Below are 576,716 nucleotides of genomic sequence, written 5' to 3' on the forward strand. Positions count from 1 at the left end.
CTAACCCTAGCCGTAACCCTAACCCTAGCCCTAACCCTAACCCTAACCCTAACATTAGCCCTAACCCTAACCCCTAACCCCTAACCGTAACGCTAACCCTAAGCCTAACCCCTAACCCCTAACCCCTAACCCTAACCATAACCCTAAACCTTAACCCTAACCCTAACCCTAGCCCTAACCCTAGCCCTAAGTCGTACCCTAACCCTAATCCTAACCCTAACCCAACCTTAACCCTAAAACTAACCTTAGCCCTTAAAACTAACCTAATAGAAACCCTAACCCTAACTCCTAACCCTAAGCCTAACCTAACCCTAACTCCTAGCCCTAACACTAGACGTAACCCTAACCCTAACCCTAGCCCTACCCTAACCCTAACCCTAACCCTAACCCTAACCTTTGCCCTAACCCTAACCCCTAACCCCTAACCGTAACGCTAACCCTAAGCCTAACCCCTAACCCCTAACCCCTAACCCTAACTCCTAACCCTAAGCCTAACCTAACCCTTACCCTAACCCTAACCCTAACCTTAGCCCTAACCCTAACCCCTAACCCCTAACCGTAACGCTAACCCTAAGCCTAACCCCTAACCCCTAACCCTAACCATAACCCTAAACCCTAACCCTAACCCTAACCCTAGCCCTAACCCTAGCCCTAAGTCGTACCCTAACCCTAATCCTAACCCTAACCCAACCTTAACCCTAAAACTAACCTTAGCCCTTAAAACTAACCTAATAGAAACCCTAACCCTAACTCCTAACCCTAAGCCTAACCTAACCCTAACCCTAAGCCTAACCTAACCCTAACCCTAACCCTAGCCCTAACCCTAATCCTAACCCTAACCCTAGCCCTAACCCTAACCCTAACCCTAACCTTAGCCCTAACCCTAACCCCTAACCCCTAACCATAATGCTAACCCTAAGCCTAACCCCTAACCCCTAACCCCTAACCCCTAACCCTAACCATAACCCTAAACCCTAACCCTAACCCTAACCCTAGCCCTAACCCTAGCCCTAAGTCGTACCCTAACCCTAATCCTAACCCTAACCCAACCTTAACCCTAGAACTAACCTTAGCCCTTAAAACTAACCTAATAGAAACCCTAACCCTAACTCCTAACCCTAAGCCTAACCTAACCCTAACCCTAACCCTAGCCGTAATCCTAACCCTAACCCTAACCCTAGCCCTAACCCTAACCCTAACCCTAAACCTATCCTTAGCCCTAACCCTAACCCCTAACCCCTAACCGTAACGCTAACCCTAAGCCTAACCCCTAACCCCTAACCCCTAACCCTAACCATAACCCTAAACCCTAACCCTAACCCTAACCCTAGCCCTAACCCTAGCCCTAAGTCGTACCCTAACCCTAATCCTAACCCTAACCCAACTTTAACCCTAAAACTAACCTTAGCCCTTAAAACTAACCTAATAGAAACCCTAACCCTAAATCCTAACCCTAAGCCTAACCTAACCCTAACCCTAGCCATAACCCTAACCCTAACCCTAACCTTAACCCTAACCTTAGCCCTAACCCTAACCCTTAACCCCTAACCGTAACGCTAACCCTAAGCCTAACCCCAACCCCTAACTCCTAACCCTAACCATAACCCTAAACCCTAACCCTAACCCTAACCCTAACCCTACCCTAACCCTAGCCCTAAGTCGTACCCTAACCCTAACCCTAACCCAAACCCAACCTTAACCCTAAAACTAACCTTAGCCCTTAAAACTAACCTAATAGAAACCCTAACCCTAACTCCTAACCCTAAGCCTAACCTAACCCTAACCCTAACCCTAGCCGTAACCCTAACCCTAACCCTAGCCCTAACCCTAACCCTAACCCTAACCTTAGCCCTAACCCTAACCCCTAACCCCTAACCGTAACGCTAACCCTAAGCCTAACCCCTAACCCCTAACCCCTAACCCTAACCATAACCCTAAACCCTAACCCTAACCCTAACCCTAACCCTAGCCCTAACCCTAGCCCTAAGTCGTACCCTAACCCTAATCCTAACCCTAACCCAACCTTAACCCTAAAACTAACCTTAGCCCTTAAAACTAACCTAATAGAAACCCTAACCCTAACTCCTAACCCTAAGCCTAACCTAACCCTAACCCTAACCCTAGCCGTAACCCTAACCCTAACCCTAACCCTAGCCCTAACCCTAACCCTAACCCTAACCCTAACCTTAGCCCTAACCCTAACCCATAACCCCTAACCGTAACGCTAACCCTAAGCCTAACCCCTAACCCCTAACCCCTAACCCTAACCATAACCCTAAACCCTAACCCTAACCCTTACCCTAACCCTAGCCCTAACCCTAGCCCTAAGTCGTACCCTAACCCTAATCCTAACCCTAACCCAACCTTAACCCTAAAACTAACCTTAGCCCTTAAAACTAACCTAATAGAAACCCTAACCCTAACTCCTAACCCTAAGCCTAACCTAACCCTAACCCTAACCCTAGCCGTAACCCTAACCCTAACCCTAACCCTTGCCGTAACCCTAATCCTAACCCTAACCCTAACCCTAACCCTAACCTTAGCCCTAACCCTAACCCCTAACCCCTAACCGTAACGCTAACCCTAAGCCTAACCCCTAACCTTAACCCTAACACTAACCCTAACCCTAGCCCTAACCGTAGCCCTAAGTCGTACCCTAACCCTAATCCTAACCCTAACCCAACCTTAACCCTAAAACTAACCTTAGCCCTTAAAACTAACCTAATAGAAACCCTAACCCTAACTCCTAACCCTAAGCCTAACCTAACCCTAACCCTAACCCTAGCCGTAACCCTAACCCTAACCCTAACTCTAGCCCTAACACTAACCCTAACCCTAACCTTAGCCCTAACCCTAACCCCTAACCCCTAACCGTAACGCTAACCCTAAGCCTAACCCCTAACCCCTAACCCTAACCATAACCCTAAACCCTAACCCTAACCCTAACCCTAGCCCTAAACCTAGCCCTAAGTCGTACCCTAACCCTAATCCTAACCCGAACCCAACCTTAACCCTAAAACTAACCTTAGCCCTTAAAACTAACCTAATAGAAACCCTAACCCTAACTCCTAACCCTAAGCCTAACCTAACCCTAACCCTAACCCTAGCCGTAACCCTAACCCTAACCCTAACCCTAGCCCTAACCCTAACCCTAACCCTAACCTTAGCCCTAACCCTAACCCCTAACCCCTAACCGTAACGCTAACCCTAAGCCTAACCCCTAACCCCTAACCCCTAACCCTAACCATAACCCTAAACCCTAACCCTAACCCTAACCCTAACCCTAGCCCTAACCCTAGCCCTAAGTCGTACCCTAACCCTAATCCTAACCCTAACCCAACCTTAACCCTAAGCCTAACCTTAGCCCTTAAAACTAACCTAATACTAACCCTAACCCTAACTCCTAACACTAACCGTAGACCTAACTCTTACCCTAACCCTAACCCTAGCCCTAACTCTAACCCTAACCCTAGCCATAACCCTAAGCCCTAACCCTAACCCCTAACCGTAACCCTAACCCTTACCCCTAACCCCTAAACCCTAACCCTAACCATATCCCTAAACCCTACACCCTAACCCTAACCCTAGCCCTTAGGCGTACCCTAACCCTAATCCTAACCCTAACCCAAACTTAACCCTAAGCCTAACCTTAGCCCTTTAAAACTAACCTAATACAAACACTAACCCTAACTCCTAACCCTAACCTAACCCTAACCCTAACTCTTACCCTAACCCTAGCCCTAACCCTAACCCTAACTCTAGCCCTAATCCTAACCCCTAACCCTAACCCCTAACCGTAACCCTAACCCTAACCCCTAACCCCTAACCCTAACCTTAACCCTAAACCCTAATCCTAACCCTAACTCTAACCCTAGCCTTAACCCTAGCCCTAAGTTGTACCCTAACCCTAATCCTAACCCTAACCCAACCTTAACCCTAACCCTTACTTTAGCCCCAGGATAAAAAAATCCTCCTGAAGTGGAAGCTCGGGCGAGGGGCGGGTCGGCGGATTGCGAGTGGAGCGGAACAGCAACCATGTCGGGCCGAGAGGTTAAGGCCGGGCCCGGGGCACCCGGCGGCCCCCCGCGACCCGCCTCTCCCTCCCTCCCTGGGGCTCACTGTCTCCTCTGTCTTTGCAGGCGGCAAGAAGAAGCCGCTGAAGCAGCCGAAGAAGCAGTCGAAGGACCTGGACGAGGTAGGGCGGCAGGTGAGCCCCAGGGGGGCGGCTGCGGCACCGGGCCTGCCCCGCTCGGCTCTGGCCTGGGCCTCAGCCCCTGCTTGCGGCGGGGCTGCTTTCCTCGTTCGTATCGCCCCTCAGCTCAGCTTTCCGTAGCCATACGCATTTCATGAAACGTCATGTTTTACGAAGCGTCATTCTGACGGTAAAACTCGCGGCCGTAAGGGACCAAGAGGTGATGCGCTGCCTTCCGCGGCCCCGGTTTTCCGTTTTTGTTTTTTTTTTTTTTTTCCTGCTGACATCCCGCCTGCGTTCACGGTAAACGCAGCAGTGGAGGCTAACGGAGGAGTCCGGTGCCACGGAGGAGGCTGGAACGGCCTCGCCAAAGCAGCAGGCGGTGATGGGAAGTCTCACAAATCAACGCGGTCACAAGAGCCTACGACAGGATACAAAAAAACGGGGATTATCAAGTAGTTTAAATAAATTAGGTACTAGCGAATCTCATGTTAGAGACACTTACACATAAGGGCTCAGAGTGTGGGCGTAAGCTGTTATTTCTGAGGATCGTGGTGGATGGATGAGGCAACAGTGGTTGGAAAAAGACAAATATGATGTCTCTCTGAAAAAGGAAAAAAAAAATCACAGCTTTCTAAATAAGCTTTATTGTTAGAGAAACGGTAGAACCAATTAAGTGTTTACAAGGATTCAAGTTATCATAACGTAAAAATTAATAGCCAGTATGGATTTTAGTATAAATGTGGCAAACAAAGGAAATTCTGTTCTGTAGCAGGGCAGTGCTCTGTGTATGAGGGAGAAAACCAGTAGATAGGACGTTCTTGATGCTAGTGCATGTAACATTCTCAAATGCAAGGCAGGAACGGGACCTCTAAATGTGACAGAAGTTGAGCATGCAGCTTGCTGGAATGCCACACTCTAAAAGCAGTTACTAACGATTCAGTGTCTGACTGCAAGGACATATTGAGTGGGGTTTTGCAAGATGTTGTATTCAGTCAGAGTCTAAGTAATGTTTTAATTAGTGCCTTGGTTGGCTGGTTGACTAACTTATTGACAATACAGCTTATTCTCTTTGTAGAAAACATAAAATCTGGAGGGGCCACAGGTTGTCAGAGGACAAGATTAGTGGTCAAAAGTAACCTTAACAAATTGGAGAAAGTTTGAAAAAATAGATTAATTTAATTAAGCATGTATGCTAAGTCCCTTTCTTTGGTAAGACTAATCAACTTATAAAATACAAGGAGAATGACTGGCTAAACTCCAGGTCCACCTGAAAGGATTTGAGACTTAGATCGTACACTGAACATGAACCTGCAAAATCAGGTGTTGCAAAAGAAAAAAATCATACAAGATGTATAAACAAAATCTTGTGTGTCAAACATGATGTAATAATATTTCTTTTCCTCTCAGCACCGCAATACTGCAAGCACGGGGGGGCAACACGTTGCAAGAAAAAAACCCTACAAAAGTGGATAAATGGGAGCTATTGATTTACTAAGAAAGACACGTTAGTCTACAGGAAAAAAAAAAAAAACAAACAGTGGAAAAGCTAGTGAGAGAAACAGAATATTCTGTTCTGTGTGGGGTAGGTAGGGGAAGTAATAGGCTTACTTTGCAGCTAGGGAAGCTTTAACATAAGAAGAGGAAAACCTTCTGGCTATAAAGGTAGTTGAGCCATGGATTGGATTGGTGAAGAGTCTATAGAATCTCAGTTGTCAAGGTCCTCAGTTTAGTTACCCCAAAATCCTGAGTGTCAAGGAAAAACACTACGGTCCCTTTCAGCCCTGATGTCTATGAAGAATGTGTATCTAAGGGATAGAGTATGTCTGAGCTCTCTTCAATTCTGGAGGCTTTTCTAGCAGGGATGCTCAACAGCTGGCTTGCCTGTACAATTTGCCAGCAGTCTCAACTAGATTTCTTGGAACCAATACAAACTTATTAAACCTGGGAAAACAGTGACAAATGTGTGGAAGGATTTTTTTTTTAATTAATGCGTTTTTTTGGTAAAAGCAAACTTTTCTTTTTTTTACATCTTATATAATCCAAGTTTTATTGTTAGACAGTGCTTGTGCACTAGGCTCCCAGTATCACTGGTGGCATATTAATGAATGGTTTTAGTGCAAACATCTAATATCAGAGGGCAGAATTAGATTATGCCATAGGAAATGATACTTGTTTAATTTCAGAAAGATAAACAAAGTTTAGTCATTGCATTCTGGTACAGCAAAAAAACTTTGTCATAGTTCTGCAAGGTTTTGCATATTTAGTAGTATTCAGCTGTCTTGTATCAGTTCAGTCAGGTTTTTATTGCTATTAGAACATTACATTTGTTTCTCATTGCTTGTCAGTTGTTTTTGAATTTTTGGGGGAGGAGATGTTAACAAACACTGTTGTTCTTTTCTTTAGACAGATCTGGCATTTAAACAAAAGCAGGAGGAGCAAAAGAAACTTGAGGAGATGAAAGCAAAGGCTGCTGGAAAAGGGCCCCTCAGTAAGTGAGGTGCCATACTGATAGGAAAAATGGAGGGCTTGCTGGCTTCAAAAATTTAATGTTTTTGCTTGAAAAACATAAAAAGGCATGTACCTTTAGGTTATTTAACATACACCAGTAAGTTGATGGCAGGTGTAGATGATAAGTAACAAATAGAGGCTAATTTTTTTTTTCTCCTTCACTATGCAATTTTGTGCCCAAATTCCTGATGCAGGTTGTGGTTTAGCAGGTGCAACAGTGCGTCTGCATGCTAACCTATTCTGGTGGGATGGTGCAGAGACATTTCTACTCTTATTTTAGCATACCATCCTTTTCTTTCCAGATATATTACTTGTAGGCTTTGCCACAGTCCTGGAAGTTTAACAAATCCAGTACTTCTTCTCTTAGAGGATGAATTTCTTCAAGAGCAGTAGATTCCTGGCCGAAAAAAAAACATGACGGGAAATTAGTCTGGCTTCAACCCTTTTGCCTAAGTGACTGTAAAGTACGCAGTGTCACAGAAGAAAGTTTGCAGCGTGCATCTGGATGGTGAATTGAGCCTAGTCTTTGTCTCAGATAGTGATAGAAGCGGATAGTGTTAATGTGAGTCTGTGCACTCGCCTTGTACTCCTTCAGCATTTGCAGTGATCGGATTAGAGATGTTAACGGGTGCACCCTGCCTATTAATTCCCTCTAGGTGTTTTTGACCTGTGGTCCATTAATGTGACTAATCGCTTTTCCATTCTGTGAAGAATGTTAAACTTTGCACTTTGCTTCCTATTCTTTAACAAGCTTTCAGTCTTGAAAGGTCCCAGAAAGACCCTTTCGACAATCCCATAGCAACTTAGTTTCACTAATAACCTTTGCTATGGAGTCTTGTCAGATGCCGTTTGAAAATACGAAAACCCCTGGATTCACTTAGCCATACACTTAACAATAACCTCAGAGTTCCAGCAGGTCAGTGAGGAAGGATTTACAATTTACAGGAGTCTGTTAACTTTCACAAGACTGTGTTTATTAATTTGCTTTATTACAGACTCTGTTACAGAGGTCAAGGTCAGACTCACTGGTCTATAGTTGCCCAGTTCTTTACAGAACCCTTTTTTTACCTGGGAGCTATGCTGGTAGTCCATGAGTCCTCTGACAGAGTGGCTGTAATGGTAAGTTTCAAATCTTAGCCAGCAGTTCTGCATTTTCACATTAGAGCTTGTCATAGCTCTTGGAGGGAGTGCCATCCAGTCCCACTGACTTGGGATATTTCTTGTTTATTTATCGCAAATTGATCTAGCTCCTCTGATTTTTCGGCATACAAAAAATGTGCCAGGTGTGGGACTCAGAATGTTTTTGGTATTACAGACAGATGCAAAACAATTCGCTGAGCTTCTCTTCTGTGTCCTTACCATCCTAAACGTGTTCTGGGTAGGGCACTTCAGCTTACAGATTTTTCCATAGTTCTTTCCTGCCATTATTACTCTCCCTTTTTCTAGACTGAATTTCAATCATCTGGTCCTTGTCCAATGCTTGCCAAAGCAGATAGTGATTCTTATGTTATTCTGGGAGGGCTAGACTACTCCCAAGAGCCTCAGCAAGGCAATGGTGTTAGAATCAATCATATTGGAGTGTGAAGTCTGTTATTGACCACCAGCCCTTGCAGCCTATCTTGCTGTAGCCTTGCTATTCTTTTTTTCCTTTCCCCTGGTTATACATGACACAAGCTGTAAAAAACAGCATTTACAAAAAATGCCACACTTGTTGCTGTGTTAATATGCTGTGTTCTTTCACCCTGCTTTAGTCTCTTCAATAATAGGGACTGCAGAGAACAGATAATTCCAGAGAACTGGAACTCTCATAATTCCAGTACCTGGTTCTGTAGGGCTTTGATTCCAGCTGGGGGCTCTGGTTGCTGTAGAGATATCAATGTTTTTTTTCCCTTAGCCTTCAATTTGACCAGACTATACTCCTGCTGTATAAGAAATAAAAAATTGGAGGGTGTCCATGGAGGAACAAAGGAATTGTTGAAATATTTAGTTCTGCCATAGATTTATGGGGCATATTTGGTTCCAGGAGAAACTTGGTTTCTAATGTTATTCATTCAGAGATGCGATCACAAACACAGAAGAGTAACATGTGCAACAACAATTCACCAGTGGGGATCTGAGTTGTACAGGCAGTTTAGTGGGGATTGGATTTTATGAGGAACTAAATTTGTAGCTAAAGTCTCTAACAGTTGTCTAACCAGTTGTGTTGTTTCTTTTGGCAGCCAGTGGTGGAATAAAGAAGTCTGGCAAAAAATAGTTGCATCAGACTGCAGGGTAAGAAGTGATCGAGTTACTCAATGGACCTGCAGACTTCAGAGAGTCACGAGAACTATCGTTTGGGAAACATTGTACATTTTGTTTAGTCAGAATAAATTTTTTTTTGGTTAAGATGTGATACTTTGTCTTTACCTGTAGGCTTTGTTGTAAAAATGGCATTACTGTTTTATACTGGAAATGAAACTTCTACTGAAGACTACTTGTGACCTTATGCAGCTTGAGTGCATCTGCTAGTTTGGTAGTCATTTGTGAGAATAAATTTCAACTTCTGCTCTGTTTTGACAATGGGAGTCAGGGCCTGAGTGTTAAAATCTGCAGAGTTTTAGTCTGGAGACTTAGGTTTAGCTGCAGTTGTCCAAGATGTGGCTATATCGCCGAATGCTCTTCTAAGAGCTGGAAGTTTTCTCTAAACAAAACGTTGGGCTATACTTCCATTGCCAGTAAAGTGGTTACTTTAGGGTGAACCACTATCCAAAACAATACTCCTTTTTATATCATTACCTAAGTACACTGTGGTGCTATGCCCTATAGCCCCAGTGGTCGCTGAACATACACTTGCCTTTGTCCTACGCCTTGTTTTCCTTGAACTTCTGTGTACTGACAACGTCACAGCTCCTTTACAGTCACAGCAATGCTTTTGGGGGGGGAGAGGAGAGGAGAACAGTGCTTATGGGACTGTAACTTAATTTTTGAAATGAATAGCAGTGACAGTACGTGGGGTATGGAAACTTCAAGGAAGGAGTATGATGTTCCCAAGGTAGGAGTTAAGGGGGAAAGAATTAAGGTAGAGCACTTCTTACCCAAGCGAATGGTAATGTTGGGACAGCCTGCTCCCTCTGTCAGGAAAGGCAGCCGTTTGACACAAGTGGGGGATCGCTTCTGTGAACAAGGAGGCACCGACTGCATCTGTGGGGAGCGATGTGGTAAATCTGAAGACACGTTCTGGGCTAAAGAAGAGACCGCGGATGTTGGTTGTCAGCGCACGAGGTGCTGCAGAGAGGGTTTCCTTGTTAAAAAGGGTTATTTCTAGAGGGCTGGGGGCGTTACCTTCTGAGGGTGGCTTAATCAGGGGACACACCATTCCTCCTCTTGAAACGCGAGGCCCCGTTTCAGCAGGGCAGGAACGGCAGGTGCCCTCGACGCCTGGAAGAGGCCGGGGCAGGCCTTCCCCTGCCGCCAGGCCTTTCACCCCCCACTCCCGGGGGCTGCGGCGGGCGGTGCGCGGGGCCGAGCTGCCCAAGGGTCCCCTCAGCGGCCCGGGGCGCGCCCGGGCTCTGCCGCCCCGCAGCGGTCACGCCGCGGCCCTGCAGGCGGCGGGGCAGCGCATGCGCACTGCAGCGGCGGGCATCCCTCACGCCTCGCTCTCCCAATACTGCGGACGGGGGACGCGCGCATGCGCCACCCCTGCGGCTCACACCCAGGAGAACGCCGCTGACGCATGCGCACTGGCGACGGCCGCGCACACGGCGCTCTGCGCTCGCTCACAGGCTTTTCGTGCAGGCGTGCGGCTTGCGCATGCGCAAAGCTTCCCGCCCGTCGTTCCCCGCCTCGGGAACGGGTCGTCCCTCCGGAGCAACCAGCGGGACAGCGCAGCCCGTCTTTGCGGTCTGCTGCTCGGTAGTGCCGCCGCAGTACGGCTCCGCGGAGCTCTCACAGGCCTACGGCCGCCGGTGCCTCGCGGCCGCGCCGGACACAGCTTCCCGAGTCCACGACCGCACTGCGCATGCGCTGTCGTGAGGGGGCAGGCGGGCGGTGTGCCTGCGCATGCGCAGTGTGCCGAGAAGCTCCCGCCTCACGCCCAGGTGCCGGGGCGGGCGGTCCCCCCTCGGACCCCGGCCGCCGGTCAGCCCTCGGACCCGCGGCCGGGAGCTTTCTCCCCAGCAGTCAGAACGTGTCTAGTGTGGTAAGAGAGGTGCTTGTCTGTAGGGCCGCAGTTCGTAATCCCGAGCTACCTGTTCCTTAACGCTGAGGAGCCAGGCGTCCCCAAAGAGAAAAAAAAACTTCCCAGACCTTTCCCTGCTGCGGGCTGCGTTCGCTACTGGCACTACGTGTGAGAGGCGTTCTCCAGCATCTGTGGACAAGGGCTTGGAGATTAGACTACAGCAGAAGTTAGACATGTTTGTCACATAGTTTGTCATGGAATTCTCTAAGTCAGTCAGTCCTCTGTTTTTGTGGCACAGCATCCCACCAGCTCTGATGGTGCAAGGGTTTACGTTAATAGTTTTCTGAATGTCCTTTATGCAGAAGCTTGGTATCCATTTTTGCGGGGAGCTGGATCTTCTAGAAGACAGAACAGTGCGATGACTTCTTTCTGGTCTAAAAACATGCCCGTCTTTTCAAGCTTTCAGTGAATCAGCTTTGGTGTTAGTTTGGTGGTTTTGGAGAAAGGGGTAGCCTTGGATGCTATTGGGGAGAGGATCTCTGGTGTTCCTGTATGCTACAGTCTTAGGGGTGCAGCCACCATAGTGGTGCAGCTAAGGGAAAGTAAGAGAAAATGTCCTTGTAAACATCAAGGGAGGTCTGAGGGTAAACAAAATGAGAGAGAGATTGTTACGACAAAAGATTAAACTGTTAGTTGTCATACACCTATGGTACATTGGCTCCTTAGTGTCTCTGATGAAGCTACTCTGGCTTTCTTACCCGAGCACTAAGATGTTTCACAACCAATATGAATAAATTTAGGTGATCTACACTGGTCCAAGTGAAAAGAGCAGCTAGAGCAATACAGGATAAGCACTGAATGGTTTTGGCAGCTCTGGATAAAGGCTAGAAGCCTCTCTGAGGGATATAGGCAGAAGGATCATTCTCTGAATTCTGGTCACAGCTGCAATCTGAGCTGGAAGGCTGGGTAACTGCAGCAGTTATAGTCATACAACACTTCTGTCAGCAAAAGCCCACGTTACTGTAAATATATGTAACGTTTCAGTCATTTTGCACTTAAGAGGTCAAAGCACATTAATAATTGAGTGTGGTGGTGGCTGAACATGATCAGGCACCTCTGTGTCTCAAATCATGGCATGAGTTAGTGGCTGGGCTGGCAGCACAACGCCAGAGCAGCATCTTGCATTGCCTCTGGATCCCTGTCTTTAAATGAGGCTGAACTAATTTTAAACTTTCCAGAAGACCTATAGGGGTTATTTTTCTTCTTTAGATGCTTCCTAAGGATAGTATTTACTTCTCTGACTGTGAAAATGGAATTTTATTTGGTTTAATTAGAGAAAGAAAGCAAAGCACTTTCTTAATTACAAAGTAAACTTCCAGCTAGAACTGTTACATTTCAATTGAATTTTTATGAAAGTTCAAGTTTCTATGCCTGCTCGAGGCCATATCTTTGACAGAGGGGTAAATTAATCCAATCATCTGTATGCTAACCAACTCCAGGTATGTTTTTACATTTGCTCTTGCCTCTGTTTAACCTCTTTAACTACTTTAAGATGCAAAGTCAGTACCTTGGGTCTTATGGGCCAAAGCTGGACATACATTTTAAGCAAAATTTCAACAGACCAAAAAAAGGGAGAGGAGGGAAGATCTTGGTCCAAGTGTACTACAAGATGGGAGACATTAGTGTCTAGCAGGACTAGATCTTAACAGCTCTAGAGCTACTGATAGAACTGGTATCAGTACCAGGTCTCCTGGACACTAAAAGACTTGGAGAGCTATTTGTATTAAAAACAGTTAAGGAGGACAATGTGATTGATACAGTATCTATCTGCCTCTATGTTACAGAACTGCAGCCAGAAGGCAGTCTTAGCTGACATGCTAATAGTTCATAGTCAGGTCCAGATTCCTGCTGCCCTCTAAGGGGATGAAAATCAGCCTTTGGTGACATGGAGCAAATTGTCTTCTCTAAAGGTACTTCTCTGGAAATCAGATTGAGTCGTGCCAGCCAGATTCAAGCATGCTTGAATGCTTTTTGCATTTTCGACAAAGTTAACGTGTGTATCAGAAAACTATTCACACAAATATGTAGGACAAAGCTGCCTTAGATATGTTGCCCAAGAGCTAGGGACTGCCCCTGGCTCTGTGCAGAACACTGAAGGCAACATGAGCCATCACTGGTACCTCTTAGCAAAGAGCTCGGTTCCAACACATGAAATGCAACCATAGATACAGTGTGCTCACAATTTTGCATGCTCAGAGAAGAGTGAATACACAAGCTTGCTTTACTTTACTTACACCAGTCATATACTGACGGTGGCAGATCCTTACCAACATAGCCCAAGTGCACACCCTCCTTCTGCTGGTGTCAAAGTAGGCAACTTGGGGGTGGTCGTTTAAAATGAGGAGGAAGAGGGAACAGGAGACAATGTCCTCTAGCTCTGGCCAGAATATGAGAGAAATGTATAACCTTGGCAGTGTATCAATAAGCAATTGTTTGCCCCAGGATGAGGGGCAAATGAATGAGGTTGCCAATCACAGTGAAGCTAACTTGAGGTGGTCTGAGTGAAATAAGAATGAAGCAGATTGAATAGAAATGTGTGCTCCACAGCATGAGAGAATATGCAAAAGTGTTTCAGCCAAAAATCAAGACAAGAGGGAAAGAGACCAAATGGCAAAGTGACAGATCACTGCTGTGGGAGAGCTGTTCTCAATAGGCTTTAGTTTAATGTAGACATTGAACTGCCTTCCTGGCCAAGAATCCTCCTGTGTTTAGTATTAGGCTATGGAAAAGAAGCTGAACAAAGGAACATTTTGATCGTATCTTTTTACATAATGCTATGTAATAAATGACATTTCATTCCTCAGTGCAGCTCCAGCTCAGTGTTAAACTAATACAAAGACAATATAGCTCCTAAATCACATATATATATATATATATATATATAATTACCCACAGTCTGAAGGACACAGAAGAAACAAAGCCCAGAAGGCAGTAGGAAATGAATGTCAATGATTAAATAGTAGCGGAATAGATGCAAATACTGTTTATAGGGAAATCCATTGAAGGATATGATTGCCATAATGAATTCAAGTCGAGCTCTAATGTCTGAAGTACTTTGCCCACTCTTTAGAGTTAGTTCAGCTCCAAGAAAATCATACCCTACTCTGAGTTCCACATACTGATTCATGTGAGGTCTTAAATATGAAACTTCTCTAGCATAAGTCAGCCAGCCTGGAGAACAGGGTTTGAACTTCTGCTCTACCACAGACTTGCTCTGTGACCTTGCATGAGACATTTTGCATTTCAATTTTCTTCTTTCCGCAAAATGGGGACAGTGGTATTATCTTACTTCAGAATAATATTCTGAAGCTTAATTAATAAATAATTGTACTGTACTGTGATTCTAGACTGAGAGTGGCTAAAAAAGCATGAAGTACACAACCCAAAACATCCTAAATTGCTTCACTGCACTGCCAAGTGAGCTTCAAAACACTGGGGAGTTTGTCATGCTTTTACATTCTAGTTGATCCTTCCTCCCACAGCTGCCTTAAACAAACAAAAAGAAAGAAGGACACAATGTAACATAGAGATACAATGGCAGTTCAAGCCCAGAGCTCCTGGGTTGAACTCGCATGGACTAGTGATTCCTTTGCAGCCTTTAGCAGGCCCGCCAATCTCCATCTTCCATTTCTCTTTTCTCCAAACTGTAATGGTATCATTTGAACCCCTATCTTCCAAGGGCATTATAGTGGTTTCTAAGTTATGACCTTTCAAAAATATAAAACACGTCAGTTTTTTAAATATTTTCTTTTCAATTTCTTTCAAACAGAAGTGCTCATTCAGTCTGATGTTATTTGTAGGAACCAAGAAACTATAGTACTAAATTCTTTTCTTGCTATGAAATTTAAATATGGACTAGTTAAAGCATCTCTGGTCAGAAGGGATTGTTCTTCCAATAGATTTCATAGAATACTTCTAAATGCATTACCTGTTTTAAAAAGCAGCGTTTCTAAGCTGGAAACCAATTCTACCCTGCCTCACACATTGAAATTGCCCATTACAAGTGAAATCTTAGATGTTTATTCCAGCATTTATTCCAACATACAGCTAAGCTGTTTTGAGTCCAAACTTACCATTCACTCATGTACATAAAAGTTACATCATTTGAACAAAGCTTTCCCAGACAGATGGTAGGAATCTGAATGAGGTCCTTCATTTCCTGTGCTAGTGCTGTAACAACCAGTCTGCCCTAATTAGTTAGTTTAAACATGACAGTCACTATTAAGTCACTTTTGTCAAGATGATGTCAGACATGTTCCTGTACCACTTAAGCATGAGGACAAAGGTATGGTGAGGCACAGCAGTGAAATCTGGTAGTGGATACCTGGGAAATTTAATCAAAGTAGTCTGGTACCCTTAAGAAGTAGTAGGGTCTTTGCAAATAACTCTAGCTTAGCAATTAGCTTTTGCCTTGCTTACTCTGTGGGCAACCAAACACTTCTTTACGAAACATTACAACATTTAACATCTGTTTCTATGTAGAAGTTCAACAACTGGTGGCACTGAAAGGAGACTGTTTTCCTAACTAGTCAAATTTGAAATTTGTGTTTTGACCACTTCTTACCTTTGTGGTAGAAAGCTGCTAAAACACAATGCAACTGTTTTAAACTCAAAATTAAATGCGAGGTGACACAGCATTTGAAAAATTCTTCTCAGATCAGGCTCATCAGAGACTACTTCAATGTTATTATGAAATAAATAGCAGAAAATAGGTATACACTGGCAGAATTTCTTATAGCAAATCAGTAAGACTAGTCTGCCATCTCATGGATATTGACTAACCTGAGATTGTACCAAATTTATGAGAAAAAAAGCCTGCATTCACATTTGGTAAAACCAGATGGGTTTGTAACATCTTCCTCTTCCTTTCAGTCATTAGTATATGATCATTATTTATTTTCAGGTTCTTTATTCATACTGAAGAGATTCAAGGAAAGGAAGAAATATACGCCCTAACACCACATACAACAGCTGAGTTTAGGTCAGTGTCAGCAGCAGCAGAAACAATGAGCTGCTGCTAAGCCTTCAGTGCATTTCAGGTGGATGTGGCCATTAATAGTGTCATACTATCCTCAAGTTCTAGGTCTGTTCAGAGAAACAGAAACCCAAAGTTATCATAAAGCTCCAGTCTCTTCAACATTTGGTAAGGATAAGACTGGGGTATTTTGTGGCTTTAAAATCATACCACCTGTGCTCTTGTGGAATGTTATTCCTCCTGTGAGGTGTTATTCCTGCTTTGCAAATTCCTGTGCAAAAGCCAGCGATACAGTGTGTTTACTAGCTGAGATTAAAACCGAGTTTGGGGACAGTGAATGTGTTCTGCATGCTGCTAAGTTTGCTCAGTCACCTTGAACACATTGCTGTTCAACAGGCTTTGCAAAGCAGCCTGAGATCTGAATGAAGCACACAAGAGTAGCACATTATCTCTGTCTCTTTGGCTAGTTCACTATTTTGTTCAAATGTTCACTATTTTGACAGTATCGTCATTTAACTTTAGACAATCTATGAAATTGCCCATTCTAACCTGCTTTTCTAGGTCTTACCCTTGTACGAGCTTTTAAAATACAAATGGGGCATCTAAATTACCTTCAGAAATAAAAGTGTTCTACATGGTAAACAAGAATTATTCTTATTTACTAAGATTCTGAAATAAAAGCTTGTTTGGTAGAGGTCAGTCTTCTTTTATATATAATGACTGCTATATCACAGTTTTTGGAAAAAAGTTTTAAATAAAATAAAGCCATAAGTACAACAGATGATGCAAGAAAAATGCACTTGGAGAATTATGAGAGCATTTTCTAAACCAGTAAGACAGTAATTTCAGCTGTCAAGACTTCTACTTTAGTGAAGTGTTTACTCTTAGTCTAACCATCATTATTTACTGATTTCTGCAATGCCTCTCTCCACTCTAATTTGGTTCACAGAATTATAAGTTATATACAGACCTCAGGAATGCAGAAGCCATTACAACCATGTGAACTACTCTCCACCACTGTTCACTAGATAATATTCTGCACTTCGTAAAGGCAAGAGATTAAGTAGGTAACAAAGTTCCTAAAACCATTCTGTATTTAGCAGCAGAGGGCCTGCCATTTCAATACTGTTTCAACAGATATCACTGAACTTGTAGTACCTCCAAACCAGAAGCTAGCTGGGGAGCGACAGAGTAAAGGAAGAGTTCATCTTTTGAAAGAAAGCCATGAATATACCCCAAAGTTCAGGTATAAGTGACAAAGAATTGAAATGAAACATGTACTAAACTAAATTAAGTACTGCCAAAAAAAAAAAAAAAAAAAAAATCACATAATTTTAATAAAGAGGGAAAAAAAAAAAAAAGAACCAACAGGGCAGAAGTACAGCTGTGATGTAAAACAACTTAGGTCTCCAGGATTTATTTTGATCTACTTACAGAAACTTATTTTTTCCAGATGTGGGAAAATAATATTCTTGCTGAGAAGATAATTCTATTTCAGTTCTTTAAATCATGATTCATGCTTATCTTTTCGCTCAGTTCAAGTCACTTGTCTGTAATAAGACAGCATATCATCTAAACTTTGGTAAAGTGGTTCCTGATTTTGAGTGTCACTGCTGTTGGCCTGCACTGAAGGTGCCACATCTTGGGCGCTGCAGCCACAGGCCTGCACTGATGATGGCACATCTTGGGCACTGCAGCCACAGGCCTGCACTGACGATGGCACATCTTGAGCGCTGCAGCCACAGGCCTGCATTGGTGGCGGCACATCTTGGGCGCTGCAGCCACAGGCCTGCATTGCTGGCGGCACATCTTGGGCGCTGCAGCCATAGGCCTGCATTGCTGGCGGCACATCTTGGGCGCCGTAGCCGTAAGCCTGCATTGAAAATGGCATATCATGAGTGCCGTAGCCGTAAGTGTGCATTGGTGGCAGCATACCTTGAGTGCCATAGCCATAAGCCTGCATTGGAAATGGCATATCATGAGTGCAATAGCCATAAGCCTGCATTGATGACAGCACATCTTGAGTGCCATAGCCATAAGCCTGCATCGACGGCGGCACACCTTGAGGACCATAGCCGTACGCCTGTGCTGATGGCAGCATATCCTCATCATCGCTACTGTCATCCTCCGCTGATGATGGCGCGTCTTGAGTGTCACTGCCACAGGCCTCTGTTGATGCTGACTGATCTTGAACATTACTGTTGTAAGCCTGCACTGACGGTGGCACACCTTCAGTGCTGCTGCCGTTGGCCTGCACTGATGGCATCTGTTGGTTTTGTGCTGTCTCTGTTTCCAGTTTTTCAGAGGAGGTTTCAGGACTGTTCACATTCTGACTTCTGTAATTATCATCTTTCTTTTGTCCCATAAAGTAATCAGAAGGTGGTGCAAATTCTGGATCTCGCTCATCTCTGAGTTCTTCCTGTTTCTTCGACCATTGTCCAAACATCAGTTCTGTTAGAAACAGAGAAAATAGTAGATTGAGTATAGATTTCACGGTCTGAAGATCAGTGAGAAAGGAGGGAGAACAAATTAGCAAACAGAGAAGATGCAGCTGTGAAAAGCCATTTACAATTACTTTTCCCTCTAGTATTAGATTGCTGGCTAAGCTGGCAGTCCACTTTCTTTACAGAGCAGGAACAAAAGCATTGAGCATTAAAGATAACCACCATCTGCTATATAACTCATCCTACTCACTTTAAGATCGTTTTACAATGTGGTCATTGGTTATGGAAAATGACTAGTTAGGTGTGAATCAAAATACTAACAAATCAAAGCATTAAGAGCTTAGTTAATAGAAGATGGAGATGATGAGATTATCTCTAGTGGGCACAGGTGAAAACCAGTAACTTCTTTATTTCAACAGAAGTAGATATTCTAGTTACTATGACAGCTGCTGATTTCTGATTAAAAATAGTTCTGAAGTACTGCAATGGAATGACAGCTCAAGATCACCACACTTAAAAAAGATATCCCCAAAACCTACTCCGAAGGTGTCTCCCAAAACTACTCTCTAAAACCAGTAAAATTCTTTTCAGTATTCACATCTATCAGGACTTCTGTAAGAAATGAAGTAGAAAATTTTGATACAGAAGGGCTACACATTTGTCTGATGTAGCAAAGTAGAGCCCCAATCAGAGCAGGACTTCTTCCTTTGCTTTGGTAAAAGTATATTAAAAAAATGAAATAGTAGGGAGGAAAGCATCTAAGAGAATGAGTTGTTTTGTGTATCTCTTCTTATACTAATTTAGATGCTTGTGTTAAATTTATGTTCAGTGAACTACAGTTATTTTACTTCACATTTTAGAGTAAGCTGTCCTCTGCTTTCTGAGTGTAATACCTGTTGTGTAGTACAGTGCTACTTGGGTGTCAGTCAGATACTAGGATTCCTCAGAGGTAGAAGAAAACCAGTGTCAGGCAGGATAAAGATTTAACACATAGGACCCAAAAGTTTTGGTTTTTAATGGCACCACAAAGTTTCCCCTCACAACGATGTTCATTAACTGAACACAAAGAGACTGTGAAAAGTAAAAAGAAGCTGGAAGTATCAGTATTGCACAGAATAGGAATGCTGCTCTTACACAAGTACTAAAGAAGGTGGACATTTATGTGCATTGCCTATTCCTTGTTTGCTTTTACTTAGAAGTCGGGCATCAGACTACAAGAATGTGCATGAGGTTAGATTAACGGTGCAAAATGAGTTAATGGGTTTGAGAAGGATCTAGAAGACAGCCATCAGTTGTTGTGACAAGGAAGATGCTTCAGGGTGGGATGTTGTTACTGAAGTGGTCTCTGCTTGCATCACTTTTTAGTATTGTCCTGTATCTCTTTCAGTGTAATACATCCTGCTGTCACGTAGCACAAACTACAGAAATACATCAAGATCACACTGAAAGACGGTAAATCTTATGAACTATGAAATTTGACATTCTGCCAACCTCTCTGGATCATCCAGAAATAGAGTAATTCATACAGAAGAAAAAATTACGGGGATATTATAGCAGATACTGGCACTAATGCATGCCTTGTCAATTACTGCACTGGACACTAGATAGTCATCAATACAAAGGGAGAAAGTATTTCATTGCTTCTCAGTCTTACCATACTTCGTCACAAAATAGAAATGAAAGTAGCACCGTGCACACTGCTTCCAAACAACGTTTCCAAATCTACATTTCCTTACCTTTGCCTTTATCCCACTCTCGGACATAAGGCACACCAGGCTTTGTATCTCTTCTCTCCTGGATGACAACCTCTACCTTTCTACTTGCTGCAGTAACTCTCGGAGCTTCCGGTTCATCAGTAGCACCTTTCAACTCTATGTTATGGAAAGAGATAGTAGTTTTTATTAGTAATGGGATAAAATCTATATGAATTTCATAGGAGGAATAGGAAGCAAGAGTTATTTGCATTTATAGAGCTCATACTAGTGATCTAATTTCATTCTAATAATGAAATGCATCTGAGCAGGGAGGTGATTTTTTTTTTTTTTTTAATTACTGCATATTAGTTCAGAAAAAATAATAGGTAAGCCAGATAATCAGGAAGCATATCTACCAAGAGACACTTCATTAGCTTTCTAGTTGTATCAAAAAGACTGCTGAAAATCTATTGCCTAATAACCCACAAAGGCATGTGCTGAGTATTATACGGAAACTAGAAAATGAGGTAAAAATAAGAACATTAGCATGTTATCTCCATTTCATTTACTGGAGAAAACAATTTGCATTCTTATTCTTCCGAACAACAGTAACAGTTAGGAGTGGCACATTAGTGTTCATTTCCAGAACGCTTTACAGTTAATCCCTTGCACAGAATTCTGACATAGTGAAATATTAGCTACATTTTACAGTAGGAGACAGACAGTACAAGTGACTAGTAGTGTCATAAGGGAGACATCACAGAGATGGGATTAGAACTCAAATTCATCATCCTAAATCCTAAAGTCAGTTGTATGTCCAATTTACAGACTGCACTGAAACTGTAGGATTGTATATTACATGATATCAAAATTAACTTGTTACTACTTTTTGTTCTACTTCATCTTTAAAAAAAAGCCAGTAAAATTTCAGCAGCTCTAACCTCAACAGGCATAATTAACCCACATAATTCCTGCTGTCAGGTGTGAATCAAAAAAGCCTAAAATCTACATATCACATTTCTACATGCATTATTAAGCTATTTCTGGCATGATTTCTTATCTACACACAGTTATATGAACACTCAACATTGAAACAGTTATACTATTTGTATATACAGAATATGTAATACCAATATATTGAATGTCCAAACCTAAATCAATTAGAGTATGCCTGTCCATGAATCAAGTACAAGATGAAATAGCAAGTATTTAACTTAAAAAGGCAGATCATACCTCCATTCTCCAATTTTTCTGCCTCTTCCTCTAATCCAGCTTCCCTTAATTTCTTAATCTTCCGTGCTCGAAGTTTAGACAGCCTTGCATCTAGAGCTGCCTTCCTTTTTTCTTTTAACTGTTCACGTTTAGTTCTCTGATCAAGTGTCTTAACAGCAAAGAAAAACATGAATTAATCTTCCTTTGTTATTATAATCAACTACATATCTTCCTTTACTAAACAACTAAAAGCAGTCCTTATCAAGTACCATGTTTCAACAGGGAAAAAGAGGCCCAATTTTTTTTTGGAATCAGCTGTGGGCATCACTTGGAATAAGACTTATACAACAAATCAAAGACAGTGACCACTGAAAGTAGGATGCCATCGTACCCCAATTTGCTCTTTAAACTTGTACCTGCTCTCGTAGCATATCCAGTGTTGCCCGTTGTTTATTCCTAAGTTCTTTGTCACGAGAAAAGGCAAAGTAACCAACACCAAGCTGTCTGGCCTCTGAAAAGAAGAAATCAATACATTTAAGTTACATCCAGTTTATAATTGACAGTAACTACAAGCACCATGCACCCTGATTTCAGGCACGGAATTAATCCCAACAATATACATCGCATTAGTTTTAGATGGCTAAAAAGGGCTTGTTTTAGATGATGCATGAAGTGAAGCTTCCTGAAGGAGATCACAGGAGGAGGTAATGAAATTTGAAAAATGCATTTGAGAAAAATACAATTTGAGGAAAAATCTAGACTTATGTAGACTTATGTACTGGTAATGTGAATGGTGTTGTGGTTTAACCCCGGCCAGCAACTAAGCAGCACACAGCCGCTCACTGACTTCCACCCCCGCCACCCAGTGGGATAGGGGAGAGAATTGGGGAAGAAAAAGTAAAACTCATGGGTTGAGATAAGAACAGTTTAATAGAACAGAAAAGAAGAAACTAATAATGATAATAATAACACTAATAAAATGACATTAGTAATAATAAAAGGATTGGAATATACAAGTGATGCACAATGCAACTGCTCACCATCTGGCAATCGATGACCAGTTAGTCCTCGAGCAGCTATCCCCCCACCCCCACTCCCCCCAGTTTATACACTACATGTGAAACACATGGTATGGAATACCCTGTTGGCCAATTTGGGTCAGCTGTCCTGGCTGTGTCCCCTCCCAACTTCTTGTGCCCCTCCAGCCTTCTTGTTGGCTGGGCACGAGAAGCTGAAAAATCCTTGACTTTAGACTAAATATTACTTAGCAACAACTGAAAATGTCAGTGTTATTAACATTCTTCTCATACCAAACTCAAAAACATAGCACTATACCAGCTACTAGGAAGACAATTAACTCTATCCCAGCTGAAACCAGGACAAATGGTTATTACACACGTGGCTTAATACATACCTATACTTTCCCATACAGGCACAAGAAGTAACTTTCCCTTGCTTCCTCTAAAACTAATCTATTTGGTGATATAAAGATAAGTGATATAAAGTATGGAAGTATACCATTTTCTCGAATGTCCTCATAATGTATGGGTCCCATGGGTTTTCTGAGGGCTTCTTCTTCTTCTTTTTCCCACTGCTGCCTCTGAAGTTCTCTTCTCATGTCTTCAGATAACAGAGTATTCCCATCAGGACCTTGACTAATTAACAACAACAACAACAAAGTTAGGGATTACAGAGCAGAACTTACCAGTTTTATGGTATCATACAGTGAAAGTATGATTGAGTCTGATCCACTACTGCAGTTTTTACAAAACATAGGTCATTGTAGGCACCATTTAGTGATGCAACATTGATGACTATGGTATATTGTGAAGACAGAAATACAAAACTACCTCTGAAACAAGGTACTAGCAGACATGGTATTAAAAGACTTAAACAAAATCATGTCCTTTCTCAGAAGCTTTATTGAATCATCAAATCACAGAATGGGAGATGAAATAATCACTTTTATTGGCATATGTTGGGATTCTAGCAATCACATACAGAAACATTTCAGATTTAACATGAGAAAATGAAGGGTATCTGAAATAACAAAAAGCTAGCCATTAGTTTAACCTACAAGTCCATGCCAAATATTAATACCCAATATGGGAAATATTTTTGTTTGCCCCAAGAGAAGCAGCAGGATCTTTTTCTTTTATTGTCTGGCTAAAGCTTTTTTTGCCAACCAACTGTCATCCATATCAATGCAGAGACTACAATTTCAAAGCACTCATGGTTGCCATCTTATGTTTAAAATATAGAGAACACACTACCGAGTTGGTAGCATGGAAGAATTTTCACTTCAGCAACAGTAAGGGCTCAGCTGAGGTGACTTTAGATTATTTTCTGAAAGCTAGTCTCAGTGCTGCCATAATAATTTTAACAGAAGAGCTGTTAAACAGCTGCTTAACAGAAGAGCAAAACCAAACAAATGGAGATCTAGCAAATTCACTTTGAATGTCATTATGAATTTGGAATTGGTAAAAGACCATCATCAGTTTCCAGGTTAAACAGAACCAGAAATCACTTCTCTGGCATTTTCTGGAAGGTATAATAAAACACAATTTCCATACAAGGACCACAGTTTTAAAAGATGCATCAAATATCTGAGAGATTGCTAAGTCAATTTATGAGAACTTTTCTCTGCAAACTATGCTCCGTAAGTGATGTTATAGATCTAGTCAATGTTTAGATCAAAATGTGTCCCTTAGTAGTGTATTAAAAATTTCATTTGGGCTTTTATTTGATATCCATGGTCTCCATTCTGTGGCAATTTAAAACCAACACACCAGCCATGTATTTCAAATGGTCAGCTGCCAAAGTGAAGTAAAATAGAAGCCTTGGAATACTATCTGACTTTATAATAGAAAGTTTTGATAAAATCACAGTCATGCACAATTGTCCTGTAGCTAGTCTGTCTATTTTTTAAGGCACAATGTAACCATCAGAAGTTGGTCTAAAGTAAATCTAGAGAAAGCAGTTGCATCAACAATTCTGGATTGAGAATGGGGTAGCAAAGAACAGCCTCTCTTCCTTCTCATTAAAAATAAGTATGTTAAATACTGCAAGGAACATGCACTTCTATTAGAGAAACCACACCTTTTCCCTTGAAGTTCCTGATCCATTTTAAGTAGACTTGGCAAATCCTTCTTCATACAGCGTCTAGATCGGCCCAAGAAATCAACATAATCAACCCTATAATGAAAGCAAAGGAAATTTGATGCAGAACTTCTATTTGCAGACTTACAGAACTCAGAACCAGAAGACAGAAGCAGTAACACTTTCCAAAGAGTATTTGTCACTTCTCAGTCTGTCCATGTGCGACAGTTTCTTCTACCTTTCAATTAACAGACTCACAGGTTAAGTGGATACATTCTGAACAGGGCATATGACAGTTTTATCACAGACATTTACTCAGCCTCCCTCCGAGATGGCTGTTTGCCTTGGCAATAAGATGGTGTAAAAAAACGTTCAAAAGTTACAATGTCATATAGTTTTCACACCAAAATAAAACTGAGCCTAGTACTTGCTTCCCATGGTGAAAATAATGATGTGGCATTGACTTCTCGCGGATATGAAATTGTTACAATGTATTTCAATTATCAGTATAAAGCTTATTTAGAACAGGCTGATAGCATTCATTCAACTGGCATAACAAAGGCTGACTATAAATGCAAGCAAAATGTTCCCTTGAAGCACATATTGTGCTTCTTATTCAACTCTTTATAGTACTGAACACTTAATTTACAGTTGTCGAAAAAGCTGTTAAGAGCTATACTTATTGTCCTGTAATGCTAGAAAGTTCTTTAGCATCAAGCTGCCTCAATTATCCCATTCTAAAGAATTACTATTACATCTGAAAAAGTATGACTGGCAATCTAGTTCCCAAAACTCAAACTTTTAAAGATCTGTGCTTTTACTAAGTTAAGACTTTTACATAATTTCTAAGGATATCTACAGCTTAGTATATACTCAGTGCCCTTTGGTTTTTATTATAGCATAACATCAGTAGAAAAAAAAGTCTGCATTCTCTATAATAAAGATGCAACTATGGCTGCAGAATAATTAGCATTAATTATGCTAGCAACCAAATATCCTCATTAGGATATGGCTTCACTGAGGTGGACAATATATTAATAATACATGTCACTGAAGTGAGATGTAGGCAATGATAGAAAAGCACCATGTGAACGGTAAAACGTATCAGTTTAAATTTCTGATACTTTACGGTGATGACAGCACAAAGCAGTTTGAGCCCATCGCTCATTGATAGTTTCATCTTGAATTTCAGTAAGATGCTGGTAATGGGTATACCTGCCTTTCCAACCTAGCAGTCTTCTGGTACTCTGCTGGATTCATTCTCCCAATTTATTCTGAAACACTACATTGCAAATCTTATCTTGGCCTAATAAACTGGAGAACGGGGGTGCTCTGTTTTGTATTGGTTACTGCTGTTTTAAACTGATTACCAGAAGTAAAATCTCTGTTCCACAAGCTTTTTAAACAAATGGGCAAGGAAAATGTTCAGTCAGACTGGTTTCATAATTATTCCTAACATCTTGAATGAAAAACTAGTGGTTACTTGGAATGTCACAGAAAATTGTCACAGACTGTTTGCTGTGCTGCAGTTAAACAGTGGAAGAAATGCTGGAAAATAGTGTTCTTTTTCCATCAGAGTTTCTCTCCTTTATGAGGAGGTCACACAACAAAAAACAACTGCTCATTTTGTAAGTCACGCACAGTTAGAGAAGGGAAGGTGGATACAATAAAAACCCCAAGTTTCGCTGAAGTACATTTCAATTCAAAACATCAAAGCATAAAATTGTATCAATACTGCGATCAGAACTCCCATAAACTATGCAAGAAAATAAAAGCGGATATTACGAAGTCTCACTTATAGTACATTTCCCTGATTGATATCTCAAAATCCTAGACGTAGATTCTATTGCAGTATTACCTACATGGAAGGGAAAGTAACATGAAGGACTGCCTTTTAACGAGATGTGAAATGAAAGAATGTTACCACTTCTTCTCAATAGGTAGTATTAACCAAAAAAAAAAAGGTGCCGCTCCACCTACTTTGGAGAGGGAAATTACTTTCTCATGCAATTGTCAAGAAACAGACTAGTCAGGACAGCTTAGCCCAATCAGTAGTACCAACCATTCTTCGTCTGGGTCCTCAGGTGGTGGTATTTCCATTTCAGGTTGAGTTTCCTCATCATCTGTCTCTTTTTCTAAAGTCTTTCTAGCAGCTTCGCTCTGATACAGTTCCTGTACTTCGTGCTGTTTGTCTATGATCTTCTGAGTAAAATCCACTAGGTACAAATCCTCAGTTTCTTCATCTAAGGCAGAAAATCAATTCTTAGAGAAAAGCCATGAAAAGAACAGATCTGAGCACAAAATCAATACAAAATAGCCACAATCAGCTTTTCAGCTGCCAGCAAAGCGCTTGACCACACTATTGGGGAATACTTAAATCTCATTCAGTGCCAAACAAACTTGGAGCTATAAATAGGCTCCACAGTGATAACCACTATTTCTGAATAGAAGTTTTAGGGTATTTCAAAGCAATTAATCATTTGTGTACAATACAGAAAAGGTTGCAGTCTTTGCACTAAAATATTCTCTGCTCATTAACTACTTCAGAAGCATAGGGTTTGTTATGTAACAGTTCAAATACTTTTTTGATGCTTAACATTTGGTGTGTTGGCAGTAGTTAAGCAGTCACTACAGTACTTTTTAGAAAAGTGGAGAAAAGTAGTGGGGTCATATGGACAAAGATGGACATTAGTAAAGAAAACATTGGAGATTAATCGCAAGGAAATTTGGATTCTATTTTAATAATTACTTCTTGCAGGGGACTGAATGAGAGAAGAAAGGGACAGATTAGAATTCTCTAACCCTATTAGCTGCATGACTGGCATTCCCATATGGACCAGCCAGACTCCCCTCCTGGTCCTGTTCTCTTCATAAAGGTCCAAGAATCAGAATGCAGGACAGAACATCAGCAATGCAATCCGAAGACTGCATAATGGAGAATAAATTAATTTTGTTTTTCTAAGATTCTGTATTGAAAAACAAGAATATATTCCACCCACTTAATGAATGAGTGAAACAAACCAATAGTGCTTAATAGGACAGGCTGTCCTTCAAAAAGTAATTTTATTTTCTCTAGTACCTATATTTTTCTCCCTTTCAAAGCAGAATAACCCATGTCAATCACTTTGTATAATAACTCCAAAAAAAAATTTCCCACGTTAGAAGACAAGCAGTGAATTCATAGCATAACTGCTGTAAATCACCAGACATTCAGAAATACCAACTTTTAGGGCGAACTTTACAAACAAATTTTATATATATATATATACACACATAAAGTACTCATTTAGACTAGTTTTGTTCACCTGGAAAGTCGCCTTTTGTCATTTTCTCATACAGCTTTGCTTTCTCTTCTAGTTTCTTCCTGAAAAAGAAAAAAAAAATTAACATTGCAATCCCACCAATTCCAAACACTGTTCAAAATGACCAATTTAGCCTTAGATAAATGGAACGGGAAAGTACCAGGAGTGCTTGAAATGCTTACTAGAAGCTGACTTATGCCTGGTTTTTGTTTTGAACCTTAACTGACATTTCTGAAGATACACAGATATCCAGTTCCAGAGTACTGAAAATAATTTTAGCGAAGTTACAGTATTAATCTTAAGTGTATTTTGTCAAGTAGGCAGGAACAGGATGTAACAAGTATTCCACCTTTATCTAACTACTACAGTCTGTCAGATAAATACTGGAAGCTAGACCACTATTTGCAGGTATGAGCTACTAAAATACTGTTTTGGGGGGGGGGGGGGTTGGAGAAAAAAGAAAGAAAGCATGGAGTTACACTTAATCTTAGAAACTGAAGATAAGATCTTAGCTAATTTCTGGAATGGTAGAAGACAATTTTGAAGAGCAAGGAACTGCTTACAGAAAAACAGAAAATGCCTTATAAACTGCATTTTCAACATATATCTCATTGTACAACTAACTCATTTAGAAGATGAGGTAAATCTTGCAAAAAAGTGAGGCATTTTCTGTCAAGTCCAAGAAACACTTTACTATAGGATTCTGATATATTGCTGCCCTGGCTTCTAATTCTAAAGATGACTTTCAAAAATCAGTAACCTGACATACTTAGACAGCGATGATAATGTGAGGACAGGTATCCCTAGAGCCTAAGACGGCTGGGATGCAGTTTGTACATTACTGGTAAAGAGCATGGAATTGATGCTGGTGTTACCGGTTGGTCTAATGAGAACTGCTGGTCCAAAACATGCATAACTTGCTTTATGTGCTTTTCTGAACACTAAAAAAGAAGTTCTACAAAACTTTCCTTTCTTACAGAGCCTAAGAGTTACCTTGATTTATCTAATATATGCTCCTCTTCTGTCTTCTGCTCAACATCTTTCTCTGCTCGATTTGCAACTCCTGTGTTTTGTTTGTTCCAGATGCTTGGTTTCTGTGGAGTACAATTTTATAACAACAAAGAAAGAAAGAAAGAAAAATATTGAAATGGTAATGATTAAAAAATAGTTCAACTCCATAATGCAAACTTTGCAAATCAATCATGAAAGACTTTGTAAATAACATCTTACACATGTTTGAGTTGAGACTATACCTACTCTGCTGTAGGATGCAGCAGGTATGGCCTAAAATTACAGACTGCAGTATGATATAATAGTTAAGGACAGGCTGAGAAGTGGGGAAAAAAAAAAGCACTCAGAAATCAGACAAAATCTATTCTGGCAAAGATGTTAAGGTTAAAAAAATTAATAAGAACAATCTTGCTGATTACTAAAGTAATAAGAAAGCCATGAATTGTTTCTGTTACCTTCATTTTAGATATAAAATACAGTCACTTTGCCCATGTACAGCGTAACACTGTAAATGCTGCATGTTCTTCAAATGTGGCAGCAATTACTATATTCTACTACTAGAAAGCTACAGAATGAATAAAAACACATGTGCAGTAAAGAGTAAAACATAGAGATAATTGTGTATTCATTATTATATGCTGCGATACAGAGGAACAGACAGCAGAGCATTTATCAAGAGTGTCTCATCCTCCACTCTTCAGAGAAGCATACAAAATTGTGGAGAAAAAAGGAAACATCTTTTCCTACAGTTACAAAAGCTGTGGCTCCCTGGAGAACAAAGATTAAGTGGTGATTTAGATAGGCATAAGCATGAGATAAGTTTTCTGTTGTGCACAAGAATCTCACCTGGAAATTAAATTTGAAGAACATCCTCATCATGTAGGTTTTACATGTGAATAGTAATGTAGCTAACTATTTATTTGTTTAGATTTGAATATGAACTTCCTTACTTTAAGGAGAAAGAATGACAAAAACAACGGAAAAATATTTCTACCTTATTAGAAGTTTTGGGCTTTGCAAAGATGCCAGCATCTTTCAGTAGCTTTTCTTTCTTGAATTCTTCTTGCTTTCGGAAGAGTTCTGCTTTGAGATCTACCAACTACATCAACAGCAAAATAAACAAATAAATAACCAAGACATATCACATGCATATATATCAGTTACTGTAATAAAGTAATAACTGTATTTCCAGTAAAACAATCTGGCATTTACAGTTATATGAACATTTGATTGCATTTTTGTGTGGAACTTTGAAGTGCTGATCCAATCACAAAGATCACTCTTAAGTTTACAGCAAACAATATACAAAAAGCACAGAATGCAAATTATGATTAGGGATTTAAAAAAACCCCAAAGATATCCTTGATCCTTTGATATATAATTGGAAAAAGACAGACATAATTCTATATAGATTCTACCAGCCTCCTGATGGCAAACAAATAGAGAAGGACTAATAACACTACTGAATTTGAAAAGGAAACTTCTAACCACTACATAATGAATAAAATCCTGTCTCAGAAAAGAATTGATAAAAGTTTGCTTTCATAACATATATATACTTTCCCACTGCTTTATATACTGTTTATATAGTTTTAGATTTTCTTTCTTTTTTTTTTTTTTAATAAATATGTAAGTAGCATTGCCATCTATGACCAATGCCTATCTTGTCTTTTATTAGGAAACATCACCAGCAGGGGTGTTGTCTTGAAATTACATTAAAAAACCTAGTCTGGAAGAGGATATTGTGCCACTTTCCCTGCAAGTCCTACAGAAGACAGATTTCACAGATGTACATTAAATCAGGAAAGTGGAAGGCTTTGGTATTAATACTTGTCCCAAACACGCTTTTCAGGTCCCTGTAACAATGAGGCAGTGTGGTAAATTAACCCTTCCTCCAGCCCACTGCTTAGAAGCGATCATCCAAACATTCAATGTTAAATACTTCATATGCAGCAACCCACAGTTTGCATTAACTGTTTATTTGGAAAGACGACGTGTTTGGCAGCGGTCCCTTGTTAACAGGCTGCTGGAGAGCAGGGAGAAGCAGCACCTCGCCACCCCTAAGGGCTGGAGGGCGATTTGCCAAGACAGGGACCTCCTGTCGCTTAGAAGAAATCAGGAAATACACTCACATTTCAATTTTATCATTACATCACGAATGGGGGCAAATTCAGCCCTGGCACACTCAGATTAAGTGGCCAGGAAGGCGAAGGGGCTAGCCCCCCTCCCCCCAAACCAAGACGTGACTTCAGAAGGTGTAACATGGCCCTATAAATCAGCATTTGCTTTAATGAGTGTGCACTTCAGTGGGCCGGGGTTAAGGAGAGAAGGCAGCAGACACCCCCCGGTGTCCTGCTTTCCCTGGAAGCGGCTCGCACCAGCGCGGCCCCGGCCCGAGCCGCACGGCCTGCGCGGCCGGGCCCGCCCGCAGGAGCCCGCAGCTGCGGGTAACGGAGCACACCTAGCCGCCCTCACACCCTTATAAGCCGTTTGCTTCTTCCAGGCCTCGGCCAGGTTCGCTCACTCACTGAGGAGGCGGCTACGTCCAGCGGCTTCTTCCTCCGGTCCATGGCGGCCTCTGCTCCTCCGGTAACTGCCTCAGGCGGCCGCCGCCTTTCCCGCTTTACGGCCTTACCGTAAAGCGCAGCGAAAGCGCGGCGCTATTGCGACAGCGCTAGTGAGGACTGGCGGGCCCTTCCCCGCCGCCATGTTGGGGAGGTCAGGGGAGGGTAGACGGCTAAAGAGCGGAGCGCTGGGCCCAGCAGTACCCCGGAGGTGTACGGCCCTGGTGGTACCATCGCCCTCGTTGTCCCGGCCTCGGTCAGCCTGGAGACGGCTGCGTGCTGTAATGGTAGACCCTTGCTGCCTTGGACCCCCTCGCTGTGACCGCAGGGAAGCCTGTGAGCAAGCCTTGCTTGGCCTGGTGTGGCTGGGTGGTGGGGAAGCTCTCCCAGCCTGTGGCTTCCCTGGCTGTGCCCCAACTGTGTGTGAAAATAAGGGTTTCTGGCAGGTAGAGGCCAAATTCTTCAGGTCCCCTGTTGGAAATGGCCATGTGTGACCTGGGGGCTGGAGCTGCCACTGCCAGTGAGAGCCGTATGGGGTGCTCTGGGGCTGCTGTGCTGGGAAATGGCCGTCATGGGCTGAAATGGGGCTTGGCAGGAATGCACGCCAGCCTGGACCTGGGTTTGGAGCTAAATGAAGAAGTATGTGGTTAAAATTTGGTATCAATATGATAAACAAAAAAATAAAAAATCTGTCCTGGCTTTGTTGATATATGAGTGGTAGGGAGATGAGGCCTGAAATGCTGCCTGGAGCTGGAGACAGCTATGTCCTTCAACACTAGGCTGGGTTTAGCCCTGTGACCATTGCTTTCCGGGCTGCCTTGTTTAAGATGTGTGTGCACTTGGGATGAAGTGCTGTCCTTGGCCTTCTGCTTGCATGGATCTGTGCTGAGGGAGGTGGGAGTTAATGAGCTGCAGCTTTGCAGGACTGATGAGCATGGTCCATAATACCCAAATACAAACCCACCTATACGTGCTGGAGCCCAGGTGTCTCCTGGGGGGTAAGGTTCAGTGTTTTACTTATACTGGGTAGCTTGCTGCATCCTTTATCATCCTCATGAAGGAAAAGGACTGATTGGTTTTAATTCAGAGTGATTCTGAAGATCATAATTGTCTGGAGTTACGAGGAGAAGCTTCCTTTCACTTGTCTTTATTAAAGTGGAAAAATATAAGGTGCTCCGATGTTGTTGCTTGGCAATGTGACAGCTGATAGAAGCATCAGATACAGTTCTTCTGTTTTTTGAAATGTATTGCTTTTGTATTGGGGAAGCTGGGTTAGGCCCATATTTAAATAGTTTATAGACACAAAATTGCAAAGCTGACAGAGATACTCAGCTGCTACGTAAGTTACACCTGTATTCAAGTGAGTGTGAAGCGTGCAATTCAGAGCAATTTGTGGCCCTAGTGAAGCTGTCTTGCTTTTGTCTTTTTGAAAGGAGAAGGGAAAATGGTGGGAGACAACAGATACAGAAAACTGCAGGTCATATTAGAGCCATAAGGTTTACTATTTTAATCTGAAATGGAAGAAGAGAAATGAGCATTACTGAAAAATAGGACAAAGGAATGAAAACATCTGTGCTGTTCTAATTAAATCTCACTTCAACAAATCATGCATTGTTGCCTGACAAGACTGAGAAGAAAAAACAGCCCAAACACAGCCCAGGGTTGGTTCTGACTAATTCCTAGCTTTTATTTGGAGACAGTGTCTGTGTGAGGGCACATTTCCCCCCCTGAAGTGCATTAATTCTTCTCCACATTGCTCACATTTCACATCACAATGATAGGACTCGCTTACCCATCAGGGTTTCCAGTGCTGTAGGTGTTGAGCACTTTCAGGAGCTCAGGAGTATTTTTATCTTGAGATTCTCGTAACATGAAGTGTTCCTGAAGAGCTGATAGTCAAACTTGGTCCTGTATACCTCTTTGCAACTGCAGGTGCAAAAACATGTCAAGAAATCTTGATCTCTTGAAAACTTGGCCTGTAAAATATAATGGCCACTGGCTAAGCTTAATGTCTGAGGCTCTGGGATAGAAACCCTACATGACCAGTTTTAGAAATATAACACTAGATAGCTGTATAAGTACTTCAATGTTTCTTTATAGTTTTCTGACTGAAATGCAAGATGATACAAATGCTGAGTCTATTCAGGCTACTACTTTGGAAGCCACTTTTTTTACCTGTCTGTCATCCCCCCTTCAGATCCCTGAAACCAGACCTTTGCTTGCAGGATTCCTTATTCCTTGGCACTGCCTAAACCCCTGTAAGGCTGTTTGCAGCTCCTTACTGCATTCTGTCCTTGCTGCATTTTCGCCCTAATACCTGCCCATATCTCTTAGCAAACTGCTTGTCACACCATCCTGATTTCAATTCCTAGCAGCAGTTTTCTTCTTTGCAAGTGAATTGACCCTCCCTTGTAATGATAGAAGCATGTTCTCCTTTTCCACATCTACAAACCAATTTCTTTGATTTGCTCTCTCCTTCCTGCACTCTCTGGTTTTGTATTTACCTATCCAAACCATGCTGGAGTGTGGAGACTGGATTAACCACTCAAGATATCTGTACACAATTCTGTTTATTTCACAAAAGGATCAGACTTGTATATGTTTCCACAAGTATCTGGAAGGAACTAAGGGCATGCAGCAAAACAGTATGTATATAACATCAGTTGTTTGTTCAACTCGTGACCGTCTTCAGTCACATCTTCCCAGGCACAGACCAGGCAATCCTCTGACCTGACCTTGTGAAACTAGTTCTTTAAAGGCTTGGCAAACATGCAGCACAACAAATTCTAACATTCACTCTTGATTCAAATGCCAGGTGTTCCGAGCTGCTCCCACATCTCCCCCTTTTTTGTTTAGGAACATCAGATTCATGAGGAAGGCAGCGAGGACTCTTAACTTTGGAATGATGCAATCCTTGTACTGCTCCCCAGATGATTCTGATTGCTACAAACATACAAACGATTAATAACCCTCCAATAGCAATACAAATTCAGATACACAGATTTAAACCTTCAAGCCATGTTTTTGGATTTAACCATTTAATACTATTAGACAATTCTTCAAAAACATCTTGTTTGCTAATTTTGTGTATTTCCCATTTGATCTTACAATATCTGTGCAAGATCTTAGATCTCTCTTGCAATATTAGTAGCAAACACACCTTGTAAATGCACCTTCACCTGATTCTAATCACATACACTTTCATTCCATTGTAAAGGAGTCACACACAGCCCTTGTTTTCAAAATTCCCAATTACAATGTAATTTCATTCTATTTTGTAATGCACTTTGTCTATCTCCATGTGATGGGTTGACCCTGGCTGGACTCCAGGTGCCCACCAAAGCCGTTCTAGCACTCCCCCCTCCTCAGCTGGACAGGGGGACGGGAGATGGGGTTTGCGGTCACTTCATCACACGTTATCTCTGTCGCTTCATCCTCCTCAGGGGCAGCGCTCATCACACTCTTCCCCTGCTCCAGCGTGGGGTCCCTCCCACAGGACACAGTCCTCCGTGAACTTCTCCAACGTGGGTCCTTCCCACAGCGTGCAGTCCTTCACAAACTGCTCCAGCATAGGTCCCTTCCACGGTGTGCAGCCCTTCAGGAGCACACTGTTCCAGCATGAGTCCCCCACGGGGTCACAAGTCCTGCCAGAAAACCTGCTCCGTGGGCTCCTCTCTCCACAGATCCTCAGGTCCTGCCAGGAGCCTGCTCCAGTGTGGACTTCCCACGGGGTCACAGCCTCCTTTGGGCACCCACCTGCTCTGGCATGGGGTCCTCCATGGGCTGCAGGTGGGCATGTGCTCCACCATGGACCTCCATCAGCTGCAGGGAGACAGCCTGCATCACCATGGTCTTCACCACAGGCTGCAGGGGAATCTCTGCTCCAGTGCCTGGAGCATCTCCTCCCCCTCCTTCTTCACTGCCCTTGGTGTCTGCAGGGTTGTTTCTCTTACATGTTCTCACTCCTCTCTTCGGCTGCTGTTTCTCTGTGTCCCACAACCCCTTTTCCCTTCCCCCTCCATCCTTGTTTTTTTTCTTTCTCTCTCTTTCTCCCTCCTTTTTTTTTTATGTTATCACAGAGGCGCTACCACTATCACTGATTGGCTCGGCTTTGGCCGGTGGTGGATCCATCTTAGAGCTGGCCGGCATTGGCTCCGTTGGACACAGGGGAAGCCTCCAGCAGCCCCCACAGAAGCCACCCCTGTAACGCCCCGCTACCAAAACCTTGCCACGCAAACCCAATAGACTCTAAGCCAAATTACCACTGCTTTTAAAGCGTTCAATCATGCTAGTATTTGTTGATCAATTTGTACATGGGTATTCATTTCAGCTGTAACATATTCTAATACATTAGCTACTGTGTGAGCAGTCTGAACGGATTTCGCAAGCACCGTGGTAGCAACAGTGGCAGTAGCTGCAATAATGATAGCTGATATTATAAAGGCAATGAGCCATCCTATAAGTCGTTCTGGGTGACTATTTGTCCGCTTTAAAAGCATTGATAATTGACTCAATCCTGATTCCCCTTCCCGCAATCTGGTCATATTTACAGGGATCCACAGTTCAGCACGATGTTGCATTGGCAGGATTACTGGAAGATTTAGTTCAGATACATTCTTATAAGTAAAACAGCTAAAATACCAAGGTTGACTCAGATTAGTTTCAAAAGCATGGTTACGTAAAGTGATATCTACAGATTGAGCTGCTACAAAAAATGTAAGGATGTGAAGTACATATCATCACTGAATCTTTGTGATTCTGTGTCAGGTTCAAACTATACAAGGAATTGTTCTTTCAATAATCACCACAAGCTATTTGTTGTTTTTATAAATGGCATACCTATCAGCCATGACTTCATGAAAAAAGGTCCATTATTATTATTATTATTATACTGAGCTTGTAATACTGGCTGAGACAATCCTCCCTCAGACCATTTCAGGGAGTAATAAGTGTGTGTGTCATTGACATGGATCAATTCTTTCTTTTCTTCTAGTGGGCCAGGAGGTGGTAACCATACCCCTCCCATCCATTTTGTGTCATTACTAGAGACAGGAATCTCTGAGTACCACCATGTTACTGGCCTAAACAAGGGAGGGTCAGTAACAAGGGCCCAATAAAAATGTTGTGCCTAAGCCATGGTGACTATGTAAAGAAAAAGGATCAGAATTACAATACTGTTACTGGCCACTATTGCCAGGTATGCCAGAAAAGGTATTCTTTAGAGTAGGATACACATCGCATCATCATGCTAGCTTGTTGCTGCATTCTCTTCAAATCTCCCTATATGATAGCTTTTTCATTCTCGATGCGCCACTTCCTCCTCATTTGTTTCTCCTTTTTCAAATTGATAGTCTTCATCTGCAGAATTGGGTTGTCCGAGTGGTTTCACCAGCTTATGATAGGGTTTGATGTGATGAGCGGGCAGCCACCTGGGTCCTGCTGGTAGAAGAACACACACATACCCTCTTCCCCAAGTTATTAGTTCAATAGGACCAAGCCATGAGTTACTTACTAATGGATCTCAATATAATACTTTTGGTTGTTCTGTAAACTTTCAGTGTTCACCAGATTAATGCTTTTCCATGGGTGTGACAGATTGTTGAGAATTCACGTTTAAAAAATGTAAGGTATAAATTGCATTGTCTAATTGTTCCTGTGGGCTTATATTCCCCCTTTTTTGTTTTAACAGCATATTTTTTAAGGTCGCATGGCTGCGTTCATATATACCTTGTCCTTGTGGGTTATAAGGTACCCCTGTGACATGAACTATACCCCATTGTTGCAGAAATAATTGTGTGCTTTTAGTGGTGTAACCAGGCCCATTGTCTGGTTTTATCGTTTTAGGAACCCTGAGAATTGCAAAACAACGGGTCCAATGTTTTTTAATATCTTTTACCTTCTTCTCCCCTGTGTGTGCAGATACACACAGCGCTCCAGAAAAGCTATCTACAGATACATGTACATACTTAAGATGGCCAGAAGAATTTACATGGGTAACATCTGTTTGCCATATTTCATTAGCTTGTAGGCCTCGAAGTGTAACGCCACCAGGAAAACTATGTGGTGTCAGTCGCTGACAATCAGGGCAAGAGTGAATAATGTCCTTGGCTTGAGAGAAAGAAATCTTAAATTGTTTGCGCAAGCCAGCAGCATTTTGGTGAAAAAAGGAATGAGAGGCCACAGCAGAGTGGAACCGCACTGTGCCAACAGTAAAAGAGTCAGCCACAGCACTTACTTTAGTCAAAGGTCCTGGCAGCACAGTGTGCTATCTAATGTGACAAATAAACAAAGGATAAGATCTTTTATTTAAAAGAGTTTGCAATTCAAAAAATTTGTTGAATAAGTCTTCATCATTTATCTCCTTTAAATAAGATCCTGGTAACTGCTGTACAGCACATAGGACATATTCTGAATCACAAACGATATTGAGTGGTTCCGATGGAAATAAAGCTAAAGCGTGTAAAACAGCCTGTAATTCCACAGGCTGTGTGGAACCGTGTAACAAAACAACAGATGTCTGCCATACTCCATTATCTAGCCAGGCAACTACACCTCTTCCAGTTTTTCGAGAGCCATCTACAAAAACAGTACGAGCATTAACAATAGGAGTTTCTGATACTATCATCTGTGGTTCAATGTTTAATGTATGAAGGTTTTGCAGTAACTTACATTTAGGCAGTGAGAAAGAAATTTTGTTTGTAAAGTTAGCCAATGCAATTTGCAATGATTGTGATTGAACAAAAAGGTAATAAAAATCTTGTTTTGAAAAAGGAAGATACAATGTGTTGGCATCAAAACCAATGAGACACTGAGTGCGTGACCGTGCCTTTTGTACCACAGTCACAATCATTTCTAAAGACTGCATAATAGTTTTCTTTAAAGTGTTAGAGAGAAACACCCATTCTAAATATAGAATTTTCTGAGTGACTTTATCGTGTTGTCCTATAATAGCAAAAGGTTGTTTTGGACCTTGTATTACATACACATCAACAGGTAAAGTTAAGTCCCTTCTATGGGCTTGTAACATAGATATCTTTTGTGAAACTAAATTTAACTCTTCCTTGGCAGCTGGAGTTAAAATCCATGGTGAAGTCAAATCAGGATCACCTTTCAGAATGTTAAAGAGATTACTTAATTCTTCACTTGTTATACCTAGCATGGGTCGTACCCAGTTTATTGTTCCCAATAATTTTTGAGCATTGTTCAGAGTTCATATATCTGTCTGCAACTTTAATGATTGAGGCTGTACTGTTCTTTTCATAAGAATCCACCCTAAATATTTCCAGGGTGGCATCTTTTGAATTTTTTCTGTAGAAATTTGAAGTCCAAAGGTTTGCAGAGAATCTATAAGAAGTTGCACAACACTTTTCAAATACTGTGCTGTTTCTGCTGCAATTAAAATTTCATCCATATAATGATATCTTATAGCATTTGGAAATGGATCTTGGCTCTGTTGAATTGCAGCAGCAACTACTATCTGACATGTAGTAGGACTATTTATCATGCCCTGACGTAGCACTGTCCACTGATAATGCTGCATAGACACAGCATTATTTACACTAGGCACTGAAAAGGTAAAATGTGAACAATCATCAGGGTGTAAAGGAATTGTGAAGAAGCAATCTTTTAAATCAATGACTTGTAATTCCCTCTCTTTAGGGATCATTGTAGGATTTGGCTTTCCTGGCTGAGCAATCCCCATAGGTTGTAATACTGCATTTATCACTCGTAAATCCTGTAATAACCTCCATTTTCCTGACTTTTTTGGAACAACAAAAATCAGTGTGTTCCATGGACTAGTTGAAGCGACAGTGTGCCCTTGCTGCAACTGCTCTTGAATTAATTTATGTGCTTGTATCAATTTCTTCCCTTTCAATGGCCACTGATCAACCCAAACGGGCGTGGAGGTTAGCCACGTAAGTTTGAGCAGGGGTTTTACATCAGTGACCCTTAGGATAAATTTGTATTGACTGTGGTTAGGGTAATGTGCCATTGTTTCAATAAATCTCTGCCCACAAATTTACAGATGAGTCAACTACATAAGTCTGAATCCATGCTTCATGCTTCTCAGGCCCTTTTACTGACAAAAGTTTGGCACTTCACATGGGTTTTTGAGTGCCTCCTATACCAACAATTGTAGAAAGAGCTATTTGCAATGGCCATGAAGTTGGCCAGTCCTTTTTTGATATTATAGAAACATCTGCTCTGGTATCTAGCAATCCTGAAAACCATCTACCCTCAATTTGTAAATTTAAAATCAGCTGTTGCTGTGTTATTTCCTGTGATCATAATACAAAAGGTCTCCCGGAGCTACCAAAGCTACCGTTAACCTCAATTATTTTGCACTTTTTGAGGTACCCAATAAGGAAGCAATATTAATTGGGCTATTTTTGTGTTTACCAGAATTGTACACGGAATTTGCATTGAAGCTAGCATGATTTTAATTTCCCCTTGACAATCTGAATCAATAACTCCAGGGTATACAATTATTCCCTGCATTGTAGCACTAGATCATCCAATTATTAATCCTAACATGCCATCGGGCAAAGGCCCAAATATTGCAGTCCCCACAATATATATCCTCTGTTCTTTCATTAAGAGGTTGCATGCTATTGCCAAATCCAGCCCGGCACTCCCTGTAGTTGCGGGTTTGAGGTCATAGACGGTTCTTGCAGGCTGCTTGTTTGTGTAGCAGTCGAATTGGTTATTGGTGCCTGCACTGATTTCCGAACCCTGTTGGTTTGTGGGGACCAGGTCTCACGTCCCTCTTGTCGTTTCCCTGTAAGAGGTTACCTTCTTTGTCAAATTTCGATTTGAATTGATTCGCCCAATGATATCCTTTACTACAATGAGAGCACAATTGATTTGGAGGTTTATCATGTTTGGATTTCTGTCGTTTAGGACATTGCTTAGCCATATGTCCCAATTTTCCACACTCAAAGCATTTCACAGTAACTTGATTAACATTTAGTTGTGACAGCGCAGCAGCTAACATGTAAGCTCTATGAGTTTCTGTCCCTATGTTTTGACATATCTTAATATACTCTCCAATGTCAGTAGCTTTTCCTCTAACCATTTTCAACGCAGCCTGACAGTCTATATTTGCATTCTCATAAGCCAATTCTCATAGTTTTGCAGCTTCCGGATTTTCTACCTGCCACGCTATCGCGGCTTGAAGTTGATCAATAACAGATACGTACGGCTCCTGAGAGCCCTGTCGTATAGAGGCAAACAAAGCGATACCTTGCCCGGTTTCAGGTACACGTCATAAAGCCATGATCGCAATACGAGTAGCTTGATCAAAAACTTGCTTTGGCAAAGCAGCTTGTGCCTGAGGTGTAATATAAGGGCCTGTTCCTTGTAACATATTTTGATCTATACTTATCCCTGATGACAAGTTCTCCATAATTTGTTCCACCAATAAATCATTGTATTCTAATTGCCATACAGAATATTGAGCAGAGGTCAACACCATTTGCATAAGCAATTTCCAGTGCCAAGGAGTCATAACATTAACTACTCCAATTGCTTCCACTACTCCCAATGTAAATGAATTCTGTAATCCATTTTCATGAATTGATTTCCGTAATTCTTTTATCATTTCATAAGGTAAACCCTCATGCTGTGGTGGTTTTTGGGGTCTATATATAACAGGAGAAGTAAACATGGTATCTCCTTGCTGCAGAGCTTTTTCTTGACAGCGTTGCATCAAGCTATTTGTATTTTTTCCCAAATCATTAAATGGATCGTCACATTTACCACCAAGGTCTATTAAAGGCAGAGCTGAAGGTACTACAGTTTTTTCTGCATGTATTTGTTTTAACAAATCATTTTTTGAAACATCTTTATCAGCATATGCTCTAACAGGCATTAGAGGAGGATATAAATCCGGCTCCTTTTCAGGGTCATTGGAATCAGAATCTTGCTCATTAGCAACCTGCTCATAAACTGTCTCTTCAGGAACAGTATCAGGTTGCATTGATATGATTTTCTCTGCCGGCTGTAAATGCACCAGGGCAGTATAAATAAATTTCCATGATACAATTAGATTTTCTGATACATCAAATGCCAAACTTTTTAGTGTTTGTAAATGTTCCCCAACTCTTTCCCAAACCTTGCTATCAAAAGTCCCCTCTGTGGGAAACCAGTTACAGTTACCCTTTATCCATATTAAAAGCGAAGCAATTTGTTCCCCTGTTACTTTATACCCAGAGGCTCGTAAAATCTGCTGCAAAATGTTTAAGTAGAGCTTATGCTCCTGGGAAGCTGCTTGCCCCATGCTACCGCAATCTCACAACTCACCTGCTGTCTCCTATTTTTTCAGAGTCATGGCCACATCTTCAGAATACTCCCTGTTAGATTGCGTGATCTCCGAAGTGGAGGGGAATCCCCCCTTTCTTCTTTTTCTTGATCACATAGGGGTCACCATCTGCGAGACTGGATTAACCACTCAAGATATCTGTACAAGATTCCGTTTATTTCACACAAGGATCAGACTTATATATGTTTCCACAAGGATCTGGAAAGAACTAAGGGCATGCAGCCAAACAGGATGTATACAATATCAGTTGTTTGTTCAACTCGTGAATTTTGCTTCGCAACAACAATTTGAAGCAAAATGTCTTCAGTCACATCTTCCCAGGCACACACCAGGCAATCCTCTGACCTGACCTTGTAAAACTAGTTCTTTAAAGGCTTGGCAAACATGCAGCACAACAAATTCTAACGTTCCCTCTTGATTCAAATGCCAGGTGTTCCGAGCTGGTCCCACACTGGAGCAGCACTCTTTCTGTTTTGGATATTGCATAAAATGACTCGGTATCATCTCAGCAGCCCTCTATGTAGCAGGTGTTACTTGCATAGTCTTAGGGGATATGTGAAGATAGAAAGAGGCCCTGGAGATGTCAGCACCTCTCTCAAAATGTTCCTTTCTGGTTGAGGGCAAGATGCATGACAAGGATTGTAAGGAAAAGCTGTGCTACTGAGTGGTTACATGACAGGATGCGGAAAAAGGAATTAATCTTAGAAATTGCAAGCTAGCTCATGTTGTTGCTGTGAACCAGGATCGCAGAGCTGGCACTTCTGTGCTTGCAAGAAACAGTAGATTATTTGGTGGGTAGCAAATGTCTGGGTAGACATGTCTGAATTGGGAATGAGTCAATCAGTGTCACTAATGCTGTATATAACTGAGGGACTCATGCTATGAGATAACCCTTAGCTCACATTCTTTCTCAGTTAGCATCAGCAGGACCAGTGGGCAGTGAAAAGAGCAGATCTGGACAGAGGGGAGCGCCACGCTTGCTGGAGCCATGGGATTGCTCTGTGTGCTGTCATGTTCCCCTAGGTGTGGGATTCGGCACTCCAGTGCACATCCAGACAGATGGCTTTTGGAACACTTTGTAAATGTTGGTTCAGTAGTTTTGTGTTTACAGTCCAAGAACTGACAAGCTTTCACACATATGGTTCCCTCAAAAAGGCTCAATGTCAACTCTAACCTGTGGAAGGCTGTTCCGGGCATTTGTTTTAATCCAGCCCAGAGGCATTCATAAAATGCCAATGAGGGAGAGGGAGCTGGAATAAGATTATTTCCAAGCTGTGAAGCAAAATCAGCTTAACTTAAAGAAATGAGGTGAGGAAGGGGAGGAATCTGTCTCTGTGTGTATAGTACAGACTCAGCGTGGCTATGCTATGCTTATTTCTTATTGGGAATCTGTGAAAGCTGTATAAATTACTATGTCTGATCTCACACTGCTGATAGCCCTGAATTCCTGGGGAATAATTGATTCAGCACTTCTCATTAGTATGCTGCTCATTTTAGCATGAGGCCTAATTGTGTTTACTTCCACAAAGCTGCATCAACACAAAAAGTTTGTTTATTATTTTTGAAGAAGATGAGGGATCGCAGTGGATTGTTGTAAGGGGATTTTGTATGAAACAGTGGAGTTTCAGCATCGTGTAAGACTGGTGAGAGATGCTGCACAAACTTGAAATGAATCAGTTGCAAAGCTTTGTTGTGGACTCCTCTTACACGCCCCACCAAAACTAGACTTACAGGAGCCCAAAACCAAATTATATTGATGTTTGGAGGATTTGCTGTTCTGAGGCTGATTCTCTTATCACAGACATTAAGGTTTCATCCTAGCCTAAGGCTTTGATGTTCTATCTTACATTCTACATCTTGGCTTTAACATGAAATAAAACTGTGGGCAAATAACAGCTGGACATTTTGTGAGATAAGCCTTAGTGCTAGGGCACTGTGTCCTCACACACTTTTATAGCTACTGAACATAAAGCAACTTATCCATGTTTCTCTGAGGGATGGAGAAATTCCTTCTGGTTTTCTTTTTTCAGGCTCTTCATCTCAGAAGTTATCATATGAAAGAATTTGTGCTATTTCAACAAATACCTTGTTTAAAACAGAGCAAGAATTTTTTTCTTTCCATAGTTTGCATATTCTTGGTGGGCTGGAATATTAGTTTGTTGAATTTGTTTGACTTGGTGTGTGTGAGGCCACAAATGACTGTGGCACAAGCAAAACTGTTTGTAAACTAATTCTTGTAACAGGAGAGCTCCAGAAGTGTTTCTTTCCTTCATAGCAAAGATTACGTCTCTTTCCAAGATAAAGTTCCAGCATATCTTTTTTTTTTTTTTAACCTCTGTATATTTTCCTAAAGGCACCTGAAGCATATCCTAGGTTTTTGTATTTTAGCATTACATTTACAGAAATGTTGAACTGCTGCAGCAAAACAAACAAACAAACAAAACCCCAAACCCTTTGGTCTAAAGTCTAGATAGACACTATGGACAGTTTTTTTGCAGGAAGACTAAAAGTTGAAATCACTTGGGGGTTTGGGTTTTTTTGCATGATCCTAGGGAGAAAGTCAAAACCAGAAGTGGTGCATAATCATAGTGTTTGTAACCTCTTCCTGCCACACATGTGGCGCTCTGGTTTTTTGCCTCTTGTGTGACAAGCTGCAATGCCAGGCTGCTTCTGTGTTAGCTTATTTTTGCTTGCAACTACAAAATGGGCACAGAAGACAAATCTGATGGTGACTTAATGCTAAATTGAAATGAGATCTAAAGTAGCCTTGTCCTGTTCTATGGGAACCTGTATTTTATGTACGGTTTTATGATCCACTTGAAATCATGTCCTGTGGCAACAATATCATCCTCTCTTCTCTCTTTGCATGTGTTATGAGAGAGGGAGTGCTGTTATGTGCTACTTGTGTAGAAATTGTAATTCTTCTCAAATACAGATAGAAAGTAGGGATTCCCTAAAAGCATCCAACAACTTAGATCAGAAATAGGCTTAATGCCATCTTACAACAATCTGTAGGAGGGACATAGTTACTGCAACTGGAATTAGCTTAGAAAACTGTTATTGATAGCCGTGATTTTTTTAGTATGCGTTTTAGCAAGCCTTGATGAAAATGGGCATAATGACTCTTCCCCCTTTGGGGAGCAAGTGTGCATGTTCTTAAGTCTGACAGGCATAAGAAAAAATTGAGTACCAGTTCAAAAGATGAACAGGTTTCTCGTTATTTTCCTGTACTAAGGAATATAAATAGATACATTTTCTAAACTGGAGATGTAAGAAGCAAGCAAGTTCTGAAGAAAACTGGCTTATCAATTACATTGTGGGGTGGCTGTGGATATTTTCATCCTCTGAACAGGAACCCTGAGCTATTGGACTACACTGTGTTGTGAATGTATTGTTGTCTGTGGTTTCTGTGCATGCCCTTTAAGAAATTGTTCAACTCCTTGAGATTTACCCGTTCATCTGTCCACCCTTCTCCCACCATCTGTTTCGTTTGCTGTGGACATGTGAAGTTGCTCCATCCCTGCAGCAAAATGCAGCCTGAATGGTTCACAATCAGGCTTTTGCATGAAGCAGAGTTTCAAGCACGGATGGACTTGCCTCTCCATCGAGGTGTAGCCCTATAAAGAAGCTGGGTTTTGTATTCCAGCTGCACATCTGCTAATTCCTTCAAGACACTACAGACTTGTATTTCTTTGACTCTAGGTCTGGGATGCCAGGCTGGAGGAAGAGCCTTGTTTTTTGTCTGCAGAGGACGCAGGACAGAGGTAAGGCAAGAGGGGAATACGACAGCGAAGGGGGAGACTATAATCTAGGGGATGCTCATGAGAAGGGGCTGGGTTCAATGCTCCTTTTTCTACTCATTGATATTGCTGAAGCTGCAGGATCTATCCCAAAACTTGTGACTTTTTATTTAAAAAAACCAAAACCACAATGTAGCTTTCCCATTCCAAAGCATATTTTTAACTTGAAATCTGTTCCTCTTCCAAAGTACTGGTCCAGATCTCCACGAGGATATTGTTAGTGAATGCATGCCTGCTTTGCTTACAGCTCTGTCTTTAATCTGAACCTGGCCTAGCAGATACAGCTTTTACAGTGGTAATGTTGTGTCTATTAAAAGGCATCTACCAGAGCATAGCAGTTGGGAATGTTAAATTTTGTGTACCTACTTCATGCTCTGTTTTCCTTCTTTTAAAGAAAACACTGGGCTATTGGTTGTGTCAGGCAGATAGGCACATGCTCATTGCAGCTGTAACTTTCCAAAGAGGCTACTTTCTAGCTCTGAGTTTAAACCCTGTTATTTATGTTCATTTAGTGTCAGGGTGATGATGTGAGCTGTATTTATATCATCTTCACTGCTTGTGAAATGCTTCTGTTTATATCCCACTGTTTGAGCTGAATTACTTTAAACCAGCATGCTCATGGCAGCAAATTCAGGTTTCCTGACATGGTGGCAGGAATCACTGTTCTGTAGCGCATTGCTGGACTACTTTGGAAGAGGGGCGATAATTTATATTTACTAGTCCTAGCACAATATTGTTGAATTGCTGTTGGTGCTTTTAAAACATATATTGAATGGCGATATTAAAGTGTGAATTGGGTAGGATTTCAGTTCAGTACAAAGCAGCATTTTTGTTGGTTTTTTTTCCTTAGAGCTACAGAAAACTAGCCTGAGGTTTCTCATTTGTCTTCTCAGGCTAGAAATGCCAAAGGATGTGTCTGTTTTAAAAATAAGTATATATTAAAAAAAGGTCTTTGTTCTGTTAGTTATCAATGATCCTTGAATTGTGCTTTGAGACGCAGACATGAAGACATCCCTTTTGCACTCTTTCTGTTTATGGAGGGTCTAGTTCTTGACACTGAGCAAAAGATGGGCTGGCATAATTGAGCAAATTATGGCTCTACATGTGATTTCCTGATGCACGGGAATGATTAAATCTGCATACCTTGGCAGGACATATCTCTGGTGTATGATCATTTTTATCAGAGAGATTTAAATCAGCATAATTGGGTACGGAATTTCTCTACTATATGGGCATTGGATACCTAGCAGTCATCTGCCATATGCCTGAGTAGATGGCTAAGTGGCAGCTATGATTAATTTATTAAAAGAGCAAAACTATCTGTATATATATTCCTTCTCTGATATTCTGATAGTGAAAAGCTGCTGTTAGGTGTTTTAGAACAGTTGGACTCCTTCCCCACCCACCCCACCCCCATAGCTCAAAACCTTGATCCATTCTAGTTTGGATTCCTCTTTATTTTCAACAGTTAGATTTATCTGCAATAAAGTGTTCTCTCACTATCCATCATCCCATCAATTGCCCCCAAAACATGGAGGAGGTAAGTTGTCTTTCTGGACAAAGTAGTTGAGCGTTGTGCATGTTTGAGGAGATGCTTGAAAGGCTGTATAGCAAAATCTTGCCCAGGGAAAGAGCTAGCAGCATCTAAGGAGGAAAGGGATAGCTGTTGCTGGCTCACACTCAGGTTCTCTCTGCAGCAGTGTCACGGAGGTGAGCCACTCGTGCTAGTAACAGGATCTCAACGCGGTAGATGGCAGTACGAGACTGCTATTACAGCCACGTAGCTCATCTCTCAGTGGTGCTGTCAGCACTTAGCAGAGGTTACCTTACCTAAATGAGCGTCTCCCGCTGCAGTTGCCTGTCATCTCTCCAGCATTTGAGGAGTAAATTGGTTTCTTCTCCCCATTCCTCCAGTCTCGTACGTGTAAAGTTAGGTGAGAAATAAGACAAGTGGCGAACACAGAACTGCAAGAAGAGCCGACCCTGGATTTCAGGCTGCCAGTTCAAATTCTGCATGGGTTAGTGAGACTCAAGTTTTAGCTTCTGCTTTTGGCCAGCCCTCTGAAACAAAAGTTGGGCAAGTGCTTGTATGTGAAGTAGCATGAGCATAGCAGCTGCCACCCTTTCAAACGCACAGCTGACAATGGCTTTGCTAGGGATAAGACTAAAGATTAAATAGGTAATTCCCCAAAAGGGCTGTTAGCTTTGCAGGAACACCAAAACACATACCCTAAGAAAATCCACATTTCTTTTGCTTGAGTGATCCTTGTCCTGTTGTTGAACTGGACCCCAGTTTCCAGGGTAGGCCTCCTGATACAAAGGTTACTTAAAATAGAAGCCGAGAAGGCACCAAGTGTTGCTATATGTATCACAAAAGAAAGCTTAGAGTGATTATAGATGTTATTTTAGAAATAATTGAGAAAAGAAATATTGAGTCTCTGTACATAGAGAGAACTTGGAAGTGTGTGTGGCACTGCTGCCATTAGTCAAATATAGACAAGTGGAATGAGAACTAGAATAATACTTCAAAATGAATAACTACATCAGGCAAAAGTCCAATAATGGCTCTATTAAAGCCTTGATGAGTGCCAAGCAACTCCTCAGTTACACCAAGGAGCTGTACAAAATGTAAATTCCAGTATTTTGTGAAACACTGGAGGAGGGAGCCTACACTACATGGAAGTTAAGGGGGCTTTAAATTTTTTAACTCTTGGCCACAGTACTTGTTTCCTTGCCAGCTTGTTTGGGAGAGATCAGAACACTGAAATGGCAATTACTGTCTTTTTCCATCCCCTTTGAATGTACATGCAAAAATACAGACCGTTTTCATTAAGATCAACAGTCAATATCAGTGATTTGCAACTGTCTTGCCTCCTCCTCTGATCTGAAATAGACTGTAGTCGTTAATGTGTTACTTACTGACAGCTGGAGCTGGGTCACAATGAGAAGGACAAGGAAGCAAGACAGTCATAGTAATGACTTCTAACATATGTTGACAGAGCTGTAGTGTTGCTTTCTGCACCCTGCTCATTTCTTGAACTACTTCTGTTCACCCACCAAAAAAAAAAACCCATTGAGTTTTATGTAGTGGTAATATTGAAAGTAGTCTTCACGAGGTGCAGATGCCGGTGTTCCTTACTGAGAGATGGATGGATAGTGTTTCTCTGCTTACTATCAAGTGCAGTAGTTCTGAGTGGTTTCTGGTGGAATAGATGAGTGCTTAATGCCAGCTCTGGTTTAAGGGAAGCTCAGGAGGGAGCCTGAGACTGTGGCATGAATGACGGGTGGGTCCAAGCCTGTCTTCATGTCCTAAGCCATCTGCCGCTGATGCACAAATGAAACTCACCTCACAAACTGGTTTAGCACAGCTCCTAGGTCATGGGGTCTGGATGCAATAGGATCAGCAGGACCAAACAAGTCAGAGTCAAACCTGCTAGCTGCTGCCCTGAGTCTGGCTGTCCTGAGCATGTGGGATGGTTGGTCTTGTCCTCACTTTCCTTTCAGTGCAGTTGTAAATGGAGTTCTGGGCATGGCAGGTACTGCTGTCATGTTAATAGATGGCACAGAAGTAATTCTGCTGTGAATTTCTTTCATGGTTGTTGAAAAATGCTAAGCTATTCCTGGGAGAAATGACAAATCCTCGGTGAGCAACTTTTTTTTACTTGCACAGCTAGTAAACAAGAAAGATGCAGTTTGGGAGTGTGGGGACAGCTTAGAGATCCTTCCCCATATAGAAAATTTTGTCAATCAGGAAATCAAAGCAAAATGTAGAGCATGTCCTAATTGGAAACCTTCCCAGGCTGAGATCTGTCTGATACCTGGGGTTCTCGGTGGTGCAGAGCCAACCATCCTGTACCTGATGACTCTTTCACTTAAGTGATTTGTAAAACTTCCCTGAGGCACCTCTGCAATGAGGAGTAGAGACAAAACGTTATGTAGCCAGAAGCAAATCTTGCTAAGTGAATGCCTGGAATGAAAATCTTCATATAGGAGTGGGATGGTATGGGGATCTCTATTGTGGGTAAATGGTGATAAGCACTGTTCTTGCTTGAGAGGGTTATGTAACTCCATGAACGTGAACACTTGGACATGGTGCAAATGGGTGATGTTTTATTAGTGATGCTCTGTGTGTGTGTGTGTGTCTACGAGGAAAGATGGTGTGTGTGAGCGAGTAATTGACAGAAACGAAAAAGGGAAGGAGAGAGTCCTGAAAGCAGTTTTGAAAGGGAAAGAACATGTTTCCAGCAGCAGCAGTATCTTCAAACACAAGTTAGAAAAGTGGCTGTTGCATTGCTGTGACTAAGTTTCAGGCTTGTTTTTAAATTCTGTCTTCCTAAATAACAGTCCAGATCACGCAGCGTCTTCACAGTAACCCAGACAAAGCTGTCTGCTGGCCATCCTGAGGAGGCTTTGCCACAGGATGGGACCAAATGGCATTGTCTCTTATGTTGTACAGTTGTAAGCAAATATTAACAGTATTAAGCAACTGTATCGGCTGCTAGTGCTTCAGGCTCTGTGCCGACTGCTTGGATTTGGAGGGTACACAGAATAACATGTAACATACACGGTCACCTCAGCGTATTGAATTTCTGACACTTGCCTCAGTAGCCTGGAAATCAATAGGCAGCAGCTGCAGTGGAGGTCTGGGCACTACACGGCCCTAAACCCTGCTGTTAGCAGGGGAAGAGGCACAGACCTCCAAGTCTTGCTTAAACACTGATGTTTTTGGGCAAGCAGTGAGGAAGATGCAAAGCTTCTCTGGCTTTGTCTTGCTACGGTGTAGTCCTCCCAGCACCATCTTGTATGTTGCTGGGTCACTGGTAGGTAAATGTGGAGAATCTTTGTGGCGGGACATCGGCAGTAAGTGACAAGATTGTTTTGTTTTGGGAAAGCAAGGTGGACATCCAGTCTAGTGTTGCTGGCAGAAAAGGTGTCTGGTGTTTGCAGCTTGCAGCAACAAGTAACAGCATCTAAAAGCTAAGAACCCTCAAAGGAAGCAAAGCCAAAGCTTTGGTGCTAGCATCAGCCCAGCAGTCAGGTCAGCGAAGACAGACCTTGTGCCCAGGAGAAGACACCTGATGACAGTGGTGTTGCAGGAGGAGGAGAGCCAAGTGGAGATACCTCATACCACTGGGTTTGCTGGCTGGTGGGCAGCTTCACTGCTTCAGCCCTGAGAGCTTGTTGCACACTTACTTTGCAGGGCTCTTGCAGAATGAAGATGACTTTGGAAGGAGGTGAGGGACTGGTCTGAGCTTCTCTGTGCTTATGCTGTAATTTCCAAAGAAGGAGGTGAGGAACCGGCTTTGGAGCTGACTCCAAGTGTGCCTTTGGGACAGAAACAAGGAGCACTTGAGCTCCCTTCCAGCAGGAACAGAGCACAGTGATGACCATATCCTCATGGTGCCCATAAATAGGGTGTATACTTGTGTCAATGAAATCCAAAGATGGTCTCTGTGCCTGTCTAAAAGGTATTCAGCCTTTCAGAGAGATGAGTATCACCCAGAAGTGGCAGAATGACAGATTGCTTCCAGCCTTTAAAACCTAGTCGAACACGAGTCCTTCTGCAGAAGTCCATAGTATGAATGTATGCCCTGCAGTTCCCAATAAGAAGCAGGCAACAGTGTAAACTGTTTCCACTGCCTGTGTTTAAGGCAAAACAGAACCAAGTGGGATTAATAGGTAAACTTGCTATTAATCAACCTCTGGTGGTGGTAGCAATATGAAGATAATCCATTTCAAAACTGCCTTTAACCTTCTTCCGTGACAGGATTATTTTTAAACTCCATGATGTCAATGCTGTTTACTGCTGTCTGTGGGCTATGGGACACAACTGCATACAAGGGAGAGCGTAGCAGTCGTCAGTGAAACAAACCTCCTGATGCCGTGTTGTGACAGATTTATGCCTTATATCCCCAGTCCCATTCCATGTGCCTGGGAGGTGAAAGTAGAGACCGGTTCTTCATTAAAGCAGCTGTGTGCTACTTACATGCCATGGTGGGGTAGAAATAGGTTGCTCATAGTTCCCTGCCTGCCCCACATCCAGTTGTAAGGATACAGGTTGTACTGCTTCAATGCTCAGCAAAGTAGCCCTGCCTTGGTAGAGAAAGAAAATTTATCTTTTACTTAATTAGGTCCAGGAGGGGGAGAGAGAAAGGAAAAGATTTTTCTACATACCTAAATACATTTCCTTTGTGCAGGATTACATAGGTGAGAGTCATTTCTAGCTTCATCTTAACTATTGAATGCTGTCAGGCAGTAGCAGTAGGTCAATATGGGAGGGGAAAGCCCACAGTTCCCTCTGTTTCCCTGGAGGGTTTCATGATGCCTCCAGATCACTGTTGAAACAGTGTGCCCTTGAAGGGTGCCACCTCGCTAGTGGTACCTCTTCACTCAAGCTGCTGGGAGTGGTGGGAGAACAGAACACCACTCCTAAGGGTTTCCCAAGTGCCAGATCCTTACTGACTCAGAAATGGCAAAAAGGGAACTCTTAAATCACTTGGTTTGGGGCTGAAAGTGAAGATTGTCTCATTTCACTAATTTTCCTGGTTGCAGGGAGTCAGCTTATTCTCATTGTGGGCTGATGAAGTGAGTGACCTTCGGGGTGAGGGAGTACATGACAGGAGAATTTGCTAGAGATGTCTGGAAGCATACAGATCAAAGACAAAATGGAAGCTAAAGCACCTGGACATTCTCCCTTAACCCTTGCAGGAAAATGGGATCTGTACTTGGGAGCCTCCTCTCAGCACACATGCGATATCACTGTCTGCTCACCACTCTGTGCATACAGTGTGCAGGAGAGTGTGAGATCCATCTGACTTGAAAAGCCTGGTTTGCATGCTTGGTGACAGAGCTGAACCTTTGCTCAGTAGCCAGCTCCCGAGATTGGAAAACTTGGTGCTTTCACCTTTTCTTCTTACAGCTGTAGTGGTATTTAAAGCACAGTGGACCCAACTCTCCTCATGCCAAAGCAAGCTGCTGGGAGGGAGCTGCAGAGCTTGAAACTACCTAGGGTTCTAGAGACTATGTTCCCTGCAAACCTGTAACTCAAGACCTACTTTCATCTCTCCAGTCCTAGAGAGACACCCCAAAACACATGCAAGGAAAAACTTGCTTTTTTTCTGAGCCATGCTGCCTGCTTTTGCTGCAGGCACTGCAGGGCAGAGACCTTCCCTTTTGCCCAACTTACAAGCAGCTGGGACTTCAGTCATGCTGCACTGTGTGTATGTTCCTCAGTGGGGCAAGGACCACCAGCTGGTGAAACAGTCAATGCACAGGGCACGGTTAAGTCACCAGTTGATCGAAACAGGTCGTCCTGTCCCAGGGCATATGGCCAAAGAGGAATCTGCCTCCCAAATTTGGTTTTACAACCATTTCTGCAGGATGGTGCAGCTGGGTGGGAGGACAGCAGCACTTTCTGAAGTTGTGGCAGTAACCATATGTCACTGTAGTGCCTAAAATTTTACACCTGGACATTTCTGTCATACAGACAGATTAGACATTGCTCAGGGACACAGATATTCTCTTCTGAGGTTTCCTATGGACTTTCTGCTGCTTGAAATATCCCTCCATGACTCCCCTCCAAAGATGTACCATAGCATCTGTCTAATATTGATTCTGCTTATGAATCCACTACCAGCATTTTTAGCTACGGTTTGTTTTCTCTAACAGTTTCCCATGTGAATACCAAAGTTAGGCTAATGTGGAGTGCTTGAGAAAATCTCACCATGCTAGCTTTGGCTCTTTCTACAATAATGTATGTGTCAAATTCAATTGTTAAAAGCCCTGAGCTACATTTTCAGCTAGTAATTTGCTTGCTATTTTCATGTTTAATTATTTCTGTGGCACCAATGTCCTTTAAAAGTAGCACTGTTGTAGCCATGACGGTCTAAAGAGATTTAAGGGAGAGAGTCTTTTATAAGATCAGCCAGTGTAAATGGCAAAACCAGCTGAGCTTTTAGGTACAAAAAGTGTTGATTTCACCTTACTTTTAAAAGGCCCTTCCTATGTCACGTTTTCCTCAGAGTCCCATTTCTTTTCCTGAGAGCAATGTTAGATCAATAAAGATCACTTTTCTGGGAATCCTTTTCTAATACCCAGAATTTGAATATCATCAAGCAATTATAAACTACAGCTGAGGGAACTAAGGCACAGAAAGGGCAGGTGATTTGCCTGTGTGGGTGGTTGAGTCAGTCCTATAACTCAACAGTGCTTGTCTCCGTGTGCTGGGTTTTAACTATTGAACAGGCATTGTCTCCTTCCACCAGGATGTGTGCTGGCTTTAGATTAGTCCTTCTCTAAAAAGCTCCTTAGTTTCATTGTCAGCTAGAGTATTTGGTGCATATCATCAGCTTCCTATAAGTTAGTGTGATGTGCCCTGATCAAATCCAGCTACGGAGTTGTGATTTGTTGCGAGTCCTAAAGGTACCAGGTACATTTGCAATGAAATTGCAGGGGGCTGTGTTTTCCCCTGAGGAGCAAGCTGCAAAAATGTGTCATATTTAGTGTAAAGAAAGGAGCCTTTTCAGAAGGTGTAGCTGGGTGGGGAGTCAGTCCCTACTTATGCTTCTACTCTGATGGTAAATGTGGGCGAAAATATCTTTTAGTTTCTGTGAATTTTTCTGTGCTGCTAGTGGGGGATAGGCAGGGTCTGAGCTATAGCAGTACTCCCGCTGCTGATGGTCCTCGGGAAATCTCTCTTAGAAGTGATTGCTCCAGCTGGCTAGAATAAGCCTTCAGGTGCCATCACTCCAATCACTGTCCTTTAAACTGATGGGTATTCCCTGGTTAGAAATATGGAAGGGAGTCAGTCTGTACAGTGTGCTCTTCTTTGCTGTGATGGGAATCTCTCATGCAGTTCTCAGGCACTGCATGCCACTGTCTGCCCTCTGTAGTGTTCCAAACTCTTATGCTTAAATTAAGAGGGCTGTTCTTATGGGTTTATGATTATCCCAGCTTAACTCACTGGGAAAATACACTACTGATAGTAACTTCAAAACAGATTGTCTCCAGCCCAGCTCCCACATTGCTCTTCAAGAACTCGTGAGGGGGGGAATAAAAAAATACTTAACTAATTTAACTGTAGGCCTTTAACTCAAGTACCACTGTTAGGATCCTCATTCCTTCAGACTCCCGCAAAGTAGCGGACCTTGCTAGGTTTCTGCTTTCAGCCCCTTTCTGCAGAAACTGGTTTGGTCCTTCGATGTGCACAGGGCTGCAGGAGGTTGTTTCAAGCAGACTCCCTCCCAAGTGCCTTTGGGTTGAGCCAATTCAGTTTTCACCAGGCAGCGCAGAGGTTTCCAGACTCCTGCTGCCCAGCTTGGCATATGCTGTGTCACACTTGGCTGCCCTGTAAACCTGGCTGCCAGTGTCCAAAATGGCAAATGCTTCTCAGACGTGAGCTGTGGGCAGAGCACGGAGGGTGAGGCTGCTGCCCCTTAGCAGGCTGCTCAGCTGTCCTATGACAACTGCTTTTCATCCAGGTAGGGACAGAAAACCTGGTCTGAAAATTAAGCTGAAATCCGCATGAATGCATCTAGATGGATGTATTCCTTTGGTATTGGAGCCACCTTGTCTAGCGCAAGTGGTGTCAGACGCTAGCTTTCTGAAGCAAGAATGAGCTCATACTATCTCAAGGAGAGCTTGGTCCATAATATTTTAGATTATAGCAGACGTAGCACATAATATTATCACTCTCACAAAGGGAGGCAGAGATGCAGAGTGAGACCTACCAGCCAGCTAATAAAAGGCCTAATGAAGAACAAAAAAGCTGCTAGTCATTGCAGAGATATGTTGCCCCCAGGAAATTAAAAACATGAATACCCTGGTATATGCAATAAACATCTCCTTTGTGTCTGTGTAAAAGCACCGAAACCTCTGGAATATTAAGAAATGACAAAGATCCTTTTAAGTCCCCCCCCAGCTGCTTGCAAGCGGTGATGAAAGAGATGAAATACACCAACCTGACTGTTGTGCCACTTTATTTACCAGAGAGCCCAACTTCAGAATAAACACACGCATGGAGGAACACACCTGTGTTAGGGCTGCCAGGCAGCTGCCGCTCATTCAAGGGAAGAGGGGCCAGGTGAAAGCTGTAAAGGGAAGGTAGAAGACGAACGGCGCGTTTTCTTGTGCGTGCGTTTGCCCAACACCAGCTGGTTATTTTAGGACCCGCAGAAACGCCGGTACGGGTCAGAGCCTGGTGCGTGACAGCAGGCGGGGGGCTCATACTGTCCAAGCAGACCCCAAGAGGGGAAAACATATAAAAATATACATAGCCATAATTTTTTCCTAAACGCCCCCGCTTTTGCCTTACTCTCCCCATCCGCGGCTGGCGGGCAGCGCACCGGCGCGGGGGGGGCGGGCGGGTGCCCGGCGCTGCGCCCCGCGGGGCTGTGCGCAGGCGGGGGCGGGCAGCGCCGCTCCCCCCCGCCCGGCCCCGCCGCCGCTGCCGCCGCCGCATGCACCGCCCGGCAATAAAGCGCCGGGGAACCCGGCCGCCCTCGGCAGCGCCGCTCCCGCCGGCCCCCCCGGGCCCCTAAGAACCGGTGCCGCTGCCCCGGGGGGCGGCAGCGCTGCCCTCCGCCGCGATGCCGGGCTGGAGGAAGAGCCTCGCCCTGTGCCTGCAGCGGATGCAAGAGGACGGTGAGCACGGCGGGGGGGGGCTGGAGATGCTCGGGTTTACCCTCCACCTCGCCTTTTCCTTCTTTTTTTTGGGGGGGAGGGGGTCTACCTGGGAGGGAGGCAGTCTTCTGCTGGCATGGAGCTCCGTGAAGGAAAGGGCTGGAGGGGGGGGATGCTCTTCGTGCCGGTAAACTTTGCTGCAGCAGATCTGTCCTTCCATCCCCGGGCTTGCTTGGTCTCTGCTTTATTTTTTATTTTTTTTTCTTTAAGTGGTGGGGGCAAGGCTGAGCGAGAGGTGGCTGCGCGGTCCTTTCTGGATATTTAAACGGGTTTGCAGCATCTGAGCGCTAACTTTCTAAAGCTAGCGGTCCTGCTGTTTTCAGCTGGTAATTTTTCCCCAGTGCCCAACTCCAACTGGGGATTAAAGGGTTTGCGAATTGCACGGAGGACGTGTCGCGGTAATCTGATTCCTATTGTGCCGCTTACTGTTGCTCACGGTGACTGTGAGTTATTTTGTTTACATGCTCGAGAGTGCGGTGTTAAATAAATGCTGGACCTGCAGCTCACAGAAGTCGGGAGAAGACATCCACAAGGTGGCACAGCATAAGGGAGGTTTAAACCTTGCACTCCGGCTCCTGGGTTTGTAGATGAACAGGGATGAGGGTGGTGGGGAAAGTTTATGTCTCCGAAATGAAGTGCGGTTCCCATGTGCTTTCGTAAGACTCGGGTGGAGGAGCTGATGGTAGATGGGGAGAAGAGGGAACGTGTGTCTTACTAACCTTGGCCGCTTTGGTGCAAGCGGTTAATGGCAGGTTTTTCTTTTACATCCCTTTCCCTGACTGCCCGTCTAGATGGTGCACTGGGAAGCAGACTTAGCAAATATCTGAAGCGGCACTGTTGCATCATTTGGTGTGAGTAATGCAAAAAATCAGGGAATTCTCTGGTCCTGCTGGTTAATAAGCACGGAGAGAAATTGTGCTGTTAGGTGCCCTGTAAGGTGTCAGGACAGAGTGGTTAAGCTGCTGAGTCTTTTTGGTGCTGCTTCCTTGCTCCCATTGCTTTGGGAGAACACCATCTATTTCTCACTCTGGACCCCTCTGGGACCATGGCTTCCACCCAGAGACTCCAGCCATCTGAGACAGAGCTGTTAAAAATCTTGTCCTGTAGAAGAGTAAATCAATCCCCTGTTCAACACACCAAGACCTGTCGGCATGAATTCAGCCCCGTTGTGGTGCAGTGCTTTGTAATGCTGCCCTGCTGCAGCTGACAGGGATGCTCTGGCACCACTGGACCAGGGATAGCTTTAGGGGCCTTATAAAAACACTTACAGCAGCAAGCTCCTGATGTACAGCTGTACTGGGTTAGCATGTTTGCCAGGTTACTTTCTCTGTGACTTCATATGTATGTACTGGCTCTTGTTTCTGGGATCTGTGTGATGCCTTTCGTCCTCATCTTCCCTCCCTCTGACTTCAGTCCCAGCACTGCAGTGAGTCTGTGACTGGTGTACATCTCTTCAAGTATATTTGGGCATTTTCCCTAGTGACACTGCATTTATTTCCACGGGTGGCTCGAGAGTAGACAGTCTTTGGAAGTTACCATTTAGTTAATCACAGAATGGTTTATCTGGAGGAATAAATCTTGCAGGCTTGAGCTGATGTGCTGTGTAGAGGAGGAGGTATATGCCTGCTAAAGAATGTGCTGAGTTTGTAGAGAACTTCTTTCCCCTTTTCCCAAGGCGACCAGTTTGATGGTCGTATTACAGCATATAACTGCAGAGGTAGCAGAGGAGGTATTTGGTAATGTTTTTGTAGCACTGCAGTGTTAACAGGTATGGTATGGGGTTTAACTGGATGCTAGAGAAGGTTTTGCATCATGTCATGTATAACACTGTCAGGAAACCTTTTGTTATATTTTCTCCCCCCCAGCTGAGGAGGGGGAGTGATAGAGCGGCTTTGGTGGGCACCTGGCATCCAACCAGGGTCAACCCACCATAAAACCTCTGCAGGGTTCTCTTCAGATTTTGATTTTGCAAACCAACCTCCACCAGTCTATGAAGAAATACTGACTCCTGGTTTTCCTTATTCAAAACAAGTTATGTCTGCCTCGTTGACATCTCCGTAGCTATGCAGATGTGGTAGTTTTTGTTTCAGGTCCCTAAGCTGGGGACCTTGTGCTCTGGCCCATCAGTGTGTTAACTTCCTCTGAGGATCACAGTACTCAAGTTTCCAAAGGAAATGCCCTGGTGTTCAGCAGGAGCACAGTTGTGATTAGAAGAGTGGTTATATTTTGGTTAGTGAATATTAATGTGATGAGCATCTCTTGTAATTTGCAGCCATTCGGTGCTGGGTTGGAAGCTTCATTAATCACAGTTGGCATTCAAAAGGTCAGCCGTGGTAAGTCACACAGGGAAATGCAAGATATGCACGAACTGTGCTGAAGTATGATTGCCATTTCAAAACACCACCCAAAGTGAGTTTCCTTATGCATGTTTTGCCTTAAAATTTCTGTCCCTTGGGGGATGGGGGTGACTCCTGACCAGGGTGCAGAAATGCTTCATCCTGTAATGTATTGTTGTTCCCCACCACAAGAGGGTTGTATATGGGATGTGGTACTCCTCATTCTGTTTCATGCAGGAAAAAAAAAAGAACTGATGTTAATGGCTTGGAAATTCTTGGTGGAAAATGTGTTCCCTCCAGCCTATATTGCTAGCAGCCCCGTTACTCCCAAGTCAGGGGGTCAATTTGCTTCTCTCTGTGTAACTGTGGGGTTGTCTTGGACCTGGGACCGGAGGTTAGAGCACACAGCCTGGCGGTTCTGTCCATAGCTATGGATACAGAGCTGTGCAGCCAGATCCTGTGCTGATTTACCTCCCTGATAGCAGGTCATCTCTCGGGGCAGTGGAGAGAACTAGTTGGCCATGCCAGACCCTTTCCCATCCTGATTTTCCCCCATGGGCTGCTGTCCTTTATGTGAGGACTGCAGGATTTGGACTGTACCCTTGCTGCTCCCAGCCTTTTAGTAGCTAAAGAAGCAAAGGCTAATTTCTGCTTTGGGAGCATGAATGTATGTGGGCAGGTGGGAAAGTCTCTGGGGATTTTGGCACATCTGAGTGGATGTAGAAATTGGGTGCCTAGAAAGGATAAACTGTATCTTCAGACTGAGCAGTGGAGATGCTTTTATCCTAACGGATGAAAATAAGTGTTATCTAGATGCATACGACTTGTATAACGTGGGTCACAGTAGCAGGCGGACACCCTTTGCTAAACCTGAGACATTTTTCTGCTTCTACTAGGAGGGAATACAGAGTCTGAGTGTAAAATTAGGTTGTTGATATAATTCCCCTTCCTCCCCCAGATGGTTTTCCTTCAGTAAAACTAGAAAATGTGACTCTCACCTTAAAAGTCCAATATGATTCCTTATGACACCCCCCTGCCCCCCAACTCAAACCTTCAGAAAGACTGCTGTAATGTGATTATAAAAGGTGAAGTGAGTTACCCACCCCTTGCATGAATCATGGTGCAGCTGGAAAGGAAGGGGGGAAAGGGGCACCTCAGATCTGCTCCAAAAAGTGACAATATTGCAGGATTGCGTTGCTGCTGTTTGCTTCCTTCCCTTGTATACGGCTCCGTGCTGGTTACCTTGGAAACAGCTGTAGGAGCATATAGGGGCATTTTGCTGCTGTGCAGCCATGGGCAGAGGTGTCCTGTGGTGTGTGGGGAAAGGGAAATCCTTCGTGGTGCAGGTTGATTTGCAGGATGAGGGCAGCACCGTGAAAACCAGTTGCAATATCTCCCTTTCTCGCCTGCCTTATCTTGCTGCAGGTGCAATTTGGCAAGAGTAGGACCCCAGGGAAAATTTAGCAGGGGGGTGATTTTTCATGGTTTTGGCAGAGCTATTTAATTTTTTATAATGGGAAGGTAAAAATATCACAGCAGTCTGTCTTGAGGGGGTTTATAACAGCTGGGCTATAGACATCAGCTTTTTAGTCTGTCCTCGGAACAGTGTATTGGGATGTTTTGCTCCATAGCTGTGAAACTATGATTATGACTGGAAATGGGATTCTTCTTTACTTAATCACACACATCAAGGAGAAACATCCCAATAAGATGGAAATTTGCTGGTTTTACATGATTAGCAGAAAATTAGAAGATCTTTCATTGAGTTCCATGTTCTTTGTGGTATGCACATATGATGCATAGAATAACTAAAATAGAGTAACTGTTAAAAATAACGCAAATTGTCTTTTGTTCACTTATCCATAAACATTTTGATCTTGCAAACTGTGGGGTGTGCATAACTTGAAATCGCTTGAACTATTCTGCTGCTTAAAATTGTTAGCTGTTGTGCTTGCACATCAGAAATAATTCAGTCATTCAGAAAGGAGGGTTTTGTATTTATCAAGTCATCTTAGGACCATCTTTCAGTGCCAGGTTGAGTCTGTTCAGTTTTAATATGTTGCCTTACAGGGTCCTTTTGTCCAAACCTACAATGACATGATCTATTGTACTGTCACCTAATTTTCAGTAAAGAAATTCAAGTGGATAGCTGTGACTTAAATAGTGTGCAATTGAACTGCTCTGTGGTTGAAGGGCTGTTATGTCTGTCCGCTGAATGCAGAGTATTAATATATTCCTGCATGTGATACTCTTACTTTACAGTGTATCCAAGCTTTATCAGAGCTGAGGACTTGCACAAGCAGTGCTCAGGAATTTATGGGCTGCTGTTTGTTGGTAATACTCATTATACAGGCCACTGCTTTTAAACAAAATGTAAAAATAGAGGTTCTGACCCTCCAGTGAAGTGTGGTGGGGAATTAGGATTACTTGAAGGCTGTGGTGGTAATGCTTAAGGGATAATGTTCATTCATCAAACTGATGGGACAGCCAGAGCAAATCCTGCTAGACTTTGAAGGGGTCTTTTTCATTCATTAATATGTTGATGTGGACTTGGCACCCGTCGAGTGAGGGAGCAATAGCTGCACCCGAGTGCTATGCCTGCCTGCTCCCCTCCTCGCTGGCTGTCACGCTGTCATGCTGCACTGGGTTTGGGCTGCTGCTTTTGATCTTGCGCCTCAGCAATCATAAAATTTAGCTCTGATTGAGAAGTCCTGCACAACTTGAGGATGAAGCCCCAAGGGTTTTATGGAGTCACTCTAAAGCCTTGCTGGAATTTGATTAAAGCCCGAGATTGATCTTTGGCTTGTTTTTTGTAGTGGTCTGCCAGATTTTACAACCTGAATGTGATCCTGTATTCACAGAATTTGGCCATATGAAACTGTACGTATGTCGTACAGTTCTGCTCATTCTTGCTTAAGCTGTTACACTGCATAGGGCTTCTTGCAAAGGAGTTTTTTATTAGTAATATTGAGTGATGAGACTCGGTGCTGAGCAAATGCATCTGCTGCAGTGGTTTGGCATGCTCTCCCTCTAGAGGTACCAAGGTTGGAAAGTGTGGGGGGACCCTTTCAGGAAGCTGAAGACTTTGATGGAAACCATGAATTGTGGTAGCCAGGAGAATTTCAGAGTGAGAAGAATTGCCAGATCTGTCTGGATTCAGGCCATGCTTGCTGTTCTCCAAACCTGTTGGTGTTGCTATGGGCTTATGCCAAGCGTAGTGGAAAAGCATGTGGGCATTTCCCAGGAAATGGACACGGGCTTTGAAACTGTTCCAGTCTTGAGCTGTGATTGCAGCTGCTGACCCAGAGGTCTTCTGATGCTCTGGGTTGCACTAAGATGAAGATTGCTCAGGTTAAACTGAGGTGTGTGGCAAGTCTGAGGCCGATGATTTGCTCTGCCTTTTTCATTTGCTGTTTGTCTCTTTTTAAGACACAAGTGCAGGGGAGCTGCTTAGTTATACCCACAGCCAGACCCTTGCTGGGTGGATAGGCAAAGGAAGGCTCTCCACCAGGGCACATGCTCTATGCCAGGTCTTTCTGCTATGTCTTTCTGTGGTTAAAACCGTGTAGGCCTTCCTATGGGTGTCCCATTTTAGAATAAAAATGACTAATTTGTTAATTACTTGACTTCAGTATAGTGGAATAAAATTACTTATTTTGAAACATAAGTGAATTTATAGAGGTGTAAATGTAGTAGAATAATTATCAAGGTATAGCTCTATTGAAATTTATACCTTTGTAGATCAGCCCTAAGACAGTGAGGCATTTTTGGAGCTCTGTGTCACATAAATGGAGCCATCTCTTTTAAAAGCCAGTCTTAACCCTTGAAGTTCAGGGCAGTGATCTATGCCTGAAAGGCTTGCGTAATGTCTAGAGCAAGTTGAAATCTTGCTGTCTTTTTCCCAGAGGAGCCACACATCTCCTGCTCTGGTGAATGCTGGTGATGACCCCACATATATGGGAACTGCTCCTGCATGCACATCTTGGCCCAAATGTGGTTACACCATGTAAATGTCTGTTTGTGTTCCTGAAATGAGTATAGCTACTGTGGATTGACACTGGTGTAACTGGGATTGGAGCATGGGTTGATCTGGAAAACAAATCCCATGCTGATGGCCTCTGTTGGAAATGCTTGCATCTCTTCTGCAGTGCTTGGCCTGGGTGAACTACACACTGGGATAAAATATCCCCTCTTGGAAGGGTCTGCATTTTGTTCAGTTATACTTGATTTTCCCATGGACTCCTTCCATTGAGAGGAAAAGTAATGCTTTCAATTTAAAATTCAAGTAGGATTGGTTTGGGGTTTTTTTTGGTTGGGTTTTTTGTTTTGTTTTGTTTTTTCCAGCCTTCTTGTTTTGTCAAGAGAATGAATTACCTTTTTTATTTTCTCCCATTTTCCCCCCACCCCTTTGTCTTTGGAAGATGAAGGAATTCAAATAAGATAACTAAAACAAATTCTACAATTATGTTGATTTCCTTGTTACTGGCTTTCCCCTTCATTAATGTTAGATGAACTTGGCATCTAGTAATTACTGGCTTTCATTTTTGAGCCAGAACTATTTTCTGGCTTCAGCGAAATTTGCTGATTCCAGTGATAGCATTGGGAGAGCTGCTTTCCACGGGGAAATTAATTCAATCAAACATATTTTCTCTTGACAGCTTCAGGTATTTTGCATCACGACCACTCTGCATTTAAGGAGAAGGGGGCTACCATGTGCTGTTTGAGATCAAGGAAATACTGTGCATTAAGATGTGGTTAGATCCATGTCTTATCTGTGTATTTAAGTAGAGGTGTCAGTGACCCTGCCAGCTAAACTGCTGTGTCTTGACGAGTAGAAAACTCTTGCTGAGGCTGCAAAATAAATTCAATTCTACACTCTTCAAGTTGTCTATGAAGTAACACACTTTTTTGCTTAGCAATTATTTCCACTGTGAATAGGGCATTATAGAGCTTTCGTTCTAGCAGTTTTATTAACCGTGGCTGCTGCTTTGTTGCCAGAGTCAGAGGCTATTCTGAGTGTTTATTTGGATTATAGGTGTTGTCACCTTTTCTTGTACATGTGATGCTGTTAGTCATCTTGGTGACACTTCATTTATCTGTGCAGAGAAATAAAGGTCCTGGCTCACATTTGAGTATTGCCTTACAGAACCCAAGGTGGGACCTGCTACTAGAGGCAAGGATTGCATCAAACTTGAGAGATCTCACTTGGGTCCTGTGGGATGGAGCTGAGATTGGCCTCTGGATTTTTTTTCCTGTGTTCCATTTAAAAAAAATAAATCTTTTCCTCTCTGTTCTCGGGCCGAAGTTTAGGTGATCTTACAGTGTCCAGGCACAGAGGGCCCCTGTCTTACTTTTGGTCCCAGTTTGACAAGAGCAGTCACCACAAAAGCAGTGTGTAGTCTTTGGGGTGGGGGAGGTGGGAAGGGACAGGGATGATGATGGGTTGGGAGGTCTTGTCTTCATTTCCATCACCTTGCAGCAGAGTACTTGAAGATTTAGCAACAAGCAAGATGCAAAGAAACAAGGAGAAAAGTAAGAGAAGAGGCAAACTGTCAGGCAGTGTGACCCTTTTCTTACTTGGTACCAATGTGCTTTTGTGATGCACGTTCAGTCTTCTCTATGTATGTTTAAGGAAATGATGATGTTTCCAGGAGTGAGGACACCTTCATTAAAACCATCTTGCCCAGATCCATTGCTTTTGACTACTGGAAGTCAGGGGAAATTCCCTGGGGCGGTCACAGAGGGATGAACTTAGCAAAGAGCTGGGAGGATGAGTTAGTAAATATTCATAGCAGCTTGTCTCAGGGCTAAGTGTTAATCCTGAACAGAGGGTACTATTGGGAATGAATATTTTGTTTCTAGATTAAATGTTCTTTTGCTTACTTTCATTTTGGAATAAGAGGCAGTCAATCACCTTATTGTACATGCAGTCATGTCCATAAAAAAACCTCATGAACTTCCCTTTTGTGATGGGAGGGCAGGTGGATCTGTCTGAGGCATGAGCAGCGCTGCCTCTCAGTCTTCTTTCCCCTTGGGAGCATCGTCTCTTCACCTTTCTTCCTTGTCTGGTTTTCCCCTTCATGCTGGGGAGATATGTGGTCTCTTTGGCTGGTAGACTTCACTGACTTGGAAAAAACCTCTTTGTAGCCAGCATGCTGCGAGGTGTTGTTCCTGCAGGATGCATCTCTGCAGGTCCCAGGAGAAGAACAACTCTGATGTGTGCTTGGTGAAGGACACAGCTGCTCTGAGCTGGTATGTGGTTGACCTGCACAACTTATATGTAGGATGTGGACATCATTGACAGCTCCTTGTCTCTTCTGTACCTCGGTGTCTAGAGATGATGCGGACCTGTGGATACTGTCACTGCAACTGTCAATGCTCTCATTTGCCTCCTTATTCCTGTCAATGGCTGAGGCCCTTTAAACTGCATGAGGTTTTGTGGGTTTTTTTTTTCCGTAATAAGGAAGTCTTTCTACACCAGTAAGAGGGAATGGAGGAACAAATCTTAAAGCTAATACTTAGTCCCAGGAAAAGTGGGTGAATGACCAGTGGCAGAGCTGTTAGCAGCACTGGAGGAGATGAAAGACAAGTGTTGCTTAAACTCTGCACTGCAACAAATCAATACAAGTTGCTGGAGAGTGAGTGAGGATGAAAGAGAAATAACTTGGTGTTCCTGCCTTTTTTTTTTTTTTTTTTTTTTTTTAAAAATAACACTTGCAAACAGCTTTTGAGAACTGGCTTAAACTGGTCTTTAACACAGAAGCCGCAAGTCATGGAAGTTCCTTCTCGGTGGGTTGGAAGGTAGCTGCAGATAACACATTTGGGCTCTGTCCCCACATGGGGCTGGAGGCTGGTGTGCTCCCTCTAGGTTTTTTCAAATGAAAGCAAAGTTCAGGCATGCCATAAATCCCATGGCATGTGTTTAGATGAGATATATTGATGCTGTGAGCATGCTCCAACTTACTGGCCATATTTTGCTACTCCAGCGTGTTTCACAGGCTGTCCCTTTTACATCCATCCGAACACCTTGTGCAGTAGCACCTGGTTGCATTAAATAGCTGCCACGTTCCCCAACAGACCAGGCTGTGGTCCAGTGGTAACTACAGCAATTCCAGTGTGGCTAACACTTATTAATTAGTTGGTTAGTATTGGGGATTGAGCCACAGGCCTTTTGGTTCTGTGCATAGCTCTGTTCCTGACTGAGTGTAGGGCTTTGAGTGAAATAAAATTATCGTTTGGTTTCTCAGAGTGGTGGGGAATTTTCTCTGTCAGTTGAAATTAATGGGACTAAGGAGTTCTGTGCCACTCAGAAAACTAGTCTGCATGCCCCAGTCTTCACATCTGCAGAACATGGATAATGACTACACTTTAAAAGGTTTTGATGCTCAGATCAAAACAGATATGAAAGTGCAGTTATTGAGTGTAACTTCACAGCTGTCTCTGCTTAACATCTTCATACTCAGAATTAAGCCAACTGTGCCAAATATTTGGAAAAATGACCAAAATGTGGTAGAAAATGCCTTTCTGGCATAGGATTGCAAATCTATTGCAAAACACAGCAGGGCAGAACAAAAAGTTCTGTTTAAGTGGGTAAAAATTTCCCTCTACAGTAATGATCTGTATTGTGGTTTACCACCTATCTAATCTAGTTTCCATCCATTACATCAAGTGATAATCCTCTAGCAAATTAGGTGCTGTTAGCAGCATTTCTGTCAGCTTGGGTCTGGCTGCACATCTAGGCAACCTGCCTTTGAGGAATTTCAAAATTTGCCCTAGTCAGTCATGCTGCTTCCTCAGCCTCTGGAGACTGCATTTCAAATGTAACACAAAGCTGAGCTGTCTGTCTTGCTTGCTTAATTGTATTTATTCTGCTTTTCCTCCCCCCACGACCTGCCAAGGGTGTTTGGCCATGTGTAGGGATGGTTTCTGGTTTGGTGGGGTTTTTTTGTGCTGTGGTTTTTTGGTTTTTGTTTGTTTTTTTTTTTTTTTTTTTTGAATAGCCATTGTAATTGGCTTTTTGGCATATCCTGTCCTACTTTAATATAATTCCTTCACTGTCGCTGTGCTTACACATGGGCTTGTTAGTAAGTGGGCTGGGGATCAGAAAGCAAAAAATTTGCAAACCAGGCTGTGATGCTCGGTTTCTCTAGGGCTTGCTGTAAGGTGAGGCTTGCTGGCTGTGCTGTGTCCTTGCCTGGGGAAGGGCTGTGCAGCAGCTGTGTGCCTCCAGCTCGCAGAACCAGGCTTGCTCTGTGATGAGCCCCGTGCTGTTCTGGCAGCCGGCACTACCCTTGCACTTTGGGGCAGCCTCTTGCCAAGGGTCACGTACTGCCCGGGAGTAATTCAGTGACGGGCAACAATGCAATGAATGCCATCCAGTTTCTGCCTCTGAATAACTAAGAGGGAGTGTGGCTTTTGGCCAGGGAGCGCCGTCCCCTGCCACCCATCTGCTTCCCTGACTGTTGCTTGAAGCAGCTGCTCCTCTCTAGGAGCTTTCTGGCAGGGCACGGGGACACTGATTCTCCAGCACCTATCAGTGCCTTGCCACTGGCTTATCTAGTGAGCTTCAAGTCCTCAGGGTGCCATTTTTCTGTGCTGCTTTTCTCTCCCTCAAAATCATGCCTTGATGTTTAATTGCAAGCTGCAAGATTGGTGCTTGGTTTCAGTGCAGTGGTGGAGATCATGGAGGTGGGAGCGAGGGATGGGAGCTGGAGGAATGTGGAGCAAAGGGGCTTGTTTCCCTGTTATCTCCCTCCACAGCTGTGAGTTTCTTCTAGAAATCCAGCTCTTACACAGCTGGCTATAGGCTGGAGGTGCCGTTCAGCAGTGTGCAGGGAGAGCAGCGTTGAATCACACTGCAGGGAGATCCCTTGTGCTTGGGTCTTGGCATGATGGGCATGCTGTTAAAGCTCCTGTGTAGAAGTAGGAGATCTTTTCAGCAGGGTGTAAAGGAAAACCACTGACAAAGCAGCCCTTGCGTTACAGGGGCAGGTGGTGATGGCTGCCTCTGCAGTGTTTCAAAACAGCTGAGGAATTCCCTCTGTATATGAACATGTGCGCGTTTTTATGTGAATCTAACTCTAGTGTGAATTGGCTCTGGAGGCTTTTCATAGCCCCTGTGTATAATAGTATAATGTAATATTGTTATTAGCTGTGCCCCTGTACAGTTGAGTAGTCCAGTATTTGACCTGCTGAACCTCAACGTCAAGTAAGTGAAAGCCAGGAAAACACCCAAGAGTTGTGATGGCCCCCAGCTTTGCAAACTCATCTCTGGACACCGTGCCCCACTGCAAACTCTACTTCTTCCCCACCTGCAGCTTTCCTCATTCAGAGTTTCCAGCTGGAGCCCAGCGGATTTCCCATGATGAACCACCATTCTGAGCTGATCTGACAGTTGGTGTGTGAGTCCCATTTCCCATCTACCTGTCACCTCCTCAGCCTGCCGCTAACCAGCTGGGTTGGTTAGCCACCGGCAAGCTATTAAACCCTTAAACGGTTTTGACACAGTGAGTTAGTCAGGCTCACAAGTTAGAGGTGAGATAGACCCTATCATACAACACAAATGCTTTGATCTGTGCTGTGAGAGGAGAGCGTTGCTGATGGTGTTTTGGGGAATGTTATGTGAGTAAAGGGGCAGAGCTCTTTGAGGAGTTTTGTGGTTTGTGGTTTTATTTTTTTATTTTTTTATTTTATTGAGACATTTCCCTCTTTCATGCATAGGAACTTGAAGTAGATTGGAGAAGAACAATTTGGGGATGGGTAGGGGGAGTAGGAAAACTCATTTATGCAGCCATGTAAGCAAGAGAATGGGAGTTGTTTGGACTGTGCCATGGCTGGATGGGTTTATTGGACAGTGTAGCTCTCTTCTAGTGTATGATATTCCCATTTCACTGCATGAGAAGATAGACACAGATCTGCCCGACATCCACAAAAACTCCTTTGTGGAAAGATGTCCTCTTTCCAGGAGGTCTTTGCTTCCCACCAAGAGAATAAGTCCATCTTCCTGGCCAGCTGTGGTGACCCAGCATTGGAAGGGACCTCTGGGGTCTATCCCTGTAAGTGAGATGTTAGAACACTAATCATCCAGGATAATACTGTTTCAGGAGCTCATTGATTTTTAGCAGAGGGAAGTGAGTTAAAATGATGAGTCACTGACCTATTCGAAAATGAACAACCTTCTCAATGTCATTAGGAGCTGGTAATAGATCATTCTGGACAAGAGCTGGTGAAAGGGGATTAAGGGGTTCCCTTGTGCCTGCTGTTGCTCTGCAATTGTGCTGTTGCACTCACATTATTTTTTTTTTTTTAACGGATGAAGAAGCAGAACACCTTATATAAAAAAAGCCAATGACTTTGGTTGGTGTAATTGAAATTATAAGAGTCTAATCCTTACTGGTCCAGCTATAATTATTACAGAAAAAGAAAGAATAATAATGCAGTTAAAGTTGTCATACGTGCACGTTACTCACCAGGGGGGATATGATGCTCAAATTGATGGTTTCTTCTTCAGTTAGGATCTGCTTGGGGTCATTTTTGTTTGCTAAGGCACTTTCACACCTTTGCTCATCAGTCTGTAGCTCCAGGTTATGCTACAGATTATGTATGCTGGATGCTATTTGTTCTCTTCATTATCCCTACAAGCAGTTTAGTCCGGCTCCAGGCGTGCATTTCTTTACCTGATCACGGGTAAGTTGTTTAGAGCTGTGGGGTCTCCAGTGTCAAGTCTGTGTCCCATTGCTTGCCATCCTGTGCTGGTTTTCCGTTCTGTCACATCCCACATATCTGGTGTTTGAGTGTGCTATTTCTCTGCACTGTTGTCATCGTGTTGGTCATACATATCTATTCTTCATAGAATAACTGCTTCTTACAAATGCTCACATAAAATTATGGTTGTACCATACAGAGATGTACAGCAAAGCCATAGATACCAGGTCAATTAGAGAAATTGCTGCCACAGCTGAATCAAGTAAAACAAAGCTGTAGGCAGGTCAAGAAAAGCTCAGACAGCAAGCCTGGTGAGCCTCAGTGCTGAGACCTTGCAAACTCAATACAGAGCTTATGGCCAGTTACTGGTCATGGCGATGCCATAGTACAGGGCTGTGTGGATACAGTGCTGTAAGCAGAGAAGACGCACTGAAGAGTTGTCAGCAATAAGTAAAGAGTCTGACACTGTTTTGTGCTGGGAGGCAAAACTGGGGATATGTGCCCTGTGTTTAGGGATGGCTGTGGTCTCTCTATTGACCTGCTGGTCTTGGGTGTTGCGCCCTTGCTGAGGAGATGTGGCAGTGATGGATAGTGGGGCTGGGGCTGGTGTAAAGCACCTCTCCCGTTAGAGAGCTCCTTGTGTTGGGAAGCCTGAATTACCTTGCAGGCAAATTCCCTGCAGCTTTTCTTCTTGGCAAACTTGGACCCGCCCTCTCTGCTCTTCCCTCCCTGGGCTGAGGAGCTGCTTGCTTGTTCTGGGCTTTAGATAGCCACAGGAGGTGTGGAGAGGATGGGAAAAAAATGAGTGACTGCAGGTCTGACTTCCTTACTAATTTGTAAAATACTCTGGGATCCTTCTTTGTGAGAGGTGATGAACAAATGTAAAATTTTGATTTTAAAATTGAATAGTACTGTAATGATTTTTTTGCTTCTTATAATGTAGATTAACATTGAGCCCATGCTTATTTGCTCTCTTGCTATTAAAATTCAGTCCCTGCCTCTTGATCACTTCTTTCCTATCTCTGGTACCTGCACAGGGCTTTGGGATAATGAAGTGAAAGCCTGCTACTGAAGTATCTTTTATAGGTTTTATGCCAAGCCATGACTTTGGGAGTTCAGTCAGTGTTGTGTGCAGATATGATCAATAAAGCTCCTAGTTATGTACTTTGCTATTAAGTCCTAGTTCATTGATTTAAGGAGTTACCAGGAACTAGGGAAATAACATGGTTAATTAAGTTAATTGGATTGTAAGGTCTACAGGGACTGTGCCTTTCTGTGTGCTCTCTGAAGCACCTCAGACACCTCTGATCACTATAAAATAATGGCTTTTTCTTTCCACACACTGGCAGTTTAAACTATTTAGTTGCTTTAAAACCATTTGCATTTTAAGGCAACTGATTTCTACATGAGCCATGGAGTTATAGCTTTGTAGCCCTTGGCTTTAGAGGTTCAGGTAGGGATGGAGAAGGTGATTTTTAATAGGGTTTAGCTAAACAATCCTAAGGAATCTGGATCCTTGTGCTTGTTTGCCAAGATGTCTTGCTAAGTGGTTACCTGTGCTCTTAGCAAAAAGCCTGTGGGGGAACTTCCAATGTATTGGTGTTTTATATCTTGGCCTTGGAGTTAATTTTAATTACGTTCTTCTTGCCATCCAGCAAGGCATGCAAAGAAATAAGCTATCAGGCTCTAGATAGATCTGTTCTGTGGCATCTATTTTTCAGGGAAATAAGTAAACAGATCTCCCCCTGTCCAAAATGGAAATTTATTCTGGGTATATAAAGTGAAATCTAGCACAGACATATTCTTCTGGAGCTTGTATTTCTTCTAATTTATAGCTCCTCTTCTCTTCCAAGTGAATTGGACACTTAAACCTCCCGTTATGGGTCTGTAATTTATGTTTTCAAAATTTTACGATTGTTATCTTTCAGTGTTTTTATGAAGCCCTGCTGTGGAGGTGCTCAGATAAGGTTGTATATTAAATACTGGCCAATTCACTAGGAGCAAAACCGGGATTATAAATTACCAGAAACATTCTCCCTCAGTGTGAGCTCGTTCTCATGTTAATTTCTTTAACCTCTTTTGGCAAATTAGGGAAGATGTTAAGGAAAGATGGACTGGATGAATCTATGCAGTGGTTGGAAAACTGTACTTGAGCTTACCTGCATAGTGATTTGTTCTCACTGTGGACAAACAGATTGAGATTCCCCTGGCATCTGTTGTTGAAGGTCTGGTAAAAGTCAACCCTTTCTTTAATGACCTTCTGAAGGAAAAGAGAATATGCTTATTGCGTTTTTAAGATGGCATCAAGTTGTAAATTGTCACAAAAATATTGGTGAGGAAAGTGTGGGCTTGGTGATCTCTTGAGGCACCTTCAGGAAGATTTTTTGACCCCTGTGACTTTATAGGAAAAGCAAGTAGTAAGTGATATGGAGGATGCATGAGGACTGCGTTTGGTCCTTGTATGAATTCAGGCTTCTTGTTTCCCCCCGGTATTCACTTATAAAAAAAGGGTAGTGAAGGGAGAAAGCACTTCTGTGGTACTTGCCAATGCACCAATCAAGTGAAGAAAATTCTTGCAGTTGTATTTATCTAGTAATTTATCTTGAAACTGTATTTATGCTTTAAAGTTTTAAATTTAGACCTGAGCTATCTGTGCTTCCTATGTCATGTTTTCTGGGTATCCTGGGACTCTTTCCCATGTTTCCAGTCCCACAGAAACCAAGGAGTCATCCAAACCTGGAAGTTAAACAGTTTGTGTGTGTGTGTTGTGTTTTGTTGTTTGTGTGTTGTTTTTTTTTTTTTTTGTCCCGTTCCCCCACCCAGCCAAAAGCTTAACACCTTTTAATTTAGGAACATTATCTGCTGTCCCAAATCCAGTTGTGGGAGCAACTTATCACTTTTCCTCTTGGCTTGGCCGTTGTTTTTCTTACTGCTGTCTTCCAAAGTGAAACAAATTGTCATACAAAATTTTACCATTTCCATAGTGATGGTATAAATGTCCCATTCCCCCTCTTGCCCCACCAATTTGCCTTGTCAGGAAAACACTTAATCCTAAATCGTGTTAGCCAAACTTTTGTGTACTGTTCTGCTGCATGTTGATATGAAGTGGTGCTTTTAAATTTAATTTCTGTGTGAGAAACTTGGTTTTCAGTATTTTTTAAATTATCAAATAGAAAGCAAAGATTATGTTGTGTATGGCTTTCTTTTTTTCTCTGAGAGGAAATATTTCTTTACAAAAATGCGTTCCTTGAAAAAAAGCCAACTTGTTTCTTCCTGGGAGGGTGCAGTAACTGCTGCATGTGGTTCATACAAAATCAGAGGTACTGAAGAAATGCCTACTCCAACAGCAACAGAACTCTGAGGACAGGGTTTCTGAAGCATCTAAGCATTGTGTGGTTGGAAGTAGGAATTGATGTTGTGGGGTTTTTTTGTTTGTTTTGTTGTTTTTGTTTTGTTTTGTTTTTTCCCTACACATGGTTGTGTGTTTTAAAATCTTGCCCGCAGACACCTGCATTTGCAGAAGCTGGCTGTCACTTGAATGAAAGAGTGTCTCCTTGTCTGCCATGCCTGATATATGGGTAATCTTACTGTCATCAGTGGCAAATTTATTGGCTGCACTGTGATTAGATGGAGGGCAATGGAGTTGTGCAAGCAGTGCAGTGTACCTTGTTCTCCATTGCATTGCCATTCCTGTGGACACGAGGAGCAGGAGAGGAGAGAGTGCTGGGGTGGTCTGCCACTGGTTCCTCATGGGTTTTGGCGGCGAGCATCTATTGCTCTTCACCAGTTCCCTGCAAAGCTGCTATGAGAAATGCATGACCAGATACATAAGACTAGCCCTCCTCAGTGTTTAAAGCTTCCTAGGTGTTTCTGCAAAGGTGTCTCCAATTTCTCCCCTATCTTGCCCCTAAGTCCCATTATGCAAGATTATTCCAGCTGCTCCAGGAAGATCCTCTACCTAGCTAGGAGAGCCTGTCTGCTTTATCAGCTCTTCCCAATGTTAGCAAAACCCCTTTTTTTCCTCTAATTTCCACTGCCTGAATGTTACAGGCTCTCAAATTAGTGTTGAGAGCTTGTGGTTACGTGTGGAGCTGAAGCAGGGCAGGGGAAGCAGTGCTGCGGGAGGGCAGGGTTGGGGGCTTGTCCAGGGCTCCTCTGTTTTGCCTCCTCTAGAAACCTGTGGACATCATGAGTTTCCACTGCTGTAAACCCAGTGGAATACAAATCTCTGTGGTATGAACAAGGAGCTTTTAGCTCAGTCTTCTGGCATAAGTATTTTAGATCTAAAGAATTGTGTTATTCAGGCTACAATCTTGCAAATTACATGCAGGGCTGAGCAGGTCTGTCCCTTCTTCCCAGGCTACTGAGTCATCTGGGAGGCTGCTGCTTTTCTCTCCCAATAACTGACAGTGGGGTATAAACTGGTCACATTAAAGCACTTCTGTGAGCAGCATAGGTGTTCTGTCAGCTTTATTCCAATGGTGTAGTGCTGGTGTGGGCACTGCATTACCTGTGTGGGTACAGCCAACTTTTAGATGGCAATCCTGGAATCCTCTTTTTTGGCAACAGTGACGGCTGTCATCATAACCTGTATCCCAAAGGACACAGCAAGCATAAACCTGTCTCTGGTTTAACCCCGTGTGCATGCTGAAATGCCTTTGCTCCTAAATACTTCTCTGTGTACAACTGCTGCTCAAACTGCAACTACATCTTGGGCTGTGAGGTATCCTGGATTTCCCCAGCCTGCGGGAGGAGTTGTCACTGGAACCCTCACAGTGGGATTGCTGTAGGAATCGCAGTACTTGCTTGAGTGTTGCAAATGTTTATGTGAGAGGGATAAACACCAGTTCTGGAGAAGGGGAAGAGGCCACAGGAAAGGAGGTGAGCAGAAGACTTGGTGCTGATCCTCTTGCTCAGGACCAGAAGCTGCACTAGGCAAAATGCCATTGTCAGTGAGCTATGATGGAAATCCCATGACATCTGGAGGAGGAATGCCAAAGTGCTTCTGGAGGAGAATGATTGCTGGTGAGAATTGAGAGCTCTTTCAAGTGCATTGCTCTTGAGCAAAGAGGAACTCAGGAGCTGAACCCAGTGAAGGGATGCAAGGTCAGGTAGGTGCATTTTTTCTGTGAGCCTCCAACTCCCTTTACCTTCATCCTGAACACCTACAGCAGGGAACCTTTTGAAGTAGTCATTTTACTTTATCTATATGCATAGGCTGTCTCAGGCAAAACACCAGAAATCCTTCCAAAAAAACAAGAAGAAAGAGAATAGTAAAGCACCTCCAAACTACTCCCAAGTGCTGCCTCTGCAGTGGGTACAGCTTCCAGCAGCACAAATCACTGCATTGCAAACAAGCAAAACAAACAGAGGAGTTTGTACCCGAGTACTGAAATAAGCTGCAAAACTGAAAATAAATCCTTGCAAGCAGCTCAGCAACAGCTTGTTTAGTTCTCAGGTTTGTTTGGGAGTGGGGAATGAAACATGATTTAAGCACGTAAAAAAACTTAAAGTCGTCTTTCTCCACTCTGAGAATTAATTTGCAGCAAACTGCTTATGTCTACAGTAAGATTTGGGTGTAGAGAGAGGGAATAACAGTTTGAGGCTATTTTGTATTGGCTTGGGAGACTGAGCAGTTCAGTGTGTCTCTTTTCACTTGGAGTTTCAAATAGATCTCAGGACCCTTGTCCCTTTTGTGCCCTGGCACCACCTTGGTCTAGCCTTCCAGTGGGTATTTCAGTCCTCCCTGTCCACAGAGTCTCCTTATCTAGCCCATCATGGTAGCATTTATTACCTCTCTTTGGTGAGCACCAGAGATGCCATTGCTGCACAGCAGCCCCCACTGTATGGATCAAGCCTTTGCTTGTCCAGGGCCACTGTGACTCAAGCAGTTTGTCAGCCAGATTGTCTCGCTCCTCTGCCTGTGCACTCACGCGAGGTACTTGGCAGTCCACAATGGACTTGAAAGCTTACCTGTCTTCTGATCTCTACACCGGCGATGCTGAAGTGTCTAATGTGACTCACTCCACATTTTTCTCAAGGTTGTTATGGACCTCTTCTGGGGAATTTTCTCATTTTTATGGCTTCTTGTCTGCTAAGCCCTTAGGTCATCTTTATCAGCATCCCAAATCTCTGATGGACACTGTGAACAGAAAGAAGAGGCCATCTAGCTTTCTCAAGAGCTTCAAGGCTGGGACTTGAAGAAATGAGGCAATAGAAGACACAAAGGCTGGGAGGAATACAAGAAGGTACACAAGAGTTTAAATACAAGCTGCTGGCTTTATCTTGTGATGGAATGATGGTGGGGTACCTTTTAGAAGTCTTTGTTACAGCTTGATAAAGTTTAACTTTGTAAAAGTGATGATTTAGTTATTAGGTCCTCCAAAATGGACCACCCTTTCCTTCCTCATTGCCCAAATACGAATTGTAAAATTCTTAAGCTAGTGTTGAAAAATACAGTTATAGCTCAGGTCAGAGGCAAGGAGATGGGAATGTGTGAGGACTGCTCACCGCCCCCCCCCCCCCCCCCCCCCCCAGACTCCCCCTTCAGTGTGCTATCTGTGAAGCATGTGTGCAGGGACTTCTTTCCCCTTTGGCTGTAAACGGGAGCTGGGGTGACTACCTGAGGTGGAGACATCCATGCTGCAGAGTCCAGCTCTCTGGCCAGGCATGGTTGGTAGTAAGTGACGGGTGCAATAAATGGGCCCAAACCCTCTGTTAAGACTAGGGGTGTTCTAACAGAGCAAGTGAAGGCATCCAGAGAGGGTGGGTGTCACCAGCCAGGAAGCACCTTTGCTGACTTCAAGGCAGGAGGGAATGGAACTGGAGATTCGATAAAAGTGAAATTGAATTGTTCTTCAGTGGAGGCTGTGATTAGTGATACAGACATGCCGGTCAGTCCATTAAATCCTACCCTCACTTACCAAGTCTTTGGAGACCTCGGTTTCAAGGCAGAAGGCCTGCAAACGGTGGGTAAGGGCAGGAAGAAATGAAGGAAGGATTTGGTGTCCCAAGTTGGAGTGGTGTCTTGGCTGACTGGTAGATTACCTCTTTCGTCTTTGTTGGCCTACTCAAAAGACCAACTAATTTGTGTAAATCCCTGCCCTGCTGCTTCCTAAAGATCTTCATTTAGGGCAGTCCCTTCTGCCTGTGTTTCTTTCAGCATACTGCAGGCATCAGTTTAATTAGAAATAAAAATTGATTAGTGTGGTCCCTAGTGGATCTTTCAGAGGTTTGGCAGCAACTGCAAATAATGTGTGTGCAGCTGTTTAGTGAGGGGGTGAGATGGCTATTATTCCTCTTAAAAATTGATCAGTGCTATTCCTAGGTATTGATCTGAGCCTCCTGGACAGAAGATGAGCCAGCCTGTCCAAGGGCAGGTGGGTGGCAGCTTCTCGAGGAGACTGGGAGAACAGCCCACTATCTAGGAGAAGAAAGTTTACTCTTCTTGGTCCTGTCTTGTATTTTAACCTTTTTTTCCTCTAAGAACTTCCCTTACAGTCATGCTTACAAGTTGTGGATATGGAAGTCCCCAGTGTTTAGCACCTAGTGGAAGCTGTAAATGGCACTCTGGCTGTACAGTTCTAGCACATGTCAATGTTCTGTATTTGCTTGGGGGAAAAACACATTGCATCTCCCAAGCATAATTCACTACTGTGGATGCAAGCAGGATGCTACTGCACCGAGGAGGTTGGCTCTAGCTCGTTCCAGTATTGTATTTAGTTAGTTTGTGACAGTAAATGAATTGATCTAAGTCTGTATTGGCACAGTGGGAAAAGCAGTCTGTCTGCTACTGGCTCCAGTGCTTGTCATCCTTTCCTATTGCTCTTCATTCACAAGAGTCCATGTGCTTTGCTGCCTGCCTCCCCCCCCCCCCCCAAGCTACATGTGTATCTCAGCACTGTTAAATGAGAAGGGCAGGCAAGGTGTGGTGAGGTGAGGACCTTGCCTAAGGAAGAAACATGCCCACAAAACAGAACCGTGGAGTTGCTCTGCACTGCTGTATGGGATTAAATGCTGTCATACAGCTCATTTTGTCAGCGGGAGGTCAGAAGTGATGCCTGGTAAACAACCACCTCCGTGTCATGTATTCCCTTTCCTCGTCACCTCTGTCCCCTCCTGAAAGCTGAGCTTGGCTTTTCCATTGTAATAAAAGCTGATTAGGGGAATATGATGTCAGAGAGGGTTTTCAAATCCAGATTGCTTGATATCTAGCCAGGTATCCACAGGCTAGTGTTTCCTATATTGTACATCCCCTTTGCTGAGCATGCTCTGGCTGTGGAGCCTCTTCTCTTTGCTCAGGCAGTGCTGGCTTTGCAGGAGCCATTAGCTGGATGCTCATCCGAGGCAGTGCCTGGCTGAGTCGGAACTGTGCCAGGGCCTGACCCTAAAACACTGCGTGCAGTAACGGCGTGATCTCTTTTTATCTGATGTTGGAAATCTGTGTCCAAGCACTGGAAGCTAGCAGGGTGTGGGTGTTTTGTGGGTTTTTTTGTTTGGTTTTGGTTTTTTTTGCATGCAACTCATAGCTTTAATCCACGTTGAAATGAAGAATGAATACATTTCTGTTGTCTTTATGCCCCAGGGAAGTCTGTGTGTGAAAAGAGAAGGTTAGAGAGTTCAGGAGTTCATTGCATGGGATTAGCTGGGAGGCAGATGGGGACATTTTTTATTCTCTTGGTAGTATACCGAGTCTCTAAGGGTAGTAGATTTGTCCGTGTTAGCATCTTTTCATGGAAATTTATCTGAAAATGGACCCATCCATCAGGAGAAATGAGTGCTGTTGTGCACCTGGCTGCTGCTCCTCCATGGTCAGGAGGAACTGAGCAGGTCAGGTGTGTCAGCAGCTGGAGGGCCATAACATTTGCTTCTGTGCTGGCTCTAACAAAGCTCACGGTGTCCCTCCTGTAAAGGAATGCCACCATCAGAGTCTCAGAGTGCTGCGGGGCTGGACATGTTGCCTAATTTAGTGCTGCTCCTGAATCCTATAAGGTGGGTTTACAAATGGACTGGGCTATGGTGTTTCTAAGCATGTGGCTCACTGGTAGAGACCTTTTGTCCCCAGAGCATTCACTTTACAGCCAAGATTAGCTGCTAAGGAAAGTGCAAGCCAAATGTCCCAGGATAAATTTCCCAGTAATGGAGCTTGCTGAAGGGGCAGTAGCCTTGCAGGGCCAGCCAGGGCTGGTGCCTCCCATCCTCAGCATGGCATGAGAGCAGTGCAGGGAACAGTCTTCCATTGCTGGTTAATATCTCCTGCAGGAGACTGCAGCAAACTTTTCTTTGCCTCCCTCTTGTGGGTTTCATGAATGTTAATCATTCATTTCCCTCTTCTCAGGATTTCTGGGTGTATTTTTTTTTTTATTTTTCTGCAAATCTCAGTCCCTCACCACCTTCGCATCCTGTCTAAGATTATTTAATAACCTACAAATATCTGCGTAGAGCAGGGCTGCTGGCTTTTGGGTGATGACTGCATTAGCTGTGCTGCTGACAGCTCCTTACATTTTGTGCTAGAGGATCGCTTAAACAATGAAATAAGCCCCTCAGGAAAGAGGTAGGAAGGCCGCTGTTTGATATTTAACGCTTGACTGCACAAGGAGGGCATGGAGAAATTGAGCCCCTTGGGAAGGTGCCAGGCACGAGGCCCACGCAGAAAAGGATGTTGGAGATGCCTGGGTCATGGGCTGGCCACCCCCATCGCTCTGTCAGGCAGCTTTGCCGTGATGGTGAGCACGACCCTTGGGTGATGCTGTGGGAGTGAAATTGCTATTAATTGCAGCAGTCTGGTCCTCTGGTTCTGGCTTGCCAGGATTTCCTGAGAGATTTGCTTTACCAGATCAGGCTTCTGGGGTGTGAAGCATAACATCCCACGGTGGGTGGTATCTGAAATGGCTAATCTAGTTATGTCCTTGTGTCATCTGTTGGACGTCTTATTTGGACCAGTGGGTGATGGTCACCCCATACTGGAAAATATATTTCAGAATTAGGGAGTATTCAGAGGATGGAAGAAGAAGAATTAATGATGTGGAAAAACTTTTTTGGGAAGAAAGACTGGGAGCCTACCCCAGAAAGGAGATGTATAAGAAAGGACATCAGTAGAATATGTACCATAATGGCCAATCTGGGGAAGGCCAAATGGTAGTGTCCTGTCTTTGTTTTGGCAATAGAGGAACAACAAAAGGGGTGTAAATATTTGATGCTGGCAAAGGAAAATATGTTATTAGCCACACAGTGGGGCTATGGAGTTTGCAATCCTTTGAAATGATATCAAGGGCCAGATTTTTTTTTTTTTTTTTTTTTTTAAAGCTTCAAGGAGGGGTTGACTGTTGCAGGAGTAGGCAGAATTCATTCTAGTTTGTAACATAATCAGTTTTAGGAACGGTGGTGGGGAAGGAAAACCAAACAAACCCTTTGCAAGGTTTTAGTGTAGAAAATACCTCAGTACAGAAGCATTGAACCATCTCCTAGGGATTAGGACAAGACCTCCTAGAGGGCAGAGTATCTCAAAACAAAGAGTCTTTCCCCTATGGATCTCTGAAACCCTAGATCCACCTGGTTTTGTGGTGATAAGCGTGCTAAGGAGACAATATTTTCTCTGATCTACCCAAGTGATCGTCTTGCATCCTAAAGAGTGAGAATTGAGATGTGCTGTGAACATCAACACAGGATACCTACTTGGAGTACCTGAGCTGACATGCTACGTGGTTGCTGAGCTGCAGAGAAATGCAGTCCTGTGGAGCCAAGCAGTATGAGTTTCCTAATGGCAATGGGTGCAACACAAGGATATGTATTTCTGAACTGTCTATTGGTATGCTTTCTGTTAATGACTGACCTGGAAGCAGAGCTGATGTGCCCTCCTGTAGCTTTGTGGGTTGGCTACAGACTACCTAAAAACCTGGAGGGGTGCTCCTAAGTGCTGTTGTTGTCTAGGATGCCTGGTGGCCTCCTCTCCCATTTCTGAAATTGGGCACTTAATTCGTTGTTCCGGTTCTTGATGCCCATGGACTGAGGTGTGACACCACACAGAGCTGCTGCCAGCCTGTTTGGCTCAGTGCATCATCCCCCACTATTCTGGGGGTGGACCTGTTTGCAGGAACAGGGGTGCTAAGAAATGGCGTTGCTATCTATGGCAACAGAGCATTTCTGTGCACAGTGTCTTGTTTGTTTGTTCTTCTCCTTTTAATGATGTGTGTAATGAGGAAGGAAGAATAGATCTTTTTGCTCCAAATATGGATGAAGGCCTGGATGGCTGCCTCCATCAGCAGCATGAAAGACATGAAGGCTTTCATCCTTCAGAGCCTGGTAAATCTTCCATGAAAATCAATGAAATGGCTTCAGGTGATGGACATGCAATATCAGGTCAAACCTGATCTGGCTGAGTTTCACAACAGTGTTCAATCCATTACCTGATCCATGGCTGGACCCATGTTTCATAGATTCCTTGTATCACCCATTGGCAGAAAACAACCCCTGTGCCCTTTGCTTTCCCTACTTAACAAGTTCTCTTTCAGCATGGTGGTAAATTAATCTCTTTCTAGGAGAGGAAAAGAACCTAGACATCAGAAAAGCGAGGAGAATGCTGCAAACCAAGCAATGTTACTGGAACTAACTTCCTAGGAGTGGCAGGTTTGTCATTACTGAGCATGGGGATTGACAAAGCAGCCAGCTACTGAGCCATGCTGTGTGTGGTTAAAAAGTGCAGCGCTGCTGCTGTCTTTCTACGCACTTGATGTTACATAGTGTTGGGCAGAGTCAGAAATAAGATTTTCATGGTAAACTCATTTCAAAATTTCCAGGTACTTGTTTTACTTTACTTTCCTATGAGTTTTTAAATTTATAATTAAATATGGAAGCATTTGGAAGCATGACTTCTAATGTAAGAGTGTGTGTGTATATATATTTGAATTTAGGCGTTCATCATGTTTAAACTGAACTGAATCTAACCAGCATAATGAGTCTAATTTCTAATGTTACTCACTTTCCAGCATTTCTGCTGTGCCCTGTTATCAACAAATTTTACAAAGCAGTGGGATGCATCTCTCAGATAGGATGTAGAGAGCTGGAGAGATTTGTCTGGGTTGCAAAGCTATAACAGGACCTGGTTTCTGATGGTTTAGTAGACCATAGAGCCTACCATGCAGGGATGACAGAGACCCCCTTGGCAGCCAGAAGCTTTGCAGCTTCTGGGGTTTTAGTGCAAGGAGGTTTTACCGCTTTTATGATCCAGGGGCAGGTTCTGGTTGGAGCAGTTGGAGGTGGTGTAGAAACTCTTTCTTTCCCAGGCTGCTGTTGTCAGGCTGTGGGTTTTCTCTCCTTTCTTCCCTTCTACAGTGCTTGGACTTGGAAATGGCTCCTCACTGAAATTAAAGGTGATCTTGAAACTTTATGGCAGCCACATCATTGCTTAGAGTACTACTATAATGGTCATTGTAGCACTAAGAAAACTGTGGCAGCTTTACTCTTGCTAGTCACTGAACTGTAAACTTAGTTTATAGCAGTATAAAAAGTGGCATTAAACTGGCCATAAATCACTTGGTTTGCTGGGAAAGCTGTTAGGACCATTCCTGTCCCATGGAAGAGGTGCTTGGTTTGTGAGGGCAAGTTTTAAATGCAGCTATGAAAAAAGCTGGTTGTGTAGTGCAAACAAGAGGTTGGTGTTGCCTGGAAGGGTCAGTACTAGAAAATCTGGAGCTGAAATATCCACTCTGACCAAATTGCTTGAGTTTATAAATCCTTACTGGGCTTTGCTGTTTCTGAGCATCTCTGGGCTGGAGGCTGGGATGGCTTCTGCCAGGAGTGGTGTAACCCCCCTGGTGCTGCCTGCATGGAACAGAATGCTCCCATGGCCACTTGATTTTCCATGTATAAAACCGGGATTGTATTTCTACCCTCCTATCACTCTACTCTTGGCACAGAATAAGATGTTTCAGGTGCGTGCTGAAGATGTGTGCCGAGCTCACTGCATCTGCTGGAGCCGCTGCCTCACGAAGGAGCAGTACAGTGTGACTTGCCTACTACAATTGCCTGCATAAGGCCTGTCTTGTTTTCTGCTGCCTGTGTGTGCCTTCTCTTTTGTACTGAAAATTTCAGTGCTAAAAGCTTCCAATTAGACTAACATGTGCATTCAGAGCTGGGAGTTAATTCAAGGTAGATTATTTAATGCTCAGAAATCCACAGCCTTTTTTAACTGTCCTAACAAACACCAGTGCTCTCCCCATTCAGGCTGCAGCTGTACAGTGCATGGCTTGTGACCTCTAGCACGTGTGCCTGGGCCAGGAAATGGCAATTGCTTGCCGAGTGCTGTTGGGCAAACATTTCTGAAGATTATGAATAAAATAAATTTATATGTGGATAAAAATAAAATGCCAACTCTAGGACATGGAGAAGAAGGAGGGGGCTTTTCTCACAGCTCAAGTCTATTAGATAGGGCTGCTGAAATGCTAGACACTTTGCTTTCATCCCAAATGTTCATCTTTCTCTGTGCCTGAGTTACCCTGCCTCATTTAAAATGGGTCTTCAAATCGGTTTTGCTAAATTGCTGCAAAATCCTGTGTGGATGCTCTTCAGTTGATTTAATCTTGGTTTATGTTGATTTAGTTTCTTGCCAACTTTTGCTAAATCCATTTGAGACAGAGTTAAATCAACTTACGAGTGTCCTTGCAATTTAATTAAATCAACTGATGTAGCTAATGTAACTGATTGTAATTAAATGCAAGCAGCTTTTATATAAAGACAAGCCCTGAAGGTGTTCAGGAAATCCCATTTCATGTTCCCATTAGCCCCTAGAAGGAGTTTGCTCACCGTTTACCACCTCCGTCTCTGATCCTCATCCCAGACCAGAGCTCTGCCGTGTTGGGCCAGGCTTTGCATTTACGATAAACCCCATCCCTGGTGGCTCAGCCCTGTGGCTCTGCCCCATGACCCGCCATCCCTTCCACAACTGCGCTTGTGTGGCCACGTACCAACAGCCCTGTGGGGAATGGCACTGGGTTACTTTCTGCCCTAGATGAATAATAACCTGCTCAAATGAAAAATAAGCATGCCCAAAGGAAAAAGGTGTTGTTTTTTTTTTCTTTACCCTCCCGTGGCTTCCAGAGTGATCCTGTGAGAAGCCTAAGCAGTGATCTGCAGGGATGCAGGGGGTGTGTGTGTGTGTGTAGGGGCTGGAACAAGGTACCTTATGAAGGATGCTCTTATGCAGCATGAGCATACAGGTTCACTGATGGAGGATTTTGATGTCATATTACTTGTTTCCAGGTGTTTAAAATCTCTTGTTTCTTATGAGGTCAGTCATTATGAATAGTGACTTTTGCTTAGAAGTGTATTGTTTGTTCTTATTCTTAGTCTCAGACTGGCAGCAGCAGTCTGTAATGATGTAATAATTCCTACAACAGCCAGATCCCACACTCCAAAGGCTGCTTTTTGGTCTCTAGCAGGGAGTCTTGTTATTCAAGGGAGCAAAGATCCTGTGTTAACATGAATTTCTGTGGCTCTGAGTGATAGGAGAAGAGAGGAACAGGTGGGAGAGCAGCCAGAGCAGCCTGTAGCATCCTGCTCTCTTTTTTTCCAGTGTTGCATGGACTCTCTGCAGTGATAGCAGCAAAGGGAAAACCAAGGAGTATCCCTCTTCTACTACCCCCTCCTACTAATGTCCCTGAAAGTCTGGGTAGCAGGGCATGGGCAGGGGAGATACCATCTGTGTCCACACAAGCTTTTAATTTTCTTTCTCTTGCTCTCTTTTTCCAGCTCAGTTCACACATTAAGAAAATATTAATAGCCTCTGGTGGTAGTTTCACGCTCTGTTTGCATCCCTCCTAATGAGACCCACTCATATCTGTGGGAGCGTTCCCTCCATGAGTGGAGGCGCTGTGTGTGGACATGCCACTAAGTGGCAGCTCCATGAACAAAGAGAAACCCACAGGGATTTGTTGGGGCTGTTCACACCCTGGTGCTCAAGGGTGCTCCTTCTCAGGGTCTTCAAAGATCACCTTGGGGCTCCAGACTGGGCTCTTGTGCTGCCTCTGCTGCCAGATGTTCAGATGGAGATTCTTTTCCAGGGGTGTCAGCCCTCCATGGGGTCCACCTTGCCAAGGGCTTCTAGGCTCTCTTTTCCTTCTCATCAACCTCTTCTTCCAGCCTGGGGTAACCCTGAATTTTTCTTGTGCCCTATTATCTCTCTTTGCAGCTGTGCTGTTCCTGCAAGAGCAGTGCAAGAGTGGTGCTTGGGGCTTAGTGAGCTGAGCAGAGTCATTAGCTCAAGAGAGAACACCTAAGAGGAGATGAAAGGAGAAAGTGGCCAAGGAGAAAGCATGTGCACGGGGTGCTAAGGTGCACCTGTGGCTAAAGAATATGAGCTCCTCTAATCAGGAGGTGAGGTGGGAGCTGGCAGAGCTTGAAGAGCATCAATGGGGAGGGGATTTGTGGACAGAAAGGGAAGTGACTGGTTTTAAAACACACACACACACACCCACACACACCCCAACAAACAAGTGGTTTTGTTGCATGATTATTCATAGAGGGGAGTGGGGGACATGCCAGAAACAGCTCTTCTAGGATGGAGTTACTGGAGGAAATTAGGGTCATCTTAGAACAGCTGATTGTGAAATCCAACTGTCTGAAGACGGGCAAGTCCTAGATCTCAGAGCAGTGTGTCAAAAGAGATAGGGCAGCTTTTGGCAGACCTATTTCAAGAAAGCATTGGAAATGGGCCAGGCTGGATGGCCAAAGTGAAGCTGACATCTTGCAGAATAGCTGAGGAAAGCTGAGCAAGGTGGAGGTGAACCTCTGAACCAGGTGCCAGGAGGCTGCTGAAAAGCCTTCGGGAGGGAGGGAGGATGGGAGGGTGCTCTGGAATGCACTGAACACAAAAATGAACATGATATAATTTTTCTCAATCTGTGGAAGTTGAGGAGGAGAAAAAACCTTAAAGAAGGGACAGCACAGACATTCATCTGGGTGTTAGGCAGAGCAGATCAAACCATTTGCACCTAAAAATAGCATTTTCAAAAAGAATCCATCTCAAAGCATGAGTTCAAAATGTTGTTTTGTTCATTTGTTCAAAATCCTTTTTGGCGTGGTCTGCTCACCCGTAAAAATGCATTTAGATTTTTAATGAGTGAAAAAATTTGGAAAGTGATTTTGATTATTTTTTGATGTTGTTGAAAGAGAAGTACTTGCGGAGAAGTTAATGAAGGAGAGAAAAAAGGAAGTTTTTAACATTTCTCAGCCCTCTCTAGTACCAGGGAGTGTCTTTGTGCAGCAGGATTACAACTGTCTTGCTAACCAACATCAAGGCTGAGAAAGGAAGCTGTTGGCAGAGGTGCTGCAAAGCAGAGATGGTGGGGCACGAGATGAGCATGCGCCATGTTCAGTATGTATTTGTGTGATGTGTATGGAGCACCTATATGACAAGTCAAGAGTGCAATTAAATGATGAAAGCAGCACACAAATGCTTATAAACATGGAAAAAACAGTGGGGTTGCTGGTGCAGGGATGTGTCAAGATATTCTGAGCATTTAGGGCAAAACCCCCTATAGCAGGTTCAGCCTGGAGAAGACCTGGGGAGGGAGTGGTTCATGGAGAGAGGAAGGGGGGAAGGGGATTAAAAAACCTCCTGCAGTGAGTGCAGAGCCTGCTGAGTGATAGTGTGAAACGTTTGGATGTTATCTTAAACTCTTTTAATTGAAACTTCTTTTCCCTTGTTTTGTTTCCCTCTTTGTTTCCCATTTCTCCCTGAATGTGTTTTGTTTTGTTTTTTTTTTTAAACCCCCTCCCCCACACACACCAGAAAACTAATAGCATCAGTTTGCCACAAAAAACCCAAGCCAGTTTCCTTGGAGCGTTGGGCCAAGATGTTCCAATTGGGGGGAGAAATTTTATGCTGAAAACTGTCATCTTGCATGAAAAGGAGGTGGTTTGGGTTGATTGGGGTTTTTTTAGTTAAAAAAAAACCACAACACCCTCTTGTCACTGTGAGTGTATCTTTAATTATCTGGAAAACATGGCCCCATCCTGTGGAGGAAAAGATCAGGGAAATCAGTGATTGCATGCACTCCTTAAAAATACAATAAATAGTTCCTTATTTAGCTGTGGAGATGTGGAGCAGGAGGGAGAAAAGGATGGAGAGGAAGGACTACAGAAAAAAGGAAACAAAGGGGAAAAATAAGGCATAAATTAACCACTGCTGGTGTGCCAGTAGATGGTATTTCATTTATTTATTTTTCTTATTCTATTGTATTTCCCAGCAGGAGTTCTCTGATGCTAGAATAGTTTTGAGGAGAGGGATAGGATGTGAGCTCTATATACTGATATTAATGTAGCTAGCAACTCTGGATTTCATAAAGAAATGATTGAACAAAAGAAGTGGATAAAATCACTAACATTGACCTGGCTGTGTGTGAACCTCTCATCTGCTGCCTCGTAACAAACATTCAGTGCGAACCTGAGCTTATTTGTAAAAATTGTCCCTTGGGATATTTCTTCAGAGGTTCAATACTATATCTGAGAACCGTTTCAGCAGAAGTGGTTGGTGATGCTGAGGGATCTCCACTTTTATCTGAAAAAAAAAAAAAAAATCAGTTTGGTTTGGGGCAGTCAGAGGTGCTTGGTAATCTGGAGATGGGATCCTGAGAGTGATGAGGCTCATCCTCCTGTCATCATGTGTGGGTTGCTAATGGCAGGAAAGAAGGGGAATGCCAAGTGTTAGTAAATATCTTATTCAGGGATCTGTAAAACAACATGGAGTGCCAAAAAGGACAGGAGATGGAACACAAATAATCTACATGCACAAAGTGAACATACTGTGTGCAAGAAGGGAGCATGTGGTCATGGTCATGCAAGAGCAGTCAGGTGGGTTTTGAAATGTAGTTTTGTTCCATTAAACTTCAGTGTTTTTTCAGGATACCTTCCTCGGCCACGCAGAGCCTGTGTGGCAAGCATCTTCATGTTTTGCTGCTTGGTAGACTATGAAATGTACTTAGTCGCAGTGCTCTGTCCCTGATCACAGAATCACTCTGATCTCCCACTAATAGTATTTTTTTATTTTTTTTAGCTTGACATCTTCATTCCCTGTGGAACAGGAGCAAATATATATTCCCAGCGCAACTCTGGCATTCCTGCGCGGTAATTGCTTTTCTCTCTCTATGCTCCCAAGATTCATAAGAGTGGTTTTAAAACTAAAACAAAAAGCAAGGCAGATTTGTACAGAGTGTCTTTACAGGGAAGGTCCTGCTCCTCCTTGGAGTGCTGGCTGCAGGATACTGTTGGATTTGGTGGGGACTGAGCACTGTGGAAATTGAGGCACAAGCACTGTGTGACTGCTGGTGGGTGGTGGTTTTGTGCGTTCTACATTGCCAGAGCTGAACTGGTGGGATTTCTTCCCAGAGCATGCTTAGAATAAGGCTGTGAGTACAAGAAGGTTTGTTACACTGTCTTCATCCCAGGTCCTCCTAGAACTGTGGAAGTCCTGTCTGCTGCTGCTCCATGCACAGAGCCTGCTCTTCAAAGCTGTCTTTTGCCTTCAGGTTAGACCGTGGTTTTATAATACTTAGCTAGATTTTCTTCTAGATTTCCAAGCAAGTAGACTGTCCCTCACCCAGGGAACCCGTATTTCCCTGATGTTACACTAGGGTGTTTTGCAGAGCAGGTCCAATTAATGCAGCCCCCTGATACAGCCTTATGAAGGGTATGGTTTGTTTTACGAAGATTTCCAGGACTCTCCTCCCACATTGTGCAGGTCAAGAGGGAAATTGGCTTGATGTGGCCATCGCAGCATGTCTGCAGCATCTCTCTGGAGAGATCTAGTTTTCTTGCAGCAGTGCTGCTATAGCAATGTGATTTGGCCAAATCCAGAGCCTCGTGCATGGGGCTTACCCTGGTACCCAAACCTGCATTGGGCAAATGATAGCATAGCATGAAAGCCCTACTGGGAAAAAGGTATTCCCATGGTCTTGCAGTCATTTGATGACATCACATTTGCAAAACCAAGAGGATTGAGAGGTTTGAACATCTTACAGACTCTGTCGGCCCTGGAGCTGGGCTGCAGCCTGGCACTGGGGTGTGTGTCTGTCATTAGGAGCTGGGGAGGGGTCCCCCGGCAGGGTGCATGGTGCACTTATCAGGATGCTGTGAGGATCCCGCTGCCTACATTAACCAGGGTCTCCTGCCTCCTCGGGCCCAGGGTGGCAGGTGGGTGGCTGCGGCAGCCTTGCTCACCTCCCTGTTGAAATGAGAACCGCCAGTGGCCGCAGGAGCATGCGTTTAACCTTCAGCCCTGAAGCTCAGCCATGAAGGATGGCTTCCCCTGACTGGGGCTGCTGCCAAGGAGGGTTTTGAATTTTGTGTACTGCAGGGGTCGTGGAACTGTTGAGATTGTATCGGTGGGGATGTAATTGCTTTGGGGAGAGGTGACCAGGCAGGAGAGGAAACACAGCAAAATAGCAGGCAGAGGTGCAGAGTTGGCTTTAAAGCAGCGATAAGGGCTGCTAGGGTTGTATCCCTCCCCAGTGTATCAGTCTGTCTTGGCAACGGGCAGCCTCTCTCAGCCTCACGCCTGGGGACCGGGTAACATTGGGGAGGGGGGATTATTAGGATCTTCCAGTTGGTAGGTGCTTTATGTTGTCTGGCTTCGTATTTTGCAAAACTAATAGGTGTTTTTCATGTCAATCCCCAGCTGCTGGTGTAAAGTAAAAGTGAAGTGCCACATTTTTGTGTTTATAGCATTACCTCTTGGAAAAGAGGAAAAAGGTGATTCAGTAGCACTGTAGGTTTTATATTTACATGCTGGTAATGGGAGGGAAGTGAACCCAGGGCACTGCTGTCCCTGAGCCTTTCCCTCTGTGATGGCCAGTGACTGACCTGCTGATCCACAGAGGAACCAAAACCACCGAGTCCCTTCGTGGGCTGTCACTTGTGGTTTGTGGGGTGGTTTTTAGGCACCCAATAGTACTTGGTTTTAGCAACTGTTTTAGGAATGCACATCTGTCTTCTACTTCTCCATCCCATCCAAACACTGCTGTTGCTCAGGATTTTATATCAAACCACCAAGAGGCTGAAACGAAGTGAAGCTAAGCATGGGAATTAGCTGTGAGGTAACCTTATAGCTGTTTGGTAAAACAGGAGCCCACTTGTGCCCCAAATTAGAAATGAAATTAATCCAACTTTTCAAGTGTGCTTTCTTTCCACTTTTCCCCTGCTCCTCTGGGAGTTGAAATGAGAGAGGACATGACAAAATATTGAGCTCGAGCCTGCTTTCTTGCTGAGTCTGGCCCTGCTGTAATCCTAACTGCTTGTGACTGAGCAGTGTTTGAAGGATCACAGGCAAGGTCTTTTTGATGTGCTCTCCAAAGAGATTCACATGTGAATGAAGCCTCCCCGGCTGTATGACTCTCAGCTGGTCTTTTGTGAAACACTGATTTGGCTGTGTGGTTTCTCCTGCTGCATAAACTGTAGCTTTCAAATACGGATAACTTAATGATGCTGCCCGGATTTTCTACAACCTCTGTGCAAATTTCTACTTGGAGCTGTTGTACACTGGTGTGTTACACATTGCTGTGGCCAAGAATACCTAAGCCTCTAACTAGCGCAGCCATGTTTCCCTGTACAGCTGCATTTGTCCTACTGCCACGAATAAGGAGAAGGGAGCTGAGGTCAGGATATAACTGAACTACCAGCTAGGGGAGGATTTGAGTAAACCTGTCTGTTGTAAGAGACCTGAGGAATGAGTGATGCAGGACCTCACGGATGCATGTGCAGGGGTGAATGCTCCCTCCTGTGTCTTCACATCCTCAAGGAGCATTGATCTGTTGCCCTGGGCCCGTGCAGTCACTCTTGTTACCTGTGCTGCTGATCCTGCTCTCCCCATCTCTTGGCACCAGCTGTACTGCAGCGGGTTGTCTGCAGCAGGGCTGTGCAGTTGCCTGACTGTATGTTAGCCCCTGTGCTGCTAAAAGGAAGGGAGGCTGCCAGCTCTGGTAGTACACCTGTAATGTATGGGTGTACAGGATCTCGTGGGTGTATGGTATCCTAAAGTTCTCCAGAGAAATAAGAGGTAGCTGTGAAATCCTCCATGGCTGCAGAGATCTTCCTTGAAATGTTCTTAGCCAGGGAACAGTTCTGTAAGCAGGCTAATGACATCCTCTTTCCTATGGTTTGTCTTAAAATTTAGCCCTCCTGTACCTCATGAGGGGCTTGTTTATCTGCAGCTTTGCCCATGCAAAGGCACAGGATCTCTTGTCTCTGCTGTTCTGCATCCATCGCATTGGAGCTGCTCATCTCTCTGCTTCTTCATCCAGTGTCTGGATCTGGCCATGGCTGAGAGGTTATTGGGGGGTGTAGGAGACACTGATACTGATGTACACCTTTCCTTTACAAAAAGGGAGGCAAGTAGGAGCTAAAGGCATTCCGTTCATGGCCCATTGCATATCTGCCAGCGTGTGTGCAGACATCTGCTCGTTTGATTTAATAGTGGCCACTCAGCTGGACATCCTCTCCTGCCATTTATACTGGAGCTGTGAATGTCTGGCTGTGCCTGTGCTATAAACCTTTGTTTCCTTAGGAAAACAGGCCAAAAGTTGTTTTTTGTTACCTGGTGGCCAACAGCACTGAGAGCTTTGTTTGGAACAGACCCATGGTACCTTTGCAAATGCTGTGTTTTCCTGATTCCTTTCCATCATGCCCATGCAATATGGATATGCTCTGCAGGGTATGCTCCAGCAGCCTTTTTATAACAAGTTAAAAATACTTCCAACTCTCCATCTCACTGAAAGCATTTGAGTGGTATCAACCAGCAAGCCAGCAGTCCTGGGAGCCCATATTTTCTGTGCTAATTCATGGGCCGTATCAGAGTGTTTTTTGGTTTTCGTTTTTTTTTTTTTGTCTTTGGGCAGCAGCTTCCAATAACTCTTTTGCAGACTCAGAATGTTACTGAAGAGACTAGTATTGAGACCCAAATCATCATCAATTTTTTTATCATTTCTGAGAACTCATTTTCAGCCAAATGCTGAGTCCCTAACATGCCTTAAAAAACTCTTAATACTTTATCATATAAAGTATTTTAGCTTGTCAAACCTGTCTTATCTTTAAGCACAACATGCATTTCCTATCTACTGTGAGGATGACTTGGGTGGTGAGGAGTTTTGTGCCTTCACAAATAATCAGTGCATCTTTTTTCCTTCTAACTCAGGACAATTTGTCTTGAGTCTGTACTGCGGAGGGGTTTAAAAGGCAAACAAATAAACCCCCTTAAAAGCAAACCCAAATATTCAATGAATAAGCATTGTGAACTTTCCTCATTGATTTTTAACAGGGTTCTCAGATTCCGAGTCCATTCTTGGATCAAATTTTAATTTTTTTTCCCCCCTGAATTAACAGACCTTTTTGACATGACTGGGTTTTGCTGCCTGAGTGGTGAAGTCCTTGCCTGCAGAAGACATTTAGCCAGCATGCTCTGACATGTCTGGGGTCTTGGTTCTGGGTTGCACGTGGCCAGCAGAGATGGTGACAAACCCTCCAAATACAAAACTTGTCTGCTTATAGTTGTAAGACTTCTTCTTCCAAACACCCTCTCCTTTTTTGAGGCTAATGAGCTTCAGCCCTTGTTGACTAACAAGTTGTTTCTGAGCTCCCTTGAGGATGTCTCACGCAAAGACTATCACTCTTGAGATGTACAGTGAAATGGGAGATGTTCCCAGGGAACACAATCCTCTGGAGAAGGCTCACAAGGGCCAGCCTCGCTAGTTCATTGCACACTGCTTTTCTCCTGAGGTGGGCCTTGCAACACACTCTGTCGCACAAGCAGTGTTCTGAATTTAATTTTATTAATATTTTATTGCTCCCAGAGATGAGCAAACAGAAGTTCTGCAGGTCATTGGGAAGAGCAGAGGTGGTTTGACCACAAAAAGTTCTCGATGTGGTGTGAACAAGTTACTGCACAGAACCACCTGTTTTTAATTAATCTTTTGAACCAATTTGGTTCTAGCAAACCAATTCCATTAACAGGCTAAGCAGAATAATGACAGGCACAGCTGCTATAATTCCTTGTTGCGCTTCTAGTTAAAACAAAATCCTCTTTGCATCAGGAAACACTAATCTAATGTCATGACTGTATTCATTATGAGATCTTTGGTAGCTGAGCACATCCAAATGCTTCACATGTGTTTTCATAATTTTTCCCCTCCCTGCTATATGACCAAAATATGTAAATTATGAGATGACTTCTCCCCAGAGAAACAGAGCTAATTGGTGCATTAATGTTCCTGAGATAAATCAAATTGAAGCCCCCTGCTATGCTTAGCTATAGCATAGACTTATATACTAGCTTTAATGTTCTTTGGATGATTTATATTTGATTTCAGTCAGCCTTGTAGCTCACTTACCAGCTAGATGTGGGTTCAAATGTTCATTTTCTGTCTTCACTTCAGAGAACTGGAGTGTGCTGGGTTAAGCTTGAGTTAGCAAATGGTCTCAGCTGATAAGAAAAAGATACTTGTCAGACTGGCTCAGATCATCTATTCCAGTTATCCCATGCCTGATAGTACTAAAGGATGCCCAGAGAAGAGGGGCAGGATCACTGTGTGCATTGGATGCTCGTTCCCTGCGTGCAGCCTTCCCCCTGCTCCTGCCTCCCAGTCCCAGCTGGGTGTCCTACTCCTTGAGAATTGGCTGTGAGTTGGGGGATGTCCTTTTGAAACCCCCCCGTGCTTTTGGCCTCCCTCCCATCCTTCAGCTGAGAGTTTCACAGTGCAGCTGTAAACTGTGCAAGAATAACAGCCCCGCTTTATTTGGTTTAAATGACATGTCCTTGTGTGTGCCCTCCATCACCAGGGTACCTGTGTCTCCAGCTAAAAGGTTCAAGTCTTCAGGGAGGAGGGAAATACTGCAGTGCAGGGGCATGAATGATCAGGTTGAATGTGAAACCCAAGGAGGCAAGAGGGGAATGTAGGTTCAGGTCCGACTTGTGATCCAACACCCAGCTCTTGAATGAATGCCTGCTGCTTGTTACACTTGCCACGTGCCTGTGCATATATGCGATGCATGCTGCTGCCCTTTGGAGATTTACAGCTTACCCTCAAGATCTGACGTTGCTAATTTCTAAAGTGCTAGTTTTCCAAACTGGATTTATCACTAAGAAACAGCCGAGGTTTCATGGATTAGAGTCAAACCATCCACCCTGAGAGATGGTGTGGAAAGGGGGGTCCTGGCACGGGCTGTGTTTCCTACCTCCTGGAGCAAGTGTGAAGCAGGAGCCAGGAGGCAGCCCGGGTCCTCTCCTGTACCTGAGGCTGGGCACTGCCTCTTATCCATGCTGCAGTGTTATCATCCAACTCCTTGCCTGTAAGTGGCCTTCTGGGATGTGGTATCAAACCGCATCACTGTGAGGAAGACGTAAAGCTTTCTAGTCTTGTTAGCAGCTGCAGCATCTCTTGGTGCACTGACTTCAGGTCTAGCGGCCAGGATGTGTCACCGGCTAGCTGTGAAGGTTTGCTGGCTAGAGTCATGCAATGGAGGTTTCACATTCAAAAGCTGTAGTTTCACTTCAGATAGGATGCTCTTTTAAATTGCTCCAGTTCCCCTGTGTATTTTTACAATGCATAGCCCATTAGAGCCCTGATGTGCACTTGGGGTCTTTTACCCTGTGGGCATATAGTAAGAAGGACATTGCTGAACTCTTTAGAGAAGTGCTGGTTTGCCATGCTGGGGCTACTGCTGCTTGTATGCCCTTAAGGACACGATGCAGCTCTGTGTGTGTGGCTTCTATTCCCTGCTGCTGCATATGTGGAGTAGCTTTTGCAGTCAGTGACCAGGCTGGTGCTCATGTTAGCCTTGTACTGTGTACAAACATGAAGAAATGGGCTCTTGATTTTTGTGCAAATGATGTTTTCAATGAAACAGCACAAGGGAAGGGAAGAGAGAAATCTAAGTCACTGAGATAATTTTGAAACTGTCTGCCCCACTGTGAGATTTTGTTGAGTGATTTGAGAAGTGATGTTCAGTACGGCTTATCAGCTTAGCTTAGTTAGGAGGAACAAGAAATTAGAGGAATGATAGAGGCCAACCTTCAGAGACCAGCTTTGCCAGAGAAGGCAGCTGCCAAGCAGAGCTTTACATGACTTGTGTGCAGTGGAGCAAGACCATGGAAATCCTTATTGCTCCAACTTTAAGTAGCTTGCTGCAGATAAACAAATACACAACCCTCTGCTGACCGCATCCATCCTCTTGCATAGGTGTGTGCGTGTGTCCGCAGGCACATATGCACACCCTCTTGGTAAGCACATCCATATCTCAGCTGAGGTAGCTCCAAACCTGCTCCAGAAAGATAAACAGGGAAGGCGGATGAACCACTGCTGTGATTGCTCCCCATCTGGGCTTTGTCTCTGCTGAGTTAATTACGGAGATGCAGGCATCTGAGCCGAAAGCTGCTGGGCATTTGTGGTGGCAGTGTCAGGAGGTGAGTGCGAGCAGCTGCAGCACCCCTGCAAAGGGAGTGTTGTGCCCAGCTTCATCAGTCCTCAAGTTACAGGGCTGCGTTCCTTCCATGGGATGTGCCTGTTGCCTTTCCCCATTGCTCTCACTCTGTCAGTGCAGCTTGTGAAATATGTGGGTGTTCAGCACGTATCACAGATGACAATGAGTCTGCTCTTTTTATGGTTAAAAATCCAACGCCACTCTCCTCTAGGAAAGATCCAGGGCAGCCAACGGAGTTACGCCAGCAATATATTTGGCACAGCAGGCCGATTGTAAAATCTGTTTGCTTCTCAGTGAACAAACCCTTGACACCTCATTTCACCGAAACCTCTGGAGGGTGATGTGCAGCTTCTGATAAATACTAGCTGATCAACAAGGATGCTGAAAACAGCGAGGCCACCCATTGCTAATTATAAAGCTATTTTAGCCAGGCCAGTAAAACATGATGGTTTATTCACTGTTTGCTATCAAAACTCGCTGTATTTGCATGATTTGAAAACAGTTTCTATCTTCTAGGCACTTACATCGAAAGTGATGGCATTTGAACTACAGCTCCCAGAGTATCTAGCGTAAGCATTGCTCCCAAAATTAAAAAAGGAAAAAAGAAACCAATAACCCCCCCCAACCCCTGCAGTAGCAGAGTAATAATCACTGTTAATATTTCGAGGCTTAATGCTTCTGCTATGGTACTTAATTGATAATTGAAATTGCAAGAGAAATGTAATGCTTGAAATTCATGCAGTTAATTTTATTGCTAGCACTTGTAATTTGAAAGTAATTCTGAAATCAATATCAATGTGACTTTGCGTGGAATGGGAAAGCCTGGAGTAGGTTCAACCACAAACAGTTCAGTATTTAAGTGGGAGCCACTGTTCCGTGAGAGATCAGGATTAATTCTACTCAGTTTTTTTCCCAGCTATAAATAAGATCTTCCCCACACCATTTGGGTGCATTTAATGTTTCTAAATTGGAGGAGATTGTATTTCTCAAAGGCTTTGGATGCTTCTCTCAAGTCCTCTCTGTCCCGCAGGCTGCTGTGAGTGCCAGTGGGGCTGTGGGAGAGGTGAGAGGCCAGGAGAAGGCTACAAAACTTCTCCCTGCCGAAATCCTGCTTTTTCACAGTGAAACATGCTCCTGCACAGCTTTCCGAGCTCTAGCTTCCCACTGCTGCAGGCTCCAAAGGAGGCATTAATTGAGGTAGAGAGCATGCTGGAGTGATTTGTACCTCCATGTCTTCCTGATGAGCTCATTGCAATGGGCTCCTCCTGGGCTTGCTGGGGGCTTGAGGAAAGCTGCAGTGAAGGTAAAGTACAAGGGCTTATGCTGGAAAAGCATCGCAATGCCCTGGCTTTGCCTCAGGTCATTAAAGCTTCTGTAATTACTCTGTCCCCTCTGCAGACAAGCAAAGAGGCTGGCTGTGATGATTAAATCCTTCAGAGATGTCCGTCTGTGCTGCAGGTGTCACTGTGCCCTGGAAAACTTTGTCTGAATTAATGGCTTGGGCCTCAGTGGGCTTGGGGAGGCTCTGTGGGCAGTCCTGGTGGGCTTCCCTGAGGAGATGCAGGAGACCCAAAAAGGCAGCCAAGGTGCAGAGCATGAAGGGGCTGTTGCATGTGTCTTGCAAATACATATATCAGCAGGAAAGCGGCCTCACTCTGGCCTTAGAACTTGTCCTTTGGCAGAGTCCAGCCAATTTCATAACATCCCTTCATCTTCCTAAACTGCTGTAGCTTGGCAAAAAAAAAAAAAAGGCAGCACTGGATCCAACGAGCAGTCTTAGTGTTGCCACTGTAAATCTTGGTTTCTGTCTTGTTGGCTGGAGGACCCTCATCCCTTGCTGAAGCAGATCAGATGTGCTGTGGCTTTGAGCCAGCCCTCCTTAGATGTCACGGTGTGAGAGTTGGCAGCTTGAATACTCTCCGTGGTTTGCCCGTGCTTCTCCTGTTCCAATACAACTGCGTTTATGGGCACGGCAACAAAAGTCACTTATCTTGCAGACTGTCTTTGTGGCGCTGAATTTCAAAGGTTCTTTTTGACACAAGAAATCTAAAATGACATGTGCCCTGATCAAGAGCTTGAATCTGATTTGTGCGACTGCAGTGTAAGCAGAGCGCAGCACGGGCCCTTCATATCCTTCAAGCAGGGATTGGGACCGAATGCTGCCATCCCGGCTGTCTAGCTGCTTATTCAAACCAGCATCCTCTTGATCTCTGTGGGAGTGCTGACAAATTTAAGAGCAACTATTTCTCTTTATGTAAAACAACCAAGTAGGCTAACTTTAGAAATAACAACACTCTGATTGTTTTCCAAAATAGCTTTAGTGTGTAACTTCCAATGGCTGACAACTTGTGGGGGGGTTATTTAAATAAGAAAATTATTTTTTACCTTCAGTCTCATCCTTTAATTTATCAACCTAATTAACTGTTCTTACCCAGGGACGCTTTGTTCCTATGCAATGCCCTCCCCCATCCGAGTCAAGAGAAGACATCTGCACGCACAGGGTGCATTATTCCCATCCTGTAAATTGTATGCAAGTACACTGGTGCTTTTGCATTCATTTGGCTTCATTTTAATCTTTCTCTCTTTACCCCGAGCTCAGCTGAAGTACATCACAGGTTCTGCAGCTAATTAGCACAATTACAGCTGTCCGCATCAGGTTGGGAGATTGAGTTAGAAGCAGTCAGGATCCCAATATACTGGAGTCTCATTACTGAGTCTCCAGTGCAGCCACATCTAATGAAATTCAAACAGATCAGGTTAAATTAGATTAGCTAATGGAATTCTCATCTTCTCAGTTTAATGTAATTCTGAACAGTGAATCTTTAGTTTACCTAGAAAATAAATGTTCCTTTGAGTTGGACTTGACCTAACCCTGCAGGCCTGAGCTCCTTGGACCTCAGAGTAGTTAATGTCCAGGACCTGAACTCTATGGGCTCAGCTTGTTGGTGACCTCTGGGGACCTTGTGCCTAAGGGGATCTGGGAGTAACTTGGTGCTGGGAGAGAAGAAGAGGCTCTCGAGTCCTCTTTCTCAGTGGCCATGGGGTGGCCCCAAGGGACTTGCATGGTGGGTCCCTCCTGCCTTAGGTGACCGCAACTGGGTGGGAAGCGCAGAGCGGCTGCTTATGCCACAGCTACTGCACCCCAGTGCAGAAGCAGAGTGGCCAGAAGAAATAGCCTCTGTTGCAGCATGCTTTGAAATGTTTGCCGTCTTGTGCTATTAGCAACTCAATCCTTTGTCCTGGTACTGCAGAAAGGTGAAGGACGAATCAGGCACGTGACAGGTAACTCCAGTGATTGCCCCGCTGGGTGGATGCTCTTGTTCCAAAGTAGGCAAATTTTCTGGAAATATAGTAGGACCTGTTTCTTTGGCAACATTAGGGGGAAGAGGATATTGTAAAATATTCCTTTTTTATAGAGGCAGTGTCTTGCGTGGTCCCTTAGCAATCCCCAGCACAGGTAGCAAAAATAGCAGTGCCAAAGTGAGTTAGAGCAGTCTTCAAAGCTCGATGGGGAGCTGCAAAGTTGTGTAGGACTCGGCAAAACTGCTGAAGCGTCTTTTTGCTGTGACCCCTTTTGTAATCAGTAAGGAAACAGGCCAAGATGTAATGAAAGGTCCTTGCCTGCCTCTCTCTGGCTTGGTGACAGCCTGTGCTGGTGGAAGATGCAGAGACTTGAGGTTCACTGGGGATGGCAGGGTACCGATGCCTGCCAGGGGCTGGCTGTGCTGAATGAGAGTCCCTGGTGTGTGGGTGCTGTTAATCCTGGAGCAACAGACGTGCTGGTCACCGTGTCTTCTTCCTGGTGGAAATGGCAAAAGCTCCCTCTCTGTTTACTTAAAGAGCAAATGGTGTGAGTAGGAAAGGATTCATGTCCTGGTACCCTCTTGCCAGCGGAGGGCCAGGGTGTGGCATGCAACAGGTGGAGGCGTTGGATTGGAGGGGAAAAAAAATATTTTTCTGTATTTCTGTGTCTTTAAGCAATCTGCTTTACTTTTTGAACCGTGTCAGCGTGGCACCTTTAGCAAGTACTAAATTGACTTAATTTGCAATGGCATTGTGAGTGGGGTTACTTGGCGTCACTGGCTGACAGCGTGAGGGCTTTTGAAAGGCTATTAGGGCTGCGTGCTGCGTTCGACTCAGATCCCCCTCATTTGCCTTCTTGAACACCAGGCGCTCTTCCTGACTGCGTGGTGCCTGCAGCCAGCACACCACACAAGCGTCTGTACTGCACTGTTGCAATCAGTCCCCCCCCAGGATCAGATGAAGTATTTGATTCTCTTGCCCATCTTCCAGCGAACTGAACAAGTTTTGGTTAGAAGAAAAGTAACCTTAGGACATACAGGGACACTCTAAGGGCTCTGAGCTTCTCCTCCAGGTAGTTCTGTTGTCACAGCATTGCTTTTGGTAGCACCTGCTAGTAAAAATGAAGGTCTCATAGCAAAGGCAGGTGTCTTTGTGACAATTTTCTTTTGTAAGGCTCTCCTCGCTGTCACATCTATGCTCTGTCCTATGGGGGTTTGTGGTTTGGCAGGTGTGTTGTCCCTCTGTGTGTCCACCTGCCCGCCCAGGCTGAAGTGCCGTGTTTAAGGTACAATACATTCTTGCCAGTTACAGGGCGCTGCCGGGGCGGGAAGTGGTTATTCATAGTGGCACTCCTCGCTCCTTCCTTAATTCACATTTCTTCTCAGCTGCAAATCCCATTGCCAGCACAGTAATTGTTTTCATTGCCTCATTGGGAGTAGTGAGGTTAACATCTTGAGCAGCAGATAAAATAGACAAGAGCAAATAGCACAATAGCTTAATCCCCTGGAAATTACTCTTTTCAGTATGGAGTTATGTTTCCTTTTCCTCATCTTCCCCCCCAAGCCCCCCTTTTCTTTTAAAGGGCAGGATTACATTTTATTTACAGCTGAGCCCAGGACCTGTAGTCTGCTGCTTCTGCATGCAGAGTCGCTGAATAATCCTCTGGATATCCTTTTCCTGAAGGGAACTTTCTGGCTAGAGGGTTGTGAGACCTTGGCGATGCAGGGAGGAGCAGTTCAACCCCATGGTCTCACCTTCCTTGAATGTGGCCCGTGGAGCAGCAGCTCTCTGGTCCTGCCTGCAGTGGAGCTGGGAGTGAGTTCAAGTTGTCGTTGCAAAGATGAGCGGCTTCCCATGTACATAAATATCCAACCCTTCTCTGTTGACTCTATCACTTTCCTTATAAACAGACACACAGTCATTTTCCAAGTGAGCCATCTGGGTTTGACAGATGTCTCCGGCTTTTTCTGGGTCCATTGTTAAAGGGGAAAAAGGGAGGGAATATTCTGAATTGAAGGAAATAGCTTCTGATGGCAGTCTGCAATTTCATGGGCTGGGAGATGAACTGCCCCTCTTTCCCTCAATTGCCATCAGCTCCATTGATCGTAATCTGCATTTGCAGCCTAGGAAGCATCACTTCTCGCGGGAAGTGCTGGAATTGTCACTTTTGGGGGAAGGAAGTTCAGGTGTACTTTTACCCTTGATACAGAGCTAGTAGGCTTTTCCTACTGCTGAGAGAGATGTTACATTGGTTTCTGAAGCCATATGAGCGATGTCTTTACAGCCCTTATCTGGGACTTAATTACCACGCTTTGCGTGCCTTTTATGCATTCTGGTCCCAAAGCTTTGCAGACACTGGTACAAGGTAAGGTCCCCCCTCCTCTCGGTCTGAGAGCCATGTGTGTTCGTACACTCTTAAAGCCTTTTGAATCATGTTATTTACTTCTTCCTAATGTAAAAAGATCCCCGTGTCTGATCATTGCTGATAATTGTGAAGTTCGCAAAGTTGAAATTATGGCTAAATACCAACATCAACTGTCAACATTATGCTATCTATATTTTTTTCATATTTTCCTTTTGGATTTTTTTGTTGTTGTTCTTGATGAAAGCATGTGAAATACATCGGCTTCCTGAAAGTGATGATATTAAAAATAGAAGGGGAGGTGTGTATGAAGTGCTTTCTGTGCTAAAGGTCATGCATCAAAAGTGAATTTCAAAGAATATATTCAGATGAGAGGCTGTGATGAGACTCTTTGCTTCTCCTTTGTAATGTGTGTGTGGGCGAAGTCTCAAGCTCTCACTTTGACACACACATACAAGGTTTTGCTCTGTTTGAAGTTTTCTGCTGTCCTCACAGTGTGGCTGTTGGTGGTTGTGCGGCATTTAGCACACAAGACTGAATGTTTGGAATTGCAGGGCTGCAGGCCCTGTACTGAATGCGAACATGAAAATTATCATAATGCTTCAGTGAGAACAAAGTCCAAAGGGCACATTTAGGACAACTTTGCTTAAAATGCAGATTTTATGTTTGCTTTTAGAATTTATACGATTAGCTGAAGAGGGGAGGAGAGAAGCATGCGGAGCACTGTAATTATTCAATACTGCATTTGTGGCAGCATACCAAGCGGGAAATTGTCAAAGATGGACTTTTGGTAAAGAAATCTGTCAGTACTGGAAGCCTCATTTCCTCCTCTGCGTTATCTTCCCCAAGGGAGGTAATAAAGGGTGCTATTACATAACCCTCATGTTTATTTGCTGTAACAACTTCCCACAGATCAGTGATTACCAAATTACGATCTGCAGACCATCAGTGGTCCAGAAGGTCATGGAAAAGAATCCATACGACAATACTGCCATTGTTAAATTTTCATGTACGATTTGGATGTTGAGATGCCTGATCCTTAAAAAAATGTCTGGTCGGACATGAGAAACGTTGAGTTACCAGTTGTTTGATGGTGCAGAAATTTTGGAAGCACCCCATTGCCCTAGAGGGGGGATGTCTGCTGAGATCACCTGTAGCCCTTTGGCAACAGCCCGCTTTTGGAGCCTTCTCTGAAGTCCTTGGTTTTGGGTTGCTCTTTGAGAGCAACAAAAATGACATAGCTCATGGGGTCTAACTGTGTACTCTGGATGCTTGGATTCGTGTTGGAGTCTTGAGTCTTTGACAAACAGTTTTATCTAAGGACTGCTGCCCTGTTCTCAGATCTAAGCCACCAAACCACGTTTCTGTTATGCATTTATGCTACAGAAGTGCGTTTCTACTTTGTCAGCTTTATATGTGCTTTTAACACAAAGGTGCCTGCCCTGCATTGTAAGCACTTCTGAAAAGATTCTGTCCCTACTGTGTATCGCATAGTTCAATGTTTTCTTGCGAATTGTTCTGGAATAGAGTTTAGGTTCATGCTTTTATGTGACTCTAGGGAAAAATGGTAATTTCTACAGAAGGGTCTGACTGTACAATTATCGTAAGGGCGCAAGAAGGAAAACAAACAAACTAAATGGCCAGCATTTTGTATCAACAGAAGTTTTCTCATGTGAAAAAAAACTGTTCAAACATCATTTGCATTTAAGTAAGGTGTAATTCAGGGCATGCACAGGGCTTCAAGTGCCTTTCTCCATCCATTTGCCACTTCCGTGGTGTGTGGCACCGGTGAGCCTTTCCACAGGAGCAGCAGAAACACCAGTTTGCTGTGTGTGGCCACCCTGGTGAGCTACCACAGCTCCATTAGGCGTGGGAAAGCTCTGGCTTTCCCCCCTCTCCCTGCTGGACTCTGTCCTGGGGTTGTGCTGTCAGTAATGGGCTCTTCCTATGATTTCCTTGCTTCTCTCCTACAGCTTCTTTTCTATTCCAGCCGTACTGCTCTTCTCCTTTTTTATAGTTTGCTGTGGTGCATGCTCGTCAATAGTTGATGGCATGGCATGACAATCCTGAACTCTTTTGTCCTACCAAGTGTTGGAGAAGGCATCTCATCCGTCTGGGACACTTGCAGAACTGGCAGTGCATCTCCAAGGGCTGAGCCTGAAAGGGGCTTCAGGGGCATACTGACCTGCATGTGGTCTTGGATCAGGGTGAAATGGGCAAAACCTCTGGGAAATATAAAATGTTGTGGAACAAAAAGGCACTAGTACTCTACAGACCCTATGCCTTCCAGTTTGGGTACTGACATGCCGAATAGCGTGAGTGGTATTTTCCGCTTGATGTGTTTATTTTGCCCATCAAGATCAGCTTGCTAGCGGAGCCTGAAAGCAGGAGCTTTGCTGGCCGTGCTGAAGAAGTGAATGTTAATGTTAAGTTTGGGATTTCTAGTGGACTCCATGGAAATGACATACCTAAACCAATAGTAAACGGTGGCATTTAGCTCCCTTGGGATACTTGGAAAAACCCTAGCCTGCAAATGCAAATCAATTACAGCTTTGTGAAGAGAAGTGTGATAAAGGGGTTGGTATAAAGCTCAGCGAGAGACGGGAGGTAGCATGAGGCCTTTGCAGAAAGGGATCTGTGTATTTAGGAGCTGAAATGCTGTCTGAATCAGCAACTGGATGAATTGGATTTATTTCAGGGGTCAGTGCCCAAATAAATATTTGCAGTAAGACGTTTATTAAACCTATACTGAGGCTAGCCTGCAGTCTCTGAGGCGGTGAAGGAGAGAGACACAAGATAAAAGGTTTGCATTAGTACTGATAGTTATGTTTGTGCAAGGATTTCTTTTGTCTTAAAGGAAAGACTGGTCCAGGGGGTGTTTGTGAGATGACAAAAGAGGCACTTTGGGACATAATTTTTCTTTTTGGATGAATTTTTAAAACACCTGAAGCTAGAAAAGCTTTGCCCTCAATAATGTCCCATGAAACTCAGAATTTGCTTTCAAGTGAAAAGATAGCTGCAGACACACACGGGAAGGCATAGGGCAAAATGCTGCTTTGAAGGAGCTAACAAGCATGTGGAGCAGAGCGCTCCATTGATAAAGCCTGCTTGGATTTTTCAAAGACATTTATCAAGGTTTGTAACAGAAGATGTTTAAGGAAATGAAGTGGCTGTGGAAAAAGAGAGGGTGGGTCTTTACTTAAAAAAATAGTTGGTTAAAAGAAGACGAACAGAGAGTGGTAGTAAATAATGAGTTTTCCTGGTGGAGGGAAGTCACCAGCATAATACTGCAAGGTCTCATGCTGAGACCTTGGATCCTTCAAATATGCATCAGGGACTTGAAAAAGGAACAAAAAAAAGAAAAGAAATGAGTTTTGGCAGCACAGCAAACTATTTGGGGTAGTAAAGACAGAGGCAAAGTGTGAAGATGTGCAGAAGGATGTTCTGAAAGAGAGTGATGGGATGCTAAAACGACAGATGAATTTCAGGGTAGGAAAATGTGAAGTGATGCACATGAAAGTAATTCTGTGTGTACACAAGGCGATGAGCTGTGAGACACCAACAGGCTCTGGGGGCTTGAGGTCCTGGGTTATAATGTAGAGCTCTGTGCTAAGTATTAGCTCAGTGCTCAGCAGTGATCTAAAACAAATTGAACATTAGGAGTTATTAGCAAAGGCAGTGGGAAGAAAACATGATGCAGCTGTGTAAGCCTGTGGTTGCACTGCCTGCTGCTCTCTATCTCCTGGCTATGGACCAAACCAGGAGAATTTGAAAGAGGCTCAGAGCAGGATTAAAATCAGAGATACAAGGTAGTTTTTTTACTAAGCGTTTTCAAGAAGGCCAGGATTCGTTAGACTGCGAAAGAGATGGCTAAGGTGAAATATTGCAGTGGTCTGTAAAAACAGTGGGAGGCAGCGAAGGTAAATAGGGAGCGGTTTCTGGTGGTCCGCGGCCATCCTGGTACTAAGGGGCATCGGATGAAGGGCGAGACTGCTAGTTTTGCTTCCAAGGGAGAGTGTAGACCAGGATGTGTAGTTAGTAGCAATGCATGTGAAATAAAGTGCTAATCATGAGTGCTGTGGCCTTTTTGTAAATGTCTAGGAAGCCTTTAACGAAAGGTTAATTGGGCAGTGGATCGGCAGAGAGGTGTCCAGGGAGAACGGGCTGTTGCTGAGAGAAAAGGGTGAGTGCACAAGTGGAGACAAATTGATTTTATTTGTGCGCACCATGATAGGATGGTAATTCGTGCTGTTACCTAGCTGATGTTTACTGAAACTGCAACGCCACCGTTCAGCCCATGGCTGTCCTGCTGTCGTGGGATAGATACAAATGGGTCCTTTGGCAACACGTGCCATTCCTTTGGCTTGGTTCGAGGCTGATGGGACTTCAGCCTAATGGAGCACCCAGGTCTTGGGAGGAGCGTCGCCTGGGAGACATGGGTGTCTCTCAGACCCACCTTATTGTGGGAGCACGTCTGATGCTGAGCTCTGTCCCCATTAACCTTGTTGAGGCCTGTTCAGAGTGGGACTGGGAAGCAGTGACCTCCACTGGCTTTGCTTCTTATCACCCATGTCAAGGCATGCTGACACTGAAGAAGCAAAGCTGATGAGATCCTGTTCTTGGAAGTGCATTTGGGTTTTATCTCTGCTAATAAAAAGATAAAGGTTAAAGGAAGCCCTGGAAAGGGGAACAATCTTCAAATTAATTTCATTTTCTAACTGGACAGATATCTTGAAGATCTTAGTGGTTGAATTGAGCTGGGATCTTTCCCCTTGCTCAGGGCAAGCGTTACCTTGTCAGAATGAAACATTTTTGGGATCTGAGTGCCTGCCAGCAATAGGGCTGCAGACCATGTCAGGCTTTTTTTGAAGTCTCTTTTATTTCTAATATAATTGGCTGTGTTTCATGAATTATCCCTGAGGTTGCTTTGTGTTACTAGGCTACACCTTGTGCACACTGCTAATTTGTCTGCCGCTCAGTTTCTGACCTCCTAACTCCATGTGATTACTATGGAAATCTTCCTTTCACCTGGCTGTGTAATTATTAATGTGACCATATGCTGGCCTGTCTCTTGGTGCCACCTAACATCTCTGTGGGTAGGCTGAGGGCCCTCTTGCTGGAGGGTTGGCTTGGCACGAGGGGCACACACTGTGGGGCCATGGCCAACACGCTGCTCTTCATGAGGTGCCCCAGGAGCAGGTCTGTTGTCTCGACCATGGACTGGGGTCTTGACAGGGAGGATCAAGTAGAGCTGGGCTGGGTCAAAACTGGCCAGGTAGATGCCAGGTCTTATTTAGAAAATCGCACCTGGTGTTTTGTTGGCATTTGGGCATGGTAGAGACATCTGTATTGATTCCTGTGTGTGCTAAGGACATGTGGCTGCCTGAAAATAAATTAGTATTTCGATGAGCAGAGTTTGTCTGCTCAGCTAAACCTTGGACCGAATGGAAGTTCAGTACATCTGGCTTTGTACAAGGCTGAGTTGGTGATTGCTCTCCCATTAGGCTTAAGCTCTTTCGATTTACCCCTTTTTCTTATTGCTGTTAACTTTCTTTCCCCCAAAATTATTTTGGTGATGTGGAAGGGGAGGGCAAGAGGACTCGAACGGTGGTTTTCTGTCACTTTTTTCAGAACATCAGCCCTTTGTTTAGATCCTAAATTGCTTTTAAATGCATGACCCTTATTCAGACTTGGATCTACCACTTTTTGTTGATTTGTTTGCCTCCATTTTTCCGGCCTTGAAATTTGGGATAATCTGAAATATTGTTGTCCATTAGAAATGCACACATCACTCTCCCTATTCTTTTTCTCATTCATTAGAGAAATGAGGCCCTCCTGTGAGGACTTGCTGTTAGCTGCAAGCCTAAAAATGCCCTTTTAGTCTGGCCAAGCCAAAGAGCTTTCCTAAGGAGTAGCTGGGGTAGCAGGTTGGGAGCATTTTGGTTGCAATACTCCCAAGGAAAGTTGACTTCTGCTCTCTGAGAAACCACAATATGAGTTTCCTTAACAGACCAAGTTTGTAAACCAGAAAAATTTTCTTTTTAATTCTTCAAAGGCTTGTCTAATGTTGGCTTTTTCTGAATTGTTCTAATAAAAAAAATTGTAATGGAAGAAAAAGCTGATAGTTACTGGTTGACCAAATTCTCTCTTGTCTAAATATCTCTAAATCTGAGAATGAATAAATTAAGGATAAAAAACTTCAGGCACATAAGATTTGCAATATCATATAATAACCTACTGGCCTGGTGATGTGTATGGGGTACTGCAGAAGAAGGTATTTAATAATATGGTCTTGTGTGCTTGATAAGGCATCTGCATGAGCAAAGTCATATTCTCTTTTCTGTGCTGCTTGTGGACCAGCAGTATTTCCTAAATCGAAACCTACACACCTTAGAAAAGGTCATAAACATCCTGTATTTTTCTTAAGTTCTCTGCTTCGAAAGAAAAGCCCTGGAAAATTGTATGACATCTGAAATTGTGCCCTTTCAGGATACTCCACCAATTCCCTGATGAATCAAGTCCCTCCTGGTGCAGGCAGGTGGAAATGAGGATGATGAACCTTGATGAATGTTAACAAGGATGTTTGAGCCACCTCATTCCTGTGGAGGTCCCAATGCTCTGTGTCCTCCTGTGGCTCCTGGGTTGCAGACTGGAGGGGCTCCCATGCCTCTCCTGCAGCCCCGAGCATGCGGGTGGGACCGAGTGCTGTCATACTGGCTGCAGTAGGCCCCTCTGTGTTGTTAAAAGCATATTTTTCTCACTGTCGACACCAGCACAGTCTCATGAGCTGGCGCTATTAGCATGTGTGTTTTCCCCTCACACTGTGCAAGAATAATTACCCTCTCTCAGCAGTGCGAGTGTTTCTGTTCCCTCTGATTTACGGAGGCAAAGAACTCGTTTGGGAGGATGAGTCAGAAGTAATTGAACTCCAGGGGGGCTGTATTTCATGGCTTTTCCTCTCTTTATTTTTGCCTGGTACTGTACCTCATGGTTACCAGTGCTTTGGCCTTCCAGGGAACATGCATTAAAGCTTAGAAGTGAGCTCAGGCTGTATACTGTCTTGATTCACATTTAAAAACCAACCTGATTCTGTAAGTCAAGAATGTGACACAGAGAGAATCCTTTAAGCTTTGTAATGTTATCATAAATATAATATGATTCATTGTTGGCTATTCCCAAACACTTGGCACTTTGTACCAAATGCAGGATGGGTGTGAGAGCCGCTCTGCAGGAGCGTTCACATGCAGCTGCTGCTGGAGGGGGGATTTGGCAGCTGTCGAGTTGCAGGGAACAGCGCTGGGTTTAGGTGCAGAGCATGAAATAAAGAGGATTGCTAGGTATAACTGAAGATCCCGGAAAGACACAGAGTCATTTAGAGGCCAGGGAAGGCTTTAAGGAAGGGCTGGTGCTCCTGCAGAGATGAAGCCAAAGGCGTGTGCATCTAAGGAGGGGGAGATTTGCAGCGGTTTGTGTCCAAGTCCGATGCCCTTTCATACTGCTGTTGCTTGAGGGAGTCCTGGAGACAGACCCCAAGTAAGTGGGGAATCGGTGGCATGGGCTAGGGCAAAGATCAGGTACAGAGCCATCATTTGCTGAACTGACATAAGCGATAGATGGGCAGCAGATATATTTTGCACCTTGCTGGCTAAGGTCTGTGGGGTTGACCTCCCCATGATGTTCTGAGAAGACATCTGAGTCCTACAGTGGTTGGGTGAGCATCAGGGCAACATGAAAGACCTGTGGTGGGGCGAGCTGCTGGCTGGCAGCAAGAAAAGCAGTTTTATTAATCTCTTGAAATAATTTGTCCCAGCACGGAGGTGAGCCAGGCACTGGTGCTCATGGGCCTCAATCTCACAGGTAGCTCTCTGTGATAGGAGACAGCGAGGCAGCTCACCAGGTGCCCTGTTCCCCTGCTATTTTGCACAACTCTTTTGCCATTAGCTGAAATGGTCGCCTGATTCAGCTGCTGGCTTCTCCCAACTTGGGCCTGACTGATAAACCTCTGTACAAGCCATAGTGACTGACTACTTTGCTCTCACATTTCCATTTCTATTTATAGTTTAATTTATCCCTCCCTTTGTGGAGTGCTTCTTGAGAACACTTCAGTGGCTTTTTCCTTCAAGTGTAGCAAAACTAAACAGAAGAGTTTGATGTTTCTTTGCTGGGCTGAATAACTCACTGTTATGATTGATAATGGTGAAACTGGTTTATAATCTGTCTGAATAGTGATGCACATAATTAAAAACCAAGCAGACAAACTCCAAGTCCTCTGCAAATCTGATGGCTTTGAACAGCAGATGATCTCTGGGGAACTCAGAGTGGGAGCTCTAGCTCCGAGGGTGCTTTGAAGCAAGAAGCTGAATGCATTGTAAGAAATAATTGTGAAAACTAAGGTGATGGATCAACAGTTCATTGATTTATATGTGCCTTTGATGGGTAGAATTGCCTATTGTAAATGGTTTTTGCTAGCTCTTAGCCAGTAATCTCTTGGTTGTCTGTCCCCACCCGCGGCCTTATTTCTGCTAAAGAGACTGCACTGCCTCAGAATTAATCCCATTAGTTAATTACAGTCTTATTTTCTCTGTGGCTTCTTTAGTCTGCGGATCCAAACTGTTACTGGTGGCATGGATGGCATAGTTTGGGGTGTTTTTTTTGTTTGGTTTTTGGGGTTTTTTTTGTTTTGTTTGGTTTGGTTTTGGTTTTTTTTTTTTCCTGTGCTGTCGCCAGCTCAGATTTGGGGTGTAGATGCTTGTGTGGATTAAACTGAAAACACTAGTGTTGTGGACTATATATTTTCCTCAGGTGTTTCTGCTTATGCTGTTTGTCTGCAAGAGGAGTTTTAGGAAACAAAAACACAGTGCAGATGTGGTTAGAGCAAAAACCTAAGAAACATGCAAACCAACACCTGTGGAAAGTTTTCTAGTGAAGCTGCCAGCCTTCCTCAGATGCATTTTGCAAACTGAATTTTGCTGGAAAGGTACCCAGGGTTTGCCATGTACACAGGTTTCTGGCTCTGATCTGCTGTTCAGGTGATGTAATGCATCCAGGTGCTTGCTGCGTAAGCCGTTCTTATGGGTGAAGGGTGGTGCCTGGTGCTTTTCCCCCAGAGTAATTAAATGATCGATCTATCTGTCTATCTACCTGATAGCTTCTGTCACTGTCTCATCTGACCTTTAAAACCGTGCAATGTCCTGCCATGTACAGCTTTCATGGATGGAAGGAGTTGTTTCTCTTTTGTGGATAAAGGCCAGTGGTGATTTACCTCCAGTCATGTTAGATGTTGGGGAGAGATTTAAACCCAAATTCTCTGACCATTGGGCTATCCTCTATCTCTGAGCTGAATTCCTCCATGGACAGTTTTGTAAATGCTTGCGTTGCTCACTCTGAAGAACTACCTCCCCCACAGATGGAAATACGTTCCCATTTCTCTCTGTTGCTTTGGGAGCAGCTGGTGTGCTCAAGACACCAGGATCATCCAACAATTACCGTGTTAATCAGAGCTTATTTTGTACTTTGCTACTTTGAACATGAATATCCTAAAATGGCCTGAAGATGCACGGTTAAGTAGCGCTGTGAAAAAACTCCAGCCTTCCAATGAATCCAAAATACAGGTGGCTGCTAAAAATGATGTTGCCTGGAAAAGTCTTGAGATGGTTTGATTTACTGAGGGCAGTTACTGCTATCAGATGTCTCTGTGGCTTATGTCAAGAGACTTTGAAGGTTACTAGTAGATTGCAAGTAAGAGATTAGTTTCTTATTACAAGGCAGTAAAGTTGGTCCCAAGCTACTACTAAATCATTTTGGTTACCAAGAAGAGTAGAGGAGCTGCAGCAGGTGTGGAAGAGGTGTTTGCTGAGTCTTAGCCTGGAAGGCAGTGTTGTAATTCAGATGGCGGAGCGTAAGATACCAGATTGCTTTAAATGTGTTGGAACCCTGTGGTGTCAAGAGTTTGATGTGTCCCCAGGGGCTTAGCAATGAACAGCCCCATCTCCATGCTAGACTTCGGAAACACAAGGTATGCAGAAGCCTCTCTCCTGCAAATTTCCAGAGACAGGCTGGGTCCTTCAAGAAAATGGGTTGCTCACAGCTTTCAGGGAAAGCCTTATGCTGGTTTTGACAGCACTGCTGGATAGAAGTGTTCTCATTGCTGCTGGCACTGCCTTGTTAATATTGCATCGCTCCCCTGCGACAGGGATTTGAGGATGATTTAAGTGTCTTTGTGTTGTTTGCTGTTTGGAGGAGGTGTGAGAATTGCAGCATCAGATGCGCAGGACTGGTTGGGCACCTGGTGCCCAGGGAAGGCAGGATGGTGTGTTAGGGAGCTAGCAGAGGTGGAGGTGGGTGATAAGGGACAGGCAGCGTGGCTAGAGACAATTAACTGAAAGAACTGCAGGCAGGACAGGCAGCTTCATTGCCTCTGAGGTGGGTTGCTGTGGGAGATGCTGCTGGACCATGGAGATACCCTAGTGCAAGACATAAGTTTTTGTTGACAGTGGGATTTTGGCTTGTCCAAATTTCAGATGTCCGCACTGGGAGTGAAGAGCTGGGGTCCTTCCATAGTTCCTGGGGGGGACAAGCAGCTGTAGAGCTCAGACCTCCTTGTCCCAAGGTAGGGATGAAAGATATGGTAAAGGGGCCTCCCTCTAGCCCAAGGAGGGAAAGTCCGTGAAAACACCCCACCTCTTGTTAGTGAGCACCACTGAGCCCTGTTGAATTCATAGTGGTGGAGGTGTACACTTGCACTTTCCCAAGAGCTGCTGTTAGTCTGGACCTCCAAAAAGCATAGTGCAGAAATCCTTTGTGCCTGTTGCATTGCAGTGGCTGTGAAGAAACTGAAGTTTCAGGACACGGTTTAGTGGGCATGGTTGATGGTTGAACTCGATAATCTTAAAGGTCTTTTCCAACCTAAACGATTCTATGATCCTAAGTTCAGTTAAGGAGGTGTAGGATGAGTCAGAGGTGAGCTTGATTCCTCATCCTGCTGCCAATGTACCGTATTATGCCTGTGCCTCTGGCTTGCCTGTAAAATGGGCCTAATGCTGCTTGTTGCTGAAGCAGGAGAGGCAGTGAGATGCTGTCAAGGTTTATGTGCTCACTACCAGAGCTTGTCCCTAAGTGAGGCAAGTCCTAAAGAAAACAAACCCTGCTCTTTGCAATCCCATGCGAGAGGCATTTTCTCTCTAGAAAAGCTGCTTCTGAAATGGGAATGGCCCTGTCGCTAACGAGTGCATCAAAGAACATCAGAGGGCACACAAAACAGTGCAGTGTTCCTTTTAATTTCCTGCACTGCTATGGTAGGGCAAGAGGTCTTTTTAATTTGATTTAAGCTCCTTTTGCTGATAAAGATACAGAATACAGATGCAAATACTCTTTCAACTGATGACATTTAGAGATGAGTGTGTTTCTTCTAGATTTTACCTGGAGGGTATGTTGTTGTGTGTTTTGATTTGTTATGCTAAGTAATTGCAAAATATCTCTATGCTAGGCAAAGGTTTGGTGCAGTGCTACCACATGCATGATTACACTTCTTTCTTCTTCCTTCCCTGCCATCCTACCTCTCCCTTTCTCTCTTCTCAGTACTGTCCAGGCAACATGAATTTAAACAAGCAAGCGGGCAGCTGCTAAACCCAGGAGGCTCTGAATGCTCTCCTTCTTGGGAAGGACCTGAAAGCAACAGTAGGGGTTTTGTTTATCCCAGAACTTTAGGTGGAAGACCAAGGTTGGAAGATACAGTTATAGCTGTGGCATGAAATTATACATCCTTTGGATTAAGAATTTTCCTCTGTGATTTGTATCTTTATCCTGGTATTTTATATCAGGAATGCTGGAATTATATAATTTTATTTTTTTTCTGCAGCTTGAAAACAGAGTTTCCGTGGTGGGGAGGAAGAGGTTTAGGACTATTCATTCTGGTGCAAACTGAAATTGGGAGCCTTCACGGCATGTTAGGACTTGAACCACTAGGACAGGAGACACGCACCCCGCTCTGGGAAGACGGCACTCATGGGGGGCATGGGAGCCAGGCTGGAGTGTCCCTTCTGCTGGTTCCCTCCTGCCAGCTCTAGGCCAGCCACAGAGCGAGCCTGACCCTGCTTATGCCCCATCTCCAGCAAACGTCCAACCCATCGAGTCGTAGAGGTGCTCAATTATTTTGATGAGCGATTGCCTTTTGACCTGGGAAAACGTTCTGCAAAGCGTATCAAACCCCATCAGCTTGACATGAATCGGCAGCTCCATCGGAGATTGCCGGGCAGTGTTTTGCAGCCGTGCTTTGCTTTGTGAGGACATTGATAGCGATTTTAATGAGTCTACCCCCAAATGAGAGTAGCATTTCTTGCAGTTGACAGGGGACCCCGGGGCTGACCTCACTGGCCACCGTGGCCCAAACCCTGGCTCAGCCTGTCCCCTGACCAGCCTTGGAGTGGCCAGATCCCCCTGAGGCTGCTGATGTCCCCTGGGAGCCACTTGCTTGTCCTTCCTGCTGGCCGTACCCGTTCAGAGGGCTTTGTGGGGGGATGTCTGTGTCAGTCCCCCAACACCCTGCCTCAAGCAGGATTGCTGTGGGTTTAGTTATTCAGCAGAGCTGGTGTTTCGTGAAAAGGGTTACCTCTGGCCTGCTTCCAGCCTGTTACCTATGCCCTTTTTGTTATTCAAACTGAAAAAAAGAAAGACTTGAAAAATGTTTTTCCTTAATTTCTATTAGAATGCATTTGCTTTTCCTGTATGAATGGAAATAAACAACCAAAATGTCATCTATATTTTTTCCATGCTTTTCACTATCCGAGACCTAGAATAGTCCTGCAGACCACTTGCCCCTTCAAGCTCAGTTCAGCTTCTTCCAATTGCATCTAATGAGATTCTTCCCCCCTTTTTTTCCTCCCCTGAGGACAGTGGCTAACCTTGTCTTTATACTCCAAACCAGCAGCTATTCTGGGGTGGATCGTGAGGTAGGTATTATAGACCAGCACTGTACATGGACTTATTGAGAGTTGTTTCATAGATATGGTGGTGGGAAACCCACATTTCCTCTATTTTGTTCTCTATCCTCTTCACTAATTATTTATCAGCCCTATCACAGCAGTGTCCGGAGGCCTTGGATCAGGTTTCCACTGCACTGAGCATGGTTCATAGAATCCCTTTGAGATGTTAAATCAGGAGTTTGAGGAAGAAGAGGGCGGCTGTGGCCTCCAGATGAGGATGAAGGGTCACCAGATGAAGTGCATGGTACCAGAGCAAGGAGCCGCTAAACACAGCGTGTTCCTGGTAGCATCAGCTTCTTTTCTGGCATGTTTGTGATAAAGATCGCTTGCTAAAAGGATCACTAAAGAGAGTCCCAGAATTTAATGTGATGCTGGCATCCCGATTACCTAGACTTGCACTTGCAGGGTTTTATTTGCAGACTAGCGCGTTCACGGCAGTGCGCACCACCTTGGTGGCTGTGTGGATACCTCATCTCTGCAAACCTGTACTGCAGACTACAGGTGGTGGGTCGGGACGGCTGTCCTGCTGTTATCTACAGGCTTGGAAGGATTGGCACAGAGGAAAAGGGAAGATGCTTTGCTTGAATTCATATCTCGGTATCTACAGCACTCAATTTTATTTTTGTGTTGTCAATTAAGTGGTTTTTTGTTGTATTGCCATAACTCCCTCTGGTGGCTAATTTGGCAGTTTAACCATCTGTTTTGATTGATTTTATATCTAGATGCAGCATAGTGATGTCTTGGAGACTGCCTTGGATGTAAAAGGTGAGAAGTTTGTGCCCTGTTGGGGCAATGTATTTGCTGCCTGTGCTTGCCGTGCAGGTTTGCTTCTCTGTGGCTGAGTAAACCCATTCCCCTGATTAATTGTCCTCTGCCTCAGATACTGAGTGCATCCGTAGCAATTGAAATCCCTATCAGAAGAGTCTGTTGAGTCTCTGCTGTGCTGCCAGGCTGCAGCCGGCAGAGCTGTGGCCAGAGACGCCAGCTGAGGCCGTGCCTGGGAGCGAGTTGCTCCCTCCTCCGCAAGCACCACTGCAGAAGGAAATCCCAGGTATGACAGGAACACTGTGCTGCAGAGATTCCCAGGAGTTATCTGACACAGCTAGCAGTTATTAACATCATGCTGAAGCTGAGACAGGCGGCTGTGCTGTGCAGAAATCTCTCTCCCAGCTGGAAAACTCAGAGGTGGCTCGGAGTTTTGGTCTCTGCACCGCTGGGTCGCAGCTGCGCGTCCTGTGCCGGGAGCATCCCCTGCCGTTGTGGGCATTGCTGCTCCCTGCTCAGGTGGACACCTCTGCCTGCTGGCCCCTGCTCCGCTTCCCCACGGGGGGAACAGTTTGTCTCCTACAATTGCTCATGTCCCCGGCCACAGGGCATTTTAACACGCTGGCCCTTCTTTGCCACTGACAAAAATATGTATAAATTGCCTTTGCCTATACCACACAGAAACCAAGAGGAATTTCTTCGTGAGTATCAGCTCAGCTACAGAATAAGTACTATGTTCCTGCAAAGGCATCAGTTGTTTTTATATTTTTATAAATACATGCATGCCTTTGCAGGAATTTTGGTGCAAAAATAATAAATAACAGGTTCCCCTTTCCCCAGCATAATAGAAAGAAAAGACAGATACAATCTCTTTGTTCTCTGGGTATTATTTCTTGCTGCTTGGTATCAAGTTTAATTAAATTCTGGACATTTAATCCTTAAACAAAGTTGATGGATTATGTTTAAAACTACATGCTAGCTAGAAGTATTGTGGGCATAGTGCTGAAATGCTCAGGAGCCGTCAAGGCTGAATAGTCTTCTCCCTCTTTGGCTCCTATGGGCTCGCCTGGGTTTAGTGCAGAAGTGCTAGAGTGCCAGGTCCCTAAACTATGGCTGGGAAGCTGAGAGATATGGGTGGTTTGCATCAGATTTTAAATCTGACCCATATCCTGATGTATTTTGCCTGTTAAAAAATAGAATTTGGGGTTTGTTCCTCTTTTCTTCTGCTTGTATTCGTGCTGATGTAACTGCTGAACTTGGCAAACTTGCATGTATGCCAAGCTAGTATAAGAAACTGGAAAAAAAATCAGCCTTTTTGGCAGGTTTGTTTTGGCGTGAGAAGAGGATAGAGTTGGCTGTTTTCTTGTGTAACTGGTAGATGTGCTGGGCTGAACTCTGTATTTTCTTATGTGCATTCAACACACCAGTGCAAGAAGTCTAACCCGGGATGTGTCTGTCCTCTGGGCTGGAGGTGGGTGTGGGGATCCCCTGCCACCCCCAGACCAGGAAGCAGTGTGGTCATGTCCAGGGATGCTGAGAGCATCCTCTCTGCAGGCAGTTGGGACTTGTTCACTTTTTTCTGTCTAACTTTGGGCTGTTGAGGAGGCCTTTGTAAGGCAGCCTGGGGAGATGGAGGCTGGTGCAGGAAGGAGAGAGAGCACAAGAAGGGGAGCCAAGGATCAGAGTTAAGGAGCAAAGTCTGAGCTGGGAAAAGGCAGGCAGTAACTGTCTTGTCTGGTCAGGACTGAGCTGAAATCCTCCTTGAAAGTTCACCTTTTCCTGGTGGGTCACATAAGGGATAAGTTACAGGCAAGAGGTCAGGCAGTGCAATTCCCTTTTCACATTTGTAAGAACGTTAAATCTGCTGACCAAAGCTGGATCCATAAAATTACAAGAAATACCTGAATGGATCAGTGTGATCCTTTACTTCTTGCAGGTCTGAAGTGACATAACGGTACCGCAGGGGAGTGTAGTGGTGAATCCCGCTGGGAGGGTTAATCCTCCCTGGGGCTGCCATGGGCAGACACAACTTGTTCATTCTCAGAGACCTGGGAAACCGGCATGAAGCTGGGCTGGAGGAGATAAAATGCTGCAGTAGCAGCAAAGCTGTGTAACCCTCAGGGGGTTACAACTGCAGATGCAGTGTCGAACTTGGGCTCGGGCAGCGGAGCTGAGTGCTGGAGGTGCTGCAGACCCAGCCGGAGCACTCGTGTCCCTTTGTGCTCAAGTGCTTGTCAATGTGGGTGCCAAAAGCAGGAAACTTCATCGTGACCTGAGTGTGCTTCTGCTGATGGTAGGAAATTGGTGGGCTCCTCACCTACCCCTTGCCAGACGTGCATTCCATGTTCCCAGCTGTGCCAGCCTCTTGCCTGTGCTTTATCTGCCAGTGAATTTGTGACTCTGGGGAAACTAGTGATGGAGGAGCTGCAGCTTCTTTGGAGAGAGCAGGAGTTTTTTTGGATAAATGCCCCGGCACAGTGCTTGGAGACTTTGCTGGAGGGTTTTGACACATCTCAAAAGTTGGTGGTTGAGAACTGGACCTGGGGGAGCTGCCTGCATTGCACTTGCTGTGATTTGTTGTGGCTGGAAGAAAAATAAATCAAACCTGCAGAACTGGGGAATGTATTACAGTAATTAACTGTGGGGTAAAGAAAGTGAGGGACGTCCTGGGCACGGAGGAAATTAAATGGAAAGTGGTATCGAGCTTATGTGGGATGGAATTGCAAAGAGCTCTGTTTGCAGGGTGGAAATTAATTATTGGATTTTGTCTAAAGCTCAACTTATGTAAGAGGCATGTCTCAGTCTTCCAAACTTTGTCACCTCAACTCTTTGCTTTTCTGCTCATTAAAGAGGCACAGGTAATGAGCTATTCAGCAACAGCTCAAGCCAATTCAGTGGGGCTGGCTCACTAAGACTGCTAATGTTTTCATTCGGAGATGTTTTAGTTTCAGATTAAAATTAAGGTTGATTGAGGGAAAAATCAAATCTGTCTGCCTGTTGCCCAAAATGCAAACCCCTGCAAGCCCTCCATGTGCTACACAGTGACATGTTGGCTTTAACAGGGCTGCAGTGCATTGCTGCAGGAGCAGGGTGAGGAGGACATTGAGCTGACTGAGATCTCCCAGTTCCTCCAGGGATGTGGGGTTGCCTGTGCCCTTCTCTGGCAGCCAATAAAGCTGGTTGCTTTGGCCAATGCTGCCCACGCTTTGGCTTCTCTGATGCTGCTGGACTTGGGCATGTTCAGGATGGGACATCCTGATAGCAAGCACAGGGTGTTTGTTGGCAGCAGTTGACTCCTTGCACTGGTGACTATTCATCTGCAAGAGAGATTCAGAAGTAAAGGACTTGGACTGTTATGGAAGGGATATTGGTACATGCTGTATGTTTTTGTGGGTATCCCATAGGAGCCCAGATCATAGAGCAGAACTGGTAGGCGCTTGTCAGACACAGAACAGTGTTTAATTCATTGATTGTTCTGCCAGAACCTTGACAGTTGTTGCGCTTTTTTTCCTTTTTCATTTTCCCCACATGCAGAGAGCAGCTCCGATATTTTTTCTCTATATGTTGACCTTTGTTTGAAACGAAAGCGAAAGAAAATTGTAGAAAGCCCCAGTGAGAAAGCCAGGAGTCGGTCTCCTTTAATGTACTGCATGGCTTGTATCTCACGGAAAGGCCATTTGTCTGGTTAAAATGTTTTCATCAAAATTCTTTTTCTAGGAGAAATGGTTTTTCAAAGGAAGCAAAACATTACTGAGAATTCTTGCTATTTCAGTTTTTCATGTTTTACTGAAAGATGTATTTGTTGCTCATTCCTTTTTTCAGCAAATCCGTGGAAAATGTCAAACATTCAATACTTTGATTTTGTCGTAGGATATGTCCTTCCTAGTTTTCTAATTGTTCCTTAACAGTGCACAGAGAAACTCTTTCTGTATATGATCTAGCAGAAAAGAAAGATCTTTTTTCTTAGGCAATTTTGATGAAAAACAAAACAAGAGGAAGTGATGTGCTGCCTCAGTACTGTATACAACAGTGCAGATCCTACCTGCGAGGTTGCTCTATCCTCAGAACAAGAAGATAGGAGAGAAGAAAACTAGAGCTGCCCCGAAGCTCTGCAAGAATGAATTTAAGTGGAAATAATAATGAAGCAATTATTTTTTCCATAAAAGTAGCATTTAGTTGAAAATTTAATCCTTTCAAAAAGAAAACAATAATGACTAAAAAACAAAAAAAACCTTTATTACAAAATTACCTTGGGGATAATGCAGTTAGTGGTGGGAGATTCCTTTAGTGCTGCTGTTCTTATGGAAGCTTATGGTGTTTTATTTTTCATGACATGAATATTCAAAATATATCAGCAACAAAGACCATATTCTCCTAAAATTCTGTCTTCCCTTGGATGTGCATAGGTTTGCTGATGGGGTGGAGGATGGCTGGTGTAGCTGTACAATGCAGTGTGCTGCTGAGTCAGCGATCTCCTTTTACCAGTGTTTTGGTTTTGTGTCTCCATAATATTTATGGAAATATATTTTTATATCTATAATAGTTGAAGAGAACATTGGGATGTCCTACCAGTGTGTTTCAATATGGAGTTTTGTTGATTTGGTGTTTGGTTTTGGGGTTGGTTTTTTGTTTTTGTTTTTGGGTTTGGTTTTTTTTTTTGCCTCTTTTCCCCTTTACTGGAGCAACCCTGCTATAATCTTCCTTCTCTCTGGCTGGAGGAGTGGAACAGGGCTATATTACATCTGTTTGGGGGCTGTTATGCTCAGAGTCCCTCACATTTATTTCTATGTATAATTCAATGGGGAGCTGAAACATGACCTGCTGCAACACACTTGCTCAGTGTCTCTGACCCCTTGTGTTGGTTATCCTTGTACAACCTCTCACGGCCTTTTCGTGGGGAGAAGTTAAGCAACTGGAATAGATGTCAGTACCTAGAAAAAGGGTTATCTTCTGTAAGGTTCCCAAGTGGTCAGATGACAGAGGCAGGTCACTTATTTAACCTTGCACTGGGTACAGCAAAGATTCAACAGACCTCAGATAAACTGTTGGAACCAGTGGCCAAATCGTGAACTAAAATCCAACCTTGCCATTTATGTATAAATGTGGTCTGAATACAGCCTGCTTTTAAGATGTAGGTGACGGGCATTAAGAGGAGCTCCAGTGGAATTGCGGTCCCAGTTTCCAGCTCGGCTTACTGCTTCGTGATCAAAGGGCTCTGTGCTCAGACCACTTGAGCGCAGCGTGCGAGGGAGGCAAAGCCTCGCAAGCATCACTTCAGGCTCAGCATAATTAATGGTAAAGTATGACCCTCTTTAACACATCTGGAGGGAGCAGAGGAGAGGATTGTGACAGAATTTGACACCGCCTTAATGAAAAGCGTGACCTTTCTTAATGCGCAGCATGTGCTTGCTGAGCCAGCGAGCTCTGCCCTGGTCTGCCCCGGACCGTTGGTGCCCCTCCATGCAGCCCGGTGAGACCTGCAGAGGTGAGGGATACCCCGGACAGGCAGCCCGTGTCTGGCATCACCTACGGTGCCGTCCCCAAACCGCCGGGCTTTGGCATTTGGGAGAGAGCTGACAGGGCTCCCCTGCGCTGCTTCGTTTCAGACTGTTTCGTTTTGGTCGTTTAAAGTGAATGATGGATGAGCTTCCCGTGTGGATTTTGAAGGGTCTGAAAAATGTAACAGGGTTGCTTCCATTTCTCACTTTATATTTCTGACACAGGAAGGGAAGATGAAGAACATGAGGCGCCTTCCTTTAAATTTGCAAGACTTCTGCCTGATGCTGTTCATAATTAGTATTTCTGATAGAAGTGGAATAAAGACCTGGAAGCATGGACCCAGGGGAAGAGTGCTGGACAGACCATGTGTGGGAGGGGGATAGGCAGCTGGTGCAGTTGTTATCCCACGATGGGAAGGTAGGAAGGTTTATACGGAATGGCAGGGTGGGGTGACCCCTCGTGCAGCTGAGACAAGTTATGAGCTTCCCTAAAGGCAGAACGTGTGTGCAGATGCTCTTCTTTTTTCCTTTTGTTAAATTAAGAGAGACACCCACTAATTATTTTAATAATTTCCTTTCATTTTACTGTGTTTTGGTTGACCTGAGAAGTATCAAGTGGCATATCCAAACTTCTTTGATTTGACCTGAGCGCTTATTCGCTATTTCAGTCCAATCTGATGTCACCCCGTGCAACGCTTGATTGAAGGTCTGGGGAGGTACAGAGTCTTTAAGCAAAATGATTTTTTTTTTTTTCATCTGACTGCAGTGCCACTGAGATGGAGGCTAACAAAGTAAAGTAAAAACAGAAGAGCAGAAACTCAGTTCTACTCTCTGCTGTGTAGTTCTTTCATTCTCAGAAACTTGTTTCCACCAGCATATCAGAGACTGCAGTCAGAACATGTGTGTTTTCTGCTTCTCTTCTATTAACTGGGATGTATTTCCTTACTGTACAATATGAGACTGGCAAGTCCTAACAATTCCCAGTAAGTTCAAAGATTTTGAAATGGTGAAGCTTTCTATGAGCTGTGATACAGAAATGTGGCACATGGTCACACTTAGTTTGCCTGTTGATTATTTGCACTGAATGCTCAAGTTAGTGTCTTTTGTGCATGTAGTTGTATATTTGATTGAAATCTGGGGAGGGAAAGATCATCAGCAGCTCAAAAGGAGAAAATAATGTTCAAAGGCAGCCTGAGTCTCCTTTTTATTTCTTTCATTGTCTTCTGCAGTCCATGGGGAGTCTTTACTTCACTTTGCTTGAAGTTGCCTTTTCTGTTTGTTATTTCCATGTCTCGGTTTCTGGGTGTTTTACGTTGGTTATTTTCACTGCTGGATTTTTTTTTCTACTGTAGTGTATGATTGCACTTGGTATCTTTTACGGCTGCTTTTGTCTGTTGGTGCAGCTCTTGAAATCAAGACACCAAGACTCAACAATGAACTTGATTAATCACCTTGGCACTGTGTGGGTACCGTACTGCATGCAGCAGGGGTGTGTGTGCCTCTAGCGAAGGAGGGTACTGCATGTTCGGGAGGGAGGAGCGGGCACCAGCAAACACTGCCAGAAGCACAGGTTGGAGAGGCTGGAGGAGACGGCCAGGCACCATGTGGCCATTGATGCAGCAGTGGGAGGGCAAATGTGTCCCTCTTTGGCACTCTGTGCTAGACGTGGAGATAAGCTTTACCTGGACCAAAGTTGAAGAGGGTTGAACTTTCTGCTGGCATTTACCCTTGGCTATGTCCCTGTGGCTGGTCCAGCTCCTGGCTATCCCTTGTGAGCAACTGCTTCTGCACCCAGGGTATTTTGAAGCCCGAGATTTTGATTTCCAGTCTAATCACGTCAAAAGCTATCACCTGCTTTTTCTAATTCTTTATGCAATTTATCTTACCTTATCTCTTTTCAATATCCGTGTCTGAAGTCTGCTCCATTCTGTGTGTGTTTGTGCATGGGGACAGGGTGGGTCCTGATGGCAGCAGACAGAAGTGACCAGAAAACAAATGCTTTTTTATTAGGGCTGCAGTTTAACATAATGAAAATAGCAGAGTAGGGGAGGTGCTGCCACATGTCCTGGGGACTGCATGAAAGGAAGATGAGAAGGGGAATTGTGATGCCCTGGAAAAGATTTTAAGTCTTTATTTAAACTTTGCAGAGTTGACTGAATTAGTATCAGTGGCACTTGGATTCTTACTTTCTTTGGTGTGTGTCCCTCAGTGAAAGATGCAAAGTCTCTGGCGTGAGGACATCATTAGCAGAACACCTCCACTCTTTCAGATATAATTGCATATCAAATTGGACCCTTTCCTGAAGAACTGTGAACCTGATCAGACTCCCGGTGGGTATCCTCCTATGACGTGTGTGAGATGGTTGTGGAAGTAATTGCTTTCCTCTTTCCAGCCTGCAAAAATGTGCACCTTGGCAAAATGATTGATACTGTGGAAGAGAGGAAGATTCCATCAGTTATAATGATGATTTATTTTTTTGAAGCAATTATATATAATGTTTTTTAAGATTCCTTACTATTGAGAAGTTTTCACATTTTTTCATTATATCTGCCTCTCCACGCACCTCCTTCTCACCTCCACTAGCCATTTCTTTTTAAATGACAGTAATTTCCTGTTATTGACCAGCAATGAATACCATTCCAGTAGCAGTGGAGAGGTCCCGATGGCGCCATCGACAGAGACGTGCGTCTGGTCATGCTGGAAGGAAGCAGAATTTGGCTCCATTATTAGCTCCTTCATAGGAAAGGATGAGACTATGGGTTATTTCATCTCCTTTGAGATCTCCTTGTGTGTGCTAGGCTACCCTAACCCATGGAAGCCCAAATGATTTTTTAGCAAAGGGTTTTACATCTCTGTGCTGTCCTTCCTTCCCATACTTTACAAGGATCTGCGGTCTGTCGCCAGTATCATGCCCCAACAGTAACACTTTCATGTTTCAGCTGGGTCATGTGGAATGACATGTAGATCCAGAGATTCATCTCTGCTTTCAGCTGCTGATAGAAATTAAGATCTCAATTGCACCCCAAAATTATGGCTAGCCAGCTAGTTCTTGGGATAGGGAGAACGCTCTGTATAGATGGTGTCCAAAATGCTGCACTGCAATATGTGACAGTTGGAGAGCGAAGTGACGTGAAGTTGGTGCAAAATTGAAGTTGGGGATGCGTCAGAAGAACAGGAGACTGGAGCTGTTGGGAGTGGGAAGGACATATGTAGGACGTGGTTGGAGTCGGCCCTTCCAGTGCTAGTCTTAGAAACAATGGAATGTCGCCCTTCCTCCCAAATTGTATCTATACACAGATATATGTGTATGAGAGTATGTACAGCCTGAGGCAAATACCTGACATGAAAAATGTCATCCCAATCCATTCAAATTTGGTGGAGATTTAAGCAACAAAAGGCAGAGTCTTATAATGGAAAATAGAGTGCTCCCAGCACAGTTTACGAAGTCCAGTGAATTGAGAAATATGTCTCTTGAGCCGTATTGAACAGATAACGTATTGAGCTGTGCTGAACAGATCACTGAGGGCATTGTTTCCAGGTGATGAGCATTACCAGTTGGTCCTTTCAGAGAGGCTGAGCAGAGTGATGTGTAATTGTGTGGACAGGTATGTAAGCACCCATGGCTTGATTTTACATGGTGTAAATCAGCTTAGTTTTGGGGCCTTCAGAGTGGTGTTGGCGATTACCTTGGCTTAGGCTGAATCCTGTGCTAATGGAGCACCAGGCTAACGGGGAGCGCCAGGCTCTTGCCCTTCTCAGTCTCTGTCCATTGTTATCCCCTGGTCTGCCAGTTCAAAACTCCTGGCTGGAACATTAAAAACTCAAGAGATGGGATTAAAAATGAAGGGATTTAAAGAAAAAAAAAGTTTCTCTTTTTATTTGCCAGTGGTTTCCAAACTTTCTATGCACTTGAGTTACATTTTCAAGATTTTCTGTCATTTCCTTTGCAAAACTAGAGGCTATCTTGTATTTGCACAAATTTAGGACCACAGAGAAAATGTAAATATGGTGAGACTTGGGATAAAATTAGACTGACAATGCTGAGCTGCTAACTTCATACTGGGCTAAGTCATCATTATTTGGATTTACTGGAGTCCAGAAAAGGCTTAGCTCATGTTTTGAGCAAAGCCAGCAGTCACATCCTGCTTTCTTAATTGCTATTTGATATGAACCATGATAATCTCCATTATGAAGCCAGTTTTAATTAAGCAAACAAAACCCCTCTGCTCTTCTTTCTGGCCAGTTTTTGATGGCTTCTCCTGAATTGTGGCAGTCAGGTTTCGATGTGCTTTTCAAACACAGCAAGGTTTAGAAGCTGTAATAAAGCAGAGAAACCATGTGCATGGCCTTAAGCAGTAGCTTTGCGTGGTACAGAGGCTGTCAGTGGTTGCAACTGGCTACTGAGTAGGATTTTAGCCATCAGTCGTCTGTAAGTGCTGTGTTGCTTGGGGGTCTGTAAGGTGGTATGTAGCTGAATGCAATAATCTAGGGGATCAAGGGGGCTTGAACTAGCAGGGAGATGCTTTGTCGTGGGTGCTGCAGCTTCTGCCCAAGACTGCAACTTCAATTGCATGGAGGGAGAGCCATAAATCCCCAAATATTATGTTCTCTCTGATAGAGGGAGAACCAGTCCTGGCCCTTGTTGCAGAGGAACAGTTATAGTACACCAGGTTGTGGCCAGAGTCGAGGCCAAGACTGGCAGATGTTTGAGCCATTTTCTGCAGGGTGTGTACATGGGTTTCTATGCTCGGATTAAGAGTCCTCAGCCTCTTTCTTGGGCTTTGAACAAAAGATGTGGGAAATGAAGGACAGCCTGCCTTGAGGTATCTGAGTTGGCTTGTGGTGCTACTCAAGCCATGTGTGACCTGCACCCTTCTGAGAAAGCCTGAAAAGATGATTCCAGGAAAAGCAGGAGCCCCATCCAAGTACCGCTCATGAGGGCATGTAGGAAGTGTGGGCTAAGAAGGTTGCTGGGAGGCTGATGAAATGCAGTAACAGCATGGGAGAATCACTCACTGCCAAAGGGCAAGGGGATGTTTTAACATAGGCAAATAGATGTAGACAGCAGGTAATTTATTTCTCCCCATCACTAGTAAATATTCATGGTACATAAATAATGTATAACAGATAATCTGACACCTGACTAAATAATGGCCAAGGTAGAGCATGGGCAGGCATATGACTTGTTTCACGTCTTCCCTTTGGACTAGCAAGAGAGTTAATGAGATACTTAACTCGGGACTTACTTATGCAAGTCCCTGAGCGTGGCCACAGGAGTCTTAACATTTAAAAATCCTTTAGGCCTTCAGGTTGTGCCAGCATTTTGCAAAAGAGCAGAGAGGGTGGTGGTTTCACAAGTAGAGCCTGGGGAACAAGGGTACAGGAGGGGGGGAATTGAAACCACTTGTATTCCCCTGTATGATCTCACTGCATCTGTGTGAGGAGGAGGAAGATAAATGAGCATTTGCCAAATGCTGTTTCTCCTTGCACTGACAACTAAAGCAGTATTTTACTGTTTCTTCATTTTAAGATTGTGGAACTTCTTTTTTTTTTTTTTTTTCCCCCCAACAGTTCCCTGTGAAAAATTTGAGCTAAAGACAAACTTTTAGAGATAATCCCAATTTAACCAGTTAGGATAATTTAGAAGTAGTTATAATACTCCTCTGCTTGAGTCCTCCTTCATCCTTTGAGTTGTCTAATGATATTTAGCCATGAGTAGTCTCTTCCCGAACCACTTTTTACAATCCTTATAATATTAACTGGGTTTCTTCCCACGCTGGTGGTGCTAACAGCCACTTTAAATATTAATACCCTTTTACTAATAATATTGGTAATATAGCTGGGGCTCCTTAGTCGTGATCCAGCTGTCCTAGTGGAATGAAATACATTAAGTACCATTCCCCAGTGAGACTGTAATTCATAAAAGCACAGTGGACAGTATGTTGTGCTTGTCTGATGTGTTTTAGAGAACATCTCTGCTGATGACTGTACTTTGGGAAATTGGAAGAACATTTCCCCGGGACATATAAAGTGGCTGTCTATTAGGGACATGTAGAGGATGTGTCAGGCTTTTGAGAAATGTACTAGAAAGAGAAATTAGGTTTGAAAAAGCCAATGTGCTGAGGAAGGCAGGCAACCCCTTTTTCTTCAAGGTGGACGAATCGGAGGTCTGTTTAGGCATGCATGCAATATTAGAGCTGCATGTATGGGCTCAGGAGGGATCAAAATAACATTTTCAAGAGGATGGCAGAACTTGCCTGAAACAACAGTATCTCATTAGCAGATACTGATCCTATCAGAAAAAAAGTAAATGGTGTCTTTTGCTTCATTAAAGAAAATGCTGCCTTAAACCCTTTCTCTCCCAGCAGGAAGAGAGGAGTCTCTAGCCAGCAGTAATTGAGGGTTCAAGCAGAGCAATCCTGAGGGGGACCAAGGGTTCAGACAAGCCTGGGAGACACTGCAGAACTGTAAATCCTGTTTGATATATTCATGAGCCACATTGCAGGAAGGGGGTGTGTTTGGAGTCCATGTACCCTCAGCGCTCTGCTTGGGGAGCAAGCTGGAAGACATGTCTGGTACCACATGTGAAGTCTTGATTTTAAATAGTAGTTGGGTGGCTGTGAAGGGGTTCCCATGGAAGAGAGACGGTGGAGTCACTGGTGTGGAGGGAGATAGGAGATGCATTTGATGCAGCATGTAAAATCACAGAAAGAAGGAGCAGGCTGCTGTTTTATACCCTGAATCTTGCAGTGAAGAAATTAATGCTGGGACTGGCAAGTTACTTTGAATTTTAATTTTCCTTTTTCCTGTATGTTTAGTGCAGCCATCAGTGCAGTGAGGGAGAACTGGCAGATGGAGCAGGAAAAGGAGGACAATTAAAGTGGAAGTCAGGATCCTGGAATTGGTCTTTCATTCCTCAGGTGTATGGATCAATTCAGGCCCAGGTGGTACAAGTTGGCCTTGCTAATAATCCTCTAGTCAGTTTTTAAAAAAAAAAATAAGCAGTGAATGCTTCCTTAGCTGTAAGGGTTGTGGCTCTTATTTGCAATGCTGAAGGGCTTAAGGGTGAAGATTCAGGATAATGAAAATTTCTCTGAGCTCTGCCTGGGCTATAGAGGAATCTTTTAGCCAGTCTTCCCACTGCCAGCAGCCAGCAAGTGGGGAGGGAGGAGTAATGGAAAGAGCCATTATATCTAAGTAGGTTGTATACATGATTGCCTGTTGTGTATGTACCTGTGAGGGGATTCTGCTTGCATCTTCATTCCCTCTCATCTTAAAGGGTTTCATTAACATCTAATTGCTGCTTGTTTTCCTCATTCAGAGCATCCAGGTGCTGTACAATGTTCTTAATCAGGTGTGAAAAGATCATTTGTCAAGAAAGCTCCTGCTCCTTCAACAAGGTGCTTCTGAAAATGTTTGGCCTTTGTCTATGGTTATCTAGGGGAAAAATAAGCAGCAAGAGTCTTGAACTTGACTGAGATCTTGGCTTCATCCTACCAACCTTGTCTCTGCGCTCACACGTCACAGTAGCGTAGCAACAAAAGCCTTATCTGGAGGAACTGGAACTAATTTAATGGGATGATACCAATGTTGGCCTGTATCAGTGCCTTGCTGAGCAGCTCTTGAGACAAGCAGGTCACTCAAACAGGAGGGTGAGAGATGAGCAATGCAAGATGTAACTAGAAGCCTTAAATCGTTTGCACTGTAGGACTGGGAGACTGGCTGGGGAAATGCATAGTTTTGAGCCCAGACAGGGGTGGTAGTAATGAGAACAGAAGTTATATGGGTTCCCCTTGGCCTCATGCATCTTGTTTCAGTCAAAAATGGTAAATTGTGAGATGTTTTTGAACTGACGTAGCAAGGGAATAGCTCTTATTGGTGTCAGGTGTCTTAGGTTCAGACCTCCCCTTTATCTTTGCACCCTGTTGGTCCTGGTCAGGAGTACATGAGATGATCAGAGTGATGGCAGTGATGGACCGTTCTCCCACTGGCAACACACGAGGCTTGAGGATTCAGGTGTGTTTGCCCACACCATAACCAGTGACATTGCAGAGCTCGAAGGGTTAGTAAGGTTATGAGAATACCATCCTTTGTGAGAAGGGACATATGTTGTCCCCTGCCTGATTGAAACCAAGTGTAGAAAACACTAAGAGCATTTTTTTTCCCTTCCACCTTACAGAACTAATCCACTGGAAACAATCTGGATTTAAGCTAGCATAGCTGGAATCAGAATAAATACCTTATTTTTCTGGACTATTAGGATATTTGCTAGCTATTTGCCAAAATCTCTGCTGATATGGCTTCACTAAATTCAGTGAATCTTGGATCAGGGTCTCTATTGACATATTTTTCATCCAGTTCATTAAGCAGCAAGCAGCTGGATCAGATAGGAAACAGAAAGCAAAAAACACTTGCTGAGAATGTAATGTCCTTCATTAGTCAACTGGGCTTGCAAAAGAGCAGGGAAAGAGTTGTACCCACACCATCAAAGTCATGTCAGCCCTCAGTGGGTGTCTTGCCATGTGTCTTAAGCCCCTGCGTGAGAGGTACTGTGGAAGAGCTGTGAAGATGCAGCTGTATTGATCAGTGGTCTGAGATGGTATGCAGCTTGCTGAACTGAAATGGTGTAGTAAGGAAAAACTTCTGATGGAACAAGAAGCAAGGGACAAAAAGAATAAAAAAAACAAAAGATGAGAAAGCCTATTCATCCCCACAGAAATCCTGTTGATGCCATGTTGCTCCCAGGCATTGCTGATGGCAAAGGGGAGCAGCTAGGATGGCTTCTGCAGAGTAGCAGCCGCAGCACCCAGCAGTCAATCTGGAACTATAAGGAAATGGTTATGGTGCTTTTAAAAATTAAGATCTGTTGGGTTTTTTTTTAATTTTATTTTTTTTGAGCAAGTGCAGTTCACAGGGAGTCTCAGCTTTCTTTGGGAGAGGTTGACAGTGAATTTAGCATGAGCTAAACGTATCAGTGGGCTTGCAGTGAACTGTAACAAGTGTACTGGAAAGGGTAAACATCCCATGTGCCCATCGGAGAGTGGTGTGCCAGTTTCTTTGAGCCCTTCAGCATGAGCATCCATGGCTGCGTGTGACTGTGGGAGGAGGGGGAAAGGCAAGTGTGCGGGAGGGAGACTGCAGTTCCTTAGAAAAGTGGAAAGGAGGATTACACCGACAGCGTTTGATATGGGAGAGCAAGGATTACTGCCTCTGTGTGACATCGCGTGGGAGAGATTAAAGTCACCCCAGGCAGGCAAGAATTGGGTGTGAAGCAGGAAAAGAAAGAGGGATTAGGCTGGGAGAGGTGTGATACAGGTGGAAGGAGGAGTGTTCCTCTGGGTGAAACACAGATGGTGCAAGATGACAGGACTTGGGTGGTGTGGGTAGCAGGTGAGGTTGCAGCAGAGGTACAAGGACTGAAGGATCTGCAGGATGGAGCTGGTGTCATTTCCAGACCTTGAACTCCTCCCAGACATTCCTGTTTTTCCAGCTCTCTGAAACAGCTGGTATAAGGCTTACCAGAAGAGGGCTTTGATGTTCAGCTCTAAAGATTGGGTTGATGCAGGATGCTTCAGAATTAGGGTGAATTGTAGAACATCAGGGCTCTCTTATTCTCGAGGAACTGGTTGTTGCCCTTAGCTGGGATGTTAGAGGCTTTCTGCTTTTGGGGTGGGTTTCTGGGTTCCACAGGTGTCATTTCTTATCAGCTCTACCAAGAGCCTGCAGCCACTGTGAAGGAATCTCTAGCCTATTCTCTTCATAGTTGAGATGCCTAGAAATTTCAAACAAATTAAGTCTCCATTGTGTCAAGGGCTACATTAAAATGTAATAAGGGATAGTTTTTGCCCCGAGGACACTTCTGCTGTGCCTGGAAAACAAAAACAGAGTATGGTATAAACCAGCCCCAAAATAGAGGGATTGTTGGGCTTATCAGTGCATCATCTCATGGATGTGAACATCAGCACGTTTGGTACAAGGGAAGACTCTGCAGGTGAGCCTGGTGGGATTTAGACCTGGTTGGAGCACTTTACAGCGGGTTTTTAGCAAAAGTATAGAGAAGACCATCTGCTGAGTGTCTAAGGCTGATGCTCCAGTTATGTTGCATGTAGGGTGTCTACACTGTATACTTATGTTTAAAATCCACCTTTAAAATTGTACTTGGAGTGGCTGTTACACATTTCCTGCTCCAGGAGAAGACTTTCAAAGCCCACAAGAAATATTCACTTACAATTATCTCTGATTTAAAGGGAAAAGATCTGTAGCTTTGTAGCCTTAATAATTTGCTCAAACAGCTGTAGATTAATGAAAGTGTTGCTCAAGGCATGTTTCCAGAAATAGCATGTAGTTCGGCTCTCTGAAGTCACATTGGGTTAGGAAATGTTTGTGTTCTTAATGCTGAGAGTGCACACAGGAGGTGATACACCAGAGTGCTGTGGACTCATGGTCTATCTGGTCAGGTGGTGTCTGGAAGAGCTTGAAAACTGTTTCTTTATGGGGTTGCAGAGGTCTTAAGAAGTACCTTGTATTTGGTTTTACATACTGCAGAGGGAATGTCAGCCTCACCCCAGCTAGTAACCAACAAGTGCTCTGTAGCCAGAGCACTGAGAGCCTGATGTGATTTTTTTTTTTTCTGTCCTAGGAGTCAGAAAGCAGATATAAATCTGCTATTTGAAACACAGATTTAGAAAGAATCTACTAAGCTTTTCATTCTGTAGTGTTGGACACTGTTGAGTTCCACAGATTGGGTCTGTATTGTGTTCACTGGAAAAATGCTCTTTTTGCTGTATGGGTTTTTTTCAGCCCATTGTCTCTTAATTTGATTGAGGACAGAATGACTAGGGACAAGAGACTATTTGATAAGAAAACCGCAGTTCATCAAGCGGAACCAGTTCTCATTCCCTTCTTCACCCCTCTCGCATACAGAGCCACAGAGACCTCACTCCATAACGAGCAGTGTGCTTTCTATAAAAGGTGCAGTCTGTTAAGGGTTGCTTTAGCCTGCTATATCCCAGCCTGTGATGGAGTAACTGCAGGGGTTGCTCAGGTGTGGTGGTGGCCAATGTACTGCAGTTGTTGCTTGTGTCACAGTAGTCCCTGGTGTCCCCTGCTGGGTCGGAGTCATGTTGTAGGTATTGGATGTGCATATTGGGTCCCTGACCGGATGGTCTTGTGGTGTTAGGGAAGTGCTGTGGGACCACGCAGCCCTCCTGCGCAACTTGTAGCGTTATCCCTGCTTTACTGAAGGAAAGCTGAAACACAAAAGGAGAAAACACCCTTCTTCCTCTTGCTGAGATCTCTGGTCCACAGCCTTGAAGGTGGGACTGTTCCTCCCCTGTGAGCCATGGAGATCTCCAGGGGCTCTGGCCATACGTGGTTCAGCTGTGGATATGCTTTAGGGTGGGAAGGTAAACCTGGATTTTGTTGCTGGTCTGCACGGTTGCAGGTGGATGATCTCCAGTGCCTTCTGGAGGACTCCAGTGCCCGTGGGACTGACCAGCTTCCCCTAGTCCAGCCAGGGGTTAGTATGAAAGCAGAGTTAGTGTCTTCCAATGATGTGTTGTTTAAGGTCACGTAATGCCCTGTTGATTGGACATCTATACTGGAGGTAGCTGAAGTCAAGTACCTGTTTCGGCATGCTGCCACCGTTATCCCTTGGGACTGTTCCTGGCTCTGAAGAGAAGCATACGGTAACTGGTACAAATGCTGGACCTTGCCGGGAAGGTAGGGACCGTGCTGGTCCTTGCTCTGATCACGGGTTATGGACTCTAAAGTGTCCTGTAAGGTACAGGATTGTCCCAAGCCGTGCGAGAGCAGGGCTAAATAAATTTGCTCCCTTGTGAAGATCTGACGACTTGCCAAGTTGTGGCCAGCAGTAGGGCTGGCAAGCTCTTCCTGCAGTTGTTGCTGCTCATCATTCCTGGGGTGGAGAGCTAAAGATCTCTCCCTCCGGAGGGTGATATGACACCCCACTGCTCTCCTCAATGAAGAAACCTCCACTGTTCTGCGTAAGAAGCAAGAAACTTGCGAATATGTTCAAATGCTGCTGCCCTGCAGTAACACATGCTTTTCTTCTTAGACACTCACTTGATTGGGATTTTTCCATTGATGTCTGGCCTGATTTATCTGTTTCAAACATGACCGCAAACAAAAGCGGTGCTCATTGAGCTGATCCAATTTGACCTGACAGGGACAAAATGACTAGAGCTGGATGGAAATTCTCTTCCAACAGAAAATGACAGTAGAAGATGGGGGGAAGATGTGGCTTGGTTGGTATTTTCCACAGAAGTGGTCCACTTTTTCTTTCATGAGCCTGAATACAAATTTAACTACCCCCCTTTCCAATGAAAACAACTTTTTGGTCATAGCTCGTAAGTATCTTCTTTTTGGGAGCAGGGGGAGGGAGGGGGGGAAATTGCTTTATTTAGGGAAAAAAAAAATGGATGCTGATGGAAAATTTTTTACCAGCCTTAAAAAGGCCTAAGTTTGTGATGTGTGTCTGTGCTGAGTCCACTGGCTCTTGGTTGTATATGCCTCAGAGCAGCAGGCTTTATTCATCCAACGTGGAGGTTTGGGAAAAAAAAAAAAAAAAAAAAAAAAAAATCAGCTGACTCTGCTGCCATAAACCACTGGACCCAAATGTAAGTGGATCTATGGGGGGGGGGGGGAAGGGAAAGGGGTGGTGGTGGAGCAGCTCATGCGTGTTACATTATTGTTTCTGTAAAGCAAAGTGAAGGTGGCTCTTGACCCCAGAGCTGTTGAGTTGCCTCCAGGTGGGATGATGTGAGAAAACCCCTGGTGATGGGGAAAAGGGGTGGCGGGGTCAGAGAAGCAAAATGCATTCAAATTGCAGGGAGGAATTGGCTCCTGAGAAGTGGGAAGATTGTTTCATTTCTCTGCCTGCCTCTCCGTTTCACTGGGATTTATTGCTATGAAGATTGCAACCGTTCTCATTAACAACCCTCTCTTCTGCGCTGCCACGGGTCACTATTAACCCCTTCGCTGGTGTGTGCAAGGGGAGACGTGGCAGCTGTTCACATCATCTTGGCTCTACTCAGTCTTCAGAAACACCAAAAGGAAAATCTCCTGAACTGCACTGAATCCATTACATTTCTTGGAAAATGCCCTCGTTCCCCAAGGTTGCTGAAGGTCGTGGCGTGGGGATTGCTGGTGCCAGAGGGAGTGTGTCAGGGCAGCGTGCGGCTGAGCAATGGGAACACAAAATGCTGATGGCTTCGGGTCTGATCGAAATTGCTGTCCTCTAATGAAGTGATGAGACTTTTATGGGGCTCACCATTGTTCTGGGGGAAAAAAAGCCAATGGACACCAAGAAGGTGCTTTCCTTAAAACAAGTAGCTTTTCTGTGCTGCTTTCTGAGGAAGACTTGTTTCCTGGGGAAGTGGAGAGGCTTCTGCTACCTGCAGTCGCTGCTGCCTTTGAGGGCATCACTTTTGTGGCAGTTACGTTCTGGTGCCAATGCTCATCATACAGGCCTCCCTCATCTGTCACCAGACCTCAGGATCACCCTTTGCAGAGGCTGTGGTCTATGTGTGTGTGTCCCCGCTTTTAAAAAAAGGTTTTGCAGTTGAGGCACGTTGAGAAGAAGTGAAGTTGTTCCTTTTGGCTGAAGTCCCCTGTGCTCAATTTCTCATTCTAAAATGAAGCTCGTGGAATTCTCCTGCATCCCAGCAGGCTTGGTGCAGTTGGTAGGAGCAAACATTGTAAATCAGCAAGTCTTTGGGATTGCATTCATTGCACAGCAGGATTACACTTCATACACTAATGTAATTTAGGGCCTGATTCTTGGAGGTGCTGAACTACCTCCTGTCCTGTGGATGTTCAGGTGCTTGGAGTCTCCTCCAACAACTTAGTGTTGCTGTACTCCAGGCAGCCCTGCTATAACCACAGCTCTAAATGACACTGAAAAAGCAGGGAGAGGTTCAGAGCCATTCACAAATCAGATAGCCTCTTCCCTTCAGACAGGTTCATAATTTCTTGCTTGTGTCTGCAGAGAGCTTATCAGCTCTAAGGTAGTGTGGCTGGGTTGTGTGGCCCTTGGATGCTATTGCTCCCAAATCCATCACCATCCCACACAGGAGGTCTCTGAGCACCCAGTGTTTCTTCGGTGATCACCAATCATAGAAACTAACACTTCTCTTGAAGGCAGTGCTCCCATCCCTTCCTTCCCCTGTGCTGGCAGCTTATTTTGCAAGCCCTGTCCTGTGTGTCCGGCAAGACGGATGGAAGTCGCTTCTGTGATCTCTGAGATGAAACCTCTCTACTAGGAAGGCATTGAAAGGGGCCTTTGGCAGTGTAGGGCCTTAGCACTTCTCTTTGTGGGGTCAGCTGGCATCACGCTTCAGTGGAGCTGCCTGCTCTGGCGCTTCTGCTGATTTTGACCCTGGGGGGTTTGATGGCATCATTTGTCTTCTGAGTTTTTCCTGCTGTATTCTCAGGCGAGGTATCCCCCTTCTTGCCAAGGGCCAGAGCTAGGAGATCTCTGGGCTATTGGACCTGCTGCTGGGTCTCACAGATGTTCCCTGGAGCTTGTAAGTTTGTTTTTTTTAAAAATAATCATCTGTGTGATATCCTGAAATGTGATTCCCTCCATTCCTAGTACTTGCTGACCCCTGATGTTATAATATAACCAACGTATGACCTGGAAGAGTAGGGGATGATTTTGGGAGTGCTTCTAGGTATATCTAGCCACATAGAATAGGAGAGGACATTGAACTGTACCTTCTTGTACTTAAGGAAGAGGTAATTTGCTTGTGCCAGGGACTGGAAATAGTGACACAGAGTTACTGCTAATAAAACATCCTCTCAAAGAAGTCCTGTGGAGCAATAAGCTGAGCACTGGCTGTCGCACCACCAGTGAAGGCAAGCGAGTTGTTACTGCGCTAAGGTGTGGCACCAGACACTGATTTAATGGCTTGAGTAATGCCTATAGGATGAGCAGGAGTTGTAATGAGGAAAAAGTCCCTATTCGTTCCCTTCATTTAGGCTGTTTTGCAAATAATTCAGCTAAGATGCTTGTGGCTGGATGTGGCAGTTTGCCCCTCCACAGAGGGACCATTCAGAACAACTTAAAGCTGTGTGTGGCAACTGGTCTTTCCCAAGGCGAGACCTGCAGGATAGCATCTCTGCTTGTTCCCAGCCTAAGGAGAAATGCCCCTTAGGTTTCAAGGGCATTGACCACCTTAGAGATGAGTCTACATTTTCAAGACTAGACAGTACTAAAAGATTAATTTTCTTTGCAGAAGTAATGCCAAAAGGACTTACTGTCTTTCCCAAGCACAGGTCACCAGGGAGAGGAGAGGGTGAGGATGGTGAAGAGCTTGCAGAGTGTCACAGTATTGCACGTTTGTTTTTTTTAAAATGAGATTTAACTGCAGGCTTCCTGCTTGCCACTAGATGACAGCCTTATGCTGTGCACCAGGGACTTGGTTATCATCATTAGGGGGCAGGGAAATGACACCCTTAAAGGGCATGTCCTACCTGTCTTGCTTCCAAATACCGTCTTGCAAGGCAGGGAGCTGGACACAGAGGAGCTGATGGTGCAGATCCACCCACTGAATGGAGAACATGGTACTTCTGGCCCCATTTCAAATGTGGGCAAATCAAAAGTTAAAAGCAAGAAACTGGATTTTTTTCAAGATTGAGGGGATGGATTTGTTTTTAAGGGCAGGGCCATACTCTTTGGATTGCTTCTGCCAGCTTGACCCAGTGTTGTCTTCAGGCTGGCAAGCTCTGACCTCCACATCTGGGCTCCAGGCTGGCTCCTATTGATGATCATGGTGAGCTTCCCTGTGCAGGGACCTGGCAGAGCCCCCTCATTCCACGGAGCAGAGGGAATGAGACAGGAAGACTCTTCTCTTTAAGCATGTCACCAAGGAAAAGTCACATAATCTCCTGTTGCGCCCTTTGATTGTTTCTCTGCATTTTTCCTGTCTTTGGTTTAAGCCATAAAGCTTGTCGACCCCTTTGTTCTTCTCTGTTTTATGCAGATGCAGGAATCCAGTTGCACGGTGTCATATTTGAGCAGAACATCCTCTCCCCTACCTTCTGCAGGCTCATAGGATCTGGATGCCGCACAAGTGCTGGGGAGGGAAAATGTGAATTACTCAGATAACATGACTTTGCCATCCTCTCGTTAGTGTGGCTGTAGTATATAAAGCGATAAAGGGATCAGCAGGGCAGGTTTAATGGCATGAAAGCTTTCACACTGCTACTTTAATAGTATCAAATCTGAATATATGTTTTTTTTATGTCTTGGGCTGGCTTTGGGACTCTGGAGCTGTGTCTGAAAGCAATGCAAAGTGGAGGAGGTAAATGTGAGAGGAATCAGGGAGATTTTAATGTTGGCGATGTGACCCATCTCAGCCCTTCTCAAGGGGGGGGCTTTTGGAGAGAGACCCTCGTGGAGGTTTTGAGTCTTTGGTCAACCATTAAATTATATTTGTGCTGTACCATACCATGCCCTGCTTCCCTGCATTTGTTTTCTTTACAGTGCTGGGAGCCTTGAGCCCACCTTGCTTGGTGGCAGGCGGCACTCCCACCTGAACACGGCTTTCCACCTTTGCAGGACCAAAGACGTCCTGTTGGGCTGTTCCTTTTGGCCCTGTTCAAGTAGAGTAGGATTGTGCTTTGGGCTATGTTTTGTCTAATCTGTTGTCTGTCCTAGGAGCCTTGTCTTCAGCCAGGGAAGCTAAAGGGAATATAGGTACCAGGTGGGAGGGGTGTCTCTGTGACAAGAAGTGTGTTGCTGTCAGGTTGATGTAAAAGAAGCTGACGCGTGAGATCATTATTGATAAAGATCTTCTGAAAGCTTGAACCACTAAACTTATCTTGTGTTGAATTCTCTTTCTCTCCCTCTCCTTTCATTTAGTCTTTCTCCATTATGCAGTTTGAATATGAATTTATTGCTTGTGAAAGGTGCCAGATTATGGATATCATAATAGCAGCTGTAATTAGAAATTTCCTTCAGGAGTGGACAGTGTGCTTTGATCTCTGGGCAGGTCACAGTGTATGTCTGTACTTGCTATGTGTATGTGGGAGAGAATTAAATATGTCCAAATTTGAATCCATTTCTTAATAGCTGGAACTTTGCTGTTCATTTTTAATTAGCAGGGTGTGAATATTCATGTATCTCAGTTCTTGTTAAACTACCTTGAAAACACATCAGATACCTTTTCTAGTTTTCGTGCCTTATACCAGAGTTTGTGTATTTGCATTCTGCAAATATTCAGGACAACTTTTTGACCTGAGTAGTACAAGATTGGTGGCACCAAAGCCAGGGGATGATCTTCTCCTCTAATGGAAATGTTTCTGCATAGGTTTCATGTTTTCATGTGCAAGTAGTGTGTCTGCAGAGCCAAGAACAGATCCTAGGCCTCTTGCCTTCACACGCTGGTGGCCGTTTCTTGTGTGGATGCAGGATGGTTTTGTGGTTAAGGCAGTGAGCTGGACTTCATGAAGCATGGGATGGTGCTATGCAGAGGTGGGGTTGGCAGGTTCCTTTTGGGTAACATCCTTCCTGATCTGTGGGAACACCTGCCTGTGAGTTGGAGCCAGTGCAGACTGCAGGTTTTGAATTCTTATCTCTCTCTTGGGTGCCATCTCTTTATCCACCACTGTGCTGTTGGAAAGTCTCTTGTTTCTGCCAGGCAGTCCTGGATGACTTGTGCCTGACAGCATTGCTGGCGTTACTGAATTAATGCCTCCAGGCTGATCCTGAGCACTGGGATGTGAGCAAGTGCTGATAAGGAGCAGATTTATGGGTGCTCAGTTTTGCTCTTCAAAACCTGGTTACAGCTCGGTGGTGTTTCAGTGCACATTGGCTCAGCCTGGAAGGAGAGCAGGGATGGATGCACCAGAGCGCACAGAGGAGGGTGGGTGGGCAGCCACTGAGCCAGCTCATCTGGGCAGGAGCCTGGCGGTAACACCAACAAGCACCGACTTACTGCTGTGCCTTGCTGCAGACTCGGATGCAGCCTCTTGCTTGGAAAAGATGCAGGATAATGTGTTGTTCTTCTGTACAATGTGTTACACGCGCCCACAACAGCCGTGAGCTTGTGGTTTGTATGGCTGCTGGATAACCCCTCTGAAACAGCCTTTTCCTGGATGTGAGCGTTGCTATCATCTCTGTTTTGATTAGGGTGTTAATACATATTTATATTTTACTGCTTTCCACCTATCATCCGAAGAAGGGATGTGCTTTACAAGTACTTAGTTAGCTGGTTTAATGGGCATAACGTATAAATAATAATAATGAGAGGGGAAGGAGGTAATAAATGGAGTGGAACTCATCAATTACTATTTATTAGTCATTAAGGAGTGAACAAAGTGCTAATTGAAGTGTATGAGCTTGACTAGCCATGAGTGTTTTCATAGGACTGTAAGAAAGTCACTGCTTTTCAAAACACTGTTAGAGCATTTTGAATTCTATTAAATATTTTTTCCATCCTTGATCTTTTCTGAAGGTTTTCAAGCTATGATGTTGCAAGAAGATATCTGCTAGCAATTTTCAGCAGAACTTCTAGCCTCTAGAAATTTGTTGGAGACTTATTGTTATGTTTGAAGTACTGTTTTGGTTTGGTCTTTTTTTTTGTTTTTCATTAGCTAGAACATGCCTGTCTCCACAAAAACCCTTTTTGTGTTCAGGTGAGCGTCATGTCCTTTCTGGGCATATTCTAGTTTTTATTCCCACCTTTCTATGTTTGCAAACATACCTTATATTTACTGGCAGAGCTGAGGTTGGGTTCTGTCCCTAGGCGTTCGTGTATGCTGCCACCTTCATGTGTGTGCACACGCTTGTGTGCAAATGTCTGTCTCTTCATTATGAACAGTCATTGTACATGGCATGTTTTGCTGTTTGTTTACAGTTTGTTACCCTTCCTCATTCTGTTGGAGGGTATTGCGCAGTAACGCTCTGCTTTGTTCTCTGCGGCTGCCTTTTTCTCTCCTCTGCCTTTTTTCTCTCGTTTTTTTCTCTCCTTTCCACTCTTTGGATGCTGAATTGGGATTTCTCCTTGCTTGTGAGGGTGACCGTTCAGGTGCTAGCTAAGCGGCAGTACATCTTAGAGCGTGGGGGACCCGCAGGTTTGCCTGCCAGGGCTGCCCTCCCTGCACGAAGGGGCACGTTGCGGGATGCCCTCGGCCTCGGCTCCCTCCTGCTCTGATGCTTCTTGACAGCTGCGATCGTGTCCAGAAGGAGCTCTGAGCAGGAGCGCATCTTGGCCCTTTGCTCTCGTTTCTGGCTCTGTTGCAAAGAACGAAGCTTTCCAGCACATTAAGTGTCCTTTTGGGAAAAGCAAACAGAAAGCGCCGTCTCCCAGCTGCGTGTTCGCCTGCAGCGGCCAAGCCTGGGGCAAGCCTTTGCCTTACGCCGAGGGCTGCTGTGGGGCAGTCGCTCGTGGGTGCCCTCCAGGAAAGCGTGGGTGTTGTGGGATACGGTTAGCAGTGGCTTTTCAGCTCTCTGTGCTGGTGATGCAGTGTCTCTGCAGGCTGTCTCCCTCCTCCCATTGAGCCAAAGGACGGTGGCTTCTTGTCCTGGCTTTGGACAGTGGTCCTGGCTTTTAAAGACCTGGGCTTGTAACGGGGCATGGAGACACCCAGACCTGTCGCTGGGGAACCCAAAGGTGACGCTGGCTATAGAGCAAGGGAGATGGACACTGGGGACTCGCTCTCGTTTTCCCGATGGAGAAATAAGGAATTGGCTGAAAAGCCCTGATTGTATAAAAAGAGAAAGCCCCAGATCTATGAGCTCTTCTTTTCCCCATCCTGCATGGTCATTCCCGCACTGCACCCGCGGCGTGGATATGGCAGCTCCTGTCCTTCCTTCCAAATGAGCAGTGTTGCCAGGATTTCTGAGTGTAGACAGCCCCTATTGGAGGAATATCTCCGTCTGTATTGAAGTTTGCAGCTGGACTTTGGTTGTTCCTTTTGTTTGTTTGTTTTAATATTAGCTTGTTAATTATCCTAAAAAAGAAATCTGTGTTTGTTCTTCTAAAAATAACAAATCCTTAAATGCTTTTGTGCCTGAATAATCTCAATTTGGCGACCCACAAACCATAGGCAGAAGCATAAAAGAAATAATTTTCTTTTTCTCTTAGGAACCAGATGGCTCAGTTCAATCTCTGTGACATTCTCCAAATGAAATTGTGTTGTAGACATTCGGCAAGAAACTAATTTCAGGAGTTTGGGAGAACTCTGGAAGGGTGAAGGGACCAAAACCACAAATTATGTATCTCAACAGGGGACAGGAGAGATGATGTGGGAGGGAGAAAGGAGAAAATAATTATAACACAAATCATTCTAAGCTTTTCCTTCCTTTTTTTCCTCTGCAAAGAAATGGCAAAATTCACATATTTATTCAGTGCTCACATTTAATAGCAAACTTTTGTCAGTCTGTAGTTCTTGGCCTGAAGTTGTTAATTGAACAACTCCTTAAAGCTCTTTGCAATTCATGTTGTGGCAACTCACTACGTACTTCAGCTGGCGATGCTGCACTTCCCCATATGTGACCATAGCAGCATGAATTTGGAACAGTGTATTTGAACAGAATGTTTGCAGGTGGATAGCTATACAGCTGGAAACTTGTAGCCTGCAAATATTTGAGTGGCTGAGTGTAAAATTTGCTTTTGCCTGAGTGTTCACACCTGTAAAGCTCAAGCATTAGAGCTGGTATTGTGAGGAAGACTTCAGTTTGAAGAAAGGACAGGGAGGAGGAAGAGGATGGTTCAGTTCAGTCATTGGGAACATCCAGTGCTGTGAGCATTGCTGTTACCTGAAGGCAAGAGGGGAAGAGTGAGGATTTTGTAGAGGAAATGAGGGTGTGTAGGAAGAGAATGAACTTTAGCCTGATCAGCAGTTACTGAGAATTGATCTAGCAGAAGAAGATGGCTGAGCCTGCAAGGTAGGTAGAAGATCTGGATGTGATGGAGAGGTTTGTGGTTCCTGTAGCCCTCTGGCTGGCTGGATTATAGCTCACTGCCCACACCGGCAGGTGGTTTTACTGCTGTCTGTGGTGGGTGAGAAAGGTGCACGAGAGCAGCAGAACCACGGGAAATTGTGGTGACTATTGCTTTTAGTCACGTGCATCACATTTTAGCAGAGAACAAAATTGCTGTCTGGAGTAGATGAGTGCTGTGGGAACAGCTTGGTTTTAGCCGCTCCAGTAGTGCGGGGCTGGAAAGCGAAAGACGGAAGGAGAAGGCTGGAAAGGCCTGAAGGACTGATACATTTTAAAATGCACAAAGCCACTGAGTTGGATCTCTGGCATTTATATTCACTCGTCAGTGATGATTTTCATCCTGTTTGTGAGGATGCTTTCAAGCTAACTGGGATGTCTGTGCTATTGTGTGGTGAAAACAGGGGCTGCCTCTCATCTCTTGAGCATCCTTAGACAGGTCTATTAGCCATTCCGTGCCTCAGTTTCCCCATGATGGATACAAAATTTGATTCTCTTTTTAAGATGTGTTTAGGAATAATCTACCATACTACAAGGCACTTACGAAGCTAGTAAATATTGCCCTGCCATTATGGGGTCTCTGGAGGGAAGAGGGTATATGGCATAGGAGATGTCAACACAGAAGCATGTTTGATCAGAGAATAAAATGCAAGCAGTAGAACAGAAAGATGGGGGTAAAAGAGGGAAATGAAAGTATATTCTTGTTTATTCTCTAAAGACTTTTTCTTTTTTTTCTCCCTGGGGCAAAATAAGGTACAATTAATGTAACAAAATCTGACACATTAACAGAGAGGTGCAAAGGTTTGTGAAGCTGTGGAAGTAATTGCTTTGACTCTTGCACTAGAGCTTTAGGATAGCTGAAGAGATGGATGATATTTTTTCTGCTTCTGTCATTGTCTCCTTGTTCCTGTGCATCACCTAACACAAAACATCGTCCCTGCAGGCTTTGGAAACTGTGGCAAATTGTCATCTTGCCATTACTGACTTTTCCTTTAACAGCCAGTTTGTATTTCCATAGCCTGCAGCTGCCATCAGAGACTTCCCAAAGAAAGGAAGGAGTGTTTTGTCTATTTGCTCCTCAATTTCTAGATTATTTTATACACTTCTCTCCACGGGGGGGCTGCATTTACTTCCATGCCAGGAGAAAAAGCTTGCCAAGAGCTTTGTCACTGTCATTACTTTGCTGCAGGCTGGAATCGGTGCTGTGCTTTATGAATTTCCCTCTTTCCCTTCTCCACTAAGGGCTGTCCTTCCAGCCCATTTAGTTGGGCAGCCTCTGGAGTTGCCCTACCCCTCCCCAATTGTTGGTAGCAGAATTGAACTCCTCTGGTCTGTCTTCCTAAGTCCATCTTCCTAAAAGTAGCAAAAGCAAACTATTATTAACCCTTTTTTGCAGGGGAGGAGGCAAGGAGGGGTTCAGTGGCATAGTGGAGGTTGAGGCAAAGAATGTATTTTGGGCTAAGGAAGGAAAATTCTGATATTGGCTGTCCTTTGTCATCTGGCCTTTCTTCCCTGCTGTAATGAAAGATCATAAGATTTGACCTTCTTTAATTAAAGCTTACTATCTTGTGAATTTTTGGATGGTAAAACAATCACAGTCCTGGAATCCCCCTGCTCTCAACTGGGAGAAAGGCACCGATGAAGGTGGTCTATGACTAGGTGTGAAAATGTAGCTCTGTGGTTAGGCCTGTAAAGTCTCAGCCAAAATGTGCCCAAAAAGAGCTGGGCTGAGGTTATAATATTCAAACTTCGGTAGTTCTATTAGGTGTTGTGATCAGTGACACCAAAATATGACACACCCCTAATGCAAGCTCTCTGCCCAAAGCAGGAGTTTCCCAGGTTTAGCTGTCCCTGTGCAACATCCAGCACACTGAGTTGAGAAGCCCTATGAGATAAATCTTAACCTCAAGAGAAAGGTCTCTTTGGATGGTAAATGAAGCTTGAAACCAGGGTGCTAGAGCTGGCCTGGAGGTTTAAATCCAGCCCTCATCCCTTGACTCTTGAAGTAGTTCACGTCCAGTTATTTTTTATTTTGTGTGGCCACTAGAGTCATTTGTGCCAGCAGCTTCCATGACACAGAGATGCACCCTTGAGAAACTGAGATAATGTGTCCCGTGGGCCCATGACATGCCATATCTCAACCTGTTATGACTTAAGAAGAGTCATTGCTGTTTGCTCCTAGATAGTGTTGGATTTTAAAGTGGAGTAACCTGCTCCAGAGGTGAGGGACCCCGCATCTCCTTGTCCCTTCTTTGAGTGTCCCATCCTCTTCAGAGAGGAGTAAAAGGTGGCTTTGCTCTAATAGTCACTGTGTTCTTTGAAGATGGGTGAAGTATGTAAGCTCTAATCTGTTGTTATTTTTAGCTCTGCCAGGAGGATTTGGCCATTTCAGTTCAATATTACTAATTTTTTGTGTGTGTGACATTCAACCTAAAGCTGTGGAACATCTCTCGTTGCTGACCTCTCCGAACAGCCCTGCAGTGCCACGTGGCAGAGCTGTCTTTGTATGGATGATTGGTTTTGAGCCTTGGCAACCAGAGAGGAAAAGTGGAGTGGAAAACTGATCCTGATGAGCAGTGACGGATTAGCTAGGGAGACTGTACACTGTAAATTTGCATTTCCTTTCCTAGATAGTCCCAGGAAATGCAGAGAAAGAGGAAGCACAAACATCAACAAGAAACCTAATAGTCTTAAGCTAGTTTTGAACTTCAAAGAGACATCCAGCTAGTGTTTAAGGCAAAATTACAGGCCTTGTTATCCAAGCTCATCAGTCCTATGGGGTTAATGTCTTGGAGCTGTGGAAGAGTGGGTTGGCTTCTCTTTGCTATATATATCATTAATGCCAAAGCCAGCATGGTTCTGATTTTTTTAAACATAATGTTCAACAATGATGCATGAAGCAGAAAGGAAGTTGTTTGATTTCCCCTTCCCCCCTCCACGCTGATAACCAGCCTTAGCTTTTTTGCATGCTGTCAGCTCAGGAAAAATCATGTTGAGAATTTAAATGGAGCAAATAGGATGAGAGAATCATTGTGAAGGAAAGAAATAAAGAATGCTAAAGCTGTTTGAGTTTGGTTTTAGAGTTGTACAGTGGTGTTGTCTTATCACATGTGGTCATGTCCTGGTTTCAGCTGGGATAGAGTTAATTTTCTTCCTAGTAGCTGGTATAGTGCTATCTTTTGGGTTCAGTATGAGAAGAATGTTGATAACAGACTGATGTTTTCAGTTGTTGCTAAGTAGTATTTAGAGTAAGTCATGTATTTTTCAGCTTCTCATGCCCAGCCAGCAAGAAGGCTGGAGGGGCACAAGAAGCTGGGAGGGGACACAGCCAGGACAGCTGACCCAAACTGGCCAAAGGGATATTCCATACCATGTGATGTCATGCCCAGTATATAAACCGGGGGGGAGTTGGCCTGGGGGGGATTGCTGCTCGGGAACTAACTGGGCATTGGTCAGTGAGTGGTGAGCAATTGCGTTGTACATCACTTGTTTTGTATATTCCAATCCTTTTATTATTATTATTGTTGTTGTCATTTTATTATTGTTGGTTTTTTATAATTATTATTTTCTTCCTTTCTGTTCTATGAAATTGTTCTTATCTCAGCCCAGGAGTTTTTTTGTTTTGTTTTGTGTTTTTTTTTGTTTTGGTTTGGTTTTTGTTGTTGTTGTTGTTGTTGTTGTTTTTTGTTTTGGGTTTTTTTTTCCCTTCCCCAATTCTCTCCCCCATCCCACTGGGTGGTGGGGAAGTGACTGAGTGGCTGTGTGGTGCTTAGTTGCTGGCTGGGGTTAAACCACACCAGGCTAGTACTGGATGGGAGGCACAGTACGAACTGGAGGTGGCAACTGTAGTGATGCTGGTGTGGGCAGCAGTCTCTTCAAGGTGGGACTGAACTGTTGGCTGCAGGGACAAGAAGGCTTTTCTCCTTGGCCTGAAAATCTGAGGGAGCCAACTTCAGGCTAAAGACCACTTGCTGACACTGTCCTGTCTCCCAGTTCCTCCTGAACTGGTTAAGGGGGTAGTCAGATCTCAAACCAGTCTTGAGAGCTCCATTATTGTCCAAGAGAAAAGTAGCCCCTGAGTAGCAAGGACCCAAGCTCTTAAGGGTTTGAGGCTCAAACCCACAGCCTCTGATGGGGCAAACAGCCGGCAAAGCTCACTCAGAACTGAAGTATCTGGAAACAGGGGTGTCGCGGTAGAGACAGACACGACAAGTAATAGATCATGCAAAATGGCTACTTTATTGTTCTAACACACCTTTTTATACCCTTCTTTTGAGTATGTGTTAGTATATGATTGGTTTGGTTAGTAACTGACAATTCATGATTGGTGAGTTCGTTAGGACGGTTCTTCTTATCACTATCTTGTTTTTGTACTGGTCTTCTCGGATCTTTCCAGACTCTCAAGGATACACTACAAGCTGCTCAAGGTCGCGCTGTTCTCGAACTGTCAGGAATTCCGTAGGCTCGTTGCATCCCCCGACACAGGGGACCTGGAAGAAGTCCTGGGGGATCAGTTAAACACTTGACATAGGAGATGCCATGGCTAGCAATGTTTTGCAGTCTTCCCCATAGCCTTCATGCTACTGGGCACGCAGAAACCAACTGGTCCTCAACCAAACTGATGGCTCTCTCGGGAGCGCAGTGTGGTCGGCTGTATGCAAGAAGCCACCAAGCCAAATAAGTCAATTTTTCATCTGTTATTAGATCACCAGTCACTGAAATGAACGTGGCTTCTGTCCCAGCCCAACTTTACAATGTGTGGCCATTAAAAAATTGTAAGGGGTGTTCAGAGTTTCTTTACTTACGTTTTCATGGTCATACCTGTAACTGAATTGAGCATTCATTATTCAGTGCTCCATTGAAAGCCCACAAATCAGTGGAGAAACTCTCACTGACTTTGAGTTGTAGTTCATGCTCCAGTCTGTTGTTTCAGGGAGATTATGAATTTTGATGAATTTTGTCAATTTTCTGACTTGGGAGACTTTTTTTTTTTAATTCAAAAGGATGTAGGCAGCAGAGATATCAGTTCATTCTTCTACCAGTTCATTAACTTGGCTTAATTCACTATCACTTTGCTCAGCAAAGCACGTTTTGGTAGCTGAAAGGCCTAACGTATTGGAACAGCGCTTCCTACTCCTTACCTGCATTGATTGCCCTTTCAGCATTCTTGCTGGGAATGGGGAACAGGGTGGTAATGCCATGTGAAATGTCAAGCACACAAATACTCTCTTCGTTTGTACAAGCAAAGGGCAGATTGCACAGAGCACCTTTGCTTAAAGGCTACACTAAAAGCGAAATCCACAATGAAATAATGGTGAGGCTGTGGCATAAACCTACACTGGGCAAGAAGTTCAAAGCTGCTGCTGCAGCAGGTATCTCCTTTGCAGAGCAGGTTGTTTTCAGTGGCTGGACATTCAGTCTCTTGTGATAAAGCCTCTACCTCCTCCTGGGGCATCTTGACCCATTGTGCGATGTCCAGGAGAGGTGATGTGGAGAGGCAGGCTGCTAACACAGCATGGTCCTTTGGGGAAATAATCCCATTTCCCCAGGGACCTTTGGGGAGGACAGCAGCTAGTAATGGATCATGTTTTAGTGGGAATGGAAACCATTATTGTCTTGTTTTGTCGGGGTGCCTGACCCAAGCACAGCCCTGCATTTTCTGATCTTCCTCTAAAAGTCAGTGATGATCACTTTCTTGAGCTTTTGGAAGACCTTTTGAGCTTTCATGTTTAACCCTATTTTTGCTCATGTAATGCTAGTCTGGTTTTGTGTTTAATCAAATCTGGTCACTGCAAAGGGAAAGCACAAAACTTGGTAAACCTTAAAATGTGTTTAATAATGATTTAAAATAAACTGAAAAGGCTTATTGTTTTAGTGAGGAGCAGTGGGCCTTGTTAATGGAACGCACTAGTAATGAGATGGAGTCTTTCCTTTACAGGTTGCCAGGCTGAATTTAGTCAGACTGAATGAAAAGCGTGTCCCAAGTAACAGTTAATCTCTCATTCCCACCTGAAGCCACAATAAATCCTCTGTTGCCATCCCAGTTGTTCTGACAATAATCAGGGTGCTACTGACAGCCGGGGAGGCTAGTGAGAAGAATAAGCAGTAGGGGAAGAGCCTGTGACTGCTTCTGCAATGGTGACTGTATTTACATAGGAACCCTTAAGGAATAATTGATAGGTGAAGCTCTTGCTGATGGTGCAATGCACCAGGGGAATGGGCATAGCAATGTGTAGGGGCCCTCAGTGACCTTTGGAGTTCAAAACAGTGGTGGGGGAATACAGTTTCTCTGCCTGCGGACTGCTCTGGAAGTGATAGATGAACATCTCTGTGTAGGTTTAGATCCACGTTTCCTAGACCACACTTAGGATTGATGCATTTATTCATGGTGGTGGAACCCCGGAGGAGCTTATGCATTTAACATTAGCCAGAATCTAATCTCCACAGACTCTACTGAAGGTCTGACCCATTTTTAACATCAGTCAGGCAGTGTTGACACCTTCCACAAAGGTTCTTACAATTTTGCATGAAACTAGCAATAGTTTCAGGAAAAAGTCACTGTAAGATGAAGTCTTACTTAATTTCTTCCCCTTTTTAATATTCCAGGTATTTGGAGCTTAAGTGTGAGGACTGAGCACTTCTAAGCATTAGGACTGGGTGCTTGTGGTTTCTGAACTGGCTGTTTTCTTGGGCATGAATGTGAAAAGAGACTTCTTAAGGAGGGTGCACTCACTTTGCATTGAGTAAAGACACTGCAGGAAAACTCTGCTGGAATATTCTGGCATCTACGCCTCAGTTTCTGAAGTGAAACGCTTAGAGGGGAGAAAAGCAAAACTGAAACATGAATAACCATTTCTGAACCTTTTGGATGGACATGCTCTGTTTTCAGCCCGAAAGAGGGCAAATGTCTTACTCTCTAGCACAGATTGGAGGGCACTGGTTGATGTTGCTGCATTTGATGCAGTTAAGGTGTAACAAAGTTCTTGGATTGGTTAGCTGGCATTTATTTTAGCTTTTTAATTTGTGAAATAAACCCATTATCTCTTTGTCCTTTCAATAATTGGACACAGTAGTCACTTTGTAGCTCCTTCTGGCAGCACAGATCAGATTCCATCTTCTCCAGAAAAACAAGCATGTGTTGTTTGAGCTAAAATAGCTGGAGAGGGTATATGACCAAAACCAAGAGCAATCCTGAATCGCTCCACTGGAGGGAAGTGTTTGACACGCAGTGTTGAAAGCATCAGTGTAATTTTTTTCCCTTAAATTTAGTTTTATTTTTTTCCTTCAAGTGCATATGATGGGAAACTGTGCAGTAAAAAAGCAAGCAGTACCCTTGTCTGCAGACTGTTTCAGCAAATCCTGTGCCCCTGCTTTCCGCTCAAAACAGATGCTGTCATCTTCCAAGACCACCTCTGTTTGAGATACTTTAACTTCTGAGGGAGGAAAAAAAAGTCAAAATAACAGGTTTTGGGGATATGTTGCTTTTCAGAGCTGATTGAATTACTGTCATTATCTCTTTTGACCTAGACCTTTGACATTTGATTGAGTCTATGACATTTTCTTTCAAGAGGTGGTGAAAACATTGGTTATGTCTTCCTAATGACAGACTAATCACTTTTAGAGACTGAAGGGACACGTTTCAGCTCTTAATTGTAATTCTTCTCTGCCTACCAAGGAAGTCCTGTTCGCAAATGTTTTCCCAAGCTGTGTTAGCTGGTACTAACTTCTCTATTATTAAAAAGCTTAAACTAGGAGGAAAAAAAAAACAGAAAAAAGTACCCTTGGAAAGTGTGCATGTGCTGGGTGACAAATGCCAGAGTGTGGCTCAGTGGTCATGGTGCTGCTGGCTGATTTTGGCTGAACCCTCTCAGGAATGAAACCTGTGGTTTGCTGATTTAACACAGGTTTTCTCAGGTAAGTGGGGATTGAGGTGCTCTGCTCCACATCTCCTTTGAAGGCAGGTCTGAGCCCTGAGCAAAATTAACATTACCTGAGACTGTAAAAACATTTCCAGGAGGTTCCAGTCCCAGCACAGCTGTGTGCAGGGGTGAAACATGATGTTTTCCATTAGAAGGTGTTTGATTTCTGAGTGGTAATGGAGGATCAAGCTGGGTCCAGGTTCCGTTAGCGCATCCTGTGCTGTCAGGAGAAATGAGTACACTAGTGGTCACTGTTACATTAAAGAAGCACCAGCTATATGAAATATAAGAATAAGATGGGTCTATTAGAGAGGTTGCTTGGTTGGTATTTGAGAGATGTTAGTTCACTTCTTTCCTTTTTTCACAAGTTCCCTCTGACCTTGGATAAATCACCAAGGGAAGCCTCAGCCCCATCTGAGATTTTGCACCCAGAGGCAGTTCCTGGCTGGGCCCAGATCTTTGGGGACATATAGCACAGAGGAAAGCAAGATATGGGAACTTGTAGGGCTGAATCCGGGTCTTAGCCTCTGTGTTTCAATTACCTGTTTGCAATATAAGGATGGCAGCTAACGGCACTCCCTTGGGAATCCTGTGAGGCTAAATTAATTAAAGACAGTGAGTGGAGAAAGATGATGCTGCAGAGAACAGACAGTTAATAGGGATGAGCTAGAGGAATGCCAGAAAAATCAGTTTTAGAATTAAGACACAGGTTAAAAAGTTGGGACACATATTAATGCAGACATTTGCTTGTAGATTATCTCTTCTCTCCTCCGTGAGCAGACAGACCAGCTCCCTCTTGCTCATAACTGCAGAATTATCTCCTCCGGTGACTGCACACAGGGTGACTCAGTGGTCATTTCTGATTCTGAGGCACGAAAGTGACTGTAGGAGAGCGCTGGAGATACTTTCAGCACTGGGTTAGCAATCGGCACTGTGCGGGCCAATGTGGTGTGTGGGACTGGGAGTGCTGTCTGTGGAAACGCTGGTCTGAGCATCTCATCTCTTCTGCTGTTCAAGCTCCAGCAACCTTTTCTCCCTCATGCCCTCCCTTTTGTCATTCTAAAAACCTAATCAAGAGCACGAAGGACATAAATGCAGCCAATCTGTTTGAATAGTTCTCCCTTTCCACCTAGGCCACATCTAGATGCTTTACTTTAATAGGTGTGCTTTGCATGGCTTTGTAGGGTGCTTTAAAATCACACAATCAGAGGGCACTGCGATGGGTCATGATAGTTTTCTGCTTTCAGCAGTGTCTACTAAAGGACTGACAGTCTTTTCTCTGCTGTGGCATGAATTTATGCCTTAGTCTCCTGTCTAAAATGAGACTGACATTGCTTCTCTTTGGTGGGTGGCTGGCAGTTTAAGTAATTAAGATGCCATAAAGTTATTTCGTATTGTGAAAAGTACTGGGTCTGGGCAAATTCTGTTGTAATCCTTACCATATGTAAGTTCTCTTCTGTTTTGCTTTGTCTTTTTTTAAGAAAGAGCAGTAGATTAGATAAATCTGGACTCTTTGCAGAGGGCAAACAGTTAAAAAGTCTGGCTGACATAATGCTTGTCAGGGTAGGCTTTTCCCTGCAAGCAGTCTGTGGCTGCAAGGCGCTGTGCTCCCCTGGGCATCGGTCAGCTTTTTAAGGTGGTGGAAAATGAAGAGGTTGCAGCTTGGGCTGACTTTTTCTGGCCATCCTGGCTATGTGCCACATCGGGTAGTGAGCCCAGAGATTGTTTCATGCTTTTAATGTGTAGTTGGTGCCTTGCGATTGGTGCTGGTATTGCTTGGTGTAGGTTATTCTGGGTTTGGCTTTTGGTAACTGGGGAGCTCTGAGTAGTGAAAAGCCCTGGGAAAGCTTCTCTAAGGGAAACTCAATTGCCTTTGTGTTGGCTACCACGGAGTATTACCGTGTAGGAAACGTGCTTGTTCAGCTAGTGGGCAAGAGGCAATGTGGCCTTTCCTCTCTGAAATGTGAGGTTTTCAATGTAGGGCTGATAAAAAAAAACAACCAACCAACCAAAAAAAAACCCTCAGGAGAAAATCTTATTTTAGTTTTCATTCTCCAGGTGCAGCAAGGCTAAAATTCTGCTCCATGCTGAGCTCTGCAAGCCTGAGTGAAGGTCCCATGTGACTTGAACACTCTGATGGTCCCAGATCTTTGGGGTGCTGGGAGTAATCTCAGGAGTGATGGAAGTGTGCCTGAGCAGCACTTCAGCTCCCAGCAGGTTCACAGATGTTGCCTGTGCCCTGGGAACCAGCAGAGACATTTTGTGTGCTCTGGTCTTCACAAGGGGATGACTTTTCTCATTTTTGTCTTGTGAAGTGGGAAGGCTTTCATCTTTCCATCAGTGATTCAAATAAAGCTTGAGTCACTGGGAGGGAAGTCTTTACCACCTGATCACTCCTCTGTAATCTGGGAAGAATAATTTGGTGAGTGTTGGTTTAGTCCCTACTGGGACAGATGTCTGCATCACAAAAAATCGATTTGCCGTTTGAATAGAGAGGTTAAATGGACTGTGAAGACTGCTCTCTTGTCAGCTTTAGAGGCAATGATGTCTTGTGATTTCAGGATATCAAATGTAAGGCACCTTGATAGGACAGAGAAGGAAAAGATTGCATTGCCAGGGCACAGTTTGCAGCTACTTTGTGGCCAAAATGCTCTTTTCTTGTCTTAGAATAACCAGAGTACGCCAAGAATACATGAACACATGTGTGTAAATGTGTGCTTGGCCACACGCACCCATGCACATGCATATACACATGAAAGCGTGCACAGTGCATATGAGAAGAAGAGTGAGTCGGATCCAAATGTTGACAGATGACAAGAAAATTCCCATTTAGTCAAAACATTTGAGGAACCTCCGGGAAACTGACAGCTTGACTCTCAGCCTTGAAATGTTCATTGGTGACCTGAATAATATCATAATGCAGACTTGTCTCCCTCTTTATCCCCCCTTTTTACAGGCTTTTATTTGCCTGCCTCGTTTTCATGCCCACATCACGGTTCGAATCATTTTAGCAAGACGGCCGTGCTTAATCTGACTCCCTGTGCCATGTGTATCTCGTTGATTACAGACCCTCTTAAGATGCCATTATGAGTGACTCTTTGCATGCCCTCCTGTCAGCAGCTTTTCCCTTCTTTAAGCCTCTTGAATGTCTTTGCTCACGGGATTATAAGCCTTTCAATACGTACAGTGTGATTACTGAATTAGTGTAAACTTTGCTCTGGGATTGCCAGTCACTTAGCATTTGGAAAGCAACAGCAATCAAAGGCACCTGTAGATGGTCTGTGCCAATGTCTGATGGAGGCCAGAGAAGTAGTGCAAAGATGTCTCTTTATTTCCATGCAAATCATATTGGGAATTGGTGTTTGGTCTTGGTTGATGTCTGCTTTTGTACTCCAGGTAATTTCGGAATAGGTGAGGCAACACATCGTCTTTGAGTACACAGAGGTCCTTCCCACTCTCTGGTGCAAGCCAGGCTGGGGGGTGGTGGGAAGGGCTGGGGAAAGGGAGAGCGGGCTCGTAGAGAAGAGAGGCACATAATTCATTGAGGTCTGCTTGTTTCTGTATCTCTTGTCGAGAGCTCAAATCTTGCAAAGCACTGTGCCTGCACCAGCAGCAGGTATCAGGTTATGCAGAGATGTACGTAGTTTAAAAAAAAAAAAAAAAAAGCTGGAGGAAAAAAAGCCCCTTTGAACATACTGAGGTAAGCAGTGTGACTCTGTCTTTCAGCAGCAACCACAGAGAAGTAGATGAGATGTATCTGAGTGGACGTATGTCCTATTCATTGTAGACCATGCTGAACAAATCTCTAATTTCTCCCTGCCTCAGTTTCTTGGTTTTGGTGCAGTGACGTGAGAGGATATATTCCAAAGAGTTCCCTGTCTGACTTGCACTCTAAGATGACAGGGTCGCTTTGAAAGACTGTACCTGCGTTTTAAGATAAATCCTATGCTGTGATGCTTGAGCAGCTCAGGGAAGTGCTGTGTTTTTTAACTCCAAAGCCCAGTCTTGGTTTATGTTTCACTTTATCGTGCAGGTTATTATTAGAGGATATCACATTAGTTGGTTGTTCAGATCTAATGTGTTACGCATTTTGGATGACATTTTAAAAACACCAAAGTGGGTTAGGCAACAAGTCCCATTAGTTCTTTGTGCACCCTGTATTCCTTAACTAGTTGTCTGCTTTTGAGAAATCTTCTGGGAGTGCTAGGAGAAAAAGAAGCAGCAAGCAGGAAATTGCAAAGCAAACACCTGGTGTATCCGAATGAGTAGCTGCTCTCAGTCTGTATTTGGCAGAGTACTCGCAGGTAACAGCTATTGGCACGGGAGGCATGGGCTGGGGAATGTGCTTTTCTCCCTGCTAGAAATCAAAAGCTGATTGCTTCCGTCTGCCACAAACTGTCTTGAAAATGAGTTTGATTTGATTCAAGTCAACCTTCTGAAAACTAATCTTGGTTTCAGGTTGAAGAGGGGAGATGTTTATGGACTCGCACTAGCACTGTGCACCCAGAAAATGGTTAAGGGTCAGGCTGGGGCAAGTGTGACCCAGCTCGACTCTGTGTGTGTGTGTGTGTGCGCGTGTGCATGGACTGGGGTTGTCTGTGTGCTACAGGAGCGTGTCCTGGAGGGGCCCCAAAGACTCGTTGTCTCTGCAGACCCAAATTCCAGTGGTGTCTCGAAGGACTCGTGTTCGCATCTGTTCTGGTCTAAGCATTTTGTGTATAAGGCAGGCTGCAGCAGATAGGGTTAAACCCTAGAGGAGAGGCCAAAGATGAATAATCCAGGAACAGTGTGGATGCAAGTGAACTTGCACAGAGCTATTGGAGGCACTGAAACTGTAGGTGGAAATATTGGTGTGTGCTTTCCCTGTCGTGTCAATGATCCTGGTACAGACAAGTCTTCAGGCATGCTGACTTTTTGATTGTTACCATGAAGCTAGGAGTATTCTGCTTGGAGCCTGTGTGCAGAGAAATATTTGCTTGGGGATGACAGTTATTTTTATGCCTCAGGCACTGATTTGATAAAAGCAACTAGTGCAATAAGAAGTGCACTATTCTGACAGATACTATTTTTTTGGGAAAGATAATATCAGGATTTTTTAGAGTGGAAATCCTTAGTTTTTAGGAGGTCATTCTGTTTAATAATGTTTTTCAAAAATTAGAATGGAAATTAAGTGTTTCAAAAAAATATCCCTCCCCTACTCCCACATTAACCTGGCAGAAAATTGTGAAACCTTTGGGGATTATTACTGCTTTCGTTCCATGACAAAGCAAGCACAAACTCGTGAAGCTTTCGTTGTAAGTGGGTAATGAGGAAAATCAGGCATGGGTGAAGTTATCCCTGTTTGAGTGCTCCCACTTCGAGCAGATTTCTTACTGCTCCTTAGCTGAGTGTTGGCGTCGTGCCATTCCACTCTGGTAGCTTTTGATGGTGGTAAACCATGTGTCTCCGCCAATTATGAATTGGGCTGAACCTTTTTTCCTCTCTATTCCTTTGTTGGCTGGCTTTTAGGATAATCATGGGAGGTCAGGCCAGACAGTAGGACAGCTGAGCGGATGGAGGGTGTTAGGGTGGTGTTTCCTGCAGCTGAGAACAAGTGAGGTCTTCCCCATCCCACAGGAGACACTGGCTTGTTTTTGGAAATGGCAATTATCAGACATTTGACCATGTCTGATTGAATCCTTCAGCTGTGTTATATGTGCCTGTGTAAGTGTAATGTGAGTGCAGTTGTCCAGGCAGGTTCTCTGAATATTGTAATGATTTTTTTAATGTAGCAAATACTTTCTATTATTTAATACTTTTAAGTGGTATTTTTTGCTTCCTGTTCTGTGTCTTATGGCATTTTGCTGCTCTGTTAAATTGCCCATGTACCTCTCCCAGTGCACGTTAATGGCAGATGAATGGGTCTCACGAATGGGTTTCCAAAGCTGCAGAGAGCAACTGAGATGAGCAGAACCCCTTTTGCCTGCACAAATGCAGTGGCTACAGCTGTGTCCATATCAGGTACACGTACAAACGTACTCTTGTTTTTAGATCAAGATATGGGGGGGGGGAAACTCCAGCCTTATGCCAACTGATTTAGTGCAATGTGTCCCTTGAAGTCCCTGCCTGCTGGAGAAACAAGAGGGGTTGAATCTCCCATGTGGTGTCGTGGGAGGTGGCTGGTGCTTCTCTCTGCAGAATCCCTCAGAAGGTTTTTTTTCCCTGGTGACGCAGGTTGGGTCCTGTATCTACAGGATGCTGGTTTGGGGTCAAATGCTAGGAATCAAGTTGGTTCTTGGTTGTCTTATCCTCTCCTTCCGGGCAGAGAAGACTCGTTACAAGCTATCTATAACCTGCCTGGTCCCTCTGTTCTGCATCTTCCCCAGCCCCTTTTCTCTTGGTTTTCTTAGAACATCTCAAGGCTTCCACCAAGCCTGGGCTAACTCAACTGATTGATGTTTCTCCTGTAGTTGAAGGGAACAGCAGCACGCCTTTGCAGAGCAAAAAGCAACCCTGCTGTGGCACTTGAGTGGAGGTTTGAGAACTCCTCTTGATAGTTCTTTTTAAAAATCGTCTACGGAAACAATGTAGTTCAAGCATTCCCATGCTCTGTGGCATCCAGCTTGGTCTGAGCACAGAGCAGGAATGAGATTGAACGCATGGCTGAGCCATACTGATTTATTTTTTCAATTATTGTTTAAGGTCAATATAGCAACAAAATAAGCCACAGCATAACTAAGCTAGACGTGGAGGAACCTGGGAGGTAGAATTTATGGTCTAGCTCTGCACTCCTACACTTTGAGCAGACTTTAATGGGAACTGTGTGTGCTTAGCACCTGGGAAAAATCGAAAGCCATCTGCTAAATGTTTGTGGGAGCAGATTTTTCCTACTGTCCAGGCAACTCAGAGTTGGACTAGGAGCCTGGAAAATGGAACTTGTTCAGAAGCTAACCACAAATCAACTCAAGGACAGTTCTGTTTTGTTAACATGCTTTTTATTTTTCTTTGCTTTTTTTTTTCTTTTTTCTTTGGTTAAAAGAGCCCTGGACTGTAGCTGGGTTTGGGGAGCTGATCAGGCACCTGGCACTGCCTTTTCATTGTGTCACTTGTTTGCTATTTCAGTGGTAAGAGAAATAAGTTGAAAGATCTGGGCCCTGTGCTCACTGCTCGGCCCTTGAGTTTCTCTAAAAGCTTTGGTTCAACTAATGGGCTGATGTTTTGGTAATTGTTGCTTGCGGGGAATGAGGCAGAAATCACAGAACATGGCTGGGACAATTGCAAATAATACATTTCAGTGTGGAAGGGAATAGGACAACATTGATTTTTGTTTTCTTGTTGCCAACAAACTGATTACAGCATTTTTGCTTTTATTCTCCCACGACATCTGTCTCCCAGGTGTAACAGGGACACCACTTACTCTCTGTGGGTATTCCACATGGCACTTGGTGGGGGGAAAATCAACTTCTGCCTTGCAAATTACAAAGAGGCACAGCCCAGCGCTGGGATGCTCAAGGGACATCGTGTGGCTTTAAATTATGGGCTGTGTCACCCTGGCATAACAGAGCTGTTCATTCACACACTCCTAAGTTGTTCCTTGAGTTCTTTGCCTACCTGTTAGTTTTCAGTGTAATTTATTCCGAAGTGTTCTCATTTCAGCATGTGGTTTGCAAAGTCAGCGTGCAGTTAACGTGCTTCAATCTTTGTGGGGAATTAAAGAGGTGAAAGTAGGCTGAGTTCATGGAAGGACATGAGTGGCAGCAGCAGACTGCCTGACTTGAAAGGCTGCTTATTTTTTCAGTGCTGCTGATTTCTGGATTAATGATGGATGCTTGCTACTTCAAGGTGAGAAGAAACAGGAGAAAAGAGATTATTAGCTGTGTGTGTGGCTGGTGTGTTCCTGCAAGGAATTTGAGGCCAAGGCATTCAAGTTCAGCTGTCTGAAATGAAAGGTCTGGAATACAAAGAAGAAAATCCAAGCTGAACCAGCACCACAATTTATGCAGAGCCTAGCAAGTGCTTTTGCACTGTGGTAGTTGATTTCTTTCTCTGTTCTTTAAAACTTGAGGGTAATTGCTTTCCCAATTCTTTGTGCTGCCCAACAAGCTGAAATGCTTTAAAGACAGTGTTGAAGAAACACTAAGCCTCGCCAGCCTGAAACTGGGAGAGATTTAAGAGGAAACAGTACGTGAAGCTCAGCAGAGCAACGAGCAGTTGAGGCTGTCTTTTCTCCAGGGCTGCTGGACCTCCACTACCTGCTTGGGAAATGCCTTTGGGAATGAAGGATCTGAGTACTACAAGACCCAGATTTTACATCCATAATAAATAAAGATTAAATGAAAGGCTCCTAGGCTCCTAATGTTTTATTCTGTCCTGTGTTAATGAGCAAGATCTTATTTATAAAGGTGCAGTTTTATGAATGTTCCCCTGCTGATGTTTGTGTTTGCTGGTGTGGCTGTGGCAGGCGCTCTCTCTGTCTGGGAAAGAGTGCTCATTACAGTTTGAAGGGAGCAGATAGATTATGTTTGCTTTTTTCCGTGTACTCTTTGATGTTTTTACTTAGTAATGGATAAGGCGTTTATATTCAGTAGATGATGACGTCTGCCTTTGTATGCATTTTTAGAGTGGAACAGTGCTGTTATAAGCACATATAAACTGAAATTTTCCAGTTAAATTCTGAAGGTGCCTCTAGTTTGTGGCTGTATAATCTTTCAGTCACATCAGGTCTGGTTTGCAGATGGCAAATGAGAGGCTCTGGGCATCCCCCATGTCCATAATGAATAGGTCAAGAAGGAACAGGCTTAAAATAGCAAATGGGGAGGGAATGGTTAGGAGAGAGCTTTAGGGTTAGGAAAAAAGCTAAAGCTTTATCAATAGAGGTAGCTGGTTTTCTTTACCCCTGTGTCATCCAGGGCAGGTTCACAAATGGCTGGGCATCCAGCCTCCAGCAAGACAGGCAAAGGACAGATCCTTATTTCTGATGTTTCTGATTAAGGTGGTGTCCCTACATCCCCAGCAGACTTGCTCCTAAAAGTGCCCCACATGGCCTGAGGTTAGAGAGGGAGGAGAATAAACATGTGCCAGTTTCCAACATCAATTATTTCAGGATTCAGCTTGCACAGAGCCAAGTGACTGTCCCTGCCAACTTCTGAGAGGTCCCTTTTCACCTAGAGACAGCTAAGGGCTAATTAAAATTGTGCCCTCCAAGACCTGGATTTAATGAACTGTTTAGTGACAGGGAAGAATAAATAAATTTAAAAAAAAACCAACAAACCCTTCAGCAGGAGGACAATTAAAACAATTTTCCAATGGTTTTAAGATGCCTGCAAGTAAAAGTAGCAAGAGTTAGGATCCTGTCCTTCTGGGCTTGGGTGTGGAGGTGTCTGGGGATTTCCCCCAGCCGTTCCCCCCCTGGATGCAGTACCTGTATTCTGTGCCTGTTCCCCTTAATGTCAAAAATGAAGGTGTCCTCAGACTTTTCTAAGGTCAGAAGAAAGTAGAATGGCAATTCTGGGGATTGTTGGTTGGTTTTGATTGTGATGCCCAAACTACCTTGGCAGGCAAAGTTCCCTGTGACTGCTCTTCTTTCCATGCCCTTATGTCCTTTCCCTGCGCGATAACTAAAAACACACAGGTGTGAATTCCCTTTCTGCCTTCATCCTCCAATGTGTTAATGTCTTGCTGGGGCAAACTTGCATTGCATCCGGTTTTACATATAAACTAGAGCAGTTTCAAGGATACATTTTACTGCCAGTCAAGCGAGCAATGCAGCATATTAGCATTGCAGTTTTGTCTGGGTCCCCCTTTCCTTCTTGCACCCTGACTGCGGTGAGGCATCCTGCTTTGATCAGTAAAGACTTTATTTTGTGAAGTGTGGATGGCCACCTACTCAGGCAATATAAAATGACCACGGGCAAAGTCAAAATCATGTTTTATGGGAGATGAGGCTCTGGCCTCTCAGTTTCTGGAAAGAGGGAGGTGTGGAGCAGCCCTGTGGGTACAGAAGAGCTGCATGGGAACCGTTGGCATGGTGCCACCCGCTTTGGACTAAGTCCAGGCTATTTTCCCCCAAAGAACTTCCTTTGCACTATATGTTGTATTACGTTTATGTGTTATGATTGCTTGGAAGGATGCAAGTTAAACCTTAATGAGTTTCTGTCCAAGAGGCATTGTGAAAATAAATGCAATTCTGCCTCCTTGCTCTTCTCCCCACCTCCTGGCTCCCCCCACCCCCCTCGCATCAGAGCAATCACATAATCATATGCTGCTGAATAAACAAAACGGCCTAATGTTCTGAATGTGGTGTAAATGGAGCAGTAATGGCAAATGACACAGATTTTAATTTCTTTGATAAACAAATGTGCTCAGGGAGTTGGTTTTGCTCACTAAAGGGACACGGTGGCCCTCTTGTCCCCATTCTGCATTGGTACTGGTACAGATGCTGAAGGACCAAAGCAATGGGATTGGAGGGGCTCAGGCAGCCACACAGCTCTTACACTAGCTGGGTTTTTGCATTAGCATTGCTGTCCGGTTTCCTTGGGATTCTGTTTGCCATGGGCTCCTTCCCAGCTGTGCAAAGTCTCTCAGCTGCCTTTAATTTCCAGGATGCTTCTTTAATGTTTGTTGCCAGAAGGATGAAGAAGAGCCTGGAAAGCAGCAGCTGTCATGTGGGAGCTGTGGTAGATCAGATAGAAGGGTATTTATTTCATCATTCTCTTTGCAATTTTTTCACCATTTCATGGTCCTGGATAGGGCAGTAGGAAAGCTGAAGTGTACCTCTCAGTCACAGCGTTTGCTGAAGGGCAGTCAGGAGCAAGAGAGAAAGTAAAAAAGAAGATAAAGCAACATAATCAGCTGGGTTTCAGTGGGATTTTTTCATGCCTCCCATGTTCCCTCGCCTTGTTCCTGCTGTTACTCCAGCCAGCATGGTCAATGGCTGCCCAAGGACTATGTGACACTTGACCAAATTCCAACCTGCGGCAGCTCATCCCTCTGGACAAGTTTCTGCAGCTCAGAAGATGGTGGCTGTGCTCCCAACCACTGCTCTTACCCTGTTGCAGAGAACCTTTTACTAATTTATTAGCCTTTATTTACTCTTGGTAACCAACTCTGTAATATTCAGACTGGTGACTACTGTTCCAAACACCTGCTTAGGAAAGTTGAACCTGGAGGTTATGGAAACCCTTGGGATTTTGGCTCCTAGGGAAACTGAATTGCACTTTGTGTTGTAGATGTTCATGGTACCATCTCTGGCTCCCTGTTAGCTTGCAGTGTGAAATGGGGGGTAGCAGGTAGAAATGTGCTATGTTATTATAGCTGGATCAAGTGTGGAGGGGCCTCAGATCTGAATGAGACTCAACACCTTAATTTTGGCCTTAACTTCTCACCTTGAAAAGTAACTAATGGAGCGGCTTTCCTTCTACTGCTCTGTTCGCTTGTGTGCATTTCAAATTCTTCAGGGGTAAAAGGAGCCTGGGAGGCTAAACCCCTCTCTCTCTCTCTCTCTTTTTTTTTTTTTTTTTTTGTGACAAGCAAGTAGGCCTGGGTAATGGCTAAATGTTTGTGTGTTGAATGAACAATAAAGAAATAGAGAATTTGCTTAACTACATAAAGATATAAACCCCTTAGCACCCCACTTTAAAATGGCTATGAATTGCACGGGTGCCACTGTGTATTGCCTAGCTGTGGGGAACCCATACGTTATGCTGTCAGGATGAGTGATACCCTGTATTGGTAGGAACAACAGGAGTAATTCATTACTTCAAGAGCTCTTTTCAAGCTGACAAGGTGGCAGCCTGTGCTCGCAATAGCATCTTTTAAAGCTGAGAACACCCTTCTTGTGCTATCAGGAGAGGCTGGACACTTAAAGACCTTCTTCCTGCTGATTTGGCATTGGCATTATCCATGGGACAAGCGCCTTGCTGGGTGTCCTGCGAGTCGCTACAGGAGGTGAAGAAGCAATGCATGGTTTTAAGGTTATTGCTGTGTTTGCAACCTCACCACAAATCCTGATTTAAAAGTACTATTTGTAGAAGTGCAGAAGTCATTTGTGAACTTAGGTGACATGAAGTGGCAAAGGGCTGCAGGCACCAAAGTTATTTTAGAGTTTTTGACATGTTTTATGCTCTGGCTATAAGTGAAAACGTACTTGATCTCAGCTGGGACACCATGACTGATAATTATAGAAGGGATAAGGACTTCTGGATGTTTAGTTTGGCAGATGCTTTTTGAAAAGTGCTGCATTGCAGGAATCTAGTCTTTGGCCTGTTGAACTGGGCATCCAGAAAATAGCGATGTCTGAAGTCAGTGGTGGCTCTTGAAGGCTCTCCTGCGCTCCAGACCTGCAAGCAGGATGGAGCCATTTATGCAAGAAGCGGGTGGCATGCAACAGCAATGCCAGCCAAGAAGCGGAACAGCGGAGCTGTTTGAGAGGCACTGATTGAAGCTATGTGCTCAAAAGTGAGAAAGCACTGCATCTTCAGTCAGTGCTAATTAGTCCTTTGCTTGCAAGAACACCAAAGTAATAAATAATGAATTAGCTCCTATCAATATTCTGGACATGTAGTTGCTGAAACCCCCAAGTAGCTTTTTCTGACTCTGGTAGCTCTAGTGTCGATGCACAAATGCTTTACAAAGATCTTTGCATGTTCACCTTTGACTGGAACAGCAATCGTTATGGGTTACAGAGCCCTGAACAGGAGTAAGAGGCGCGTGGTGTGTCTTGCCATCTCCCCTCTGCCCTCACTGATGTTATGTGCTGTCTTGTGTCTCCCTAATATTTTCCTGTGTTTATTATTACCTTTAGAGCTGGGGAAATACTTTAAATTATGGTTTTTGGGGGCTGTTCACTCACATGCAAAATTGAGTTGTCTTTGACTCTTCTTCTACCATTCATTTTCTAGTACTGAAATATTTTCCTGAATTAATTCTCTTCAGCCAGATTTGCTGTCCCTAACACCTCAAAATGTGAATTTAGATGTTGAATTATTATTTTTCTTTATAAATAATACATTTGGAGTCCTTGATGTGAATTATGATTCCTTAGCCTTTAAGCCACAGTCAGTTTATGTTTTCAGAGCTTTTTTGTTGGTAATTGTGAAGTTTAATAGCATGGCTTTTTAAAAAATGAAAACCGAGATTCTCTCGTAATTACTTGCCTTCAGGAATTGCAGATGTAAAAGAAACACCCAATGTTGTGAGACTCTCAGTAAAATCATAAGGCTTTGCTGCTCTGGGAATACCCTCAGATTTTTAATTTGACGGGTTAACTGCTGACAGTCTTCTGAGTGGTGTGTTTCATCCAACAGGAATGAATTTTAAGAGGCTTGTAGGGAACTTTTTCCAAAAGTGAGTGCTGAAGCTTGCAAATATAAACTCTCACATGGGAAAAGCATGTCCAGTCAGCAACAGAGAGAGAAACAAAGCCAAGCTTGGAAGCAACCTGTGAATTCAGTCGGAGCTGGCCCACACCATCCGAATATTGATAAGTTCCTTGCAATAATTTTTACTTCTGGGGGCAACAGTCATTCCATCTTAGTCAATGTCAGAATCCCTTTGTGCATCACTGGAGCACAGATGTCAGCCTTGTCTGCCACCTCTGCGTTTCATATGTAAGAGTGTTCAAGTTCTGCAGTCAGGAACTGTTTTCCTTGGTGTTGAACAAATATCAAAAAAAGACCCCTTTTCAGTGGCTTTGTAAAATTATATTATTTTTTTTTCTTGATAATTAGATTCAGTCATAAGGTTTCAATAGGGAGGACCTAAGTACGGAGTCTGTGTTGATAGTTTCCCCTCTGCTTGTTTATTTTCAGTTGCCTGATATTAGGTCATTTGTCAGCTGCCTTCATCGCATGTGACATCACGTTACTCGTGCTGTCATGTACTATCAGAGGTGGCAATGGCTGTGCTAAGAGCAGACCAGCAGCCTTGGTGTGTTTGAACTGAACATTTAGCGTGCGACTGAACTGCTGTGGTTGAAGTAAGGATCTCTTCAACATCTCTGGGAGATTTGTGTGCTTTAGGATTTGCCCAGGACTTCTGTCTTGGCCACAAAATGACCTTTGTGGTGGCACTGATTTCGTGTCTGAGCCTTTGGACCTCCATAATGGGAGCTTCATTTTGTATAAGCTGTATAGTCATTCATTCTAGGCTTAAGAAGCTTTTATGAAACTCTTATTCTTAATCCTTAAAGCAGTCCTTTCTCTTTTATGAAAGGTGGTATACAGAAAATAAATCTCATTGTGTTATGTTCCCGATCATTAACTCTACTGCCCGAAGTGTTGAACCATGCCATGCACCAGCCCATTGGGTCATTTCTAAAGATACAGAAGCATAAAACTTCCCCTGAGGTTTCTTTTTGCCTTTTTCCTTGTTTCTATGAGAAATCTCTTTGTAGGTGCGCAGAGCTGGAGGTCTTTTCTAAATTTTGGATGCAGTGAAAGAAAAGGTCATTTAGTGCACAGAAATACCTAGGAAGAGTTAGTTGAGATAATAATGAACACACAAACAATGTGCTATTGTGGACTGTACTACAAATATTATACTATATCTATATATATAGATACGTGCGTGCATCTCTGTACTAGGGAGATCAGAGCTATTGCTCTCAAGAATTTTGTGAACTTAGGTCAACCTTCAATGGAAATAATAATTATTGTATCATTTTAATCCTGTTGAAATGTGAAGTGACCAGAAACGTAAACTATATGATAGAGTTTGGATCTGGAAATTTCTAAGTGAAATTTCTGTGATGCTCCAAAGAAACTCTGAACCAAATGACCAGTTTTATCCTATCACTAGTATTTACAGGAGACAAAAAGCATCAGTGTTAATTATTTCTTCTTAGCATCAGAGTAGGAAGCAGATTGCACAGGATTAGAAAAATAGCTGATGGCTCATAGACAATAGAATAAAATTGCTGTAACAATTGCCGTAAGTTGGGATAGGATTTTGTTGGTTGTTTCCCCCCTCCCCGTGTCAGCTTCATGGTGTGACTTAAATTGAGCTGAACTGAAGGGGAATACTGAAGACCAGAGGAAGAAATAAGAAAACTGGTATTGAAACGTGAAGAAGATGAGAGGACACAAAAAAAATTGCTCTTAAACACAGAGTCTGGCGTGTATGCTACAACTAATGTTTCTTGCATGTGCAGTCTTAACAAAAGAGAGGCCTGGATTTGAGCTGAAGCTAACAGAAGATGCATACAAACCTGAGAAACCTGTGCAGGCCAACCCATTTTAGAGCTGCACACCTGGCTAGGCTTGAGCATCAGCAGAAGTGCCCAGAGTAATTAGAGGGGAAAAAAATGACCTGTAGCAAGCCAATTTTTTCTCATTCTAATGGGGCACGTGTAACCTTTGTAGCAAGTTATTGCAACCAGAATCAGGCTGCATTATCATCTACTTCTTCAGATTGCATCCAAATCTCCTCAAAGCCTACTGCTTCCCAGTTAGATGGAAGAAGGTCTTCTCCCCCCCACTCCAATTTTGCTAAATCTGCTGTCCCCGTGTCTCGCTCCATGATATTTAACATCTTTGCCAAATTCAATTTGTGCAAAATCAGCTACTTAGCAGGACTGCACTCAGCACAAGTGATTTTAGCAGCATGTGGATGCCACGGTGATTGACACTGCAAGCGGCAACCCTGGGGCTCCTGGGAGAGACTGGCCGATGCCGCATTGCGCTCTGCCACGCTGGGCTTATGGAACAGACCTTGCTGTTAGGCCAGAAAGGTTAAATTCTCAGTTAGCAGATAAGCATATTTAACTGGTTAACTGAGGAGGCTGCAGCTATTTTTCTATGGCCTGGCAGGGCTATAGGGTTTTGGTATGTATAGGTGGGAAGGGTGCATGACTTAAGTTTTGGCAGGGTGTAATAATTTTTGTCGTATTTGCTGGTGTTGAAGAGTACAAGTAGCAAAGAACAGATGTGAGTTGGAGAGAGAGGAACCTGTGGTTGGCCTGAAGTGTCGTACTCAGTTTGCAATACTGACTCTTCTGGGGATGATGCAAAGTCATCTACTCATCCAAACTGACCCCAAAGCTGGCAGTTGAAATGCTCACTGGTCTGTTGTCCTCTACCAGCCATGTTCAACCTTTGTGCATGGCAGGGAAACTTTGTCACCTCCCTTCCCAAATGGGATGTGGAGGTGTGTATAAACTGCTTTGAGCTCTTTGTGCACTTCACCATCAGCCCATTTGTAGAGAGGAAAGAGCTTCCGATGCTGCAGATCCGTTGTGCTCTTAGCCTTTGCCGCTTAGCTGGCCGAACGTGGTGACGCATGGTTGTTACTCATGGTTGGATAAAGCAGGGTGCAAAGACTCTGTAAGGAGAGGACAGACCTGAAGTGCAACTCATTTTCAAATCTTCATATTTGCATTTGTATGTGTGCTGTTAGCTCAGATTGCTCAGAGGACGATCAGGTGGAGGAGCTTTCACTGCTAACCTGAGACAACAGGGGTGGCCTACTGAGGTACACAGATTTTGGTTGTACCCATTAGGATAATGTATTCTATCTCCTAATTACCATTGTTATTATCTGCTCTGATTCCCCCAAATAGTTGTTCTATAATTGTATTTTTTCTTGAATAAACTTACAAAATGGTAAAAGTTAGTTTTTCATCTCTTGGTACTTAAGCATGTCCTTGCAGTATCATTTGAAGTAATTGAGAAGTTTGGGCAAGAACTTTTTAAATAATTAAAGATATATAAGGTTGTGGTTGGTTTTGGTTTGGGTTTTTTTTTTTTAAATATCTGGTCCTGCAAACACAGAAACACATGAAAACTATTGCAGATGCTGTCCTGGTTTCAGCTGGGATAGAGTTAATTTTCTTCCTAGTAGCTGGTACAGTGCTATCTTTTGGGTTCAGTATGAGAAGAATGTTGAAAACAGACTGATGTTTTCAGTTGTTGCTGAGTAGTGTTTAGAGTAAGTAATGGATTTTTCAGCTTCTCATGCCCAGCCAGCAAGAAGGCTGGAGGGGCACAAGAAGCTGGGAGGGGACACAGCCAGGGCAGTTGACCCAAACTGGCCAACAGGGTATTCCATACCATGTGATGACATACCTAGTATATAAACTGGGGGGAATTGGCCTGGGAGGGATACTGCTCAGGAACTAACTGGGCATTGGTCAGTGAGTGGTGAGCAATTGCGTTGTACATCACTTGTTTTGTATATTCCAATCCTTTTATTATTATTATCACTTTATTATTATTATCATTATCATTTTCTTCCTTTCTGTCTTATTAAATGGTTCTTATCTCAACCCACAAGTTTTACTTTTTTCCCCCCGATCCTCTCCTTCATCCCACTGGGTGGGGGGTGAGTGAGTGAGCGGCTGCATGCTTCTTAGTTGCTGGCTGTGGTTAAATCATGACAGATGTGTAAAATGTTGTACCCATTTACAGATGTTTTGGGAATCAGGGCTTAATCTTTAAAGTATGGCTTGAAGCCAAGTATATAAACCAGGAAAGAAACCTGTAGCACATATTTTACAAAGGCCATCAAGCAAGTTTTGGCTGTGAGAAGCCTATTGACACATTCTATGCATCAAAGATCAGACCAGCATTTAATACAGAAGTTCTGGTCAGTCTCCATATTCACTATGCCTCAAATATACAGTGAATATCTTCTGTCCTGAAGGTTGTGGGTCTAGTGAGTCATCAAATTGTCTAAGTGATTCCCCCTGTGGGTTGTGTTGCCTTGTAAAGACAGAGACCTGCGAGAACAGTGTGTCTTGATAGCTATCATAGCTTTTAGGCATAAGGTTGTTTTCTAAAAAAAAAAAAAAAAGGGTGTTTTTCCATTATTAAGTCTTTGATTTTTATAAGATATACAGAGACACTGATCCAGCTGTTTACCTAAGCATCACAAGATCTATAGGCATAAAAAGCATTTATGTGATTTGTAAGATGGATGTGATCTAACACATTCAGGCAACATTCAGTTTGCATCCAAGGATATTAGTCTAATGGGTCCTCTTGGTAGGACAAGAGAATGTCACATATGCCTCTGTGAAAGAAGAGAAGGTCACTTTGTATGAAGTATTCAGGACTATCTAACTCTTTCTTTGTATAGAGATAAATCTCTTATCTGGCCATTTGTCATGAACATGTAAGAGAGAGGGAGAGATTTAGAGAGAGATTTTCTGGTTTAGATTTTAGATGGGTTATGTTAGCCAGTAGCTTAGCCTGCAGCAGCTGCACAAGAAAAGTCTTTTTTCTTTTTTTTTTCCTTCTTTTTTTTTCTTTTTTTTTTTTCCCTAGGGATGGCTGAGCTGCAAACTTTGTTTCACCAAAGGCAGAAAAGCATCTAGATGCTTGAGTACACCTTCAAGTATTTATCTGAGTCCTTTTGGTTTGCTTATCAAAATGATTTTCCAGTGGCTTAGTTACAGGATATAAATAAGTACTCCTACTTTGGGAAAATACTGGATATTAAAAAGGTCTTGAATCTAGCACAGAAATGCATAACAGGACCTAATGGCTGAAAGATGGAGTCAGATGAATCTACAGCAGAAGGGCGATAAATGTTTTAAAGAGTAATTTTAAATAATCATTGAAACTAAGGAGGTAAAGAATAGAGTGGAGTTACCATTTCTCGATACCTTCAGATCATGATTGAATGCCTTTCTGAAAGATATTTTTCAGGAAATTATGCACTGCTGAGCTCAGTATAAAGATAACTGGGCAAAAAGTAATGGTCCGTGTTAGAAGAGAGTTGTCACTGGTTATTGAATGGTGCCTCCTGGCCTTAGCTGTTATGAATTGAAGCAGTTGAAGACTTGGTGTACATGGTGGTGCAAAAGGTGGTTTCTGTATGGGCTGAAAGTACAGGTATAAGTTAGCTCTAGTATAGGTATAAGTTAGCTCTGAAGAGGGGCTAACTTTTTCACATTTGGAAAAAAAAAAAAAAAGGTGTGTGGGGGTGTTGGGTGGAATTTCCATTCAGCTTTTTCTTCTTTTCAGCTCTAATCACTTAGATTTTGGGGGTACAGTGTGACAGGTAAAGAGGAATACTTCAACTGTTCCTTAAGAGTTAGACATATCTTTTCTGCCAATAACATAGTAGAACTTCTTGTTTAGTGCTTAAAATTAAATGCTGGAACTAGAGCTAATCTGAGTTGTGAATTAAACCTGAGGAGTCTGGACTAATCGCTTATGCTGATGTCTCACTTCAAATATAAAGTATATCATAATTTATGACTACTTTGTAATTTGATGACATTTTCTTGAGATCCTCTATTTTATAAAGATTTAATTTTACAATTTTATTTAATATTATAAAGGTTTGTTGCTTTGTTTTGAGATCCTCTGATAGAAATTCTCATATAGGTAGAAGGTGTCACAAAGCGGAAATCCTGCATGGTAAAAAAATCTCTTTTGCCACAGCATGTAGTACCTGTTCCTGCAGATGTTTCAATGGAAAGATGCAGTGAAACTAGAAGAAAAAGAGTATTATATTTTTGACTAGTACCTGAATTTTACACTCGCACATAAATGGTGGTTTGTGGTTTTTTTCCCTCAAATAGCCCATTGCTATTTGAAGAAGGTATCTTATTTCATCCTTGTATGGGAGAGTTGCAAATACTTCTCCCTGGTGCCAAGTACTCCACTAGTGGCACCACCAGGGTGGAGGATGAACCCTTTTGTAGGCTGGTAGAGGGTCTCTTGCCACTTCTGCTCCAAGGATGCCACCTCCAAACTGTTTCACATGTGATTTTTAAGTGGAACATGGAAGTGTCTCTCTCTCCTGAGAGCCATCACATTGAACTCCTGTATTTTTTTTTCCACTGAGATGCTCCCTTGAGGAGCTTCCCTGTCAAATTATCAAATCTCTGCAGAGATACTGAGTTTGCTTGCTGCAGTAATCCCTTCTGCCAATTCTTGGGACACATGTGGATCTGAACTTTGTCAGAAAGGACAGTGATACGTATTAGTGGAAAATGCTTCTGACAGAGCAGCAGGTGTTGCTCAATATAATCTTCCCCATGGAAGTCAAGAAGAGCTTGGTGCCTGCAGAAAATGATAAGATAGCAGTTGCTGGTGGAGTCCAGCGGTGTCCTCCTATCCCAGACATCTATGCAAGTACGGTTTCCTCTCACAGCTTTGCAGAGCAGATGTTAATTGAAGTGGATATATGAATATATACTGGCGAGGATTGACTGGCACTGAAGGCAGAGATGGAGAAGACTTGTTTCCATATTGGTTTATTCAGGTTTTTCCATATAGGTTTGTCCGATTTTCATCTTTTTTTCTCATGTAATGATGTGTGTAAGAAGGGATGATGAGCTAGGTCAACCTTTGATCTGATCTACTGTGTATTAACCTGCTACATCAACATAATAATTTCTGTTGATGAATTTTTAGCACAGTAATAGTGAAACTCCTCATCCTTCAGGAGCAAATAATCGGTTTTCTGTTCCCCGTGGGTGGTGTTGGCTGGCTGTCACACCATACCTCATTGCTCCTAGTTAGGTCTGTGTTTTAATGAATTTTGTCTTACGAGACTTGGCATTGAGATATTGCAGTGATGGAAATAGTACAACGCCTTTAGGCAGGTACAGCAGTTCACCTGGAAAATTATGATACTGAAACAAAGTGAGAAATTTTGTGTCTGGAAATGAAATTTTGAGAAACTTGGAACTCTAAAGCGAACACATCTCTTGCAGACGTGCATGCACAGGGTCTGGTTTTCTGCTGTCTCTGCATTGCGCACGACTCTGCTGTAGGTGTCGTGCGATGGAGGGCCACCTTTCCACTGATTATTTATACACGCAGCCATGTAACTCTGCCTCTGAGTGAGGTATTTATACCAGTGGGATCCTAGTGCTGTATAAATAATTGCAGTACTGCAAGCATTGCCTGCTGACTGTGTGGCATAACCACACTATTTATATGAATCTGACAATATAACTATAGCCGTGGAAGACGATTTAAATACAGCTGGCGAAGTAAGTATACCCTTAGGAAGGTGTAACTAACTACACAGATAATAGTATCAGGTAACTATACCCACAGGAGAGCATAAACATACAAATAATCGCCACAATGTAAGTATAATATAGAAGTCAGAGGGTCTCAATATTGATATAATAGCAGCAGAGTAACTTTACTCAGAGGAGAGGAGTATAACTGTCTGAGTAACAGCTGCAGCCTAACTGCAGCAATGGGAGAGGGTGGCTTGGAGAGTTGTAGCTGTGATATATAACTCTCCCAGTAACAGGAGGTCATCTGCATGTGGCCAGAGCAGCATTTGAATGTGAAACTTTAAGGAACTGGGACTTGAAGGATGGGCAATTAACTGCAGAGGGGGTCTGTTCCCCAGAAGCAGAGCGCTGGGGAGGGGGGAGTTGTGTTTTGGCATGGGAGGATGATGAATGGAGGAGTGCAGTGGATTGGGCATGCGAGTTGCTGCTTTCCTGGTCAATTCCCCAGGAATTCAATTGGCGAATGTAGTTTTAGGGTGAAACACAGGCATCCTCAAAGAGAGAAGGTTTCCCAACATGTGAAATGGTGATGGCCCCATCCAGCTGCAGAGCAGCGGCATCGTGCTGTGTGAGCTGAGGGATGGGGTTAGTAACTTCTGCCAGAAAGGCGGGCATGGGAGAGCAGAGAGACTCGAAAGCAGCACTTTGTGCAGTGACAAACAGCAAACATAAAGGGAAACTGTCAAAAATAATGTGTCAATTTAATATTTCTTTATTTTTTTCCAAGTTGGTCTAACTGACCCTCTAAATATAGATGGCTTTATTTTTTTATTCCTGTGCCTTCTAAAACTAAAAAGAGAAATAAAATTCATTGCCAATTACCCTTTATTTGTATACAGCTCTACAGTAACAAACCCATCTGAAGAGACAGCAGAAGCAATCTTCTTTCCCGCTGCCTGCCATGTTAGATTGAGACTGGTGCAGTGTTCTCCGAGCTGTGATCAGATAGAAATTGGATTGAGTAAAATAATACGACTGCTGTCTCCTCTAGACATTCACATGGGCTTTATATCTTTCATAAGATGTGCATTTGACAGTGGAAGGGGAATGACTTGCTTTAAACTGATTCTGGTTTAAAACTTTCTGCACAGTGCTGCTCAGTGTATTTTTTAAGACAAGAAACTAGGGTTTTGAGTGGGTTTTTTGGGGTCAAATTTTTCATTAATTGTTTGAGAGATGCTGATTATCAAAACCCAGAATTGAATACCTGAGAAGCTGTATTGAGGATGAGCACTGAAACACCACCAAGTCCAGGGCACGGTGTTTCTGAGGTTGGCAAATCACCTGGCTTATTTCTGAGAAGTTGCTCTGATCAGTTCTGATTTTTAGAAACCGGGAGAAAATTCCTTGATATCTCTTTGGAAATGCAATATAAATATGTAATGATTAGATTGGTTTTCCTTCGTCCTTGATGTAATGACAGCTGTCTGATTGCTAAGACAGCTCCATAGGAATTGCTGCCTGGAACAGACCGGTAGTCATCCAAGGGAGCATTGTATATTATGAATGGCTCATTGGAAATCTAAGAATAATCTCCATTATAGAGGTGAGCTGAAGCGTCTGACCACTTTACCTTAATGTGCCAAGAATATCCTTTACTCTGCAAGCAAGATGATTAGGAAACCCTTGAGGCTCAGTACTGAGTTCCTACAGAGTGCAGGGATACAGGCACAAAGTGCAAAGACCAAATGAGATAAGAGATAGATTTTTCTGCTTGAAGCTTCCCACTTACGGGGGAATGATGTGCACTATTCCCTGAAGAAAGCTTCTTTGGAAGGGTGTCTCATTAGCAGTGCATATTCCCCTTTTTAAAGTTCAACCTGGGAGCCTTTCCTGATTTGAAGTGACTGGAAAGCGATGGGCCAGCATGCTGGCGGGTTGGGCATGGGTAGCAAGAAGCCCTACAGGTAGAAAGAAAGGCCACCAAGAAGGGGAGGGCGGAGGGAAGTGATGCTGAGCACGGAGAGATGTCAGCTACATTATTCACCAATTTCCTTCAGGCCAGCTGCAAGATTCATGTTCTGCTCTGCTGCATTCAAAAATCACCATGGCGAGTGCTCTGCGCAATCTCCCAGCCGATTTAACAATGCCAATGGATAGATTTACCAGATGGTATCAGACATGAGTAGCAATGGTTGACAGGCTCCCATAATCACAGTTTATATTGGTTGAAACCAAGGTTTCTGGAATGACACAAAGTGCTTATATTTTGGTTGCACAATCTGGTTGGGTCTAGTCCTAATTAGAGTCCTGAACAGGTCAGTAGCTGCAGAAATGAGGCAGGCTTGAGGACACATCTGTTGCAAGAGCTAACAGGACTTTTAGGGGTCCTCTTCCTCAATTGGCGATGTGGGGATCTCAATCTCATTCTCAGTTTTGGCCCTTCCTCCAGAAGGTACCTATCTAGCTCTTGCATTGTTAAAAGGAATAATTATTGATGATGGACAAAGACTTTTTGAGAAAAGACTAATTGTTCCAATTCTCTGCAAGAATAGCAAACAAACCAACCGTCTGTAACTTTTGTTACAGACAAAATGCATCCTATTTGCCAATGAACCCTGTGATGTCACTGGGTCACTGATGATGCACAACTGATGGTATTGGTAAGGCTATTCATCATGGCTTGTGTGGGGGTGAGTGTCTCCACCTGTAGCTCACAGGTTCCTGTCAAATGGTGGTATCTTGGCAGCTTATCTGACAATCTCAACTCAGTTATAAGTAGATCAAGACAGCCACTAGTGCTCTTATCGACAGTCCTAGTGGGCTGAGCATGAAGGACTCTACATGGAGCGTAAACTCCCTTCTTGCACTTAGATAAGGCTCTTCCAGGGCAGGTAGAGGTACAAAGGCAAGCTGGTGCCATACTGCTGGGGAAATTACGCTCATGCTACTGTGATCAGTAGATGGACTTGTCAGCTTTTCCTTGAGCACAGGTAGAAAATTAATAAGACAATTGCTTGCCTTTCACAGGTTCTGGCACTAATGAGGTGAGTGCTCCTCTGTGTTTTTGCAGTGTGAAAATAGTGAAGTGCATTGATGCACTCTTTTGGTACTTCCCATCTGGAGAGGTCAACTTGCTCAACTGCCCAGCACTCTGTTGCTGCTAAAGATATCTGTTAACTTCGTTCACTGCGGTAGGGCTGTGCATGTGCTTCATGTTCCTCTTCAGTGGCTGATAGAGTCCTGAAAAAGGAAGGGGACAACTTAATTTTTTTTTTTTTTTTTTTTTTTACTCATTTGAAAAGTTACTCTTCTGAGAAACTGAGATTTTTGGGGATGTTTCAGCCTTGGCCATGCAGCAGTGAAGTGTTTTACTCTTGCTGTGATCCTGCTAAGATCTGTTTTCCCTTTGAGTCCCAAGGTAACACAGGGGAAAGTTAAAACTTGGCTTGAACGTTCATTGGCACAAACAGTGCACCAAGAAGATCTAGGTACCTGTGAACAGGAGTAAGCAGTGTGGTTGCTCTATCTGGAGTACTCGGTAGCAAATATGTGGTTAAGATTAGGGTAGAGATGATGTAAGGAAGTTCTGAGAATGTGTGTGTGTGGGCGTTAATAGTTAATTTCTATGCCTGTTAAAATGAGTGGGAGTTCACTCACAAAAGGCTCCAAGCCTTTTGCCATTCTAATATTATTTGTTTAGCTCCCCATAGCAGCTGCCACTACAGACTTACTGGGTTTGGTTTATTGTATTTTGTTTGGATCCAGCTGACAAGATCTGTTACAATTTGTTGTCTTTATTGCACTTATTCTTAGTGATTAAGGAGTTCAATATGCTTCCATTTAGCTAATGACCAGAAATTGTGCATTATAAGGTTTCAGTCCCAAAATTCCATCATATGATACTTTTTTCCGCAGCAGTCAGCTGCTTTGTGTCAGTCTAACTTTCAAAGAAATGTAATAACAATTCAATGGTAATGATAAAACAGTTGTACTTCATTAAACGCAGTCATCTCTTCCTTCAGAATTTCAGTGTTGCAAATTTTACTTGACTCTGACTACTGTTTCATAACCACTCTTGCTTAAGATCATTTCAGAACATCACACCTCAATCTGTATATACTTTATGGTGGTAACGGGCCAAATTTTACAAACAAAAAGAGGTGGTTCACAGTAAACTTGTAGAATTTCTTTCCAAAGGATGTTGTAAATGCAGGAGGTTTGTGTAGACCTCACAGACCTCCTCTCCATACACCTAGGAGGAGCGCCTGGTAGAGAGATGTGTTGATCACGATCAGGCTCAGAAGAACCCAGACAAGAAGATACTTGAAGCCTAGGAGACTGCTTAGGGGTGTCACATATGCCTGCCCTGTTCTTTGTCTTCACTGGATGTCGTCTTGTGCCTGCTGCTGAAAATAGCATGTCAAGCTAGACGGAGCCTTCGTCTGGGTCAGTGTGACTGAAGTTACATTGCCTTTGTTGGCTACTGTGAAACATGAGGGTTTTTTTTTGGGTTGTTTTTTTTTTTCAATTGGTGACTGAGTTTAGGATTTTATTATTTTTTTTAATTTTTTTTTTTTTTTTTTTTACTTTTGCCACTGAACAGCAATGACCCTTTCCACCTCACCTGGCCTCCTGGCACTGGTCACAGCCGTGCTTCCCTCTCACTGGTGGTGAGAGGCAATGGTAAAGTTCAGTTAATCTGAAAGTGTTGGAGATTTGCTGAATTACTCAGTAGAGGATTAAGGTAAGTGTAAAGCAATTGTTTGGATGTCAAGTCCTTCTTAGTTGTTGGCTGTTCTTAGGACAAACTGGGAAAAAGGGAGAATTTATGTCAGTCAATAGCAGTTTTCATCAGCACTTTAGAGTGAAAAGCCTACACTAAGCCTGTCTGCAAAAAAGCAGATGTATTTTTCCCCATAGGAATTCTGTTCATCCAGTATTGTCTCTCCTTTCTGTTGCAAAGTTCTTTCTGTTATGTTTTCCAGCTGGCCCAAATACAGCACTGCTTAGCATAGCAGCCTCTTTTTAACTGAGGTCTTTCTAGCTTTAATACCTCTGTATTCTTTTCATTAGAAATGCTGCTGTTGCTATACAGAATTGCTCTGAAAATTATCCTGCGACCCAGAGGTTGTCGTTTGTGAAGGCAAACTGAAATGCTAAGGATGTATCTACACAAGGATGGGAAATCTGCATCATAAATTGGCAATGTTCTAACACATGAATATAATTGAATACCGTAATCACTGTTTCAAGGGATTTGTTCCTGAATTGATGGCTTTTCAGCCTAGGCCACTAGCTTATTTGCAGAAAAAGGTCCTCACCATAACATGGCTGTTGGGTGGTTTGTGTGAAATGACATGGTGGTCTCCATTTGTTCCCGTATGGACAAATCCATATGTGGTAACTGGACATACTGATAGGAGAGGCAAAGGGCTGAGTGAGAGCAGGATTTTGGTGCTGGAGACCAGTGCTGGCTATAGCAGGTGAGGCACCAAGGGTTTGTCTTGCTGCTGCCTCAGCCACATGTGCCATAGGGTAAATTTTATCTCTCCGTGTTGCCAGCCTGGTGAGTTCTTGCATGCTGAAGTTTAGTTCTATGTTAAAAGGAAGAAAAAAGAGAAGTCAGGGGAGGGTGGCGCTTGCGTAACTTAGCGTGCTATGAACGGAAAATACCACTCTCTCCACTTTGGCTTTGAGAAGAGTGGGGGGAGCTTAGCACTACTAGGATGAGCAGAACTTAGTGAAGGTAAGAGATGGGATTTAACTCACTGGTTGGTCTCCTTTTTCAGTACTTCTGTGGCCTTTCAAATCCTTTGTCTTGAAGCTCTCTGCCAGGTGAGAGACAGAAAGTTATCTTCAAAGCCAGGAGACGTGTCTTGCCTGGGCCCCTCTGGAGAAGGAGCTCACTAGTAATGAAGATGGCCATTACCTCTTGTCACCTCAGTGGATCTCCACGAAGTCAAAGCTCTTGTCCTTCCCTCACTGGTGCTCAGTGATTTGTGTGCTGAGCTGTGTCCCTGCCTGAAGCCAAGGTGGGTTTTGCTGTGTGCAATTTAGATAGTATTTCTGAGCTGCTGGGAGACAGTTCTCCAACACAGTTTTCCTTCTCATGTTCATTTCTGCATGAAGATAGAAAGCGTTTTTGAGGATTCCCTTGAGGACCGATTTAGAGTTTAGTTTTGATTGAATTAGTTGGATGTATGTAAATAGAATCACGCATTTAACAGAAACCCAGATGAAAGATACTTTCAGGAGGGCTCGGGGCAGACGTTGTCAGTTAGCCTGCAGCAAGCACCTCAGAGCAAATCCTGCACTTCTCCCTTTTATCGTGGTTTACTCCTTTCTCCTTCACATCTCAGTCACTGGTGAATACTGTTGTTGTGAGATGCATCTTTGTTTTGGGCACTTGTGCCTTAGATCTACCTTGGGTCTGTGGCTGGCCCCTTTTATGTAGTCATGGCCCACAGAAAAAATGCTTTTGTGCCATTCCCAAAGCCCTGGTGTTTGTGAAAAACTGGAATCATAAATATGGATGGCACAATTTGTTGGTGTGAGCAGGGAGGGAGGGAAGATTAAGGCAAACTGCTTTAATTAGCTGTCTCTGTGTTGGGTGATGTGCATCCCATGTGTCGGCAGCCTGGAAAGGGGGATGTGGGATGCCTCGTTACCTCCCTGCTGCGAGCACGTGGCTGATGAGGAACAGCTGCCTGCAAAGCTGGCATCCCAGGCAGGGCAGAGGCAGTGTGCAGGCAGCAGATGCAGTGAATGGAGTGGGAACTGCGAGTACGGCTGAGGTCGTGAAGGGCTGCATGGTCCCGCATCTCCATCGCACAAATGAGGAGTGCAAGGACTAGCAGTCAACTTACACCTTGGCTCAGTAAGCCTGGAGCACCAGCCTCCACTCTGGACATGTCTCCTGTGAATCGCTGAGGAAGGTGACTTCCAAGGGCTCACCTCTACTCATGCCAAGAGCCTTAATTGCAATCTTCTTGACTGGTAGTTATTCTTCGTCTGGGTACCTCATGAGGTCATAACGTGACTGGATCACTGCTTTTGCACCCAAACCCACCCGTTCACCTTCCTGTGGGAAACCATGATCTCTGCAAAAAGTACCTGCTGGGCTGTAGCTGGGAAAAATTTGGGACTGCTCCAGCGAACAGGCAGTGCTTGCTGCTGATGTGGAAGGGTTGGGTCCACCTGATGAACTGAGAATGCGGGGAAGGTTGTGAGTTGCTGGGAAGACAACACTTGTGCTTTCCTGGGTGACTTGGAAGTGACCAGCTTCCTTCCTTTCCACCACAGGTCTGGAAGGGTCCTTAATTTGTGTTTCCTTGGGTTTGCAAAGCTCAGTGCTAGAAGCTGGAAAAGGTTGGACTTTCCACAGCAAAGAGGACTGTGCACTTAAATATAGATGTATATAATCAGCTGTGGGACCAATTCTTTCATTTCAACCATCTCACAGAAGCACAAATATCCCCAGTAACAGCAAGGCTTTTTGAGCCTTGTATACAGAATAATCTTGTCAGTGCTGCACTCACTTGTAGCCATGCTATTTAGCCAGGGCCTAATCCTGTTCAGATGTGGCTATACTGCTTCTCTGGTATGCCTGTATAGCACATGGTGCTATGCAACCAGATACCCCGCATCACTTTTAAAAGCAAAGTAAATAAGATGCTGTCCATCTCTTCCCTCCCACCCTTAAACCTGTCTGTCTGCCTCCCTGAATTTGGGCTCTTGTGAGTTATTAGCTAAAGGCTAAATCACATTATGCCGTACATATTAACTGGAAGCAAAGCAAGTCTCTGCAAACACCTGAGCAGATGCCAAATGTCAAATTTGATGGAAAATGCTTAATTACTGCTCCCAAACCTACTTTTTTTTTTTTTTTTTAAGTTTCCTCCCTGTATTTTTTGAAAATTCCTCTCTTGCAGTGTGAAATATCCTGTCTGTTTCAATTCTCAGTTCAGCTTTCCAGGCTAGGGCTTCTTGTTCCCTGTGAGAAGCTGAGAAACTCAGATGAGGGAGCTTGGAAGAATGGGATCATTCCAACATAGTCTTTGTGGCTTATTTATATTCTCAGTTTCATGGTTAGCATTCTTCTATAGCATCATTTTGGGGTTTTGAGGTTTTATTTCTGCTTTCTGTCCCTCAGCTCTTCTTTCCAGTGAATTTTTGCACCACATCTCTTTGGCTGTATTTTTACCACTTGCTGTATTCTTACCACTCGCTGTATTCCATGAGAGTGAATGCGGAGTGCATGGTGGTGATGTGATAAAACCTGGCAGTAGAGCTGCTTGGGAGAGTGTCTCTGATCCTAGGTGAAATGACTGCTCTAAGTGAGATGGTTGGAGTCTGAAATGCCCCAAATCTTGTCATAGGAACTGTGTGTTGTGTGCATGAAATCCAGGTTCAATTCACTGTACTAAATCTGGTCAGGGCACAGGCTTTAAACTTGCTTTCCACAGCCAAGGTGAGTGCACTGTCCATGAGGCTATTCTGGGAGGACCTCTGTTTTCTCCCTGCTATTTTTTGCTGTTGGTCTAATGATGAATTTGGATGTGTTTTGTCCCTAGGTAGGACAGATGTATGTTTACGAAATCACAGTTACTCATGTAGGATAGAAAATCCCACCCTACAAAGTCACAGCAGTTGGGTGTATAACCATTCAGAAGGACAGCAGTGAGGATTTGAATACATAGCCTTGATTTGAATACACAGTCTTAGGCTGGTGCTGCTTCCAGGAGCTGTATTTTAGCTATTGGAGAGCTTTATGCGCAAAGAGGTTGAGCGCTGCATCGCGAGCAGAAGCTTTGCATATCCGAAATGGTGGAAAGCAGGGGAGGGAGAGCTACAGAAACCAAGAGGGCTTTTGGGAACACAAACAGTCCTGGGGATGCTGAAAATAGCTCATGCAGTCCTATTCCCTATGAGCGGGACAACTGCTGTGCCTGCAACGCAGGTCCAATGCTGTGCAACCGCAGCTTCGGGCTTGCACCAGCGGTCGCAGAGACCTTGCCGCAACACAGGCAACGTGGCTGCGGTTTCTCCCTCATGCAGACAAGAAGGAAATCATGAGGTCGGGGTCTCCTGGAGGAAATGGGGTTTTCTCTCTTTCTAAGCAGCTGCCCTGTTCCCAGGTATTTTTCACCCTTTCCTGTTTCTTGTCCCATCAAAGCACTGGGCAGTGCAGTTGCTGCAGAGCATAGACAAGGACATATAGTGTGTACAAGGAGCCTGTTGATTGTACAGAAGTGAGATGAATGAGTTGCATTTTCTTCATATTTGGAATCCTCTCTGTGATAAACGAGTTTCCTGTGCTTGGATTTCACTGCTTTCCAGATCTGCCTGTGTGTCTTCCCCTGATATTTTAATTTGTCGAGTCTCCCCGGTCCCATTGGGCCAGCACAGCAGCAGCAGAGCTTTTCCTTGCACAGGATCTCCCAGCACACAGGGCCCCATGATTTGTGAGGAGGGGAAGGGGTAGTGGTGTGTGCACTTATTGTCCTAGTGGTTCCACAGAGGTGGGAAACTAGACAGCACGGTGGATGTCTACAGGACCCGAGAGATACGCTTTCACTGTATGGCAGGGCACAAGCAGCCTGTAGCAAGACATTATCATAAAACAGTGAACCATAAAAGGAAGAGAATTAAATGAACTTGCATTTGTTCTCTTTTTAAAGGGTAGTTCCCTTAATGTCCCCCCTGCTCAGATCCCCAAGGTGCTCACCTGCACCTGAGCAGCCTTTGCCATCTTCAAGCAGTCCTTGCCCACACGGGTGTTCGGACTCACACTGGGGTTCAGGTGTCTTCTCCCACCAGGGTCTGGTGTTTGGAGCATCTTCAGTCCCATCCAGAAACAAACCCAGAGCAATTCACTTTGATGTGTAAAGCCTGAATTAATGAAATGACTGAATTAATGTTTTGTGCCTCTTGGGGAAGAGAGCAAGGGGAATGCATTGGCCTATATTTCATCAGAGGAAAAAACTTGTTTAGTTGCACGCGCAGAACCAAGGTTTCTTAGACTGTATGGTCCCTGTGTTGCTCAAGCACAGGATCTCCAAACCTGTTCCATTCTCCATGCAGCAGCTTTTTGCTGACTTGTAAGCTGCTCCCCAAAACAAGGGCAAAGTTAAACTTTCTTTTGTTTCTTTCCTCGAATGTCAAAATGGGATTTTGAAAAACAAGCATCTCCTTTGGCCATTTGTGGCTGTGTGCAGTGGGAGCCTGTTGGAGAGCAGAAACCCTCTCCTCACTTCTAAGGAGGATCGTGAAGTTGAACTCCTTAGTAGTTGTGGAGCATTTGGATGCTGCAGTGATTAATGCTGTAGAGAAGGCATGGCCATGGAGAACATGGGACCCTGGATTTAGAGCAGGCTTTGACTGGGGTGAGGCGAGTTGGGCGCTGAGAGACCCTGGCTCTGGTTTCATCAGCATGTGGTAGTGCTGCCTGTTTGGTTGTCACCATTAAGGCACTGAAGAGAAAGAGGAAGAGACCCTCACCTAAAAATAGTACATATCCTATAATTAAAAATGTGTACCTTCATATTTATGCACTCAGAGGCTGAATTAAGGTAATAAAAACACTCTTAAATGTGCAGTTCATAAGGCTTCCATCATGCTGTTTATAGTTTTAATATTCTTGTGCTCGGTTCTGTTTTTCTATGTGGTTTTTATGTGCAATCTGTCTGGAGCGGTCACGGATGGGGTACAGGCAGTCACAGTATTTGCACATGGTTTTCTGAGCACAGAGAAGCAGTAGCTGGCAGCCCCAGCGCTGGTTGGGGCCAGCAGGTCTGCCAGCAGATCAAGTTCCCTGTGTCCTGGCACAGTGGTGCCTTGCTAAATCATGATCTGAGCCCACGCCACACAAGGCATGTTTTTCCAGCAAGTTGAGCATATCAGTTGTTCATCTGAATCTCAGCTGGACTCTTCGCTTCATTGGAGAGGGCAGAGCACTTTACTGTCCTAATTAATCACTAATTAGGGGTGCAAGTTTTTAATGTGCAATGCTTGGTGTGTTGCAGGAGCTGCTCAGTGTCTAGCAGGATTCACCCTCAACTTGTTTGCTCAACTCTAGCACCAAGAAAACCGCAAATGGGGAGGGAATAGGAAGGTTTTACTTTTTTTTTCTTTTGGGGAAACTGGGTCGTTTTATGCCTTCCCCATACAAAACAGTTCTATGAGAGGGAACATTTTCCTGCAATAACATTGATTACTTTTCTGTGGTGCTTTCTCACAGCAAAAATATGTTGCTGTAGTTGCTGCTCATTGTTTTGGCAGGGTATTTTTTTAATTATTCTTCTCTGCACAAGATGCTCTTGGGAATTGATCCTGAATCAAAGGGAAGGGAACAGGGCACAACTCAGAGGCACAAAGCAGTAAGTTGTTTTGTCCACCTGCAAAATTTCCTGGATTCTGCCTGGTCCCTTGTATTAGCTTTATTTACTTGGGTAGAAATCCATTGAGATTAAAATCTTGTCTTCTAGGATGACTTGTCCTAGCCTCTTAGTTTTGAAAAACAATACTGTAGTCTCCAAACCATCTCAGGGGTGACACTCTGGCTGTTCTCTTTTGCTACTTGCAATCTGTTATGCTGCTATAGGAAGCTGTAAATGTTTGTTTGTTTGCTTTTTGCTACACAGCTCCTGTAAATCTTTCCTCCCCTGCTCAGGGTGTGACTTATGACTCATCAGAGGGTTGGTGAAAATCACCCTGAAAGGGATGGGAAGTACCAATTTGCTGGTCAAACAGCCAGTAAGTCATTTATTTATAAGGGCAGGGAGAAGCCCTCTTGGAAATCACAGCTCTGTTCCTCTTAACAGTCATCCCCACTGCTTGTGGCATAGCAGTGGTGGTGGTGTATTGATCTCTGGCGTGGGATGGCTGATCGTGTGCCTGCAAAGACCTGGGCTAGCAAAAGGAGGAGCAGAGGGTACATTGCTACCCTGTGTGCAAACCCTTTCCTTCTAGATCCACCGTGAAAACAGGCTTGGCAAAACTTTGACATCAGTACTGGCATCAGTGCTTTCCCCTTGCATAAAAATAAGTCTCCATCATGGCTCAGCTTGGTGGCAGTCCTAAAAAGTGGAATATTTTCTGATAGTCCACAGCACTGGCAAACCTGTGGATGGGTGATGACTTCCAAAGTATTCCCATATGCAGATCCAGTCAGGCCTTGGACTTGCAAGGTAGGACTTTGCCACAGCAGGAGTTTCAAGGGAGATGTTTGCCCTAGCAACAAATTTTATTTGGATTTTGCAGTGAGAAAGCCTTTAAAAGAGCGGGAGCTGGGTCTGACTGTGCTGATGTCAGTCTGGATTTAGCTGCATTGAAGGGAATGAGGTTAGTCTAGATTGACACCAGCATAAAAGGAGGGCAGAATTAGGCTTATGGTATCTAAAAAGTGTCTTAGGTCCTGATTCATCAAAGTACTTAAGTGTGGCTGAATTCTTTCTAAAGCCTATATGTTAGCATTTTGCTGACAGGGGACATTTATTTTTATTCAGAAATATCAGAAAGGACTAAAAGGAACACTTTTGAAATGGCCTTCCTTCTGACTAGAAGTATAATTGACTCTAAATTCGGGGACAAACACGAGAAAACATGTTTTAGGCTGAGAATTTCTCAGTGTATTTAACTGCAGAAAGCAGCTTCCAATGAAAATATTGTCAATTGTGAGGACAAGATTGCTAGTACAGTGGTGTAATTATTATTTTTGATAACAAAAGACCATACTATTATTTTGAGCCAAGAAAGCTATGGATCGGTCATCATGTAGGGATTTTTTTTTACTGGCAATAACCTATTTCTATATGATGTTATAATCATGACATAATCACAATCTCAAGATAATACAAGCACTTGTCTGCCCTTTGTGCAGCAAAATACCCCAGAGATGCAATTATCTCATGGCTACTACATTTTCTGACAAATCTTATTGCTTAAATATTGCAAGCCCTGAACACTGATATGTACAGAAAACATTAAATATTCATTTGCTGATACATGTATTTATAAAAATCCCATTTCTCTATTGAGTGAGCGGTGGTTTTCAGGTCACCCAATTCAATAGCTGTGAAGATATTTGAGGACTCAGGGATTCTTGCTCATTTGAAGTTCTGTAGTTTTCTTTTTCTTGGGCAAAATAAATCCAGTAACTACTTTGCTAGGAAACAGGAATACATTTCTTCCACGGTTTGTTCTGCTAATGGTCCCTGCGCACTGCATGTGCAACTGCCCCAGCCTAATTCGTATACAACCATATAAATATATAGTGCTCTGTGCAAAGCTGCAGCTCCTTCCGTCTTTTGCCAGGCACAGGCTGACCTTCCACCCTCCTCGTGCCTTGTAGTTCATAGTGGGGAGACAGACAGAGCCTTGGTCAGGCTGCAGGAGGGGAGTGAGGTTTCCATTTCATCTCTTCTGTCTCCCTGAGCTTGGTGAACAAAAATTCATTTTTTGAGTTGTTACAAAGTGCTTGTCTTTTCTGCAGGATGAACAAATCCACCACTCCTCCCACTAAAAATGTCCTTTATTTGTGTTGAAGCAGTGTGTACCTCCCTGGCTGCTTTTTGGCCAAAGCAACCGCTTGCGTCGAACCTGGTTTTGGCCAGCTGGTGTTTGGGTGGCCTCAGATTCAGACAGAAAAATGATCAATGCCAGTAGCAAATATGAGAAGATGCCTCGGCTTTAAAAAAGCAAACCAGTTTGTTCATGGTCTGTATCAGCACAGAATTATCTGATGCATATTTTGGAGAGTGGATGTTAGTTATGGCTATGTCTAGACCCTGTTTGTGTGAACTTGTGGTGTCCATATTGTATACATGTGAATGCTGTGCATGCCCCGGGGTCTCTCTGGAGTCTCTATCTGTGTTGCTCTGGCTGCTGGAAGTGCCAGGTTTACCCCTTTCAAGCTACTCGGGATGAGGAAGGAGCCCGGGATCTCTCCGTAAGTTTTGCTCTCAAGTTTCACCAGCAAGAGCAGTGCATTAGTGCTACCTTTGATATCAGCAAATGACCTAGGAAAATTAGACTGAGAGCACCAGGAGCTCTCACCAGTGATTCCATGGCAGCACAGAAATGGGCAGCAAAGGTATGTGTGCCCCCAGGTGCTCCCCTGCTGGCGTGCCCCACTGAAGTGATGGATAAACCTGGGCGCTGCATGTTCCTCAATGACAAATTAAATCTTCCCCTAGTAATTGCCTGAAATATAACTTGTGGTCTTTGGGACAAGCTGAGCAGTCGTGCTGCTACTTGTGCTTCTCCAGATGACCCAGGCGGTGAGGGGTGCTTTGCTTGACTGTACCAAATACTAGTAAGGCAAAGGAGCCAGATCCAACATGCTTTTTCTTTTCTTTTTATTTTTTATTTTTTAAATAAAGTGTGAGAGAGAAAAAGTATAATGAATCCCAGGTGGTCAGCCCAACTAGCTTGATGCCTTATCTCTTGCACTGACTAATAATCCATGCTTTACAGGAAAAATAGATTGCTGATGTACTGACTCACAGGGGCGTTGCATTAGGCAGAGAGATTCTCTGTATCCAAGTAGCCAAACCGCTTCTAGCCTGGGGCGTTGTCTCCTGTACAGGTGCAGGAGGAACCTTTGAACTGAGGAGAGCCTCCTGTGCTATTCTTACTGAAAAAAAAAAAAGTAAAATAAAAAGTAAAGTCCTGCATTTCCAGATATGCTGCGGCTTCATATTGGGGTAGTCCTGCTGCAGTGACTGAGAACTGTGTGTGTTTGCAGTACCAGTCCATGGTGATGCTTTTGGAATTTGTTTTATTTCAGTCCTTCTGCAAAGCCTAGCTGTCATCCACCTCTTATGTTACTTTAAAAAAAAAAAAAGAGGGGTGGTGGTGTCAAAATGCCTTTTATTTATTTATTTATTTATTTAATATCTGTTCAGCCCTGAGGAAGCCTTTCTGCTATGACTCTCCCTCAGGTACATAGCTATTTACCTGTTGTTTGAAGGAGAGTATTACTTTTATGCTTCATGTACTTGAAAGGAAGTTAAATAAATAACACCTTTACTCCTTTTAGTTTGTCTTGGACTCTTCACCCCTAAGAAAATGTGAAGCCGAGTGGAATCAGGGAAGGGCTATACAGCAAGCAGTTTGTCCATGAAATGCATTTGTTTTTAATTGCCTCATTAAGTCAGGTTATGATGGATTATATGACCTTACCCCATGCAATCTGACATAATGGGATGCTGTCAGAAGTTCTGGAATAACAGAGTGATATTCACTTGACTGGGGTTTTCCTGCTTGTGTTTATAGCCGTGTCGATCACTCGCAGTGGTTATATGCATTAAGAATGCCTTGGCATGAGAAAAGGCAAGGTCATTAATGCTTTTTGTCATGATTACTTGATGGGCTTGTTGTTCCAGCAGAAATTAATGCCTTGCTGGTAGCACAGGAGGGAGGCGTGGGATTGTTGTGCCATGGTGCAACGGGCTGGGTGTCAGGCTCACAGATTTCTGATGGTGCCTTCCAGGGCCGCGTCCATCAGCTGTTATCAGGGATCGCAGCCAATAACAGCAGAGCCATTCCCTGCAACCCACAGATTAATTTTCAGCTGAGGATAACTGAGATATTTTAAATTCTTTGATTGGTGTTTAATAAACATGGCTTGAATAGGCCCCTCCACGCTCCACATCTGTTTCAGAGAGGGGAAAAGCAAATGGAGGTGGTGTGTCCAAGGCAAAGCAAGCTTGCTTGGCACCAGGGGCTGGCTTTGCTACTCTAGCCACCAGGGAGCAAGAGCCCTGTCTTATTTCCTGGCTTGTGTTGGTGGCTCCTGTAACGGAGAGATACAAGAATATCTTCCTCTTTCTGTGATAGTTGAGTTTTGTAGGTCTCAAAGTGTACAAACAAGACTTTTGGCCACCCAGGGGCTCAAAATATCTTCACAGGTAAAAATAAAACTCCAAAGTCAGGTAAATCATTATGCTGCATTTGTTTTCCAAACCCTGTAAAGAAAGAAAATAGCGATTTTGCATATACTTCCTTTTGCCTTTTCCATTTCTCCCTTAGAATCTCCCAGTTGTTAAATTAATTTTTGGATTCAACCCAAACTTATGAATATTTCTTTGTCCCTCTTCACTTATTCCTCTCTTCTCCCCATGCTTTTCCAAAATAATTCCCAGTGGATGAAATTTTTGGAAGCAGTAATTCCATGTATAGGTCTGACTCACCCAGCACATCTTTCCCTAAATAAGATGATGCTGGTGTTTTTTTACATGATGGGTAGTTCTATTTAACTACCAAGAGCTGGACCGTTGACTTGAATGAAGCCCTACTATCTGTAAATGCTCTTAGAAGCATTGATTAGGATGGCAGGTTTTGACAGCTGAGTCAGCCAGAAACCTTGAAATATGCCATTTGGGGCTGTTTGTTGGTGATAACGAGTCTCAACTGCCACAGGCTTTATTATTTTTTTTTTCTTTTTCTTTCTTTTTTTTTCCCCAAAAATTTAGAGCTTTCTCCTTCATCAGAACAAGGGCATTCTTCAGATTCTTTTGAAATGGATGTGGCACTGTCTGTTCTCCTGCAGTGGTCACTGCTGTGGATATTTGTGAAGGAAATAAGTGAGATTTAGGAAGTGTTTGGAGATGTTTATTTGCAGAAAAGTAGTTGATTTCCATAATCATTTCTGAGATTTGTGGGACAAAAAATGAACTCTGAATCAGAACACATCCAAACTTAAAAATTTTGCCAAGAAGTTGAAATTTCACAGTGTTCCTCATGAAAACACTGAAATGTGATTCCAGGACAGTAGATTGCTGTCTGGTGTTTTTGTGGGATTTGGCTGAACTTAGCATTATTCTTGTGAGTTTCATTCAGTGGGTGGTGGTAGGAGACTGAGAAAATTCATGTCAAGTCCAATTTGCAGTTGTTGGGGCTTGCATCGGCATCTGCGGCTCCATCGATCCCTGTGCTTTCAGACCAAGAATGAACTCACAAGTGTCAGACAGGGCTGAGCAGGCTGGTTAGCCCCCAATTAGTTTGGCCACCATGGCATGTCTTTGTACTGCACGAAGTGAAGACACAACTGCACGCCCTTCTCGTTCAGCCTCCAGCGTCCATCTGATCCAGACTCCCTGCACAGCCTGATCCATATGACAGCTGATGCCATCCCTCCTCTTCCCTGTTGAGATTGCCCTGACAGACCCCCAAACCAGTTTGTTTCTGAGCATTGTCTGTGTTGTGGCTACCGTGGACTTGGAAACCTTGGAGAAATGCAGCAGAGCCAGGCAGTGGCAAGGCTCCCATGGATGCCTGTGAAAATGGAGCTGCTTCTCTCAAAAAGTTTCTTAGAACCTGCCAGTCCTTTGCAAAAGCATATATGTAATCGGAAACCTCCTTTATTTCTGTTCCTCCTCTCTCTACTCGTCCATCTCCTCATTCCCACTCTTCTCTGACTCTTTGCTTCCATCCTGAATTTCTGGTACCAAGTGCTGGTATTGGGCTGCCAGCCCCTTGCAAGCAGCCAGAGTTGGAATGTTTTGGGAAAATGCAAGCCCATGAAACAGCATGGAAATGTGAATGCTTCTCTGGGGGCACAAAGAAAGCCACGGAGCTAAAACCGAGCCCTGATAAAATCCAGGGAGCTTTTACTGTAATGAAGTTCTTTAGCAAGAACTGTTGTTTGTTTGGAGCTGCTGTGCCGTGATTATTTTTTCAGTAAGAGCTTCAACTTTGCCTGGGTATATCTGTAGTGATTACAGGACTGAACCTAAATGTCTGGGGAGAATATGCTAAACTTCACTGCCATTGGTGACAAGCTTCAGTAATACCTACCTCCGCAAGCCTAGGGGTTTAGACATCTGCTTTATTTGGGCTTCCTGCAAATTACACCCCCAAGGAGCTTAAGGGAGTGAAATAATCTGTACTGACAGTGCATGGTGTGGAAATGTCCTTCCTTAACCATCCTGCTGATGCATGACTTCAATGTGGAAGCAAAGGCAGATTGATGGCAGAGAGCACGTGGAAATCACACTGAGGTTTGGGTTTGACCTGTGGTCGACACTGGAGAAAGAAGTAAATGGAAGAGGGAAATTTGGTCCAGAAGTGTCATTGCTTCTGTTTCTTAACTGTCTGAGATGCTGGTGAGGTAACTCAGCTTCTTGTACCAGAAGCACTGCTGTATGTTGCTTTGCTTTGCAGTGCCATCTTTTCAGAGTATTTTGTTTCAATTCCCTTAGTACGCGACAGGGAGGGCTGAGCCTCTGAACAGCTGTAATAAACCCATGACTTCCTTTCCAAATGGTGTCTCTTGAGAACATTAAGAAGGTGGTGGGGTTTAGGAGCAGCGAGCTGGCTGCTTCTCACTGGGGATGGCAGCTTCAGGGGTCAGGAGACACTGTAATTAATAGGGAGTGATAAGCCAGCTGGGAAGCTCTGGCACACAGGCTGAGATTCTGCATGGAAGCGAAGGGAAGAGGGGGAAGGCAGTGAGAAACTTGGGAACAACCTTCCTCTTGTAGCCCTCATCAGAGCTGAGCCCCAGCCACAGGAATCCTTAATTTGAAGGAGCAAATGAAATTGATTTTCCTCCTAAATAAGCCTAGATCCCTGTATTGCAGCCCTGATCACTGTGCCGCCTGAGCACTTTGAGGTCTTGAATGTATTTGCACTCAGGAGCATCTTGATGGTGGAATGTGCTCTTATCCCTGTTTTTAGCAGGGTGGTTGAGGCAGAAGCCCGACTGATTGCAAGGGGCTGGCTTGGCACCACGTGGCATGGCCCATCACCTCACACGGGTCCAGAAGCAATCCCATTCACCTCTCCTATTGGTACGCCATGGACTTCTCTGCCAAGAAAAGGAAGGGTGTTTTGGGGCTGGTTGGCAGCTCTGAGGTCTCTCTGCGATCTGGCCAGGGGTCCTGAATCCCCTGCCTCCATCTGAACTACCCACCAAACAGCACACCGTTTGTAAGAAGGGCCGTATCTCACCAGGGTTTGGAGCGAGTCCCACATCTCATAATCAAACTCCCTGATGGTTAATGCCTCTTCTGCATGGCACCCTCGGGCTGAATTCAGAGTGGCAGAGCAGCTTCCAGTTTCATTCCACTGATGGTTCTCCAGCCATCCTGTTTCAAAAGCCATGTGTGTAACTTGACTCTGCTGTTTCTTACCGAGTGATCTCTCTCAGTACTGTTTCTTCTTTCTAGTCCTTCACTTACGAGCCTCAGGGATTCAACTGAAAGCAGAATTTTGGACCCCTGTATTTGTATACCTTTTGCCTCTGTGAAGGGATAGAGATCATCCTTCCCTAAGAAACAATTATTACAGGATCAGTCCCTTTAGACTTGGATATTACTGTGTCAATTGTGATACTTAATACTACTGAAAAACTCCATATTTCTCCAAAATTCCTTCCTTCTGCACCTGTCTGCCAGCCCACATTTGGCACAGGATCAGAGTTGTCACCTTTCCAGATTTCTTTATCAAACCAGAACAAAATTTCAAAGAGGCTATAGCATGGGAGCGCTGAGAAATGGTACCTGAAAGCATGAAGTTGTGGTATTGTGCAGCTGAAATTAAACAAGCAGCATCTTGACATGCAATGTACAAACTTTCAAAAAACAAGACCCAGAGTTTTGCTTTAACAATTTTATGTTGGTCTCCCCATTTCCCCTTCCAGTACAAAAATGCTTACCTATGTGTTCCTGGGCTTGGCTGCAGTATACATTTGGGTCTCTGCTAGTCCCAGGGACACCTAGGAGATGTGTCAGTCACCAAATGTCACTTTACCCCACTTTTCCAGGGCTGCGTCTCTCACCCTACCTGGTGAGGCTTGACAAAAACTATTTAATGGTGCTGTTATGATCATGCAGCAACCTTCAGAGGCCAGAAGGGCACTGCAGGTGCTGGAAGATCTTGTGAACTACTATCAAACAAGTGAAAGAAATGAAGGTAATTGCAGTAAAGTGCCTGGGAAAGAAAATGTGCAAGTCAGATTAAGTTTGTATTTTACCCAGACATGTTTAATCATTTCCCATGATAAATGGCCACTCTCTGTTCTCCGGTCTCTGCATTGTTATTGTTACGGTGAAAATACCGTGGCCACTGTCAGGAACTGAAATTTATTTATGTGGCTGGTACGTTTTTTGTTGTCTCTACAATTACAGCCCTTTATTCATCCACAGAGATTTTTGAACAGATACATGTTTTCCTGCCCCAGAAAAATAAACAAACAAAAAGCCAGATCTGCACCTGATGCTTTCAAAATTAGGAAGATTTTTAAATTTATCTGAGCCTTTTTTTTTTTTTTTTTTCCAATTTTAATTCTGAGACCACATTCCCTTGAAATAAGCATGAGCTTAGTGTGAGTGGTTGGAAGTAGCTGTGTGAATCCTTAATTGCTCTGCCAGGCCTGTGCTCTTCCATGGCTTGAAGATTTTGAAATCCCCAACTTTCATTTCTGTAGCTGCAGTCAAGCTGGTAAGATGCTGCACACAGGTGGCAAACCTCCAACATTATCCTCTTTCTCTGTTGCCTTGATTTATTGTCATGTTTATGATTTTGTAAAAAAGCCAAAAGCCCAAACTAATTCACCTGAAATGCAGCAGTTGCAAGACACCGAGCGGTTGTCTTCTCAAAAGCTTCTTATGATCTCTGAAATGGTTGGAAAATATCTAAGGGAAGGGAGTTAAATGGGAGGGTGTCAGCAGAAACTTGCTGAGGGGGTCGGTGCCACAGACTGGTGTTAAAACAGTTGAAGACTTCATGATATGAAGCCTGACAGCAGTGCTGCATGGTGTGGTGTGATCAGTAACTGCAGCAAGCGAGGTGGTGTTTTGTGCTGTCTCTAGCCTCACTAAGCCTAGCAGAAACTCAGACTTACGCAACAAGCAAAATATATTGTGGTAGAGGAGGATCAGGCAAGGGCTTACCAGCGAAATAGTGCTTGGAGTAGGATGCATCCCCTTGTTTTGGAGGCATTTTCTCAGTGTTGAACAAGGACATGGTGTCTCTACGCTGCAGCAGACCCATGTGTTGTATGTGATTACTGAGAACCACGCTGCAGTAGGCAGTGATGCGTGGGTTGACCTGTTGGCTTTGGGAACTTATTTCCAAGCTCTACGTCTGGAGAATGATGCCTTCAGTTTTGCCTGAGGGCTGACTGCCAAAAAACGGGCCAGAGGTTTAGGTATGCTTCAATCTGTCAGCTCTGACTTGGGTGGCCCAGCATAGGCAAACAGGGCTGTGCTTCTGCCTCCTTTACTCCTTAGGGTCTTCTTGCTGAAAACCTACCTTCCTTTTGTGTTTGTGGCAGATGCACTGTGCCTAAATTTTATAAAAATTAAGGTCAATAGCATTGGCTGTTTTCCTGTTTGAAATCACCTGGGATGCTCCAATGCTGAGAAATACCTAATAATACTGCTGGTTTGGGAGCAGCCTCTTCCATGGGGCGTAGGATGGCTCTGCTGTCGGGGGTAGGATTAAACAGGAGCATGAAGGAGAGGAGGCTTGCCCAGGCTGAAGTAGAGCAGGAGGCTGTTCTCAGTCTTGTTGGGCGAGAGGCAGGCGCTGCGTGCTGCTGACTCACGTAATGACCCTTGTGCTAATGCTGTTCCCTATCATTTAACACAAAAATAAAACTGCTAAATTGAGACCAATTTGAAACATGCGTGGTTTGCGTTGGAAAATGCTTAATAGCTGCTATACTCTAGGACTGTGATTGGAAAAGGAGGGAGAAGCAAATAGTTTGGATTAATTTAGCAATATTAAAGTGTTACTATTGAACTTTCCTAAATTCTACCCAAATCTTGGCTCAAATCAAACAGCTTCAGATAATTTGTGAGAAGCAGAAGGTGAAGCTAAGTGGGAATAAGAGATGAAAAGAGTGTGTGATTACCTGAATGGAAACCAAAGTGTTTCCAGTACTCACAGTAGTTAGTGAGTTGTGCTTTGAAGGATTTTTCACCCCTTAAATCTTAGTGCTTTGAGGCAGCGATTTCAGCCTTCAAATGAGTAGAGAGCAACTTGCTGCCCTGACTGCAGAATAAATTTTGAAAGCAGTGTGAGTGCAATCTACAGGATTAACAGCCAGGCTGGCCATAAAGCAGAAATCGTTCCAAAACAGGTTATTAAGAGATCTCATGATTACTTAACCATGAAAAAGTAGCCTAAAAGGCCTGGGTGGTTCATGGTGGCTTGTCACATTTATAGTGCCGAGCCAGACCCTGTTTTAAGAATGTGCACACCAACCTCTCTGCTGCAGACAGCAGCGGCTCTACAGGCTTTTGCACACTAAGGCAGACAGTGATGTTGCATCAAAGACTATTTTTCTGTATCCATGTATATGATGGGCCACGCGATGCTGTGGCAGGTGGGAAAATGAAGAATGGGCTGAGTGCAAGTAGTGTCTGCAGTCACAGGGGACATGCAAGTTGTATCTTTTGGTCCCCGAGAGCTCATCTCAGCAAAACGTTTTATATTACTCCGTGCTGTCTTGCTTTCCTGCTGCTCACTGTGTTGTAGCTCTCTAAAATATTAATTAGATGAGGAGGGGATCACCCTCAGATGACCCTGTATAGCTTTGCTTGCTGGATTGGGAGTCTGGGCAGCAGTACAGCCCCAAATCTGTGGGTTTTTTATAGGAGATGTGGTAATGGTGACTCAGTATGGACGACAACTTGAATTGGTTATGTCAGCTCTTACTAATGACATTGAAGACCAATAAAGTGACTCTTAGATTGGTTTGGTATTATTAGTCTTGTTATTAATTATGTAGACATGACAGCAGCATTAGTGCTAGTATTAACCATCAAAATAAAATGGAATTGCACTCATAAATCTCACTGATGAGGAATACATGAAGGATTACAGCCATTCTCCAAAGGAAAAGGGAGGAAATGGAGTGAGTCTGGGGTAGGAGTGAGATGGAGGTGGGGGAAAGTTTGGGAAAGGATACCAGTATGCTGAAGATTGTGCAAAGAAGGAGCCTGAGCAAAGGGGAGCAGGACAAGGGGTAAAGTCTGCCCCTGGCCTGGGTGGGTAAGGTTGGATTCTCCTGCATGTTAGCAGGAATTATGGACCCCATCACCCTTGAGCACTTCTGCCTGCATAGTGCTTCCCCCTTCTCTTTGGGACTCTGCTGCCGGCTTGATATGTAATCTGGGAACCACTGCAAGGGGTTTCACCATTGTGCGAGGCTGGGACAAGCACCCTGCCCGTCTCCCAGGGCACTTGTGAGAGCCTTAACGCCTGTGAAGAGCACGGGGATCACAAATGGCAGAGACCAATGCAAACTGGGATGAGCACTTGCCAGGAGCAGGCTCCATTTTGGGTGCTGCCCATTGGCAGAGGAAAGGGAAGCAGGCACATCTGTCCGGCCCTGGAGGGGAGGCAGGGAGGTCCTTGCTCAGCAGAAGAGCTGCCTTTGCTCTTGGGTAGCTGAGCCAGCTCTGACCATTGTAAACTGCTGAGGCAAGGCAGTGCAAATTACCTCCTGCCCCGGAGAAAGGTGGAAGAAGAAATATTATGCCTCAGAGGGATGGATGGGAAAGGCACAGTTTCCTGGGGTGGTGTAATTTGCACAGCGCTGCTTGTCTGGGGCTGTGTCTCATTAAAATTTGGGCCTTAATGAGCTGAGAAGACTACATCTGCCAAAGCTTGCCGTTGGGGTCTACACTGCGGCAGTGCTGACGTGGCCACGTCTGGGTGTGAGCGTTCGGGCCTGAAAGGGTTAACCGAGGCTGGCAGTGGCCGTCGCTGGTGGGCCACACTCTGCCCTGTGCTGGCCTTTGCATGGGGGCGGTGGGCGTGGGTTGCATCTTGCTCCGTGGGGAGAGTAATGGCTCTGTTTATAATGCCTTAAATGAAGTGCATGATAATTTAATTTGTACATCCGTTAATACTATCTACTGCAGGGTTTGTTCTTAATTATATTGCTCTAAATGGAGTTTTAGGCATATTAAGAGGCTCTTGGTCCTGCTGCCAGGCACAGCCGTGTCCATCCCACGCATGGTTGCTTGGAGAAGGACCTTTCCATTCCACTAATCTCACTGCCCTGGTTAGAGAGGGCTCCTCCCAATATGACAGTCTCTGCCCCCAAATCACCTTTCCTCCCTGAAATGGCCAGGAGACAATCATGATGGATATTTCCTTGGCATCAGTGTGGGAGATAGGGCAGTGTTGACTCTCTCTGCAGGGCCCAAGGGCAAAGGGTTCCTGTGGGACCTGCAGCCCCAGGGCCAGGAGCTACCTCAGCTCCCAAATTTTTCCAAGGGAAGCTCATCCTGCAAATAGGCACTGGGCACCCAACTACCTCTGTAGGTTGGCCCTGGGTTGACGTGACTGTTAGCGAACCGATAATCTGCCTCTGCCATTGGTTCCCATGGGTACGAGTGTGTTAATGAGCATCTATCTAAAGTCATGTCTCATGGTCTGGTTTACAGCTGAGAAGCCAGCAGTAAAGCATCTGCCTGACTCCCAGGCAGCCTTTCCCAAGCACACAGGGTTGTGTTCCAGTTAGCCTCCTGACTCTGAAGACTGTCATTTACTAAACAAAATGATTCTTTCAAGAAGAGCACTCTTCTTACCCCCCAGCCATGCCTTGGTTTGCAATGCTAGGATGGCAGTGGTGGAAGGGACTCAGAGCTCTTCAACTTTGGACATTGCCGTGGACAGGAGATCACGTCAGAGCCTCCTGCACAGGGTTCTTGCATCCTTCTCAGTGGTTTGGCTGGTGTCTGAGAGCAGTTGTGGCCCTGGGTGGACACTGCAGGCTGTGCGTTGTTGTCCATTAAAGTCAGTTTAAAAATATCAGAGGGTCATTTAAAAATGTTTAGAGGCTCTAAATTACTTGAAAAGTTTAAATTCAAAATTTTGAAGTAGGGAGAGAAGCTATTTGCAGGGATGTATTTAGTGGTTGTGCTAAAAATGTCTTCGCTAGTCACTTCACCTTGCGGTGCCTCAGTGTCTGCAAGAAACTGGGGAAATTACTTGCCTCTTTCCAAAGATGTTGGCGAGAAAGTGATTGCTGAAAGGTGCTGGATAAATGTGAGTAATTATGCAAGTCCAGGGAAGTCAAGGTTCTTTCCTACAGACCACACAGTTATTTAGCGTTTCTCACAGTTACAGATATTATTTGCTGTCTGCATTAGCTATTTCTAATCTTTGAAATGAAGCCAGAATTCTTTAAGAGTCACTGCTTTTTCTGAGCTGATGCTGACTCTTTTGCCTGAGGAGCATTTGAAATCTGCCAGAATGCATGTATTGTTGAAAACAGAAATTGAAAACCCTATACAGGATCTGCTGCCCCTGTGAGTTATGAGCTTTCCCAAGTCATCAGGGAGAAGAAATGCCTGCTCTTGCTGTCTGCAAGAGCTGTGGATGGACAGAGGCAAAAGAAATCCTTCTCTCTCCTTCCCCCCTCCCGCCACTACCCAAAACTCTCTCTTTGGGTGGAAAGAAGCTTTTGACACAGAGACACGCATGCACATACACACGAGTGCTTTCGTGCCTCCCAGTGACCTGCCTGCTTCTAGCTGTCCCTCCTTCCCGGGGAGCTGGAGCTGCTGAGACAACAGGAGTCAGGGAGATCCCGTCCCCTTTCTGTGGCTGGGAGACCAAATGAATAAAGTGAACAAGGTTTTGAAGATCCTTAAGAAGTCATCGAGGAGGAGGAAGAGATGGAGAGAGGAACTGAGGGTGGAGGAGGAAGGGGAGAGCCGGGAACTCTGTGACCCGGCTGGTTTGTGCCGTCTGCACCTCTGTACCGGCGGTAAGGAAACGGGAACGCTCCTGCTCGCCCGGAGATAACGTGCCTGTTTGATATCCATTGCTTACGTGACAGGAGAGCTTCCTACAGCCAGCCACTGCTGTCATGCTTTTCAAGGGCTGAAAAATGTTGGTGGGAGAAGCGGTAAGGGCAGGGAACTGGGACTCCTGGGTCTCCTTTATAAACCTGCTCTTGCTTGCGAGGGTGGCATTTTGCACTTCTGTGGAATGGGGACAGCAGGGAGTCGTCTTTCTGGTGGGATGGTGCTCCTAAAAATGCAGGGAAAACATGTAGCTCGTGGAGATTTTTGTTTGATATGTTTTGTTGCGTTTTGAGGTATTTAAACCTGGATGTTTATTATGTTTGTTTGTGCAACAGAAAAGCAATGGGAAATGGACAAATCTAGGTTGCTGTTTTTCTGAGGGGTGTTTTTGTCTGTGAAAATGTGCTATGGCCAAAGTTGGTCTGGACCCAGGTCCATTATATCCATCCTTATCTTCCAAGCAAACTATGCTGTGGCTGTAATATCATTGAAAATCATTCTGGTTTTAGCCTATCTATAAAAAAGCCAAATGAGAGAAGCCCAGAATGTGAAAAAGGGGCATCTACAGCACTCACTGACATGTCCCCAGCACACTTGAACTCTCTGCTGGTGGCAGTGACCCAGCAGCGGAAAATGTGAAGGGCTGTGCATTGGCCATCGGGCTCAGCTTCCTTCATTCTGCATTGCCAGCATCCAAGGGATATAAAGCGCTTATGAAACTACACTTAAGACAAAGCTATGCTCATGTCTAATGTAGGTCACTGTTCTTTTCACTGTCACATTTGGTAGTTTGTTTGCAATAGCATTGTTGCAGTTTTTGAACGTTTTATGGGCTCGCTCTTTTCTTTCTCGCCCACCTAATTCTATTGCGCTGCTTTTCTGATCCAGTCCTGGAGCATCTGATGGCCCCATTCTTACAGGACCATGGGCGGCTGGATGGCTTCATTTGCAGCTGGACACTTGGGGCACAGAGATGGTATTGGACTTGCCCAGGGTTACACAGGTTGGGGTAGGGCTGGACATTGGTCTCTTAGCTTGAGGCCTGAGCCAGTGCCATGATAAGCAACACTGGTGACTATCCTGCTCTCAGCTTCAGCTTCTACGTGAAAAATGCTTTCCGCTAAAAATCTGCATTGCAAATGTGGTTCAGATCAAACGGGCGAGTGGTAGAAAGCCAGCAAATACTGAGGTGAAGGTGGTGTGCGCTGCTCGGACTCTCCCTTTGTGCTTTCGTGTGTAATGCCTTCTTTAATTACCCCATAGCAATCAGGAGCTCATACCCTAGCACAACTTGCCATCTTTCTCTGTGACCTGGATCGGACCGAAAGCCAGCCAGCCTAGAGGGTGTTTAACTGGGCTGCCCGTAACCCCAGTGGGATCAAGCCACTGAAGGGTTCTTTAGCAACCTCTTCCTTGGGTCCCTCTGAGGTCTCCCTGCTGCTTTCAGTCATAAGCTGCGGTGGGAACAGGATAGGCTTCCTAACTGGGTCTTCTTTGCTTGTATGATTTGATTTCATTTCATTTATTCATGTATTCATTCATTCATTCTGCTTCCAGTCGACCAGACTTTTTCCTGTCTTACCTTCTCAGGTAGTTCAAGAGTTTGAGATGTGTTTTTGACACCATTTTTCCAGTGAAATATACTCAAATATTTTTGCTTAAACTGTTCATTATATTTCTTACAACATCTTTAGTTAGAAATTGATAAACAGATAAGAAAGGAACTTAAAAACTGAAAATATTTAGGTATCAGAAAACAAGGAGGCAGTGAAAAATGTTAGCTAGCCCCAGATTGTCAGTTATTACTATTGTTAACCTTGTGTGTATTTTACTTTATCTTTTTAAGAGGTAGTTGTCAGCTGAGAAAGTTCACACCAGCCCTGGGCTTTCCTGCTGCCTGGGAACCAAGGGTTGAGTTTTACATTCAGTCCACATCCTTCTAACCATCTGCTAAGCTTTTGGGTACTGACCTGGGAGATTGAGTGCTTTGTTTTGTTTTTTTTTTATTTATTTGGTTATTCTTTTTACCAAAAGAATGACGCAGTTCTTTCGAAACCTGTAGTTAATGTTAACCTGTATGGGCAGTACTAGTTAGATGGCCTGGGTCCATCTCAGCTGGACATACAGAGTGGACCTCTTCCTCTGAGATATGTGTCCAGGCTGCTTAGCAGGGAAAAGAGAGGAATTCATGCTTCTCAACCCAAAATAGACATCTTGAACCCATGGGATGAATTCTCTGGAGTGCCTGCTCTTCTCCGTTGACTGTCAGGGAAGTATAAGTGACTGGCTAAGATGAAGATGTCTCTTGCGGGTTGAATGTGGCTTGTAGGGTTTTTGGGACACGAATGTGTGACTACCTAAGAAAGTTTTGGCTTTACTGCCTGGATATGCTTTAGGTGAAGAACCCCTCTTCCACAGTTTGTGCTACTCTGTAAGTTTGTTAGCCTGAGGCTTTGTAAAAAGCTGAACCGATGTCTTTTTTTTTTCCTAAGTGCAAGATAGGTAGTGGGTTAATGCCCCTTCTGCCATCTAGACAACAGTGATAGAGATAGATTGCTAGAAAAAAAGCATCTGTTAAGGCAAATGGGGAGAAAAATAGTGCATTCCTGCAGTCAGGTTCTCTGCTGGCAGTTATTCCAGCCAGTTATATCTCCACAATAAAATGTAAATGAATGCAATCATTTATTTTGCAGCCTGGAGGCCTAGTGGTATGAAAAGATAAGAGAGCATTTTCCATTGTTTATATGGTAGAGGTGGCTCTTCTGTGTCTGCTGCTGTCTCTCTGATACCTTAGCAGCATTTAAATGTTGCCTTTATTATTAAAAACACATATATAGGAGTCTAATATCTTAAACAGATTAGCATGGTGTTTACAGAAGCGTCAGCCAGCCCCCACTCCCCGTAGGCTCTCGGCATTCGTGTGCCTTCTTCGGGAGCAGTGCACAGAAAGCAGAAATGCCATCAGCTGGCCCAGGACTGGTAAAAAAGCAGTTTGTGCAAAGACAAAAGGCAAGGAGCGATGGGCCTGTAGTGTGTGTGGTTGTCGCTGGTCGGAGGGGTGAGCAGGAGGGATTGGGGGACGTTTGCGAGCTGCTCCTCTGGAGGCTGGAGAGGGGGAACAAAGGGAGGGTGGAGAACAATAGGACACAGCAGTGGCGTTGGGATAATCTCTGATCGTATTTAGGCATGTTTAATTGGCCTGTCAGTTTTTCACATCTCATGCATTTTCATAAGGATTCCTCTTTGCCTCTTGTTTTATCTTCTTGTAGCTCCTTGGATTTCCCTGCGGACAGTCTCTCTGGATTTGTTTTCTTCGCTCCCCCCATTTCGAAGCAGCACTGAGCTGCCTGGCTTTGTGGTGTCTAAGCAGAAAGGCAGATTCAGCAAAGGGGGTGTTTGGGAAAATCTCACATTATCCTCAACAGAGGGAGTTAAATTTGGTACGGGAGGGGGAATTGTCAGTGATCTAGATGCACTTGCCATCTATTGTAGCTCTCTTTGCACTGGACTAGGGCTCTGAATATAAACCCATGTTCCAGTCATGTGTAATGCTATGGGGAATTAAAATTTATTCTGGAGGCTTTTTAATTCCCCCCCCCCCCCCCAGTCCCTCTGAAAGGTAAGATACATTTATTCTTCTGATTTTCCACCCAGTATTGGCTACCTTAGAAATACAGAGCTATTCAACTTCAGTGGCTCAGCCTGTTAGATCATCTGTGTTAAACTCTACCCTTCCATTGCTAAGTGATGCCAGACCTAGTTGCTTCATCCTCCCACAAGAAATCCCCCAGGCACATAATTAAAACCAAGCCATCCTTGTAATGCCACTGGCTGAGCTCACCAGAATTGTTCCTGCATTTCTTGTGGCTTTGAAGTTCATGAGTGCTGGGGCTTGGAGGGACATGAAGACCCACAGAGACGCAGCCCTGGCAGGCAGAGTTGATCAGGAGCTGCAGTGATTGCTGACGGACTCCTCTCAGAGCCAGTCCTGTCCCACTGGACCCCTGGGGTGAAGACAAACATCTTCAGATAGGTGCCTGGCCCAGAATGGGACCACACCAACAGAAGAGTCCAAAACTACATGGCCAGGCTGTCGAAAGGATTTGGGTGCTTTAGGTGACTTTGGGCCTGATGAAACTTGATAGCCATTCAGAAATGTCTCATCATCAGGATTTGGGGGCTGGTGCTCTGGATACCATGGGAAAAAGCTCATGAGAAGCCAGTGGGGTGTCCCAGACCCTGGGCAGGGAAGGAGATGGGAAGAGCTGCAGGTGGTGGTGGAGGCCAGGGACAGGCGTCTCCCCATTGCTTGCTTTGGAAGAGGCACCTGTACCTCATACCGGCAGAAGAGTGGCTGCCATAAGGCCCTCTGTGTCCCATCAGTGGGATTGCTTCACGTGGCTTTTATGCATTTTGTAATGACAGTTTGGTTTGCAGCAATTTATTGTCCTGCAGGGTTGTCTCCTCTGTTTATATCCTATGGCTCTCGTTGTACAGCAGTAAATCATTGCAAAGCTGATAGTTTAGTTTTCAGCCATAAATTCAGATGCTGGAAAAAGAGATTTGTGTATTCCTATGCCTCTCTTCTTTGAATGTGGCTGTTCATAGAGCTCTGTGTACCCCCAGGTGTGAAGATGTTTGGCGTAAGTGGTGATAACTAAAATAGTGTCTTGAGGAACCTCTAAATGAATGCGTGCTTTTTTTATATGCAAATGCAGGAGGTGAAGTGATTTGGACAAGGCTGTACATCAGGAAAGGGGGAGAAACAGGAAAGGGAAAAAGATCCTTTTGGCAAAGCATCGGCACCAGGCTGGGTGTACGTGTGCTGCACTATCTGGTCCTGTTCGTGGTCTGGGGACGGTGCTGGAGTACTGCAAGCAGCAGTCAAGCAGCTGAGGTTTAACGTCCTGCAGGTCCTGGATCAACTGGGAGACCTGGCACCAAGTGTTCTGCTAGTGGGAGCAGCATTGTTGCTGGTGGAAAGGGGAAAACCTAAGAGTAGGAATTCATGTGTGGCTCTGAAGAAGTCAGGGTTAATAGCATTGAGGCAGGGATATTTGTAGATAAAGGCAAAGGATCCTGAGAAAAGCAACAGGCTGGAGACCCTGATAATCCTCTTTCTGCCTGTGCCCTACAGTAGTGAACATACTGTAAATGAAGCAGTTATTAGCAGCTATGCTCATATCACAAGATATAAACTGGTCTATTGAGCTAGAAAGAGTTGCCCTTTTTCAACCTTTCGAAGTGATTTCCCTTGTGGTGACCAGCAGAAGGAGAAAGCTCTATTTCCTAAGTGGAGTCTGGTGCCCCTTCAAAGCCCCACCATCTCCGATCTCCCTCTTTGCTAACGGGGTCATGGAGCTGCATTATTTATAGCTCCTCCTGGGCACCCCACTTGCACGTCCTGCAGTGGCTGCGGAAGGGGGGTTGCTGGCGTACACTGGAGATTCAAAGGTGAATAAAAGCTCACGAATGGTTATGGGATCTCTAACTTCCAGCTAAGATAATTGTACAGAGAAAGCCTTTGATCAAACAGAATCAATCCATTGTAACCAAACAAATTTTGCTGTGAAAATATTCTGTTTCAACATTTTCAGCAATTAAACCCTTCTTCATCTGGACTGTTTGGTGCTAGAAATTAATTAGCTGATAATATCCTCTTTAGAATAAAGACAAATGTTTTCATGTCTTTGCTGAAGGCTAATATTTGCAAAAAGAAAAGTAGATGAGTTCCTTAAATCTCTGTAATCTTGCCCCGATAAATATACTTTGTTACCGTTAAGGTTTCCACGAATTTCTGCATGCCTCTTTCTCACGTTTCCTGTAATGCTAAGCACTAGAGAGTGGCTAAATCAAAGCCGCAGGTTTCAGCTTTCAGAGGACTGTAGTGATCAGCTTCAAGCCAGCCCTTCCATCTTGGGTCACCTGTAATAAATGCCAAGGAGATAGGTAAGAGTGAAAATTTGTAATGGCACAGACGGTCTTTTTCTTCAAGAGCAAGTATGCGAATGCTTGTATGGTTAGAGATGGCATACACACCTTGCTTTCTTCTCAAGTAGTTGCAGAAGCTGGGTAGTTTAGTCCTTTTTGCAGCTGATCTTGAATTAGTCTGCAGATGACGCAAGCATAGGTGAGCCTGGAGGACAACTGCTCAATTTCCTAGGGAAGCAGAGACGTGCTGAATTAACTTCTCAAAATACTCTGCAGCACTTGCTTTGGCAGCTCTTTTGCAGTTGAATAATAAAAATAAGTAAGCAAAGGCAGGCAGCATAGAAGTTTTAGAAAACTCCAGGCACCATCTTCCCTCTTACCAATCCAAAGCCCCACCTCTAGGGTGCAGCAACAGTGAATTTGAAGCAAAGTATTTTCCTGCTTGTTCACCTGATGATGGGACTAATCCATTAATAAGGAAATGCAAATAGAGAGTGAGAGTTTCAGGCTCCCTGACTATAAAATGCAGCTTTGATATTGTTTTTAGACCTCAACTTAAAATATAAGGTATAGGTGAATTGTAGCCTTTGTGAAGGGCTGAGTTTGGAATTGCTAATCAGAGAAATGAACGTGGCAATTCTTGGATTAAAAAAATGTAGGCTGTTGGGGTAGGAAAGTACTTCAGAAGTAGGGAATAATAAATGAAGTCTGAAGAGAGTAGACATGGGAGCTGGAGTTCTCAAAGTCTCCCTTGGATGGCAAAAGTAAATATCTCCCTTAGCGGGAAGTATGAAATTGATGGTAAGTGCTTTTCAAAATACCACCTGTCAGTGAGATTTCATCCATTTTTAATTATGCCATTATGATGATAATTACTATGATTTAGGCATTTCCCAAACACATCTCCAGTTAATTATGGGTGCAGTCAATTCTTGGAAGAGTGGGCATTGGGCCACCTCTGCGATGGTGTAGCTCTGGGTCTGATAACCATAGGGCTGGCAAATCTGTACCTACTGTCAAATCGGGTAAGAAAATCAAGCCTTGTCTGAATGGAAAAATGCTTAAAGTAGGAAAAATTAATGATGAGTTTTCAGATGGATGTATGGATTTAATTAGGGCTGGGCTTGGTTCCCTACTCTGCTGTTGGCTCCCAGTCCAATACTGGGCAAGCCACCGATGGGCAAGTTTTCTGCCAGAGTAAACTGCTGTGGCTGTTTTGCAGACGAGAAACCAATGCCAGTTATATGCGGCAGTGGATGCGGTCATTAAATTTGATGGTGCACAAGAATAATTTAGCTTGATGTCCTGTAAAAACACAGGCCAAAACCTTCATCTCTGTATCACTAGTAACTTGGACAAGACCAAGGCAAACCTTCTGGTTGGTTTTCTGGAAGGCAGACACCTGGTTTTGATTTAAGGAGACCAGAACGCAGATGACGTGCTCTTTCCCTAGGTAATTTGTTCTTGTGAGTGAAACACCTTTACTGCTATTATTTTGGAAAAGGGATCTGTCTATAACAGTTTAAAATCGAGAGAATCGTACTTCTCTTGGCCCATTCTTTCTCTGTCTCCTCAAACTGCGCTCAGTATGATATGGGAACATTTGTACAGTGCAAGCAAAATGAGCCCCCAGATGAGATCTATATAGGCAAACATAATATTGGTACAGTGTGTTTAATGATAATAACAAAATTCAATTTCATGGGTCCTTAAGACCTCTTAAACACTCTGATATTGATTTAATAATTGTGTAACTTCGAACTTTAAATCTTTTGCTTAAAAAACAAAGTCGTTTTTTACTGGGTGCTAAATCAGTAACAGCAAGTCTACTAGCACAAACATGCTATTTAAAAAGGTACATATATCTCCTGGCAGAAACTACTGATTTGGCATGATTATTTTAAATTTCCCAATATAACATGTCTAAAGTGAGGCTGTTTAATTTCAAAGCTAAGCTGCATGTTGCAGTGACCGCAGGTTTCCTATCACCCTTTTTGGGGCTGAGAGGACTGATGGTGCTCTGTAACTAACAGTGAGGTTTGTGTATTATCTTTTAACTGTGCTCACAGTAAAAGACTGCAGCTGGCACTTAAACTGGGTAATGAGAACCTGTTTAAAAGGGAAACGACTTTTGGCCTTTGGCACACTAACTTGTCTCGGGCTGTTACTAGCTAATTGCTTCATTAGCACAACAGCAATGTGAAATACAGTGAGAAGACTGTTGGGAGTACATACATGAAGGCATAGCGTGACCCCTGTCTAGGCTAGCATCTGCACTCAGCATTTGCAAGAGGCTTTCCTTCTTCTAAGTAAATTGGCAGTCAGAGCGAGTGGCAATACAGCGCATGGAGATAAGACTATTTTAATTTCTTGCTTCAGGAGACTCAGCTGTCTCCTTGGAGAGACTGATGCCTTGTCCATGGATTTGCAGATTGAACAAACATACTGTACCATTTAATTATTAAAGAACGGCTTCAGCATTTCCTAGCAAAATAAACTATGGTCTTAGGCTGAATCCCGGCAACAATTTTCTACCTGCAAGACCACGCTTCTTACTGTGGGCTACAGGCAGTACCACTTGGGTCACTACTCTTTGGGATCATACAAGTCTTATAACCCCTGTTCCAAATGTATACATTTTCATATAGTTAAGTAGCTGCTGTTATTTACTACTATTGCAGCAGCATTTCCAAGTAGGGACCTGGTTTCTTTTACACTGTGTTGTGCAGAAGCAGGAAAAAAAGATGGGCTGAGCATTAAGCACCTGTGCTTTTGGTTTGCTCTGGATGCTGATAAGTCTGCAGCATCACCACTGAAATATTACTAGGGAAGAATGTAAGAACACTTTTTACACGTGAATTGTTGAGAAGTTGTTGTCAGCTGATAAAATAATTATAGTAGGAGGACATGCCTAAGTAATACTGATAGGGCTCAAGTTGGAAGCTCAAAAAAGAGGAATGATGTGAATGTTTAAATTAGCTGCCTTCTTAGCTTTGGGACATAATCCAAATGCCACTCACCTACTTGAATTGCAGAAAAGTGCCCATAAAATCCTACACGTTCAGCCTTCCTGCCAATCTGGGGTGTGAATTATGGAGAGGACAACTAGGAAGACATCATCAGCACGTAGCTTTTGCCCCTAGCCTTCACTTGTCTTTAAATCATCTTCCTTAAATTCTAGTCTCAGTCTAATCTAGATACAAACCATTAGCATCTCAGTGGTTTGGGTTGGAGGTGTGGTCCCCATGAGTGTTACTTTTGGAACTGTGAGACCGTGGTGCTTACAAACAGCTGCATTCACAGACTCAGCAAACGTGATGGTGAGAACTGGGCATTTCTTCAAAAAGCCTCTTGCTGGTTTCTTGCAGCTGATGCTACAGAGGGTTGAGGGTCTGGAGAAGTTTTAGTTCAGGGAAATAATTGCATATAGCTAAAAATTAAACATGGCATTTCTCGTGACATGGCCTTCTGTGAAGCTGGTGAGTTTGTAAAAAGTTGCACAGAATGTTCAGAGCATGTGTCAGAGAAGTCACCCGTGGATGCAGAAAATAAGAAGGGCTTTCAAAACACTGAGGGTGAAGGTTAATGACTGAAGCCTATTTGTCTACTTAGCTGAACACAGCTACATGGCAGACTGTCACCTTCGTAACTTATTGTCAGGGTAATTAAACCTAATAGTGCCACATCAGACTTCCCCCCATGATGTTACTCGGTTGGAGGCTGTGGCATTGCACTGGGAAAGCCGTAGCCATGCTAATTAGGACCAAGCTAGGTACTTGTAAAGCATAATTTAGACCATTTCCTTTTGGGAATTGTCTACTAATCGAGCATGGTTTCAATGAAACAGTTCATTGTTCATGCTGTCACCGGGATCATTTATTAAGGGTAATCAGTTGAAGCAGTACAGGTGTCAGTGTGGGCAGAGCATCTTCTCCCAAACCTTTGTTATTGACAGTGTCAACACATGAGGAGAAACAAGCTTTGCCAAGCTGTCGTTTTGAATCCCCCGGCCCCGAACTAACAGCATTTGTTAGCAGCATATTTGATTTAACAGGCACCGAGAGGCAAAGAACTTGGAGCCTGGGGTCTGTTCGGTCGCTTTGGGGAGGGGGCGAGCACCTTCTGGCCGCTGGCTGCCCTGGTGCTGCTCTGCTTTACGCAGAGGGTATGGGGATTTCTGCGGGAATTCACGCATCAGGAAGGGGAGCTTCATCGCTAGCACGCAGCAACTCATATGGGATATCTGATTTTTATAGATCAGCTCATCCTGAGTTTTGTTCGAGGCATTGCTGTATTGGATCTGTTGTTTCAGCATTGATCTGACTTCCTATCTAAGGCAGACTTTTTGTCTCCACATGCTTTAGTGCCACATTTGGCTGATGTTATTTGCTTCTGTGGCTCTCAAAGAGCTCCCAAACTGTTAGGGGGAGATCTGTTGTCCGCTAATTGCAATGGCTTATCTTAACATGTGCTGCGGCATTAATATTTTTGAGAGATACCTTCAGTCTGTTGTTGGCCAGTCTTTTTAATGTCTTTTTACTGAACAGAGTTATCCAACAAAGTCTGTTTATCAAGGGCAAGATTTTAACAAAGTGCTGTAGTAAGAAGGCAGGCTGTTTCATACCTTTTGTTACTGACACCTGAAATTATTTCAATGAGACTCTACTCATATGCTATTTATAGAGCAAAACTGTCTGCAGTGAACTTTATCTTGCTTTCTTTTTAAATGGAAGATGTACACTGGTTAGCCAGTTTCATGTTGTCTGATCTATAGTGATGATAAAAGCCTGTTACCCCAGTATCTGGTAATATCTGTTTTTACTTTTTGCAGACAATGTGCAAATACAAAATGAAAAGAAAAATAAATGGCTGCCTTTCCATAGAAATCTGCATTTTTCTCCCCAGAACCCGTTTTATGGTTCTGCCCACTGCCTGTTCCTGTGGTCATACAGAATTGAAGCACATATAAAGCAAGGTTGGAACATCCATTAAACTAGCGAAGAGAAGATGAAAATAATCTGAACAAATTCGCAAAGGCAGTATTTTCAGTATTTGTAACATTAATGCATTCAACCGTAACTATACCTGTTAGTAAGGAAATACTGCCTTTTAAAATACATTTTAGTACGGTGTGTAATTTTCAGGATATGTATTAGACACATGGGATTTTGCATTATTATTCCTGAGGAAGGAAAGAAACTGGCAACTTCAAGGAAAAATTTAACTAATTTAATGTGAGCTCTACTTTGAATAGTTTCTGCTCCTTTAATTTTGTTCTGATACATATTTTTAAATGTTTACATGAATAGAAGACTGTTTTCTTCCCTACCATTTCTCCAGTTCACTATTATAGAAAAATTGTAATCATTGCCACGCAGATAAACGCAGCAGTACATGCATATATTCTGAATACTGTATATTCATTATTCACACAGTGTTTATTGCTTTATTTTTCTGAAACTTGGTGTATATCTATTTTCATTATTCTCTTGCATTATTTGCAATGGATTCTATGGCTTGGCAGAGCCACTTCAAATACCAGACATGATAAATGGTAATAGATTTCCCATTATACAAATGCTTTTTTATCCTCTTAGTTTAATTGCTGCATTTCTCACTCCTTCTATTGTGCACTCTTGATGACCAGTGTCCCCACAGTCATTTCCTTAGCTGAAATGAGGATTAGATTTATATGCGGGAGAGCCGAAAACACACTTGTTTCAGTATCAAAGAGAAACAGCTGTGTTTTGTTTGTGACTGGAATTTCCTCTGAGGTAAAACCAATTGTCTTGGGACACCCAGGCAATTCCCCTGGCTAAAGAAGTTCTCTGAGCCTCTCAGAGGAGGGTAAATTGGATCTTAATATTCAGGTTTATGTCTGAATATGCTTAAATCCTAGTGATGAACCTAGAGAGAGGAGGAAACGGCATGGTTCCTCTAGTCTTATTTGTAGACTGGTGTTTCAGCATCATGAAAGTAGGCAAAATCTGGTGCAAAATGGTATTTTGATTGGGAAAAGCATATCAATCCCTCTGGTACAGCTCCAGTGAAATTAATTGCAAATGCACGTGCTCAGTAGAGGTGAGACAAGAAAAAGCAACCTGGACAAGCAAGCAACTGTGTGTGGGGAGCTGGGGATCACTTCTCAGGCTGTCTCAGAAATGGAACATTTGGAGCTCTGTGTGATCTGATCAGGCTCCCTGGGCTCTTGCAGCTGTGGCAGAAGCAGGAGGAGAAGCCCCGTTGCCCAGCCCCAGCCCTCAAACCATTGCCAGCCCCACACGCATGTTTCTCATGCAACACAAACATTCTCAGGCTTTTCGTCTTCTGTATGAGGCTTTAAACACATACATTACATCTAAATTTATCTGTACTTAATATACACATACACACCTGTCAATGCTTTAAACTCTGTATTTTAAAGAAAACAAGATGGAGTCAAGAAGATAATCTTTCGTGCTGTTACATAAAGATTGATCTCTAAAGCACGGAGGGTTTTTTAAGTTTTGAGGGTCTGTAATTGGAATTCTTGAATTTGAAATTTGGTGTTAGCTCCTCTGGGATTGCCATTTGTGCTGTGCTGCTAATGCTGCCATGCGTTCAAAGCAGCTCTCTTTTAGCCCTTTCCTTTCTGGAAAGCTTTCTGGGTCAGTCTGTATTACGTTTTCCTTTGGTTCCAAACTTACACCTTTGAGTTTGAATTTACCAAACTGTGCATGTGTCTTACCAGCCTAAAAAGTGGGAGGGTGACCCTGGTAATTGAGTGCAAAGACTCAGTGGCACAGTACTGCTGAGGTCAGGCATCAGAGGTGAATTATTCTGTGTCATGTCTCTAAGGGCCCTCCTGAAAAGATGCAGTGTGTTGCTGCCTGCAGCAGTTGGTCTGTGGAAATAATTTGCGACTTCCTAAGTCATCTGTGGGGTCAGCAGAAATGTTGGCTAGAGAAGGTGCTCAGAGAGTTGGTAAACTCCCAAATGTCCAGCTATTGAGAGCAGCCTTTAGCCCTCAGGAATTGACTTAGTAATGGGGCTTTCTTCTATAAATCCAGAGTTTCCCTGTGGGTTCCTGGAAGGCACCTTTGAGCTCCCCTGGGACCATGGTAAGAAGCAGTTGAGAACTGCTTCTGCCATTGTCTGAATTCCCATACAGAGAGGGAAGAATACTTTGTCTGCTTCAACTGCTAAAAAGCACTGAGAGAGGCTCAGCTCAGTAGAAAAGGCCAACCAAAGTGCTATTCCCGGTGTGATTTGGGTCTGAAAGTCAGATGAAAGGGAGTAGTAACGTATCCATCAGGCAGAGTCCTCAGCAAGTGTCCTTCTCCCAGAAGAGTGTGGGGGTGAGCAGGGCTGGGCAAGGAAGGCAGCGAGACCCGTGTGCCGTCACGAACCCTTTCCAAGGTCCTTCCACCCAAAGAGAGTGGGAAGAGTCCACGTTTCTCTGTGTGACCCTCCCCGACTTGGGAAGTGTGCTGCGAGGAGATGGAGAAGAGCAAGAGGGGTATCAGGGGCAGAGTGTATGGGTGCATGATCACTAACGTGTGCGGCTCAGACCTAAAACTGCTGCCACGGAGGGGCAAGTACATCCCATTACCACTGATGCCTCCCTAGCTCAGAGATGCAAGTCAGGGTCTGAGTGGTCAGAGGATGGTTTGTGGAATCAGGGCCACACAAACCACAGTCCTAATTTTTGTTGAACGCGGAGAAAAATTGTACCTATGGAAGTTCTGCAGATTACCGTTTTGAGGCAGTACTGGGCTATGCAAGTCTGCATTTACCCCTGCTTGAAAAGACAAATTAATATGACTAAGCTTTGTGATGACTTAGTGGTAAACCTCTGCTGTTGTTCTCTCCCAGGCATTCAAAAGTCCAGAAAATTATTCATTTGGAAATCTGAGTTTCGGTGACTGCACATGAGAAAATGTCGGAATAGTAAGCTGAATAAAAGAACAGGTAGCGCTGTATCTTCTCTGCTAGTATCTCAAATGGCTATTCCTTGGGTAGATTTATTACACTGTCTCTAATATATTGTATATGTATTTGACCCTACTGTGCTGCCTGTATTTGACAGGGGGTAACCTGGGGACTATGAATGGTGTCATGTCACCACGTGAGCCACAGGCTTTTGGTTTTTCACGTCTGCTTAGTCACCAGACCTGGCTGGACAAAGGGACCTCTTTTCTTTTAGGTGCACCAAATCCACCTTGTCATGCTGGCTTTGAGTCCTTGTTACAGGTCCCTCAAACTCCTTTTTTTCCCACAAAGTAAGCCCTCTTCAACATCGCTGGTCCATCCAGGTGTGTTGGGTCTCACCAAGAGTCCAACCCACACAGACCCTCGGGTAGTACGGCTGGGAAGAAACCTCTGCTGTCTCCTGGAGCACAAACTCCTGGTGAGGGTTTGTATGGGGCTGACTTCTCGTGGGGACCCAGAGTGGTCCTGCCAAGAGCGAAGCATCTGTCTTACTTTCCCCTAAATTCCCTGGTAATTCTGCCCAAAATAAGCTTCGTGTTTTCTGTTACTTACTAACCCCCTGCTGAGAACCAGCTATATCCTGGGATGCTGCCTGGGGCTGCCTGCTGTCCTCTGCTGTACGCAACAGCTTATGAAAACAAAATCTCTCCAGCAGTTTTGAAGGTGCAGCCCTGAACTGCCCCAAGGCTGCTCCATCCCCAGCAAAAATGTCCAGGATGATCCATCATCCCACTTCTGCAAGTAAGAGGTGGGACTCGGGATACATCAAGCATTTTGTCTGGGGAGCTGATGTTCAACAGGTGGCTTGGGTGTCCCGGGCATGGTGGCTTCGCTGTCAGGTCTGCAGGACATTGTCGATGGTTTCTGCAGACACAAAAAGTTCTTTTGCAGAAAAGTTTCTTTAGTAGGACTTGGGCTGCCAGGGCCATTACCAGCACATAGCCCCAGGGCACGAGCGCTGGTGCTGGGTTTCTAGTGAACTGGTCCCATAAAATGGAAGGCTTTTATCTCCTTTGCTCTGGTAAGCTCTGGATTAGCTTTCTGGTGAAGTGCAAGCATGCACTCATATGTGCTAAGGAATAATGTTACTTTGCAAATTAGTATGTTAATGTAGTACCAGATTCCCAGCCCTTAACAGCAGGAGACTGGCGATAGGTTTATAAACATCAATGAATGATTTTATTCATCTGGACAAGATAACAAGACAAAACAGCCCCGCGCTGGAAGTATTGGAAAGGGTCTGTGTCCCCCCTAGCTCTGTCTCTGCCATCCTCCCCCCAAAACCCCTTCCCTCTCCCCCTGCCACTACATAAAGCACGGCTCCATTTCACAGTAATCATAAATTAATTTCGAGCCAGCAGCCCCTCACAGAGCCAGGCAGAGGTGCGGAGGGAGAAGCGGCACAGAGCCATGTGAGCGGAGCGCTGGAGGCTGCGGTCGGGGAAGATGTTTGCTGTTTCGCTCAAGTGCCGGCTCGGGGTGGTGAGACGGAGGAATAAAGGTATGGTGAGAGCAGAGCCGCTTGCTCCTGCCTGCGAGAGGGACTTGGAGGGGACTCACCTGAACGTTTACTTTTCCTCAGCTGGGCAGGAGGAAAAAACCTACATGGTCTGTCATTGATTTTCACCCTTGATGTGCGTTGGCGGGGGGGAGCAGGATTATTTTACTTTCTTGCATGTGGTATATTTTTCAGTGGTTGGATTTTTTTTTTTTTTCCCCATTGACTCTCTGGATTTTTATTCTATCCATCTGCCATAGTTATTATTGAATTAAAGTAGATTTAGGTGTGCCTCAGAGTCTCACAAGGTTTCCCTCCTCCCATGTGGGAGCTGTTACTTTGCAGGGAGAGGCACTTGGGTGTTTGCCGGACTCCACCAGGCTGTTTGGAGTCCTGATGTCTGCCCCTCCCCACGCTCCTTCCAGGAAGGGAGTGGGTTGAAAGGATGGGAAACCTGGGAGGATAATGGGGAGAAAATCAACTTTGAGAAGATTTGAGGAGCAGTAATATTTTAAGTATATCTCAGGGTAAGTTAACCTGAGACAGGACAGAGCTTCTGTTCTCACAATCCTGCAGCGTTGCGTGCGATGACAAATAAAGTTTTTTGATGCCGGGCTGTGATCCTGGGGTCCCGTGACGCCAGTTTAGTTGTGTGAGTGTTAGATGGTCTCTGAACTTCGGGGGTGGAGGCTGCTGTGGCTGCAGAGCTCCGGGCTCACAGGGCGCCCTGCAGCCTGGGCTCAGTCCCCTCGCGTTGCCTTTGATTTCGGAAAGGTTTGCATTTTGATGGGGCCTGGAGCCATTGCTAACCGCTGGGAGCTCTGCTCTTGTGTGCAGCCCTCCTGCAGCAGATCAAAGTCCTTTGGCATAAAGGAAGATGACCTGCATTTTTATAGGGACCTCTAAAGAACAACAGTTTTTAGGAGCTCGGTGTAATTCAGATGTTATTGATTTCAGGCTTCACTGAATGCATAAACTCAGCTGTTAGCCTCACTTAAGGGGAGAGAGACTTCTTTGCTGGTGCAGGGATTTGTGTGTTGACACATGGGAACTCTGTCAGGATACTGGCAGGTGTGAGACTTTGGTAGCAAAGAGAAGGGCCTGAATGCAACACGTGTGTCTCTGAGGTGGGCTAGACCTTGAGCCGGGGGTGCAGTTCCTGCGCGTTACTTGCCTAGTAAGTAAAAAAGTATTTGCTCAGATCAAGGTTGCAGTTCTACGGGACAGCCCTGAGTACAGAGCAGGAGCCAGAGGACTGCTACACTTGACATCGATTATCGGGGTACTAAGAGAGAAAAGGAGCACGTGGGTTATGATTGCCTCGCCGTGCTCCTTCCTCTGGTGGGTGCGCAGGCAGTGTCGGGGACGCAAGAGCCATCAGCAAGACGGCCTCTGTGCTCTTTGCTGCACACAAGGACACGTTCACCCTGGGGTTATCGTCCCCCTGTGGCAGCCTCAGAGCTGACCTTATTTCAGATGTACGAATTTGTATTTGGCATCATTTGCCTTTGACAGTTTAAGTTTTACGCTGACGCTTCTTTGTTTCTTCTCCCTGGTTTGGAGGCTTCATGGGCTTCTCTCTGAACTGGAAGGAGTTTCATATTCACAATCAGGGTGGTTATAAGTAGGATTTCCACCTCCTAGAGTGACACCTGGAAGTGCTTGGATCAAACACAGCCCTGGGGCCCTTTTTAGTGTGGAGATGCCACAGGAGTTTTTTTCTTATGCAGTTTTCTAGGGAAGTTAGGAAAGACTGTTTTGACACAGGGAGAGTAAGTGCATTTGTGCCTGCAAGACACTGTGAAAATATAGCCTGAGATTGTAATGAAGGTTACAAAAATGTTATCCCTGTACTACCTGATAAAGTTTCAGTGGCTTTGGTTGAAATATTTAGAATTGACTTAAATCACCTGCATTTCTTAGTGACAGATTTAAATGAGAGAATCACTAATCCAATGCTAAATTGTACTGCTTTGATCAAGGATTAAATTGAGCTGGAACTGGCTTTTGGGACTAGAGATTTGAAATGAACATCCAGAGAGAGACATTGTTACTTGTCTTTTATATTTTGGGACAGCTGATGTTTAAAGTACATCCCCAAGAGATTGAGCAAAAATAAATAATGCCTAGGCACTGTTGCTACCAGAATGAGCTCATCATGACTGGGCAGAAATTAAGGATGGGAGCTGAAATGAATTATGCTAGCAAGTAACAAACTCAGCTGCATTTCCCATCTGTAAATGCTCAAAAACTATCTATCTATTCCATCCTAGGAGATGGTCAGGCCTGGTAAAAACATTTGTTATTTTGCACTAAAAATCCCACCATCTTTGTTTCAAAGAGAGAAAGGAAGACCTAGTGAAGGGGTCTGCAGAGGGATGTGTGAAGGAGAGTGGCCCAGCCCAGGTATCTGTCCTCTGGTCCGGGCATTTATGTGACCCTGTGTCCCAAAACCACGTGCTCTGCCTGGGTCTGGGGCTGGATGCTTGCTAGGCGAGATACCCCTTCTGCTCAAAGTTGATTGTAATTTAAATGTAAGGTAAGGTGTTCAAATTTCAGCGATGGTGGCTGCTGGTAGTTTTATGTAGTTTTAAATTTAAACATCCTCATGGAAATGAGGGTTGATCTCCCTGTACTAATTGCTACTCTCTGCTTCATAACAGACCCTTCCCACAGGCTGGCACTTCTTAGGCAAGCTTTCCTCCAACTCCCTTCTTTCTGCTGCATTTTCTTCCCTCAAACTCCGGCTGCTCCTCCCCAGCTAATCCCCTCACTTCAGAGAGAAATTCTTGCTGTCGGTCCTCTTGGATTCCTGCTTTCCTTTTCTTGCGGAGCCCTTGAGCTTTTCCTGGCATGGGGAACACTGACAGTTAATCCGGCAGGCATTCGTACGGCTGGCCGGGGGCAGGCAGCGCTTCCCTGCCCGCAGCTCAGCAGCCGCCTTTGGCCAACATTGGCTCGTACAGCTCTAGGGCTCCTCACTCCTCTTCAAGGTCCCTTCATCCTTTTCGGAAGGTGCTATTGAAAACTCCAAGGAACAAACAGTCACTTGTCCAATACAATAATTAAACTTTCCTCAGTATTAGTGCTTTTTTTCCATTGGAAAAGCTAAAAGACGTTAGCAAATGCTGTGCAGGTCACGTAGCAAATGTCTGTTTGAAGGGTTGTTGCCCCCCACGCCTGTGTTACTGCCGTGCATCCCGCTGCCACGATTTCTGTATGGCCATGCCTGATGTTCAGCTGAGGTCAGATTGGACTGTTTGGAGAGGGGTGGGAGGTGGTTGGCTTCCCTGCTAGCCCACAATTACTGCAGCAAATCAACTGTATTTTATAAATAAGTAAACAGAAGTGGTGGAGATCCTAAATCATTAACCAGATACATGTGTTAGCCTGAAAAGTAGCAAATGTGGCAATTTAAAGGTGCCTTCACAGTTTCTTCTGCTTTCCAAAGCCTGCAGCTCAAGGTAGGGGGTGCTCTGTAAGAGCTGGTGAGACCAGGAGCTGCCCGAGCCACCAGCAGCACACACAGAGGGGCCTGGACTCTGCTGCTGTGGCAGAAGAAAAAGCCTGGCTACTTGGTTTGAGATGCTCAAGCTTAAAACATGTTTATTTTTGTCCACTCTAATTCCTCCCAGTGTGTGGTGTGAATGATGTCAGAGTAATAAAAGTCATTTTGCTGTTCCTTTGTCAAAAGCTGTCATTTGGAACATGCCAGACATCAAAATTTTGTAAAAAAAAAAAAAAAAAAAGTTCTGCTTTGCTTTTACTTATCTCTGTGTTTTTCAGCCTTTTAAGCTTCACTCAGTCATGTTTACTACCTTTTTTCTTTCTTTTTTTTTTTTTTCTGACTAGATGCTTCCTTTACTTTTTGTTCTTCCTCTCTTGTGTTTGAACAGGAACTGAGAAAATAAGTAAGAAAAAAAAAAAAAACACCCCAAAACCTCCAGGAACAAACTAGAAGAATGTGTTCAGAAAAACTGTCAAATAGTGTGAGACTTGCAATAAAATTATCGGGTTTAGCACAGCAGCTTTTATACCGAGATCCAGATTTTCAAAGATACCACATTTGTGCATGTAGGCATCCTAATTTGTTCTTTAGACAGAAGTTACTGTGCCCTGTTCAGCGTAGAAAGAAGTTTGGCTTTATTTCTGTGTTTTTGTTGTGAACAGTTTTGTGGAAATCAATCCCAAAAATCAGGAACAGGCTCTCGTGCCATGTCACCTTGTTTGCTGTACAGCAGTATTGTGCCGTAAAGCATCCTGGCCAGTTTCATAGCAAGGAGCATTTCTGTGACTGGGTTTCTTCACCAAAAGATTTGCTTGCTGTGGAAAACCAAGAATTTAGATCTCTTGTTGACAAGGAAAAAAAAAAAAAGAAAAAATGGGTAAGCAGGTAAACTATTTCCATCCTGTGGTGTGGTGCCACGTCCGGGGCACCGCACAGTGAAGTGTTGGAGTGAAGAGTTCTATGGACCATCTATTCCTGGACGAGGCAGCAGTCGTTATTATTGTATTTACCCCCTGGAGTAGCCAGTAAAATAAAGCAGATTTAATTTAGCAGGTGGGCAACCAGCACAGAGAGAAGCCAGACTTCTCCCCAAAATGCAGCCGTGGCATGGAGGTTGAGCCCATGGTCTCAGAAACGTAAGGCTGAGCACAATGCTATAGCCCTCGCTTGGCCGCTTTTTCTTTAGGACAATCATTGCCTCCTAGGATTTATCCTCACCCGCATGTTTCATAGCAGAAGTCATCTCGGAGGCTGCTGCGGTGAATATTTATGGGGTTGTTCCTTCTGCAGCGATGAAAGCCGGGCAGTGGTGAACACAGGAAAACTCCCTAAGCCCAAACCACTGAGCTGGCAATAGCTGTGATTCCTCTTCTGTCAGCTTCAGCCCTTTCCATATCTCATTAATAACTCACGATTGGGCATGTTTTATTTATGTCTCCTAATGAAGCCCATTTTTCAGCCTGATGCTCTAGCATCCCAGGTGACTGTCACCTGCTCTGAGCGCAGCACGGCTCCTTCGGCCCCAGCTCATCCCTCATCTTCCTCTGGGCTCCAGGGGCAGAGGATATTGGTCTCATAGGGGGGTAATTGAATGAAAAAGGGCCCTCGCAGCCCAGAGGCAGGTGATAAATCCTTCCAGGGAAGCCAGTGTGCAAGACAGCGTGTCTGAGGTGGTATTAACCCTTCCTGATGGAAAGGTCCAGCATGTGCTGGTATCCTGAGGGCAAATCCTGCCCAGATCCCACATGTATGCTTTGGTTGGAACAGGAACGAAAGCCCACTCTGCATTGCTATGAATACATTAAACAAGTGCAGTCGCGCTGGCCCATGCGACAGGCGCGCTGTCCCTTTGCTGTGATGCACAGTAAGCCCTAGGCTGTTTCTGGAGTGGTTTGGAAAATTTGGGCTTTGTGGTCCCTAGCTGCAAACTACTGCAAAAAAGGGGTGAATTCCTTGTGGTTCTTGTGCATGTCTATGCATTCTGTTTTGCATATAAAACTGTGTGTGGGTTGGGTTGTTTTGGGTTTTTTTTGTTTGTTATTAAAGCTAGAAACAGGGGTTGGGGACTCGTCATCCAATACCTTCCATTTATGTTATTGCGATTAACAATTTGTGTGTGCTGAGCGTTTTAATGGTCATTTATTTTCTCTGTAACAACTACCCCAGCTGTCCCTGTTGAGACTCTCAGCAAAAGCCTAGGACGGTGAGAGCAGGTACCAGGGCACGTCAGGGCTAATGCATGCTGGCAACGCTCGAGAGGGCCCCGGGATGGGAACAGTGAGGGGATGCTGTGGGTCAGCATTGGAGTGGTGCTGGCAGAGCCATAGCAAACTGAAAAATTAGCTTTTTGGACTGACCCCATTCCTCTTTGCATGGTGGGGATAGGGTTTTCCAAGAGGTGGCTGGTATTTAGGTGGCTAAAGGCGTAGATGGATGCTTACTGGAAAAACAAAAGAAACAAATAAAAACCTAAAGAAAAAAATTATCCCAGCTCCCTAAATATTTTCATTGCCTGAGCCTTTTTGATTTCACAGCCTCTTGGCAAGACAAACGGACTTGCAGCCCAAAGAGGCAGGAGGTGTTCTTTCCAGCAAGGCTGTGTGAACTGGAGGAGGGTTTCTGTGCCTTGGACAAGCACATTTCCCACGGTGTTCTGATGACCAGCAGTTTCAAGAATTGGGAGGGAGATTTCTGAACATAGCTAGGAATTAAAACCTCCTTAATTCCAGTAGAAGCTAGGAGCCTAGACAGAGTTGGAAATCTGTTCCTTGATGCCCAAGACACTTAAAAACATCCCACCCACATATGCCTGTTTCTTGGGAAAATCCAATTCGTTAGCTCCTCCTCCCCCCTCCTTTATCCCAACCAAGAACTTTTTGGTTGAACTGCTTGTCTCAAAACCTTTTTTTTTTTTTTTTTTTTCAATCAAGATGAGTATTTTCACCAGAAATGGCTTTCAGAATCAGTAGAAAGGCAGTTTCTGCTTTCTCCAGGGAATACACAGATAATGGATTTTGTTGTTGTTGTTGTAAATAAAACTAGTAGTTGGGTTTTTGACACTCTCTCTAGTGCTTATGAGCTGGGGGAGTGATCTGCACGTGCTCTTGCTGTGGTGAGTAAATGGCAAGAGACGGCAGCCCTTGTTGGCAAGGGGTGACCTACAGTTCCCACGTGGTGTGGAGACCCCCTTGCAAAGATAACCTGGCCCTTTGCTGCTGCACAATGAGACTGCCAGACCTGTTATCTGGCTGTAATTAGGAAGCAGAGTGCCTGCTTGGGGGTTGAGAGAAGCCCATTAAGGAGGATGGGGTAAATGAAGAGCAATGAGCTAATGGCAGGGTGGAGTGATAAGAAGTGCTGGTTGAAGGAGGATTACTGCTATGGATGATATACCATCTCACAGGGTGGCACTGGGAGGACAGACCTACCTCCCTATTCCCGCTCCATCACCAGCTTTTGCTATTTAATTAAGAGCTGTGTGATGTTCTTGGGGTTTTACCTGCTGGGGTCGTTGGGTGAGGGGAAACGTTTCCATCTTTTGTGGTAGCAAGGAGGAAATTTGAAAACATGGTTTTTACAGCCCCAAAAGATAAATAGTTGCCTGTCTTATGTGGGCAGATTGTGATTTAATGTTAAGCTAAAGCTGGGAGGGAGGGCAGGAAGACCTGACTCCTCCTGAGCACTGATTTTGACTTTATACTTGTCTTCATCTCAGCCCTTTCCACCCTTCAGGTCTCTTATAACTCACCTTCAGACACATCCTCCCTCTGTCCTTGGGCAATGGGTTTTTTATTGATCCTGGATTGTGCACGATTGGCAGTCTTGCAAATTAAAGGCAGAACTTGACAGGAGGACAAGGAGGGCGTAGAGGCCACACTGATGCTCTTGGGACCATTTGCTGTGGCTCCAGTCGATGGGGTCCCCGCGAAGGGATGCACCGCTGCAGCAATGGGCAGCCTGGATGACGGCATCAAGACTTTCAAGAGCAGTCTTGAGGAGTAATTTTAATAGCACTGTCTGTAGCCTGGTCATAAATTTGTTCTTATGCTTCTCTTTTGCTGACTTAGAAATATGAATGGGGCATGGCGTGCGGGAAGTCGTTTGCTGCTGTATTGCCAGGAGGTCTTGAGAGGTGTTGTAGATCCTGTTATCAATCAAGGCTTAAGTGGACGGGTTTGCCCATTGGATGCAGGGCCTTGAACATCACCCTCTGCCCCATGTGTCCCCTGGCACAAGGGCATGTCGCGGTGACGCCCAGGCAGCCCCTGAGGCTAGGAAGTGCTGCTGATTTGCATCTCCAGTTTGCAAGCTCAGCCAGGTGTTTTTGGAGAATGAAGAAAAATTTCTTTGACTCAGATGATGTTTAATCTGCTTTATCGTATAGAGAAAAATCAGGCCTTGAATTTGGAAAGTTGTAGAAGGTCCACGAGGTCACCACTGGCCAATGTGCAGAGTGTATGAGAAAGACATGTGAATTCAGATGATAGTGTGGTTTGACAATTGCCATTTAACTATTTTTTAAATAAAACCTAGTTTGCCAAAGTTTGGAAGAAGCAGTGAGCTCAGGGTCAATATAAACAATATTTTAAAAATATGATTTCAGAATTAGCATCTTTCTGCTTATAGGTGTGTCTGAAGCTTCTCTGTTTCCATTGTATATATGTCACCAGAGGGGGTTTGGATGTTAAAACTGTAGATCTAAAGTTGTTTTCCATCTCATAATTGAGATACTTTCCTCCTGACTCCATTCCTTACATACAGCTATGTGAGATTTTTGCTTACTTCTTCTGAGTCAGTGAATAGCACAAAGCAGCCTGGAAACCAGCATTTAAAACAGGTGAGGAAATACCTTGATCTCCTATTCCCCTGCACCTGTAGAGCTTTTTATCTGTAGCATGTCTTCCCTCGTGTACAGGCATCTGACTTTGCATACTCATGGGTATGTGCCAAATCACACTTCTTCATTTATTTTGGAACTGACGGGATCTGCAGTAGGTCTGTCTGGAGGCCAATCTGCTCCTGTGCCCCAGGGCCATGTCAAGGAAATTCATGGGGTTTTTAACTCTATTAGCTTCTCAGTTGCTCTGCTCCCTCAGTGTGGCAGGAAGTACTTTTGTTTTAATTGTGAAAACCCACCCAAATTTGACAGAATTGAATCTAAAATCACCCCATGGGCACCCCCAGTAAATATTGTATAATGCTTTTCTCCCTCCTTGTGAGTCTTAAAATTCAGGGCTCCCACCAGGCTGCTGTGTGCCTCCAGTGTGACATCTGAGGCAACTAGACAAAATTATAACCCTACATCAGTGATTTTTTGTTCCTTAACTTCTTTCTGCTATATTTACCTACAAAAAATATTTAAAAAAGAAAAAATCCAAAAATCAGGTGCTAGAAAGGCAGGAATTCAAGTTATCTACAGACTGATGTTACTAGTATGAGATGTTTTATATCCTTGCTGGCAGATCTAGGCTTTCTATCCTGTCTCAGTGTAAATATCTGGTAAGGAACTAGGTTTTCATTTCATACTTTGATAGAATTACTTTGAATAGTAATGGATAAAATGAAATGCCTTATTAACTAACAAAATATTTTAATAGTACATTGCAGAAGAGTAAGAGGACAAAAACCATGTGAAGTGAGGTTTCAGTGTTCTGGCTCTGGTGGAGTCCTGAGATGATAACAAGGCTACATATTAGCAAGGTATAAAGGTCTGTACTTTAATTTATATTTTTGTAATCTGGCCCAAAAAGGATGTTTTTATGAGTTACACATACAAACAGAAAGCTAAACAACATTGGCTTTTGCTGTAGGCTAAAATTAGGGTCATTTTTCAATTAGTTCCAACAAATCTGGTGGTCACTAGCTGCTCTCCTAATGCAACAGTTAGTGAGCAACAAGAAGTGCTTCTCTAGCTTTCTGCTCCTTCCCTGACACATTATGCTGGCTCATTTAGCTCAGGAAAAAGGAGTTATCTGTCTCCTTACAGAGTAGAGTATGACAGGATGGGATCTGGGCAGGATCCCTCTGTTCACTTTGGTCTCTGTTGTATGAGCTAGTTGTGTCTCACTGTACTCAGGGGAAGGAAAATAACACCATGTGCCTCATCCTTGGGTCTAAGTCCTTGGGAAAAAAAATATTTCCATTGTTTTCTTTTAATAGGGCATTACAAAAACGTTTCTCTAAATGTGCTGTGTTGTGCATTTGAGGCTCAGTGGGTCCGATGCACTGGAGTTGGGGTTATGTCCTTGCCCAGGCTGGCAGCCTAGTGCTGAACTTTTCTCCTCTTCTTGGTTTCACTTGGATCCTGAGGGTTATTGTAACCTAGTTTTTTTGTCAGCAATTTCCCTTTCTCTCTCTCCCTCTTGCTCTTTTTGCTTTACAGAGTATAGCCAGATTAATCGCACAAAGCTACGGAAATAGAATCATAGAATCATTTAGGTTGGAAAAGACCTTCAAGATCATAAAGTCCAACCATCAACCATGCCCACTAAACAGTGTTCTGAAGTGCCTTGTCTACGTGCTTTTTGAACATCTCCAGGGATGGTGACTCAACTGCTTCCCTGGGCAGCCTGTTCCAATGTCTGACAACCCTTTCAGTAAAGAAATTTTTCCTAATATCCAACCCAAACCTCCCTTGCCGCAACTTGAGGCCATTTCCTCAAATCAACGGCAGTGTGTAATTCAGGGCTTGATAACAGATATTGGGAGGGTGCAGGGGAAGGGTTGTGCTCCTTACAAAACCGCCACATGATTTGTCAATCCCCAAGACATCTGTCTGCATTTCCTTTTTTAAAATCTGTTTCAGGAAGCACAAAACCAAAAGGAAACTAACTGCCTTTTCAAATAAATGGTCTATCTTCACAACCAATACACCCCTTCTCATCCGAGTGCATTGGGCTGTAGAGGAACAGTCATGAGATAATATTTTCTCCTCATACACATTCTTTTTTCCACCAAGAAAACATGCCTGAGCAGAAAACAAGTGCTTGGGACATTTGTCCAGAATCTTGCAGCAGTTTGCTTCGTACTGTTGCTATTGCTGTGACTGTGCTGCTTCGGATAGATCAGTATCTGTTGCACTGGGGCCAAACACCAAATAAAAGAATAAAAGATTAAAACCCAACACTTGCTGAGATATCTGTGTATGAACATACTTTTCACCAAGGTACCTCACCCTAAATGTGAAGTTACCAGAGACTCAGCTTTTTCTATGAGAAGATGTAGTCTTTTTTCTCGTGACTGGCATGTAACCAAGAGGAAATATCATCCTTTTTCAGTCAAAGGCTTTGCACGTAACTCTTGGGGTTCTTTTCCCCTCTCCACTTGCTTATATCTTGTTTTGCTTAAAATATGTTTGCATATCTTTAGAAGTTTTGGGAAATTAGGGATGTAACTGATATGTCTGGCAGTCAGGAAGGCAGAGTCTTTCTCCCCATTTAATTTCTTCCCAGGTCTATTGCAACCCATGTGAGTGGTCCAAGAAATGGAGAAAACTCCCCAAACTTCCTTGGGAGTTTTTTTGGTTAAAAGGGAGAGTCAGAACCCAGAGATCCATGGGATCTATAGAGTTTTTATGTACCTGCCATTAGAAACTTCTTCCTCAGGACAGAATGAGTTTTTTATCCACAGCCAGACTAAAGAGAAAGAGACATTTCCCTGAGAAATAGGCAATGACTGGGTGGTCAGGACATTCACGTGAGCAGAGAGATCCCAGCTCAGATCCGCGATATGCCTGATTTAGACCTGGAGCTGGAATTGGCATCTCAGGTTATTTTAAGTTATCAGTTATGATATGTACAGCCTCTGTATCATCACGGGGGCGGGGGGGGGAAAGTTCAGTTTTTGCAAGACAAAAAAGTACTTCCCTGCTCAGATCTGCTGCCAGTGCAACCAGAAATGCACATAGAGATATGAATCCAATAACACAGGTGTCTCATCGTGAAGTAATTCTTTCTCTGCCTGTAAGTGAGGGTTCCAAGGGATCGGTTTATCCACTATCTGTTCAGTGGTCCTAGCTGGAAAATAAAACAGTGGCCAGTTAGTTTACTTACCAGCCACTGTCCCTATGTATTAGCAACATGTGTGGTCTTATATCCCAGAGAAACTGGCAAGGTCTTGTCTTTGACAAAACCATCCCAGATTGGTAAAGCAGGAAGAAATAACTCCTTTCTGTTTCTATGATATGTAGCTGAACATTCATAAAAATGAGACGTTTTCAGAAAGCAAGGAATTTAAATAGTAATAGTATATTGTGTTCCTCCCGTAAAGCAAGCATTGGTTCCCTGAGCAGTTAATTTCTTACGCATTATCTTTCTTTGAATCTATTCTTATGTTTTCTGATGAACTCCCTTCCTGCCCTGGAAAGAGCTATTGTTTACAGTTTTGTCTTCAAGCAATGATCATAATAACAGATACTAAAATGACTCAAGACATTCAGGTACTAGAACACCTGCATTTATACATTCCTTTCTGGGAAGAAAACCCCCAAAACGTAGAGAGGGGATAAAACAGACTGATTTGAACAACAAAAAGCAATTCTAACATCCCTCACAGAGTAAATTAAAATGATTGTTGTGTTTCTGATAGATTTTTCTTGGAAAAGAGTCAAGAGCTGAGCTTTTGTTGAGTAAGTTCAGGCTTTGTCTTTGTGTCTGTCTAGCTAAGGTGGTATCATTTGGTGCAGTGGAGTAGGCTGGTTTCAGGTTGCAAGCAGTACAGGAGATGTGCTGATGGTTAAAACCTCAGTGGCCAGGTCCACCCTGATTTTGGGAACCTCAGGGTGTGAAGTAAATCCCGCGCAGCCCCAACCCTGCAGCATATCCATATTGCTGCTGGTAAATGCAGATTGATTAGCTGCAGTCTTGGGCTCATGCTCCCTGTACTGCATAGGGACATACCCAACGAGAGAACAAGAGCTCGGTCCCTTTCCCACATCTAGGCATCAGGTGAAGTTCAACCCAAGGACTGAATATCATCAGCCTTTAAAAGCTGTTGAGGGTCCCCATGAAGAGAGCTGGAGATGTTACTGGTGGAAAACAACGTCCACTGCCATATTTGTTTTGCTGTCATGTCACGCAGTCCTGCTTCATGCAGGGTGGGTGTGTTGAGGAGCTGCTTTTTGGGCAGAGCCTATGTGGCTCATGTGTCTGTCTGTGGGGGTAGGAGCCAGGCCCCAGGTGCCCTGAGGTGGAGCACTTGGGTCCAAGAAGATTGAGATGAACAAAACCTGGGAGGTGGATGGGGACACAAAGTCATCAGGTGGCTGGTGTGAACTTGTGTCATGGCACTGAATTCAAGGACACTGTGACTGCATTGGCCTGGGATTTCCTCCAAGGACCTGTTTTGTTTAGGGGCTTCTTTGCAAACCCTGCGTTGGACACCCATAATTTGGCTTGGGCCTTTTGAAGCCTTAAAGTATCGAGCTGGATCTAGGTAAGGTTGTCCCTGCAATGCTGCCTTTTCCCCAAAGGGAGCTGTGAAATCTCATCAAAGCTGAAGGTCTCCAGAGGTGACCTTGGATCACAGGAGGAAGTTTGTTTGTGCATGTCCCTGTCATGTCTGGGTTGGAGCCTGGATCCTCTGTGGTCGCCTCTTTGGGGTCTATTTCAGGTCCATGCTGATGTCTTCCCATCACAGCCACAAGGAATGGGACTTAGAGCTGTGGTGCCTGGAGGGAGCCCAGCAGGACCAGTAGGACCAGTGGGATAACCTCCATTGCTGGCTTTAGCCATGTTCTTGGGAGTTGCTGGAGTTACCAAAGCTGGTTTGCCAGAGCCCTGCTGCACCCAGAGTATTTGCCAAACTCCCCCCCCGCCCCTTTATCTGCCACTTCTACTGTAGCTTGGGGTAGCATGATTTTTTTCATTTTCCAACAGTTGCACCACTTTTTTTCCCTGCACGTAAGCATCAAATGCTGTTTGCTGAATATTTCACTTGTTCTTATTTGGACTGAAGGTTTCTGTTACCACTGGCCCTTAGGGGACCAATTTAGCTGCACTGAACCAGTTTTGGTGTTCAATTCCTTCTTTTCAAAGAGCTGCATTTCCACATCAGTTGAACCCTTCGTATGCTGGCATCTTCCACACTTCCAGCTCAATGAATGTTTAAAAAAGATATTTCTCCCTCCTGTCTATCCCCACACATATATATGCCTCTGCTATCTAAATGGTGGGGGGACATGAAAGTCATGCTGAGAAGCGGGGGAGATTTTAATGTAAATGATATACCGCAAGGGACACAACCTCATTCCGGCTAAGTGAGGTTTTGTGCACAAAAATGCAAAATATTCAGCCCATGTATCATTAAAGTGTTGCAGCAAAGCCTCTCCTAGCCAGCAAGTGCCTGAGTAAATTCTGAATTGCTGACCGTGTCTCAGCTCTCTGAACCCAATCTGTGCTGTGATACCGTCTTTCGCAACTGCAAACATGTCCTGCAGCATCCCATTGTTTGCAAGGCTCTTGTCCCAAGTAAATTTTCTCCCTGTTGGTGTCTTGTGGCTTTCATACCTTGATGGGGAAGCCTGCAAAATTCACTTTGTTCTCTTCCAGTCTTAGTAAGCGATGCAGGCAGAGGAGGTAATTTCATAGTCTGTTGTGCTTTTCTGATAAAATACACAGGATTAAAGATGATATGGGTGTTTTGGTGCCCATAGTATTACGAAATAATGCTTAGAGATTGGAAATGCAATACATGTAAGTTTTGGTTTAGGTTATGACTTTCCTTTATTTAACCAAAGTTTGTCATGTTGATGTCATGGTGGAGAAGAGAGGGCTTTGTGTTTTATTACAGGGAGTTTTCAGAAGCATCATTCTGACTTCAGTACATGGGTCTTTTCATGAGGCAGGTGCCCTGCAATCACACAGATGCTTTAGAAAAGCCCATCTCACTGTCTTATTTGAATCATCTTCCCACACTCAGCTGCATAGGAATCAGCCTATTCAGACTTTACAGAATAAAGATACTAGAGCCAAAACAAACTCCTGGAGAGGATCCCTGAAGGTGGTGTGTGCATGTATCCTGCACTGAGTGTGCAAATACCCCTAAATCTTATATATTCTTTCTGGGCCATTAAGCGGGATCCTTATTTCCCTTCATATTGTAGCATCTGAGTGATGGATTGCAGAACTCTACCTATTGCCTGCCTATCAGTTTAACTTCTCAAAGCCGTTTTGGAAGCCATGGTGCTGTATAAGCAGAAGATAAAATTACTTAGAGGTTTTTTCACTGTAGCTATTGGCACAATGGCATCCAAACGGTCGTCTTCACCCTAGCTGGCACAACACTTTCTCAATGTAGGATGGAAAAAGCCTGATGAAAATAGGTCAAGGACCATGATGTAAATGTTAGTACTTAAGATCTCTATCACAAGCTGGTGTAACACAGCATATGTGCTATGTTGGCTCGGTCTGGTATGTGGTGTGCTGGGGAGGTATGTGTTTTAATGCTGGTACTGTGTAAATTGTATTATATTAGTTGTGTGTTAGTGTTAGTAGTATATTAAAGCCCTGTAGGCTGTGCAGGGGTATACTGTGTGCAGGGTAATACAAAATTTGAATGATTGAAATCTCGTCCTCAGCATGGCTGTCTTCATAGAGCATCCAGGAGAGGCATTAGGTATGTTCATGTATTTCCCTTCCCATCTCGCACACAGGCTGTTATCCCCCCCGGCTCCTGTTCACTGGACGCTGCTGCTCAATTCTGCGTAGTCAGACTCTGCTATTTAGGGATAGCACTGAAGCAGCATTATTTGTTTGCTTTTCCCATTCTATAGGTGTGATCCCCCCCTTCCCTTAAAGCCACAAAGAGAGTGGGGTAACACATGCAGAAGACCCTGCCTGCACACTTGGGCTTGCAATGACCACCCAAAGCCCAGGACACCTTGCTCTCCCAGTTCTCCCCTGTGCAAAAAATGTCTCTGAACTGGTTCCGTGCTTGGTGGCTAAGGAGATGTCAAGTTGATCCCCAGCACAAGCCCAGGTCATTGAGGTCTGTGATCCATTTATGTATTTGTGGCTTATCCTCTCTTCTCTGGTAGTTGAGTTATTAAAATGAGGCTTGTCAGCACACCGAAGAGGGTTGGGGGGGGCTTTGCATCTTTCATGCGGTTTGATCCTGCTTGGCTTGTTAACACTCAGTTGCTTTTGTGATTAATTATTTAGTCTTCTCCCTCGGTACTGGGGTATAATAGCGCAACCCCCATTTCTGCTGAGATTCACAGATCTTTGCTTTTCCCTGCAAGCCCTTCGCGCCACCTCAAAGCGCAGAGCAAGTTGGTCCAGGCTGTGGCGCTTAAAGAGCCCGTCAGCTGCCGGAGCTGCTGCTGCTCACCCTGTGGCAGCCAGGCAAGGACCAGGGCTCTGCCCGCGGGTGGCTCTCGGTCCCAGCTAGTGCACGGACCGAACTCAGCGGGGAGCAGTGGGCAGAGCTGTCCCAGAGTGCCCTGTACCTCCCAACAGGGCCTCTCGCTCCAGTGGGTACTTGCTTGATGGGGAGACATCAGATAGGGCTGGCGTTGACTCCAGGTGCGGTCAGACATGAGAATCGCAAATTGGAGGTGAACTTGTCAGCAGAGAGACTTTATCTGGGGAGTCAGGCTTGGCCGTCCCCTTCCCTCTCTCTTTTGGATGCCTTTTGAATAGCTTGCAGTTCAAGTTTTTGTAATCACTCGGGCATAGCTTCTTCAGCCGTTTGGTTTCGGGGGTGTTGCTTGTTGTCTTGATTTGCTCTCTAAGGACACATATGCAAAGAAGTTTGCTAGTTCTCTGAACACAGTGCACAGGCTCCTGCTTGCACATAGCAGGGGCTTGTGCCCGTGGTGGGGCAGGTGTGCAATGCCCCCAAAGCGTGCTGCTGTGGTTAGGTGCTGCTGTGTGTTCGCACACTCCATGTGCGTAGATGGGGGTAGGGTGAATTTGTGCCCAGTGGGTGCTGTGGTGGTTGTTACCGGGGTTATATTTTGAAATGGGTGAGCCGAGTGCTTGTAACATCCGAACCATCGCCTGTCCTCTGGTGCTGCGGGACCCGCGGACCACGCGCAACTGCTGGCCCCTGGCTCTGGAAGGCACCTTCCTCCCTCGGCGAGCATCCTCAGCTGTGCTTCCTGCGTGAAGCCCCAACTGCTGGAGAAGGCGAGGCCTGAGGTCTGAATAATTAGCAAGGAATTAGCTGTGTTTTCTTTATGAGACAGTCTCCCAGGTTCCTCTGATGTTTGCATCCCTCTCCTTTCATCTCGCGCCTCTGTGGCAGGCGCCCTGCGCAGCAGTGGGACGTGTGGGAGGCTCTGCCGAGGGGTGGGCAGGCGCATCCCAGCGCGGCGGGGTCGGGGCTGGGAGCTGGTGCTCGTGCCTCAATCTTCTGAGTCCAGATGTGACTCGGGGGGCACGAGTCTGTCCTTCACCCTGCTGCAAACTCCCCGTCTGCTGATGGACGAGCCATCTTCCTTCAGGTCTGTACAATAGTAAAGTGCCAACTGCCCTCCCCACCAAAGGTGTTGGAGAAGCTGATTACTTTATGCTTAGGAAGCTGATGAAGCATTAGCCTGTGTTTCTTTATGTTTTATTGGGGTCCATAAATTAACTGGAAACTCAAAATGATGAGGAAAGGAGCCAGGGAGAGCAGTTATTTTTTGGGAAGACATTATGATTAATGGTTTTGCTACATGTTAATTGAAAGTGTTGGAAGTTTTAGCAAAGTAACACCTGAAGGCAGCTGGTGCTGAGTGTATAGAGCAGACTACAACAGGCTGCATCACTTGCTGTTTAGGAAGCTCAGAAGTAACCAGAAGGTGTTAATCAAATAGCATCTTTAAGACTTTGAGCTAGATGAGGGAGCCATAAAGCCGTAATCCTCTGAACATCCCCATGACTGTTTTTAAAGCTCAGGCTCCTGCATGCAGACCAATGTTGTGTGTGCTGCAGTTACCCCACAGGTTACAATTTTTGAATGGCTCATCCCTGCCAGATCTATTGGGGATGTTTTACCTGACCTCCCAGGGCTGTAATTTGGTGTAAATCTGTGCAAAATCTTCTTTGGGGCTCCCTATGCAGATGTGGAGGGCTCGTGGCCTCTGCCCACATGCCCTTACCGTAAAACTTTCAACACACAGATCCAAGACTTCAGACACCTCCCAGGTGGGTGGCAGTGGGTCCCAGTGAGCCCTGGCTGCCCACCACAGCGTGATGGGGACCGTCACCATCGTGGTGCGGAGTGCCACTGAGGCCCTCCCTGTCCCTGGGGCCAGATCCAGCTTGTGGGAATGATGTCTCATTTCCGATCGGAGAATCATAGTGTGTGCCTCCACCTCTAGTGTCCATTAATAGCACATAAATAACCTGCTTGGGTCAGAGATGCTGAGGGTAATACGTAAGCTGGAAAGAATCCAGAGAGGAGGCTGGATTCGCTCCCCTGGCAGTTAGATCATAGTAAAAATAAAATTCAAGCTCCAAATGCCATTTTCTTTTTCAAACTCAACCAACTCTTGAAATTACATTGGGCCACACCCTAAGTGTAGGTACCCCAGCTGTAGATTTTTCACAACAAAACAACATTTTAAGACCCCAGTATCATAACCATTGAGCCATACTGGTCATATTATTTATTAATAGTTACCATTTCAAGGGCTGGTTCTCGATGTATTAGCTTCACTTTATACTGTTGCTTAGTCTACTTAATGCTTGTGGAACTATTCATGTTACAGGGAAAGCAACATACATAATAACATGTGGGATTCAGACCATCTATAAGAATATGTTTACCTTCGCATTTTTCAAGAAATTAGCAAAAAAAGATAGTTCTGTAATAAAAGAGTATATGAAGTGAGGAAGTTTAAAATACACATTATATACAACATCTTGGTAACGTCCCACTTACAAAATTATTAAATCTCTCAAATTATTATCTAAATAAATATTTTATTGTATTTTAATGTGCTTTATTATATTCTACATTGCCCTGAGCACCTTGACTTCATAAATAAAAGAATTACTATGTAGAGTCTTTGCAATACAAAAATTAATGTCTAAATGCTTGGAGACTTATAAAAATTTCAGCAGGTTTTCTAAGGCTAGTGATAAGGGTTCATAAACACACTAATTTTCCCACTCTTAAACATTTCAGGTCAATGGAGTACAAGAGGAGATGTTAACAAAACCAGTGCTCTCTTATTAAGAGACTGGAGTGTTTGGAGGGCAGCATACCCGACTGTTACACTGCAGCACTCTCTAATAACATCTCCAGACACTGCAATAGCAATAAAGCATGACAAGATTGTATAATAACTCTATTAATCACTTTTTCCAGTAACATGAAAAGAGCATGTTATAGCAATCATCTAACTCCCACCCCCTTTCAGTGCCTCAGGAAATTTGGGGCAATTATTGCAGAGGACCACCATCTGTTGTTTTAGTCTCTGAACTCACTTTAGCTCCTTTTTGGGGTGGTGCATTCAGTGTGTTTTGCTTCTTGGAAGGAACTGGGAGCAGGACACGCATGTCTGTGTCCCACCTGCCTGCCAGAAGAGGCTTTGGGAAGGGGACAAAGCCAGTTTGATACAAAGGCACATTAAATGCGTTCACCCCAGCTCCCCTCCTGATCTGATCTTGAGTCCTCACTTGCATTATTTATGTGGTTTTTCCCTAGCTTTACGACCTGGGGGATGGGGCAGGAGGAAGGCTCTGGGGTGGGAGCGCATTTGTGCTTGATTTATGGTAGGAGCCCGTTGTAGGGTGGGCATCGGTGCCCTCTCCAGCCTGGGGTCAGATCTCCTGAGCCCTGGGCAGGGTTGGCAGTAGAAACCCTGATGCTGGTGCGGCTCTGCATCGCACACAGGAGGATCCGCATGTCACCATGACGTGTTCCCTGGCAGGGGAATGGTTCCAAAGTCCTTGGTGGCCAAAGAATCATCGTGGGATAATGCTGCAAGTGGTCTCTGGATGGATGGCCAACTGCCGATTAAGCACACAAAGGGGAAACTGTGGGTTCTTTTCCTTCTCATATAGGTTTGCGCATCTAATGATCACTTGGGTAGCAGACACATAAAATTGGGTTAGATGGAGAGGTTTCCGAAAGGATGCTACTTGACCTCTACCACCCACTCTTTCAAAAGCTTCTCAGTAGCCAGGAGGCATCCCAGAAGAAGGTAATTAGGTTTGCGCTATTTCAACCTCCTCTGATCCCTAAGAAAGAGTTAATTACAGTCTTTTCCCTCTTGCTCAAAGGTGGCTGGGTATTATTATCAGAGCTGTAATTATTCATGCTAATTGCTTATTTGGAGAGGGAGAGAGAATGAGAGAGAGAAACCCCAGACTCCACATCAGTGATTAGCAGAGCAGACCAGGTGCGCTTCGTTAAGGCTGGACGGAGGTAGTGCTAGGGGCTGGAAGGAGGTTGGGGATGCCGGAGTGGTGGTGAGCGAGTGGTGGAGCAGACTTGGTCCTGCTAATGCTGCCACCTCCTCCAGGACTGAGAAAAAAGAGCATGCACTTCTTGCAGACCTTCCTCCGGTGGAGGGCACTCCGAGGTAATTGTACTGCTGACTGGAGTCTTCATTTGTTTTGTGGCTTAATTAACCTTTCATTGGTTTTTTTGGTTTTGTTTTAAATCTCCCTACGAGGGAGCAGGGTGGGTTGTGAGATGCATGTCTGAGGTTTGTGTTTAAGCTCCTCTGCAGATCTTGCGGCTGATATTTCATTAACTGAACAAAAACTTCTACGATCCCCTGACTGCCTCGGTGTTGGTGGTTTTGAGTTGGGAACGGGAAAAGGAGGTGGTGTGTCTGTCCTCTTCCCTAGTTATGGGCTTTTAATAATATGGCTGATTTCCTTCGGAGGCTTATTCCTGTAACCACATCTGGGGCTTGCCTGTTAAAAGTAATGGATTTAAGCTTTATTTGTTGGTGGCTAAGGGTACCTGAAGTGCAGTGGTCCTCATTAGATGCTTTTAAGGCAGCAGCATGATAAAATTTAGCATGCTGCAGAAGCTGGGACTTGGTGGGAAAATGCCGTGGGAAGCTGTCTCCTCGGGCATACCTGGAGCGGTTTGGGGACGGTGGTGTGCTGTGAGTGTGATGGCACATGCTGGCGGCTTCTGAAGTGACCAAACTGTTGGTGAGGTAGGAGCTTGTTGTGAGGACTTGAGTCATCCCTGAGAAGTAGTTATTTTATTTTACTTTATTTTTTCTTGGAACAGCAGGACTATGTGTCCTGCTTGACTGGGGTTGCAGACCGCTCCTGGTATCTAATCTTTGCGTGAGTCAGTGCTGAGCAGTCCACTGTGGCGTAGGTTGCTTTCTGTTATCTTTCTGTTTTCTCTTAAGCCTTTGATTCCCGCTGTTCTTAAGGCTGAGAAAAACAACCTTAAGAATCACGCTTACAGGCGACATGAACTATGTGGGTTTTAACAAAATAACTGGAAGGAACTGCCCCCTGCCAAATACCTTTGAATGTTCCTCTGTCCTTTTTATAAAGGTCTCTCCACTGTCATCCTTATAGACAGCAGCCATGTGCTGTGCTGAAAGCCAAACTAGACTGCTCTCTCTTCTGGAGATCTAAAATTATTATCCTTGTGCTTTAACTTCCTAACTGGCCATAATTATGTTTTAATGTACTGAATAATCTTTTCATCTGGATATTTTACTACTTACTTAAATTACACAGGCTTTCCATGTTCATATCCTTTTCCTGACTGAGGAATTATCTCAAGTACAGCGAAGTGGGGACCAAGGACTGCTGCTGCAGGGACTGCAGTCTTCCCCATCCTCTGGGGTGGGAGGAAGGGACAGGGATGGGGAGATGTTTCCTTGTGAGTATTGGGGAAGATTGGTTTTACAAAGAGGTGACACGCTTGGGTCACTATTCTAACAGGTATTGTGTTGCTGAACCGGAGCTGAAGGCTTATTTGTAGTTTTCTAAACCTATTGCATGCTGATTATTGGCAATGCTAGACACCTCCAAGAAGGCAAGGAATCCAAATTTACAACAGTGGTACAACAGAAATAGCCTTTAGTAAGCCCAGTCCATCTAAAGCTGGATCCCCTAAAGACAGCAAATTTTTTACTTCTCTTGAGATCTGTAGGAGTTAAAAGCCTTTTTACTTCCTAAGTTAGCTAGCCAAAGCACACTGATTTTTTTTAAAAAAATTTTTTTTCTTTTTTCTCCCCATATTTTCTGATAATTACCACTTCATCCTTTGCTGTTTTGCTCCTAAGCTATGTGTAAGCGCATTGCATCCAGCTAATTAATACTTACTGCTTTCCTATGGACCTTAGATCTCCCAAACACCTCCTAAATAATGCTGTTGTAGAACACTAATATACCTTTGCGTGCTCCTGTAGCAAGCTTCCCATGCACTGCCAGCAGTGCTTGCTTCCTCTCTGTCTGCAGTTTATTCTTCATGGTGGGGCTGTGGTATTATATAAATGAGTGTTGACCTTTTTGCACCTGTGTCACTCAATAGTTCAACTCCATGTGAAAATTGCCTGGGGCGGTCAGAAATCTTTGGGCTGTAGATCTGATCTTTGCTTTACAGGAGTTAAAATACGGTGTGCTGCTGCCATTAAGGAGAGCAATGCCCCAGAGGAATGTACTCTGGAGGCTACTAAAGCCCATGGGAGACTGTGATCCCTCTAACGAGGGAAACACATCCCTCCATGGAGGAACTACATACAGCACACTGTGCATGGCTCTCGTTGAGATCCCCTGATTGTGGGGCTCTGCAGGAGCAGAATTTACTTTGAAAATCTCTACAGTTCATGTCCTTTTCAAGACATAAAGGGATTCCTTGATGGATTTTTGTGTCCCTTATTTCTACTTGGATATCAGAGTACGTAGGTAGGGAAGAACTCTTTAACTATTATTGGATTTTTCCATTAAGCTGTTGCTGGTAGGGAAACAATTAAAAAGACTATCAGGCGCTGTGCTCAGAATGTCTCTGTTGGCATGGGTTGATGCTGGCTCTGAACAGAGCGGGGCTGAGCTATCGCACTGCCATGGTGTTCATTCCTGTCCCCCAGGAAGGGAGGTGACGAGGCTGCCAAGAGCAACTTGTCCACTCAGTGCTCGGTGTTGGGAGCTGATGCTGTTGTGTGTGTTCAGTGACTGGAGAGTGACCAATGTACATCCTAGGGAGGTTAACCGCTGTTTTGGTAATAATAAAAATAAATAAAATAAGTAAGAAAACCCTATAGCCTCTCTAAGTGTCCTGGAGCGCGTTGTGCAACTAGCTGACTGTGTGCGCCATGGGAAAAGGATGTAGGATGTCTAACGTTGGGAGTCCCAACCAGAGATGACACTATTGCCCTTGACCTGTTGACATCCAAATTTCTGGGATGCGAGTAAAGAGGCTTGGAGCAAGACAGCTGCAAGTACAGGACTGGGTAAGAAGCTGGGCAGTGAAGACTCGTAGCAGTTCGGTATGTTTCCTAAACGGCTGCCTTTCATCTGCTGTTGACCTGCGTTGGACTTGGAGCTAATCAGGAGATATACGGACAAACCTTTCAGAAAGCAGGCATGTCTAAGCAGACTTGGTGTGCTTTGATCTGGAAGGCTCTCTTTAAGCATCAGCTAGCCTTTCAATTGATTGCTGTGAGAGAGAGGTTTTGAGGGAGTGAGATGGCACAGTTGGGTTTACTGGATTTTTTTAACTCCAGTAGCTGAAATCGGAAAATGTAGAGGAAAGGCTTTGTAAGAGTCTGGCTTTGGGAGTGGGGGGACCGGGGAAGCTGACTCTCCAGTCTTCATCAACTATTGCAGTAGTTTGGGCAGTATTATAATTTTCTTCTTTTTTCCTGACAAAATCCGTTAATTAAAAGGCTACATCAGTCAGCACTCATTGAGTTTGACAGATCTGAGATTCAATGCTAATTCATGGAGCTGCTCTGCACAGTGTGTGTTTTGAGTGTCTTTAGGGACTAGGGCAGCCAGCAAGTAATCATCTGTCAGTCTGAGTTCTTGCTCCATCTCCCCCCAGTATACCTGGGTGGGGGGAAGTGGGGAGGGAGAATTTACAAAACTCAGCAAGATTAGTGAATGCCCCAGAAAAAAAAAACCCAAACTTCTGTGCCTTAGCTATCGGAACAGCAGAGCTGAGAAAAGGTGTTTGGCCAATGACCAAATTGCACTGCCTGGAGAGTACCCTTCTCCAAGGTGAGCCCTGGCAGGACTCTCGGCCAGGCCTGAACAGCGTGGGACTGTGCAGCCGTTAGAGCAGTTTTTCTACAAATTAGCCCCAGGAAATATCCCAGCTAGAAATCATTGCCTGCCCTGAAGTGTAAACCCTGCAGCAGGTGATGTCTCTTGGGGTTGGGTTTTTCAGACCGTTTCTGTGTAAGGGGCAAGTGCTGATTTTTTTTTTTTCCCCTTCAGATATTGCTATTTCCTTGCTTTGCCCTCACAACGTTGATGAGTGCATCCCCCGTTATCCTCATCCCCAGCAGAACTTTTAAACCCTGCTCAAATCTTTCTTTGTCGTTTTGTCTAAACAGTGATACGCAGTCATGAAATAATGTGACGGAGATGTACGTAACAAGCTTCTGTGGAGAGACGTGTAGGTATATATGTGTGTATATATATTTGACTAGCACTTAAATTTATTACCGGTTTCTCCCATGTTCCTTTGCTGGTGCAGCAACCTGTGGTGGGGATTTTGTTGGGCTACTCCCAAGCTCCCAGGCAGGCACGCTGCAGCTTTCTTCTATATTCTCCTTTCCGTGCTCTGCCAGAGTTACAAAGTCCTTTACAAGGCAGTGGTAATTTTTCACTTTCCAACATATACCAACTAAATATTCTTGATGGTATTATCTTGACAACAAATAACCTGTGCTGCTCTTGCTTTGTGCTGTGTTATTCTCTTAACCCCGTTGCACTACGCATGTGCGCACATCCATACACACAAGCCCGCTATGGTATTTTCTGCTGAGATCCTCGCCGGCTGTAAAGCTTTGCTGCTGCCACTGCATGAGGGCCTTTTGTATGTCCATCATCAGAAAACGAATAGGCAGTGATCTAGTAGGGATTTGGTCAAGCAGTCCTGGGTGCGAGGCTCAGCTGGAAGTAATGCTGTGTAATCTTAATCCTAACATAATCAATACCGTGGTGCGGGAAGCTCTTGTGTGAACTGTCTTAACCCCCTCCCCATCTCCTTCTAGTTGGCTGCTCTGTGCCTTCAAAAAGGCCTGACTTCAGGGGCTGATGTATATTAACTTTTTTCTTTCTATACTCTTTGTGAGACTTCATTCAAGTTAGCACATGAATTTTGTGGCTTGCTGAGTTTACATGAAGGGAGCAGCAAAGGCAAATGTCAAAACAGGATCTCAGTTCCTGTCAAAAGGTTGGGAAATAAGAAGATAAGGGGTGTCCAGTGCTTCTATAGGACTCATTTGGAATATCAACAAATTATTACAATGGCCAAGTCAGGCCCTCCTGGATTCAATTCCTGACTTGTGACTCCTGAAAAGCCTGGTGCAACCGGGTTGAAATTGGCTCTGAAGCCTGATTCTGAAGCCTGATTCTCCCTGACATCCCTGACACATAGGTTTCTTGGGGTTTTTGTTTGATTTTGGGGTGGGTTTTTTTTGCTTGGTGGTTTTGTTTTTTTTAACCGTCTAGCAGTTATTTGCTCTGTCCATATGAGCTTATATGGACACCAAAGCAAGAAATAATCAACTGTGCATTGCAGCAGCACCTTCTTTCTTGCCGGGTGATGTTGTGACCCTGTATATGTGCGTGTGAGAGTGAACATATTAAACTGCATCCCCTTCTGTCCCTGTTCTCCTCCCCCAGCTCTGCGTTAGCCATTTTAAGAGGAGTTGCGGAGTCCAACACTCTCAACTGAAAGTACATGCTGCTCCCTCGTGGAGCACCAGGCATTGCAGGCAGCCCAGGAGGACAGCGCTGCTTTGCCTTGCAGCCTTAGGCACATCTCTGTGTATGAAGGACCTGGTCTGGCAGCCTCTAATAAAAGCGATGCTCCTTTTAGAAAGAGAAAATGGGATTTTGCAGGTGGTGAAATGAGCGTTTTTCTTGTCTTTTTTTTTTTTTTTCCTGCCTTGGGATGGAATATGTGGGAATAGCTCATGGGGCCGGCTTGGCTCCGGAGGGTGGGAGAATAAGGAAGGATGAGGACATGGTGGTGGGGAGAGGTTTCTCCAGCCTTATTTAGAGATGAGTTGACCAGAAGAGCCCGAATGCCCAGGATATTAGAGGCTTGCCTGCAAGTCCGGCGTGCTCCTCGCAGCCAGCCCCGTGTCTGTAGTGCCACAGCCTAAGGGAAAGGCAGAGCGCTGGGCACTGCCAAACTCAGGGCTAAATCCCTCTCGCAAGAGACGGAGCAAACCTGAGGTCTGGGCAGTTCCCCGAGAGGAGCAGGAATTGCCCCGAGTACCTCCTGCTCTGCTGAGGAATCTGCTAAATCTTACCGTCATCTAGCAGCTTCTGCCTGTTAGAGAGCTCCATAAATACGTGGTCCTTATCATGTCTGCTGGAAGTAGGCACTTTTCTGGAGAAAAGCCCTCTTCCCTTCTGATGCACAGGGACAAGGGAAAGGTTTTGAAGCCTGGCTGTAATCGCAAGAGGGCAGAATTGGCTCATGGCTCCTGAGCTCCTCCAGCTCATGGGCCCACCAAGGGGCAGCGGGAGCTGGCCTTGCCCTTGGCACTGGTGGCAGCCGGAGCTGCGGCAGTTGCTGGGCTGTCGGCACAAATGTGCATCTACCCCTCTGACTGTGCCCTTCAGCACCGGTATTACCTGGGGGGAATACATAAATAAGACAAGAATATCTCTGATGACCCTTCTCTAGTTGCTTTAAAAGGTCGGCTGTACCCATGCTATACTTGTGGGTGTCTCGCTATGGCATTAATAAAAGCATCATATTAATATTGATGTTAGAATTGAAAACATAAATTGATTGTTAATTAGCAGCTGAACAGTGCCTCAAGCAGTGCTGGTAATGATGCATGGGGGTCGGCTTCCCAAGCAGCGTCTGCTCTAAACTACGCAAATGGCATAAATGTAGATCACAGGTCCTGTTTGCATTTAAAATAGCAGAGGTGTCATTGCTAATGAACACATCTTCCTAGCACATACACAGCAGGCTACTAGTACTCGCACATTTTGAGAGTATCTTTTGTGACATTGCCTGGAAGGAGCTGGAATGATCACAGTGGGAGACTGCCTCCTGGTCACCTGTTGGTGGTTGCTCTTAGCACTTTCAAGTAATGCAGAAGTGCTGAGTTTGAGGCTTTTAAACAAATTTTAGGTTTAGAATGATGGGAGAAGACAGTCTTGCATCGTCTCTTTCAATTCCATGGGAAAACAATGACCTGGATTTGTTCAGCCACTGCCTCTGGGAACCTGCCTTGGAGACTGAAGTGTAACACAGTGCAGGTAGTTTCTCGAAGTCCTCCTTGATCAGAAATGAGCTTCTTGTCTCCCTCTGAGGTACTCTGGCTCCCTGCAGAGTATCCTGGGATGGGGGAGACTTGTGCTCTAACTTCAGCAGATTGGGAGCAGATCTGCTAATACACGAGTGCCCACACATAAGACATTGAGGTCCCCAAGTCGTTGCTGCTCGGATCTTAGACTGGAGACAAAGCCGGTGCTGGGTATCTGGGCTGCAAACATAGCCTAGATGCTGAAACCAGTTCTTCAGAGAGATGAAATAATTTGAAATTGAAAATTTGAAATAGCCTGAGGCTATGTCACGTCTCCAAGCATGGGCAGTGTTGTCTGGGTGAAGAAAACCCACGGGTCATCTCTCCCCACCTGCATTTCTGGCTCTCTTAGCCCATGTGTATGGACGTCTGTCCCATGGAATGGCATCCCAGCCTGCTGGACTCCCGAGTACTTCCCAGGAGGGATCTGTGAAGGTAAGAGATACCATACAAGCTGTCTGCTGCTATCAACCTCAAGACGAGGGAATCTGTAGACTGTCCTCAGGACAAATGAAATAGTGCTGCTCACTTCTACTGGTTTTCACTTTGTTCACGGAAACCTGTCACAGGGAAAAGTAGAGCTGGCCAGTGGTCCCAGGGCTGTGCAGCGCCATGGTGGAAGATTGTCCGTGTTTCCCACACGGTGAGTCCAATCAGATCAAAGTTTTAAAAGATGACTGATATACAGCAGAAACATCTTGTCCCTGTGAGCTTAGTGACTAAGTCACACTGCCTGTGCCCCTCTCTAGCTTGGGAGCTTCTCTTCCTCAAGGGCTTTTTCTTTTTTTTTTCTTTAAACTTGGAGGATTTTTGCAGCTACATGGCAGGGAAACAACTGGCAGGACTGGATTGCTGTACTTCAGCTATCCTCCCAGCTGCAAGTTACAATCCAAAGATCATTTTCCTCTTGGTTGTTTCAGTCTCTATGCCAAGGAAACACAGATTTCTCAGTTGCAGCTTTAGGAAGCAGACTAGCTTATTGGGAAACAACCAGTGACAACTTGTCAGGCTTAGTGGGGGTTGGAGGTTTTCCTTCACTTTTTTTTTTCCTCCCCCCTTCTTTATTCTTCTTAACTGGGGAATCTTTGAACGTAGTGAACTGTCTGGAAGTAGTGTTATCCCTCTGAAATGTAACTGAAACATAGTGTACTCACCAAAGAGGTGCTTGCTGGGTTGGAGGACGGTGTTTGCTTTATGTTGTGCTTGATGTTCTGGAGAGGGAGTTATCAGGAGGAAATCTTTAGTGTGTGTTGTTGAGGCTGGTTTGTCAAAATAGAAATCCATTGCACAACTGTACTGAACAGTCTGAAATGTGGAAATCAATGCAAGTGTGGTTGTGTGATTTTTAAGTAAGACCATGTGTAACCTTCACTAGAGCTTTCTGGTCTCATTGATGCCATCAAGTCCAGTAGTAAATGGACAACTCTACAACCTGTAGGATTTCTCCTGCAGTGGGGGAATAGGGTGGGATCTTTGGCCCCCTCCTCCAATTAAATTTCCTGGAAAGAAAAATTGGAGTTGTGAAACTGAAGCCAGAGCCATGCTACCATCCAAGGCATGCTGGCATCTCCCGTGGCACTCCCTCTCCTGTGAATCGGGTTGAAGAGGAACTCTCCTATGCACCTTTGTTAGGGTTCATAGTTAGCTCTGCCTCTGTCGATCTATTGAGCATCTCTAGTGTGAGTCTGCGCTAATCAAGTGCAATACTGGTGTCCATATTACAGATTCTCCTCTAATGAGGTGATAGTAGGTGGCACATACCATTAAGTTCCAGGCTGCTCTAATTACTCAGTTTCTGATCAGACACAGCTTGTGTTAGTATGTGATGGCTAAACTCGGTAGAGTGTTGTCGGAGCATCATAGTCTCCGCTCTCCAGCAGACTCCTCTCTTCACTTCCCTTGTTCCTCTACTCCATGCATGAGGAAAGTAAGACCAAAGCGCAGTGTTGGCAAAGTGGTTGGGGGAGGGAATCTGGGCCAAACCCAACCAATAAAGCAAAAGCAAAGGGCAAGAACCTCCCAGGTTTTGTATGTACTTGCACTCAGTCATTTTCTATATCTTTCTTCTCAGTCTTCATACTTTTCACCTAATTTTTGACTTATCAGTTTTGAGAGTTGCTTTGAAATGGGACTTCCCGAATATACACCCCCACCCCCACTTACCTAATTCAAACACTCCTTTGATACTCTTCCGGCCCTACCTGAGCCCAACATTTTCACAGGAAAAAAAGCGTATTTCACTGGTTAGTTGGGTTTGCTCTCTGGTTTGCTGACTGGGTGACTAACTCTTTGGTTTTGTAATCCATAAAGAGGTGGTGTCTGGTTGCACAAGAAAGCGGTGCTTGGGGTAGGCTGTGCTAGCGCAGGCACGCGAACAGCGTGTCTCAAGAGGTCCTGGAGCAGAGCCAGCTCCCAGCAGCACAGTTGGGGCCAAGGGCGATGGGGTGCACTTGTCTAAACAAGCAAATGCTCTCCTCCAGAGCTGAAGGGTACTGATGGCGATGTAGGAGGGACTGGTGGTGGGGCTGCCAGCTGTGGACTCCAAGCCAGAGCAGCACGAGGGATCCCAAACCCTAGGCACTGGGGTAGCTCTTCAGGACACTGTGCAGAAGTAAGAAGTGATGCTAACTTCTCCCATCGATCCAACTTTTGTTGTAAAGCCTGAAGAGATTTCCCAAGGTATCACAGATGGGAAGACACAGAAGGAAAAGGACTTTCCAAAGTGAAGTAGGTGCAGTGGCAGGTATTCCATTAGCAAGGAAGCTGGTGGTAAACATGGCCCTTGTCTTGATGGGAATGAACAGGGAACTGTCATGGTTTAACCCCAGCCAGCAACTAAGAACCACACAGCTGCTCACTCACCCCCTCTGCAGCAGGATGGGGAAGAGAACTGGGGAAAAAAAAAGTAAGACTTGTGGGTTGAGATAAGAACAGTTTAATAAGACAGAAAGGAAGAAAGTAATAATGATAATAATAACAATAATAAAATGACAATAATAATAAAAAAAGAATTGGAATATACAAAACAAGTGATGCACAATGCAATTGCTCACCACTTGCTGATCGATGCCCAGTTAGTTCCCGAGCAGCGATGCCCTCAGGCCAACTTCTCCCAGTTTATATACTGGGCATGATGTTACATGGTATGGAATATCCCCTTGACCAGTTTGGGTCAGCTGTCCTGGCTGTGCCCCCTCCCAACTTCTTGTGCCCCTCCAGCCTTCTTGCTGGCTGGGCATAAGAAGCTGAAAAATCCTTGACTTTAGACTAAACACTTCTTAGCAACAACTGAAAACATCAGTGTGTTATCAACATTCTTCTCCTACTAAATCCAAAACATAACACTATACCAGCTACTAGAAAGAAAATTAACTCTATTCCAGCCAAAACCAGGAGAGGAACATATGTGTTGGCACACTTGGCTTGGCTTAACAGGACTGAAGAGCCTTGTCTAAGATGTTGAGTAATACATCTGAAGTTGCTTAGATCTGAACTTTTCCCTAGGCAATGACATTTGCCTCAGTGAAGACTCATCTTGTACTGTATGCTCATTATAGCTGAATTCTGTTTAAGGATGCTCATGGTAGAGCATCCCATAAAATAAAATCAATTATGCTTCAGCCATCTTATCTCTACTAAGTGTAAAATGGGGATTGATTGTGCCTCCGAGAAGAAAATGCCATGTAACACATCTCATCTATGTCTAAATGTGTTCCTGGTAGACCAAAACCACTTAGAAACAGCTGTAGCAAGAGTAAGAAGCTGGGGCTGGATAGGAGCTGGCACTGTCTTGTCCTGTCCTCAAGGATGATACAGGAAGAGGCCTATATTGCCTTAATACAGCATCCTTTTTGCAAATGCACTCGAACAACAGTCTTGGGAACTGGCCCAAATGTAATACCTGATCAAATCGTGCTCTTGGTGTGTCAGATTAGCAGCAGATGCAATGCTAAAGCAGTCTTGTTTAATAGCTTTTTATCTTCTGTACCAGTGGATTCAAAGGGATGTAAAAGATCTGGAATGCTGGGCCACAGCGTGTGGGAGGAAAGCAGCCTCTGAGTCACTGGTGGTTGTTAAATGACAGCAGAATTGAAATGCCTCGAAAGCCCCAACCGTGCACTCATGTAGGCTGCTAATTGTTGATGATCTGCAAAGACAAAGCCCTGACTGAACTTCCGAGAGAGCCCTGTTTCCCTAAAGAAAAAGAAGAATGAAACAGCCATTTCGCTGGCCTCTCAGCTGAGCTATGAGAGAGCGTATGACGCAGAAGGCATGGCCTCCCCTTGGACTGCTGGCTGGGATGAGATGGCATTGCTGCCCTGGGTACCCAAAAAAGCATCTCCCCCTGCCTCTCCTGCGGCACCAAGTGGAGCCTGGCCTGCGGCCGCCTGGGTGGTCTGCGGCTCTCACGGCACCTCGGTGGTGGTTCATGGTGCCTCCATAGAGGCAAGAACTATGGTGCAAAGGATAGCTGTTCCCCTTTTATTCTGGGGGGAAATAAGTCTGAGGGAGTGATGCTGGAGGGGTGGAGGACTGCTGGATGCAGAACTGCTCCTGCTAGTCCTTTCCCAAAAGCGTGAGTGTGCTCTTCTGGTATAGGCTTAACTTCTCGATTGAGAGCAGTCTTCTCCATCCTGTGGTTCCCTTATTCACCAGGTCTCTTGTTTGCACCTGGATTGGCTTTAATTCCCTCTAGGCTGTGCCTGAAAGGTTTCTGGTCAAAGCTGAGGAACATCAGGTTTAACTGGAATGAGGTATTTCCACTGGATAACAACTCTCCCTGGAGGATTTTTTTGGAAAAATTTCTCAACCTGTTCAATTCTCTTACAACCCTGGTGCCATGAGTCCAGGAGGACCCAAGCACTTGCAGCTCTGTGAATCACTCCTGGGCTTGCACTGGTGGCCTTAGGAACAGGATGGAGAGGAACTGACTCACGGAGGTGGCATGGAGGGCACTCCTTCACTGCAGCCTGCTGTCACCAGGCTCCCCCAACAAAAATAGCTGTGCATGCCTCGGGTTGAGGCATTGCATAATGCAAGCTTTGCATGATGAGAACATATGAATTAGGGGCTTACAGCTCACTTTAAAGTCAGTAGAAGAAGGACCCACTTTATCGTCCTTGCTAACAGCCCCAAAAGATCATGACTCTCCTATCTGTGGTGTAACATGACTTTTTGCCCATAAAACTGGTGCTGACTAATTCTGCAAAAAGACGCATTGGAGCTATAGCTCGGTGCCTGGGGAGATGTTGGAGGTGTTAGTAGGTCACTGGTTAAAGCTGTGCAAAACTCACTAGGGCTTAGTTTGAGGTTGGAGCCTTGTCCCCAGATGTAATAACCGCTCACTGCATGGGCGGGCTCAGACGCAAATATGTACTTGCCCCCCAGCTCCTTTGGGCTTCGCAATAATGCTGGCTCCTTCCTTGCTGTCCTCATTGACTTGTTCATCTGTAAGAAAACACAATGCTTTCCTAAATTTAGCTGCATAAGTACTGTGGGTGTTGTGTCTTCTTCCCCCCTTCCCCCATTTCGAAAGCCATCTTAAAAACTGCACAGCGATTTAAATGGCAGCTTGATGGGAAACCATAGCAAATGACTCTGCAATTAGTAAATCTCTCCTATTGTGACAGCTCTATTATTAAACTGCCATTAATGCCAGGCTATTAATCTGCTGTCTCCTCAATCCCCATGCTTCCTGTTACTTGCCCAAACTTTTCGCCATTTTTTTTTGGTTTTTTGTTTTAAAGTTTCAACTGCCTTCCAGCAAGTGTTTCCAGGGAGGGTGTACGAGGTGGCACTTGCTGGGGGAGGAAGGCTTTGTGTCACTGTCCCTTAGGAGCTTTTCATCTGCAAGGCAGGTGAGAGAAAGCCCTGACCGGTCGCCTCTCACTTGCCTTGGAATTTTTGCTACTTGAAGAATGTGATTTAGCCCTTAAGGAAGCCCCTTTTTGTAGGAAGGCAAAGGGGTAGGGAGGGAAGCTGTGACAGCAAATGGGCAGCAGTGTTGTCTTAGGAAAAGTCATAGCTGTCCCGATGGCAGGGTGAACTTTGCAGCTGCCGTTTCCTCCACCCCGTGATACAGGTCTGCGTCTCATTTCTTAGCCCATAAATCTGCTCTGTCACCCCAGGGCTCAAGGGCAGGCTGTGCTATAGGCAATGTGGTGGGGCTGGAGCGTGCAGGGCTGCAAACAGCAATGAAAGCAGAGCCTCAAATTTTACCCCAAACGGTGCCTCCCTAGGGCAGGTATGTTGTGTGTTGGCAGCGCACACTTGCACGCACTCATCCCTCCTGAAAAAGCAGAGGCTGCCTAGCCAGGGGCAGAGAGAGCGATAGCGTGTGGAGGAGCGGCTGTTGTAGTGTCGGGCTGGGGTGACAGGAAGGTTTCGCCTTTAATCTGAGCATTGAGATTGACCTGTTGAGGCACCTCTGTCCTGGGTTTCTGCTAGAGAGGTAAATTGGATCCTCCTTGCAGTGGTGCGAGGATGAGCTTACCGCAGGGAGGTGTCTGCTGGCTGCCAAGAAAATGCTTGGGAAGGTCCCCACCAGCCTTAAATCTGTGACTTCTTGGCTCACTGCCGCTGCTCAGGATGGTGCTGGTTTCAGTGGAAAGGTCTGCCACCCCTGCAGCTCCCCAGGCACCACAGTGCCCTGTGGAGGAAGAGCTGATGATGGTGCTGCCTGCTGCTACCTCACAGAAAATCTGGATGTATGTTTAGAAAACGTGTATGTATAGTTGTCCTGTTGTTCTTCGTTAAGAAGTGATACTGCCCCGTAACCGCTATGCTTTCATCTGCTGCTTGGAGAAGACTGTGTCTTGCAGTACTGTCTGGACTAGGTCTTTCTGAAAGCTTGGAAATTTGGGATTGTATGGATTTTTAACAGCTGGAGTATAAAGAAAGCATCCCCCTCCCCTCCTTGGCAGAGATAACAGGAAAGTAACCTATCAACCCAAAATCTGAGATGTAAAAACTTGTGGGGATGAAGTGAAGAACAGCAAAACTTCTCCGATAGAGAATTGCACCTTATTTTTTCAGGCTTTTCCCTCAGCCTCAATGTTTTAAACATAGCCATGCTGGCATAAATCAGCTGCGCCATGTAAACACCTAAATTCTTTTTGCATCTTGTTACTATAGAAACTTCCCCAAAGCCTGGGTACCTGCACAGCCTCTTTGCTGCTCTGGGAACATTGGATGCCTCTGAGCCGGGGCATCTGGTCAAGGAGATCTGCTGTGGACTTGGCCCATTCTGGGAAGGACTTCTGTCTGCCGCTGCTTTTGGGCGGCTGAGATATTAATGAAAATGAAGATCTGCATCCACTTAGTGCCAGCTTTAGTCCCTTGTGATGAGAGATGGGCTTCTGCTGAGCACGCTGCCCTCTGTTAACTGTGGATATTTAGGAGGCTCTTAAATACAGTATTATACTCCTAATTATGCAGAAATCCTTCAATCTGGCCTGTTTCATCTGGAATTATACTCAACCATCAAATCCTGCCAAATACGTTCTTCTTAGAGCGAGGGAGGCTGGTGCACTTGGATTGCCCCCTGCAGAGAGGCAAAGCCCGGCCAGGGGCGGGATGAGCAGATGCAGGGGCTGCTGGCGTGGAGGTGCCCATCTCCCTTCTGCCAGCAGGGACCAGGCACGGCCATGGGCACCCACCTTCCCAGCCCTTCACCCTGCGTGGTCCCAGTAAATGCTGATGTTCTCAGATGCTTCCCAAGTAAGGCGAGTATTTTTGTGTTTGTCCATGGGATTTGTTCATGGCAGTGCTTCCAGAGGAGGCTGGATGGAGGCTTTCACCAGGGAAGACGGCAGAGGAGAGCGTGGCTTTGGGAGAGGACTGATGTGGTAGCTACAGGAATGACTTGTGAAGAGCTTTTGCGCCCTCCTACTCCGGCACTCTTCTCCTCTGGCTAAATCACTTTACACCAGGAATGAGTCATTCTGGGAATAACAAAGGCTACACGATGCTTTGTATATTTAATAGCGTATTTAATGTGGTTGCAATTCAGATCACAAACATCCTTTGCAATGGTGCAACTACTGCCTAAACAACCACCCCAGTGGGCTTGAGGCAAATGCTATTTCTAAAGGAATCCAGTTCTTAATTACCTTGGAAAATCACAGAAAATGTAAGTAATTGTTAGTCAGTTATGCCTGGGCCACTATCAGTCTAGCATGTGATGCTCTCCAGGAGCGTGCAGTTGCTGCAGGGGTATACCTATAACTTGCAAGGAAGCTTTAATGCGCCCTTTGCAATCCATCCCTCAGGGATTGCTTGTTGGTTCAGAGCACCTGTAAGCTTCATTGCTCTGCCTAATCATTTTGATCAAGACCTATTTTCTTGTTGTCTCCCTCCCACCTAACATACATGCAACAATTCTCAGCTACATAGAGAGGAACCACATAGTTTGCACTCAAACTTCCACATCCTATTAAGCCTTGCACTGCTTCTTAGCAACAAATTAATAGTTGAGTGAAAGGGTTTTATAGTACAATATGTTTTAGAGAATAAATATTCTTAAATTACCATTCTGTAAGTAATTGGAGAGAATATTACTGTTACGAAAAACATTTTCTAGGGAGCTCTTTTAAACCTGTAATGTTAGTTTCTGTCTGCAGTATGTCTGGTTATTACTGTGTGTCAGGGATGTCAGCTAATATGAAGGTGGGAGACAGCAAAACTTGGTTTTCATAGCTCTTTTTACAGCTTTCAGAAACTGATTTTCTCTCTGTGTTTCTTTCTCTTTTTTTTTCCTTTGAAAAAAAGGGGGTAGTCAAAGCATGTTTTTGCCAAGTGTACAGCTTCAAAACTTGGTTTTCCTGGCAATAATTCTTCCAGTGTTGATTCTGGCCTGGATTCTGTGTGTTAGTCTTCATGGAGTAATAAGGCTTGCAGCCGCGAGCCTTTCAATATTGTTCCCAGTGGCCCTTGCACAGAAAAACACTCATGGAGTAGGAGGTGTAGCTCTGGAGAGTGAACTTCTGCAGCAGTTCCTGTGCCTTTCAGTAGCAGAAACAACGTCCAGGAAAGCACAGGGAAATAAGATATTGAGACAACAGCTCTGCTCTAAATATTGCTCTAAACTTTATGGCAAAAATGAATAGATCTCTAACTTTTATTGCCTTATTGCACATGTAACTATTGTGTTTCAGCATGCAAATGGCTGCTGAGGTAGCAGAGTGCGTTCTTGCTGCCTCTTCTCATATGTAATCAAAAGGTACAAATGAGAAGGTGTCTTTCTCATAAACTGGGTCACTGGGTTAATAGAGTTGTGAAAATATCCCCTCCTAACCCGTGCCATTAATATCTCAGCATCCATCTAGATTTTAGTACTGTCATATGCTCATGATATGCGTGTCTGTCATCTGCTTGCTCTGAAGGTTTTCTCCCTTAGTCGAGGAAATACTCTGCATGATAGAGATCACTGCTGAATGCAATATGATGCTTTGACTGGCAACAATTCGTCTTCATTTGAACACTAAATATTCCATTTCTCTAGCTAGTGAAAGGCTTGATTTAGGATAGTGGCTTAGTGACTATTCCAGGCAAGGGTTTGAAAAGGCAATATTCAGCTGAACTTTATGCATACTCAGTTTTTAAAAACTAGGTAAGTTTTTGATGTTTCTGTGTCTGGCACCCATTCCCTGAACTCTTGTGTCTCCTGCTGCCATGGTTTTGACTGAGAAACTCTTGTATAGGTGGTGTTTGCACTGCTTTCTTGTTGGATTTTACTATGTTCCTTTTGATAGTGATTCAGCAGGAAATTCTAGATTTTAGGGGGAGGAGGAATAGGGGAAGCAGTTAATGAGCTGTATTTGCTGTTCTGTCAAACGGGATGAATCTTCTCCCTAGTTTACAGATTGCTAAAGTCAGGAACTTAATCTAAGGGACCTGAGATGAACTGTTCTCTAGGAAAAGATGTCTTTCTCCTTGGCCATCGTAAAGGAAGCCAGGGTGATGCTCTCCAGTTAGACAGTTCATACAGGTGGGGATGGATCCCTTCCCTAGCGCCTTCCTGAAAGGTGCTGCTCTTGTTCTGAACAGCACTGCTAAGCCTTTATGATATAAAACGTTAGCTTTACTTTCCTGTTGATTCAAACACTAATCGCTTCATCCTTCTCCCTGCACCTCTTGTGCCCAGGTGCTCTGTTGCTTTTCTGAGCTACAGTCTGGGTAGGGTGGGTTGACACACTGTTACTCCTAATGGTGTGGCCTTCCCCGGTCTGATAAAGGGATTATGAAAAAATGCTTTGCTAATGAGTGTGTTACCCCTTTTGGACTCGTAGTCAGGATCTTGCAAGGAGGTGCTAGATGCCTGGTTTTCTGAGCAGTAGGGGTGCAGATTTCATGTGAAGGAGGACTCAGTCCTCCTTGCCCTGCAGCAGCAAGAGCTGAATGGTCACAATCTGATTTCGTTCATTTTCAGATGTCTTTGAACGTGCTTTTCCTCCCCTTCCCCCCTTTCTCAGAATTAGGGGTCACTCTGCCTTTGCTATTAGGGATCCTTCTCTTCCTCCTGAAGTGTGTCTCTTCCAGAGAGATCACACGATCAGGCCAACCCCTTTTTCTCAAGTAATGCAAATGCCATCTACTCCAGGTAGTCAAGATTACCAAGTAACTTTACTTGCAGCCTGTGAGAGCGATAGGTTGTAGTTGCCATTGTGGTTAGCAAAACAAAAGCAAATTTTTTCCACTTAAATGGAAGGTAGTTGTTCTTCCCACTAGCTCTTTTAAGTCTTCTTCCAGCCTAGATCTTATCAGCCAGGTCCTGGACACCCTGAATTTTGTGGGATCACGCTCTGACTTCTGCGGGATAATGACTTTTCTGCCCACGTCCAAATGATACCAGCTACCAGTTACGAAAGGAGAATGGTAAATTCATCTGTTAGCTGCTCTCTCTCCTGCAAGATTTACTTCCACTAGGGATTTTTACAGGCCAATGCTGTGTCTTTCATGATGGGGTTGTGTGGTGGAGGAAATTTATTGTTCCCTTCTTAATAGATAGCTGTATTTCATTTCCGAACAACCACTTTATGTGCGAGAAAGCAATTCCATTATGCCACTGCACAGCGTTGGGAGCATCTGTGGCAGCGGGGGCATTTGGATTAAAGAGAGTAAAGGCTGCACATCTGCTGCCCTCCACCCCTATTCACAAAACACAGTGTTAATCCTAAAGAAAAGAGAGCAATTAGCTTGTAAACCCTTCCTGAACCCACTGGAAGATTAGCCATTTTCAATTAAAGCTTTTCAGCTGGAAAGATAATGGGCTAAAATTTCCAGCTTTTAAAAAATACTATTATTGACCATGTGGTTTTATTTGTGTCAATTTACATCCTTTATAATTAGCTACCCTGGGATAATTAGGACTGCCTTGCGCCATATCCTGTTCCCCAGTCTTTCCCCTTATAATGCAAATGGCAAACTGACGTCGTGGTCTGTCTTCTGGCCTGTTGCAACTAGTATGAATCCACTGTTGTCGTTTGGACCCATGCTGGGAATGAGCCATAAGCAGTACTTTTATAGGTTCCTGTAACTCACAAGTAAAAGGATAAACCTTTACATACTGTTATGAGCGTGCTGTAACTGTTCCCAGGGAGCCCACATGGGAGGAGGGAGGCTGATCCCATCTTGCAAGCCTGCAATAACAAGCCATTTGCAGTCCCTCGGGGAGCTCCACACGCTCTAAAGCCAAAATACTTCTTTATACATCACTGGTCCCAGCACTTGGGGGTTACCTGGAGCTGTGTGTGGCTTTGCTTTGTCCCAGCTTGGGAGGTAAAACCTCACAAGCTGGAGCCGGAGCCAAACCGGCAGATGGAAACGCCTTGCCCCAAAACATGGGGCTGATCGACTCTGTCTGAAGACATCTGTGTGTCTGAGCACTTCTGAAAGCTGCTATCGCTCCTTGGGGTGGCTGGGTAGAGCCAGGAGCCTTCCTGTAGCAGCAAGGCAGTCTGACCTGGTTTCACCCCATGCTGGAAAGCTGCACGCCAACCCCTGTGGCGTTGCGGTGCCTCTTTCATCTCTGTTTGCTTACTGCGATCTGCTCTCCCCCCCCCCCCGTTTCCTGCAGCTACTGCACGAGTGCAGCGCTGGCATCGCTCAGCATCTTCTGTGCTGCAGACCCGGCGGGGGTGAGGGGCTTGGGCTGGAGCCGACAGCCAGCTCGTGGCCTCATCCAGTACTGCCCGCTGCGGTGTGCCCCCTCAGCTCTGTATCCCTGTCTGCCCTGCACGTGCAGCCTTGCCTCCCGTACCACTACAAGTTAACACGATCAGCTGTGTTTCAGGGGACTTGTGGCTTTGGTCACTATGCGTGGCTCTGAGACACAGCCGTGCCTGTGCTGCTATTAGTGGGTGTGCTACATCTAAGCAAAAAAAGGAGAAGAAAGGCTGATCCTTCAGGGAACTGCTTGGCTACGTAGGCTGAGGTACCTGACATGGAAATTAGCTCTCTGGCCATGGCCAACGACTTCTGAATGAGGTAAACTCAATGAGTTATCTGAACGCAAAACCACCCAGTGCTCTGAATCCTGGGTGCAATGTGGGTTGTGCTTTTTCTGAGTCACCAAAATTATTGGTATTGCTCCTAGTTCCTGGCTGTCTCCCGTGTAGACCTTGGCCAGGTCCCACCTAGCTTTGCCTTGCCGCTCCTAGAAGAGTTGCACAGTGTAGATACTGCATGGTAGTGCATAAGAGCAGATATAAAAGCCATTAAAGCTTTTTTTGTTTAAGGAATATGGCTTGGTGCTCTTGGGATCTCGCTGGCCTTATCATGCTACTGATACTAACATCGTCTTTTTGCAGTCAGCGCTTTTCCTGCTATTTCTTTGTTGAAATCCATATGAAAATATGCCTTGGAAAATATTTTACATCTGAACTAGTTAATACAGCACCTTGGAGAGAAGGTGTCTGATGCAACAGAGTACAAATGAAGCCTCATTAAGCAGGAATTCAGTGATTCTGCTGAATGCCCCAGCAATTAAATTTCATCTCGATTCATATGCAGGTCAGGAGAGTTTGGAAGGAGAATAGAGGAAGCAAAGCACTGTGGCTCAGTACTATGCAAATTAGTGTTAACATGGCATTTCATTTATTGTTAATGCATTGTTACACTGCTACTCATTGAAAAGAAACTGTGTGACAACTGCTAAGACTGATGACCCACTTGCTTATTTTTCCATCTGTGTTGGCAGCATTGCCTCTGAAAAGACCAGTGCCAGGATAAATCTTTTAAGGGGGAGATGCAGAGGTTTTTCTTCCCCCAGAGAGGAGTGGAGTTGGGTGCTGACTAAATGTTAAGACCTGTCCTTGAGGCTGCACTAAGCTGTAGCATTACCTCTCTCTCTCTTTCGGGGTGAGATGTGGCATGGCCCACATCCCTGCTGCTGGAAGGACCCTTTGTTACAGTGCAAGCGCTGAGTCCTTTTGGAGCAAGAGGAACAAGGCTTCAGTCCCTACTATTGCAAAGACCTGAGCTCTTGTGGCATGTAATGTAGTAGGGGGTTCAGGGTGCTGATATGCTTTGCAGCTCCATCAGCGTGTTCACACCTCTGCTCCCGCGAGGCAGGTCCCTGTGTCACTTGGGCTGACTGAGCTGTGGCACTGCTGCCCTGTTATTGGAGGGCAGAAGTGCCGGTTCCCCATTTTCTGTTTATATCCAAAGGTCTATAGCAGGATATGTTTCCTCTCTTCTGTTTTTGATTACGTGGTCTATGTGAAGGAGCTTTTTTCATCTAAACTGTCTACCCATAGCGGGGAAGGAGGGTGGATACTGGCTGGCTGCTAATACAGACCCATCACTATTTTCGTTCTTGGTGATATTAATAAAATACAAAGAAGAAACAGCATTTCTGCTGAAGAGGAGAGATCATGAACAGGCCCTGCCAGGGCAGCACTGGTGCCGATATTGAGGTGCCAAGTGCAGCTGCCACGTAATCGCTGTAAAATGGAGTGGTTTAATGACCTTAAAACTGGGAACCGGTCCCGCCACTGAAGAACTTGGATGCTTATTTTCCCTCCAGATTTTTAGCTGTAAACAACTTGTTATCATTCTGGCACATTGATCACTAAAAGTGAGAAAGTGGGAGCTATTAGGCATTTTGGTTTCCTCCAGTTGCATGGTGCTGGTCTTGGTTTCTGTTCTGCATGGTTCCTCCATTCACATGTAGTTCTTTGCTGAGCTGGTTCAGTGCATGCTCAAGAGGATTTTGCTTGTGTCCCAAGGCTGTTTGATATCTGCTAGCTACATTGCTATGAAAGATTTGAGGTGGAAAAAAAAGTAAAGCCAATTAGGAGCATCCCCAAATGGGGGTGTGTGTTTTGCCCAGAAAAAGTGCTTCTTCTGTACAACACAGCCACAGAGGTAGAGATAAATGGGAGAAATATGCTCTGTCTAGCTGAAAGTGATGGTCCCACTTTGAGATGCTGTGCGTGCAGCTTCCAGAGCTGTTCTTTTTTTTTTTTTTTTTTTTTTTTTTTCCCAGAGCTCTGTTCCTTTTGGACCAGGTCATAAACTTCCACCTTGCCCTGGCATGCATGGCTGCTGGTTGCTGATAGATCATTAACCTCCTGCTGCATTGCTTATTGCTGTGTCTTGTCAAGCTCATCTCCATTTGGCTTAAAAAAACATTGGAAAGCTGAGATTCACTTTTGTTGTGATGACCTCTGCTAACAAGGTCCCTGAACGAGCTCTTTTGTATCATTAGAGCTGGCTGGGGAATAAAGGATCTTGTGCTTTGCAGCTTATTTGCCTTCCACTGTACCTCTTATCAGTGCTGGAGTCCCCAACCCTGTAGTGTCCTACTCTGATTACCCAGATCCAGAAATCCAGAGCGTTGCGGTAAATTGTGGGGTTTCTCCTAATGTTCAGTGACTAAGAAAAGAATGGCATAGCATATATACAGTATTAAGGGAGAAAGATGTGCTCCATGCCGCCCTGAGGGCCAACTCTCTATGGCCTCAGCTAGGGCAATGGGGCTGGGGCTGCTCATTGCATAACCTGAAGTATGACTGGAGGAGCCATAAATGCAATTGCTCCCCAGAGTTCAGAGTGCTTTTCCTCCCACATGGACTGAACATCACAAGTCCTTTTACCAGGGTTTTGGACCTATTTTCACAACTTCTAGATCACTGACTATTAGCTAAAAGGGTGCAGTAAGGAGGAGTTGCTTGGAGGAGGCAAGTTAACCATTGAGGTTAAACCCCGAAATGCTGGAAAAAGCTTTGAAGCAGTGTGTGCCTTGGTGGGGGCATGGCTTGCAGGCATGAGTCTGGTGATGGTGCCTGTTATTTATGGCTCTTGACTCTTGTTTGAAATGCCTGTTTTACTTAGCTATGTGATGTCCCCTGGCAGATGGTTGCAGAAAGCACAGACCTGACCCTATGGTTCACTCAGAAAAGCCCCAGTAGCAAGACAGACCATGGGGGAAGGGAGGCCAGGAGAAAAGGATGAGAGGTGTGCATGACGTCACCATCAGGACCATGGTGATGAATGTTTTTGTGGCTCTGAAATGATGTTGTACTTAAAATTGTTAAAAGAAATCCCTGAGACTACTCAAAATGGCAGCATACTCTTCTCATTTGGGTTTTGGGTTAGAATTTTTTAATTCCCACATCTGTATAGCTATTTTTCTTCTGTGACAGTCCCTCTCATGTAGTCCAGTCCCTTCAATTTGCTGTTGTTAGTAATGATGCTGGTACATCCCGTCTCATTTGTTAGCCCAGTGACTTGACCCTTGCGTTTTACTCAGGGGCATGTTCTCACGCATTTATTCCTCTTGTTCCACAAAAGAATTTTTGCCAGGAACACACATGGAGAAAACAAATGTAAAGCATCACTGAATATGTATTTGCAAGGTGAACATACAGACCCTTAAATTTCAGAGGACTGCTGTGCTCTGTCATCTGGCTGAGACCAGTTAGTGAAGTTTTTCAAGAGAGTTCAATGCTGTTTTGGTGGCGTATGGTGACCTCTTTCCATATGAAGTTGGGACAAAATGTTTTCTCTCCTCTATTTAGCTAAAAAATATCTAGGTAACTCACTTGGCTTTTAGTCGCTTGCAAAAGGAAAGGGCTGAGCTGTTGCAGGTTACAATTTCTTGCCAGGGGTCTGATTAAGAATACTAGACTGATTTGGAGAGAAAGGACCAGTGTTGTCTCAGACGCAGATTCACTGACTTATTTGTAAATTTAGTAAGTGAAAATTCAAGTGCCTGGGCTTGCATCTCCGTGGAATAGGGAAGGAGATGTCCCCCGCTGTTAGGAGGGAGGGAGATCTGCTGAGGTTGACCAGGGACTTTGGTCATTGGGAACAGGCCAAAAGTTTCAGTTTTTAAAAACCGGAATGTCCAGTTACCTACTGTTTTGAGCTTTGTTTCTTTCCTGAACTAAAAGCCTATTACTCTGGCGTGCATTTCAGCCCAGTTAGGGATGCTGGCGTCCAGGCGAGATGCGTATTCGGGGAACGCCGGAGCGCTGGTGTCGTGCGGAGAAGGGGTCACTGTGGCGCTTCCTTCTTCCCGTTCATCACAGCTTCGGGAGGCATCCTGCCTTCCCACTGGTGTCCTCCCCTGCAGTGCTGCCAGGCAATGACAGATGTGGATATCTCTTTCTGAAATGGTAAAGCAGAAGAACGTACAGCAGCTGTTTTATTGTGCTCTGGTGGTGGAGGGAATGGATGGTGGTCTTGGAAGTGCTCTAGCAGCGCGCTCTGTCTCGGTGCTCTGCGTGTGTGCATGCAGCAAGGGCTCTAATTGCCTACTGGATGGGTCAATTTATCTCTCAGTGTTCATTACCTGTAATAAATTAATGTTTAGGACTGGCTGGTGGAATTTGCACTTAAAGGAAAGAATAATCAAGGACTTCTTCCTCTGGCTCCATTATTAAACTGTTTAAATACCGTTTTCTTTCAAGTTGTTTTTTTTTTTTAAGTCGTTTCTCCTTTTCTCATAAAAATATATCAATAAAATAGTGTGTTGCATTTTGGATCTCTGTGTGAAAAACAGAGCATCTGCTTAGACCAAAGATGAGCTCCGCTGCAGGCCTCAGGCTGGCATGCAGTTGTCTGGGGTTTCTAAATAAGCACAACTCTGTAAAATTGGAGCAGATGAGATGGAGCAAATGTGCAGCCAGTGGATAGCTGGGTAATCAGCTGTGAAGTCTCTTCCACCAAAAGAGTGATGGAGCTTCCCTTTGTCCCTCCTCCTCCTCCCCCCTGTCCATTGCAACCAAAAATCAATCAAGGAAGGGTGTAGGCTCTCCAATCTCTTGATTTTGTGCAGAGATGGGTTGGAGTTTGCAGTAAAAACTGGCTTTCCCAGTAAGACATCTGGAAGCACTGGGTCTGCTGTGCCAGAAACAAGCCTTGATAGGGTGGATGAGCAGGAACAGGGGTCCCCAGCCCCACATAGACCCCTGATGTGCAGGCGTATGTTTTTGGATGGAAGAAGTAGGATGGGGAGATGACAATGTAAAATCTTAATTTAAGATCTGAATTTAAAAGAAATAAAAAGCATCTGCGTCAGTCTCTTCTGTACCTTCCCTAACCCAAAGCAATTTCTGTTGCTATTAATATGATTTTTATATGCGGTTAGAACTTTGGTGTTTCTCTGTGCACTGTAAGTGTGTGTGGTTGGTTGTTTTTCCTCATCATTTTCCTGTGGCTGACTGTTCATTACATTCATTCAGCTGTCTTCAGAGAGTCTCCTGAGACTTCCTAATGCGGAGTGATGTAAGATCCTCTCCATGTTCTCCCAGGCTCAGAGCATGTTCAATGCTAAATGGTCCATTTCAGGATCTTGCTGGAGTGTTCCACAGTCCTGTGACTTCTGACGAGGATGCTTTTGGATGTGGTTAAATAAGTAATGGTTTAAATCGCAGGAACAAATACCCATCAAGCGGTAGACTAAATCATTGATATTCTGAATAGCCTGTGATCTTCCCTCTGCCGTCCTCCCTGTCTTGTTTGCATGAAAGTGTATTGTGTAAATGTCATCCCAAACAATTTAGGCCATGTAAGGTTTGCAGCTTCACTCCCACCAAGGTTCTGGGAGGATTTGTAAGTTAGCTCTGGGGAAACATATATTAAGTTCAAGAGCAGGACAGTATGTGTTGGGTACAAGAAATGATAAACTAAGTGCTAGTATGGGTGTGCATGTAAGGGCAGCTACTCCTTACTTACAGGAAATGAATTTTGTTCAAAGGTCAGCCTGTTCCTGAGATGATTAAATACACTTTTGTTTAGACTGGTGGCCTATTGACTAGTATCGCCTCTTTAGTTGTGTAGATGAAAGCCAAGAGCCAGTGCGGATGGCTGTTTGCAATAGGGACCACCCAAAAGCTGTTCTAGCCATGGACTGTCCTCAGCCCCTGCTGTCTTTCAGCTCAGCATTTTATACTGAAGGGGGGGGGGGCCAAGAAAGCATTCCCTACACCCTCTTTAGTCCTAGGATGGTAATAGGAGATCAGTATATGCCAAGAAAGCAGAACTGAGATTTTTTTTTTTCCCCTCCTTTTTCACGTGGAAAGACTTTTTTAACATCCTCCCTGCCCCCCCCACCCCATTAACTTCTTTTTCCAATAGGCATAGCGCGTGGGTAAAAACCAAACATCATTAGCCAGAATGAGGCTTGCATGTAGTTGATGTTGCCAGAGCATTTTTGGATAGCTGCTAATTCCAAGCACACAAGCATAAAGTTAATGTCAAGAGGTACAGGAGAATGTACAGACTGTTCATGAAAAATCAAAGCTCTACATGCTGTTCCTTGAGTTTATCAAGCTATAGTTTAGGTTGATGCCTCATGCTTTTTTATGACACCTATATATTTTGATGTCAAAACGTGTCTTTTGGGGCTGCCTAATTTTGTTGGTGTGTACCATGTACCCTTTTCCTTCCCTATTAGAAACTCAAGCTGTTCACTTCAACTGGTTTTAATATAGTGCCACCTAAAACATGAAGAAAGTGTTTTATTTATGGGTTTTGGCCAGAAACCATAGAGTAAACATCTCTATTCTCTCCAGGCTCCTGGTGCGCTGGGCTCTTGCCAACCAGCTCAACAAATGCCACAAAAAATTCTGGGTTTGAAATGCCAAAAAGCCTCTTCTTTTTCCACCAATAGCAGCAAAATGGGGCAGCTCCATCCAGTTCTTGCCCACAAAACCAAGCAGCTTCAACTGTGTAGTAGACCTGCCCTCTCGTACCCTTTCTCAATACAGTAGATGTTCTGGGAAGAATTTTATGGTGGCATAAACATAAATGATTGCTTTCAGCTTTTCTTTAAAACATCCTATTGGAGATGTCCATTTCATGGCATCCAAAGCAGTGGGCTATTCTCAAATTAGCAGCTTCTTGTTGTATTTGTGGTGCAACTGGAGATGTTTTTTTTCCTTTAAGATGAGATTTCTCTGCAGCGAAAGCATTAATAGCTGTGTGAAAAGATTTCTAATTACGAATTTTGGCTCAATTACTAATTAAGTCTATTGTCAGACTGAACCACTTCTTAAAAACAAATTATGGACCAAAATATCTCTTTTGTAAGTAGGATTTTCTTACTTAGTAATTTTATTGCTTTTGTATAAGTTGTCTGCGTGTGAAACAGCTGAGTTCAAACCAAAATAGAGAAGTTGCTGCATTTCAATCCAAGCAAGAACTCTGATGTTAGCCTGAAACCCGGTTCTCCTTCTCCACATGGGCCACACAGAGTTAGGGTCCCCAGGCCTGCAAAATTACCTGCTGGCACATCCAAATGTGTTCAGGCCCTTTTGATTTATGCTGACTTGTCTCCAGTGGAAACAAGACTTAACCTTGCTGCCCCTCCATGAGCATCCTTCTAAATTTGTAACCTCTTGACTACTTTCAGCCAGATCTAGTAGGAGTTCAAACGTGACTGGACCCTTATACAAAACTGTAGATGGCTTTTGTGCCTCAGACCATGCTTGACTTGCTCTCTCTTCATTCGTGGCTATAACCTTGCTGTTATAGATGATACTGGTTCCCAAGGGAATACAGCGACTACGGAGAAAACTGCCTTTTGGGTGTAAGCTGTGGGCTGGTTGGTACAAACAGGGTTTGTGTCTCACAGCTTGACTGAAACGGGGACCTGCACGGTGCTGCAGGTGGGACGTGAGCCCTGCGCACACCCTTGCTGCCTTCCCTGCCGCATACCCCAGGGCTGGGACTGTAGCATCACCCTCACGCTCTGTATCTCCACCACAAGCCAGCATACTTTATTTTTTCATTTTAATAGCAAAGGCAGCAGAGGCTGGTTTATTACAAGAATTTCTGTCTAGTCCAGTACCCTATCTCCACCCACGGTGGAGGACCAGCTGTTTTGGGGGAAGCCACGAAGCATGCTGTGCTGGCGGGCAGGACTCCCTGTGACCCAGCTGGTGACCAGCATCGCCCCCAAAGCCTCCCCTCGCTGCAGTCCGTCGCTCATCTGAATCCTAGCACAGGACTTGCATGCGTTTTGCCGGCGCTGGTTCCTCTGCCCTTCCGAAGAAAGGGTTAAACCGAGTTTTCAGAAAACGCTGTAGGCAGGACACAAGACTGCAGCTTCAATACTCCCTTACGAGCACTGTGCGTGTGTTTGGGAAGCAGTGTAATGCTTTGACAGCAGCTTGACATTGCCTTGAAAGGTGCTGGAGGCTCTGCAAGCACTTGCCAAGAGGGGGTGGGGGAAAGGAAAGTGTGTCAGGCAATACTGCAGTCGCAGCCTCTTCTTGCGCTCAGCCCCGCTGCTGCTGCTGCTGCAACTTGGAGGTTTGCGCGAAGCTCCGCTGCCGGCCAACTTCTGCAGCTGGCACCGAGCACAGCGCCGAGGGCAGCCCTACCTCTGCCGCAGCACCGGCTGCTCGCGTTTCCTTTCATTTATTCCTTTTTTTCTTTTTTTTTTTTCCCCACCTCCCTGCCTGAAAACCCCGTGACAGCCACAGAAGGGTTCAGGCAGAAAAGGGCCAGCACATCTCAATGGGATGATGTCCGCTCTCAACCGGTGGGGTGCGAGGTGGAATACCGCTGGGAATGAAGTGCAAGCTCGACATTTGCTGCATCTGCCGGAGAGTCAGGGCTCAGTGGCTGCCTCCCCTTCAACCAGCTGTTCCGTTTAATCACTGCGCTTCTAACTTTTGCTTTGCAATGCCTGATGGCCAGTCGAGCCGAGAGAGCTAGCACGGGATTTTTAGGACCGGCTAAAAAAACCGATACCCTTCATTTTCCTATTTCTACACAGGACTGGCGAGTCACACGTTAAACAGCCATGTAAAGACATTTTCTAATGGATTGCCACATTTTTGAGTCCTCGCACGCTGGAGTGTCCAGTACAATTTCTTTTTGATTTTCCTGCTGTGAAGCGAGGAGCAGTGTGTGCGTTGCAGCCCCGCTCGGCTGTGGGAGGCAGCCTGAAAGTGAGCCTGAGCTGGCTGGAAAGTGATTCCAGTGCAGGCAGGGAGAGAGAAAGGAGCGGCTGTTGCAATTAGTTGAATGATTTGATAGATAACAGCAGACATGCTTTGTGGACTGAAAAAGGATTTGCAGTCAGACTTTGGTGAGTGAGCCTGTCCATATTTTTTTTTTCCCTCCTCCTCCAGTAGTTTACTTTTGTTTTTTCTGATTTCCTTTAACCACTTTAAACATCATTAACAATTTCATGTGCTACTTTGAAGGGGGTTTTACAAATCCAAACCGTTGCATACAAACTGTGACTTAATTGCTTTGATTTGCAAAATATATCTCTGCTTCTCCGGATAGAATTTCTCCCTGTGACCACTGGAGAGTACCCTTCAGGCTGCCTCCCTCCTTCCCCTTCTCTAGCTGGAAGATTTGCAGACAGGGGGGCTGTTTTTAAGGCACCCCAGATATTGCGGAGCCTTTACAACTAGTGTGGGTTTTTTTTGTTTGTTTTGTTTTTTTTTTAAAAAAAACCCTAACCCTAAATGTAGCTTTTTTATTTTTCAAGATCAGAGTGTGAATGGGCTGGTCATTCAGCAATGGTGAATAGAGGGCTGGGGTAGGATGGGGGTAAGGGACTCTGCCATCACTCCCACCTCCAGTGTAATCTACTACTACCTTGTCTAATAAATATTTCAGCTCTTGCTAGACATCTGTCATTTCAATGAGCTGCTAACCCCTGTTTTAGAAACCTGGGGTGAGCAATTCACTCTTACTGTGGAGTATAAAAAAAATCCATTTAATTTCTGCAAAAGAGTGGGTAGATGAGTGTTGAAGGGCACTTTTACAAACGGCACAGTCACTGAATCCTGGCCCCAGTCTTTGCAGGATGGATAGGGTCTAATATTTCTAACTGGTGCAATATTCAGGTACTTTGTTGCATGCTGTAGCTCTGCTTGTTGCAGCTAAATATACTGCATGGAGCATGCCCTTCTGCTCTCATGCAAGCATTTCCCTTCTGAAAGCAGACATTGGAGTTGGAACTATAGAGGTAATTCATGGTTTTTGAATCATTTTACATTGCCTGAAGTGATATAGTGGGACTGACTTTGTTCTCTCCTTGGCCTCAAGATGCCCTAAAGCATAAACCTAATTTAGAAATTTTTTTTCCTTCCCTAAATCTGAGGGGTAAAATAAACCAGGTGTAAAGCAGCTTAGCCTGGCTGTGTTGCCTAATCCCATGGATGGCGACTGGATGCAACGTCCGCTTACTGTAGCAGCACAGCAAGGAGCGGTTTGGGGTCTGGGGCTTATTTTGAAGCTGTCTGAGACATGGCGATGAGTCCTGGTAGGCAGAGGGTGCCTGGGCGCGTGATTTAACAGGGCAGGAATGCAGGCGTTCCATGAAAAGATCAAAAGACAACTTGGCAGGAGCTCCCATTGCTCTTGGGGCTGAGCCATAAGCTGGGCCCCTAGCTCAGAGGTGGCTGATACCAGCTGCGCTGGAGGAGTCTCCTGGATGCCACCAGCCACAGGGAGGATCATTCATCCAGTTCCTCCAACATGTCACCAGAGGCATCTGGTGCTTCATACGTGCGAGTCCCGATGATTGCTGTGTTGCTGCAAATGGCGATGTTGTCTGGGTGTCGGGTGATCAAATGAGGAATATTCCTGATCTCAGCTCCAAGCCTTTCTTAGAGAGCCTTGGGTCGATATTGTACCTAGCTCCGTCATGTACAAGGGAATAGCGCAGTTGCTGAGCTATTCCTGCTAAGGTAAGGAAGCCTTCTTCACGCTGGTATCAGACACTTAGAGCTTGTGCTGGTGGTGCTCCTGAGGACCAAGGGTGGGCTGTCATCATCCAGTAGGTACTGTTTTCCTCAGCATCCCACAGATGAGGCCATCCTTTGCACCAGCCACAGAGCAAAGACAGAGAGAGGGGTAGGCAACCATCTCACTTCATGTCTGCCATCCCTTTTCTTCTTAGTGCACAAAGAAAAATCTTTGAGGGGGAGATCTATTACAGTGCATTGGGTTTGGCTTTGCTGACGCGTAAGGGAGCTCTCTTTTGGTCACTCTGCTCGGTTCTTAATGTAGTTTTTCTCCTCATAACCTGGCTTTTTCACGAGACTCATCTCCTCATCTGAAAATCATCTGAGATGGAAGCAATAAAGTGATTTGCTATCGTATCACTCATTTTAGCATTTTAAATGTGAGAGGGAAAACCAGAAACCAGATGGATTGTTTCAGAGAGGCATCCAAATGTTTCAAAAGTGCTTCCTGGGCCCACCACCATTAGGGTCTTGGTTATTTCTTTCCTCCAGCCACTCTCAAAAGTTTTCTGATGGGACATTTTAATAATACAGAGCTTTTGTCTGTCCTTCAGAATGGAAAGGTCAGAAAACGCAAACTAGCAGTGATGTTTTATGGGAAGTGGGGGAAGCGTTTATCTTCTGGTTAGAGTAAGCTTGTGTGTGGATCTGCTGATACCAGTGTGATAATGTGTTTCCACAAGAGACCTTGCAATCTTGCAATTGGAGGACTTCCCTGAAATGCTTTATGGCCTTTCTGAAGTCCAGGAAGACCCTATATGTTTTGCTCTAGCAAACTTCATGTTCAGTTAGTCCTCACTGCAGGATCACTGCAGGAGTGGGCAGAACGACAGAGCTCATTGAATCTCCTTCATGCTGCTCCAAGTGACCAGCTGTGAGGATTCCATTGCAAACCAGCCCAAATTAAATGGTTAATTGACTACAGCACAGGCAACTTCAGAAGACCCTTTGTATTTCAGATATGTGCATTTGGGTAACTTCGCTATTTTATTTTTTTTTTTTTATTATGGTTTGTGTAGAAGGTAAAGGAAAAATAAAGATAGTAGATGAGGATGTTCAGTGCTTTTCTGTTTGGGTTTGTTGTTTGGTTTTACGGGGTTTTTTTGTTGCCATTAGAAGCCATACTTTTAGTGTGAGATGGACTCTCTGCAGATCAAGGAGAGCAGTACAAATTTCCTGTGCCTTCTTCCTGACCAGCAAGCTGCACCCTTTATCTGCAGGGTGGGAATGGCCAGGAAGAGAGACTTGTTAATAGCTCTCTGCCCCTTCCTGCTTGCTTGTTTTCAGGGCTTGAGCTACCCTGTTCTGTGCTGTTCTTTCCCTGCGATAGCCCCAGATCTTCCCAGCCTGCCAAATAGGCAGGGGGAGAAGTAAAGAAAAAAATATCTGAAAGGGATAGAAAAATAACATGAGGAGCTAGAATAAGACAGGAGGAAATCTTCATAGATAAATCTCCTAGGAAGAAAGATTTTATCTTTCTTATTGAAGAATTTATCACAATAGTGCTATTTAATATAACTCCTGCTCATCAAGACACTTACGTCACTTGTCAGCTTTGCCTCAGTTACAGCAAAATGAAAGATTAAGAGAAAAAGAAACGGGGAGGGGGAGGGTGGTGTACCAAGACAAACATCCCTGGGTCTGGAGCTGAACCACAGTGATCTTAATTTCCTTGAGCTGAAACTGGGCAGAGAGAGTTTGGGCCATTCCTCTGCCCTGAGCTAGTATCAGCCATACCTATGTTATTGTCCGTCCACCTTCCATTTGAATACATCCATGCTGGAAACACCACATCAGCTCAAATTCATTCACTAGACTTAAGGAGAAGCTTTCTGCATCTGCAATTTTGGTGCTATTGCTTCCTGTCCTAACACAGATGACAGATTACTCTTTCCCTCTGTGCATCGCTCTTCTGGCTGTCTGAAGTCAGCAATAACACTTTCTCCTCCCTCTCTTCTCTTTAGCGTAGACAACTCATTCCTCCCCACAGTCTCAGAAGTTTTGGTCTTCTAGATGTCTGACCAGACTGCACTGATTCAATCTGAATGAACTCCAGCTGGACCATATCTTTCTTGAACTGTGGTACCCAAACCTGCGCACTGCATTCAGTCTGAGGCTTTTGTCAGTGCTGAGTAAAATGACGGGATGATTTCACAGATCTTGCAAAAACCCACCTTGATACACACCAGGGTGTTAGCTTTTCCGGCACATGACATGGCACTATGGAATTACGTTTGGTTTGCAGTCCACAGTATCTGAAGAGTCCTTCCTCAACTGTTACTTAGATAGTTTTTCCCCATCCTTTATTAATTTGATTATTCCTGTCCAGGTCTAGTAGCTTGTGTGCACCTCTACTGAATTGTATATTTGTTTTTTCATACATGTACAAATCATTCTGGATTCAAAATTTACTTGCCAGCCTGCTTCCAGTCTCTCATAGCTGGTGGCTGTCAGTAAACTCAGTAAAGAGCAATCTCTCTGCAGTCATCCAGGTCATTTAATGAAAACCTGGAGTCTTACCAGAGTGGAGATGGGCCCCCATAGAACTTTATTTAATACATCCGTCCCTTCTGATTGTGAATAACTGATGAATTTTCTCAGTGTGTGGTTTTCCAATCAGTTTTACATACACTTCATAATCATCTGTATCCTGCTTCCCAAACATACTTACAAAAATAGCATGTGAAACAGTGTCAGAAGCATTTCTAAAATTGAGATATAACAGCTTGCATTTTCTGTCTATCCAGAAATGTTGCTTTGTCATAGAAAGAAGTTGAGCGGGCATGACTTATTTGTGGTAGACCCAGGTTTGCAGTTAGTCCTCCTCGTCATCTTTTAACAGCTCGCACACAGATGGTCAGTTCCAGGAACTGAAAGAGGAGGTGATGGATTTGTCATTCTCTCACCCCTGCTCTCATATCACTTCTATTTGTTTTGTTTTGTTTTCAAGATGAACATTGCATTTTGCTCTTCTGCAGTCTTTTGATGGCTTATCCATCCTCCATAAGGTCTTAAGGATACCTGCTGATGGCTTTAGGACTTTGTTGGCCAGGTCTCTAAAGTTTTGTTGTCTACATTAAGTATAAATGAGCTGATCTACACAGTGGAAATGAGTCCTTGCTCTTTTCTAGAGATGACCCATTCCACCCAAATTGCTTTTTATAGAAGAAAAAAGACGAAACTAATTTTCTACAACTTTTCATGGCCTATAGAAATGAATTATGTTTTTATTCAGTTTTTCCCATCCTATATGGAGGTTACAGAGGTTTTCCTCTTAAAAGATTGTACTCATGCACATCTCATTAGTACACATTTGTTAGTAGAAGGATGTTTTTCAACGCAAAGGCCAGGCAGATTTAATAAAAATGTCAGTCCAGAGAGTCAGTTGAACAACTGCTATTGAGGTTTTTTTCTCCAGCACTAATGGTTGGAGTCCAGTTTCCAGCCCAGATGTTTACCTCCCTGCCAACCAGCTTAAGAAAATCTCATTACCCCTGGAAGAGGTGCACTCTGGCTTTAAGTGACCCATAGTAGGGAACTGAATTTCATGTGGTGTTAAGTCTTGCTTTTGGCTTTATGTCCAGGTTCATTATTCTTTACAAAATTTGTTCTGTTTTGTTAATCCATATAAGCCAAGGATAACCACACTGCCAAATGTTTGCATATGTTAGGGCATGTAGGATTTGATTTATTTTGAAAATGGACTGTTAAAATTGATACTTGTATGTGGATGCCAATGTTTATTGCTTCTGATATTATCTACTTAACTCAAGGATGGAAATAGTATGCATTTTTACCCAGAAGGTCAGAAAAAGGTGTTGGGCAATTTGGAGGGAAGGGTGCCTATGCTTTTGTGTTTAGGCATGTGTAGGTGTGGCAAACAAAAGAAACAATTAAAGCTAACAAGTAATAATAATCAGAAAGAGGTGTTGGCGCAGAACTGGAGGGGAGAAAGTAGAGCAAAAATAGATATTTAGCAATGTTCATCAATTGACAATTGAATGCTACCAGGCATAAGAACATTTAAGGCTTTTTTCAGCTGTCAGTTCAGCTACTGCATAATTTTTAGAATGTGAGTAATCCCATCAGGGTATGCATGGTCTTAAGCCTTGATAGGATAGGACCCCCAGGTCATTGTATGGCTGTCTATTCAAGGTGGCAGAATACAGTTTCGAGACAAGCGTGCTTAAGTAGGAGTTAGGAAATTCTGTTTCTGTGACAGTCTGACTGCCAGTCTGCTTCTGATTTTTTTTTTTTATTATTATTATTATTATTCCGTTCATAGCAAAAAAACCCCTACTAACCAAGCTTGATGTTCTCAGCTGCCAAATTTATTAATCTGTGGATTTACAAATCAGTCTGTTAACTTTAGGGATGTGCAGAATCACATAGGACAAAGAATTTCTCTCCTTCCATTCCTAACAATTGCCATCCCCGATTTTTTTTATTTCAATGAAAGTTGTTTTTTTTTTTTCCTTTGACCGTGTGTTTTTGTTCAAGGATCTGATAATTACATGCTTGGAGATGATGGCTTTTCAAAAGCATCTTTCCCAGCAATTTTCAACTGGAGATGTGGATAAAAATATCTCCCCAGTTTTTTATCAGAAATGTTTGCAGTAATGTGCAATTATGAGCTCTGCCTTCATTCAATTCATCCTGGAAGAATTTGCTTCACAGGGAAATTCGTTTCCTAGCTGTTGTAGATGCCAGCATAGTTGGCAGCTGCAGGTTTTTGTGGGGAGGAGGGAAAAAAAGGCCCAGAAATGAAAATTGCTGTGAAGTAAATCGGTCCCAACACCTGGAAACCATGAAAGGATGGAATGTCATACTTTTTGTTAAATCATTGTTAAACTGCTTTGCATCTCAGTCCCAAAATGGCCTTGTAAATTATTTAGGGTAGCTGAGAGATGAAGAGATGATCCCGCTTAATCGTGCCTCACAACCAATCTGTTTCTTATTGTGCAGGTTCATGACATCATGTTAGAAAGGTGGAAGGGTTGTGGTTTCTTCCCAGCAGTACTTTAGCTTCCAATCTCAATGTATAATTAATACTTGCGTGGTATATCCTAATGAAGCTGTAAGTTAGGATCTGGCTCAGGTTTGGGGAGAACAATGCTGGCGTTAAGGCGAGAAGGGCTGTGGAGCAGTTACAAAGAGAATTAATATGCTTTTGTCCTGGAAGTCAGGAACTTGTGCTGGTAAGAGTAAGATCTGGCTCCCTGCTGCTCTGATGTATGGGATGAAAATGGGACTTGCTGCATCCTTCTGCTTCATTGCACCCTCCTCTTTCCCAAAGGAGGGAGGTAGGTCCCTGATCTGGTGTCTGCTGCTGTTTTGGAAGTCATACGCCAAGTTGTTTGCAGCTATTGAGCAAACTGGCTTGCTCGATGTCCCAAATAACTCTTCCCTCCCAGCTTCTGCTCCCTCCGCCGAGCCCTCTCGGTGCCTTCCCTAGAGCCCGCGGGTCCAGCACACCCATCCCCTGCTCTCACCATAGGGAGGGTAGGATGGCACAGCTCCAGTGAGCTGCTTTTCCCAGCCAAAGAGCCGAGCTAAGTCATGGATCTGCTCCTTTGACTTTGAGTAACCATGTGCGTGACCGTACAAATGATGAAGATCTCAGTCCAACCTCTAACAGGTCCCTGCTCTTGCGCCAGCAACCTCAGTGGAGTTGTCCCAGCAATACATCTGCTTCTCCACCAGGTCTCAGTGGAGAACCCCTCCTTTCCCACTGTCAGTACGATGGCTGATCCTTCGGGGTCTTTACTGCAGTGAATGGTTCGTCCTGAAATGTGAGGGACGTGGCCTGCTCCTGCCCCAGTGATTTATAGAGGATAATTTCTTTGTGGAATGCAGTGCCGTTTGGGTAGGATTAAACTCTTGGCATTAGATGAATGTACGTGTTTTGCTAAAGGTTTCTTTTTCAATAATGTAATGCATTTCCCATGTAACCTACTGTGTAAACAGCTCGTGTTCCTTCCTGCCACGAAATGCTGTGCTCTGTTGCTCATGCTGCAAGGGTGTCTCAAACCTGCAGCCCAGCAGCCCTCCAGGTGGCGGGGTGCATCTCTGGGCAGATTCTCTGCAGGTTTATCCTCAGCCGACTCCTCTGCAGCATGCAATGAAGCCATGCATGGGGATCCAAGTGTGTGTGTGTGTGTGTGTGTGTGAGGTGGGAATGGACTAGATGGGGTCCTGGGATAGAGCCACAGAGATATGCCTGAAATCCAGAGAAATCAGTGGGAAGATGCTCAGGTGCATATGGATCTGGATCAAACAGCCCAGGTGACTTGTATACCTTGTACCTGTGGAGTTAAAATCAGGGTGAAGTTAGAAGAGCTCTGAGACAGAGGGCACATCCCTCATTGCTTCCTATTCCGTTGCTCCCTTGCCTGCCCTTTCTGTGTAGCACGTGGATCTTTTCCCTGCCATTCCCCTCTCCTTGCTGCTGTAGCTGGGGTGTGCGAGGCGACTGCTGCTGTCAGGGTGGTGGCAAATGTCACCCAGCTCCAGGCTGGCTCCAGGGACAGTCCGGATAGCTGCTGTGGTTTGTGAGGCTGGGCACAAGGCATGGGACAACAGAGAGAAGTTTGTTATTAATAATAATAACAACAACTTAAAAAAAGAATCAAAGCAACTCCCCTTCCCCCTTGTGTTTCAGTTTACCCCCTATCTTCCCACTCAAGCAAGCTGGGCAGAGGGACCCCATCACTTAGAGGGGGGATAAGTGTTCACCTTGCTGGAAACAGGCAACAAAGCATTTTGGAGGCTGCAGTGGAGGTGAGCGAGTGAAGCTCTGCCACTGGCTTTCTCTCCTTTGTAAAAGTCCCTTTATCATTCAGCAGCCGACTCAAGCAGTACCATGAGCTATAATAGGCAATTAACTCCTAGCAGATTTATGTGACACTGCGTTTTATAAGCAAACAATCATGTGTGTTTAATCATTAAATGGATCTACTGTATCTAACATTCATGGAGCTGATCTCTCTCATCTCCCTGTGCACACACTCAGCCCTCTTGCACCAGTTTAGACCCGTAGACATTCATACTTGTGCACAACTGGTGGAAATGTATTACTTGGCAGCTGCCTTTGGTTCAGGCAGGCAGTAAGAGGTAAGTACTTGGCAATATCTGCTCTTGGAGACATCCAGACTCCATCTAGAGGTTAGCAGGGTGGGAACGGGAGATGCCTGGTGTGAGGATGTTCCCTCCGCTAACCCTGAGGACCCTCAGTGTGGTGAGGGGCTGCGCAGGCACCTGCACAGCACCCTGCTGAATGTGTGCATCCAGTGATTGCAGTGTTCTCCAGACTTCTTGAGGTTTGGAAAGTAGTCGGTTTTAGTATTCGTAGTTAATTTTAGATATACCTGCACACGCTGCTCTTCCACACATCTATTACACACTCGACAGAACCTGCTGGTTTTAATTTTTATTAGCACAAGTGCCTTGTTGAATCAAAATTAAGTGGGTATTTGGGAAGCATAATGTGAAGCATTACACTTAATGGTCTGTGTTCCTGAGTAGAGAAAGGCTGTCACAGGAGCCTCCTCTCTTCCTAAGACTCTGCGGTCTTGAGCTAAACCTGAACCTTCCCTGAGTTCATTGCTACTTCCTATCCCCTGTAAGCAGGAAAACTCTCAGCTGTGTCTTTTCAGGTGTGTGTTGCATCTTTTCAGACATATGCCATTATTCAGTGTCCTGGTTTCAGCTGGAATAAAGTTAATTTTCTTCCTAGTAGCTGGTATAGTGCTGTTTCAGATTTAGTATGAGAATAATGTTGATAGATCAACTGATGTTTTCAGTTGTTGCTAAACGGTGTTTATACTAAGTCAAGAACTTTTCAGCCTCTCATACTGCCCTGCCAGTGGAGGCTGGTAGTGCACTAGAAGCTGGGAGAAGACACAGCAAGGACAGCTGACCCAAAGGTGTATTCCATACCATATGATGTCATGTCCAGTATATAAACTGGGGGGAGTTGGGCAGGGGACAGCGCGCCTTGGGGATTGGCTGGGCATCAGTCAGCAGGGCAGGTGGTGAGCAATTGTATTGTGCATCACTTGTTTTGTATATTCTATTATTATTATTATTTTCATTATTTTCCCTTCCTTTTCTGTCCTATTAAACTGTCTTATCTCAACCCACGAGTTTTACTTTTTTTTTTTCTCATTCTCTCCCTCATCCCACTGGCGCGGGGGGGAGTGAGCAAGTGGCTGCGTGGTGCTTAATTGCCGGCTGGGGGTTAAATCACGACATTCAGATATAAACATGCTGGGCCTTGGGTTGCAGTGTGTGGGGAGAAAGCAGGTCTGTGGCGTGCAGGTGGAGCTGTGCTGCTGGGAGCTGCTCAACCCTGTCTTTGGGGGGGGCCTTCTGCACTTCTGCCCTGTCTCATCCAGGTTCAACTTCATCCCCTTCTTTGTTCAAAGGAAGAGCAAGTATCTGCCTAGGGCAATACAAAAATGACTTTTCCCCAGTCCTGGGCATGAGTCTGCCATGAGCCAGTCCCTCTGCCTTTTTGTGATGCTCAGGAGAGCCCAGGCTCTCACCAACTTGTGACTGCTGTTTTAACCAGCGTCCCTGTTCCCTAGCCTGTGGTTCCTGTGGCTGTCACCCCACTTCTGGCTAATCCTCTGGCTGTGATGGTTTTGGATTTCAAACATATAAAGGAACACAAAGGGAAAATTAACCCACAGAACTGTGGGGCTTGAATTCTGCACAGAGCAGGATTTCCGTGTGAAAATCCCGAGGCTGTCCCTGTTTGCTCACAGGTGCTCACAAGAGTGAGCATCTCTTGTGGGCCTGTCAAAGGGTGGCAGAGCCCAGCTTGCAGCAATTTGTTCTGATTTTCACCGTGAGTTTCCACGCCTTTTGGGAATTCTTGCACTGGCGGTAGTTGAGACTGGGTTCTCTGCCTGCTTTGCATCAACCGTGCAATGTGAAGCAACTGGAAACCAGCATAATGGTTTGCATGAAGGCAGCTACATAAAACAGCTGGAGTGCATTAATAACTGCTGGAGCGGGGTCTTATCCATCTTTCATACTAAACAGATGTTTGCTTTCATCGCGGTGGTGCTGTGCTGATCTTTGGACACCAGCCTGTTTGAAGGATGGGATGTCGGCAGAGCCTGCAGCCAAGGCAAGGCTTGATGGGAAGCAAGAAGTGGGGCAGAAACAGGAGCAGGGCTTGTTGGAAGCAAGATTTAATAGGCAATTCAGGCAAATTTTTAACAGCTGGTTTGATGGGGTCAGACTGCACCAGTTCCAACATCAAATAACTTTGAGCTTTGAAACTTTCTTATTTCATCTTGTTGTCCTGCTAAATCTGATATTTCCTGGCTCTTTGATTTCTCTCCTTCTCCCTCCTTCCCTTAATTTTAAGCAAGACTCTTGCTTAAACTTTCTTTAGTCTTTCAACTATAAGCTTATTCCATCTCTCACACAGCTCCTGTGAATCCTCCTGACACAGTCAAGGATAAAAGCATCCGAGCCGCATACATGGGCCATTGCATAATAGATGGTTTGTGTGTCAGAGTCTAAAATCTACATATGTTTAGATCAGTCATAAAGTGGGAACATCTGTATATATTCATATATAATGGCTTTTACCACATGAATGAATAATCCAACTCCCACGATTTGATATTTACTTTTTTTGAAACATTGCTACTTAGCTAAACACTGAGGGGAGAATCACATTTATGGGAATTAAGTCTTAGTAAGGTTTAGCAGAGCTTCATGGATAAGCTGGAAACAAGTCTAAATGGGGTGCCGGAAATCTTTCTTTTAAAATAGTTAATACTGTCTGGAACTTCTTCCTGATTTCTTGGCTCTCACTGGTTTTTAAGCACTTTGGATCAGAATGCAGTGCAAATCCGGGATAAAGCACCTGATTTGCAACCTACTGCATTGAATGTCTTTTCATATGATGTCATCTTCCAGCAGTACTAGCTGTCTTTGCAGTCCTCATAAAAGGGGTTCCCAAACCTTGGGGGCTGCACTGCGAGTTGGGGGCTTCAGCTGGGGGATTGCCTCATTGCAGCGTTGCTGGCAAACCTGGCTGTGAGATACCTTGGTGCACTGGCCCATGGGATGATGGAAAAAGGTGGTGAAGACAGAGATCCCCTGCTTAAAAGAAGGCTGGGGACAGGCTGAGAGAGTTGGGGTTGTTCAGCCTGGAGAAGAGAAGGCTTTGGGCAGACCTTCTAGCAGCCTTCCAGTCCCTAAAGGGGCCCTACAAGAAAGCCAGAGAGGGACTTTTTACAAGGGCATGCACTGATAAGATAAGGGGTAGTGGCTTTAAACTGAAAGAGGGTAGATTTAGATTAGATGTAAGGAAGAAGTTCTTCCCTGTGAGGGTGGTGAGGCACTGGAACAGGTTGCCCAGAGAAGTTGTGGCTGCCCCATCCCTGGCAGTGTTCAAGGCCAGGTTGGATGGGGCTTTGAGCAACCTGGTCTAGTGGAAGGTGTCCCTGCCTGTGGGATGATCTTTAAGGTCCTTTCTGATGCAAATCATTCTATGATTCTTTGACTTGCTACATCTGCTGTCTGCTGGGTCAGGCTGGTTTATTCTCTCCCCACAGTCAGCGAAGCCTCTCAGCCTTGCACCAGCTCTGCCCTCGCTGTGACTGGGGCTGAGCACGTACCCGGCTGTAGGCTGCGGTTAGCCAGGGTTGTCCTGGTTCACCAGACTGCTCTGCTTTTTCATAGCTCCTTTTGAAGCTGTAGCCTAGTTGAGATGATAAGATCAGTGCAGTAGCAAACAAGGTCATGGACAGCTTTGATATCTCATCTCATAGTTTATTTGACTTTTCTATGCTAGTGCTGATGGCATCCTTTAGGTTTTATATAAATCTGTTTTCTTGCTTCACCCCTTGATCCCTGGCTCTGCTTTTATTAAAAGTTACTGCATCGAAGTGCATCTCTTCTGATTTGTTGGGGTTTTTTTGGGTTGCCTGATTTGTCTGGTTTTTTTTTTTATTTTGTTGGTTTTGTTTTCTTGTGGTTTGCATGGATTTTCGTATTGCTGTCGGCACTGAGCTTGATTCACACCACGCGTGGACCTGTATCAATCTCAGCCACCTCTTGAACTGGCACAGCAAATCTCCCAGATTTGATTCCTCATTTCATTTTCTGGGCCTTTTCCCTGAGCAAGAGCAGACTTGTAACTGGGGCAGAGAGAGGGTGCTAACCTGGACAAGTGGTGGGGTGACCTTCCTTGCAGCAGTCCTGCTGGGCTGCCCTTGCCCCACCCCTTGTTAAATCTTGCTGGTGCAGGGGTTGCACATGTCAAACTGATGTTCCTGGAGATCGGCAGGGGAGCAGGATGTGGTTCACTGTAAGAAGGGGTTCTCCCCAACTCCTCATCTAAGCAGTTATATTTTCTAGCAGGTTTCCTTAAGATTGCTTTACTACTCTTAGTTGTTTTCCAGATTGCATGCTGTAAGTTTAGCACAGGTGCTAAAATTTTATGTATGCACTTGGGAGCATGTAATTTAGTTGTGCAACAGGGGCTCTCTCTTGGAAGTGCGATAGGAGTAAAACAAAAAAAAATGTTACAACTGTAGTGAGTCCCTCTACAAAAGGGATTACCAGGCTGAACATTGGCATCGTGTCTTGTTGCCACCTCGTCTTCCCTCTCTGCTGACTCCAGTAGGTTTTCCTCTGCCCTATCTACTGCCTGCTACAACAGATTTGCTCTTGGCTATTTCCCCACTGAACTGGGAGAAGTTATCTGGCTGTAGCAAAAACCAGAAGAAAAAACTATTGTCTCAACCCACTAATTTACAAACTCAAGGATATCCAATGATAGTTTTTGTTACTCCCACTTTTATTTCAGAACTCACGCTCTGTCTCTTCACTTCCTATCTGTGTATATGTTGGGGAGCGGGTATTCCAGTTTTCCTCTGTTTGAGCATTTTTCAGCAGAAAAAGGTAGCTCAGAGAACCTGGGCACTCATTGCTTTTGGCTCTGCTGCAGAAATACTGATGTATTGTCCTGCTTCATTTGAGGTGGGATCTCAAGCTTTGAGCTGGCCAGAATCATAGAAAAGACTTATTATAGACAAAAATGGCCTTTTCAGTGAACTGTGATTTTTCTTTTCAGCCCGCTTCAGCCCAAATAGCACCTTCGCCTTTTATTTTATTTTTTTTTTTAAAGACTGGGCTGTTTTCAGCCCAAATGAGCCATTCAAAATCCAGTCTCACCCCCTGCATGATACAGGTCAAAGAACTTAGCCCAGTTTCTGCAAACCATGCTCTGAATCCCCTAAGGGGTGCCAAAAGATTTTTAGAAAGATGCCCATCCATCATGACAAGGCACCCGGTAACACAATGTCCAGGAGGTTAATTCTTCTCATTCAGTGGAAAGAGAGGACATGCACACATTCCAACATCTAGGATGAATCTCTGCAGCTTTCCTTCCCAAATTCTGGCTCTCTACCTCTCCACTGAAGAGTAATGTGCTCTCCTGCCATGCTCATATACCAGATCTCATTGCCTTCTCCCCTTCTCTTCAGTACAGCACTACCTTGTTCTTCTTAAACTGCTTCCCTCCCTGAGAGTTTAACAACCTGTTGATTTTTGACACTTCTTTTATAAGATCTTGGAGGATGGAAGACAACAGGTACCATTTTTAAAGCAAAGATCATAGGGACCAAAAGGGAGTTTGTAAAAGGCAAAATAGGTCAAAGAATTTACTGTTGCTATCACTGCAGCAAATTGATCTCCATTTCAAAAGCTGGAAGTCCTGACTTCTACCTGTTCTGTCATCCCCAAGCTGTTGATTTGTGCTGCATATTCACACCCAGGCTGTGCACAAGGGCGCTCAGTCCTTGACACTGCCAATGGCTCCTGAGTCCTGTCTCCCCATCTCCTCCCTGGACCTCTGTGAGTCCAAGCCCAGCGTTAGGTAAGACAGAAAAAAAAACCAAGACAAAGTATTTTGTAATATGGACATTGATAAATCTTTTTGGCTTTAACTATTGATACATCAAAAATAAAAGCTTTTGCCTGGTTGGGTGTGTACATTTTGACAAACCTTCCCGGTTGGGAGGCAGCTTAGTGCCAAACCCTGTGCAGTGAAAGCAGTCATGATGGTTTTCATGAAAACAAAGCTTGTTTTCGCTTTTTGACTAATTTCAGGTTTTTAAACAAGCAGGTAATATTGGCCTCTAGGTTTAGGTGGCACCAGTGATTTGAGTGCTTAAGTCTAATAAACTGACAGTATTTAATTTCATTTGATTAGAAAGCCACAATAGAGCTGTCTTTTTTATTTGATTTCATTCCACAGTCACTTAGCATAGCATTTGGTGCTTGAAAGAAGGAAAGTCCCCAGGGTTTGGATTCAGCAGGCTGTGTTTCTTATCCATCTCCATATTCAAGAAAAAGTTTGGAGGCTTACATGGAGTTAATAGGGGGAATTGTACTCCCTTGCCAGCTAGGATTTACTGCTGCCTGCTGCATAGATTAATAAACCCAGTTGTATCTAGAGAGGTGTTCTTCCCTGGGAATAGTGTTAGACTTTATCAGTCATTTCTCACCATATTACAATTGCTCACTTGGATAACTTTCATGAAAGATCAGTCTGAAAATGTATCTTATTCCTCTTTAATTTTTACTCTTGAAAGGTAGTTTCTTCAGATAACACAATCAGTATATCAGCAATATTTCAATATTTCATCTTTCTAGCTTATTGTTGGATTCTCCCCAGTACAGTCTACACTGCTTAATAAGAGAAATTGCCAGGTTGACTGGAAAATGTAACTTTAATAACACCATTTCAGGCACTAGAACTATTGAGAAATAATAATCTCATCGAGTTGGTTTCTGCAGTATTCTTGTCCCTCATGCACAAAATTACCGCATATAATGTGTGTGTGTCTATGCGTGCAAATGTGATCTGCAAGGGAGGGGTAAGAAACTGCATATTTTCCCCTGCCACTCGGTCGTTCATAAATATACACTGATGAAGCTGTCTGAGAATGCCTGGGAGGGTGAGAGGGATTGCGGGAAGGGAAGTGTCTCTCCCTTTCCCTCTTTATTTTTATTCTTTAACACTAGAAATTCAAATCTTGCTGGGGAATGCTTAAGAAAAGTGAACTGGAGAGGGCTCACTGAGTGAAAAGGGACCTTTTTGGTATGGACTTTTTTTGAGGATGCTTTGGAAGAGGTGGGTAAAAGTGAGGATGTTTGGGTTTTGTTTGGGAGAAGCTATTTGTGCTGGTGACCCAGCCTATGCTATCCTTCAAGAAGTTCTTAATAAGCCTAACTTAATGAACAAAAGCATATCTTCACCAGAATGGGGAAGGAATTGTCCCTGATATTTTCAAATTAAATAAGAAAAGAAATGACAGGCTACTTCAGAAGAACAACAAAAGCTCCTCTGTGAGCAGAAGAGCATAACAACATTTATTTTCAACAGTTTTGCATCCAATATCCCTTGTTCTCCTCCCTACCATGCAGAGGAAAATAAGTGGTGAAGCTGGTCTAGAGCTGGTTTACACAGCAACTCTTTGCTTTGCTAAGAGCAATAATTTGGGTCTTTTCTACTCAAAACAGTTTCAGTGAAAGTTACAGGACTATAATCCTCTTTCAGGCTGCTCTGTCTCCCCCACAGGTTGATGGATATTAGCCACTGGGTTCCAGAGGTGCAAAAGGACAGTAGACGGATGGATGTACAGACAGCATGTGAAGTTAGTTTTCACAGAAAACTAAGCAAAAAAAAAAAAAAAAAGGACCTGGGTTTAATAAAAAATGCTAGTCACTTTTTCAAGTATTTTTTCTTCCATCTCTCAGTACAGCTTGAGTGGAAATTAAGAACTGCTTCCAGGTCCTCTATCGCACACTCTCTCCGATGCACTGATTAGATAAATAAAGTTACCTGCACTGGCTTCCAAAGCAATAAGGAGTGACAGACAATGCATTGTAGCAATGTCTCCAGTACATAAAAGACATGACTGTAATGGCAGGTTGACTGCAGATTCTTAAATTGTGTCTTTTTTATTTCTTCCCCTTTTATGCTCTTTTATGGAATGCTGTGTATTTAAAGAAAGCATGAGGAGTACCAGATTTTGGCATTGCAAGCTGGGTCCAGCATTCATTCTTATCAGATGGGACTTGGATCAGTCCTTGGGAGGTGTTTAATATCCTGTGAAAGTTGATGTGAGTTAAATCTTTCCAAAGTCCAGCTTCTGTGCAGAGCCAACTTAAATGGGGTTAGTGCGCGCGCACACACACACGCACACACAAATTAGATCATCTACTTGTCTACTAAATGCTGAAACTCTTCTCACGTCTCCATGAGAAGCAGGAATCTTCTTCCATCAGTGTTGTGTATCTGCTGAGGGCTTGCAGGGCAGAAAAAATACACTCTAGTATCCCTTGGAAGTCAACCTGCTTGATAACAGAGGCATGTTCTGGCTCATATCTTGGTCTCATAAAGGCTACTGCTATGCAAATAACTATCTATATAATTTTGGTTGAAAATGGTTGCTTGAAACAAATTGTTCCTTTAAAAGTAATTTTCATTTCTTATTAAAAAGAAAAAAACAGAAGAACAAAGCATGGAGTTTTCTGTTGAACAATAGGCTATTGTATCTTTTATAGATCTGTTTCCTGTGAATAAAGCAGCAGGTGGTTATGATATTATATGTGCCTTAGAAGGGTTGGTAGATAAACGAATAAAGGCTTTAAAAGAAAAGAAGAGGAGATGTGGAGGGTGTGGGGAGATGAATTCCATGCTGTGTGTATTGGGGAGAGGAAATGAAAACGCATGACTTCCTCTTGGAATAACGTTGAAGTTTGGACAAGTTCTCCCTGGCCCAGATGCCAGGAGTAACAACTGCACAAATGGATGGAGGAGATGCCACAAAAACCTCTGATGGCACAAGAAGCTGCAGTTGGTGGAGCACGTTCCCAGTCCAGGGAAAGGAGCGTAGCATCGTTGCAGTGGGGCCAGTGCAAGTATGGGCAGCAGGTTGACAATGCTCTTGGGATGTTTTTTTTTTAGCACCAGAAGTAGCTGGGAAAATGGGAGAAAATTCAGTTGTCATCTCTGGGGCAAGGACTTTGTTCCAGCAAGCACAGTTATTGTATGGGATGGCTGTCCTCTCTGGCTGTGCTTTCAGAAAATTTGTGGTAAGAGGAGTTGAAAACATTTCCCCAAGCCCTCATTTGTCTTCTGTGTAACTTATGAATATGTGCTGTGAGGGGGTTTGTTGCCAGTGAAGGGAAAAATTTGAGGCTCTTCTTCGCAACAGGCAGCCTTTGCTATTTGTACCACAAATTTGTTGGTACGTGTATTTATGAAATTAGGGAGAGGCTGCTCCCAAAATAACTTGGTCCATCCTAGTCTGAGCTTGCTGGTTAAGGGGAAAATTTTTAAAAAATCTTCCTGGTGCAAAGGAAGGGAGAAGCATTTCAAAGCCGTGCTCGGGTCTGAGTGGCTGCCATGGGAGAGTCACATTGAGGGTGCCCTGCACTGATGGAGGTGGAGAGAAGATCTGTGATGGGCACTGGGTTTTTCACCAGCATACTTCCAAATGTCCCACCCCACCTCCTGGAGAATAAAAAGCCAGGAAACAATAGGCCTCTTAAAGTTTGGGGTTTTTTTTTTGATGCAGCAAGCAAAACAGTACGTGTCATGACAATGAAATTGTGCTGCAGAATCCTAAAGCAAAAGTGGCATTTTTTTTCTTGTTTTTAAGCACTTCACAGGAGCATGGGCTGTCTTGCCTAAGGATTTAGTGTATTTGTTGCTGGATACTTGGGCTAGTTTTATGTAGGGCAGGATCATGAACTCTAACTCAACTTTAGCAGTATTCTAGGAAAAGCAGCCTGGAGATCACTGGCAGATGTTTTTCATCTGTTTGGGTTCTATTTATTTATTTTCTTTAGCTTTTCTGATACAGAGCTGGAGCAATGCATTTCTGGAGATGGGAAAAGAACTGAACATCTGTATTGGGCTTAATGAACTCATGTACAAATTTTCCAAGGGCCTAAGGAGCTTTGGATTTAGTTGAGCAGAAGAAAATTCAAGCCACCTGCTGAGGAAGGCTTGAGGAAGGTGGGAAACAGAGTCTCTTGCCTGAAGCGGAGATGTGGGAGGTGCTCTTGGGCCATGGTGAACTCCATAACTAAGTTGTTTCAGGAAATCATGCAATCTGTTTGTAACGGTATTCAAAATGAGCTTTTTGTTTTCCTGTCCTAGCCTCTTTAGATCCACTTGTCTCTTGTGTTAAAGGCTAAGTGCTCTGAAGATGGGAGGCCACCGCTGTGCTGCTCTCATGCAGAGCTGACACAGCCAGCTCTGATCTGCTGTGGCGGCGCTAAAATAACCCAAACTGCCCTTAGGGGGATGTGCTGGAGGTTTGGTTGCGTACAGCCTTGCAATCAAACCCAAACCAGTTACTGGTGCATAAAATGCCACCGGGTGTGCTGTCATGTGAAGCGTCAGCCTGGGGAGAGGTGGGAAGGATGACGTTACTGTCCTCCTCTAATGATGGGACAGCCCCTGGCCAGGCTGTCGTGGAGGCTGTGTAATTTGGGGGCTAAACACCAATTTGAGATTCCGAACAGCGGGTATGCATGGATATATCTCTTTTTTCCTTCCCTCCTTCTAGTAATATGACAACTTTTTAAAGGTGATTAGGTGCCTAAAGATACAGATAGATATTTTTGAAGTACATGTCCGTGTCTTCAGGCTCTCAGATATCTTTAAAATCCTGGGCCTTGAAGAGTAGCTCCCAGGCAGCTGCAGTTTGAATCATCACTAGCTGCCTGACCCACTCTCACGTACCCAACTGCTCTTTACCTGACTATAGATAAATGCCTTCCTTGACTTACAGAAATAACTCTCCTCAAAATGGATCAAATTGCACTTAGTTTTATTCATTTGGCTTCCTGCTTCCAACCTCGTGCTTTTATTCTAGCAAAAAATACCGGCTTTCCTTAGCGTGAACAGCTTTTGGCTCTTAACGCTGTTTTAGCATTCATTTCTCTAAACAAGGAGTGCAATTACCCTATGGCAAAATAACTGTCTCCAACTGTCTTTTTTCCATTAAACAAATGGGAGGCTTTACCTCTTGGTCTTCCCATAAGATTAATGCACTTTCTCTGCAGGAACTGTCTTAGAGCAATCCAGGAATCTGAACAACGTGCAGACAGCAAGCCTAATTGTCACAGAATCTTATTTAGCCAATGCCGATTTTCATTAAGAGGTGATCTCTGTTAATAACATAGACTAATAACTCTTCTAAATGAAAAAAAAAAAAACCCGTTCCTTCCCCCCACCCAGGCAGGGATAATGAACTCCTAAATCAGTGCTCTTTCTGAGGAAGGGTTGTTTTTTTTTTTTTCCATTTTAACAGAGGTTGGCTTGAGACCTAACTGATGTCAGGAGATCCTGGTGCCTATGCTCATATCCCATTGGGAATTTAAGAAAAGTCATGGTGTTATTGAAATTGGTTTTGCTGGTGGTTGCTACAGAGAAAGAATTTGGCCTAGGACATCTCCACTGGCTCTGTGAAAGCTGGGGACTGATGGGGTGTCTCAGAAAGGCAGCAAGTCAATGTTGGTGAGGGTTCCACAAATGCGTCAAACTGTTCAGGAAGCCCAGGGATCACTAGTTTAGAGAAGATGTGGATTTCTTAGGAGTTAAGATTGATTTAATTGTATGCAGCTGACCCTTGCAAATCAGCCAGCTGGCTGCTAGATGATTAATGGGCAAACAAGCATCTTGGTTAGAGGAGAGGCTCCTGTTTGTGCCCTTGGTGAGAAGGCAAGGGTGGGGATGTAAATTCAACCTTACTATTAGACCTAAGAGCATCCACATCAGAGACAGCCATGAGAAATCAGGAAACCGAGTTCTGCTGCTTGTGGAGCAACTTGTCTTTTCTATCAGTGCCCCAGTTCTTAAACCAAAAAAACCAACGAAACCCAACCCAAAGACACAGATTGGGTTGGCTGCTATCAGGACAGACCATGGGGCCTGGCAGTCAGGGAGGACATTGCACAGATCCACTTCTCCCCATGCCCCCGGTTAACTGGGCTTATTCCCTTCCTTTTTGGATTGCAATTATTGGCAGCTGTTACTCCCCTCTCCTTTATTGTTCTCTCCCCTAAAGTACAGGATAGAAGTAGATAATCCCCAAAACATTATGTGGTGAAAAAAGCAGAGAGAAGCAGTGGTGCTGGTGGCAGAGCAGGTGACAGGACATTTTTATGGCCCTGTGGCCATCGCTGGAGCTGAGGTGCCGAATGGTGTGTTATGAAGCAATTAGCAGAGCTCCGGCTATACAATCCCATGCCAGTTAATTACTGAGAGACTAACCTCTGGGCAGCCCTTGCTCTCCTTGCTGCTGCCAGTACCCCTCTGGTACCTCCCAGTATGGTCCAGGGAGCGAGGGCAGGCTGGCTGCACCTCGCAACTGGGGAGCCTGGTTTCTCAGGCAATACATTCCGTGGTGAGCTGCTAAGCCAAGGAATGGGAAAAAAACCCACCCCAACCTGAGTAAAGCAAGAGCAGGCGATGACACAGTTCAAATGCCACCTTCGCCTTTCTTTTTTTTTTTTTTTCTTATTTTTGCTCCCTTGACTCCCTGCTTTGTCTCATGCACAACAAGGCTCTACTGGAAACAGATGGTTTCCTACCAAGGCTAAGCCACCGGTTCCGCTCGGGAGGCAGACTCAGTCCCATCTGGGCCACCTCTTCTGCAGTTGCAGTGTTCCCACGCTGGGCTCTTGGTGCTCCTTGCTGCGCTGACCCGAATCCCGCCTGGGATTTCCCCTGTGGGGCAGGCAGAGGAAGACTGAATGTGCCAGTTTTCTTTTATTTGGGTGAAAGTTACTGGAAAATATCTGTATTTTCCTGACCTCTCCCTACACCTCATCCTTCCTGGGTAAACCTGTGTCACTTTCCGTGCTGCCTGTCAAGAGGAGGGTGCCTCCGATGGGGGTCTTTAGCTCCTGGGTTGTCTTACCTGGAGACCTGGATGCTACTGGCACAATCTTAATTAAACAGGGACAGCATAAAACGTTACGGTGCCCTGCCTGGACCTGACACATTGCACTAGAGCCACTGAAGTGCCATTGACTACGGGCCCTGCTGAGAGCTGCCATTAACTGTCTGGCAACAGGGTGGGATATTGGATTTTGCCCTGACCTTCCCTTCTTCCTGCCCCCAGTAGTTCAGCTAAAGCAAGGAGATGTTTTTCCATCTCCTTCATCTGTCAAGTTTGTTTTTGAGGGAATGAGACAGGACTATCTCTTCTTTTTTGTCACTGTTTACTACTCAACACTGTTGCTGCAGGGTAGGACCTCAGTGCCATGTGTGTAGGGGTAGGGACTCGGGAGCTCTTCTCTCCCTGGTGTTAGTAAGCAAAAACTATTGTCAAAGAACTTACAGGAAATTTTCTATATTGTCATAGATTCCCATGGGATCACTATATGGAAAGCGTTGTGTGCTCAGTTTAATCGAGGGTCTTGTGTACTTGGTGAACTTTTCTGAAAGATTTAGAGTCAGCATTAACACCACTGTTTGAAAATCACCAATTACGTAATTTTTTTTCTTTGGAATATTTTTGGCCCACTTGGTGTGAGAGAAAAAGCTTGAAAAATACATCTCTAATGGCTCCAGCACTGATTGCTTGCAAAAAGAACACGCGCAGGCCTAAAGAAAAAAGTTATTTTCCCAATTTTAGGGAGTAGAAAGATTCATGAATTTTCAGTGCTTAGTTTGGCACTGCGATTTGGGCCAACTGAGCAATCAGGCTAGTTACTAGCCTCGCCTCTGAATTGATGCTGTGCTAGGCAGGAGAAATGACTAAGAGCACAAAAAAAAGGAATTTCTTTTTTAAAAAAACAAAGTGCACACACCCCCCCCCCCCAAAAAAAAAAAAGCTCAGAAAAAAGTGACTCCATTAATACCAGCTTGAGTGGCAGAGCAGGAAATCGGCTGAAAATGAACAAAGAGCCACGCGGCAGGGATGCTAATGCAAGCAAATGCCAATTCACACTTCGGCAGGCGGCGTGTGGCAGCTTGTTTTCCTGTTCAAACATTTTAGCCAGATAATGAGCAAAAAACCCAAGCGTTTTTCACATAATCAACTGAGTTTGGAAGGGAGAAGCAATAGAGGAAGGGGAGCCGCGGTGCTAATTATTTGCCGGCTGATATGGCTGTCAACGAAGCAGCATGGGACTGTGCGGGGGGTGCGTTGCTAATTGGTGGCAGCGGCTGTAGCTCGGGTTGCTGAAACTGGCCGCTTGGCTGGTGGTGGAAGCTGTCGTTAATGCACGGGCAACCTGGTTGCTTGCTGAAATGGAAGCCAAGGCACGTTTGCCAACAGCTATTGGGGTAGGGAGGGTAACCGTTAGCGAGCTGGGGTTTCATATCAGTATCGGTTGGGGTTGCGATGGGGAAATGAAGCGCAGAAGGGCGCTGGTGGCTGTCTGGTCCAGGGTGGTGTGTTTATGTGAAGCAGATGGTTGACTACTTTACTTTGCCAGCAGATTATGGAGTTGGCTTTGAACCATCTTGCGTGGTTTCCCAGGAATGCAGGGATCCCGTCCGCAGCAGAACGTTGCTGCCTTGAGCATGTTACCTGGGGTCAGAGCTGGCAGCGATGCTCTCATGTGGAAGGCGGCTGCATGCTGGGGTGGTCCTCACCATCCACAGTGTCCTGTGTGACCGAAGGCACACTGATGCTCCAGTGGCATTGAGAGGCTCCGGTCCTGCATGTCCCAGGGTATTTTGCAGGTGCCTTTTGCAGTGCTGAAAAAGCAACCTCATGCTGGGTATCCTGAGCTGCTGTTTCAGGGTTCCTCTCCCAACGTGCTGCTGCATTTGGGAAAGAAGTAAAAGGAGGTTGTAGCTGCCGGGCTGAGCGGTGTGGGCAGGGAGTAGTTGGTTCAGCATTGTCCTGCTTCTGCCCCAGGAAATGCCACCTTGCTTTGTACTCCCAAACCATCCCTGTTGTCTGACTCTGCAGTTCTGCAAGGCATGGGGTGACAGAGAAAGAGTAAGGCAGGATATTAGGAAAAACCTTCTGGAGGGAGGAATTAAGATAAACATGACCAGCTGTGCCAGAGATTGAAAGGTCTGAATCTTTATCACTATCAAACAGCTACTGAAGAAGAGATGGCATGGGGCTTTGCTTTTTTTTTGTTAAAAAACATTGGATGCTGGCGTTAAACTGTCCCAAGTAAATTAAACTTTCGAGAATCATTAAGCCCAGAACCTTGACCCTGGCCTCCCCATCACCCAAAGAACCATTGCTATTAAAAATGCAAATTTTGTTTTCAAGCCTTCCGCTCTTAGAGTTGATGCTAGGCTGTACCGACGCCTACCTGACATCAATGGCTCACCTTGGTGCTTGCTGTAATTCTCTAGCCAAGTGCTGCTGCTTTCACTGTCAGCATTGAGTAATGCTACAAGATCTCCATGGTCAGGATAGTGCTGTTTTATCCTATCTGTTCTTCCCCTTATTTTTTGAAAGGCAGAGCTTCATTCCCCTGTTTCACAGAGGTCCTGGATGCTTGGGTATCAAGGTTCAATGTGTTTTGGCAGCAATGGCTTGGCATAGCTTGGTGATGGTCTAGTGCCAAGTGCTAGTTCTTGCTTCATTAGAGATCTTCAGCTTAGTGGTGATGGAAAAGCATTCAAAGTGATGCAAGAGAAGAGTCCAGGGTCTGGATATCTACATTGTCCCTCTATGGGCTGCAAAATTTGGGCTGAAAAACTAAGTGGTGTTTATTTTTCAACCGAAAATTTTTATGCTTGAAAATGCAGATTTGAGTCAGCCAAAACTTGTCACTGAGTTTTGTCAACTTGTGAAGTTACTTCAGCTGGGGCAAAGAGAATTAAAACTAGATAATTTTTTTTTCTTTTTTTGGAAATTACTTTAGGTGGAATCTTATTTCGTTTTACTTTTAAAAAATGTTCAAGCCCTTGAGCAAAATTCCCCTTCTAGTGGTTAAGCGTAACCCATGTGATTCAATTTACACCATCATTTTTCTCTTTGTGGGGAAAGTGGGCTGGCAGAAAACCGAGCATTGGTTTTGATTTCTCTGTGTATAGACCACTGTCTGGAATGGGGCTGAACAAAAATCGTCATTCCCTTTGTACGCAGCAAGACAAAAACTTCTCTGTAACTTATATTTAAGTTACTTAAGAGCTGCAGACAGGAATAAATGGATATGATTTTCAGTAACCCGTATTTATACTATCACGTACAACTTCTAAACCTTCACAGCTATTGAAAATTGGGAAAGGCAATCCAGGAATATGGTCACTGAGAAGGGGAGTTATGTGATACTATATGGTTACTAGAAATTATTGATTGAAAAAGTGCCAGCTTTTTAGGAAACGCCATAAAAATTGACATTTTAGATGGATGGCAATTAAATCTGTAGAAGCGTGCTCCCTTCTCCACAAATAACCTATATGCCATATAGGAGTCTTCCTAAAGGAGAATACAAAGATATTTAAATACTTTAAATTTAAATCTCAACTTATGCTGGATGGTGCATTTACAGTGCATAATACTATTTTCTCTTTCCTCTGACTTTTTCTTCAAATCACTTAAGAGAAGGTGCTCTCTATATTGTACAGAGGCTGGAACAGCAGCAGGAAAATGTGACTTTGAAATAATGGGATCTGTAAGAATAGGCAATTTCATTCAAGTATAGTGATTTAGTGCCCTGTTAGTGTCCTGATGTGTAACTCCATTTTCAAAGACCGTAAGTTTCTTCACAAGCATAATGACAGGCTTAAAACTTGTGAGACTAATGCCACAGCTTTCTCTGTCCTCAGCTGTTCCACATAATTACAGGAGTAAGGGAATTTTGTTCTCTCCTAATGGATTAGCTCCAAGAGGAATAAATCAGATAATGTTATTGCCTTCTTGTTTCTTTCCCTCCCTCTCTAAAAAGCAAGATAGCCCATATGGCGCAGTGCAAAGCTAGGGCTGGTAGTGTTTTTTCTTGCCTACAGTCTGTGAAACGGATGCAATCCCAATTCTGGTGTCACCAGGACAAACATTTTAAAGTGCTCTGGATTTGTTGTTTGTTGCTTTTGGTACTAATTTCAGCTTCTGTGTTTGCTCTGCTCACAGATGATGGCCCTTACTCGAAGGGGAGCAAGGATTCTGGTGGGATGGACGCAGCCCTGGTCTCCAGGAGGCAAAGCATCCCAGGTAAAGGAGGCGATCAGCTCCTGTTCCAAAACATCAGGGCATTCATTACACTTTAGCTGGCTACCCCTAAAATGGGTAAAACGTCCCAAAACACCCATTTTTGGTGCATCTATCAGCAAGGCTTTTGCTGGAGGGCAGAAATGGATGGTGGTAACTCATCTCAGTGAGTGGTATGTTACTGGTGCAATCACAGTCTGGTGTAGAGCTGTTTATGGCGGTTACAGGGAGCTGGGAAAGGACTGGTTCCTGTGCTGGGCTGACACCCACAAAGAGGAAAACAGCAGCAAAGGAGAGAGGGAAGAAGTGCTGCCACATCTGAGCTCACTGGGCGGGGAGGGAGACGAGCAGTGTCTGGCAAGCTTCGTATTTCCCATGTGTGTCTAAGTTTGTTTTGATATTTAGTCAAAACAAACAGAAACACCCCCAGGGGCTGAAGAGGGAGTGGAGAAACAGTAGTACATTTGCCTCTGTTGGTGCTGGGCTTTGTCTGCCAGCGGCATACCAGCAGGTTTGGATGGGTTGCTCTGGAAAACTCCTCGTCTTCCTAATAAAGCCCAGGGCTTGATTTTGACTTCTGACCATTGATGACCCAGTCACAGGTTTGGCTTAGAGTGTTGTAGGGGATGGGGAGGAAACGGGGCCCTTTTGCTATTGCTTCATCATTCAGCATTTTTCGTGGGCGATATTCTGCATTCTCTGGGGGTTTCTGCAGCATGTTGCCACTGTACCGCAGCTCTGATAGAGAGAGGCTGACTCACCGCTCACAAGAGCCAGTACGTCCAACAGCCCCAGCTCAAGACATCTCAATGGGCAGGGCAAAATTCAGGTGTGCTCTTCCTGCCCTGGGATGCTCTGAGCAGCAAAATCCAAGCATATATGCCAATAGAAGAAATCCAAGACTACTCTCACATGGCACTTAAACACTATGTCTTGAAGGACCAGATCCTGCTTAACCAGCTCACTTTTACATCTGTGTGTGTCTGTGATAGCGGCAGTAGATTTATAGAGGCATTGGTCAAAATCCCTTATTGCTTATCTTGATAGATTGACCTCAGGGACTTGCCTTTTTTTCAGAGCAGTGATTTCTCCTTGAACCCATAACAATAGGTAATTGCACTCTGGGAGTTCTCATTTTAAACACTTATCAAGGATCAAAATTAAACTCCATTGAAGAGCTAATAATCTCCCCTTGCGGCACCATCTGTGTTGATCAGTTATGTCTGTAGTTGAGAGGAAATTTGCAGGATAGTGCCGGCTGGTGTTCCTTCCAGCACGGCGGGGAGGCCCCACAAAGTTTCTGGCAGCCCCTGGGATCTTAGGTTGGTGAATTGAAAACTAAGCTACTGTAGTTGGCAAGGGATCAAAACTGAGTTTAAAGAGCAGAACCATTATGGACCTGATGTTTTACAACAAGCTGCCAGTGCCACGTTAAATGGGTGCCCAGCAGTGCCTAAACACCTTCCAGACTGGCGCTAGATTGCTCGCATTAATCAAGTGCACAGATTATTCTTGGAAGTGCTTTATAAAATAGGTAGTGCCTGCAGGACTCGAAGGGAGGTGCAATTTCTGGTGTCACGGTGGCATTACACAAGGAGCAAAGTGCTAGTGATGAGGCACCACAGTGCCAAATGACACCGTGTTTTCTCCCAGTGAAAGAGGATGGAGGGGTGAAGCCCTGCACCAGCATGGATCTTCTGTGTCAATATGTTATTTAAGAGACCCTGCCTTGCTCTGGAAATCATAGTGTGAAAGAAGTTTCAAATGTTCCCTCTCCAAATACAGCATCTCATTTAAACCTGGTGGGGTTTGCTGTGAAAACAAACTCCTGGGCCATTTGTGGAGCTGGTTTTAGTCCACAGCTGTGGGACTGCTGTTTTCTGTGCACTGCCAATGCCCATCACCACCTTCTCCTGCAAGGCCTTGGAGAAAGGCACCCTGTGGGAGAGAGACTGTTTTCCTCCTGTAAAGTTGTGGGAGATTTCAGTACAGCAGAGATAGTGGAGGTGGATGGATCATGTCATAGACAAATTCTGCAAAAGCTTCTTAGAAGAGGCTCTGGCAAGGCATGAAAGTCATCTGATTTGCCCCAGGGCTAGTCCTCATTTGAGCAAAGAGTGCGAGTGCCGTCATGTGGGTTGATGTGGAGCTGCCTTTTGCCGAGTCTGCAGAGCTCTTGGTCTTTCCTTGGGCCGGTGCTGGCTCTCCTGCTAACTTACTCCCCTCCTCCATCCAGAAGTTGGAATAGTTTAGGGACCCTGTTTTTGTAAAACCCAGGCATGAGCTGTAATGGGATCAAAGCTGGGATCAGGTCGGGTTTATATATAGGTGCTGGACAAGCAAGAGTGTCATCTTGGACTAAAGGAAAGTAAAATGCATGCTGCCTGCAGCAAACAAAGAAGTAGTACTGGTGCAGCAGCCATGGGGTGTGCATCCCCTAAACCTGACCCTGGCATATGTATTATGGCTTGGAGTGCATGTGGGACCAGTTATGTTGTAAAAGTGACTCACGTCTTCAATTCCAGCTGTAGATGAGGTGGGTAATATGGAGAAGTTTGACTTAGACCAGGTGCAGATGGGTGGGGAAACTGCTGGGAGTGAATGAAGGCCATGCCTCTCTCTCCTTCCCCTGCTGATGGCAGGATCCCATCCTCTCCCATTATGTTCTTTATCTCCCAACTGTATTGATGTCTTGTGATATCTTTTTAATCACAATATTTTAAGAACCACCCTGTTCTGTCCATCCAGGCAGCCACTGCAAGTCCACAGCATCCTCCTACATGGTAACTGTGACTGCCTGACACGTAGCCCTCCTAACACCTTCCCCACTCTATAACAAACCTAGCTCCTCAGGTAGTCTCCCTGGACCATTGCAGAGATCCCATCAGCCTGGTTTTGAGTCATTCCACTGCCTCCAGCACCAGCACCTTGAAACACAAGGTTTTTATTCTCTCACAAGCCCTCACTCCTCTGCCTTGTCCTGCTTGGTCCTGCCTGCCAGACCTGCATGCAGACGTTTTCCCTCCACTGCTGTGGGTCCACCAGGACACCCTTCTGTTTCACAACTTAATTTTAAATAGACTGAAGCTTTCTCTTCATGGTAATTGTACAAGTCATCCCAGGTCTGCTCTCCCACCACCTGTAGGAAAAGGGTGTCCTTGGGATTGGGAGGAATGTGCCTTCCACTGAAACGTTTTGTCTTTATCCCTGATCTTTCAGAGGAGTTCAGAGGGGTCACCATCGTGGAGCTGATTAAGAAAGAAGGAAGTACCCTTGGGTTAACCATTTCAGGTGGCACAGACAAAGATGGAAAGCCAAGAGTCTCCAATCTGAGGCCGGGAGGGCTGGCTGCAAGGTGAGAAATGGAAATGGGGTGCAGAGAGCACAGTAAAACTGGAGAGGAATAGTTGCATGTTCTAGCTACTGAATGAATATAGCTGTAATTAAAATAGTTGGCACCTGACTCCCTTTTTTAAAGTGCCCCAGAATGCAAAGTTGTTGCTTCAGTAAGTAGAACGTCTTCTATTGTGAGTTATTTCCCATGCTCTGTGCAATTTTGCTCTGAAATTTTGTATAGGGATATTTGGGATTCTGTGAAATTAGGCAGCCTTGTCAGGAGAGCTGCATGGTACAATACATCTTGATCAAGTTAAGTGGTTTAATATTGTATCTGTTCTGAATACTGAGTGTGTAAGTAACGTTATTGGCTCAGAAAAGGAATGGGAAAAAGAAAGGCTCCAAGAAGCAGAGAAAGGGAAGGAGTAATTGAACAAGTTTGCAGAAAACAGGCAAAAAGAAAGATGTTTTCTTTTTCCCTGCTGGATTTTTTTTTTTCAGACAGCTCTTGGTGTGCTTCTCTTTGACTGATTGCTCTACATGAATGGGAACTGAGCAACAAAAGGAGAGGTTGTGAACACATAGACTGTGATTGTTGCTATATGTACACATCTGAATGCTTGCCACTGGGAAAGACAGATGGCTTTGATTTTAGCACTTCCCTCTGGTAGCAGGCACATGCAATCAGACAGCTAAGATCAGCCCAGCTTTGGTGGCTTGTTCAGAAAGTCCTCCAGTGACCAAAGGTTTCCCAGGCACGTCCAGGCTGAGTGTAGCAGACACTTTGTGCTACCACTGCTTTTTTTTTTTTTTTTCCTTTATTTGCAGAAGTGACCAGCTGAACGTCGGAGATTACATCAAGTCGGTGAATGGCATTAACCTGACCAAGCTGCGGCATGACGAGATCATAAGCCTGCTGAAAAACGTGGGCGAAAGGGTAGTGCTGGAAGTAGAGTACGAGCTTCCGCCAGCCGGTGGGTGCATCTCTGATAACGCTACTCTCTTTTCTTGGCTGCTTTTTGTCCTGGGGTACAGCTGGGCTTGCTTGTGCATTAGCCGTCATGGCCAAGGCAGTATCCAGGGGCATTTTGACGTTCTGCCTTCATCTGCTCACAGCGCCGCGGTGGATGCTGCAGAACTGTGTGCAGTCAGAGCAGAGCGCTTTTTCCAGCACAGTGGGTGCCTGTTCATGCACACCGGCGGGAGATGGCTGATTAGGTCTGTCTTGCCTCGGAGTGACTCGGTTGCACAGGCCAATCTGCCTCCTGATGCTGCTTCAGCTTGTTTTTCTTTTTCCCTTTTGGAGTGTGGCTACGGGAGTTTTTATTCAGTCTTAAGCATGTATTGCCAGATCCTCTTTTCTGAACTGTGGCAAGTGCTGTTATTCCTCAAGTTGCTTTGAAATGTTACGTGTTTTCAGAAAGGACGCTGAAACAATCTGCTTTCCAGCTAAGGGGCCCTGGCAGAAGCTGGCAAGCCCAACTCACATTAACAGGGCTTGTGTCCTGATGTGGGAGGCTATGTGCTCTTGCCCTCATTTGTTTGTTCTGATTAAAACAAATTCCTCAATACAGTTTCTCATCACCGTCTTTCCATTGTGAAATGATCTCCCCAGTTATTACATATTCAGTTACCCAGATCAATCAGAGAGTGACTGGGCAGAAGAAATAGAACAACTAAAAATAAGATGACAGGAGAAACAAAACTAATGAAATCTGAATGTTTTGTGCCAGATAGGAAGCTATCTTACACTTCATAGCTTTGCTATAGCTGCTGCCTTTACATGAAAAGCATTGAATGTATAAATGACCGTATAAAGGCGTAAGAAAAAATATATAACCTGAATTAGCTGAACCTCTATCCATTATCCCCCTCTGTTCTGCTGTAAACGTTAGTTAGCTTTTGCATACAACCCTAGTAAACCAAACTGTGTCTCAAGTTTTCCATGTTCTCATGCACACTAGAGATGACAACTCTTAACCTTTTTCCCTAGCTGTGAGTCTGGCTGTCAGGAATCTGATAAGCTGTACTTAACTAGCTAAGCAGCAGTGCCAATACTGCATGGCTCAATCAATAGCAGCAATGCAAAATGTCCTCACCTCTGAATGAGCAGGAAGAGCACACTGAAATAGTGACTTCTCTCCAATGAGATTATTGATGCTGTTTATGACTAATCCAAACAAAGAGGCACAGCAAAATACAGGGACTTGTCAATTATTGCCTTGCTCCAGTTCATTGTGGGCTTTTATCTGTGGTGAGGGTTTGTTATTGCTGTGTGCGCCTGCCTCTTTCTCTTTCTTTCTCTTTCCCTGGGCAAAGAGCAGAAATATAGTGCAATTCAATAACTTGTGCTTGTGGGTTTGAATTTTTCTCCCCACTCTGTAATTTCCTGCTTTGGAAGAGACCTTGCAAATCCAAGTCTAGTTTTCAGGCCACTGTGTCATATCATCTCTTTCATAAATAAACCAAACCCTGCGTTAACACTAGGTTAGGTTTCCCCGCTCCCCATGGTCTTACGAAAGGCTGTTGCAGAACTTCATGCTTGGATGCTTAGACAGAAATTGGATGGTTTCTGAACTCGTTTGTGGATGCTTTATACCCTTTTCTTGATGTGTGAGTATCACCCCTTAGCTGGGAGCCTTCCTATGCCTTGAGCTTTTCCCTTCTGCAGTATTTCCAGGCTGTGTCCCTGTTAGCAGACTGCACACAGCAGCAGGAGCAAAGCAGCTGCATGGGGGACAGTGTTTTGGGCATTTATTTGGCCTCACTGTATCCTGGTCCCCAGGGCTGCTGGCCTGCAAGGTAGTACCGTGCCGCCACTGTACGTTTTTGAGATTAATTTAAGGGCTAGTTTAACCCTAATTTGGGTGCAGGTTGCCAGCCCTCAGGGTGCTTGGCAGTGAGGACCAATGTGGTCAGTGAGGACAGTGGGGAGATTTGCTTCAAAAACCCCACTCCTAAGCCAAGGGGAAACGCTAGTGCGGACGTGCCTAGGGGAGCCTTCAGCTCCAATCCGCCAGGTTGAAGACAAGCTCTTAGACTTTTTTCTGATTATCCTTGTGGCCATTCATTGCCCTTGGTTTGAAGATTAGGAATTGATCTTTTCAGAGTGGACCAGGTTGAAATGCCATCTGGAGTTCTGGTTGGAGAAGACTAGGAAATTGTCCCATATTTACTGCAGCAGTTCAATAAATCATTAAATAGCAGGGGATGGCAAGGGACAGAAACAGTTTCTTTCTTTTTTTCTTTACTTTTCTACATTAAATAGTACTGTGTATTTAACATAAAATTACTGAATTGCCCCTAGGATCAGTTTAAAGGATTCACTTAATCTTTTTTTAAAGTCAAAATATGAGAGGTAAGAGAAAAAAACCCCAACCTTTTGCACTGAGGATTTGGGATTTTCATTTTCTTTAAGGTCAGCCAGTGACTTGATTCTGTACTCTGCTGCTGTTTTTTTTAATAAGTTTCCATCTGCAGCAGAAGCTCCTGGCTTTTGAGTAATGCTGAACGCATTAAAGCCAGCTGATAAACGAGATGGTTTTACTTGAATGTCAGAGTATTAACCAAGACAAATTTGAAGGGAGATGCACAACGCTGAGCTGGTGAAATCATCCTAAAACACAATGGTTGGCTCTGAGAAAGGTTCACGCATCCAGGTTGGGCTCTTTTTGCCTCCAAACAGGGAAGCTACAATATGGGTATTGGGCTAGACTTTCATTCCAATGCCATTTGGATGAGTTTTGGTATTGTTTTGCAGGGTGGTGTGAAAAAGGTTTATCTGGGAGTAACTGGGTCTTCCTTTCTTCCTTTAGTGCCAGAGAGCAGTGCTGGCATTATTCCCAAGACCATCGAGGTGTCCCTCTACAAGGAAGGCAACAGCTTTGGCTTCGTGCTGAGAGGTTAGTAGCTTCACCAGTGAAAAACAAAGAGGGCACAAGCACTGGCAGAGGTCATTTGGGAAGAGGGAAGAGAAAAGTAAGAAGATGAATGTCATAAACCTCAGCTGAGAAGTGAAAGCATGTCCTGGAGAGCATCCTGTGCAGCCTTCAAGGACTGCCAGCTGCCTAATCCAGGGCAGTCTTTTTCCTTTCAGGCTGTGTCAGCTGTTACATGATAAATGTCTCTCCTTTCTCAGCACTCTCATTCAGACTTTCAAACCTCCAGTGACTTACGGCTTTCCCGGTTTGATTACAGGGGGAGCCCATGAAGACTGGCACAAGTCCAGACCGCTGGTGCTCACCTACGTGAGGCCGGGTGGCCCAGCAGACAGGTAATGCTCGTGTTGCACCGCCAACGTTTGCTTTCGCAAGACAGACTGGCAGTTCTCACCGTGCTCTTGGATGTGTATCCTTCTTGTCCTCCTTGCTGGTGCCTCCCCAAGGCTTCTCATGCTGGTGGTGTGGGACCTGTGGTGTGCGGGGAGGATGGTCCGGTGCTCATAGGCTGACCCACGTGTAGATGTTATAAGGAGAAACTCCCCTTCCAGAGGCAGCCACTTTATTAAGCCTGTGCAAATGAATAGCTGATGCTGTGTTAGAAAGCAGGAGGCAGTCTATCTCGTCTCATGCCGCTAATTTAATATGATGGGCCTCGTACTATAAATAACCCAAACTATTGTCCCAAAGAGTGTTCAATTCCTGCAGGATCAAAGTAATTGACTTTTATATATATACACACAAACACCCACTCAATATGTAAACGTATTATATATATAAACATATATAGAAAAGATATCTAAATATAAACAAACACACATACAAAACCCCCTTTTGCCTGTGGCTTCCTACAGGGAAGGGTCCTTGAAAATTGGGGACAGGCTGCTAAGTGTTGATGGGATCCCTCTGCACAGCATGACCCACGCTGACGCCATCAACATCCTGCGGCAGTGCAGCCAGGAGGCACTCTTCCAGATCGAATACGACGTGACTATCATGGGTAAGGCCAAGATGGTTGTGGTGGCATTTTCTCTGACTGCCTGGAAAGTATGCGAGACTAGACACAGTAACTAAGGTACTCGGTTTCAGTGGAAAAACTGCTGAGCAATTCGCTGCCAACGCGGGTGTAGGGGGTAGAGTTCAAAGCTGGCTTAGTCGAATGCATTTGAAATGCCCTCATCAAATGACATGTCTTGACGGGAATGATGACTGGTTTTAGAGGAGGGGGAAAAAAGGTATTTTCTAACGTAGTCAAGGAGGGCATAGGACAAGGCGGAGTTAAAGGGGGCTGGAGCGCTCTGCCAGCACTGCAAATACTGCTATTCAATGTGTGCAGGGGAGTGAGCTGCAAGCAGGCAGAGACTTGATGTGGCTGTGGCTTCGGTTCTGAATTTTGACCCTGCTTAATTCTGGAGCTATTCCCTTTCTTAGAAACGTTAGTTCAGATCTGCTTCTGAAATAAATGAGGGGTGATCAACTGATTGACCCCAAATAAGAGAGAATTTACTGGAGGGCAGAGGATGCGTATTTCTAAAGAGCATTCTACAGAGTAGATGTGAAGTTTGAGGTTTTAGAGGGTTGGTGGTTTTTTTTTCATTTGATTTTCAGTTTCAAGCCCTGGGAAAGGGCTTATTATTAGCTACTGTAAAGTCATTTTGAGCTGGCTTTGTGACATACAGCTGTTACTGCAGGGAGTGTCGTTAATGAGTCTAAGGTTACCACAGAGTCTGAAGCTGTGTTGGTTCTGGAAGCTCATTGAGCTGTGCGTTAGATTTTGATGTTGCATATACATCTCCAGAGGGGTTTCTGCCCCCACTGGAGCCCCAGGCTGGACTAGGTTGGAGTCTTTTCCACAAACCTCGCAAACCAGTCCAGCACGTCTAAGCCTAGGATCCAGTGAGGAATAGGAGTCCGTAATATCAGGTTGTTTTCTGATTTGTCAGTGAGGAGGGAAGTGAAAAGGATCTGCAGCTGAGAGAGTTTAATACCGCACCACCCCCAAGGAAAGAGAGCTGAGAACGCCAGAACTTGCTCCATGCAATGTGCAAGAGTGTTGTACCAGGATAAGGGAGCTACTCCTGCCGGCCCTGAGGGCTTTCGGCTTCCTTTTGCATCTCCTTCCCCCAAGCTTTCCCCTTCCTTTCAGCAGAAACTCCACAAGCGTGGACATATGGGGTCTCTCACGGGGGTGGAGGCTGCCAGGACCTGGGCAGCCATGTGCCACGCAGACACCTACTCCACTGGGAGAGCTGGAAGGAAAACCTGATGCCTCGGCAGTTGCCTGCACGCTGCCTGGCTTCTGCCGTGCTACAGGAGCAGCTTCTCTTTAGAAATTGGCTGGTATTCATGAAAAAGAGGAAACACTTAAAAGATGGAAAACAGAAACTACCCAAACCCTATTTTCTACCTTTCTGTACGATTGTGGTTGTGGTAACTCTGCAGCGGTCAGTAAGGGATGTCCGTTCCTCTCCTCACGGGCTGGCTGGGCTGGCAGCTCTGCCTGGGGAGGGGACAGGCGAGTTAAGGAGGGATTTTGCACAGAGCTGTCAAGTCTGAACAATAGCAAACAATTAATGGTGCGTGGGAAATGGGCTTTTTGGGGGTTTTGTTGTTTGTACAGTCCCCTGGTGCCTATGTTGCAGAAAGTTGATTATTTTAAAACCTGACTTGGAGCAAAAATAGCCATGAAGGTGTCTTGGTATTTCTCCTTGGGTAACTCTCCCACCTAAAACTGTTAGGGTTGAGTGAACACAGAGCAATGGCAGGGTTTTATGCAGTGATTCTCCACCTTGTGTTGCTACACAGTGGACCACAACCAGATACTTCCCAAGATGTAAAACCAGCCCCCTTCTCAGATAATTTCTGCATAGAGAGTGCTTCTCCCCAAACCTGTAAAGGGATATATTTGCCCTGCTTTCTTTTAAGGCAAGATGATGCAGAACATGTAGCTTAAAACAATCTCTGCAGACAGTTTTGCCAGGCAACAGCTAATAACTGCAATGGGAGATGAGTGTATCATCCCCAAATCAGAACTATTACAGACATTCTCTTTACCAGACACAGGAAGATGATGAGGGAAGGGAAGAGCAGGTGTTGGAAGTAGTGTGGGGATGTTATTAGCCTGAAGGGAGCACTCTTAATTCCCATTTTGAAAACTTGGCGAAGGGGCTGGGGGGACACGTGGCCACACAGTTCACTTGATTCATTATAAGAGCTGGAGACACCACCATGAAGTGGTGCTTGGCCTGTTCATCCCCAGGGAAAATAAAGGTTTTACATTGCACTAGCTCTCTGCTGCAGCTCTACACGCCGGGGTGGTGTGGGCTGACCCTCGAGGGGGGAAAGCTGTTTTTCCACATCTGCCCTTGGTGAGAGACCAAGGCTGCTGCGGGGGAGTGTTGAATCATGGCATTCCCCAGCTGGCTTCATGGTTTTCCAGCCAAAATTGTGCGCTGAGGATGAGCTGCAATGGGCCAGCCCTGTTCTCGGTGCTTTCCACTGCCACTGAGCATCCCCTGGCTGTCAGGCTTTCACCAGGGAGGCCAGCATAGGATGGGGCCATGGCAGGCTTTTAATCAAATGGGCTGAGATTTCTCAAGGCCACCAAAGGAATTAAATTAATCTGCCATTTCCATTTAAAAGGAGTGAGAACTGGGGAGGCACCTCCCTTGGGCATCGGGAAAATCTCTGCCCTTTGCTGATGCCAGATAAACGTTGCAATGAACAGATGCTTTCCTGTGGCAACACTATCTCATCGGCCTTTTCAAAGGGGGGAAAAAGAAAAAAAACACCAACAAATAAACTGATCAGCCAGAAACCGGTGCCATTTGAATAGTTATTCTGTAAATAAGCTGTGTGTGCCATGACACAAGGCGCTGGGCTGCAAGTCTTTAGGGTTGACTCATGGAGGGAGGAAGCTCTCTGCCAGAGATGACGAATGAGCAAAGCAATTTGCTGTGTCCTTGTCCTCCACTCCCTTCCCCTGGCTGCCCCTCCGCCCATTCATTTTTAGGCTGAAGATTTTTAGGCCTGTGGGACTCTCCTGCTGATGGATTGCAGGGCTGGTAGCATCCCACAAACGGGTGACCGCTCGGCGTCTGCTGAGCGGTGGCAGTGGGTAGGGCCTGAAGAGGGGCCCATGAAGTCAAATGCTTCCATGTGCCTGTGAAGCTGGAGGGATCACGAGCCGCTGGGCTGTGTCAGGAAGGGGGCAGCTCCCTGGTTTGCTTCTTCCTTTTTCCTTTTTTCCATTTTCCTTTTTATTTCTCCATTTTCCTTTTTCCTTTCTCCTTTTTCCTTTCTCTTTTCTCTTTCTTCCTTTCTCCTTCTTCCTTTCTCCTTTCCCCCTTTCCCCTTTCCCTCCTCTCCCCCAAAGTGCATTACAGCAGGGAAAACATCAGCCCTACCGGCACACCTCACTTATTCCCCAGGCAAGTGCTCATAACATTTTCCACCCTGGTTACAAAAGCCAACCTTCCTTAGGGAGGCGAGCAAAGCCAGGTGAGGCTCAAGGAAACCTAGTACAAGGAGGAAAAAACCCCACAGTATTTCCTCCAAAATAAGCTGCTGAGAGAAAGGTCCTTAAGAAAACACTTGTTATCCCCCAGCTTTGAGTGGTGGGGTAACCAGCTCTCCTGTACCTTCAGCACTGGCGTGTCTGACTACCTGGAGCAGACTCTGTTTCCCTTGTATCTGTCGTGATAATGGTGAGTACCCCTCAAGCATATGGGTATGAGCAGGTTTTGCACAGCCCTTTGTGTCCTCCTGGGGTGAGCGAGGTGGACAGAGCGATGGGATTTGCTGTACTTGAGCATATTTTGGTAGGCTTTCCTCCTGTTTTGGTGGAGGAGGTTAGAGGGTTGATTAGACCTGTAGTGAGTCACCTGGTGGCTGCTGATTTTCCACCTGAACGTTTTGAAATGGCTAGAATTTGGGTTTGGAAGGAAAAATACGGGCAGGATTTGGGGGCAGATGTTAACTGGTTCAGGCTAGAGCTGCTGATACTGAATTTTAACAGGGTACTATCCAATTCATTTATCCTATTAATTTAGACAATGTCACCTAAAAAGAGCAGATGTCTTCAAAAAGGTGGAGGGCTTAAGGGTTTATTTGGTTACTAAAACTATTGTTTCTGAAGATGGATGAAGATTCCCCCCAGCAATGTTAGGAGATGTAAAATTATTCATTCAGCAAAGGGGAATGGGACTTCTGGACCCTGTCTGACTATCCACTAAACAAGCATGTATTTTTGGACAAGTTGTGTGACAGCTGTGCCTCAGTTTCCCAATCTGTAAAATGGTACCGTGCTCCTCTGGGAAGCACAATTCATTGCTTGCAAAACACTTTCAAACCCTTACATGAAAATCTGCACAGCCATGCAAGGCAGTCTATGTATATGGGTTTTTCTGTTCCTTGGTAACAAAACCCTAGAGAAATTATGCAAGCTGCTGTATCCATATTAAACTTGGTGTCACTGGCCTCAGTGATCCTTGTTCTGCAACAGTGTGATTTTTGGCCCTCAGTACATGCTGAGCAGCATTTGAATTAAATATCTTGTGAATGCTGAGCCTCCAGAACAACTGCGTAGACTCTCTTGGCTTGCGAGAAAGGATCTTGCTTTAAGTAAGGTGAGATTTGCTGTGAAATGCAGAAGAGCTGTGGATGTCTTTTCCACAGATGCTGGGTGAGGTTGCAGCTGTGCGTGATGGTGCAGAAACGCCTTGTGGTGCCAAAGCAGCAACGCCAATTGACTCCCTACAGTAAGGTTATTGCACGGCCTGCCGTGGCCTCTCCGTGTTTCTTTTTAAAGTACCTTGGGTGTAACAGCCCCATGTTAATCGTGCCTCCCAAATATTGCTAAATTGCAGACTCCTGACCTTTGATTTGAGCTAAATCTTTCCCTAGAATACTTAATAGATGCTTGTGGTATTTCCTCAACACATACCTCTATAAAATGGATTTGGAGCAATTCTCATCTATGCCACTGGAGATGAGAATTAAAAGGGACAGTGGGGTGGCCCATGCTGTGTGCGGTAGGAGAAGGGACTGTGGGCTGGAGACAGGACTGTGATTTCCTACAGTCTTATTGATCACCTAGGTCCTGGCATGGGAGTAGGTACCCAAAGCTCACTCTTCTCACCGTCATGCTGAGACCTCCCTGCGAAACACTTGGCAAAGCTGAGAAGCTTGGATGCTGGGTAAAACTGAGAGGAGTAGGTATTTTCTTTGCAAAGAAAGGTCTACCACTCCAGCAAGGTTTTTTCATTATTTTTTTTTCCCCCTGTCTCCTTCCCTTCAGCTGGAGGAATATAAGTCTGTGTCCCTCTTCAGAGGATATGTGCTAGACACCCGCGCTGCAAAACCAACATATAGCTGGTGTTTGCTGTTGGAAGAGATCCTCAGTCTCTTGGTGCTTCCTTTGCTAACGAAGGCTTATGTGCACCTTCCACAGGCTTTAGCTGGGCGCTTTGTGCATCTTTTGATTGAACTGGGACTGTGCTTTTTGCCAGGGCCTGCAGATCTCCCCAGTGGTCCTTTTCAACAGAGAATAAACAATGTTTTATTTGACTCCTGCATAACCTTTAACATGGCTCATTCCTCCTCCTTCCTCTCCTGGGAAAAAGGGCACTGTGAGTAGACCAGAACGTGAACATCCCCTGACTGATCCCCAGGGGAAATTTCCAAGGGAAATTTCTGTCTCCAGAGACTCAGCATCTTCAACAAATCTCAGGAAAGACCTCGCTGCGGCTTAGCTTCTGAGATCTGCATTAATGCTCCTGTTTATCAGAGAGGAAGAATGAGCCATGCACCAAGTTTTGGAGCCAAGTGGCATCAGCATTTTTAGTGGAGCACAGCCTTGGAAGAGAAAAGCCTTACTATGAATAATTAAGGGCTGAGGAGGCATCAAGCTCTCAGAGGGCTCTGCTGGCCTTTCCTTCGAAGTGGATGACTGGGTTTCCATGAATTGCTTTTGTGGGGGGTCAAACTACACGTGGGGTGCTGGTTGTGGGGTGTCTGGTGGTGATAACACGTTCTTGAATCCAGCCTCTTTATGATGGCTTTAGGTAACGAGGAAGCAAATGTGTGTAATAGAGGTGGAGGGAATTTCTGTCTAATCAGCCAGAGACACAGGCTTTCTTTTTCCTCCCCCTTCCTCAGAAGAGATGAATAGGTATGGTGCAGGCTTATGCTAACAGGTGCAATTTCGTAGGAGTTTCATCGTCTCACTTACAGCACCTATTAAGCTTATTGCAGAAATGCATCTTTTAAACATGAGTTACCCCTGTATTGTCTGATGGGAGAGAGGAGGCTTTTGTAAGCATGTGGGTAGGTATCATTGTGTTTCTGATCCCACTGTCACACTAGAGGAGCTGAAACGAGCAGTTGAGGTGATATTTTGAAGCTGGTACTGAAGCATACAGGAGTTGACTGACTTGTGTGCAGGTCATCAGCACACAAGACTTCTGAGTACTTCAGAAAGTGGGATCCTGTTTCTTTGTGCCTTTTTTGTTTGTTTGGGAAGATATAACAGTGATGTCCTTCTGATCTTCCTTTTTTGTGCTTTAATACTGTTGGTGTGACTGCTGCACAGCCTTTGAGCAATCTCTTCCTCGATCTTGCTATTTAACCCCAAGAAAACGGGGGGATGAGGGGGGCAAGGGCAGGTTCCCTGAGTGAATTGTTGTAATATCTCTTCACTTCATTATCATATATATTTTGTACAGAAGCAATTTGCTTCTTGAGTTTACTTCTTTGTTAAGTTACCAAGGGATACAGATGGTAGGATGTCCAAACTACAGGTTTGCTGATACACGTGGCAAGTCAGCACTATTGGCCAACGCCTTGCATTTAGAAATGGAAAAGGCTGAATGAGAAGTCTCTTCAGATGCTCTCTTGTTTTGCAGATACTGTAGCAAATGCTTCAGGTCCTTTACTAGTTGAAATAGCAAAGACTCCGGGCTCTACACTAGGAATCACACTGACAACAACCACGCACCGAAACAAGCAGGTCATCGTCATCGACAAGATCAAGCCAGCCAGCGTGGTGGACAGGTACGGATCTGAACAGACTGCTCCTAGCTCTGCTTTACCTTTCTCTGCTGCTTTTTTGTCCCTTTGTTAGTTATATACCATTCTTCCCTGCCTTGCCTTGAAATGGCCATGTCCACATGTTCTTAGCACTAAGCGTGCTAAAAATATCTGACCCAACACCAGTGGACACTCCTCACCGGGAATGAATGTAACTCAGTGCATGTGAAAGCTGAGCTCTGTTTTAAAAACCTCAGATCTGACTGCCCTGGAGCTGTGGAATGGCAAAAACCTATTCTGGAAACTTCTGGCTAGAGCCTTTTCCTGATGGGCAAGTCAGCTAATCACTCTTTACATGGGGATGCAGGACAGACTGTTATGCAGCCCTAGCTGTGGTTAGTCATGTTACTGAGCTGAACTGCTGGCTCATAGGACTTAACTACGCTTGCTGGATGAGCCCTCAGCCATCCAGACTAGCTATGAGTGGGCACTATTAAAAACTTAAAAGATCTTTCCCAAGCCACCAGCAGCACTGATTCAAGCATGAACCATCTTAGTTGGTATTTTGGGCAACGCTTGAACCTAAGGTTCAAATTGGAAGTAAAAAAATGAGATAGGAAAAAAAATTCACATGAATTCCAACAATAATTCACAGTTGGATTTTATATGTGTTTGCTCCCAACTGTAAGGACATGGATTTTGGCTATGTGTATAATTACCTCTCTTGCTGTTTCCCTTGCAGATGTGGTGCGTTGCACGTTGGCGACCATATTCTCTCCATTGATGGCACAAGCACAGAGCACTGCTCCTTATTAGAGGCAACTCAGCTTTTAGCTGCCACTTCGGAAAATGTCAAGCTAGAGATATTACCTGTTCACCAAAGCAGGCTGCCTTTGAAGCCTCCAGAAACAGGTGTGTCCTCTGTGCAAACACTGTTGGTTGCCCTCAAAACTTAAAACTTACTTGAGGTCCCTGCTGGGGTTCTTGCTGCTTTTGTATGCTGGTAACAGACTCCAGAGAGACATCTGTGGAGGGGAAAAAAAAAAAAAAAGACTTTTTGATGAAGTGCATGTGATTAGATGACATTCTTCAAGGATGTGAATAGGAAAAAAAAGGTAACATCTGTGCCTGAATGGGGAAATTGGAGTTGGGAATCCCAGGGTTTTGTAGTGCTGAGTGCTGTGCAATCCGCTTCCTTAGTACCTCAGATAAGAGACTTTAATGGAGAGGGAGGAAAACAACCTTGGTGCTGGCAAATGTCTTTCCAAGCTTGGTTTTCATTTGCTGATACCTAGTAAGGCTTTGTAAAGGACATGTCAGTAGCTAGGCAAGGTCCTGCTGGACTTCCTTAGGAAACAAAGCTGTAACATATATGTTCATCTTCTAGACGAGCTTGTTTGAATGGCAGCTGTGTCTGAGCAGCCAGGGGTAGAGTGAATGCATCTGTAGCTGCTGCTTTCCACCACCCCCACCAAAGAAATACTGGGGAAAAAAATTCTGGCTCCAGTGAAATCAAGCCCCAAATGCCTGTAAATGTCGTTAGTAATTCACCCTGGTGAGCATCCTTGTTGCCCACCTTCAGTTTCTCCTTCCGTTGAGAGGCTGACTCAGGCTTTCATAGAAACTTCATTGTGAACATAGCCTCAGTACTAGCAGATTTTTTGCAACTCTGGCCTGCAGTTTTGTTACAGTCTGTACTGGTGGTCTTGTAATTCAGGTGTTTCAGGCTTGACTGTTCAGTACCAGCCCCTTTTGCAACCATTTTCAATCACTTGTCTCTCAGGGACATGCATTTTAATAATATTGATGCACAGTAGCCCTGGGCACAGCTCTTCTTTCCATTCTCTTCTACGGCAGTTTGGGGAAAGGAGGTAAATGTCTCTGTTGTCTTCTTTAACATGATGCAGTGAAACATAAAATCTAATAACATCTTTATGTCTAGAAATAAATCTCTTACACGCCCAGTCCAATTTGTGCAGAATTAAAGCAGTTTAACGAAGGGGATGGCTGTCTTGACCTTTGTGACCAAGAAAAAATGGAAAGCTATAATCCTTTTTCAATGGCTGTTAAAAAGAACTATTCTCCTCCTCCCATTAGTGCCCTGGTCCTAATCTTCTTTCAGAATATATGCATTCAGCAGCAGCTCAGGAGAAGGATCTGTGGAAGGACAGCTTGGCGTGTTCAGAGCCTTCTTACCCAAACCTCCATACATCAGATCAGTTTGCTGTGGCAGAAATACAGAACACAAACTTGGGAGAATAATTGCAACACATCAATATGAAAAATAAGGATATAAAAATTGTTCCCATTTTTGATTAAATTCTTTTAGCACGTGAGGGATCAAAGGGCAGGATGCTGCTCATCCACATGGCTGTTAGGAGACAGAGGTGTGTGGTAGGGACCAGTGCTTGGGCTTGAACCTTCACCAGTGCTGATGGAGGTGGTGGGGAGAGGAAGGGGAGCACTTTGGGCAAGAGGAGCAGCTCACAAAGCAGTGCTCCTCGGTGGTGTAGTCAGCCACGGCACCGTGCAGCCCACGGTGAGCAGCTGAGAAACAGCAGCAAAGTTGACAAACTGCCTTTGGACCTGGGAGAGACTCTGCCTTCTGCTGCAGACGCCAAGTGCCAGCACCACAGGCTGCTTTTTCTGAGTTTAGGGAAGCAAACAGGGGCTGTAGGGAAAAATGGGCCATGCAAAAGCAAACTGTCGTGGCTGGCAAGAGAGTGAAGCCCAGGGAAAGCAGCTGAGGAGAGGAGACCTCGCAGACACATATCCCTGTTCAGCACTTGGATTACCGAGTCCTTCCAGTGTGTGCCTGCATAGGGCTTGTCGTTCTATTTTTTAAAAGTGGCTTCTCATGCAATCAAAATCCAGTTATTGAGGAGGTGGAGAGGGATCTGAAGCTGCAGCGGCCATGCAAAAATAGTCTAATGCTGAAGCACGGGATTTGTCAAACTAAGTTCGCTTTCTCTGTGGCTCTGGGGGCATTTGGAGGGTTTGTGGGAGGATTACGCCCTGCTCACAAGATCAACGGGAGTGGATGCTGCCCAGGAGCAGTGCTGGGATGGATGGATTTCCTCAGGCAGAGATGATGTGCGAAAGCTTGGGGAAGGGTGTTGTAGGTTTTTATCACAGAATTGTCCAAAATCTCTTCTCTTCCCCAGTGCACTGGCAGCTGAGTTTCAAAGGCACTTTTTTCTGTTGTCAGATATGAGCTAAGAATTTATAGACAAATGGGAGAGGTTTAATTACTATAAATGGATTAAATGATTTTTTTATATATGCCCATAAGCTCTGTCCCTCATGGACAAAGTGTTTAATTTTATTAAGAACTTTCCTTTTTGTCTAGCTATAGCTACATTTATTAATTTGATTTTTGTTTTTGAAAGCTGCCTGGCTGTGAATTTACTTCTGAATCCACAAAATAGAAACCCCAGAGCTGGAAGTGCATTTTGTAAGAGCTTGATAGACTAAGTGCTAAACTCACTAAATGTTTACCAAAGACTAAATATAATCACTATATTGGTTGGAAAACCTGACCTAAATTATTTGATGCCTGTGATGCACGCACACAAAATGGATTTCCACTGTTAAAGGCACTAACCAGATGACCTTTAGATGAGATCTCTGGGTGGACTCACTAAATAAACTGAGTCCCTGTCCCAGGTTTGCACTCTCAGAAAGCTCTGGTAGTACCAGTGCTGGCAGTGTTTCTGCCTACTTGGAGGACACAGAGCCTGGAGGGGATCTCACCCTGGGAAGGGAGTTGCCAGCCAGCGCAAGCGGTTGTGAGTTAAGAGCTCTGGGATAACTCGTGGCTGCAGTGATGCTCCGCTGTGGGATGCTGTTCATGCTTAGCTGAATAAAACAGATGCTTGCAATCTTGCTCGTTAGCCAGAAATTCCGCTTGGAAGAAAATAGATCTAGACAGCATGGTGCAGAGATTTGGGAGAAAAAAACCAGTGGTGTTGGGCAAGGAAAACCAAACTGACCCTGTGCTGCCCAGGGGCAAAAGGAGCGTCAGTGAGAACAGACAAGGGACCCATGCCTGGGGGGTGTTCGAGGCACTTCAGAGGAGACTTGTGGCAATGTGACTTGATGTCGCAAAGCCACATTTCCTGGGCAAGGGATTTCCAGATGATGGATGTCACCCTGCAACAGATTTCTGCCAACATGTGCTAGGCTGGGGTTAGGGTTGAAGCTAAAGTAGTTGTGTGCCCTTGAACAGAGTCTGCCATTTTGGTGCCATGTTTTACTTTACTGCTTGCCACAGCGTTGGCATCTTTTCCTGGTCAGTGGCCCTCTGTAATTGCCTTTAAGCAGCAGTGTATGAAATCCTCTTGTTCTGGTGAGCTGGAGGTGGCCCTCCGCTACTCCTCTCTTCCATCCATACGTGCATTCCCAGCCAAGAGCAGCCGCTAAACAACCAAATGCTGAAGTCAAGCGGAGTGCCCAAAGCAGTCCTTGGCACGTGCGGACGGCTTTGAGCCTTGTCCCCAGGAGGGCAGCTCTGGCAGCAAGGTGGGAAAACAGCACGGGGAGGTTTCCCCAGTGCTGTCAGATAATGCTGATGGTCTCTGCGGGAGACTTATGGCTGGAGGGACCTTCTGCACGTCGCACAACAGTCTGCAAATGGTAACGACATCTGTGTGCTGCCAGCACAGCTTAGTCAGGCCGTAGGCTCAGGATGTGTTTTTTTTATGGGGAAGAGGGGGATTTCTGCCGCTTTGTATCAAGTGTCATGAAGTTCCGTGGAGGTGCGTTTTCGCTGTTGGTACTTGACATACTGTGGTTGGGTCCTGACTCCTTCAGAGCCAGTATGAGGCTCTTTTCTACAATCTCCTGGCTTATGCTTCTTACCTTTTCTTTCTCTCACTTCTCCTCCCTGCCTGCCGTGATTTCTGCTCCACTGGGTGCCATCAGTCAAGGTGCAGAAGAGTGACCACCACCACTGCTGGGACCCCTGTGTCAACTACTGTCACACTCACCACCCCGGGCACTGCAAGACACCCACCTGGAACCAGACGTCTGGACAGGATTACTGCAAATGTAACCTCAGCGCATGGCGTTGCCCCCATCCCTCCACGTGTTCGTTCATGTTGTGCCCCTCCATTTCCTTAATACCCAACTCCGTAGCCTGGCTTGTCACTCGTTTCATCCTCAGCCACTTGGGTCTGTTTCCACAGGTCCAGTGCTGAGGTACAAAATCAGTATCTGCAGCCCAGTATACACAGATCTGGTAACTGCAACAAGAGCAGTGTGCTGGGCAGACCCATCCTCTAACCCCACACCCCAGCGCCTGGTTTCACGTGGCAAAAATGAGTTGCTGTGGGACAAGAAGGGCCTCTCTGGTGACGTGTAGGAACGTGATATGACAATGCATCCAGCTCAGCCCTGGTGGCACTCAGCATGTTAGCAGCAGGATTATGGCTGCTTCAAAATCTGTAAACTCACCTCTTGGAGGAAGCAGGCTCTGTGCAGCCCCAGGTTTCTTGTCTTATGGCAGTAAGATAGGGAGGAGGAAACATTGCCTTGTGTCTGAACTGTGGGAAGCAAACAGGGCAGCCCAGTTGCCCAGAAGCTCAAGTTCAAGCTGTGGTTTCTCTTTGTATGTATTTAAGGTTCATTAGTGCCATCGTGCCAACCTGCTGTTGACTGCCCTGCATCCGTGGTGCATTTCTCACCTAGTGGCCTGGATGTCGCAGTGACAGGCAGCCCAGTCACTGGAGTCACTGCACATCGGAAAGCGATGTCCATCTGGAGTCCAAGCCCACTCTCACAGCTCTCCTGGAGCTGCAAGCCCAGGACAAGGTTCTTGCCTTGTCTTGAGGCCTGGAGCTGGGAAGAAGGAGCTAGTCCAAACCCATTAGGTGTTTGATGAACACACGTTAGGTGAACCCACCGCTGCGCTTCTCTGTGCGCTTCCTTAACATGCTCTGTATTTCCCCAGCTCTGGTGGCTGCCAACTTCTCGTCTCCTACCATGAACGCGCAGGGCTTCCCCTGCCAGAACTCGAACACGCTACCTCGCAGCTCCCACCCCATGAGCCCCCGCACCACCATGCTGAGAAGGAGGCAGAAGAAGAAGGAGCACAAGAGCTCACGTAAGAGTGGCGGTGGGCTGGGGCTGGGTTCGACGGGGCGTGCATGCTTGCCTTGCTGTCCTTAACTGTTGGCTGTTAGCTGGGGTAGGACTGCTCATCTCAGCACTGTCAGTGCCTCCCTCATCCTCGGTCACTCTCCCCGCCACTGCCAGACCGAGGTCTGTGACCAGATCTGCTACGTTGACCATGGCTACCCTGACCTTCTGCCTCTCTCCTCCTCTCAGTGTCGCTGGCTTCCAGCACGGTGGGTCCTGGTGGGCAGATAGTCCACACGGAGACGACAGAGGTGGTGCTCAGGGGAGACCCTTTGAATGGCTTCGGACTTCAGCTCCAGGGAGGCATCTTTGCTACCGAAACCCTCTCTTCCCCACCTCTCGTCCGTTTTATTGAGCCCGACAGCCCGGCAGAGAGGTTAGAGACCTTGCCCTTGGATGCTGATGGTGCTGGCTGCTGAACATTTCATGGTTTGGTTTGTTTTCTCTCCTCAGAGGCTCATTTAGATATTTACTATCATCCTTGTATTATCTCCCATTCTTCACTGGGCATGGTTTACTGTCACTGCCATTTCTGCACTCGTCGGCTGACCGCGGCCTCCCTCGCATCCCAGGTGAACGTCTTGGCACCAGGCTGCGGCTGTTCTGGGAGGAGGAGGAGGAAGGGAGCGTGTGTCTGTGTGAGAGTGCCATTCCCATTCCTTTTTATTTTTTTTCTTTCTCTTTGAAAGATAAATCTTTTCTCTGGGTGCAGAAAGGGGAAAGATCTAAACAAGTGGGTCCAGCAAAGTGTTTTCTGCCTGGTTTCGTTGTAGCAGAGCCCAGCTATACAAATTGGCACTAAAGCCAAGGTTTTGAACCACAGAGGAGGGCTCTGGTTGAGGAGCAGGTAGGTGCTGCCTTTAAGCACTCTTGCTTTTGGCTCTATAATGTTGGGAAAAGAGCAGAATGGAGGAGCAGCATTAACTGCTGTGTGTCACCCCCTGGGGATACTGGGAGCCATAATTTCTCCGGCAGCCGAGCCTCAGCTCAGGAGCTCAGGCTGCTGTGGCTAAACTTTTCCGAATACCCCTTGCTGGCTGGATTTAGAGTCTGTTCGAGTGCCTGTGCACTACAATGTAGGTACCCTCTAGCAAGGCTTTTCTTACTAAATGGACCAGGTCCCAGCATGGCTTGAGCTCTTGTGGGGTGGAAAGGAGAACTTGTTTTGTTAGGCAGATGAAATAGAGAGGTGAGTGAGCTGGCACTTATGCCCCCGTGCTGGTTTCTCTTCCCACCTGTAATTTCCACCGGTGGTCTGTCCTGCGCAGAGGTGCCAGAGGTGCAATGACGTGGCAGTGCTCAGCGCCTGCTGCAGACCCTTCCTTGGGAGGAGAAGTCTCTGAGGGCCCCACCAGCATGCGCTGATGGTTTGGTGTCCCCAAGCCAGCCTGGAAAACAGCACGCAGGGGAGTTGTATGGCAGGGAAAGCGTCTGCAAAAGCAAATGCAAGTCGTTGCTGTGCAGACCGGTCTCTGTGTGGTAGCTTCTCCAGGTGGCTGATGCAGAGGCAAGGTGGAGCACAAGTGCCTGGTGCTTGTGTCTCTGGGAGGACAGGGACAAGGGACTGGCACAGGAAAAAGAGTTGTCCTGACTGATGCAGGTTAAGAGAGATTTCAAAAGCCTTTTATGCCTTTTTGTTTGTTTGTTTCCAAACAGTGTTTAAAAATGAAGGTGATGGTGTTTGGGGTTTTTTATCCTCTATTACCAGGGTGAACTTGGCTCACATTGCAAAGCACCAAACTCCTTTTATAAATCAGGCAGCAACAAAGCCTGCTGTCCCAGGGGACGAGGGAGATGTGCTGAAATCCGCCTGGCTTTGCTTTATCCTCTTGCCAAGCCTGGAGCAAAAGCAAAGACTTGCGGTGCAGTCTTGCTTGGCTCTAATGTGTCACGCACGCTGCTCTTCCTCTCGGCTGCCCACCCAGCAGGATTTGCGCTCTCCTGGTTGCTGCTTTCTGGTAACAGGGAGCAATCCTCTCTGCCTTTGCAGCCTGGATTTGATTTGGGGATTAAATCTCTGTGGTGTATTTCTTCCTTTCTTAGACCGTGCTGCTCTTCCTAGCTGGCAGGAAAACACTGTCTTTCCTCCCCATCTTGAAGTGATAAGTGCACTGGGTTTGCAGTGAGGTGAAAAAGGCAGTTTTATGTTTTCATTTCACTTTTTGTTTCTTGCTCTCCCACAGAGCTTGTTTGCTCCATCCTTCCTAGATACATTACTCCTTGCCCTTGAAAGGTTCTGCTGTAACTGCAGCCCCAGACATTAGAGCCGTTTTTCTCCCCTTTACCAAGCTGGGCTCTTGGCTGAGGCTGGGCTATGCTCTTTCTTGTGCTGCACTTGTTGCTCTTTGCATAAGAGGGTGAACAGTGGGGATACAGGGATCAGGCTTAGCAGCCTGGGTCTGTCCTGCATGTTCACACACTCCTGTGCAAGACCTGTGAATCTGGACGTCCTGTTGTACAAGTGCATGATCCACAATCGCTTTGCCCATCTGGCTTGCTGTGGAGGAGCTGCAACTTGGGTGTGCAGCAAGTTTGAGTACTACCAGGGAGGAGGATGACATCACCCTCTTTTCGGGGATGTTGGGCTGCCCCATATTTGTTATCTGCTTCGTGCTAGCATGTGGCAGGTGGTTTGAAGCAAAAGCTCTCACCTGCCTGACTTGTGATTTGGTTTATAGCCGATAGTCTCTAATAGACCTCCCTCCCCACCTGTTGTTTTGTTTCCTGGGTGCAAGACAAAGCTTTTGGGCTCCAAATGAGACAGTGATTCAGCCCCTGTTTTCAGCAGGGAGAGTGGAATAGGAAGATGCCTGATGTCCCCTCTTGACTGCCTTGAAACACACAGCTTTTGTGTCCTTCCTCCCCCAGCTGTCATTGACAGCAGTGGGAGAGTATCTGGCTTCTCCATCCCAGTATCCAAAATCGATGCTTCCTGCTGAGTTACATGTTTTCTAGCTCTGCTCAAACACAGTTGTTTGATCATTGTGTTTCTGGCTTTTGAGTATGAGTAGTTTGCAAAACGAGAGTTTAGCAGCTGAGTGAAGCTGTCAGCAAAGCTTTGATCTTTTGGGGGCTGGGACCCACCCACCAATGTGCACACACAGATGTGCATACACACACAGATGTGCACGTCTGACCTGTGCAGGCCAACTCGGGGGCATGTAAGGTCACGACAGATCGGTTTCTGCAGCTGGCGATGTGGCCATGGTCACAGCTGCTGCCGCTCACCCCACAGCTGGACTGACCACACAGATGCTGATGCTGCTGAGTGCGATCTTCAGTGCGTATCCTGCCCAAGGCTTGAATATGCGCTGCGCTGTGTCTAGCAAGACACTTCTGCTGCTCTGTTGCCGTCTGAGCCCAAGGAATGTGTCATGACAAAATGCAAATCTCTGCAACCCCAGAGAGACATTCCCTTCATGGACTCCAACACATCCATAGGGCTGTCTTTCACTCCAGGAGATGCCTGTGCTCTTGTTCTTTCTGATTTTAAAGCACTTCTCCCATGAGACTTGTTAGACTGCGCATCTCTGAGACAAATCTTTGGGAAAGCTGTCCAAAAGGTTTGTGTAGGATGCCACAGCAAAGCCAAGGAGAGGTCTGCAGGAACCTTGGCTCCCCAGGCCCGGCTCCCAACGCAAGGGCACCTGACAGCTGGAAACTGGTGTCTCTGGAATTGTTTTGAAGGGTTAACAAGGCACATCGGGTCTCCTTGCACTCGTGGAGAGCCAGAATGTTGCGGCTTCACTCCACAAACTTTTATAAACCTGCAAGTCCAGGGCTTAAACAATAGTGATTGACTGAGGCTAATAGTGAAAGAAATAAAATATTTCTGACATAACAGAGCTATTTGCTGTGAAACACCCAGGCAAATCTACCTTGAGTGAAGAAACACAAGAAACAGTTGTTCTGTGAGAAGGCAGCTCTGGTGGGAAAGGTGGCAAATGTTTGCTTTCATGCTGTGTAAAAGTATCCTGTGATCTCCCAGCCCTTGCAGCTGAAACAGTGGTGCCAAAATGGATCGTGTCCTTGTATGACCTTGAAATGACAGTCATGTCTGTGTGATGCAGATGTTGATCCCTCCTTTCTGAAAGGTGCATTGTGGCCATAGCAAAAGAGCTCTTGGTGCTGGAGGAGGCATCTGTGTCATACTCCTTGCCATCTTCATATTTATAAACTGATATTTCCAAGCACATCTATGGAGCTGCATAGCTACAAGTCCAGTAAAGGACTGTAATTAAACTTGATGTAATTTATTCGCAAGGGTGGATTCATTTATACACCATGGAGTTGTCTGTCCTAATCCAAGTCTCCTTGAACAAACAATTCTGAATTTACTTCTCATAAAATAGCCAGCGTTTTTGCATGGATGGCATGAACTCAGGCAGCAGTGTAAATATACTGCAAATTTAATACCTTTCTACCAGTAAAATAACCTCCCTAGGCTCTCTCCAAACTCGTTCGTATCTCAGCTTTTGATGAGCCATTGGCAAAAACTGTTGTGCTTGTGCATTTTTTCTTGAATTTGGATGTGTGTGTTTTTTCTTGATAACCTGGCCTTTCATCTGTGTCCTGTTGTTTGGAGGTGAATAATACAGCCAGTGTCCGTTGCCTTTGACGTTACCTCCCTGTGCCTGGAAGCTATGGTACCATGTTTTCTTACAACTGAGTCAGGTGTGAGTGATGAAGAGTGGCTGGAAGGTTTAGTAGAAAATAAGCTGTCTCCTGGGAAATATCATTGGAAGCTGACATCTAGAAAGGAGAGGGTGAAGGATGTGCTTGATCATTAAACAGAAGGGGAATAAAGATTCTCTGGAGAAGGCTCAAAACAGGATAGCTGATGCCTTCTGGGAAATCTCTGTGGTAAAATAACTCCAAATGTTGAGGTGAACCTTAGACTTGTTTCCATAACCCTCAACCTATTTTGGAGACCACTCTGTAGCTTACGTTAATGATGGGTGGAGAATGGTTTCCCAGGCTCTGCTCAAGTGGACAGCCTTATAGACACGTGATGAGTGGAAAATCTGAGAAGATGTGGTTATAGCGAACAACTGATGAAGGATATGGAGGATAAGGAAGGTGAGCAGTTGCCCATGGCCAGTCACAGGGAACACTACACTCTTGATTTTGTAGAGCCATGGGCCAGCTTATATTAGCTGTGGGAGATAACTTGGAGGTGTTGTTGGTGTTGCAGTATATTTAAAAAACCAAAAAGGGTGGGGGGGAGGAGGGTGGACAGTGAATGTGGGAATGTAGTGGTTCATGTGTGAAAAAAACCTTGCTCATAAATACAGAGGGGTCCCAAGAGACAAACCATGCTGTAGCAGTCTATCTCCAACATTTTCCAAAGTAAAAAAACCTCCTGATCTCTATTCTTGGAGAAAGTGGGTCTAAACCAAAAACCCCAAAGGGCCAGTTGCGGTTATATTGGCGGGCTATCGCATCAGAATAATATTGGCCTTTCAAGGCAGTTAAACAGTATCAATGTACATTTGGCTTCCAGAAATGCAATTACAAGGGATAAATGATTATCCAATTTGCTGAGACATTTCAGTAAGTTCATTGGATTGTAGCTTCAGTATTAGCCATGTATTAAGCAGAGGAATCTGTGCAATTTTCAGTGCCATTAGTTTGGGTTTCAGAGGGTGCAGGCAAATGGAAAGAGCTGTATGCTGTTAGATAGGGTAGGAGAGCACATGCCCTTGCATTTATCACTCCCATCTCTTGGCCATGGTGTTGACTTTTAAGAAAGTGAGGGTTACTTTTTCTTTTCCTGGAAGTTGCAGGACACGTAACCAAAAATGGTTATTTAGGAGCAAAGTATGACTGAACTTAAGCAAACCACAAGGGTTTGCTGCCTCGTGACCGTCCAGGGGCTCTCAGCACTGGGATGGGTATTGCAGAATGAGTTATCTTGTCTTTGGGGCTACTTCTGCAGGATTTGTCACTACTTTGTGTGTCTTGTAAAGGATTTGCCTGGCAAAAGTAACTCATGGCTGGTTGTGGGGTTGTTTTTTTTCTCCTTTCCTCTTTTTCCCTGCCTCCTTGTTCCCTTTCCCTCTTTTCCCAATGTGGGCTGCAGGTGTGGGCTGCTGCAAGTAGGAGACAGAGTCCTTTCTATCAACGGCATTGCAACTGAGGACGGGACTATGGAGGAAGCTAATCAGCTTTTGCGTGATGCTGCACTCACGAACAAAGTGGTGCTCGAGATTGAATTTGATGTTGCAGGTACGTTGCCAAAGGAATTGCTGCTCCTCACTACCAACAGGACTCTGACGGTGCCTTTGCTAACCCGTAGGAGTGAGTGTACTTACACGAATACATGAGGTTTTTGCTAGAGCTCAGAGGGAAGAGCGAGAGGACCCTCTGAGGACCTTTTCCATTTCTCGTTGTTCTGTAATGTGCACTGAGATGGAGGGTCCTTCTGATCCTTTCATAAATGCCTTGTGCTCACCACTTCACCCCTTGGCTGAGATAAGCCTAAGGAGTAGTTGAAGAGGCCACCTGCACTTTAAATATTTGCCCATTAATATGAATAATATTTATATTAATTTATGGCCTTGAAACAAGGGGGGAGCCAAAGCTACTGGCTGGGGCTAAAGTGCAGCTTTGTATTAAAAAAAAATTTTTTTTTGGAAGAGAAGGCTTATAGTGGCCTTCCAATACTTAAAAGGGGGCCTACAGGAAGGATGGGGAGGGACTCTTTAACAGGGAGTGTAGTGATAGGATGAGGGGTAATGGCTTTAAACTGAAAGAGGGTAGATTTAGATTAGACATGAGGAAGAAATTCTATACTGTGAGGGTGGTGAGGCACTGGAACAGGTTGCCCAGAGAGGTTGTGGATGCCCCATCCCTGGAATTGTTCAAGGCCAGGTTGGATGGGGCTTTGGGCAGCCTGTGTCCCTGCCCATGGCAGGGGGGTTGGATCTAGATTATCTTTAAGATCCCCTCCAACCCAAACCATTCTACAAGTCTATGATTTTTTCCTTTTGCATTAAAAGAGCTGCCTCAATCTTGAAATACAGTGTGATGTGAGCACTTCGCTTGACGTTCAGAGCATGTATTTTTAATGAGAATCCAAATTTTAACCTAAAGTCCACAGGGCCTCAGATAACAACCTTATTTGAACCAATAAAGCTGAGTTTTATGGGCTTGTTTTTCTTGGTTCCAAAGAAACCATCCACGCGACTGAAAACTCTCTTTTTTCTCCTATTTTCTTTTTTGTCTGTTTTTGGTTTTACAGAGTCTGTCATACCCAGCAGCGGTACTTTCCACGTTAAATTGCCCAAGAAAAGAGGTGTAGAGCTTGGAATTACAATCAGCTGTAAGTATTGCTCAGACTTGTGCTAGCAGTTGCAAGAGCCTCTGCTTTCCACCCTGGCACACCAGAGGGGCCCAATGGAGAGAGATAAGTTTATGTAGGGTTTCCTGGTAGTGCTTGCAGTGCTTGTGATTTATCCCAAACTGAATTAGATGTGTGTTTCCTGACCCCACGAGCTGGCGGCCGCAGAGGAAAGCAGCTGCATGAAGGGTTGGGGCAAAGGATGCATCTCAACTGATCAGTTGGTCTGTGCTTCAGACTAATATTATAGTATATTATTAGTAATATTATTTTTATTTCCTTGCTCACAGTTGTATTATGTTCCTTTTAAAAAAGAATTGCCTGGGTCTGGTGGGATGCTTGCAGGGAGAGGTAGAGGGAAGAGAGCAAGTGTGAGGTGAACCCACAGCTTGAAGAATAGAGAGGGGAAACTGCCAAGAGGAAGAGGAGGATGAAGAGGGTGGCAGGCCTTAGAGGTGGGGGGAAGGCACTTTAGGGACAGGAGGGTGCTGGGGAGGGTTTGCTGGGAGTCGTTACATTGACTGACCTCAGCCATGGAGGAGGAGTCCTCAGCCATGGAGGAGGAGATCCATGTGCCAGGACTTGGTGGGCACTGAGAAAATGAGACATAAACCTTTTTCTTTTTTTTCTCTTTTCTCTGCTCACTCTTGATTAATTATTTTTGTTTCTCTTCTGAAGCATATTTTTCATTTAAAGACCTTTTGGGCTCTTTGGAGAGGATGTTGTAAGGAGATAACATAGGCAGATCCATCCCAAATTTCTGGCTAACCTGGGGTCTTGTTAAGCCTTGCATCAGTGAATTTTTCCTATATGGCAAATGTGAACAGGTCTCATGTCACTCATCCCTCTTTCACTGCCGGGTAAACTGAGTTGAATCATCTCAGATTTTGCCATGCCCAGAGGCTGCCACCACCTCTCGGCTGAAACAAAGCAGCTTGTGAAACTGCAGTAATGGGATCTTGCATCTAAGCCTTCAGGAGCATGGACCCAGCTGTGTCTGGGGAATGGAGTCACTAGGGACAATTTACAATGAGGTTTCTTTAAAATAGATAAGCTATTTGCAATTACCTCTTGGCATTTATAGCATTAGTTAGTGAGTTAATTGGAGGTGTTCTGTTCTAAGTGGGGAGATTCTCAGGAGTGACTTGAACATTGACAGGATGATGGATTTGCACCCTGTGTTATTTCTTCTCCCTCTTCCCAGCTTCCCCTATGTGTGCCACAAGGATAATCCTGAGAAGTAAGAGCCCAGTATTTAACATTTGGCTTGGCAGCAATTACTGTCTGAAGACATCAAAGTGCTTTCCGAAAGCAGCGGGGTACCTGTAATGACATTTCACTAGCACGGTGCAGCAGCCCAGCCTGCGCTGGGTTCCTAACCTGCTGCCCTGCCACTGCATTGGCGTTGCAATCTCAGGTAGCAACCTAGGACGATGGATCTGGTAGCAAAAAACTTCTGGCTTGAGCATGGCCAGGGTTTTACCCCATTTAAGCTTCAAAGCTCAGTTTGTATCTGGGCCTGCAGAGCAAAATGAACCTGGGAGTTGCCGGAAAGAATATTAGGTTTTATTTGTGGAGTCTCACTTAATGGGACTGCTTCAGATGTCCATTTACACTTCAAAAGTATTTTTATGTTGAAAATATTTTCATTTGAAATTTGTTTAAAAAATCGATTTCACACACTTTTTTGAAATCACCGCTAAATAAAAAGAAACTGACCCCTGGGTTTTAAATAGTTAGATACCCATTATCCCAACTACAAAGCAGTTTTTTAACAATATAATAGATTTCATCTTTTTGATTGTTGAACATGTTTGCAGGACATTGTTTAAGTAATGCATATGCATAAACTTAAGATGTGTTTCAGTCCTTTGCTGAGTCAAAGCCAAATTATATTTACAAATGTAGCAAAAGACAGCCATCCAGAAAATGCGGTGGCAAGGATGAAATGCTGGTTGAATCCTAATTCTGTTTTCATATATTAGTCTATAGAAGCCTATGTCCACATGACCCTTAGCAAATTAGATCATCATTTTGTCACTCTGCCTTTGACCGAGCAGATAAACATACCAGTTTCCAACATTAAAACCAAAGCGAGCAGCCTTATGGTAAGTACCTCCTGCAGAGACATGATGTGCATGCAGGAGTGTGATGCAAGCAGCAAGAGAAAAGAGGTAAAAATAACTCGTCTCTATTTTGCTCAGTTCTTGCCAGTTCTGCTGATTTGAATGCTTGTGTAGATCTAGAAACAGCTTTTACAGCTCTCTTTCTGACAAAGAAAAGTGTTTAAAGTAGGGGACTTGGTTTACCAGCATCCCACGTTGGATTCCTGTTTCCTACTCTGTAAAACTGGGGCAGGTTAAATAGATGACAAGCTGGAGGAGTCAGTAGAAGACGCCCTGCACTGTTGTGGCCACAGAATTGGGTTTGTTCATAACCTTTGTGGTCCAGCTACGCTGTAGATGAAAGATGAGTTGCTTTCCTTGAGTTTTACCTCTCGGCTTCAGCAGGCTCATCAGTAGTTAATTCCTCTGTCCAGGAAGGTTTGCCGCTGCCTTCTTACACGGGCAGAAAGTGTTATGACCCCATCAGAGGAGCACTACAGAAATAAAACCGATCAAGTTCTTGCTGTGCTGTGGCTCTCAGAGCTAATTGGGAGATGGGCTAAGTAAAGGGAGGGAGAGCAGAATTCTTGATGGATGTGTTGGAAGAATTCGTGTAATGGAGCTGGCTGCAGGAGGAACCATAAATCTGCTGGAAAGCCTCATAAAAGGGTTGAAAACCCAGGAGGTTTTTGTGTGAGGAGGGCAGGCGCTGCTGGTTCTGGGATGAACGTACAGAGAGGGTCTGTGCTTGCTCCCGGTGAGGGCCAGGTGTTTTCTGAGGGCATTTCATCTCCTCCAAGGTCTCAAGGTTTTCCAGAAAGAGAAGCCTTGGGCTGGGTGAGCCCCCCGGTTGTGGTCTGTGCACACAGACGGGTTTCTTCCCCCTGCTCAAACACAGCGTGGCAAAGGGATGTAGCAAATCAAGACACATGATGCAAGTGTATGCATATAGCATCACTTTCCCTTCCATTCCCCAAAGGATGAATAGGAAATCAAAGGGGTGAGTCTCTCACTGACTGTGCTTTGTATTTCTGTGGCACCTTGGTGCCCTCAAGCCTCATTTCAGTCTCCTGTGTTCGCTAAATGAAAATTAGCAAAGCAGAACACCGAAGCTTCCTTGTGTGCACTGCTTGCATGCGCTTCATCCAGGGGTGAAGGGACAAGAAGCCAGCAAAATGGCTCTCTCATTTTCTCCCTACTCCGGTGTCTTGGTTTCTGTCCCAGGGAGATGGCTGCATTTGTTTGTAAAACAGCTGCTCTGGTTGAAGAGCAAAGTGTGCGCTCCTTTCTGCTCTGCCTGGTTCAAAGAGCTGTGTGGGCTGTGAAGCTCACTTGTTTACAGGGACCTCTGAGGTGCTCTGAATGGTGAGGATGCAAAGATGTGCAAGCTGAGATTTTTGACACAGGGATGTGAAGATTTGGCTCTTGTTAGTCTGAGCTACTCATCTCCATTAGCAAAACATGCCTCAAGTGCTCTGATCTTGCTGGCTGCATTCAGTTCTAATGATACAGTTATGCCTTTGTAGATCTTCTGTAAATCTCTTACAAATTAAAATCTCCATGAGCGAGAAGCTGATAGTCGTGTATTCTTGCATGTTCAATACCTGACCTCTTAAAATAAGATATGGATTTGTTATTAGCCTCTGGAAAATGATAGTTGATTACATAAAAGATTGCTTTTTTTGATTTGTGGGTTTCTTTTTTTTTTGTCTGTCTCAAACATCCTCTCCAAGGGCTAGTTGTGAAATTCACTGCAGGGTACAGGTGTGTTGTTGTTGCTGTTTAAACAGATATTGAAATTACCTTTCATTTTAAATATGCATTAATGCTTTATATAGCATGTTTATCAAATTACCTTTATATATCTTAACAAATCAATTCCTGTGCCCTTGGCGTGAAGTACTGCAGATAAGGAGTAGGTAGTATATCTGCTTGCGGGCGATAAAACTGGAATTTGGGTAGATAGATAACTTCGATTAAGTCGCTTAAGCAGTGTAATCACTGTCCTAGCAAGAAGATGGATCTGTGAGCCGAGCAACATACATTCAGCTTTGCTGGTGCTGGATTAACCTGGGACCTGCCACCAGCCCGGCAGAGTGTGTCTGCCAGCGGCGGTGTGCCCAGCAGCCTCCTCTCCTACCCCCTCGCTAACGCTGCAGCTTCAACTGAGATTTGCAGCTGCTTCACTCTGGTGCTTTTACCGAAGTGGGGTATTCTGTCCTGGTTTTGCTGCCTAGAGATTTTGAAAGGAAATAGATCTGCGGTGGGGCAAATATCCTGCTGGAGGCACTGATAATTTATGCACCTGCTGCTAAAACTAATGAATGATAGAAAAAAAAGTTGGGTACTGGCAATTTGATTTTCGCTGCTGCTTTTTGTAATTGATTCTGATTTGCTTTTATCCCTCTTCTCATTCCTTAGCTATCCTGAGATTACTGGGTTTCTGATTTTGCTTGTTTTCTCCCATTTATAAATGCTTGCTTTCTTAAATGTATTTTTACAGCATTATTTCAATTTCTTTAATTACATCTTGGCAGAGTGCTGCTTTGGCTTGGTCAATAACGAAGGGCATTTATAATGGGTTGATGTTGGTGAGATATGTGCTCGTGCTCCTTGGAGGGGAATAATTTACCAATATGAGTCATTATGCATTCTATTAAAAACACAAACTGGACATGTGTTTCTGGCCTCATCATCCATCACAGAGTAAACGCCGAGCGAGCCAGAATCCCAGCAGAGGTGGCGAGAGACTGAAAGCAATTTATAAAAAGTAAATAACAGTATTGATCAAGTCACCTTTTTATCACTGCCCTGTCACCACCGCTAAGCAGTGTTTTCATTTTGAGTTTCTCCCCCACCCCGTGCTTCTACCTTCACCAGCTGTTGATTTATGGAGCTTTCTCTGGGCCACTGGAGCAGATTTAAACTATCTTTTGTACTGGTAAACCCGCCAAAAATACAAATGTATCTGAAAAAGAGCCTACTTACACCTGAAGTGGTTTGCCTGGCAGATGGAGGCCACAATGAGAGCACCTGCCGAGAGCGTGGGTTTCTGCACAGCAGCTTCTGCCTCTGTGCCTCGATTCATCTCTTCCCTTGACTCCCTTTGCTGCCATCTCCATTTTACAGCCGGGAAAGAAAGACCCAGAGGCAAAGCTGGGTGTCCGAACCGTGTCTTCCTGCAGAAAACAGAATTACCAAGGCAATGTCATTTGAAGAGGAATAACCACATCAACAGCAGAAACAAATGGATAAAGGGGCTTTACTCATCTGTGCAAGTGTCTTAACGCCAAAGACCATGGCCCTAATAAAATAATGATGTAGCTTAAGTTTTGGTTTTAATTGCAGGCAAATTGGAAATGGTTTATCCAAAATCTCACCAGGGATCTAAATATCTAGTGCCTCTGACCTAGACTGAGCCACCACTTCAGTGAAACTACAAGTCTCTCACCTGTAGACAGGCAGACGTTACACAGGGGTACATTGTCACCCTGCAAGAACAGCACAGGACTGTTAAAAACGTGGGTCCCAGGGTGGCTGGGGTGGTCAGTGACAGCCTGGTCCCAGCTGACGGGCAGAAAGCCCAGCTGGGTGCTCTGCTGGGGCGCTGGGAAGGGCTTTGGGATGCCAAAGGTGAATTAATGGAGCTAGTAACTACTGGTTTTTAAAATGATCAGCAAATGAACATTCTGTGCTTTGAGATGTCATGATCTTAACTTTGTATCTTACGCCTCTAGAGAGAGAATTATTATTCATTAAGTCTCTCTAACTTACCCTTCAGATTTGTAGGTGCTGACTAATAATGATTGTTTTATAAAGCCTTTTGATTTTATACTAAGTGATTATTTAAAACAGAGGGCTGCCATTTATTAAAGTTTGGGTACTCTGATGGTAGGGACAGCTGTATGCAGTTGTACATGGCTCTTCCATTAACTGAAGTCTCAAGAAAATCTGTTTGGAAAGCACAACTTCCAAAAATAACACAAACAAAATCTAGAATGATTTTTCCTTAAAACTTGCTTTGTTTCCTAATGGACAAAGCACTTGGTTTGTCACCCTTGCTTCTGGTACGGGAAGCTTGTGCTGCGTTCAGCGCTGACACCAGTTGTGGAACTGCAGAAGGACGGGGTCTCGCTCTCTGCTCAAAGACTGACCGTGGGCAGGATCCCTCCATGTGTCGCAGGGCTTGTAAGGCAGACACTGAGATAAACACCATTTCTGCAGAGCTTGAGGCATGTTCTTGTCTATACTTGCTTCTTTATTGTTTTTCTTTGCCCCTTCTTTGCTCTTTCGAGTGTTAACGGTCTCTGAACACGTTGTTCCAGTTGTGGCTGGGTCAGGTTTAGAGACGGCCATCCCAACCCACCACCAGGGCTGTGGAGATCCTCCCTAACCCCTTTCTGTCACACTGCCTCTGCTTTGAAACTAGTAAACAAACCTTGCAGTGAAAAGTATTTTTGCTAACCTGGATCGTTTTGACAGAACCAGGCTAGGGAGTGATTAAACATGCAGCGATGCCAGCCCGACCCAGGGCTCAGAGTGTGCTAACAAGGTCTCCCATCTCCACCGCTTGGACCACCACATTGTACACCCCTCTCAGCAGCAAATAAATCTTCTATATTGAAAAAGAGAACAGCAATAGTAATAACAGGGTGATAAATCTCTGTCCCCTGTGCTGTTAGTCCACGCCGTGTGGGCTTCTCGATCAGAGGGGGGATTTCTGTGTTGATTTTAGCTGCTGCACCCCATTCTTCCCTCCCACCACTCAGCTCTGCCTGGTGTGTGTTGTATCTGCTGGCTGGTCTGTGCCGTGGACAGGTTGGATATAGGCACGAGCCCTCGGTGAATCTCCACAACCCATCTGCTTCTGTTCAACCCACAGCCACAAGCTGAGCATGAGTGTCCAGACCAAACTTGCCTGGCACCACACTCCAGTAAGACATGGGGAAAATAATTCTTCCCGGCTCTGAATCATTCAGCAGTTGTATTGCCGTGACTATTGTAAAATCAGTCAGGGTCTGCTCTTTCCTGTCTGACCTAACTTTTATACTCAGCCCTGCTATGACTGAGTTTGGTTGTCTTTTTGCTCTGTTGAGTACAGAAGGTTTAGTTATAATTGGGAGAGGGTATCCTTAAATGTGACGGGTTAGCACATATGTTTTTAAATCTCATAAATGAATGTAAACAACAGAAGTATCTAGAGCAGAGAGGTTGGTAAGAGGAAGCATTTACTCCTTTATGTCTGACTTTCTGGGGTGCTCTCTAACTGCTGTTCAGGCAGGTGGATCTCTGTGTGTTTGATGCCACGTGCCTCACAGATATTTTAATCTCTGACCTGCACCTCATATGTTCAGATGCTGCGAGTTTCTTCCTTCCCACGCAGTTTTTGCTGAGAAGCTCTGTCAGCTTTAAATGAGACGATGCAATTCCCATAGCAAGGCAGGAGAGTGCGATGCGGGGTGAAAAGGATGCTCTTGGCATGTGTTTGGTGTGTGCATGGCAGAGAGGTCAGGAGGGGTTCCAGTCATAAATCTCTCTTGGATTTCTCAAGAGAGCAGCAGGTCTTGCAGTCAAATCTGAAGATGCAAATGCTCCCAGAGATGCGTACTCGCATCTCTTGTGGGATGAAAAAGTCATCAGGGTTGGGCAGGAGAGGAGTTGGAAACCGCCCCTTCCAGCTCCAGCACTGAGACCAGCCCTGATTTATCTGGTTGTATGATGAAGTGGCCTGGGGAGCTGAACCAGCTGGAAAACAGTGCTTTATGTAATTTTTCCTGGGTTATTTTCCACCTGGAAAGTTTCCCAGCCCACTTTCCTTCAAGAACACAGAAATGCTTGTATTAAGCACAGCACTGAGCTAGGTACTCCCTGGGCAGCAGTGCTGTAATGTCTGATTACTGCCACAGCCATTGACTCGCTGTCTTGTGTCAGTGATGTGGGTGAGCGGGTGTTTAACAGTGCTGGGATCGGGCAATGCCACCTCTTGCTGCTGGACACCACATCTCCTCCCCTTCAGGAGAAGTCCGAAGGTAGAAGCTAGCTAACTTGGGCAAAGGGCAACCAACAAACTTTTGCAGGGATTTACTTCTTTTTTTTTCCTGGTGTGGCTTCCAGAGTTCAAGTGTGAAGCATCATTTTGTCAAAGGAATATAAATTCCCTTTCTTTACGACTCATTCTCCCCATTAACCATCCCCATCCTAGAAAGCAGACTCAATACCAAGCTTTGTACCCATGTGTCTCTTTTGCAGCTGCAAGCAGAAAGCCTGGGGAACCTTTGATCATCTCTGACATCAAGAAAGGGAGTGTAGCACATAGGTGAGTGCAGAATTTCCCATCTGCAAAACCCATTGCAAAATATCAGAGCCAGTAATGAGAGGTAGAATGAAGCCCAAGCAGTAGTACTTGGGTCTGGATTTTGCAAGCGTCCGAGGAGATCTCAAACCTAGAGGTTTGTCTGAGACCACAGTAGGGTTTGCAATAAAAACTGTCTGTATTGAAGTAGAGTTGAGCTAGTGGAGAAGGTGGCCAGGGCACCAATTCAGATGTCTGCTGACCCTATAGGAAATAGATGTTTAGCATTTAAGAGCATGTGGTAAAGGGCTTCATATATCCCATAAGGTGCTATGTCTCATCAGGTAGTTTGCCATGTCTCAGTTCCTGCTCAGGTGAACAGAGTGAGTGAATTGTGGGCACTGGTGGAGAACTGTGCAAATAACTCAGCATTTATTGACTTCACCTCCGATCCCAGTACCTTACAGCAAGGCTTTCAGAGGAATTTAGTGCTGCCGGAGGGCTTGTTTCTAGAGTGCTTATACAGGAGTTTCCATAAAAGGTAGAATATCTGTCAGTTAAACATGAGGCATTTTTCAGTGCTGTAGGTTACCCAGGCTGTATATCTAATCTTCCTGCCTTGTTCTGTCTTGATGCACACTCTACACAAACTTCCTCTTTTTAAGTTACAATTGCCCCAGACTCCGTACATGGTTGTTTACCAGAAAAGATCAAGGACAGCAAGAAGTTAATATTGTCATTGCCACCACAGGACTGAATGAGTGGTGGGATCTGAAAGGCAAATACAAATGTACTTTAAGTAAGTTTTCTTTTCCTTTCCACATAGAACTGGCACCTTGGAGCCGGGAGACAAGCTGTTAGCCATTGATAACATCCGACTCGACAATTGCTCAATGGAGGATGCTGTGCAGATTTTAAGGCAGTGTGAAGACCTGGTCAAATTGAAGATTAGGAAGGATGAAGATAACTCTGGTACAGAAATCCTGATGCAAACTGGTGCCTGTCCACTGTAATGACATTTCCCAATAGGTAGTGCAAACTAACAAAGATAAGGGCTGCTGCCTGTCCGGTCACCACTTTCCAATTGATTATAGTCTATTTTTGTTATTCTGCCCTTAAATGGAGTGTGGAAGGTTAAAATCCTATTTGGTATGAGCGTGGCTGAAGACCTCAGGCTTTTGCTTCTAAATGCTGCAAGTCTTTTCTATGACCTCTTTCATATGGCTAATTAAAAATTTCAGCATTCCTGTTTTCTCTTTCAGATGAGCAGGAGACAACCGGTGCTATTATCTACACAGTGGAACTGAAGCGATATGGCGGTCCCTTGGGAATAACCATCTCCGGGACGGAGGAACCTTTCGATCCTATCGTCATTTCAGGCTTGACTAAACGAGGGCTGGCAGAAAGGTGAGGTTTTGGGGGCAGAGGTATTGAATTGATGTGGGAAGAGTTCTTGAACTTTGCCAAGTTTCCTCTGCTGTCATAAACTCTTCTTAGGTGTTTTAGTCTGCTAAAAAAGGAAAGGTGCTATGAAGGTACCAAGCGCTATGAAGCAGGGTGGTTGGGATTGTGCTGTTAGGGCAATGAGAGAGGCTCAGAGCAGGGCACTTCTGGAAAAGTCAGGTCCAGTGAGTCAGTTGAATGCAGCAGCCAGGAACGTGTGTTTATCTGCCCCTCTTCCACAGAGGTGCTTCCTTGTCTGTGATTTCCCATGCACATCTTGCATGGGGAGAGTGCCCAGCCTGCCCACAAAACCACTGTAAACTCCTGTCCAGGACTCACCTATTGCTAAACTACAGCTTACGGCCATGACAGTGGTGTGTCCTGCTGAAACCACAGATCCCAGGGGGTCTTCTGACCCATCCTTGCTGGTTGCTTAGTCTGTTACATGTGGAGGTATCTCAGTGCAAGACTGGCATGCTGCAAGCAGCAGACATTTATACTGCATAAACGTAGGCACAGATTTACCTTTGGCAACTAGGGAGGTTGACTGTGTGTGTGCCTGTGTCTGAATATATGTGCATGCGTAGGATTTAAGGGATCAGGACATTGCTTAGAATATAAGGTGGAACTGAGTCATACACTGTATCTTAATTAATCTGTCTGTACGGTAGCTGTGACTTGTAAATAGATCATTTCAGCAGCCCTGACTCACGCTTCTCATAGGGTTGTTTTACCCTGTGCTGCCTGATGGGCAGAACAGCAGCAAAAAAACCCTGAACAAATAGGGGTAAAGTGCTAGACCTTGGGGAGGTTTGACTGCAGATCTGGCCTTTTGGTTCTTTCTGTTTCAAGGCCACGTTCCCTCTTAGCTGAACTGTAAAACAGCTCAGTGCCTCTTTCTGCATTGGGATCCTTGAGCTCTTAGCATGCATGCTGCTGCACATTGCCGTTGCTTCCCTCTGGTACCGAAAGCAGAACATCAGTGTCTCCCAAGAAATAAGGAAGACGGATAGACTTAGTCATTAGTGTTTTTTTCTGTTCGGGGAATTTATATCACGGCCTGCCACTGTAGGATTCAGTCTTTTTCCCTAGAAAATAATAGCCACAGAGTATCCAAGGCTTTTCTGCATAGCAGTTCTGCACTGTACCTGCAGCCCAGCATGAGAGAGGTTAAGGACAAAAAGCCCAAATGCTGTCAGGTGTTAGAAGACAATCTCGTACCCTTGTTGCTCTCAGTTCCCTTTGCAATGCCATGGCTGTTCCTCCTTCAAACTCGGATACACATCAGTGACTGCTCCACAGAGAAACGTAGTGCAGGCAAGTGCTGCGGTACTATTGAATTTTGATCAGGAGCTGGCAGGCAGTAAGGAATGAAAAGTCTTTTGAGAAGAGTGATGGAGCTGTTCAGCATGTTCACTGTAGCTGACTAACAAATAACGGTGCCTGTGCAGAGGAGCGGCATGGGGACAGAGCAGCACGGGGATTTCTCTGGGTAACCTTGGCTCCCTGTGGGAAGGGCGAGGGATGCTGAGATGAAGGCTGCCTGCAGGAAAGGTGCATTTTTTTTCTCCTGGGAGTAACAGAAGGGAGTGGCTTGACCTTGTCAAGGGAAGAGGGTGGTCCTAGTGTTATCCTAAATTGTCCTTTTCCTGCTGTCACTACCCTTCCCTGTGCCACAGGCGCCCTTAGCCAGGCTCTTCAGGGTGGGACGGGTTTCTGAAGGACGGGGATTTAAACCCAAATCTGTGCCTGGCTTTTGCTGGGGCATAGGACATGTTTCAGCAGCGCTGGCACTGGGTGGACCAGATCCCAGCATCTGATAATGGGAATGCGCCGGCCTCTCTTGCAGAGGCACGAGTGAAGGTCTGTGCTGCGGCTCGGGCTGCTCGCTCGGTGATGGAGAAGGCAGGGTGTCCTCTAGGATCTGTCACACGTCTGCCACAGCAGATGACAGGCTGTCTAAGCTGAAAAGGCTCCAGATTCAGATGACTTGGGTTTTATCTTGACCTTGAACATTTTTCTCCTTGTATGTGTCTGATCTTATAGAACCTACAGAGGCAGCTCAGGCTGTTGGGTTGGTGTCGAGTGGTGGCTCTCTCCCATGTTAGTCTCTGTTTCCCCTCCTTCAGTGCCTGCAGGTGGCTTTAGCCTGGGTCATGGGACTTGTTTTCCTTCTTCTGTTCAATTCTGGTTGAGGTGTAATGGTTCTCCAAAAGCAATTTTGGGCTAGCGCCGGCATTTTACAGTCCCTGACCAGCCTCCTCTAGTGCCACCTGGTCAAGTAGATGGGGGTGGCTGCAGGAGGGTTTTGTCCAGGAGTGCTCAGCACCAACCCATGTTGGCAGGGGGCAGAAGGGATGGCGGCCCTGCCCATGTGCCAAGTAAATCTCTACCACGTGCATGCAGGCACCTCTTCTCCAGTGCTTGCTGGATAGTGCCTGCAGCCCCTTTTACACCTTGCAACCTACCTGTTGCTCAATTCTGCTCTTGCATGTGTCCTGTGGGCAAGAAGGGACATGGAGGATGCAGCTCCTTGGGCTGGTTTGTGTTTGAGTTGAATTAAGTACTATTGGTGATAATGGAGAGGCACAAGGGTCATTAGCTAGAAACAGCTTTCTCTGTCGCTCCCGCTTGGCTTCTGTCTGCTTGTCCTCACAGGGGTGCCTGGAGATGGACAGATGGGAGGACTGGACTTTGATTTGCTTTCCCCCCCTTGAAGAAAAACACCTGGCTGAATGTGACCTTTCTCTTTAATGGTTTCTGTATTTTTCCCTGCTGAGGGACTTTCACAGTTTCTGCAGAGCAGTCATGCTGTTCAGAGGTTTGGCGAGTGTCTTGGATAGGAGATGCATCCTCGTGCTGGGTTCAGGGCTAAAGCAGGAGGCCCTCAAATGCTGAACCACTGCAGCGAGCGAGGGATCGCCTTTAAACTGCCAGCCGTAAAGCTTGATTTTTTTTGACTACGTAGATGAAACTTTTAAGACAAATACTGGGGTTCCGGTTTGATCTGTTATTTATTTGAATGCACAGATTTTCCTTGAGGGCTTTTTCAGGCTGATTTGGATGGGACAAGACGGACATCTAGTGGCTGCCTGGGACCATCGTGGCACTGTCCAAGTATCTTAGCAGAAGCAGCAGACCAAACAGTCCTGCCTGCTGTTTGGCTACATTTCCCAATTTGATGTACTTATAGTAGATGTTTCACAGCAGTGTGTCTACAGAAGTTTCATGTTTTGGGGAAAGACAAATAGCTGTTTTGCCTGCGACAGTATATCAAGTTCCAATTCTGCAGGAGCAGCAGTCCAATTTGGAGATGTAACGAGAGAGCCACGTTGCCGTGGACAAAAAGATATTGCAGTCCAGATTTGCATCTCCTCCTGGCTCGATCTCACAGGTTCCTGATAGCCAAACCTTATGGCCCTGCTGGAGGAGGAGAGGATTGCTGCTCTCACTTGCTGGCGTTAGGGAGCTGGAGCGTGAGCGTGTTTAGCTCGGTCCAGCCAGTGGCAAGGGCAAGCTCCTGCTTTGGCAGCCAGCTCTGGCGATGGACACATCCTGTCCTTGTCCTGCCTGCTCTTCCCGGAGCTGCAACAAACACCGGGAGAGGTAAAGTGAGCCCCTGTCTGTGGGCAGACACAGAGGAGAAGGATGGAGGAGAAGGGGGAGAATTGCTGTGACTTGTTAGTTTGTTCCTGGCTGTTACTGAAGCCTGAGGATTTATTTAGCTGAGAGCAGAAGCCAGTGCTGGAACGTGGCTGTGCAATAAAACATAGTAACCTCTTCTAGAGCACTGGTCCTGATGGAAAAAGTCACAGTGGTGTAGCTGTGTAGGGGTGAGCTTTAAACATATCATGAGCTGATCTGCAACTGGTTCAGCTTATGCTTACACACACAACCTGTGTCTGTTGGGCCATTTTGGTTTTGTATTTTTTTTCAGCAGGTTTCTAGGTTTGTCTCATCCTTTCTTTCCATCAGTGTGAACATGCCCTTCAGTTCCATGCGTGACGATCGGTGGACATCACACACTGGAAATGCTTGTGCTTTTAATATGTAGACCCCCTTGCTTTGAAGAATTTTGACTGTAAGTTGGTCTGCAGTCCCAGTTACCAAGGGGCCTGGGATCCGAGGAGTGCATATGTTCTTGTACTTACTTATATGTATATGCACAGGTGGAAGATGGGGGGATGACCCAGATTCCTGGCAGTGGTGATGAAGAGGAAATCATGGGTATACAGCGTAGCAAGGGGAAACCAAGACGTATTTGAAAGTGCTGAGAGTTAATACGCTATTGCTTCAAGCGACAACTTAATGGCCTGTCTTGTAGAGGCAAATTGCTTCTCTGAAGTTTCTAACAGCGCCTTTTCTCTCCAGAACTGGAGCCATCCACATCGGTGACCGGATATTAGCGATTAATAACGTGAGCCTCAAGGGCAAACCGCTGAGCGAAGCCATTCACCTGCTGCAGATGGCAGGAGAGACGGTCACTCTGAAGATCAAGAAGCAGACGGAGAGTGAGTTGGGGAGACTGGTTTGGGGTGGGACGGCAAAGGTGCGCCCCAGCTGGGAGCCTGGGTGATGGAGTAGGTAATGCTGCGGGTTTTCCTTCATGGGTTGTGGAAGGTGAGATGAGGCAGTGTGGTCAGGGGCATGGCTGGGGACAGAGGGAAAAGGAGGTGTTTTTTGAATTTCTGACTCATAGATGAAAAAAAAAGGCAACTCAGGGGGCTCTCTGTGGTACTGGGAAGAGATAAGACAGCAGGTTTATTGGTGATAATTTTTTTTCAGATTGACACCTTGTGCCATTGGTGCCATTCCCTGTCTGTGTGGGTGTTTCACACAGAAGTGAAGCAGAAGTTGCTTTTAAAAGTAGAAGAGTGCAGGGCTTTTTAAAAATATAACGCCCCAAAATGACCAAGGGGACTCTGAGCTGATAGAACCCTTGAAAAAACCCCACCACCTTTAATTCAACTTTCTGAAAGTGATTGACAATAAATCTTTTATGCCCCTTTTCCTGGCTTGGGGTCCTAAGGTCTACCTTCACTCTAGAAATCCCCTTCTCATTTCCCTGCCAAGCTCCCGGTGGCTTTGATGCTGCTCTTCTTGGCAGAGCAGAAGCATACTTAATACAGGCAGGCCACTTTTTGGGGGGACAGAAGAGCGACTGGTGAAACCAAGGAACATGCAAACTTTTCTCCCCAACTGCATAATCACAGCCAGAGGCTTTTTAATCAAGTTCAGAAAGTAGTGGGTGCATTCTGGCTGCATTTCTGTCTCTCCCCGCACCCAGTATTTTCTATCTTTTTTTGTGTCATGCTTCTGCAGTCTCTAGATTTAGCTGGACCTACCCAGCCAATAGCCCACAGTGATGTGGGAATTAGAAGAAATCAAGTGATAAAGCTCTTCCAAGCAAGTGTGGCCCATGGCATCTCTGTCCTGCATCTGAAAAAGTAGCATCACTCTTAAACATAGCACTTCTGTAGACATCAAAGCAGTTTGCAAATGTGTGGCAATGCACCTATTTTACAAATACAGGAAGCCCAGGCAGGGACTGGGGACTTAGCAAGTAGAGGTATAACTGGGGAATTGATTCCTCTTCAAGAAACCCCAGTCTTGTTCCCTGCAGCCAAGTGTCTTGATCCTTGGTCTGAAATACTCTTTTTCCTGCTGCTGACACTTAGCATTGTCACAGCCACTCGCTGAAATAATTGACATGCAAGTGCCAGTTGGAGGCTCGTTAATCATTCTGAGAATGAAGCAGGTGTAATTGAAATTTCAAGGTAATCTTGAGTTAATCATGGTAGGCAATCTTCTGAATGCTTGGAAAATAGGGACTTTCAGGACACTGGGCTTTGTTTCGTAAAATAATCTGTCCTCATTGACAAATGCAGACTTTCAGAGGGCTTTTTATCCCAGCCTCTGCGAGTCAGAGATCCAGGGTGTGGATGGCTAACAGGATATCTAATCAACGAGGACTTCAAAATATTCAGTACAAAGAAATGCTTGTGCTGAGAAGCCATTCCTTGCATAGCTTTTGCCTGAAAGGGAAATTGATATAATGATAATAGGGGCCTATTATTACTAAAATAATGAAAGGGAAGGTCTGAGCTTCATCATCCACATTCAGCTTTCCATTTTCCAATCACTAATCAGGGGAAATTCAGCCTCAAAATACCAGGCCCAGGAATTCCACGTTTGTCATGAGACTGCATGGGAGACTCTGGAGAGGTGGTGATGAGCCTTGAATTGATACGAGGTTGTACAGTCTTGGAAGGGGGCTATAACTTCAGCTGCGCTGGTTTGGGACCAGGTTGCGTTGTCATTGGAATCTTATTAAAACATCTGCTTGTAACAGAAAGTTTGCAGCCAGCACCCTGACCAGTTGCTGCTCTGAGTAAAAAGCAAGTCCTTTGAGACCAGAGGAGCTACAGGCTATTGCTTGCAGAAGCCAACATTTCTCTGGACAGGGCTGTTTGGAGGAAGCTTCCAAAGGCACAAGAAGATGCACCTGTGAAGTGAGATTAGGTCCCAACTCTCTCATATTTGTGAACCCTCAAATCCCCACGGTTGCTCCTTATATTCCATGTGCTAAAAATTCAGAAAGGTATTTTCTCTTGATTCAGCTTGAGCCAGGAGTACTGCATTAAATTCTTTCAACTGCATTGCACAGGCCTTTCTTAGCTACTTTTGAAGAGCTAAAGAGGTACTTCAAAAGACTTACAGTACCTGGGCTTGCTCCCATGTCAGCATAAGCCTTTCCCTGAGGTTTGCTCTTTGTGCCTGCTAAAGCAGCATGTTCTGGTTTCAGAATCCTATCCCAAGAAGTCGGGGAGTATAAACGAAGTGAGTGACCCAGAAGATGAACTGACTGACTCCCAGAAAACTAGCAAGCTGTCTGAGATATACTCCACCACAATTCCTAGCGTGGACAGTGCTATGGAATCCTGGGATGGCTCTGGCATTGATGCTGGGTATGGAAGCCAAGGTAAGCCAGGGTTGTCTTTTCTTAGGGGTCTCTGGGCCAAGGTGAAGATAGGCAGAGCCTCCGAACCTGTCTGGAAACTGAACATGAGCCGAAGCCTGTGGTCTGACCACATTTGCGTGGCTTCTCGCTTCCAGCAAGGAACAAAATGTATTTTAAAATGCACTCATGTGGTGCTCTGAGTTGATGTATCTGTTTTAGGTTTTTATTGGCACATTTCTTCTGGCTTACATGGCATCATACTGTTCACAGCATTTTCAAAACCATTACAGCACTTTATAATTCACATAATCAGAGCAAGTATTCACTGGCCATATATCTTACAGAGTATTTGGTCCATAGCTCACTTTTAATTCTCCAGAGAGGCCATGTAGGACATATTAATCCTCTTCAGGATGTTTTAAAATCCACAAGAATGTCTTGTGACTAGAAGCACTCGCTTAACAAAATAATTAAGGTAATACTACAAGAAAGTATCTCTAACTCTCCAGTGAGCGATCAGATGAACACATGTCTTTGAGGCCAGGTTTATTCAGCTGTGGCTTCTGGCAGACATATGGAGTTGGGATGGAGGATGCTCTAGTCATGGGAATAGATTTTTACTTGGAGAAAAGCACTGGAAAATAGTTATTCCAGTTCAGATTTAGTGATGTAAGCTAGTATTAGCCCATGTTGAAACAAAACAAAACTCTGAATCACCTCCGCAAAAGGAAATTGGTGAAAAGACTGCTGTTCGGAACAGAATGTCAAAACAGGGAGGGATGCTGCAGGAGTGCTGTTGCAAAGCACTCTCAATGTGCTGAGTAAGGTGCGTGCCTGTGCTCTGACTTGGCAAAGTTCAAAGAACAGCTCCGCGCAGGTGTCTTCCACCAAGCCTGCGTCTTCCTTCAGCCTCCGTTGGTCTGAAGTCTTAATTTGGGAGTGCAATTGGGACTGGAGGCTTTGTTAAGGAGGAATCCCCTGGCCTTCATAATGCTGCAATCCTTCTCCATCTAATTGAATGTTAACACAAGTTGGACACTGGATTTAGCAAAGTGATTGCTTTTACCGGTAAATTGAGAACGAGTAATTGAGCACAGAGCCCCAGGGAGCGGGGCTGATGCCAAGTTGCCCAACATCCACAGACTGCAGCTTTGCTTCAGGGGCTCTCTCCTCATCCCTGGTAATTGCATTTGGCTGCATGGTGGTGTGCTGGTGCTGGCTGGGAGAGGGATGCTGGAGGGTAGGGAGAAGGACGCGCAGGGTCGCCCGAGGGGTAGGCAGGGAAGGCAGGATGCAGGGAGACCTGGGACACACAGAGCCCGGAGACTGGGCTTTACACCCCAAATGGAGGACTGTAGATTGGGCTCTGCAGCCTTGTAGGTTTTAGGTTCATCCACAGCTTTTGGAAACCGCTCAAGGAAGGGTTTGGGCAATGGAGCTGTGCTGGACCTGGTGGGAACATGCCACCAGGTGGCTCTGAATCCCAGGGATCCAGCCCATCTCCCTGGAAGGAGGAGGTGAAACCGGTGGCACCCAAGTGACAGCTCTGCACACAGACCCTGGCAGTCCCCAGTTCCCTGCGGCCAGCCCAGACCTGCTGCCCACCCGCTGCAGGGACCTGCATCCAGGGAACTTGTTCTGCTCTGGCAGGCAGTGAATGCTGTAAGATATTGGCAAGCGCTTTTCTAGGGCTCTCTCCAGAGCAGTCTAACCTTTAAAAACACACAGAGGAAACACTCAGCTAAGTGAAATAACAGGCTGTGGCATTTTCAAAGAAAGTGCTGGCGTTGTCTTTGGGTATTTCCAGTGCCCTTAGCTGTTTGGGAGGTCAAGTCTCCCTTAATTATGTGTTTCTCCATTACCTCTTCCTGTTCGCTTGGCACAGTGTGTGATGGAAGCATAAGATGTTTCTTGGAAAGGCTGTGAGGATTTCTCCGAAACGTTGAACGGGCAGCAGGAGGTGGGCAGGGGACTTGGGAGATTTATTTCCACTGCAGATGGCACTGACACTGCTGAGGAATGCTCTGTTTTGGAAGGTTTCTGTCCAGGCAGCTCCTCCTGAGACCTGGGGATCTTATGACTTGGTAGTGATGGATCTGCATCTCTGGAGTAAGATGCTGCAGTACAGAAAAGTCCATGGGGGCAGACGTAGCGAAACTTGTCTGATTTCATCCTAACAGTCTGTATTGATCTCCTATCAAATGTGATACAGATGAGCCTTCCTTTCTCTCAAGCCAGCAGAGTTTTTCCTCCTGTTCCTTGCCTTTCACACACATCTCTGAAGGAGTTTTCTGTACCTGCACCAGCTGATCCTGAAGGCATGGGAGGGCTCTGCTGGCTGCAGGAACAGGCTGGCAGCTCTCGGGATCAGAGCTGACCTTTCCTCATTTACCACTGCTGAGCTGGTGACCACCCCCAGGTACCCTCAGCACCATTACACTTGTTGAAGGGAGGCTGTTGCTTCTGGCTGCTCTGGATGCAGTTTCTTTGCTGCTGTCCTATATCCTATTACCTCTTTCACGCTATCCATTAAGTCCTGAAGACAGTTGACAATCTAAATGAAGATTTTATTTTTTTCCTAATAGAAATTAGGCCTCCAAATCTTTCAAAACAAATGGGGTTGGGCACGCTGAGGGAAGCTTGCCAGCATCTTCTCTTTACCCTTTGCAAGACTCGCTGTATTTAAAGGTGGCTGCTTTAACAGCACAATTTCTGTGGGGTTCAGTGTGGAAACAGGAGCTGTTAATCCAGGTTGCCGCTGGCTGGAGGTAGGATCTGCATCTGTGGGTATATGTAGTCCCATGTCTGTGGATCCCAGCCCCACACCACAAAACTACTCAGCAGTGGGGGAGCAAAGGAGAAATGGGGAACCTTACGACAAGATCCTGAGAAGCTGCTTTGGTTAAAGCAAGAAGAGATGGGAAGAACAACCCCTTTTGGATGACTGAGATGGAAGCAATATGCAATCCATACAGCCTCAGGTTTGGGACTTGGGGAAGGAGGCTCTCCTGGCTCAGCATGACTTATTCCATTTGGTTTTTCTGACCAGGTATTACCCTCTCTCCCTCTCTCCACCCCCTCTTGCCTTCCCTAGGTACGTACATACCTCAGGCTGCGGGCATAGCGCTCCATCCACATGAATGGAGACACAGCAGGCAAAAGAGTAGCACCCCTCCAGGGGACCCCAGGAAAAACTACCCCTACATGGATGGAAGCTTCAGTGAAGATGACTGGGACAAGCCCAGCAGGTACGAAGGGGTGGGAGGAGGCAGGGAGGTGTGTCTGCAAATGTGGGTGTCACTGCGTAGGGACAAGGGGACAGGGGAATGTGATGGAGCGGCCAGAGATGTCCCCATCTCGGCATCGGGCAGCCATGGGGAGGGGTGCTGGGGTGGAGACGTGCTCTGTTGAACCCCTTCCACATTGCCAGGTTACCCTGGGTGTAGCTCTGTGACACCTCTGCCATGGCCAGCTGACGTTTGTGTCTGGAGTTAACGCGGTCTCAGCTGCATGGACCACAGGTTCTTACCACATCTCATACTCCTGCCATGTAAAGGCTGCAGTATTTTCATAGTTCAGGTATAATAAATAGATATGGTCAGGGCTATACTTGCATGTGTTGGCCAGACTTTTTCAAGTGAGGATGCAGCTTCACAACAGCTCAATGCCACAAAGCGAAAAAGGCCAACTAAAGCTCTTGGAGGACCAGTATGAGGTTGCATGTCCAAGTCAAAATCTCCCAAAGCTGTGGCTGGACGTCTCTCTCCACCACACTTTGGCCCTGCCAACACCACAAACAAAGCCATGCTGAGTGAACATGGTCAAGTTAATCCCCCGGCTCAGCCAGCATGGGAGAAATCCTGCAACACCTCCTGAGCCTGTGGAGGAGGCTGCAGCTGCCTCTCGCTTCGGGTGAAAATCCTGCTGGATCTGCCCTGGCCAGAGGCTGCCCCTTACTGTGCCACACGTGGTGGAAAAGCCTTGTTGCTTCGTAACTAACCCTCCCCTTGACATCCTCCAGAGTCCCTACAGTTGTGTGTGTCGTGTTGTTACTGTCGGTTCTTTTTTTTTTTCTTATTTTTTTCCTTAACTTTTGTTTGTCCAAACAAAACCCTTAGAACATCTCATGGCCATTTCCACCTATTTAAAGATGATCAAACTGGCAGGAAGGCTGGCAGCGGCGGAGACTTTGTTCTTGTTTTGCCTCTCAGCGAGAGCCAGCTCACGGAGGTCGTTGATCCCTTGTGGCCCTCCCAGCGAGGCCACCGACAGCTGAAGTTAGCAAATCTGAGCACTCGAAGACCCGCGTGTCCCTAATGAGGGCTCCAAGCCCTGATGTCAAAGTGCAAGTGAAACGGTTCATGCTGCTGAGCCCTTTTTATTAGGCAGAAAAACAAAATGTCTCTAACCCTGGCTGCCTTTAGCCTGGAAAAACCTGCTGACCCAGTGGTGTGGGAGCCTGTACTGATTCATCCGCGTCCTGGATGTGTTTGTTATATTGCTGATCTGAGAGGCAAGAAACTAGTAACTGGAAGGGACGCTTGTCTCTTTGGGAACCTGGCAGCAGAGGAAGGAAATGAGTAAGGGGAAAGAATTGAAAATTCCTTTTGGGGGGAAATTTTGGTTTGTTTTTATAAAGTCTTGCTGGGTGTTTTTTTGACCTTTCTGCCTGGTGTAAAGGCTACTGTCCTTTAAAAGCTGATGAAAGGTAGGGGGTGAATTTAAAATACAATAAGTCATGTCAGCTACTGCTCTCTCCAGGCAGGCCACAATCCCACAAGGAGCAAAAGCGTGTGTGTGTGAGTTTATACCTGCTACAGACTCCCATTTAAACCAGTGGATGAAAAGCAAAGCGTGTGCTAAAGACTTTGCAGTTAATAGAGATCTGGAAAAAGCTCTATTAATAGCCCAAGGGGTCATTATATATTTAATGGAGGCCAACCTCTCTTTGACGTGTACTCAAGTAAAATGTTTTGCCTTTGCTAAGTGGCTCTGGTGGATGACCATCCCTTCCCATCTGTGGTGCTGGTGACCATTAAGCCGTGCGAAATGTGCCAGATGTTGCAGAGGTGGAACCTCATCCATGCAGCTCCTGATAAGATGCATTAGGGCTGCTCTAATGTCACTGTTGCCTTGGGGTGTCTCCCCATGACACATTAGGGGGTTTATCATGACCTTGATTTAACACCGCAGAGAGTTTCCTTCAAGAGGCTCCTGTTAAGCTGAGCACTGACGGTCTGCGTTTTGCACAGAGTCTGGTGTTCAAGAAGCAGTGTCCAGTGTCACCTGCTTCTCTGGCTTGTTCAGAGGACTTCAGCATGTTTAATTGCTATTTGCTTTAGAAGTCCGAGAATTGACCCTGGCTTGTGGTCAGACATAAGAGATGCTGAAACTGCCAAGGTGGGAAACTGCAGAACCTCCAGCAAGACACACATGGTGTTCACGTTAACATGTGTTTGTACCAGCTTGAGAGAGGTTCTCTCTATCCTTACTCTCTGTTGTAGACAGAACTGGTGGCAATCTTTACACTGCTGTAAGTGCCGTGACTGTTACATAGGAAAAAAAAAGAGACCTCCTGAAAGTCACAGCTCAGTTCCCTGGCCATCCCAAAGCAAATGAAACTCGGTTTGTATGGGTTATACATGACACTGTTGATATTGCTGGCTGTAGTGTGTGTTTGCTTGTCCAGCCCAGGGCAATCATTTTTATATACATCTTTGCATTTTTTACTCTCATAGATACCTAATGTATTTATCATTTTCTCACCATGTCTGTTACCCTCTGTGTTTTTCTCTCTCTTCTCAGGTGTTCTGTGTCTCAGATCTGAGCTCTATCCCATCAGCCTTTGTACTAACAGTCTCTGAGGCTCCTGGTTTACCCATAATGCATCCTTTTTTCTTTCACTTCTCTATTTCACCAAAACGTCTTCCTAAACCTACAATCTTCCTACAGGCACTTTTTAATTTACCCTTTGAACTTTGACATTACTACACCAACTTAATTCTTCCTTTGAAGGACACTTGCCCCGTTAGTAAATGCATGGAGGTCTCGTATTCGGACTCTTGTATGAAAAGTTCATATTGTTTGCTTTTGTATATGAAGACTCTTCAAGTCTCTGCTTTTACTGGTGAGACACTTGCTGTAGCCTTGCGGCTTTCATCCCGCTGCAGAAGAGTGCTGACAATGTTTGGTTCCTACGTTACAACAGATACCCCAACCGCCAAAATGGCCTTGAGACCACTCACGAGGATAGTTTTTGGCGTGTTTTTGGAGAAGCTTTGGAGGATTTGGAAACATGCGGCCAGTCTGAACTTTTGAGGGAGATTGAGGTAAATCACTTTCTGAACTTGCTGCTGATCTGACTGTTTTGCTCTTGACGTAAATGTCAGACTGTTTCCCCAGATCTGTTCGTTGCCCATAGCATCCCTGTGCTGCCAACGGTGTGAAGAAGGGTTTAAGTTTAATCTGTGTCAGTGTTTGTGCTAATGGGTGACTGTGTCTCATTAGGCAGTCGCTTGGGTGCACTTTTTCCCCAAGTTGATGACTTACCCACCAGGAGCTCCACGCTCTTTTTGCAAACTGTTGCTGACCAACAATATTCACATGGCTGTTGGCAAACCTTCCCTGTCAAACGGTAAACCCTCTTCTTGGAAAGATATTGTCTGTCCAAGGCACTTAAAGGCCAACCAAAAGGAGCCCCCCAAAAACCCATTGGGACTGAAGACTTGGCTTACTTCAAATATAGACAGGCCCAACATATATCTTGCATTCAGCTGTCACTCTGCCGGAAACTGTTTCAGTGAAATAGGTAATTGGAAGCTTTTCAGCCAGCCTTCCCCATGGAAAAATCTGAGAAAGTAATTGCTTCCTGCAGAAATAAAGGTGTTTCCTCTCTTCACAAACCACTTTCTCTTTTCTTTATCCAAAATGCTTTGGAGGTCATGTTATTGTGTCCGGTTATAGGATGAGGAGCCTGGATTTCTAAGCTGTGGGATGCAAATAAAGACCTCCCTCGAGACTGTCGAGCAGCGGGAAGCAAACCTGCCCAGCAGGATGGGCCCTGCGCTGCTCCCCTCCCCGATTCAGCTCCTGCAGCCCAAAAGAAAGAGCGGGACCCCGTGAGCTCATCTGTCCCCTTGGCTTCTGGGTGCAGAGGACTGGGGAGAGCTCACTGGGTCATGCCCTCCATCACCCCCAATGGGACTGGTTTTATGCACAATTGTATATTGCTTAGGCTTCAGACAAAAAGGGCAATTTCTGAATTAATTGGAGGTGGAAAAGGAAAGTCCTGTTTTCGTCTATATGGTGACAAGGGACTTACTAATTGTTCTTTCCTCCTTGATCCTTAGCAACTGTAAATGGGGGAGGAAATCTCAATTAAATTTATTGTGCTGAAGCACGAAATGGTGTATTTATTATCTTAACTGCTTAAGAAAATGCTGACTTAAAAAAAAAAACAACACACAAAACCCCAAACCCCCAGCCTCCCCAACTACAACTTCTTCCCTTGATCACTTATTTCCTGGACCTGAATGTATTTAGAAATGAGCTTAGGCAGCCGCTATCAACCTTTCTGAACTGTAGTTGACTGCTTAAGAGAAAGTATCCCTCTGAAATGATGCATAGATGCTTCTGTTCTGCACAATGGTTGGCATCTAAATGTAAAAGAAGGGATTTGTTGGACTACTGTGAAATGCTAGGATAGAGAAAATATCTTTCTGCCCAATCCTTTTCCTTTTCCAGGGATCCATGGTGCAGAGACGTGTGGGCTTTTGATTCATGCTGTTTTAAGGGATTGAAACTTTGACAGTTATAGCAATGCTTTTAAAAAATTAAAGAAACTTTACAAAAAGCTGAGCACCTTTAGGGTTTTGGTGTATTTAACACATTTCTAGAATATTTTGGAAAGTTCTGGGGAGAAAAGGAAAGTGCTGTGTTTTTAGCAGAAGTCTGATGGGTTTCAACTCTCCTTTTATCAAATCCAAAGTACCACTGATCTGTTCCTCCCTCTCCGTGTGCCCATTGTTCCTGAGGCATGCTGTAGGATGTGCAGTACTCACTGGGGCTTTTGCTATATTGCAGATTTCTAAGACTCAGCTCCTGACCTCCTGTGGTTTTATGACAGTCACAGATTTTAATTTTTTTTTTTTAATTTTTTTTAAGATTTGACCCTTCATGCTCCACATTTGAAAAAGAATAAGACTCATGCAAGATGACCCAGGATAGCCTGGAAACAGGTTCACACACAGTAGCAATCCACTTCCAGACTATGGGGTATAGGTAGAAACAGGCTTTTTCCAGTATGTCTAGTAGAGCATGTGTCCCTGCTTTGCTTTGAGGGCAGCCAAGACACGGAGAAAAATAATGTGAGACAGCCACAGGCTGGAGAAATCCAGAATTGCCCTTTCTGCTGCTTGCACTTAACCCAAAGCACCTAGCAAATTGCTTATGATGCTACAAGGAGTAGTTAAATACCTTGAAAATAGGAAGGAGTTGAATACTGTTGGGTACTGGTCGGTTACGGTATTTGCAGTGCATGAGGGAGGACAGTAGCACAACGTGCATAGACCTTTCTGTTCTCCTCACTGGCTCTGCAATGCTGGTGTTGGTACAGCATGGCACACTGTCCTAGGGGGTGTTGAAGCTGCCCGAGGTCAGTGAACAAAAGTACCCTGGTTGGCCGTACCTCTGTTTGTTAATCTGCGTTTCAAGTATGTGGTAAGTCAGTGTCCTTCCAGCATGTAGCAGGTATTTGAGTTTTGTCCAAACTCAAGCTGATTAAGTAATTTTTGTGTGAAGACCTGAAAAGTGCAAAGCTAAAAGGTTTTCTGTATTTTATCCGTCCCTATTTGGGATAACGTGGGTAGTGCTGGCATTTTCATACTACTACCAGAATTTGCTTTATCTGCCTTTGTTCCAGCTTGGAGCGAAGAGCTGGAGGGCCTTGATTAGAGATTTAGTCAGATGATATTTCCCCCGTGCACAGGAGCAATTGCTCTTTGACTTGCCATGTTTAGCATTGCAGAATTTTGCTATCTGCTCCCTACCTTTCCTTTTCTTTCTTCTACCTTTTGACATTTAATGGGACTGCAGACCCTTGGAGCCTGAACTTTGAAATGACAGTTTTCATTACCCCATTTAAATGGACTCTGTGACCTGGAGCCAGTTGAGGTTCCACAGACTGGATTCTTGACTCCTTCGTTAGCTTTGATCAATGTAATCTCGTTAGTGAAAAGCATTGCCAAATAGAATAGAATCTACTTAGGGGCATCTTTTAATGTATGCTATCAAGGATGACCAGGCTTAAATACTACTTAATTTCATATTTTTAACTCAGTTTTGCTCAGTGACAGCTCCCATTTACTGACAGATAAAATCCTAATTTCTCTGCTGAATTGGCCTCAGTGGAGTCCAAGGTATTGACTTCCCTGGGCCATTGCCAGCACTCTGCAATGCCGATGGTGAGCTGCAGCCTGCAGGGGTAGGCTGGAGAGCCAGGCAGACACTGCGTCCTCTGGGACCCCCCTGAGATCGGGATGTTCATCCTTCTTGACTACCAAGAAGGTTCCTGCACAAGATACGAGGTCTGCCTGGCTCTGTTTGTATAGAAGGGGTCATCAAAAAGTAAGGAGACACTTCCCAAATGCTTCCTTCTGAGGTAAAGCTCCATGTTGGGGTGGAGGTGGAGACCACCCGGCAGGTCAGCGATAGACCTGGCAGCAGGCTCCTGCGGTCTGAAAATGGCTTTTATAGCTAACTGAAAGAGCTTCTTGGTACTTATTTTCCGATCAGTGAGAACAGTGGTGCCCCCCGTTGTTGTCTGTGCCGCTTCTGTTGCCGGTGGTCCCTCTCCTCCTGCTGCTGGCTCAGCAGTGACTTTGTGCCCTTGCCCTGCAGGCATCCATCATGACGGGGAGCGTGCACAACCTGGGCCTAGAGGGCAGCAAGCTGCTCCTGGACTCCGTCAACCCGTCGGGACTGAGCCCATTGAGGAAAGCTAACTCCAGCTGTGATGACGGACAGACGGAGGGCAGCAGCTCCCCTGCCAAGAAGAACGAGAGGAACCTGGACATGAAGAAGATTGAGAAGGAGATGCAGGAAATCATGTCCCCTACCCCCCTCGAGTTTCACAAGGTCTGTGTTGCCAAAGGTTGGTCTGGCTGGGGCACGGCAGTACCTCCACTGTTAAAGCTGTAGAAGCTTTGCAACCTTGTAGAAGATCTCCTTTGTTCAGAGGGCCCTTCCCAGAAAACGTTCCTTGTTAAAGCTGGCCCCCACCAAGGTCTGCAGCAAAGGTTGCCAGAGGGTCAGATTAAGACGAAGGGACCTCTTCAGAAGAATAACAGGATTTAGCTGCCATGCTTCAGCAGGGTTCAAACCTGTGCTTTGCTGTTTCCCTTTATTATATGAGATTTCCAGGTCCTTGTGTTCTGGAGTTTGTTAATTGGTACTACAGATACAAGTGAGAGAGCTCAAAGTACAGCCCTCTGGAGACCCACTAACCCTTTTCCAGTGGCACGCTCCATTCATTAGGCCACTTTTCGTATAAAAAATAACTTACAATAACTTAAAAATAACTTACTTTCCCTCCCCTTCCACTCCACCCCCAGCCTTTCCTGAAAGGGTGCAAATGGTAGGACTTCAGCAATGGGATACTTGTTTGAATTCAGTACCCAGCTGAATGTAGCCAGTTTAAGCATGGTGCAAGGCAATGGTAATTAGAAGAAGTAATTAACTGTAGAAGCTGCTGATGCAGAATGCAAGCAGGGAAGGGAGCTGGAGAGGTTTCAAAAAATTTGATTGCCTTTTTCTTTCCTAGTGTGACTTTAGAACGAAACCTGCAGTTATGGTAGCTGGAAAAAACAACTTTTTCATGTTTGATCTGCTCTTGCCCTTCAGGGCATGGCAAATGTGTCTTTAAATAAAACTCCTTTGTACCTGCAGGAGGAAAGCTGCGTAATTAGGCATGTTACAGGGTGACTCTTCATTCTGCTGGAGCATCTGGTGTTGGCTGTGTTTGGAGATGCGGTTGAGGCCAGGTGGGCTGCTCCTCTGCATCCTCCTGGGCACTGTCCTTCCCAAGGACTGCACGTCCATGAGGCTTACCCAGCCAAGAGCACAGTGATGGAATTAGAGCCTTATGGTAGAGATGCACTCCCAGTTCATAGGAGGCAAAGGGAGATTTTGGTGGTGTTGGGGAATCAGTTGTCCCTGGCTCCCAGTGTTATCCTGTGGCAAGATACACTTTCAGCAGTGCACTCCTCCTTTAGATGAGGTCAAAGTGTGACGTGCTGAAGGGAAGGGCGATGAGGTTACCCATTTCTTGTCCTCAGTACGTCAGCACTTATTGATATGAATTTTCTGAAAAGACCTTGTGAATAATATGGAGAAGTTTAGATGTTCCCCGAGTGATGTATTAAAAATGAGCTGTCTTCACATTTGACACACTACATTGAAAATTCCCTGTGAACATGTTGATTTTTCACGTACTGGTCTGGCATACACAGAGGAGGCATAGCTTAACCTGGGCCAGGGAAGGCGATGCTGCATTATTAACACTTGCTTTGTTTCTCTTCGGGTGAAATACCACAGCTGTCTGTATGACACTGCTCGTGTTTCCTTCCACATCCAAGGGAGAGAGACTGTCGTGTGGCTGGTTATATGCTGGTCACCAAAGCGCTTCTCCATGCGATCTACCTAAGGTGATGGTGTCTGGTAAATAAGGCTCAATCTGTATTAGCTGCCCAGGCTAAGAAAATTCTGCCCAGGAGACCCAGCGCAGAATTGCTGTAGGTCTGCACACATTACCTATGTTATTCCTATCCTGCCAACCTTGTACATCTCCTCCTTCCTCTGCTGTATTAAAACATGTGTTTTCTGTTTCTGTCCCTCCAGATGACACTCCATAAAGACCCAGAGAGCGAAGACTTTGGATTCAGTGTGTCGGATGGCCTGTTAGAAAAAGGTGTCTATGTAAATATGGTCCGTCCGGATGGGCCAGCAGATCAGTGTGGCCTCAAGCCATATGACAGAGTGCTTCAGGTAATAAATGCAAAATGCAGTTCTGGAGGCTGGGACGGAGTGAATGAGTGGCTGAGAGGAAGAGAGAAGTGAGACCCATCCATGGCAGCACTAACTTTAATGAAAGGTAATAGTTAGCCAACTAGGTGAGCTCTTAGCCACCGAGCACTCAATGAGACCTGTGTTTTATAATGAGAAATCACTAGGTAGTACCCCCAGGGGTACCCCTAGGTTACACCTATTCCAGGACACAGCCTGTCCCGGCACTGGCCTTTTTGAGCTTGGGCAGCTCAAAACAACCAAAAAGCTGTGTTGCTTCCTCTCCTCACCCTCAGTCTTTTTCCTATCATGTAAGAGGGTGATTTCTGGATGAACTAGACTGTGTTGACCAACCAATATGTGTTCCTGTGAAGCCTCATGTGGAGTTAAGTAGTGTTCATGAAGTTCTGTGCATGCCTTTGACAACTAAAAGAGTTTTCTAGGAAACACATCCTTCAAGCAAAGTGTTTTTCATGGATATTTTTCTTTGAAAGATACTTGATCTGAAATAGCTGATGCAGAAACAGAATAAAAACTCGGGTCAAAAGCACAGTCTGTAATAAATGTCACCTGGGCATATCGGACTACCAGAGGGACAGTAAGAGCATGGTGAGTTTTTGAGATTGGAGAGGAGCTTTATATGGATTTTAGCCTTGGGGCAACTCAAACAGCAACGGGGAGGAAGTGCAACCCCAATGGAAAAATTGCCACCATTTGGAAATGCAGATATTGTGACCATATTTGGACACACTCAGAAAGATGTTTAGTTTTACTAATTTCTAGGCAGGGGTTGTTAGCAGTAGGATGAAAGCCAATATATTATGTACATCAGGTAACTGGAGAACTGGCAGCACTGTGGGGAACCTTGTTTAAGCTTGTTATGGTCTCTAGCCAGTTGGCTGCTATACAATTATTCCTTCTCGGCTTCAAATAAAAGATGGTGCAAGAATGAACAAGAAGCTAATTAGGCTCTGGGCTGCCTTTCTGTTGAATGTTGGATGTGTCGCTTTTTGCGAGTGCCAAGTGCTCTGGGAGGTGTGCCCAAAATCCTAAACAGAGCGGCGTGGAGACTTTCAACACCCCCCTTCCACACGCTGCACTGCACGGCTTACACCTACAAGAAGACAAGGCAATTGCCATCGCGTTGACGTGTGGAGTTGTGAATGAGGGATTGCAGACCTGGTACAGGCAACTCCCATCAAGAAGTACAGAGAAGCATTGCTGAGGATGCTTCACCCTGCTGCTGATTGTGGGCATGATGATGTGCCTGAAGGCCGGTGAAACACCTTGTCCCTGCTGTAACAGACCCTCTGCCTCTTGGCTGGATGGATTAGCCAGAGCACGGCATTGCACTAATGGCACTTCTGCACTGGAACTGCTCGGCTGGCGTAGAGCAAAGGCAGAGCAAGCTCATGGCTTATCTCTCCTTGTCCACGTGTGGTCTAGAAATTGTCCTTAGTTACTATGCTGTAAGGAGCAGTATTGGGGTCAATCGTGTGGACACCAGCTAGGGCAGGGGGACACTGCTACCGTCACAGAGCCCAGCTCCGTGAACATGCAATAATGCTGGGAAAGGGTTTTGGATGAAAGGGTTGCATGGACTCATCCAGCCCTTACCCAGAGAAGGAAGCAACGCCTGGCCCCAGGGGTTATGTTTGCTCCAAAGGTGGGTGGGAAATTCCTTTCTCCATTCCTTGCTTCCCCTCCCCGTGCCGTTTGCCAGCCCTCTCCATCCCGGAGCTGTCGTGGCACCAGGCCCAGGTGCTCTGGTAGCTGTAGGCAAGAGAGCTGGGGTGGTTCTTGCAGGTGACCCAGCCTAGAAAAGTGCTTGAAGGTCTGCAAGAGACAGTAGTAAAAGTGCTTTCACGGCTGAACCCTGCAGAGAGAATTTGCGGCCGCCTTCTGAGCCCACCTGAAATGCATACAGACTCCTCTGAAATGAAGGATGTAAATGGGGAGAGGGGAAGCAGAAACTGTTCAGTATAGTCTCAATTTACTGCTGGCTGAGCTGGAAAATGGTTGGCAGAAGCATCAGGGTCTGAGCTGTATTTGTTTTCTAGGCGCTGAATACCCCACATCACGAGTTTAAGGCCAATAAAAGCCATGATGGCAAAAAAGTCATGGAAAACGGCAACCTTTCTCCTACAGGCTTGAACTGGAGAACTGGTTTTGAGCCCTGCAGTGTTTAATACTTGTCATACTGCCCCAGACACCAGGGTCAGGGTTTATGCCTGATCCAGACTTTTTTTCCCCCTTCCTCTACCAGTTATTGCACCATTTTTCAGCTAAGCAAGGATGTGCTCAGCCTGAAGGAGTGCCCCCGCTCTGCTCTGCTGTGAACCTGGAATCAGGGACCCCCGAGAGTTGTGTGTTTTCACAGGTGTGGGTTTAGCACCAACCTTGCATTTTCTGACTAATAAATATGGTCTTTCTGTTGTTCCTCCCCATGGCACATCCTAAATCCATCCCGGCAGGTAAACCGCATCCGAACGAGAGACTTTGACTGCTGTCTGGCTGTTCCCCTGATTTCGGAGGCTGGAGAAAAGCTGGACCTGGTGATTAGCCGAAACCCCTTGGCGCTGGCTGCCAACGCTCCCCCGGAGGGGAACAGAGAGCTGCCGGCGCAGGCGGCCCGCGGCGCCGAGATCAAGGCGAGCGTCCAGACGCTCTGAGCAGTGGGAGCAGAGCAGATGGTGCCCGGGGCCTCTGCTGAGCCGTTGCGGTATTTGGGGTGTTTTTCCTGTTTTTTGCACTGGCATTTGTAAACGCTGTGTGTACCATAACCTGCAAGTGGGGAGGTGGGTCTTCAGCGAGCCTGTAGACCACCAAACGTTGCTGGGAAGGTCAGTGGTGGATGCGCGTGTCGGGCCGTGGGCAGCGCCGGTGATGGGGCGAGCTGCCCACGGGAGGAAGGAGCATCCGCAGCCGTCGGGGTGCGCGGGGTCCTGCCTCCGACATCCTCCTCAGCCTGAAGGCCTTGGCCATCTTATAAACACACATGGTGCTATTCTGTTTCTTGTTTGCTTGGTTAATCGCATACAGCAAGACTGAGACACTTTTCCTTTTCTGTTGTGCCCAGCTCCATCCTTTGAACACTCCTGATAAATCAATTTCCACAGCTCCTTGCGCTCCTGGTGCAGGACTATGGAGAGCCCTGTTTAAAAGACATTTCAAAACATGCTTGAGAGTGGCTAGATGCAGTTCTTGTTCAAAAATTGGCATTTGCAGATGCCTCCCACCAGCCCTGTCCGCAGTCCCCGCCAGGGCTGACTTGCCCTGCGGTGGGATGAGGCACCTCGTCTCACCATCGATTCCTGTGATCGATGTGGTTACCTGTGCTGGAGTAGTTATTTCAGAGCAGAAGTACCCAAGGCTAAAGGCCTTGAATACCTGCCCAAATCCCCAGCCACCTTGTTCGTCTGGGCTTTATGGAGATCTCTTGCTTGCAAACCTGTCCTGTGCCCGCAAGTAAATAGCAGAATAGTGATCTTCCCAGGGCTGTCCCTGATGTTTTGAATTAATAAAACCTTGTCGTCTCCCGTCAGGCAGTGGCATGAGAAGCCCTTTGTTAGATGGAGGTTGTGTCCCCTATGTCCCGCATGGGCCGGGTGGTGTGTGTGCCCGTGCGGGTTCGGCTGCTCGCCCCCCCGTCCGCCCACCTTCGCCTGTCGCTGGCCTCTCCGTGGCTTTGCAAGCATGATGCCCCATGGTCGGTCCCCTCCCTCGTGACAGCCTCTGGCCCCGTGGGGAAGAGGGGCTGTGATGTTTGCATTGGTTTCCTCATCCGCCTGCCACGTTTCACGTATTAGCACTTTATGATGACGTTCGTGTCCCGGCGGTGGCGTGAGCCTGGCATCGCGTTCCGCGGGAAGGCTCGGGCTTGGCGGGGACGAGGAGCTCGCTCGGTCGAACACCGCATCCCCGGCGCCTGCCGCCCCCATTCCCCACTCACCCTTTCGGTTCCTCCATCGCCGCCCGTGCGCCGGTGGTGCGCGTGGGGCGTGGGATGGGTGTACGGCACGTCTTCGTTGCTTTGCTGAGCCAGGACTCGTCCCCCCGCCCCGTCTGTCCCTGAGCCGCTTTGCGACTCTGTCCCTCCGTGATAGCGCAATGGATCAGGGTGTTTCTTCCTGACACGTGCCCGGCCCCATCCAGCTATTTGTCGTTGTAGCCATTTTCTCTTCGAGTATGCAATATCCCATACCATTGCTGCCACAACTAGATAATGTGCCATAATTGATACTGTGGAGCATTGACAGTGCAGCCGAAAGTGTTTTTATATGCAATATTCTGAGCAGTGGAAGCTCACTGGGGCTTCTCATAGGTTTTTAATGAAGACTTTTATTAAAGGATTTAAAAAAAAAAAAGGAAGAAAAACTTGGTCCTTGTATCCCTTCCTATGCATTTTGAATGATATGAAGATGAAATGCATTACTTAAATGTGTATTTTTATCCATATATTAGAGTGTATTCCTTGTAAAGTATTTTTATATGCTAATTTTCTTATGTATCTATGAAAGCACAATATTTAAAAGTACAGCATTTCAAAGAATATTTTAGTCCTGTTTTGGACCTATTTGTAAATCTCTGTATTTAAATGGGATTGCAATGACTTTGACTTTTTTTTTTAATTAAATAAAAGCAAATGAAATGCGTTTGTTTTCATTCATGCCTCTTTTTCCTGGAGGACAACAGTGAGGCAAGACCCTGCTTCCAGCCCTTTCTTAACATGCCAGAGGACCCCCAGTTAGGAGACACCTTGAAGGGCAAGGGGGAGGGCACGCAGGGGGGTTTGCTGGGGGGTACACTGATTGTAGGGCTACCAGGGTAGGGCTGGGCTTGTCCCTTGCCACCATCTGGCAGCAGGACTTGGGTTGCTTCCCTCCCTGCGGACATGGAGGCAATTTTGCTGTAGCTCTTAGTGGTAAGATCTGGAGATGCTTGTGCATGGGGTTACAGCACCGCTTGCAGCTTCACTTGGCCACACTGGAAATCTTGTTGGGTTAAACCTGGGCTGCTTCATGACAAAACAGTGATGCAGCAAAGCACATGGTGGCCAAGATGCGGCCGTGGCAGATATTTGCAAAGCTATGGTTCATCCCTGGGCATGGGTTAGGAAATCACTGGAGGATGATGTGCTGGCAGGAGGTGTCCTGTCTGGGGCCCAGCACCCTGCAGCAATAAGGGGTGCCTTGGGGAGCCACACTGTGGTAGCCAAATTATCCCACCTCTGAAACCAGCCATCCAAAGAGACGACTGCCGCTAACCCGGAACGTAGTTCCTTGTGTCCCTATGTTGAAGATTTCTTCCCTTCGCTCTTACAAAGGGGTTTGGGGCACCGCTACGCTCCCAGCGTGGGCAGCGCAGGCTGGGACGCTCCCTGGATAAGGCCGTAGGGAATCTCTGCTCACTGGCAAGGAAAGGGTGAGCTGGGTTTTGCAACCCTTCGTGGCCAAGTGGGTAATGCAGGAGTTCTCGGAGGCTGAGCATGGTATGGAAATGCTCCTGGTTAGACCTGGGGAATCATTGCCACATAAACAAGCTTTATCTGCCATCTCTGGCCGCCCTCCTGGGGCGCAGACTTCAGAACAAAGCCCTTCACATGTTTGGCACCGGCGACTTGCCAAAGCCACGCAGAGCCAACCGAGGCGCTGGGGCGATGGCTGGTTTAACGAGCGCCTGTGCAACGTGACCGATGGGGTTTCGGTGCGTATAGCAGGCAAAAGGTTAGCACGGTGCTGCTCCCCTGGTATGCGCTGCCGGTCACCTCGTTGGGCAGCATATCCTCCCACTAACGCCAGCTTGCTGGTGGACCTTGGATGAAGGAGCCAGCTGCGGCCGTGGCAGGTGATGGCCACCCATGGCAAGTAGATGAAACCCTTTGGTGGCAGTTCGTGTGGCACTTAGTGGCTTTTTAAATTATTTGTTTATTCATTTTATTTTAACCTGAGGCACGCTGCAGTTGCTGGCTGTGCCGATATCAAGCTGCTCAGCCTAGGCATTGCGGGCTTTGCCAATGGGAGGAGAAATCCCTGACAAAGTCCTTGAATTGCACTTGGCAAAATAACCAACTAAGCCCAAACCCCCCAAATAAAGACAGCTGTGGGGCTAATCCTGGGCATGGGGCGCTGGAGCCTCAGCAGTGATCAGGGCCTGATGCACGAATGCTTTACTTCTCACAAATAGTAGCCACCTACATGTTGGTTTTTTCCTTTCCCTACCTCAGATCAGGACTTACTTAAGGAAAGACCTCTCTGGTTTAACCTTCATCTGTTTGACTGAACAGGCCATCAGCAAGCCTGAAAAGACAAGTCCCATACACCAGGAAGAAAAATGTTGCTTTGTTGGTTTTTTTTGTTTTTGTTTTTGAGGTTTTTTTTTTTTATTTCTTTTTCTTCCCATTGGGCTTTTCTGATGTATTTGAACCCCCACGGTAGTGGTGCTATGCAGCCAGGATGGTACAGACAGCAGTGGGCAATGCCCTGGGATGGGCTGTGTTGGGGCAGCTCAGCCCAATGGCAATTCGTAAAGCTGCAATGGTCTCCCTGTGCCTCTGTGAAGGGGCCAAGGAAAGCTGGTGTCTGCAGGGACAGTCTTGTGAGGACATCAACACTCTATTTCCAAAGAAAGAAAAGAAAAAAGAGAGAAAATGAAGAGAGAAGAAAAAAAAAAAAGGTGACTTTCTCATGGCCTTGTAAGACTCAACACATGCCCAACTGCACTTGATGAAGAGTTGGTCTAGTGAAAACAAAGTGCCAGTGAAGTAAGGCCATAGGCTGGGCAAGACTGAAATGATGAGGGACCAGCACTGACCCTTCTTCATGCTCAGCCAAAGTCATTGCTAAGGGACCCCAAAAAATCCCCAAACACCCAACCAAACCGCTTTTAATGACCCAGGGATGCTTTAGCAAGTAGGCTGGGGAGTGCACAAGAAATTGGGAGGGGACACAGCTATACCCCCCACCATATGACGGTGTGGTCGGTGATAAAATCAGGGAGGGTTGAGGTGGGCGAGGGCAGCAGTTGCTCAGGGTCTGGCTGGGGATTGGTGGGTTAGTGGTGAGAAATTGTTTTCTTTTGCATCACTTGTTTTTCTTGGTTTTGTTTTTTCCTCTTTGTTGTGCGCTGCTTTTTTTTTTTCCCCTCCTTTTTTAATTATTAAACTGTCTGTATCCCAACCCATGAATTTTTGCACTTCTACCCTTCCAGTTCTCTTCCTGTCCCACTGGGTGAGGGGGTGAGTGAGCCGCTGTGTGGGGCTGAGCTGCCAACCAGGATGATACCATGACAGACATACAGTCAGAGAGTGAGCTGGGCCAAGCAGCTTAGTGAGCTGGGCTTATATGTGTGTGTGTGTATATATATATACACACACACACATATAAAAAAAATGGACTATATTATAAGGACAAAAAAATCCCAAACCAACAACACCACAATAAATAATAGGTTTAAAGGAAGCATTGAGCTACTACGAGACCAAAGAAAGCATCCAAGAGCATAGCTGGTTTATAAAGGAAAGTTTTATTTTCAGTTATAAGGTGATTACAAACTCATCTAAAAAAAGCAAAGATGACTTAAAAATATCCATATACATTTTATTTATCTAAAAAGCAAAACAGAAACTGCAAAATACAAACATTTACCGTATACACAAAGGCTAGGGTTTTTTAGGATTAAATTACACTCCAGGATTTTTTTCAAATACAAATATTCTGTTTTGGAACACACAAAAAATGTTTTAAAATGTTTTAAAAATATTTTAAAGGTTTTTTTTTTAAAAAAAGTTCAGATGACATTTTTAAGGAGGCCATCGTTGCCGTTGCCTCCTCACTGTATGTGCTACTCATCACATTACTGTAGTCACAGTTGCTAGGAATTTAAATAATAAAAAAACCACCACTGTTTTTTAGCCAAATACATCAAACAAGATGGACCACCTCTTATAACATGAAGTCCCTGGCAACGTTATCAGGTAACAATCACAACATTACACTGGAGAAAAACAACATCCTATTGAACAACGAGCACTTCAGAACAGTACTGGGATGCTGCAATGCTGAGAGACTGTCGCTGGTTTCCAGGACAGGAGCAGATGACAAATTGACTCAACTTGCCCCCTCAGGATTTATTTTTTTTTCAGCCTCTCAACATGATTTTGCCACTGTTCTTTTTTTTTTCTTTATATATTGAAAAAAAAATCAAATCTTTTTAACATCTCAACTGCAGAAGCAGATAGGTTTAGAAACAATATGTCTCATGCTAACATGTACTATGCTACAGGACCAAAGCCTTCCCCCGCATATGCACACACAGAGCTCTTTAACATAATCGTTTCACTTTTTTTTTTTTAACTATATTTTTCCCCATTATTTCTTTTGATTTCTCAAGTCGGGCCACCTTTTCCCTGTGCTACAACTGGGAAAGTGAGCAGCACTGTCCCACTGTGCACTGCAGAGCCAAACCATGGGGAGGAAGCCTCCAAAAACTTGCCCCTTTTAAAATTGTCTTTAATTTGCTTTACTGCTAAAGCTCAGGGCTGTGTAAAGCTTGTGGCTATTAAATTCTGACACTTTTACTGTTTATTTCGAATTAGGACACAGCAGCAATACAAAAAGGCCGTGTCTGCTCTACCATTCAATAGCCCAGCAATACCAGCAGGGTCAGGCTCTTTTCCAGTTGCAAATCCTGTCACTAAAGTCTTCCACCTTGGATGGGGAGGGTAAAATTGCCTCTTTTTTTTGGTTAAATGGTCTCTGAAGCTTTTTCTGCTCTTGTTTTAGGACACAGGTAAATTGAAATCACCAATCCACAGTGACAATTGGAAAAAACACACAAAAATTTTAACTTTTTCTGTTTATTTTTCAATAGAAACAAACAAATCCAGATTTGTTTGTTCATTTGTTTTTAAAGCAGAAGAGCTTTGTCCATGTACAGGTTTATTTGTGGCTAGCAGAAAAGAGCCATGATCCAGTGGAGGGTGCAGGGCTGGAACGGGCAGTTTTCCAGCTGGGGCTGGTGCTGGTTATGCTCAAATCTTTCTTAAGCAAGCTCTCCCATAAACTCAAAGTGCCCATCAATACCAATACAAAATTTTTGTGATCGAAGTATGGAGCTCAGGGGGGCCTCTTTTGCACTAGTTCACGGGTTTCTTAGGTGTCAAGTGTCACCGAATCAACTGAATACTTTCTTTCTTAAACTTAACTTTGATTACAAGAAATAAAACAAGCTACTAGGGTCTGACAGTTCCTGACCTTTGCTCATGCAAATACACAAATACACAACTACACGTCAATCGTAACTGCAAGGCTTTGGATGCTGATTTTGGAGAAAACAAGTCCAAGGCAGCTGCCTGAATGCACATCACACCCAACCTCCCATACCAGAAGCCATGTGGCGCTTACAAGGAGCCAGGAGAGCTTTCAAGTCCAACCTTAAGGCTTTCTTGGAGGCGCCACGGTCCAGGATTTTGTCATTACTTTCCCTCTTCCGCCACCCCCAATTTAGGAAAGGCCATTTGGACACCCAGGCAGGTTGGCTCTTTGCAGGCAAGTGGTGCCTAAACCTTCTCAGTCCTCATCCTAAACAGCTCTGCAAGACTTACACACATGATTTGCAGCCTAGGAACAGAAGCAATATGTCCCCACTTGTGTGCATGCATATGAGGGTGGAAGATTTCATCTACTAGTCTATTTAAACACAGATTTATTTTTTTTACTGAAAGTGAGCAACTTCCATTGAATCTCCTGGAAATGATGTCAGGGTCATCTTTCTTCCAAGTGTACTTGAGCTGCTTAGCTAACTTGTCCACTCCATTCAACACACAGCTTATTTAACATTTTATATACATTATGCCTCCATGAGTGATCCTGCAGTGACCACAAGATGTGGAAGCTAATAATCAGTTACTCAAAAACGTTCAAATCCTTCTCCCACGGATGGAGTTTTGTCATTGATGCAACAAGTGGGAGCTTTGAACCCAAGTGTGACAAGAGCGACCTCACCAAAACTGTAAGTAAGTCTCCTTAGCAAATAAAAACAGACTCGGAGGAGACTTGTAAAAGGCCTATAAAATGGAAATGTCCATGTGTCTTCAGATCTACTTGACTTGTCTAACGCTGAGACAAGAGAAGAGGAACCAGGAGTATCTGCAGTTGAGAAAGGAAGATGCACACAGGACTGAAAATAGCGCAGAAGATGCTATCCTGATGGTGACATTAAAGGCTCTGCTGATGGCTGTTGGGTTTTTTTGTGTTACAGCAACCATAAGGCTGCACCTTTTTTTTTTGTTTTCCTCTTTTCCTCCTCTCCCCAGGAACAGCAGTGAAAATCAGTTTTGCTGAGCTCTTTCAGCAGACCATTCCTAACTCCCCTCCACTCCAGGAGCTGCGCTGCTGCCGCGGGGTGACCACCAGCGTTGTGCTAGATGGCAAATACAGCTGCTGGGCTTTTGTATTTTCATTTACAACACAAGAACAAATCCATTGTGGACCTACTATCTCACACTTTAAAGAGGACTTTTCTAAGTGTGTAGATCTGTTTGGACCAGATGAAAAGGAAAAACTACAGATGAGAAGGAAAATGAGAACAGTAACAACAATAAAAACCAGTTCTATTTATGAAATCATACTGTTTAAATACCGAAATACAGACTACTGGTAAAGTCCCTTACAATAGATGCTCATTCAGTGAGATCATAACTAGTGACAGGTGAACTGAAAAAGTTTGGAAAATTGAGAAAAATAAGAAACCAGTTGGAGAATCTTGTGGGGTAAATGTTCCCCTTCACATTTCTGCTATCTCCTGATTTCAGTTCAGCTGGAATAAATAACTGCTGAAACTTTGCCGTTTTCAAGCCCAGAAGAACCCATGAATACAAAGGTACATGAAATATGAAAAGCTGTGGGGTTTGCCTTGTTTTATTCTGGTTTTAAACTCAGGGATTTGCTTCTAAAGATCTCATGCCAAAACTGCACTAACTTTTCCCTGGATCCAAACCAGTTCATCTATGACTAGTCATGATATTTTAATACAGAGTTCCTCATTTACATAAAACAGGTAAAATAGATCACAAGTGTTTAAACAAGTAAATTAGAGGAAAAAAAATCAGTTGCATTTGCAGTCAGAAATAGGTAGAAAACACAGACTTTTTTAAAAATTATTTTTTAATGAATTTGGCAGAGGATCATGTTGAAATTCAAATTTATCACCAAGAAAAGTTCAGAAATCTGATAAAAGTGTTAGGAAAATCCCCCAAACTGTAAAAATGTGAGTATGCTCATTGGAACTCAAACCCCAGATAAAACAAGAAGAATTAATTTTCTTTTCTTTTTTGAAGGGGAGGGAAGAGGGGAGAGGGGAACTGTTTTCCAGAAACAATAATTTCTTAGCTCTTCGTGAGTCCCAGCCCTCCCTTGCAGTCATGCTAAAGAGCACAGCAGGGCCAGAGAAGTTGACATAGAGAACGCTTCGATGAGGTTGTTGCATATGTGCGAGACATTTTCACTTGGTACATGGAAGCGACTGATTTGAATGGCACAGTTTATATTGAAATGGGGCTGGGTTCTAGTTCTCTAGTAGTTGTACTTTGAAAGGTGTAGCATTAGCCCTCTGGTTCTTCATGCAAAGACACTCTCCACAATGCGGGAGATGGCTAAATACCCAGCTGACTCGCCGGAGACATCTTTGATGTAGCCAAACCATTTTTTTCCCTAACTAAAGCTTGTCTCAGCTCTATAGCACAAAAGTGATGTGCAAACTATATCATCTCAAACACAGTTGTATGACAATGTATATATATATATATAAAAAAATAAATCAAGCATCAGTGTTTCATCTGCACTCACAGAAACCATTAATTTAGACTTCTTAACCTGCTACTCCTTCTTTCACCCAGGCAAGCATGCCTGTTTACTGCAGACACTAATTGTAACTCAAAAATGAAGGTCCAAGCTAAAGCCCACTAAGAGAGTTATCTTTGATTGCCTTTCCTTGCCTTTGATGGTTAGAGGCTATTAAAGGCTATATTCCTTATTTTGGCCACATATGATGACACCCACTGGCTCACAGAATTCCTCCAGTGAGCTTCAGATGGCTATTGCCACTGGCCCAGCAGGTGTCATTAGATGTTTGCCATCTCCAGCTATGGAAAAGTTTCATTTATAACTCTCATAATACAGCAACCAGAAAAAGTAAACAAAAGCAATTCTGCCATGGCTGGTTTTGTTGCTGCAACTCAGCTATCTGATGTAAAAATGTGTACAAATTCAAACTAGAAAGATTTTGAAAGTTACAGATGCAGCCACTTTTTCCTTTTTTTTTTTTTTTTTTTTTTTAATTATTTTGGTCCATCTCTTATTTTTAAATCACCCCTTTTCTGTTACAGAAAAACCAATAAGCTAATCAACAAGTGTTTGTGCTGGTGTGGCCAGTTAGCCCATGGGACAAGAAAAAAAGAAAATAAAACTACTGTGTAGGAATGTTAAGAACTGGATATGTTCCTGTTTAAAAGACAAACTGCCCTGACAGCCTCAGCTGACAGCAGAATAAGCAGATACAAATGCTGCTTTTATCAAGCATTTCCTCTAAATACCTTTGGATAGCCTAACTGTGGTATCATAAGAAGAAAAAACCCTCTCCCTCTAAAACAATGCCCACAAGAAAAGGCTGAGTTTTGCTAGAGAACCTGTTCCCAGCACAACCTGCTCAAGTTAAAAAAAAAAAAAAAAAAAAAAAAAAAAGTTTTTGCCTATGTTTTGGGCAGTCTTCAGGGAGCAATCCCCCCTGGAAACATCCACCTGGCCCACACAAAGCAGAACCCCCATTCCTACACTCCTTGTAGTGGTTTCTCTTTACCCCCCAGTCTAACCTGGAAGTTTCTTCTGACCAAATATAAAATATTTCAGTGTTACGTGTTCCCTTTGCTTTAACTTAAAATTCTGAAAGCCCTGTTCCTTCAGCAGATAAGATTCATAAGCGTCATAAATATGTCTGCCACCCTCCACCCCCCCTAAAAAAAAAATAAAATTATGGTTTAACCCAATGATGGGCAAGGAGACTGGGGGCCCTAGGTCCACTGCTGCTATTTAGTAACATGGGACAAGGGACTGACTTAGTCCTTTTGCCTGTTCCCCCAACAGACGACCTCCCCCCAAATAAATAAATAAAGCAAATCCTGGTTACCAAACTTGGCAAAGCGTTTTTGAGATACATGGATGAAAAGCACCTGTTTGCTGAGTGATATTATTATCTTCATTACTATTATTATTAACAATGTGTCTGTTATAAATACCGGTTACACCAGGTGTAGGTGAGCGGTTTTGTTCCTCCTGTTGGGGATGACCTGGTTTGTGTTCACCTTTGGACAGGTCAGAGTCCAGAAGAGATTCTTTTATTTTTCTGCCCGAAACCAAAGTCCAATAATTAACATGCAAACAAATGAATAAGTGACCATCTGAAGCACCCAGAGGGCAGGTGCTGCTTTTCCCCTCTCAGCTCCTCAGCACTTGCCCCTGCTGCCCCGGGGACAGGCTGTCCCTCCCAGTTTGCAGAATTTGATTTTACACCAGTGCCAGTGCCACCACACTAAAATATGCTTTGCTGGAAAACTCAGGAGCAGGTACTCAACCTCCCTGCTCACACACAAACAGCAGGCATTTCACTTAAGTAAAAAAAAAACCAAAACCTACAAAAAAAAAAAAGAAAAAAAAAAGAGTGAACCATGCCAAATCCTGCAAACACCTTCCCAAAGTCCTCCTCCCGTCTGTGTGACAGGGTCCCAACACCTTGCTGGGGAGGGACAGCCGCGCTTTTCACACCCAACTTCTCTGCCTCTCTTGCAAACGCTCTGCTCCAGCTGCCTGGCTATATCTTTACTCAGGGACTGTGCTAAACATAACTGTACCCTTTCCCTACTGTGACCCTGAAGCCTGTCGTTTACCACAATTGAACCAGAGGGTGGAAATACTACACCTTTGAAAATTCTCTTGAAACAGCGTCTTTTTTTGAATCGTATCTCTCAACAGAGCTCCTTTTGTGTGTTCTGTAGGTTACCCTGCTCCCAACCATACCAGCACCTAAAATTGCTTTCTGAGACTTGAATGTATTGCTGGCAAGACAATCAATTCAAGTGGTAAGGTGTATAATATTTAGAGATAAAGATATATATATTTAAAAAAACCCAATAATAGTAAATTCCTGTAATATGTCTAGTCTGATATGAAAGCTCTCCCTCTACAGAGAGACATCTGCTGTGATTACCTTACAAAATATTAAAAAAAAAACACACACAAAAAATAACTTTCTCTGTGAGAAATAAAAATAAATCCTAGTGCAAATATAAAGCTCTGTAAACCTGGTCCTATGAGAATCTATGGTTAGTAAACGGCAGTTAAAGCAGGTTTATCCTCTCACAGAGAGAGCTCACATCATGGTTTCCACAATGATATGAGTTGGCTTGATCAATCCGCCATTCGAAGTTCCATTGGGGCAGAAGGGGGTGCCACTCTCCGTTTCTTTGGACCACCGATTCACTTCCTTGGGGGCAGCCACCGCTTTTATCCTCTGAAAGAAAGAAGAAAAGCAACGGTTAGAAGACCAAGCAGCCCCCGCGTCTCCACGTGCAGGACGGAGGATGTGGCAAGCCAAGGATGGGGCTGGTGGCCATCGGAGATGTGCGTATGCCGCGCGGCTCTGCAAGGACGCGGGGACCCGGGCTGCGGAGCACCACGTTCAACTTTTGCTCAGCTGCAGAGCCTGACTTGATGCTGGCAGGTCAAGACGCGAGAGGGCATTCACAGCATTATCCAGCATCCTGTACGTTGGGCTTTCAGTGCTGCAGCTGCTGCTCAAATCATGTGCGTTCTCCTTCCTCATTTAGAAACAACTCTGCCTTTTAGCCCAGCCGTTCATTGCCAAGTGGCAACTACTCTCTTACATCTCAGTGCACAAAGGAAGAACTAAATGGCATCTGACCAGTGTTTACTCTCTTTCCTTTCCTAACATGGTCTTTGTGGAGTGTTTTGGCTACTTTTAGACTTGTCTCTCAATAGATGGTGACAATGTAGGCCGGGAAATAAACACTCAGGAAAATGCTCTGGCCACAGCTGAAAAAGACCATTAACACTTGGAGAAAAACAAATGCAAGCGTTTGTTCTCTGGGAAATGTTCTTTTTTTATTCTATTCTCTTCTTAACCCGAAGTGTCCCACTTTCTCCTCCAAGAATACCCTGGGCTGCATTTAAGATCGTCTCATTAGGCAAAAACAAAACTAATCCGAAACTTTAGAAGAGAATTGCTAAGTTTCATGCTTGCACAGTCTCTAAAAACTTTCCACTGGAAGAAAACCAGACCAGGGGACCCTGTGCTGAACTGCAAAGGGCAAGAGATTGCCCGCAAATCTAAACCTGAGAGAATCTGCACTGCCAAGTCTGAATCCAACCCAAAGTTTTCCAAAGATCAGGGCAATCTGGATCCAGTGTTTCAATTTCATTCATTAGGGAAAAAAAAAAATTAAAAAGCTAAAAAGTGAAGTCCACTGGAAGGAGGGTTTGACTTTTATTCAGGCTCCCAGAGCAAAGGCCATGCCTGAGAGCCGCACAATCCACAGGTGGCTCCAAATTTCCCCGAAATTCAATGAGCTCTTAGACAGCCAGGTTTGACCCAGGTCTCTCTCTCCCTTTCTCTCTCTCATTTTCTCAGTGATTTGTAGGATGGTGCTTCCTTGGCCCCATGGGCTGAAAAAGAGAGATCTGGCACTTGGAAGCACCCCAGTCCTTGAGCGCTTGTCTGCACGTGGAGGCAACGATTTGCCAAGCTGGAAACTGCAGAAGTGGGACGCAAGCAAAATCAGCTGGTGTTTGTCTGAGGACAGAAAGCTTCGTGTTTGTTCTGTTTCTACTGTTTGCCCAAAGGACAGGTGATCTTTAATAGCCTTATTTGCATTCACTGCAGGAAAGGCACCCAACTTTGCCCTACCTGGACAAGGTGGCAATTTTCCAAGCATTGTGCTTATTTTGTATAAAACACAGCAAGCTAAAGCTCCCTTTCTCCTCTAGACAGACAACTGATTACTCTTACCTCAATAAGCGACCCATCTGACTGTATGATGCGGATGACCATCACCATAGGGATGCAGATCATGGAGGAAAGGGCAAGAACCCAGCCCAGGCCAATTGCCCAGTCTGGGTATGTGTAGACCTTGTTGTAGGTCAGTGGTTTGTACTTGGCCAAAGAAAAGATAAAGCACCCCTGTGGATGAGAAAGAAAAACAAAGTGAGGCTCAAAAAATGCTGAAAGCAGTAGGGCTCTGGTGCTACCACTGGCCCTTGGGAGGAGAGGCAGTGAAAGGCAGAGCTGATGGATAACATGTATTTTAAAGCAATGGGGGCATTATTCTTCTATTTAGATCATTGAAAGAGCATCTGCATCTGCTTATAGGTAAACTGTTGCTTGACAATAGGGTGTTAAGCAATGGTGCTGAACAGCTGCAGTACACTGCCTGTTCTTTTTCAGGGCTCAAGTATTTGCTGTACATTGCAAGGAGCTTACTGGGATGTTCTTTGCAGCAAATGAAATACTTCAAGATGAGTGCCTGCCTGAGACTGCTCACGTCTTTTTTTTAAAATGGCCTAATAGTCCTATCACTTAAAGTAGGGACTGCTCTTTGGAGAGGGAGTTTTCTGTGTCACGAATGTAATATTTTGCAAAACCTAAGAAAAATCCGCCCAAATGTAGCCAACTACAATTTGCGCAGCCACAGCAGAGAGCTGTCATGTTAACAGCTGACATCTCAGAATATGATGTCTTTGAGGGGTACGTTCAAACCTCCAGCAGCTCTTTGCAAATTGGTCTCTGAATGCAACAGCCTTTACTTGAAGAGAAGCAGTAAGAGGCAGCTCAGAGCTGCCATGCAGAAGACTTGAAACAGCACGGGTCAGTACTCACCACACAAAGAACTGGTGTGATCACAATCCAGCTCCATTTCATCCAGGGACCAGGTCTGTATCCAATCATATCCTCAATGGCATCATAAATATTATCAGCGCCTGTAACGGACAGTGAGCGCTTTCATCAGAATCGAGCGTACAAAAGCCATGTAAGGACTGTAGGATTACAGCTGCTTTCCGAGCTCCCCCCAAAGGGGTATTTAAAGGGAAGGTGAGGGTGTCAGATGTATTGTTCAAATGCTTCCCATGGCTGTGAAGTTCAAGATGATTTTCTCCTTGAGAAGCTCAAAGGTTGGGGGACTCCCTCATCCTACACCCCCCTCATTACTCCGATGCAGGAGTGCAACGCTAATCCCTCCAGCCCCCGTCATGCACCCACTCCTCTCCCCAGACTCGCGCTGAACTTGCCAGAGGAATCGCCATGGGAAAGACACGGCAACAAACGGTACACCGTGCTTCTACAGAAATTTGACTGTGCAAAATGAAAGTGTTGTTCGTTTTGCTTTCCTAAGGAGACGGAGTACATGAAGAATCGGGGAAATGACCAGTCCTAAGCGGCAAACGTGATCATTCCTCAGCTACCACCTCAGGCAGCTAGAGAGGCTACTGTCAGACCTTGGTACTCAGCATTGCCTAAAAATAACAGGACAGAATACACTTTTCTGTCAGCTTTCTTTTTGTATTTTCTATTTGGTCGGCTTGCCCCTTGCAGATATTGCAGCTCTGAAAGGAAATTCTCTGAGAGACAAACAGAAATTTTCACGGCTGGCCAAACTTTCAACTCTCATCTCTAAACTTAACACATGTAAATGCTTAATTGTGCCTATATTAATTAGCAATGGAAAAATACTCATTTTTGTGTGGAAAAACACTGGAGGCTGGCTTCATCCCAGATGCAAATTTGTCTCCAAGAGGTCAGTGCAAATTTAGATTAATGGCATGCATCTGTTGCTGGGAAGAAGATTCTGGGGTGGCTGATGATTAAATGTTTGGCTAGCAAAATTGTCACTGACTCATCAAAAGGTATCAGATGAAAGGATTCTCACTTACCATAAACCCAGGCTACAGCAATACATTCAAAGAATGCAACCCACAAAAGGCATACACCACTAGCTGCATAGTAGTCAAAGAGTTGAAAAACATACATGCCACCCTGTAAAAGAGAGACACAAGGGATTAGGATCTGCCAGGGAAAAAAACCTGAATATTTCAGGCCCAGCTCCCAGTAACACCTACCAGCATATCTGAACAACTGCTGTCTAACAAGAAGAAATATCAAGCAAGTAGGTAAGATAAATATTTGGCACTACCTTCCCCAGGGAATTCGCATGTTTACTACAGGAAGTGTTCCAAACAAGACATCGTTTAAACAAAATTAAGCCACTTTTAGTATAATCTACTGAGACACTTAAATCTTTCCTTCTTAAAAGTATTTTAGGGTGGGCATTTGAAGAGACAAATGACGTAAAGAAATAGTTGGTCGCCTCCTAACATTAACTTCTCCAAAATACTAAAAATGGAAGTCAGTTCATCAGGAGGGTCTTCATTTATGAATTGAGTGGAAGGACTTTTTTCATGAGAATAGTTCATTTTTTTCTAACTCTATTTATACTATGCTGTTATGACTCTGCTCTCACTACACTGAACTGTATATACCTGCACTTTTTCTTGAAAAACTGTGTTAGCAACCTCTGTTACAAGTGCTATTTTAATTCCCACAATTGTGCTCTTCCAGTTGTTTTTAAAATCTGGCTTGGATTTTTTTTGGAGATAAATATCACAACAGTGCAGCCACTGGAACATATTCCCATCTTGTTTATACTAGAATAAATCCAGTGGTATTTAATTGATTCAAATCTGTGTAACTAAGATAAAAATCTCTTTCTCTGCATGCACTGGATGGATTCTTAGTCTGCTCCACTGAAGGTTCCCAATGCGTTTCATCATTTAGAGCCAGATGTTAATATTCATACTCATGTTGATTAGTACCCGAGATCAGATTGAATTTAATGAGATTTCATGTCTCTGTTCCTCTGACTGAAAAGGAGGAAATATATAGCTCCCTTTCAAAATGCTTTCAGATCTAGGGATGAAAGATGCTCTGTAGATCTAAAGAAGAGCACTGCTCCTCTGAATGGCTAATTCTATGCAGTCGTCTCATTTATAGCTAAAATTGGTCTGGAAACTGGCTAAAAAAGAAGGCGATTTCCAGCACCGCTGCTACTTACCTCAGTCACCATAGTTAGTCCCAGAAGATAGCTAAGGAAACATACTATAGCGATGAAGATTTCCCGTCGGTAACCCTTCCTTAGGAAGGATGGGTGCAGATCAACTAATGACGTGATCTGTCCTTCAACTTCAACAAACTAAAGGGGAAGAACAACAATAAAGAAATGTGACTTGAAAATTACCCACCATGCATTTTCTCCAGGCTCATACACACAATGCTCCACAGCAACACCCTAACTGTACTCTGTGGCAAAATGCTGCTCTGAATAAATAAATCAGAAACCATTCCTTTGTAACCCAGAGGCTGAAGTGTGGGGGTAGTTTTCAGGTTGGAACAAGCTTTCAGAATTGCCATTCATTTCCTAGCAGCCTTACAAATTACCAAAGGGGCTCTGTAAATGCAAGCTGCATGGATAAAGGAAGTTAATTTGATGACAGGAAGGCACTTATGTGGCTTTTATGCTGTAGCTGTTCCAGATGAATACAAGATGTATTCTAGAAAAGAGGCAGACAGAAAACACTCAAAAGAGTCTAAGCTAGGAGAGCTAGGAGAGTACTCCCAGCCTTTTTTTGATGTGCCAGAAAACCTCACACGTACTAGTTAGGTTAATTCCACAACTGGATATAATTCTACTCTTGGGTTTGCTAGTGAAAACCCAGCCAAGGGAAAGCAGACTTTGGTATGAAATAGCAGCACTTCTTGACTGAACTTGTCCTTTCTGAACCTGTGAGCAGAATACCTCTGACTGAGGCTCTGGGGTACTTCTGCAGCAATAATGGAGCTGTTGATACACTCCCCGTACAAAGATTTGGTCAACTATTTGCACATGTAAGCCAAAAATGAAGCTCTGAATAGGTGAGCTAAAAATCTTACTTTATCTAGCTTCATGATAACTGTATTTGTACTTACCTGCCATTGGAAAACTACACATAAGATGTGTAACTTGAATTAACCAAATATAACCCAAACTGGATTTGAATGAAAGTTTAAAGTTAATTGAAAACCAGATGCATTTCAACCATGGAGAAAAGTGACTACTAAACTCCCTGCAAACAAAGAAGGGATCATTCCCCAAAGAAAGGATCATTCAGCTGATTTGTACTTTCAGCCTGGCAAGGTACAAAAGCACCAAGTTCACTGAAGACATGAGGATACCATGGAGAACCAAGGCTGCCTCTGTAGAAATGATCTGCCCCTTAAGTGGATATGTCATCTTATAACTAATGAGTTATCGCAGGCCGTGTATGAAATAGCATTATTTCAAGAAAAGCTGCCTTTTCCTACCCAGTATCTACATTGTTCTTACAGTGCCCAGAAGTGCCCTGTAACAACTCTACCCTCTTTGATCATGAGCTGAAGCTCCATTTTGGCAATACAGACCATCCTGCAAACACTCCACCAGATTTTGTTGCCTCCTGTCTTGTTGCTTTGACTTCTGTAAAACTGGTTTTCTTTTTAAATGCAACCCTTTCCTTTGGGCTGATTTGATCTTAAACTGCTCCGGCATTCCAGAAACCTGCTTGACTGCACTCCAAAAAAACCGAGGGGTGGAGGAGAGAAATTAAGCGCTCCAATTAGTTTTAATCATTCTACGCAGTGAGGAGCTTTTTAAAATTACTAGACAGCTTCCAATTTGCATAAGCACAGGGTTGTTGAACCACGGCATTGGGCACTTTTACATTTACTTTGGAACGATTGAAAGTTGCTCACTAGAGTTCAAAGATTAAGCTGTAAAGAGCAATTTAGGGCAAATGGAATAGCAAAAATGTAAGAGATTTAAGTACACAACAACTGGGTAAAAATCCATTTACAGATCTCTCCTCATGTGACAGAGCATTTAGGCTAAATGAACATTTCATCCTTACTAATTGGTTTTTATAATCATGGAATCATAGAACCATAGAATGGCAGAAAGCTGCCTGTTGCCCTGAAAACTTGGGCAATTTTGAATGTGTAGTTACTGCATAATCCCTGGTCACCCATGTTTCCTTGTAAGTGGACTATCTAGAAATGATTTACAGGTTCTTTGGCAGTATTTAGTCCAACATTCCTATAAGCCACCACTGGGAAAAATAACCTAACTTCTTGGACTGAACTTTTTGATTTTTCATGCTCACTAATTAATAGCAATATGTGCTACGTAATTAGTACAGCTGGAACCTGAGACGCTTTCTGGACGTCTGGAGGTACTGAATGCATGCTGGTGATGTGAAAGTGGGCAGGATCCCACATTGCTCGGCACCTCCAAGTCCAAGGCCACCGAAAAAGGCTGCGGCTTTGTCTGACTGCTCATGAAGCCACCCTGGGTATATTTTACAAAACGTTTTGTGCTTTTTGTGCTTCACGAAGGCTTCACTTTTCTTTTTTGGCAGTTGGCGACTATCAAAGCCTGTATTCCTAGTAGTTATTAATTCTTATAAAATGTCTTAATGTTGGTGTATACACACTGCAGGTGATCACAACGGCACAAAGTACTCTGTGGAACAGACTACCGTAGTCTTTTATGTTTTAAAATTATTAAGCTCTTCTCCAACGTAGGAAAATACTGCACCGCAACCAAAATGGTGGTATTTTGCAGCCAGACTGGGACTGATATTTAGGTTAGGGAGCACTGCCCTAGTCTTGTGGACTCCATTAACTCCTGGTGACAAAGACTGAGCAACATCATACTATGAACTGACAGTCACAGATTCATCAAATGCAGCCCCTGCACTAAAAAGCAACCCAGATGTACTCCTCTTAAGCAGCATCAGAGGCATCCTCTTCTTAACTCATGCCTGTAAAGCCAGCTTTTCTCAGTCAGCAGCACCAATACAATAAGCCACATACCTCTTACCCATCGTACTAACCTGGCTATCCAGTCCAAGCAACAGAAGCATAATAAAAAAAAGGATTGCCCAAAAGGTGGGCAGCGGCATCATGGACACAGCTTTTGGGTAGGCAATGAAGGCCAGGCCTGGACCTAGAGAAAGAGAAAACAGGAAAGGGGGAAGGGAAGGGAAGAGAAATAGTAAGTACTGGCTCTTTGGTAAAGGTAGCCACACTCAAATGCAGGAATGCCTGGTTCCGTTCAGATAAATCCAAACGCGGCTGGAAATACCAGAAGTGAAACAGTTTGGCTCTTTTATCTGAAATCGAAGCACGCATGACTACAGCAGAAACCACAGGCAAACCCCCAAGGCCATTGCTAACAGATCACCAGTTTTAACATCTGTCTCAAACATGCCAATAATGGAGGTGGTCCTACACCTGCCCTGCTCGGACACAGGACAGTATTGGGGCCGGGGGGAGAAGGGGTGACCCAGGAGAATGGTAGAATCCCACTGCTAGCCCACATGGTCACGATGAAGATGATGATGATGAAACTCTTTTGCATGCAGGGAAGGGACTCTGCTGCAAACATTCCCCAGGATCTTTGCTAATGCAACCACTGCCTCCCTCTGTACGCAACCTCCAAACCCAGCACGGCTTTTCTAGAGTGGGGTTTGCACTGTAGGAGTCTGCTCCTTCAATTCTGCAAACCCCCACTCCTGCACTGAACTGATTAGGCTACTCCTAGTTATATCAGCTGTGGTCCCTGAAGAAAATGCCTCCTGCTGTTAGGAATTGCTGGTGTGTAAAATCACTCTGTGTAAAATCACTTCCCCATCATCTGCCCCTATTCGGCCAGCCTAGGCAGACCTGCCACGGTGACGCTAGTATGACCAACATTGGCCCCAACTGCAGGATGGATTGCAATAATCTGGGAGCACCAGCGGGGCTGGGACTAAACGCCCGGCTGCTCTGCTCTGGAAACCAAAGCCTTGTGTGTGAGTGCTCATCACTAGACTGGGTCTCATCTCCGCCGTGGACCAGACGGCATCTCACTCATACCCACACACCGAGCATACGTGCAGTGCTCTCCCATGCTGATCTCCAAAGGCACTCTCACCTGGAGCCAGGTGCTATCAGCTATTGCTTATGAGAGCTTTTGTCTAGAGAGAAAGAGCCCTCTCCAAGTGGGAGACAGGAACATTGGGAAGCCGGCATTTACGGCAGGCTCTCAGAGTGGCCGCAGAAATTTGGTGAAGCTGACAAAAAATTCTGAGGGTAGATTTACATTCAGGTTAAAACCAGGAATGCCTGGCTTGTCTGCTTGTTTGCTTTAAGAAGCCTTGAAAACCAGCATTTTCCAGGATTTTGAAGTGGATTCAAGTAATTTTTTAAACAGGAAAAGGAATTTTTTAAAACTGCTGCAGTGCGGGGACGGAAATCTTATCTCTGATCTGTACAGAAAAATCTCTAATGCTGCTCTTCCTACCTCCCACTTTTCTTTTCCAACAAGAAAGATGGAAAAAGAAGGAAGAGAAAGAGGTAAAAAAAAGATGACGTTTTTTCAAACTAAAGAACACTTTAAGTCACTGAAAATATTTGAACAGAAATAAATACAAATTAGCCAACAATCGAGCAACTAATTTTATTTAAAATGAAACACAACTAAGATTTTATACGACAGAAGATACCAAAAAATTGGTGCATGTCTCAAATTTTGGGGGGCTTTCCTTTTTTTCCCCCTAATTCAGTGCATACAGTAGATCATCCCTGAGGGAGAACTGCTACCAGATGGCATTTGCAGCTGATATGTGCAATTGATGAGACAGATGTAAAACTGCTCTCCTCAAAACTTGCTGCAATTCTGTATGCTTTGGCCAGTGAAACTGTCCTTGCACTGTGATACCGTCTAATACCAAGTGCTCTAAGCCCTGTGCTAGCTTCGATTTTCCTTTGAAACTAAGTGTTGAAATATGAAAAGTCCATATGAAAGAAAATGTTCCTGGCATCCCCTCGACTGAACATAAATAATCTAAAAATTGTATTTAATTTGAAACTCTGTTGCTCTGAAGGGTGTTTTGCAAAAGTGAAGCACTTGTGGATGCTATTAAGAGCTATTTAGGATTGCCACAATCTCAGCCCACTCACTGGCTGTTTGCTGGCAAAGTGCAGTGGCAGATGCTGGGCAGGCAGTAGGGAGACCAAGGCACTATAGTCAGACCTGCTTAATCTGAATTTGTTTGCAAATGGGATTTTTAAAAAAAGGCAAAACGTGCTGTTTTAGCACTGCTACAAATTGCACAGGTGGTAAAGTGTTTCTTCCAGCCAAACAGAAACGCAGCACAGATTAGACAGGACTCACTATGGCTTTGTTAAGCCTCCACTGCTTTCCTCTCTCCCTTTAAAAGTATTTCTGAAAAAAAATCAAGCGCTGTTAATTAAAAATCTGCTTTCACTGGGAAGTCAGAGGGGTGTAATTTAACTGTCGTGTAAACCTATTAAAGCCAGTGAAGGCCAGCAGCGGCGACCAGAGCTTTAAGCAGAAGCCACCCCCCACTGACAGGTGTGTCCCGGGCACATTGCACCAAGGCTGAATTTGGCACAGGTAAAAAAATGTGGCCATGAGGTTCTGCTGTCAGCAGGAGGGCAAACAAGGAAACAAATGGTGTCACACGTAGGGCAGGAGGGATTTAACTTGCTGGGCAGAGACGGCGGGGGGGGAGCATGAGGTCTTGGCCCCGTGGACGATGTCCTCTCCCCAGTGCTACAGCCAAGTGGCAGCGTCTCTGCTCACCTTTTTCCTGACCCAGAGGAGCAGTTCTGACCTTGTCTCACAAGAAACCAAAAAAGGCAAGGTCAAAAAAAAGAGGCTCACGTGCCTGCTGAATGTCTCTGTGCTGAGAAGTCAGCAGCGGCAGCAAGAGCTTCCCCCATGGCCCCCCATGGGTCCTGGGATGCTCATCCCAAGGGGACCGAGTGGCCCCTCATGGCTCTGCACTCAATCTCTGCTGAGAAGGGCAGTGAGGAAATCCATGGGAAGCGGTTTGGATAATTTTGGTAACATTTACTGTCATGTAAAAATGTCCCTTAAGATTTAGCCAAAGACCAGCCAGTGATGACGGGCAGCCCACTGAACAGTGAGACAGTTGCAATCTCTGGCCATCAGTGACGAGGGCTGAATTTAAATAAAGCAGAAAACCTGAAGGAATTGACAACAAAATATGCAAGAAACTGAAAACCAAGTTTGGAAGCTAATCAGTGCCCTCTTTGTCCCTATAATATAGCTATAAAATCATTCATTTAAAAAAATGGGTTTTGAGCTGTTGATGAAAAAATGTGATGTAAACACTAAGTCTGTTAGTTAATTTGTATTTAAACATTGCTTAACAACCCAGTGTTACTATAAAATTGTTTCATTCTAAAAATGTCAAGCAACAGGAATATAACTGCCTGGTTATCAGAGATTTAATAATAAAAATTAGAATAAATATTGACCAGATTAAAAAAACCTAATGTGGAAATACTTAAAAATGCTACTCTTGGAATTGATCCACCTACATATTAAAAAAAAATGGGGCTATTTATGATTTATTCAATAGGATTATTCCCTTGCTTCCTGTTTGCAAACAAAGCAATCAACCTCTGACCAAAATAAGCATTATGGCCAAGACTTTTAACTAATTGCACTTGCGAGAGGTGTGCCAATTGCAGCCACCCAAGAATCCAGTGGTGCCACCAATGTCACTAGTTTTTTCATTAGGCCTTTTGAAGTAAGATATTCTTCTTAGACTTAACTCCCAGAGCCATGTGATTAGAAAATATTTTGACGTTTTCTTTTCAATAGCATGTTTGCAGAGGAAAGTTTCAAATCCTACGCAGGTAAATTAAAACTGCTAAAAAAAAAATCAGAAAGAAATGCCACAAGTGCACTCAGGTGACATTGTTATTACTTGACTCTGATTAGCTTTAAGCCTCATGGCTGTCAAAGCCTGACTCATTATTCTTGAATGGTAATTCCCATCTAATCTGTCTGTTCTGCGCGAGAACACATGGTTACACCTGCCCTCATGGACAAGACATGCACAGAGGAAAAAAAGTCATCTATTTTGTCTGAGATATATTCACATACTATGAGGATTTAGTCTTCTTCAGCTGCAAGTGCGTAACTGAACATTAATGGGAAGAACACTTCTGAAATAAGGGAGGAACCTAAGTGTACATCCAGTTTCAAAATGGACTCCTCACAGTTCTGTCAACCTCACTCTGAAGCTACAGAGGACAAATGCAGGATTGCAACAACTAGAGTTCCTGCGGATTAAATGGTCCACAGAACCCAGGAGATGGAGTTCTCCAACTTCTCTTGCCTTTCAGTGAGATTTGGGAATATATGCGTGTATGTCCCTTCAAAAGGTCAAGGTAATATTCCCGCTGCAGTGCTCCGCTGTGAGCATGCAAAACTAAGCTATGAAAAACACATAAACACTGGCTATTTGCATTTGAATGAAAATAAAGGTAGTCTGAAAAGAAGGATGGAATAAATTTTTGAATCAATGACATTCTGGACCCTAGATAATGGTGCGGTTATCTTAACTCTACTCTCAACTCAAATGGATAAGCACACTCTAGGAAATGTGTTCGCTGCCCTGTTAATCGAGACAGAGTAAACAATACAACCCCGGCTAACCCTCACTGCTCTAGATGAAAGCCCAAATCAACAATGTGCTTATTTTTCTGGAGATTATGAGAAATCTTGTTCTGTTTTTATTGCTTAGATGTTAGCTGATCGAGTCTGCAGAACTTTGCTCACACGCTAGGCGGCAGTGCCCACCACCACTGCCACCAATACCATCGTACCTGACTCTGCCACATCAGCAATGTTCACCCCTTGCTCTTGTGCCATGAAGCCCAGGACGGAAAAAATTGCGAAGCCAGACACAAAACTGGTACCACTGTTCAGGCATCCCAGCAGCAAACAGTCCCTAAGTCACACATATGTCATGGAGCAAGTTAATTAAAAAAAAATTAACCCATTGTCCCTACTTTATTTACATCATTTAGCTAAAACACTAAACCCCCTTGGATGGAAACTTGCCTATAGCAGTTGTATTTGTACTTGTTGTAGCTCCCCAGGGAAGTCATTGCTCCTAAGCAGATTGCATATGAGAAGAAGATTTGTGTCCCTGCATCTATCCAGACCTAAAGGGAAAGATGGAAAGACTGTTATTAGTGGCATCATTGCACTGCAACACTCAACGCAAACACACAGTTCAAACTAGGCAAAATCAACAAAATAACTGCTTCCATTGAGGGTGATAGCTAAAGGATCAGGGACAGAGGGAAAGAGAACATCACATTTGCAAGGTTGGCTTTTATAGGGAAAAGAAAATTGTTAGCATCAGAGCCCACAAGACCATCATCTCTACAACAGTTCCTGTATCCCCTCCCCAGAGATGCTCAGTATTTCTAGATTCTTAGTCATTCAGCTGGTCCTTCCTGTTGGCACAACAATAAATGTGTTTCAGTGCAATAGGAAATGCAGAAGTATTTATAGCATTGCTCGTTTCTGTTGTAATGCATTTCAGTTAGAATCAGCCGACAGAGTCACTAAATTGAGGATGTGAAAAGCTTGAGAAACAGGTTTGTGTATTTGGTTTGATTATTTTTCTAGCTTTCTGGTTGTTTTTGTATCTGTTCAAATGCAAGATAAAAAGCCATAGGGGTGGGGGGAAAACAAGCAAAACACAATGCACTTTATAAGATATGTATCTGATCTCGGTCTCATGATTCTTTCTCCTGATTACATTAAAAAAACATATACAGAGTGAAATAACAGTACACTATCAACTTCTCAGTTACTAAATACGTAGCAAGCTATCAAAATGCATCCACTGAATCCCATCTGTTGACTTCCTTCTGCTAATGCAAGTCTGCTATTGCCAGTAGAAACCACCAAGGAGTCTGAGTGAGAATTAAGACTGTAGACCATTACCTCCTCCCTCCCACCGTCACTTTCCAGCACCTTGCTGACTGGTGTCTCCTTGGAGATGATGCTTTTGCTAGACTGTGGGAGGGGGCCTGCCAGCTCGCATGAATCTCTTCTACATTATTGGCTGATGGTCTGGGCTTAGGGCTAATAGTAGATCATAAGAATGATAGAGTCCCATAAAAGAAGATTCATTCATAAAATATAATGTCTCCTGTGAAGAGGGTGTCTTGTATAAAGAGGGCAAGACTAGAGAATGAACCACATTTCTGCAATGTTTCTTTCAATTACACTTTTCCTATTTCGGTTATTTAGTATCATTGGAGTTTTATTTTAACCAAATACTCATTAGAAAGAAATAGCGAAGACAGACCTTATTCCCTCTCACTGTGACCCACATTTTGTTACTTTCAAAGATCCCTTGTTTTCTTTTTTTGGGGGAGTATTGCATTTTTTTTGCATTTCTCACATGATCACTATTGGCTGAAATGATGCTGGTCTGCTCAAGTGTCACATATTTGAACTCTGTGAGCACAGACAGGAATCTATCTAGTCACAGCCTATACAGAAAGAGTAAGTCTAGCTCTACTAGCCAGGGCTAAGCAAATGGTAGTTCCTGTGCCTCAGAAAGCATTTTTCTCCACCTTTGCATGGATTTTCATTCTTCTGTTATTTCATTCACTTCTTTCACAATCTCCTCCTATTGAGCAGTGGGAGCTAAGTGACACTGGTACTCACAGTTGTCGCTTGTTGTTCCATCTGTGAAGCTCACGTGTCTCTCCTTTGAAACTAAAGACTATCCTCATTAAAAAAATGCATCTCCCTTACCTTACCAACAAGAAAGCTGAGATTGTATAACGGGACAGAGTCTACAGCCTCAGAGTCCTTTGACACAAAAAAAATACACACGCACACACACACATACATACACATGGAAAGATGCATTAACACATATAACAGTGACCTTCTCAAGCAGATCTCTGGAAAATATAACCCAGCATTAATGTTCATGCTACATTTTGACCTCTAAAGACAGTGGACAAAAAGTCTATTGCTATTACATCACCACCATCACCCTCCCCGCTCCCCCTTTGCGTAGGAAATTGTCCCACTCCCCACTCCTGGTTCTGTACCTGTGGGTCAGCTAACCGTGAGATATCAGGATAAAGATAAAACTTGATGCCTTCTGCAGCTCCAGGCAGGGTCACACCGCGGATAAGCAGAACAAGGAGCATGATGAATGGGAACGTGGCAGTGATGTACACCACCTGGCAATTAAAAGAAAAAAACAAAGGTATGTTTAGTCTGTGGCAGTCAATGCTACACCTCCAGAATCAAAAGAGATCTAACAATGGGAATTCAAAGCCCACTCATACCTAAAAAGGACCTGACCTGAGTTTCTGTGTCTACTTTTAGTTTAATGGTCTTTACCACCTTACTGCTTTAAATCTGGAGGCAGTGCAGGTTCATGAATCCCTCCAGAGCCCCCCAGACAGTGGTCATGTCACTCAGGCAGAGGACACGCAGGATTTTATACAACTCATGACTTCCGTTAGAAATTCTGCCTTTGCCCTGTTTGTCCTTCTCACATGACAAATGCACCTCTGCCAGGGAAGATGAAGAGATTCCCTCACTGAGGGTGCCTGAAGCATTACCTCCCTCTTTATTTGAACTTAAAAACTGCGAACCGTTTTGCAAGCTCTGCTGCTACCTCTGACCTTGCTGTGCAGCCTCACTACTGCTCCTACAGGCAATTTCACAAGGCACTTCTTTCAGAGATGAAGATAATTTGGTCCGTGCTCCTGTGCCTCCCTTCCCATCACCTTGAATGCATGAAGCCCTTCAGGTTGGCATCAGCCTCAACAGTGGTAATTTCCAGTCCCATAACTTCATTCTTGCCCTTGCTGTCTATTCAGCAACATCATTATTGGAGACTAAGGCTCTATTCATCCAGTTTGAGAATATGTCTTCATTATCTTTAACGTCTATTCCCACTCTCTTTGAATAACAGCCTACTTCTTCTCTTCTTGTTATCTTCTCATTCATTTGATGAAAGAGCCCTTTGCTTTAATCTCTAGCGCGAGAGTTAATTGAGCTTGCATTTGGACAGTTCTATCTTTAGACCCACACTTTTTGACCTCTAATATTTTGTTTTCTTTGCCCATCAGTGCTTTCTCTCATTTTATATATAACCGCTGTGTTACAGTCAAGAATCACTACTGTCCAAGAAAGAGCATTTTTCATGGAGTCACATGATTCCCCCAGGTAATTACAGTTTGCTGCCATGAGTTAAAATGTATTTTTGTTTTCCAGAATTTGTTTAACTACAGCAAAGCTCCCGGGATGCACCATTTTTCTTCTTAAGTATGTCCTCTGAGAGTAATGAGAACTCAAAGCCTGCCTTGCCATAATAATTCACAGAGCTGGACTGATTTCATAAAATTAAAGGAAATCTTTTCATACACATCCTTTTTAATTTTCTCCTTGAATTTGCTGTATATTTTCCACTGACAAATAATACATATTACACATTAGCCCAGTTTCACCAAAACCAGAAAGATAAAAGGGGGATTTCTGTGGTTTCTAATTTTTTTTAATATAAGCCAGGTCTATGAAAAATCAAAGTTTTCTTATAAAATAATATATGCTTTGACATATTTGCAGGAACTGAGTAAACGACACTCAGAAAGCAGCCCTTGAGCTGCAGGTAAAGATTCTCTCATAACACTGGAGGAATTTTTAAGATCAAGCATATTATCCAAAGCATAAGCACAACCATTATTTTTCCTCATGATTTCATGTTTATTTGTCCAATACGCTACTACAAGATTTAAAAACTATGTCTTCCTCCCCCCCCGCCTCCCCTCCAAAGCGCCATTAACACACTGGAAAACAGGGAAGTGCTATAAACAACCATCTACTAAAGTAAACTAGACTTCTCAAATAATTCAAGTCCTCCATTAGAGTTTACAGTTTACTTTTGTTTGACCCCAAAGTTAATGGAATCAACCGGAGACTTTCCAATGGTTTTGTCGGGCTTTGGCTCCCCACCCGCATGAGCTCAGACGCTGCAGAGAGGAGGCAGCAAATTCCTACCGACCGCCTTGCCTTAAAAATGAGCGCATTTTGCTGGATTTCCAGAAAACACAAACATTTAGATAACTGATTTTAACAGACCTGTTTTCAACCTGTTACCTTCACAGGGGCTTGAAACAGTGTACTTTAGGGAGCTTGGAAAAACCTCTCAGCGCTACTGTAACCTTTACCGAGCAGACACCAGGCTCGCCAAAGGTAATGCAGAAATGTGTGCTTCCACCCGGCTACTGCGGGAGATTTATTGCATTCACCTTTACTATAAAACTTACACAATCACCTCATCGGGTCACATCAATCAGAGGGAACAGAGAAGCAAACATTTTTGTCAACGTATGTTTTAGAGGTGTGGAAGCTGTTCTTTGGAGCAAAGCTGGCAGGAATCCAGGGTAAGGCACCAGCACGATTTTAATGAGGCTCCATGATAAAAATCACAGAAAGCAAGACAGAGACGACAGTAAAGCAAGTAGTTTGGTCAACAGTGGAACTAATGAGGTCTGGTTTCCTATGGAGTTTTGTCTCCTGGTTGATTCTGCAGTGTGTAACAAGGTAAAACTGCTAAATTATGCTTTTTCTGCAGTTGAGGCTTTTGCCATTGCTCACTCCTGACTTCTCTGGTGGTTGATAAAAGATGGGTTCATGCTGTGGCCTTTTTCTCAGGTGGGACACAGGGTCGCTCCCTTCCACCTAGCTGACAAGAAATGTGTGGGAACTTAGTATCTTGAGACGTCTCTATCTCTGTTAAGACTTAGCTGAAATGCTGCCTCAACCAACAGGTTTGAAAGCTGAGCCACACATATGCAATGGCTTCAAAAGCCTTTTCTCATGAAAATAGGTTTAAAAACACTATCGTATGCAAGGGGCAATAATACCATGCTTCATGTTGTTAAGTGATTGTCCAAGATTTGTTGTAATTTCCTTCTTGCACTGGAGTAGGATGAGGTTCAGGAATGATTTAGCTGTTATTGTTTAGAGAAAAACATGATTGTGAAGAGCACACGATGAGACTAAAACCACAAACTATCCAGAATCTCTGTCAAGGAGAGTGCTTCTAAATGAGTACCTAAGTTTAGTCTCTTCTGTAAGTGAGCGGCATTTAAAAAATGCTATGCATCAACCAGTTTCCACTGACTTAAAACATCCCTACCACAGCTATGTTAACATCCACCCCACTGCACTGAGAATGAACTTGGCTGGTGTGAGAGCACAGACAGGGAGCGCAGAGCACCACACATCACAAGCCTAAGGCCTTCCAAGCTCATGACATGCATCAGTGGGATGCTCGTCCTCAGAGAGGCAAAGTGGTACTCAAACCGTGCTTGTATCTGCTTCTTGATGCCATTCCAGTAATCGCTACTTGACTCGCAGGCATTTGGGGCACTGGCAATGACTTTCAAAAGTCAGCTGAATCTGAAACCCTCTTTCTTCAGCGCAAAGATACATATTTTTTTCCGGGAAACGGTGAACACCTTCAAGAATAGCATTACTTAGTATTTCTAACATCCGCTAACTGCAATGATTATAAAAAGGGTAAAAGAGCACTTACTTTCCCAGTGGATTTGACTCCTTTCCAAATGCAGAAGAAACATATCACCCAGACAAGGAGAAGACACAGTGCTAGATCCCACTTGATAATACCAATATCTTCAATTCCCGAGGACAAGCTCAGTACATTGCGCCTGAATATTTGAAAGGAAACAAAACAAGAGAGAGATGCAGGAGCTCAGTTGATGCAGAATCTGTTTGTGATGGCTGAGAGTATACAACGGTGTGTAGGGCAGTAGACGCATGGGCAGATCCCTGCCCTTTGAACGCTGCTTGCTAAATCAGCGTGGCTTATGTGAGCAAAGCTGAGCTTTGCAGCCCTACCTCTTCCCTAGGTCTGTGGTGCTCTTCTCTTCAATATATTGCACAGCATTTCATTTTAAGCTCTTTTTAGCAGCCTGTGACCATCTCTATTCGAGATAAGAAAGTATGCTCAAAGCATTGCGGCTTTCACATTTGCTCCCTTAGAGGTACAAGACCGACTCGCCTCAGTCTCACCACAAATACTGGCTCCGAAACTGGGCGGCAGCATTGCACATGATGTCTCCATCACGGACACTTGCAACTGGCCTGCATCCGTGTGTTTCTCCTCCTTTTCAGTTCATTAGCAAGACTGCCGCAAGGAGGAAAGGGAAAAAGCAACGCAGGGAACCATCGAGCCGCACGGCTTTGCAGGGTGAATGAAGGCTGGAGCCATTATCCGTTCTCCCCCTGCGGCCCCCCGCACACAAACACTGCCTGGGCGCGCCGCCGCCTGCCCTCAGCACCGCCGCCACCAGGGTCTTGTTTAGCTAACTCCAGATATTTGGTAAACTTTATTCTGTCACTTACGTTAATAAATAAAAAGAAATTCCTAAGCTGGGTCTTAAGGGAGCAACATCTGACCATCAAAATACTCTGTTCCCGAGGGGAAAAATTCATTAAGGCTTCTCTCTTTTGGAATTGCCATGGGTCATTGTTAAATACTGATTTAAAACTATTATTTTTCATTTCATGCAACATGCATTGTCTTCACACACTGGACAGACCTTGTCATACCTGATACTTACTTCATTTGTCAAACATGTATGAAAGAACAAACTGTTTCTTACTGTTTACTTAGCTAAAGCTCGTCTGCAAATGATCCTACTACACTCTGACAAGTTTCTGCAAGTTTTTTTTTATATCAAGCAGCAGTTTGACCTCAATTACAACAGAAATGCCTTGCCCTAAGACTAGAGAAATGAACTTGCTACCTAATAAATTGTTAATTAAATTTGATTTTCAGACAGCTATAAAAATCAGCCACTTTTCCTTCACCTAAGTCGTGGAGAGCAGAGACAGCAGCAGTCTGGGGTGCTGTACCAGGGTCAAGGCCCACAAGCGTGGCGTGCGCAGTTTTGCGTGTGGATCCAGTACAAGACAAACCACTGTGGTTTGTTTTTCCCCTGAATTAATTAAACTTTTTTTTTTTTTTTTTTGCTATTACCATGGAAATAATAGCGAATGAAGTCACTGATGGAAAATTTGCAATTAGTTTTTGGAAAAAACCCCTGGATCAACTAGTTTAATAGGACTCAAACCCTCACCCATCTGTTTTTGCATCTCTGTTTGCCAAATTCACTTGGATTACCTGTGTGAATGTGTTCTCACACCAAATGCTTTATTCTCTCTGAACGTGTGTGTATTTTGTTATGGAAAAGGACTAATGGCACCAGACAGGGTAAGTCTGCCCTAATCAGCACAGCTATTCAACAGTTACGAAAAACCCCTCGGTAATGAATATTTGGCATAAAGTTGCAGTCCTGGTTCACCTGAGCCTAAAGAAACCAGGGAAAAACCTGCTGTGCATATACAAAAGAAGAAAATACATTTATAAGATGACAAAGCCCTTCTGTGGCTTTTTTAAAAATAAATGGCAATTTTCCAATCTAAGAGGCAGTTCATATTAAAAAGGCAACCTATAGAGCTAGCTCTAAGGAAGGCATGAATAATTAACTTCAAATGCATTTTGGAATGGGGAGCTCTCTTAATACATTCAGCTAAGACTTCTTTGCTTTTTCTTAGGGAACTAAAAGCAAGTGGTCATCTCACCTAGAGTTTGCCCCAGTAATCCTTTCGAGCTTTTTTGGAGGGCACCCCAGTGGGTTACTGAGAGCCAGATACGTCGCTTTTCTATGGTGAGGCAGCAAGCGCGCTAAGTGCTGTGCTGGCTTTCTCTGTCCTGGGTTATCTCGTCTCACAAAGACCGACTACCTCAAGGAATCTGCTCAGAATTACCAGGGGAGCCTCAGCGTTAAAAATTGTTCCATGAAATCTAACCCAGCATATTTTTTGCAGCAGAAGCACTCCACCTGGATTTGCGATACCCTGAAAATTCAAGTTCAGGAAGGAGCACGAGCCAGGCTATGCTGATAGCTCTTCAGTTTTGTTACATAACCCACTGCTGCTTGGATTCAGCCAAGTCCACTCAAGTAACTTCGCACGATTTATGCATGAAGTTGTTACTAATTCTAATTTATAGTCTTGATGCTGTCATTAACTGTCACTCACATATAATCAATGGGACAACAGGCTGGGGCCGAGTTTCTTGTAAACATGAGTTCTTGAACCTTGTTCATACACTAATATGTTCTGGTGATGTGCAATATGGAAATGTGATAGGAGCTGTAACTGGCTCTAGAACATAAACAAAAATAAAATGAGGAGAGTTATGCAATCCTTGAAGGATATTCCAGCTCGTTAATCAAGTGAAGGCAGACAGAACCTTTCGTACCAGGAAAGGCGAAGCACCCTTTCATGTTGGATGGACAAGAATAACTAACACTGAAGCAGTTGTACCACAAGACTATTAGAAGGAGAATATGAAACATTTTTTAAAACCCTCCAGTTTGCCCCCAAAGACAGACACAGCTGCCCTAGATTTATTTAGTTTTTGTGTCGCTCCCTTTGGGATTACATGCCATTAGCATGTGATGGTCTTTCTTGGGATTTGGATGACTAAAGTCTGCTGATTACCAAATATTTATAAACACTTGGCCAGCACCAGACAATCAGAGGTTTTGTTCAACCATAATTACCCCATAACACTTATCCCTTATGTATTAATATGTGTGTAAGCCTTTAAGGTTTTGGACTTTAAAATAAAATCTTCAGAAATAAGACCTGAAGCATGTGACACCAAGAGGTAAGTCTCCTGATACAAAGCCAGATTTGCTTAACCCCCTTTTATTGCTGTTCAAGCAGGCATGTGATTTGCACAGAACATTAATTCAAATGAACTGAAATGTCAGGCTGTACTATACATCCAGCCAGGCTGAGAAGGACACGTGTTATTCAACACGAAGAGGTTAATGCATCAATGCGGTCAATTATATCTGGGCAGCATTAGTTTTACAAAGCAATACTGATGAGGACACTACATAAATGTCCCACAATATAAATGGCATTGGGTTTCAGAAACCAAATACTCACAAACCCCTGAATTAAATTGGAATTAGTTGTGCCACAAAGCAGATGGATATCTTCAGTTAAAGACTATTTATTGACCTGTCCTTTCAATGTGGGTAGCTGGCTGGCTGGCAGCTGGCATTGTCTATGATGGCAAAGTACCTGAAAGTTCTTAAAATTATTTTTAATTTCAGAACTATAAAGAATAGTAGCATGGCTGGGGAAAATCTGGGGGTACTAAGTGCTTGCACCATGTAAAAGCTATGCTACTTTAATTACAACAGTGCTGCGTGATCTCTGTCCTTGCTTTAAGACTCCAATAGTTGTTTATGCAGACAGAACAGCTATTTTTAATACTTCTGTAAGTGCCATGAGTCCCAAAGCAGCTTGCTCTGTTAAGGGCAGTTTTGCTCATGATGAAACAGTGAGCTACGGACAGTATGTCTGTATTAGTGGGATTACAGAGCCAAACTCCTCCCTAGCATGACTCCAGGGAAGCGTTCAGTTCACGATGTTTAAAACTCTTATTTGAGAACAAAAGTTAAACTGGCTGCAAAGTGCAAGGAGAGCTGCCTCCAGGAGCACTAATCGCTGAGCAACCTTTGCTCCGGCTGTGCTACAGAAATAGCGAGGGCAAGACAAAGGGAAGGGGAAAGCGCTGTGAGGATCAGGGACGTGTCCTCCAGCCTCGGGCACCTCCAGCCTGCCTACAGCTTAGGCTGTGCCTACAGGAGGATTTGGTTCAGCTTGCAGGGGAGTTTTGGGGACAGAAACTTGGTTTCTTTTAGAGGAAACTTAACTAAAAGCTCCACCCCTAACGTGCTCTCATGGGGACATCGTTCCCCCAACCCACAGACAGGCTGTCCCGCCATAAGGCCCCTCACACGTTCCTGCTGTGTCATTACCCACGGAAAGCTCTGGTGTCCCCTGAGGTCCTGGAGCCCTCGCTCTTTCTTTTACAACCTGTTTTCCAACTCCCAGCCCTGTTTCCTTCTGCAATGGTATCTTCAGTCTCCTGAAGTGGACATGCCACCTGGGGCCCCAGGGAGACAACCTGGCCCATCGATCTGTGTATTACAGGAGTATAAGCTTCTGGAGCAGCAGGACAACCCCACGGCCACATCAGGAGGCTGCTAAGCTCATGGCTGCCCCAGGTACAAGAGGACCTGTGAGGAAAATCACTCCACAAAATTGAAGATTAACACAGTACTTTTGAAGTCCTGGGACAGTAACTCTATTTTCGGGGCAGCGCTGTGGACCCATGCTTCTTAGGGAGGCCTTGAGGGGACCTTTGGACATCCTACCAAGCCAGCCACTCCTTTGGGTGCAAGGGCCTCAGTCCCAAAGTCATTGTGGGAGAGTCCAAAGGAGTGAGAGTGGCTTTCTCTGCTACTGCAACTTGCCTCTAAGTTCTCCTAAAATATCCAAAGGTACCATTTAACAAACCTTTTCCAACTCCCTCCATATTTACAAGGGAGGAAGTCACCTGGGAAAGTTTCTGTCGCTCAGCATGGAAACGCAGTGTTCATGGCACAGGGCAAACGACTGCCCTTACAGCCTGCACCCCGTCTCTCGCACTGGTGGTCACCAGCGCCTCTTGAGAAACTGCTCATCCAGAATCCAATCTGCCCTTTGTATTTTGGCTCTTGCGTTACAAATTTTAGCACAGTTCATAACAGTATTTTTTTCTAAACCTAACGCATGCCAAATATCTTCAGCATGAACATCATTCCTGCTGGGGCTATTGGCTAACGCCTCTTTTTAAAAATAAAGAAGTAGGTACAAGTTGATTAGGGACCAAACTGGACTTTAAACATGCTGAAAAAGCCAAGCTGGGTCAGAAACTAATTCCACTCTTAACTGACCATCTGAGCAAGCCAAGAAAAAAAAATTTCTTCCTAAGCTATTTGTAGATCCTTTGGATTTAAGTTTCCCTACAGGTGTCTTCCTCTGCTGCTATGTTTTGATGCCTATATAAACACACAGAGGTCTGAGGTCATGCCCGTTCAGAAATCAGGCTATGCAATATAACTTAAAACTTGAAAAATAAGAGAGAAATGGGAATAAGAAGCTTAGGCCTGATGAAATCCAGGCATCTGGCAAAACAGAGTCTCCTCAGAGACTACAGAGAAAAATGAGGTAACAAAAATGACCTGAGAAACCTACAGTACAGGACAACGTTCACCACCTCTGTCAGTTTTATTGGTGAGGTCAATGCCTTGCTTCATTGTCAGACTGATAAGAGATGTTATAGCTTCACAAAGTGTACTGCAAATGCTAACAGCTGGGGAAGAAGGAAACGCAACCACAACGGGGGTGATTTGTCACTGTTTCCATTGTAAATCTCTGCTATCAGGGCATCTGAAGTGATTTGTTTCTGTTCTCATGCTGCATTTAGAGAATCCCAACCAAGAAGGAAACAAGTTTTCTTCCAAACTGGACATTACACTGGGTTTTTAGGGCTCCTTGTACTCTCTAGGATGAATGCAGTTATACATCTAATGCCTTCCTCCAGGCTCCCAGACTGACCAGTCTGTCTCAGGATGGGCGAGAACCACTGGCAAATACTGGTCAAACAACTGACATCCAGAGTAATTTTCTTTTCCTATCTAACATTCCCAATGGGGCTTCCATAAAATCTCAGGCCAGACCTCTGGCATGCCACTGAAGCTCCCTAAAAGCACCATGAAGAGGGGGTACTTACTCCCAAAACTCCGTGACGGGAGAGGTGAAGTTAGTGGCATTCAGTGATATCCACAGCGTTTTGTTCTTCCTGAGAGTGTCTTCCACGCAGGTCGGCGTGTTCCACTTCTGGTGGCAGTGCGCCCACGGCAGGACGCTCTGGAACGACTGGAACAGGTAGTAGAGTCCCCAGGCCAGGATGACAATGTAGTACACATTCAGAAGGGACACAATCACTATGGAAGCATAACCAATTCCTGGCGAGAGGGGGAGAGAAAAGAAATACATGCAGACGTGACAGCTGTTTCTTGCTAGGGGGGCTTGTGATCTCGTGGAGCTGGTGCTATTCCCGCTGTGTTGTGCGCTTGTATCCCGCTCTACCACACTGCTCTGGGAAGCTCAGCTCATCCTGATCACACATAAACACCGGCCTGCCACCACCTCTGACTAGCACGGGCACTCAGGACTGAGTTTCTGGCTGTGGTTGGCTGACATCGGAGGCGACGTCTGCAGGACATCTACCCAATTTAACACTAACCAGGCTATTTCAAGTTTTATTAAAAGGAAATCAAGACATCACACTTTGCTTACTTGGGAGCTACGCCATCTCACAACTTAGGTACCTACTTGGGCAACATCATTCTCACCACGCTGTCCCTCAAGCCAGCTTCCTTGGAGGCAGCTCAGCTGGGCAGCCCCTGCGCCACTCATACTTATCGACTGGCTTGGCTCAGACTATGTGCAAAAGAAAGAAGAGAGTTCTTGAATGAGTTAAAAAGGAAAATTCCAAAGCTATCAGTAGAAAGCTGCTGTTTCTGCCCCAATTTCACTTGTGCAAAGGAAGCATGATATTTGTAGCTGTTATGGTTAATTAGATCAATGTTTAACTCTGCTATCAATATTTGAAGATAAAAAATGTTCCCTGTTTGTTTTTAAAAGCAGGGTCATGGGCAGATAAGGGCGAGTCCTACACAACTTCAGGAGGTGGCGGAATGCTGTTCCGGTGGCGGCTTTAATTAAATACCACAAATGTTCTCCTGAGTCTGGTATCTCTCTCCTCGCTCGGCAGTTTAGCCCCACCAGCAGATTCATACTGTGTCTCAAGTCAGAATCAGTACTATTTTTTTAAATACAAAATGAAAGGACGCTGAAAAGTCCCCTTTACTGAAAATCCTTTAGCTCCAAAAAGCTTACAACGTTTGCCATGTAGGAATAATGGGGAAAAAAAGAGTTTTCCTTTAAAAACTTAGAGCAGTCTCTTACAAGAAGACAAAAAGCCTATGAGGTTCCCTTTAACTTCACTCTGATGGCTACCCCAGCACCTGCGATACCTGCCTCATATTTTACAGTTTCAAACCTTATTGCAGCAGGAGTCTTTACCACCAGAGATTATTTTTATGCCAGGTGAAAACAAGGAGAGCAAATGCTATTTATTCTGTGCAGCTGCATTTCATTCAGGATATACACCTAGTCATATTACTAGAGCTACAGTTTCTCATTATGGGTGCCTGGGAGATTGCTATTTAAACACGGAACATACTTGCCTCCTCCTCAAAAAAAGGCTTCATAAAAGTGGGAGGGGGAGGAAGAAAATGGAGCTAAAGCAGCACAATTACATCAACTTCGGCAGCATTCTGAGTATTAGGTGGGAGTGTGAGCCACAGAAAAAGCCCTCACTTCTGCTTGGGGTGACATAAGGGGAGAAAGATGCCTGGAACAGCAATGGTGGCAGAGCTAGAGACACGTCAGCATGAAGTGCCCACTCTTTCCAAGTGGGATTTGAGGAGTGCCGCTCTGTTTAGTGTAATTATTCCAAATGATTCTGCCTGTGCTGTCTGGCTGTAAAGGGTTATCTATGCACAAGATAAACATCCTCGGTATTTTTCTAACCTGTCTTTCATTTTTCATTCTAGTTAACTTCCAGAGCAGCATTTGTATAATTCCTGTGAGCGGTGAGTGATTCTTCATTTGCTGGCAAAGGCCCTTCAATAACATCAGACCAACGTGCCTGTTTGCCAAGACCTGCCCCATTATGACAAAAGTCCTGTTCCTGAACCCTACCAAAAAATGCTGTCCAGGTTTTGGCTGTATCAGTAACAGAGGGATGATACCAATGATAAGCTTTCACATGGCAGAGGGATTTTGATTTCCAGACCAGAATACTATTTTGAAGATGCTTTCACTAAGGCCACCTAGCCTTCCAAGACAGCACGTTCTCCAATACCTGTGAACAAAACGTGCAATTGCCTTTTTAATGCATAATATGCGATTTCTTTCTTGCTTATCAGCAGTTCTGCCAGTTAACAAGATGATAGCATCAGAATCAATACTTTACTTTGTCCTTCAGACTCTCCGACTTCTACCTTTCCAGGAACCAGTATCATACCCTCAATTACTACAGCAAATAGCTGAATTAATGGACATGAGGGGAATAGTGTTGCTGCATATGGTTTACAGAGGTGTCTTTAAGCAGTAAAACACAACAAGATGTACTAACCAGTGAAAATAGGGCAGATCTTTTCCCAGCATGTGATTCCACCTTCAGAGGTATACTGTCCTAGCACCACCTCCAGGAAAAACACGGGAAGACCTCCCCCAAACAGGAAAATGAAATAAGGTATAAGAAATGCACCTGTTGAGAAAATATAGCAAAAAATTGAGATGAAGTGAGTGCGCTTACACAAGATCATCTAAAAAGTGGTAACAGGCGTATATATATACAAAAAAACGTATTTGATATTTTAATATCAGTATACAAGAATCTTATTCTGGGGTATTTTTGCTCATATTCTCTACAAGGGAATGGGTATATACAGCTGGAAAGGGCATTTTATTACCTTTTTAAAGTGAAAATCTGCAATAACGATGGGGTTAGGCACACAACAGTTTCATGTGGCTCAGCATGCTCTTAGTCTGAAATCCTACTGGTCTATATCACTACCATATCTTTTGGTTAAAACTCAGACAGTTGTAGCAGAAGTAAAAGAGCAGAAAAGGTTCAGTAGTATAAAATTTTAAATTGCTGTTGTTTTTCCCAAATTAAGTTTTAACAAAAACTATTAAGTAATAAAACAATCTCTCCTGAAGATTGGTGAAGAAGGCAGAAAACAGGTGTGCCAATATTCTTTTTAAAAATTGGATGAAGGCACTGAAAAATAGTAAGCATAAGGCAGACAGATTGATTAGTGAGAATGAAATAAAGAAATACTCACCTCCGCCATTTTTGTAGCAGAGATACGGAAACCGCCAGACGTTGCCTAAACCAATAAATCCACCAGCCACAGACAGCAGAAAGTCAATCTTGCTCGCCCACTTCTCCCGCTGGGGCGGCTTTCCTTCTGCTTCATCCTCAGGCCGTGTCCCCGGGCTCTTGCCAGGGGAAGGTTTGAGGATGTCCTTGTGGAAATCTTTCAAGCACTGAAGCTTTTCCTTTGTTGCCATATTTCTGCTTTCTACACAGAGAAAAAAAAGAAAACAACTCTGGGTTTATTAAACAGTCTAATGTTAGAGCTCTCTAATACTGCAAGAGCTGTTTAACCAAACTCATTCCATAAAAACCAGTGCTGTTTAACAAGCTGAGATATGAAAATACATCTGCTGCCTTCACTGACCAGGAAAGACAAACCACCCCTGGACTCTACGGTCACCTCTCTGCAGCCAATGCAATGTAGAGGATAGCAAAGGTTTGACACCGCTGCCTACCTGCTGGCTGCACACAAAAGGTGTATAAAGACTGCACACTGCATCGGCATCAGCAAATGGTGTTACCAAGCAAGTGTCTCATGCTGTTTTCATGCCCATAATAAGGTATAAATCACTCCATCTGATTCCTTCTCAAACATTTAAGTGAAATACAGCAGAATAGTAAATCTCACCTTTCCAGATAAAACCCATTCCTCTATTTCCCAATAACCTGAACCATCCTGAATCATTTATTGCTTGCAATTTCCTTTCCCTGAAGTATTATAAAGCTTTCAGAAAACGATACATTCATAAAAACTGGAATGGAAAGTCATTTGTTCTAATCAACCTGCAGGAACTGAAGGAATCTTTTCAGTTTATTCCATTTTCATAACTGCACTGTTTTCCCTTGACATCAATAAAGGGACAAAAATAAACCTTTACATTCAATTATTGTCTTATATGCACCTACGCAATTGAACAGTTTGCCAAGAATGATGGCTCCTTAGTTAATTAAAAAGTCAGTGGCATGAGTCACCCGATACAAAACCCGAAGCATATTAAATCATAGCTGGTTTTATAATTTATGATGTTCAAAATCATTGATTGTGTAAAAATAATAATAGAAAGAATTACTCTAACAAGTGCCTTTTTATCGAGGATTTCCTAATGAAAACAATTTAGGAATAACTTGTAGCTTTTATGTTAACTCAGATCTCAGGCATAAGAGGCCAATTCATTCCCCACATAACTCAAGTGACTTTAGCTGGATCTGACCAGTTATTTTTGCTTAGTGTTTTGATACTGAAAAGCACGTGAAATTTTCACCAGAACCAGGCAAACCAGCAAGTTTATTCCAGACCACAACCATTCCCTGCTTGTACATGTCATTATGGGTGCACAGTCATAAAAAAGTCATGCTACAGATTATCCCATTTGATAGCTGCAATCCTCCCTCATACCTGCTCGCTGGTTTTGATCTCTAACCTGATTTAGCTTGTGGCAGTGACCTGAAACTTGAGTTGACATTAGCTCTGCAGGAAGTTTTTAGTCCGAACATGACTTTGAGATAGATATGCATCACTGTACCCGTAAATCTTTCCATTCACCACGGAAAGTTTCAGAAGGCTAACATTTTCACAAACCACAGCAGCTCGATATTCGCCCCACTGACATATTGGTGGCCTTTGCAAACCAGGTATTGCGACAGCAGTCACCTATCAGGCCATGATCTAAAAAGGGACTTTAATCTTCGCAATGCTAATCATTACCACTTTCTACTGCTTTTTAAAAAAGGCCACTGCTGACTGCACAGAGGTGGTATGAACAACTGCAATACCTCCTGGTCAACAGCAGAGAGAGCTCATAGAAGGAGAAAGTTAATCACAGGGTGATGGATCGTCATCACCCACTGTAGGGGTATGAGGGCAGGACACATATTCCTCTACAGTATCTCCTATTGGTTGCTGTTAGAGACGTGGAATGAGACAAAGTAGTGTAGTAACTGAATAAAAATGGTAGGGCCAGCTCTATAACAGCCTTTAGGCATCTAGTTGCTTTGGGGAATTAATTCACAATAGCTAACTTGTGTTGCTAGTATCATGCATGGAGATTATGGACGTCCCTCCAAGAGGGATTCACACTAGCCTTAACCTCCCTGGGACAGCCGCATCTCACCCCAAGCCCCAAACAGGTACCACCCTGCATCATCCCCTGGAGTCATCTCTTGCAGGAGGAAAAAAAAAAAAGTAGGTCCAACTGCTTTTCTTCAAAGAGGTACCTACAAGGTGGTTGAGGTCTTGCTCTCACTGCAGCAGCAACCAGGCATGGAGAAAGCCCAATTTCACTTTCTTTTGCTATTTGTACTGCTTGAATCCCTATCTTTCGTCTTGCAGGAGAATGTCATAACCATCAGGCAACAGGCTATTCTGGGCTGAGGAATGGAGGGCATTCGGACCATCTCTCATGGAAGCTGTTCTTCACACGGGTTATTGACACACTCATCAACGGAGGAAGAAAGTGTGCAAAAGAGAGAGTAACTCACACCTAGTGTTTAGGATACGCTCTTGTTTTTCAGACCATTTTTCGGTGAACTGCTGGGACAGCCATAAACCTGCTTAACGGCACAGAGATATGTAGATTTATAGATCCCTGCGGGATTAAGGTTTGAAATAGGACCTTAACTGCTCCCCATGGGGACTGATACTGGAAATACCCCGAAACAGAACACTGAGCACACGGGCTACCTTTATGTCAAAAAAATGAGGGGACCTACAGCCATTGGCCATCTCTGAGACTAAAAGCACTTCCAGGATTGCAATTTTTTGCCATCTACTTTTATCTTGTGACACAGAGTTCTTTATTTTTCTGTCAGCTCTAGTCTTCTTGCCTGTGGATTTACTTTGGCCCAGGTGTCACTCAGTTCTACCCAGCGTTTGGAAGCCTGACCAACTGATTGCATTCTGTAAACCCTAACTTTCCCTGGGACAAGGTGATCACCCTGTGGTTTATCCCAATTACTTGCACACAAAGTGTGAAACAGTGCTTTTTCAGACTCCTACTTTGTAACTGCATGGGACTGCATTTTAAAAAGGGATTTCTAATTTGTCTTAAGACACCCCAAACTAATGGCCATGCTTGAAAACCTAATTACTGAGTGTAAGTTTTTTTTCAGCCATAGCTGGAGTGTGAAGATGGATTGTGATCTTTCCCTTAGCCCACAGATGACAAATCCTCAAGGTCACGCATGCTTTTGGGGTGGCCGTTTCACCATACAGGTGCCAGGAGATGGACCACCACAACTCTGTTGCAAGTCACCAGCTCTCACCAGTGGGGCACAGTACAGTACCTATCCAATGCCTGCACAAAATTAGTAACAGCCCAGTTTTACTGTGTATCTCTTATCTAGTCTTGCTAAAATCCCGACTGTGCTTCGACGGCCGGCAGCTGTGGCTGGCAGGCACGTACCGTCAACCAGTACCATAGGAATTGACGCTAAGCGGCCACCTGGGACTGCAGTCCCAGCCCATGTCACGTTCAAGGCATGTCGGATTTATCCCCCTTTGCTGCCAACCATTGGTGTCCACCCAGTCATTCCCAATTACAGGAACTGTCTACAAAGGCTGCAAGGGTGGGGGGTACGGGCGATTCTCCTTGGCAAAGAAAAGCCAAGAAAATCAAGTTTGTTTAGTGAAAGGCATTGTCTTTTTCCTTAATGGGGTTCGAGTTTCATTTCCTTTAGTTATGTCCCACTGGGTGAGGTTAAAATGGCTCTTAAGGGAAATAGTCTGACAGAGATGCTGAAACAATATGTTGTCACCGCCCAGGTCAGAACCAGAGAATAATAGGTTATTTTTACTGTATCACTTAGTGGGGATGGTATCCGAGATCTAAGTCCATCTGACTCCCCCAAGGAAATAGATTGTAAGAAAATGCTCTTACGACCACATAGTCCAAAAGGAGCGATCCAAGTCTGAGGCATATGTCTGCCTCCCGGAGACATATGTCTGCCTTCCAGGAGCCACATCTGCCTGTGAGAGTACCCCCTCCAGGAAGCTTCGGGTGGCCCCAGGAAGCTCTGGCTTCATCTGATGAACTTAATACGGATAAATAAAAAGCAGCAGTCAAGCTTGCCGTTTACAGTGCGCTACCAGGCTGAGTCCAGCCAAACAGCTAAAGCCTGATTCAGAAGTAAGGGGAGAAAGGATCCGGACTGGGCCAGGGCCAGGATCTGCTCTCTCGTACATTGGTATAAGCCCTAATTAACTGAGGAGGAAGTTATCGATTGTCAAACTGATGGTGGTAAAATGTGAAAAAATAGAATGAGGGAGCAAGCACGGGTGCTTTGCGCTTCTCAAGCATCTGCTCCCTGGTGCGGCCAGGAGCACCACAAGGGCTCCTCTCCTTCTGCAGGAGAATCGTGCGGCTGCCCCTTGTGCCTAGTGCACAAATTTCCTCATGTGAAATACCGCTGCAATAACCCAAGCTCTCTTGCTGTCCCCCATGACTGACTAGTCTTTGGTGTACAGCTGAAAATACCAAAAGATTAGCCATAAGCAGAGCACTTTCACAGCCAACCCGGCTTGGGCCATCAACTGTGCTACAGCTATCACGTCTTTGCACGTACAGCCTGCACCTCAGATAACCCATACCCTTTAAAAAATACTGGCATTGAAATGTAATCCTTCGTAACATGCAAAAAATGAGTGGTAGGGGAAGGAGGAGGCACTGGGCAAAGGGATCAGACGATGAGAGATGCAGATGGGGGAAGGCCACCAGTGTGGACAGGACCTGCTGATTGTCAGAACATACACAACTCACATTACTGCTGAACCACTAACTTTTTTTGACAGACAACCCATGGATTACACATCTGAAAATACACTGTTCGATTTCTGCTTTGGGGTTACAGTAATGATCCACTCCAAGCTTCTTATAGCCAGAGAAAGGTGACCAATGCCAGCTAACACCTTCCAGGAGTAGCCCCAAGGACAAATTCATCGTGGATGCTACCTCACTTAATTAATAGTCTTTAAAAATCAAGTCTTCAAAACAATGGTTTTCCAAATGCTGATGGAAACACAAAAATCAAAGTCCGCCTGTACACACAGATATGTATTTGTAAATATTTACGCATGCTAAAATGCATGCCCTGTCTTGTGTCTGAAGATCAGAAACCACAGCAAAGGAGCTACTTCTTTTGCAGTCAACGCATATAAGCTTTGAATAGGGATTCAACATACTGAATTGGTGACTAGAATCATAGCTCAACATTTGTTTTCTAGCGCCTTCTTCCATTAGAAAACTAAAAGCGAAGTACATACTCTTGAGTGTCTCTGACCTTGATGGGAATGCTGCCTGAGGAATGACTGTACGGCTGTACTGCTGATTTTATGGACTGGTTTTGCAGCCTACTACCACTACTTTTGCTTTCAAGGACCCCTTTCTACTAAGTTCAGCCCATGCAGACTTATGTCTTGAGCTTTTCAGTGCTCTCTCCTCCTCTTCTGTCTCAATGGCTTTTGAAAGACATCTGTTTATCACATTATAGCTAATTTTTCTAACCCTACTTAAGCTCTGCCTCTTTAGACATTATTATGTCTCCTATTTTTCTGCCTTTTTTTTTCTTTTGTATCTTGGAAATCGAAGTCAACCTCCCTTAAAAAACAGAGCTTTCCTAGATCTGCCAATCTATTTGTGGGTTGGTTCTTTTTATATTAGTATTATTTTATATTCATATTCATGAATATTTCAAAATTAGCTGCCCTTATTGCTGAATCAGAGCTGCTCTTCAAGTAAGCAGCTTCCACTCTCATTGAGAGCAATGGAAAAGCTGCTATTGATTTCAACAGTAGTAGGATCAGGTCCCGAATAAAACTGCATTTATTATGTTTGGCTCATTTCCTAGGATTACTTGGAACTTTGAAAGCTGTAATTCTTGATGTTGACAGCTTTCCCTCCCTCCCAGAGCAGTGTGGTTAAGCCAATCAATACATGATTAAAATAAACAGCCCCTTGATCAAACTTATGGCTTTAGTGCAACTCTTTCTGATCTGCAGAAGAAAAAGCCTTTATGTTTGGCAGCCCTCGAGGCCACACCAGTATCCAAAGAGCACCTGACTTCATTTATCGTCTTTAACTCATATCCAAGCTCTTTCTGCTTCATTGAACAAGATACCTATGTTTTCTGAAAAATAATACCACTCCCTTTATTGCACACATTGCCTCTCTTCTTCTTAAAAATGCCTCTAAAAATTCCCTGAACTACATCTCACTGTTCTCTTTGTCTTTAATGGACTCCTCTTTGTCTGATTACTTTTCCCTGCTTATGGGTAGTTATTTAAACATCTATCCATTTGTCCTTTCTTCTTTCTCAGCTTCCCTCCAACTTTCACCATCTCCCTTCTCACTTCTTCATTGTTTCCTTTTCTTTCACTATGACACTTTTTTTAGTCTTCTAAGATAGACTGGAAAATCTGCTACTGAACATTTTCTAGGAGCAAAATGCACTCCTTTATAAAGCTGAAGTCTATTCTGAAAGGAAAGCCCAGGGCTTAATGCAATTTCTTTTTCATCAGTTGTGGTCTGGACAAAAGGTATCTTTTTTTCCCCACATGCTTTTTTCTCTCTGGTGTTTCCATTCATGCTCTTCAAATGCTTCATATAGGTACCATGCCACAGCACAGAGCTGTTACAAAATCCTGCATCTTTGCTTAGATTTCAGCAGCAGAAAATCTGCAGTCACGTAATACTCTAGATGCTCATTTTGTTCTACTTATTTATGTGAAAGAACAAAGCAGTTACCACTAAACCCAGAAGGGGAGGAAATTAAAAACTCCTTTCCCGTTGTGTGGGGTGGAAAGGAGGAGGAAGAATATCCACAAACTCCAATGGATTTCAGAGGGAACATGACCCTGACCCTAAACACAGGGGCTGAAGCAAATATGATGCTTCCCAGCCTCAACAGGATGGAGCCTGATTCCCCAGGGAGATGGCCCAGGGCAGCCCTGGCCCCCGCAGCAGTCAGCGAGGAAGAGCATGGGATGCAGCGAAGCAGAGGACTGGCACACTGCATCACACTGGTTATGACTCCATCCTACGGAAATCCTCTGTGGGCACAGTGCCTCCTGTATCCCAGTGAGAAACCAAGCGTTCTGCACAGGAGAGCAGTGGTCCTCCTGCTCTGTCCCCTCTTCAAAGAAGAAAGCCCAGGGGCAACTCTTGCAAAGAGGACCTCAGGGAAGGAGAGCGTGAAAGCAAGGGTTGACAGAGGCAGGGAGAATGAAGGGAAACTGCTCATCCCCTCTACACCGTACTGGTAATTATGTGTGGGAGAGCATCCAGTTAACACTTGGTTTTCTTCACATGAAGCCAACTGCTGACCTAATTTAATGCCTCCAGGTGTGCCAGCTAACAGCCTCCTGGCTGTCAACAGGCTGGAAAGAAGCACAACCTCCCTGCTGCCTTCCCTGCATGCTCCCTCTGCTGTACCAGCTCCCCCATTGTGAAAGTGAAATAACATTAATTCACTGGGTAACACCACCTCTAGAGGCCTTCTCTTTAAGAGAGGGCCCTTACAAAATGCAGGGGTATATCCAAGTGGTGTGGCAAGATGATGGCTTTCCAAGCCAGATGGGCATTGTCGAAGAAGATTCAATGAGCTGTGCACATCCTCGACTCTTCAGCCACCTTGTATCCTGCAGCTATACAACTTTTGACCAAAGGAAGTAGCTTTTTCATATTCCGTTTTCCATTCTGAAGGTCTGCTGTTGAGTGGATTGCAATTCTCTAGCAAGTCTTCGTGTCAGTTAAACTAGTTCTACTGCCACAAATGAACCACATCAAAATCTGTGAGAGGTGTCCCTCATCCTGCTATAAAAAAGACAAAAGGCTTAAAGCCCACAAAGCTTATGAACTTGAATAGTCAGTGGTGTGCATTGTGCCTATTGAATTTTTTGCATGTGATTAATAACATATTGATTCTATGTGACACATCTGCAAGGCAATTACAACGCATGTTTATGTCAGACAGCAATCTCTGTGCCATGATAACAGAGCAGTGCCCTAGTGCAGGGAAGAGAAACAATAAAGTAGCCATTTAGTGAAACAAATGTGCAATAAAAAGTATGAATTCATTATTTCAAAGTAATTTTTTCTTCGGGATAAATCAGTCTACCCTCACCTGTTTTTTCAACTAATTCTAAACTTAGCCTTAAACTTACTGAGTTTACCAATGCTAGTGTTCAGGGCTTTCTCGTAATTGAAGATTACTGTATTTTTTCAGTATGTTTTCCAACTAAGTAAAAAACAGATATAACATTACATGTTTTTGGAAAAACAAGTGGAGTTTTCCATACCCACTAATGGCTTTGATCAGCTTTGTAAGCAGGCTGTTGCCATACCTGCCTAGGCCACCTCCACACAAAGATGAAGTTGTGTTTTTATTGCCTCTATCTATTCATCTTAAACAATAACTGAGGACAGATTTCTATGCCACCTGTGGCAGCTGTTTAAACATGTCATATAGTACCTTATTCCCACAAATCTAGATCCCAATGCCATCAGTGGAGAACGATCCTTTCTTCTTCTTTGTTCCCGTGCCCCATCTGCATAACACTTGGGTTTTTTTCTAGAATACATTAATGGAAGGAAGAGTTGTCCTACACAGCACCATGGGTGGAAAACGGCCAGCCAACCTGTACTACGAAAACAGCTATTACACGCACACGATCAGCAGCGTTAGCCCCATTACAGGGCTATAAAGTCTGAGAAGGTTACGAAGCCCTGAGGACAGAGCCATGAGCTCTACAACTTAATGATAAAAGTGAGCTACTTTTGATTTCAGTCTTGACGTCTCCTCCATGCTGGCAGTAATTATCAGCAAAAGTATGATTCAGTGACGGAAATGAGCTGTAGACTTTTAAGATGTGGAACTAAGGTGGACCGACGACCCTTGCCGCCGAACCACGGTATTCGGGTGACTACGGTGCTCGGCCAAGGCACGACTGCTCACAGGCCTTCAGCCATCAGAGATTTCCTAAGGACCCTGAGGTTTAATGTACTGTTGTTGTTTTCTTTCCTTCAAGAAAAAAACTGAACAGAAACTTTAAGCATATGAAGTTTCACACAGGAAATGAAATCGAAACTACTGATACAGCAGAGGAAAACGGAGCGCGGGGGGGGTCTGCAGAGGATATGCCAAAAGAAGAAGTGGCAAAGTTGATGAACAAGCTCACAGAGAGTGCAACTCTGCAAAACAGGTCAGCGAACTGTAGACTTCCACGCACAAAAAAAAGCAAAGCTGTGTAGACTCTATTTGCTTTCATGCAGCTGGTGCCAGGTGCTGGCTTGCACGGCTGGACACTGGCATGTTTTGTTTAATCCCAGAACAGCCTTGGCTCAGTCTCCAGCTGCAGCTCCGTCCTCTGAGCTTCCACGGCTGGCCAGAGCTACCCACCGTGCTCCTGGAGGGCATTTCAGAAAGAATACCACTATGTCCTACAGGCCTCTCAATGGGCATTATTTGATCAAAAATTTGGTCTTGTACCCATCCGTTTTGAAGGTCTGAGTTGGAAGTAAAACCTTCAGTATTGACCACTAAACCAATCTGCTTTTAAATACCACATGATTCATGTTGATTCCCAATCAGAGGTGTATTTTCAGTTCACTTTTGCCACAGACCTCTAACATCAGCTTTCATAGATGGAGAGCTGCGCTCATTTTTATGTCAAGAGATATGAAAATCAAATAGCACCAGAACAAATACTTCACTTCTCCAAGGAAACTAGCACATAAACCACTTCTGCATACCGCAGTCTGCAAAGTGCAGAGCACACACCAAGCACAAACAAAACCCTGATCCCACACACTACTTGGACAAAAGCCCCACTGAATTCACCCTGGAATAGCTGCCTCCGAAGGGAATTTTTTAAGAGTGAGGCTGATTCCAATACAAGAAACAAGTATCCTACCTTTATACCAGTGTCAACCCCACAGGGTACAGGTACTTGCTTTTTTGCACGTAAGAATCCCCAAATATAGCATGACAATATATGAACAGCCTGAGTATTTTTCTCTATCTCTTATCTTTTCAAACAAACACCAGCTGATGGTTTTCATTACAGGTTGCTTTTATAGTCCTAGCCTGACTACTGTAAACTTAACCTACTCCTGTTGACAAGTTCGGAGATGCAGTTCACACAGCTGAACAGTTGAGAACCTGCCTTAGCGCAATTTCACCTAAGCGAACATGCTTATACTAGATACCAATGTGGCACATTAACCTTTAACATTTCATCACAACTACAACTGTTTTTCATGATGGTGGGTTTCTTTTTTGGTGTACAAAATTACAGACAGGTGGGAAACTGTTTGCAGTTCCACCATAAATGATGGGTACATGACAAACAGCTGAGAGAGATAGCCATCAAACCATTCCATATGTAAACTAACGGCAGAAAGCAAGAGAACTTCCTTTGGTTTACTCTTCTGGATTTTTGTAAGGAAGTGGCATGCATACAAGAGCCACATGAACTTCTGATAGTTTTGCAGAAGGACAAACCTAGGTGATTCAAAGTCAGATGTATTGCCTTAAATTCCTCATGTAAATATTATCTGTTTATTAAATTTGACTTGTCATCTATACCTTGGGTACTGCAGGAAGAGTGGAGGAGAAGGGACCTTCAACCCTCCTAAGCAACAGTATCTTCTGCTACAGTATTCCCTCTAACATGGTGCAACAGCTTTTTCACATTTGAAAGAGCAACCTTCTACATCATGTAAGGAGGATCTGTATGAGGAGAGAGAACTGACATGGTTACAGAAAAGGGAGGGCAGCAATCACTAGAAGAAGTATATGAAAGCAAGTCTGTCCTGTTAAATCTTGATTTTAGAATCCTGCCTTGCATAAAAAGGGGAAACAAAGGCTTTTGGTTGCTGATATTTAGTCTTTCCTCAATCCACTACCGTAGCCCCATTTATAAACTTTACTTTTGACAGACCCTGATGGGAAATAAAGTGTCTGCATAAGCAATATACTGCTTGCTGATAAAGGAGAGATATGGAGAAAAATCATCTTATCTTGGCAGACTTTAAAGAGCAACCCTATAAAACTATTCCCATGTTTCTTTTTCCTAGCAAGGGAGTTTGTTTGGTTTTTTTTTTCTATAATAGCTAGATCATCGCTGAAAATTCCCTAGACTGATATGGTGAATCTGAGTGTGGTTTTGCTTTGTTTCAGCATAATTAAAATAACATTATACTGACAAAGGGTGTTTTTTGGCTAGCATATGGGCCAAATCATGAAAATTTGCTACCCGATAGAGCTCGCAGATGCCCCCCTGCACGTCCAAAGCTCTTTGGCAGACAGCTGCAGGGCTGGGAAGGCGTTTAGCTGAGGAGCAGATGCTCTGTGCGGCATTAACTCCCTCATGTGGTTACAGCCGCATGAGGAAACCAGCTCGTAATGGCAGAGCGAGGGCAATTGGTGACTCGCTAAATCCTAAATACCCCAAAGCTATCTTCAAGGCTGCTAGAGAATGGAGTTTGTAACCTGAAGGGAAAAAAGCTGATCTTTACTTTTTAAATACTTATCGTCTTGATATAATTATGCATCAAACTCTTCAACTGATAACTTCAATTGGCACTTAATGAAGATTTGAAGAGATCTCAAATGAAATCCTGGTAAAAATTCCAACTAATTTCAGAGATGCCCAAATTTCACCTAGTAATCTCATCTGATGCTTCCATTTACATATGATCCCATACAAGTAAAAAGCACTGTAACTTCACTGACCTTCAGGAGGTCGCTCCTGTTCCATGCTGGTATGAATGAGAGTGACTCCAACAGGGAGTGAGGAGTTAGTGACACACACAGCACCATGGCTGAATCAGAACAGGAACTGGGTATTAAACTGAACCATAAAATAATCTAGGTTAGAAGGGAATTCTGGAGGTCATGTAGCCCAGCCTCTTGCTCACAGAAGGGCCAATGCCAAAATCAGACTGGTTTGCTGATGGCCTTATCTGATCAAGCTCTGAAAACCTCCAAGAGTGGAGACCGTATGATCCCTGTGCAACCCATCCCACTGCTTCACTCCTCTCAGGGTGAACATTTTTTCCTTATAACCAATCTGAATTTCCCTATCGGACAAAGAAAGAAGACGAGGAGGAAAAGGGAGAGGAGGATTAACACAAAATGACAAGACAATACCGAATGGAAGGCTCAATCTTCATATTCCAATATTGCACACATATAACACAAGCAGTTGGAAAGACAAAGATACAGAGGGGGTGTGTGGTGAGTGACAAATGGGTAAGCTCCAGGTTAAGTACAAAATAAGCAATAGTCCCTGATGGCAGCATATCAGAGGATACTCATTTTACTGTCAGAGTAAAAACATATTCCCTTAAGAAACCAAAGAAGAAACCCTACTGAATGTTACAATGCATGCCAAGCAATTATTGCTTTCCACAATGTATCCTGTGACTCACTGTGCCACAATAAATTGGCATATGGTGCTCATTCAGGGTATATAACTCACACATTTGCAATGGCTCTAAAGAGCTAATAGTTACTTGGACTGTAGTTAATCTGGGGGGGTTTAATTTCCCCACGGCAATGCAATAAATGTCATGCTTATTATTGTATTATTATTATTTTAAAAAGAATAAAATAATGGTTTTAGTGGCAGGCAAGTGTCATTAACGCCTGAAATCTCTTGTATGCTAGGGAAATCAATTCAGACAACGTCTGGCATGCGAAAGCACATAAATAATTGGTAAATACTACCTGCGGTCTTCTGGGTCCAGATTTGCGTGATGCCAAGAGCAATCAACTCCTTTTTGGCTGCAAAGGATAGGAGGGCACTCAATACCTTGCAGAAGGCACTCAGTACCTGGCAAAAATCAAGCTTTCTGTGTGCCAGCACCCCATGAAAGAGCAAACCCTGAACCAGAAATGGTTCTCTTCTCTTACAAGGGAAGGCAACCTCCTAGAGAGACACAGTCAGCTCTCCATAAGGTGCCAAATACTCCCCCTGCCTGGGAAAGGTGCACCCCTCTTAAAAACCAGCTCTAACTCTCTTATCAAAGGAGACAAAAAGAAAAACCCAAAGCATCTGTCTTTCAGCGAGTCTGCCGAAGAGCAGAAGTAGACTAGAAATCCAGTTTTTATCATTAATAAGACATCAGAGATGCCTAAAAGCAGGGACTGAGCAGCAGCAGAAGAAACTGTGTGCGATTACAAGAAAATTTATCTCCCGTAATCAAGATTACTCAAATGAGTCCAGGCTACACCATGACTTGTGAATACCACCGAGAGAATATGGCTTCGGAGTGCTAAAGGAGCTTTCCACCATACCAAGGTGACTTAATGGGGCAAAAAGTCCTATATAGGCAAGGTCTACCTAACACTTGTATACATTGATACAAGTCCACTGAAGCCAGTGCTATTCACTAGCAAAAGTGGATCAGTAAGATAGAAGTGCACGACTGGGATTTTGCCCACGTAGGGACTCAGAGCTACAGCAGAAGTGCCATGGGTTTCAAGGTCAGCAGGACTGATTCCTGAAAAAGGACGTCTGACTTTTTGATACTGTTTACACAATGATAAAGCAATAGCAATGCTATTGGAATCAACAAAGCTATGCTGGAGTCAATCAGTTGAGAATTAGATCCTGAATCTGTGTGTCTCTGCAGCTAATTTCACAGGTATTAAACAACACTAACATCTCAAAATGTGACTTGGAAGGAAAAACATAAACAAACATCTCAGCCTACAGCTCTATTGCTCCCTGATCCCCGAGGAGGCAATTATTCCCTTGGTGGTGTTCTGTATGGGCCAAATACAATGATTGCCAATACAAATATTTTGTCCTGGGTTTTTGCTTTATAAAATGTAAATTTGTACTGTGTGGCCTCAGGTGTTTTCTTCAGTGCTTAACACAACACGTTCCAAATGGTGATCGGGGAGCATGGCCATGACCTTAGCATGAACAGCAATGGTGAATAACCATCTGCTCTGCCTAGTTCCTCACCTTGAATCTCCTGAACTGTTCATGTGGAAGACAGCTGAAATTGTGCCTGAACCAAGACTACCAGGGTCTGCACTCTTTTATTGTTATTCTGTAGATTCTTTGCTAGTGCTCACAAAATATTCTCCATCTCCTCAGAAATATCTTTGTTTTATTAACATGTTTGAGCATCTCGCTCACCTACCTTCCTCTAGGAATGTACTTGAAAGTACAAAAGTAGGTAAAACTTAAGTAGGGCTCAGACCTTTTTACAATCAAAAGTCATATTCATCTATGTAGAAATGTCAAAGTCTTCATTTCACCGAAGGAGATAAAACCAGCATTTAGGCAATAATGACCTCCTCAACACAAAGACCCTCCCTCCAGAGAAGGAAATGCTGCCTTTGTCCTGATCCCATACAATCGTTCTCTTGTTGGTTAATTCATGACAGTGTTAGCTAGATTTTCATTATAGGGTATTATTTGTAGCTGCTGTTTTCATGAAGCAGCTGTAATAAACAAGTGAGATTTATGTTCCTTTTTAAATTGCTTGAAATAATTAGCATTGTTAAATTTAGACTGAAAGAACCTACTGATTTCTCTATTTTTTAAAATAAATACAGAAGCTACAAACACCACCAGTCAGGCTTGGGCCAGAACAGTCTGCGCTCCATATACTCTCCGAAATATGTTTTAGATGCGGATATAATCTAAGTTCTCCAAACAACCTTTTAAACGTAAATGATGGTTGTGCTGAATTGTTTTAACAACCGCACTGTGTGTTATTCTTCTCCAACCTAAACTCAGGCAGGACTTCTTTTTATTCCTATTCTGGTCTATACAGGTGCAAATGGGCACCCTGGATCTGGATCACACTGGTAAGCTCAATGGAAAGTCGGACCAAAACCGAGACCCAGACCCGGATCAGAATTTTGCAGCTGACTTCCTAGCTTGATGATTTATACTGCATCCAACTATTATAAAAGCCCTGACCCATGTCAGGCATTCAAATACCAAACTCGGAGCTTGTGGTTTGCTCTCATCTCTGCATCATTTACTTTTTCCACTCATTCCCCCTTAACCACAGCTTGCTGTATTGACACTCCAGATACTTAATTAAAATAAGTAAACACGATGCCCTCCCCAGCCCAATTTGGCCAGTTCACAGCTACTGCTGCATTTCGCAGCCTGATCCAACAAACCTGCTTCATGACAGCACCGAACAAACAACCTCTAAAAAGCTTTTCACTCATAGGGGTTTTTTGTTTGTTTGGTTGGTCAGTTTTGTGATTCATCAGCCTTACGGTATTTTTCTTGGTGCGGGTGCCGCCATCCTGGCAGTCCAGGTTTCCTCAGTGCAATGGGAAAGACAAGATGAAATACCAGGGGCCGTGACAGAACTTAGCCTTAATGGTTCTACAAGAGGGGACTGATGTTGAGCAGACGTTTGGCTAACTATCACTCCAGAAGAGGTGAGGAAAAGATGATTTGCTGTGGGAAAGACCACATCGTGGCATGCATAGGAGGGATACAGCAACAATATACTAACTATATAACGAGAAAAGGTACAAAATGAAGACAAGGAGGTGGCTAAACCTGTCAGTTTTTACATTATGAACTTTTATAACTAGAGGAAAGAAAAGTTAGGGAAGGTATGCAAACAAGTATGATGGAGCTGGGAAACGAGTCTGGAGTAATGTGCAGAAGTCAGTTGTAATAGGTATCAAAACATAAAATTGTAAGTACTTCTTTGCTCTATATATGATAAAACAGTAACAACTTCTACATAAATGATAAAATCCCAAGGCATTAAACTAAATACATAGGCATACTGTCTTAAATCATTCGTGAGTAAGATAAGTAAGTGGCATGCAATGGGATGGGGATTTAGTGCTAGGAAGTATAAAGCCCTGCATCTCAGGAGAGCTGTGACATTGCCTGAGAAGCAGCTAGCTGCAAAGCTGTGAATCCAGGAAAGACCTAAAGGTGATTGCAGGTAAGATTAGCCAAGTAATACAGTTTCTCTCTGTGATGCTACTGAGTGATGCAGGAGAAGTGTCAAAAGCTAAGCTATTTCTGGATGTGTACATATGAAGGGATAATATGGAAATCTAAAGCATAATGCTATGTCAAAACAACCACAGTGGATATAGTATGAGCTGTTCAAGTCTCCACAGATTAGAAAGGAGATAGAAAAATGAAAGGAAATACAAATAAAGACAATAAAAATGATCGAAGGAGAGAGTAAGAGAGCTAAATTAATATGGTCTATAAATGAGGAGACTCCTGGGCTGAGATCCAGCTATAAATACCTTCAAGGTACTGTGTGTAGAGGAAGGTAATTAATCTAGCTCAAAAGACAGTAGGACAAGAAGCAACTGCTTGAATTTAGGAATGGAAAAATTCAGGATGTAGAATAAAAAAAAATTATTTGAAAAGACACATCTGCTCAACAGGGCAGACTCCCAAGGTGGTAGCCAAGGCATACTAACTGTATGCAACTGAGAACAAGTTGAATAAAAGGCTCTGGGAAATGCTGCAGTCACAGTTTTCTACAGTTCAAAGAGATCACCACAGACCAACTTACTGATCTTTTAGTGTCTTTATCAGTTATCTGAAATACTGCTCCTCTATTTAAAAACCAACCAAACAAAAAACCCAACACCCAAAGCTATACATCCACGTAGTGACAATACATCCATGCCAGAGCTCAGAAATGGGAGTGTGCAGCTCTCCGACGTGCAACACAGGTAATGGCAAACCTCTCTAACTCTCTTCTGGCTATTCAGTGGTGCGTGCAACGTGAGTCTGCTGGGTGCTGGGCAGGACATTGTCAGCAAGACAAAAACTGCTGAGCCAGCCAGCAGATTATTCCGAGTATCTCAACACCGAGGTCAAAGGCTGAAGTGGGAACTACTTCTTGTGATACTCGTGGTCTTCCCCAGCCTTGTGTTAAGAGATCCTGCGCCGAAGCTTTCAATGTCACTGCATAAATTATGTACTTTGATTTATGATTAGTTGAAAACCAACACTAGCTGTATTTAACAATCCTCAGGAGCTCTAAAATACACCTGCATTAAGAAAATAAAATAAAAATCCCCAAACATTTGCAACAGGCCTTAAAATTTTCAATGACAAATGTGTATACACAAACGTGAGGAATATAAAACCCAGGTACGATTATACCCCCCCTTAAACATATCCCATCCCAACTGCACTCACCAATCGGGACTTCTGTCCCCTCCTCAATGTAGATGGGCAGTGGTGATTCCTCCATAGGATGAGGCACTGATGGAAAGTAATGAATTGTGGTAGTATTTGTCGCAAAGTGACTACAAAAGATGGTCCCTTTCTTATCATTACAACTACATATGGCTGGTTACTGTCACACAGAGTCCTTTCTCAAAGGGGTCACCTCCTGTCACGGTGACCCATCCAAGTCACAGCCCTGAGGGGTTGATCCCCACCGAGCGTTCACTGCCACAGGAGTCAACTCCCTCTGAACAGGGCCTGGGAGAGGTCCCTGTCCTGGATGCTTCACGATCCTGCCATTTCGTTATAGCCTCGCTATTCCTCTCCCTGGAGTTTAGTTCTCTTTTGGAAACTCACACAGTTGAAGAAGCCAAGGGGAGCCAACGCACAGACAGGCACAAATAGAGTTATCGAGTCAAAGTCGTAACATGTCATGCACAGAACCAGAAGAGAGAGGCTCTGATGCTCAAAGCTCGCTGTTAGCTGTTGAAAAGCCACAGCAGGTGATGGAAGGCTGCACCGCAAATGGCCTCTGGACCACAAACTTTTCATTACTCATTCATTTTGGAGTACATGTACTGGACTTAGGAAGCTCCCGATCACTTGTTTGTGATACTGAAGTCTCCAGCCAAAACTCTTCAGATCTGCACTGCATGCTTATTCTGCAGTTCCCAGACACCATACAGTCACTGCTGTAGGGTTTGTCTGTTCGGGCTCTTCTCTGCTTGGGAGCTTCTTCCCCTAAGGGTGGTTTTGTTGCACTCTTTCCCATTTAAAATCTCTGGGAAGGATGTGCTTCACAGGCCTTTCAAGAGGTTTGAATTTCCGACACTAGAATGAAAAAATAGTGAGCTACAAATGTTGAAAATGGTCATAATCAAAAGCCTTCTGGATTTTTTCCTTCTCTGTTACCTTTTAAAAATGACGATGTATCTTCTGAAAGATACAAACTTTTAAGGTAGTCTCAGCTAGGATTCCAGCTGCAGGGAAGGACAATTCTTTGATCCTTTGTGAGGTATCCTTCACTTACTATTGGCTTTTTTTCTTTTTCTTTTTTTTTGAAAGATTGTCTTATGATATCCATAAAACCAGCCAAAGAACATTTGTGGTTTAAAGCTATTAAATAAAGCATCTTACAACGTTTCTGCTAGAAACACAACAAGAATAAAGTGTTTTCAACAGATGCTTGACTAGCAACGGGCTTAATATAAACCCCACACTGGTACTTTGCGAGATGCAAAGGGCTGCCAGTGCCCTGCCTTTACCTAAGCCCACCCCTCGCTCACATGGAAGATGAAGGGAAGCACAGGGGAGAGGAAGAGCAGAACACGGTTGCCTACAGAACTACCGTACAAGCCACAGAAATCATGGTCTACCAGGGCGCCTTGCGCAAGCCACTTTTATCTAGAAGCTGAACTAACATTCCAGCTCAACAATAGCAAAAAAACATTTGTTACCACATGGCGTTTTGCTACATATTAACCAGCCGTTGCTACGCAAGCATAATGGAGTGCTGCAATTCCGAGATATATGTTATTTTAAAAAAAAAAACAAATAATGTTGACTTATGGGAAATCAGCCTGAGGTGAGCGCTCGTGGGCTTGCCATGCCACTGGACGCAGTACATGCTTGGAAGTTATGCAAAGCGGGCCCTGCATTGGGAACAATGCAGTCGTTTTCCTTGCTAAGCTAATTTTGCAGTAAGGCAATGAGAGTCTTCATCTATGCAGCCCCTTAAAACATTTAATCAGATTTATTTACTAGGAAGAAATACCAGAGCAGAGCTTCCTATGCTACTCAAGAGTTTTCAAATATGAGATCTGCAAGCAAACCAGGTCACTAGATGGTGTGGAAAAAAATCTGTTGTATTTTTATGTCATGCAGCTTTCTTGGTCCCATGAAGAATACTGTACCGGGCTCACCCAGACCGAGCAGTCAGTCTGGAGTCAAATGCTTTCACAAAACATTTGCAACAGTATTCACCAATGGCTGGTGGCATCCACTCTTATTTTAATGGGTATCACCATAGGTTGTAGAAAAGGCCTGAAATACCTATAGGCTATTTGAGGCCAAATACGCATATACACACACTCTCTTACCCACACGTATACATGCACACACTAGTACACATGCACGCAAACAAATGGCTCTATAGGCAGAACTTGGATTTTGTAGGATCCAAGGCAGAGAAGCTGACTCTCGTCACGGGGTTTGGGAATCAAGGACTCTGGGGTGCTAAAACGAGCTCTCACTTACGGGTATCCTCTGTTTTGGGCAAACCGCTTTAACATTATCCCTCCAGGATTTACACACCAACATTATGGGCATGCTGCTTAAATGCCTGCAAAGTGCTTTGCAATGGTTTCTAAATTCTGCAGCGATATGCAGAGAAGAACTGCACAGATAGATTTAAGGTAACAGTTGCTGAGCATTATTATACAGCCTATTTTTACATGCTCTGTACTTGGTTTCTATATACAGATGGTAAATGTTCAGTATTTGAACATTTTAATGAGCTTTATAACCCTTTTGTAATTTCATAAACAAACATAAATAACACTTACATGAAGTAGAGTCTCTCCTGAATGGATTTTCTCTTCCTGTTTGGAAAAAAAAGAGAAAAAGAAAAGGCAAAAAAAATATTTTAAAGGAAAAACATGGGTCTAGCAAGATAAGTCAGACACGTTTCAATGTTATCATGCATGGTGTTTTCTGAATTTCATCAGTATGAACGTATATTTGAAGAACATCAAGACACTGAACGTAGCACTAATGCCAAAGCAGGAGATCATTTCTCACTTGTTTCATCCTATGTAAAACATCACAGAAAATTTGGCTATATCTGTCTCAAGAGCAAGGAATTTACATTGCGGCTTTGAAATAAAATGCAAATGCCATGTGATCTGAAGCAAAAAAAGGAAGAACTTTTAACTACATTCCAGCTCACTGATAAGCCCGTGGCTCGACGTACGGTTGCTCTCTTACCTACGGGCAGCCTGCCTACACCGACACCCTAAAGCAGGGCACTCCCGCTGTGTTTTGGCCCAGCGTAATCATTTTTCCACCGTGCTCAAGTACTGACTGCATTCAAACCCAGGTCAGGCAGGCACGGTAGCGAAGGTGTTCTTCAAGGCTGTGACCCTTGTGGGCAACAGAGAACCACAACAGGAAACCCAGTAACTGCTAAAAGGCACAAGACCTCCCAAGAGCCTGTGCGTCTCAACAGCCACCCTCTTGCAGCCGTGTGCCACCCGCCCTGCTGCCTCCCACCTAGAGCTGGCTGGCAGGACGTGGATTTGACTCGTGCTCCCCTTCCACCAGTCTAGCTGGTGGGTTTGGTGGATGCTCTTGGAGCAGGGGTTAGGGTCGGCAATGAGCGAGCGGCTTTTTGCCGGTGTAAACCTAGACACATTGAAAAAAATTTTAAAAAAATGAGAGAGACTGACATAAATACAGAAGATGCTGTAGGACACCAGCCACAGTGTCACAGATTGGCAGCATGGTAGCCCTTCCAATGGCAGCTTTGGGGTAAAAAAAGGACAATGAAGACTGGCAGTTTCACTTAATTTCTACCACATTACCTTACATCAATATTAGCTACCCTGTAAGCTATTTAAAGAGTATTGCCTAGATTTACATGCCTTGGGATGATACTTGGCTAGCACAAATCAATTAAATCCATGGCACTACAGCAGCTGGGGATTCAAGTAAATGCACATGTATGGAAGAAATTCAACAAATATTAAATTACTGCATTTTCATCCTCACACTTTTCTTCCAAATGCCAAGGACCCAATCCTGCAAGCAGCCCCCCCCGCCCCGAGTGGCACTAGAATAAACTTGAGTTCTGTGTATGGAGCACTTAGAGGACTGGACTCAGGATTACTTTAAAAAACATAAACCTGATCCATTCTGGTCACGTAAATTAAGTTAGTGATGAGAAGAAGTCGAAGGCACTAATCCTACTGGGTAATCTATTCAAAGCTGCACTTCTTAAATGATCTACAATTTATTAGTATGACCAATCAAATAAGCATTACTTGCAAAAGACTTTAACTACTGTGGCTTTCCCGTCTATTTTTGTGTGTTGTAATATGGTTAATTTAAAAGAAACAAATCAGCATAATCTTTTCAGAGTCATTTGCCAGCATGATTAAGTTGGTGCTAAGGGAACACTGCAGACACTTCCCTTACTGGTGGAACTGGCAACGTTGCCATTGGGTCAAAACTATGCGGCATTCGAAAACCTAGATGAGGTGAAATTAAAATAATTTGGGTTTGCTGCAGAGTCTTGAGGTGCATTGATGAAAATCGTGGGAGCATCACTGCCCGGGAAACATGGCAGCCTGCTGAAAGGCTTGCACCTCCGACTCTTTGGAAACACCCAGCCCACAGGACTTGGCTAGAAGCCAGTAAGATGTAGTCTTAGTTAGGCAGAGTATCGATTTAAGGAAAACTCATTGAAATACTTGCAACGATTAGCTGTAAGACAAGACCCTCCCCGAGGCTTTGCAAACAGAACTGTGCTCAGGCACAGGAGCTTTCCCAAGCACTGTGCAGCAAGAGTAAGCCAATCTGAAGTGTCTTCCTATTTTTCCAGGGCAATGTTGCACCTCTTTTCATACAGCATTTCACAGAGACTGAAGCCTCCTGCCACGGCCCCAACATTTCACCTCTGACGTTTAAGAAACCTCCAGGCAACCCACCCAAAAGCTACAAATTAGTCACTACCAACAAAGAGTAGCACGCCAAATTTTGCGCCTGGCTACAGCAAAGTAAAATAAAATAAAAATTGGTGGCATTTGAAGCATTCCAAATTTCTACGGGATTCTAGGCCAAGCTCCCTAAACAAACAACCCCCCCAGGATTTTGATCTAGCACTCCCAAGCATGCAATCATCTTCTCGGTACCTCCAAATATCACAGTGCCATCTGCAATCTCCTGCTTTTTGCAAAGTATGACAGAAAATAACCCTAACACGGCACGGTAAAAGAAGCAGGTTAATAAATTACAGCAAGAAGCGGCCTTTCCTCTCTCGGCCCTGGCCCTCAGGCTGGGGCTCTGGGTCCCGCCCCACCCGTGGGGCAGCCCTGGGACCCCACGGAGAGGGAAAGGTGTCTGTCGCCCTCCAGTGGGTGCAGCCTCAAAGCAGCCCAAACTGGGAGAGAGGTGGCAAGGGGGACAGGGAAGGTGAGAAGCCGGCAAATAGAGAGGAGAAAAAAAAAAAAAGAAAAAAAAGAAGAGGGAAAAAAAAAAGAAAAAAGAAAAGAAAAAAAAAACCAAAGCAGCAAAGAGACAGTTGGAGAGGAAACGCGAAGATGCTATCTCCGAAAGTGCCAAAAATAAAGTTTCCAGTGTCAGTTTAACGAGGGCAACAAAGACATCTTCCCGCCACACTCGTGCTTCAGCCTTGACTTACTCCAGACAAGGGATACCGTCCTGCTGCTGGCTGCCTCAACTGCTCACGCATTTTTGCTTTAAAAAACCCCCCAACAACCTTCAGGGGAATCTTTCCGTCATACTCGTGCAAAGGTAGGCAATGCCAAAAATCAGTCAGCTCGCCCAAACGCAGACCCAGAGGTAAACACCCGGCTGTCAAAACTATCAGGGCTTTCACCAATGCCTCTCCCCTCCAAATTCCAGAGCAGCAGGTTTTAGCGGGCTGATTTACCCTCAACCCCAAAGCCGTAAAACCTAAACTGGTAGCAACTGTCATCCGAGCCGCAAATGACACAGCTGACGATATGTCCCCTGATCAGGGCTGCCTCACTTTTTTGCTAGTCCAAGACTTGAAACATTGTGACATGCAAGCAATAAGGAAAAAAAAAAATGCAGTTACCAAAATAGCACTATCAACGCAACCAGCTCCTCTCAGCACATTTTTTTAATGCCTTTCCCAATACGGTTAAAAAAATGGGAACTAACCAAAAACCTCCATCTTCACACCTTGGCACAAACCGTGCTGGAATACGTGTGAGGTTGTATTTCTCCGTGTTTATCTGGATCCTCTCCCACTACTTTTTTTTCATCGGTGCTTTCGTTTAAACATAGCTCTTATTAACAGCAGAAATCAGCTTTTACAATTTCTAGATACAAAGTTTTGCCACTCTCGGAGCTGCTTAAGGAAAACACAGCTTGCCTTCCGTTTCATAAATAACACATACTCTGCACATTTCTTCGCCTGTGTGAAATAAATTCTCCCATGTTCTTATATGGAAACCTTGCGAGTCCTCCCACATGCCGCCTGTTACAGTATCAGGCAGAGATGGGCATTCATTATCTTAAAGCCAGTGGGTGAATTTTGGATCCAAGTTACCCTGAGATGAACCCAGAATTATCACCCCTTTGCACCACGCTCAGCTCGGTAACCTGCCCCGCGCAGTCCCTGCGTTTTATTTCCAAGCCCCAATCACAACTTTGATTTCAGCATGCCAAGGATCAACAGAATAAAAGGAAAACGAGGGGGGGTAAAAAGGAAGAAGCCGCAGCGGTATTACCCACCAGGTAGGCCCATGAGCATCAGATGTAGCATTGCCTGTACCAGCCTCTTCGCTTGAGGTTAGCGCACGGCAGCCAGAAAAAAATACAGCGGGAAGGGGTGGGAAGGCGAGAAAAAAAGGGCAAAAAATAGCCGAGGCGAGAAGCGTGCTCCGTAGATGTGCTGCTGGAGGGCCGCCAGCAAGTGGGTAATTGCTGCAAACTGTTATCGCGAAAAAAAGTTAACGCAAGGTGGGGGGGGGGGGGTGGTGAGGGGGGTGGTGGTGGATGAAAATAACCGCTGGGGGAGAAAAAAAACCCGCAGGGGGAACGAAACAGCTGGGGAGGAGGGGGGATCGAGAGAAGAATGAATGAATAAATAAATAAAGGAGGGGTGGGGAGGAAGGGTAAAGCGCGCCCGGGGGCACCCCGAGGCGGCGCGGACAAAGGGAGGACTCCGCCGCCGCCCCCGGCCCGGCTCGGTTCGGCTCGGCTGGGCGCGGAGCGGCCGCCCTTTGTTCGCCGCGGCAGCGGACGGCGATCCGCGCCGGCCCCGCCGCAGCAGTATCCGGATCCCCGCTCGCTCGCCCGCCCGCCCGCCCGCCCGCCCGCTCGCCCGCTCGGCGCCGGTACCTGCGTCCGCTGGCCGCGGTGCCTGCGCGCCGCTGCGCCCCTGCGGCGGTTGCGGCGCGTCCGGCGGAGCGGTGCGGCGCGACTAGCAGCGCCGAGCGGGAGGAAACGGTAATTTATAAGCGCTTTCTTCCTGACCTCTCGTGTCTGTTGTCTAATGAGGGAGCTTTGAGCATCACCCATCCTGCTGAGTGGAAAAACACCGGCACGGCCTCTTCTTTGCTGGGGAGGGGGGAGCCTAAAGGAAGGGGTGTGGGGGAGGAGGGGCCATGCCGCAGACACGGCGGCGGAGCCCGGGCTGGCAGGCGGCCGCGGGGCGGCGGGGAGGGGCGGGCGGGTGCGGGGCAGCGGCCGCCGCCGGAGGGGACGGGGGGGGGGGATCGGGGGGGGCCGCCCCGGGCCGCCCGCCTTCCCCCGCGGGGAGCGGGGCCGCCCCCGAGCCGGCCCGGCGGGAGCCGGCGCTCGTCCCGCGGTTGCCGAGGCGGGGAGGGGAGCGGAGGGCTGCCCGCCGCGACTCTCCTCTGCTCATTTTTTAATTTTTTTTTTGGTACATTTTTTTTTTTTTTTTTTTTTAGTTACGATTTTTTTGTCTTTACACAAAGAGCGCCCTTCTGGCAGACAAAGCATCCCGCGGCGTTGTCACCGGCGCTGCCCCCGGGCCCTGGCTTTGCTCCTCGGCCACCGCGTTTCCCCCTCCCGGGAAGGTGGCGGGGGGGGGGGGGGGCTCGGACTCCGGCCCCGGCAGTCGCTCGGCCAGGCTTTGGGGGCGTTTGGTCTCCTGCTGGAGGGGGAAACACGAGGGAGCGTGGGCTGGCAGGTGCCTGGGAGGCCGGGGTCTCGTCTCTCCTCCCAAAAAAGAGCGGTCCCCGGCATCGGTCAGCCACCGCTCACAGCTGGAGGACAAAGTACGGCCGGGGCGATCGGCAGGAGGAATGAGCGGGGCAAGGGTTTGTCTTGAGTTGGGTTTCGTTGCAACGCCAAGCCGGTGCTTTTTTTCCTGCAGGCAAACGGGTATATGACTCAAATACGTCTTTGCTCTCCTACCTGCATCTCCTCTAGTTCTGTTAATGAAAGGATACAGCGTCATACAGACTCGCTAGGCATTTTCATATAACCCCTGCTGAAGACTTAGTAAGATCCTCTGTACCGCAAAATACCATTTGCATTGTGGGGGCAGACTGGCGCGGAAAAGGAGATTTTGGGCCATCTGTGTTCCGCTGAAGTCCCGCGGTGCTGGCCTTGCACTGGGAACAGCAGAGGTGGACCAAAGAAGACCAAACGGTCCCCACAGCCTTGCTCTCCCAGGCTTTCCCAGACACGAGACCCTACCGTCCTACACCACAAACTAGGATGGCAGTCACTGGGCGACACACCTTTGCAGCCCATCACCTGTGTGTAGGCTGCCAGGGGATCAAATTCTGTCACAGCAGCCTCCCGGGAGGTCTCTAGGAAAGGCTGATTTCTTTGGCTGGTTCATGCAAAAGCATAGAGCTGCACCCCTTCTGCACAGCCCTTGCTGGCAGTACAGTATGCCAAATACAGCATGCCACAGTCACACAAGCAATTTTCCCTGACTCCAGTGCACTCTGTGATTTTCCAGTATCCAAGCTGATCTGCAAAGTGAGTAAGTCTCTTCGCTGAAAAATAGATACAGCTATAGGATATACTCAGCTAACTGATGACATATCTCCACTAAACAGCCTGGTTTGAACTAATAACATGATGTAGTGCATGCTGCCACCTACGTCTTCTCTCTGATTCAGGTTTCTCCTGTACTGCAGCTTCGGATTCGTAGGCATCCTTTGCTGAAGGCAGCTAGCATTCGGTGAGACTCCGCGAGGGACCACAAACACAGGTGGCTCTGGCCGCGTTACGGAACAAAGCAAAACATTTCTCACCAGCTCAGCCACTTGTTCAGTTGCAGTGAGGATGCCTCGATGCAGATTAGGAACCAGCAGTCACATCGGTGAAATGTAAGTGGTGGCTGGAGCCTCATCTGTGCTAAGGATCCTGCCAGCACAGCTGTACCACTGACAGCAGTGGAATATTTTGCTCAAGTTCTCTAGAGGAATCAAAGCCTGTATTTTCTGTCTCTGGCTCTCCCTTGTTCTGTTGCTCCTCACTCATTAAAAGAAAAGTCAGCCACACAAAGCACATGGTTGCTCTCTGTGTTTAAAAAAAAAAAAATGTTTGGGGTAAAAAACCAACAGCCAAAGCTGTTTTGAAGTCAGAGGCATGTAAACAGTACCTGGAACTAAGTGGAATAATAATAATGATAATTAGTCCTTTTGTGTCATAAATATGTGCATCGCTGTCTGCTGTTTCATTATGAGACAGCACAACTTCTGAGAATGTGCCTGATTAATATTTGGGGGAACTCTGCCTTCAGCAGCAGCAGCATACGGCAGCTCTAGTGCCTCCGGCTCCCCCGGCTCTCTTATGTAACTGAAATCACAAGTTGGAGCCCAAATTACAAAGCGTAAGCATGTGTATAATATTAAGCATATAAATGGTGCCTGAAATTACTATCCTTTTTCTTGTAGATCTGGCTTTAATCTATTAGTATTTTTATTTCTGCAGTTCTATTTATTTCAATGTGCACTGGTGCCATTCATAGCGTAATCAAGCCTAACCCCTTAAAAACCCCACCATGAAGGCATTAATCCAAACTTAACTAAGACAGGCCAAAATCACTCCAGCTACAGGTAGATGTAGTTCAAATGACTTGTGTATCAGATCTCGAGCGTATCCAGCATTAAGACACCACAGAAAGCAGAATATCGTACCCCTGTGGCTGCTTTGCAGACCAGGCAGAGCTGCAGGTTTTTGCACCCCAGCCCAAGACACGGGTTAGCAATCACCTTCCTTTGCATTTTCCCTCTTAGAGACTGTTCTCGCCATTAACATGCTGAGCTGCTTTCTGGAGTTTCAAGGTGTTGGGTGCTGATACAGTGAGCGCCTCTTGTATCTGTTTAATCCAATAACATAACTCTTTTTTAATCTCCACGTCTGGGTCACAGGGTTTTAAAAAGACACTGGGCCAAATCCCCAGCTTGGCTACGACACGTGGAAATCTACCAAGAAGGCACGAACGTCAGAAGAGATTCGCTGTATTTGCACCCTGTAAAAGAGGTCTCGAGGGGCAGGGATGCGAGAGCCTAATTTCGCAGATGGATGCATATTAACACAAGTGTATGGCAGAGTTAGATCAGATTTCTATCGGGGAGGTGGAGGGAGGGAGGGATATCACACCGGGATCTCAAATATGCTCATCAGCAAATTCTCATTCATTTGAAAATAAAAATTGATTTAATATTTCTTCCTTTTTCAGGAGAAAAACTTGTTTCTTTTCAATGTGTGGCTGCTAAAGGGAACATGATGTTTCATGGACTCAGGACCAAGGCAGGGCAAGAACAAGGAGGAGGTTTTGCAGGAACGGGGAAGATGTTACATATCAACATTAAAATAAAAAAGGCAAAACTTATTCAGGCACAACGTCCAGCGGAAATCTAGGCGACAAGTCGACAGCACTGTCTGTGAAGATGGGTATAAGCAAGAATGGCAAAAAGGTGGTCTGAATAAGTGCATCGCATTAACGATTCTTTGAACACAAATCTCCTATACAAAGCTTTATGGGGGCAACCTTCGGGGTTCCCCTGTATAGCAAAGGATCCTGAGCTTGAAAAAGGGAGGCAGATTTTGTAAGGGATTTGAACATCATGCAGTGACTCTGGATTGCAGATTTTAAGCATTACTAAATCGGGGAATAAAATTGTTGCTATTGCTATTACATACCAGGATATCTCACTAATCCACACAATCCACTAAGTTGCTGTAGTTTTAGTCCGTGTTTATTTTAGATGAAATTATGGCCTGGACAGTTAATTTTTCTTAGTTTATCCATTTAAATCATGTAATCAAACAGAAAACAAAATGTGACTTGTGCTTTTTGGTACACTTCTCATCACGTGAACCTGCCGGTGATGGAGCCCCACACCCAGTTTATAAGTTAAACACCGTGGCAACTAAAAACCCCAGGTCTTCTTGAAAAGTAGCCCCATCATTGCATTAAATTCTCTGATTTTAATGCTATCGGTGGCCTGTTTTGCTTATATTTCAGGCTGCCTAGCCATTATGGGATTGCCTCCACTGGTCCTTTCCTTACATCAAGCTAATTACATATTAACTTGAAGCACTTAGCAAGCCTGAAAGGATGGAGCGGGTCCTTTCCGAACACCAGTTGAGTTTAGAAATGCCTGTTCCTTTACAGGGGCTGATTCCTAAAGTGAGGGGCAAACCCAGAGGAACCAAAGTGGTCATGCTAGCTTTTGGAAAAAATGAAGTGTCTCAAGTTAATTGACAGTCATCTACCTGGACATAAAAAACTCTCATATATCCAAAGGTTTTCACTGGGATTTTCAAGAGCTCCTGAGCAATTTAAAGTCCTTGAAAGGAATGCACTATAGAATGAAAAATATAGGTATTATTAAAGAATGTCTCCAAACTGAAAGCCAGCCAGTTTCATAAAAATGAGCTAAAAACCAATAACACATACTCTGTCTCCTGCTGGATGCTGTATGAACCGTATGTTTTGCATTTTTGAAGTCACTTCTAAAACAATGTTTTTTTCTTCACTGTTGCTATTGGGAAGAACAGTAAAAGAACTATGCATAAATGAGGCTAAAGTAATCTGATTAAAAAAATAAACAACGTGCTTTCATCTTCAATTCATATCCAGTCATTTGGGATCGAACTTTAAAAAAAATAGATAAAAATTCAGAAAGGATTTTGAAGGACGACTGTTTCCCTTTAAGATTAATGATAAACATACTTGTGTGTTCAAGGGAGAATAGATCCAGTGTTATGTAACAGGATAAAGAAACAAAATCCTTTTTCCTTAAATTAAAATAACCAGTATATGTGTAGATTTTAGTCAATCACTGAAAATTCAGGAAAATTCTTTCACAATTGCATTCCACATACTAAAATCGGCGTCTAGTAACTTTTAAACAGAATCACAACAATTAAAGACAAAAAAGATTTGTTTTTTCTGTTTGACCATGCTTTGCCAATAGAGGATTGTTCCCCAAGGGAAATTCTGCAGCACTTGCCCTGTGCAAAAATCCAAATTTGTGCTCATCTTTTTGGTTTATGTGGCATTAGTAAATCCAGTTATTGCACTTCCCAGGTTTTTTTTCTTTTTAATCTGCTTACCTAGTACTAGATGCATGGTAACTTATCTCTTTTAATCATTTTTTTGCCTGAACTAACTATTACATAACAGTTCTTATCAAATCTTGCAATGCCTGCCTAAATTTGCAGGTCAACAGGTAATGGTTTTTTTTAATGCTGGCATTGTTCTTTGCTGGCTCGATCATATAAAATTTGCAAAAAAACACAAAAGAAAATAATTTCCTACCATATAGCCTGCATTTTCCACTTCTGTATTTTACAAAAGCACTCATGCCAGAACTTCTGCATCAGAATTTGATACATAAAGTTCTTCTTTATCACATGAATTCAATTTTCCAAAAGAAGGCAAATGATACTATTAATAACCAAGATACAAGCCCTGGAAAGGCTAAGTCTCTAATGTACTTGCCGCAAAAAAATGTCATCTTGTTGGATCTAATTCTGCAGTCATTATTTGACACAACGCAGAACAGTTTAAGATTTGCATAGAAAGGCACTGCTGAGTTAAGGTGATACTCACTCTTGCATGAAAGAAGCATCTATGTGCTTTGCTGAGCTACTCACAGCTTTGTTCTGCAGACCAGAGTAAATCCTGCTTATGTTGGCATGTCCTTGCACACATCCACGCTTAATGTTTTCAGTCCTGAAAGTAAAGCTTCAAGTCTGGGCAGCTTAAGTGACATTCCCCCAGCGGAGCAAGTCCTCTGTTAGCACTACTCCGTAGCACAAGCCGTGCTTGGAGACGATGCGCATTTTGAACACGCTTCTTTCCCTGCTAATAACATACCCATTATGCTGCAGCTAAATATTCTGCTGCTGCATGGCTTGCAGAGAGATTTCCTTGGCCTCACGAGCAGAACGGCTCCTGCAGAGCCGAGATGGTTACCCAGGTGCTGCAAAGGCGATAAGAAAGGTGGGAGGCCGTAGGAGCACGTAGGCTACGAGGTGGGGAAGAAGTTGTAGCAGACCCACTGAAAGCGATAAAAGGTCAGCAGGGTCTGAGGCTGCCATGCAGAGCCACTTCTATTTCCATTTGGAGGTGGTCACTGAGCCGGGCAGGCTTGGCCTGACCACATCCCAGGTGACAGCGGGCATCACAGTGGAAAATAGTCCAGAAATTTATGGTGGTGAGCTCACTGATGCAGTCAAGCCCTCTCAACTTACGTGACTGATCCAGACAAGCCAGTGGATTAAACTCACCGAAGAGGAAGAAGAGTGATCACTTGAGTGAATTCATATGTGCTCATATTTCTTTTTGTTTGCTTATGGGTCCCTCTGATCCCTTCCCTCTCAAAGTGATGGTGAAACACTTATGAAGAGTGTATAAAAAATGATTTTAAAGTACCTAGTTTATTCTGACAAATTACATTGGCAGGTGTAGGCAAACGCTAAGAGAAAATACTGTAAGAAACAGAACCATTCCCAAATGCATGCTGTCACCAGTTCAGACAGATAGAATTTCTAGCTAGGTGAATTAATGTACTGCAAGCAGAGAGAGAAAGGGCATCAAATGCTTGAGCGTCCAGAAAAAATATAAAATTTCACATAAATCCTGCAAGCTATCCAGTAACTGCTCATCCAGTTACATGATTTTAATTAACAAAACTGGAAAGAAAACATGTAATATAAACTTAAAAACACAGTGCTTCGGTTTTCCGGACTACCAGTCCAAATGCAAAACAAATTGCTTGCATCTGGTGGCAGGGGAGGCAGAGTCGGCTTTGGGAGCTTCGCTTTTAACCGGCGGAGCGACATAGCAGCATCCGCTGCACTACCCGCTTATGGAGGCTCCGACAGCTCCTGGCACGTCCGTGCCCGCCGTCCGTTGGCACCGCCTGGGCACAAACACTTGAAGCATTGCCCGCGTGCTCCGAGGAGGATGCCTCGGCTTCCACCTCCACGGCAGCACGTCGCTCCGTAGGGCAGCAATGTCACCCCGGGGAGGGAGGCCGGCGGCTCGCAGGCTTCGGTGACCTTGAGCCAACCTAAGCAGTTACCTTTTCTGGCCCTTTGGCATGCTCTCAAGTGATCTTTCAGCCAGAATCTCCACTGCCTAAAATAAATTCAGCAATATTAACTGCGGCATCCCTGCACTTCTCTTTTGGGATACCTGACTCTTATCTTCCAACCTGGGCAGATACAGGTTTTGGAAAGTTTACGCGGGTGCTTCCCGGGCAGCGAGCTCCTGACCTGGCCCGAGGCCAGGGTGACTCACGTGGCGTTGTTATGAGGAAAGGCAGAATTTTAGGGAGTTTTCTTGCCTGTCCCTATATGCTAAAGGTGTGCCATGTTGTTTAGGGGCGGCCTTGACGACGGTATTACGAGGCGTTTCCTCCCCACCTCCTGAAAGGAAGGAAGAAGAGAAGCTGGAGCGAGGGGGGATTTCTTCTCTAACCCTTTTGAAGCCTTCAGCGTGGGGCCTGTGACAGAAAGGGCTCCGGCGTGGGACAGAGCTGAGAGGCAGCACGGCCCCGGAGCAAGCAAACACAAATGCTAAGGAGACGAAAATGTCCCCAAACCCATGCACTGGCAGCCTCACCCTGCCTGGCCAATGCACACATGTACACGTTGAATGCCCAGCCTTCATCCTGAAGGCCCAGCGTATCTTCGTCGAGTCTCTCCTCTGTATAAACCCAGCCAGAAATAAGGAGAGTTGACAGGACTGACGGACACAACCCAGGATTCAGGAGCAGCCACGACTTACCGGCTCCTTACTGGTTTTAGAAGTACCTCACTTTCTGGAAGGTGTGAATTATTTACTATTCCTTAAAAAAAGATGTCTGATCTTCCCTTCACATGCAATTAATAAAATTTGCTACCAGTTTATTTAAAATGCCCATCAAAGCAAAGTAGCATGTAATCACAAGGCTGTATTAATATAAAGCAATACACAACATGAGCTTATAAGGTCTCCCTCAAGCTACCCAGGACTCTCTCAGTTACCTCGGGCTCGGGTTTGTGGGGTGCACAGGAACCCCTTTGCCCCACCTGGCCCTGCAGCTATTCTGTCAAACACAACGCAAACCGGGAACGATGGGGGCATTCGCCTCACTGAGACCCACCAACACAGGAGATCACACCGGGATCCTTCTGGTCCGGCAATTTCCCTGCCAGGTACCCGCAACTGGTCCCGTGAACCAAGAAAGCGAAGCACCGGCTGGGTCCGGCGTACGGCCAGTTGGCCTTACCCTGCCCAGCAGGCAACACCAACCCAGTGTTGCATCCTTGCACCAAAAAGGGGCTGTTGCCTGTCTCCAACAGCCAGAGCAATCCCGCTCTGTTGTCTCTACACGGGAGGACGTGGAGAAGGGAGGGGGTGGAATAGGCTCAGCGTGAAGCACCAGAAATCCAGATTTGGGCCTCTAAATCTCTTCAGCCAATGCTAGTCAGCTCTGATTTGTATCAAAGGCCGATCTTATCACTTGCTGATTGATTGTTAAATGGGCCACAAACGGTTAATATTTTGTGCATGCTTGGTCACAGGCTGCCTGTAGCACCACGCAATTTTCTCTTACTGTGTCAGCCAAAGATCTGAAGTTTTCTTATTTTTACTCCTGCACGTTTGCCTGTCAGGCTCGTTAAGTTCATGGAGAGAAGTGTGAAAACTTGCCCTCGGGCTCCACATTTCCTTGGGAAGCACATCCCAGTGACCTGTGGAGCAGCTGAAGCGGATTTTGGGATACCCTCTTGGGATGCCCTCCCGTGCTCGCAAAGACACCATCGGGCCGTGTCGCCCCGTAGCGAGTGCCGGCGGGGGGGACATGGGCGGCGCGGCGGGGGGAGCTGGCGGAGGAGCTGCGTGGCCGGGCTGGCTTGTAGCAGCGAGCGGGCATCATCTGGAGCAGCGGGACCCTGGGATTGCCTGCTGACAGAGCTGAATAAATCACCGAGCAGAGGCACGCAGTGGCGGGTGTGGTGGACTCCTGGGAGCTTTTCCATCCAATTCCTCCAGAGGTCCTGTGGAGCCGTGTGGAGGGGGGTATGGTGGTTATGGAAGCACACCCGCTGGTCTGCTGGAGCTCAGGGCACAGGCACCATCTCCAGCCAGAGCAGCGGGTGCTGCCACATGCCCACTTCACCTGGCTTAAACTCGGGTTTCGCCTCGAGCTGAATTCATGCCACCCCGGAGCTCTTGGCAGCTCTGGAAATGTTGCTGCCTGAATTTCACCTCCCTGCTGGGAGACTAAGTTCCCGTTCTCCCAGTAAGATACAGGTTTGAATCCAGGTCATACTTCTGCTGTTCTCCACCAGCATCACAGCTGTTTGCTCTAAACATGAAGATATTTTTGCAAGAGCAAAAGCATGAATTATTTCAAACTTGCCTCAGGATGAATTTTCAAGGGTACCGCAGAGACTGTTTCCACAACAAAACGGGAGCTCTTCTGCTGAATTGTTCATGCCACTTTCACGAATGCTAGAAAAGAGGCTGGCTTTTTTAAAATGTCAGCAGATACCTGGAATGGGAATTTGTTTCCGTAAATCCTTTGGAAGCTATTGTTGTTGATGTTGTTGTTGTTGTTGTTGTTGTTGTTGTGTAATCTGACCGAAAGTTCAATTTGGCAATTTTTATTAGACCTTGCTTCCAGGTATAGGCAATTAGCTTAACAAAGTATCAGATAGGATCTCTGCTGTGTTTGCAATGCCTGTTGCTCTGATTCTTACCTGGTGGGAAATGGCTTTGGAGGAGCACAGCCATGACTTTGTAGATGTTTACATCACATTTCTGACAGCGCTCCACCCTGCTTTCCCCATTTGTACTTTGTTTTTCATGAATAAAGGTCATGGCATTGGCATCACAAAAAATATTGTTGCTGTAGAAGGAATTCAGCTGTCCCCTCTGGGTTATAAAACAAATCACATGACAGGACAGTAATGCACTCAAACGTTGGCAGGGCAGAAATCGGAGATGGAAGAGAAGCCTAAGACCCATGGAGATCTCTGCAGACCTCCAGCATCCCACAAGCCAGCTGTGTCCCTGCCTGTGCTGAGCTGCTGCATACTGCATAGTCTCTAATATTTTGCACAACCTAGTTTTAAATGTACCCCAGCTGTTAGCAGGGGACTGTTGTGGGTACCTGCCTCCCAGCCTAGCAGGTCACACTGCTGGAATTTGTTTTCTCATAGTCAAAGGGCATTTTCTTTGTATCGATATCATACCATTACCACCTTCCCGCATTGTCCATGTCCACCACCTTCCTGCAATTGTTGTTGGGCCAGGGGATGTGGTTACAAGACCCCTGGCCCCGCTTTGGGGGGCTGCTGTGGCGACGGCACCTTGGTGCCAGCAACCCGTTTAAGTCCCTGGCTTGTGTGGGACTCTGACCTGGTTGTATCCCAGCTACACAATGCATCTTTTTGGTCATGTTGTATCTAGATCAGGGGATAAATGTATAGTAACTACATCCCTTGACTCAGCTATAAAGTAAATGAGATCTTTCCCGTGTTTATACAGAAACATCCACACTGACCTTTGTGTTTGTGCTCGTGCCAAAATCACCACTTGCCTTTTGGTTCAAAAGCCATTCTTCTGATCTTTCGTTATGGGTGAGTCTCTCAAGCTCTCTGATGTTTTCTCTTCCTTTCAGTCTGCCGACACTTTCTAGCATGGTGATATTTTAACTAGCTGCAATATTCCAGGAGTAATTTCATCACCAGTGCTTTCGGAAACATGGTCCCAAACTTACGGTCCATGTTTTTATGATTCTTTTGGCATATACCAAAATCTGAATTGTTCTGAGAATATGCAGGGAAACCAGCAGAAGTTGCTGTATTATTGTTACAGCCAGGGACATGCGACAGCCAACGAGAAAAAGCTCGATGTCAAAAGCACAGGGAACACTTTTAGCAGGGACACTACTCAAGCAATCCCCAGTTCACAGAATTCAGTAGGAAGTGTATTGGAAAAGAAACACCAGGTTAAGCAGATCTTGAACTTTCCTTCCCAGGATCACAACAATGCAACTGAGTAGTAAACCAAATTCTAGAGGAACAGTTGGGGATTTTATTAGTAAACAGCCTAGATGTGAGTTCCTTGTTTTTTCTTGCCTAAAGTCTCATGGAAGATACATTTGAAACTGAGAATTATCTGAATAATAATGAATACTAGTTTTTACACAGTATTTCAGCGTAATCCCAGAAATTATGATTTAAGGAGTGCAGATCTTCCTTGTTGCAAAGCTCTCAGGATTCATGTGGCAATAGCCAGTAATCAGATAAAATAGAAGCAATTAATAAAGTATTTCATCATTAGAAAAATTTCCAACACCGGAAGATTTTGCAAATCACCCAGCAGGTTTTGCACATCCTCTGGCATTTGAGATTTTGTCAGTAATGAAAGCTAAATGAATGGTGAATACAAGTATAAGGCTTAAAACAATGTCACACAGGCTCAGTGTGCACAGAAATAGTATTTTAAGGGAGTTGTTCAAATTTAAACAAAATTGTTCCTTTTCTTTATGAAGCAGTCTCCCCTTGATTACTAAAAGAATAAAAGTTGCCTCAAAAATAAAGAGGTTTTTAAATATTAGACCATCACAGTCCTGTTTTCCCTTAGCATTGACTAAGAAGTGGTTGAAGTTACATCCCCATTTAAGGTTTCCACACCTCTTAGTATTTTGCATTGTATTTCCTCCATGAAGTTTCATAACTTCTGCTAACTATGGAGGCCTGGGAGGCCTGCAGAGCACATCTACGCTCTATAGGAAGTGGTTTTGGTGTCACTTCAGCAGCCTTAAATCAGTACTGAGTAAGCAGAGGTGCTGCTCGGCAGAGAAATAACATCAAACTCTGGTCAGTACATCCTCATAATTATTAAGAATGGAGGCAGCAGTTATGATGATCAAGCCTAACACCCTTCAAGGAAAGTGGAATTCTGTCTCTTTTATTCTTCCCCTAAGTTTCAATTTGATAAAATTCCTAGTCCTGGTGCTGCTTGTTGCAGTGCACTCTCGATGACTGGCGAACTGTTCCTTCCTTTGCTCACAGTGTCCCCGGGTATGAACTAAGAGTGGATAACAAATCCTTTGTGACACTATGGTAATGTAAAAGGAGAAGGATCTCACCCGCTGGAGAGTCCAGGTCCTCTTTTTACTTTACTCCAGAGCTGACTGCATTTTGGGCAAAAGAAATTAATCCTCCTTTTTTTTTTTTATTTTTTTTAGGTTTTTAACATGAAGCTCCTTTAATTCACACTTGTAAAGCATTTGGGAATCATCTGATGAAAAGTCCTAGAGAAACACAACATATCCCTACTGCTTGGGTTACAAAGCTAAGGCTCAAGCTCTGAGAAGTGTGCTTAGAACAAAGAAGTTTTGAACACAAAACCAAATCATGGCAATGCACGCTGACAAACACTTCACCTGCCTGCTGCCATTTACATTTTTCAAATACACATGGAGTATTGTTGAGGACCTTGGCTACCTTTGGTTGTCACCGATCCAAGCCTATTTAAGCTTTCTTCAAAACTAGTCCCTGCTGCCACTCAGGTATTTTTTGCTGTTGCCTTTGTTTGCCATTCATCTTTGAATTGTTTCCAGTCTGCAAGCGTCTTTCTGGTACCAGAACTGAACAGAATATTTCAGGCAGTCTTCTAAGGGCATTGAAAGAAAGTCTAAAACTCCTTCCTCTATGGCTCTTACATAGTAAACCCATATCCTTTTGATTTCAGACCTTGTTTTAGGTCTACACAAGGAAAGCTTTGCCATCTTCACTTGGGTTTGGTTGGTCTTTTTCCCTTTGGTTTTGATTTTTTCCAGTTTTCTGGATAGATTTCACACAGCTTGCCACCACAGCTCTAGTGGACAATAAAAAAATGTACGGGAACTCTTCCAAAGTACGTGTTTGCAAGGAGTGCTATGCCAGGAACATCATTACCAGAGTCCCAGTAACTAATCCAGAACTGATGCTGTAACTTTTATGTGTACCAGGGGCACTGAAACCCATGCTGAAGTATTTGGCAAGTCTGCCCTTAAATTAGGATATATTCTATTGATATTGGCTATGATCAACCACAACATTCCTTGGTTTTGAGGTAGTATTTCTGAAAGGGGAGGGTTTGTGATGCCAGTTCTTGTCATATGTTTTCCTGTCTCACCCTATCTCCAAGCCCAGCTAATCTGATGATATCCAACTGTCCTAATGAGCTGCATCTACTTCTAGACTGAAGCGTTGACAGCTGCCTGTCCTATTGCCAACAAAAACTTCTGAGACAACTGTATCTCATTCCTGCAAGTATGCAAATTGCTTAGTTTCCAGCCCAAATATGAGGCATAATGATACTTCTTTTCATTGATCCAGGTCTAAAAAAAGGTGTGTCAAGAATGCACTCGATCATTTCCTCACGTGCCGTTTAATCCCTCAGCCGGAAATGAAGTTTCTGTCTAATGGTTACAGAGGGAAAATCAAGGGCTCACGTCCCTTGCAGCAGAGGTACAGTCACACAGGCTAAGGTCAGCGAGAAGGACATGTTCCTCCAATTAACGCTGGCATGTGTTTACTTATATTTTTATACATTGGTAATTCTTCCATTTGCTGCTCTTGGATTCAGAGCACATGGCGAGGGCTTTAGCTTGCTCTTATTCAGGTAGGATTTAATGCCCTTAAATCTTCAGCAAGACCTAGCCCATCTCGTGCACATGGGATTCACTTTCTTCCCCACAGATAAGGCCCAAAGCTGACGGACCTGTAGGCTCATCAGCCTTTCTCCCCCGTACTGCAGGTCCAGAGCACTGAAACTGGGTAAGAGGTGAGCAGATAAGACCAGGCTTCCAACAAGCCATTAAAAACTAGTCACAGCCTTCTAGAGAGAAAGCTATCTAAAACAGAGACTGAATTTGCAGGATAACTTTTGTCTTGGGTGACTTCAGTTTCCACAGGAACTGTATACAACAATCCCCAGACAAAGACGGAGAAGAGACACACAGAACTGCTGATCTTGATCCAAATGTCGTTAGAATAAATAGAAGCAACACCTCCACTGACAGCCGATCATCGCAACTCGTCTCCAGGCAGAAATAATAGTTTTCCTTGTCAAAAGAAAAACCCACATCTACCCTCTGCCCCGCATAACTTTTACGACTTGCCAGATTCCAGGAATCACGGAAAACACTACCAAGCCAGGGGCCAAGGAGCAGAAAAACCAGGGGAAGCAGATCTAGTCCTGGCAGACTCCTGTAGCAGCCCAGGTCACCGTTGTGGCCTCTCCCATGCCAGCCTTTCACACTGTTTTCACAACTGAAGGTAGGACCCATTTCTTCAATTCCATTTCCTCCATAAGTTCCTCACACACAGACCAGCACAAGAACTCAAGACTCTTATTAAGGTCAGGCTGGGAAGGAAGAAAGAGTTTGTTATTGTTCTAGGGTTTTTCTTTCTTTTTTTTGTTTAGTTCTTGGGATGTGCTCAAACATTACGATGGTGGAGACCATATAAGTAGTTAGATTAGAGCAACAGACATAACAGTGGTATTGGATACAGAAATAGCAGCCATTGCCAGTTCCATGGAAAGAGAGGACAAATGAATAAACATTGATCATAACATCTGAAACCACCAGGCTTGGAAAAGCCTCTTTATTTTAGGAATAATCCACTGAAAGATGCCAGGGCTAGATATGACCAGCTCTAACTTTTTCTCAGGAGTATAATTGCCATTGAGGAAGAAAAGGATGTTTGAGGATGGATAAATCCAGGAACCTTCTATGCCATCATCTTTTAGCCACTAAGCTCTAGGGACAAATACAAGAGTTTGTTTGTTTGGTAGGGCTTATTTTTTGTTTTATTTTAAATCTGTAGTTTTTCCTAAGCATTTTTTTTCCAGATGTTTTTCATGCTGAAAAACTGCTTGCAGGCCTAGGATGATGTACAGATTGAATGCAAAGGCAAGCAAAAAAACCCAAACAGGTCTATCTATCAATGTCTCTTGAGTACAAGATGGTCTCACCTCTACAGGACCTTCTCCCCTGTTAGCAGATCTAACACACCGTCAAGAATAAGGCAAGGAAGAATCCAGAAGGCAATGGTAAGCATGTTGACTGAATGTCAGTGTAACTATACCCTGAAGTCCTCTCCCAGCCTATGGGGCTGGAAAGGTATTTTCAGTGTCTGGTGCTATTTAGGAAGATGTTTCTGAAGGAACACAGGCTCTGCCATTCTGGGGATGGAGGAAATTAGGATTACTGAAAACTTACTAAATAAGAAGTTTTCTGTACTTCCTCACAGCTGAAGACCAACCATTGCAACACAATTAGAAAAGCTGGAGGCTGAAAGAAGAGAAATTCTTTGATTTGACCTGAGTTCCTTATATGAGAGCTGGTGTGTGCAAAATGCGTCTGGGTTCTGTGAAGTGCAAGATACTGAATATCTCTGTCTGCCTCAGCAATATTTTGATCTTTACATTGAGCTGAGTGCTCAAATCCTGGAAGGTGGCATTGGGAGGCCAGTCCCTTGGGACATCCTTGGTGTCAAATTCTTTGAGGATACTTGAGTAGACTATGCAAAGGGATCACTTATTGTGTCACAGGGAAGTGATATTTACATTCTATAGGGCACCAAGAAGACCATGCATTACAAAACTGTGCCCAATTCTGGTTTTCTCAGCAAAAGACAAGTACTAATAAATAAATCCAAGCATAACCGCAACGTAGTTTTAAGAGGCTTGAGAATGATGCAAGACGGGGATGCCTAAAATACACATTCATGAAATGCCGCCACCATGAAAATCAGCAAGAAAATCTCCTAGTGACTGCGTTGGGACTGTATCCATACAGTTTATCCAGACAAAGACAGTATAAACACCAGAGGCTCAATTGTCCCTGAGCTAACAGTGCTCAGTTGTTTAAGCGCAGGAAACGGCCCACCCTTTTCCCACCTTTGTACACCCAGGCAGAGGTCAGACACAGCAGAGCTGCCATAAGGGCAAGGCTGATCCAAGTTCACGTCTGGCATAGGGTGACCGAGGCAGGGAGATGGCAGAGCTGCTGCCCTGGAGCTCTGCGGATGATCGCAGAGGCGGCCCCAAATGGGGCAAATGTACGGTCAGTCTGTGAAAACGCCCTGTGGCCGAGCAGATACGCTCCACCAGTTGTCTTGAAGAAACTGGCTTAAACCACTGCTCAAGAAACAGTTTTCTTTCCTAGAGTATAAAGTCAATACGCAGGTGAAAGAAAGGTTTCAACAGTTGCCTTATAAGGGGAAGAAGTCCAAGGAAGCAAAAGTACCACTGCCATCACCACAACACATCCCACCTCCTTCCAGTATCTTTTGCCGCCATAACAGGATCCTGAAGTAGTTGTTTTTAATTCAGGATTGAGGTGATTTCATCCTTCACGTTCATTATCTCAGTAAGCGAGTACGTACTTCTCTCGTTCTTCATATTTGTCTTGATTATTCACCTTTGGTAATGGAACATATAACAGGAGCGGGAAGGCGTGAGTTCACTGCCAGGGAGTGCCTCCTCAGGCAAAATGAAATGCAGGTACAAAAATCAAAAACCATGATGGAAGAGAAAACTATTTTTTTCATTTTTTCTTAAAAACTCAAGGCAAAAGAGTTGCCCAGCCCTCCACAGGAGCTCTCCAGAGATTAAGCGTTGTGAAGCCCTCACCTTGGGAGTAGCGGGAAGAGGCACTGAGACCTGAATTTCCACGCTACATAGACATGCACACGTTTAATCTGGTTGTGGTTTTCTTAATATGCAAAGATCCTAAACTCAGCTCTGATTTGACTCATCAGTTCCAGCTAATTTTCAAGCTAAGGACTCTAATAAGCAGATTCAAGAGCATCTGGGCTAATTTAGCTCCAACCAATTTGCCTCTAGAACATCCTTTGAATACATTTGCATAGTCTGTGTTCACAAAGCTACGTAAAACATGCCTTGCCAGCTGCTGGCTGGGTCTCTCAGCCTGGCATGCTGCTGTCACTGCTGAATATCGGCTATAGCCTTGACAAAGTGCTTACAGTCATTCACCTTTCCTTTAGTTGATATGAAGCGTACCCTTGTATAATGGTGCGCAACAAATGTCTGGAATAACGATGATTTAACCGCTGGACAGGCAGCGTGCAGGCAGGGGGCTCATTGCCCCACGTCACTGTGCCACAACCTTGACCTAGTGATAGGATATCTGAGAGGAAGAATGTAGAGCAATTGCTATCACCCCGACTTGGCTTTCCCACTGCAGCACAGTGCCAAATTTGATAGTCTCTTTGGTGAGCCAGGCACATGCCCATTAAGACAAGTTTATTTTAAAGAGGTCAGGTAGCAGCTGATGGGTGGTGGGAATCTTTCAGCATTCCCAAAACAGGCAGCGTTTGAAGGAACAATCTACAGATGCAAACATCGGCAGATGTATTGGCAACACCCTGTGCTAGAGCCTTTGTGAACTTTGAGTACTTGCTGTTTGGTGCCTAATTATAGTCCCTGCAGCAGTTCATTACTTACAGCATGTTGGGATCTAGGGATCCTGGTCAGATTTGGAGTCCCTTTGTGCCAGGTGCTGCACAAACACAAATGCCAGTTCTGGTAGATTCTGTGAGCTAAGGCCCTGCAAACTCTTACCCATGTGCTGAACTTTCTGTACAGCTGTAACTTCACTTGGTTGAGTCTGATCTGTGCAGATATGCAGTTCTATTGTGTTCTAGTTCATTATCTATTTAACACCTATTGAACTCTCTGCAACTGCTTAAAAGCATAAAGTAAATCATGCGCATAAATGTTTGTAGAATGTGGGGCTTAATAAAGACCAGCAGCAATATAGGCAGAGGAAAGCTTGAGAGAGGGGGAAGATAAAAGTGACCATAAAGGGAACTTGTGATTACATAGACTAGCTACATACATAATTTGTGGGCTTTGCGGTTTGGGAATTCTGTTTGTTTGCTTAATGTAAATGAGCAAGAGAATTTAAAGAATCTCTGCCACCTACTGAAGCCGAGAACTGAAATGTTGTAGGCCTCACCCAGTGCATTTATAAGTCCTTCCTTGTTCAGCAAAACACTTGGCCACGTTTTGCACTCTAAGAGGAGAATACAAAATAGCGTGTTCTCTGCAAGAACTGGGGGACGCTTGCCCGCAAAGTGCAAACCCAAATAAACATGCTGTCCCCCAAATAATCCTGCACAATGATCATAAAGAGGGAGGACACTTGTGAGGTTTGGGGGTGTTTTTTCTTTCAATATTTGTGAACTCTTTTCTGTATTACTTGACTAGCTCTAACCAAAAGCCACCTTTGGGAATGTTCTGTATTCAGAGTCTAATTTAGATGTACCCAATTTAGATGCAAGTTCTCACCATGCATCACTTTCAGAACAAGTTTCTTTGTAAGCTGTTGACAGAAAATGTTTATAGTCCTATTATACTCTAGTAAAAAATGTGAACTGAGTAATGGATGTAATATCTTTTCCTTCAGTTTACTGGAGTTTATTTCCCTGTTGTGCAAAGTTTTGTGCAGATTTTTAAACAAATTCACTTTGTCTTGACTTATGCTTTTTATTCTCCATGAACGGTTTAATAAGCTGAAGTTTGGAGAGTTTGCAGAGTGTGTCTGTTTTGGAGTGACAATATCTCCAGGGAACCAGGATTCCTAAAACAAATTATGTTAATCAGAAATGTGTTGTAACTCCTCTGCTTTGGGAACACTGAGATAACAGGTCACCTTTAACTTAGTGACACACTTTGAATTTTGACTAGTGAATACTTGCAACAATCTACACATCAAGTATCAGCTATTTGTAGCACTCAGCAAACAGAATAAAAAAGGTGAAACTCTGAATGATTTTTTATCAGCTCTCTGCAGGTCTAAAAGTCTTATTTAACAAAGAGTTTCTATACTTGCTGAAGTTAAGCATACACTGAAGATAAGCATAAGCCTGAAAGCTTTGCTGAATTCATACTCGGTTAGGTACGTTTTTACAGTTTTTGCTTAATCTGGGCCACAGCTAACAGCTGAGTAGTGATACTGAGTGTAACAACCAGCACTCCAGGGAGGGTGTGGATGCTATTTTTGACCCACTTAAATTGATTGCTATTCAAGTTTTGTGTCAGTTACAACATGTTACAAAGATACAGAGACTCTACAAACAGGCCCAAGTTATCTCCTTGGTTTAATGACACCTCACTTTCTTAGGGGTGTCCAGAGCCCTTTAGCTTTTTACCTTGCCTGGTGGCTTTCTTTTCACCCCAGCGTGCCAAGTTGGCTGATCTCATTGAATATTGATATGTGAAAGGAACAACCCTTCCCTTTATTAAACATGGATCTTATTTGCTCTTCCTGGCATAGGATCATTATTACGTCTGCAGGGAGGGTTAGCTTTTAATCTGTGTATTACTGTAATGTGTCTCCATCAAGATACAGGCATGCCCCAGCAGGACAAGGTGCTGTGAAAGTTCAGGTTGTTGCTGTTAGCTTCCAGCAAAGGAAATTATTTTTCAGCCACCCATGTTGAATTGCCAGTGGCCAACACAGAAACCTTTTGTGGAACAAAAGCTACTGGACTACTGATATTTACAACACCTAAGATGTAGCCCAGCCAGACCAGCAAATCAAAGGCCGAATCTTGAATTTCCTACTGAAGGCTTGATCTTGTTAAGCTTGACTTGCCTAAGAAATCTTCCTTCATGATATTAATCCTATTGATTTGAGCACAAACCCAATCCTTTTCCTACTGAAATTCCCCCTGAATGGAGTGAGGAGAAGCCAAAACTTGTAGATTACGCCAGTGAAAGAATACGCTATGAGCGGGCATTACGGGCTTTGGGAGGAACAGAACAGAACACGGTACATGATTATAAACTACAGGATCATGCTCTTAAACCAAACACAGGGTCCTTACAAGCTTTCCTCAGAAATGAGGGAAGGGAGGCTGTCAAGGCTAAGTCAATGCTGTATTGCAGCACACCTTTGCCATAACTTTTGTTGATGGTTCTCTCAGTGTACCTGCCTGTGGACAAACCACACTTTCTGAAGGCTTTTATGACCTTCACGTACAGACCTTGTTCTTTCCAACAAAAGCAAATGAAACTCCCAGCTCATGAGGAAAGACACTTAGATTATGACAACCTGCTGACACACATGATAAAAGTGGTTTTTTTTCAACTCGAAATAGCTAGAATACCCCTATGAAATATTCTTTCTCACACAACATGCTGTTTTCTCATTATGTGTGTTGACATTTTTCAGACTGACCTCAGCTAGATATTTTGTTCCGGAGTCCCCATTTAGTGGAACATTTAAACAATAACACTTTGAAGCATGCTCAGTCTCTCTTTTGAAGTCCATTCAGGCTCTGCCCTAGGGTCAGCAGGCGCATTCCAGCAATGATGCACAGACCATCTGCTGTACAAGTTTAAATCCCACTGGTCCTATACCTAGAGGTACTAACATGTTGCATAACTCGCACTGAAAAACAGCCTGTCAGTTCAGACAGGGTTTGGATTTATTCCTATAGTTCTCTTATCCTCCCGCTGGAGGGCCTGTGCACAGTAACCTTTGAGTGTGGTTTCTGGGGACTACAAATAAATGAGATATAAATAATAAGAAATTACATTAAGTTCTTGCACTCAAAACCTTTATTTTCCCCTGCCCAGCTACAGCCTGGCTCTGATTCCCAGAGCTCACTGTCTGGCATCTTATTTAGATGCTTTCCTATTCCAGAACTTTCACTTAGGTGGGCTCTGGCTAAGTTACCCTAAATAGTGGTCCATGGCTTAGTGTCAATAGCTGAACAAGGGAAAGCCAGGATGGTGCAATATGAAGGGTGAGTTTTCCAAGACAATGTCAATGATTCAGATGACCAGTGACCGTTTACTTGGGTAGGAATCTGGCATCAAAACCATGACAAAAATCTCTGCCAGAATATGTCTTTGTCTATATATTTTATCCATTGTGTTTTAATGTTAACTAGTCATTATTAAACTTAACAATGCATTGGCTAAGGTTAATGTATTTCAGACCCAAGCACTGTTGGTCTTATTGATGCTATGTAAACATAGAGGAAGGAGTGGTCCCTGCCCTTGGGAGTTTAAAATCTAAACTTGGACAATACACTTCAAACATATGGTATATCCTGCAGGCTGAATTACCAAACTTCAATCAGCATTAGCCTTAACAATTAATTTATGTTGCACATATGTTCTGCATTTGGGGGCATTAGCCCTGATGGGCCCCTTGAAGGAAATGTGAGTGTCTGTACATGCTGACCTTTTAATGATGGCAGAAGGACATGGCAACAAGCAGGAGGAGGCCAGTTGGGACCTGTGGGATGGAGCATGGCATGTGGGTAAGCATGGCAGAGAGACATGAACAGGGTACAAAAGAGGGAGATTGGGAGTTTTGGAAGTCTTGTAGCGTAAGCAAAGGAGAACAGTCATAGCAGAGCAAGTTTTTCAAAGCAGCTCTAGCACTAGTTGAGCACCAAAATAAGTGGGCACATTTCCACTTTTGAGTATCTGTCACTTATTTAGATGCCTCCTTGGAAACTGAGCTCTCCGGAAAATCTGTCCTCAACGGTGGGTGCTGAGCACTAGACAATCTGGCCTGTTCATTTTCTCAGTATGTGGTTCATCTGTTCTAAGGAACAAGTCCTTCTGGAGACATAAAAAAAAAAGGCAGAAAGAAGTGTTGGATACAGAAAAGCACGCAAGCTGCCTTGTGGGCTAATGATCAAGAAAGGCAGAACAAGAAAATTTCATAAACCAGATGAAGTCAAATGTCTAGCCACTAGGACTCCTTACAAACATTGCAGTAGTCCAGGAAAGATGGTGGACATGGGTTAAAGCACCGAGCAGGAGTCAGAAGATATGAATTGGTGGATTTGCTTCATCTCCCTGCTCAAAATGTTCTTATCTGTCCAAAAAAAGAAGTGGAACAGGAATATCTGCCCCACTACCCTACACGAGAAAACTGTAAACATTCGTTAGGATCCAAATATGGCCTCAAACAGAAGCAGCAGCCCATGGGGTTGAAGGGAGATCCTCTGAGGTTTTCTGCCTCCACAAAACAGAGTTGAAACCAGCATAATGGAGCATGAAGGGACACAAAGCTGAAGAGCATAATGTGGGACACGCTCCCATGTATGCAGAAATCCAGCCCCCAGCTGTGGAGGGACACAAATCCCCCATTTGTTAGCCATGCCTCATGATGGAGCACTAGCGGTGGCCAGTCAACCTTTTAGCTAGACCTCCTCAGACCTTGGCGTCACCTCTGATCCCCGTGAACCAAAGCGGTCACCTTTTGCATAATGCACCTCTCTCTTTGCGTCACCCCCAGACTTGTCCTTGTGTCTCCCTGGTGGGACCCTGTAAGAGGATTGGGTGGGCCAGGAGGGAGCAACTCCATTGTTTGAGCACAAAAAGCCGCGTTCATTAGTAGGCAGGCATCTTAGAACCAGTCATGGAAAAAAAAAGAATGGATTTGCCATTAAATCGGATATTCTTGGAGGTTTTCCTCAGCACAACTCCCTCTTTTAAGCTAACAGAAGCAATTGAGAGACCTGCCCAGTAATTCCTGAGTTCCAGTCCCACATCTGACATTAACTCTGAAGCCAATATAATCCTCTTGTTCCCTACGATAAGGCCTCAATCCTCCACTGCCATAAATCAGCCTAACTCCTTTCACGTCAGTTAGTGTTACCCCATTTGAAGATTTGGTTCAGAAACTAGGGCACCATGGGGCGGGGTCCTGCAGAAATACCCAGGAAAATCTGGTGCCCAGAGAAGTTTACACTCCGAAACAGCAAGATGTGTACTTGTGAGCTGTTCGCATGACATTTTAGGCCCACGGAGTGCTTACGTCCTGACAGGACATGTTCCTTTGAGATCCAGGCTTATGAGTGATGGATATCTCAGGATAATTAACTGTCTTCAGTTGCTGCTGCCAGAGAAGGGAGGGACCTTTGCAGTGCCCACTGCACAGCCATGGATTAAGTCTATGGAGGAGCTGCCAGAGACTTGCTTGGTTCTTGATCGAGTTCAAAGGGGCCAGGTCAGGAGCTGGTAATTACTCAAAATTTAAACAAGGTTCCTAGTTCACATCCATTACCATTTTCTAGTTACATTTGCCCTCCTCTTGGTAAACAGCAAACATTTTCTTGGAAACAGTCTCATTTCTTATGCCAATGGCAAAATAAACCCCAGCTCATCATGGATGTGTCCTTTCCAAAGAATTACCACAAAAATGTCTGAAACCCTATAAAGGCTGTTAATGACTCTAAATCTCCATAGGGCTTTTTTCCCCCTTCCTCTTCCCTCTTTTCTCCTTGCTCTGACGAGCTGGTGAGTTGGGAATGGTTTAAAATACCACAATAGCCATGGCAGAACATCAAGAAAGAAAAAGGAATAGGGTTTTGAAATACTTTGTGTAAGGCTCCAAGCACTTGAGTTGGTGCTTAACTGACTGGACTTTACCACACAGCAGTCAGATGATCTCTGCAGCTTTGGGAAATAGGAGAAACCCTGGAGAAGGGTGGGGGGGAAACGGTCTCTGCCACATTGGTCTTTATTGTCTTATGGATTTTATCACAGTATTGTTCTTTATTTCCTGCTATTTATAGGCTCTCATGTTTTGTGCTGCTTTCATGTTTGTGTTATCTGCCTTCCCACGACATGTTTCACCCCAGCCCTTGCCTACAGCTGGATCCATAAAGGCCAGACCAATGGTTTTGAATGGCACATCAGGGGGCATCTTCTTTCTCTGGGCAATGCATGCAAACTGCCCTTTTCTGAAGCATTAAGCAACCCAAGATGGGTGATTTAAACGATGGTGGTCACTCTGCAAACTCTTGCATAAAGGAGCCAAGGACTTTGCCACTGGGCTTTCAGGTATCAAGCCATGACATTCTTTAAGATCCCCAGCCAGTGATGCTGGGGCTGTGTCCTCTGAAGTCCATGCTTTACAACGGATTTAAACCATCAGCCCATCAGTGCATGACTTGATGATAACCGCTCCAGAAACCTCACCTGAATTATTTTATAACTCTTTGTGCAAGGTACTGCAGAGAGAATGTGCTACGGGGGCCGTTCTTGTCCTAATTCCCCACGATTTAGATATGTAACTCAACTGACCTGAAGCAGCAGAAATGAAGTTAATTCTGGTTTGAAACAAATGATGAGGTTTGTAAAAGTCAGGTCCCTGCCCCAGTAAACTTACTGCCTAAAAGGTGGCTCCAATAGGCCATGGGGCTAGAAATAAAAATGGGAGAGATGCAAAATAATGCTGAAATCACTGAAGTCAGTGATTTAATCCTATCAGCATCCTCGTACCTCACCCCACAGTAGTTTCCAGGCAGCCAAAACACCAAGTCCGGACACAAAGCGGAAACCACGCTGCTGGTGAGGTGGGCTGGAACTGAGGGATTTACCCCCAACAACGGTCCCTTTCCTGCACTTAGTGAATGACAGCAAGCCTCTTGCATTGATCCACGGCTTGCATCACTTCTCCTCGTGTACGGAGCAGCCTGCCTTGGAAGCAACCGCACAGCTCAATGGCAGTAACCACAGGGAAAAACCCTTCACCTAAACAGAGAGGAATAGGAAGCTTCGGGACCCTTTCACAATACATATCCAGCAGCGGTGCCTGCTATGGGCTGCTGGAGAATTACAAAGAAAATGAAACACTTGCTTAGAGTTGGAGCCGGGCTTGGCCAGCTTTTGCTTATGGGATTTTTGGGCAAGTTACTCCCGCTGTTTTACCTGTGAGTGCATGCAAAAGGGCCTCAGAACATTGTTCTTCAGTGCTGCAGAGCAGCATAAAGGCACCTGTTTGTCAATGAGAGTCATTCTGTTTTGTCTCCAATTGTGCCTATTTGGGGAACATCCCTTGAAAAAAGAAGCAGAATTTTTCTGTGAGCAGTGTGAAGTGCAGGTTTCTTATTCAGACAGTTTGACACAGGTTTCTGTAGTTATCCTTCACTCCTTATAGCAGCCAGACTGAAAGAGAAGACACGATGGAAATAGAAAGCATCTATGATGCACCAGACTAAGCAAAGATAAAGCGCGGTGCAAGGAGAATTAAGAGGTGGCAAAGCATATGCTCATATTCGTGAGTCCCGGGATTCTTTCTAGGGTGATGCTAAGAAGAAAATTTATGTCAAGCCATGAACACCGCTAAAGCAAATGCCTTGTCTCCCAGGCACCAGTGAGTCCCGAAAGCTGCCATGTAAAAATTTTAGTGGCCATTACAGTGAAATCATCCATTTCACCACACGCAAACAACGTGGGGAAAGCTATGTGGCAATCCTTTTTCAGGGTGGGAGAAAAAAAATTGCCACTAGGAACTCCACAACACTGGAAACCAAAGACTGGACCAACTGTCATCCCGTCTGAGAAACAATTAAAAGCGTGAAACAAAAGGTTTCCAGCAGAGACTGCTACAGAGGCTTAAAAGATAGTGGCTCTGGAGCAACTGCTGTAAAAACATAGCCCCAGCCCTCCCCAAAAGTGCCGAGTGCCTTGGTGTCCGTGGGGATCAGCGTGGATGGGGGGTGTCACCTCTCCCAAGCCTAGAAATTGCATTCTTCTCCTGCCCTTTGTTTCGGTTGATGAAAATCCGACTGTTTTCAGCTCGGTGGCTGGTACGAGCCAACTCCTGTTTATCTCCTGAGACGCGCTTTTCAGCGTGTCATGAGGAGCCCTCTCGGCCACCATCTAAGGCGCGTTGACAGGTTGCGGTAGTTTTCCAGTCAGACTCTGAAATGGTTATTCACACTTTTATCGTGGCAAGATTAGATTATTGTAATTCTTTATTGGCCGGCTTCCCAAAGCGGGCTCTGCACAAACTCCAGATGGTGTGAAATGTGGCCGGCAGGATTTGAGTTAAGAAGGGACAGTATCATCCATTCTGTTAAAACCCCTACCTTGGCAACTGGTTCGACAGCAAATTGATTTCAAAACTGCCCTTTTTCCCTCTGTGCACAGCTGAGGTCAGGTCTCTGTCAGCAATCTTATAATTCGTTATGGTCCCGAGTACATTACCCAGGCTTACGCTACCTGGTAAATAATTCTCTGAGGAGTGATTTCAAGGAGGTGAGGGTAGTTTAAACCTGATTTCCATCTGCTTGTTCTCCTCTAAAGCCTGTGCAAAAGCTGGGCGGGATCCTGCAATTATACCCTTTGCAAACATTAGACGAGGGTGTCAGGGGGCGATGGGCTTTCCTGCTCTTATTGCACCAAAACTGCAGCCTGAGGAGACCTTCCCCTCCATGAGCAACTGCCTCCAGGCACAAGGCAGCAAACCACAGCCCTCCTCCGGGCACGGCTGGGGAGAAATGGCGATGCCAGCCTGATCCCACAGCGGCAGCCATCTAAACGCAGCACGTCTCTAAAGATCTTCTAAATTGCAGGTGGCTATCTATCTCGTCCCTTCTAACCCCAGCGTGAGCCGCCGAGGGGACACCCAGTCAGCGGCCAGGCTCCCCGCTCCTGCTTTTAGCACTGCGGGGCCTCACCAGAAAACACAGACTGCTGGTACGTGTTCTTATGTGCCATATTTCACTTGTGTAAACAGTGGCTACACAAACAGTTGATAGGATAATAGCTGGCTTCATACAGACCAGTACAAATAAAACCTTCCGGTGTTTTGGGCTTTTGTCTTCTTAGAACTTTCTTCTTCTGGAAGAGCATGATACAAAAGGTGTATTCCTCCGTATTCGATTTGTTTTTATATTGAGCCCCAGAGTTAAAACCTTCACTGATTCATAGCTCACAGTGGCTAAATTCCTGCAGGCCTCTCGTGCAAGGGAAAAGTCTTGGGCAGGCTGTAATAAGAGTCTAGTAAAGAACGATCATTTGGCTTCTTTTTATTAACTGCTATTTACAAAGCAGTATGTGATTTGCTGCATAAGAGGGAGAAAGGCTGGGGACAGCTTTTGCTCTGCAGTGGAATGGCATGGCAAACACGGCGTGCTCTGAGCTGTTTACCTTCCCCGTCACTTCTGCAGAGAACCTGTGACCTGCCACTCATGGACATGGATATAAAAGCTCATGCTGTTTTGGTTGGGTGGGTTTTTTTTTTGTTGTTAGTGCGAGATAGCTGACACAGACTGTTTGCTTTGGGAAAACAACCAAACCCTTTTGTTTTGCATGAAGGGGGTGAAAAAAACCTGTATATAAAGAATTGCACTGACTCTGCAAACAGCTACTGCATAAGGAAGAGAGAGTGGTGGTCAGCTATGGGGTCACGCTGACTCTCATTTTAAACCAACAGTGTCACCATCGTTTTAGAAATTCAGAAGCCTGGGGAAGCTGTTGAAGACACAAAATATTTCCCCATATGGATAAAAATACGTTATTAAGAAAAAACAGCAGTGCAAGAGAACAGGCGAAGTCAGGATGGTTTACCTGAAATCAGGACAATTTGGAGTTCAGATAAAATGAGACGCAGGTTGGTCTCTGATCCTTAGGCTTAGCTGATCTGCACTTGCCATGGAACTGGGAAGTATACAGGGACCTTTTGTATCACTTTTATACACCTACCATGTCATGCTGGACCAGATGTCTGGCCATCTTAACACACGAGAGCTAGTAGGAATGGCTTCAGGATTACTGCAGCTTGTACCACCCTGTGAACAGCTTCCAGGGCAGGAGTTACCACAATCTAAGACCAGCACTTTAATACAGACCTGCCTCAGTGCTGCCTCGAGCATGATGCTGCCTACAAGAGGTGCTGACACACACCCGTCAGTCACAGGTATGCATTCAACCCATTCCCAGGTTTCCCCAAACCAGACCACTCAGCTGCTGAGTGAAGGTGCTAGCTCATCTCCCACTGGTGCTGCTCCATTCCAGCTTTAATCTGGAATGCAAATACTACTAACTTTAAAAAGGATCTTTTAATTTCCCAGCCTCTCATTTTAAAGACAAATTTTATCAGTATTTGTTCAGCTGAATCACTTGATCGGTAGGTGGTCTTGAGGTGTCTGAATATAGGCATTTAGAGCTATTTTAAAAGCCTGTGATCACCTAAGGCACCTGCATGGGGCTGGCAGGTAAAATGCAGGACCTACAGGAGATCTACATCCTCTTTTAGGGACAGACGGAGCTCATGTGGAACACATGGAGGCACTGTAGTATATCACAGTATTTTATATAGTGCCAGACACATATGGGTAGGCAACTCGACTGCCTCCTATGTGATTCAACTAGATGTTTGCAGAGAATCTGCTCCCAGCTTCTTTTGCTGCTGAGAACTGAGCCATGAATGCATTTTGTGCATTTCAGAAAACTATCCAAGAGTGCTGCGAAAGGTAATGCCTGCTTATTTTACATAGAAAATCACAGCCTACTTGTGTCTCTGCACATGGGCCTTATTCTAGTCACTAGAAGGGTCTCCATGATGCTAGCTACCATGGCCTCGAGCAGGTGAGCAACCTGAGCATGATCTGCTCAAGTCTCCGTGCACTCAAACATTAATCCATTCAGCACATGCAAATGGCAGTGATAGCCATCTGATGGGCCACACGATAGACTAGAGAATCAGACAGCAAACCTCATGTCACTGTATGTCCCATAGCTCACCAGCCCAAACACATGCCATTTCAAGCCAAGTTCTTTACCAGATGAAAAGAAAGCTCTCTTGATCAGATAAACAACATAGTAAGTGCTGCGGCCCTTAGCTGTGAACGTTAATGCTCAATATGCCATGTGGCTTAAGCTGCAAGCATGTAATCTGTTGCTGTGTAGCTTTCAGGCATCCTTCCATGTTCTTAATTTTCCTGATAAATTTGGAGAGATTTGTTTCCAAAGAACATATTTTCCAGCAATTCATAACATAAAACTTTATACATTACGAACTCTATCTACCTGACTACAGCCAAGAGCGAAAGAGCTCAGATATACCTATATAGCCACTTTTGAATAGCTGGGGAAAAGCACTTTAAGAAGTTGCATGCTATATTCTCTATATACCACCCCGTGACCGTAAGTGTAAATGACTACTTGAACCTCAGGTTATTTGCAAACCTAGCTGAAGAGCGAGTAGAAAAATAAATAGATCATAAGCATTCATACAGAGCCTTTAATTAGGGAGAAGAACATGGCTCTCTGCGTAGGAAGGCCATATCTTCACATGGTGCAAATCAATGCAGCTCCATTATGGAATTACATCAGTTTGTGCCAATGACAATTTGGTCCAGGTATGCATACGAGGATGTCTGCCTTTACCATGGAAACACAACACCTAAGTGAGGGACCACAGGAGCAGCTTAACAGCAACTGTATTAATACTTGACAGGGCAGGAAAGAAAAATGAAAACAATTGCTCTAATTGAAACTACAGGGGGTGTGTAAGTAGGGCAGAATGCACAGTAATTACCTGATTTGGAGTTGAGCCAGAACACCAACACTACCACTCCTGCTCTATGGGACTGCGAAGGAGCCTAACAGGGTTTTGGTTTTCCATCTTTGGCTAAAATGGTTGTTTACACAGAAACAGAGAAGTGTGTAAAAAGACATGGTGCATGCTCAAGTCTGAGGAGTGAAGCAGGGCTGCAAGCTGAGGAGCTGAATTTCCACCCACACGGGCACCGAACGGCAGAGATGTGGTGCTCCCTGGGAGATATGCTTCCTGCCTGGACAGGGGATCTCCGCACAGCCACAGCTTTGTCCAGCTATGGAAAGGGAATGCCAGGTTACTGCAAATGAAATCAAGGCTGTTTACATGAGCGTTAACATGAACCTTCTGGATATGCTCAGGCTGGAGGTGGTCCCAGCTCCCAGGTCCCTCTCCCACCTCCGCCTCGCTCACCTCCCTGCAGTCCGCTTGCCACGTGCCCACCCCTCCACCTTCCTCGCAGCCATCACCGGCCTCTGGGCTCTGCTCCTCACTCCCCACCGCGTCCTCTCCACGTGGCCCGCAGAGAGGCCAACCTGCACAGAAAGCTGTCCAGAACCAGAGCTCCTAGAAAGGTCACGTCCCACACTGTGGTGGATTCCCAGGCACAGGGCTCATGAGAAGCACGAAGATAATGGTTAATAGCAAAATGAGGCTCCGCTAGTAGCGTGGGTGGGGAATAACCTGGCGTGGTGTGACCTAGGAGTCAGCTTGAAGTATCAGTTGAGGAGCGGCTATAATGTCCACAGGAAAGACTAGATGAAATCCTGGAGGAACGAAGCTCCTTTTCCAAGGAAAAGCCGACGGGCAATGGCTTACCCAGCAATCCCCATCCGTGGTCCAAGAAGCATGTCTTAGTCATACAACAGAGGAACAACTTCAAGTACCTGCCCCGTCATCAGTCATTGCTTCACGACTGTGCCAGCTGCCACGCCAGCGTTAGAGAGCTCCAATCCCGCAGGTTACCAACACACACGTCTGAACCTGTGACCCACGGGTTCTGCGGACCATCACAAATCCCCCGAGACATACAGTTCCCCACAGCCTCGCAGGTTGTTTTTAGTTAGACAAATTCAAATGGCTGCCACAAAAGCTTAATCTCTTTCCAGCCACACTCACGCTGAGTGTCAATAGGAAAAAGTCCCATGAATACGCTTGATAATTACAGAGCCATGGCTGTAGCAAAGAACAAAGTATAATGCAGGCTTGAATACTCAGGAAATTGACTGCTGATATGTTTCCATTCATTGTTTTGTTCTCTGTTCTCAGTGTTATATTAAAATCTCCTACTAAGAATGAGCTTTCTTGTTTAATGGAACTTGTCAGTTAGAGGAAATCTGCTCGAGTTGTTTGATCTATTCTTTAAAATAATATTAATTGCAAATTTAGCACACGTCCCTGTCTTAGTTAGCAAATAATTTGAAAACTAAAGCTGATATATTTCAAACTTTATTTGTTACCCAGAAAAACTCATGGCCCATCACTTTCTAACTCTAAGGCATTCACCATCCCTTTGCTCTGGCTATTCAGCGCTGGCTATTCATGAGATATGTTGATCGATCGTACCAGTCACCTGACATTGTTTTCCTGACTCTATTAGTGAAAAGTGATAGTTGTGAATAGCAAATAGTAAACACGGTGTGAAACTCTGGTCATGAGAAAATTCATGAAACTTTGCAGTTTGTGAGCATTTTCATAAAATCCTGACAACCATATCAACTTATTCAAGTGTGACCTCGCATCTATAGGAAATCACGCTCAGTGCTTCTGTCTGCCTCTCCATTAATGGAACTAGCTGTCTATTTTGATTCCATGTGACTCGTAATTAAATACTGCATTTGCATGTTTGCTATTCATCCTGATTCCCAGCATGTGCACTCACAATAACAAATCTTAACTTCAGGCTCTGAAGCTGATGTACAGCTGAATCTGGATTTCCAAAGTCCTACAGCTCAATGCTATTTAAATGTGGAGGTTTCACTTGGTTCCTTGCAGACATAAAAGAACTATTTAAAAAATCAGATGCAGTGGCCAGTTTAGTCTCTATGTAAGCCTGTAGGATTATTTCAGTTTGCTGGTTCTGAACTTTCAGTGAAAATCTGCAAAAATGGGTTGCATTGGGTGGCTCACAGAAACAATATTTCTTTTGTGAATGTCTTCCTGCTTCCAATTATATCAGAATGATGGAAGAAAGGGGAAATAGCTGATTCCAGGGTTCATATAATTAGATACAATACACTCTATCATCATCAGTACTCGATGGTTTTCTTCAGGCAATCCCAAAGACTTTTGAACATGCTCGGAAACCACGGTTCATGTCAGCATAATTACAAGCGCCATCGCTTTTAGGAATTTGACTTTACAGACAGACAAGTAGTGGCGTGAGCCCCCTCCCCAAGAGGCAGCAGCATCAGCTCTGCACGCAGACCCCCAGCATCCTCCCTTCCCCTCCATCTTAACAACTCTGGCAGGCACTGGGAGATGCCTCCCTTCTCCGGTGACAGCAGGTTTGATTATACTTGTGCCTATTCATGTAATTTGCTTCACCTTGGCCTCGATAAAAGCATTGCCCTGACGCCGCACACCTCCATCAGTCCTGCAGCACCGTTTGCTGACACAGAACAGCCGACTGCAGATTCGGGGCAGCGAGACACCCTACAAAGGGAGACACCCTACAAAGGTACCTTAATGACGGGTGGTGCCTCAGCCACGACCGTTCGTGCTGTCGGGGGAGCCTGAGCTCCCTGCCTACGTACCACTTCTGGACACGTACCATCCTCCTCCGCTGCACCTCCCCTGCTCCTGACTAATTCAGGCAGCTCAAGTCGCAGGGAATTCCTCTAAAATAAAACCATTCTCTCCCGCCCCGATCCTTCCTTAAAACAAGGGCAGAATTGTTCAAAACAACCCGAGGGAAGAAATCCAAATAGGAGGTGACCTCCTTCCAACCCTCGGTGCTGGGGGCCGAGGTGTGGCCCCCCCAAGCTCCCAGGGTCATTCCAGCACCTTTGTCTGATTCCCTCCTGGAGCGATGCCCTCCCGCGCCGCCTCCCACGCGGCTCGTGTTTTCCTGCAGCCCATGAAGAGCGCTCTGTTCCCCGGCGTGAGTCATGCCCACGGGCTGGGGCCGGGTGACATCAGCCCCTCTGCAGCCCTCGGTGGGGCCGAGGACGCCAGCTGCCCCTCGGCGTTTGTCTGGAGCTTTGTGCCGAGTATAACGGCTGGGGCTGTTTGTCGGAGAGGGCGAGGACCTGGGAGCGCGGCTGGGCGCAGGCCGACGGCTGCAGCAAGCCACGCGTTGGGGGGGATGCCGTCCAGGCAGCCGGAGGAGGAGGAGCGGCCGCAGCAGCCCCGTTTTTCACGCCTGCCAACCCCTCTCCCGGCATCCCTAAAGCCTGGCCGGCCACCCTGGGACACCAGCACGTGCTGCAAACACCTCTGGGTTTGGCGGCGTTGGCGCTTCAGCTGAGACTGGGGCAGAGAGGGTGCGGCTGGTTTTCGAGCCTGCTTTAAGACTGCAGTAAGAGCTCTTTATGGGCATGAAACTACCGTTCTGCAATACTGGCAAACTATTCCCTTTTCCAGGAAAGCTGCTTTGCAGTACTGCAGGAAAGTAATTCCTCCGGTGCTGCAAGCTACACCAGCTGCAGTGCAGTCCTGTAGCTCTGACCGGAGGCTACTACAGGTATTTCCGTCAAGGGATTGAATGACTTTATGACCTTGATGGATGCAGAGTCAGCTCACCAGTGCTCAGCTGTGCAAACAAAATGTTGCCACCTCAGTGATAAGAGGGGAGGGTGCCCATGCCAGGGCAGAGGAGGGGAGATGGAAGGATGCAGCAGATAATGACGACGCGGGGAGACCGCTCCAGCTCTGGGCTTGCCGTTTTGAGGAGATAGGCACCCCATGTGCTTCAGGCCAGTCTGTGGCAGGAGCAGCCGGTCTGGTTTGCCAGGGCTTTGCTATAAGCAAAATGTGTAATGAAGCATTTTTCTACTCGTTTGCTTCTGCTAGCGTTGCTGGAGATTAGAGCCGCCCCGGAGTGGTTTGCTCACCTATGGACTTGGTTCAAGCTACACCAGCAAAGCCCTCTCCATGTCTAGTGAGGAAGGATGCTGGGTCCCAGCTCCCCCAGTCTAATGTTGCTTTAAAACGTCAATAAGGCAATTACACATAGAGAGGCACAACCCAAACTTCTCCATTCCGCTGTGAGGAGAGTTCTGCTTTTGCTCTGAATCATTGAGCTCAGTATTTTGGTCCCGTTTGAGGGTTAGGCTACAACTCTGACCTGCAGTTCTGCTTTAGATTTGACTGAACCTCCATGAAAAGGTCAACTACATTTATGAGATTCCAGCACAAGAGATGGGAAACGCCTGATAGCTGCTATTGCTTTCTGAGGCCTTTTTCATCCATAAGACTTCAGTACCCTGAACCCAAATCCTTGCCCCAGTTTGTCCTCCAACTCTGGCTACATGTTCTGTAGCCAAATAACATACACCCCCTTTTTTTTCTCCTTCTGGAGGCACAGCAGCTGTTCTGTTTTGCTGCTGAATGAAGCAATGTTTTACTGGCTACGGTTTACTGATTTGCAGATTTTGGTGGCAACGCTGTCGCAGAGTTCCCACCATCAGCCCCTGCCAGCATTTCCCCCGGCCACACAATGCTCAGGCCTTTCAGCTGGCCCTGTGCAGTTGTTCCCAGGGGCCATGCTGATCGGGGAACTGATCTAGTTGAAATAAACTGCAAAAACAAAACACAAACCAAAACAAACCAAAAAAAAAAGAAGAAAACAAAATCCTTCCTATTTTACAGGGCATTTTGTTCATGGTTTTTAACCCCCATCAGTTCCTGATGCAGCTTGCTGCAGGGTCACACAAAGAGTTATTTGGGCACAACTCGGAGAGGGCTGAGCTGGGGCAAAATGGTAGGAAAAAAAGTCTGAGATGGGAACACCTCAAGGTAGTATTACGACTAAAGCTGCTTTGTCCTCAAACCATGGCTGGGGTTTCTTATCTCGGACTGACATCATCCACGAGATCACCGTAACTTTCCAGTAAACAGCCAATTCATTTCACAATTTATACATCATTACACATCCCCCATATACCAGAGAATTAGCTCTACAGACTCCTTTAGGGACTTAAAATGATCCTTAGGCTTCAGTTTTCATTTTTAAATGAATACAAGCATTCAGCCGAGCTGTAAACTATTAAAGTGAGACACCACCTCAGTGATAAACAAAATATTTTCCTAATAATTCACTTAATTGTCCCATTCATGGATCTATGCCTTTGGAATGGGACATGCTTTGGGATTCCAAATAACACAAATAATAACAACAATAACAACAGCACATTCCTTTTTACTGAACGAAACAGTGATATACCAAAAGGCTCATGATACACTATCACTGGCTGTGCAGGAGTGTGGGTGGGAAGCAGCAGGCTGCAAGAAGAGACAGATAGAATGGCTCCTACATGCAACTTTTTCCTCTGTGCTGCTATTTGCCTTTTGCTCAAGAAGCGCAGCAATTATATGAACACCCGCATGAAAAATGAGCTGAGGTAATTCCATCTATGAGCATGTGATCGTCCCGCTGCCACAAATGTTTTCCCTCTAGGTCCGTATCTGAATCTCACATAGACTGACTCATGCTGCAGCCGTGGACGTCACTACTACCCGGCAGCGTCAGACTGTCATTTGTTTCCTTTTGGAACGGGATGTTCTATAATAGCTCCAACTCCCACTCGACAGTTTATGAAATTGCAGTTCTTTCACATACCTCTTTTGTTCCTGAGCAGCAAGGAGTTTTCAGTTTGTTTCTAAGGTGCTAAGACAGGAGCAAAGAGTGGCCTGAGCTCAGGGATGCCTCCCCTGAAACTCTAACAGGGTGCGTCTTTTAATAGGATGAAGGCGTGATGGTTCTCGGTGCGCCGTAGAGTTCGTTCTTCAGGGAGACAAACGAGGCACAGTGCAGAACTGTTGCTTCTAGGGCTGTTGCTGGAAGTACAGCCCCACGTCTCATTCACAAGGCTCTTTCTCCCGCAGCCAGGGACAGACTGTCACATCAATAGAAGCTGAAGCTCTGGATGTGCCGATGGAGCCATCAAAGCAGAACCACCTCTGCTTCAGAGTGCCTCGCCGTGATGCTCAAATATCCAACACTCGCTTTTCAGCTTGATCCTGTGCTCCTAAAATGCTAATCTACATCCGTGTCTTAGTCTGGATCAGGTGTGTGCTTCAGAAGTGAATCCCTGGCTTACTGTGCTTCAGTTCACACTGCGGCAGTTTCTGAGCTCAGTCCACAGGACTAAGCTAGTGCTACTCTCAGGTTAAAATCACCAAGAGTCAATAGTATAACCACGAAGTTCTCAGCACCAACTGGTTTGTTCTGCCAGTTTGGTGCTCCCGTTACACCAAACTACACGCTATTACTGCTTGCTACTTGCCTTTTAGAGCCAAGAGTGCTGTCGTTGTTGTATCCCAGCACACAAGTGCAAAAGGAGGAACGCGATGTGGTTCTAGGGGTGCAGCAGAAGGGAGGAGGCTACAGTCCCCCACTTGGTAAAGACCAAGTTCATCAGGATACACCTGTAACGCTGCTAAGTCTCCTACTGGGAACATCCTGACAGGCGGCTGATACGAAAGGACAGAACCAAGAGAGCAGAGAGCCAAAGAATGAAAGGATGCAAAAAAATGATGGTGTTTCTCCTGCTTACTTTTGGGATGCTGCTATGCCTCAAAGCAGGCTAAAATGGATTTGTCTTCACACTGGGTGCACAGTAATATGGATGAATCGCTATGCAGAATCCAGTGTCCCCTGCTCCAAATGCTGCTCCCATATTTATCAAAGAGCTTTAACCAAATAGAGATCTTCGATTCCTTCCTAAGCGTGCAGCCATTCCTAATGAGGAGGTCAATGCCAACTTCAAGTATGGTTCAAGTGTGGTAACAAGAATATTCCTAGTGTTCTTTAGAAAAAAATTGTCACTTATTACTGCCACTGGGAATGAAATGGGGAGCTTAAAGATGATCTGGAAAGAATTTGGAAAAGCAAAGCTTATATTTACAAACTGTGCATAGCCTTTGAGAAACAGAAAAGTTCCTGAGGCTAGTGCCTGCAAGAGGATGCCCTAAGAGTCTCTGAAGATATTTATTCTGACCTCCTGGACCTTTGTTCAATGTACGTTCATTGAGGTTAAATAAATAAGCATTAACAAACCCAAAGCTCCAGACCTTCCACTGTCCTGCATTGAGCCAAGACCTTCGGTAAAGAGGCTTAAGTCAAGTTTATATTTCCTTTAACCTAAAGACCAAGCACAGCTCAGTCCATCCCGATTATTGAGTGAAAAGGCCTTTATGGCTGCGCTACCTTGCATTCAGCTGCCTGAGAAATCTTTAGAAACCTCTGTAAAGGCAGATCATCACAGCCTGGCATTCTCTGCTCGCTGCAGACACCTTCACATGCAGCACATGCTGGGGAGAGCAGTCAGTGCCCCAGCCCTGACTTACTCTCACGACAGCCCTCAGGAATCCTCCTGCTATACTGTCTGGCCAGCTTCAGGTAACGCTGCACTGCAGAAATAACATTGCTCAGGCTCTCAGCGCCGGCCCTCAAGCTTTGGCAGCCATCAGGACAAAAGACAATCGATAAATGCAAGTCATTATAATCTTACAGACATCACCTACAACTTTACCTGGACTTACCTGGGTGGATGTGGAGGGCAGTGTTTCTCTTGACATTCAAGCGAACGCGTGCACTAAAGAATACGAGGCTTCTCGTACACAGGGTATTGTTCTGGATTTCGTATTTCTTCAGGGTTGTCTTGGCAACGAAAAGGGTTTGCCGCTAGAGGTGTGTGAAACACTGGGCAACAAAAAGCAAAATAACTCCCGCTTGTTTCATTCCATCACCCAGTTAAACCAGACTCTTTTACAACCTGCTGGGACGTTATTAGTGTGCTGTGTGTCGGGAGGGGCAGCACTAATTGGCATGGACTCCTTTGCTCCCCCCAACACTGTGATTTTGAAAATAGCAAAAAATGACATTTTTCATTGGAAATAATGGGAAATGGGAAATAATTTCTATCTAGACATCCTTACAAGCTCTGCTCCCTTTCACCCTTCAACTACCTCCTTCAGGAGTAGTCCCCTGGAACGCGAGGGAATTGATTATGGATGGTTTTAAGCAAAATCAGTTTGGGGTTTTTTTTTAGTTTCAATTATGGAAATTTTAAGTGTCTTCAGTGAAGTCAATGGGGTTACTGTGGACTGATCCCAGTATAACCGAGTTGGCCAATTTGCCCTGGTGTAAATGACTCTTTCCTTCATGAAGAGAAGAGATGTTGGACAGCTAATGCTACACCTGGTCAGCAAGAGAGTGGAAATGCCCTTCTGGCTCCGCTCCTTCCACAGACAACAGACCTTTATTTGCTGTGGATGAGGTCCAGGAATTATTCTGGAAAGTTTTTGAAGCAACTTTAGAGGCAGTTTCACATAACTTATTCATGTCATTTGCCTTTATTTTTACTTACTGAAGGCATTAAAAAAATTAACCCAAACAGCTGTTCAGAATCCTCTATTTTTTATGTAGCAAAGGGAAAAAAAAGTCTGAACAGCTGTGTCAGTAAAACACAAGCCAGGTGGCCTCCCTAAGGCAAAGTTTGTATGAAATCTATAAGATAATGTTTTTATTATCTGAGTTATTGTATTTCTTTTTTATTACTTTGCTCTTGTGGATTCTTAAAGAGGTATTGGCCACTTACTTCTTATCTTCATCCTCTTCCCTCAGTGTTTGAGCTGTACCATAACTCAACACAGATGTTATGGTGATTCAGCCATCAAGGGTGAAAATCGCCCTTTCAGCACAATCCTCCTGAATTTATTTTGAGGACTTGCATGGAATTTAAGGCTGGGTAAAGAGCAATTTTACAGATCTGGCCTTTCTATGGGGAGAAACTCAGGCCATGGCACCAAACATCTCCCTGGTGATGTGCAAGGGACTGCCCACGAAGTGCTGGCAGAGGGAATTTGTTTTCCATGTTGTATAACTAAGTCACCTGAGATGCAGAGTTTTGTTCCAGCTCCTTGACAAGGTAGCTCGATCGTCCTCAGGCAGAGGCTAATGACTCACAATTACACAATAGTCTGAAAGAACAGTTGTTTTGTACTCCAATGTGTGAAACATTGGGGATTTGTAAGCTGCTAGCCAAATTCTCAGCCGGGCGGCGCTGAAATCTATACAGCCAGATAGCTTTACACCACAGTTACCCCACTACTGTCATCTCCGAGCATATCCCTACTGACAAGGGCTCATGAATAACTTCCCCTACTGAGGTTTTGAATTCCTCAAGCAGCCCCCCATCCTGCACGGAGCAAATTTTAGCCTTCAAAGCTCTGGAGCTCCTTCCGTGCACTTGTGAGGCTTCCAGCCGCCTGCTCCGAGCCCCGTGTTTCACGACACCCCACTCCATCTGCGCCCCAGGCCATCACACCGTGGTCCGAACCCTAAGCCCTGTCCAGCCACCCAGGGCTCATCTGCTGAGTCCCTTCCATATAAATCCTCCTAAGAGAGTGCTTCTACGGCTATAAGGGAGCTTGCTGATTTATGGGTATGTTTTCCATAAATAGCTTATTGATATTTCTTCCCCGACTTCTGTCCTTGGATTATGAATTCTGTAAAAGCACTGAAGTGTCTGAAAATTGCCAGCCACATCACAGGTGTTACAGGAAATGATATTCACAATAAGAACAGCAATGATAATTGTAGTAATAATTAAATCATTTGTTGCTGTTATTATTCCTTCTCCTGTTTCTACAATATTTGACAAATATGGGCTCCAAACCGTTCCTGAGCCTGAAGAAACATTTTCAGGTGACACAGAGTGCAAAGAAAAGAGAAAACAGTTTTATATTATTACAAACACATATATAGCTAATATTGTTACATATTATTATATAGTGATTTTATATTAAATTATTTTGCTGAACTTTCTAATTTTTAAAGTTGCTTTTCAGCTTATAGCATAATGATAGTATATAGCTAAATACCTGAAATTTGTTTATATACCAGTAGGATTTTTTTCTTCTTTTTTTTTTTTGTTTTTTTGGCTTGAGAAAGAAAATATGTAAAAATGTCTGTATGTGAGAAGGACCATCTTCCAGGGGAAAACACAGCAGAATAATCACTGAGTCTAAAGGAGAATTTCATTCCCCTCTAAATCATCCCCTTTTGGTACATTTTCTTCATATTTAGTAGCTGGATGCAATTCCCTCTATATGTACTAAGCCTGTGTTATTACAATTCCAGCATGATATATGTTCATTTGGAGTCTAACAAGATCATGAATCAGGAAATAGCATTGCACTTTATATTATGTATTTATTTATTGTGTTAGGATGAAATTTACCTGGGTCCAGAGAACAAAATTAGGCTGTTACAGCCCTTGGTTTCATATAAGTTATTTTCCTCTCAATGCCTATGCCCTGTGGACAGAAATTTATTTCACTGGTACTGAATGAGAATTCTCCCATTCTCTCACTGCCTCTAGGTATGATTTCTCTACCTTTCCTCCTGCTTCCAATTTTGTATCCATTACTAGAATGCTTGAAAACATGAAATATAATACCAACAATCACAGAGCGAGAAAGTCTGCAGTGTGTAGGGAGTATTTTTTTGTTCCTATTCAATCCTTTTGTAATTAAAGAAATCCTGCTCAGTAATTTGCTGTCTTCAGTGACATTATCATACTTCTGATCTTAACCTTTCAGTTGAATTCTAGGGGCTGGTTGGCCATTAGAAAGAAGGACTATTTTGCAGACAGTTTATGGGATGCAGATTTGGAAGATCTCAGTTCTTCTCTGAAGTATGTCACACACTGAGCAATGAAAGACAACTTTAAATGGAATGTGTAATAATAAATGTAAATAATAAATGTAAAGTAGAAAATTACATCACAGAATATAAGAGCTCAATGTATTCAATAACACAACAGTAATTAACTTTAATAATACTAAAAATATCAGTGAAAAACATTATGAGAACTTTGTTAAGTGTCCAAACGTGTTCTGATTGCTGTCTTTGGTAACTTTGCAAGAACTTAAGTCTCAAAGACTTGGAGTCTCTGTGAGATTAGCTAGTATTTGTACACAAAATGCAGGAGAGAAATTAAATGAACAAATGGAAAGTTGATCTCACATAGAAGAGTTATAAAATCATTAAGCAAGTAAAAGTTTATTTGGTTAATTGGCTAAGGCTCAGCAAGGATTTCACAACACTATCAGCAGGGTGTTGAAATATTAAAAAAAAAAAAAACAACAACCCAGCAACCAAATGCTCAGTTTCAGAGAAGCACTCTCATTTAAGAAACACTCTCTTAAGTATTTCTTAGATAAGGAGCTGTTTATCAGCATGTATGTATGTTCTTCCTGGAATCAAGGTTCATGCAAGTTTTTTCACATACGCCAACATTCTCTTGGTGTTTTCTGACTTCTCCTCACTCAAGTGCCAGGAACACAGGAAAATTGGAAGTAATATGCATATTCAGTTATGAAGAGGTATGACATATAAATACTATTTATATTTACTTAGTGATTTGAGCTAAGATAGAGAGCATCAGAGTGTAATAAGTTAACCAACAGTAACTTCTATCACTTTTTCTTGTGCACAGAGGAAAAAAAAAATCTCTTTAGAACATGGATGTATAGGAATATGTCAAAGCAGGAGCACAACGAAAGGTAGCTCATGCAACTGCTGATACAATAGAAAATTGGAAAGCTCTTAAATAAAACATAAACAAAATTGAGGTGTAGCCTATGTAAAGACAATGAAAGATGTGCTCCGGACATCCACTAAAACCCTAGTGTAATTTTATTGATCACATAGTATCCTTTGAAACAGAATGTTTCTGAATTTCTCCTCCGTGATGTATCTTTTCTTAGGAATAGTCTGGCCATCTAGGAAATATTTCACTCTCTACCTTCCAGCACACACAGAAGTTTAAAAATAATGTAAATGTAAATACTTGCTCGTGCCAAACACTTCATTTGCCAAGAAGAAACGGTGCATTTTGTATCAGGATTACATTATAACCAAGATTAATTTTTGTGTTGTCTCTGGCAATTCTTTAACAAAAACACCTCCTAATGAAACACAACGTGTAAGTCACAGGTTTTGTATGTTCAGGGAAACTTCTCTCAACAGCTGACTTACTATAACCTGCTTTTAATCTAACTGCCAGATACTACAGAGGTAATGTCTTGGGAGATGGCACCAGGTTTTTGAAGAAGGAGCTACCCAGTGATAAAGATCTTACGGAAAACCAGAACTATTTAACAAAACCAATCAATGAACATACCCCAGATTCTCTTAGGAGAAGGGAAATATCTCACCATTGCAATGTAAGGCAACCATCATCCAGTAAGAACTCAGGCCAAGCCTCAAGTGGTGCATCACAGCATGAATCATAAGGTTGTTTGGTGCAAATGCACAGATTGACTGATCAAAAACATGCCTGCAACTTCTGTATCCAGGTCTGCTCTCTTGCTTAGCAAAAGAAATCAACCTCCCTAAAAAAGCAACCATTTTATGTATCTACATTTGTATATGTAGATTCATCAATATTCAAAATCATCCACTATAAATTCAAAGATTAGTTCTGGGAACAAAACAGGCATCATCAAAACAGAAAAATAAGAAGAAATAAAAGGGAATAGAAGGGACAACTGACCAGTAGTGAGAAAATATGTGTGAATATGTTGGATCATTATCAGATGGATCTTCCGTTGCATCCAATTTTAGTTACTTTTGAGAATAGTCATGTGACTAAAAATTTGTTCACGGCTGTCATTCTCAAGACACACTATGTGCAAGATTCAGCCTGGAAAGCAAACGAGCAGGAGTATCGTGCACTGTTTGAGTCTTGTTGACTCCTACCATGGCAAAACTTTTTGATTAGAAGTAAATTTCACTGACTTTGAGTAATGCGTCAGACTCTCCTTCCAACAACCAAATGATACATTTCTGAGTCAAATGTAGTTTATAAGGCTTGTCATTAAGCATGACTGAGATGACCAATCACACCACACGAACATGGACTCATCACCACTAAGCGATGTCAAAAAAATAACCACATCAAGAAAACCAAAAGCTTAAAATTTGGAACAGCACAGGACTGAAAAACTTCAGTTTCTACACAAGCAATTTGTCAAAAGAAAAAACACTAAACTTGACAAGGAAATTCTTTTGCTGAAAAGTACATGCTCAGTTATACGATTACATTGCTGGTGTTCCCCTGCTCCTCTTCTTCCTCCTGAGTTTCTATCTAGGAAATATTTCCAGAACTTGCTGGTTCAGTTACCTCTTTCAGTCTTGGCATTCAGAGGTTCCAGCAACAAAGCCTTGTTATTATAAATACTTCAGCTATAACATTTCTAAGGAAATTAGACAGAGTATCATAATCTCCTGCTGACTCTCACCTAGCAATTTTAAATTCTCTAGTGTGGGAGAAGACTCTGAGGTCAAAACACAAATTTTATTATTTCATTAAAAGCGAAAGAGGAAAATTAGGATAAAAATTCCAAAGCCTGGGAAGTCAGGTAACAGCAAGACAAGAGAGGATGAAAATCAGCACTGCATCGATGACTCTGGAAAATCCCAAGTCAAAGTACATCACAAATTTTGTTTTGGTACAACACAATGATAAACAGTACACTTGGATTGCACAGACTTTTAAAAAAAGTTTTTTTAACCTTTCTCATTTATTCTTGTACTTGAATAACAGCCCATTCTTGAGTTTACAGTCATGCAAATTCTCCTCACTCGCACGTAAAGATACATTGGCTTCCAGAAGATTATTTCTCCGAGTACAGACATCAACCCTGAACATTACCTTCTGGCCTTCAAACTTGTCATGTAATATCTAGTATTTAGATATTAGCTACTATCTAGAAATTAGCAGTTTTCACGTGACCAAAGTATTTCATCGCCTCGCAGAAGTACATGCAATGAATCAGGGGTAGCATGAGACATGCTCTGTCACTCTCTCTTGCACTCAGCATTACTTTACAGAATAATATAGTATCAAAGATAATATCCAGCCTCTGGAACAAGCAAATCACAGACTAACTAATACAGAACATTAAAGCCAAAAGTAATTTTCCCTGCCCCCCTCGAGAACTGTAACCAACACTATAGAAAAGGCTGAATGAAATCTTGCTGAGTCCTGTGCGGAGCCCAGTTGCAAGCCAAAAGTGATGTAAGATTTGCCTGGAGTTTGAACCGAGCCCTCTGCATTCTTCTGAGAGCTCACCATTAAAAGAAGAATAAATGTTAGCAATAAAAAGTCCAAGAGAATGAACATCTGAAAGCCTAGTCTAAAGATCTGCAAGGGACCTCATAAATACATAGTAAACATCCTCACTGATGGATTCCCCAGAGGAGAAAAATTCTACATTACCCACATAGCACATTTTTTACAAACCATTTCTTTCTGTCTGGATACAAAGAAGTGAAGCAGAACATTTAACATATAACTGGTAAAATTCAAAGTTTAAAGCCAAGGAAAACATCCAAGATTAGAGCTGCTCAACAAAATCATCTTTCTCTTCACATAGTTTTCTTTTTATTCTTATAATTTGTTGATGAATCAGCAAATGAGACCCTTAACTGTCGGTACTGTTAGATATCATGACTTTGGGTGCACAAAGATAAATTAAACAGTATGGGCTTGAATCACATCAACACTACAGGCAACTGCTGTGGGTTTTGCCACCCAATGTGTTGGTAAGGGATTAGGGTGTTTGCTGTCGATTCATACTCTGGTGCCCAAAGCTTTGAAGAATGCAGTAGGTCCTGGCAATTTTTGTTGGCTCAGGTCCCTCATACATGGGCCGTATGTGACCAAGAGTAGCTTCTTATGAAGAACACAGCAGAAAGTCGAGCGTGCTCTGCCAAAAAGCCCCTGGGAAGAGGGGTTTGTTGGCACATCCCTACCTTCAAGCAAGCAGCCAGCGGGGGTGCAACTTAATAGTTATTCAGCTCCAGGCAAAAATGGCATAGGTCTCTTCTAAGGCAGACTCTGAAAGCAAAATTACAGACTATATGACTGGCATGTACAAAAGAGGAAGACAGGAGAGAAACGTACCAAAGAATATGCACAGACAGAACTGGAATATTGCTCTGTTACCAACAGCATTTACACATATAGGACACACACATGTTGGATTCTGTTTCTCCTCCTGGCCTTCAGCCCTGGGTGGTGAAATAGCTAATGCTCTAGGCTACAGCGGTCCATCCTTTTTCCAGCTGGTCAGATACCTCATTAGCACCGCATAGCTCTAGTGACAAGGACTTGCAAGTCGAGTTTATGGCTGCACAGGGGTGCTTGAGGTGGCCTTTAGCTGCTGAAATTCCTACTGTCCTCACATCTACTCCTTGTCGTCTCCTGGGTCACAGCAGAAAAGGATGTGTGCGAAACGGAGCTGGCCTGGTCACGGACTGCCTCTTGGGGTCCATCATGTTAAGACCCTATATCCTGGAGGTGAAGTGAGATAATATATGAGAAAAAGGAATGAAAACACGCATCTAAGAGAAAAAAACTGGCATAAAACAGATAGTACAGCTAAAGAAAAAGAATTGACAACAAACAAGCTCTGCAGTCAAGGAAAGGGTAAAATCTTGGCCCTACTGAAGTCAGTGAGATGTTTGCCAGAAAACTGTAGACAGCTTGTTTTATCCAGGATTTTTAATTAGTGATTAAATGATTCAATGGCAAGTTGGCTGTTTTAAGAAGGAAAAAATCATAGAATAGCTCCAGCATGCCTCTCCCTGCCCCGCCTACCCCTTGGGAGGTACAGATCATATACAGCTTTTTTTATGGGAGATTTGACAGGTATTTCATTGAACCTTAGTCGAAATCTGTAGTTTCCCAGGCTCTGCCTCCTTCCCCAGTTTGGGGATGAAGATAGGAAACACCTGCTAATGACACCAGAGACACAGCAAACAGCAAAAGTCATGTTATCAGCAGAAAGCACAGTGGAAGCCTGGCCTCGCCAGTACAGGCACAATCTATCTCATGGTGGATAGTATATATGAAGAAATAAGATGCTGTGTTCATTTAATTGACATACATTTGAATGGATTTGAATTATTCTGGAGTAACATACCCACAAATAAATAAGGCATCTTGCCACCTTAAGGCGTAAGTCACTTTGTTAAAAGCCCCGTGACCCAAATGATCTATTCACACCACACACTTCTCTTATTCTGCCTGATTTTTCTGCTTTTCTGTCTGCTTCTGCTTTTCACTCTCCAAAGTACATTGGTTTCTATGGAAACAAAACACGTCATCAGAATGGACAGAACTTGGTGACATCCCCAAGTGCAGACAGAAAATGCAATTTAAATAAACATTTTACAATTTCTAACCAGAGCTGAGGAAGGCGATGGGCGATTATCCTGTGCACGTGTGTGTACATGTGTTCACGTGGGCGGCTGCCCATGCACGCATGCACGCACTCACTCCCTCTCGCCATGCGATTTACACACATGCAATGCCACCGGCTTCCCGGGACAGCATGCAGCAGAAGGCTTGGCAGAATCCATCTCATCCTATTCTGTTTTAATATAGCTGAAAATTGCTTTGACAGCTGAATAGCTTCTTTGTTTATAACTCGTTCTTAGCTGACTCTGCTGCATTATGTAGCTTTGTAAAGAGATTAGTTTGTCAAGAACTGAACATATATGGTCTGAGCTTGAACAATTCAGCATGATGAACTGCATTCATTTTATATGACGTACAGGGCTGCAATCCTGCTGCCTTTAATGTGTCTGCTTTTCTCTGTGGGTTCCGTTTTCTCATCTTAAGTGTTTTTTAAATTTTCTTGAATTTCGTCTTTGGGATTATCTTCTTTACCATTTCCTGGACAGATGCAGAAAACTTTCAATATGTCAAATGTCAACACATTGTATCTTGCCCTAAACGCTGTACGGAACCAAGTTTTTGGCTGTGTATAAGAGGAGATCATTATTATACAGTTAGCTAATTATCCACCTGCAAATATCCTATTCCTGCCCTAAACTGCTACAGTTTTGTTAGTATTTGAATTAGTATTTCAACACAGCAGTGCCCCAGCAAAGGTTTAGAAAATTGACCCCACTATAGGCAACACCATATGGAAAATATACAGCTTCTTACCTTGTCCCTTCATCCCCAGCCCTAAAAGCAATCCTAAATAGACAGATCTACAGGACTTCAGTACAGCTGCATGAGCCAGTCCCTTGTCTTTACAAAGCCTTATCAAAAATATTAAAGCAAAACCAGCCTGCACAGCATTACTAGCCCTATCAGGGCATTGCACTGTGCACTGAGCAAACTTTGCAGGGTCTGCTGTCCATTGCCTTTAATGCTGCTTGAGTTGACTGTACTGGTGGTCTTTTATCACTGTTGCAGTTTCTACTTCTAGCCATGGCTTGCTTAGAAATTACATTATTTGAGATTCACTTTGTGCCCTGCCCAGAGGCACAACACAGAGTCAGGGCATTTTTCTCTGGTTTGTCCTGGCTTTTTCCTCTTTCCTTCCCTCAAGTTTTTAAATAAACACCATTAATTCTGATGGATAGATGATATGGTCCAGTATAGAGATGACTAAGAACATAAATTGTCCTGAAGGCAAAATTCCTATCGGCTTTGCAGTAGGTATTACATTGATCTTTCATGGGCTGGGGACTGAAATCTTTACTTAGAGCCATCACTGGAGGCTTTTCTTGTGCAGGACACAGAGCTGGGCCTTGAAACATCTTGCATTTCAACAGTTTTTGCTCAGCCCATAAACTGGCAGAACTCTGATTTTCACTACACCCTGCATTTTGCACTCGGTGGTATTTTACCACTTCTGAAAATACCAACCTTCTCTAAAAACAGAGGGGAAGTTTGTCAGACAGACAAATCCCTCCTTATCTCTTAGTCATAAGCATGATCCACTTCAGATGATTTAAAGAGCTTCGTACATATTAACCTTTAAAACAAACAAAAGAAAGAGACAAGAAAAAGCCTTTGCAAATCACTGTTTGAAAACAGAAGCCACAGAAAGATTCCTCACAACCTTATTTGCTCCCACTCATAATCCTAATGTGCACATATTTCACAAGAGTTGGCACGCTGTGTGCTAATTTGTTGAAAATATATATATATATATATTTAAAATTCACCATCTGTATGGAAGTTCTTTGTACTAGAGACTAGTGTCTTGACTAATGAATTCCTTATCTTCCACCCCTTTGCCAAATGATGGACTGCTGTCTATCACTGACAAAAAAAATGCTAATGACCATGCAATATTCAGGTAAATGATGAAAGGCCGTACAGGCAGTTTAGAAACAATTATTCCTGTTGTACTGGGAATTTTCAGATTTAGCAAGAAGTCATGAGATCGTCAGAGAGTCAGTAAATTTCCACAGATGGTTTCTGTTCTTCACCCCCCCTTGTGGCAAACCTGGCTGAACCACCAAACATGTCTCAATCAGCCTGCAACCTGCTCTGCTGCAGGAGCCCTCGGAAAATCCCAGGCCAGCAGACACCAGCTGTATCAGGTTATGACTGGGACCAATAACGGCAGCAGTGATTTGCACCGTCACTGTTTGTGTGCATCGGTGGAAGGGGGTTGAAGTCAACTGGATGAAATACACCAAAAGCCTTGTGCAAAAAAAGAACATGAGAGAGAGAAAAGGATAGTCATGGTTTGCAGAGGAGATGCAAATGATTTCTGGGATCGGCGGGCCTCGATACGGAGAAAAAATGAGAAGTAGAGAGGGGAAGGAAGGCGCGTCACCAGCTCGCAGCATGATCTTTCTGAAGTAAATAATACAGCTTTGCACATGCTAAGTGTGCCTTGCACTTTCCTTCAAGGAGAGTTCCATATTGTTAATATTCTAGATGGTGGATTTCCATGTTCGTATATCTTCTATTTTCAGTGCTGCTGGTGCCTAGAAATATGAGTTTAAGTCTCCAAAAACATCTAGAATCCTTGCCTCCAATTCTAGTCTTAGTTGTTCCCTGTCAGTGTATGGATGAGACTATCCTTCTATAAGGTAATAGTTAATAACAAGCTAAATATCTCCCACCTAGAGGAGCACCTGCGGGTCATTGAGTGTCAGTCTACAATCATGTAAGAAAACATGAGAGCTCATTAAAGGCCACTTTTCCAAAAAGCACCTTAAATTTTGGGCCCTGACAATGGATCACCGCATAACTCCTTTTTGACCAAAGACATGTAACTCAGATTAGGTGCCTCAATTTGGAGAAACATGAATGTTTTGAGCACAATATCAGCCAAGAAATGACTTGACTGATAATAAAATTCAGAGGAATGTTCTGGAATTTAAGGAGGCAAGTAACAATGCAGCAGAATCAGGCAGATCCAACCATCAGTGAAATGATTGATTTACTCCAAAGGGCATATGGCCTTTTTGTGTTTTCTCTCCAGGACTGTGCCAGGGAATACGTTAGACAGCGAACTCCAGGCTCATACCACTTCTGACTCCCCACTGGCTCAGCAAGCATCAGATCATTGACTTGCATCAAGCTCCTCACAGATATGAGTATACATTTACCCAGAAAGGCGATGTTGTACTTTCTGATTTCCAGAAAGATGACTAAAAATGCAAGGGCTGATGCTATTAGCAGATAGATACTTCCCTTGTTCAGAGTGCTTTCAGCCTTTCATACCTCTTGGAAAAGTGGGTATGGTGGGAGCAGAATCACAGGCCCAGCTCTCGGTGCCCATATGCTGATAGAGGTAAAGGTGCTGGGCATGGGCATATAATTGGGATTAGCAGGTCAGACCACTATAGATCAAAGGATTTAAGACTGCATCTGCAGAGCTGAATAACTCAAGGAAGTCCAAGGCTATTGCAAATGGATCTTTACTGTCAATGACAAGTTTTTCATAAAGATTGGCAAGCTTTCTGTGGATCTCAGCCAAACAGTTTCTAAAAGAAACTTTAGAAATCCTAAAACAGGAAGAATCACCCCAAAGAAGCTTCGATGTGGTTTCCTTTGATGAGAAGATATTGGGGTAGGCACAAGAATTTCTTCATTCTCTCATCTCGGAGACAGGCAGTGTGATTTTGCACAACCGCAACAGCCTGGCTCAGCCATCCAGAGGGCATTTCAAGTTCTCCCTCAGCAGGGCAAAAGTCCACCTGAAAAAGAAGTGATGGGGAAGGAAACCCTGACAGACGTTGCCCTAGCCTGAATGCTACAAGGCTCTTCCAGTCCTGCTCTGTAAACAGGAATTGCCTTTGGACCCTTAAAAAACACGCACTGTCTCATTCTGGAATGGCGTTAATCTTTCTGTCATGGAGGTCAAAGCAAGCTTTCTATTATAAGCTCGGTGAAACACACCTCCTTTCCAGCCACTCACAGAGAACAAAATCCAGTCGGCTGCAATAGCCCGTGCGTAACAAGATGCCAGAGCAGGCACTTGAGGCAACGTAGGCGAGGCGTTTTGGAGCCGTGAGATCCCCGAGCTGGAGGCCAAGCCCTCGGTGAGGCAATACTGGCTCCGTGCCACAGCCGAGGAAGCAGAAGAGACAGTTTTGTCTTTGCTTCCTCGCAAAGGACCATGGTCCATTCGCAGGCAACACCAGCGGGAGAGGCCGCTGCCTCACCTTCCACCCAAGGTCCAGCAGGGCCTTGCCGCAGTGCTCCCCAGAAGCAACTGCGCTCCTTGCCTACCCCGCCATGCTTTCATCTTCCCTAGTGCCTTTGCAACAGTCCTTTTTCACCCATCTCAATAGCACTTAGAACAGCTAGAGCCCAGGTGAGATTGGGCCTTGTGGTTACAAATGACAACGTCCCAACCTCGGAGTCACGTTGGCTGGAGCAAGGATTGACATGTCCCAAAGCACAAACACCGATACCCAGGGCGTGGTAAGCTGGGGGTTAGCTGAGGACCCTCAACTTCTCTTTCTTCAACACATTTTCTGTGTATTTTCCTAGGGGTCCAGAGTGTACATTGCCTTTGCTGATAAACTTATCAGTAGCAGAGTGAAACATCCGTTTCATTTGCACTGTTTACACAGAGTCTGTTTCTCCAGTTGGTAAGGCGGGATTGAGCGGACAGGGTGACCCTGTGTTTTCTTCCATCCCCCACGAACGTTGCTCCTAGCAGCGTGTGCTATGCGTCAGAAGATGGGGGAGAGATGCTGCGTCAAGGTCCAGCCCTCCCCCACTCCCATCCCGGAGGTCTTCACCTCCACACTGGAGGTCTTCTACTCCTATACATCATTCTCAGCCCCAACCCAACCCCTAGAGATGAGGAAAGGCTGCGGCACAGTATGTGGACGCCGATTACATCTCCAAACAGGAGGAACACACAATCGGTGGGATCCGCCTGCTTTCTAGCCCCTTTGTGCTCAGGGGCAGAAATACAAATAAGCCTCAATGTCTTTTTCCTGCTTATATGAACCGAGATCCGTTTTTCAATAGCAGGCCCTGGCAGATAAGTATTCTCTTTCCTTGGTATTTATTTTTTGGGAGGGAAAGCCTTTCGCTGGCTCCCGTGACACTCCCCTCCAGCACAAGGGAGGTGCAGTGGGGTGGCAGGTAGAGCTGTGATTCAGGGATGCTCCTACACCCGCTGGAAGCTGGTGTTGCCATGCCAACCCCACGTAGCCTGTGCACAGGCAGACCAGGGCACAGCAGGCTGCTACAAGGTCTGTGCTTTTGCAGATAGATTAGTCCCAAGACCCTCCAGAGGAGGATTTGGTCAAAGCTTCGTGCCAGGACCGCAGGACAGGGGATGGTGTCCCCATGCATTCTCAGCTCAGCTGCTCATCTCCCCTCCGCCAGCCAGCCCATTTGCTTGGGTTGCCTCAGAGAGAATAGGACCATAAACTTCACGAGTGAGTTTTCCTCCTAACCGAATTACATCACACAACCATTGCTAATAGCTGGTGTTGTTGCAGAAGGACCACAGAGACAGAAGCGGGTAGGAATGGCAACAACGCTCCCAACAAGCCCAGGCACCCCCTGGCAGGAGCCGCACCCACCCTTCGCCCGCTCGGCGTGTAACGTCATGCACCGCCTGAGACAGCAACCCAGAGCCCATCTAACGCAAAACCCACAAGACACGAACAATTACCTTTCCTCTGCTTAGACTCACCAAAAGGGTTGTTTTAAAAACCGTTCTTTCCAAAAAGCACGAAGTGACAAATCCAGCCCCGTGCAAAGCCAACAGAAGTGGAGGGCCCTGCAGACAGCTCATAGGACGAAGACTCAGGTTTGACCTTTACTGTCTTATTGCACTTGGAGAATCCCCTGGGTAATTTCCTAGGTATTTTCTAGGTTACTTCCTTATTGCTCGCTGGGTAAACTAGGTCAAAACGCTTGCCTTATCTAAACCTTGGTTTGTCAACGTATAAAATGAAGGCAATGGGACAAGTTGTCCCCTGCTTTTTCTGCATGGAGTCCAGCCTTATGGAAAGGCCATACAATGCCCCTCTCCTCCATTAGAGCCAGGAAGGCTTTTGAAATCCACAAATTCACAACAGCTGAGAAGTGCTGCATGTTGTTATAGGCTGCTCAAGAGGAGCACATGTGAAGAAATGTGGACAACAACCACACTGATTAAAAAAGATGTGCTTAGGGTTGGGTAACTTTTTGTCCCTAAGAGCAAAAAAAAGGTGCATCATCTATAATTGCTTTTTCTTGATCAGCCTGCCAGCTAAAGTAGGAATACCTTTACAGATCACAATATCTGAAATCTCAAGAAGCGCTATAGGAACAAATGGATTCCACCACCCACCATGTTGTATCCCAGATCCAGCCATTCCCTCCTGAGATACTGCAGTACACCCCAGCCTTGTTGGCTGCCACTCTGCACATACTGTTTGTTCACCTGCACCAGACTTCTCAATCAAAAGCTGAGCATTTAAAACCACTGTAACATTTGGGGGTCCTGCAGCACGTATAGTGGGATCTGATAAAGGGAAAGCTACTGTGAACAGACAATGCAGACAGACATAGATGTTGTCAAGTGTCTTCGAGTCTGAATTGATACACATCTATCAGGTTTCCATTAGCAAAAAGGGGTAGTTTACAGTACCATGGATAGGAAATATGAAGTTTTTTTGAAGAAGGTAGGCATTTTCTTTTAATAAGATATCTGCCAGCAACAATCTTTTACTGCATTGTTAACAGACAGGGTAAAATATACCAACTAACAGCACCCAAGACATGAGGCTGTTCTTCAGAGAGCCTCTATATTTCAGTGTCTGCATTAAACATGGCAATAAACATGCACCAATTTCAGTGTATGTTACACTGCATCAGCACTCTCATACTATCCATAGCTTCCCATCCTTTCTCATATAATAAAATCCAGCAAACTGGATAGATCTTTTTACTTGAGTGACTCCTTACTCCTTCAGTGTTTCAGAATTTGGGGGTAATTTTGTCATCAGGTCTTTAAAAATGTATTCACAGTCTTTTCAGGGGCAGAGATAACCAAATTAAGCATTATAACTTAGCAAGACCACTACAGGGAGACCGAGGGAGAACGCTGTTGTCAGAGCAGTATTGCCATGACTGTTGTTTCCTATAGCATCCTCTGGCTGCCTTCCATTTCTCAGTGCCCCATGTCTGGCTCCTGCTTCTCAGTTGTCCCACCTATGAGCTATACATCTTCTGTTTCGTGGCCCTGCACGGGCTGTCACCATTTTACAGTATCTTCACAAGTCATTACAATGACTTACGTAGCCAGGCTCGGTACACAGGTTCAATAGCGCAAGTCCTTTGAACCGCGTTCCCCAAGTCCACTTTTCATCCCATTATCAGATTGGTACTGAATAAATGCCAAATGCAAAATCCTAGTATGAAACGCACTCCTGCAGCTGGCATTCACATAATGGCTATGTTTAGAAAAGGTTTGGTAAGAGACCTCACCATATACTGGATTATGTGAATTATTTGTGTTTAGTCTAGTCTGAACGATTTCTGGTATCTCAGGGTCAAAGTCTCACTTTTCATAGGTAAACATTTTAGAGGACTCTATTAATGACATATTAATAGCCAGAATCAGAACTAGTTCTGCTTATGCAGTTAGCTTGGACAGAAAAACATTCAGCCAGTGACTCTGAGACATGGACTGGCTCAAGGCCTTAAAATAAGGACATTTGCTACACTACCTAAGTATAACAATTATACAGCCAAGGCTGGGGATTCAAGACAACAAAGCTACTTAAAGACATTAGAATGGTCCCTCACTGCCTGTTGAGAAAAAAAAAACCCCAGCTAATTTTTGACAGTTTTAAAGCTTCTTTGCTTGCTACAGTAGGACAAAAGAAAGTGTCATAGCGATGGCTGTAGTCATCTGATGATAGTGACCTTCAGCCACACCAGGTCCTTTAATGCACATGTGTCTTGTGCTGCACTGCACAGAGCCTATAGATACACGCATCCTGGAGCACTCCTGCACATGCAGTTCCCAGAGGGGTTTTGCAAACTGCTCATATGAACTGTTGCATTAAATTACATTTAGCTTGAGCGATCAGTAGTTCATCAGTTGACCTCTGGCTCTGATTCCTAATAACGAGAAGCATCTGACATAAAGAAAGCCCTTAGAGAAGGCACAGGGAAAGAAATAACTGCACTAATTAAGCTATGCAAAATGCCTTCGAGAAGAGTGCTCCACTTCAAGGATACCCTGACATTTCTGACCCATTACAAGTAGCAGCAAAAAAATTTCAGGAATTTAACATGGAGTGTTTAATTGAGACATAGAGGAAAAGAAATCAGTAGAATTTAAAATTGATTTCATCCTTACGGCTAAACCGTATCAGCTTGGAAGGCTTACTAAATATTCTTAGCCACTAATGTGTCTTTATTTTGATTGTATAGGAGGTAAATCATCCTCATAAACATGATAGAAAACCACATTGGCCTGGCGCATTTATGATTAATTCTTTGCTCACAGTGCAAATGTAAATGCAATAGTCCTATTGCCATATCCTGCTTAGCACTTAAATACCATTTTTCTAATTTATTTCCATCATTTGAACCTAAGGACACAGAGGAATGTTTTGAATTTTACATATGATAAATACTTCTTTCTAAGAGTGAACCTGTGAAAATGCAGCCCATATAATAATATACTAAGCATCTTTCACATCCAAAAAACTTAACTTTTACAGTATCCTCATAGGAAACATATATTGGTTTATCCATTTTAAAAACATGGTTAAATTGAGGCTTGAAAAAAAGAAAGTGACTTACCAAGGTCAAAATACATGCTAGGTACAGAGCTGGAGAGAGAAATCCTGATTCAGATTCCTAGTTGTCTGTTCTACTGGTTTGATGGTATTCCTTTCCTTGCCTACATTTAGGAACAGATTATCTAGATGTCCTGTTCAAATAGAAGGTGTTGAAAGGGAGACAACTCTTCTTCCTAGGATGGCTTGGAGCCCCCCAGAAGAATTTCTACTTGTTCTTCAAATGAAAAGGTGTGAATTATTACCTAATTTGGGTAATAATTTCACTAGCAGACCGAATTCAAGCCTCCTGTCTTGTAAAATAATTCTCCTTTTTCATTCACCCTATAATCTGCTACCTGCATGTGTCAGAGTACCCCTTTCTATAGCTATAAAGGCGAGCTCAGAGCACAGCCCAGGCTCTGAATATTTGGGAATTCGGAGTTTAGTTCATACTCATTACAGGTGTCAAACTGGGATAGCCTTTCCGTACTTCTCCATGTTGCTGAAGATCAAATTAATTGGTTGTGGTTAATACTGGAGGGTGACAATTAATAAAATTTCTTTCCATCCAGGTGTTTTTATTCAGCATCTGGAAGAAGACACAAATACTTGGATCGAGTCTCTCTAGACACATTTCTTAGTTTTTCCTGTTAGTGGGAACACAGAGGACTGGATATGCAATCTCCTAACACTGGTTTGTCCCTCCAGCTATATTTAATCCATACACCAGGGCAACAGCTTGCTACTACTACTAGCTGAAAGAATTACAGTGGAAGTGACTGATGAACCTGAGAAGAATGAGAATAAAGACAGCCTGCAGTTACAGCTTTTACTCCCTCTGACCTCCTAACCAGAGCAGTATCCTGTGGAGAGAGAAATCTAGATCCCACTGAATGGGAGAAAGTTGACCGGGAAAAGCAGCAGCATCCCTTTGATGGCAGAGCCAAGGAAGAAAACTATCTAACTCTTCCATTGCAAAGTTTCCACTGGACCAAAAACAAAACAAGCATTCAGTTTGGTTACGCTTGAAACTGGCTTTTTAAATACTACCTGGGCCTCCTATTCTTTCTGCAGTTCTGCATGCTGCGCCCTCGCGCCTTCACTCCTCTCCTGCGGCCATGCAGCCTGGCTTGGGGAAATCTCTGTGCTCTGACTCGTGCTGCTTTGCATTTCCTAATGGTCTCATGTGCTAGTCTGAGCTGCCTTATAGGGTAATAAGCTATTTGCAGGCTTAATATGATAAGGAACGAGAAAGAATATATTTCTGTTGTTTTATTTACACAAAGAGCAATGTAACTGGCTCTCCCTGTCTCAGCCTTGTGCTATTAATAAAGTCCATGTGAGGAATATACAAATTTATACCACGTGTGGAACCTGTCAACATAACTAGTCTCTAGCTAGAATACTTTCCATGCTGTGTATCTCCATATAGCCCATCTTTCTGGGGCATGTGACCCAGAAATGTGTCATTGGGACACATGTAGTCACTGGACTGACGAAAGGAATTCAAGGAAAACAGAAGCAACAAAGCTGCTTCTTCCAACCTTTGCTCAGCTTGTTGCTACTGCTCTCTGAAAAAGTTAGTGAGATATGAAAAAGATGTCGTTGCCCCAACTTGGCCCTGGTTTTACCTTTCATACAGCAGGCTTTTATGTAAGGCCATATTTTTCCAGAGATTACTAAGAAAAAGGAACTAAAAATCCACAGCTGTCAGTTTTTAAAAGCAAATAATCACTCCCACGCAATGGCTGAAAGGCAAACTTGTACCTAAAGACTTGCAACTGGCATCACTGACATTTTGCATTGTCCAATCAAAATGTTAAAAATAAAAATAAACAGAGCCCACAAAGAGAAAAATACACTGGATTTTAACATTCTTTCACAATTCATAACCAGAGCTGCGGTCAGCAACATGGAGCGAGAAAGACGTTTGCTTATAAGTCGTGACTTTAATCAGACAGTCTCACTGGCATCTCGTGGAAACCTCCCAAATTAAATGGACATCCAAATTAGAGACATTCAGACTAAAAATGAAACATCACAAATAAGCTCTTTTGTCTAGAATAAATAGAACCAAAACAGTCAAATGCTCAGGAAGATAACTGATACAACATTGTTCCCCTGGGCGTCTTTGTTAGTGATTAACCCAGTGTGTTTTAAATGCCTAAAACAATTGAAACTAGTGGACAAGCTATTCTAGTCCTCTGGGCATGAACTGTCCTAATCTCTGCTCACCAGGTCTCCCCACAGCCACATCCTTCTAACGCCCCGCTTCTTCCTTCCAGCCTCCAGCTGGTGACTCACTTTATTGAATCAGTGCAGCCATCAGGATATTCACCTACCAAATCAGAGCAACCCTTGATCTTGCTGCCGTGACCTCTGCCGTGCCTATTCCCAACTTTTGTTTATTACTTTCACTCATTGCGCCAAATCTAAACTTAGACCGTCAGCACTTCGAGGCAAAGCACCCATCATGTGTGGCACAAAGTGCCCCCATCACACAGTCTCTGCACACCTTATGTCAGCGTGGCTTAACTGCCCGAAGGGATGAAGGAAAGAAAGGACCACAGTCCTCAGGCCTGATTAGGTTTGAAATCAAGGGTAAAACTTCCACTGGCATCGACAGTGCTAGATCAGGCAGGAAGGGACTGATCCTGAAGGTACTGCTAACTGCCTCTTGAAGGGTCTGCATCTTCTCTATGGTGAGGGATTTCATCTTGCAGATTAAAGTCCTAAAGCCAACAAACCATTTTAATGAGAACCGTGAAACTCCTCCAGCAACACTTGTTAGAAAGTTACCTGCCATGAAAGACACACAGCATTAAAGACTCTTGAGAGGTAGGGGTCACCAGAGGGTATTCTATCTTTCTCTCTGTATTTTCTCCAGAAAGAATAAAGGAGACAGAAGATAAAAAGTGAGATTATGTCACAGCAGAGGAATGTTTCTACTTATAGGAAGATAAGCCTTTTCCACTCAAGTCAAGTAATCTTCAAAAGATGACTATAATAAGCTGCATTGCCATGCACTCTACCGAGTTTTGCATAGTGTCTCCACTTCCTCATCAATATTACCCTTGTATTTTATGTAAAAAACTACATTATATAATACATTATATAGCTCAGCTGATCTTAAGATGCTCTCCAAGTCCAGTTACTAAATAGAATAAGGAAGAACATCAATGTAAGTGGCAGGACTTTTGATTATGTCAGACTGACAACAGATACTTTAAGAAAGAAAACAGTCAAATCACATCTTGGACATAGTGTTCAATTATCTGTGGATGGATTATCTGGGCCATGGATTGACCCACTCTCTCTTCCCCCTACAGCTTTGGCTGCATCGCAGCCAGGACACAGACTCACACCTGCTGACAGTTTCTTGATGCCTAATGTTATCCCTGTGCTCTAAGGAGATGCACCTACTACATTTTAAAAGATGAACACAATGAATAGTCACTGTCCCACTGGCACATGTTTTGTATTAGCTGTGGGTAATCTCCCCCCTCCCTCTCCCTGCCCTTCTTCATTATCTGGATAACTGGCTGCAGACCTTCTCTGACGGAGTGGTTTTGGTAGTCATCACAGGGGCGTATTACGAAAGAAGGAGCTCAATCATGCTAATATCTTAACTATAAGAACAGAAAGGCTGCATAACACAAAGTTTCTGCCTTCCAAGTCCCTTTATTTCGGATCTTGTTCTGCATTCAGCAGTCAACGCTGACACTTTTACACAGGCCAGGCTCCCTCTTCCACAAAATTCATCAGCCCAAGGTTTGTCTAGAGGAAATTGGCACTTCAAACATGGATTTTGGTGAAGTTTGATGATGCAGAACTGTACCAAAGCAGTACCCTGCAGAAAAGCAGGGTATAGGCAGCAGTGACTTCCAGTTCCCTTTGCAAACGTCTTGTTGCAAAGGTGCTCTATTTGTATTTATGCTGATAAGCGACAGAGGGGCTCCAGGGTGCTAAGGCACTTTTTGGCCTCTACAGCAGCAGAAAGTCCTTGCTCAGTGGGGTGGAGCTGGGAGCCTCAGGCTAAAAAAACTGGCTGGTCACTATCCAGACCACAAGGATTTCAAAACATATGGTACCCATGGGCTGGATCTATCCACTTGCAACACATTGCTTTCTCCCTATGCCATGTACTGTCTTCCAAAAATCCCACAATTGCTTCTATTGCAACTTAGCACAGCTCCCTCCTCTGAAGGGAAAACACACATCACTTTTGGACCATATCTGATATAATGATTCTGTTCACAGTTTCCAAACTCCCTTTAACCATAACCCAGGGAGTCAGCAAAGAGATAAATCACACTGAGCCACACAAACACCTTCTCCACACTGCATTCATAGCTATCCAGAGAGAAAGAGAGCACACACACCTCAGGACGCAGGGTCTGACTCAGAGATGCCTAGGATGAGCCAGATGAGGCACCAGGAACATCTCAGACCTGAGGAATTAACCTGTTTCATTGGAGCTGAACAAGAACCTCAGCCCGTGCAGGCTAGATTAACAACAGCAAAAGCATATTTTTGCATTATTTACCCAACAACATAAACATATGTAACATTATTTCAGGATATCTCTTCTTAGCTCTACTATCCTCTATGGGAGATGGAAGAAGCAAGGCTTGTAGTCATTTGGGAATAAAAGGAGGTGAAGAGTTAGTAGAAAAAGCACATGTAGGAGTTATTAGGTAACAGTAGATCCTTCCTTTCCTAGATTCTAGTTTTCTGATTCTGATAAAGTTGTTCCCTCTGTTACACTGTTATTTACCCCAGATTTGCTTATTTACTTGGCTATTAACAGTCAGGTACACAAGGGGCTGTACCTTTCTTTCTACTGGGTACAGTCGCCGTGAGCTTCCAAAGGAAAGTCCCCCCTGTATCAGCTACCACACATTCAGTTCAGGACTGTGACTTCTCCGAAATATCTAGTGATATAAATTCTTGGTACAAAGGGGGAAGGAGCCTTATGCCATACATGTGGGAGCATGGGTACACAGAGATAAAACATGTCAGCTTCAGGAGACTTGTAACGGCAATTTTTTTTACATTGCTTTCATCATCTAAATGTCTATATATGGGGTGTTACTGGAAATCATGTGACTTCCTGAAGTGCAGCTTCCCCTGCTTGTAAACATGTCTAAGAATTTCACTTTCTGATTGCTGGAAACTAAAAGTGAGGTACTTCTCAGTAAACTTTTCCTTTAAAAAAAAATTTATGTTCATGAAAATAATTTTCTTAATTTATGCTAATCTTATAAAACTACAATATTCAGCCATAACCTTCCTTTACAAAGCTGGGATGCACTGGCACAAAAGTATGAAATTTCATAAATTTCATTATTTATGATGACATTGTCATCAACAACAAAAAATACCTAAATGAAATTATAATAATTAAGTGCACTCAGCTGCATTTTCTCTGAGAATTTGTGCATGCTCCAATTGTGGGAGAACTGACTCATTCTTATGAAGAGAATGCAGTATAAAACCTGCTAATTATTTGTGCTGAGAGTAGTATCTACAATTCATTTATTATATGAGAGTTAGAGGGCTCTAGTACTTTTTCAGTAAAGTACCATTAATATTGCAGTTGGCTACAGTACAGACATTCTGCAAGATCTGGAGAAATCATGTTTCAGATTGGGTGGAAATGCTTTAAATATACTTTTGTTCAACATATCTTAGTATTTCTTCTTTGAACGTACTCCCCCATCAAATAAAACAATCTCAGCAACTCCAGCAGGACAAAAAAGCTGCAGCTGGAATTCAGAAATAGACATCATGCGGCACCAAGAAATACTGTGCGTTGTTAAAGGATTCTTCGAAGGAGTGCAGGACTGGAAGTGACTCCCCTGCCATTTATTAATCCCCTATTATTAAAGGCCACATTCCAGGATAACTCTCAGAACTAGCTAACAGGTTGTTAATTAGAAGTCACTATTATATACAATTAGAAACAAGGGAATAACAACACAACAGAAACCATGACACGTGTTAGACCCCACCCAGATCATTTCACAAATGGTCTCTGTGTCGAGAATACTGCCCATGCCTGGATCTGCCATGAGTCTGCCCAGTTCCACCACTGGGCCAGCCACAGCAGAAAAATCTATATGTAGCAGTATGTGTTTGTATAAACTAAGAAAAGATGGCAATATACAGGAAGAGGAAAGGAGAGGGGAGATGAGGAAAGCAACACATGAGATGATGCAAATTACATCAAGCTTGAAAGAACTTGTCAAAGCCTTATCCTGCTATAGATCAGCTGCTGTAGTTAGCTGAGCTGCTCCACCTTTCCGATAAACTAAAATGAAACCCACTTAATTTCAGTGCCATTTATATCCAGACTTATGTGTATGTCTGGCTGTCTCTAGGATATACATTAGGAAACTAATGGAAAGCACCTGATAGCATCAGTCAGATAAGATGGCTGATGTTCCCTCTACAGCCCAAAAATGTTGTTAAAATACAAAATAATATTTTGGGCTGAGATGACTCAGAAATCAGCATCAACTTGCCAACTTGGAAGGCCCTAGGATGTTTGCTTCAAATAGTATCTTGGTAACAAATTCGTATGTCACATTCGCATATCCATACATAATGGGATTGAAAGTCAGCGCTCCTTATGAGAAGCCCTGTTAATACTGAAATACAAAAAAATGTTTGCTGGCTACAAACAGAAAACTTATACTCCAAAAGTGCTTCATTTAGTGAATTGATCTGTTTCTACAGCTCTGCTCCATAATAGCCTGTTACAAGAAGAGCCCCTTACTTTTTTTTTTTTTTTTCATGTTTTTTACCTGGCATTTTTATCATGCCTGGCCTTCAACTGGAGGCATTACTTTTTGGGTAAAGGACTTATTCTGAAGACTTACAGATTTTTCATAGGCTGAAAACAGGGTTTTTTTCTTGTCCAGGAAAAGTTCCCTTTGGTATCTAGGAGCTCCATTAGGAGGACAGGAATGAGCTGTTACATTATGTATTGACAACTGGCATATGAACCTGATAACAGTTTAAGGGTGCCATCACAGAGATGAGCTCTATAATCAGCAGTAACAGGAAGAATTAAGAATGGGAATAGTTAGACTGCATGTGAGAATCAAAAATTCCTGCCAGTCCTCTATCAAAATTTCCCTGCAAAGAGGATGCCATATACTTTGAGATGTTTACAGACAGCATCAAGGAAAAAACCAAACAAATTTACTAACAGAAGTATGTTGGAGATTAAGTGTACCTAAAGAGATGGACTAGGTCAGCTATAGGGCTAGATTATTACTGTACTAAAGCCACCAACCACTTGAGTCATGACACAAGCTGGCCATGAATATCCTGTAACATGCCCCAGACCCTTTCTTTGCCTTGCACAGTCATTAGTCGCACATGAAAACTATAACAATTTCAAACACGATGATGAGATCTGTAATTTTTTCCCCATGCGTTGTTTTGCAGACTGGAAGAAGATATTTGGGGAAATGTTTGGGAAACTAAAGTCACATGCTTTGATATGAAAAACCAATCTGCCTGAAATTATATATTCTGAGCTCAGCTTTAAACAGAAGTTATCAGTTTCTTAAAAGAAAACACAGTATGCTTTGGAAGTTAAAACAAACTTCCACATGATGGGAACAAAAACCTCATACTCGATTTCTATGCATTTGACATGAAATACAGAAACCTCTGATTCAGAGTTCAACATGTTTCAATGGATTCCAAATAGCCTTAAGGGCACCTCCAAAACTAAGGTAATTATGAAAATAAAACCTCGAATTTCTCGAACAAACCAAAGGCTTGGTTTAAACCCTGAAAAGAAACTTGTGGAGACTGGTCCATGCTGGATCACCAAAACTGGAGATACGGGCTAGGTCTGCACCAATCTGGTCACGTCTGAAGCACGTCTGTGAACAGCCTCTACAGCTTGCACTTAAGAGATACGCACATAAAGCCTTAAGTGAGTCTTACCTACAGATTCAGTCTGGACCAAGCTGCAAAATCAGATGCCTTCAAGAGCAAAGCTCCCAGGGCCCTTGACACAGAGGCCTGAAGATTAGGCATCACTTGCTTGACCAATTAGCTGTTATTTGAAGCTGTACAAGCTTGGTATAAATTCATTTAGTCATAAAAAGGTTCACAGAATCTTTATCTTGCTAGAAACAAGCAGCAGCAGAGAGTTTCTTTGCTCAGAAGCCCCTAGGTCTGCCCCACCAGTGGATTTAAGGTTCAAGAAAACCTTCCTCTCCGGGTCTTGCTTACAACTCTGTCTCCTGGTTTCCTCTCTCTCTAGCATCTATGGCTCTGGGTCAATATTTTAGACCCTGTAATAGAAATTAGGGCAAACAGGCAACTTGGTTCTGCCTTGGCCTGTGGCCAGTGCTGGCTCACAGCACCATGCTCAGGACTGGAACAGGACCGGTCCCTCCATCTTTGAGCCTGAGAGACAGCACCCAGGAAATCCAGTGGCTGCAGCTGGCTGCAAAAACCTCCTTGTCCACGAATACCTCTCAACATAACATTATTAAATAAATACCACACAATGGTATTGACTTTACCGCTATGTTGTACCTAGCACGTAGCCACAGCTAGGTATTGTACCACACAGACCTAATGTTTGCTTTTTAATGATGTCTGTGTTGGCTTATCAACCTCCAGGCCCATTTCATACCCCTGACTTGAACCTGCCCTATTGCTGTCCTCCTTCCTAATTGCCTAAAATCTATTGCTTGTCTCCTCCATGCCCTGGGATTGTTCAAGATACTCATTTCATGCTGCTGACGCTCCTTTTGTACTGATGCTAGTTTGGTATTATAAAAGCCCACGTGACTTACCAGCACTCTGTTTATTTTCTGTGATTTCCACAGAGTTCAGCAGGTTTCCACAAACCTCAGAGGCTTGGCTTACAAGGAGACTTGTACGGCAGAGACCCTGACATGGGAAGTGTGACAGCAATCCAATGCTCACAAGGGGGTTCTGTGGGGCTTTCCAAGAAATAGGGCTCCCATCAGCACCTGAGGCACTGCAAGTCCCTGATCTGGGCTGAACATTTATACCACTAACAACTGCTTATTACTGCTGACATGAAAAATCTCCAATATTCAACTTTCAGAGGCCTTCACCAAACATTCCTAAAACCCAAAATGTTTTTCTTGATAATGACAAGATACAAAATTAGTTAGTGTAAGGTACACTGATTTTCTGGTCTGCTTATATTTTCCACTTTTTTTCTTTGAAGTATGAGTATTATAAAGGAAACCACCAAAGTTCCAAATAACAGTGGTTTACTCTTAACACACATAAATTCAGGGCCTATCTTTGGTTGGCTTTGAAACTCAAGGACAGTAAAGGATGCCATTTGGACACTCACTCAAAGACAGCCACCTTACTTCTGTGCATACATTAGCTGTGCAGACCTTACTCTGGCCACACATTAACTCCACCAAAACCTAGGTTAGCTTTCACATCAAGGTATCCAGCTCAGCACCAGGGGCTTCTCGCAGAGAAGGAGTGCAAGCACATCCTTCAAACCTCTTGGGAGAGGAATTTGACCTTCTAAGTTAAACTCTAAAACTTCACTACAACCTTAAGAAACCTCCATCTCTTCCCACTGACACTGTTGAATCTCGTTTTTGCTTGGCAGATCCTGTTTCCCACAGACCTGCCTCTCCTCCCCTTCTCCTTGTCCCACAACCTTCCCTCCAGAGTTTTCCTTGCTCCCATCTCCCTAATCATCTTGGGCTCATTTCCAGAGATCTACTTTTAAAAAAACAGCAGCACGATGTAAACAGACTAGTCTTGGTCAGCTTTAAGACTTGCTCGAGTTTCTGTTTCTGAGGCAGGAGGTGGGGAAAAAGGGTATTCCAAGGGGACCCCCTTGATGTAACCATTAATCTGTCTACATCAGCAGTTCCTAAGCTTGTTGGCTTGCAACCTCGTTTCCAGGCTCATGACCTCTCCTCCATCAGCGGTCCTTGGGGTCGCAACCCTAACTTTGGAAACTTCTCATCTGGATCAGTCAAAAGTGACGCCTCAAGAATAACTTTCCAGTCAGTGCCATGTTTGTTTATGCTCCTGAGTGGCATGATTACCCCAAAGTTCAGGTTCAAACTTGTCTCTTTGCTTGTTTGTAAGTCTGGAAAGAATTTCTGGGTGTCACTCAGCCAGCAGATAGTGAACTCTGTAACTTTTGACTGTTCTGGTTAGAGACAATTATATCCCAACTGACCTGGTATGGCATTAGGCACTTGGCTGCAAATTGCAGCTGTGCCTGGATGAAGCAAGGATTTTGCTTCTCTGCAGAGTCTGGAAACATCATTGTTTTCTCTACTTGCACGTCACAATCATTCAGATATAAAAGTTACTATACCCAAATCACTCCTTATACAGTAACATGGTTTCCTCTACTACACCCTGCATCCTCACTTCTTCACATGCATGCAGTTGGATGAACCCTCATAACTGTTTTTCTGCACATCAGTTTGTCTTTCTCTTTATGGTCATTGAGAATGTGTGGTTAGTGAAGATTTTAATATTCAGATTTCTAGTTCTGCTTTGTCATCTTTGCTTACTGATAAAAGGTGTGTGTGGGGGATACAACTGCAAAGTGGTTTGAACAGATCTTGAAAACACTACTGAAAATGCTAAACTTTCAGAACATTTGCAGTTTGGATGTGCTACAGCTAGTCCTGCTTTGGAATTTCCCTGGAATTAAAATCACTGGAAATTTTTCAACTACCTGTTTCTCCTATTTTCGCATCAGAACCCTGCTCAGCCTACATGTCTCTGTAGAGGTGGTTCCACTCCTGCATTAAAGACCAGTCCCTTTAGCTTTGCTGCCCACAGATTCCCTCTCACTTGGTACTCTCTTACTTTAAGCTTAAAGCTGCTGTTTGACTTTCAATTTGACCTCAGTGTATTTCACTGTTACTGTTTTTCAATTTAAACAGCCAAGAGATATCTGCCTAGACACACCAGGCTGGAATTTGAGGAATGTAAAGCGGAAGCTTAGCAGTAGTGGCAGCACCTGGGAGCAGCCAGCCTTCATACCTACCTTGGGAAAACACAGAATATAGATCTCGAGTCCAAGGGGAAGCCGTTAACACAAGTGTATGAAAGGACCCACCACTGTCCATGCAGCTGAAGGAGATCACATTACTGAAGAACAGTAGAGGAGACAGAGGTGAGAAAGACATTTGGGGTCCATGGCTTTGCACCACTCCAGCATGTGTGACTACATGAGGCAGTTGGGTACAACCCCTTTTTGCAATTATTCAGCCTCCATATGAGGTTTAAGCATCTGACTTTGGTTGCTGCCAAGAAAAGAGTTTAGGCTGAAAATGTTTCAGCATGAAAGGCAACCACTGAAGCCAACATCAGGGCTTCTTTCCCTCAAATATGAGGGCAAAGCCCCATGGCCTAGGCCAGCAAATGAGGAAAACAAAGTCGTGTTTTGTTAGAAGGAAACTTGATGAGCACCAGAGCACATCATCAGCAAGGAGAAGTTCCTGTTTGAGCCTGTAATGATTTGCATGAGACCTTTACTTGTTTGCCACTGTACAGCACTTTCAGAAGGGTTGCTGATCCCTACTGAATTGCAAATGGTTTTCTCTTTCTTCCTGTCTTTTGTTGACACACTGTGCTTGTAAGAGTGCACCGAGGTCAGGTTTGCCTTCTGCGTTCTCTTATGCCATCAAGAAATGGAAAACTGGTGGAGATGTCAAAGTGATAAGGCTTGAGAAGCTGGTGTGGTTATTGCTACAGAGTTGAGTATGCTCTAAAAAAATCTCTGCCCAAGACTTCTCCAGTTTCAGCCAGGGGGTTCAGATGGACAGAAGATTTTGGGTTTGTGGGGAGCTGTCTGGTTGTGGTTGGGTTTTGCGCTTTATTTTTTTTTTTTTTAAATATATATATTTGGATTTGCTTCAACTAGGATGGAATTAAAAATTTTGCCAGAGAGGATGGAGCATTGGACAGATCCCACATCTGCAGATACTAATCCAACCTCATGGGTAGAAAATGTGCATCTTCATGAAAAATGTTCTACATAAAGGAGAAACTGTACTGTTAAATTGGAAAAGAGATACCAAAATCAAAATAATCTTACTGATCCTGGTAATGCACATCAAAGAAGGATTGGTAGTCCCCAACTCTGCATAGGCTAGATGGAATTTAGTAAAAAAAACAAAAAGCAGGTGGACAACTGAAAAGATTTTTACCAGTATAGGAGATAAACCCTCCTTTTGAAGAAAAGGCCCACTATCACAGGTTCATGGCTGAAAAAGTAATTGCATCATAGCCATTGTAGCTACATGGCATCTATATAATCAAGTTATACTCCCATTTGATTTATCAAATGCATAGGCTCTTGTTTCAGTGGTGTATGGAAGCACACTTCAAAGTGCATATTTCATATCTGGATGAAATTCTCATGTACAGGTGCAACATTTGTAAAACATCCAAGAAAGGATGCCTTTTAAGGGGCCTTTTAAGAAAGAGTCTACCCCAGCTTGGAACAGAGGTTCTTCTCTTGAAGATTATAAGAACATTCAGCTAATGTTCGGGCTCTTCCTGCTGATCCAAAGAAACCAAACAGCATGTGGAAGCATTGGAAGGTGGTAGATTCAATCTTGTCAAAAATACATTCAGGAGTTTTTTTTCTAGTAGCAAGGTCATATGCTTTATTGAACCAGTAGTATATGACACTGGCAAATATTTTTTTAGAAAAGGTGGATATCAGAGGATAAGGGACTGGATCTCTATCATAGCTTTCAAAGACACGTATAATTATGGTGGTTCATGTCATTAAATGTCCACAGGTCTCTCCTATCGCTGCCAGTGCAGACAAGAGTCCAGCAGGTATTTTTGATGTATATGTTTTAGACTTCAGGGTACCAGAAGGCCTACCCTAAACAAGAATAATTTGGGGAGGTATGTAAAAGATGAAAGTGCTTTTGAAAAAAAAGAGAAACCTTGCATACAATCACACAGCAGCTGCAAAGCAAGGGATGAAGAGAAAGTCTAAAGTGAGCTCTGCTGGCCACTCTGACAGCCCTCCCAGAGGAAAGAGAGTGGAGCTGGCATGTCCTGGTAAGGCTCCCACTGCCAAGAACTGTACACAAAATGATGCTAAGGGACCCATTCTGCTCAATTTATTACAGGAAAGATAATCATGTTTACTTATTTTAGTTATATAATAGTTCTGAATCTGTGCCTGTTAACCATATAAACTATATAGAAGGAAAAACAGCTGGTGAAAGAATCTTGCAAAGTGGCAAGGGAATTCACTAAAAATCTGTAATTCTGAGTAAGAATGACTGTCAAAGTTCACGGGCCCTCACGTGTGATCCTGTACCTGTCAAAAGGAAAGGATCTAGACAAAATAAATCTTATTTATGAAACTGAAAAATCCACATAGTCCTTGAAAGGAGGACATGAACTCTTTGAAATAACAAGGATGCAGATGGAATAATTCTCCACAGTTTGTTACTTCTTGCCCTTCATTGGCGTATTATTCCCTAAACCAGCCCAGCAGAAAAAGACATGGAAAATGCGTGCAACTAGGCATCAACATGAGGGCAGCAAGTCTTACTCCACCAATTCTCAAAGTAAGAAGCTTAACTATATTATTTGATGATAACAGATTGCACCTGGGACACCAAATCTTCAATCACAGAGACAGAAACATTTTATCTACATCTGGGAAATGACAATGACCTTACAAACTTGGAAGCTGATGAAATTAAGACAACTTTCTTTGAAGATGCTAAAAGGCACAAGACCAGGGAACCTGAAACTAGTAGTGCACAAGACTACATGAATTGACCAAACAGCCCAGTGATGCTGGGATCAAGCAGACAGGGAGGGGTGGCGGGGAGAAGAGACCACAGGCCATGGGTATTTGAACCTGTATCTGAACATATTTACATTCGGCATAGCATTATCCATGTGTCACATGCAAAAGCAGAACCTATTTCTGTGCGCTACCCTTGAGGAATGCTGCAATATTGCCTTATGACATGATACTCACGAGATAGGCACTTCTCTAAATTAAGTGCTTTCTAACACCAGATAGGCTCTCAGACTTGCTTTTTAGTGGATACTTTTTTAAATAGCTTGCTGTCCAGTGACTTGGAGTCACATGCTCGTACCATTGATCATTCAGAGAGTATTTCACAAATTCTTTGGGAAAATACTCAGACTTGCCTAGATAAATAGCAGAGGTATGCCTGTCACAGAAACTCCCTTCTCTGCCTGGAACAAACTGAAGACAGGGGGAGATGTTTCCACAGTCAGCACCAGAGCTAAATTAAGGAGCAAAAGGTGCTCACCTGTAACTTTGAACTCCAGGGCTATTGCTAACAAGCAGAACAAGCAAAACAAACGGTCAGTGGATTGACACAAGTACAGACATTTACCACATGAGGGTGAAGAATTGGAAAGGAAGGCTGGGATTATATCTGGCCAGCTCCTGTTGTTTCAAGAAATGCACCTCTGCAGAAGAAGCAACAGAGGCTGGTCAGGGGACACAGATTGACCATGCAGACAGGGACAGGCACAGTCAGAGCTGAACCCCAGAGGGTGGCAGAGACTGCTGGGTGGGCTCAGTCACCTCTCAGGAAGAGCAGCAGCGACTCCCCTTGCTCCTGGCTACTGCCTGGCTCTGCCTGGTGGGTGTGAAAGGAGCTCACAGCAATGGGATTTGAGTGAACTGCACTGGTGTGCTTTTAGATCTTGTGCTTTATTAATTTCCAGATTTATGTGTTGCTGGTCTGGAAGCATGAGTGTACCTGTGGAAAGGCAGTTCCCTGTTCCCAGCTATCCTAGTTGCATACGCATAGCAAGGACAGAAAGGGGGGCACAGCAGTTTGAAAGAGACAAAGTGATTTTTTGGATCCTTGCAGGTCCCTTCCTTTTCTCTGGCATGAATTAGAGCACCTTGAAGACAGCTCTAAGATGTGCTCTGTTTCCCACAACGGGCCCTGCACTGTGCGTTTCAGTATGGCCCATTTGCAGTGTCCCTGTGCAGTGTTTCATGAGCTAGAAGGAGCATACAAAATGGGTTGTTCTGGCTTCTCCTGCCCCCTTTCTACAGCCTGAGAGCTGTCAGGACAGCATATGAGAGACTAAGTGCAAGTAGGAGTCAAGTCCTGCCCCAAGAGTGACCGAGAAGTTTGTTAAATGAACTGGCTGGTAGAGGTGACTGGAAAGTCTGATGCGTTTAATTGTAAATCTTACGGGATGGATCATCCTCAGAAGGAGACTACACGCCTTCAGTTACGTCCGAGATCACCACAGACCTCAAGCTAATGCTCCAAAAGGCATCAGGAATTCACTAGTATGAACAAAAGCTGCTCCGCTGAATCCTGTAATCCACTGCACAGCAAGTTGCCACAGAACTAAACCCCAAAACGCTTTGGCAGGGCTGACCACACAGCCATCTGCCATGTACCACCGAGGTCCGGCAGCCTTCACCTTCTCCACCTCAGGCATCACTGTGTAAGGTAGCCTGACTCATTCTCTTCAGTGTACCTGATAGACTTAAAAGAGGATTTAGACACCCAGAATTAGGCCTCAAAACTGCACTGAAGTTAAAGGGCACAAGCAAATGGTGCAAACAGCCCTTCTCCTTGCTGTCCAAATGTGAAAGAGGTTGCAGCGGAGGGCAGCGAGTTCTAATGCATGACCAGAAGCTGCTGTGAAATTCCTTGTGGAAAGAAGAGATCTATTATATTTATCACAAATTTGCTAAGTAAGTTTAATACCCTGGCATTGACCCTGCCTCATATGCCCTTAATAATACTACCATGCTTTGTCCTGTTAAGATTTTACAGCAGAAGAGATAACATGAGGTCGATAACCCATTATAAACAGGTACTTTTCTTCTTCTCCCTCCTCCCCACGGCCCCCACCCTGTTGTAGCAGGGAAGATAACGCTTCAGCCAGAGAACTTGTTTTCAATGTCAGCCTGCAACCAGCTTACGCCTGAAGAAAAAAAGAGAGTGATCAGCCATTGTGGTCTATATCCTGGCAGTTGAATAGCCTGCATGAATATCAACATTATCATAAATCATTCAATTGCTGAAAGTCATCCTACTGTCAGAAGGAGCTGAATATCAACCATTTCTAAATCCTTATGTACATCCATTTACAGCAGCTGAGCTGTGGGAGTATATAGACCTGTTTTTCAGCTAGCACGATAATCAAGCCATTCCTCATTTAAGAGTGAATTCATTTGCTTGGTACTAGTCCCAAATAGCAGTTCCAGAAATTGATATGTAATCTCCAACTAAAACTAAGATTAAGCTGAGGCCGCCAATCTCCTTTATTCCTCAAAACACATTTGAAGTCCGCAGACAGATTCTGATCTTGGTGTGAATCTGAACATATTGAATTAAATTTAAAAGCCACGGCTTCAGACTGGTGTTTCTCAGTAGCCCCAGTGTAGCCATAAAGATCCGAATCTGTCCTTAATATCTCTGCACACTGGTCTTGTGCAGAACTAGCTCCAGACTATTTATAGCCACACTATATATACTCACTGCAGCTTCCAAAAGCATATTTTATCTTTTGGGAGGACAATGCTTCCAGAAATGTAATAAAAGGCTAAGTTTTGTTACAAAAAAAAAATCTGCTCAAACCCTTAACCTGGAAGAGTGGCCCCACACTGCCAATCAGATAATAAGCTTAATTCTTACATCACACTTTATTTGTAGCTCACTGTGTAGCTAATGGTTGCAGCTTATCTAACAGGAGAAATGTGAAACCAGAGTTTTAGAACAATAGAAACAAGGCTGTCACCAGCAGGCTGCCAATGAATCATGTCCCCACAGTCAAGTTCTCCCAGAAGGTCATTTGTAACAGAAATACATCTCTGCCTGGAGCTGGCAAAATGCTGAAAAGTGTTTCTCAGTTTTACCCTAATAAAACATTAAGCAGATCAATTACCAGAACAACTTCACCTGGTAGTATTTCTAAGTTCTGTTGATTGCAAGACTTAATAGTAAATGTTACTGAGTGAGCAGGCCTGCTTGCTTCTGTGTCTGGGATTCCAGCGATGGTTTTACCTTCAACCTAAATTCAAGGTATATAAAAAAACACTTTTACAAACCTTAAGACTAAAAGTGGTTTACTGTTCTCTTTCACATTTTCAGAAAAAGAAAAATTTATTTTTAAACGCTAAGTAACTTTCCTCCATACCATTCAGAACTGAAACCATGAAACCACTGAAAGACAGTGAGCTCTGTAAAAAAGGATCCACCAAGAAACAGAAAGCAGCACTGACATTTTCTCTTTTGTGTCCAGAGAGATATGCAGAAAAAGGACAAGGAAGTACAAAAAAGAGAAATAATCAGGTACTACTTGTGTCATAAATATGGAAGCTGGTTTTGCTCATACATAATTATTTTAAAGTAACTGCTCTGCAGCTTAAAGAGAAAAAAAATCTCTTCTGCTACACTTGCAAAAGAGCTCCAGATTTTCTGCAAGAAGGAAAAGAACAGATGATGGGGGGAGCTATTCTTTTAAGAAGAATGTCATTGGCACAAACAGCTGGCAGTTGGTGGCGTATTATTTATATGTGCAGTTGCTCATGTTTTTTAAAAGATAAGAAAGCAATATCTCATTTGCAATTCAGGTGAGGAACATGAGAGGCTCTACAGTGCCACTGGCCCCTGGGCCACGTTTCTTATCGTATCAGAAACATCTGTCACGGTGCAAATGAATTCATTATAAAAGCATATCAAATATGCAGTTTCAGGATGAGACAGCAGTCTGCAAAGAAACAAGAAAACCAGCCTCCCCCTAGAAAAGCTGGGATGGTCTGTCCCATATTCACCAGTTGGGATGAAGGCAAGCACTGGGAGGGGGAAGGGGGAGAAAAAGAGAGAGAAACCCTTGGAAATGTCATGATTATAAATTATCCCTTCTCTAGGAGCCAACTGTGTCTGAGAATGGGCTTAGCTCACGAGGGTCTGGCGGTTCACACGCAGAGCGTGCAGGCACGCTGCACAACGATGATCGCACCGCTCCATGCTGAGTCCTCCACTCCTCCAGGCTGCAGACTGTAATTCTGTCCTTTGTGGTCCAGAGGACTTTGCCTGAGAAAATACCAATGGGCTGGGGTAGAAAGGATGTGTGGAGAGGTAGCCAGCATGGGGGTTACATCAGAAGTGCACTTGCAGGGGGTCCACTCACAGAGGTGGAAATGAACCCGTTTTAAGGGCAGCTGGCGATGAAAGGAGCTTCCACTTCCAGGGAAGGCAAGGCACGTCTTTAGTCCATGCTGAGGAGGAAAACAGGATGGATTGAAAACCGCTCACGCGCTCATGTTCATCCCTGCTGTAATGCTGCACCTGGCACAAATTTAGAACACAACAATTTGCAATATGGGCCATGTTTGTCTCTAGTGTTGTTCTCCAGGGCCAGGTCTAATACCCCTGTGAGTACAAGGACGTTTTTATGCTCCTCTTTAGCAGGGACGAGGACAACTCAAGGTGGCTTCAAAATCCCTCATGCCTAGAAGAGGCCTAGAAATGCCTGTGTAGCTCTGGAAGCAGGCGGCTGGATCAAGCCCCCCATCTGTGTCACACTGCGTGACTGCTTCCTGCTGTGCCTTTGGGCTTGTATTAAAAAAAATACAAGAGAAAAAGGACTGTGTCATTGGTCCTTGCTGAGAAACCCCTCTGAACTTCAGCTGACGCACAAGGGAAAACTACGGGCAGGCCCTGGACCGGACTGTTACTTCTTTAGTCTGTGTACCGCGGCCAGGCACACACTGCCTTTTCTGTCCCACCGAAGGCCGCTTTGGTGAGCCTACATGGCTGCTGCTGCAATTGCGGATGAAACGTGAAATGTGAAACATCCTCATTTTCCCCCCAGGGAGTACTAAAACCAGGCATGCAGCTTAAGAAAAATACCTATTTTAACTTTGCTTCTAATCACAAAACGTATATTCTTAAATATGCATACATCAGCAGAAACAGCAGGTAAGGGATCCCATTCTAAAACAAACAGAAACATGCACTTTGAGCCCTCATGAAATGGCAGTAAAAGCCCAACCCAATAATTATTTTCCTTGATTTTCAGCCAGACGAGGCACAAGACAAATAAGTCATCAAGGACAAATAAAAGGAGGTTCATTCATCGCATTCAGGGCTGGAATCTTTAATGGTCACCAAATGAACTAAGATAACTAAGTAACCATTGTAAATATTAATCTTTAAAGGAAAACAATACTCCCAACAACAGGAAGCCTGATAAGACATTGGATGTTGCCATCAGTGTTATGGAGTCTCTCTAATTTCCTTAGTTTTTTCTTATGCTTGTAGAGGGATCAGGAAGGGGAACATATGGTATCTCTCAAAGGAAGTAAATTAACATTATTAATAGCTAATGTGGGAGAGGTGAAACAGTGATTGTTCGTGGTGGTTGTTATTGTGCTTTTGTTGGGGCGAAAGCCTGCCTGCTAGCGAGTTTAAGCACTCAAGCTAAATTCAAAATCTTGTATTTATAAACAGAGATCTGATAACAGTTGCCTAAGCATCCATGATACTTTGCCAGCGCACGCACATCAAGCTGATCTGAAGGGACTATGTCTTGGGGTTTGTCCCAGGAGTTAGCTAATGCAGATGAGAACTTATAGCGTGGTCCCTGTTCCCGAGTCACAACTCGCATAGACCCTCACACGTTCTTCTTTGCATTAGTTTAATTTGAAGCAGAAGGAACAAGGATGGGTAGATCTGCACTTCTGAGAAACAAAAGTTGTCCTCTGGCATCCACTGAGGCAGCTGATGAAGGGGCCATTGAGGATGTGGGTTCTCACAGACAGTGGTCACTGATGTGGGACATCTACTTTCAAGTGCACAGTGATGGCACCGGCAGGTTTCTGAGGGTTGCACAGCAGTGTGGTATGTAAGTGGCAGAATTATTTTGTGGGAAGCGATAACAACAAAGCGCTGTATTAGGATGGATTGAACCGGTAACCTGGAAGGGTATCTCAGAGTCGTGGGATCCCTTGCAATTTCCCTGCACTAAGAGAAGAGTTTACCTTTCTTAGGCCTCTGCTTTCATCTCTCTCCCAAATACTTACAAGATGGTATTTATTTACTCTAAATAACATTGACGCTTACAGAACATAAGTTATAGACTGTGGCTACTCAAAAGGGCGGGACCCTGATCCCAGCCTCCGCTCTGTCCCAGAGCACCTGAAATTATAAAATGCATTCCTCATTTCTTCAAGAGATCCTCTACTTCCTACTTTCTTCCCAATCAGGAAAGCCTGAGGCAATTCCTAGCTGGCCTGGCAGAGGTGGACTTCATGACACCTTTCATGCTGAGACAATTTGCAAAATAAATTTGGCAGACCTTAGTAAAAACAAGAGGACTTGATTAAAATTACCCAGTGAGCTTGGTAGATATAAGCAAGTTTTGGGGAAATTGTTCAATAAACTCTTTAGAAAGAATACAGTGGATTTTGGTATAATTAACTCACTGGATCTTAATAAAAATTGAGTAGCCTAGTAAGAAAACCTCATGCTTCAGGGCACATCGTGATTGCTTTATAGAGACAAAGGAATTCCCTCTGCCCTTGAAAGCTTATACTTCAACTGCAAGTTGACAGCTGGATTTTGGTTTCTAGGCCCGAAGAGGACAACTTGAATATCTGAAGCAGACTTCAGTTAAACTTAGACAGGTGCAACTGCTCTGTAAGGAAACCGTTTCTGTACCATACAACTCTACCTGAAGAGATAACTCAGTAAACTCTGATTAAGCTTGTCTTAAAGCTGGTCTAAAATACCTCTTCCTGGGTGATGATGGGATATTTTATTTCTTAAGAAACTCATCACGTTGACCAAAAAGTTCATGAAAGGCTGACAGAGCTGTGCATTGTTTCCTGGCGCTGTGGAGTTACATGACAAGGATAAATTGTCCTCTGTGCTGAAGCCTGGGTGGTTTATAACGTTGAAGTTTTCCACACTGCCAATTTTAGGGCCCTTTAGTATTTCAAGTTATGTAAACTTATAATAAAACTGTTCCTCCCTGGCTCTGAAGAATGGGACTTTTTGCTCAATCAGGACAGGGCTGAGTTCCAGACACAAAAGAAGGATGCTTTCATGATGGCTTAGGAAAGAACATTTCCAAAACATTTAGAGCAGTATGAGAAGAGAGATGTTCAGCCAGAACAGTTCTACAGTCAGGTGAGACACTACCTCAAAGAAAGTAAATTCATCAAGCCAGACTCTTTAGTGACTGAAATATCTTCTGAGAAAGGTAACAAATCTCCGTATCCTCATAATCTTAACTACTAATACGATGACATCACCCTGATGATTACAACTCATTACACTGTGGTCACACATTCACTTCTTGTTGCCTGTACCCACCTTCCATCCATGTGGGGCACCAAGTGTGGTTGGTTGGTGGTGGCAGATGAAAACAATTCTACTCTAAAACCACCACAACCTCAAAAAGAAAAGCAAGTTACAGTGCGCTTCCAGGGAATTACACGACCAAGTCCGAAAGTTTAGAGATCTCAAAAGATAGGTAAGGCCCTGTCTTACCCCGATACCAGTGGGGTCTTGGAGGGTGCGAGTCTGCGGCAGCTGAAGAGCTTGAGCAGCACTGGGCCATGCAAAGGACGCACACAGAGTTAACCCCTGCACAAAGCTATTGCTCACTTCTGACCCATTTTCTACCCCTGTCACATAATTAATCACACTCTGTGAGAGCTTCATGGAAGGAGCGGGTTCTCTGGGGGTGGCTGTGATTACTCAGTTGGAACTTGTACTCTCCACCCAGGCAGGGGAGTACAGGGAAATAGAGCACTCCCCTCCCTCCCTCCCCACTCACCCGCCTGGGACCTTGGGCCGGGGTGCAGGATGCCTCCCTCCTCCCCGGTGGCACGCGAGAGCAAAGGGCAGACTTGGCTTCTGCCCTGCTCTTGACCGGAGCAGCAGCACCTGGAGCAAGACATCAGGTGACAGTAACAGGTTATTTGCGGTAAAGCTCTGCAACTTGATTACTAATCTCTGGAAACGAGGGGGAAGCCGAGGAAGGATTTTGACCCCGCGATGCGTGTCAGCTGGCGCGGGCACACACTGCCTCCCAGGGCCACCCCAGGGAAATGTGCCTCCAGGGCACTCCTCCCCGCAACCCAAGCCACGGCATGCCTGTAACTGCCGCAGGTCAATTTATAGGACAAATATTGCAGATAATTAAGGATAATCTCTGCTTTAGGTGTCTTACAAAGAAGGTCAGGTACTCTCTTTCCCTGTCAGATGTGATGAAGTGAGGCAGCTCCCATTAATAGCAGGTACTTGTTTCTTGGAACAAATAAGAATAAAACGCCCTATCTGGATCCTAAAGGTTTCCTAGATTTAATCTTCTCAAAACTCAGACAAGATCATTACAGCAAGTTCTGCCTCTAAAAAGCCGTAACAGTGAATTGCATTACCAGCACCAGTCTCCTGCTGGTATACGTTTTCCTTACTGTACCCATGCTAGCAAATACAGAGAGGTGCTATAATAATTATGTCCTGAGCTCAGACAATAACATCCTTTCAAATAACTTGGCAGGTCGGGGTAGATTACATAGTCACATGAAAGCAAAGGAGGAATCTGCCCCAGCAACTTCTGCTATTTTTTTTCTGTGGTCTGCTGATTTCATAATATTTGGTCATAAGATGTTGTTTTCGATATTCACTTATTACCATGATGGGCTTCTTCCTAAATAGCCTTTGGGTAACAGACATTTGCAATACTGGCAAAGTGGAGAAGCTGGGACTAACCAAATCCTGCTCTTGAAAGATCCCACTACTCCCTATCCAAGGGGACTTGAGAGGGCTTGTGTTGCATTATCTCTTCTGCCTATGGATATGGCAGCTGACACAGGAGGAGGTCTGGTAAAACGGCATGTTCCAGCCTCTGTTTCACAATCCTTGTGCACCTATAAAAGCCCAATTTCCAAGAAATCTGAGCAACAGCAGTTCCCATCCCTGTGAAGAAGGAATATTCCTTGGAAACATCTGTCTTGTGCCATCAGAGGCAGGATGCTGAAGGTGAAGGACCAGCAGCCAGAGGCGGCCAGCTGGCCTGCGGTCAAGCCAAGTGCTCGGGCAAGAGGCAAGTTCAGTGATTTCTATGGAAAGGTTGATTCAAAACATAGGAAAAACATGGCAACATAGACACTGAGAGATCACTGTTACAGTCAAGCCATTTGTAGCACTCCTGGCCTAGCAATCCCCTTTATCATGTCTTTATGTGTCTATCCCTCCTTTTATATCTAGACACATTGCTGCAGTACTTGGGCAGCTTCAGCAACATTTTTAACATCTTAGCGTAACTATATTTCAATTAAGCTTATGGTATTGAGAGCAGCATTTGATCCTCAAGGCTGCATAAAGCAACTGAGCTTTTACAAATAACCATGCCCACATAATTATGAAAATTGGAACTGAAAGAGGCCTTTCCATACAGACCAGGTAACTCTGCAGTTCTATATACTCCATAACATTAATAACATTAATAACAAAGTAACAATGCATGTTATTTTATCTCTGTGCTGCTCTGTGCTTCCATGATCCTTTGAAAACTCAGAGATAAACAAGAGTCCCCTGAAATGACCTGTCTACGCTAGATCAAGGAATAGGCAAGGGAAAAACCCTTGCAATGTTAGGCCAGTCAAACTGTCCGTGGCTGCAAGAAACTTCTCCATAAAGCAGGTTGACCCCCACTTACCCTCTTCATGTGACACTTCAGCTCAGGCAGACTCACCCTAGTTCCCTTACTGTATGTTTCTATCAAGCCCCAGACAGCTTTATAAATGAATATACCAATACAAGCACCAAGGTCTGGCCACTGTCAAGTTAACAGATTAAATGTGCTATTGATCCAGCCTGGCACCTGCCACCTTCCCCGATGACCTTACAATCTGGTACAGACAGACAGAAATGAGCAGAAATAGCATCCAGCTCCAAACTCCTCTTCACCTGGGGGAAGGGAGGAAGGAAGGAGCCTGGATCTCTGGTTTAGTCCTCTCTAGCAAAGTTAGGCTTAGCCATGCATGGGGCCTGGAGGGTGCATAGGCAGAGCAAACCAAGCACCTAAGGGGTAAGTTCACCATTGCGCTAGACACAACAGCAAGGCCATCGCATACAAAGTGGAGAGAACAGTGTCACCATCACTGTTTGTGACAGCACAAACTGCCTCTGCTTTATGATCCTTACTTTTTTTTTTTTTTTTTAATACAAGCCAGGCAGCGTTCCTCAGCTCTAGCTCAGCTGATCTTGTTCTTTTTGACTAAGTTCTGTGGAAAGGCAGGTAGTGAGTTCACAAGGATGCTCCTAGCAATGAACAGCACCTCACAAGTAAAGGCCGAGGAGCAAAGCTGACTTGCTGCATACTAGTCTCCAGGTTTGTGGTCAGTGGGGCTCCCTGGAACTGGAGATATCCTTTACATAATGCTAGCCAAGAGCTCCAATCAAAGACTAACCAACATCACATTAAGAGCCTCTATAATTTATGTCATATTTTGCTGGCTCCCAACAGAGTGCAATGACAGGGCAGGGGGCTGGCACTATTTTTAAACTCTAGGGCACTGATCTGAAGCTTGCCAGCTTTACACTTCAGCTTTTTAATTCAACTTGATGAGCACTGAGTCTTCACACCAACTATACCTCATGGAATAGATGCTTGTGTTCAACAGGCTGCTGTGCCAGACTCACCTCCATTCTGTATCTCGCATGTACCAACTACACGACCACAACTTAAACCTGCAAGCAAAAAGGCAGAGAAAGACAAGCTCTGACACCCTGTCCCACTCTCAGGAGCCCAATTTGGCTCTATTTACAGTGAATTCTGTATTCAGGCAATAAAAGGCATTTGAGCTAGAGAGCAAAAGAGTAGGGCTAATTTACTTCTAAACAATAGTACCACCCAAGGGCTTCCCATTTGCAGTTTGCCCTATTGTTTGGCCAGAAATAGTTATAGATTCCCCCAGTACATATGCAGACCCTTCAACTCCTAAACCTTGAAAGAACTACTTATAAAAATACAGATACCCTCATATTACTTTACAGATTGGAAAACACAGGCTTGAGAAAAGTATTAGATAACTTGTCCGGAATCCCATAACAGTAGAGCCCAGAATCACACCTACAGCTCTCCATTATCTAATGCCCAACTGTCTGCATAATTTTCAGTCTGGCTCTGCTGAAATCTTTTGTTGTGACAAGAATCTAAATGCTTTATATCACTTTTGACTTACAAACTATGAGATCACATTAGGAAGATGTAAAACTATAAGGAATGTCTCAAATTTAAAGTTTTCTCAAAGCAGAATGGAAATATTTTAATCTGAAACTCTAAAGATGGGGTGGGCTTACACTATCAGAAAGAAAAAAGTACTTTGTATTCAACGTAATGATACATTCAGGTTGACAATGGATCTGTCGAGTCTGACTTTTGCTCCTCACCCCATATCCATGATGAAACAGATTAAGTACTTTGCCCTCATCCTTACAGGGCACTAGGGATAGCTAATAACCCAATGCCAGTGACAAAGCATGCTTGTACACGTAAGTCGAGTGGCTAAGCCTGCAAAAACCACGTGCACCTGCTTAGAAGCACTACTGGAAAATTGGCTTCTACCACATTTCATGGCTGTAATTTTTAAAAAGGGGCTAAGACCTGAACACCCAGTGAACATCAACGTACAATGGCCGCTGGTTGCATTTGCTGAAGTCCTTAGAAAACACCAGCCTACAATTAATTGAAAATACCAGCCCAGAATAGTTCAATCTAATACAATCATGTAGTTATATTAATTAATGATAACTTCATACCATTAATCCCAGACTGACAGGGACAGTGCAGTATATACAGTAGACTAGAAATGCATCGGGTGCAATATGGCCACGCGGCAGAAGTGCATTCTTACCATAGGTGCCTTATGCACAAAGCTGCATCCGGCTTGGCGCTCTTTGCATACTCCCTCAGCACCATTGCATTTGAAATTTGGGGTTTAAGCCCTGCTTATTCATCCACAACGAGAAAGTCAGGCTGATCTCTGTTATTCTATCCTGAGCCCAGCTTAACTTCCTTAACTATCAGAACAAGGTCATGCTCTGTTAAGTTTGTACTTTTACATCCCTTAGTAACTTTGAATCATCCTAGCTGTCAATTCATTGACATTTATGGTCTTCTACTATCACTCCTTTGTTTATGTTCAAAGTTCATTCATCGCCTTCTTCCATTAGGGCTCTGTAACACATTCTCTGCCCTAGTACCTCCTGCTACCTTCTTACTCGAAGCATCAAAAGTTTCTATCTGTCAAAGGAGAAGAGGTAGTTGCCATGGAAACTCTGAAGAACAGGCTAAGTTAACAAGGCATAAAATGAAGACAGTGTCCTCAAGCTCACCCATTTTGAAAATCTAGGTCAGCAATGTTTGCTTAAAACATTCCACTCTTCTAAAACCATGTTCACTTGACTGTTAAGGATGTAATAAAAGGAGAGGCTCCAGCATACCCCAAACTTAGCATGTTTAATATAATACCATATGTCCATGTGAATAAACCATTCTTACGATTTCTCCCAGTCTGTTTTCCCTGTTCAGTTTCCTTGGATAATGGGCATTTAGTTTTATCATCCAGTTATTATCTTCACCAAACATTTACTCTGCCCATCACAATGCAACTTTCAGGTAGTGTTCGAGTAACCTGCTATGATCTCACCGAGGGCAGGAGGTATTAGCTATGTCATCCATCATAATCTCATTTAGAGGATCTACAGGAACGAAAGGACTGTGCAGGTGGAAGTCAAATTCAATCTCAACTTGAACAACACATAGGCAGAAGTCAAGGAATGAAATCAATGCTGAAATTCTGGAATTGAGTTTGCTTACAGTTGATGCTGACTGATCTCAGCCACCAACTACAAGTAGCAAATGCTGATCTGTTGAAGTGTAATCGACCATGCTACAGTAAATGAATTAATTGCATTCAGTGGGTTTCCTTAGTGAGAATCACAGTTCCTCTCAGGAGTCTTAAGAAACAGCCATACCAAGTGTTAGTGCTAAAATATGCTGTCAAGTACATAAGGTTATGGAAGGCTGCCTCAAAAAAACTGCTGTGGAGGGAAATAACACTGATGATTTGCTAGTTATTTCCTCTGCTAATTGAAAGCAGATGTAATCAGTTGCAGTCAAATACCTTTCGAGATGCAACTATTTCACCACCAAAGATACCCAAGTTTTCAGGCATGTCTCAATCTGATCTTCGCTATTTATCTCTATAATTTATGCTGAGGGTTTTCAGTGCTTTGGATAGCTGATTGATGACCTGTTCCCACTAAAAGGTATAACAGAGAGCTTTGCTTTTTCTGTCCACAGTTGATGGTGATGGGATTTCAGCTGTTGATGACAAGCAAGAAACAAAGGTTAAGAAAATACCTATAACCTTATGACTTCCTGAGAAAGCAAGGTGCACATGATGACAGCTTACAAAAACAATCTGCTGTCCTAGTAAAAACCTACTGCAATCCATACTACGTTCCTTGTGTTATTAAATATCAAATCTGAAGTAAATCAAGCATTTTTCTGGCCAATGCCCTTTTCCCTGCCTAAACCCCTACGTAATGTGTTGGTTTAGGAGTGATGTATAGCCAGGACAGTTTGAACAACTTATCTGAAGCAGAACAGCAGTCCTCAAAAACACTTTGGTGTAATCCAATTACACTAATTAAAATAATTATTTCCACTTAGCTTGTTACTGAACTGCTTGCTTGGCACATCTAGTGTCAGTGCATACAAAGGTCAGGTGCAGCCTCTCCAAAATCTAGGGAGGACAAAAAAAAAAAAAAAAAAAAAAAAAAGGAGTGTTGCAGGATGCAAGTCTCTAGATGTTGTTGGTGGTTTGGTTTTGCTCAAGTATGTAAGTTAACAACAGGCAGGTGGAGAGTTTCCGACTTGTTTCATCTTGCCTACACACATCATGCTTTCCCCCTCAGCTCTCACTCCACTCCTCAGCTGTGCTGCAAACTGAATTCCCAGCCTGGGAAGTTTTGTCCAATGGTAAGTTAGGAAACAAGATGTGCTGAAAACTTACAATTTCTCTGCAAAGGGGTACTTTGTGGTGCTGATTCTAGAATAAGAATCATAAGGTAGACAGCTTGCCCTCTAAATTTGCAATTGCAGCGTCTGCTACTCATGCCTACATCTTTTGCAGAATCTCTGGAGGAAAAAGCAATCCATTTAGAAAAGAAACAAAGAGAGACATAACTGTCAAACTTATTTTCTATTTTTTCAGTGAGCCTAAAGGAAAGTTTCCTTCAATTCACTCCATGTTGCCAGTATAGCTTTGTCTCCTTCACTTTACCATTTTCTAGCATGCCTGGAGGCATGGATGCTGCCAAATCCTTCCCTTGACACAAACAGAATAAAAAAATCCTTTGCTTCCCTCACTTGAGCCTCCAACAAGCCACAATGGCTTTCTTAACTACAGCCTTCTACAAAGCAGCACAGAAAGCAGTCCTCCATCATTCCCACTGGACAACCATACAAATCAGCCCACCTTATTTTTTTCCCCTGTATCAGCACTGCAGACCTCTGATATTACCTTGAATAATGCCTATAACTGGCTACCTCAGCGAGCCCGTAGGTCTTTCAAAGGGCCACCATTCCTCTCCCCCACACAAGACAGCAAGCCAGTTTTCCCCTTTGCTAACCTAGGACCATGGGACCGCTGCCTCACCATCTGCATTTGGCCAAAGCAGGTGTAAACAAAACTGGAGTTTTGGAGTTCCCCAAAAAACAGTGACTTTGGTATAGAAGATGGTGTTGTGAAGGAACCTGGTGGCTACAAAAACTGAGGCATTGGGGGTTTTCCTCACGTGACCTCATGTTCTCACTCACTGCTCTCATCTATATCAAAAGGACGAGGCCACAATGTACATACTATCAATATTTCCCTGTGCCTTGGCTTTTTATATTCTCCTGACATCCGAGTCTTTACACTGTGCTTGTGAGATAACCTCATGTGCCTCCTGATGACTACAGTAAGTGTTATCTGTCAGGGTATGTGTCTTCATTCACAAAATATATGCCCAGACTTCCAGATGAAAACTGGATGAGCTTGGATTAGCTACTGTTTTAACTCTTGGGTGTGAAGTTAAAAAAGTTAGAAGCATAACACAGCAAAACAAAGTAATAGAGTCATCAGTCAGCTCTCTGATTATTATGATGATGGGGAGAAAAAAATTAGCCTGTTCAGTAGATCAATAGGTCTATTGACCTATACGAGGACAATATAAATAATGGAACATATGCCAAGCACATGTGGATAGAAGGCACAGAGTAATCCATCTCCAAATGGCATCTGATGATTTGCTGAACATATAAAATATGCCCTTGCAATCTATTGATTGCCATGGAATTGGATCAAAACACTGATCTCTTAGCACTGGCAGTAGTCTGGCCAGGGCCCAAAAGACCAAAATATATGACAAATCCCAGCTAAGAATATTTTAGGTTCCATCTCTTCTGTCATTCTCATTCAGAGGGTTTTCAATGTATTCATTTATGTTGCTCCAGAACCTCTGGGTTATCTTTAATCGAGGCTTATGCTTTAATGACAAACTGCATTCCATCATTCAGATGTCCTACTTCTATCCCAGGAATGCAGCTAGATTAGAGTTTGCATTATCCCAGGGAGATTGCGAGATGCTAATCCATTCTTGTGTTACATCTTGGCTGGGCTCCTCACACTCTTTGCTGACAGCTTTAACAGGCAGGGCCATGAATTTATTACAGCTTAATCCAAATTTATCTGGAAAAGATGCCACCTGAGACTACACATTCATGTGTCATTTCGCCTGGCTTTAGATCCCATCAACACTCTCCCCAGGACAGGAGTGTATTGATATTAACAATTTCTCTGTTAATGCTTATTGCCATTCATTTGTCTGATCCTCTGCATAGGCATACATTGCTCCAGGCTCATCCTCTCACTTTGCTCCTGGTGGACCGATTTAATAATCTGAATGACAGTAGAGAGCGTACTAATTAAATTCAGATATTGAATCTAAATCAGGAGGTGCTGCAAATACGAGGGAAGGCAGGGAAAACACAATTTAAAAGGAGTTCATAAACCTAGGGACTAAATGGAAAAACCTGTGAGAATGCAAACAGAAACGTTTGGGAAAAGGGAAATAACATGAAAGATACATTCATAGCAGAATGTATATGTTAAATGCACTGTAGAAAGTAAACCAGATCAAAGCTTGGAGTAAAATATGGCATTAATGAAAACACCACATGGCTAAAGAAGCTGGAAGTTTCCTTGATCAGAGGCAGGACACATCTCTATATTCAAATTATTCCCAGGATGCTACAGGCCAGAAATACAGCCAAACAAGCCAAAGGGTGAGAGGAAAACCAAAAGTGATTTATAAGGATAGATATAAAGGACTAAATGTGAGTGGCAAAGCCAGATGGATGGGGGAGGAGTAGAAAGGCTGGCAAGAGCTTGCTAAGAAAACTACCATGGAAGAGAAGAATTTGCAAAAGCTCAGGGTGCTCAGCTGAAAAGGAGGGGAAAAAAAAAAAAAAAAAAGTCAAGCTGGGGGGAAAAAAAAAAAAAAAAAAGGAGGTCCAGGGTTACTGTCCAGAAAATGGTGAAGTCTAGAAATCTGTTGGCCTGAAACATTCCCCAGGGAAGTAAAACTGATGGCTAATATAAATCAGGAATAGGCTAAAGGGCAATACCCCTCTCCCCCCAAACATTACTGTATTTTTTGTGCATAAATTTGCTAATTTTTTAAGCACCAAGGGGGAAATCTTCAGATGAACTAGTCCACTGCATCTTCACCAATGCCTGTGCCAGTTTACACCAGCCAAGGTCTGGCATACCTATCATAACTCATACACTGAGTACAAACTGTAATTTACCCTGCCTCCACCCAGTAGAGTTCCCTTGCCCTTTATATTTGTTACTCAATACATGTTTTAGGAACACAGGGCTGGAAGGACCTTCTGGATTGTCCAATTCTGTCTTATGCTATTACAGTAAGCAATACCCACTCCAGCTGACAAACTGTAAAATGACCTTGGTTGCTTGCTCCCACTGCTCTTTGTAAAAAAAGACCCCCTATACCTCACATCAGAGGGTTAGAAAATGTAACTTTATGCCTAAACCTTTATTACTAAATCCAGTTTAAAAGCTCCCTCTTTCCTTTGCTAACAAGGTTCTCTTATCCTGGCATTTATGTCTCCATAGCGAAAGAAGGTACTTGCCTCCTCTAATTACAGTTGATAAATTGGAGGGAAGGTGAATTTTGCTAGAGAACTAAAGATGTTACCATATGGCTTTTCGTGATCATTTCCATAGGTGATGCTTCGAACTAGACATTAGTCATATGGCCTTGGAACAGCCGTGGCTTCCAGGACCAGTCACGACAACATTTTCTTTACTTTTTTCAGAAAGTCAACAGTATTGAGTGGCTGGAGACACCAGACTGAAACCCTGATCTAGATGAAGTCAGCATCAGTTCTGCCGCTGGCAATGATTTTGCTACATCTACATGCCTCAAATGCTTGCGCCATCTGCCATTGCTGCTCTGCACCCAAAATCGCTCCCCCATCTGAGGTTCACACCAGCAAAGAGCTGTCGTCCCTCCCCACTCCAGCTTTCCCACATTATTTCTGAAGGCAAAAACGGATGACCTTTCACCAGGCCAGAATACCATCCTCCACATTCAGTGGTGCTTAACTTGCCCTGGGTCATCACCAAATAGGTTTTTCACAGGGTTAATGAGTTTGGGAAGCTCTGAAAAGCATTAGCACAGAACTAAGTCCATGCCAGTGGGAGCCAGGATCCTCATGGGACTGCCCTGACCACAGCTGTCCCAGGAAAAGGGCATTCACCCCACCCCAGAGAAGGGGGCCAGGGGGGTGTGTGTATGTGTGGAATCAGACCCTGGCTTATGGAAGGTAACAGAAATTTAATTAGAAGACACATTTTCTATGCAAAGACTTGCATGGACCTGTAAAAATCTTTATAGGGCAGGGCAGAAGTTGACTGCGGTTAAAACTGGGGAGCAAATTCACCCTTAGACACTGCATCCTACAATGTATGAGGAAATAAAAAGGCCTATTGAAAAAAACGTTTTCCCTGCCAGGTATCTTCAATGACCCAGTTTCAATGACATTATCAAAACATATATTTCACAGGATACTAGAAAGCCAACAGATTTATGGGGAATGATAATAACAGATCAATTGATACATCTGGAAAAGCAAATGAGCTTTCAAACAAGCCCTTCAACTCTGAAGCAGAAGCCACTAACTTAACACTAAACAGAGGCTAGGGAAGCCACTCCAAGCTTACAGTTATGCTCAGAAATCCATCTTTTTGAAAGGTCTGTATTCATTTTCTTTTGTAGGGCAACTTTCTGCTCATTTCAAGGCCTAAGCAGCATCACACACTTTCTTCTGCACAGGCTTCCCCTTCCCCCCCCTCTTCTAAAAGGGTAAATCATTGTGAAGAACAGAGTTCAGGCTTTGCTGTTCCTGTCCAACAGCTGAAGATAGGAGAAGCCAAACAGGAGAAGGTTTCTGTGTTATGAGATGTAGATAGGAAAGAAAACCTAGAGATAAAAAGGAAAACCAGCATCCTTTTTCAGGTCATGCAAGTTAAATAGGAAGGAACTGTCTCATGATACTTAATATGCTGCATGTCCATGAATGCCTTGCAAATATTAACTAATCCTCACAAAACCCTTGTGAGATAGGTTAATATAAACCATTTATACATATGCAAGTAAACAGTGAGAGTGTCCAGAGCCTGCCTGTGTGCTTTGTTAGTGATTCAGGAACTGAATTAGTTCAGTCCAATACGTCTTCTAACACTCTCCAGTCCATTTGGCTTTGGTGTCATCAGAAAACATGACCAATATCATGTTGAAACTTCAAGCACGGCTCAACCCTGTCAGACATGCTGGGACCTAGAATTTCATGGAAATCTGTGCTGGGATTATGGGAGGAGTGCAGTTTTAAAGGATTGGGATGAAAAGCTAAGAAAAAGGCTGGGCATTTCAGCTCAGCTTTGGAAATTTTGGGGTTGGTCCAGGTGTGACTCAGTAAAATTTGGGTGTGTGGCATGCACATTCACAGAGACACCAAAGAAATTCTCCATTTAGAGAATTCTCACCACCAAGACTGACAGCCTAAAAGGCATTTTCCCACAAAAGGCATGTCCTCCTTGTGTGTCTAATCCAGGAATTTAATGCAGCACTTCAATAACTAAATTTACACCCTTATGCTCTGTCTCCTCAGCTTTATTTAATTTCCCTGATTACTAAGGAATGAATTCCACTCCTTATTTAAGCTGGTGTGCACAGAGAAATGGCTTTTTTCTTCCTTTCTGATAGAAAAGGCTTTCATTGGCAACAACAACCTGGCCAGATTTATTCGTTTTTCCTGCCTGAACTATGAGACCAAGGGAAAGTGGCAAGAGAAGACGCTTAGCCTCCCACCCTACAAAATCCAGTCTCTTGTGGCTACGAGTAAAGTGGGGCAGCTATGACAGTGGGGACAGTCCAGTGCAGCAGAACTAAGGGAGTCCCCAGACAGCTGAGATAAAACCAAAAAACTGATCTATACTTGACTTTCAGCTGACAATTCAAATACTTTAAAAGAAGTTGCCTTAGCAAGGGAAACGATTGCTCAAAGCAAGGGCGGCGCATCTAGCAATTTGATATGGGGCTGGGATCCGGGATTCCCAGGGTCTGTTGCCAGCCTTGCCACTGGCCTCCTGCATAACTGCAGGCTAGCAATCATTCAACATCTTTTCCCTCAGTTTATTCTTCTTTATAGGGTGTTCTAGTACTTAAATGCAGGACTTCACAGAGGATGTGTTCCTACACTTCATTGTGTGGGGTGCATCGAACCAGCTTGCTGCTTTGACATGGTAGGCTGAATAGTGACTGAATTGCACCATGCCTTGGTTTTCCACTGACAAAGAAAATATTCACGTGTTTTGAGATCTTGGATGGAAAAGAGATGCAAATACAAAAGTGCTACTCTTCTATTGAGAGGAGGAGACAGGTTAAATTCTACCCTTTGGTTCCCCACTCCATTGGGATTGGCATGAAAACATAAAGATGACAGGCTGGGCCCCCTTCTATTAAGATTTAAATTTAGCAAGGAACTGGAAAATTGCTGGGAGCCTTATGTCTAACCTCTGCCTCAGTCAGAAGCAAATATGCATAATTCTTGTCCCATAGCTAAATTTGAGTGAATTATCAAGTGCCAGGCCAATAAAAGAACTGTCCAAGGCAAACCTTATCTGCCCAAGATGCACGTATCTGCTTACAATATCCTTTGTTAGTTAAGCAAAACAGAATCATTGTTGCTAAGAAGTTAATATTGTTCACTGGCTAACACACAGAACAGTTTCCTGAGTTCCCCCAAACACATTCCTTTTCTATTCTCTTAGTTTCTTCCCCCTTTTTCTATTTTCTTCTGACTTGGCTAAGGCTGAAGTTTTCTTTAGGTGAAGTTGCTTGCAAGGTGATATGAACTTTGAGGCAGGCAAACATTTTAGTTGATACAGTGAAGGGTAAACAGCTGTTCAGATCGGAGCAAACAATTAATCTGAAGAGCAGAACATAACTGAAGTAATTCCCCAAGCATTAAACAACAGCCTATTTACTCTAGCTCCTGCCAGCTCACCTTTTTCTTGACTATTTCCCTGACCTGCTTGTACACAGGCCTTTTAAACCTGTGTTGCCAGCGCCCAAAATTCCTTCATCCAGTGAGTTACTGTGGAATAAAACCAACCATAGTGTTCCAATGCCTCTGAATAAACACCCTACAATGCTTTCTGTGATTTATTTTTTAATTCGATCATCTTTTCTAGTACGACACAAATATCCACATAGAAATGAAAATAAAAAGAAACACTTTATTACCAGAGCAACATCAGTCAAGATGCCAGATGTAAAACATGTCCCTGGCAGAAGGATATCACTACGCTGCAGGAGCAGAGCGCTGCTAATGTCCATCTGGTGATATCCGAGCTGCACTTTGTATCGATCTGCTAAAACCATCCCATCCTCTCCCTACATTTCCATGCCCTGCAGCATTATAAGGCCTACCGTTAAAGATAAACTTTTGTCAGGATAATTTCACCTGCCCTGTAGGTGTCTGCCAACAGAACTCTGCCCGCCCCAGAGGTTACCACTTCACGTCTCGGATGTAGCATACACCAGCAGAAATCCAGAGTCAACTGGTTTGTAAGCTGTGATAGCCCTCCAGGATTCCTTGGCTGCAGCTATCTTGCAGAAAGCTATGCAGGGTAAATGATGTCACGGCGAACTCTGTGCCACTGTAACTAGACATCCTGAGCATCTCTACACGAGGCTGCAGCCTGCAGCGTAGGCAGGCACAGATATGCTGAAGGTATGTAGGCGAGACATACTTACAAAGCCCAAGAACATCCTTCTGCTTTCACAAAGACAGCGTTGATAAGAGTCACCTTTTACAACATGCGTTTCCCTATCGGGGTAAACATCTCAAATATTTGGCTTTCACCGACTACCAATTTTTCTAGCCTAAGGATTAATGAAAAACATTTTTGACAGTCTGAAAAATGAAGTCTTTCATTTTACACACAAAACAGGCAGAGACATGGAGGCTGCATGATCTAGGGATCAGTCTGAGAGTCCATGACAGACCTTTAAAGGGTTTAATTCCAACAGGCTGGCAGTGAGAAACCCCTTAAGCCATAAGCAGTCCTTATAACCATACAAACAGCAAAATCCTCTTCAGCAAGTATAAGCGGACTGAAATCCAACTAAATCTTGTGGCCCATACACAAATTCACTCTGAGTTTCTGCTGGCATCAAGTAGGCCTCATTATGAGGATAATGTTCAGACCTAGATGTACGACACAGGTACTAAAAAGTGGGCTACCTGTCTGCACTGAATGCATTTGACACCATTTGCTAACTCTTCAAGGCAGAAAGGTGTGAGAGATGCCCCAGGATAGTAGAAATGACTGTCAAAATTAAAATATGATCATCAAATGTGTTGACTGAGTTTGTCTTGCAAAGGAACTTTAAAGTCTGACTGTCTGGGGGCTCCTGAAATAGTATTTCCCAGAGATTTACAAAAAAACTGCAATGAAGTAGTTAGTGAAGATGCATCATTGCCCCATACTGGGCAGAATTAGAATCTTTCACCACATGTCATCAACCACTACTGGAAAAAAACCTCATGGTGACTCATCTGGCTGAGGTGGTAGGGATCTGTGGCTTCAGAGCACGAGGAATTCATCTGCTGCACAGTTCTGTCCACTGTGAAATCACACATGGCTGCAACATACAGCACGGACCAATTGTGACACTCCCACATGACCCTGATTTTTTTTTAATTTTATTTTTTTAAGTGTATCAACACTGAGGAAGTCTCAATTCAAGTGTGAATTTAAGAGCTAGATGGAAGAACATGTTCCTTTTCAGGCCAAGGAAGATCAGTCAACAAAATCAGATTAAATGAAACATTAAGTGGAACAGTTCCAAGCCCAAGAAAAGAGATGCCAAGATCAAAAAGAGTATCTTGTCTTAGAAATACCTCCCTACCACTCCACAGTTAGATACAATCACAGAGCAGAACATAACTGAAACGATTCAAAGCATCCATCAAAAAAAGAGAACAGCACCCTAGATCTAAAATGAGGAAGGACTATTCCCTCCTGCCTTCAAAACATTTCATAATCTGCATTCCTGATCGATTGGGATATCCTTTTTCAAAGCTGCAGAGCACTCACGTTCTCTGGAACCAGAAACCAAGATAAACCTCCCAGAAACTAAGGACTGTCACAAACCTCCCACTCACTGATCCAAAACACAACTCTTCCAGCAGCTTTCACAACCATAATCACAGAGGATTATAGAAATACACATCACATGCACACATCTAAAAGCTTACAACGACAGGACACTTCATGGCACAGACGACCCATCCCCGCAAGGAGCGAGCGGGTGATAGGTGACAGACCGGCATCACTCGTGTCCCACCACTGCCAGGCACAGTGTTACCCGCGTTGGTGCTTGGGGCAGAGGGAATAGCCAAGCAGGATCAGATAGGAGGTTTCCAACTCCCAGTCCAGGGTGCTATGTACTTCCATAAACCCATCACGAACCCAGACTGGGCATCTTCCTTTACAAATCCCTTCCTGCCTTACTTCATCCAATGCTGCGTTCATCTACCTCTCCTCTGCACGCAGGTTCATCTTACATGGACTCTTCCATGCACATCTAATCTAGCTCTGCAATAGCCCCTGTAAGTTTCCCCTTTCCTCCACCTCAGCTTATATAAGCTACTACTTACCTACTATTTTAGATTATACATAGCAACACAATCAGGAAAACAGAAACTATGAGTTTGTGGATGATTTCCCTCCCTCCCCTCTTTGTTTGGTTTTCTGGAACTACTTCACCCCAAACATTTGTAAATAGTGCCTGGAGTTACATTCCAAGTTCCAGCAGTAAACACTAAACTAGCTAATATATATATAGAAGGATCCCTGTTCTTCCAGTGTATCCAGGCAACCTTGCAATACAAAGTTAAAGCACAGCTATTTGTTCAAAAAGTGTTTTCACAGCTATTTCCTCTCCCCCCCCCCCCTCAACTTTTTCCACTAGGCACTACTTGTATTTATCATCTGGAGATTCTGTTCCCTTTTTCCTTTTTAAAGCCTTTATAACAGCTCGTTTTAAGAGCAGCAAAGCACAGACATTTAGCTTATAATAAAGCTTGATTTAGTTTATGAAGAATGAAAGAAAAAGAGCAGAAGTTTCACAGAAGCACCTGAATATAACTCCTTCGTAACATGCCATGGTAACTCTGGAAACAAGATCATTTCCAAATGATAAGGAAACCAGAATGCTGTAGGAAGACTAACATTTACACAAACACTAAAGCAAGCCGAAAAGGTGGTTTACTGTATCCTACCTAATACTAGTTGAAGTTTTCAGAATAAAACAAGTTCCCTCAGAGAACAGAGGTCAGGCTGAACTAAAATTTTTCTGAAGGAAAATACCCATTTTTATTAAATTTTCCAATTAAGAGCGCTTTGGAGTAAAGCCAACATCTCAATAGGAAGTGTTTTTCATTTCATAATGTCAATTCAAAATGAAAACTGTTACTCTGACATATTGGGCACCTTTATTTTGCTAGGCAATGTTGACATTTTATGTTGACGTTTCTTATTTGAAAACCTCCTCAGAATATTTTTCTACTATATGGCTCAAAATTTCAGCTTTTGCTTCCTATTCTGATTAGAAACCATTTTTCCTACTATTAAAGCTTTCTGCTGGGCTAAAGAAGTCTCGTTGCTGAACATTCCCTGCTCTCAGTGGCATTCTTCTCACGAAGTGCTCTACAGTACATAGTTGAAATTTTTTAATCTGAATAACAGTCAATTAAATACTGCTCGTTTAAAAAAAAACCATGGAAACATTCATTGTTTTCAGCCTTTGGGGTGAGGGTAGAGGGAGAAATAAGGAAAAAGCTCTGAAGATCCAGTGACAGATTTTGGCAATAGCATTCTCGTGCCATTTTTTGCAAAGCAGCCTTAGTGTTTTCCAGCTTTGTGCATCCACCAAGCTAAGCAGTGGGTGACACCAAAGGTATGAAATCAACTCTGACTTCCTCTACAGAAGCAAAACCCGCTTCCTAAATGATAGGTTTTGCCTTTACAGAATCTGCAGATCTAGGGTCATGTATATGAACTAGGAAAACCAGCCTGACATGAGGAAGAGCTGGAAATTAATTTGCCCACATTTATTAAGTACAGAGTAGTTTACACATCTCAAGTGTCCAGAATGAACTCCCATTGCCTTTTCCAGGCGACTCAGCTTCCAGCAAAGTGTCTTTTTCAGAGTGCTTTTTTCCTCAATTTACCAAAAAGGAAGCAATGGGTGCAAGGGCAGATGCTGATTTAGTAAACACACAGAGTCCTATTGGGCAAGTTGCTTTTCCTGAAGTTGTTTATGCTGAGAGCTGACTTTGAGAAGCTGAGGTCAGCAAGGGAATATAGTTTGTGGTTTGGCCTCAGCGTCGCTGTGTAATTTGTCTTCCAAGTCCTGGTGTTCAGAGGAAACTATCTTCATAGTCACAGCATTTTTCCTCACCTCAGTACTAAATCTTGGCTTGTTCTTGAACAGGTGAAGATCTTAGATGATTACTTACTGCTTGAGCCCATAGGGTGATATCTAAGAACAAAGGCAGAAGGTAAGGCCCACTACAGATTTCCTCTCATTTTGAAGAATTCTTTAATTCTAACAGCTTTACTAAAGAATATGGTGGATTCCACTAAGATTGGTAGGATTGGTGAAACAAAACTGTGAATGAGTGATTTTCAATTGTCAGTGGTATCTCATAAAAATTAACCCCTAGGTGTTTGATGCTATATTATAACTATCTAGTTCCAATGGTAACACAAGGAGAACAGCACTAATTTCTTAAGTTCAGTTTTGAAGTGCCAGGCAAATAAAGCAGTGGTACAGCTAGTAATGATACAAGAAAGATGCTGCTACAACACATCAATTTTCAGGGCCCTGATTACAGCAATGATAAAATGCTAAAAAAAGGCAATAAGAACAACCATAATCATGCATAGATCCCATTTTCCCATTATTTCCCAATTAAAAAAAAAAAAAGATTATAAGCCAAATAAAGAAAACATTACTAACAAATAAGTTTCTAAAAGTCTCTGAAAGATGTCAATGGCTGTTCAGCCACTGCAGCATATTTCCTTCTTCATCACTCCCATACATCAAGGGAAACAGTGGTTAAAAGGAACAACATTCTCATGGTTATAAAGCACAGGACTGAGCCAGAAAGTCGACAGCCCTGTTCATGCTTCCGGTGCAACTTCCACATAGTGCTTTCTCTTTGTTTTGATTTCTCTTTTTTTCTTTTAAACAAAAATAGTCATACCAAACAAACTAGCCAGAATCGAAGGGAAACAGTTCAAAAGGTGTTTTTAAATCACTTTTCCATCTCAGCTGGACAGCATGACAGAAATTCATAGTATTACTTGCAGCAACAAGGCTGGGTGAGGACTGCATTGTGTGTTCCCAGGCACATCAGGGTGGCAAGGATGGTTTTGCTGGTGATGAGCTTTTTGTCTCGATAAGATCAGGGCTGAAATGTTTGCCACCTTCCTTCTAATGTAAGGTAGTTGCTCAAGCTTTGGGCACACACAAACATCACCTCCCTTAAGCTTTGTGTAAACAAACGTCTTGGCAGGAGCTCACATTTCTGGATTACCTCTGCACATAAATATGACTTCATTTCCTTAAAAGCAAAAAACAGCTAGATGGGGGTTGAAGCTTGTTTGCTGATTAACTCTGCCTTTCCCCCCTCTTACTCCCCCCCCAAATTGGATAGAAACAGAAAAATAATTCAGACACACAACCAAAATAATAGCTTGGAGGGGCAAACTTTTCCAAAAGGAAATGGAAATTCATCACCAAAGAAAGGTGTGGTTCTGTTGTGGGACAGGGCAGCACGTTAAGATGCTCTTCCAGTTATCTGAACTTGGCAAGTATTACTATCCTATGCCCCAGGAGTTACACTGCATCACCCAAATGAGCAACAGAGGGCAGACCCACCCTATAGGCTATGGGTATCACTCCTCCATTCCCCACAGGCAGGCACTTCAGTACCCAAAAACCTTTCCCAGCAGTGGTGCCAGGTACTACTCTGGAGCCAAGTGTCTCCCCATTGTCCAACAGCCCTTTCAACAGACAGCCTGGCCTGGTTTCTGAAAATAGGATCTGGTCCTCAAGCAAGGGCTTGTTCCAAACCCTGTGAAATAATGGATGACCTTCAGTTATTTGGGGCCATATCTTCTACAGAAGGCCAAGTAGAAATGAAATCCTGAAGATGTAGAAAAAGCCCTGCATCTAGCAAGACTGAAAGGGTGGAAAAGGTGATCTGGAGTTTTTGGCAGAGGCACTGACTCCTTCGCCACTCTGGTTTTTACAGCTGTTGCTGTTAGGTGCTCCTAGGAGTGTGTCAACTTGGTAGGTTCACAGGGCAACAACTAGTTTTCCCAGTCATGGAAAAACAACTGCTGCTATTGTAGGATGATGGTGGAATCAAAGCCCTCCAACTCCTGAAAGTCAAGAGTAAAATCCACAGCTCACTTGTAAATCAAGGAGACAAACCCAAGGGGCAACCACTTAAAACAGACGGACCAGATCCGCAGTGTGACTTGGATGCCACCATGTCAATTTATACCATGCGAGGGATCCATCCTGCATATTTTAAAGCAGCAAACTTTGACTAGATTAGGCTGGCCTTAATCACGAAAACGTTCTCTTTAGGGAATGCCTGTCACCCAGCAGAGAATTAACAGAGCACAGCCATTGTTAGCAGGAGAATGGAGGCCAAATGCTTTTCTGGCCAGCCCCTGTGGAAGGGTTGTGAGGTCAGAAGTGAGAAAGAAGTCTCCTTGCTAGCTCTACCGGCACTCCAGCAGGACTCCAACAGGTTGCAGAGCTACTTTTCCTCCAGACAGGACTGCATATGCTCCTTCAAAACACATACTTGGCAGATGGAGGAAAAGTTGGAGAGGAAGCAAGATTTAGAGAATTGAAACTCGGACTAGGCACTGTCTTCGCACGCTCAGCCAGCAATCTGGAACTAACTTATCTGCTAGGAAAACGTAATTGCTGTCATCAGCAATCCTCATCATGCACTTCAGCTGCCCCAAACTACCACATCATTGCATATTCCTTCCTTCCATGTAGGAAGTAGCTAGCAGGTGTGCACCCACCCAGCTTTCCCCATGAGAAGTAACAGCATGATTCCCCCAAGAGCAATCACTCCCTTTCCACCAAATCTTGTGTCCAGGATTCTAAGGTGTACAAAATACACACCCTCAATGGTGACATAAGCCTTTTCTGCCCTCCTCCATTAAAAACCATATAAGATCCAGCAATGTGGTTTGAGAGAGACAAGGCAAACATGCAAGACAAATAGAGACATTTTGCCAACTGCAGAGCAGTCTGGATCAAGACATGAGATTCATCCAAGGCACAACTTCATTGCCTTCATTTGGATTATGCAAAGAACAGATTTGGCCTGGAGACCAAATTGATCCATCTGGATATCAGCTGATAGCAGTAATTAGAGCTGGTATGAACTACTGCAACTGCTGGCATCTCTCTCTCCTTGGGCTTTGCTGCCCAGCAGTCTAGTTAAATTCATCACTGTATTAAATAATGAAGCTTCAATTCTTAGCAATAGTTTATCCTGCCCAAAATATCACGTTCCAACCCTGTGGCAAACCTGGAAAGAGTCTAGAAACAGGCAATGAAAATGTGAGACAGATTCCTACACAGAAAAGCATGAAGGAAAGGCCTCCATAGTTCAAGGCAAAGACAAATCACAGGGGACATGACAGACCTATACAGACTAGACAATAGCATAGGGAAAGCTGGCAATGTCATGGACCCATGGGGAAAGCAAGAGCAATCAAAGTCTTTACTTATACCACAAACACTTAGCTGCAGTCAAAAATAAAATTATCTTCCTCTTCTCCAAAACCACGAGTAAGACACACAGATAATAATTCAGAAACAAGCAATAGATGTTGGAAAAAGTTAGAAAGGGTCATAAGTTTGGGTACTTTGGACCCTATGAATAAGAACTTGATTTAGAAAGAAAATTCCACCTTTAGCCTGGTTGTTTTATTATCATCTACAGGATTTCTTAGGTCTGTCTCAAAAAATTTGTACTTTGGAGAAGGGATGCTGGTCTTCTGGTCACTAGCCTGTCTTGTTTAGGACTTCCTGTGCTACACCCCCATGCTTCATTGGTTGGATGTAGAGGGAAGGTGGGTCCAGAAGTTCAATAAAATGAAATCTGCAGTTAGAGCATCTGAAAATTCAGGCATATTCTGACCTGGGGACCAATTGAAGTACACTTTAACCCAAGTCCTCAGTGAAGCAAAAATGTCTACTGACTTTTATGGGATTTGAATTAAGCCCTTTATGTGACTGTCTCAACTAGGCTTCCCTCTCATTCAACAGCACTTTACCCTCCATCACATTGTAGAGTTACATTTCAGCTCCAAGAACTGTTGTTTATCACACTCCTTAAGCAGCTTTCAAAACGTTCCAGATTTTGGCAATTAGAGGTCCTTCCTGCGATGAGGTCTGGAATTTATTCTGCTCCTTCTTGTTAAAACCCGAAACTGGTTCTGGTATCTTAAAAGATGGAAGACCTCCTTGCTTCTTCTCATTAGATGCACAGGCTTATTTCAGCCATAACAGGAGAAAATTCAAGAAAATTGCTTCAAGAACTACAGTACCTATAAAAACACTGCTTATTAACTTATAACTTTAGTCTTTATTCTAGTTTTAGGCGAAATTGAATCTGCCTCTTGCAAGCGCTGGCCTGCCTGAAAACCAGATTTAGTTCAAGGATCCCCAAACCCTACCATTTCCAGGAGGATGGGGGAACCCAAAACCAAACAGCACTGGGAGAATTTTAAAACATGAACATCTGCGAAAGAAAAGGGGAATGGGCGAGGCAAACCTACTGACTGGAAGATAAAAAAAAAAAACCCAAACAGGTCATGCATTGTCTTGCTTGTCCCATTTGACATGCACTGTAACACAAGGGGAATGATTAAGTTCAAGTTGGAACAAATGTGCTCTGGAACGCCTCCCGTCAGGGGGGAGATGAGCTGCCACCTGCTCGGCCCCTGTAACGACGCTGCCTCTCGGAGAGCAGCCGGCGTGCTGAGACCTGGCGTGCTGCTCACGCGTGTAGAGATAGTAGCGCCCATCAGAAGCGAAGTGCCGAGCGTGCCCTCGCCAGCAGCAGCCTGCTGAGAAGGGACATCCAGAAGACCTCCCCACAAGGCCCTTGGTGCTTTTGCCTTCCTCAGCCCACAGAGCCAGCGCTCGCTGGCAGACCACCCACTGCAGGCAGGCCAACGAGGAGCCCCAGGGCCTTTGGTTTGCGTAAGCCCTTCAGCAATTCCCAGGAGCTATGTAAGGGGTGGCCTGGCCATGCATTTGTGGTCTCCTGATGGGTTCACCTGGGTAGGCACCACCTCTGACCACAAGCACTTCTAAGGAAAGGCTCCGAGTTAGCAACTGGCTCAAATTGTGTTTACTGAGGAACAGGGTCCTTTGCCCTTTCCTCATTGTCTTTTTTTCAGGCAGGCTTCATGCCTGGCTGAAGCGTCCTTATTCCTTGGAGGACTGCTCATTTGGGTCAGTCACCTTAGTAGTTCGCATCAACGGTCTGGGACACTGGCATCAAGCCACCCGTTAGCATTATGTCCATGGGATATTTAGATAGAACTGACATGAAGTGACTTATGGCAGGTTTCAGATGAAGAGGATGTTTCTGAGCACTTCAACTTCTGTTTCCAAAACATTTTTGGCTCAAGTGGTAAAGCTCTCTGGAAAATACTGTTTATGCTGGTGTTGTATAAATACACCATGACGCTACTCTCTAGCAAGAGCAGAGGCCAAGTATCCTACTATCATTAGGAAGGTGCACCTACTCTATTTTATTAATATTGATCAAGTACATATCAAGGTCTTCAAAACATCTTCAGTAATTTAGGACCAGAGTTCATGAGGAACCCATCATCTCCTTATGACTAAGTAAAGAAGATACTTCAAAGAGATCCAACTCTAGCAGGACTCAACAGTTCTGTGCTCATCACCCTGGGATTCCTTTCTCTGCTTAATATAAATGAGAGCATGCAGAGGACATCTGTCCAACTCATGTTGCACACACACTGCAGGAGTAAAACATAGGTGTTTGAAAAGCTTAGCAGCTATTCTTAATAGAACCACATCACCTGATAGGGTTAACTGGGTTCGCAATTTCTGTTGGGGTGAGTGCCAAGAGTTTCCCAAGGCCTTATACTTTATCACTACTGTACCTGCTAACTGCTGAAATTCAGCTTGCCTGGTACCTTTCAATACATGTAAGCCACTAGCCCCTCCTTTTTTTCCACTTGCTGCTGACCACTATAGAACCTGGAAGGCCACACATGGGTCTCTGCATACATGGGCATGTGTGAGTGCACATGTGGGTGTGTGCACACATCTGTGTGACCAATGCCCTCTAGAGGGAATCAATGTCCCAGCAAGACAGTTGCTCTAAAGCCAATGGTGCCAGAACTGGGTACTGCTGGCCACAGCTGCTGAGGCCGCTGTCGTCACTGATGTTCTCGGCTAAAAGCCTACTGAGAAAGGTATTGCATGAAAAAAAGTGTTAAAAGTGGGTTGGGGTTTAAAAAAAAATAATCTAGGAAGTGCCATTCTCTGGCAAATACTAAGGGCCTCCTCGGAGGGTGTTTGACACAGCTGACTGCATGATGTACGAGTTTCCTCCCCAAACACTGTGTTGAATACTGGGGCCAGGGAAGCAGAAAAGATGAATCAGAAGCTAATCCTCACTTGATGAGGCCTTTGCAACAAAGGGCTGGTTTAAGAGCACCAACCACCTTAAGGTCCTTTCCTACCAGAAGAGCATCTTTAAAGCAGCTGGTCCACCACTCAGGATGTGTCGGCATTTGGGGGAACATGTATTAGCTGGCCAGAGAGATGGGGAAACATTGAGTGAAACTTAAGTGAACTGCTTTACCAACAGACCCTTTCAGCCGGGTCAGAGCAGTAGAAAAGAGATAAATGCTTTTGGTGTTGCTATCCTTGTCTGTCAATCCAATGCATGCATACAACATACCTCTCTCCAGGTATTTCTGAACACTAGTCAGAGAGGGAGCCTTTATCCAATTTGGCCTTTCTGAAAGTGTCCACATGGGGAACTTTCTCTCCAAATGCAACCTTGATCTAACCTTTCTATATATGACTTTGATCTATAGACCCTGACATGAACACAGGCTTTCATCAGGGAGCTGTCATTTTGGAGGAAGGACTCAGTGGAATGAGTGTATTTATATCTCAAACACTTTGTAAAGTTGTTACATACAGTACAGTCTATTCTCTTCCACTGCATATGTATAAATAGTCTCCTCCTCATCTAGGGGTCAGTTAGGCTTGTATCTCAGTGCCTGCTGCAAACTCAGAAGCTCACTCAGTGTGTCTGCTTGTACCTGTCAACTGCTCTAGGTACATGAGTTTCTGCTGTCACACATGCTTTAAATCCTGACACCACAGATCCACCAAGGAGCCTCCGAGGCTCCTTTAAAACCTAAAAAGCAGGTGCTTGCCTGAAAATCCCACCTGTAAAACCTCATATGCCAGATACTGTGAAAACATCCTGAGTTGGGCCTGCCGCAAAAAAAAACAGCTACAGGGACAACAGTCAGAGCACTGACTGGCTTCTGTTCCTATTTCAGCCAGTAATTTTGTGGCCAAGAGCATATTACAGGATGTGGGAAAGCAGAATTCATCCCTGGGCTTCCCAGTTTAGGGCCAGGGCTTGATTCCAGCTTTCCAGTGTCTGTGTGTATACTTGGCACGGTACAGCCAAGGCCCAGCTGCAAACCCAGCCCTTCTGGTACCAACTGACAGAAAACATTGAAGTATCTTCCTTGACTTTCTAGTCTATTCTATTTATGGCTGCCAACAGAGGATCCTTTTTATTTAGTGCACACTTTGCTAGCTCCTAAAGACCAGTACCCCTGTTGAGGTAGAATCTATAGTCCTGCAAATTGAGAAGGATTCTAGTCTAATGCACTCAAAAGACCTTTATTTCGTCAGGTAAGACAAAAGGCCTCCTGGCCAGTGAACATCCCACTCACCCCAGCCTTCTGCTGAGACAGAAAAGCTGTACCAAGGAGTTGGTCCAAGGGTGATGCTAACTTAGAAATGGAGGAACCGCTATTGGCTCCTGCAGTGTTTATCATCCCTCTAAACCCTGCGCAGTATTTATCTGCTCTCCAATGCTTTGTGCAGTCTGGCTTTAAATGCCTCGAGCATTGAAGCTCCTTGATTTTAGACAGACCAACAAGCCAGCAATTAGAAAACACTTTGCCAAAAGCCAGCTTACATATTGCTTTTGCCTCATTTTTATCATCTTGCTGCTCTTGTTCAAATTGTTTATCCCTCAAGGATTTTTTTAAATTTTTTTTTTTAATGCTTTCTTTTTTCTCCTCAGAGTGGGATTCAGCTTCCCAATGACTACTGGACCTTAGCTTAGCATTTGGGAAACTTAACAGAAAAATCACCCAATAATGTTTTACAGTTATCAGTAAAACTTCTAATGCTTAATTTTAGTCATTCTTCAAAAAAAGTGCAAGAAATGATCTTTCCAAACCTCTCGCCAAGTCTGCTGGCCAGATTTATTTATACATGATCCCAAAATCCTGAAATCATAGTAGTTCCAGGAAAAAAGGGGGAGAAAAAAAAAAAAGAAAAGAAAAGAAATGCACTTCATGGAATCTTCAGTTGGTTAAGTCCACATCTATTTCTGCTTGATATTCAAAGCCAATTTGAGCTCCCTGACCATCATCATTCTTCGTTTATTAGACTTGTTTATGTAATTTCTAAAAATAGAGAGGAACTATATTTTTGTTACATTAGAACATGAGTTTTTCTTAAAGACTGGGATGTTAAGGAAAGAAGCCACTAGGGGAAAAGGCAGGAAAAAGTTAAGAACATTTCCTTCAGCCAGCTTCTAAAACACAGTGTGCATTTCCTCTCCACATGAGTTGGAGAACAGTTTTGGAAAACTGTTGTTTCTCACACACTTTCATCTCATGGCTGGTTTCAGAGACAAGTATTCACAGCTGCATGAAACAACTGAGAATCTATTTGAAATCATTATTCTTTTCTTGATCTATAAGAATCTGGAGTGCTTACATATGGCTCCTTTTGTCCTTTCAGTCCCATTCCTGTCACCAGCCTGCTGGCTTTGTGCTGGACTGCCCATGTCTCACCCATAGGGCTTCCCCCCCACCCCAGAGGCAAAGCTGGCAGGCAACCACATCCCTACCATTTGCTCTTGCACAAGGGTCCTGAAGACTTTGTAGTTATAGCCAAGTCATCCTGCTCTCTTCAGCTATCTGTCAGCTACATGGACACTAATAGCAACACAGAGTCTACAGCGCTACGATCCATTGGTACCAAAATTGTTTCCATTTTCCACTCCTCTATTTGCTGGACACAACAGACTACCTGTAATTATGTTTGCTTTAAATCCTAGCAGAACCAAATTTCACACATGCTTTCCTACCAAGGTACTCTGTATTTAGGAATGAACATGGCAGTTTCCCTCCTGAGGATTAAGAGCTTTGAAAACATAATTAAGCTTCACCGTTCCTGAAACTGGTAAATGTTGCAACATCTTTTTTCAAGACGTGCAAGCTGAGGTTCATCAGCTGGTTCAAGATTACACATTTCCATGGCAGAGGTGAGAAAACCTCTGAGACTGAGTGTAGAGCCTCATTTCTGCTGCCTGTGAGCCATAAGGCACTTATGAACAGCCCCACTTTTCTCCTTGCCTCTATCCCAGCAGGGCTCAGTGAAAAATACCATCTTATCTTTCTTGGCCTTGTGTCTCGCATCTGTAGACACCACAAATTATACCTATCAACCCTTGGAAATACAAGTTACTCCTATTTCAGAAACATGTTCTTTTCCTGATGACTGTTCACTTGGGGCTGTCAGTGATGTCCCCTACTGTGTATGATGTGCAGGTGGGAGGGTTGGCCATGTCAGACACCAGCTGCCCCATCCTGACCCCCTGCACCAAGAGAAGGCAAGGCACTAAACAGTGTTCATGAGAGTATCTGAATTTGGCCCTGAATGAGTGCCAAACACTAGAGACCTGAATATGAATGGACTAACCTCAAGGAAAACTCATGTGTCAAACTCAGCTATGCTTCCCATAATAAACATGAACTCACAGGTCCTCCAACAGGTCAGATCAGGTATCAATATAAGCGTAACAGGTGGCACTAAGATGAATTACCTTGCTCCTTAAACACACATCTCCCAGTAAGAAACTACACCACCTTACACAACACTAGGAATAGAATTAACATCCCAGCAGTGTGTTCCGAATGTGGTACTTAGAGACAAGAGGGGTAAAAATCCATCACTAGACAAAAAAAAAAAAGAAAAAAAAAATCCCATGCCTCGTTTGCCCCACAAATGACTTTTCTGTGTAACAGCAGCCTTCACGCTCTTCCTACTATTCCCACCCACCCAGGAGTCCTGAAGGCTGTGTGATGGTGTGATGGGAGCACAGAACTGGACTGGGTGAAATGGCCTGACTTACTCCAGCATACAATAGCTGCTTCTTCTCATCTTGGTAATTTATCCTATCTTCCACCTCAAGCACCTCCAGGACCCTACAAGTGCACACGTGCAAGAGAATAAAGATATCTGTCATGAGATCTGCAGGCACAGCATTTACCAGGTGGGATGTGAACAATTGCCAGACAGCACTAGAGACCTTTATTTGTTTTCTGGAGAAGTACCTTCCGAGTGCCAGCAGAAGGGCACGTAGTTGATCTAAGTTTGCCAGGTCAGTTTTTAGCACAAGCTGCTCCCACTTGCCTCCTTCTCCCTGTTCAGCGCGTCTTCCCTTCCTGGCACGCAGCAGCCTTGAAAGGAAAGTTACCGTGCCCACGAAGGGCTTGGCACTGCACTAATGTACATTGACAGTGTGTTTTCTTCCCTGGCGCCCAGCCACGCTAAAATCCCCTTTCTGAGTCACTCCCAGTGAGAAAACCAACACCGGCATTCTGCTCTGTTGAAATGGTAACGCTGAGAGAGCAAACATAAAAGGAGCTGCCTATCAGAAGGGGCCAGGGATGAGCTGATGTCTGGAAGCATTGGAGGCAAGGGGAGGGAATTCCTATAAATGCAGCGTAACACTGATAAAGCGGAAGAAAAAAAAGTAGTAAAGGATGTTGGAAAAATACCACTTGGCAGAGCAGATGATACACACTTCCGTCAGTGACCTATAGCAAAAGTCAAGCCTCACAGGTCAGGTTCTCACTTTCTACTTTTCCTCTTATTATTTTTATTGCCATAACATTTCTCACAGACCTTGGGGCCGGTTTTGCCCTGCTCTGTACAAATGTGGCAGATGCCATCTTGGCAAGTACTAGGGTTGAAACAGGGACCAGCAGAGCAATAAAAGCAGGATTCTCTGCAGCTTGAGGTGGAAAGCCAGGCCAGCCAGCTGGGAACTATAACAGACCAATATCCTCTGCAGATCGGGCACAGATGTGGACATGTAACCACAGGCCAGTGTGTTACACAAACACATCATGTGGACAAACCATGCCTCGAATACTTACAGCCTAAGCAGGCAACAGAAGAATGGGACAAGCAAAAGATTGCTAAGGGGAGAAACGAGTCTCTAGTTTTCTCGAGAGTGAGACCAGAGCATGGAAGTTAATCTAGATCTCTCAATTACTAGGGAAGAGTAATTCACAAAACTGCACTTCATCTAACAGAGTCTTTGCATTTGTGTGTGCAGGATCCAGAAACAGAGAGGAACCCGAGGTGACATTTTCTCAGTAACCTAGTTCCCCTCGGGCTGCTTGGCCAGAGTTATTGAAGTTATTAGTTACTTGCCACTGAAATAAAACAGGTGGAGGGGAGTAAGTCAGAGGCTTGCTTGGCTAAAGGTAGCCTGTCTCCTGCCTTGGAAAAAAAAGGAGAGCAAATGTCAGCAGGGCTCCATTCAAGCACTCCAATGGTTAAGTCCTCTCAGAAACCTTTGAGCACAGCCTCTAATACATGTGTCTGAAGGCAGAAACATGGCAGCGCATATAAGTCATAGGTCACTGTACAGAGCCACCTCACTTGGAGCCAGATACGAATAACAGGAGCATCTCAGGCGTGTTTGGGACCATTTACAGAATCACCAGCTGGCAATTCCTTCCCAACCTTTCCTCACAGCAACGGCATAAAAAGAAAATATATCATCAGGTAACTGACTACATTTACTGCATACTTGAAAGCAATCCTACACTCCAGGCTGCTAAAAGCTGTGTTGAAGAGCAGATGTCTGTTTTCAAAGCCCTCTCTGACCAGGTAGTAATTAGATGCTACAGAGGGTCCTTGATTATGCCTGTAAGCCATTTCTCTCAGCCCCTCCTCCAATTCCTGTAGCCCCCAAAGTTGCTTCTAGCAGCCCCAGTTGCTCTTCTTTCTCTAGAGATGCCTTATTTCCCTCTCATCCTACTCTAACAGCTCCTGAGCCTCCTCTTCTGCACATCACCAATATTTGACCAGTGCTGGATGTGTCAGCATTAGCACACTAACATTCTTCTAAGAGGATGAACAGAGGCATTGATACCATAGAAGCATCAAGACATGCTATAGTGGGAAGCAGGAGGAAGAGCTGCCTGAGGAATCATCACGACCTCTTACAGCACTTGTACCATCAAGTACTTGCTTGATAAACAGGTAGTCATTAAGGTGCTTGAAACCATGGCTGTACTAAAACATGAGAGTCTGGATGCATTCCTCCTTCTTCCCTTTCAGAAACTCTAAATCAAGAGGTGCCTTACTTTTAAGACTTAAAATGCACTCTGAAACTCTGGACTTGAACAGATGTAGCCATCCAAAGTTACTGCATTAGAGATGGAGGAAAACCTGCTAGCTTATCATAGCCTTGCAAGGAGAAAAGGCAGATGAACTAACCTATTTCCATAACTGCACAGTGTTGTGTGCTATTCACTAAACAATATATAATCCATACACCAAGCTAATATACAATCTCATACACAATAAACCAGGATGCCCACAGGATTAAGTATAACTTGGTGGTTTTAGGCAGATACTTCAGTCCACACCCTTCTGAGAAGCAGTAATGAGTGGGATAAGTAAAAATATGAGCAGACATTGAATGACTTTGAACACCCAGGAACAGCACAGGAGACTAAACCTTTATCATGTGGCAGCCACCATGGAATGGGATGTATAAATAAAACTAAATGAAAATGGAGATTGCACACAAGGCAATAGAGCTCAGCATCTCCTGAGATCAGGTCTCATACTGGGCATTGGAGATATGACCACAATACCACTAGTAGCTGTCCCCAAAGCAGTCAGCCTCATCCTGTCTCCTGACACTATTTCATTACAAGAGCGTCTCCCCTTGTGCACATTCATGCTCAAATGCATCTGTACAACACAGGTGTGCAGCACCAGCCACACAGGCCCTCACAACCAGTTTGTTAACAGTTGCACCCATAGAATTTCTTTTGGAAGGGGAATGAAACAGAAAGAGTCAGCACTCACCAAATCAGGATTAACCAAAACTGCTCAGTCTATATAAAAAGTGCAAGAGGAAAGCATACTTCTGATGCATAGTACAAGGCTTCACAGCACTTCAAATTACAGTAAGAGCCTTCTATACCCAAGCTACATAAAGGAGTCATCAGTTATTCCTAGAAGCAGAGTTGGGGTCCAGAAAGATGTAGTTGGAGTTATCTCCAAATCTGATGGCTAAAGGACCCTTACTTGAGCTCTGCACTATGTGGATATTTTCTTGGCTTCCCCTCCTTCCCCCAGCATAGACAGACCAGCTTAGACTACCCTGTATGATTGCTCTGGGACAAAGCCTTTGGTTTTTCCAAAACATGGCTTCAGATTTAAGAGATGTATATATGTACATGTGTATATCTGTATGTGCATGCACACATATTCATGTGCGCATACACACACACAGTGCTCAGGACCAGTCCTGTTGAGTCAGTGCAGAAACACCACTAGAGTCAAGTCAGTGCTTCTGCAAAGCCCAAATCATGGACTGGGGCACAGCTGTAGCTGAGATGAATCAGCACAGAAATGACTTTTTCACCACCTGAGGATTTAACACTAAGTGCCTCTCTGTGCTTGTTTAAAACAAACTGAAAAGACAAGTTACAGCTCCTAGGAAAAAGGCACATACTCGTTTAAAGACATAGCAGTCACCTCCTCATGCTAACAGCAGGACCAGGTGCTGGAGTGGTATCACTACCCTTGAGCTTATCCTTGCATGAGTCATCTGAGATAGTTGAAGCTGACAGGTTGTTTAAAATCACTGCCCATGGATTACATTCAAAGGGAGCTTTAAAATATTTTCTAATTATTTTTGCTTCCACTCTACTGAACATTGTTAATCAAGAGCTATTTCCAAAACACGCTATATTGTAACGGTGCTATACTCCACAGGAGATGCACCACTTGGGTTGGACACCTTCCAGCTCAAACTGTCAGATGACCAAGCTGTTCTTATTCTAAGAATAAGGTCCTCCTTATGGACAGGGAATTTATATTTTTTCTTTATTTACACAAAAGCCAAAGGGGAATGCATGGCTGTGGGGAAATCAAGCTGCCTAGCTTGATTTTGCATTTTGATGTCCATTCATTTACCAGTAATATAGGTAAGACTTTTCTTCATTTATTCCTTGTTTCATTTCCCAGGGTATTATTTCTTCATGCTGCGCATAAAGACCTGGCCTGTACTCTGCCCATGCGGGCATGATGACATGCAACACTTAGCCTCTTCCTGTGAGTGCAGTAGGAGGAAATTGGAAGCAATTTTGCAGCTCCAAAGTCTTGGGATCCAGCTCCAAGTCTTGCATTGATCATTGGGCTTGGGAGTACTGCGAGATACATGGCAGTGTCTGTTTGCAGAGATTTCACACTTCTCCTGGTTTTCTTCTACTTTGCATTCCTAATGTTTTTTTATAACCAAAGCTCAGTATGGGGGAAAACACAAATACAACACAGAACAAACCTCAGTGCTTCAAACACAGTTACCTGAAAGTATCCCAGCAAGTGCAAAAATCAGAACAAGTCCTAAAAGGAAAAAAAAAAAATTAAAAAAAAATTCAAGTTTGTCTAAAAAGTGACCCTTTTCTCTTTGGAAGGTTTCTGAGCTTCAGATTCCTTTTTGTGACCTCCCTAATTTAGAATTGGTACAACACGTGAAGTTATCCATGTTTCATTGTTTGGAGGTTTCATCCTAAAAAAATATCGGAAAATTTTTTAAGAAAACCTTCACCATACATTGCTAGTTTACATTAGAATTGTTATCAGTGTGTAAAGACTGTATATAAATAGATCAAAATTACTCATTAAAATAATTTCAGTAAAAACAGCACAAGATTAATTTACTCCAAGATGTTCTAAAAATCAATCGGTTTTAAAATAGTTTATTTTCTAAGCCTCCAAACTGCTTTTACCAAAATAAAATCTTTAAAATTAATCTTTCCTCAGAAGCTTTGAAAAAATTTTATTAAGAATTTCAAAAGCTCTAAGTTTCCTTTTTTAAAAAAAAAAAAAAAGAAGTAGTAAAACTTCTGTTAGTTAACTAACCCATCAAGCAGCAGCTCTGAATCTGATGAAAACAGGTCCAAGACACTAAGTGTATTCTTAGATCTGGAGTCTTCCAGAGCTCAGTTTTCCCTTCACAGCCACACATACTTTCCTGATCACCAAAGTAGGCGCAGAGATCCGCAGTTCACCAAAGAAATTCACATCTTGATCCTGAAGATCATGAACTGTTCCAATCTGGAGTGTTTGTTCAGTTTTACAACTATTTTTATTGATTTAAAGAGTGTTTTCACACTGCCTCTCCTCCCAGGCATGTTTAAACAAGCAGCAGCGTGCAGTGCCAGAACTCAACAGAAACATGTTCTATAGACAAGTAAACAAAATACCCGATGGCTTTAGCTACCCACACCACAAAGGGATTTTGAGCAAGTCACTTCAAATTATTTTTCGGTCTCTGGACACAAAGCAGAGTTAGTTTAGAGTTCTTCAGCTGTGTTTTGGGTTGTGTTTTTTTATTGTTTTGTTTTTTAAGCCATTGGCTGGCCCACACTCCCCGAAGATGTGGTCTATTCATTCTGTTCCAGCTTAAAGACTCAAACTGGACTTGATTTCAGCAAGAACTGCGTGGTATGTAATGTGGTTATAATTTAGCCTGAAAACACAGGGAGTCATCTCTACCATGCGTGGCTTGCGTGCCCTGTGACTGCAGGCTCGACCAGCCATCCATCCAAACACCCTAAATAGTCTAAATAGGCTGGTTTTGATAGGCCTTAATGAACCACACCACTGGTCAGGGAGCTGGGTCGCAGCAGAGGAAGCAGGAATCACAGCCCCAAGGATGGCGATCAGTCCAGTCACACTGTAGTCAGGTTAAAAAAGAAAACTCAGAAGGAAAACCAGCAGCTTTCCCTGAGAGCCGAGGTCAGCCTTCGCCACAGATCCGTTGGCAGTGGCACGGAGCGACACGCCACCTCCTCCCGTGCGGAGCCGGGGCCAGCCCGCAGCAAGCGGCCGCCTGGGCGGCAGGACCAGGCAGCTGGCTCCCGCTGCCATGTTTATCCATCCCTGGGACACTCCAGCAGTAAATTTCCCGTTGTGCGACAGTGCAGACAAGAGGGAGGAGAGTGACCCACACGTGGCTCTAGCAGAGATCACAGCTTTGTCAGCAAGAGCTGAAAATACCAGCTAGCTGGCACGGCTTCAGAGATCCAGCCTCCCCGCTTTGCCCTTTCCTCCACAAGCACCTTTCCCGAGTCATGGATCAGCGCGAGGGGCTCCACTGTATCCATCGATAAACTCTTCCTGCAAGACGTGCACATCTTGACCTGGGATCGGCTATTTCCCCCCATCACTGGCATTTCTCCTTGCTTTTCGTCGATGTTAGAACGATCCTTTCAAAATTTCTTTTCTTAAAAATGGATTCCAAGTCTTGAAATGACTCTGTCAGAGTCCACTCCCTCTGCATCACCAGCACCCCAGAGAGCACGAAGTACACCCAGGCCATAGCACATCACCTGCGAGGAACGCGACTGTGGCTTTCTCAGCAATAGCCTGCAAGCTTCCCCTCACACTTTAGTTCTAATAACCCAGTGCAAGAGCTGAAAGGAGACTTCATTTCACTACTCGCCAGTGCAGCTGATGAACCAACTTTACCCTATCACAACTGTGATTCTGGGCTCCCCAAAGCTGAAGGTCTCGGCTGCTGCTGAATCTGCTCTAGAACAGCAATTGCCATCTCAGCTCCATGGTGGAATATGCTGGCAAGGAAGGAGGCAAAATGAGGACAACCTGTATCTAGTTCTCCAGCACAACTACTGGCAACACCACGACAGGCTGCTGTGGACACCTCCCTACTGCTGCTGTCAAAAAATTTTTGCTAGCAGGCACCGCCTGTGTTTCATGTTGAAGAAAACAAGCCTGCTCCAAACCTGGAGGACCTTTCCCGCCCACCCCTTTCATTCTTTTCTCTGTGCTCACATCTCCCCCCTGCAGGAATATTTACTGTTTTGACATCAACTTGCATCAAGAGCCAGGAGGCATCTGACAGCATTTCATCAGTGACAGACAGCACAGCCTTCTCATCTGGTCCCTATTTTGTGAAACACAACTCTTTACTTGAAGCAGATGACCACAAGCTCAGCATTTAGAACCTAAGCGCCACATTAGATGGGAACATTAGGATCTTCTGCTGTGTAAGATTTTGGCATGCCCTCACTTTTATGGCTAAGAACAGTTGACATCATAAAATAAAACCTAGAGCTGAGGTTCAAGGTGTTTATTATGCTGAGGAAGAGAATTGCATGGCGTGGGAAGTTCCCAATACAAATAACTATGACCATCATTTTGAGCCATGGCCACACTGTGTTCTATATTTGCAGTTTGGGCTTGCATAGCTTTTGTTAAATGACAGCACATCCATCAAAACCCACCGCGCTGTATGCAGCAGTGATATTGAGGGGACTCACATTAGGTGTACTGGATTCAGTCCTATAGCGAGCTCATGAGTGTCACTGGAGCTAACATGATAAAGGAAAAAGTGATACAGCACCATAACAGAGCATTTGAGGAGCTGAGCAATCATTAAAGGAGGACAGAGATGACTGGAAAATAAAAAGTCACCGGAGGTCAGCATTTCAGTAGGCTTTCCCTGCAGGCCCTCAAGCTTTTTTGGCATTTTTCAAGCAGCACCAAAACATATTAAAATTATTTTAAAAGGTATTACTACTTCTAATAGTTTCTTTATGGCCAAAACCAACAACATATTTGCCTCCTTCCTAAGGTGTTTGCACTTCGCACTGACACTTTTCAGATGAACTGGCTTTTTATTGTGGAGCTATTCTAGGGCACACGGTATTTTGTTGACTAAGAGTTGCTGCACACAGAGGTTTACTACTGTAGGGCTGCTCCTAAGTACCTGGTTTTAAAAAAAGCAGATGGGTTATATTTTTGAAGGGAGGTAAAAATATTATTAGAGATTGGAAGTTCAAAATAAACCACATTAAGAGTGGTTTGAATATGAGCACCAGGTATTTACTTTTAGGGCCCACAGTTATTTCAGTGTGGCACTTTTATTGCAGCCAACGGATAGGAAAACAAGGTATTTGGAGTCTAACTAACCTTCTACATGTCAGTAATACACTGACATGAAATGCCAAATTTGAGGTCTTTTGTAAATAGTTCCATTTAAGGCCCCCTCCCTAGTCTATAAACTCTTGCCCCCATCTGCCTAAAAGTACAAAACTTACTCAGGTTTAATGGTGCCACTCACAGTTGTAAAGTTGCATGGCGTTCAAGTTCCAGATCTTGCAAAGACTTTTACTGATTCGTTTCACTTCCACCTGAAAATGACCACAGCTGGGCAAATAGCTAAGTTTTCAGTTCAGTGCGAAACTGAAAAATCCAGGAAATTCAGCTTGCATTGCCTCAAAAGATTTTTTTTTTTTTAATAGAAATTGTTTAACAACTTCTTAAAGCCAGAAATCTCTCTAACTCTTCCAAAAGTTCTCTCTTCAGGTTATTTAACCATATTGAAAGCTTGTTGGATTTTTTTGGGGGGTGGGGAAGAGATACGTAGCAGGAAGGAGGGACTGTTTGTTCTTTATTCTAAATTTAGACCAATTCATCACTGAATTTCAAAAATGTCAAGATGTTTTAGCATTTCTGTAGTATTTTATTCTGAAAACACTGAAACAGAACATTTAGACTTTTTAAAGTAATGGCTCTTTTCAGCAGAAACTATTTGTAAACAACAACCTGAAAACTTCAGACACAGGGAATAGAAGAGTTGAACAGAGTCTTTCCTAATCCCTGGAACATTGCCCGTCCCACCCCCACAAAAAAAAACAAACCTAAACCCAAAAGCTCAGTATTTAAGCGTATGAATACACATATGTTACACCTTTAAAAATTTGAAGCCTAAGGACTTGTAGAATCAAGCTATATGTGAATCTAATCTGTAGATTAATTATTATTGACATCCAAGCATCTCACAGTACAGGCATTCCCAGATAATTATTGCATCCGTGGTGTCATTTGAGATGTCTGTGAAAAAATAAATCCCATCCCGATGAAAGACAAAGCAGTATGGCTTCTCCTCATGAGTTTTATGCAAATAAAAGCAGAAAACAAACATTTTTCACACGCCAACCATTTGAAAGCTTCTGTTCACACTGTGAAAATGGTGCCATTCCGTAGGCAACAAACGCCCCCATGTTTTTGCCATCCATCATCTTTTCTCTTGTAATATTGCAGTTAATGACCAAATCAGCAACTTTCTAACCTCACAACTCTGCAGTTCTCTATAGTAGAAACCCCTAGATCAAGGGTCTAAACAGACCATACGCACCATCTGCCACATCCAGCTAACAGAATATTTTAATTAGCGGTGCATACCGCATTATCCCACTTGCTCATGAGTCCTGGTAACTCCATGTGCAAATTAAGCATGTAACCGCACAAAACCTGCATGGCACTGCTCTCTGTAGAGAGACGAGTGTTTCACAAAGCTAAGGACATGGTGGAAATGGATGAGTTGTGGAGTCTACTGGGAATCCTTCTCCCACTTTTACCACCATCCTTCTCTAACAAACTGACCTGAGCATACCTCTCTTTTATATCTGTAACCAAAGCCCACCACTCCCCTTCTCCTCAAATAAGAGAAAGTGACCCCACCTGTGTCTGGGGACCTAAGCATTACACTTACTGCGCTCCAGGTATTTTACTTACTGCACTCCCCAGGAAGTGGATGCAGAAGACATCAACCAAGCCACCTGCCTACATCTCATAGTCCAGCAAACAAGACACTTCCCAGAGGCACAAGAGCACCAATACAGGAGCCTGACCACTTCTTTCTACAGAAATAACTACAGCAAAGGAAGCAACTCTAACCTTCTGCCACACCATCCTGCCAGCACACCTGAACTTTAACCTTCAAGGTTTCCCTCATCCCCAACCATTCTGCTGAGGCTGCCAGTAAGGGCAACAATTAGTGTCAGTTATTATGGGAGGATCTGTGGTGCTGACATATGACCCCACGGAAACTGGACTGTGCCCAACATTTCTATTTCCACAGGCCATTAAACAGCTGTCAAAGTTTTGACCTATAACTCCTCCTATCCCATCCCACACAAATTCCAATTTGGTGACAAAATGTGAAAGGCTCTAGGTACCTACAGCCACCCAGGTGTCTAGAACAAGGAACTATCTAATCCAGTGCTGCCTGTTCAATGGCCAAAAGGATTTTACATCCAAAGATAAACACACCTCTCCAGTTTCCAGCCAGCTACAGCCTCAAGGGCAGGCAGTCTTCTCTCCTGCTTCACGCTATGAGGAAGGAACTGACTGTTCTTCAGGAGAGATGTCGGAGATCCAGCTGCCACTACCTACTGAAAAAGATTGGTCACCTTCAATTCTGGCAGAAATCTCCCTTAACAACAGGATGTTTAAATGGCTTTCCATCCCTTGAATATCAGCCTGCCCCAGCAAATTCTTTCAGGCTGGGTGATATTGTCATTTTAATGGTGACATTCATAAATGAAAAGAAAAAAAAAATCTGCAGTCATTTGGCAGTGATAAAATGCCTTTTAGATCATGGGTTTCGGCAGCAATTTTTTCCCCAGCAAAATTCAAGTGGACATTGTAGGATTGAAGGTACAGTATCTTAAGTATCAAGCTCTATTCATCCCCACGGATTTTTTTTTTTCCCCATTTATTTGTATACACCCAGCCCTCTTTCCTTTGCTCATTTCCACATCTTTTCTTCCTCCCCCTCCTTCCATTCCCACCCTGTACCATACATACATATGATATGTATGTATTAAGGAGGATCATAATATCATCCAACACACAGATGAAATAAGACCTGCTCTCAGAGCACACATTACGACTGAAATTTGCACAAAAAATTCACCTCATAACCTCTCCCTTGAAACCACTGCTAATTCTGCCCTATTCCCTCTACTTCTCATCCCCCCACCTCTGCTACACGTAATAGGTGTTTCCCCATGAGGGTGGATACAGCAGTGGCTGGGACAGAGCTCCTCGCTGAGCTTGGAGATGAAAGCCTGCTAGGCGTTTTTTATTTATGTCCTGTAAAATGCAACGTGCAGAGTTACATATGAGAGACGCTGTAAACAAGGTGAGGGCCAGTTGCTTTAAACAGCATGGAAAGTTTCTGTTTCTTGGAACAGACAGGACAGCTTGGAAGGAAGTCAACCCTCAAGGTCTTTCTCCCTCTTTGGGGCTCATCTGAAACACCAGCTAACCCAGGGTGTGCTGCCCAGGAGTTAGGAAAGACAAACAAACAAACAGATCAGTGTAAGGCACGGCCTCAGCTGCGGCGATGTTTCCATTTCTTGACTGGCCAGGCACTGAGGTGGGGTCGCGTCATCAGACCACTAGTATTTCCTCAACTGAGAGGGTCAGCAGTCTGGAGATTTCTGCTAATGAGATGCACAGCTGGGACTGGCAAGCAGCAGTTGTCCAGGGTGAATATATGCCTGTGTGCCTCTCCTGACAGGCTTGGGAAGCCAAGGGGAGAAAAACCTGAGAACTGTTCCAGAATTAGATCAGATGGCCCCAAGCCAGCTTCCCAGCACCGGGTGCCCAGAGGACAGGAGTACAGGCTCAGATGCAAGTTTCACACTGACGGGCAGGTCCGGCACCAGCGAGGGTGAAGAGGAAGGTTCATTTGCACCTCCACTTCCCTTTCCAGCTCACCTCTTGCACCAGCTGAGCCTACTCTTTCTGCTTTGTTTCCCCTCCTAAACCCATCAGTGTTACGACTTTCCTCCCTCCCCTCCAGCTCCCCAAACCTAGTTCAGCTCCAAGCTGTCACTCAAAAGGATGACACTTCTGAAAAATGTCCAGATGCTTCAGCTATTTCTATTCTGCCTGGCATAAGGTGAATATCTGAGTCAGCTGCCTGTGCTCTGTCAGGTCTTCTACAGCCAGCATCCTGCCCCTCGGAAACACCCACCTAATTCTGGAAACACCAGTCCTAACTTCGGTGCTCCTGATGAGAACCAGAAAAACACACTCAGCTTAATCCCAGCTGCAGAAAAGGATCCAGAGAAAGGAGATGCCTGAATAGGAAAAAAATATTAGCTCCTGCTCACTTACAAACATTCTATGTAGCTGTTACGGGAGGAAGACAGAAGCCTCTTGCCAAACACATTGTCTTGGCATAATTATTCCTCCGTCCTCCTCCTCCCGCCAAGCTAACCTCCCGCTGAATCAGGCCATAAGGAAGGAATGGAGCCAGAAAGGACTTCTACACATCTTGGCTCGACATACTGCAAGTGTAAGCTGTCAGGCAGTACTGTAGCAGCAGAAACGTGTTACTGAATAGTATGGGAATATTAATAAGCAAGAGATGAACACTCACATCTGTCACAAAGAATCCTTCAGAACCACAAAAAGAAAGGAAGAAGACAAGAAAATGAACTAATCTGCCGTTCAGGGCAGTACTCCCTCATTCCAGAGGGAACAAAGTTACCCCAGGCCAAAAGCTTCAGCATCACAGTGGTCATTTGAAGTGACTAGTAAGGCTGAGACTCGCAAAATTGGTTTAACTCTGCTCCCACTGACATCAAGAGTGAGATATAGATAGATTTCAGTGGGAATGGATATAAATCAACACGAAACACTTTTGAAATGTTTGCTTTTATATTCCAAGCCCAAAAGCAATAAAAATAAAAAACACAAACCCCCAAACCCAGCTCATCTCATTTCCATGCCACAGGATTAGCTCTACCTTTGTCATGCCTTATCAGCATTTCTCCAATTGCTCTTAGATCTTTGCAATACCGGAGGCTTTGCACACTCCCAAGCAGTCTGTCCCAGGACTTCACTACCTTGAAATCCCATCAAAACCTCTCCTCCAGCAACATAAACCCATTCCTTCTTGCCCAGTTTGCCACAAAACACAGTTCGTTCCCTCTCTTTTTGCAGGGATTGCAGTAGGAAGGTTTTTTTAATATCTGAAGGCTGTAAAGGCTGTAGTCAGTTATCACTAAAACAATTTATGTGCAGCAATACCTACGGTCTCACGTTAATATCCCCTAGAAAGCAACAAAATACAAACAGCAATGAATTCAAACCTGAACATCAGACCACAACACCTTTGATGCTCATGGATAAGAATGCTGCTGTGGGGGAGCAATAGTAAGAAACAAGGTTTAGAGGCCTCACTATGACCATCAGCAATGCTCCAGTTTCTAGGCAATTAGTCTTTTTAGGTGACATATACTTAGCTACCAAGCTCTGCTAAGACTCTGAGACATCTTTCTCTTATAAGACATAGGTTGTAGTCACCTCTTTTCTAATAAAAAGTAATAATAAAAAAAAGCAAATTCTCAATATCACTCACCCTTCACAACACAGCCACCTCTTATTGTTTAGTGGCATGTCTGCCTTCAAGCCAAGTCTACAAATGAAAAATTCACAGCCTTGGTAAGAGAAACAGAAGCTTTGCTGAGCAGGGCCTTTTAGAGCTGCACCTCATCAGGTTAACGAAGCTGCCAAGACGTCTGTCTCCCGGGCTGATTAGGTGTGCTCTGACCTTTCCCCAGAAGTAGTGTGGACTGCAGAGGTGGATTTCAATATACCTCTTCATTCCCAACCAACTATTCTGTGGGGCTTTGTGGTTTACAGTTACAGTTGAAACCAGGAGCCTGTATGCTATTTCCAGTTTGGTTGTGGAACTTCTGGTGGAAAAACACTGTGTATTTCTAATCTTTGAAGTGCTGACTTTAACTCTGAATCAGCTGTGAACCCTAATTCAGATCTGAATCATGGTTCTTTGTCTGTTTCTAACTAGTATTTTCACCTGTCTGTTATTGGCATGTCATGTCAAACAGATGTCATCTGCCATTAAAAGTGGCTCCTATGTTGTAGTTTCATCAAAGCAGTCAGGAGAGTCTGCCCTGTATTAGCGAGGGAAAAATCAGGAAGAAACTCAGACCTTATGGTCTAAGCACAGTGCTGGGGCTGAAGTACTGCTGTGCTCTTTGTTGTGTTCTATTAAGGCATCATTTTGGTGTCACTGAGATAATCACTTAATGCCTCTGCACATTCTCCTCTTGAAGATCATCTTCTCCACATTGAAAATAAAGCTGTTGCCTTCAGTTATCCATCCCTGCAGGGGCTGGAGGAGTAACCATGTTTGCACAGTGCTTTGTAAACCTACGTTTTTAAGAATTATCTGCTGGCACCAAAGTCAGAAGCCGTAAGTCATTCAACACCCTCCAACTAGGAAATTAGATTCTACTGACATCCCTGGGAATGTTGTCTCTGGCTTGAAGCTGTTCTTATTTAGGTATCATCATAAGTGTGCCTTGTAGCCAGTATTGTTTTGTGGCCAATACTATTGCTATAGCTCTATAAATCTGCAGACACTCTGCAGTAGGAGTGTAGTGCCAAAAAAATGCAGAGTTCTCTGCTCTGTTTCCAGTTTGGGAACACAAGCTGGAGCAATCCAGCTAGACAGATGTGGCATACTGGACACCTGATAAAGCCACTCAGCAACTGGAGAGGGACTTCTGTAGGTCTCTCAACTGAAACAATTTTTCCTGCTCAAATGTTACAGCAAATGAGTGAAAAATAAACAGGAGACATTGCATATTAGTATTCCTAGGACCTCTGCTCAGAAGAGGTATAGTTGGCAGTCACTGGAGGTGTCTGTGTGTTCTCAGTCTTTCTTTCCTCCCCTGCCAAAACCAGCTACCAGTCTTACTTTCCTTTGTAGTGTGAAGAGGGTAGCAGCGTGCTGGAAGATTGCTTACTGCAGGAAAAGCAGCTCCTTTACAGAGAAGAACAAGAGAGCAAGGAACATCAAGCCAAGCTGATGGGGCCAAAGGGGTCTTTGCAGCACTGCAAGAGCCACCTTCCCATCTGTGCAACAACTGCAGCAGAGAGCTGGGAACCCCGGGGATGCTCTTTCTTGGCACCCTCCCAGGTTCTCAGCCGGCTGCTCTGCTCCTGCTTGGTGTGAATGAGAGAAACTCTGGCTTCAGATGCTGCCCTGTGTCTTTCCAAAACCCCGCAGTCTGGCAGGAAGGGAGGTGCTTTAGCAAGGGGAACTCAAATTTATTCAGTGCAATTCAGCCTGCTGAGGAAGACAGCTCTTGTAGAGCAGGTGGCAGCATTACAGTGATAGGAATACCTATAATAGCTCTGCAGCAATAAATAGTATTATGCCAAAAACCGTAACGTGGCACCTCCTAGGCCTGTCTGCTCCACTAACCAGCACCGTCACCCGCAGCAGGCACTGCACCCGTCCTACCACCTGCTGTGGTCCAGCTCCAGTATCACTAGCAGGTGAGCAAGTTTGTGCCTGACATAACCTGAGATCATCCTGTCTTCTCCAGCACGCTATCTGCCAGGCAGGACAGCGTTCCTCCCCCAGGTCAAGCATTAACTGTCCACTGGATAGCAGCAGTCCTGTCCTGGGAGCCGCTACCTGCTTGAGAAGATGGAGAGGGAAGAGGATGGAGAGTTGCCAGAGCTGAACTGACACCAACTCTCTGTGTCATGTGCTGTAGCCATGGGATTTTGCCCTTCGGCTGGCTCTTAAATGACTGCTCAGCTGGAGTGGGCTACTGTCTGGCCTTGCAGCTCACAGCGCAGGAGGGAATCTGAAGAAAGCGGCTGTTCCGCTGCTGAGATGGGGACAGTGGGTTGTTATTATTTATATTGTGGTGCTGCCTAATATGTTCTGGGTGCTTTCCAAAGGCAGAGAGAAACATGCACCCTGCCCTGGAGAGCCGTGTATAATTGAAAGAGCAGTCAGTGCATTATCCAAGCTGCGGGCTTTACGAACAAGCCATCCCTCCCATTCAGAGAATTGTTGGAGGCTGAAGGGAGTGCTGGGTATCATGCAGACCACCCCAACTACTGCCACGGATTGGGATTTATTTAATCTTCCCAGAGCGATGGCTGGAAGCTTAGAAGAGATTCCACGGTGTCCCCTGATAGTTTGTTCCAATTGCTGTAACTCTTCTTGGAATTATGAATTTTTTTCCTAATATTTATACTAAATGTTCCCTGCTGCAGCCTCAAGCCATAACAGCATTTTCTGTCATTTTACTAATGAGACTATTTGATGTGTGCTCTCCCTCAGAACATCCCTTAATGTATCTGAGCACAGCCAGCCTGTCTCCTCCGTGGTACAATCCAGCCCAGGGCTCCCAGCATTTCCTCACAGGCCACAGCACTTTCGTGGGTCAGTGCACAGCTCCAGTCAGCTTGCCTGTCTTCATCTCAGCTTGTACAAATGAACATTAAACACAGGAATCTCTTTCTCTGCCTTTCTTAATACGTACCACATGGCCAAGGCTCTCAATGCCTCCAGCGTTCAGGCCCTCTGAGCTCTTTGCAAAGCATCATTTAGGAGGCTTCACAACCCCTGACACAGTGTAGGACTCTTTAGATGTAATTGACTCTTTTGTTACAGAAGCAGAGAGATTAAGTGAGGTTTCATAAGGTGTTTCAGCAAAACAGTGGCGGAACTAGGACTGCGATCCAGAATTGCTGTGCATGGACCTTTAGGCAACACTTGCTCCATTCTGTTGCGCACATTTCTATACATACAGCTGAAGAAACATACTGATGTGACTGACGTCCTGCTCACGAAGTCCTGGCAAATCAAACTCTTAGACAAAGCCAAATAATCTCTGAAGCAGACTCATGTGGTTGTTCATGAACTGGGGAAAGATACTTTCTTTCAATTTCTCCTTTTCTCTTGTAGATAACTGGTAAAAGCATGTATGTTGTGGTCTCAGCTGTGAAAAGGAGATTAATCATTTATTGCAAGTCTTTCTGGGCAAAGCCTCTCAGAACCATTTTCTAATCTCTGGTGCCCCAGCTGAAGCCCCTGGCAAAGGAACTCAATTTCTGGGAGCCTTGTGTAGCTATGCAAGGCCTTTTATTGGTGTCTGGGCACCCAGAATCCTGATCACCTCTGAAAATGTTGGTCATCATCAGCAAACAACTGGTTAAGGTGTGCAGCAGCGGCCTGAGTCCTCTGTTCTAGACACAGCTACATAATTGTGATTTTACCAGGAGGAGTCGTGAACGGCAAAGACTAGATGGATGAAACCAAGACTGCACTTGCTGGTGATTTATCTTGATAGACATAAATCTATGAGAAAAGAAAAAAAGAAAGAAGGAAAAAAAAAAGAAAGAAAATAAGAGAATCCAGGACACAAGATCTATAAAGAAGGATGTTTTGCAGAGTTTGCTATGAGGTTTTGGGTGGCCTTCCTTAATCCTGACTCAGAGAATGCATGAATATTCCTGGCTCTAGGAGGACACAATTATCTTGCATAATGTTATTCTCTCTGAATTTTCTCTGTGAAATGCATGCATGGGCTTCATTGATGTTCTACCCTTGCTACAGTGTCTACTACTCATACAAAAAAGTGTTCGCTTTTGTCAGTTTTACCTGTCTTCTCTTGGGGTCCTGAATCACATCTTAGGCAAGCTTATAGGCACTCAAGCAGGAATAATCAGTGACTTTAAATGGACATTAGGCTTAAGTATTTCAGAAGAGCAGTCAATTAATAATGAAGATCTAGAGGATATTCCCTTGATTTATTTCTAGGGCTTGCCTTGAAATTCCCCATGCATTTAGGGCTTGCAGAGTAGCCTAATGCTTAGAGAAGCATAATAGGTATCATAAAGCCTGATACTTCTTCTCAGCTTAGTACCAGCGTGTCCATGTAAACATTTTATATTGCACTTGGTTGAGCACCCAAGATGAATTCAATTCTGGTCTTGCTGTTCTCCAGCTACATAAGCAGGTTAACATAACACAAGGATGCTGGGAGCCTTTGCCAACCACTGGGCACATCACCATTTGCAAATCTAAGTGTTCATACTGTGCAATGTTTCATAAAGAAAACTAGACCTCAGTACGTAATCCCAAATAACTGGGTTGACCTGAAAGAGACTGGAAGCCTTTAAAGGGGGACAGCAAGCTACTTTGTGACCAGCCACAATGATAACCGTGACCATCGTGATGACACTGATCAAAGGACAAATGGAAGAGGCAACTCTGGGCACTTACTGAAGATCCACTCTGAGGACGGGAAAATAAGGAACTGCACTGCCTGTGGAGCCTTGCAGGGACTATATGTGCTGCGACAAGGCAGGACTCTCAAAATGCCAAGGCAAATCAAACAGGTTGTGCAGTCAGTGCAACTGGTGGAGCCAGTGCAAGGCTTCCACTTTGGAAGATGAAAGGATGCTGGGGTTTGGGTAGCCCCAGGACCAAGATGTTGCAGCTGCCTCGCCGTCATTTGCTCTGGGTTAAAGCTGACAGCTGCAAAAACATTCCATGAACTTGCTGTTCTTTGCAGGGTTTGTCACACAAAGCCAGCGTTTGGCTGGACTCGGAGGAAATCACAGACTCTCTGTTTCCAGCACGGGGAGCAAAATGAAAAGCCAAAGCTAGAACAGCTGCTTCCTTCAGCCTCCCTGACCCCTCCGGTGGAGACCAAAGCAAGTCGCTTCCCCTGTTATACTCACGGGCTTGGAGGGCAGCCCTCACACTTGCTATTAATTCTCAATAGGGAGGAGGACCTCCTGGGGGACCTCAGGTAAAGTTGGTGGAAATCCAAAAAAACAAAAAAGTGAGGTTTCAGCAACTGTTTTTGTTTTGCACAAGAATGAAATGAGACGTGTAAATCTTCCCTGGAAAATGAGTTTATCCTTTGCTGAGAAGAGACCCTATCCCAGGTGAGTGCCTTCACAGCTGGGCAGAGACCCAAGATGCTGGAGCTTTTCCAAATCAGGCTGTAGCATTATTCTTGCAGTTTCTCACAAGGAAGATGTCCCAATGGTTCAAAGCAGGGAGTGTACACCCCACTGTGGTGTCCAATGCTGGGGGCTCTTTGCTTCTCTCCTCCCCTCCAGCTTGCAAATGAGAAACTTTCCCAACAGCCTGTTAGCTGAAACTCTCCTGGGACAGTTGGTGGAAGAACACTGACAAATACTTAATGTGTGACTGGGCAGAAATGAAAAATGAGCACTGAGGTGTTCTGATGGGAGCATATTTAGAAAGAGCATTGGGTATCTCGGGTACTTGCAGATCAAATGAGAAAGCAAGGCTTAACTGCTTCCTTATGTTAGGTGACCACTCACTGAGGGCAGAGGACTCAGAAGTGAGACTTAAGTTCACTAAAGTTCTTACTCAGCTTCTTAGATCCTTAGTGGCTTATCTGAGAGCATGGAAACAAGTTGGAATAGGATGGGAATGAAACCCAGATTCCCTATGTCCCAGGGCTCTATTTACCAGATTGTCATTCCTCACAGATGCATTGCATGTGACTCATATCTACAATGTCAGAAGTGAACCAACACACCCCAGTAAATAGAGGAATGTTTCCAGACCCACTGTGACCTAAAGTTCCTCAGAATTTCAGTCTCCCTAGGAGGAGAGGCAAGGACAGACAATATGGACAACTGGACAGGACCATTCCCCATGCATCAGAGAAAAACCTTTCATAAAATCATCAAATGTTGTCTCAGATTATTTACTCCTACTGAATAGTCACTCCAGAACTGCACTCTTCTGAGAGCTTGAAAACTTCCCTAATTCCTGGGCTAAACATATATTTTCAGTAGAATATACAATATTCTTGGCCAGTTCCCACCCTTCCATTTCTGTGCCAACATTGATCTTCAGCTTAAATAGGTTTTAACACCCTGGTTCTGTGTGCCAGAACAACTATATCCCCTCTTGGCCTCATCTTCTTAGGCATAATATGAAAAGGTTATTTTAACATTTTAAATGATAGCTTCTCTATAAGGACCAGCCAAATAGACCATTTCATTCCCATTTGATTTCCTGTTTCTCCTCTGCATTGACAATTTTTCCCAGCTTTGTGTTATCAGCGGATTTCACTGGGATGCTTTTAAACATGTTATTCGTGAAGCTATTAAGATAGGCATCAAGATTTTCTTTGAAGAATTGTACTGGTAACTTCCCTCCATGCTTTTTAACATTACCCTCTGTCACCTCCCCTCTAGCCTGCTCCTTTTCTATTTTTTCACTCTTGTGGTAATCCCCACCTTCTCCAGCTCTGCTAAAAATTCCCCATCATGACCTTATACCTTTATTGTTTCACTGAAGTCTAGACAGATATGATCTATCACATCTCCTTTGTCTAGATCAGTTATCTTATCAAAGAAAACCATGAGGTTAGTCAGACATGAATTACCTTTTGTAAACACTTGCATTTTATCCCATTTTTCCATTACTTCCTTGTCTTTAATTATTGTTTCCTTCAAAAATTGTTCTGATTGCCCAATACGCTATTGCAGTCTGACTGATAGGTTTATAATTTTCCAGATTGCTTCCTCCCTCCATCTTAACTATAGGTACTACATTTTCTGTTCTCTAATCATATTGTACTGCCTTTAACTTGATGGATTAATTAAAAAAATTTCTAACAAACTTGCGATTTCATGTACCAGGTCTCCTAAAATTTGAGAGTCAAGATTATTTGGTTCCATGGCACAGGTCAGTTAAGCACCCTGTGTTTTCCTTCCCGTTGGCCACCCCACAATTTTTCCACATTCAGTATCTTTAAAAGGTACCTATTACAAGTTTGGGTCATCCCTAGACTCTAAGTTCTAGTGAACCCCATCACACCTCATGCATACATAGGTTATGTCAGGCATCCACTTAAAAAAAAAAAAAAAAAGGTGGGGTACACCCACCATTGTCTGCCTCAAATCATTGTTACTGTGTCTGCAAACCTTTGACTTGCCTCCCCTGCTCAGCTGCCACCCTTTTATTTTCCTCCTCCTCTCTGCCTTTAAAATAAGAAGGAAGAAAAAACTCTTTATGTCTCCAGCAAACTTCCTTTGCTGTCTGTTGGCTCATATGTATTTAGCTCACCTGAAACAGCGTATATCAGGAGAGACCAGAGTAACTCCTAGAGCAAGCAGGAGAAACTGATTCTGATTATCCACTCTGAAAGGAAAGAAATATTCTGGCTGCTGGCAATGCCTTCCCAGAACACTTCTGGACTGTCTATAGGCAGTTCATTTTTAGCTCTATAAGTTGAAACCAGTGTTACATTAGATGACTATTTGATTTCAGCTATATGTGTAGTAACATCCAGAAAGGTCCTAAAGTGAGAAGTGTGCATCATACAGATAAGCTCAATCTCCCTGTTTTAAATCGAGCTACGGGATCTTTGAGAACACCCTGTCCCTTTCCCTACTTAGAAACCTTATTAGTAAGTGGCCTCTGCTCAGTTCAGACGGGTTTGTTGCCAGATGTCTCTACAGGCAAGATTGCTTGTTAACCTCATTCTAATAATAAATATGAACACTGCTTTCACAATACCTTTCAGTATGGGAATTCAAAGTGTTTTAAATATGTTAAGCATTTTAACAGCAATGAAAAATTTTGTAAATTGTGTTTTGACCTTGTAACAGCAGATGAAAATTAACACTGGGAAGAATATAAATATAAAGGGATAGCTTTGCCTTTCCAATGGATGACAACCTACATAAGGTCTTAGGACAAACCTTACCTTTAAAAGCCTTTTTCAAGCTCAGAGTGATGCTGCTGACACCCCCTTCAGCCAACAAAGATGGCTCCCAGAGAGCAGTTTGTATAAATGTGCTCTGTGCAACCACTGAATAGCATGTCTCCACCGAAACAAGGGAAAGCATCCCCCTGGACTCTTACAGTAGTTTCATTGCTTTCCTGGTAGGTTTTACTTAACTTGCAGTGAATCTGTTAAATTGGTGTTTGCTCCTCAGGTATGTCCAAGACATTCAGGAAAGATCACGAATAGGAGGTCATCCTGCATAACACTCTTCTTGCTCACTACCAGGTTTTTCTCCAGGTAACCATCCTATCAGCAGTGCTGCCCTGCTCTGTAGTGATCTGGCTCTGAGTTCAGCTGCCCTCAACATCCTTAAGCAGTGAAGTCTTGGCTTCTTCAGATTTTCCTTACCCTAAAGAAATGTGATGGGAGTGCCTCAGGACCCTCATGGCCCCCCCAAGAACTTGCGCTGCCTGTGACAATAGGTTATCTAGGTGCTGCCAATAGCAGTACTACTCCTTCTCCAAAGAAGGTGTTCTGCAACTGGAGCTGAGCCATCCATGGGATTAAGTTCATGTTTGCAAAGTGTCTGTGCCTAGTATATCCTGGTGAAGGAAAGACTTTTTTTCTGGCAAGGCGTGATGGTTCAAATCAACCAGACAACTTCTCTCTGCTGGAGGACAACGCGTGAACAAAGAATAATCCAACACCCATGATACTACAAGCTTTTCACACTGATCAAACACTGTGAGTTATTTTTGGGGCACCACGGCATTTGGTATCAGTGAACTGCCTTCCCTGCAGAAGGGAAGAAGGTTGGAGCCCTAAACCATGCTGTCGGCTAAAGGACTCCCAAATCTGCTTGGGGTCCTGGGTGTGCAGCTGGGAGCGTGGAAGCTCTGGGAGCCCCAGTTCAGCATGGCAGAGCTACTTGGGAGCTGCAGACCCTCAGTGCTTGCCTGGCTTTCTGCCAGTCATACTAGCAACCAGGCACAGATCCAGGGGAATTTAGCCTGTATTTCAGTGGGAATTTATTCATTTAGATGAAACAGAGGTTGTTTGTTTTCAGTTAATCATTGCTTTCCAATGAAGAAAACATTTTGTCAGAGAATTCCCAGCAAACTCTACCCATGATTCTCTTTCTAGATTTCAGCAGTGAAACTCAAAATCAGCTCTGATGCCCTCTCCCACCTCTGCACACAAAGCTTTTTAATAGCTTTTGCCTTTTAGAAGGCCCCCTCAGGGCACACTGATCTTGCTGCAGTTCAGTGACACTGGAGAACACAGCACCCATGGAGAAGGGGCATGCTTTGAAATTTGCTTGTGGTTTAGCTTCTCTAGTTTATTCCCTCACTTTTTCTTCTTCAGCATTTATTACAAAGCCCCAAAACATCATTTTCTCTTCTATCTCCCTCCAGAAGAACACTGGCATGGCTGGTCTACTCTTTTCTGAGATAGCAAATTGGCTAGAAACTTCAAAAGTCAAAAAGTGTTGGCAGCTGCCACCATTTTGTCACAAGATTCTAAAATCTACTGGTTTTTATACAGCTCCAGCAACCAGACTGATGTGATAAATATACAAATTTTCACTTTCTTTTACTTTGTTCCCACATGGTAGGAGAAAAAAGATGCAATAACTGAATAGTCAAAATGAGAGAAAAGAAAAAACAAAGAACTCCAGGTCCTAAGCCTGCTAGTCTAAAGAAGCAGGGCTTGCAAAGGTCTCAAAGACAGGAACTTCTCACACAGTTTGTGCAAATAAGCAAAGGGTGAGGGATAGAGACTGTTAGTTCTCTCTGAGGGGAAGCTGTGGCAGGATTCAAACCATATTCGACATGAGAGAATCCACACTGATACTCAACCACAGGTGCAAATCCACCAGGCTCTGTTAGTTCTTGTGCTTATGGAAACACTTGTTTTCCATTTCATTATTTTGAACTCAGTCTTCCCCTGTTAAGGCAGGCAGATTCTCAATGTTTTAAACAGAGTCAGCAGTAGAGACGGTGAGAGCTCACTTTCTTTTTACAGTGGCAGATTGCTGAATTCTATAATAAGCAAAGACTTTTGTTCAGCTGTTTATAAGATGCTTAACAAAGAAGGGAGGTGTTAATACAAATAGAAAATATAAACTGAATATAACTCACTTCCTCATGGAAGTGTCTTGGACTCGTGGTTTTTTCTACCTACAGGTTCTCTAGCTGTCCTCAGTCTTTCATGAAGTATAAGGTAGGCAGGGCATGAGCTGCTACTATATACTTAAAAAAAACTTTAAAAAAACCCCAAAACCTCTCTGGCTTCATTTCACTCCATAAAGAAGAAAAGGAAAAAGAGTGTGGACCCTGTTTTTTTCTTTAACACCATCCTACAGAAATACACACCAGCACTGTGGCACTTCTCAGTGCAGACTCTTTGCTTTACTTGATGCAAGGATTTGGTGCTGTATGTTTTGCCTTTTAAGTGTGAGAAAACACCACGAGTGAAAAAAAAGTGCTAGTGCTTTCCATTTCTTGCATTAATCCTTTCAGCCTGCAGACTTATCATTATCATTCAAATAAAATTATAACAAACCCAGCCATCTGCTTAAAAAGCCCAGGCTGGTCATAAATCCACTGGGTCCCCTAGATTTAAGAGGGGAAAATGCTTCGAAGCAAAGAGGCTCTTATGCAATGCCAGGCCCCTCCCTGGGAGTGCTGAAACCTTTAATCACCTAAAAAAGGGGAGACGCACTGAGGCCAGGGAGCCCCGTGTCAATATTATTCCTCTTACATAACATCTTGCTTTATTTGCTGATTGAATGGGCTTTTTTTTTTTTTTAACTGAACTTCTCCCTCGGATGCCAAAAGAGCTTAGTGGTAAATTGCAACCCTCCCCAGAAGAAAAGCAAACCTCACCCACAAGCAAAAACAAAACACCATCACAGATTGAGATTTGCAATCTAAAAATAAACAATCATTAACAAGAAATAATCCAGCAAAGAAGGTACAGCAAGCAATGGGCACCTTGCTGACACAGAAAATTAGGGCTAGCCTGGCAGGACAGAAGGACAGAGCTCCCCCTCTCTCCCACAAACCTGAATCACCCACTACATATTTTCCTTACCCTCCTGCAGGGAAAATGTTTTATTGATAAGGCCTCTCCTAGGCTTGTGATTACCCCCCCAGGGCTGAGTGAGATTTGAAGCTGGTTAGCTTGACATCATGTCTAGACAGTCTCTTTCATTGGCAAACACTCAGAGCACCTGAGAACAGACCAGTGAGTCCAACGATGTGCGAAATGGGGCAGGAGGAACCTTTAGGGGCATGCTGGACACAATGAGGAGGCTGCACAGAGATGCTCACATAGGCGCGTACCACAAGAAGTCCTGTTACACGGGTGCACGTGCAGCTCTGCCCACGCCTCTCCAGGTACCCAGCTTTGGGCAGACTGACATAATTAAAGCACTATCCATGCTTCCTGCAAGCAGACACACAAGCACAGCCATGCACACAGCAACGAAGCCGCCCTTGATGCGTACGCGCACCCATAGTGCCCGCGGGGCAGCTGCCCCCCGCATCTCCCTCTGCCCCCATGGCGCTGGCTTGGCGGGGTGATTTACACCGTGCTAGTGACACGACATGGCACCTCCAGCTCTCTCCCCTGTGCCTGTAGCCGAACGACTAGGGAAATCCTTCTGCAGTTTACAACCAGATGCTTTAAGGCAAACAAACCCAGAAGCAGTTTTCCTTAAAACTCAGCAGCTTTGGACTAGCTTCCCAAAGCTGGAAGGGGAAGGCACCATATCTGCCTTCCAGTGAAGACTACAGTCCCTTTTATAGCAGATCCCTGGGGTCTGTGATACACACGTGTAGGTGCCCTCTCACTGTACATGCTTGCATGCAAACAACCACATATTTGCACATGAAAACAGACCTACTTCCCTTGCCCTGCCCTCTTCCAGGGTAAGTGCACCCACAAGCACCAGTGCTTGGTCCATCAGCCCAGCACACAGGTCTCTCCTCAATCTCTATTCACTGGCATTCATGTGAAAAAGGAAAGGGTGGCGATCTTGAGATTCCCCCAGGACAGCCAGGCACTACGATTGCCCTTGTCATCTTTTAGGCTCACATGATAAAGCTGGTGTCTGCAGACCAAGCCCACGCCAACTGAATTGTTGTCTAGGTTAACCAACACCCACAGAGCCCAATCCCTTTTGTGCTCTCCCTCTTTGAACTGGGTAGAAATCATCTCAGTGAAAACCTCTGGTATTTTTAGGCCAGAGCAGAGCTGCCTGAATGCCTGATGGCTGGTTCCCTGCTTGCCCCTTGGGGACAGGGCATGCAGAAGGCAGGGAGGAAAAGGCACGGTCACATCACGCTGTTTTGCAGCCGTCCTCAGCTGCCTGGGTACCACAGGGAGCCTGTGGGCAGTTCCTTCCAGAAATAATATAGGCCTGAAGAAACTCTCCATACGGGAGGAGTTCAAAGGTTGCTCAGAGCCACCTTTGCTAAGAAGTGGCACTGAAGACCTGAGAACAGCTTCCCTCTGGTCCTGGTTAGCAGCTGGCTGACTCAGCTGAACATCCATCATGCAGCGAAATGCGATAATTGTCTTGATCTGTGCTCCCCAAACCTGCCAACTGTGGCCGATGCCCACTGTTAGCAAATCCGACCCTCATTATCTGCTCTCCACCCTCGTCTTTCCAAGGCGCCGAGCACTGTAGTGTGCAATTAAGCACCCGCCATCAAGTTGCTTCTAGGCCGATTTGTCATCGCCAGCATTTGTTTGGGAATGTTTGTTGGGAAGCACATGGTGGCAGGGTCAGTGGATGTTGTTGAGGTTTTTCCTCTTGTGCCTGGGGGCCAGAGAGCTTTGTGCATTTCTCAGTATGTTAAACTCAATTAAAAAAAAATAAAAAAAACAACATCAGGATAACTTAAAGCAGATGTGAACACAACAAGCCTGAGACCCTTCTGAGCACAAACACGGCCATTTCATTGCAATTCCAAAAGGCTTTTCTGGCAAGCCTCCCCTCCATGTCCTACATTCTTTCATTCCAAGGAAGACAAACAATTCAGACTGGAGCAGCAAGGCACGTTTTTCAAATAAACAGGTTCCCTCAAACAATTTTTGCCTTTGTGTCACCCCAATACATGCATTCCTCTCTTAAAGGATCTTCTGGGATGATCTAAATGACAATTTGTGTCACACCTTTCCTTTAAGGAGTTCAAAGCACCGCACTCACCTGTGCGAGCCTTTCACATGGAAGTGTTTTCACCTCCATATCCCAACACAGTATCTTCATGACCTGAAGTTACAGAGAGAATCTGTGGCATTTGTAGAGGCTAAAACCAGAATACTTGTGGAGCCTTTCACTGTTGGAAGAGGAAGGTGGCTGGAATGTGAAGGGGACTGCTTGCTGGTGACTGGGGACCGATCCTCTCAAAAGCAGGTTGCTTGGTTGTTTCTGCTCATCACCACCAGGTCTGTGGTTTTTAAAAACAGATAGACCCTATTTTACCTTACAGGTCTTTCAATGGCTCAAGCACAGGGACATTTTTGGACACAAGTACAGTCTATAACACGTTACCTGATTCACTTGTTACCTTAATTTCATTCTCTGTCATTTCTCCCTGTGTCCCTCAGATCAGCAGCTGCCTTGATCAAAGTCACTCATTCCTTCCCTCTAGCTTCTGAGTTTCATGCTTACTTTGCCAGCTACTTTTGACTCTGGCTTTGACTTCTCTGACTAATTCCTGGACTCTGCTCTGGCCCTGCTCATGAGCTCTCTATAGCTCCACGTTGCTCCACCTGTCCCTTGATGGGAAAAACCCGTGCCAAGTCTGGGAGGATTTTATTATTTCATGATATGTTTTCCATATTCTCCTCCATGAGAAAGAACAGAGACTGTCTCTGGAGAACATCAGGAGATGGGTGGAGACAATTCCAAAACCTACACCTGGGATTTAAGACTGTTTCTCCTGGACCTTCCACATACGAGGAAACAAGACTGAGGCAGACTCAGCTTACAGCTCTAGCCTTCTGCCCAGGGAAAGCAGACGATTTCCATTTCAAATCAAGACTGCTTGGAGGCATACTGAGCTGCCCTGTGTGGGCAACTTGAAGGATTTCTTATGCCTTCCAGTTGAGTGGCACTTAGATTAATAAAACAGATTGTACATAATAAATAGTAGATGTACTAAATGTAGTAGGAGGTAGTAAATAATAAATAGTAGATAATAAAATGGATTGTTTCACACAAAATAAATAAAAAAGGATTAAAACAAAGAAGGAACGCCTTCTGCAATGTGGGCATGGAGGAATGGCTTGAGGACAAACAGGAGGTCAATCCATGGGTGAACACTTTCAATTCATACCACTTTCTCCCCTGCTACAACAGCTTCATCACAGGTTTCAAAGCGGGACTAAGCAGGGTGCTGTTCACTTAGTGGGACATAGCTACAAATGTGATGGTTGATGTAATTGGAGCCTAGTGACTTCAGTGGAAGGGGTGAAGCAAGAGAAATGAGATGGCCTTCACAGACCACCTCTGATAGGAGGTGGGTTGTTGCATCCTCTAAGAACAGAAATATCTGCTTCACCCTCTTAATAGGATTTTCGTATTCCTCATGAGCTTAACATGGGAAAGTATGCACAAAAAATAAATTGATCATTCCAAATCATGATGATGAAAAATCTTTAAATCTCCCAAATCCCTCTAAATCCTTTTACAGGATTCTGTATTTCTCACAGTAAGTTCCTTTGGTTAATTCTGCCACTGAGTTAGGATACCCAGAGGAGAAATAAAGCTGTGCTTGAAAAACATTTTTCTTTAACTGCTGGACTTCACAGGACCTGAAAAACCAAGGGACAAGCACCCCATATCAAGGACAGCTGCATAAACTTCCTGAGCACAAGAAATTAATCATAATAAAAAGCTTTTAATTTTTTTTAAATACAGTTAGGTACCAAAGATAAAACAGTTATTTCCCAGAATTGTTCCTGTTTGGCATCGCTCCTGATTGCTTAGATGAAGAACTTTTATTACTGAGCTTTTCATAACCTCTACCCTCAAAATCTGGGGAATGTCTTACATGGAAAATACAGAACGCACTAAAATTGCAAGCATTCCTGGCTTTTGCATTCCCTCACACCAATACTCCTTCCTCCTCTCCAGCAACTCAGCCCAGGGCCATGCAGGCAGCAGTGTCTGAAGGCTGCTTCCAAGCTGACTTCTGGCTAGTAGGAACGATTCTGAAAGTCGGACGAGACTGAACTGAGCAAAGGGAACTACAGGAACTACAGGCCAGTCATTCTCACCTCTGTGCCCAGCAAGATCATGGAGCGGATCCTCCTGGACACATGGAAAATAAGGAGGTGATTGGTGACAGCCAACAAGGCTTCACTAAGGGCAAATTGTGCCTGACAAATTTGGTGGCCTTCTACAATGGGATTACAGCATTGGTGGATAAGGGAAGAGCAACGGACATCATCTACCTGGACTTGTGCAAAGCGTCTGACACTGTCCCGCATGACATCCTTGTCTCTAAATTGGGGGATAAGGAACTGGCTGGATGGTCAGTCAACGGCTCGACGTCAGAGTGGAGACCAGTGATGAGTAGCGTCCCTCAGGGGCTGTTACTGGGAGCAGCGCTGTTGAACATCTTTGTCAGCGACATGGACAGCGGGACTGAGCGCACCCTCAGCATGATTGCGGATGACACCAAGCTGTGTGGTGCGGTCAACATGCTGGAGGGAAGGGATGCCATCCAGAGGGACCTTGACAGCCTTGAGAGGTGGGCCTGTGTGAACCTCATGAAGGTCAACAAGGTCAAGTGCAAGGTCCTGCATGTGGGTCAGGGCAATCCCAAACACAAATACAGGCTGGGCAATGAGTTGATTGAGAGCAGCCCTGTGCAGAAGGACTTGGGGGTATGAGTGGATGAAAAACTGAATATGAGGCAGCAATGTGTGCTTGCAGCCCAGAAAGCCAACTGTATCCTGGGCTGCATCAAATGAAGCGTGGCCAGCAGGACGAGGGAGGTGATTCTCCCCCTCTGCTCTCATGAGACCCCACCTGGAGTACTGTGTTCAGCTCTGGGGCCCCCAACATAAGAAAGACATGGACCTGCTCGAGCAGATCCAGAGGAGGGCCACAAAGATGTTCAGGGCACTGGAGCACTCCTCTATGAGGACAGGCTGAGAGCATTGGGGTTGTTCAACCTGGAGAAGAGCAGGGTCCAGGGAGACCTTCTAGCAGCCTTCCAGTCCCTAAAGGGGGCCTACAAGAAAGCTGGAGAGGGACTTTTTACATAGACATGTAGTGATAGGACAAGAGGTTATGGTTTTAAACTGAAAAGGGTAGATTTAGATTAGCTATTAGGAAGAAATTCTATACTGTGAGGGTGGTAGGACACCAGAACAGGTTACCCAGAGAGGTTGTGGATGCCCCATCCCTGGCAGTGTTCAAGGCCAGGTTGGATGGGGCTTTGAGCAACCTAGTCCAGTGGAAGGTGTCCCTGCCCATGGCAGGGGGTTGGAAATAGATGATCTTTAAGGTCCCTTCTAACCCAAATCATTCTATGATTCTATGTTTCTATGAAAGTAAATCACTATATAAGTCTACCCATATTTGCCTCTACTTGCATAAGATGGTAAATTGTGTGCTTAAGGGTTTCAGGCTTTTCCCATATTGATTGATATTTCAGCTATTCCTGCTTACAGCGCTCGAAAGCTGTTTGCTGCCAATATTGGTTATGTGTTGCTCTCTAGATGGTTCTGCAACACAAAATTATAGCTCCATTCTGCTGCAGAACAGATAGGAAATGAGACCTCAGTGCTTATTGTCTGGAGCCAGCTCCACAAAGTGACTTGGGAACGGCAGCCTAAACCTGAGCATACTGGCGTCCACTCACAAACCCGGCTCCAATTGAAGCTGGTGCGCAGGAGGTAGAAGGAGGCAGAGGAGAAAGGCCCTCCTGCTGCCTAAATACAGTAGGAACACAAACACTGCAGTCACTTTACACCTTTGGTCACCCTGAATCTTCAAGCAACAGGGAAATGAAACTAAACTGGGAATCAGGCAGAAGCGAGTCCTACCCTGCTCAGGCTGGGGCATGGGGACAGGGGACAGGCAGCGCAGCTGGGACCTCAGCAGATGACACTGGAGCGCACATCACGGCAGCTGGTCCTGAGGCAGGAGGGACGGGGGAAGCTGCCTCCATCCCCATCTGCCAGAGCTGTGTCCAGTCCCGTGCTGTAATTGCATTAGTATTATTTCATCAGGTACAAGCACTGAGTCTAACTGCTAGCTCATCCCATAGGCTATACAGGCAGAAAATAAATTTTAGGGACACACTTGATCTGTAATGGCCTTTAACATCAAAAACAAACATAAAGCTATTAAGCGCAAGAGGGGAAACTGATAATTTGGGGATGGAGGAAGAATTGTGGCTCAATTCTACAGGGCATTCACTCAGAGGAATAGTCCCTTTGAAATTATCATGCAAATCTGGAGGCTTTTCAGCAATTTCAGCTAAATCCTTCAGGCTTGTGCACACAGAGAGGTTAATTTGGTTTCAAGCAGTATGGATTAAAAGCAGAACAGTTATTCCTGATTAATTCCCTCTGTGGTCACTCCTATTTCTGAATAGAAATGCCTAGCTCCGAAGCATGCAACTCATCCCCAACCTGGTTTAAGTTCATTAAGAGTCAGTCAGGCTTTTCCAACTAACAGTGTTCATAGAGAAAATTGGTTGGGAATTATCAGGAATTGCTTCACAGGCAGTCAGACCTTTACGAGGTCAGAGAAAACACCTGAAATGTGGTATATTTACTAGAGAAGACTCAGATATCAATTATATCATTAACAAGTTCAGGATAATTCAGTTTTCTTCCATGAGCCAACTTTTGATCTAACCCAGTGTAATCCTGATAAGAATCTGACCACTGACTTTAGAGGAAATTTTTCCAAGAACTGGAGGAAAAAAGCATTATCAGGCCTTCAGCAATGATTCAAGGGGAGTCACTCACACAAGAAAGTGACAGGACTGACCCTTTATTTCTGTGTAACTAGCTTAATAATTTTTGATTTCAAAGAAAGTTTCAGAGGAGGGAAAGCATTGAAGGTCTTGAGTTGCTTGTAATTTTTTTTTTTTTAGCTAGAGTTTGTGTTTAATCTGCTATAACGAGCAATTAAATGTTTTATGAACTTTTTCTGATGCTGATGCAAACAGGGAGAAATCCAAACACTTCACCAGTCAGGAGACTAAAAGTGCAGAGATACCTTGAATGTTGAAGAGCCAGCTGAAGGCAGCGTTAGAGCATAGACAAGAACAGCCAAAGCTGGAGGTAAGGTATCAAGAAACTACCTGTGAGTTCAGGGGATGCTCTGGGGCCTATATAAGCAAATATCTAGAAACTGCCCAGTGGGCTGCAGACCTCCCAGAGAAAGCATTGCCTCCGCACCTGCCTTCTGCTCAGGAGTAAAGCCTGCACAGGCTATGTGCAAATCTGTGTTTCTATAAATCATCAATTTCCCCCTGCAGAATACAGCCACCTCCAAAAGGGAGCATGGCAACTCTTAGAACGCTTATGGCAGCACGCCAGGGCAGGCTAAGACACAAAGTAAAGGAAAATTATCTAGGATGGAATATCTGCTCCTGTAGCAACTCATTCAGAGGAACTCCAGCAAAACATCTCCCTCCTCCTGCCCTGCAGGCAGAACTTTCGCCTACCAAATTCACATCCCCCTCTCACCACAAACTCTTTCCATCGCCAGGCCAAAACCATGCCTTGCACAAACTGAGCTCAGAGAGGCAAATCCTAAAAACTACCTTTATAAGTCTCTGTGTAGTGGATGAAGAAAGGAGGAATTAATTACCTGACTAAAAAAAGTGAGTAGTTATAAGGGAATCTTAAAAAGCTGGAAATTTTAGCCCAAAGCACCTTTCAGGTTTCTGCTGTCACTCTCAGACTGGCTTGCTGCTGTGTCCTACAAGACTTTGGGATTGTTAATAATATACATCAATTTACACATCTCTCAGATCAGGCAGATTAGACTAATAGGTAGGTCGAGTAATCTGAAAAATAAAATTAGGATCTTTGGGTGGTAGACACCACATAAACATCAGCCACATCAGTCACTGTTATTTACTGCTTGTGAAGCAGAGCAGGGTACACAGAATAGGGCAAGAGGGGGCCCGTCACCGGGCTGCAAATGGACAGAGATGCCAAGCTATAAATATGCTCATATATTTTTACATTTGTTGTGGCAAAGTCAGGATGGTCGTTGTGATGCTGGGACGTTGCTGGGGCTGTTTTCTAATTATAATTAGATTCTGTTACTTTTCCAGTGTCATTATCAGAGACACAGTCATGTGTGCTTGCTTTTAAATGCTACTGCCCCTACTAATTATTCTGGGCACAAGGGAACTCCACAGGCAGAGGGGAAATAATTCCAGTCCCAGGAGCGCCTCCTTTCGCTGTCAGATGGTGGGTACCGCTCTCTGTCTGATACCGTCACGGTCCACAGCAGGGACATGCTGGAAAGATGCTGTGCCTGATTTTCCAATGCCAATCGCAGCAAGCACCCCTCCAGCAGCACACCTCAGGGGGTGCTGGCGGTCTCCCCGCAGGTGCTCTTGCCTTGCCCTTGCTGCTTGCCCTTACATACTGGTGCCCTCACGTCTGTAGGCTTTTTTGCACCTGTGGATTCAGAGGCAGGATTTGAAAGCAAATGTGCTGGAACATTTTCAGAATCCAAAAATAAATGACACCTGTCATAAAATGACTTGCTGAAGCAGCCACGCTTGAATGTCCATGCCACATCAGAGCGCCTGATGCTGAAAGGGTTTTTGGTTGTTGTTTCTTGTGGTACCCTTGCTCTGCATTCCACAAGTGCCACTACAGGAACCTTCCCAAACAAACTGCAAGGAGCTGTGCCCAGGAAAAACAGGACACTGTGCTTTGTGGGCAAAGCTGATGTAGAGAAAGATTCCAGCTGAAAGCACTAGAGGACTTACCAGAGCAGTTCCTCATCTACAAATCCACAGGAAAGTGGAATTAAATGATTGGACTTGACAGCTAGGGAGAACTACGCTGTCTCTGTTTAATCTTCCTTGTAGGATAACATGACCAAGGCAAGGGCAGGAAACAGCCTGTCACACTAATACGACACTTCAGGACTTTTTTTTTTTTTGGAACTGTATGCTACCAAGGGCATTTCTGACATTAAGCAAACAATAGGAAGAAAATGGAGATGGTTCTGTACCAACGTACAAACACTCCCAGAAGCCTTGGCCATACAGCCCCGGGCTCTGCCCTGCCTGATCAGGTCTGACTGATGCTCAGGTACCCCAGTGTGCACTTCATCTCTTTGACACCAAGCCAGGAGATTCCAGATGCTGCGCCTGAGCCATTCCCAGGATGCCTCCCATGCTGTGCAATGGCCTCTGCAACTGAAATGTAAAGACTTGTGGTCCATCAGACCCTGCAAACTTCACTGTATTCGTAGAGATGTATCTTTAGGGCTGATGCATTCCTTTATGTTTGTGTCTGAATGAATTGTTGGAGCTTCAGAGAGAAAAAGCCTTCAAGATCATCCATGGTATTGCTTTTATCAGCTGCAGGCTCTTCTTTACATGGTCTCTCTGTGTGTCAGAGAAAGAACTGACTGACCTGACTCTTGCATTCAAACTTCCATAATAAGTATTTATGGTTTTCCTTAGTTACACCGGCTTTATGTCCAGAAAGCAAGGTATTAGTGCCCAGTGTACGTCTTCCTTTGCTCAGCATCAAGCCCTGAGTTCTATTTTCCTTTCTATCAATAGCTCTTTCCTTTCCTGATGATGATTTCTTTCAAACATTTGTAGATTGTTTTAAAGTCACCTTTTAATCATCTTGTAGAGATAGGCCACATATACTTAGCTCCATTAAGCTTACTTTATTTAGCTGCTATACTGCAAGGCAAGATGCTCCCATCAAATAACGCTTCACCTTCAGCACTCTGTCTGAACATCAATTACCCTCAATCCAAGGGACCGGTCACCTCTGCAGCCCTGGGTCCTCCACAGGCACATGCAGGCCAGGGTGAGGGAGAAGAGCGTTTCACCCCACTTTATACCTTGGAAATTTAGGGACATAATTCAAAAGAATCCTTTTTGCTTTTAAGAACACTATATTCATCCTCTGAAACAGGAAAGCTAATTAGCCTAGCTGCTCTGACAGTATTTTCTCTTGGGGAAAAAAGTTGCACTCCTTCAACATTCAGAACTTTTTAATCCTGGTGCCAAATGCATTTCTCTGAATTAATATCGGTGGAATGAAAAGGCTTTCTTCTCTGCTTCAGCCTTCTCTCCCAGGATAAATCTTTTTGGAATTTGCTTTATATATTGTGCTTTTGAATGTTCTTTTAAATGTTAAAAAATGACTGTGTGAGAATGTCGCCTTCTCATTAGCAAAATTTACTACATATTTTCCTCCATTGTTACCAGTACAGTTCCAGCAGTGTTAACAATGGGAACCCTAGAGCAAATGGTCTGGCACCAGCACTTGTCATCTAACTACGGCTGGTCAAAAATGTGTTTGAAAAGTGGTTTTGTGTTTTTTAAATAAGCTTGTTTTGAGTAAGCATTTCCAAATGAATTTTTAAAATAAAAAAAAAATCCAATTTTCAGTTATATTTTAATCAGGAAGATATTGGGGGGGTTGTGCTTTTTTGGGGAAAACCTATGGTGGTGAGTAAAAGAAAGTAGGTACCCCATTACCTGCCTTTCTCTTGACTGGGGGTAGGAAGTTAACAAAAAAAGACCAGGAGGGTATGATTTTCTTCATCAGAATCAAATTAAGCAGTTCTTTTTTAATTCAAAATTTCTAACAAAATAGAAAAAATCATAAACCTTCTGATGTCTCTAAAAAAATTATTCTAGCATATATCCCTTCTCTTTGTAACGCAGACCAGTGTCAGTATAATATAGCCCATCGTGACAACAGTGTGCAAGCAAGTTTTCAAGTTTCCTCGAAGCTTTCAACACCACAGGTAAAGAGACCTGAGCTAGATTCAACAATGGTAGGAAACGCTTAAATAATGTTTCTAGCACTGGTGGAAGAAGCGTAGCAGCAAAGCTCTCTGGTGAAAGCTCTGTGGGAAGTCAGAATGGTCCCCTCTGATATTAAAACTTAGTAATCTACAAAAGCTGCTTCCATTCATTGGAAACTACTGCTACTTTTTTTCTCTTTTGCAATTACTTAGATCTCCTTTGTTACCACAAATCTTTGCTGTAACTAAAACACAGCAAAAGCACAGGCTCTGAAATCCTTCAGCTGTGCCTTCCTATAGCCATGAAAACAGAGTTTTGCATGCCCAGGGCAAGGCAAGGTGGATTTGTTGGGGTTTTTTTTCTTGCAATCTGTTCAGAAATTGTATTTGCTTCTCATGAATATACAAATCAAGATCCTGGACTGAGGCATTTTTTATTTCAGCTCAGACCAAAGGTCATACCTGGGCATGACCTGAACTTGACCGGCCTCTCACAGTGAACTGTTTTTATACTGTTCTCATAATGAATTTAAGTCATCAGCTGTTAATACTTCTGCAAACCTACTGCTTCCTTCCTGGTGTTAGACACGGATTCGGAGGACCCAGTTAATACTCACAGCTCTATCCAATTTAAGAAGAGGATTTGGAGGTCAGTTAGGTCGCTTATTGGCTGCTTCTGAACCTGAGCTGGGACTAAACTGTGTTAGAACCTTCCATTGGGTCAGACCAAAATAACCCACGATACATCAGCACACCTGAACAAAAGCCCCGCTCCGCTTCCCGTTTAATGTTCTACATTCCCTGTGGTCCTGTGGAAATGCCTGCATTTGTGTAAGAACTTACTCACTGACAATGCAGCCCCTTTTTTTTTTTGATGCTGGCACAAAGTGGTATTATTAATAGTTTGTGATCTACTGTGCTTTTCATCTGAGGATCTCTCTCAAAGCATTTTAGGAGGCTGAATCAATTTTCAAAACACTCCTGTGTAATACTATCCCCATTTTACTGGAAGGAAAGCTAAGGCTGTGGGAGGCAATTTTCCCAAGGGTTCATTGGTAGAGTCAGAAATAGAGCCCTGGGCTCGCGCTCCAAATATAGCCTACATTCTCATCCCATGGCTGAAAACTGAATGCAGGAGTCCCTTTCAACACTAAACATACCCTCTGCCTGGTGGTTTATGCTTCCGAAACGGCTGCCTGTTGCCATGGGAACTGCAGTTCAGATTGCTGGACCAGGTTTGCTTCAGTTACATCAATGCAAATGATGAGCAAATTCATTTAAATTAATGGAGCTACTCCAGATTTCCATGGGGGAGGGAGGATACAGAGCAGAATCAGTCCCTCTGGATTCTATATAAGAAGGTGGTGATCTCTTGAGAGTGGGAAAAAAATTCTTTGATCATTACGGGGTGGGGGAAAGCATGAAGGATACCTTACAACAAAGGTATAGAAAGTAAATCTGAGAACTTGACTTTACCTAGGATGACCTGACATTCTCAGACCTGCTTCTGACCATTACCAGTAGAAGCTCCTAGAGTTCCCAAACACGTGTACTGCTTCCTCCTTGTACTGAGCAAAGACCAGACTCATGCTTTTACTGTGAGAATAAGGGATGGTGAAGAATGGAGTCAAAGGGTCTACAAACAGAAAGTGGAAAGGACCAGTTTGTGCTGCTGTTTGCGGGATGGGTCTCACAGGGATGAGGGAGCATGTAGCAAGTCCCCAGGTTGCCTCCCTGTGGCCTCCTCCTGGAGGGGAAGGGAATGCCTGATGGAACAGGAACCTGGATAGATGAACAATTTCTTCAGTGTCTGCCACATCACTACGAGGACTTGGACTGCTGCTGACCAGGGAAACGGAAGAAATGTGGGAGGCAAGACGTGAAACAGAGAGATCTCTGCTAGTAATAGTAACCATTGCCCTGTATCTGCCTCGTTACCTTGCAGCAGCTCAGCTCTCTAGGCCAGAGAGCGAAAATTGGGCTGGCACAGTCAATGCCCCCTCCCAGCCATACACCACTTTGTGTGCAGTGAGAGATGGAGGCTAGCACTGGGGGAGGAAGAGTATGGTGTACTACAGGGAAGGGGTATCTCAAAGGCTTGGAGGTTGGTCACCCTGCACTTGTGCTAACGCACGAAGTCTAATTTGAGATTAACTTCTCCTGTGATACTGGAAAGCAAACCATCCTGTGTCCAAAGCTGAGTAAGCAGCTACTATTTCAAACAGTTCACAGAGATACTGGAAATATCCTCCTATAAAGCTCAGTCTTTTACACTGGCAGGGGATATGCTGTTAATCTTGCTGGACCTCAAACACTTCAGTCTACAGTTATTTAACTTCATGAATTAATATTCAAACTTCCTAAGCCGCCAGCCATGCAAATTAGATTGTTGCTGACCACCCAAGGGAAACCTTTGGATCAGGTAGATTCAGTACTCAAAGAAGGTGTTATCACTGTGGCAAAACTGATGCAGATTTTCCAAGTGGAGACTCCTGAACATCCAAGCAAGAGATGGGAAGCCTGTGAGCAGCAAGGTTTGGCACCATCTGCTGTTCCTTACGGCAAAAAATCCTGCAGAGCTTTCAGATCTGTTTAGGTGAGTACTGCAAAAGCTCTTGTCTTGATCTGAGGGCAAGGGGCACCTGGCAGTGACACTGGACAGTGGCAGGACTCAGCACCCATTTTGGAGGACTGCAGCCACCGTTCCAGGGACACATTGCAAGATTGACCGTTGCGTATGTCAAAGATGCAGCAAAGATTGACTTTGAAAAGCAGAACTGATCAGACTAAACATTGTGGCCCAATAGCATGGTGACCCTGCTAAACATTCCAAAGCTGGATCTGGGTCATGCATGGTCAGCCAGGCCAAGTTTTGGACACATGTTTCAAAAGCCTCATTATTTCTTGCAAAACAAATGTTATTCTTTTGCCCACCTCAAAATAAGAGGTCAATGCTCTGATTCAGTATCTCATCACATGCTAAAATTTGGATTTGTCCCATCATTTTATCATAAGCCTGACCTGAGGTTCAAGATTTTAAAGAAATCCCCTCCTACACGTGAACATGAGGTTCAGGCTGATGGTCAAAGGTGAGCACTTTCCACACCTGCTGCTGGAACTGCTACGAGGCAAAACATGACCAAAGACAATACAGAAATTAGGTTTCTACGTTGCCAACATTTCCAGTTTCTTAGCGCCAGTTCTTGGGAAGATATGAATCCCAATTTTCTTTCTTTTTTTTTTTTTTTTTTGAAAGCAATTTTCCAGTTCAAAAGATTGGGAACAAAGCTTGAAAAAGCAACTTAAAATGGAGTTGTCATAAGACTAGTAACAAATTGTGCTCTTAAAAACAAATCAGTGATTTTTATGTCCACTTCATTACATTTGTGAAGGCCCAACATATAAGATTTAAATACTAGAGGTTAGTAATACTACAGATGCCATTACTATAAGACAGCAATATCTATTCATGCAGGATAAGGGCAACAAGTCAACTTCTCCCCTTAGGTTAGACCACATTAGTCTCCCACACAATCCCCTTGAAGATTTATACTCAGAGAATGGAGACTCTCTACTGACTCAGGAAATCTTGCCGTTCAACATGATTACCATAATTTGAAGGGCTAAAACGTTTACAAGGAAAGGCAAAAACTCTCAAGATTTGAGTTTGCTGCTCTTTGTTGAAAGTTCAGAAATTAGGCAGTCATATTAATATTGGAATCATACTTTGTAAATAGCTGCCTGAAAAAGGATGTTGTACCAGTAAAAATGGGATTATTTCTAGGTCTGATGGAAACATCCAAGAATGAGTATTTTCCCTTCCAGATGATCCAAATATGCCCATTTTTTCAGAGATCTTGGAAGAGGAATATTTCAGGATGACAGTCACAAAAGTTTCCAGAATGAGCTTCTGCTCCACATGCTGTTTTTTACAGACATAATTCTGCTGTATGCTATAGGCAGTAGCTCTAGACATTGCAAGTCTTTTGTGTCTAAGACTGGCAATAAAAATCCTTTGGATCTCTGTTTTATCAATACTTTTTGGAAATAGAAGCATGTCATAGCACAAGGCAGAGAGTGAATGGGTAACATCCAAACTACAGAGTTTTCTAATTTTGTTCTCCCAGGCATCTCTGACCATGAACCTACACCAAATTACCTTAGTGGGCATTGTCCCCCATCCCTCATGGCTGCCTGTGGAAGCTGGAAACCAGTGCAGTCATACCAATTCATTGAACTGAAGTTGTAAAAGGAGCTTTGCAAAGTCAGAAAATATCAGAAGGCAGAGCCATGATCCTTCCCTGAAAAGGCCTTATACCAGTGACTTTACCAATACGGCTTGCTTTTGCTGACTTCGTCCTGTTTTTTTTCAGTTACTGTTCACTGCCATTTTTCAGACTAGGTAACTTTGTTCCCAGGGTCAGAGATCAGTTACAGTAACACTCTGAGCTCAAAAGGATGGAAGCTAAAAACTTTATGTCAGCTAAATACAGATACAGTTGGGTTTGCATAAATGAACTTTACCTGTAAAAGTCAAAAACGCAAAGCGCAAAGCACATTGTGATATGTAAGTCCCTGATTATGTCTCCTCAGTAACGAGACAGACTGACAAAGCAAAAACATCCACAGACAAACCAGGTCCAAATTACATGATTGTGCCAAAACTGAAAAGCCATAAAAAGGGAGCAGCAGTAAATTATCTCAGCTGCTGCATGAAAATAGAAAAAAAAAGTGTTTGGCTATCATGTTCTCTAGCATGGCTTTCACTTGCGGGAGTTAGTAATTTGCCTGTTTCGTATAGCTTTTTGGCTTTGAGAACTCAAAGTTCTTTTTTTTTCCCCACAGTCAAAAACCATCCTGTCCCGTTCCCACGGTCCCAATGTGCAAACTGCACCCACCCGCAGAATGGCCATGCCCTGCATCTATGCCATGCAATGGAGAACTGTGCAGAGATCCCTCAGCTAGCTGAGACCTGACAGGCCAAGTCCACACTATGGTTTAGCAGGGGTAGAGCTAAGTCAGGTGCTATCCAGACATGCCGTTAGTCTCCTTAAAAGACAGTCTCTTGTAGCAAAAAATCAGGTTCAGATGAATTAAAGTCAGTCTAACCTGGGTGCTTAGAAGGAGGAGGAGGATGCTGGGGAACAGGGATGCTTTGCTGAATTCCACATGGATTTCCAGTGAGGCCAAAGTTTGGACAAACCTGTTAATCTCCACAGACCTCTGTTTGCCCATATAAGAAACCAGGGCATAAATGCTCTCTTTCTTCAGAGAGAGGCCACATAGGTAAACCCTCTTACACTCCCAAGAGAGACCAATTGCCAAAAGCTGTAAAATCAGTAAGAAATTCACAGTCCCATTCCAGAAGCATTTGGTCTTTATACTAAATTATAGTATATAAAGTATATAGTGTATATATATATATAAATTATATAGTATATAAAATAAATGATCAAACAATGGGGAGTTAAAATCTCAGTGATCAAAATGATGTCAAAACATAAACCTACTAAGGAAGGACCGGCGCTGCCTGTCACACAACAGCTACCCCCTGTGCTCTTCCTCTGGTGCAGAGCCTGACCTACTTGATAGACGTTCCTGCACTAAGGCCCCAGCACTAAGTATCTTAGACCCCTCAAATCGCATTCCAGACTTATAATTGCAAAGCAGCTGTCAGCCTGAGCCCTGCCATCGAACCTCCCCATCTGTTCAGCCCATCTAGCATTACAGCAGAGGACAGCATGAAGGCTGAAACTGTATCGTATGTGAAGACAGAACCTGCTGCACTGCCCACAGGGCCAGATGAGATCACTTGCACTTTCATGGTCTTGAAATCTTTCAGGCTTCAGAAGAGTAGTGGGCAGAGGCCGATCAGAAGAGGGGAGAAGGGACACAGGCAGAAGGATCAAATTCTGCAACATGACTCTGGCAGCTGAGTCAAAAAGACAGACATCCTTAGCTTCACTGGGGAGGAGATGTTTGACTTCTGGCAGGGCTGAGAATCATTTGAGAGCCCCTTAGAGGAAAACCTGATACTGTGACTTTCCCCAAACCCTCCCCCTCCACATCTCTTGCTATTAACTCTTTCTGTAGCAGTTGATTTTACATAGTCTTAAATCATCTGACCTGAAATGTGTACCTTGAGCAAAAGCCCTTCCTGAATCTGTGTGCTATTGCTTAGCGTGTAGATGGGGGAGTACCTATCTCTGAGTCAGACTAAATAGTGGGCCCTGTCCTATGGTCTTTACCAACAATACCAGCAAAGCTCCAGATGAAAGCTGATCACTTTTCAACCTCAAGAACAACTATGGAAGTCTAGAGGAAGGACTTCAAGATTTGGCTCCAGCTGATTTGCACTAATTTAGTTTCAGGGGAACATACCATATTTTGTCTGGGAGCTGGAAGTGCTTTGACTTGTTATCTTGCCAACACTTAGACTGTGTATAGCAGTGTATACAATCCACATCTCCTGACTCCCAGGACTTTCAGATCCTAACCCCAAGCCCTAAGCCACCGCAAGTGGTCAGCAGGTGCTAAGAAGATGGGAGGAACAAAGCATGGTGCCATTCCCCTCCCACTGAAACTGAAACGGGCTGCTGCCCTCCCGGTACAACCCACGCCAAGTAACAGTGAAGGCAGCTCCATGCTGAGCTCCAGTGGTCCTTGTGCTGACAGATTGTTCATGCTCAGGGCTACTAGGATCACTTCCCCTACCCTGCCTTCGCAGCTGGGCTCTCCTCCTTTAACCCTGCTGCTTACGCCTGCAGGTGACTTAACATCCCCAATTGCTCTCAGGGTAAGAAAAATGTTCCCCGCTGATCTTTCTGAGGAGTTTCTGCAGGCTGGGACCTACCCATGAGACACCCAAACCCAAAACACAAGCAGCATCTCACTGACTGGACCTCCCCATCCCACACTCAGCACAGCCAGGATGGTCCATGACCTGTTGTGGCAGCAGTGACTGGAGACCCAACCTGCTTGCCTCATTCCATGTGAGATCGCACGTTGCCAGAGTAACTGCACCTCCAAGCACTTCTGCGTGCGTGCCCGTTTGTGTGTGTGCGCACGCGTGCATGTGTGCCGGTGCCTGTGAGCGCCAGGCTCCCACATGGCAGCAGATTGGAGGCAGAAGCTAGCGTCTCACAAATTCATTTTCTGGCAGAGCATGGATGGGGGAAGGGACAAGCACTCTTTGTCAGCCCACGCAGTTACACTGAGTCCGAGCCTGGATAAGCCAAACCTCTTAAAGGCACAAAATGTGTGTGCTGCCGGCAGCAGCTCTGCCTTAATGCCCCTGGACCAGCTGGCATGAGGGCAGCTGTGAGTTCAGCAGCTGGGGCAGAAGGGATGGTGACGCACGATGCTATATCTGGAGATCTGCATTATCGTTTTCTGTTTTAACCTCTGAACCTTTGGGTTTTGAGGGCCAGATCCTGAGCTCTGGGCATGCCTTCCCTGCACAGCCCTATAGACACTGGTACAGCTACTGGTGATGGTTCTCGTCAAGAGCGGGCTTGTTTGCTGACCGGCAAACAGCGATATTTGTCATCACTGCCACCGTACGCAAGGAAACCACATGTTGCCCAAGTGCACTTTCCCTCAAAGTCCTCCTTTGGATCCAGAGTCCGGAGCCATGTAGTTGGAGATGTCAGCCAGGACTTTCTGTCTGAGGCAAAGCAAATCCTCTCTGCAATTTACCTGCAGTACTATGCCAATGCTGCAGTTTGGTATTTTCATCACTGTGGTAGGTCTTTCCTCTCTACCTACACATTGGCATATTCAGAAGCTTTTGCAACCTATCCAGAAAAAATACCCACCACAATAAGAGGATACTGTCTTCCTGAAACCCCTACATTAAAAAGGGCCAACATTTCCCAGGTTGCTGGTGGAATCCCACTTCTGACACAGATCTCTAATCTCAGACTACTGGAAGACTGGAGCACCTACTGGGCAAAGGTTCACTCTGCACCTCTCCTGATCTGTCTCCACTGGCTAGGGCTAAAGACAGGATAGAGAGCAACACAGATTTTTTAGCCTGGCCCAGAAAGTCTGATCTTGTAACAAAAAAGGGGATATATTTTACTCCCTGGACAGCTGTTGGCTCCACACGTGCCTCCCTATTTCAAAGTGGCAATTAGGAGCTGAAAGGGCAACATGTCCTTTACTCTAGCTCTCCGGCCAAATCCACAGGCACAGGTTCCACTCACAGACAAGCAGGAATGCTCACGTGGACACTCAGGATATCAAAGCCTTTGGGCAGCAACACATGTAGCAACACGTGACAAATCTGCAGCGTAAGGTGCGGTTTGCTAGTACTTGTAGACTGACATCTCCAAAACACACTAGGAAAAATGAAGTACTACCTAGAAAACACTTGCATGGGATCAATCAGACTAACAGTTTTGGGTACAGCTCTTCATGGGGTGCTTGCAGCATGTCTTCACCTCGAAGACACCTCACTCAACAGGACATTGCTGCCTGTAGCCTGGAAAACAGGATGATGGAGGAACACCATGAACTGAACTGCCTCAGTTCAGGGTTGGTGGCAGCCCAGTCTCATTCCCATGGTGCAGCACTTGACCTCATAACCCCTGTTTCCAGCCTCAGCTGGTGAGTCCACACACATTGTAGTCATGAGCTGGAGAGCCTGCCAACTCAGGAGTTGTGCCCTGGCTGCCTCTGGGTAGTGTGTACAAGCCTGTACAGCCAACTCTGGGAGAAGGGAGCCAGAATGACCCAAACTAAGCGGCCAAGTGGGAGCAGGAGGACCACGAGCCTGGGTGTCTCTCATCTCAGACACACTTATCCTGGAACAAAGAGCAGGTCTGGCTCTAAAGGACACACAGCTCAGGTTCCTGAACAAGCAGAATGGTAGCATAGACTGCACTGCTGAAACAGAGCCACAAAAAGCTGCTACAGGCCAGGCTGGACACTGGGAGAGAGCAATGATCTCATGGTGCCAGGCTTAGTTTGAGGACTAGCACCAGACATCCAACATATGGGTTCTGAAAGTATTCCCTGACACCAGGTACTTGAGCAGGAGAGAGGAAAACACCTTCTGCTATCACAAATCAGGGCGCAGGGCTCAACTGGACTGTGCCCAAAGAAGAATGATGGTCATGTTTGGTGACATTCAGAGGACCACGTCAGTCTACCATAAACACATTAACTCAGGACCACTTAATCAGCTCTTTCCCCAACGGCTCCTGAAGGGCCAGACTTTGTTCCGAACATCTATACTGTACGTCTACAGCAGATGTAGATACTGTGTGTATTGTTTATTGTGCACTCACTCTCCTCTATAAAGGCATATGTAGTCCTCTCACATGGAAAAATATTAATGAGAAGGCAGTTTGAAATTCTCACCTATCAACAAGTCATGACACAGCCCAGTCTCCAACCGCCTGTACTTGGCTTGCTAACAAACAAATAGGAAAAAATTTTTCTGTCTTCTTCAATAGGATTTTAGCTCATCTTAACCATCTGTTCGGTTTTGTGGGTTTTTTTTTCTCTTAATGACAAGTCCTTTTTGGAAAGTTCCAAGGGTATCTATCTAACCAGTCCTTATAAGGCCTTACCACATAATATTGGAGATCGCACCTTTCCTAAAGACCAGTAATAGTAATTTTCACCAGTATAAAACACACAGTTTTGAACTGCTCACTTTACAGCAAAGTTTAAACTGGCAGTTTTATAACAAACTCTCGAAGCTGAAATTAGATTGCTTGTTCAATAAATATCAAGAGCAACCAACCTATGCCAGCGCAAGATTTCATAATTTTGTATTTTTAATATCAAAAATACATTTTCTTTCCAACTCCCAGAAGAGAAAAATAGAAAAAGAAACCTGGAACTGACCTACTTTCATTGCCAAATCAGTCTGTTATTGAACCATAAGTATTCTATCAAACTTCTTATTGTTCTTAGCAAAGCAATGCCATTTCTATGAATTTAGAATGATTTGGGAAAAGCAACCTCTCATTTTGTGACCTGCAAATTTCTGCACAAGTCTTTGAAAGAGTTCCAGAGCACCCAAACTTAGGAAATTGCCCCTGTGAGACAATTTCTATAATCTCCTTGATCTTTCCCACTACTTAAAGTGATGGTGGTTTACAGCTGCAGAATACAAGCTCGCCAAATGTCAGGCTTTTATCTATGGTCCCCTTAGTAACTGATAGTTTTTCTAATCCCCAACTTCTAAATTCATGTGATAAACTGAGAATTTCAGCTTTGGTAAAAAAGGAAGAAAATATCTTAGCTCTCTTGATTGCAAAGTGCAGCTTCAAGTTATGAACCCTGGAGGCTAGAACACCAGACAATAAATAAAAATAAGTACAAACTCTTTATTATTTTTAAAATGTAAATGCAAATCTCACAATCTTCTGGAGCCTTATGCATGATGCTGTGAGTGCTGGGAGTTGGGGTCAATGAAGTAAGCTCATTCCCAAACAACTTATTGAGAAACAAGTTGGTTTTACCCATCTCAAATTATATCATTTCTCAATTCAAGAGTAACTGTTCACAGGCAGGAACTGCTTTTCTGGCGAGACGATGGGGTCTGGGGGAGCAGTCTTTGGGCAAAAGTGTCCTTCTTACTGCTGCCTGAGAGTGCACACTCCAGAGCTGTGCCAAAAGCCCTCCCTATCACCACTGCAGCTACCCCTTGTCTTTCATGTCTTTCATATCAAGTTTGATCCTCAGACTGTGATTGTATCTTTCCACCAACTGATGCCAACTGCTAAGTGGGTCACTGCAGGATCTGAATAGCAGCCACATGAGTGATCTTCTTGATAGTAAGGAGGGAGGACTCAGGACAGTCCCCTTTATAGCTAGGAGAAGGAGGAGGCTACCATCAAAACGTCATGACACTCAGATAAAGATGGGGGGAGGGAATGGGATTGGAGGTAGAATCACTAGGGAAGGTGTCCATCTCCCTGGAAAAAAGAACCTCACAAGAATTTGGCCTTGACTCTGGCCCCAGAGAGGCACATCCACAACAAGCTGTGCTTAGATGTCTCACAAAGATCACCAGCTCTAAAAATCAGTAACATTTTTAAAAAAGCACACACAATAATTTTTGCAAAACCTTTCCAACCTGAAGTGTTTCTTGGCTGTCTTATATATTACTCATTTTTTAGGGGGAAACTTTTCACTCCCCCTTTCCATGTCTAAGAAGTCAGTAAACATCTGACTGTTTCACAGTACAGACCCCCTTTCAGGATCCTGCTCCAGTCTTGACTAACCCATAAATGCTTTGCTGGAACGAAGAATGCTGCTAGCATCCTTAGCCTTTGACTTCAGAAGTTTGTTTGGCATCCAATCTCTTTGCACATATGTACAGGTAACAGAGAAAAGTCCTAAATGTATCTGGATTTTGCTGCAAGAGAAGCAGAGGGGAAGCAGAGGGTTGTCAGATGACACGTACAAAAAAACAGGATGCAGCTTCAGGACACTGTCTTTACAAGAACTGACTTTTTTTTTTCTTTTTTCTTTTGGCTTTTAAACTAGCCTACACAGAGCACAGTCCCTTTTAAAATCCCAGCAAGAACTTAAAAAAAATTCAAACTGGGCTTGTTGAGACCAGGTCTTAGCTTCAGACTCCTGAAGCAAAATCGTGCTCTGTGTAGGCTGTCAGATGCAGTACTCAACAAATTCAGGTGTTTAGGATTTACCAGAAACATGGGACAAATCAGTAGAAATCAAAACTGCCCCAATTTATTGGGATTGCCTGCCAACCCTAAGATCACATGTGCAGACCAAGTGTGCAGCATAAAATACGTTTCTGATGGCCAGATCTTTCAGCAAGTGGTTCAGCATCAAGAAGAAAACACTCCTGTCCTCTCACAATTTAGTCCACAGACAGAATATAGAAATCTCTCCAGATCTGCTTGGATAGACAAAAGCAAACTTGCATATCACATCATGGACACTTGTGCAACCCAGTGGTCTGGGATCCTGGAAGAACACAGAGCTCCTGGGAGTGCTGTTAAACAGGCTGAAAATACACAGCTAAGACTGAGAGGAGTCCTCATGTAAAATTACCCTAGTATTAGTGGGGGCAAATGCTAACACCCTTACTTTTGTCTTGGGACATTTGTGAGTAACTACTGACCCCAACAGAAGCTGCAGCTGTGCGCCTGAGGACCAAACTGGACATTTTGTTTCAGCTCAGTATTCCTATTTCTGTGCCAAAGCACCATTTCCCATTAAATTTTCCAGGTTACGGTATTTCCATAAATGAATGCATAGCTCAAAGAAAGCCCTGAGGGATCATGAAGAACATCTTCTTCTATATCCTTTAAGTACCACAGAACTCTTGTTAATGCCAAGGGCCTGCACTGTGGACCTGAAGAAAAACAGGCACGTTGATGCTGCACACATCTACACCGAAAGTCGCATTTTCAGGCATGTGCATATATGTGCACATATGCTTCTTTTGCACTTTCAAGAGTGCACGATTCCCAGGTCTCCCAGCACAGCCAGTGCAGCCCTACCACAACTCGGTTACCTGATCCTGCAGCCATTCACTTTGCTGTGGAGCCACTTTTGTGTGAAAACAAGACACAAGCCCAGGTTCCCAACAGGAACTTGCAGTGGGTGTCTTACGGCAAAGAAAAATGTCCTAGTTCTCCATGCTAATTGCCACTTGTGATCCCCAAAAAGAGCAGCCAGGCGACAGCTCCATCATGCTGACTGCTTTGCACTTCTTTTTTTTCCTCCCTTTTTTCTCCAAACACATAATTTACTCTGCTTGAGGGAGCCTATTGAGTGTGTATCTGTCTGTAACAAGCTCCTTCTGGGAGCAGCTGGACTGGTACACGCTGAATGGAAAGGCAGCCCACCTCCTTTCTGAGAAGAGCAGGCAAAGGAAGGGTACTTGCCGGGGACAGGGAGTTCAGCCGGGCTCTGGCATGTGGTGGTGGCACCCGTCCGTCCCACCTCCTCCTCCCTGCGCTGCTTGAACATTCTGTGCTGCTGCTAGCTGCCCAGGATGTCACCATGAATAAGTATAACTGTCAGATTAAATCACTGCCTGGGTGGGATCTGCTGAGCCTACGACACACATTCTGGGCACCTAAGTCAGGCCAGGGAATCTGTCCAAGAAAGAAATCTAACTGGAGCCGCTTCACATGGCAAATCAGCTTTGGGGCTACAGGATGAAAGTATGTCCTGCCCTGTGTCAAGAGGGCTAGACGGGGTGGGAGGAGACGTACAGACTCCCTTTGCTGCTAATGCAATTGTAGAATAACTGTGTTTAAGTCCCCAGAGGCTCAGAGCAAGAGGATGAAGTGTTTTGCTGACAAAGAAGAGCTTTGTGAGGTGGGAGCACAGTGAGTCTGTGGGCTCTAAGCAGTGATGGTCAGAGGGACGGCAAAGGTTCATTGCTGCCACCCAACACTCAGAAAGCACCACGCTTTCTCTAGAAGCCTCTCCTGGTGACAGTCCCCAGTGCAAGTCCTAGCTGCAGGGGAGAAAGGCTTGAATTACTTCACCCCACCAAAGTACTCACAGCTGCTGGCACCATGCTGGTGCCATCCATGCATTCTCTAACCTAGCCTGGGCTCAGGGCGTATTTTCCAAAATTGTCCTTCTGTGGATTATGGGCGGGCACACGGCACAGAAAGCGCTCATCAGGCCAATCCTCTCAGCAAAGTAGAGTTATCGATCTGCTTTCCTAACAGCTTCTGGAAAGTTTGGCCCTGCTTGTCTGCACAGCTCTGTCTCTACCGTGACTCCATTTCACCAATGGTTCATCTGAACTGTACCCCTCATTGCTCTCCCAGGCATTTCAGAAGATCTCAGGGGAAAAAAAACACAGAGTGGTAAGCAAACATACTTGTTGAGAAGATAAGGAAAGGGAAATCATCTACAGACACTCTCCCTCTCACCTGCAGATTGCTTTCATGTGAAAACATGAGCAAACTTATTCTGTGCCTGCAGCTTCAGCTACAACTATGTCACCACCAATTCTAAGTGTGCTAATGTCCATAACATTTTCTGTTGATCTCTTTTCCTCCCACTTTAAATATTTTTCCTGTCACCAAGGGTTTTGAAAACCATGCTGTTCTGGAAGATGGGTTTCTTACATACATTTGCCACCTGCCTGTGAGTGGAATGCTAATTTTTGATGAGTATTTACTGCTGTGCCGTACCTTACATGGGGAAAGAGAAGCCCTGCTTGCCCTTGCTCTGACCTTCGGTGACCGTGGCACCAGGCCAAAGATCCATCTCTGAGTAGCTTCATTCATGGCTGACTGTTTAATCAGGCAAAGCAGCACTAGTTTAAACAAACTTCCCTTGAATGTGCTCAGTGAATGAATAGTAATGACCATAACACTTTATGCTAATATTGTGGTTTGCACCCAATGCCATGACAATGCTGCACAAGGGGGGACAAATTTATTTTTATGAAGACAAGTGTGGAAAAAGTGAGGTATAATAAGGTGAAACACTTCTGTGGAAGACATTGGCAGAGACAGTGGAGCAGACCCCAGTGGGAAACACTGCCAGTCTCTGGCTCTAACCACTGCATGTTACTCCCCAAGCTGATGAAAATATGGATGCTCCCAGACCTAACCTCAAAGCGTGCTGCTTTCTTAGAGAATCTCAGCGCTGCCACTGTTCTCTTACTGTCACTGAAATAAAGAGTACAAACAGTACTGTGGCTGCATCTGTTAGCCTAATCCAAGACCATGAGGTCCTTAATTAGGACAACTGACTGACCTTTAGTCCTCCCTTGCATCCCACAGGAAAGACCTTCCCACTAAGGAGCTGCTTTGTGCTCCCCAAAAGCCACCTAAGAACACGCCTGCTCCCAGGACTAAGCTCCTGTTCCATCTGGCAGTTGGTAGCTCTCAGAGGGGAGGAATGACAGGTATCCCTGCGTTTTAGCCACACTTCTCTGCTTTCTCTGGATTTGGTTCAGCAGCACATGGAGACTTGCCTTTGACACGTTGAGCAGCCATGTGGTGGGTTTCTGTGAGCTGAGCCAAGCCAAGCAGTGTGGTGCTTTTCAATGAAGGAAGGAATGGGAAGCAGTTGATCAGGAATATGCAGAGAAGAGGGCAGCAAGAAAATAAAGAGGGAGTTCTGAACACAGAGGGAAGGTGAAACTGGGGTTAAAAGGAGGGACAGCTACAGACACCAAGAGAAACTGAACACAGATGGCCACATCTGCACTAGGCATATCACAGATCTCAGGCTGGCTTTGCCAAGCTGTCAGAATGAAGATCCCATTAAAATGAAAGGCAGAAGACTGCTGCCTTCAGTGGAACACTGCTCCCTCCCTATGAGATCACTCAACACGCGCCTGATGCTGTCACTGACCCTGCATTGTCCCGACCAAGTCATTCTCCACGACACCCTGCAGAGGAACAGTCATTTGTAACAGGCTGGAGGGTGGAAGGAAAATGATGGGGCAGGGGGAATATTGGGCCTCGCAGCGGGAGGCGTGAGTAACAACCAGACAACCCAAAGCATCCGACCTCAAAGAGCTGTGCACAGGGGACGCTGGGCCTACAGTCCTTGCTAGGTTTACAGAAAGGAATGCAAGCTTAATTTGTGGCAGTGGGAAGCCACTAGGGATTTAGGGAAATTAGTCAAAGGAGGTGTTGCTGCGCTACTTTATAGGAACTTGACATGATGTTCAAATGCTGTCTGTTGGGAGCCTGGGTTACTTTATTATTATTTTTAATAACTCCAGAGGGCTTTCTTTTGCAAAGGAACTCAAGCTGAGATGGTGGGTTTGTATGTTCACTATTCATTTGGAGGGAGAATTGTTTGATGGATGCTGAAGTTTATGTTTCTTTTGCAATGAGAATTGCTGGAATGTTTTGTGGCCCAGATCTGTGTTCTCATTTTCACCACGCAGTTATGTAAGACCCTGAAATAATAAAATAATGCTGGCTTTTCTAAAGGAAAGAAATGGTTGCATGTGCTCTCAGTGTGACGGCCTGCGTGTGGTATTCAGTGAACAGCAGAAGTCTGATCTGTAGGGTCCATTCTGATGGGTCTCTGACATCCATCAAGATTCTTTGTTCTACCGCTGGGAAATGAGAAGGAATCTGTGCTTCAGAAGCACAAAGGATTACTGGATTTGTGTGTGTGCTCTAGACTGTATAGATGTGAATTAACATCAAAGTGTAGATCTCTCATTGCTCTGATGTGTGTATTTGGGGGGAAAGAGAAATAGGACATTTCCAACAGTGAGAGGATCTGGTAATTTCTGCTGTTCACCTGATTTCTCTCGTGTACATTCATGCCCTTTTTTGAACCCAAGGATATTTTATTTTACAGAGGAATGAACATAAGGTCATTTAAGCTGAAATGAAATATTAACTTGTCATCTAGTTCGAAGCACTTCATCATGCACAGCACAACTGATTTCTTTATCTCCCAATATTTCCTGAGATGCAGGTGTCTAGTCAATCCCAGATCTCCTGTTACGCTGATTCCATAACTCCGCATGGCATCTTGATCCACAGCTAAAGTACTCTACATAAAGGTTTACCTTATATTTAAATTACCTTGGTACACCCTAAGTTGATTTACTTCTATTCCCTTTTCTTTAACTAACAAATTTAATTGATGCTTCATTTGCTTCTCTCAGTAGTAATAGAAGGTTGCAGAAACTGTTTCCCAATATACTGTGTTGTAACATGATGGGCTAACTAGGTATTAAAATAAAGAGCAATAAACAATTTAAGATAAGAGATTAATATAAATGCACTGCAAAGACTGGGAAATCAAGCAATGGAGAATCAGGAATTCTAAAGGAACTAAATTCTGTTTCTGCCCTTCTTTGAATGCAAATTCAGAGTGACTCCATTAATTACAAAGAGATTTGGGATGAAGATGTGCCAGGCTGACAGTCTGAATTATAGTCCCAGCTGTACAAAAATACAGAGATGATTTTTTTTTTATGGGGCTTTGTTCCTTCAGCAAGCTTCGACTGACTGTAGATGGTCTGTTACTCAATTAAGCTAAATAAGTGTAAGTACATCCATGTAACAGAGATGTACCAATCTACAGTAGGGATTTGGGAAATAATTTTGTTAAGTCTGTGTAGTTTCTCTGTGTAGAATGACCCTTTGTATAAATGAGATCCGGTGGCTCAGAGTACATGGGAGGAAAATCTCCCAGGGTTCTCACATGCAGTATCCACCAAACACATCCCCAGGGAAAGCAGATTTGCTGCTGCTTTCCCATACACAAGAAGCAAGAATCAGCTCAAAGCTGATCAAAGCAAGAATAAGCTGCTGCTGCTCCAAGATCTTGGGAGGATACATCTAAAACCAAGGCATCTATAATAATAAGGGGTTCTGCTTTTATGTTGCTTCCAGCCATGCTGTGAACATCCCCAAGATCCTTTGCCAACGTGGCTGTGATGACATGCAACAGATAAGATTTCCTTTGCCCTTTTAAGAGAAAGTTTGAAAGCCCAGGGTGCTCTGCTGGAAGATAATGGGACACAGGCTGTCCATTTTCTCCAAAGGATCAAGATTAATGATAGGCAGATGATTAATTCAAACAATGATAAAAAATTCCACTGAATTGTTACAAGATTTTATAAATTGGCTTTTCTGCCTTTACAATCTAGAAAAACTGAAAAGATCCATTCTCAGAAGCAATTAAGATCACAATCTGGTCCCCATCTTCAGGTTTCATCAGTTCCCATTCCAAATCTATTTGCACACAAATACTAGGAAGCCTGAAAGAGAAGCTGTTATATTGTAAATCAATCAGCTATCCTGTAAGACAGGAACTGAAGCCTCTGCTTTTATTAGTAGAAAGAACTGAGTCATTTGCCATGACTACATGCTTCTTGATATGATTTACTGCTTCTGCAGTTCGTTACAGAAAAAACCACAAACCGATGCACAGTGCTTTCCTTAAATTTCACATCAACTTATACTGAGAACTAGAGATTGACACAAATTGATTTTTGCATCTGAACATCCTTCCAAAGTTGGACCTGCCTTTATACTTTGCAGCACACATCTTTCCAAGCCACAAGCGAAATGTGAGAGACAGGTTGTGACACAGACCTGAAGTGAGGGAGAATTTGTCTCAGAGATGTTGATTTTTTCCTTTCAGACAAATAGCTCTTTCTGGACTCTCTGCACAACAATTCTTTATTTTTGTTGTAAACACTTAGAAGAGGGACATTACATCTGCCCAGAATATGGCTAATTTTATACAGAAATTCATGACAAATGAGAAGTAGTTTAGGTCTCTCTCTGGAATGACAGGGGAAAGAACTGGTGAACAAATGGATTGCCATCAAGAAGACTGCTTCAGTCAGAGAGACCAACCATGATTTGGTGAATACAGCGGGACCACACAGAACTGTCATTTCAGAAAGGGTTGTACTTTGACTAGCAAGTCAGTAATGCTTTAGATTATTGTCCTATTGGTAGCTATTGTCTTCATATTAATACAACAAGCACCACTAAATTTTCAAACAGCTTCTTATGGTCATGTTATGGAAAGTATTGCTTGTAAAATACATCAAATGTGGCTTTAAGTGCATATTCTCAAAACACATAACTGAATCAGTCCACTCATTCACACCTCCTGTTCCCACCTATCTATGGTATTTCTTGGGTGCTGATGACCTTGGCAGTTAAAAGCTATTTCTATATACATGATACATAGGAAACACATAAGAATGTTCAGGTTGTCTCATCATAACCTCATCTGCTAAAGATGTTACTTCATGCTATCTTCCAAGAATTTGTGCTCACAGGACTCAAGGTGAATCACTTGCCTGGAAATTGTCCTTCTCTTCTTAAAATGGGAATCTTGTTTTGGTGCACTCTTATGCTGAGATAGTTTGGCTGGAACCGTGAAATTTAGATTTGAATGCAAACTTCACCTACATGATAAGTTGTTGAAATCCCAAGGTTTGTAGACAGCCAGGATGACTTGAGCTCAAATTTCCCTAAACTGTGATTATGTTTGGACACAGGGAGAGTAACAGACTTGTGTAATACAGCATGAGCTGTTGAAACAAATCTGGATCAAGCATGCCCCACTGGGCCTGCTACAACTGTACCTAGAGGAAATGAGTAAGAGAAAACAATTTCCCTGACATGATGCTGATTCCCATGCCCCCATTTTGGACTGTTTTGTGCTGAGCTTTGCAGAGCTAAACAGATCGGTAGCAGTCTCAGGGCAGTAGGTGTGAATTCTCTGAACTGATCCATGCACTCCCTTTCACAGAGGCAGAGACTGGGGAGCGGGCAGGCCAGGGGAGGAAAAGGAGAAGGCAATGTCCAGTAGTATTACCTGCTTCTCAGCCACCCCAGAGGCCCAGTGAGATCACCAAGTGCTAAAAATCTGCTCTATTCCTTTGGGAGCCCAAGCTGAGCCTCCATTGCTTAAGGAACAGGAAAGGTTGGATACTTCTGCTGCCTCAAATAAAAGCTTACTGACATTGATGATCTGTTCTGTGGCTATTGTTCTGCGGCTTCTTTCCATCAAACAATTTTCTCATCATAATCTAATGACCTTATTCAGCCTAACAGAGTGGTACTGAAATTCATTTCCCCTAGAATCTCACACCCAAACAGTATTGTTACAGGTCTCTGTGGACTTGCACTGAAATAATTTTTCCATGTAAAGTGACACTGTTGCTTCTCCCGGCAGACTTGCATTGAAACCATTTTCCTGTTATATCTCACATACTCTAGTGCTGTTGGTCTCCACAGACCAACCCTCATTGGAATAGCTTCCCATGGAATTTCACATTTTAAATGCCATAATCAATAACCTTAGACTAGCACAAAGTTGTTCCCCCCTAAAATTTCACATTCAAACAGCATCATTTCAGTTCCCTCCAGACTGGCATTACAATCCATTTCCCATTCTAATGACATTGCAAAGGAGATGTTTTAGTTGTTGGTGTTACAGTAATGTTGCAGGCAATTTACACTTCTATGACTAGAAACTGCCATTCAGAAGCTTGTGCCATTTATGAGTGCCAGTCCAAATGGACAAAACACTGACCCTTACAAAACAACATTCATAATGATACGGGATGTAGCTTACACAGTAGAGCTGCAACAACTTCACCGATAGCATAGTAATGTCAGGCTGTTAACTCCAAATGATCTCATTTTTATCATGCTAGAATTTGCCCCCTTTTTTACGTTGTTATTCTTTCAGCTTACTGAAATCCTTTCCCTCACTATGAAGTCTTTGATCACTCATTCTTCTCTCTCCTGTGGTGCATACAACTGGTACTTTCTCCCCTTCTCCCACTACTGTTTTCCATTTCTCTACTAGAATGTAATTTTAAAGACACTTGCTGATGGCCTTCTCATTTGCATCTTTGGCCTCTTGCCTTTCAAAAGGAAAGCTCAAATTAATAGTCTATCCTACAGTACAATCAATTCCCACCTGCCAAAACTAATGACATGAGTTAAAAATCAGGAACCCTCAGATTTGTTTGTATGCTTTGTGTTTGTTTCTTCCCCCCCTTCAATCTGCTGTTATCTGAACCATTGAGGAGATTTAATTCCTAGATTTTTCTCTGCAAACTAGGGCCTAGAAACCTCCAGTTTTATGAAAGTAAAAAATCACATGACTTAAGGGGCTGCAGCTTTAAGAACATTAAATACCTTGAAAAGTGCGGCCAGAGGACATCATGACAAGTGACTATGCAGGGACCATAACTGGCATGGTTAGAAAGTTTCCACCTGTTTCATACCCAGCAAGCACATGAAGTATTGGGCTGGCTCCAGTATTGCTACTTCTTGTCTACAATTCCATGAAACCCTGGACTTAATAATCCTTTCCTAGTAAAAAACCTCAGACTCCTGGAGAGCAAGAAGCAGTAGAATGGGCTTGTTCAGGGCTTGAAATCTGAAATACATGTCCGAGGGGTGAAAAGTCTGACAAAACCTGCTCTTCTTCCCTAGAATCAATAGATTTCTGTCTAGGTGAACAAAAGGTGATTCTTGGCTGCATCATCTGACATGTATGTAGTGTGTTACCATGCCCCTAAGGCTAATGTCCCTTAGAGTACATTCAGACAGAAAATTTTCCTGTTGACGCAGCTGTACAGCTACTACTATGGGTTGTCCTGCATCAAGCATACGTTCTGTGAGCACTGAAACCGCACAACTATTTCACACAGCATTTCAGTCAGCTCGTTACTGCGTAAATGTCTAAGGGTGGTGTTTGGGTCTGTACTCAAACCTTTCTGGATTTGAATGAGATGCCATCAAATTTCTGGCACTGAAAGTGTAGGTGCAAGTCCCTCAACTGATAGCAGGTGGTTGTTTGCTGGCAAGTGATTCCAGAGGGCAATGATACACTTTGCCAATGTGCTTCATTTTCAGCCAGAGGTCCTGATCAGGGCTAGGGTCTCACCGTACTTGGCGCTCTACAACGAGGGACTAAAGCAAAGCCTTTGCCTCAAAGAGTCTACTCTTTGTAAGAGTTCAAAAACAAGCTGCAAAAGCCAAGGCTAGGGGCTAAGAGAAGAAGGAAAACACCAATGACTAGAGAGCTCCACCTGCTCAGTGCTGTGTGTGCTCACGAAGAACAGGGAAAACACATATTCAAAGCCTTGCTCTGCCTGAGTCAGGCCTAGGACTTGTCCCTGGGTCATCCAAGTTAAATATCCCAACTATTACTTTTTTCATCAGTTTCTGACCCAGTCTTTCTATTTGGGAATTTCTATTTTGCATAAATAATTTAATACAAATTGGGCCAAAACTAGCAGGAGCACATGAATACATGTGAGACCACTGATTTACAGCCTGGCAGCAAAAAGCCAAGCTGAAGTCCCTCGTGCTAAGTAGACAGAGCTGGATCTGAATCCTAGCTCAGTCCTGCTGCGGGTGAGCTCCGTAGCACTTTTGCTACCAGCTAAGTTGGGGTAGAGCTGACTTCCACATTGCTCCAGCTGATTCTTGACAAATCAGCGTTTTTGGAAGAAGAGAGTCTTGCAAGTTCCTTAATGATAAACCTGCATAGCTGGACAAGTTAGCTACTGTCCAGCTTAACAGCTCTGAGTAATGTCATTTTACCTCCAAATGCTGCTCAACTTAGCATCATTAGTTGGTTGTTTTCTCTCAGGCACCACAGCAAGCAAGCACACAGCTTAGGCTTGGATTTTGACAAATTAAGCCAGGTCTTATTTTTAAAAGCAAGGTAATTAGCGCAATACCTCTGGTGGGGGAAACACTTGCAGTCATTCAAAGACATCAGTCAAAGTTTTCCAAATCTAACAGATGTGCTTTAGGTAACCTTTTGTTTCATCCTGACCTATGCATTGTATGCATCAGTTAGACCCTTTGGTTTGCCCTCTCTTCCTTCAGTCATTCAATTTGTTTCTTGGCACAAAGTCCACCTTAGGCAGTTCTTAAATATCACAGCACTGTGGCAGAGCTCTTCAAGATGTACACATGAATATCTAGTCCCCTTCATTAAGGTCACAGTTCAGATAATGACCTCCCCAAAACCTCATACTGATCACACACTTAATAGGGAGAAAATCTTAAAGATGGTATTATGCAGATGAACATATCAGCTAACAGTATCTGAAATTATTCTATGAGAAGCCCTAGGGAGTTTGAATTACCAGGAGAAGCAGAGCATGTGAAAAAAACCCTCTCAATGTCACTTTGTGCCGAGCATTCAAATACCACACAAAAACTGCATATAAACTTGGCAAGTGCTTCAAGGGGCACAATCACCATAAATCTAGGATAACACTCTAGTCTATTCAAAATTATTTTTTAAAGTACTGTTCTGTTGATGATGTCTTTGTTTTATTTCATCCAGCTTAGACCATTCTAGACTGGCTATGTTTTTCTTTTGTTTACAGAAAGCATCTCAAAGCCATAATTCTCTGAAAGTCATCAGGATTATTATTTCTGCGGAAACACAGCTCACATGTGGATAGGTTGAGTATACAAGTGTAAGCTGCAAATGATGTACATGTATCCCTCAGCTGCAAGACTCAGTTCTCACACTTGCACTCCCTGGAAAACTTCAGTTTTAGACCCCATTCCTCACTTATTAAAATGGGTTATAGATTGGTCATATTGCTATCGTCACTTTTCCCCTAAAAAGATGTGTACTTCTTTTGTTCTTGAAATAAGACAAACCAACCCCTCCAAAGCCATCCAGAGCAGATTTAAAACAAAAAATTTTAAAAAAATCTTAGTTATGGAAGCTAAATACCCACTCAAAGCCTTCCCAGCAGCATGTTTCCAGGTGACGTTACACTGTGGATACAGTTTAGGATAAAAACAGGCATGGACAGAACATGACACAATACTGCACAGTGTCAGTGTCCAACTCCAAATTCTGCAGCTGATGGCTTTGGAAGGATAGTAGAAAGCATCAGAGTGACAAGCAATCTGTGGGGAATTAATCACAATTTCAAGGTTGTTTATGGCCATGGAGAAAATTAAACATTAAAAGTGTCACATGGGTTGCACTAAAGAATCAGCTTAGAAGAAGAAAAGATGCTGTTTGACTGTCTTTAAAATAAGAGTATGTACACCTTGGATTGCCCCTAAATGTATTTAACTGTAGCATCTGTAACACCTACCACTCAAGAGCTGAGTCTATCAGCCACAGGGGAAGAACATTAGGTGCTTTCTCTTCTTCCTTATTAAGTTTATAAACAATTTTCTGATCTTCTTTAACAACAAGAATATTACTTTTTGGAAAATACAGAAATGAATGAACAAAGATGTTTATTAATTGACCAAGTCCTTCCTCTGCTTGTGGATGAATGGTTTAGCTTAAATACTAGCAATTTTTTCTGATATCAAATGCATACAAAAACTGGATTGCAAATGGGGTCCTACCCACCAGCAGCTCCCTGACAGCTGCAATGTTGTATCTTATGCCAATCAAATGGATCAATGTAGGAGATGTAATATATATTTAAGAACACTTGGATGCTTCAGAACACAGTTAAGTGAAGAAGATAAAATAAGGGCAGAGGTATCTTACAAATAGATGAATATGGCTACAGAATATATATAGTAAAAGCATATACTATCTGCCCTACCTAAAGAGGAAAAAACATTAGCACAGCTTACACAGTGCTGCAATAGGATCACAAGTATCTTAAGGGAGCTGGTACTGTCCCTGAAGAAGCCTGTGTACTGAGGCAATAGAAGAAACAGTGTGATGAAAATGAGGGATATATTTGGAGACATCAGAGAGCAATTTGAACAGATACTTGGTGAAGCAAACGATTCCCAGGACTGATTGCCCCTCATTGGGAGTGCTACCATTGTACTCTGTGAGAATAGAATTGGCCCTGAATGCTCTGCACCAATGAAAAGGAGATGTAATCTCCTCTAGCACAAAATGTAGCATTTGGACTTTTTTATTGACAAACTAAGTGTCAGCCAGCACAGTCAAATGGAAAAGGCATTAAATGAAGGGTCAGGAACCCCTCCATCTTACCCACCTTTATGAAGTGGTTGAAGATCAGTGAGTGAAAAGTGGTCATTCCAGGTATGATCTATGTGGGACAAGAGAAATCTTCTTTTGTACAGGAACATGACTACGTGTCTGAAGTGGCATGTTTTAAACACTTTTACAGAGGGACATTCTTGACTCTTATTTAACCTATGCAGTACTGAAAATTACACTGATTTTGTTTTTAATTAGTATTTCCCTAGAATTAAATCATTATCATTGTTATCATGCGATGAAAAGAAGCTGGATCCAATGCTTTGAGACAGTATACTTATAATGCAGGAGTCATGGACAAAACGTCAGGGGAGTACAACTCGTGGACAAAGGTTGTGTTTGAAGTCAATATTTTGTTAAGATCACATGTAATTTGTAGGTAGAGATAGCAAAGTCACCATTCCTGGAGTTTAAAGCAGTTTAAAGCAATATTTACATGAAATATTTCTGCCAACTGCTGGCAAACAGTGTTGAAAACAGACAGTAATTTAGGAGAATACTCCACTCGGTGCCTGAAATCATTCTGCTGCCCAAGGCCTTTGTTGTCCACTGCTACTATCTAAAGGAAAAAAAAAAAAGGGGGGGGTAAAAAAAAGCTGCAGCTATTCACAGGAGGCGTTCTACCCTGTTCTTTGGTTAGTCATTACTATTGAAATCTTACATCAATCATAAATTGAGCTGGAAGGAAGGGGGTTTTCCCCCTCTAAAGATTAATCTGAGTCACAAAATTAATTCCTAGATTCATATGCATACCATACCTAAAATTTCGGCAAATTTTGAGCTGGTTAGATAAAAGTTTGTGTGATTCCAAATATGTACTGAAGGTAGTCCTAAGTTTCAGATCTGAGTTCAAAAAGGAATATGAATTTTCCTTAAACCTGAAGAAAAGGTTTACTTGAATCTACAGTTACTTATAACTACCTTGAAGGAAAAATCTACAATTTCTGTTTTCAGAAAAAGAAACAGAAGTGTCCTGGTAATTTAAAACAAATAAATAGGTATATTTTTAAAAACTATTGATAGAAGAAAGTATTACATGAAGATATAAAACTAAGCTGAACATAATCAGCCTTATATAGACTAAAAGTTCCATGCCTACAGGGACTGTCATGTGGTTATAAAATTTTAAGGTGACAGATGAAAATCCACTGAAACAGAGGTGTATTTGGGAATCATTAGAAAGTGGTTTGGACATTTGTTCAGGTTGTTATCGGTAATTTGTTAGTTCTGTTTTGAGGAGAGTATCTTCTAGGAAAACGCAGCCATCCCTTCATCAGAACTTTAAGTTGTTTTCTTAGGCAAATCCAGATCAAAGAGAAAAGGTGTTGAAAACTGGAGTTCCTGGGTACCAACAGAGCTGTTAATGCTGCAAGCCTCATGTGGCCTGCAGAACTGATTCCTGAGTAAATCAGATTAACTGAAGGGGACACTAGTCTATCAAAATAATAAACTATGTAGAAAAAAACAGGTCTTAGATGGTTGCCACCCTTTTTTCCTAATTTACCACTTTTATTCTACTGTATTGTGTCCCTGTTTTGTCTTTCTTTAGCCTCATCAACTGACTTTTACTACATATATGCTATATTCAGAGTAGTGCTGGAAGCTGATGGGGTATAAGCACTCTAGCATGTTGCCACAAGATGGAGAAACAAAATTAAGTTAAAGATCTGATGAAGTGTCAAGATATGTGGTCTGGATCACACCTATGAATGAAGTACTGTAGGCAGAGTTTCTCTTTTAAGTTGTTCCTTACCAGTTTTTATTTCTTTTTTCCTAAAAACAAGATTAAAAATCAAATGCTGGACAACCAACCTTTTAATTCACTCTGCAAACAGACTGTGCAGCTCTTGGACTCTGACTAGACCCTTTTGTTCTTAGCATCTGTAAAGATTCTGCAGGCCAAACAAGGTTTTCAAAACAGTCATCCAATTCCAATGTCTTGAAAATAAACCCCATTGATACCTCCGTGGAACCAATCATAACTTAATAAGTAGCATCCCTAAAGGAGAAATTCTGTCCAATTCCCTCTACACTGCTTTGGCTCTTAAAGAAAGAACAAGGCAAAAGGCAGAAAAATGTGTTTGCTTTTACTGAGCCTTTTACTGACTATGCCCAGAAATCAGTTGAGTGGGAAGATCCCATTCTGACATATGCCCTTTACAAGACATAGCTGCATTTTAACTGAATACAGCTCCTGACTCTAATTTTGGTTTCCTTGCAGTTGATCTCTGCATTATATCTGAAAACCAATCTCAGAACTCATCATCGCCTACACATATACACACACACCCTCAAAATTAAGATAGGCTCAGCTTTCAATAACCTTTACCCACAGATACACTGTGTTCATTTTCACTGCTAATATTCCCACCATCAGATTAGTGTTACTTAAGACTGGAGAGTGACATTTTCTGTTTCTCTAGAAAACACCGCACAGGTAACAACAGTGCCAGTTACCTCATCTTCCTACCATCTCTGTTGATTTTGATCTCGATTGGATTGCCCTAATTGACTAATATTCCTATTATCTTAGGAAAACGGTTTAACTGTGGCATCTATTCCATGCATTTTACTATAGTCACTGTTGCCAGCAATACAATACACACAAACAGTGCCTTTACAGGTGCACTCAAAGTTCAGACTAGTCATGAATTACAACTATGAATGGGAATTAAGTAAAACATTCCTTTCTAAGTACTTAGAGGTTGGCAATCGAGGCTTCATTTAGTAACAAAGGTATTAAGCCTGAAGGATTTGGCACTACAATGGAACTTCTTTCTGGGGCAGAGATGACTTTACTGAAACATTTGATAATTGTACTTATTATAAGCAAGGGCTGGTAGCATCAATTATTACAAAGGTTGCTTGACACTTCCCATTCATTATAAAATCCTCTTTTCAATTGCTGAAAACTTTGCCAACCTTTAGCTATCCAGCCTGAAATTTTCCATGCTGAGTGTCTCTCTTAGGCTGATTTATTTATTTAAAGAGAAATTTTAGCCAAAACAGTCTGCCTTTTACAAGAATGAAACTGGAGAAAAATACATTGTTTTGGCCATGTTTTAAAAAAAAAAAATCTGGAAATCTCTATACTTCAGAAAAGATCCTGAAGGAGAAGAAAGAGTTTTTATCATTCAAGTGCCTCTTGCTGTTCCTGTGAAACTCAGAAACTGTTTCAAACACTTTAATCAGTATTTCTTGAAGGGGAAAATATCTGCAATACTAGGTAAAAGTTTGTAAAAAAATACCCATTTTCACTACAGATCTCCGTTCCCCAGCAGCACCTACATGGGAAAGGTGTGCATGTGTGTGCCAGCCCACTTATACCTCTAAACTGAGCATGCAGCATTCAGGACTATGCTGTTGGAGCTGTTTTGGTATTATTTTTTTTTTCCCTGCATATACTCATTCTCACCTGTTTGAGACACATCCCAGCATTAAAAGGCAGGGGAAGGTCCACAACTCCCCTGTGCTTTTAATGACCATCTTGCTGCCAAGCCAGTAGTACTGATGGTGAAACTGTCTTGACACAGAAGGTAAAAAGTACAAGACTAGTAGGAAGGGAAAGAAACTTGTTGAAACACTTTGGTGAAGCAGGGACTAGAAGATGGGCAAAAACTGAGCGCAGGGCTGTTTAGGATGAAAGAACTGGGTATGGAGGGATGAGGAAGGTGACAAAACAGCTACAGGGACTGTGAGCCTAGAAATGCACTGAGTGGGGCTTAAGAGCAGCTAGCAGAGATGGAAATGTAGGTCATTTATATGGAGTAACTTCAGCCTAGTGAGAATGATGTCCTTCGGGTCGCTCTACAGTCAATGGGGAAAGCACTTGCCCCACTGGATTGCTGGTAACAGTGACCAAACTAAGCTCCTAATTTGAATTGCCTTCTGGAGAAACCTCACCAGGGAATGAGCCTCCAGAAGGTGAAGTTAGACTCTGTGAAAGAGAAGCTGTGACAAAGGCAAAAGCAAGAGACAATTCATTGCCAGG

General features: G+C 44.2%; 3 protein-coding genes and 5 long non-coding RNA genes across 18 annotated transcripts in view; 4 read left to right on the top strand and 4 right to left on the bottom strand.

Annotated features, from left to right (window-relative positions):
- Nucleotides 1–9,095, top strand: part of LOC142042886 (uncharacterized) — a 660,791-nt gene extending 651,696 nt beyond the window's left edge. Inside the window, exon 5 of the long non-coding RNA XR_012653880.1 lies at nucleotides 8,974–9,095. This is a non-coding gene — a long non-coding RNA (uncharacterized LOC142042886). The remainder of the gene's footprint in view (nucleotides 1–8,973) is intronic.
- Nucleotides 9,096–16,855: 7,760 nt separating this feature from the next.
- Nucleotides 16,856–31,308, bottom strand: CCDC174 (coiled-coil domain containing 174). The gene is made up of 11 exons (XM_075053454.1): nucleotides 31,185–31,308; nucleotides 29,651–29,755; nucleotides 28,639–28,739; nucleotides 27,649–27,707; nucleotides 26,406–26,586; nucleotides 24,344–24,439; nucleotides 22,763–22,899; nucleotides 21,661–21,755; nucleotides 21,266–21,413; nucleotides 20,075–20,209; nucleotides 16,856–18,345 (listed from the first exon to the last, which is right to left on the bottom strand). Exons 1-11 carry the CDS (start codon nucleotides 31,224–31,226, stop codon nucleotides 17,432–17,434), a joined length of 2,013 nt encoding a protein of 670 aa, XP_074909555.1. The 5' UTR covers nucleotides 31,227–31,308; the 3' UTR covers nucleotides 16,856–17,431.
- A 24,017-nt stretch (nucleotides 31,309–55,325) lies between these two features.
- Nucleotides 55,326–347,026, top strand: GRIP2 (glutamate receptor interacting protein 2). Its single transcript, XM_075053453.1, has 24 exons — nucleotides 55,326–55,982; nucleotides 284,657–284,737; nucleotides 287,954–288,089; nucleotides 288,899–289,044; nucleotides 291,886–291,972; nucleotides 292,268–292,343; nucleotides 292,863–293,008; nucleotides 299,913–300,060; nucleotides 300,779–300,948; nucleotides 304,960–305,085; nucleotides 305,987–306,139; nucleotides 306,364–306,550; nucleotides 312,257–312,402; nucleotides 313,418–313,498; nucleotides 321,871–321,937; nucleotides 322,740–322,885; nucleotides 323,176–323,320; nucleotides 327,728–327,867; nucleotides 330,162–330,338; nucleotides 333,412–333,565; nucleotides 336,526–336,646; nucleotides 340,215–340,451; nucleotides 342,213–342,359; nucleotides 344,852–347,026. The coding sequence occupies exons 1-24, from the start codon at nucleotides 55,928–55,930 to the stop codon at nucleotides 345,047–345,049; spliced, it is 3,270 nt and encodes a 1,089-aa protein (XP_074909554.1). The 5' UTR covers nucleotides 55,326–55,927; the 3' UTR covers nucleotides 345,050–347,026.
- A 2,856-nt stretch (nucleotides 347,027–349,882) lies between these two features.
- SLC6A6 (solute carrier family 6 member 6) lies at nucleotides 349,883–408,877 on the bottom strand. 10 transcript variants are annotated; one of them, XM_075052892.1, is made up of 17 exons: nucleotides 408,786–408,872; nucleotides 404,105–404,140; nucleotides 401,511–401,576; nucleotides 397,067–397,123; nucleotides 384,309–384,548; nucleotides 383,594–383,728; nucleotides 381,119–381,353; nucleotides 374,987–375,119; nucleotides 371,481–371,615; nucleotides 369,457–369,560; nucleotides 369,219–369,343; nucleotides 364,403–364,515; nucleotides 361,552–361,689; nucleotides 360,374–360,476; nucleotides 359,322–359,422; nucleotides 358,455–358,625; nucleotides 349,883–356,939 (listed from the first exon to the last, which is right to left on the bottom strand). In XM_075052892.1, the coding sequence occupies exons 3-17, from the start codon at nucleotides 401,563–401,565 to the stop codon at nucleotides 356,799–356,801; spliced, it is 1,986 nt and encodes a 661-aa protein (XP_074908993.1). In that variant the 5' UTR covers nucleotides 401,566–401,576; nucleotides 404,105–404,140; nucleotides 408,786–408,872; the 3' UTR covers nucleotides 349,883–356,798. The 10 variants fall into 10 exon arrangements, with proteins under 10 accessions (XP_074908993.1, XP_074908992.1, XP_074908989.1 ...); XM_075052891.1 differs by lacking the exon at nucleotides 408,786–408,872 and adding an exon at nucleotides 408,651–408,776; XM_075052888.1 differs by lacking the exon at nucleotides 408,786–408,872 and adding an exon at nucleotides 408,042–408,210.
- On the top strand, nucleotides 407,787–413,687 carry LOC142042700 (uncharacterized). Of its 2 annotated transcripts, none has more exons than XR_012653832.1 (3): nucleotides 407,787–408,044; nucleotides 410,411–410,620; nucleotides 411,979–413,687. It is a non-coding gene; the product is annotated as an uncharacterized LOC142042700 (long non-coding RNA). The 2 variants fall into 2 exon arrangements; XR_012653833.1 differs by lacking the exon at nucleotides 407,787–408,044 and adding an exon at nucleotides 408,633–408,758.
- A 35,907-nt stretch (nucleotides 413,688–449,594) lies between these two features.
- LOC142042702 (uncharacterized) lies at nucleotides 449,595–450,746 on the top strand. The gene is made up of 2 exons (XR_012653835.1): nucleotides 449,595–449,707; nucleotides 450,391–450,746. It is a non-coding gene; the product is annotated as an uncharacterized LOC142042702 (long non-coding RNA).
- Nucleotides 450,747–452,936: 2,190 nt separating this feature from the next.
- Nucleotides 452,937–455,720, bottom strand: LOC142042701 (uncharacterized). The gene is made up of 3 exons (XR_012653834.1): nucleotides 455,347–455,720; nucleotides 454,316–454,477; nucleotides 452,937–453,684 (listed from the first exon to the last, which is right to left on the bottom strand). It is a non-coding gene; the product is annotated as an uncharacterized LOC142042701 (long non-coding RNA).
- Nucleotides 455,721–479,186: 23,466 nt separating this feature from the next.
- LOC142042703 (uncharacterized) lies at nucleotides 479,187–481,670 on the bottom strand. The gene is made up of 3 exons (XR_012653836.1): nucleotides 481,367–481,670; nucleotides 480,362–480,473; nucleotides 479,187–479,384 (listed from the first exon to the last, which is right to left on the bottom strand). It is a non-coding gene; the product is annotated as an uncharacterized LOC142042703 (long non-coding RNA).
- Between the last annotated feature and the right edge of the window lie 95,046 nt (nucleotides 481,671–576,716).

The sequence above is a fragment of the Buteo buteo genome, chromosome 21 (genome assembly GCF_964188355.1).
Source record: "Buteo buteo chromosome 21, bButBut1.hap1.1, whole genome shotgun sequence".
Taxonomy (NCBI): domain Eukaryota; kingdom Metazoa; phylum Chordata; class Aves; order Accipitriformes; family Accipitridae; genus Buteo; species Buteo buteo.

Excerpts from the sequence above, each read along its gene's own strand:
- CCDC174 (XM_075053454.1), bottom strand. The coding sequence starts at position 31,226 with ATGGACCGGAGGAAGAAGCCGCTGGACGTAGCCGCCTCCTCA. Across the intron at positions 24,440-26,405 it reads GAGGACCCAGACGAAGAATG|GGTTGATTATGTTGATTTCT; the intron begins GTTGGTACTACT and ends CTTTCATTATAG. Across the intron at positions 22,900-24,343 it reads CAGGAACTTCAAGGGAAAAG|TCAAGGTCCTGATGGGAATA; the intron begins GTGTGGTTTCTC and ends GTTGTTAATTAG.
- GRIP2 (XM_075053453.1), top strand. The coding sequence starts at position 55,928 with ATGCCGGGCTGGAGGAAGAGCCTCGCCCTGTGCCTGCAGCGGATGCAA. Across the intron at positions 300,061-300,778 it reads CCAGCCAGCGTGGTGGACAG|ATGTGGTGCGTTGCACGTTG; the intron begins GTACGGATCTGA and ends TTTCCCTTGCAG. Across the intron at positions 322,886-323,175 it reads GAAGGATGAAGATAACTCTG|ATGAGCAGGAGACAACCGGT; the intron begins GTACAGAAATCC and ends TTTCTCTTTCAG.
- SLC6A6 (XM_075052888.1), bottom strand. The coding sequence starts at position 408,072 with ATGCTACATCTGATGCTCATGGGCCTACCTG. Across the intron at positions 361,690-364,402 it reads TGCTTGGACTGGATAGCCAG|TTTGTTGAAGTTGAAGGACA; the intron begins GTTAGTACGATG and ends CTTCCCCTTTAG. Across the intron at positions 360,477-361,551 it reads GACTAACTATGGTGACTGAG|GGTGGCATGTATGTTTTTCA; the intron begins GTAAGTAGCAGC and ends TCTCTTTTACAG.